Source organism: Heptranchias perlo, chromosome 12 (assembly GCF_035084215.1).
Source record: "Heptranchias perlo isolate sHepPer1 chromosome 12, sHepPer1.hap1, whole genome shotgun sequence".
In the NCBI taxonomy this organism is placed as follows: domain Eukaryota; kingdom Metazoa; phylum Chordata; class Chondrichthyes; order Hexanchiformes; family Hexanchidae; genus Heptranchias; species Heptranchias perlo.
In genome coordinates, this window is record NC_090336.1 from 52773689 (window position 1) to 53350404 (window position 576716).

Sequence of the window (576716 nt, forward strand, 5' to 3'; positions counted from 1 at the left end):
TTCTGCAAAGATAATGGCATTAAAACTGCATGGTTTGTTTCTCAGTGTTTTGTTTGCATTCTTTCCAGTTAAAGAAATGTAATCTTACTCTTACACAGTCAAATCTCATGATCACAAACTGGTAAGATATTTCTTACCAGGGCTTCATCTCATCAATGTTTCAGCTCCTCAACTGGCATCTTCCGATCAAACCGGGGAAAAGTGTTTAACAGCACGAGTCAACAATAAGAGAGTTTGTAATAATGAGGTTCTGCTCTGCATTTCACTTAAAAGGAACACTTAAAATAAATGTCCTCGGTAGGAGAGAGAAAGAAAATAAACTAAAATGCAGAAATTTCCATTTTTGTCATCCGTAGATTACACTTGAAAAAGACTGAATACACTGGGAGAAATTCTCTGTTCATTTACCTACTCTAATTTCAGACTTAGTAACAAATTCACTATCTTTCAGGCCAAGAAAATTGTTCTATTATTCTGTTTTTCTCACTCATTCTAAGCGTTGGAAACAAACTTTTCTTTTACAGTTATTTCTTAACAAAAAAAAGCCTTCGTTTATTTATTCCTTCACAAGCCTGGCTGCTCACTTCCATTGGGCCGTTGCCCACAGCCAGCTGATGTTATTATCCTTTTTTTATATACTGCACTTCGTGCCCTTGTGAACCTGTTAAAAAGTGCTGAAAGAAAGTTGAAAGTGCCATTGGTTCTGAAAATGCTGCTGACTATGAGGCAGAAAGGGGGAACTCCGGTTTATTCAGTGCTAAAGATAACACCATACAGAATGATAGACTCCTCAGAATTGTTTGTCCCCTTCAGCTATTGTTCTATTGCTGTGAATGAGCCTCTTAGCTGCACTTGAAGAGCTGTCACAGGTAAGCAACCAGTAGAGATAATTCCCACCCTATGCTTGATTGCCCCCTTATAGACACTCAGTCATGACTCTGAAAAGCAGCAGACACTCGTGAATAAACTCCTACTCGCTTCCATAAACTTTTTCTCCCACTGAATTTTCCGGGGATGTGAACAGCTCTCAGCCTGCCGAGAGGATGCTGTTGAATGCATCCCTGTTCTGAATCAAAGACGAACAACCCCACCCCTCCTTACAACACACAGACAAAACCAGGGCAAAAAAAAAGGCCCATCCTTAGATCAACGCACTTTCTTCAGCAGGTGAAGCGAATGCCCAGCTTCAGCAGTTTTTTGATCGTACCGTGAATCTTTTGGAAATGCGCTGTTTGTGCCAAGGCCGCCTCACTGCCCTCACTTCTTTCTTTCAGGTGAAAATAATGGGCTTTTAAGAATCGCAAAGATGGTATTGTGGAGTGTACAAAGGCCATACCCAAGCTATAAGGAATTTGAACCTTTTCGTGCTCTTTAGCCTTATTTACAAAGGGAATCAAATTATGAATCGGATCAGCATGATCCTAATTAATTAACTTCACTTCATTCGCCTCCTTGTTTACACAGGGCATGTATTTAAACTGACTTTTTTTCCCCTCAGTGGCTGACATATGGACAGTGCAACCCATGATTACATCATCCATGCATATGCATCATGATGCATCCCAGACGCAGCATTCAACAAAACATTCAAGAGGTACCAGTATTTAAGCCCCATTTAAACTTTCTGCTCCACGTAGGTTGCATTGGGTGACTCTTGTCTGGAACTGAGAGCGATCCCACCAGATGTTTTGTTGTAGCCGTCTCAATTCAGCTCTTCCGCTGTGGAGGTGTCAAATTTTACAGCCATAGCAAGTACTGAGGGTTAATTTCCAGCCGAAATCACCAGAGTCTGAGTTAACTGACAGCAAAAAAAGAGTCACATTTTTTGAAGCACAATATAACTCTTAGGTGATGAGGTGGGTGTTTTGACCAGATTTTCCGGCACCGGTGATTTTGGCAGCAATCACCGTAAGTTAGACCGTTGTAGCGCCCTGATCTTCCAGTGGCGAGTGAATACCAAAATGAATTTGACCGACCGTCTCTCCAGTTTACTTGGTGGTTCAGTATCTATACTTCCTGTTCAATTTCCCTGACAGTCTAGTGGCTATGGATTGGTAACGTTGGAGTCCCTTGGTTGTCTGCCTGAGCTGGTCAGTCCCGTGTGGTTGAAGAGACTATGGGCTGGATTCTTCTCTTTGTCGTGAGGTTCTGGCAGGGCAGCACTTCTGCCTGCCCCTCTGAATCTGTCCCAAACCCTGGTTCGGGGTCATTGGATATACATGGTGGGCTCCTAGTAGGAGGCTCACTGCCAAGAGAGAGAAACTTACCTTCCACGCTTGGGGGGCAGATTGGAGGGAGAGGAGGAATGCTACAAGGCCCTCTCCCTTCATTGGGGGACTTCAGGTTTGTTGCTACCACTTCCCGAGACTAAACGCCACCCTCCAATAGGAAGTGGCAATAACCTCGGGTGGATGTCAGGAAAATCCACTGAGTATCAAGGCCTCCCTCATCCTCTGCTGCCATTTGCATGTGCTGGGGCAGGGAAGGGGCAGCCAGGGGTTTTTCTAGTCGGGTCAGGGAGAGAGAAATCCAGGTCGGGACAATGCGGAAGTCATAGGCCTCACTGCCGGGTTTTGCTTCGTTCTCCACTGAAATCCCACCCCATTTTGGGCAGAATTCTGGAGGAGAACCCAGCCCTATGTGTCTGTGGTATTCAAGTTCCTGGTAGTCAAGTGGTTATGTTGTTCAGGTGTACAATTCCCTGCTCAATGAATGGATGATCTTTCTGAGCTGTTCAGTTCCCAAATGGCTCAGGTGGTTATCTGTCTGATGTGTCCAATTCCCTGGTGGTCGAGTGGGATTTATCCCTAAGTTGTACAACTCCCTGACGGTCAAGGAGGCTATTTCTCTGAGGCATTCAGTTGCTTGCTGGATGAAATGGCTATCTGACCAAGGGGACAGCTGTCAGAGAGAGACGACTTTCCTCGGATTAGCCTGAGCCTGGACTTAAATCCAGGTCCCCGAGGTGAAAGAATCATACACTCACACAATGTCCCAAACACTCCCCATCATCAGCATTTTGTTTCAATGGACTTCAGATTCAGATTTAGCTCGTCCAAATTTCTACATCCCAAACGATTTTACCCTTCTTTATATTTGTTACTCCAGTGCCAATTTACGTAGATATGCTGAAAAATAAAATTGAAACGGCAAAAACAAAATCCTACCTACAGATGAAATTTAGGGAGAATTTCAGATAGGTTTTATTGCTTTTGCGATTACTCTTATGATGGTAATATAAAATTGTGAAAACTTGTGCATTGATGTGCATTAGTTGCTAAGCTGTGGGCAGAATTTAAACAAGCAGTTTGTACATGTGGACAATGTAAGCACTGTCTGCATGCTTAAAGGAATCTTTAAGCCTCAACTTCCAGCCTTCGTGTGTTGCTCAGCATTATGAAAGATTGTTGATCTTACCTCCAGTGCATAATCACATCAATTTTACATAAGGCTTTTACCTGGAAGTCTCTGGTGGGGACAGTTTATTGAATCATCTGAGGTGCTGATCTTTTACAAGGAAACTTTTCTTTTGTTAAATGACTAAGATCAGATAATTTTCCTTATGTTGAGTATCCTTGAAGCTTTAAATTGGACACTCCACTTAATATTTTCTCTGCAGGGTACAAAGGCTAAGGATTGTCACAGAGGCCTAACTATGGTCTGATGGTAGTCCAGCTTGTTTTTGTTGCCTCACCAGTTTTCTCCCCTCCTCTCCTGAAAGATTTGGCTCCTTGCTGAGGTGTATCATTGTGAAATTTGATGAGGGAGTGCTGGAAGGCAATTCCACTGCAGGGAGCAACACAGCTGAGCTTGATCCTTTTCTCACCAACATCCACACATACAGCAAAGTTGCTGAATAACATTCAGGAGCAGGAACCTTGTGCCGATTCACATCTTTGACTCTGGGCACCGAGGCTAAATTATCGTTCCCCTGAAATCCCAACTGAAATCGGCCAGCTCAAGATAGGCTGGGGACGGAATCTAGGATGTTTCTGTGGCTGTTGGTGTGACACTTTGCATGTGTGGCACTTCAACAATGACAGGTGGGACACTTCGAGGCATGGACCCTGAAATTTCTGGGGCTGGAGAGGGCAGAAGGCCTCATTTCAGATTGGGGGAGTGGTGGTCAGAGATTTAGAGTGGAGCTCTTTTTCACAGAGGTTTTCAGAACATAAGAACATACGAACTAGGAGCAGAAGTAGGCCTTACGGCCCCTTGAGCCTGCTCCGCCATTCAATAAGATCATGGCTGATCTTTTACCTCAACTCCACTTTCCCACCCTATCCCCATATTCCTTGATTCCCTTAGTGTCCAAATATCCATCAATCTCAGTCTTGAATATACTCCATGACTGAGCATCCACGCCCTTTGGGGTAGAGAATTCCAAAGATTCACAACCCTCTGAGTGAAGAAATTTTTCCTCATCTTGGTCCTAAATGGTCAACCCCTTATCTTGAGACGATGACCTCTAGTTCCAGACTCTCCAGCCAAGGGAAACAGTCTGTCAGCATCTACCCTGTCAAGCCCTCTAAGAATTTTATACATTTCAATGAGATCATCTCTCATTCTTCTAAACTCCAGAGAATATAGGCTCATTCTATTCAATCTCTCCTTATAGGACAACCCCCTCTTGCATTGGCACAATGGGGAAAAAATCGGAAGAGGTGTAATACAGGTTGCCGATTTGCTATCACCCGTCTTTCGCCTTGTGATAAAAGTTAAAACTACCCCTAATGATTCAGCCATTGCACTGTTAAAGGAATGGAGAATGTGTGTACTAAGGGAGTCCAATCAGAAGGATGTTGATGAATGTAGAGTGGAATCATCAGCAAAAGAATAGATTTTTATGGGTGATAAATTGAAAATGAAGTTAATGGAGAAAGTCACAGAACCAGTTATCAAATATATCACAGACAGTGTGCTTTGAGAGGACATTCGCAAAGCATGAACATAGCTTTGGATGGATGATAATATGATATGACACCCATTTGTTTAGAAGCATATAGTGAGAGACCCTGTCAAAGACTTTGGAGATGTCCAAGGTAATAATAACAATAAATATTAGCATAATATACGTCAAAACTTCTCAAAGCACTTCTCACAGTGAAATAACAATTCAACAAAATTATTCAACAAAGTATTGAAGAGCAGCGTTCCAGAGTTGTGTGACACAGATAAAAAGATCACCAGTGGGTAACAATGCTGAAAACTGTAACAGTGATAATGGGTTAAACTAGAACTTTCAAATCCCTTGAATGAAATATTAAATCAGGGTCCCATCTGCCTGGTCCTGGCAGATGTTAAAGGTCACATGGAACAATTCAAAGAAGAGCAGGAAGTGCTTCCAGTTTTTTGGCCAACATTCATCCCTCAATATCACCCCAAAACAGATTGATTCATCATTAATCTCTTGCCTGTTTGAGGATGTTAATGGCACAGATGAATTGATGTATTTGCCTACTGTCATTGCACTTCCAGTAGTTACTCTCTGTATAAAAAATGCATTTTGTTGTGAAAGGTACATAAATGCAAGTATTGTCTATTAGTATAAGTCCCTGTCTCAGGATCATGTTGGAGCAGCAGACACAATTGATTTTTCATCTTTGTAAAACTACAATCAGATCTAAAATAATTCGATCACGCAGCTGCCATTTTTATTGTAAGCACTGCAGAAAATATCAATTAAATGAAGGTGTTTTTAAACATTATAGCAAGGCAAGTCTTAGATTGCAATGATCTTATATGGTTATATTGAATCTTCCGTTGAGGTTTGTTTTGGTACAGGGACAGAAAGTCCTCTATTCTGGCATGAAATACACATGAACATTTATTCTGAATAGATATGACAAATACAAGAATAAGTCAATTGTAGCAGTTTAATATCTTGCGTGGTACTGCTTATAATCTGAAATTTCGGGCTTTATCATGCTACAGTGCCCATTATTTTATTTACAATAATGATTCTGCTGATGATTTTTGTAACTTTCAAGAAATAGGTACCTTCCTACAAATGTACAGCACGCAGTTTAAAATAATTCCTCTCTGCTATTCCAGCTAAAACCAGTACAACACATGTGTTAGCTTTCAAGTCTTTGACTAAACTCTGAGAACTAGCTTTTTGAAGGTGTTTGTGCTAATCGACATCATTCCAAAATAGCATGACTCGTAAACATTAGTGACAGACTGTGTTTAATGAGGTAATGATTGAGTAGCTCATGCAGCTACATAGCATAAATAAAAAGGAACAAAAAGAACAGCTAAGCTAAACATTAGCCTTGCTTCACAAACTACACTTCTTGGTTTAATTGAATTTTCACAGATTGATCACTGTGAGCAAGTTTTCCCTCTGTGGTGAGAATGATTTCACTTCTCTGACAAGAAATTGGACACGTTCCTCGAACAAAAATCTATTGCATCCCAAATGATGATAAGAAAGATAGAAGTGTGCCCTGTATGCAACATTGCAAACAATGCGGAACTACGTAAAAAGGGAATGCCATGGTGCTAGGTGAAATGCAAAACTGGTCCTATTTGAAATCTGCAGACCAACTGAATTTGGTTAAGTTCAATCTAAACTTCAATAAACTTACAAATCTAACAGTCCTTATCTTATTTCCATCTATTTTTACAAATAAAGATGGGCTGTCCATGATCAGAAGCAGAAAATATCATGACAGTACAGTTATTACATTGATCTGTCCTGTTTGGATCTGACAGTGGACCTTCTTCACCACTTGATGCAGGCCCAGTTTAGCAGCTATGTCCTTTAGGACTAGTCCTGCTCAGTCAGTGGTGGTACTACCAAGTCACACTTAGTGATGAACACTGAACTCCCCCACTCAGCGTATATTTTGTGCCTTTGCTTCCATCAGCATTGTTTGACATGTTGCCAATTGAGAGGGGCAGTAGATGCACAACCAGCTGTATACCACTATTCCCCCACCTCTGCTCGGTTTATCTCACCTGTGTGACAGTACATACCCAGGGGTGGTGATAAAGGAGTCTGGGATGCTGGCTGATAATATAAATCTGTGTGTATGACTATATCAGACTGTTTATGGGACAGCTGATCCAATTTACCTCCCTAGCCTAAGTAGTACATCTACCACATTCATAGCTGAGATCAGCTAATGTGATACAGACTGGAAATGTAATGTGGGACTTTCTGGTCCACACAATTCAGCTACATTCTTGACTTTGACAATTGAATCTGACAGTTATTCTTATGGTTAGTCAATAATCTCAGATGAATATATGAATTAGGATATTATAACATAAGTCACTTACGGGGATAAGGCGGAGGAGTGGGACTAGATGGATTGCTCTTGCTCTTAAGCCGGTGCAGACTCGATGGGCTGAATGGCCTCCTTCAGTGCTGTAACCTTTCTATGATTCTCTATGATTCTCATTGTTTTGTAAAAGAATTTTTTGATGGCTTGTAAGTCAACAATTCCTGATAACAAGACTCAATAGTTTTGGTAAAAGAATGTCTGCTTTCAGTTTGGATTTTAATATTTTCTTAAATTATAATGTCAGGTTATTCAATAGGAATTTGATTAAGCTGTTTCTAGGTACACATATTCTTTAAGTAAACCAAACTGTGATTCAAATGATATTGATTTTTCCTCTAAGAAGATTATTAAATGATGAATTGATTACATCTTGCTCTTAACAGAACAGCTGTTTTGAAATTTTATCATGATATTATGCAAACCACAGACTGAAACAAAGCTACACATGGCTGTCAACTTTAAATGATTATTGAACAAGCAAAAGAAATAGGTTTGTTCCCATACATGGATGGATAGATATTGAAGGTTGTGCAACAAAGTTGAAATTGACTGTTCACAATTCTGAACACAAATTTGATGTTTCTATTGAAAATGAATAATACCTTTGATATGGATACAGCATAATACCATATCAGAGCTGAGTAACTAAGTCCATCGAGGACTCAAGACTTCACAAAAATAAATGTGCTTTCTACCATGTATACTTTTGTTTACAAAATGATATTTTGCAAAAATGCAGTGTTGATCAAGATGAAAAATTAGTGAGTGCAAGGAATCTGACTCGAACCTGCTGTTATTGAAATGTACACTTGATTCTTATTGGTGTTTTATTTGACTTCATTTGCCAAAATGGTGAGTGACAGTCACACCTCATTAACTTGATCAGTTTTGACAAATACTAAATTGTCAAAGTGACTTGGTTGCTGGATTAGGGAGTCACATCAGGTGCTATTTGATCCTCTTTAGCTGTGGCAGAAGCTGAATGTTACCAAGCTTTTGTGTAGCTGCTAAATAAAAAGGAAAATTTATTATCCCCAGATGGGATACCTATCGGTATTATGATTCACGGTGCCAAATATTACTTTTCATTCACTTAAAATCACTGTTACGAATGTTGGGAAGCATCATAAGCTGCACACTGCATTATGCCAGCAAATAATTCCAATTTTAATGTAAATTATTTCCTGAAAAGGGCCTATTGCTGAAAGGACAGAAGAGTCCAAGTGATGGACATTGTCTCAATGTTTAAATTAAATTTAAATAAAATCTGTAACTGAAGGAGGAATGGGGAAATAACTTATCGGTGCCTTCCATGGTCAGTTCTGATTAGCACAGCTAAAGGAAGAAAGACTTGTATTTATATAGCACCTTTCACAACCTCAGGACATCCCAAAGTGCTTCACATCCAATTAAGTACTTATGAAGTGTAGTCACTGTTGCAACGTAGGAAAAATAATGGAATTTAAACAACAGACTTCAAATACGGTCTATCTTATCTCTGTTCAGAATGTACAGCACTGAGAGCAAAAACTCAGCGTGGCTAAGGATGGGAAATACTCCATAACTTATTATTCTGCAACAGAAGTGACTGTAACATTTGTCCTATTAAAAGCTGCTGGTACACTGTATAGTTTTGATGTTAGAAGCTAGTGCCCGATTTTGCACTCTGCAAACCTTGTCATACAACGTCCAATTTGGCACACTTTGCACTATGGTATCAAAATCAGACACCATAGTGTCACGTTTCAGGATTTTTTGACCATTTCTCAACAGAAAAGGTTTCAGAAAAAACAGTTACTTTTAAATGTTGATAAAATGGCACTGAGACAAGAAGTGGTTAAAATGCTAATGAGTTAAGCTTTGAGGGTTGTTGCCCATAGACTGTAAATAATAAGCAATTTGTTAGGTTGTCTTGGCAATCACTGCATACGTCATACCCATTGTGTTGAGAAGACCCTGGTTCCTTCTGGATCTGAACAGACAGTGATTAAAAAAAAGAGAGAATTTAACCAGCAGGCTAAGAGAACAAACCAGTGACTAACTTGTATGGAGGGGATGAACCCTTTAAATAGCACTCATGCAGGGTCCTTGTTGGCTGTTAATGCCATGAGTAGATTCACCAAGTTTATCACATGGTGAGTCAGACCCTTGGGTGGACTAATCTCACAATTGGATCCTACAACCAGCGTAGGACCCTTATTTAAATATTATAATGAGCTTCCTTAATGTTTCAGCGTGCATCCTGGATGCCGACAGAGGAGCCCGATCTAAAATGGCAGGCGGTGCAGTTCTGGCATTATTTTGTATTGTTACTCAGAGACAAGTTGTACTGATTGACCAAATTAAATCTGAGTATAAATGTTGCTCTGCATATTCACTTGCTGTGTAATAAAGCAACTTAACAATTTGTATCTGGCATTGTTTCATCAAATGTTTTCCCAGTCCATTAATATCCAGTTCAGATCACAAGGTAATACTATGGTTACGCTTCTGGGCTGCACTATTGTTTAACGAGATATAGGGCAACACGGGCACATCCCTAAACATAAGATACTCAGCCCACTTATGGAAATGACTGGCACCACTGTGCCCAAGAGATTATCTAAGGCACGATCTTAAATTTGTAACGCAAGGATTATTGAAGTTTAAATCTGTTGCACATATTTGGACCCAACAAAGTTCTATTTGGTTTAAAGATTGTTTTTATTTAAGGAAAATCGGGAGAGGTGTATAACGGGCGGCCGATCCGATATTGTCTGTTTTACATTGTTGCTAAAAGTTGAAATTGAATTTTGAAGCCAATTAATTATACACTTATGCTATCCCGACACTTAGGAAAGCTAATTGCTAATCCCTTATACCTGTGAGACTGAGATCCTAATTGCTAACACCCCTTAGGCAAAGAGAGAAAAAGGCATACAGACACTATCATTCCTCATTCTAATTTGATCTCTCATAAAAAACGCAAGCAAGTTGAATTTTGAATCCAAGCAAAACCTCTCTGAGAAATAGATCGGAAAATAGGGTGGGAAGGACACAGCCTGGCCTCTCATTACCAATCCTTTGGGTAGCAAAGAGGAGTGGAGGGGATGGGTAGGGGATAAGATCAGTGACAGCAGAACAAGGAGGTGGGGAGGTGGGTAATTCAATGGGGAAGAATAGGGGATGGTAGGAAGGGAACAAGATAGTAGGGCAATGAAGGGGTGAGGGGCACGATGAGAGCAAGGGAATCACTGGCCCACTGTTCACGTGTGAACCTCAAAAGTGAATGTTAGTTGGTAATTTGATCATGCGGAATAACACAGTCGAGTTTAACCCTGTTCCCACCCACACGCATTTCCAACTAGTAGTCGCTGGACAACAATCAAGAGAGGAAATTCAGGTTTTCCCCTCTCTAGCTTAAGGACACTGAGGCCATTGGCTCAGATCAGCTAGTTCAGCACAGATCAGGGATCTTCTTGATGGTGTGATTCGGTATCATACCATACAGTGCATTCAGTGGGACATCAGGGGACCAAAAATATTTCATACTTATTTCTGATTTTAACTAAAACTGTTTGTTACTTATAATGTTTAAAAACCCTATGACTGTCCAACATCAAAAACAGACAGACTAATTCTTTCACTACTAAATGTCCTTTTATGCTTTTATGCATCTGGTTTGAATAGTGTAACATTTACAAAGATTGCAAGGTAGAACTGGATAATATAAAGGAATATACAATACTCATGCTGTGATTTACAATAAATCACAAAAATTAAGACCAGACTCAAGGATCAAAAATAATTGAATCAAAGGAACAAGCACTTCATAATACAAGTCAGATTCCAATAAACGGCCAAGACAATACATAAATAAATCATTTTGCCAAATCAATTTTTAAAATATTTTTCAAAACTTATGTCGCATAGAAGAAAGAAAGAAAGAACTTGCATTTTTATAGTGCCTTTCATGTACTGAGGATGTCCCAAAGTGCTTCACAGCCAATGTATTACTTTTTTGAAGTGCAGCCACTGTTGTTATGTAGACAAATTTAAGGAATCTTACAACACCAGGTTATAGTCCAACAGTTTTCTTTGAAAATTCAAATAAAACTGTTGGACTATAACCTGGTGTTGTAAGATTCCTTACATTTGTCCACCCCAGTCCATCACCGGCATCGCCACGTTATGTAGGCAAATATGGCAGCCAATTTGCATCCAGCAAGGTCCAACATACAAGAAATGACAAGGTAATCTGTTAGAAAATGAGAAAGGTACATTCTGCTGTAGTTTACCTGTAATGTCCACAAGCTGCAGCGTTCTTTGATACTCACTGGAGCTGTTTTGTATAATTTATGCTTTGACAGAGACCAGATAGACTTCAGACTTTGCCTCACAATGCATTTTTAAAATCTTTGAATGACACCATGTCTGAGGCCTAGCTGACTGTTAGCTGAGGGACTAAACTACATTTGATTGACACTATCTGTTACAGGCAATGAACTCCACTTGAACATCGTCTTTATGCTGCTGTGTAAAGTTGTTCAACTGTGACCCCTCCATCTGTTACAGCTAATCTGAAAGTCATTTTGGCCTGCTTCCTCATTCATCCTAAACCAAATGCACTCTCCATTAACACTTGTATGTAAAGATACCAGTCTGTCAACAATTTAAACCTTGCTGAAGGAAAATGAATAAAGCTGCTTGAGACAGCAACCCCAGTTTTAAAATAGTTCTCAACTTTTTTTGGACAAAATTCACAAACTTTATTTTTAAATTGGCTTTGTACAATCAAACACCAAGCCTCGTTTTACTCTGAGGTAAAAGTGTTATCACATTTCAAACAATGGATTTCAGTTCTAATTGCGTTGAAACAAAAGTCTTTTTCAATCTGGAAGTTTTCTATGGCAAAATGTTAAGCTATTTTACTTGGATCGTTAAACATAATCATAAACATCTTTCGTAAGATCTCCCTTATCACAAAAATGAGACATATTTATCTCTTTAGCAGTTTAAATAGAAAATACCGATTGCCTTATTTTTATCCAATATAGGGCTATGTCAAAGTGTCAAATACCATGAACAATGGTCATTTCTACCAATTAGTCTCATGTTCTTTGTTAATATAACGTGACAAAATGTCCTGGGATACTGGGGTAAATAAAGACCTTCCCTCTTCAATGTTTTGTCGGGATTTTCTTTCAGTATGTACTTCACTTACGAGAGATGGTGGCCAAACTTCTGCCATTTAAGTTATGAATTTAAATAACATTACAGTAGAACATGGCCACCAAGATGCCCTCATTTGTTCATCAGGTCTGTAATTTTCTCTTTTAAATTCATTAAAGCTGGAAGAAGCATATTCATAAAACAAAGTATTGTAATAATCTCAGAGAAGGGAATCAGATTGAAAGCCCTTTCGTTACATAGTTGAAGAACAACAACTGGAAAATGATATTTAATTATCTAAAAAGAAGCTGCATTCATTGAGAAAGGATTTAAAATTGGCATTTCACCCACTGTGCAGAATTAGAATGGATCTTTACTGTTTCAATTCCATAAGCAGCAAATCCCCTACAGTGCAGTGGGCTCTGTTTACAAAAAAAAGTATTTAAATCTCTTTGTCTTTACACAGCTCCATGCAGCTAAAACCTCATTCTAGCTGTAGGGATCATTGCTATGGTACACTCCGGGCCTGAGGTGGCCCCACACATTTGGTAATTTATCCCCATTCAGGAAGTTTTAATTATTCACTAGTTGGAAGATGTGTGCTGAAGTTTAAAGCACACTCGCTGTTGATAATTATATAAGAGTGGCACAGGAGGAAGATCTTAATAATTCATCACCAACTTCATGTCTATCGAATGAAATAAATGATTGATTCTCATTTCACATGAAGCATCCTCCATACAAGCAAAATCCATGCCACGATTGTTTAGAACAAAAGTTTATTCCTTTATCAATACCCACCTTTCTGTTCAGGACCAGAATTAATTAGAGTGGTCTGAGAAGTGGAATGTTACTTAGAAATGGGAGAGAAGGGGTCAATTTTAGGATGGCCGAGAGGGTGCGTTCGTGGCGGGGGGGGTTCCTAAAATTGGGGAATCCAGGAGCAGTTCCAGAGCCCGGCTCCAACCCGCCCACTTCCGGGTTCCCCACTGACGTGAATCGGTGCGCGCACAGCCCCCGCATGCGGGATGACAGTTTAGATAGTTAGGGACGTACTTGAGGTCGTTGACAGATCTCATTGGGAAGAGATTTATCAGGGATGTGATTTTGGACTCTCCTCAGCATGTTTCCCATGCTGTGAGAAACTCTCCCTGTTGTTGCAGACGTGTTTCAGTCAGCAGCCATTGGGAGATGCAAAGGATTCTTTGGCAGTTGGGGGTAAACCCTCATTCATTGCAGCAGGGCACTCTGTCACCTCAGACAAAGTTTTGCCTGCCACACTATTGTCTCCACACTCAAAATTATTACATCATACCCTCAACTCTGCTGTCCAAACACATTTACCTGCTTTGCGGACCCCCACACACTCATACAGTCAGGATGTGGGGGTGGTGGGGGGGGTTCCATAGCTGCATTCATCGTTCCATTGGAGGACAAGCAACATCAGAAGCCTCGCCAGGCACGGCGTCCACCTCCGCCACGTGGTGCTACACAACACAGTGCTGCGCAACAAGTAGTCGTGCAACTACACATGCACCCACTGTAGGGTGACCCAATGGGTGGCATCAAGGGTGTTCATGGAGAACCTCATGAAAGGGCATTATTGCACAAGACAGTCAAGAATGGCCAAGACGTGGCAGTAGTGGTGACAATATAATATGTAATGTGAGTTGATCAGAAATCAAATATAAGTAAAAACCATGACAAACCCTCAAACACCCTTGTGCATCCCCTCATGCTCACGAAACCTTTGCCTTACGCTTCCTACTACACATACGTGATGCATGCCCTGTGGCTTCAGCACAGGTAGTGGCAAGTTGAGTGACGCTGACCATGAAAGGGATGCATGAGAGGGTGAGTATGAGCAGAGCCATGAGGATTGGGTTGAGTGGTAGTGGTGGAATGAGTACAGGGGAGATGAGGAAGTGCAGGTAAGATGAGGATGAGGGTTCAGTGGGTGTGAGGAGTGATGTGATAGAGTAGTGTTGGCAGTGCAGAAGGAGATGTGGGGTGGGGGTGGTGATGTGGCAGACGGAGTGTAGGGGAATGAGTAAGAGTACTCACTTCGGCTGACCTGGTTAGGTCATTGCAGCACCTCCTGCACTGCATGCAGGTGGGTGATATGTTTGGTGGTGCAGGTGACCTCCTCTGCCACCTCGAGCCAGGCCTTCATGGTGGCAGAGGCAGGCCACTTGCTCCTGTCTGCCGGGTGGAAGATCTCCCTCCTCCTCATCCCATCCAGTAAGACCAGGAGTGAGGCATCATTAAACCTGGGAGCAGCCTTCCCTCTAGGCTGCTCCATGCTGTAATTTTTCCTATCTTCTGCAGCATCAGTCAGTGGAGGACTGCCCCTTTAAATAGGGCTCCTCCAGCTGACAGCCTACGATGCGGGTGCGCAGACCGCCCGCTGCGCAGCTTTCCAGCGCAAAACCCGGAAGCCAAGGTAAGTGGCTTCAATTTACTTATGATCACGTGCCAAACGCACCGATTTCACTGGCCGCGTTACCCATGTGCCCAGTCGACCCCCCGCCTCCCTCCTAATATCGGGCCCAATCATTCACATCAAACTAGCGGCTGCCAATGCTCATGTGAGAACTTGATGTAATCACTGAGCAGCTCCACTTTAGCATGAATCCACGGCACAAAACTAGTTCAGCTGTCACAAATCTGAGATCTTCAAGTTAAAATGTCTGCTTTGTGAAAATAATAACTGGTCAATCTTACATTTGATTTTCTATTTCTTACAACGCAAAGAAATCAATGCAATGTACTGAAACATCATATTCACTTAATGCTCAGCTGAACCAGTTCTCACACTATCTTACGTCCTTTCCGACTCTTGCAGTTCTGTTGATCACCCCAATCGGGATTTGGAAGGGGTCAATCATCAGCTATTGACACTTAGCCAAAAAAAGAAAAGAACTCATATAAAGAATGGATTATTATGGAGCATAAGCATATTAGGAATGTTCCATTAAAAAGAGATTAACAAAGGATGAATTAGAGCTTCAGATGCTTTTGTAAATAAATAATACAGTAAGTCATTCTACAATTAAGTGGGAGGGAGTTTATTCAATCAATGATTTTCTAAGTGGTTGCCCTAATATTGATAGGTTTCATATAAACCTACACTAAAAATGATGGGGGGGAATTTCGACATGGATCGTCCATTGTAACGTTGGTGGAAGAGATGTAGAAACCCCGGAAAAATGGCATAAACATTTCCGACGGATGAGTGGGAGAACCCCCATGGAAATTCACTCTCAATACTTTTCATCTCATCTTTGGAAACTGAGAGGTGCTACTAGAGTTTGCTGCCTACTCTTCAGTATTAGTGGTTTGGGATTGGAAGCTTTTGTTCAAGCAGTGAAGTAGTGTCTTAAACAATAACATTAATTTTGTGATGAGGCAACTTATGTTTATTTAGCATCTTAAGGCATGTAAAATATAATTAATTGCTTTGAAGCGCAGTGATTGTTGTTATGTAGGCAAATGCTGCTGGAAATTGCTCACATCAAGATCCCACACACAACAGTCTTAAGAGAAATGTTGGCCAGGACACACCACCCAATTTTTCTTCAAATAGTACCATGAGATCTTTAATATGCACTTGACCCAATAGGCAAGGCCTTAGTTTAACATCTTACTTGAAGGATAACTCCTCCAACAATACAACATTCCTCAGTACTAACTAAAGTGTCAGTGTAGGTTATGTGCTCCAGTCATGGAGTGGGATTTAAGCCCACAATTTTCTAACTCAGAGGTTAGAATGCCAGCAACTGAGCCAAGTTAACATTTAATATAAGCCTCAAGTCAGTAATGAATGACTTTTTGAGGCAATAGTGGTAGAGATTTGCTTATCTTAATTGATTTATTGGATTATGATTATAGCAGACTCAAACTGTAAACTGCCTCTTTTTTGTTACAATAGCATAATGAACTCTAATTGTGCAACTTGTCACATCCAACATGTAAGCAATAATCTTTGATGATGTTACAATACCAGTGTCACAGACTCTTCCTTGTGACTCCTCTTAAGGCTCCTTGTCCCAATCCCATGGCATGCAGATTTACAACTAAGCCTACAGATAAATAACCTGTTCCATGCCTTTGCTAATATTGCTCTGCAACTGACCAACAGGAAGCATAAGAGAATAGCCGAAAATGACTTCCTTACTTTTTCTCTTGGAGAGCACTTCACCTGGTACCTTTTCCTCATATTTCCTGGCCAAGATTAGAAATGCCATTTGGGAGACCATGGACATCCGATTGAATGTCATTGGACCGCCATCTGTTCCCAGGTACCATCTAAAATAGGAAATTTACTTTGTACCAAATCTAAAACTAATTTGTGTCTTAACTTTCCTTGTGGTACACAATATGACCTTAAATGGGTAAATGTGGGGACACCAAGTTTAAATAATTCTGGTTGTGTTGAATAATTTATAACTCATTAGGTTATTCATTATGAGGTCCTCTTCCCTTGTGGAAAAAGCTCACTATTCCACTGTTCCCCATTGTGCATCCTGTACATACTTTATGGTAATAAAGTCTTCCTGCCCAAGCTGTTAACAAAGCTCACATCTATGTGAATTACTAGCTGTATAAACAGCTTGGACAAAAAAGCATTTATTAGCATAAAAATAGTGCATTATTTTACATGCTACAAATCATACTTGCCATATCAATATGAAAGGTCATGCTACTGTAACCTCACATTATACTCTGATAATCAATGCCTTCTGAAACTGTACAACACTCTTCTTATGACTCCCTTAAACATAAAGTGAAGCAAGCAAAATGCTGTCTGCAGAACAGTGCTTATAACAGTTTAATATCTGCATAGTTCCCAAAGGAGTGTCCTGTCCTACCAAGGCATTTGCTTTCAAAAAGATAAAGGAACAAACTTTGCTTTTATTTCTTAATATGCCTTTAATATGTGTCCAATAAAGAATAACCAATTTTCTTTCAGCTGTGGTCATCTATGTTGCACAGTTAACATAAGAAATCTTCGTTAACAGATTGAGCTTAGAACGGGAAGAGAAAAGAAGGCAACCAGGGATTGATGGCAAGACATTAGGGATACGAACCTATGAGCAGTGCTGAATACTTAACATTTTACATATTCATAGATTTCCTACATTTGTACTATATTCTTCAAGCAAATCCTCGATTTAACAGCAACCTACTCATAAATCTGGCAGCTAATTGGTATCTTAGTGACACCAAATGTTGGAAAATTCAAATGTATACTTTAAGTTGCTCCTTTCTTCTTGTGTGACCTGCATTTTCAATGCTGCCATGAAGTGAACAGATAATAGGTACAGTATGGCTGAGATTTAATCCAAACCATTGCTGGAGAAGCCCATCAAGAACAAGGCATTTCAAAATTCATCTTACATTGAGATGAAAGTGTATTTTCAGCATTGCAAACCTGAGACAATATATATATTTTTTTTTAAAGGATCCAGGTCAGAGTTTGAATTTATTTGAATGTGGTATATTCATTCAAAATACTAATACTTGAAGTTTGACCATGAATGTATTTTATAATATTGCTCATAAACCATTTTGTCAGTACTGCTAAGAGGATGTATTTTGGGCTAATATTTTGGCACTTTAGTTGTTGTAATGTGGGTTCAGTGGGTGTGAGGAGTGATGTGATACAGTAGTGTTGTAATGTTATCCTTTAATAAAAAGCCGGCCCAGGCACAATGGGCCGAATGGCCTCCTTCTGTGCTGTAAGATTCTATCATAAAGCAGACATTACAGTTTAAGAAGCATTGTAAATAGTTGTGGCAAAAAACATTTATGAAAGTATCAACTTATGAGCATCAACCTCCAAATTGTTGAAGGAAAACTACTTTATTTTGAAATATAATTCCTGCATTTTTATAGTTGAATTCAAGATACCAATATATGAGTAATTGGGGTCTTTCACTCCAGAAAGATATTCTAATGACTTTTATTTCAAGTAGTTGTCAATTTTTTTTTTACTTTGCTTTCTTTTTACGTATTTAGGAAAATTAATTGGTGGAAAATGATCATTTTACATAAGCTTCCATTTTCAAACTGGTTACTCCAAAATATATAAAATGCACATCAATCTATTTGTCTTAATCTCTCCAATTAATATGCTCTGGATGTGGGTCAAGAGAGGTTTTTCTCCAAAATATCAATTTGCCAATGTTTGACATTACTCAACAGGTATATTGAAAACAAAGGTCTTTGCAACTAAATTGTAAACCTGTTTTAATGTGAAAATATAACAGACATTTGAGTGAGAGACTAGAGCTAGCTGGAACTGCATTTTGTTTTTACTGCTTACTGCACATTGTGAAATATGAGGGAAGTAAGAGAAAACTTCTGGTTCTTAATGGTGCCACTAGTAGAGTTCCAAACAAGTTAGAATTACTGTACTCAAACCATCTCAAAACCTAGCATTTCTGCAAATTTCTGTAAGTACATGGATGTCTGCTTTTATTTAGAGAGCAGCTTTTTGATGTCTAAATGTACCATTATTTTAGCACTTGTAAAAACTAGCACGCAGAAATGTAAAATCTTCTAATTATATGTGACTTCCTGTTAAAAAATAGTTAGGATATAGGCCAGTACTCCCAGAATAATACAGTGCTGCACTGTTATTACACTCATTTCTTCCCAAATACTTTCTTTCCATTGTTTGAACAGCAGTTGCTGACATCTCCAGCTCACTGAATAAAATAGAACCATCGGCTGATGAGGCAGCCTATAGTTCAAGATCCTCATTTCTCATCCTTAACCATTTGGTTGACTCTGAGGGTAGCTTGACACTAGTAAGGGGCAATTTTAACCTTACCCGCCTGGTGGGAAACTGACGCGATCAGATCGGCCGGCCATTTTACATTCCATCCGATTTTAAGTCAGTAGAAAGTGAAAACAGGTGGCGTGTAAAAAGAGCGGCCGACAGGATTGTGTCAGTTTCCCACCAGGCGGGTACAGTTAAAATTCCCCCCACATCTGCTCGCCTCGGTTAGCTGTCTGCAAACGGGATTCCTAATAGAAGAACAGCTTTTGATAAGCCAAGAAAAACAGCCCAAATTATTCCCTGACCCAAGAGAATGTTGGTATCAGCGACTGTGAAGATATTTCTGACGCTCCCAGTTTTTTCTTTCGTGATTGACCATGGAGTGCCAAGGGCAACAGTGATGCTAGAGAAATGAGTGATACAGAGATATCTGTGACACTGCCAGTTCCACCCTTGTGGCTAAAGATTGAAATAAAAGTGAGATTTTTAAAGTGAGACTCTCAGTCCTACTGTTTCAACACAAACATTCCAAAAACAATTGAAAGTTACGCAGAAAAAAATAGTAAAATTAATCATAATTGTGATTTTTATTTTAAAAAGAGCACGAGAACCTTGCTTTAAGAATCTCTCTGCAGAGAAGAGCAAAGTCATGTGGGAAAACTGGTCATCAAATTGAATGGGGGCGATGTGGGAGTAAACGTTCTGCGTGGAACTTTCTGTTCAGTGACATCATGGAGTTGCTGTTATTGACACCGTGGATAAGGGCAGAGAACTGTGGGCAGCAGGTCCAAATCATGATGCCACGGAAGAGAGAATGCTGCAGAAAATGTCTGCTCCAAGATTAAAGCATAAAACAGAGCGACTGTGAAAGAACGAATAGCACTATTAAGCGTTCAAGTTTCTCCCTTTATAACAGTTAGGATTACTTGGCAATTCAACAGAAAACACTTCTCATTTAAACAGCTTGATCAAATATCTTGGCGCCTTGTCCAGTTGGTCTCAAGGTAGCTGATTTACTCACTGCGTTGCCCAGGTCAACAAGTTAATCTTTCAAAAAAAACAGGTTGGGAATCATTAGCCTAAATAAGTTAATATAATGGGTAATAACATGTTTTGAAACAGTTCAACATCTACTAACTAGAAATGTATAAATTTCTTTACAATAAAATAACAGACAAGGCATGAACATTTGTTCTCCATGTGGAATACTGATGAATGTTAATCAATTGTCTTACAATAAGTACGAGAATTGCTGATTATTTTCACTATGCAGCAAAACTGCAATGTCTATCTTACAGTGCTGAGAAACCTTGATGTTATTATAACCTTTAATTTTTTATTTCAGACTAGTAGGTCTCCTGTAAGTTGGATGATATTCTGTCTTCATAGAATGTTACAGCACAACAGACCAGTCAGCACATGTTCTTTCTCTGAAAGAACTATCCACTTTGGGCCACTCCATACCCTTCTGAATTTTTCTTTTTAAAATATTTATCAATTTCCCTTTTAAAAGTTAATATAGATTCTGCCTCTACCACTGTTTCTGGTAGAACACCCCAGGTCCTAACAGCTCTCTCTATATAAAAATATTTCTCCTAACCTGCCCTTCATTCTTTTGATAATGATCTTAAATTTATGCCCTCTAGTTACCGACTCATCACCAAGTTCACTTGAACCGCATCTCCCAGCCTCACAACCTCTATCACCAAGAAGGACACAAGATGTAAGATCATGGGAAGACCAGCACCTCCAAGTCACACACCATCATGAACTGCATATATATCACTGTTCCTTCTTTGCTACTGGCTCTAAATCCTGGAATTCTCTACCTCACACCATTGTGAGAGCATCATCAGCACAAAGACTGCAGTAGTTCTTGGAGAAGGCCCAACATCACTTCTCAGGGCTTCTAGGAATGGTTAATAAATGTGGCTTTGCTAGACGGCTCCCACATCCCTAGAACAAATATAGAAAAAACACCAACCAGTGGAAATAGCTTTTATTGATTGATCCCTCATAAATTTGAACATCTCTATCATATCTCATCTTTATGTCCTTAGGTCTTATGAAAAGAGCCACAGTTTCTTTTACGTTTCCTCACAATTAAAACCTTTCAATCCTGGAATCTTCTTAGTAAACCAACTTCATACCCTTTCCATGACCTTGATAACCTTCCTAAAATGGAGCACCCAGAACCGGATATTCTAATTTCAATCTAAAAATAAAATGCATTATTCTGTTGCTAAGTTGGAGTCGGGTTTAAATGACCTGTCTCTTTAAAGTCACAAAGCCTAATTGCAATAGATTGAACATACCATGGGGAATTAGAGTTCAACTGCTTTTGCTGAGGGAAGTTTGCAATTGGAATGCGCTTATATATTTTCAGCTCCAGGTCAGATGTAACTAACGTCAGCTGGCTGCTTTCCTTTACTTTTATTTATACTTTTGACTCTTGGAAGTATGACATCTAAAGTGTGACAGATACTTATACTAGCAGATCTCCTGTGGCATTTCTCACAGTAAGTCAGAAGATGTATTGTTTTATATGGACATGAGAGTTAAACATTGTAATGCCCAATGTATTATTAGTCTGATTGTTGTTAAATATACACAGGCTCAGGTCAATCAGAGTTTTTTTGGTCAGGGCACTTCACAAATGGGAAAGATGAAGAACTTGCATTTATATAGCGCTGTTCATACCCTCAGGATATCCCAATTACTTTTTGAAGTGCAGTCACTGTTGTTATGTAAGCAAATGCACACACAGCAAGATCCCACAAATGGACTGAATGGCCAGATAACTTCTTTATGGTGGTGTTGGTTGAGGGAAGAACACTGGTCAGGCCACCAGGAGAACTCCCTGTTCCTTTTTCAAATAATGCCATGGGACCTGCTACATCAATCTGAGCAGGCAGATGTGGCCTCGGTTTAACTTCTCATCCAAAAGATGGCAGCACTCCCTCAGAACTACACGAAAATGTGAGTCTAGACTATATGCTTTACTCCTCTTATGGGGTTTGAACCCGTAATCAACTAACTCAGGGGTCAGAATGCTACCAACCGAAACAAGCTGCCACTGAGTCAGGTATTGGTAAGTTTCAGGTTGCAGGTTACAAGTGCCCAGCATTAACTGACTGTCTTTATTTCTCTTAACAGTGTTGTTTTTTAAAAGTGCGACACAAAAATGTAATTTGTCCATAGACATGTGCTTTATGTATCAGTGGATCTCCTGTGGCGTGAGCTCAAGATGATGGAGTGTTATGTTTGTAAGTGGATGTCTGGTAGTATTAGTGATAATAAGTGATAATAAGTGTTTGGGGGGAGGTTTGTAATGGTTTAGGATGGGAGTAGTTTAGGGAGATGGAGAAGTGAGTAGTTGTAGGAGGCTGGTGAGTGGCTTGGAGAGAGCAGTAAATAGTGAAAGGGGAGTGAGTAGTTGAAGGCAGCAGTGAGTACTGTTGATAGTCATTTTAGGTGAATCGGGAGAATGAGTATTCGTGGTGAATGACGTGGGATATAAAGATTTGGGTTGGTAGTTAGGGAAGGTGAGTAATTGGGGAGGGAGTAGCTAGTGTTCAGAGGAGGGTGTGTGTGTAGGTGATAATGAATAATTGAGGGGTTTGCTGCTGGGTACTGGGTGCCAATATACTTTTAATATGTTGCTGATAGATATAGATAAATTATATTGCTCGAATGAATTGTTTAGCTGAATTCTTCCTTAATCAAGCTTCTTTTCTACTTTTCAAAAAAAAATCTAATATTTACTGAGTAATTATAAAACCTTAATGGAAGGTTTGATGATTTTTCAGTTAATCCATGGAAACAACATTCTTGACAGTTTAATCTGACAACATGAAACTGCCTGTTTATCTTTTGGCCTCTAATAGTTCTGGACCCAAAATTGTAACAAAATCAATTTTCTCAAGTTTACTACATAAGTATCCTGAAATAAGGAGTATTTATGGTTTTGTGCATCAAATTCTACTTCACATGTACACACTCCAGAGACTTGAGCACATAATCTAGGCCGGCACTTCTGTGCAGTGCTGAGGGAATGCGACACTGTCATTCGGATGAGACGTTCAACTGAGGCTCCATCTGCCCTCTCAGGTGGACATGAAAGATCCCACGGCACTACTCAAAGAAGAGCAAGGGAGTCCTGGCCAACATTTGTGCCTCAACCAATATTCATTAAAAAACAGATGATAAGAACATATGAAATAGGAGAAGTAGTAGGCCATACGGCCCCTAGAGCCTGTTCCGCCATTCAATCAGATCATGGCTGATCTTCATCTCCACTTTCCTGCCCAATCCCCATATCCCCGGATTCCCCTAGAGTCCAAAAATCTATCTATCTCAGCCTTGAATATACTCAATGACTCAGCATCCACAGTCCTCTGGGGTAGAGAATTCCATAGATTCACAACCCTCTGAGTGAAGAAATTCCTCTTCAACTCTTAAATGACCGACCCCTTATCCTGCGACTATGCCCTCTAGTTCTTGACTCTCCAGCTAGGGGAAACAACCTCTCAGCATCTACCCTGTCAAGTCCCCTCAGAATGTTATATGTTTCAATGACCTCTAATTCTTCTAAATTCCAGAGTATAGGCCCATTCTACTCAATCTGGTCATTTATTTAATTGCTGCTTGTGGGAGCTTGCTGTGTGTAGATTGGCTGCCACATTTCCTACATTACCACAGTGACTACATTTCAAAGGTTTTGGCTTTAACGCACATGGCAACGTCCTGAGATCATGAAAGATGCTATATAAACGCAAGTCTTTCTTTTGATTTTTATATATATATATATATATGTATAATATAAAATGCATAGAGAATCTGCTTTTCAGATAATAAGCAAAGAAATGGTTACTTTGATAGCTGATAGGATCTTTCAGGAGAAGAACTGAGTAGATGCATGTCTGCTGAATCACATCACATTTGAATGCTGACAAAATCCCGTAAGATTAAGACGTTTTAGTTTTTAAAATAGCTAGTATTGGAGTGCACAGTGATACCCATCAGCATGCAAAGGCTGGAGGCTCCATACCAGCAGCAGCACAGTGTGAAACTTTTCTTACAGTGATGTCCCATACTTATTGTAAATTCCTACTGCTGATCAAAGACACGCTTACCAAATTGAATACACAATCTGTTGATCTGATATATATGTGTCATGTTATTTTATTCCAGCTCAGCTCTTTTTATGTGTGTGTATATGAGTTATAAAGTGCATCATACAAATGCAGACAGTTATGCTTCTGATAAATTGGTTCAAGAATGATGACAATTGTTTATATATAAAAGCACACCACTTCAGTCCATGTTTCAGAAAATGTCATGTGTCGTTGTTTCAAAATTGCTTATTTTCACAAACGCACGACAATTTCTCTTTTGAAAATAAGCAGAATTTGTTTTAGAAAGTTATAGAACCGTGGTCTTAAATCAATGAGACTCAACTCCCCATTTAACCCCTCAAGGGTTGGGGTTTGTCGTCTGCTTAACACATTTTTGTTAAACAACTCCCGTTCCCATTTGATCCTCGACATTTACAAAAGATTTGGTTTGGAACTATTTCCAACAGCACATTTGTAAACTGAAATAAGAAGTCTCCTTGTAACAAAATGTAGGTTAAGAATTCCACAGGTTAGTTAACAAGTATAAAGTGTATCCAACATCACCAGTCTTGAAGGAGTTAAGAAGATTCCAACCTGGCAACAGCTTGTTCAGAGTAAATCCTCTCATGGAAGGTTTTGTTGAACCGAATAAATTCAATTTTAAAATCCTTCCTTGATCTAAGCTTGCTTAAGTTCTCACTGAGGCCTAAGGACCCTTGGGTCAAGGTCAATAACAAAAGAAAAGAAAATCTGTCTCTTTCCCATATTTCTTTGCAGTGCACTAGAAACCTTTATATCATTATAAAAATCCATATTTTCTATGACCCTGCCAATGACTTTCTCGGTTAGTTCCTTCTTCACTCAGTACCTTTGAATTCCAAGTACTGAGGGAACCAAATTTCGCAAAGGTGATGTAATAATTTCGTCTGCAAAACTGCAGGGATAATAATGACTTAATACCAGTGCCATGTCAACTCACTACTGGGGTTGGAACTAGCTCTGTTTGACCACACTGAGTTCTTTGTAACAACCAGTTCTATGCATCCGTTGCCAATAACAGGCCTCACAACAACTGCAGATTCTAATTACTTATACATGACTTGCTAGAAGTCTATTATACGTGACATTAGGTCCATTTTGTGAGAGTTGCTGTTCAATGCATCCTATCTTAAGTTGTCTTTCATGACCGTGCTGTGCCCCCTCAAACAAATCAAGCACTTTCAGAGGGAGAAGGGGGGGAAAAATTGTCAATATGTAAATTGTCAATATGTACGTGGTGGACACAGTCTCGATTGTTACCTTTTAAAGAACTGTCACAAAGAAACAATCATCCGTGTTACAATGATGAAAATCCATTGGCAAACCCAAGAAATCACATTTTGGGGAGAATTCCAGAATAATTACACATATGCTTAGATCACAAGCATTCAATGAAGCTGACAATATTTTGAGGATTTAAGATGTTGGTGTTGTGCCTGTCTCCAAGAAACCAGGATAATTCGGACATTCAAATGCAAAACTGCACCATTTGGAGAGTGTAATGCAGTCTGTTCTGGTCAGTATTACAAATTCTGGAAAGGATTCCCTGGCCCAGACATTAGACACTTAATACCTAAATCTGTTTCCAAATGTAAAGCAGCAAACAAAAGCGTGCTGTATAGATGAAATGTGTCTCTACTGGTGTAAAAATAATTACAACAGATATGCCTGCCTCATAGAATTGATAAGCCTCTCTGCTGACTGCCGCACTCAACGCAAGTCATTAAAAACACGTATCAATTCCCTGCATGCTCTCCACATACAATCTAGCGAGCGTACTATAGAACTACAATTATGGGACATCTTTGAAGTAGGTGCATCTTGACCAATTTATTGCACATCAGAAGAACATTAAAGAAGCAGTTTCCCATTTGTTGGTGAATGTTGGGTGTATTAATTATCTCAAACCATTCAAGAACAAAATCGACACAACAGCCCCTTTGTCTATCTCAGTCTTCATATTTCATGTCTTTGCTGAACTCTCTTTAACTGCTAATATGGTTATTTTTGCCAGGACATCTAAAGCAAACCCTAATGCATTTTTTTTAAAAAGGAACTAAAATTAAAAACAGTAGGTTGTCTACACAAGATGGTATAAGGAAAACACAGAACATGAAAAAGCAATGCTCCTATCAGATTGTTAAAGCGAAAACACACCCAAAAAGAATTTGGAAGTGTTTAATTTTTTTCGGCTTTCATTCCTATTTTCTGTTGTGTACTTTATCTTTGCCTTGATGTGATTTATAAACTCACTGGCTCACTGGAATAATGAGGCCACTGTCATTTTGGTACAGTGCCTCTTGAGATTCATGGTGCCTGTCTGGTTACAACATTGCTGTTTATATGACTGTGAACCTTCCCGAGTTGGGAGGCTGAGAAAGAGAGACGAAAGACAACATTACTCCTCCAGAGTTCGTTACAGAGAAGGAAGCACAGCAAATTTACAAGTTTCATACAATTAAAAAATCATGCTTAAATTTGGTATGGTCTTGTTAAATTGAGGATAGGATGGACAAATTGAGCATAGAACTAAGAATTCAGTCCAGCTTATTTTTAATTTTGTAAGTGCACACATGAGCCTGGGAATTTAAATGATGATATCATACAAAGAGTTAACGCATTCAAACCAAATTCCTTTCTGCACTATTTTAACAGGGATGTTAACCCATTTAAAATAAACAGGCTAATTCCTCCATTGAAGCAGTGCAGAGAGGAATTAAATATGAGCATCTGTATGATAAAATCACTCATGCTAATTACCAGGCTATAGTCACATTTTAACCAGTATTATATTTAAATCCTACTTCTTTGTAAACTGTATTTAAACTTCCCTTTAACAGCATAATGTTACAAGCAACAACAACAACCTGTACTTATAAATTGCCTTTAACATAATAAAACAGCCCAAGGCACTTCACAGAAGCATTATCAAAGCAAAATTTGGCACCAAGACACATAAGGAGATATTAGGACAGGAGCTTGGTCAAAGGGGTAGCTTTTAAGGTGCGTCTTAAAGGAGGAGAGAGAGGTAGGGAGGTAGGAAGGTGGGGAGGTTTAGGGAGGGAATTCCTGAGCTTGGGGCCTATGCACCTGAAAGCACAGTCCCAATGGTGGAGCGATTTAAATCAGAGATGCGCAAGAGACCAGAATTGGAGGAGCACAGAGATCTCGGAAGCAACGTTCTAGGGCTGGAGGAGGTTACAGAGATTGGGAGGGGCGAGCCATGGAAGGATTTGAAAAAAAGGATGAGAATTTTAAAATCGAAGCAAAGTATTCTCTATATAGTTGAACCATCCAGACCAAGCACGCAATCAGATTTCTGATTTCTAACGAAATATGATTGAAATAACAATACAGCACAGGATCGACCTCAGTTGTGATATCCTCCACAGCTGAATACCCTGCTATCTAGATTAACCCATGAGGAATTGCCACTTGGACAAAGTACTGAAGGGCTGATACACCTGTGAAACTGTAACCCAGCAAGTGCATTCAGGAGAGGAAGGAACCAAACAGGGTGATAAACATTAAGTAAACAATACCCGGAACTGGAAAGGAAATATTTTCAAATTAACAATGCATCATCTTGGGATTTAGTAGGTCTTTCTTTTAATGCTCATCTGTTCAAAATTGATTTTAAAAACAATCTGAAAACCACATCCTGCACTGCACAGATGGCGAGTTTTATATTTGTACACAAAAAGTCAGCATAATACTTGATTCATTTGTTTTTCCATCAAATTTGAATTGTGTGATGCAGCAGCTTTTACTAAGTGTTACTTGAAGCTCCTATAGTCGGTTTGATTAGCACCAGAAATGAAGCACTATTCAAAATCCATAGAAGACAGTACACTGGTTTTCCAACCTGTATGTCCCAATTTAGACAGAGTTGTTCCATGCTGTGAATTACAGTGTCAAACAGATGCTTCTGATTGAAGGCATGCAAGCAAAGAAAAAGTGAAACTGGCACTAAGTAAAACAGTTATCCCCATAATGCCAATGCAAATTGCAATTTTATGTATTTAAAAGTGCAGCGTTTAAGACCATATTATATTGTTTGTTACACTAGGTTTCATGGATTAATCTAAACGTTGTGGACAATATATTGTGCTGGGTACTAAGCTTTTACAAAACTGCTATTGATAGCAGTGCTGAAGTTCACTCACAGTTTACTAAGTCTAATAGCTACTAAATAAAAAAGTTCGAACAGCAAATGGTCCTAAGTGTTGATGCTGGTTTCTTTAGTTGTAGGTCAAGAAATGGAAACATCACACATTAAAAGATAAAACCACTTATTAATTTTTTATAACAGAGAAGAGGGATAACATCAATTTGGATTTACCTTCCCAACTGTTTGTCACATTCGTTCTAATATCTATATATTTTTATAACGCATTATTATGTAAACTTCTGAAGGGTGAGTTCTACAGGGTGACAGTAAATTCCCTGCCTATTTTCCATGAAAGAGAAAGTCATTAGGCAAAAACATCAGTTTCACCTGAATTTCTCTCAGTGAAGCTCATCCACTATGTGTTAATCTGGGCAAAAAAAAAAGCTTCATGAAGAATCATGATGAAGAAAAGAAGACAAAGAAATGACCAACCACAAGATTTTTTATTCCAATCAACATAGAAATAAAAAGAAAAAAGATGCAAATTTTCAAAATCTGAAATAAAAACAGAAAGTGGAAATACACAAGAGAGTCCATCATCATCTGTAAAGAGAAAAGTCGGGTTAACATTTCAGGCATGAGACCATTCCTCAGAGGAGTGAAGCTGGTTACTGCAACAGCTGGTCTTACAATCAACAAGTACTCAGTTCCACTCTGCCCACCAGAACTTTCATTCAGACTCTAATTTTATACAATGCCGGGAAGCAAAGTGGAGCTGAATGCTTTCCAACTGCAAGACCAGCTGGAAACTTCCTTCCGTGTTATGTGAGCAGAGAAAGGCAAAACACTGGCACTTTAAAACAGACTGCTGATTAAAATTAAAGTGCCACTAAAGCAAGAGACTGATCCATATCAGCAAAAGTAGAGCATGGAGGGCAACTACTAATGGCATAATCTTTTATGAGTTCAAAACAGAATATGTGATTAATGTTACAGCTAAGAAATCATCTGGGACTGCAATATATTCTTCTATAAAGCTTCGTCACCCCTTGACCAAATCCAACATGTTGTGGATCAGCTACACAAATCCCTACGGAATGGGGCACTGAACTTTCCCAGTTTCCAAGCACGAAGCTCTTATCAAGCAGTATATTGAAAATTTAAAAGACTGAAATGCTGAGAGTATAATAATCATGACAGCTTATTCTCCAACTCACATTTCAGTTCATTAACCTTATACATGTTTTGTGCTTTCCAAAGGCAATTCATGATCGTTAATTTGACATTCCTAGTACTCTGATATGCAGACAGCAAGGTCCCACAAACAGCAAATGAGATAAATGACCAGAAAATCTGTTTTTGTTGGTGTTGATTGAGGGATGAATGTTGTTAAGGACACCAGGAGAACTTACCCCCAGTGTCTGCTTTTTGTCTCAGTCATCGCTACATCCATACAGCTACATTCCCTTTAATACAATGTTCATTAATTTTTGCCTCTCTCCATCCAGACCCTGTTTGAAGGGAGATGAAAGTGCTGGCCCTGCTCAACAATGCATCAGTTACCCATTTGATACATCTGTGAGCAGGAAATTGACTGATTCTGCAGAAAACCATCTTTTCTGTCATTATAGGCAAGCCAGAATTTCCACTTGCTCGGGGCCAGAATTGGCCCCGAGCAAGCCAGCATCTCACAACACCCTGCATTACCCTTCCCAACATTAGAAACCACCAGCGCAGCTAGACACACCTCACAGGAACAAATAGTGAGTTTGAGGAAGTAGACCTGGTGAGTCACAGCTAAGGACAAGCAAGTAAAGGATCAGGAACCTGGAGCCTAGATGGCTAATTGGATGCCATCAATGACTCACTGTAATTTATGAAATCCAGCATTGTGATGAAATTGGATAGTTGTGTTATGCACTTGTTGTTATTCAGTGGGAAGGAAGATGAAAGTGCTGCCCCTGCTCAACAATGCATCAGTTACCCACTTGATACATCTGTGGACAGGAAATTGACTGATTCTGCAAATACCTGTGCTAATGGAGAGGTACATAGGTGGAGTGCCACTGGCATTGTTGTCCCTATATGGAGGTTGGCTGCAAGCCTTCTTGCAGCAGATTGCACAGGCCTGCAACTGGCTCTCAGCTGAACCTGAGCCTACACAGTTCTCCTCTGTCATTATCGGGTCTCTGTGCCTGGACCTGTAGATATGTTGATGGCATAATGGGTAGGTCTGGATAGTCCAGCTCTGGTGTCATCTGATCTTCATCCTCTTGCATGGAATTCGGTGATAGGATTGAAAGCAATTTGCATATCTTCCAATGGAATGGCAGAAGAAATAGAAGTGTACCTTTAAGAATCCCTTAAACCTGTTTAGAGATTAGTGCTGTGTGTGGGAATGGGGTGGAAAAACAGGAAATTCATGGGCTGCCTCATTATGCTTGTATTTGAATACCATAGGGCTTATGTTAAAACTGTATACTACTGGAGTGAAGTTTTGTATGCCAGAAAATAATACATCCATCCTCTTCCTGTAGTGGGAAACATTCAATAAACAGTTAATTCCACTACTTCTGCTGAATTAACCATTGTTCCGTTCAATGTCTGTTTCTCAGCCAAGGAGATGAGGAGAAGTGGTCTGAGGAGGAACCATGGTCAAGATATAGAAAACAAGTGTGCAAGGTAGCAAGAAAGAATGACAGACTGGGATTTTTGTACCTAAAAAAAATCTGTATATGGTTCACGGCCTTGAGCTTAAGATTTATTGCTTTTTTTCCATTCTTGGGACATGGGTATTGTTGACAAGGCCGGCATTTATCACCCATCCCTAGTGCCTGAGAAGGTGGAGGTAGGCCTTCTTCTTGATACAACTGAGTGGTTTCCTAGGTTGCTTCAGAGAGCAGTTAAGAGTCAACCACATTGGTCTGGGACTGGCCTCACATATGGACCAGACCAGATAAGGATGGGAGGTTTCCTTCCATAAAGACAATTAGTGAACCAGTTGGGTTTTTAGGACAATCTGACAGGTTCATGGTCACTTTTACTGATACCAGCTTTTTATTTCAAGATTATTTTTTAACTGAATTTAAATTCTCAAACTGCCATGGTGAGATTTCAATTCATGTTCTCTGGATTACTCGTCCAGCAGCATAACCACTACACTACCGTACCCATGTGGTACTTAGCGAGCCTCATTACATGCAGCATTAAAAATTGAATATTTTCCATTTCAATGTTCATATACAGCATCAATAGCCAAGACCTTTGGAGCTATGAGGTTGTTATTAACAGGGTCTGCACAATTACTCTGCACATGCCTACTCACAAGAACGGTATCTGAATTCCTGTGATCCTGTCTGCTTGGATTGTCAATCTATAATGAATAAGGCATTTCTGTAATAAGTGAAGAGGAAAAATCATAGAAGTTAGAAGTTACAACATGGAAACAGGCCCTTCGGCCCAACATGTCCATGTCGCCCAGTTTATACCACTAAGCTAGTCCCAATTGCCTGCACTTGGCCCATATCCCTCGATACCCATCTTCCCCATGTAACTGTCCAAATGCTTTTTAAAAGACAAAATTGTACCCGCTTCTACTACTGCCTCTGGCAGCTCGTTCCAGACACTCACCACCCTTTGAGTGAAAAAATTGCCCCTCTGGATCCTTTTGTATCTCTCCCCTCTCACCTTAAATCTGTGCCCCCTCGTTATAGACTCCCCTACCTTTGGGAAAAGATTTTGACTATCGACCTTATCTATGCCCCTCATTATTTTATAGACTTCTATAAGATCACCCCTTAACCTCCTACTCTCCAGGGAATAAAGTCCCAGTCTGTCTAACCTCTCCCTGTAAGTCAAACCATCAAGTCCCGGTAGCATCCTAGTAAATCTTTTCTGCACTCTTTCTAGTTTAATAATATCCTTTCGATAATAGGGTGACCAGAACTGTACACAGTACTCCAAGTGTGGCCTCACCAATGCCCTGTACAACTTCAACAAGACATCCCAACTCCTGCATTCAATGTTCTGACCAATGAAACCAAGCATGCTGAATGCCTTCTTCACCACCCTATCCACCTGTGACTCCACTTTCAAGGAGCTATGAATCTGTACTCCTAGATCTCTTTGTTCTATAACTCTCCCCAACGCCCTACCATTAACGGAGTAGGTCCTGGCCCGATTCGATCTACCAAAATGCATCACCTCACATTTATCTAAATTAAACTCCATCTGCCATTCATCGGCCCACTGGCCCAATTTATCAAGATCCCGTTGCAATCCTAGATAACCTTCTTCACTGTCCACAATGCCACCAATCTTGGTGTCATCTGCAAACTTACTAACCATGCCTCCTAAATTCTCATCCAAATCATTAATATAAATAACAAATAACAGCGGACCCAGCACCGATCCCTGAGGCACACCGCTGGACACAGGCATCCAGTTTGAAAAACAACCCTCGACAACCACCCTCTGTCTTCTGTCGTCAAGCCAATTTTGTATCCAATTGGCTACCTCACCTTGGATCCCATGAGATTTAACCTTATGTAACAACCTACCATGCGGTACCTTGTCAAATGCTTTGCTGAAGTCCATGTAGACCACGTCTACTGCACAGCCCTCATCCATCTTCTTGGTTACCCCTTCAAAAAACTCAATCAAATTCGTGAGACATGATTTTCCTCTCACAAAACCATGCTGACTGTTCCTAATTAGTCCCTGCCTCTCCAAATGCCTGTAGATCCTGTCCCTCAGAATACCCTCTAACAACTTACCCACTACAGATGTCAGGCTCACTGGTCTGTAGTTCCCAGGCTTTTCCCTGCCGCCCTTCTTAAACAAAGGCACAACATTTGCTACCCTCCAATCTTCAGGCACCTCACCTGTAGCGGTGGATGATTCAAATATCTCTGCTAGGGGACCCGCAATTTCCTCCCTAACCTCCCATAACGTCCTGGGATACATTTCATCAGGTCCCGGAGATTTATCTACCTTGATGCGCGTTAAGACTTCCAGCACCTCCCTCTCTGTAATATGTACACTCCTCAAGACATCACTATTTATTTCCCCAAGTTCCCTAACATTCATGCCTTTCTCAACCGTAAATACCGATGTGAAATATTCATTCAGGATCTCACCCACAAGATGGTAGAATATATACATTTCATGGGCAAACATATGAAATACCATTTGCACTGCACTGGACTCAGAGCTGGTTCCAAATAAATTAAGTAGAGCTGTAATCTTATAGTACTTGTTATTATAATTTTAAACAAGGGGCTAACTTTAATCACTTATATTGTTGTTAAATAAAATGAGCACAATTGGATGTGGGATATTCACTATTTATCGGTGCATAACAATCAAAGCACATAATTAAATTATCCCTGTCTATATTGGCACTCAATGTCACTATGGAGGGAATGGGGCCAGGCAATTACACGTTCATGTTGCACTCCAAGCAACGCCAACATAACCTTTACATTTTTATGTCCCACACAGTCCTCAGAGCAAAAATGATGAAAATATGATTTCAAGATGACATGCTCTATGCCACCAGTCAGGTGAAAAATCAAGCAACAGAAAATGATGGGTTGACACCTAACAGGACAAAGTCTCAAATTGGGCTATTTCCAACACTTTCTTTTTCCTCAATTAGCACTGAGACTGTGAAGAGAGAATGGTTACTTTAATATCCCCCCACCCCCTTCCACAATTGTGGCGATTCTTTAACAAGCCCTAGGAAAAAATAAGGAAGCATGAAAGTGGAACCAAAATATGTTTAATTTTCATGAAGTGACACTAAATTTTCCTTTTTGCTTCAATAAAATTGAAAAATTGATGCTTTCTGCCATTAAGTATCAATGGCAAGAAACTTGACATCATCCAGGACAAAGCAGCCCGCTTGATTGGCACCCCATCCACCACCTTAAACATTCACTCCCTTCACCACCGACGCAACGTGGCTGCAGTGTGCACAATCAACAAGATGCACTGCAGCAACTCGCCAAGGCTTCTTCAACAGCACCTCCCAAACCCGCAACCTCTACCACCTTGAAGGACAAGGGCAGCAGGCGCATGGGAACAACACCACCTGCACGTTCCCCTCCAAGTCACAAACACCCTGACTTGGAAATATATCGCCGTTCCTTCATCGTCGCTGGGTCAAAATCCTGGAACTCCCTACCTGACAGCACTGTGGGAGAATCTTCACCACACGGACTGCAGCGGTTCAAGAAGGCGGCTCACCACCACCTTCTCAAGGGCAATTAGGGATGGGCAATAAATGCTGGCCTTGCCAGCAACGCCCACATCCCATGAATGAATAAAAAAATATTACTGTCATGCAGTGTGTGAAATTAATAGCCAAATGATTTTAGCCATATCCAAAATTTGAGTACACATTAGAAATATTTTTGCTATTCTGTGGGAAACAGCAATTTAGTGTTTACTAAACAACTTTCAAAAATGCACACAATTATCTCAATTGACAACTACAAAAAAATGTAATTCATAACCGGACATTGTAAATTAGAATTAAGATGCACAAAACCATAAAACAGCTTTTGTTATTGATCAAATTTGCATAATCAGCATAAATGATAACTTTCTGTTTTAATTGTTACAAAATAGAAGCATAATTATACATTGGCTCTTAATTCTTTCAGATGAAAAACTGTAAAATTCTTGAATTAGAGAATAAAGGTTATAATGAACAATTCCTATTCAAACTTTACTATCACACTTGCAGTTTCCAGTGCAACTAGTACTGTAAAACTCACCATTTTCGTGTGACCAATATGTTTCCCTTTTTTAACCAGAGGGCATTATTCATGAAACTTTCAGCCATGAAATTTCTCATTGTCAATGCTTAGATGTGGAAATGTCAAGCATTCATGAAAACTAAAGGCATGAAAAATTGATAAAATTACAGTCTGTTCATGGAGTAAAGAGGGGGAAACAAAACAAATTGGTTTTTAGTCTGCATCTGTAAGCATTCTGGTGGCAGTTTTCAACAGGTGAAATTCTTCACTGGAGGACTGTCAGATGAATAAAGCATGGTGACCCCAGAGAGAATTTCAATGAGAAGAGTTGAGGTTCCATTACCATTGTCTTTAGACAGCAGCTACATGTCGTAAAACGGTATTTATACGTGATGCTTTCAAATATTTGGTGGCACAGCTCGGTGACCTTTTTTTAACATGGATGGCATTTAAGTATTTTAAACACAGAATTTGTTTTCTGCTGAATATAAATCTCTCAGCTTTCAGGGCACAACTTTTCTCTTTTACATATCCCAGCACTTTAAATAATGTTGAAAGCAATTTAAGTTAAACCAGTTAATAGGAAACCAACTTTATCAAATCAAAAAAAAATTAGTAAATCTATTATCCAAGATTGAAGGAACTTGTGTTTCAGAATAAAAAGAATATTTGAAAAGTTACAAGGAGTTATATTCAAAAGGATGTACCATTTGAACAAGATACCCATGTCAGATTTGAGGCTTACAAAGTTGAAGCTCACTAGTTCTCTTGGTGAAATTTAAAAATCGTGGCCTTGGCATTAGATTGCAACCAAGGCATTAGGTCGTGACCAAATTGGGGCACATGCTGCATGCGCCTAATGAGGCCGGCAGCAGGACACGGCAATTTGGTCAACCGGCCTCATACAACCAGCAAGCTCTGAGCGCCAGTCACAACCCAAGGAGTAGCTCGCCAGTCCCGGGGGGGGACGACGACAGCAAGATCGACCAACAAGACCCTTAGGAGTGTCCGGGACGGGGGCAAGAGGTAGCTGGCAGCGGCCCGAGGTTATAACATGGAGCCAGGAGATTCAACCTTACCTATCCGGTGGCAGTCCTTTCAAAGGCCAAACGCCTGAAGAAACTGACCACAGCATGAATGGGGCATGCTGCGGTCATGCACAGTTGAATTTTGCAAAGAGGGTCCCGTAGAGGCATTATTCCCAAAACCACCCCCGCGTTTGAATATGCAAAGGGGCTAATGCCTGTTTCCGGCATGCACCCTAGATGCCTATGGAGGACCCTTTACCAATATGGTTGGCGGCGCACTTATGGAGCAGATTGAGCGCATGCACGCCGCCCGCCATATTGGACTCTTAGGCTCCCGTTTTACGCCTGTAGAACAGGCGCAGTGCGATCCAGTTTCTCGGCTGATATATCTTCACAAACACAAACAGACATAGACACAAACAAACACACAAACACACAATCACACACAGAGCGACACACACAAACACAGACAGACACAGACGGAAAATACTTTTCTGCCGTACCTCTGCATTTACTTTCTCATTTGGGGTTTTATAACAACTGAAACAGAAAACAAAATCCAACTTCTTGGCCTTTTTGACAGAAATCGCTGAAATCGGGCCACCTGATGGGCCCTCAGGGTTAATTAGAAAATCCCCATCAAGAGCTTGGAGGCCAATATCAGCTGTCAAAATCCCACGTTTCCCTCATTCACCTCTTTCAAGTGCAAAACAACCTGTGTCTGAAAATGTGCCAAAGAATAAAAGGGCACACCACCACTGTGGGCTTTTACTTGAGCCCATTCAGAGCTGTGGTATTATGAATACAGCAAAATCTCAAATGAAACTTTTAATCTGCACATTGCATTCAGCCCAAAGAAAAAAAGGCTTCCTTTTTACAATTTCCCCCACAAACCCTTTGTGTGGCTGTGGTCCTATAAAGCTCAGATTTTGCTGTGACCCAGCAAGGGTTTATTGCCACAGAAGGCCCCGCAACTAACTCTTTTGTCCTGAGGCACCTAAAAGCCCCCCAAGCCACAAGTAAGTTATGCAAATAGGATCTGAAAGCCAACTATCAAAATCGCCAACAGAATATTATAGCACTGAGTAAACTTTCCAAACCTTGCCCTAATCTGCTTAATTACTCCAGTAACAAGCAGCGCTACTTCCTTTGCCTCTAACTGCCAGGAGATAAATTCTCTTGGCTATTCAGAGCATTCTCTCTATTTAATTCTGCTGCAAACGCTGCTGCCTTGATCTTGAGTGAACCACTCACTAAGTGTCACGAGAAGGGACAGAAAGTGCACTTTTTAACTCAAATTCAGATTTCAACTAAAAATCTCCAAAGAGTACAGAAAAGCACCATTCTGGAAATAGCGCTTTTCGATGTTTTATGTGCCCTTTTGAGATTTTTCGATATAGTTTCTCTCTTTTTATCTGAATGAGGCATGATTTCATGACTGACTGAAAATGAAAAACACTTAAAAGATTGAGCTCTACCCCTTCAAGTGAGTATTTCTGTTATTTTCGCTCAGTGCAGTAACACCTACATTGTATGCAAGAAGACAGAGACCATTCAGTGCTTCGGAAAAGCCATTCATTGACAGACAGCTGGAGAGGCCAAGTGTTCAGCTCCCCCTTCACTCATGGATGGGTTTTGTGCAAAGCCATCCTTGGAGGCTTTCCCTCCGCAGATTCTGACAGAGAGAAAGTGTACCCACTGAATTCACTTGAAAAAAAAAACAAGCAGATATTTTATCTGGTCTACACTCCATTTTATTGCCATTTGAAACGGGGAGGAAGATGCCATTGGGCCCCTTGTTTAGAGTGAGACAACAGAGGGAGATGGACAAAGACAGTAGCCAATTGGTTTTACAGCCTTAATTTAGTATCAGTCCTGTCTAAGGGACTGGTGAATGAACTGCGCCATTCAAAGGAGATCTTTATAGAGTGGTCAGAGTTCAAAAGGTCTTGACTGAATGTTTGAGACCTTTCTGCCCCCGGACTTGACCAATTGAGAGCAGGAGCAAATGCCACAGAAGCAATGTGGCTGCTCCCTTCATGAAGTCTAAAAAGATGATCTGAAGCCTTTAACCCCATCTATCTTTTCTTACACGCTGTTATACCTACACCTTCCCCACTATTGTTCCCTTTATTTACCAGTGATTACTGTTCAGTAAATTATCTTAAGAGGTCCTTTTTGTAAGGGTTTTCTTGCTTTGTTATTATGAATTTTTGAATGAGTTAATTACTTTTCTTTTTACTCTAATGTAATTTCCCTTTAATTCTTCCACAAAAAAAAGACAATATCCATTGATTTCCTTTTTAATGGCCCAATATTTTGGACATGTGAAACAAATACGAATTAAACTCTAGACCAAGTTTAATTATAAATATTTTCAAACACTTGACTTCCTTTTTTCAGGCTATTAAGGGGTGGCTCTAGTTACTTTAATCTCATCTACAATGTGCACATAGTTAAGAATGTGCAACTGTAAATGCTTTTGACCCATCCTAGTTCTTAAAATGTATTTCCCATTTAAACACTTTTTTTAAAACTGTATTTTTTTAAAATCACCTTCTTCCAAAGAAGCCCATAAGTCAAAACATTGGAAAATGCTTTACTTTTTATATTGCTACTTGATGTGTCTTTTGAAATATAATGTGCCTGCACAGATAGTAGAACCTTTACTGGTTGAATGGTGGAATACTCACCCATTAGCACCTGCTGAAACTTGCCTTTGTCTTTGACTTGAGCATGATGTGAACTGTCTTTGTCCCCTGAGAATAATAGTGCTGAGTCCTCTCAGGAAACTGAGTGCCATCCACATTGAGCAATTGCAAGTGCTAATTGGTTAAAAGTCTTCCTAATTTACATTTTAATTTGCATTTTTCTGGTGATAAACCATGATAAGTTAAGTGCTGTTCAACTGAGATAAATACTAATCAGAGCTATTTTAGCCCATTTTATCCCCATGTGTACACCTGTATAATACAAATCAGAGACATGATGAAATACGGGAGAAAGCAGATTTTACAAATAATGACTTTCTTCTTGAGTTGACCCTGAACTGTGTGCAAATGGAAAATTACATTTCAGGAAACATTTCAATATAACATATCCTCATTTAAAAGGGAATTTGTCAAGTATCAATCGTGGTATGAACTAGATGAGGAGAAGGATAGTTTGGATCCGAAACAATTGGACACCAAAACAAGGAATAACACAGAATTACATAGACTGTACAGCACAGAAACAGGCCATTTGGCCCATCAGGTCTATGCCAGTGTTTATGCTCCACACGAGCCTCCTCCCACCCCTTTTCATCTAACCCTATCAGCATAACCTTCTATTCCTTTCTCCCTCATGTGTTTATCTAGCTTCCCCTTAAATGTATCTGTGCTATTCGCCTCAGCTATTTCTTGTGGTAGAGAGTTCCACATTCTAACCACACTCTGGCTATATCTATATACTCCTATAAGTACTAAAAGTTACACTTGCAAATGAACAAATTAGATATTTTCTACGACTATTAATTTGTTTTCTACTCTCATTTGAGGACAGAGGACCAAGTGGATAGCTCCTAAAATGAGCCAGCACATGTATAATGGGCTGAATGGATTCCTTCTGTCCTGTAAAATTCTATGGCTGGGAATTCCCTTGAAGCTGCTCCTGCTCTATCACCGTAGCTTCACCGTACTTCTGGCAAAGTTACGGCGGAGGAACGGAAATTCCAGGCCTGTGATTCTTTTTCATTGACTTAATATACCCGATAACTACATCGATAGAGTAAGAAGATTGCATCAGAAAGCTTCATATTTAGTTTAGAAACAGGCACATGCCATGTCTGGGGAAACAGTGTCACAACATTGCCCAGACAAAAAAAAAGTTTCCTCTGAAATTATAAAACTGCAGCATCCGATTGCCTTGATTTCAATTTCAAATGTACTTCAGTGAATCAAAATCAAACCATCAGTAATTTCTATCCACTGAAGTTAATTTGGATGATCCTGTAAATAAGAAAATGACTGTGACATTTCAAAAGCTTTGAAAGCAGAATGATCAAGATAAACTTTTGCAGAAAACCAACAAATGCTTAATATAGATTTGAATTTAAATTGACCGAAACATAAAGGGACTATGACAACGTTTTGTCACCATGATCTTAAAGTATCAAATGTGACTAACGAAGAATAACGTTATTGTGGAGATAAAACATAATGACCTATCCCACTTTCATTCTATACAAAAAAGATCAACTTTTGCCATGGTTTCAAACAGAGGCAGCTGGAACCCAACCTGACCAAAGCTTTTCCCACCTCATCAAGATATGAAGAGCACTGAACTCGATCAGAAAGTGGGATTAACTTTTGTGATTATTCCTAGACAAACAAAAAAAAAGAGAAAACCAAAGGGCACACACTGCTTTTCACACCCCCAAAAGTCAGCAGGCATCTTGGCCCATATAATACTTAATGTCAATCAGGCACATGCAGGAGAACCTCAAACTGCTGCTCCCTGATGTGGCTTCTGTGTATAAAACAGAGAAAAAAAAGATGAAAGAAGATTACTGGTTTGATCTCAAACCAAACATGTTAATAGTAACCCTTAGAATTCTGGATCTGGGCAGCTGTTTTGATCTTTGGTGATTTACACAAGTCAGTAAAACCATTTTATCAGGATTAGGGATGTAAATAACGTTTGAAGGATTCAAAATTGTACGGCCTGCACAATGGTTATGTACCAGTTGAACACATTCAGGCCACTGTTACTGTACGGTAGTGTATTGGTTATGTTACTGGAATAGTAATCCAGAGGTCTGGACTAATAGCACAGAGAACTTCACCGTGACAGTTTGAGAATTTGAATTCAGTTTTAAAAAAGCCTGGAAATAAAAAGCCAGTATCAGTAAAAATGACTATGATACTGCCGGATTGTCATAAAAACCCAACTGGTTCACTATTGAACGAAGGAAACCTGCCATCCTTACCCTATATGTGACATCAGTCCAACACCAACGTGGTTGACTCTTAACTGCCCTCTGAAGTGACCTAACAAGTCACTCAGTTGTATCAGGGCAACAAGGGATGGGCGATAAATGTTGGCCTTGCTCGCCCATATCCCGAGAATGAATTTTAAAAAATCGCTCTCCACTGATACCACCGGTAGAACACAAAATTTTCACTGGCATTCAGCACATTTAAGCAGCCCACGTGCATCAAGGGAATCAGATTCACTATACCATCCAGTTCGCATTAAGGAGGAGCCATGAAACTGTAACTTACTGTACCCCTTGTTGAATATGCTCAACTGCTTGAATTAAATACATTAGTTAAAGACATTCGTCATCTAATTACGTTTCTTGCTAAATAATACACAAATTTTGATTAAACCCAAGTCGAAAAATGTTTGTATTATAATTGAACGTGAAAAAAGATTAGAATAAATATGGGATTACACATAGGATCACGTCAAGGGGTTAATCAATGTCATTTCAACCTCTGGATCTTTCTTTGCCTTGCAACACACTCCAGACCATGGGGGTAATTTTAAGTCAATGGAGAGTGAAATTGTGGGTGGGGGGGAAGTATAAACCAGACAGACAGCCAATCTGATCCTGTTGGTTTCCTGCCAGGCAAGTTCGGTTAGAAATCCTCCCATGTGTTATTTTTAAAATGATACTAGTACACATCATTGCTCATTGGCTGAGGAGTGGAGGCCCAAGAGCTAGTGGTCAAATGGGTTCAAGGCAGGGTGAGGGGCAAGCCAGAGAGTGTGAGGCCTTGTCAATACCTGGCAGGAGGCTTGGGGAGCGAGTGGCAGGTTACAGTTGAGACTGTGGTGCTGGTGAGATAGTCATAAAGGTAGAGGGGGGAGGCAGGAAAAGAACCAACAGGTCAGCTGTCGGAGTAAATTTGCACTTCCGTGTTTCTGAGCTGGCCATGTACCATGAAGCAGATATCTGTAATGGCAGCGGTAAAAGAATTACTTTCCTCTTCTAACTGATTGGTCCATTGTGATAAACAGCCAATCAGAAAGGAGAGAGAATCTTTTCGTAGCCTTGAAAACCTACCTCTTTGACCAAGCTTTTAGTCACCTGTCCTAGCATCTCCTTATGTGGCTCGGTGTCAAATTTTATTTGATAACGCCACTGTGAGGAGCCTTTGGACGTTTTACTACGTTAAAGGTGCTATATAAATGCAAGTTGTTGTTGTAATATGTGAATGCTTGTTTGTCACAGTAGAAACACTGAACCAATCAAAAAGCTTCGATATGAGTTCATCATCAGACCAGTCAGACAGACATTAACAATGTTATTAAATAGATTTAGAAATGCAGTGAATTCTTACTACTTTTGGTTTACCATTTACCATTTTCATTTTTTGCCAAGTATCATGGTGGACAGTGAAAGATGCCTCTTGCGTACTACAGAACTGGACCAGAAGCGGTATTAGGCTTGATTTATATAGATTTACATAGAATGTACAGCACAGAAACAGGCCATTCGGCCCAACTAGTCCATGCCAGTCTTTGTCTTTATGCTCCACATGAGCCTTCTCCCACCCTTCTTCATCTCACCCTATCAGCATAACCTTCTATTCATTTCTCGCTCATGTGTTTATCCAGATTCCCCTTAAATGCATCGATGCTGATTGCCCCAACTACTCCTTGTGGTAGCAAGTTGCACATTACTGAGTGATAAACAGAGATAACAATCTCTACGTTGATTATTGGTATTAATATGACGACTGCATGATTTTGAAAAAAGTTAAATTGTGGGTTTTTTGCATGATCTTTGTCTTCCGAACACGAGAGGTTTGACCTATGACACTTTAAAGGAAGGCAGAAAAATGGCTGAAACTGGTGAGAATGAGATTGGTGTCAGATGGACAGTGGCTTTGGTGTGAATCTGTCCCACCACTATGAAATAGAAAAATCTGAAAGTGGTACAAAAGAAGTGGAACAAAATAAGGAAGAAGAAATCATTGAAAAGTAGGAACTAGAGCCAAATGCAAAGTAAAGGGCTGGTGAAGTGGAAAGCTGCAAATTGCAAACTGGTTTTGCCCTTTTCATATTTTGATTACTGAAAACTGCATTTACAAACTGAAATCCTATTCAAAATCCAGCACAGGCAGGCTGAGCAAAACATCCCTCAGGCAGCTTAATCAGTGACAAAAACTGGTTCCACATGAAATGGAAGAAACAAATGCTGTTTCATAATCATAGAATCACAGAATGGTACAGCACAGAAGGAGGCCATTCGGCCCATCGTGCCTGTGCCGGCTCTTTAAAAGAGCCATCCAATTAGTCCCATTCCCCTACCCTTTCCCCATAGCCCTGCAAATTTTTCCTTTTAAAGTATTTCTCCAATTTCCTTTTGAAAGTTACGACTGAATCTGCTTCCACCACCCTTTCAGGCAGAGCATTCCAGATCATTACAACTCACTGCGTAGAAGAATTTCTTCTCATCTCGCCTCTGGTTCTTTTGGCAATTAACTTAAATTTGTGCCCTCTGGTTACTGACCCTTCTGCCACTGGAAACAGTTTCTCCTTATGCACTCTATTAAAACCCTTTATGATTTTGAACACAAAATGGTTTAATTTAACCTAGCACTATATAAACAAGTTAAAATGGAGACTCACCAACTATTAGATTACATTGGGACAATTTTTGTTGCAGCATCTAACAGTATTTCTCACAATTTTTCACACACATAAAAATTAATAGATTTCTCAGCAACAGTGAGTGTGAAAAGCTGGTCAGAAGATTGCTTTTGTCCATTTTGAATCAAAGGCAATACACCCCCATGATGTTCCGATAAACTGCCCACAACATTCAAGGTCCAGTCAGTGGCATGAGCACTTGGAAAATTTTGCCTAAATAAAATACATTTTATATATGTACACTGGTTGATCACCTGTGAAATTGCTTACAAAGGTAAAAGTTAAAATGGTGTCTCTTCCAAAATTGTGCTTTCCTCTCTCTGTCTTTCGTGAAGCTTTGAAACTGTAAATTATTATGCTATTAACTATCACATATTAATAAATTATGCTGAAAATTAAGATAATTAGAAATTAAACTCTTCCCTAAAACTCAATAAATAATTCTTACTATATGTAACATGGATACTATCATTTTAATTCTACTAGGGAAAATATATTAACTAAATAACAAATGCAATTAGGTTAATAATATTAACCTCCCTCTTCCTCTTGCCCTATCACCTCCAACACCCATCTGCTTACATTCACCCCATCCTCTCTTCTCCTATCCCTCCTGCTAACCCCATCCCCTCACTCTCATCACCTCCCATCCTGACCCCTTCTCCTTCCACCACATGCTTACTAGCATTGGCTCCACTACCCTTCATATTACTCTCTTACCTCCTATATCAACCTCTCCCCATCACCTCTCTTGTCCTCACTCCTCCATCCCTTCACACCATCACCCACTTCTCATTTTTACATCCCCCTTATCCCTGCCTCTCTCAATCACCCACCTATCCTCTTCACCTTACCCAACTATCTTTTGTCTTCTCCCTCACTTGAACTATCCTATCCCTCATTCCATGATCTCCTCCCTTCATCAATCTGACCCCAAATCCAGTTTTCCTGCTCACTTGTAGAGCTATAAATAGACTATAGTATTAGTGCTATAGAAACTTGCCAGTTTCCCAGCCTACTGCTCAGAAACAGGCAAAGGAAAAGGACAGGACTCTCAGTGGGACAAGTGGCCTAGGGGCAGGTAAGGGAAAAGGACCACGGATGGTGACCTAGCAGCCCATGAGAGGGTGGCAGGCGAGCTTTACAAACAGACAGAATGGGCAGCCAGCTACCCGATGCCTAAGCAGGGCTGTGGAGAATAGGAAACTGGGTTGGTGAGGTGTCCGGGAGACTATAAGTCCGATGGTAGATCGGGAGGGCAGCCTGAAGGTTGGGCCAGGAGAGAGAGGCCTAAAGCTCATAGAGACAGCAGCAAGGTAAATATATTTTAAATTCAATTCAATTAAAACAAAACTTACCTGCCGGCATCAATAAGTTACATCAAATGAAACTTAAAATCTTACCTGAAGGTGCAGAGAAGCTAAAAGTAAATATCAAAATTTTATTTAAAACTCACCTTTAATGCAGCACCACCTGGTGTTGGGAGGATTGAAAGATAAGTAAAATGGTAACTATACATATGTTACAGTCTACACAAGATAAAATTAATATCTCAGTCTAACACCCAGGTGTGACAGATAGGTGTGACGGAAGAAATGTTACACAAAAATAATGATACAGGAAGTAAATTATGAAATGGACAGGAAATGCACATTCTACTTTGAATATCTTACAGGTACATGGAAAAATTTGAGGATGTCACACTTCTGGCATCACACCTCAAAGTGTTCAAAAGTTTATAAAAAAAAGAGAACGGTGATAACTTTATTCTGAAGCCACAAATTTATCGGCACTTCCCAATCTACAGACTTCCCCAGCTGGCAGCAACTAACCCTTTATCAACCTAGGAACGTCCTATTTACGCATGAGTCTTTGTGGTCTTAAAGAGACAGGCCTGATTAAGCTCAGCTGCACTTAAACAGTGGAATAATACTTTGTGCGTTGCATTGTATAATGTTCCTGCTGTTAGAATACATCATATCATCCAACTTACCATGAACAATGCCATCGGAGGTTCACTTGCAAAGAAATGTGTGAAAACAACAATGCATATCTGTGTGTGTTATTTCCCATTGATTATGGCATACATTTAACTCTTTAATGTCGATGTCGTGCATGTAATAAATGCAGTATCCAATTGTTCATGTGATCCTGCGACGGACAAAACCATCCTGCCACAGAGAGCAGCACAACAGATCAAGCTTAATCCTCCCTTCTTTTGTCCCTCCATTGGCAGCAGAGCCTTCAGCAACCTGGGTGTTATTCTCTGGAATCCCCCCTCTAAACGTTTCTGCTTCTCCAGCCCTTCCCTCTCCTCTTTTAAAAAACTTTTTCAAAACCCACCTCTTCAACCAAGTCTTTGATCACCTGTCCTATCTTCTCCCTCCCTGGCTCGGCATCAGTTTTCTTTTCGTGATGCGCCTTGGGATGTCCTTCATGTTAAAGGCACTATATAAATACAAGTTGTTGTTGTAATTTATTTTGTTATAATATATGATAAAAATAACAAATGTGGGAGAGTGATAACGATGAAAATCTCATCTCAAGGCTCAGGAGACAGTAAACCACATTACCGTCATTGTTGGGATTCATAATATCACGTGAACTCCTCAAAGAGATTATCTTCTTGTAATCAGTCGCAAAAATCTTTCTACTCTCCCTGTAAGTATAAATATCAAAGAGAAATTAGCATGTAATGAGTGATGTTTTCACTTGCAATGGAGTTTTATCTCTGTAGGATCCTACAGTTCCACATATTGTTGCGTAGAATGTTTTGGGGCAGGTCGTATTGCAGTGCTTACAATGCCAACTTGTGCCAAATGGTCACTGAAGAGCTTGCAGTGACAGAGTGCGTGCATACTAGTTCAACATAAACATTAATATGGCATCAGACATGCTCATCTGTAAACCAACATAGTGCAAAATAATCCACTTACAAACCCTTTTGTGTTAATAAAGTACTGTGGAAATCGGACATCTCAATGTGTGTGCTGCTTCTAGCGATCAAGGAGAGCAAGTGGAACAAAAAAAAAGTGCTTTGACTTAATGTTGCCAGATTGAATCGAATCAGTGTTATTTGAATGCACATTTTGATGGTGTTACTGTAATATAAATATAAGGCTGTGACTTTGCAGCAAACACAAGTCCGGCACTTTTTGGTTGATATTCTTAATCATAAAAAAGTCAAGTTGATTTCTGTTTTTATTTTAAATAATTAACTTTCTGAAATAATTAAGACGCTGTTCTTCAAAAAAAACTTTACAACAACTTGCAATTATATAGCCCCTTTATATAGCTCCTTTAACCACAGGAGCGTAATCAGATAAAAATTAACACTGAGCCAAAGCGGGAGACATCAGGACAGGTGACCAAAGGTTTGGTCAAAGAGGTTTTAAGCAGCGTCTTAAAGAAAGAGAGGTGGAGAGGTTTGGGGAAGGAATTCCACAGCTTAGGGCCTAGACAGCCGAAGGCATGGCCGCCAATGATGGGGCCAAGAAAGTCCGGGATACGCAAGAGGCAAGGAGGGATGCAGAAATCTCGGTGGGTCTGGAGGAGGTTACAGAGATAGGGAGGGAAGAGGCCATGGAGGGATTTGAACACGAGGATGAATTAATACATAATGGCAATCAAGCAAATATATTGTCTGGGGTGAGAAATGCAATCATAATGCTGTATGCACCTATGCATAAATGAGCTGATGTCACACGATAATGCATGGCTATCTTATTTGAATATTTATATGTTGCTCCCAGTGGTTGCTCATGATGCACTCGGAGACCACTGAGATCAGGGTAGGATTTCTGTGGGACAGAGGCAGCAGCAACACATCTTCAGCTTTTGATGCCAAAGTCCAGTAAATGGGGTAGGTAAGCCAGTAGAAGGTCAGGACCACCCAGGATTAAAATGCTCAAATTCCCCACAGCCCTCCCTTGCACTGCATGTTTGCAATAGGTGCTGATGGTTGATACACTTGTCAAGCACAAAATTTCTCAGGCAATTTCGCCCCCACGACCCTGGCACTCTCTTAATGTGAGATGAGCAATATGCTGGGTGTACTTGGGATGCAGGGTCTTAGTACCCCAGGTGCTACCTGCCTGCATTTGGCACCAGTAGGTCTCAGAGTCTCCACACCCGATAATATGGGGCTGTGGCACTCTATATGGCTTCGGGGTCACATTATTGGCCCTTGTATATAATGTTAATATTGCTACTAACGTAGAACTGGTTGAGTGTTGTGCCATATCTCAAGTTTTTATCTTTCTGACCAGACTGGTTGATATGATGTAATCCTTACAGTGAAATGTAAACAGTAAAATGGTCTGTAATTTTAACCTCTGATTTGCCATGTGCTTTTTTTTGTAGTAATTTTCAATTTGACACAATACCAGAACCCCACCCCCACCCCCGCTTCCTGCTTATTTTCTCCCCTTGTCCTTTTTATTGGCAGACACAATGAAAGATATGTTTGCAGTGCCAAAAGTTCACATGTCATGAAAGCACAGACTCCAGTGTTTGCCCTTTGACTAATTCATATTGACCTTCATACAAAATGTGAACAATCTGTCTAAAAAGAGTATTGCATCATGTGTTATCTATGAAAGAGCTGGTTTCTGTTGGTTTGGCATTAAGGATGGATCAAAGCTTTCCACTGACTACTTGCTTAGAGATTATTTTTGCATCTCTTTTCCAACAGCTGTCCTATTCAAGTTGATTTCCCCAAACAGCATTTGTCAATTCTTCCACTTTAGACCGATTTGGCTCCCTCAGTAGCCAGTTCCATTTGGACTCGGGTCATAAATCTTAAGCCCTGTTTGCATGGAGATTTTTTTGCTCTGGAACAAATCCAACACTAAAGGAAAAGGTTCCATATTAGCATGACCAATGTTTCCAAGCTTGGACTTCTCCACCTCTCCTGCTGGTGGTTTGATTCAGGAGTAAATCGAGAGTCAGCCCCACACAAACAGAGCCTAAAGAATCCCTGTAAGTTTTTAGCAATAGCATTCTGCTTCCTCTAGCAGGGCACAAACAGATCACTATTTCTATCTGCACGCAATGAACAATTGCACACTTGCTAGTGAATGTTCTATAGTCTATGACTATCCCAGGATTCATGTATACAATTCAGATTTGATTTGATTGAATGATTCGGATGAACTGAATTCACTGAATACCTGTTCACTGTCAAGTAACTGAATATAATTTGGATTTGATCTGAGGAAATAAACAAGATAGATTCGTGACTGATATTGTAGGGATATGCAACCTTGACCATCTTCAGTATGAACCACCCTAAACCCACTGACTTCAGAATTAAGCTCTGAAAATTAACCTCTATAAACATGAATAAATAAATATTGTCCAAATCTGTGTGCGCACCACAATTGTTTTAAAGGTTTAGTGTGGAATTGTATTACTGCCTGCCTTGCAATACAATATATGCGGCTGCTTTTGCTGCCAAGTTTACGCTACCTTCTCCCGATTACACTGGCTTCTCTTTGCTATTTATTGTGCTCTATAAAGTTTCCCCCAGAGAGCGAATAGCAAGGTGTCCAATGCAAAAGTGCAAAAGTTAAAATGAAAGATATTTGGAAACATTCAAAATAATATTTAGTGCCTGTCCTTTTTAAAAAAGATAGCTATGGTCAAATGGAAGCTGTTTTCTCTTCATTAAGTTTCGAAATGAAAGGCAGGAATTGCTCGTTTGCAGCAAGAAACAAATGCCTTTTGTTCAAAAATCAATTAGGGTAAAAAATTAACATGGTGTCTGGGGCAACAGGTTTAAAAAGGTATCAATATATAGTGTAACAGATGGAGTTAATTTCTCGTGATGATCTGTTACGAGGCCCAGTTTGAGGAAAGTATCAAAACGAAACCAACAATTTCAAGTCAGAATTTTAAAACTTTTGACATTGCGATTTCCTAATGGCTACAAATAAATTATTTGAGCTATAAAGGAAAGGACATTCTTCTAATCCTTTGGGGGTCTTCAGTCTTCTATTCACCTAGTCTCTTTTGTGTAGCAGAAGAATAGGACCTCTGTAAGAAATAAATCTTACACATGTACCATCAAAAACTATGCTTCCAGGAACCCACCGAGAGGTGCTGCCAGAATTGTGAATGCTGCCTTTGCTTTTAAACAGTTAATCCAGTTTGTATTCATGCAAGTTTTATTTTTGTGCAGAATTGTATGTTGCTGATCTTTTTGCTTTGAAAGATAACTTTACCTATAAATAAATTTGGACATTAGTTTTGACCTCTGCACAGTAGCTTAATGGGGTGGACGATTTTTAACTCCTGTCAAAATGAACATGAAGTCAGCGGAGTGACCATGCCACCCTTCTGAAGCCAGCGTTGGAAGTCCTAACGATTTTCAAAAAGAAAAGAAAGAACTTGCTTTTATATAGCACCTTATTAGATCTCAGGATGTTCAAAAGTGCTTTACAGCTAATGAAGTATTTTGAAGTGTACTCACTGTTGTAATGTAGAGAAGCGCAGCACCCAATTTGCACACAGCAAGATCCCACAAACACCAATGAGATAATGACCAGATAATCTGTTTTAATGATGTTGGTTGAGGAATAAATATTGGCCAGGACACCGGGGAGAACTCCTGTGCTCTTCTTCCAATTTTCAGGTTTGGGTCACATCAGCATAATTCAAGTGAGCTGCCAAGCACTCAATGAGCATTGGCAAGCAACTCACCACATCCCGGGGAGGGATCTGGTGGCTCCATGTGCAAGCCAAGCCATGGAGAGATTTAAAATCAACGATGAGAATTTTAAAATCGAGGCGTTGCCAGACTGGGAGCCAATGCAGCACAGGGGTGATGGGTGAATGGGACTTGGTGCAAGTTCCTTGTCATATCAGAAGGTTAAATGGGCCACATTATGTTAAAATTTATTCTAATGATAACATATCCTTTACTAAAGACAGTGATGGCCATTTAGTTAGAAGCTTGCTTTGGTGACTTTCTCAGAATATGACAAAAAATCATTAAGAAAGATTTGCATTAAGATTGCACTTTTCACAGCCTCAGGGTGTCCCAAAGCACTTTACAGTCAATGAAGTACTTTCTTGAAATGTAGTCACTGTTGTAATGCAGGAAACACGGCAGTCAAGTTGCACACAGCAAGGTCCCACAAACAGTAATGAGATAATGTCTGATTTAGTGATGTTGGTTGAGGAATAAATATTGGCCAGGACACCAGGGAGAACTCCCCCGCTTTTCTTCAAATAGTGTCATGGGATCTTTTATGTCCACCTGAGAAGACAGACAGAGCCTTGGTTTAATGTCTCATCCAAAAGATAACATCTCCGACAGTGCAGCACTCCCTCAGCACTGGAGTGTCAGCCTGGATCAAATGCTCAAGTCTCTGGAGTGGGAATTGAACCCACAACTTTCTGACTCAGAGATTGCTACCACTGAGCTATGGCTGACACTTAAGGAACTCACCACAGCAAAATGCTCAAGACAGTAGCTTATTTTCATCCTCTCAGTTTGAGAATTTTTTAACAGTATTATTTTACTGACAAATATACCTGCTGTTTATTGAGACAACCTTTGGAAACAAAACCAAAAACATAGGATGTGTTGTCAAATAGTGAAGGAGCCTGAAAAGAATGCTTACATCACAGAATCTTAGAAAGAGTGCCTACTATATGATTCAAAATATTGTAGGCTAATGTCAGTAATGATTAACTCTGAGGTCTTATAATTCTAAATATAATCTTCAGACTAACAGTAAATGAAACTGAAACAAATAAAGAGTAAATCAGACCATTGCCATGCAAATATAATACTATCCTCTTTCATCACGAGAACTGTTATATGAACAATAGAATCTTGTTTATTCAAAACTATTCTACAGCTGTTTCAGACTAGAACACATAAACTGTAAATTAACATGACCTATGTTCAGCATGCAAAAAATGCTCCATGCCAGATTAAATCACGCTGCATTGAAACTGGTTTGAATCAATCTGCTGTAAACAGTCTGTTTTGAATCTTCACTCAGCTGCCCCTCCCCCCACCCCACCCCGCACAAGCATGGAATGGTTTCAACTATCAGTTTATCACTGACAAATGAAATAATTTATGGTATAGACTGCCACCTTGCGCAGTGAATGTAGATGAGGTTGAAACATTCAAAAAATAAAAATTGGTAACAGGGTTAGGAGGCTGGTGCAAGAGCAGGAGAAAGATTTATGCTCTTTTTATACTTATGGAAACCACCATAAGTACGGTGCGTTACATAAAATTTAATTGTGCCATGTACCATCTGCATACCATGTTCACCTGCAAGTCAAGAGACAACAGATGAGAGGTCACCTTCCAACTTTGCACACCTGTTAGATATTTGGGCAAGTGCTGCACAAGATTTTGCAACCGCTTAACTTAATGGTCGGAAAATTAAGTGTTACATACCTGAATTTCCGATAAGAAGTGATAAAGTCCCCACTAAAAAGTCTGAAGGGGATTCTGGAACAAGAGCCTTTCTACCAGATAGCGGAGGAATGAAGAGAGGAATGGAGACAGGCCCTCACAAGCATCATTGCGGCAAAATGCACATTCATCTGATCATGCACTGACTATATTGCCTTCCACACAAATTCGACAAGTTTCACTTCTCTCCAGAGAATGACTGTTGTAGGGACTATGACCAGAGAGGATGCATTGTTGTACACATTCTATTTGTGTTTCCGCATTCCAGCTATTTTGAGCTGCATTCCTGGAACCAGGAACATAGGAAAATAGGAACAGGAGTAGGCCATTTAGCCCCTCGAGCTTGATCCACCATTTAATGAGATCATGGCTGATCTGTGACCTAACTCCACATACCTGCCTTAGCCCCATATCCCTTAATACCTTTGGTTAACAAAAATCTATCAATCTTAGGTTTAAAATTAACAATTGAGCTAGCATCAACTGCTGCTTGCGGAAGAGAGTTCCAAACTTCTACCACCCTTTGCCTGCAGAAGTGTTTCCTTACTTCACTCCTAAAAATCCTGGCTCTAATTTTTAGGCTATGTGCCCTAGTCCCAAACTCCCCAACCAGCGGAAATAGTTTCTCTCCATCTATCCGATCAGTTCCCCTTAACATCTTGAAAACTTCGATCAAATCACCCTTAATCTTCTAAATTCCAGGGAATGCAACACTAGTTTCCGTAATCTCTCCTCGTAATAACACTTGGAGTCCAAGTATCATTCTAGTAAATCTACATTGCACTCCCTCCAAGGCCAATATATCCTTCTTAAGGTGCGGTGCCCAGAACTGAACACAGTATTCCAGGTGTGGTCTAATCAGGATTTTGTATAGCAGTAGCATAACTTCTACCCCCTTGTATTCGAGTGCTCGAGATATAAAGGCCAGCATTCAATTAGCCTTTTTGATTATTTTAATGATATATGTACATGGATCCCTAAGTCTCTTTGGACCTCCACTGTTTCGAGCGTTTCACCATTTAGAAGGTACTCTGATACATCCTTTTAAGGTCCAAAGGGGATGACCTCACACTTGCTTATGTTGAAATCCATTTGCCAGAGTTTTGCCCATTCACTTAATCTATTAATATCTCTCTGTAATTTTATGCTTCCATCTACACTGTTTACAATGCTGCCTATATTTGTAAACAATTTTACAACACCAAGTTATAGTCCAGCAATTTTATTTTAAATTCACAAGCTTTCGGAGGCTACCTCCTTCCTCAGGTGAACGATGTGGAAATGAAGTCCTCGAAATGAAGTCGCATTTATAATTCACAGAACAATGCTTGGTGATAACAGACAGTTTTTTCAACTGCCCGTTGCCAAGGCAATCAGTGTGCAGACAGACAGGTGTTACCTGCCAGGTCTCAGAATATACAAATCACCAAAAAAAACAACAAACAAAAAAAAACAGAGATAGAGAGGTAGAAACATAGAAAAGACAGCAACTGACCCGTTATATTAAAAACAGATAACATTTGTTCGCTGGTGGGGTAACGTGTAGCGTGACATGAACCCAAGATCCCGGTTGAGGCCGTCCTCATGGGTGCGGAACTTGGCTATCAATTTCTGCTCTACGATTTTGCGTTGTCGTGTGTCTCGAAGGCCGCCTTGGAGTACGCTTACCCGAAGGAGAATGAGGCTCCGGGAATTCTACCACAAACCACAAAATTTCAGCAGCGAACCCAATGAGACAATCGACGATCCGGAACAGCAGACAGAGGGATCCGCGGTACAGCAACCGAAGAGGAAAGAGTCAAACTGGACTCCTCCAGAGGGTCACTGCCCTCAGCTGGACATGTATGCTCAAGCTGTCAGGAAATGCGTCAATGCCAGATTCATCAGCCGCACTCAGAAGACAGTCCAGAATGTCACCCGAGCACAACGCAACGCCATCAACGCTCTCAAGACCAACCGCAACATCGTCATCAAACCAGCGGACAAAGGAGGAGCCATAGTCATACAGAACAGAACGGACTATTGCAAAGAAGCATACCGACAACTGGACAACCAGGAACACTACAGACGGTTACCCGCAGACCCGACCAAAGAACACACCCACCAGCTCAACAAACTGATCAAGACCTTCGATCCAGACCTTCAAAGCATCCTACGCACTCTCATCCCACGTAATCCCCACGTGGGAGACTTCTACTGCCTCCCAAAGATACACAAAGCCAACACACCTGGACGTCCTATCGTATCAGGCAACGGAACCCTGTGTGAGAACCTCTCTGGATACATCGAGGGCATCCTGAAACCCATCGTACAGGGAACCCCCAGCTTCTGTCGCGACACTACAGACTTCCTACAAAAACTCAGTACCCACGGACCAGTTGAACCAGGAACACTTCTCACCACGATGGACGTCTCGGCACTCTACACCAGTATCCCCCACGATGACGGCATCGCTGCGACAGCATCAATACTCAACACCAACAACAGCCAATCTCCGGACGCCATCCTACAACTCATCCGCTTCATCCTGGATCACAATGTCTTCACCTTCGATAACCAGTTCTTTACCCAAACACACGGAACAGCCATGGGGACCAAATTCGCACCCCAATACGCCAACATTTTCATGCACAAGTTCGAGCAGGACTTCTTCACTGCACAAGACCTCCAACCAACACTATACACCAGATACATCGACGACATTTTCTTTCTATGGACCCAAGGCGAGGAATCACTGAAGAGACTACACGATAACATCAACAAGTTCCATCCCACCATCAAGCTCACCATGGACTACTCCTCAGAATCAGTTTCTTTCTTGGACACACGAATCTCCATCAAAGACGGGCACCTCAGCACCTCACTCTACCGCAAGCCCACGGACAACCTCACGATGCTCCACTTTTCCAGCTTCCACCCTAACCACGTCAAAGAGGCCATCCCCTATGGACAGGCCCTGCGAATACACAGGGTCTGCTCAGACGAGGAGGAACGCGATGGACACCTACAGACGCTGAAAGACGCCCTAGTAAGAACGGGATATGACGCTCGACTCATCGATCGACAGTTCCGACGGGCCACAGCAAAAAATCGCATAGACCTCCTCAGGAGACTAACACGGGACGCAACCAACAGAGTACCCTTTGTCGTCCAGTACTTCCCCGGAGCGGAGAAACTACGCCATGTTCTCCGCAGCCTTCAACATGTCATCAATGACGACGAACACCTCGCTATGGCCATCCCCACACCTCCACTACTCGCCTTTAAACAGCCACCCAACCTCAAACAGACCATCGTTCGCAGCAAATTACCCAGCTTTCAAGAGAACAGCGTCCACGACACCACACAACCCTGCCGCGGTAACCTCTGCAAGACATGCCAGATCATCGACACAGATACCACCATCACACGAGAGGACACCACCCACCAGGTGCATGGTTCATACTCCTGTGACTCGGCCAACGTTGTCTACCTCATACGTTGCAGGAAAGGATGCCCCGGAGCATGGTACATTGGCGAGACCATGCAGACACTGCGACAACGGATGAACGGACACCGCGCAACAATCGCCAAACAGGAGGGTTCCCTCCCAGTCGGGGAACACTTCAGCAGTCAAGGACATTCAGCCACCGACCTTCGGGTAAGCGTACTCCAAGGCGGCCTTCGAGACACACGACAACGCAAAATCGTAGAGCAGAAATTGATAGCCAAGTTCCGCACCCATGAGGACGGCCTCAACCGGGATCTTGGGTTCATGTCACGCTACACGTTACCCCACCAGCGAACAAATGTTATCTGTTTTTAATATAACGGGTCAGTTGCTGTCTTTTCTATGTTTCTACCTCTCTATCTCTGTTTTTTTTTGTTTGTTGTTTTTTTTGGTGATTTGTATATTCTGAGACCTGGCAGGTAACACCTGTCTGTCTGCACACTGATTGCCTTGGCAACGGGCAGTTGAAAAAACTGTCTGTTATCACCAAGCATTGTTCTGTGAATTATAAATGCGACTTCATTTCGAGGACTTCATTTCCACATCGTTCACCTGAGGAAGGAGGTAGCCTCCGAAAGCTTGTGAATTTAAAATAAAATTGCTGGACTATAACTTGGTGTTGTAAAATTGTTTACAATTGTCAACCCCAGTCCATCACCGGCATCTCCACATCATGCCTATATTTGTGTCATTGGCAAACTTGGATATGTGGCTCTCTATCCTGTCATCCAAGCCATTAATAAATACAGTAATAGTTCCCTGTGGGACACCACCAGTCACATCCTGCCAATTTGAGTACCTGCCCACTATCCCGACTCTCTGTCGCCTGCCACTCAGCCAATTTTCTAACCAGGTCAATAATTTGCCCTCAATTCCACGAGCTTCGACTTTAGCTCACAGTCTCTTATGAGGGACTTTATCGAATGCCTTCTGGAAATCCAAATAAACAACATCCATAGACATTAGTCAGAGTATGGTAGCATCGTGGTGAAATTACTAGACTAGTAATCCAGAGGCCTGGACGAATAATCGGGAGTCATGAGTTCAAATCCCGCCACAGCAGCTGGGGAATTTAAATTCAATTAATTAAATAAAAATCTGGAATTAAAAAATTGTATCAGTAATGATAGCCAGGAAGCTACCACATTGTCGTTAAAAAACCCATCTGGTTCACTAATGTCCTTTAGGGAAGGAAACCTGCATCCTTACCCAGTCTGGCCTATATGAGACTTCAAGCCCACAGCAACATGTTTGATTCTTAATCAGCCTCTGAAATGACCTAGCAAGGCACTCAGTTGTACAATCGTGCTACAAAAAGTCATAATAAGAATAAAACCGTCCAGACTACCCGACAACTGACCATTAGGCACCGGACACGTCAAAGGCAAACCAAGCCCAGTCGCCCCTGCAAAGTCCTCCTCACTAACATCTGGGGACTTGTGCCAAAATTGAGAGAGCTGTCCCACAGACTAGACAAGCAACAGCCTGACATAGCCATACTCACAGAATCATACCTTACAGCCAACGTCCCAGACTCTTCCATCACCATCCTTGGGCATGTCCTGTCCCACCGGCAGGACAGACCCACCAGAGGTGGCGGTACAGTGATATACAGTCAGGAGGGAGTGGCCCTGGGAGTCCTCAACATTGATTCTGGACCCCATGAAATCTCATGGCATCAGGTGAAGCATGGGCAAAGAAACCTCCTGCTGATTACCACCTACCGTCCTCCCTCAGCTGATGAATCAGTCTTCCTCCATATTGAGCACCACTTGAAGGAAGCACTGAGGGTAGCAAGGGCACAGAATGTACTCTGGGTGGGGGACTTTAATGTCCATCTCCAAGAGTAGCTTGGTAGCACCACTACTGACTGAGCTGGCCGAGTCCTGAAGGACATAGCTGCTAGACTGAGCATGCGGCAGGTGGTGAGCGAACCAACACGAGGGGAAAAACCTACTTGACCCCGTCTTCACCAATCTACCTGTTGCAGATGCATCAGTCCATGACAGTATTGGTAGGAGTGACCACCGCATAGTCCTCGTGGAGACAAAGTCTCGTCTTCACACTGAGAACACCATCCAATGTGTTGTGTGGCACTACCACCGTGCTAAATGGGATAAATTCAAAACAGATCTAGCAGCTCAAAACTGGGCATCCATGAGGCATTGTGGGCCATCAGCTGCAGCAGAATTGTATTCCAGCACAATCTGTAACCTCATGGCCCGGCATATTCCTCACTCTACCATTACCAACAAACGAGGGGATCAACCCTGGTTCAATGAGGAGTGTAGAAGAGCATGCCAGGAGCAGCACCAGGCGTGCCGAAAAATGAGATGCCAACCTGGTGAAGCTACAACACAGGACTACATGCATGCTAAACAGCGGAAGCAGCATGCTATAGACAGAGCTCAGTGATTCCACAACCAACGGATCAGATCAAAGCTCTGCAGGCCTGCCACATCCAGTCATGAATGATGGTGGACAATTAAACAACTAACAGGAGGAGGAGGAGGAGGAGGAGGCTCCATGAACATCCCCCATCCAGAGTCCAGCACGTGAGTGCAAAGGACAAGGCTGAAGCATTTGCAACCATCTTCAGCCAGAAGTGCCGAGTAGATGATTCATCTCGGCCTCCTCCTGATATCCCCACCATCACAGAAGCCAGTCTTCAGCCAATTCGATTCACTGCATCTGTTATCAAGAAACGGCTAAGTGCACTGGATACAACAAAGGCTATGAGCCCCAACAGCATCCCGGCTGCAGTGCTGAAGACTTGTGCTCCAGAACTAGCCGTGCCTCTAGCCAAGCTGTTCCAGTATAGTTACAATACTGGCATCTACCCGACAATGTGAAAAATTGCTCAGGTATGTCCTGTCCACAAAAAGCAGGACAAATCCAATCCGGCCAAATACCGCCCCAACAGTCTACTCTCAATCATCAGCAAAGTGATGGATGGTGTCGTCAACAGTGCTATCAAGCGGCACTTACTCACCAATAACCTGCTCACTGATGCTCAGTTTGGGTTCCGCCAGGACCACTTGACACCAGACCTCATTACAGCCTTGGTGCAAAATGGTCAAAAGAGCTGAATTCCAGAGGTGAGGTGAGAGTGACTGCCCTTGACATCAAGGCAGCATTTGGCCGAGTGTGGCTCCAAGGTGCCCTAGTAAAATTGAAGTCAATGGGAATCAGGGGGAAAACTCTCCAGTGGCTGGAGTCATACCTAGCACAAAGGAAGATGGTAGTGGTTGCTGGAGGCCAATCATCTCAGCCCCAGGACATTGCTGCAGGAGTTCCTCAGGGCAGTGTCCTAGGGCCAACCATCTTTAGCTGCTTCATCAGTGACCTTCCCTCCATCGTAATGGGGATGTTCGCTGATGATTGTACAGTGTTCAGTTCCATTCGCAACCCCTCAGATAATGAAGCAGTCTGTGCAGCAAGACCTGGACAACATCCAGGCTTGGGTTGCTAAGTGGCAAGTATCATTCGTGCCAGACAAGTGCCAGGCAATGACCATCTCCAACTAGAGAGAGTCTAACCACCTCCCCTTGACATTCAACAGCATTACCATCACCGAATCCCCCACCATCAACATCCTGGGGGTCACCATTGACCAGAAACTTAACTGGACCAGCCACATAAATACTGTGGCTACAAGAGCAGGTCAGAGGCTAGGTATTCTGTGGTGAGTCACTCACCTCCTGACTTCACAAAGCCTTTCCACCAACTACAAGGCACAAGTCGGGAGTGTGATGCAATACTCTCCACTTGCTTGGATGAGTGCAGCTCCAACAACTCTCAAGAAGCTCGACACCATCCAGGACATAGCAGCCCGCTTGATTGGCACCCCATCCATCACCCTAAACATTCACTCCTTTCACCACCGGCGCACCGTGGCTGCAGTGTGTACCATCTACAGGATGCACTGCAGCAACTCGCCAAGGCTTCTTCAACAGCACCTCCCAAACCCACGACCTCTACCACCTAGAAGGACAAGGGCAGCAGGCACATGGGAACAACACCACCTGCACATTTCCCTCCAAGTCACACACCATCCCGACTTGGAAATATATCACCGTTCCTTCATCGTCGCTGGGTCAAAATCCTGGAACTCCCTTCCTAACAGCACTGTGGGAGAACCTTCACCACACGGACAGCAGCGGTTCAAGAAGGCAGCTTATCACCATCTTCCCAAGAGCAATTAGGGATGGGCAATAAATGCTGGCCTTGCCAGCGATGCCCACATCCCATGAACTGATTTTTAAAAATTCCCCTCTCCACTACTTTAGTCACCTCTTCAAAAAATTCAATCAGGCTCATCAGGCATAACCTGCCCTTTACAAATCCATGCTGAGTCTCTCTGATCAGTTGAAAAATTTCAAAATGTTCAGTCACTCTCTCCTTACTTATAGACTCTAGTAATTTCCTGACAATAGATGTTAGGCTAACTGGTCTATAATTCCCTGCTTTTCCTCACTCACCTTTCTTAAATCGCAGCGTGACATGTGCAATTTTCCAATCTAAAGGAGTGGTTCCTGAATTGAAAGAACTTTGGAAGATTATCATTAGGGCATCTGCAATGTTCTCACCTACTTCCTTTAAAACCTTGGGATGGAAGCCATCTGGTCCAAGGGATTTGTCACTCTTTAGTGCCATTATTTTCTTCATTACTGTTAATTTGCTTACGTTAATTATGTTGAGTCCCTGTCCCTGATTCAAAATTAGTTTCCTTGGGGTGTCCAGCATGTTATGTTCTTCCTCTAATGTGAATACTGAAGCAAAGTAATTATTTAACATGTTCACCATTTCCTTATTTTCATTTACAATATCACCATTATCAGTTTTTAAGGGGCTCTTGACCACCTTCTTTTTCCTGACATAATTGTAAAAAATTTTTGTGTTGATTTTGATATCAACCTCAGGGAACAAGCCCTTAGCCTGCTGGGCATATCCAGTGGACAACAACCCTCCTCATCACTCCAACATGAAGGCTAGTATAACTCTCACTGTGGTGAAGTACAACTCTCGCAGTAACAACAAAAAACGTGAATAAAAACAACTTTAAGACATAGGCCAAATAAAATGGATGACATGCAGATTCTGCTTAGACTTGGAAAGTACCAGTCAGTCAGTCAGTCTAGGGCCTCTTCTTGGAAGTTTACCTAATGCAAGCTCCCCCTCCCCCCAAATACAGCCCCCACCGCTTACCGCTAGCATGTTCATGCAAACACGATTTGCCCACTTTTTGCGTTGGAGGGTTTATACTTCAATGTGTTTCATTTAAAGTCCATTAATCTCCCCCATCGCTGACTACATCTGAACTATCCTATACTAATGTGGTACATGGGAGGCACTGCTGGTGCTCAGTGCTATATAAATTTGACCTGCTCATACTTTACCCTGGTGCAATGTACACCATAGTTTGTCTAATGTTCTGTGCGATTCTTACACTAACGAGTCGTGGTATCATAGTATCATCGTAGGTACAGCATAGGAGGAGGCCATTCGGCCCATCGTGCCTGTGACAGCTCTTTGAAAGAGCTATCCAATTAGTCCCATTCCCCTGCTCTTTTCTCATAGCTCAAATTTTTTACCTTCAAGTGTTTATCTAATTCCCTTTTGAAAGTTACTACTAAATCTGCTTCCACCACGCTTTCACGCAGTCCACTCTGGATCATTACAACACGCTGCATAAAAAAATGTTTCCTCATGTCACCTCTGGCTCTTTTGCGTAAATCTTAAACTTTAAATCTGTGTCCTCTGATTACTGACCCTTCTGCCACTGGAAACAGTTTCTCCTTATTTACTCTATCAAAACCATTCATGATTTTGAACACCTCTATCAAATCTTCCCTTAACCTTCTCTGTTCTAAGGAGAACAACCCCAGCTTCTCCAGTCTATCCACATAACTGAAGTCCCTCATCCCTGGTATCACTCTAGTATACCTCTTCTGCACCCTCTCTAAGACCTTGACATCCTTCCTAAAGTCTGGTGCCCATAATTGAATACAATACTCCAACTGAGGCCTGACCAGCATTTTATAAAGGTTTAGCATAACTTCCTTGCTTTCATACTCTATGCCTCTATATATAAAGCCCAGGATCCCATATGCTTTTTTAACAGCCTTCTCAACTTATGCAGCCACCTTCAAAGATTTGTGTATGTGCAACCCCAGATCTCTCTGTTCCTGCACCCTCTTTAAAATTGTACCATTTAGTTTATATTGCCTCTCCTCATTCTTCCTACCAAAATGTATCATTTCACACTTCTCTGCATTAAATTTCATCTGCCATGTGTCTGCCCATTTCACCAGTCTGTCTGTGTCCTCCTGAAGTCTGTTACTATCCTCCACATTGTTTACTACATTTCTGAGTTTCATATCATCTGCAAACATTGAAATTATACCCTGTATACCCAAGTCCAGGTCATTAATATTTCTCAAAAAGAGCAGTGGTCCTAATACTGACCCCTGGGGAACATCCACTGTATACTTCCCTCCAGTCTGAAAAACAACCGTTCACCACTACTCTCTGCTTTCTGTCCCTTAGCCAATTTTGTATCCACGCTGCCAATATCCCTTTAATCCCAAGGGTTTAATTTTGCTAACAAGTCTATGGCGAAGAACCATAACCTCCTCAATTGAGCATCCATACTGATGCTGTCCGTAGAGATCAGTCAACTTAACCGAGAAGTAGAATCAGGAATTGCACCTTAACAAAGTGCAAAGCATTCGCAGTACACCTGCTTCTGCCCGAAATAGCTGGGGCACTTAACATGCTGTTAGCGGTGACTTTGTATTTGACAATAATGTTCGTGGCAAATGGTTTGCACCAGGTGCCCGATTTAACTGATCGCCCGATTTAAATGTGAGCATTTTAAGTGGTGGGAACTGTACTTACGGTTATCATCCAGAGGGGAGAAACAGGTCAATGCTAGAAGGGGAAACAAGTTAGCAACCTAAACAGTCCATCCTGCCCAAAATCCAGTAGAACTTTTAACCCAACCTCACAACACTGCCAATTTACATAGGCAGGACCTCTTTAGAACCCCAGGGACTATGACCAAATTATCATGAGCTCGTAAAAAGCACATTGCACCGAGTCAGCAATCCCAGTGGACTCTCTTAAAAATACTGTGTGATAAAACTGTTCAGTGACCTCACAATATATTTGTATGCTATTTTTGAATGAAAACAAAGGATGTAATGTTACAGCACTCACATCAGCCAGGTTATTCTGATCGTAGACAGTGGTGGTCCAGGTTGCTTCAAAACCTGAGATCACTGCACACACGCAGAAACATATACAGGTATAGTGCAGAAACACATGCACATTAGCACACTGAACTTTGAAGGGATACAGTCCATGTTAATGGGTTACATGTGCATGAAATCAACTTTTCAGTGTAAGTCAACTTGTATTGGACTCATGTCAATAATTAGGCAGAGCAGTTTCAATGTATGTCATGATGTGCATTGGTGTAGCAACATAAGACTGCTACGAACAAGAAAATCCATTCGGCCCAACCAGCCTGTCCCTTTTTCAGAGATCAATCCAACCTACCTACCTTCTCATCATGTCCCTTAATTCCTCCTTGTTCCAGAAATACAGCTGATTATCCCTTGAGCCCATTTATACTGTATGCCTCAATTACCTTGCCTGTTAATTTATTTCACATCCTTTGAGTAAAAAAACTTTCTCATCTCTCACTAAGAAAAACCCAATACTGTCAACTCCCTTGTATGTGGATTCAAAAATAATATCAATAAAACAAAACAGAAATAGTGGAGGACCTTGTCTGGTTTTCATTACCCAAGGTAAATGTATAAGGCAGACCAGTTGTAGTTGTTTGGTATCCAATCTAGTCCTAATTTTATGTGGAATGCCTTCATATAGCCAATAATTACTCTGCATGAACAAGCAATAGCTAAAACTAGCATTAGTTTTCATTTTAATCCAATAACTGAAATTGCTAAGGTGCCCAAATGGTTCAACAGAAGTTCAGACAGTTCAATACTGCCAGTGAGTGAGCACTGTCTGTGTCTTATCTGCTTTTGGTCACAAATTTTAAATCCACATTAAAGTAACAACCTCCTGTTGCCATGGCAGCACTGTGCATAGAAAAAATAAGCATTTACTATAAATGTAAATATATAAGGAACTTGACTATGCTGCATCAAAAACTTATTCAGGTGCATGTTTGTGTTATTTAAACACTCAAGAAACTTGACACCATCCAGGACAAAGCAGCCCGCTTGATGGGAACAACACCACCTGCACGTTCCCTTCCAAGTCACACACCATCCGGACTTGGAAATATATCGCCGCTCCTTCATCGTCGCTGGGTCAAAATCCTGGAACTCCCGACCTAAAAGCACTGTGGGAGAACCGTCACCACACGGACTGCAGCGGTTCAAGAAGGCGGCTCACCACCACCTTCTCAAGGGCAATTAGGGATGGGCAATAAATGCTGGCCTCGCCAGCGACAGCCACATCCCATGAATGAATTTTTAAAAATTTGCGGTATATTACTTCACAGTAAAAGTGAGCTCACCAGAGAAATGGATAGAATGATAATGAAGTTGTAGACTTACTCTCCTATCTACATAAAGTGAGCTTCATTTGCAATTGGGTGGGGGGCAAGGTCGGGGGGTGGTGGCATCTATCAAAAGGAGGTTAAGACTCTCCTGAGAGGAAGGGGGAAATCAGGGGTGGGGGGGGACGGAATCAGGGGTGTGGGGAAATCAGTGGGAGGAATCGGGGGGGAAATACTGGGGGGATATCGGGGGGAATCAGGAGGGAAATCAGGGAGTATATCGGGGGGGTCGGGGAGGAGATTGGAGGAGATTGGTGGGAAAATTGGGGGGAATCATGGGGGGTATAGGGGAGGGGAAGTCGAGGGGGATGGGGAAATTGTGGGGAGGGGAAATCAATCCATGGTGCACTAACACACTAGTGGGAATTACAGAGAAACATTAGCAGGGGCTTAGGAACAGTTTGACTGCTTATGCTCTCCTTCGGGCATTGTACATAGCTCAATGGGAATCTAAAAGGGCAGATAAACTAAGTAATTATGTTCAAGGGCACCTTCTAGCGGGTTGACCTGGCCAAACAATATACAAATGTTTACTATTTAAGCGGGCTCTTAAATACTTGCTGGTTACAAATCTGAAAATGGCTGGTCAAGTATACAGTAGCCTATTTTGCAATGCTACATTGGAGGTTTGGAAGAAGTGCAACAAAGGAGGGTCCCTACCAACCCTCAATCCATTCTACTTATCATGAGGTGGCAGACAGAGTCAATGCTATGGCCAAGAGCCAAAGGACGTGGGAACGGCTGAGGAAAAAGAGTGAACAGACTGGGGCTGTTTTCTCTCGAAAAGGGAAAACTGAGAGGTGACCTATTAGAGGTCTTTAAAATTATGAAGGGGTTAGATAGGGTGGACAAAGTGAAGATGTTTCCACTTGTGATGGAGTTCAAAACTACTGGCCATAAATATAAGATAGTCACTAATAAATCCAATAAGTAATTCAGAAGAAACTTTTTTTACTCAGAGAGTGGTTAGGAGGTGGAACTCGGTGCCACATGGAGTAGTTGAGGCAAATAGCACAGATGCATTTAAGGGGAATCTAGATACTCACATGAGGGATAAATGAATAGAAGGATCTGGTGGTAGGATGAGATGAAGTAAGGTGGGAGGAGGCTCATGTGAAGCGTAAACACCAGCATAGACCTATTGGGTTGAAGTGCCAGTTTCTGTGCTGTAAATTCTATATAATTCTACGAGAAAGGTTAAGAGCCTGAGGAAGTCTGCCAAATAAGGCTAGGCAGCATTTCTCTATACCACGTAGATGGGCAGCAATTGCTTGATCTATTAAATAACGCATTGGTGACCTACTTTGTGAAGCTATGTGCTTCAGATTGACTGAAGTTGCTCATGTCCCCTGTGGCAGCTTGGAATGAGCCTGAGGCATAAAATTCCAGAGCTGTAGTGACCTTAACTATCACTGTCAGCATCATCTCTGTGGTGGGAGTTGTCTGCAGGTCATCTTTGAACAGGTGTACCTATCTCCCTGGGAAGGCAGTTGTTCTCAGACATTTCAAGGTGGGTATGCCTGGAACTATAGACATGGTTGCATGGGTAAAGGTAGTCTGACTTTGGTGCAATCAAACCTGCCTCGCTTCGCTCTTTTCCTCTTATTTTTCCTCCTCGATATAACACAAAAAGAGAGGAATCCCAATCTCCAGAATTTTGATTGTAGCAATGACAAATCTTCGTGACAAAAATTTTAGGCAAAACAACCTCTATTAATAGACAAAGTGCCAAAAAGAAAAAGCACAGCACTGAACAAATCTGTTACAACCCAATGATAAAAGCCACTTTTATCTGCAGCCCACATAAGCAATAGCCCCTTTAAACAAAATGTGTCTGACCTTAATTGCCTGACCATCTGAGCACACAGTGAGAACATCGGAGAATGGGACCTACATTCATTTCAATGTGAATAAAAAGCAAAAGACTGCAGATGCTGGAAATCTGAAACAAAAACAGAAGATGCTGGAAGCACTCCGCTGGTCTGGCAGCATCTGTGGAGAGAACAAAGCAATTTAATGTTGTGGACAATTAAAGGCCGCGAACTTGTCAAAACTGGTCTGCACCCAAAGTTCTTCTGTTCCCTCCGCAGTGGCTGCCCAATCTGCTGAGTATTTCCAGCATTTTCTGTCTTAGTTTTTAATTTCAATGTGTTATGCATTGTTTCATCATATCGAAACAAAGCTCTTGTCCATTTTGGGTGAGGGCACCAGTAGGCCCAGCCTGCAAAGTCAGCCAGAAGATGACAATGACGCAGAGTGTAATGGGAGAAAAAAATGAAGAGGTAAAATAAAGAAAGACCTGCATTTATACAGCGCCTTTCATGATGTCAGGACATTCCCAAAGCACTTTACAGCCAATGAAGTACTTTTTTGAAGTGTAGTCACTGTTGCAATTTTGGAAACACGGCAGCCAATTTGGGCATAGCAAGATCCCACAAACAGCAATGAGATAATGACCAGATAATCTGTTTTTTAGTGATGTTGGATAAATATTGGCCAGGACACCAGGGAGAATTCCCCTGCATTACAAAAATTATACCTTTTTTTAAAAGGTGCTAAGTAATCCTTAGGGATTGAGGAACTCTGAGAAAATTCATTGCACCCTTTGTTTGTTGTTTGTGTGACTTTTCAACATTTTTGAGAACAAAATATTTTAATGCTGGATCTTTTCTTCACCCACTCCTCTCCCCTCCCCCAGTATTTTTCCAAAGTATGCTTTCACTTGTAAAGCTACTTAAACTTTGAAGCTGAGAAGTTTTTAAAATGCTGTAGTTGGAAAGTGATTAATCGAGAAGCTCTGTTGTGAGAGGACTATCAAACGGAGCCGAGTTTTTTCAGAGACAGCTCCAAGGCAATGTTTGATAAGAGACTCCTGCTGGGCAGCAACCCATAATAGTCATTTGACGAAATTGGAACTGACATAAATACTGGGCTCACTTTCAATTTGGTTACGCGGCTAAGTCACATCAATACCAGCCCAGCCAACAGACGTTGGCGTCCCTTATTCAAGGCTCCTACTAACAAGTGACAACTCCTCCCTTATAAACAAGTGCCCACGCTACCACCTCATACACCCACGCTCAGCCATCAACCTCGCTCAATGGGCTCTATTTGACAAGGTGCTTTGCCACTTTTTTCCCCTCTCAAATCTGCCCCAAACAAAGCAAAATATTGTGCTCGTGGGTCTAAATTGCGAAACGGCTTACCAAATACATCATTATGTTCCCTTAGAAACAGACAAGCGTTAGGGTTTAAAGGGCTATATTGATAGAAAACGGCTCAGCTTTTCTTTTTTTTGATCAGTTGAATGTTGTTGAGTTCTGTGTTTTTTTTTTGTGCCCCCTCATGCCATCAGCCAAACAAAGCTTCAGGTTAGCATATCCAAAGGTCAATGCCAGCCGAAGCCATAGTTTGTTATGAAACCAACCTCAACCTAAACGAATGCTGACAGCCACATAAGATTCCTTTCAGATATCACACCTCAGACCTTGGTTTCACCAGACGTATTTTTGAACTCTGTGGCATTTACAAAGCTCGGCTAAAACAATCTGCCAGGTGCAAGGGAAAGGCATTCGTAGACTTCAGCACACCACTGCAGTCATGACTGTTCACTCAGATCAAATGAGGGGAGATGAATATATGTTTGACTGCATTGTTTTGCACTAAGCCCTGTGACCAATCTTGAGCTAATTAAGAGAAAGATTATTTGTTCCTTAGTTCTGAATCATTTTGACCTTGCTCTCTTTGCAAACTGGCCGCTGTTGGTTGGTAATACAATCTGTACAGAATGTGGCAGTATTCCACACTGCAGAGTTAGGTAATCTGTGTTTTATATTCCTTTCATTTGAGCTATAGAGGTGCTAATTTTATTGATTGCATGAATATAAGTATTATGAAAAAAATTCTTTTTTTTTCAAAAAAAGGATTAACGACCCCATTTATTGGAGATTTTAATGGCCATTCTTCAAAATGGTGGCTAGGCACACTTTTCCTGTGGTCAATTGTGCAAAACTTGAATTCGATAGATGAAATTATATTTTTGAAAATGGCCAATCACATTGCAATTGTAATAATGTTCCTTTTACACTTCTCAAGAAGCTAAATTGTCACTGAACAGGCATTAATTAATAAAGTTCTTTAGAAATTCTGCCTTATAGTGTGCAAAACTTGCAATATGTTCCACAAAGATGTAGAACATGCCATTCGGCTCTGCTTGTAGCCTAAAAGAGATACTGCTCTTCAGGCAATAGGTTACACTCTACTTGTCAGTCATAGAGAACCAAACAGATCTAATGACACACACGTTACAATTGTTTCATCACTTCAAGTTTACAGTGATTTTATCAGGGTTTGAAACTTTAAGATTAATGTATATTTTATTTCTTTAGATTTTCCTCTTCTGATTTAAATGTTAACGGATAACTTAGTTCCTCAGAATGGGCCATCTCACACTGCTGGGGCTTTGTGCACCTTTGTATCAGGGAGGTGACTGAGAGGAACAGCTGCATCACACTCCCAATGGACAGAGCGCAGCAAGACGACAGAGCACGTGGCTTTGCCAGGGACCAAGATGCCATAGACTGCACACACATTGCGTTGCGTGCTCCCCATCACTAGCCTGGTATCTTGCTGAATAGAAAGGGATTCCACTCTCTGAATGTCCAGCTTGTCTGCGACCAGAGGCAGCACATCATACAGGCCTGTGCTCGGTTTCCTAGCAGCAGTCACTATTCATTCCTCTTGCGCAAGTCCTCTGTGCCAGCTTAACTCCAACCAGGCTGTCAGGTCACAAGCTGGCTACAGGGCAACAAGGGGTATCCCCTCCAGTCAAGACTCATGACTGCTGTCAGGAATCCGGGCACAGGCGCAGAGCTGGCCTACAACGAGATCCATGCCACCACCTGAAATATAATTGAGCAGACTGTTGGTGTACTCAGCAAAGCTTCAGCTGCCTGGACCGTTCAGGAGCAGCTCTGCAGTACAGCCCTGACCATGTTTCCAGATTTGTGGATGTGTGCTGCATGCTGCCTGACTTTGCAATACTGAGGGACCAGCTCTTAACATCATCTGGGCAGCAAGAAGTAGAGGAGGAGCAGGAGGAGGAGGAAGAGCAGAAGCTGCATTAACCACCAGTGCCCCGAGATGCCAGATCGCACAGACAGCATCCAAGAACACTACACCTGAACTATTCCTCCCATCCCCAATACACCAACAGTCCGCAATCTTTAACACCACTGTCCTTACTACCACCATTCGATTCTTCCTTCAGTCCAACCTTATGGGTTTTGCCCTCACTTGGCTACCAATATTAACACCAATGGCAAATCCAGAATATTTTTTTACTTCAACAACTCCATTCCATGTGTGTATAATAGTTTTTTATTCGTTCATTGGATGTGGGCGTCGCTGGCGAGGCCGGCATTTATTGCCCATCCCTAATTGCCCTTGAGAAGGTGGTGGTGAGCCGCCTTCTTGAACCGCTGCAGTCCGTGTGGTGAAGGTTCTCCCACAGTGCTGTTAGGAAGGGAGTTCCAGGATTTTGACCCAGCGACGATGAAGGAACGGCGATATATTTCCAAGTCGGGATGGTGTGTGACTTGGAGGGGAACGTGCAGGTGGTGTTGTTCCCATGTGCCTGCTGCTCTTGTCCTTCTAGCTGGTAGAGGTCGCGGGTTTGGGAGGTGCTGTCGAAGAAGCCTTGGCGAGTTGCTGCAGTGCATCCTGTGGATGGTACACACTGCAGCCACTGTGCGCCGGTGGTGAAGGGAGTGAATGTTTAAGGTGGTGGATGGGGTGCCAATCAAGCGGGCTGCTTTGTCCTGGATGGTGTCGAGCTTCTTGAGTGTTGTTGGAGCTGCACTCATCCAGGCAAGTGGAGAGTATTCCATCACACTCCTGACTTGTGCCTTATAGACGGTGGAAAGGCTTTGGGGAGTCAGGAGGTGAGTCACTTGCCACAGAATACCCAGCCTCTGACCTGCTCTTGTAGCCACAGTATTTATATGGCTGGTCCAGTTAAGTTTCTGGTCAATGGTGACCCCCAGGATGTTGATGGTGGGGGATTCGGCAATGGTAATGCCGTTGAATGTCAAGGGGAGATGGTTGGACTCTCTCTTGTTGGAGATGGTCATTGCCTGGCACTTGTCTGGCGTGAATGTTACTTGCCACTTACGAGCCCAAGCCTGAATGTTGTCCAGGTCTTACTGCATGCGGGCTCGGACTGCTTCATTATTTCAGCGAACATCCCCATTTCTGACCTTATGATGAAGCAGCTGAAGATGGTTGGGCCTAGGACACTGCCCTGAGGGACTCCTGCAGCAATGCCCTGGGGCTGTGATGATTGGCCTCCAACAACCACTGCCATCTTCCTTTGTGCCAGGTGTGGCTCCAGGCACTGGAGAGTTTTTCCCCCTGATTCCCATTGACTTCAATTTTACTAGGGAATAATTAAGAATCACCCTTGTGGAATCCCTTAGTGCCTGCCTCTGTGCTCATTTACCCATCCTCGTACTCCGACGAGATGTATCCCCAGTGGCTACAGTTTGTGAGGTGGAAGGCTGCTGATTTTCTATTGAGGATACTTCAGATGGCCGTGGTGGCTGACCTCATGCGGCTCTGGGCTTTGAGGGCTTGGCTGCAAACTGCAGCATCTCAGCATGAGTCGGGCAGTCTGGCCCTGCTGGCTGTGTGGCATGAACAAAGGCAGAGTGGATGGTGGGGGTGTAGGCATGCTGTCATCCTATAGAGACACCCTGGTACTGCGTCTCGTCACTCCTATGGCTCCAGACAAGAACAGAATGGAGGAGTGATGTGATGCTCTGGAAGTCCCTGTCAATGCTGGCCCCCAGTGCCAAGATGGCAGTCATCTGAGCTTCCATCGCAGCAGTGTGAGCTGCCACGGAAGCTGTCAGGAGGCTCCATCACAGTGGGTGCCACAGTCCTGTTCATGGAGCTGACCGCTCGCTCTATATTGGACAGAATGCACTGTGCAAAGCCCTGACACAGATGGAGCTGGACTTCTCCATGCTCTGAGCCATTGTGCACAAGCTCACTGGCAGACTGCTCAGTGCACCTAATATTTTCTGGTATATGCCCATCAGCCTTCTTCAGCAGAGTGGGCACTCAACGTCAGCATCTCAGTCCTCTGCAGCAGAGCTCGTATGTGATTTTTCCGTCTGGCGAGTTAGCACCTGTGGCATCCTATACCACTGCCATGGCTCGTGCACACTGTGCATGGTGATTCACCATATGAAGACCCCCTCCTGTAACCTATCCTCTAAAGCACACCGGGTACCAGTTTTTGAGCTGGTGCTTGCTACAGTCAGATAGAGTGATGCTGCATCTTCAGGAAGGCTGGCCTCCTCTTCCTGAAGTGGTACAGGGGCCTTGACATTTTCAGCACCTGAAGTGGAAGAGAGAGACAAGGGTTAGCTTTTAGCATGAAAGGAAAGCAGAGAGAGTCACTGTTGAAAGTAGCTGTAGTTTGCCATGCAGTGTGTAGAGTGAGATAGAAGAAGGGAAAAAGAGGATACGGCTTGAAGAAACCCTGCACGACATCTCCTCCAGCATTGCCACTCACGAAAGCCATGACTTTCCCCTACCTATGATGGCCAACTCATCTTCCTCCAGTGGGGAAAGGGTGTACAGGCAGGGTCGGCCTCCCCAGACACCACCTCTTACTTCATCTTGTGTGCAACCTTCTCCTGCAAGATAGAAGGAATGTGCTAGTTACAGCTTTGTGAGCTGTTCTCAGAATGTGCCTGTCATGGTAGAATAGTTCATATGTTGTATGCAAGATGTGAGGTGTGCGGAATTGAGGGTTGCAGTGGTGGTGAGAGTAGGAAGTGCAAAGTATGCATGTAGGAAGAGAAGCAGGTGGAGTGATTGGTATGGGAGGGGAGTGTTGTGAGCAGTGGGGTTGCAGGTAGTGAAGACATGAGGAGACAATAGTTAAGATGAGAGGTAAGATTCTTATCTTGGCAACTCTGGTGAGGTCATTGAACTTTTTCCGGCATTGCACCCATTTTCTGGGAGCTAAGCAGCTAGCTTTGACTTCCTCAGTGACCTCACCCCCCTAGCGGAGGAGATGTTGCCTGGAGGGTTTTCTGTCCCCGGTTGAAACAGGTTCTCCCTCCTCCTGTCCAATACCTGGACCAGGGCCTCCAGCAATCCAAAGTGAACGATTTTCACAGAGGAAGGGAAAATTGGGTTAAGTTCAAAATCTCACCAATAAATGATATTTAGATAATATAGATGATATTGAGCTTACCTGGATGAAGAAGAATTCTTTTACATTTAAAATATATCATACCATCACAAATCTTTGCCTTCACAGGAAATTCAGGTTGCTAATGGAAAATTGTTTTTATTTGCAATTAAAAATTACTCATCTTTTTGGCAGTTTTAACAAAACCTGAAACATTACTTCCTCTGTTTCTCTCTCCACATATGCTGCATGACCTGCTGAGTCTTTTCAGCATTTTTTGGTTTTGTTTATAATATTTCCAGCAGTTACAGTTTTTCTTCTTTTTTTGTTCACCTTTTCGCTGTTAATTTTTGAGCACAAAACCGACAAGAGCAGAAAATGGTTTTGAGGAGAGGAACAGAAATCAAACTACAACAACTTTCTACAAGCAACAGCTAAATGTTTAGGAAGTTAATTGAATCATAGAAGCATAGAATGATGCAGTACAGACGGAGGCCATTCGACCCATCGTGCCTGTGCCGGCTTTTTGAAAGAGCTATCCAATTAGTTCCATTCCCCTGCTCTTTCCCCATAGCCCTGCATATTTTTCCCTTTCAAGTATTTATCTAATTTCCTTTTGAAAATTATTATTGAATCTGCTTCCACCATCCTTTCAGGCAGTGCATTCCAGATCATAAAAACTCGCTGTGTAAAAAACCTTTTCCTCATGTCACCTCTAGTTCTTTTGCCGATTACTTTAAATCTGTGTCCTCTGGTTATGGACCCTCATGCCACTGGAAACATTTTCTCCTTATTTAACCTATCAAAACCGTTCATGATTTTGAACACCTCTATCAAATCTCCCCTTACATTCTCTGCTGTAAGGAAAACAACCCCAGTTTCTCTAGTCTCTCCACATATCTGAAGTCTCTCATCCCTGGTACCATTCTAGTAAATTTCCTCTGCTAAGGCCTTGACATCCTTCCTAAAGCGTAGTGCCCAGAATTGGTCACAATACTCCAGATGGGGCCTAACCAGTGTTTTATAAAGGTTTAGCATAACTTGTTATCAACTGGATAGCCCAGTGGTGAAGGATAGAATACTAGAGCCTGGTCTTCAGTTGCTTCCAAGCCTTTATTCACAGAGATCCACATTACCAGCCCCACACCTTAGATAAGCTCTCATATATATGGATACCAGTGAGTCCCTAATTGATATGCACCACCTGAATACAATTTAACACTAATTGATATAAATCATACAATTAACAGATTCCCTTCGCTCTCTTTAAATAAAAAAATAAACTTTATATATAATACAAACAAAAATTTCAAAAATCAAAAACTTTCATACTCTGTACAACTTATACTGTTCAAAAGATTACATTGTGAGGCAGCCCTTCTCCAAGACACCTAATAATTTCTTCGTACATGTATTACTTTTAGTAAAACAATCCGACAGTTGATGGCTTGAATCCACCCATTTAATTTTAGAGATTTCCTTTCTCTACAGTATTTGTTTCAAGCCAGCGAGGTCAATCTGTAATCTTTTCTCACTCACATTTTTCGTAGGGTGTACATTATCCCACAATGAACGATTGTCTATATAACATTCAATGGATATACTATCTTCAGTACTCCCATTGTACAGGATGTCACTCAAAATATTTGCCAAATAGAATCCCATATCCACTGTGTCGACAAGAGTCAGTGTTTCAGCAGCCCGAGTACTTCGAACAACCCTTTTTATTTTCTTAGCTTCCCAAGCTAAAGGACAACATTTCCCATTCTCACTCATAAGAAACACTATGAAACCAGCTGCACTAGAATACCCATCAGGAATTTTAGCAAGTGAAGCATCGCTAAAGATAACTAGCTTCATTTTCTTTGGGTCACCTAAGGATGGGATCTTAAGTATGCATTCATCAATATTTAATTTTCGTAATTGTTTTATTTGTCTTTAAAACATTCTCTACTATGGGGCTGTTTCATGGAGGTACTTAACTCGAACATATCAAAACTAGCATCTGGTCTAGTCTGAGTGCACAACCTGTTCAACTGACCAATCAAGCTTCATAATTGCTCTGTTTCTTCTTTAGATATAACATCACCTTTCCGTGATGACCTAATACGATTCACTGGGATTGGAGTAACACTCTCTAAATAGGACTGTTGATTTAAAGTTATTCCAGACCCATTCTGCTTAATATCTAAACTCATATATTTAAAAGCACCACAGGCCTGACTCCCAATTTTAAATTCTGTCTAATCTTATTAATGATTAATTTCTCAAATTACGCAGTACCACCCCATAAGAAATCATTCACATGCATCATGAAGATGCCTGAAGGTTTTCCATTATGGTACCAATAAAACATGGTGGGATCTGATTTTAGTTGAACACAACCTATTTTCAGCAATACAGATCTCACTGAAAAGTACCATACCCTGGAAGCGTCATTCAGGCCATAAACGCATTTGTTTAGTTTCCATCGTTTTCCTTCCACATCTGCTGCCTCTTTAGGTGGCTTCAGAAACACTTCTCTCTGAAAAGTATCGCCCTGCAGAAATGCAGCTTTTATGTCAATTGACCTACGATCCCATGAATATGTTGCCAAAAGAGCCAAAAAGATTTTTAAGATTACCTTTCCAGCAGTGGGAGAATCCACTCGAACATCTGTCTCACCCAGTTTCTCTTCAAAACCCCTAGCTACCAACCTCTTCTGAGCCTTCTGAGTGCCATCTGCAAGGACTTTTTCAGTGCAAACCCATTTATGCGACAAAGCTGGTTGACCCTTATCTGTTACCTCAGAATAAACTCCAAATTCTTTCCAACTATCTAACTCCTTTTGTTTTGCCTCTCTTACTCGTTTACCCTCAAGTTTATTGGCAACCACCAAAATTTCACGATCATGAGGATTTCTACTTCTAGTTCTTTTACATGACTGTTCTGTGGTCTTTGCTTCATTGCCTGACCGAGTCAAGCTACGTCTTCTACTTCCACTTCTATGCCTGTAGGGACTACTAATGTGAGATCTCACTCTTTCATCTCTAGTTCATGATCATTTTCATAGAAGAATCATAGAATTATAGAAAATTTATGGCACAGAAGGAATCCATTCAGCCCATCATGTCCGTGCCGGCTGAGAAATGAGCCACCCAGCCTAATCCCACTTTCCCGCATTTGGTCCGTAGCCCTGCAGGTCACGGCTCCTCAAGAGCACATCCAGGTATTTTTAAATGAGTTGAGGGTTTCTGCCTCTACCACCCTCTCAGGCAGTGAGTTCCAGACCCCCACCACCCACTGGGTGAAAAAAATTTTCCTCATTTCCACTCTAAACCTTCTACCAATCACTTTAAATCTATGCCCCCTGGTTATTGACCCCTCCTCTAAGGGAAATAGGGTCCTTCCTATCCACTCTATCTAGGCCCCTTATAATTTTGTGCACCTCAATCAAATCAGCCCTCAGCCTCCTCTGTTCCAAGGAAAACAACCCCATCCTATCCAATCTGTCATCATAGCTAAAATTCTCCAGTCCTGGCAATATCCTTGTAAATCTCCTCTGCACCCTCTCCAGTGCAATTACATCCTTTCTGTAATGTGGTGACCAGAACTGTGCGCAGTACTCAAGCTGTGGCCTAACTAGTGTTTTATACAGTTCCAGCATAACATCCCTGCTCTTATATTCTGTGCCTCGGCTAATAAAGGAAAACATTCCAAATGCCTTCTTAACCACCTTATCTACCTGTCCTGCTACCTTCAGGGATCTGTGGACATGCACTCCAAGGTCCCTCACTTCCTCTACACCTCTCAGTATCCTCACATTTATTGTGTATTCCCTTGCCTTGTTTGCTCTCCCCAAATGCATTACCTCACACTTCTCCGGATTGAACTCCATTTGCCACTTTTCTGACGTGAGATTCACTTCCGGACTCCCTGTCACTACTTGTACTCCGCGTTCATACTCTCCAATCTTTTACCCCATTCTGCCAGTCCATGGACCTTGCTGCATCATCCTGAACATTCAACTAATATTTAAACCTGCCAGTAGCTTTGCCTGCACATCCCAAAATTGTCACATTCCTCCAGTCATTAGCCCTTTCTGGAACATATGTCACCTGTGTACCCACTTTGGGTAATTGTTCTATGGATGTGATAGCTCTGTCATGTGTTTCTTGATCACTGACATTACCACTGTCCAGCCCTTGATCTACCTCAGTCTGTTCCTCAGGAACCTCTTGAAAAAAATCACTAACATCTGAGGCACAAGGTGCTTCTATCAACTGCTCAGAGTCTGAGATTTGACAATTAATTCCAATTAATCGTGAAGAATGAACCTTAATAGTTTGATTACCATGTTGGTCAATTACTGTCTTACCACCATGAGCTATTACTTTACTTGGGCCTTTCCATTCCCTGTGACCCTCTCTTTTATAGTATACCAAATCTCCTGAATTGAACTCTCAGATGGTCGAATATGATGCCTCGGTGCTCTACGAATTTTTTCTGATGCCTCAGCCTCAATAAAAGCCTGTCTCCCTGCATGCATAGTATTTAAATGCTCAGAAAAAACAGCGCTAATTGTAGTACCTTCTAGAGCAGGAGGATTATCACAAAGAACAGAAGGTAATTTGGGATTGCACCCATAGACTAGTTGGTAAGGACTATATCCTCCAACTATCTGAAGAGAATTCTTTGCATGAACTGCCCATTCTAGGGCAATTGACAACTTATACCCTGTTCGATCAGCCAAAATTTTATGCACCATGCTATCAATCACAGCATGATTCCTTTCACAAAGACCATTGCTAAAAGGGCTCTCAGCTGAAGTATTCATGATAATTATATTCATATTCTCACACATATCACTGAACTCCGCGTTAGCGAATTCACCTCCATTATCAGTCAAAAACTTTGCTGGTGTCCCAAGTCCAATCCTTATCCAGTTTTCCATAATTTTATCTAGAATAACCTTCTTCTCCTTACTATATATTAGTGTAGAAATACTAAATCTTGTGCCAGGTCAATAAAATGTAAGATGAAAACATTTCTGTCTTTGTCCCATACCTTTAGATCCATGGCAGCTACCTCGTTAAAGTTACATGCTAACGGAACACTTACAACAGGACATGGGGGTGTCTGCCTATACTTCTTACAGATTTCACAGTTCTCACTAATCTCTCCTATTAGCCTCGTATACTCATCAACTATATCTACATCTTTTATCAGGAGTTTTAAACGTTGACAAGTAGGGTGGGCAAATTGTCTTTAAGACAACCTAAGACAACTTTAAGACAATTTATTTTTTTTCTCTCTTATCCTTCTCGCCTGATGCCATTAATACTTGCCTAACACACTGATGCAAAACATCAGGTTTTATTAAGGGGATACAATAATGCCCTGGCTGGGTAAACTGCAAATCAACCGATTTCCCAAAAATGATTGTCTCATCGTGTTCAATATCAAGTTTCATTTTTGCCTTTTACATGGACGGTTTACCCAAAAGCATAGATATCTCACTAGAGATTACATCCATACTTATAAAATGGCTTACTCCAGCTACCTTACATGGAATTCCCATTCTTGAGTGACCTCAAGGCATTGTCATCTCCAAACCTAAAATACGTAGAACATTTATATTCCTTAACTTTACGTCGATCCTCATTATTCAGTGAATCAAGATGACATCTTAACCGATCTACCCTGCATTGAGTTGAAGCACATGCACTATCTAACACCACACAATTAATGGAATCCATGACTAATACACAGGATTAAAGCTCCTTGTGACCAGTACAATCTGTTCATATTCATCATTATCTTCATCCTCTTCATCTTTATCCTCTTCCTCAGAACTACTTTCTTCATGCGTCATTTCATAGACCCTACATCTTCACTCTGGGCAATTCACCTCATAGTGATACTTGTAGTCACATCTAAAGCATCTACTGATTTTTCCTTGGGCATTCCTGGGATTCATTTGCCTGTTACTACTGTCCCAATTTTGTCTTCTGTTGATATAACTGGATTTGCTGTACTTGCTTTCATCACTACTTTGGCTGCCTTTAATCCTTCTGTCATATCGACGCCTACATCTGGTCTCTTGAAAATTTTTAAACCTGGACTGGCGCCTGCGTTTAGTATCTGGAACATTTCGTAACCATTGAATCACAGCGTGTGTCACAGCAGAAGATCCTATTTGTTCCATGAAGGCTGAAGAGAATGACTGTTTCCCCAGGAATTTTTTTCAGGCAGCAGTTATTTGATCCAGCACAGTCTCCTTTTCCGAGAACGGGACGCCAGTTAGGACCCGTTGCCTGTCCATATGAAACACCTTAGCACAATCAAGTAATTTAAACACTAGTACCAATCCAGGGGTTCCCAATTGGAATTTTGTAAACCTTATGTACAATTTGTTAAAGTTCATGATATACTCTTCCATTGAATGACCATCCATTTTCTGAAATCTATCAAATGCTGACCAGGCCTCACAGGCACTTAACAGTTCATCTTTCTTGTAGGTTTGATCCAGAAATTCTAGTAGAAAGGTAAAACCTTCATCATTATCCAAAAGATCTGCATCCATCTCAGAAAATACCTTATTTCTGATTTTACTTCATTCAAGAAGCAACAGTGCCAAGACCATGCCTTGTTTTTTTTTTGGCAGAGTAATGACCTGTGTCCACATATCAATCTCATTCTTCCACTGGTCATACGGTTCAAACTCCGAGAACATCGGAGGGAAATCATACCTCGACGATTGAAACTTGCTTTTTACCATTTTCCACAAAAGCCACTTGGCTTTTAAGTTTTGTTTATTTTCCCTTCTTATGTCCAAAAAAAATCATAGTTTCCAACCTCCACCTTTAGGCAACCATCCTCTGCTAACATGTTCGAAATTGGATAGCCCAGTGGTGAAGGATAGAATACTAGAGCCTGGTCTTTAGTTGCTACCAAGCCTTTATTCACAGAGATCCACATTACCAGCCCCATAGCTTAGATAAGCTCTCATATAAATGGATACCAGAGAGTGCCCAATTGATATGCACCACCTGAATGCAATTTAACACTAATTAATATAAATCATACAATTAATGTAACTTTCTTGTTTTCGTACTCTCTGCCTCTATTTATAAAGCCAAGGATCCCCTATGTCTTTTTAACAGCCTTCTCAACTTGTCCTGTCATCTTCAAAGATTTGTGTACATACATCCCCTGGTCTCTCTGTTCCTGCACCCCCTTTAAAATTTGACCATTTTGTTTGGATTGCCTCTCCTCATTCCTCCTACCAAAATGAATCACTTCACACTTAATTAGACAACTCGCAAAAAAGGTACCCTCTTTGCCATTACAATGTGCAGATGGGAACTAAAGAAATATTTTACTCCTCAATAACTCAGTTCCCTTAAAATCAATGGAGGAAACCTATATATAAATGAATTGGTATGCCACCAAAGTCAATGGGGTAGATCTTGACTTTGTGCGATAGTGCAAAACGGGCTATATCGAATCAGCAGCTTGTTTTACACCTCTCCTGATTTTTATTTCCATTGAAAAATTGAAATGAAAATCAGGTTGATGTATAACGGGCGGCTGAAACGACATCGCCTGTTTTGCACTATCGCCCTAAATCAAAATGACCCCCTATAACCTTTGGGTGCAGTTATACCGCTTGTGTTGATTTGGTGCAAAGTGGCTGCTGCACTGCAGTGGTGCCAAAGTGGCCGGATAATTCTAGTGTCAGGTCGTGATCTGACACTGAAGTCACGCAGTACGAGAGCTGCTGCGGGAGGCTGTCTCACACAACCAGGATTTAACACTGCGTAGAGTATAACTCTAGTGCTCAGTGTGTCCCTTGTGTAATTTCTAAACTTAAGCCAATTCTTTTGTCATATTTTTAGCATGTGGACATTCCCAATGGCACTCTCAAATCGTTTTATCAGTTGGGAGCGGAAGTCTGGCATGCATATAGGTATGCAGGCTCAGAGCTCTGTGCTAGCCCTCAGAGCTCGGTTCGGAACCATCCAATATCGATCAGGTACTGCTCCCGTCAGATTGGTAGCCACAGTATAAATGCAACCTTACTGATCTATCTGTATAATAAAACTGATTGCATTATTTCAAGATTATAACCTGTACAATACCATATGATGAACTTTCTGCAGTTCGGTGATAACTGTTAGTCCTTCAGTGTTAAGATCCTATCATAATATAGCTGGAACAGTATTTCACATCTCAGCCAACAGCTGGACCAGAAAAGAATAAGATTACCCCCTTGAACTCCATGATATATATATATATATCATAGATAGAAAAAAAGATACATGGTTTAATTTAAAGCTGTATGATTCCTATACAGGTAAAACTGTAAGAAGCCTTGTAAATTGTGACGTTAGCTACCCCTCCTGACTGCTTTGCCATTACTCCCCGCAGCTCTCTACCTACCAGTAAGGACCTTATCGAGAAGAAAGCATTGCAAGTTCCTCTATTTGTAGTCTTCACATCTGCCAAGTTATCATGTTACACACTCTCTCCCTTGCTGTGCCATACTTACACACGTCACAAAACTAGACCACAATGAATGGCGCAGCCTTTTTAAATATTGCTGTTGCTCAGGTGACCAGTCCATCTATTTTAAATGCTATACTAAGTTAAAATGCCCATCCCTTTCTTGAATTACAAACTGACGTCCACCTTATTTTCTGCATGATAATTTACCAAAGGCATTTGGACTTTGGATCAGGATGTACGCCTTCAAGAGTCTCCTTTCAAGTGTTGCTTTCTAAATCCTAGCCCAGTAACAGCTGAGTCTTTCAGAGGACTAGTAATGCCCGAACTTACAACTGCAAGGACTTGCTATTAGACGCCAACACTCAAATATAAAGGGGGTGTTTAATAAACAAGAAGTCAGATATGTCGAAGGTAGACACCTTCCACAATCAATTATCTGTTCGGCATTGCATCCTGTGGAAATTTTAAATGCAGATGTCAGTAACAACATAAGCAATAAAGTTACATTAGAACTTTGGTTAAAATATATTCTTCACTTTTTTTCTTATTAAATGTTAAAGGTACATCACCATGTTTGATTCCTTGCAATTATTCGACTGTTATTTTTTCTCGTAAATGCTATTTCAATCGTGTATTTATTGAGAGTCTCAAAGAAACACTTTGAAACTGATGTTTGATTGATCTTTGAATGTACAAAATTGATTCTAAAAAACGAGTGGGGAAACGGCTACAGTTACTTTAGACAGGGTACTTTATTCAGGCTACTCTACATGAACAACTAATGGAAAATGCACGGCATATGATCATGATTGGATCTCAATCTAAACCAGCGATGTAGGTTTTAAAACGGGCCTTTGTACCGCAGTAACAGGTTTCTAAAACGTCCTCCTAACAAATTCAATAAAGGACATGACACGTTGGATTATCGCAGATAAACTTTACATTTTTCAAACAATCGATTTCAAATGAGCCCCTTTTTGTCGCGTCTTATTTGTGAGGAACCCGAAGCCCATCAGTGAAAGCACTCCTCGTGTTCTGCAGCCCCAGCACTCGGAGCTGAGAGTTTGGAGCAGTGTTTTTTTTAACTGGGAATCCCTGGGGAGGTTGACTGGGGGACTTGGTACTGGCGCAAACTTTGCACTTTCACTCTGCTCAGATCACTCCGGTTCCCTTGGTCGCGAAGGCTGTATTTTTAAATCGATGCTCGATGTTCCTTCTCGATTCAATTGGAAGGCTAATGTGCCGAATTTAGCGAATGGTTTAAATCATTAAAATAACTTTAAGGAAGCCTATCTGACCAATGCATTCATTGAATGGGAATATTGTGCCCCTGCGTGTCTTTCACGAGACTGCTGCTCCATTGCCTGCTACAAAAGAAAGACATGCGAACTAACAAGAAAGTTTGAAACCAGTGGAGTTTCTTGTTTGTAATACATTGCCAAAAGCTGTTTGTAGTTAAAGATTAATGTCAGGGTTGCACCTGAACCTAATATATATGCGGTTTTCACGATCTCAAAACAAACTAATATTGCATCTATGACGACTTTCTGATTTATTCAGTCAAACACCTCTACTTTTTGCACTTCAGAAATTAAATGTTAACAAAGTAGGTTTTTCCCTCGTGAAATCCATTCTTCTGTTCACGTAAATTACCTCTCAGCCTGATATTCATCATATCCCGATTTTTGCAGCATTTCTTAAATCAAATTTCAAAATGATTTATTGCACAATAGAATCAAATTAATCGAACAAAATATATCCGTTTATACATCTGTATTTGTGGGTCTTCCAACCAGTTACTCTAATCAAATTAATCATTAAAGTATTTGTAATTCAGATCGATATCTTACGACTGTGTGTATTTGGCATTTTAGCTACTATGATAAAGATGGCAAAATACTTAAATTCAAATAAAACAGATTCGATAAAGGCGCCAGATTATAATTATATATCCTCCAATTTTTCCTGGTCTTACTGCACTGCTAATCCTTGATCAAGGCTCCCTTGGTCTTCAATGTACGTTTGCAGCCGCCTTGGATTTAACACGCAGTCTCTCTCTCACTCCCTCCAAGTTACAGCTGGTCAGAGACATGAATTCTCAGTATAAAAAAAAGAGAAAAGACTCCCCATACCGTTACCGAGACAAAGGTGCCGCCTTTTCCTCGGGGAATTATGCAGCGTCCTTAACCAGAGTCCGTATTATTTTGTCCCAAAAGCAACATCCGTTTCTACTCAGAGAAATGAGCAAAATGGAAAATAAGTAAATATAATACACTAAACGCGGTGACTCGATATTTAAATAATTACCTCAAAACTACATAAGAATGAGATCTAATGCTTAGACATAGAAGTTCAAGAGTTCCTGCAAGCATTACGTGTAACGAAATCGCAAACTGTGAATAACGAAAGGTTTAAGATTTCGTTACATGTAGCGCACAGAGGAAATGCCCACCCCGCCCCTGTAAAAGCGACGAGGGGCTGTGAAGTTGGCACAGAAAATAAATGTGGTTTAATGAACAGGGTACAATTTAAATCAATGCAATTTTGTTGGTTCAAGCGGACAGTCCTGGCATGGAAATCATTACTGTGTTCACATCGATAAAGGGTTATTTAAATGCTTATTTTAGAAGTGAAATGGTCTTGGCTACAGTTGAAGTGATGGCAAAAAATAATCTTTATAAACTACCGAGGATGTTAACAGAAATTAGCTGGTGGTTAATTTGACATTCTTCCAGTTTCACCAACAAGTGTTACATTATTCTGTCTTTGATTTGTTCTGAGACGGTAAAGGCAGCCACTATGTAGAGTTGCTTTTGCGCCTGATATCTGACGCTTATCCTATGTTCCACACAGCACCTAACACTTTTGTTAATGTTCTGATTACAAATGTCTCTTTCTGATGTATGTACGCTCACCATCCAGCATGCGGTTCCTTTCACCATATTTTTTGCAGTCTTGTGGTGCGCCGCAGAAACACCTCCCCAAGTCACAGACTGTGAAACGGAGACTCAAATAGTTAGGAACAGGAGTAGGCCATTCAGCCCCTCGAGCCAGCTCCACCATTCAATTAGATCATGGCTGATTTGTATCTTAACTCAATTTACCCCCTTGGTTCAATATCCTTTAATACCCTTACCTAACAGAAATCTGTCCATTTTAGTGTGTTTTCCGAAAGTCTTCCTGGAGAATTGAGGTTGTTCAGTCGTTGGTATCTCCTTTGGTGAGTAATCTACGCTTCTGAGTTTAAAAAGGAGTTCCCGCCCAAGCAACAGAGATTTTAATGCACCTTAAAGGGTTGTGGAAGATATAAGACTCTTTAAATTCAAATGATCCCAGGTATCACTGTATAGAAACGCTTTACTTTCAGTTTTGTGTTTCACGTTGCTAATTGAAATGGTCTATTGAAGGATAGAGACAGATAAACATTCAACACAGCTATTAGTTAAGGTGAAAGTTATGTTGCAGCTCAAGAGAACACCAGTTTGACATCCTTTGGAGGTTCAAGACCCACTTCAGGGACTTGAGCACAAAATCAATGCTGACATTCCAGTACAGTACTGAGGGAGTGCTGCAGTGTTGGAGGTGTTGTCTTTAGGATAAGACGTTAATCAAGTGGACATAAAAGATGGGATGGCAAGAAGAGCAGGGGAGTTCTCCCGGGTGTCCTGGCCAATATTTATCCCTCAACCAACATCACTAAAACAAATTATCTGGTCATTATCTGGTTGCTGTTTGTGGGACCTCGCTGTGTGCAAATTAGCTGCTGTGTTTCCTACATTACAACTGTGGCTGCACTTCAAAAAAGTACTCCATTGGCTGTAAAACGCTTTGGGCCATCCTGAGGTCGTGAAAGGCGCTATATAAATACAAGTCTTCCTTTTTATAAATGCTTACCATGGCCAAATGATGTGTAAAGCATGTAGTACACACAAGAATTCAGTACTGCTAATCATTCACCTGGCCCGCTGAAGATGCAACTATTACATGTTGTCCTTTGCAACCATTACTTCTCAACATAAAAATGGACTTTTCTCAATATATTTCCATCAGGTACCGTTCACATGTCAAATAATTGGTAAGTAACATTTTTAAAAGTTCTCAATCACACGGCGACTAAACCAATGCAGCTATTTGTCATTGCCGTGGCCATCTATCAGACAGTTGTATTGTTGCAGATTACATTTTGTGACGCAGCATCGTACTTTGAGTTATATTAGGCTTGCGTCGCTATAAAATAGCGACAGCCTTGCAAAGATCTGAAATGTAAGTGCCCAGTAATAGAAATAAAGTGTTGGGAAAAAATTAAGTAATACTGTACTGTTGTTCAGTAACTTCTCTGCGACCAGGGCAGTGGCAGAAAGGTAGAGACGAGGACAGCTAATGGCCTTTACCTTCACAATGAAATGAAGAAAATACTAACTGTTGGACTCTCAGCTTTTATTCTTTTCCTCCGAAAATCCTTCTATTGTGTCAATCAAGCAGATGGTTTGCAGGAAATATGGCTTAGCCTCAGTGACCGAAACTAATTTTAACTAGCTTTCTATCCATCCACGTTTGTTTTCTGCTTACCAAATAGCGCAAAACAGCTGGCCGTGCGAATTAAACCCATTAAAAGCACATTTATAATAAATTATATTCGCAAGAATGTTGTCCTTTGGCACTGAAAGGCACGCACGGGGACGGCGCATTTGAATGAAAATGTGGGCAACACTACCTTCTTAACATAGCCTGAAAGTCTTAAAACATTTTACTAAATAGATTAACTTGACGATTGTTTGCTTCACATTTATCAGCTTCATTAAGTGAATGGGTGAACAAATATATTACACATGCATGAAAAGCTCTTTTGGCCGCACTTATTGTGCCCCAGCCTGACAGGTGGTTAACTGTTTTTGCGCAAAAAAAGGGGGGATCTTGACGAGAGCGCAGTGGATAGACGCCTGCGTAATTTGGCAAAGCACGAAGGTACCAAGTCACTGTAGCTTTTATTTTATATCCCCCATATCCCACCTCCGCTCACTGCATTAAATCGCCCTAGAATTTTCATATAATAGTCATATATAGATAATCTTCAATTTAAAAGAAACTTAAATGTGGCAATTCATTTAAGAATTCAATCTTCCATTTATGGTCAAGAGGAATGAAAATAATTGATTGACGCCTTCCAACAAGGACATGATTTTTTTTAAACTTGAAATTGTTTGAAAGTTCTTCGTTGCACAGATGAGATTATATAAAGGTGCACTCCTTCCGTGGGATGGGTTTATTTATTCTTGTAGGAGAGGCCACCTTGTGAACCTCTGAGAGTTTCCCTTTGTGCCATATCACTGGGAGACTTTGCCTCTGAGGTTACTCCAAGCTCTTGTTGCTGGTAGAACGGTCATCAGTCTCACAACTAAAGCACCATTCGCTGAACTAGTGAATTTGTTCTGCCGTTTCGAGAGCAAGTCAGCTTTGGAGCATGAGGGGTTTCTTAAAGTGCCTTCTTCAAGGCCATATGTAGGATGGTTGGCGTTTCCAGCTAGAATTGTCTAAAACTGAGTCATCCAACCACTAGTGAATGTATTTTGGTCTGATTTCAGTCATTTAGAATTATTGAAAGAGCGCAGAGTAGATAAGATTTAAGCGAACTTTTGAAAAGTATGGGTGCGTCTTCACTCAGGATCACAGATTATAAAATTACCTGTCCCACAGAAAGTCATGGAGAACGGTTTTATAACATCGTTTCCGGGTTCGTTGTTTCTTGCAGGGCCGTTTCATTTCATTTGCAACAACCGAAAAACACTTGTTTGACAACAAGCTGCAAAACAAACCCTATGAGGCCTTAAAATGGATTGCTTTATGATCTATCATTGAGTTTAACTGCAGTTAATCGCTTCAGGATTTTGAAAAAAAATTCCAAGTTTATCAAATACACTTTGACAAAAAAAATCTTTCTGGGAAAGAAAGTATTGAGCAGATTTCAAAACGCAAGCGCACGGAAGAAATTGAGGGCGCGGTGGGTGGGTCTGGTGCTTGTTTGGATACATTTTAGAGCATTGATCTCCAAGTCTGGTAAGTGTAAGTAAATGGAACGAGAAATGCAAATATCCAAGGACCCCTTCGCTGGGCACTATTTTGCAGTCAAGGAGAAAATCTGAAAACCATATCTGTGATTCTTTATGTATACATTCATCTGGAATAAATTTGGACCAAATCAAAATAGGAATAAATTCAACCCGTCTGCCCAATTAATGACATTTTATAGACACGGTGAAATTCTAGGTGACATTAGTTGAGGAATATTCTGATTTTATCGCTGCACGTTCACTGAGATCTGGTAACGCCAACCTTGTGTAGAAGTTTCTGCGGATAAAAGAGCGTTGTGAGAAGGGAACGCTCCCTCCTTGCTAAACTCAAGAGACTGCCAGTTCTAATATACTTTTCATCTTAGAGCTTGGTCACGGTTTGGTACAGAGGTGATTTATTATTAAATGATGATACTTATGTCCGTTTGGTGAATTATGCGTCTTTAAAAAACGTTTAGTGCGTGTGTAAATAGACGGTGCCAGTGTTACTGCCTCGACCATACGCCTGCCAGACAATTTCATGGGGATTAAATCCCTTGGACTGGATTTTTGCAGCACAAACTAAAGAAAGAAAACGTCCCTTCTGTAAACTCTTCTCTTTTTTAAAAAAAAAATCCTGTTCAGGCTTACAAAGAAACTGAGTGACTTTTAAAAAAATGGAGATAACTACCCTCAACATGAATGGCAGAAAGCACAAAAAGGACGAGCATAGGTCAAACAACATTAGTCACAGATCTTATCAGGGACCACGGACTTCTAAAGGCAACCTTCAAAAATCTGTCGAAAATAAATCTCTCAGTCAAATTTCATTGCTGCTTATGCTTTATTTTACTTTGAATGCTTGTTTGGTGCTCTTTTTTTTCCCCTAGTGGTTCAGAATTTTTTTTGAAAGTTGTGTCAAGAGTGTGGCACAGCCCTTACCGAAAGCAACGACATCCACGTGTGTCCCAGCATGGGTTTGACCCAACCTCCCAGTCAATGTCGTTATCCTGATTTAGTGCAAAGAAACTGCCAGCAGTTGTCCTATACACAGGCACAACTGCCCAATTTATAGGTATAATGCGGAATAAATCAACCCAACGGACCTAATAATTACTGGAAAACAAAATTATCAGGCAACTGCAACCAAAGCACTGATCTTAAGCGGTCATCCCATGTCATTCCTTTAAATGCATTTTAGACTATCAGTTGGACATTTAAATTTTTGTTTTCCTGCCTCGTACACAATTATATTGTACCATATGAAGGATTCTATATCTTTATATTTTCTCCTAGGACCTGAGTAATTGTTCTGCCCCGAGCCACCGTTGGCGTTTCAAGATATTCTGTTCAATTGGCATAAAATACAATTTTAGTGTGTTCCCAAAATGTATCAATCAAATCCTAGGAGTCTGTGAATTGTTTGCTTATCGAAGTATTTAGAATTAGGTCATCAGAATCTTATTTATGTATGCTCGCTCCATTTCTTTATTTTTTATCAGAACCTTCACAGAATTGGTGTGACTAATCCAAGTGTCAGTTGCATTACAAAAAGCTAACTTTTTTTATCATGCACACTTTAAAATAATTTTGGTGAGTTTAGAAAAAATGAAAGCTTCAAGAGTCAACTCTCGCTCTCTCACACACACAAATTTTATATATATATATATACCTAAATATAGGTATATATTTCCTACATTACAACAGTGACTACACTTCAAAAGCACATCATTGGCTCTAAAGCGTTTTGGGACGTCCTGAGGTCGTAAAAGGCACTATATCAAAACCAGGTCTTTCTTTTTGTATAACGTGTGTGTGTGCATTATAATTGTTTTTAGAACTCGATTGAAAAACTCGAAAGTAGATAGTGATTAGCGCCGTGGGTATGCGTTATTTTCTGACAGAAAGGTTTACTCAAATAATCAATTTAATGCTTGATATTTCGGTACTGCAGGTTGTACCTGGCAAGACTCATCTAATGACTCTCAGGAATTGGAGTGCTGCATCAGAAGTGTCCAAAACTGATCAAAATTACAGTACGTGCAGATTATGTTCAGTCAATAAAAGTCTTTAAGATTCATCAGAAACAAATTTCCTGAATCCATTTTGATACATGGCTGAGAGACGTCTATGTAGGATAGTTAACAATATGATGTTTCAAAACAGGGAATATGCTGCTTGTCCATCAACGTCTCACCATCCCATATTATTAACAACAGTGCCATTTAATTTTTTTCGTGAGACAGACCTAAATTTGTCCGTCACAATATATGTTGCAAATTAAGTACATATTTGTATTTTATATGAACAGAAACTTCACATTCAATTTCAAAAGGACTTAAAGTTAATTACCCCCCTTCGTTTTTGCATATCATTTCTCAGATTTTCTGATTACAGCACCTAAAATCTCAGTATTTTATTCAGAGCCAAACCGATGTGTTTCAGTGAAGCTTTTCCAAAATACATTTTGCACAATGTGACAATACAAACCTTAATGTCGAATTTGGTAAAACATCTAATCACGTATTCAATTGCGTACGATATCCAAATAAGGTGATTTTCGATCGTTAAGGTGGTGCCAGTCATCTTACCAAACGTGCTTTATAATTGGCTTTTATATTTCAAAATTAATTAATATCTCCTCTGAGTTCCATAGCTGAAGTTCAGTCGCATTTTTGGTGCCCCAATGGGCTTAAACCACGGACGCACTTTTGTCTGTGTGTTAAGGCAGTAACATGAGGATAATCTACAGCTGACGCAGAACATTGAGCAGCGAGAGAGAAAAAACGTATTTTCTACAGAAATAAAGCTGCTGAAAGTCGGCTAATACGATTTTTGAAGCATTGTGTTGAGTAAATAAAAAAACAGCTGATGGTGACAGTTAGTTGATGCCGTTGCCGCGGTTAATAGGATAATATGTCTGTTGCCCACTTTTCACCGCATATTACGAAAAGATTAGGGGACTTTTTTTTCTCCGGAATATAATATTCTACACATCTGTTATCGCGCTGAAGACCAATTTGATCGATTTTGGAATCGTGGATTATGGGGTTTTGTTCTCTGTTAGAAAGACTGCATGCCTTTTTAAAACGTATTAACTGTTTATTCAAATATATTTAAACATTTAGGACACATTAAGCATTGTTCCCCTCGACCATATGTTGTAAATTAGCACTTTTTAATAAAATGCTTTGTACCGAAAACCTTTGTATTGTACGGCAACTTTTTCGTACTAAGGTTTCAGCGTAACTGCTTGGATTGTTTTTTGAGGAGTGTGCTGACACTTTTGCACTGTATGATATCCAAACAACGAAAGAAGCTATAAAATCGTACCTTCTCCACGGTGTGTTAACATGATATGCTCCCCGAGTTCTGAGTTTTGCTCTTATGATAATCTGCATTATTTTTAATTAATTAACTAATTTATTTACTTGAATGGAGCACAACGCGACGAACAAAATACGTTTCAAACAAAAAACAAGATACGTTTCTCATCAGTTAAGCTTATTGGACCCTTTAAAGGTTAATCATACGAACTATATTTTATTATATTTTAGTTGGTAATATTTTTTCCTGAACATTGCATATATATAAACAATTTACTTCCATTACTTAAGGGCAATCTGCAGTTTAAACGTCTCACTCTGCCACCCCAAGATACCTTTCACAAGGAGATTATAGTGTAAGATATGAATATTTATTGACCAGTTTTGTAGGCGCAGCGGGGGTATCAAATAAATTTAGTGCTTTCTTTTCATAATTCCTTTCAAACGAGGAAAATGTCATTGGAAACTTGGAAAATTGTCTTTTAATTAGCCTGTGTGTATCGCACCCAAACAAAAACCCGCTCAAATCCTTCAGCAGTGTATTCAAAAGAGGCGGTCAGTATTCAGAATTAATGGCTACACCTTCTTTGTTAAAGCTCCATTGTGATTGCTTGCTTATGAAGTCTAATCCAATCATAAATTGCTCTAATGGACCAATCAGAGAGCCAGAAGCTCGAAGTAAAAGAAACTCATGTGGAGAACTTTGTTGAACTTCATTGTGAGACCTGTCACATCTGAAAAGACTTACCCAGGCTGTCCACTATAAAACACATCAGGCAGAAGGAGGCGATGGTAGAAAAGTGCTGGAGCTGCTAGTTGGATCTTACTGAAAGGAAAGGGGGGGGGAAAAAAAGCTCTTTGCTCTTTCCAACTGATTGGAACTTTCTCTCTCTCTCTCTCTCTCACTGCTGCAAAAATGATGTTCCCAAGTGTGATTGCTCCTTCAGCAATGTACCCAGGCCTCTTGCGGCCAACCCCAACTCTAACTTTGCCCCAGACTCTGCAGTCAGCTTTTTCCTCCCATGCAATGGGGGCCAGCTTCCTGGTGGAGGATCTGCTGAGGATCAGTCGGCCTACCAGCTACCTGCCCCGATCTGTGTCCGCCACACTGTCTCCATCAGCTTCCGGGTCCACTACCACCCCAAGCCCGGTGACAACAGAACAAGTCAGTACGACTAGCTCTGTCACGAGTGGAATATGCTCCCCTCACACATCCATTTCTACAAACAGCGATTCCAATTACCTAAAGTTTGGTGTTCACGCCATCCTCTCGTCAACCCCAAGAACCGGTGAGTGTCTTCTTCCTTAAGTACCAATTAGGAGAACAATGCGATCATATGCTAATATTATTTACGTATTGTAGATGAAGTTTTAACTCCTATCCTCCTGTTGTATTTTGTAAGGACAACTATCTCCTTTCTGTAACATCTAACACGGAATAAAAGTAGTTTCAAGTAAAACATTCACCACAAAAACTAGCCTCAATTAATTTATGCGTCTTATATCTGAAATCTTTGTTAATGTATATTCCTTGTTCAATCCGTGTCAGTATTTGGCATAATCATAACATTAAACACAGCTTATGTTTATCTAAATACGGCATATAGTTATCTAAATACGGTATAAAATTGTCTAAGCATATGGTTCCCTAAATACGATTATCGAAGTAAGATATATGATTATCTAAATACCGTATTAGGTTAAGTGCGGTATATGGTTATCTAAATACGGTATACGATTATCTAAGTACAGTATATGGTTATTTAAGTACGGTATATGGTTATCTAAAAACGGTATATGGTTATTTAAGTACGGTATATGGTTATTTAAGTACGGTATATGGTTATCTAAAAACGCTGAAGCTGTTTTCTAATTGTGCTTTATGTTAAATAGTTGTTTATCATTTCACATGGGCCAAGTGTATATTTTGGTCTCATTATGTAAACTGTATGTGGTAAAAATACACGTTGTCAGAATTTGAAATTCCATTCCTATTGCTATCTTGCAGAAACGTCCCATCCGTTGATTCATGGGCTTTCGCCGAAGGCCTTCTCCTTCCCTTACTTTGAAGGTTCTTTCCAGCCCTTTCTCCGCTCCTCGTACTTCCCAGGTAGGCTCCTGTGATTCCCTCCGCCGATGCCCGTGGTCCTCTTGTTTCACGCATATTTAATCAATATTTTGCAGCCCGTCCCGGGGGGTTAGAGTGTAGTTCAGAGGTTGTTAGAAGTACAACGGTTAGAAATCAGTCTCGGTTATTTGATGCCCTATTTAGCACAAGCAGTGACGGTTGACATTCTGCTCTGATTCCATGATCTACAAATTAGCAGGAATTGTCACGCACTAAGTTCGAGGCGGGTCCATTCTCAGAGGGACTGTTGGCTTCTCTTCACGGCTGCAGTTTTCCCACAGAGCGCTGCAGTTCACCACTGATTCCTAACAAAGCTTTGAGGACCGTGACCAATCGCTGCTTCATTTTGAGCAACCACACGCAGTCTTAGCACCGGTCCCCCCCACCCCGCCCCGCCTCCAGCCTGCGAAGAGTCTTTTTTTAACCAGTGCCTGATTATATGGCCGACGAAGGAATTAACAAGTTGCCAAAGATTCAGTTCACTGCCACACATAAGTACGGAGCCGGAAGACTCACAAAACAGTCATCCATTAGAATCTAAATGCAAACAGAGTGAACCAGTGCTTTCTATTGAACAGATTCATAGTCAGATTGGCAGAGTAACAGTAATAAAACTTTGCAGCAAAACTAAACATTCATGGGAGGATGAGACATGTTATATATATATAATCCATATACAATATATTATATATAATGTATGTATATAGTATATATCTCTCAGTTCGACAGTGATAGAATCAAATTCATGTTCCACGTGTTAGTTTTTCACCTGTTATAAGTAATGTTAAACTTTTCAACCGTTATTTTATGCATCCTGTACTCTAGTTTTAAACCACATACTTGTAGGATTTCTTGATCACACTTCTTATATCATCCATTCAATTGGAATTCCTAAAACAAATACCCACTTTTAAAAATCTAATGTAACCATTCTGTTTCTCATTGAACATCACCCTCCTCCCTTTTTTTAATCGATAAAGCATTTCGATTTCACTAGCCTGTGACCGTTTTCCACATTTAATTGACATGTCTTAAACAGCTTAACGTTATGAAACGAAGGTTCGTCCAAACTAGCGACAATTGGACTTTTGCTGCTTTTATTCACAAGCTGAATGTTTCAACAAAAAAACAACTTGGAGTGTTTGAGCTTTTTAAATAGCTTTTCATGTCCATTTAATGAAAATGTTTTGAGAGAAAAAAGCCTGCAGCAATCAGTATTCGCACAATGATCTTGGCATGCAGTTCTGTTAAGATTGTGAATGTGTAAATTTCTTTTGTTCCAATAATATATGGCTTTAGCGGCCTGTGCTCAGTCTTTTTCTGTTAGTTCATTACTACACAATTACCATTCACGCTTCATTAGAATTTCTGTCTGCTATTAGCACTTTCAGAAGGAGAAACTCTCCCTTTTTATCACACCAATACCATTTGCAAGCAGCGAAAGTGCTCATTACTAGTTCATCACCGATTCCTCACCGGTTTCACACAAAACGCGTGCCAGTAAATTTATTTCCCCTAACTTTTCCAGTACTGCATACAATTTAAGGGTCTAAGTTAGAGATAAGATGCAACATAAATCAATTTGGAATTATTTAAAGCATATTAACACGAATAAATTCGAAGTATAAATTATTCCACGGGGCGTTTATAATCAAGAAATACTTGTTTTAAGTGCATGATGCAAACTTTAAAACTATTTACACCTTGCCCTTGCGCCCAGCTTTTGAAGTGATCTAATGTGGTGATATCACGAAATATCCGAGATGTTTCTCCTACCTTTCTTGTTGAAGTTAAATAATCCCAATGTTTCTCCTCAGCCTCTTCCTCTGTGGTCCCCATACCTGGCACATTCTCTTGGCCACTGGCCGCTCGGGGGAAGCCAAGGAGAGGGATGCTCCGTCGAGCTGTTTTCTCAGACGTGCAGCGGAAAGCTTTGGAGAAGATGTTTCAGAAACAGAAATACATCAGCAAGCCAGATAGACGCAAACTGGCAGCCAAATTGGGACTGAAAGATTCGCAGGTAATTTACAATCCATGTTCTTTAATCAATAACATTATGCACCTTTCGCGTGAGTACCTAGACCGAAGAACCTGGCAGGTTGCTTTCTTCTCCTTCAGTCGTTTTTAAGGATAAGGAAGGCTATTGAAAGTGATTGTCTCAGAGATCCCTAAAATTAAAAAAGGGATGGAATCCTGCGGGGTGAAATGTTGACCTCCTAGCCGAGGTAAGGATCCTATCCTGTTAAACTGCCCTTGTCTGATCGGCTCACCGTTCCCGAAGTATCTTAACAAAAACTGTTCTTTTAACAGGTGAAGATCTGGTTTCAGAATAGAAGAATGAAATGGAGAAATTCGAAAGAAAGAGAACTCCTGTCAGCTGGCGGCTGCCGAGAGCAGACTTTACCCACAAAGTTAAACCCTCATCCTGATCTCAGCGACGTCGGGAAGAAGTCCCCCTGCAGACTACACTCAGGAGACGAGGAGGAGTCGGGATGCAGAGACAGTCCCAAATCTTCCATTTGTCAATCGCCAGAGTATAAGAGCATGGCTAGCATGGACACACACGTTCGCCTCATATCACACCAACACACCGACAAACACACGTACTTCTCCGCAGAGGAAGACGAGGAGGAAGAAATAACCGTTTCATAAACTTGTCTCCTCCAGATCATTTTGCGAATGGACATTGTTTATTGTTTGCAAAGTAGGAGGAAAGAAAATCGGAACTTTTATTTGCCTGAGATGCTGTCTTTGCACAGCTTCAGTAATCTGTACACAACTTTTGTACAAATTATGTGAGTTGTATGAATATTTTATACCAAGATTATTATGAATGACTATACGTATAGTTTGATTAGATTTTAATTAAAAGTTTGCAAACTGTTTAATGGCTTAACTTGAAAATGTAGAATTTGAGGTCATAACTTATAAAGAAATTTTTTATTTTGTATTCCGCAGTGTATAGTTGCATAATGTTTATATCATAAACGTTTTGTATAATACCAAATAAAAAGTAGACATTATGAGATGTGTTTAAAAAGACATAAGTTGTGTCTGTCAGAGATATTTTCACTTTATTGCTTAGGGGAAACTCATACCAAAGGCAACCAAAGGGAGTAACCAGGCAATAGAAAACCTCTCAACTTAACCCAGTTAGATACAGTGGCCAGTTCAGACACATTAACTTGTTCTGCGGTCTCAGGAAGATACAACTGATGCACGCTCTTGGGAGAAAGTTACCACTGTCGTTTTACTTTCAGGAACAGTATAAATTCAAATAACGTTATCAGTTTAGTTTAATAGAATTTGCAGTCATATGGCGCCCTATCATCGCTCCCAGAAACGTACCATAGAGCTTAACATACGATAAGTTGTACACCGGTTTTGTACAGGTAAGTTCAATTAGGATGGTAAGGTTGAATGTTTTCCTTGAAATGTTTTTCGTTTGCTAAGTCTATGACTGCAGTTATACTGTTACTACCAGTCTCACATATATCAGCGGAATGTGATCAGTTTGCAGGACCCTAATTATACCGCATTGGGTCCCAATCAAGTCCGCCACAAAGGAGATCTATGCACCAGTGGTTGGAAGCTTGATATTAAGTTTAGAAAGTATCCAATGAGTCCGCAGCAGTTCCAAACAATGGCACTTAATGCTGATTGGTGGGCTATCCCATCGGGTCCAATATATTCTCCACCGGTGCTCACGTTTCCTGATCTGAGTTGGATTGTTGCCAGAATAGGTAAACAGGCTGGAAGCATTACAGCTCCAATGTGTTCCTCCTGCATCATTGCAAGAGAAAGAGGACGGAGTGGAGCCAAAGGCTTTATCGAATAATAACGGCCAACTCCAACAATTATGTCCGAGACCACGTGTACAGGCCGAGGTGCAGCTTCCTGTCACTAACACAGCAGCTGTGGGAGCAAAGGCTGAGGTTGTTCAGTGGAGTTGGTCACTGACACATGACATCTCCTGAACAATGAAAGGCAGCAACAGCCTTTAGATAGCACCTGCCTCTTTGTAGCAGTCAAAGCAATTACCGTTCTCAATTTCGACGGCACTCGTAGCTTTCAGGTATGAACAGAAGACAACACAACATGAGCTGCTTCTCAGTCTACAGAGCTTTTAAACAGGCGACTGATATATTGGGCAAGACTGAACAACACATGAAATTTGGAATGCAGCATTACTTTCAATCCCAACAGTAGTAGAGTTGCATGTTCTGCTAAGGTTCAGATAATCATTGATTGTACCCATGTTGCACACTTGGGCATTGTACACAATGCCATGGTGCGCATAAATTAAAAGGGCTCTCACTTTAATGTGTACATGGCACGTGATCCTAATTTAGGATTATATATGTAAACGTAGTATCCATATTTCACACATCCTAACTCAATCCAACATTACTGAGCTCTTCCAAGGGGAGGGAATGGTTGACTGCTAGGAGATATAGGTTATACATCGCAACCATTGCTCATGATATCTCCGCAAGACTCCCACACAAGGCTGTAATATGGGACAATGAGACCCATTTCTCAATCGGCATACTGATTGAGTAGATCTTTGACATACTCAAGCCACACGTCAGGTGCCTGGACCTGGAGAGGAAATACATATACCCGCTGCCACTCATATCCTGCATTTGAAATGGTGTGAATGAATTGGTGTGCCCTATGAAATCACACGTATCGTCCCTGATTCACCCATGCAGATAAATCAGTAGCTGTCTAAGGAAAAGATGGCCAAACAGTGACGGTTTACTGCATGTTGCTCACCACTGCCATTAATAAAAGCATCTACATACTGATGGAAAATAGACACCTTGGCAACAGGAGAACAAGGAGGGGCAACATCTGACCCCCGAAGAAGAAAGGCCACTGGTTGCATGACAACAGTATCAGCAATTAAATGATTGCTTGATCCACCTCCTGCTCTCTCGACCCAATTCCCACTAAACTGCTGACGACCCAACGTCCCTTCCTGGCCCCCATGCTAGCTGATATTATAAACAGTTCCCTTTCAAATCTGCTGTCATCACCCCATCCTCAGGCGGGTCAAGCGTCCAATAAACTCAATTCTGCGGGCCTCCCTGGAAAGGAAGGTCCTCTCTTGGAATTATCGACCTTTGCTCCTACTTCTACCTCTTGTATCGTAAGCCAGGTTGGCCGAGAGGAAGCAAAATATTCCGTTTTATCAAATCGTATTGATAATGGACTGTCTACAGATTTCGTTGATTTATCTGCACGGGTGAATCAGGGACGATACGTGTGATTCATAGGGGACACCAATTCATTCACACCATTTCAAATGCAGGATATGACTGTCAGCGGGTATATGTATTTCCTCTCCATTTCCAAAGGGTCATCTGCCTTTATTGTAAGGAGTCTTACAACACCAGGTTATAGTCCAACAGCTTTATCTGACGAAGGAGGAAAGGAGATCACCTGACGAAGGAGGAAAGCTCCGAAAGCTTGTGATTTCAAATAAAGCTGTTGGACTATAACCTGGTGTTGTAAGACTCCTTACATTTGTCCACCCCAGTCCACCACCGGCATCTCCACATCATGCCTTTATTGGGCAGCCGGTGCTTTCCTTAATGCCATGAATTTACAATAGCGGTTAGATTGAGTTTTCCCCTTTTGTAGGATCCCCAGCCAATTTGTGCGATAATCTGAACTGTAAAATCATGCTTGCATCATGTTGCGATGGCAACGGGACATTTATGGGGTAATTCTGCAGTCCTGTGATCCCAGTAGGGACCTGCTTTCACATTGAGCATGGTTCTAATGTTGAAAGCAGTATGCCATAGACAGTCCACATTCCAAATTGACGCTTTGACTCTTCACTTCCATACTGTGTTAACTTACCTTTGTACGTTTGTGCAAGTTATTAAAGCTTTTCCTACTTCGTCTGTGGTTCAGGGGGTCTGGGACATCGCATATTCCTTGTTGGCAATATGGGAGCCTGAGCCTAATGGTGATAAGCTGAAATTGTTGCTCTCTTCTCCAAAACTCCATCTACAAGTTCAGAGAAAGATCTGTTCATGAATCAGTCTGTTCTTGCCTGCAGACAAGACACAGTAGCTTCAGAATCACACATGCGACTCTCTCTAGTTTAGCATTGCTTGATGTGACACACGCTGCTTAAGTGCCTACATTATGAAAGGTAAGTCAGGATTGGTTGGATAGATTTCCGGAGTTGACACTAACACCAAAGTAGTGAAAGATTATCCCCAGCAGAAAAACATATGGATTTTACATGGGAGAACATTAGCATGAAATTATTTTAAAAAAACAAAAGCAGAAAACATACCCATCAGCTTTTGATAATTAAACCATCAGAGGAGCCTGCCTTTAAGTTCTTAATATTAGTTCACTCTTAACTAACACGAAGTATTTCACTGACATCTGGGCAGATGTGAGAGGAACTCGGCACGTGCTTATGCGGAGCTCTGCTTTGCCAGAGCTCAGAACAATATGATTGGGACCACGTCACTCAGTGCTGTTCCTTACAGCGCTTTAAAAGCAGGGACTGGTGTCGGAGCAGTACCTGCAGCAAAAGAAAGAGTCTGATTAACAAGGTCCTTTAAAATAAAAATCAAATAGTCACAACAATTATGATTAACATTTGCAACTGCATTGCTCTGACCATTTTGATTCACTTTAAATTAATTTTGTTTGAACAGCAAGGTCTGAGAAGCTGTTGGTTTGAAAGGGTTACCGAGTCTGACAGCATGACAGACTTAAACAGCCAACATATTGAATGGTGAAGAATACCTGGGTTTATTGGTTGTGTCTCTACTATTGTTAATTTCACTCTCTCAATCAAACTCAGGAAATCCTTTAAAGGCAACATCCAGAGTCATGTGATCAGCATTCACCATTGAAACAAAAAAGTAGCAGCAAAGGATCAAAGTAAAATGAATTGATGTTAATCATTATTCCTTGCAACTATTTGATTTTTTTAAAAGTCCTGATTGTAAGACTCCATCTTTAAAGTTCTTTATCAAGTCTGAAAGAAGCTGTTATATACCAAAGACCAGAGAGACTTACACCATGAACCGCATCCAACTTTGGTGTACTTTGAGATTTTGTTGGAACATTTGAATCCTAAGAATGGATTGCATGTCACCGTATCGTTAAACTATAAAAGGTACCTCTGCTGAGGTAAAATGCACCCATGTAACCTTAAACACCATGAAAGATGCTGACAATTCACAGCTTTTGGCCCAACCAGACAATACATGATTCTTTCCATGAGTCTGGAAGAATATTTTGAGAGCCAGTTGAGCATTAAAATAATATTTAATACCTTTGTACATCAGGACAGGTCCATCATCCATTGGAGGAACATCAATGGACATTGTTTCTTTGAGAGCTCTCCTTCCTTCACACTGCAGTTTCCCCTATGCCTACCTTGATCAATGAATGGAGCAAAATTAATTAAAATAATTAGAAATAAAATACCAGGTATTCTGTAAAAAAAATCCTTGTGTGCAGATCATGTTAATGAAGAAACAATATTTTTTTCTAGTTTAAAAAATGAATCGGCAATATTCTTCAGCTGGTCATGGGGGGAAACTATTGGGTTCACTGTTAACTATACAGGAGGTATATTTTTAAAAATGGATTTTTGACCTGTTGAATTTTCAACTTGTATTTTGTGTTAGTTTAGAGCCTGAGACTTGGTCTAATACAGTGTACGTTCAGAACGCATTTCGAGGACAGGACAATCACATGGTGACACGTGATAGATTCCAGCCGCTGGTGTACACAATAAAAATGTCCTGTTATAGAAACACTTTTCAAATTAAAAAGACCAATTTATTCTTTTTCAACAATCTGCGCTGGTAGAAACTTGCCAGAATTGCACAGAAATTCACTTAGGCAATCACTGATCATTCTTTATACTAAGAGATTCTGAATAACCATCTATGTATGCTCTCTGAATTAATGGGGCAGTTCACATACATTTAATCATTTCTAAGCATAGTTCTCAAGTGACTCACTCCTATTTTTCTTTCTAATGATACTCCCAAGAGTAACTCGCATTCAATGATGTTCCCTATTATTTCCTCAGACTCCCACTCACTGCAGTAACTTCCTTATGTATGAACTACTCTTGAGTAGTTCCAATTACTCTGCCAATTAAATGCTAAACCATAGGCAGCTTTTGCTTTTGGCTAGTGGTCACTGGGATCTGGGTTTAGATTGCTTAAGCTCACAGTATCCAACAAAGAGGAAAAAAATTCATTCAATCAACCTGGGTTGGAATCGAACCCGGATCCCCAAAGTGGAAGGACAGTGTGCCAACACATTGCTTCGCTCAGTTCCACGAGGAAAAGATGGGACTTAAATTCATGGGTACCAGTTACCGTCTTCCACCAGCTTGTATTTCCTGATTTGTAGTTGCTGCAGCCATTGTTCCCGGAGTGTTGCAGTGAAACGAGGAGGATTCAACCGGTAGGTGGACTGAACACAAGATTTCTGATACCTTTCCCCCAGTCAACACTTGGAACTAACTTCAACGGTATCTTCCAGGAACGGCCAATAGACATTTTACAAGCCTACCGTCTTGTTAACGTTTGGCACCTATACATCAGATAATTTCAACATCCAATGGTGGTTATCTTCTATAATTTGAGTTACTTTCCTCTCTTGACGCTTAAGCTTCCCTGGAACCATCAAACTGGCAAGTCTGCAATGGCTGGCACCATTGCACTTTCAGTGCCATGTCTGACCCTGGGATCACCACTCCAGATTTGGGCTATTACAAACAGATGTGTCATAGTATTGGATACTAATTTTCACAAAAAGAATTGGCTCGGCACTCATTTTCTCTGCCTGCCTTAATCAGGTTGAGAAGGAGAATTCTGAGGGAGGTTTTACTGAAGCAAGCAGAATTTCCCCAATGCGCCTCCTCTTCAAGGTAATTCTAATTCCGTCTCATAGCTCCGGGACAATGCAAAGCAATTCATTCCCAGTGTACTCAGATTCATCTGGTGAATGTCAATAGAATATAGAATTAGGCAGAATGAAATACTTACTCAGAGTTGGTTTGCCTCTATAGATATGCCGGTGGCTTGTCTTCCCTAGTTCTAAAACCCATAACTTGCTGCTTGCCATTGCATTTCCATTTTAACTATGTAAACTGATGTGGCTAATGACATTATAAATGTAGACTTTGACCTTAGTCAAAGAAATCGAAAACTCCCATACATTAAACGAGAGGTCATCAAACTATAGCCCCGTGGACAAATATGAACCCTGACAATCTAGCCCAGGAAATTCAGTTCTATTTATTTATATTTCTTACTTGCCGGTTTGTGCTGTTTGAATTTCGGGAGCCTGAAGGTGTGGAATGGGCTGTCTTTAGCACTATGTCACATGGGTGGATACAGCCTAAATCGAAACATCGAGATCTGTTAGGTTGAAATATCTGAAAATTAAAGGGAACATTGATCTAAACTTTTTGTGGCACACAGGGTTTTTCATGGTGTGCACTTAAGCCTCCATGAAAACAAAGAACTTGGACAATCCTGCCTTAGTCGATACTTTTTAGGTAAAGGGTGATAAAATGTCTTGTATGCTACATTGCCCTCTAGTGGTTCGTTGAAAAACACAAACATAGCCTGGAAAAGAGGTCATTTAAATTTGGCTCGTGTGCTGTGTTGAGGTGCTTGTGGTACTGTAACACCTTTACTGTTCAGAATAAAAACAAATACAAGAGAAACATCATTGGTTACATTGGGCAACAAATAAAGTTCATACAAATTTACAGGCACTTTACAACTTACAGCGTACGTTATGCCCATCTTGTAGGATAGAAGATGTTTGCACTTTGAAAACTGTAGAGGACATTCTGGATGTAAAGGTTTTGTTGCAGGATATTACATCCTGTAACTGTACAGGATATTACATCCTGCAATTGTAGTGCCTTATTGTCACACCAGCTGAGATCAGCTAACTCATGATGACACATAGCCCTTAACTTGTTACGGGGGGGGTCATGTGTTATGATGAGTTGGTTGATCTCAGCTGGTGCAACACAAAGGCACCACAATCGCTCTGAGCTTCCTGGGTGACGGAAGATAAAATCAGCCAGGGTTCCAATACCTGCTGAATGTACACTTGTGTAGACATGGGGCAACGGCAGCATTGGGATGGACAATGATGCCCTCCCGTCTCCTGTGGTTGGTGGTTAGCTAGTATATGGTATATACTGGGGGAGGCGACAGTTCAAGCTTCTATTTTCATGCACCATAGAGCCTCAGAGTCATTTAAAGTGTAAATCAATGTTCCTATCAACCTGTATATATCACAAGTTGCCAATGCTAACATAATCTCATCTTCTGTGCCAGAAACAGCCCTTCCAAACTTCCAGATCACAAAATTCAAACAGGACAAATCAGCACACAAGAAATAAATACAAATTTGAGTAATTTGATTGGCTTACCTTCTCCATTTTCCTTTATATGGTGGCTGTTGCTGACTGCCCATTTTTGAATTTCATGATTGGTGGATTTCATTCCTGTTTGCTGGTTGTGTGTTCCCTCCCTGTTTATTCCTGATTTGTTCCTCTTTAATGAGTAAGAAATTTGAGCCAATCAGGTGCAAATGTGGTGCATACATTGTATATGAAGTGCGACAACTGATGAACAAAAGGTTCAATTTTCAATGGATGTGGCTGGAAGAGGAGGAGGAGGAGGAGCCAAGTATCCAGAGACCTGCAGCTGCAGGGAGAAGTGGCAAAAGGAACAAAGCTAACAGGAGGCCTTACCCCATTCGAGTGTACAGGCCAAGAACTTCATTCCTGCAGTTCAGTAAGGAGGCTCCACTTTACCAGGGAAGCCATCACAGAGCTGTGTCACCTGCTGCAGCACCAACTGTAGCCCAGCACCAGATCACGCTTGTTCTTGCCTGCAGCTCTAAAAAATAAACGTGGCCCTGAATTTTTATGCCCCGGGGTCATTTCAGGCTGCAGCAGGTGACATTAGCAACATTAGTCAATCTGCTGTGTTTGCCTGCATCAATCAGATGACGGATGCGCTGCTCGCCAGAACCAGCAACTTCATCTCCTTCCCTGTGCAGTCTATGAATTGGGAAGACAGGGCTTTGAGCTTTTGCATGATTTGCGGCCTTCACCCAGGTGCAGGGCATCATCGACTGCACACACATTGCCTTACATGGTCCAACACTAGACCCTGGAGTATACGTCAACATGAGGCGTTTCCACTCACTTAACATGCAGCTGGTGTACAATGTCATGCAGTGCATCATTGTGGCAGGTATCCTGTAGCTGTCATGATGCCTTCATCCTGTGCCAGCCTTGAATTCCCCCTCTCTTTCATCCAGACCATCGAGTTAAAGGCTGACTGTTTGGAGACAAGGGCTATCCCTGCAGACATGGCTCACCATGTCAGAAACCCACGGACAGGCACTGAGATGAGATACAATCAAAGCCATGCCTCCACCAGATCTCTAACAGAGCAAGCCATTGGCATCCTGAAGCAACGCTTCTGATGCTTGGATGGGTCTGGAGGCATCCTGCAAAACCACTCAGAGTCTCCAGGATCATCATCAGGTGCTGCATGCACTGCAACTTTGCCATGCAAAGGGGCCAACCCATCAAGCCAACTGCAGAGGAAGATGTGGAGACGGAGGAGCATAAAGAGCAGGAGGAAACAGAGGATGATGAAGAACAGCAAGGCCCACCTATCCTGCCCGCTGCAAGAGCTCCTCCACAGGTCACTGAGGAGCGCTTTGGCTAAATCGTCCCTATCCTCCTGCATCACAGTCCTTCTCAACATTAGTCCCATTCTTTAGGACTGAACTCAACCCAAACACCAGCATGGGTCTTTCTGTCAAATCATATTGACTGGTCAACAAATACTCAATCTAACTGGGCACATCAAGAATTCCATTAAAAAACTGTTATTAATAATGAACAGCAACACATCCAGAAACTAATAATCACCCTGATGCAAATCCCTGGTGCGTGGTTTTAGTGCCCTCCTACCTAACCTGTTCCTACGAGGTGCAACCCTGATGGCTTCAGCATGGGAGGTGGAAGGCTGCTGAGCCTCTGATGAGGGCACTTGAGATGGCTGTGGTTGGTGACCTTGAGAAGCTAGGATCCGAGAGCAGCATCTCAGCTACTGCCGGGCAGTCTGGCCCAGCTGGCTTTCTGGCATCAGGACGGGCATTGGTTGAGGAGGGGCTGGCAGGGAACCAGGTGCGCTCTCTCACATGATGCCACTGCCACTTGCACTAATCTGTGGGATAGCAGACCTCAGGAGAGCTGTGACGGCACATAAACTCTGGGGGATGCCTGTTGAAATGCTGGAGCCTAGAACCTGAAGATAGCAGTCTGAGCTTCCATCAAAGCTATCAGAGCTGTTACCACAAGTTCTGTTACTGGGGGCCCTGCTGTAGTGTTCATGGAGCAGACTACATGCTCCATGGTTGGTTGCATTGCCTTGATACAATGCGCAACGACCCCCACACAAGTGCGAAGTGGGCTCTTCCACACCGTCAGTGCGGAGGCCGCCTGGCAGGCAGTTTAATGCGCTGAGCAATTGCTGGTGCACACCTATCAGTCTCCTTTGAAGGGTTGTGCCCCCTATAGCAGAGCTAGGATGCCAGCTCGCCCTCCCCAGAGGTGTATCCTGTGCCACCCTTTCTCCTGTCGAGTGAATCACCCAGTACAGACCGCTGAAACTCACTGCTCAGTGTATGTGGGGTGCTGATTTCTGAGCTGGTGCCTACAAGCGTCAGAGTGAGTGATGGTGCTTCTTCAGGTGTCCATGCTCTCCATTTCCTCTGCCGCAGCTGGTCCCAGGACTTGTGTAGGACCTGGAAAGAGGGGAGATGGACATTTATGGCAATGCAAAGCAGCAGCAGATGTAAAGCAGCTCCATGGGCTACCAGATTGTTATTCAGAGTGTGTGAGCAAAGAGTTCAGTCACAAGTGAAAAGGAAACGTAATTATTCAAGCACCCTATGGGGACGCTTCCTCCGGCCTTGCCATCTGCCACACTTTGTCTTCTCTCTCTGCCATTACTTTGTTACATCAAGTCTACAACACATTCAGCCCAACAGGTCTATGTCGGCATTTTTGCTCCACAGGAGCCTTCTCACACCTAACTACATCTAACCCTATCAGTATACCCTTCTATTACTTTCTCCCTCATGTGCTTATCTAGCTTCCCCTTAAATGCATCAAAAAGAGGACGCAGATTAACATCGATAGCCGCCTCCTCCATTAGCATAAGGTTCTGCATCAATGGTGGTTCTCCTATGGTTCAGGAGATCTCCCTCCTGTTATGCACGAACTAGTTCTGCAAGAATAGTGGGAGCGTGTTACTGGACGAGAGAACAGAAGGTGGTGAAGAGGGCCCAGAAAATTGTGAGGGCAGAAGCAGGTGCAGTGTATGCAAGTGGAAGCAGAAAGAGGTACATTGACCTGCATTGCTGTGACTGGAGGATAGAGATGGGCAGCAGGGGTGGCAAAGCTTGCTAGTGTTGGGGCTACAGTAGAGCGATGCAGAGCTGTGCAGAGTGCAAGAAAGCTGTGAAGGGAGTCTTACCTTAGCAGCTCTGGTCAAGTCATCGAATTTCTTCCTACATTGTTGTCAGGTCCATGGTGTGAAACTGCAGGCCTTCTCATGCAAACTCTGCTCACTGTTGCCGAGCTAACTTGCCGGGCACTCTGTACCTGTCTGCGAGGAACAGTACCCTCCTTCCACCTGGTCACTTCCTCCACACCATTGTCTGAGAAATACCAGGCTCTGGCAGCAGACATTCCTTCTGCAGCAGCAGCTCTGGCATTCACCATTCAATAAAGGCATCTCTCCTTTAAGAGGTGCAGGCTGCCTTTAAATAACAGGAGCTCCACTGGATTCTCTGCCCAGCCCCCACAATGGGGGAGCTGCTAATTATAAGCACGAGTAACTCTGAAAGCTCATCTTTACTATGAAAATGAGGCAAGCACCTCAAAATGGCACGCACTTCTCACCTTCCGCTTCAGGCAGGCTTATCGGCCCGCCCAGTTGACACCCATTTTGGGCACCAGTTGAAAATCTACCCCAAAGTTTTTATATACCAGCAGATCTTACATAGCAATGCTCATGGAGTGTCGGAGGACTTGCCGTTTTATAACAATAGGGATCTTATCAACAAGTGTAATGGGAAAAGTGTGACTGGAAGTAAATGTTACACTTTCAGGAAGTGCACTTTATAAGCAAGAGTTCTAAGATTTAGAAAAGGGGTGTTATCAACTTAAGACAAAGTGCATATCTTAAAAAAAGATTCAAAAACACTCTCAATAAGAGCCACTATCTCATTGGATGTGCCAAGATATCTCATACTTATTTGTTGCTAGATGTGCTGCTGTTTTGTGATTGTAATGGTTAGGGTAGTGCAGTGGTTATGTTACTAGACCAGTAATTCCGAGAATGTGATCCCACCATGACAGTTTGAAAAATGTGGAAATAAAAAGCTGCTATCAGTAAGAAGTGACAATGAAGCTGTCAGATTGTTGTAAAAACCCATTTGATTCACTAATGTCCTATAGGGAAAAAAAACCTGCCGTCCTTACCTGGTCTGGACTATATGTGACTCCATTCTCACACCAACATGGTTGACTCTTAACTGCCCTCTGAAGTGACCTAGCAAGCCACTCAGTTGCATCACCACCTTCTCAGGGCAACAAGGGATGGGCAATTAATACTGGCCTAACCAGTGACACCCGCATCCCAAGAATGAATTAAAAAAGAGCATTCATGAAAAGTCTGAATAAGACCCGAGGGGCTGTTAGCGAGAGGGTGAAGTTAGCAAAGGCAGCATCGGCGTAAAGATGGGGTTCATCTTGAGCAGAGGCTCCTGTTGCCTCCAGCATCCTGCACCATATCTAGGAACAAGTGAGAAGTTGATCATGTAACTTAGTGCCAAAGTAACCAGTGAGTTATGATCAGATTCATAGTGGAAATAAAAAATTATGTCAGAAATCCATCCAGTATTTTGTACAGAATACTTACCAACGGTGTATTTACCAGGAAAAGAAATGGTAAATTGTTTGGCTATCATTGTTACGCTGTGAAGTTACTAATGTGGAAATATCTTTTTAGTTGTTGTTTCCGCATTATGAAGCTATTTTAGGTTACTTCACAAAATATCAAAATCATAGGTGAACTATAATGCCCAAAATCAAAGATCATAGCACTGAAGAAATTTATTTTCCTTTACACATCTATCATAATAAAAAAAAGATGGGACACAATATTCCATGCAATACCTGTTATGTAATTAGGTGGCGCTGTGATCAGGAAGTGAAATACTATATAAGAATTCAGGTAATGTTACATCCTGAAGGGCAATGGCTGATAATTATTCAACGATACCTGCAATTCTAAATCACGACCACTATATGACTCTGCAGTCATTTCTGTTATTCAGCCCAATTGTAAAAACATATCTGTCCATGCAATGTATATTTATACAAAACTCAAAAATTCTTATCATCTTCTTAACCCTGTGTCTGTCCCTCCCCAGAGAACTCAGTGGAATTTGGGCTTTGTTTGCTTGTACAGACGTAGCATTCGGACCTGACGAAAAGCCATCTTGTCTTTGGGACCTGTGCTTTGTAAATTCGAGGGCCGTATATAACCGGACTCCCAGGGCCTCTTGACCAAGGAACTCCCTCGCACCCTGACTTTTTCGTTAATATCGCCCTCTCCACCCCACTGAGGAAATTTTACACCGTCAGAGAAGGGGAGAGAAGAAAGCCTGGTTACCCCCACCCCACACTGTGTGTTGGCCAGCCCCCCAGCTTTACTACCCCATTCCATCCTCCCCTTCCTCCTCCCCAGCCAGCTTTTCACCCTCCTCCTCTTCCTCTCCCCACCCACTCCTGTATTTGATTATCCCTCTACCTTGTAATCCTGCTTGGCCTGAATATTCCACTTGGTGTTGACTTCCAGTGTGCAAAATCACAATGAGATTGACTAGTAAACTATTAAATTACAATTATTTTTAAGCTTAATTTTTAAAAAAATTGAAATTACTCTTTGGTACCAAGTGACAATTTGAAACAAAGAAGCCATTCTACTCTCTCTCCATTTTTATCCAATTCTCCATGAATTTACTGACATCTAGTGGATACAGACACTAATACAGCATTGTAATAGTCTGTATCTATCTGCAATAAAATTAGCAAAACATCATTAAATAGTTGAATCAGCTCAATTTTTTTGACATTTATACAAAATCTACACTAAGGAAAACTTGGTGTAGATTTCATAATTCACCTGCGACTTTGTAACTCGTGATTTATTTGCTTTTCGTCTACTTTTTGGTGAACACAGCCACCCGCTGACTGTCCCATATTTTACTCCCTAGTGTTACAAACACTATCTTATTATTTACTTTTTTGCCAAGATAAAAATAAAGGGCAGAGAGGAAAGTCCTCTTGAAGTTGTTCAGTATGTGAGCTTCATTTCTGAATCTCTCTCATTTTCCTGGGTTTAATTTCTTAACCTTTTATGTTTCATTGCATTTAATTGTTAGCCAAAGCATCACAATTGTACCAAAAAGTATTCCAAATGTATAAACATTTATAATAAAATGTACAATGCCTTGTTCCACCTTCACTTTACCAAATACCAAAGATTGGCAGAAAAAGATTAAAAGTAGCAGAAGGTTGAATAAATAAGCATTCATTTTATTGAATCAGGAATAATTTAAGACTGGTACAATAACTAGATTTATTCCTCAAATGAGACACGGTCTTGTACAGGCCATATTGAATCCAATGAGTGACCAGGACTTGATTCAAATGGGATGACACATCATACGGTACACAAAATACTCATTTCCTAGTGTTTTAAAAATGGCTAGAAAATTCATCAAAATGCATCACTGTAATCAATTATTTACAATTTATGTTACAATGAAAAAAATGTACATCATATTCATACACATTCAAAACAACTGCTCCACTTAAGTCACTAAATCCTACAAATAGTTTTCCATTTAACAACCATGTGAAAAATTATCACAAGTAACAAACATGGGTTTGGTACAATAATCATTACCATGATCAACATATCATCATTAAACAAATTTCCCAAAATTTACAGAAAACACCAGCTAGAAATCAAGCCAAAGCCATATACAAGTCTCTTTCAGCCTGTACAATTGTTGGCAGTTTTCAAAAAAAGACCCTTTTTTTGGCTTCCGTTAAGAATTAGCATGAACATTGCATAGCATCTTAAACTTAGAACACTGTTAAACAACCGGACACCATGATATGAGGGGAAGTAAAGAAAGACTTCTGGAAGCATTTTAAAAAAATATCACAAATTTAAAAAAAATACGCTCAGAAGCAATTTAATCGAGCCTGGCTCCCACTCCTTCACCCATTCTGAGCTGAGCCATATCCATCACAGTTTCAACGCAACAATGGAAAGATTGTGACCAGGGTACCATAACAACAGGATTATGGCAGCATAAACAAACCCATTGAGGGATAGTGAAACACATTGATCAGTCGAAGTGTAAAAACACCAGATTTTGTGTTAATACATCACATAAAAGTAGGGGACAACAGCACGGTACAACAAGCACTTCAATTAAAAAAATCTATTACTCAGTCACTGGATGATTTCAAAATTTATACATCATTAAATTTGTAGTGTCCATCAAGAATTTTTTTTTTGCAGCGATGGCATCATCTTCCATATGACAGATCCAACTTTACAGTTTAGTGTTTTGCCATAGGTGGATCTACTGTCAGATACAAACACTATAAGCTGCAGACTGATTATGAACCCAGAAATCATTGATTTTCCTCCTAGTTTGTCTTGCTTATAACAAATGACTCGCTTTTTGTTTGAAACAACACCGATAAAGAAAAATCGACTGTTTTAACGTCGTGAGATGAAATTCCAGCCCTGTTTTCAGAAACTCAAAAAACAATACAAAATAAATGGCGAGAAAAGCAACAGGAAAAATTAGTACAAAAAGAGAGAGTAAGGCATCATTTATTTCCAGCACCAGATGTTGTAAAAAGGCTTGCATGGATTTGGCTGAAGGATTGCGTTCTTCGCTGAGGTACAGCTCAATCCAGCTTTTCTTTCGTGTCTTGCAAAAAAAAAGTGCAATTCCAGTGGAGGTGTTATCAGTCCTGGTGAGGATACAAGCCTTAGTGACAATCAAGATGTGTGCGTGCGTTTTCAATAAGGAAAGTGAGAAGAGGAGAAAATGGGGACCGTCAACATTGAATTCTGGCTCACTGTATAAGGTCTCGGAAAGTATTGTCCATCCTTTTGACAGTTGGCTATTGGCCAATCGGTGAAGAAACCTGAACAATTTCTGCGTACCCAGCAGGTGAAATCGAGACCAAACTCTTGCGTTGGCTTGTTTTTGAACCCAGTCGGCCGCAAAAAAAAGCAATAGGGTGGGTATCGTAGCACCAAAACCACCTGCAGCTGAGGGGGTTCTTCCCCTCTTTCCCCCCTCCCCCCCCGCACCATCTCCATTATTGAAGGAGTTGGTTGGAATGTCCAGTGTCTGCTGACTGTTTGGTTGAGAGCAGCATAGGTTAAATCTTTCCAGGACAGTACATGGCACAATGACGTCAGTTCCATACCTTCGAAAATCAGGTTTTACTATTTTTGTATGCATTGTACAACATTTCTTCATTGGCTTGGCATAAATGCCAACAGCAATGAAATGAAGAAACAGTGCAGTTCTAGTTTATAAAACAAAAGAGGAGGGAAAAAAGCCCAAAATTTAGTCTCCCTTGGGTTACCTGCACCCACCAGGGTTTCAATATTTAAATTGAATTAAAGTGTCTTGTACTTGAAGCCCCATTTTTTTTTCAAACTGAAGCTTCTGTCCAACAAAGTAAGGAACAAAGTTATTGATGAGTTTTTTTTTTCTGGGTCAAGTATTTAAGTCCTCACCTTCAATGGAAGTGTTCAGAGAAATATTGGACAGAAGCGACAGATTCTTTTGGCAGAACACTTGATCAGAGAGTGGACTCTAGAGATGAATCGAGAATGTCATCATGATGGCTGTTGCTGTTCGAGTCACTGTCGTAACTATGGGGGCTTGAGTAATTTGCAGCTTCTTGTAGCCTCATTAACATATTCATCTGCAAAGGAAAAATAATTGAACAAGTTCAGAATGTTAAGTCCTGCTTAAAAACTCGAGCACACTCAGTTTATAAATGAAGGATTGTGGTATATATTAATGATTTGGACTTGAATGTAGGGGGCATGATTGGCAAATTTGCAGACGACACAAAAATTGGCCGTGTAGTTGATAGTGAAGAGGATAGCTGTAGACTCCAAGAAGGTATCAATGGGTTTGTGGAGCGGGCGGAAAAGTAGCAAATGGAGTTCAACCCAGAGAAGTGTGCCGTAATGCACTTAGGGAGGGCAAACAGTAAAAGGGAATACGCAGTAAACGGGAATATATTGAGAGGGGTGGAGGAAGTGAGAGACCTTGGAGTGCATGTACACAGGTCCCTGAAGGTGGCAGTACAGGTCGATAAGGTTGTGAAGAAGGCATATGGAATGCTCGCCGTTATTAGCCAAGGTATAGAATACAAAAGCAGGGATGTAATGATGGAACTGTATAAAATGCTGGTAAGGCCACAGCTGGAGTAATGTGCGCAGTTCTGGCCACCACATTACAGGAAGGACGTAATTGCTCTGGAGAGAGTGCAGAGAAGATTTACAAGAATGTTGCCAGGGCTTGAAAATTGCGGCTACGAGGAGAGATTGGATAGGCTGGGGTTGTTTTCCTTGGATCAGAGGAGGCTGAGGGGAGACTTGATTGAGGTGTACAAAATTATGAGGGGTCGTTTCCCCTAGCGGAGAGTTCAAGAACTAGAGGACATAGATTGAAGCTGATTGGCGGAAGGATGAGAGGCGACATGAGGAAAAACGTTTTTACCCAGAAGGTGGTGGGTGTATGGAATTCACTGCCCGAATTGGTGGTAGAGGCAGGACCCCCAACTCTTTTTTAAAAAAAGTACCTGGGCCTGCACCTAAAGTGCTGTAAGCTGCAGGGCTACGGACCAAGGTGCTGGAAGAAGGGATTAGAATGGGCACCTGGTTGTTCTTCGAGCCGGTGTGGACACGATGGGCCGAATGGCCCCCTTCTGTGCTGTATCGTTTCTATGGTTCTATGGTTCTAAATTGACAGGCTGGCTGCTGGGCGGGAAAACCAGCGGCAGGAGGCCGCAGCTGGGAAAACTTGGGGACGGTCCCCAGCAATTGCGATCATGGGGCAGGCTGCAAGTCGGGGATTGGGGGGGGAAGGGGCGGGGGTGAGGTCGCCGATCGGAACGGGCTAGAGAGAGGCCGCAATCGGCAGAAGAGAGGCCAAAGGCTTCCTTGAGGGGCCGGGGGCGGGGAGCACTCCTGCTCCTCCTGGCCCACAAGGAGTACTATAAAAAGCACTTACATTCTGGAGCCGGCAGCTCCCGCCTCCCTTTCTCTACCGGGTTTCCTGAGCCTTGGGAAACCCGAGTGGCAACTGTTAAACTTAAACCAGGTTCCCGATTACACTATGGGAGTCTGATTTAAATATGATAATTAAGCGTCCTGCCTCTCCAAGACAGGACACATGCCCACCTCGCTATCTGCCACCGTAAAAACGACAACGGGCGCGTACACGTTGGGTTGGGGATGTCGTCCGTGATTTTTTAGGGTTTAACCCCTGCCCCGACCTCCCCCAACCATCATGGGGGGGGGGGGGGGGTTAATGTCAAGCACAGTGTGTGCAAAACAGTCTAAAAAGAAAAAGCTATTAGTTTTCAAGCTATTCCCAGCTACAAGGTTCTTTTGTGCAGCACTCTATATCCTCATTTCACAGACAGTGCAGTGGAACCTTCTTGAGAGATGTCACTAGGTCTGTTATAGATCAGAAATGTCATTAAAAAAAAACAAGATAGCTGAAACATATCCATCCATATGAAGTCTAGCCTTTTAATGCAGTGCATTCCCTGGATGCAGAGAAGACTTTCAACTGGGTTTAATGGAAGTTCCTACTCCTTGTGTTCAGGTGAATGGCCTTTGGACATGATCAGATGATGGGTCAAAATCCTGCACCATCATCTCTCAACAAGAGGCTGCACCTGCCACACATTCCCCTTCCAATGAAGGACGGGGCAGAGTTGTCCCCATCTCTTCTCTTGTTTGAACAAACCCTCACATTCATAGGGTACAGGCTGGTGGTGTACAGTACAAAATATCACTCAAGCCCCGATTTTAACCCGGAGCAGTAACCGAGTGTGTGGGGGAGGGGAGGTGGTGTGAGTCGAACACCAAACCCCCTGACCCTCGACCCCGGGCAATTTTCCTGAAAACCGAGCAGGGTGTAAAAATGGGCTGCCGATTTACGATCGACCGCTTTGCGTTGCCATTGAAGTCAAATTCCACCCCCATTTGCTCTTTCCTACAGGATCACCTCTCCTTCGCCATCAGAGAGTCTGGAATGGACAGATTGCCACACCTCCACCTAATTCCTCACCTCTCCCGCTGACTGTGCACATCGGGGAATTGCAGATGCACTGCCCATGATTTCCCAATATGCAAGGCCGGTGGGTGAGGATCCCTGGAGGTGGCACAAACTCAATAAACCGACCCTTAATACTGAAGTGCAAAGGCAACCTTACTAAGTAATTGAAAAACACAAAGAATAAACTTTAATCGTGTATGGAAAAGCAAGAGGGTAAATGAATGGTGATGGCTAGAAACATGGAAAACTAAAGAACATTATAAATAGCAGCAAAGGGAAATGCAATGCTACCAACTGAGCCTCCAGTTACAAACCTCGGTGAAATAGTACCAATTGCCAGTGCAGAAGATATATGACTATAGGTGTTTTAAATAGGCATTTTATCTTTCCTTTACTGAATTAATATTTAAACTTTCCTTCAACATTGTTTACCAGAGGGGTAACACAATTTACAGTAGGAACAAATTATGTTCATGTTTTTTTTAATCCCCTTGAGGCATTGCTAAAGCATTGCTTCTCAATAAAATGGGGAGAAAATAAAACAGCCTCATTACCAAAGCACCCAGGATACAAATGAGTCTACTATTAGGATCCAGCAGGTTCAGAAGTTTGTTGCCATAGCTATTGGAGCTGAATTTTAGACTGTTTTCCAACTCACAAGGGGATCTCCCTCGGCGTCACTCTGTTGAGCCTGTTTGCTGGAACCGCCATCCCGTGTTAGTATAAAACCATCAAAACCGACATCTTCAGGTCTCAGCTGCAGCAGAGGGGGCCACTCATGTTGGTGCGGGGTAGCAACCCATGGATAGGTGTCCATCACCCACTTAGCTGGGTCCTCCCAGGGAGCTCTTCTTCCATACAACTACAGGACAAATAAGAATTGTTACATTTCAAGATAATCAGGGAAAAGAAGAAAAAGAATCCTTCAAAATGCATTTTAACTGACTACAGATCACTAACACTAAAACTATCCTTGGAATTAAAAATCCAACAACCTCGAGTAATTCTTAAAGTACAGGACAATAAATAAAATTAATTCACATTGAACATTTTGTCTGAACGGCATTAACTAGTCAGCAGGCAGAAAAAGTAAGCTGCAAATTCCTCTAATTCTGGCCTCTTGTGGCTGTGCCTGCAGCTGTCTCGGCCCTAAGCTCTAAAATTCCCTCCCTAACCCTCTCTGCCTCTCTCCCTCCTTAAAACCTACTTCTCACCTGTCCTAATATCTCCTTATGTGGCTCAGTGTCAATTTTTGTTTGAACACTCCTGGGATGTTTTACTACATTTAAGGCGCTATATAAATGCAAGTTGTTGATTTCCAGAGCATAATTTTGGAAGATCGCCAGCCTGGGAAGAATTAAAGGATTACACAGTAGTTACAACACAGAAACAGGCCATTCAGTCAAAACAGTCTCTGTGTTGGTGTTTGTCCTCCACGTGAGCAGTGGTCCTAATCTGATGGACCTGCTCCGTTTCCATATCCCTTTATCCCTCTTTCCTTCCACTACCTATCTTCTAATCCATTCTTAAATATTGACATGGTCTCCCTGCAAAATAGGGGGTGTTTCACTTTTTGGGTAACTTGGCTTGTTTTTTTTTGAATGAAAAGCTATTTTTCAGTCACAATGATAAAAATTCATTAGCAATGCGTGTGCAGGTCCACTTGGAATTCTGAGGGAAAATATTGAAGAGAATGCCCCCATGGCTTTTACTGACCTGCAGCCCTTCCCTGACCGCCTCCAGCAGATAAGGGATGATGGAGTAATTCCACAGGTCTGTGAACCAAACTCTTGAACCATCAACATCCATTGGACAGGACAGGAACAGTCGAGGACCTAAACAATTAGAAATTAAATTAAATGGCTGATTAGGATTTTCACTGATATATTTAACAAAATCCATTAATCTGTTTAAGAAAAATATGTAACGCCAACTTCTACTATGCCCCTTCTTCCTCACTGAAAACTAAATTGATACAAAAGTGAAGTCAACAGGAATAAAGGCTGATTTTTCTGGGCCCCCTCATTTTCTTATTCATTCTTGGGATGTGGGCGTTGTTGTGTTTATTATTGCTCCTCCCTAGTTGCCCTTGAGAAGGTGGTGGTGGACTTCTAATTCAACCTCTACAGTTCATGTGGTGAAGGTACTCCCACAGCACTCCCAACTGTTAGGCAGGGAGTCCCAGGATTTTGGACCAGCGACGATGAAGGAACAGCGATATATGTCTAAATTGGGATGGTGTGTGACTTGGAAGGGAACTTGGAGGTGGTGGTGTTCCCGTGCACCTGCTGCCCTTGTCCTTCTAGGTGATGGAGGTCATGGGTTTGGGGGGTGCTGCCGAAGGAGCCATGGCGACTTGCTGCAGTCCATCCTTTGGATAGTACGCACTGCAGCCACGGTTCTTCGGTGGTGGAGGGAGTAAGCTGGTGGATGGGGAGCCAATCAAGCAGATTGCTTTGTCCTAGATGGTGTCGTGCTTCTGTCGTGTTGTTGCTTCTCCCAAGTTTACTGCTCCTGTCGAGCTTTGCAATCGCCCACATTTCCTGTCAGTGCGGACTGCACGGTGTGCGGATATTACACAGTGTGCTGAGAGTTCGGTACATGTGGGAGTTAGGTGAAGTGGGGGAAGGAGGTGCTGCTTTGCCTTGCTTTTCTTGCAGAGCGGTAGTGGACCTGAGAGCGGTGAGCGGCGGGAGAGAGCGAGACCAGAGCGGAGATATAAACAGCGCGGAGAGAGTGAGACCAGAGCTTACTCTGAGAGCGAGACTCTGAGACCAGCGGCAGTTCGGGGTGACGTCACCAGTCAGAAAGTGACGCGGCACAGGGGAGGCAGCTGATTGGTGAGTAGGTTCAGGTGAGTATTTCTACCATTTTACTGTAAGTAAAGTAATAAGAAAGGGAAGATCTGCAGGTTTTATAGCAGATAGTGTTTTTTTTTTAGTGAACCTAGGTCCCTAGTATAGTTAACATTTTCTAATTTCAACGTAATTTAAAAGGGGTAACTCAGCTAAGGCAAGTCATGGCAGCAGACCTCGCACCCGTGATATGCTCCTCCTGCAAGATGTGGGAAGTCATGGACACTACCAGTGTCCCTGCCGACCATGTGTGCGGGAAGTGTGTCCACCTGCAGCTACTGACCGATCGTATCTCGGAGCTGGAGCTGCGGGTGGACTCACTGTGGAGCATCCGCGATGCAGAGAAACTCGTGGATAGCACGTTTAGCGAGTTGGTCACACCGCAGGTAAAGGGTATACAGGCAGGAAGTGAATGGGTGACCACCAGGAAGAGTAAGAGATGCAGGCAGGTAGTGCAGGGGTCCCCTGTGTCCATCCCCCTCTCAAACAGATATGCCACTTTGGATGCTGTTGGGGGGGATGACTTATCAGGGGAAGGCAGCAGCAGCCAACTTCCTGGCACCACGGGTAGCTCTGCTGCACAGGCTGGGAGGAAAAAGAGTGGCAGAGCTATAGTGATAGGGGACTCAATTGTAAGGGGAATAGACAGGCGTTTCTGCGGCCGCAACCGAGACTCCAGGATGGTGTGTTGCCTCCCTGGTGCAAGGATCAAGGATGTCTCGGAGCGGCTACAGAACATTTTGGAGGGGGAGGGCGAACAGCCAGCTGTCGTGGTGCACATAGGCACCAACGATATAGGTAAAAAAGGGGACGAGGTCCTAAAAGCAGAATATAGGGAGTTAGGAGGTAAATTAAAAAATAGGACCTCAAAGGTAGTAATCTCAGGATTGCTGCCAGTGCCACGTGCTAGTCAGAGTAGAAATAGGAGGATATTTCAAATGAATACGTGGCTAGAGGAATGGTGCAAGGGGGAGGGATTCAAATTCCTGGGACACTGGAAACGGTTCTGGGGGAGGTGGGACCAGTACAAACCGGACGGTCTGCACCTGGGCAGGGCCGGGACCGCTGTCCTAGGAGGAGTGTTTGCTAGTGCTGTTGGGGAGGGTTTAAACTAAAGTGGCAGGGGGTTGGGAACCTGAGCAGGGAGAGAGAGGAAAGCGTAACAGGAAGGGACAGAAGGTATGGAGTAATAGGTAAAGTGTTAAAAAAGGAAAAAGCAGGAACTAAGCGTCACAAAACAGATTTGAAAGTTCTTTATCTGAATGCACGTAGCATTCGTAATAAAATGGACGAGTTAACGGCACAAATAACTACGTATGGGTATGATCTTGTGGCCATTACAGAAACATGGCTGCAGGGTGACAACGACTGGGAATTAAATATGCCAGGGTATTTAACAATCAGGAAGGACAGGCAGGAAGGAAGGGGAGGTGGGGTGGCTATGTTAATAAAGGAAGGAATCACTGTAATACAGAGAAATGATATTGGGACAAAGCATCAAGATAATGAAACAGTTTGGGTGGAGATAAGGAATAATAAGGGAAAAAAAACATTAGTGGGCGTAGTATATAGGCCTCCTAATAGTTGCAACTCTGCTGGAAGAAGTATTAATCAGGAGATAGTCGGGGCATGTAATAAGGGAACAGCCATAATTATGGGGGATTTTAATTATCATATTAACTGGACAAATCAAATTGGGCAGAGCAGCCTTGAGGACGAGTTCATTGAGTGCATCAGGGATGGATTTCTTGAGCAGTATGTAACTGATCCTACAAGGGGGCAGGCAACCTTGGACCTGGTCCTGTGTAATGAGTCAGGATTAATTAATAATGTCCTAGTTAAGGATCCCCTTGGAACGAGCGACCACAACATGGTTGAATTCCATATCCAATTAGAGGGTGAGAAGGTTGATTCTCAAACAAGCGTACTGAGCTTGAATAAAGGAGACTATGATGGTATGAGAGCGGAATTGATTAAAGTGGACTGGGAAAATAGATTAAAGGGTAAGACGGTACATGAGCAGTGGTGTTCATTTAGGGAGTTATTTTACAACTTTCAAAATAAATATATTCCACTGAGGAAAAAAGGGTGTAAAAGAAATGACAGCCACCCGTGGCTAAGTAAAGAAATCAAGGATAGTATCCGACTAAAAACAAGGACATATAAGGTAGCCAAACTTAGTGGGAGGATAGAAGATTGGGAATTCTTCAAAAGACAGCAAAAAGTAACTAAAGGATTGATTAAGAAAGGGAAGTTAGATTATGAAAAGAAATTAGCAAAAAATATAAAAACAGATAGCAAGAGTTTCTATAGTTATATAAAAAGAAAAAGGGTGGCTAAGGCAAACATAGGTCCCTTAGAGGATGAGACCGGGAAATTAATGGTGGGAAACATGGAGATGGCAAAAATGCTGAACAAATATTTTGTTTCAGTCTTTACAGTAGAGGACACTAAGAATATCCCAACACTGGACAAACAGGGGACTCTCGGGGGGGAGGAGCTAAATACGATTAAAATCACTCAAGAGATGGTACTCAGTAAAATAATGGGACTCAAGGCGGATAAATCCCCTGGACCTGATGGCTTCCATCCTAGGGTCTTGAGGGAAGTGGCAGTAGGGATTGTGGATGCTTTGGTGATAGTTTTCCAAAATTCCCTGGACTCAGGAGAGGTCCCGGCAGATTGGAAAACTGCTAATGTAACACCGTTATTTAAAAAGGGTAGTAGGCAGAAGGCTGGAAATTATAGGCCAGTTAGCTTAACATCTGTGGTGGGTAAAATTTTGGAGTCTATTATTAAGGAGACAGTAACGGAACATTTAGATAAGCATAATTTAATAGGACAAAGTCAGCATGGCTTTATGAAGGGGAAGTCATGTCTGACAAATTTGCTTGAGTTCTTCGAGGATATAACGTATAGGGTGGATAAAGGGGAACCAGTGGACGTAGTGTATTTAGACTTCCAGAAGGCATTCGACAAGGTGCCACATAAAAGATTATTACTTAAGATAAAAAATCACGGGATTGGGGGTAATATTCTGGCATGGGTGGAGGATTGGTTATCAAACAGGAAGCAGAGAGTTGGGATAAATGGTTCATTTTCGGACTGGCAACCAGTAACCAGTGGTGTTCCACAGGGGTCGGTGCTGGGTCCCCAACTCTTTACAATCTATATTAACGATTTGGAGGAGGGGACCGAGTGCAACATATCAAAATTTGCAGATGATACAAAGATGGGAGGGAAAGTAGAGAGTGAGGAGGACATAAAAAACCTGCAAGGGGATATAGACAGGCTGGGTGAGTGGGCGGAGATTTGGCAGATGCAATATAATATTGGAAAATGTGAGGTTATGCACTTTGGCAGGAAAAATCAGAGAGCAAGTTATTTTCTTAATGGCGAGAGACTGGAAAGTACTGCAGTACAAAGGGATCTGGGGGTCCTAGTGCAAGAAAATCAAAAAGTTGGTATGCAGGTGCAGCAGGTGATCAAGAAAGCCAACGGAATGTTGGCTTTTATTGCTAGGGGGATAGAATATAAAAACAAGGAGGTATTGCTGCAGTTATATAAGGTATTGGTGAGACCGCACCTGGAATACTGCATACAGTTTTGGTCTCCATACTTAAGAAAAGACATACTTGCTCTCGAGGCAGTACAAAGAAGGTTCACTCGGTTAATCCCGGGGATGAGGGGGCGGACATATGAGGAGAGGTTGAGTAGATTGGGACTCTACTCATTGGAGTTCAGAAGAATGAGAGGCGATCTTATTGAAACATATAAGATTGTGAAGGGTCTTGATCGGGTGGATGCAGTAAGGATGTTCCCAAAGATGGGTGAAACTAGAACTAGGGGGCATAATCTTAGAATAAGGGGCTGCTCTTTCAAAACTGAGATGAGGAGAAACTTCTTCACTCAGAGGGTGGTAGGTCTGTGGAATTTGCTGCCCCAGGAAGCTGTGGAAGCTACATCATTAGATAAATTTAAAACAGAAATAGACAGTTTCCCAGAAGTAAAGGGAATTAGGGGTTATGGGGAGCGGGCAGGAAATTGGACATGAAGCTGAGTTCGGATCGGTCAATGCCCTGTGGGTGGCGGAGAGGGCCCAGGGGCTATGTGGCCGGGTCCTGCTCCGACTTCTTGTGTTCTTTAGATTTGTGGTTGGGATCAGATCAGCCACGATCTTATTGAATGGCGGAGCAGGCTCGAGGGGCCGATTGGCCTACTCCTGCTCCAATTTCTTATGTTCTTATGTTCTTAGGTGTAGCCCCAGTGCAGGTCCCCACACCTCCCCCTCTCCCCCACTCCCTCCCATCCCAACAGAGCCAAGAGTTGGTGGTAGGGCGTGGAAAATCAGGGACAGCTGCAGCCCTTTAAGACCTGAGTGATCAGGTACCTCTCAGTCCCGATGGAGATGGGCAGCCAGAAAGTCAGAAATCAAGGAGGGGCCTATCATCAGATCTCGGGCCTGCCCCGGGATGCCCCCACCCCCCCACGCCCCACTTAGTGGGGGTCTGGGGGTGGGCCACAGCATCAGCATCTTCTCGGTGGCTCTGCGCTTGGGCATCCAGGAAATGTAGAGGAAGGAAAAAGTGGCAGGCAGGCCCTCATCTGCCCCATTTGCATGGCTCCATCTGACCTGCACCGTCTGCAGTTGTAGGCCAGGTTTAACTCACCCCAGGAATCTTCGGGTAGTGTTAATGGGGTGAAGACCTGATGATCTGCATCTCTGCCCATTTTCCCTGGTCCTCTGCACTCAGGGTATTCAATTCATAGGTGCAAGAGTCAAGAAAATTGACCGTATATTGTTTTATTGTATTTATTCAACCTTGTCAAATACTGTCATCACCCTAAATAAGCTATAAATGTGACACAATTTTGAGATATAGAAGCTAATCGTCTCATTTAATAATTAGGATAAAATATAATGGGATGACTTGTACGTTTGTATTTGTGATTGTAAGTCAGTACTTTTGCATATAATCCATGTGCATGAGCACATTTCAAAGCCTAGTCCTATTCCTGGTAGAAGTCTGTTTTGATGCTCCAAGAACATATGAAGCATATATGGTTAATTAGTCATCATTTTAATAATAAATGACTACAATCAGTGTCATTCTCAGCAGCACATTCCCTGCAGCCATTTCAACATATTCTGTTTAATCATCCATCTGAAAACAAAACATGCCTATTACTCAATTACTCAAAACATGCCTATTACCTTTTGCATGTAATTCTGTCTCGAATTAGGTCTGATTAAGAGGGAACAATACGATAACTTAATTGAGGGGTTCAGATGATGTTATAAAGCATGACAAGGAAATTTGTATTGTTATTACACATCACTGGTACCCTAATTAAATGACAGCCTTTTATTTAGCCCTCACCATCGATTGCATTTTAAAGCACATATTATTGCCTCAATAAAATGAAAATGCTAATGATGTTTCAAAGCAGAGCTGAAATGACACTAGTCGAAGGTTGTGTGAGATTAGAACAGTACTGTCATTACTAGTCGCAAAAGGGTATTATTTTTTCGCTTGGGAAACAATCTCGTAGGTCTGTAAAGACTACCGCACACATTCCAATAAAACAAACCTAAGAACTAAGGTTCTTTAAACTACACACTGTCATGCAAGAAATACAACATTTATGTACTGGATTCCATTAATTGCTGAGATAGTGGAATTTATGCTTAAAAAAAACATATAGTTTTCTTGCCTTTAATATTAAAAGCATTTTTACATACCACCTGGTTTTAATTCGGAACCACAAAGTCCTTCAAATACACAATAAAATTATGATGCACCAAGAATGATTAAAAAAAAAGTAATTTTGCTAATTCTGTAATGGTGGTAATTACCAATGGTGACATCTGACGAGCTGTGCGCTTCCAGGAATCTGTTCAAGTGGTGCCAGACCTTGGGAATCCAGTCAATGATCTTGACCAGTTCAGTGTTTCTTGTTCTGGTGCTGATCTCGGTCTCTATCAGTTTCCGCCGCAGGTAGCGACCCAAGAAGCCCTTGACTGGCTCTGTATGGTTAGCACACAGGACCCATCTGTAACAGAGAAACAAAGTAAGTCTTCTAAAGTCCAACAGGTCGATTGTTCCCGGTGTGATTATTAAAATTAATTTGCCAGCTTTCAATTTGCACAGAGATTGGGATTAAATAGTCAATTCGACCCTTTAGTTGCAAATCCCTGACTATCTGATCTAAGTTTTACAGTAACAGCATACTGTACAAAAACTTACACAACCAGTGCTTTGTAACGTCGGTTAAGGGTACATCGATGACATTCATTGGGGACACGGCACAAGAACCACAAAGAAGCATGACGCACCAAACTCATTCTTTCTGCAGACACATGCAATCCACCCTCGAATTGAATCTACTCAACCTTCAAATCCTAAAGCAAAGCTCTGCACTCACTGGTTCTCAGAGGTAACCTAGAAAAATGCCAGAATATTGCTACATCTCAACTATAATTAAAAGGTCACCACACAGAATTGCCCATTTGATGCAGTGCACTGATTTATCAAAATCCAATGTCATGGATTGGTATCATGTGTTTTGTGCTCCCAAATCAGTCATGGAGTGGGTTCCAGTCTCTTGCTTTCAAGGGGAGAGGCACATTCTACGAAATTATGGAAAAACGGGTTGAGTCACTTCAGACTGCTGTTGCACACATCCCAGCAGAGGCATCGGTAGAAGCACAGGACCAGGTTTCGGACTTTTTTTTGCTTAGTTGAGAATGGGGTGTGTGTGTGTGTGTGTGTGTGTGTGTGTGTATACATTTATGCATGTGTGCAAAATAAAGTCACCAATGTTCCACTTCAAACTTATTATGTATCCAAGTCTGCATTCGCCAGATATCTAATGTAATGTGTATCGCTTAGAGTTTTTGTTCATTACACCCACTGTACATAAGAAGACAATGTGGCATCCTTATCCAAAACTAAATAAGTTCCAGTAAAGAGCAGGTCCATACAGTACCTGAAGTTATGATGAAGCTGGAGATTAGGAGTAGAAGACGTAGCCTGGTTCATTGTGCCAATAATATAAGGGCTGGAAAAAATTATTGAAATGTTAATAATTATATGGAGAATCATTTGAATTCATTTCAAAAAGTCTGGAATATGAAAAAAGGAGGTATCATTAAATGTGACCATGAAGTTGTTGGACTGTCATAAAAAAACTCAACTGGTTCACTAATGTTCTTTAGAGAAGGAAACTTGTCTCCCTTACCCAGTCTGGCCTATATATGACTTCAGTCACACACCAACTTGGTTGACTCTTAACTGCCTCTGAAGTGGCCTAGCAAGCCACTCCGTTGTCTCAAACCGCTGAAACCTTCACCATATGGACTGCAGCGATTCAAGAATAAGGCCCACCACCATGTTCTCAGGGTAACGAGGGATGGGCAATAAATGCAGCACCATGTTGCGAATGAGTTAAAAAAGAAACCAAGGCCCTGTCTGCATCTCAGGTGGGCGTAAAAGATCCAATGACATGATTTGAAGAGCAGTGGATCGCTTCTGGTGTCCTGGCTAACATTTATCTCTCAAGCAACATCACTAAAACAGATTAACGGATCATAGATCTATTGCTATTTGTGGGATCTTGTTGTGTGCAAATTAGCTGCTGCGTTTTCGACATAACAACAATGATTACATTTGAAAAGTACTTCACTGGCTGTGAAGCACTTTGGGATGTAGTGAAAGGTGCCTTATAAATCCAAGCTCTTGGGAGTACGAGAGCTCGAATGTTTTATCGTGCCTAGTCTGCTTAGAGCAGCAAATATTTAATCTTGTTTTGCTGACTTGAAACCCTCATTTCACTAGGTCAGCTCAATGCCAGCTGGGTAGTTGGAGATACTACATATTGATTTCATTATCTCTAGGATGGGGGAATGAAAATCAGCCAGTGGCTCCGCTCCTGATTTCTTTCCAGATAACCGCACTAGAATCTGTGCAGGCAAGGACAGGATCGGCTGAGAAACATTGCTGACGTTCACCGGCCAGAAATGCACATGAAGCACATAGGCAAAGTACTGGAGAGCTGCCAGCACTGGTGGAATTGTACCACAGTTTGAAATCACCACTCACGGCTGAAGGGGAGAAAATAGGGGTATGGAACATAGGATCAGGAGTAGGAGGAGCCCGCTCCGCCATTTGATAAGATCATGGCTGATCTGTGATCTAACTCCAAATACCTGCCTTTGGCCCATATCCCTTAATACCTTTGGTTGCCAAAAAGTAATCGATCTCAGATTTAAAATTAGCAATTGAGCTAGTATCAATTGCCCTTTGCGGAAGAAAGTTCCAAACTTCTACCACCCTTTGTGTGTAGAAGTGTTTTCTAATCTCGCTCCTGAAAGGTCTGGCTCTAATTTTTAGACTGTGCCCCCGACTCCTAGAATCCCCAACCAGCGGAAATAGTTTCTCTCTATCCACCCTATCCGTTCCCCTTAATATCTGATGAACTTCAATCAGATCACCCCTTAACCTTCTAAACTTTAGAGAATACAACCCCAATTTGTGTAATCTCTCCTCGTAACTTAACCCTTGAAATCCGGCTATCATTCTAGTAAACCTACGCTGCACTCCCTCCAAGGCCAATATGTCCTTCCGAAGGTGCGGTGCCCAGAAATGCTCACAGTACTCCAGGTATGGTCTAACCAGGGTTTTGTATCGCTGCAGCATAACATCTGCCTCCTTGTACTCTAGTCCTCCAGACAGAAAGGCCAACATTCCATTAGCGTTATTGATTATTTTCTGCACCTGTTCATGAAACTTCAATGATCGATGTACCTGAACCCCTAGGCCCCTTTGGACATCCACTGTTTTTAAACGTTTTACCCCTCAAATAATGAAGCAGTCCGAGCCCGCATGCAGCAAGACCTGGACAACATCCAGGCTTGGGCTGATAAATGGCAAGTAACATTCGCGCCAGACAAGTGCCAGGCAATGACCATCTCCAACAAGAGAGAGTCTAACCACCTCCCCATGACATTCAACGGCATTACCATCGCCGAATCCCCCACCATCAACATCCTGCGGGTCAACATTGACCAGAAATTTAACTGGACCAGCCATATAAATACTGTGGCAAAAAGAGCAGGTCAGAGGCTGGGTATTCTGTGGCGAGTGACTCACCTCCTGACTCCCCAAAGCCTTTCCACCATCTACAAGGCACAAGTCAGGTGTGTGATGGAATACTCTCCACTTGCCTGGACGAGTGCAGCTCCAACAACACTCAAGAAGCTCGACACCATCCAAGATAAAGCAACCCGCTTGATTGGCACTCCATCCACCACCCTAAACATTCACTTCCTTCACCACCGGCGCATCGTGGCTACAGCGTGTACCATTCACAGGATGCACTGCAGCAACTCGCCAAGGCTTCTTCGACAGCACCTCCCAAACCCGCGACCTCTACCACCTAGAAGGACAAGAGCAGCAGGCCCATGGGAACAACACCACCTGCACGTTCCCCTCCAAGTCACACACCATCCCGACTTGGAAATATATCGCCGTTCCTTCATCGTCGCTGGGTCAAAATCCCGGAACTCCCTTCCTAACAGCACTGTGGGAGAACCTTCACCACACGGACTGCAGCGGTTCAAGAAGGCGGCTCACCACCACCTTCTCGAGGGCAATTATGGATGGGCAATAAATGCCAGCCTCGCCAGCGATGCCCACATCCCATGAACAAATTTTTAAAAAATTTAGAAAGTACCCTGTTCTATCCTTTTTTGGTCCAAAGTGGATGACCTCACATTTGCCTACATTGAATTCCATTTGCCACAGTTTTGCACATTCACCTAATCTATCAATATCCCTTTTATAATTTTATGTTTTCATCTACACTGCTTACAATGCCACCAATCTTTGTGTCATCGGCAAACTTAGATATGAGACTTTCTATGCCTTCCTCTAAGTCGTTAATAAATATTGTGAATAATTGAGGCCCTAAGACAGATCCCTGCGGGACTCCACCAGTCACATCCTGCCAATGTGAGTACCTACCCATTATCCCTACTCTCTGTTGCCTTTCGCTCAGCCAACTTCCTAACTTAGTCCATACTTTTCCCTCGATTCCATGGGCTTTTATCTTAGCTAACAGTCTCTTATATGGGACTTTTTCAAATGCCTTCTGGAAGTCCATATAAATAACATCCATTGACAGTCCCCTGTCCACTACTTTAGTCACCTCTTCAAAAAAGTCAATCAGGTTTGTCAGGCACGACCTACTTTTCACAAATCCATGCTGGCTCTCTCTTATTAACTGGAAATTTTCGAGGTGTTCAGTCACCCTATCCTTAATTATGGACTCCAGCATTTTCCCCACAACAGATGTTGGGCTAACTGGTCTATAATTCCCTGATTTCCCTCTCTCTCCTTTCTTAAAATGGCACAGAGTTTTGAACATACGTGGATCAAGAAAAAAAAGACCATTACCATCTATGGTACTTGCAGTTCAAAAGGCCATTGAAGATCTCTCCAAGGGAGCCAACATGATGCAAATTGTCCAAGATGATCACATTAGGCATGTCCACTGCATTGGTCTCGCTGTTACACTGATCTGCAAGGTTTGAAAGGTACTGACGTAGCTCCTGAAAAACAAGAGTGGCTCATGTGTCAGTGTGCGCACTCAAACATCCACACGCTACACAATACAAATATCTAACTGATTATCAATACTTGCAATAGAAGACCGCAGTTTGGTTTTCCCTGTTATTTATACAACAATATCTCATTTATAAGGATATTACTTTCTTCAAAATGAACTGAGAAATCAGTAATTTCTTATGATTACATTGATGGATGATTGTCCACAAAAACTTTTGAAGTCAATCAAATAACCTGTCACCAATAGCTACAGATCTTGACTCCAGTACATGACAGTACATTATAGATATAGAAATATTGGTGTAAAAAATTACTGAACTAGTACAATATATATGAAGAGCTGAAACATGGCATCAAATGTGAAGAGGAGTTAAGGTTGGAGACTTTTACATTTTGTAACTTCATCACGGCTTTAAACGAGCAACATTGATTTATCGTCCTCACAATATGACCTGCATACCACTTTACCTGGCTTGTAAACAGAAATGTACAATGATCACATTGAGTGTTAAAAATATACACATTTTAAAATCTGTGAAATATTTGATAGGTTTATACATTCATAAAGATGGCTCAGCAGATAGATGGTCCATACAGACCAGAGTCACAGGGTTAATCCCTGCACTGCATTAAGTCAGCTGATCCCAACCCAGGAGGCTGGACAATGAGACAACCAGCCTCATTGTGCTGGGTTAGGGAAGGTGAAAAGTTGGCCATGGTTGCTGCTGCCCTTGTTTGCTATCCAATAACACTATGTGTGGACATTGGGTGAGGAAGGATCAAGATCAGGCTGGGCTACGATACTCCCTTCCGACATAGTTAGATGACCTGCCAACACGCACAGTCAGCGTTCACACTTGAATAAGGGCTGCTGGATGACTGGTGCCTGTGGAACCATAGCCCAGTTGATACCTTCAGGAGAACAAAAGGACAACAATTCACACTACAGTAGGTGCAGCACCTGCAGCAGCATGAGCGTTTCCGGTAAATACGGCAGCTCTGAAAATCAGCTTACATAAGAAGCTGCCCAGAGTTTCCACGAAACTATGTGATGCCGTTGAATTATGCCATTTAGGATGGGAGTTATACCATTCTGCTATTCATATTACAAAAAGGATATAGTAGCACTAGGGAATGTGCAATAAATATTTACAAGGATGATACCAGAACTGAGAGGTAAGAACTACCAGGAAAGACTGAACAGGCTGAGGCTCTTTTCTCTGGAAAAGAGAAGGCTGAGGACCTGAGAGGCCTTTAAAATTATGAAGGGGTTTGATAGAGTAGATGGAGAGAAGATGTGTCCACTTGTGGGGGAGTCCAAAACTGGGAGCCATGAATATAAAATAGTAACTAATAAATCCAATAGAGGAAAAACTTCTTTACCCGGAGAGTGGATAGAATGTGGAACTTGCTACTACATGGAGTGGTTGAGACGAATAGCATAGATGCCTTTAAGGGGAAGCTTGATAAATATGAGGGAGAAAGGAATAGAAGGATATGCAGATAGGCTTAGATGAAGTCGGGAAGGAGGAGGCTTGTGTGGAACATAAACACCGGCATAGGCCAGTTTCTGTGCTGTAAATTCTGTGTAATGCTTAAACACCTACTACATCAACCGTACCCTAAACAACATACAACTGGACAAATATTTGGCTTTCTCATTGTTTTCTCACCTTGGTGGATTTGTGATCCACATTAAAGGTAGCGATGAGCCCATCTGTCAGTTCTCTACCTTCCCTGAGCACCATATACTCAGCGAGCCGATTGGCCAGGTAGGTTTTCCCAGTACCACTTGGTCCTGACAGAATGATCCGACGGTGGTCCAACAGCAGGGAGACGTAACGCTGCAGCATTGGCTTTGGGATCAGTGTCTCAAACACGAGGGAATCCAAACTATGTTCTGACAAGCCTGAGCGACAAAGTGCAGAATCAAAAATGTTAAAAAAAGGATAGGACTGAAGCACATTTGCTTTTTCCCTAAAATCAGTGCTTTCTCGTACTGTAATGTTTTATATTTTAGCTACTCCCCTTTTCCACTTTTCTCCATTTTTCATTCTTTGAAGAACTACCCGAAGAAAATGTGACTTGCGCACCACCCTTACATTACTCACATTTTCAAGTCTTTTGGACTTGGACAGACCTAATCTGTTAAATACTTGAAACACAGCTGTCAAATTTTACACTTTTTCATATTATTTCTGGAAACTGGTAGAATTATAATAATTAAATAGAAAGCAACATTTAAAACTTGTTGAAACACCTCTGGACACATGTATGAAACAATGTTCTAAAGGTTATGGTTATCATACACTTGGATTGCACTTTGCACTGAGACAAACTGGATACATTGCAATTATTGTTTTTTCTTGAAATAAGAACATAAGAAATAGGAGCAGGAGTAGGCCAATCGGCCCCTCGAGCCTGCTCCGCCATTCAATAAGTTCATGGCTGATCTGGTCCTAACCTCAAATCTAAATTCATGTCCAATTTCCTGCCCGCTCCCCGTAACCCCTAATTCCCTTTACTTCTAGGAAACTGTCTATTTCTGTTTTAAATTTATTTAATGATGTAGCTTCCACAGCTTCCTGGGGCAGCAAATTCCACAGACCCACCACCCTCTGAGTGAAGAAGTTTCCCCTCATCTCAGTTTTGAAAGAGCAGCCCCTTATTCTAAGATTATGCCCCCTAGTTCTAGTTTCACCCATCCTTGGGAACATCCTCACCGCATCCACCCGATCAAGCCCCTTCACAATCTTATATGTTTCAATAAGATCGCCTCTCATTCTTCTGAACTCCAATGAGTAGAGTCCCAATCTACTCAACCTCTCCTCATATGTCCACCCCCTCATCCCCGGGATTAACCGAGTGAACCTTCTTTGTACTGCCTCGAGAGCAAGTATGTCTTTTCTTAAGTATGGAGACCAAAACTGTATGCAGTATTCCAGGTGCGGTCTCACCAATACCTTATATAACTGCAGCAATACCTCCCTGTTTTTATATTCTATTCCCCGAGCAATAAACGCCAACATTCCGTTGGCCTTCTTGATCACCTGCTGCACCTGCATACTAACTTTTTGATTTTCTTGCATGAGGACCCCCAGTTCCCTTTGTACTGCAGTACTTTCCAGTCTCTTGCCATCAAGATAATAACTTGCTCTCTGGTTTTTCCTGCCAAAGTGCATAACCTCACATTTTCCAATATTATATTGCATCTGCCAAATCTCCGCCCACTCACCCAGCCTGTCTATATCCCCTTGTAGGTTTTTTATGTCCTCCTCACTCTCTACTTTCCCTCCCATCTTTGTATCATCTGCAAACTTTGATATGTTACACTCGGTCCCCTCCTCCAAATCATTAATATAGATTGTAAAGAGTTGGGGACCCAGCACCGACCCCTGCGGTACACCACTGGCTACTGGTTGCCAGTCCAAGAATGAACCATTTATCCCAACTCTCTGCTTCCTGTTAAATAACCAATCCTCCACCCATGCCAGAATATTACCCCCAATCCAGTGATTCTTTATCTTGAGCAATAATCTTTTATGTGGCACCTTGTCGAATGCTTTCTGGAAGTCTAAATACACTACGTCCACTGGTTCCCCTTTATCCACCCTGTACGTTATGTCCTCAAAGAACTCAAGCAAATTTGTCAGACATGACTTCCCCTTCATAAAGCCATGCTGACTTTGTCCTATTAAATTATGTCCTCATTGTTCCTGATAATTGTGCTTGAACTCTGCTATTAAATAATAGCGCTGTTCTACTCTTTTGCAATGTTAGAATAGAGCATAACAATATCCTTGGCATCTATGTCCTACCCCACCCACCCCACCCCGCCCCTTTTCTCCCTCCCTCTCCTGACGACAGGGACCGACCCTGGTTCTATGGGTGCAGGCAACTCTTTGGTATTTTGTCCGTGAGCTAATCTTCACTTGTGAGCAGTAGCAGGTTCTCTGACCATGCGATCAGTTCAGAAGCAATTCCCAATCTCTCCTCAGCTGATGTACTTGTCCAGGCAATGCCCAGCGAAGATTACTGGACAGCATTTTTGCTGATACTGGCCCACTGAGCCTAAGTGTGGTGCTCCCACCACTATCATGTCTGAGAATCCTCAACTGAACACAGACCAGAAATCAAACTTGGGCCTTTCACGTCTGTACTGCTGAGTTCCACAACGTAGAGTGAATTTGCCCATCGTATCATTGGAGGATCTCCTAGCAGGGCACAGTGTGAAATATGCAGATACCAGCAAAGGAGAAGGATAAAAATCTTTTCAAAAAATACAAATTTGGAAATCAAGAGGGACAAAAGCAGCTGTGGGCTTTGTCCCTTCTCACTTACGATTGATTACAGACTCCCTCCACTGGTTGTGTTGGGCAGTAACATACTATTGTACGGAGTCTTACAACACCAGGTGAGAGTCCAACAGCTTTATTTGGAATCACAAGCTTTCGGAGCTTTCCTCCTTCGTCACTCACCTGATAACCTGGTGTTGTGAGACTCCTTACATTTGTCCACCCCAGTCCATCACTGGCATCTCCACATCATGGATACTATTATACAGCAGTTTTAATTCTTTTGATTGGTCAAACAATTGGTCTATGTGGCTAACCTAATAACTTTCCACCTGTTGCGTTAACAATCAAGCATTCAGTTTACACCAAATCTTAATGTAGATTCCACACCTTGAACTAAATTCAGTTGTCATGCCTAAACCCCAACTTGCACTAAATCCTCAAACATGGTTTGTTCTACTCTTTTAGCAATTCTTTCATAAAGCTCGACCTAAATTGATAACAATGTGAAGAAATATTAGTAGTGTTTCAAGTTACTGTGCAAAACTGGCATAAATTCAGGAAATTTGTGCGAGTTGCACTTTTGCAAGCGATATATGTCAATGAGCAGCTGAGGGTCTCGATGGTGGTTTTGTGGAATCAGTGTAAAAGGTCGATGAAATTCGGGCGCAGCTCAAAAACAGCATAAGTCACTTGTGCCCAAATTTCTTGATCTTTTATACCAAACTTTGTAATTGCGCCATGATTATGCAGTTGTCTTGGTGCAAGTTTTCTGGAAATTTCAAACCAATGTTTTCAGAATCTATCAAACTGAGGTGTGTAATGTAGTTGGAAATTCTAATTGCAATCTGCTGCATAATGGTGTGTTAATACCGAATACAATCAGCAGGGGGAGTCAGGAATCAACTGAGGGCAGCCTTGGGATGGCTCTCGAATTTTCTCTCCTTCCCTGTGCTTCTCTTTGTAGTGGCATAGTAGAAATCAGTGGTTTGTAGTCACAAAGCTATTCCTGTCCCTATCTTTGGAATTAGGCATTCTGCATTGGGTAAGTGCGAGCACAGTATAGTTGGAAACAAAAGTTCTGTGGGTTTTTATTCACTTCCACTTCTGGTTTCTAGAATTCCGCATTTAAAAATCAAGTAAAAAGCAGAAACCTCTAAAAGGGGAAACATTTTTTTTTGCGCTGTACAACATATAATGTTCATACCTTTCAGTGACATTGTGATTGTGTTGCTTTCTCCTACTAGATAGCCGCAGGGTAACAGTTCAGGTGTATCTAAGTTATTAGTGCGTCTGATATCTCCTATGCTGTAGCCCAGCACACTGTCTGAGTTTAGGCCCAACTGGCTCACCGGATCCACATGGATAATGTATTCCTGAGAAAGACAGCATAACTGGGTTAAACCAAAAGACCTTGCATCCTGAACTAGAACAGGAATGTCTCACACATACCAGGAAACTGGAATGTCATATTTGGTTACATTAGAATTGATAAAATATAAGATTTATGAAAAGGCAGGGAAAATTATTTATTTTGATAAATGTAACAAAAAGCCTTGTTCAATGATTTTAATTTTAAAGCGTGACCATACTTTTCAGATTGGTATCTTCCACAATACACTTTTGCCTCATCACAAGGTTTTAACAAAAAATATAAACTCATGTAGTTTCCTGTGCCACTCTCCTTCCGTTTGTTTTTATTAATAAGAATAGTAATGTCAGTGAACTAGTGTCATTTTAATTCATGATCTTTTCTAACAACTAGGGCTATCAAATAAAAAAAGTTTACATGTATGGACATCAATGAGGACGAGAGCAAACTGAGCTGTGATACCTCCCAAGGTCAAATAGCCTGCTGACATTCACTGAAGGGGTGCCGGAGGGCTACCAGTGCCTGTGGAACCACAGCCCAGCAAAAATCAGCAGCTTAAGGAGAGGAGGGAAGACAATTGAAGGAAAAAAAAGGGGACACCACAAACTGAACAGAAATTTCAAAGCACTATTATAATATGTACATGATATGAAGTTAACAGAATAAACGTATATTGACTTTTTCTGCAAATTAGATACTTACTGGCCCCAAACGGCTGCTCAATGTACTGCTTAATATCTATCCACAATGATAGATATCCAACATAAAAGAAACTTTCGAACACCAACCCCCCACCCCCATCCTCAACCCCCCGAATTAGTCACGACAGATTGTTAATCTTATGATCACTCGGGCCTTCCTTACCTTGAAAAGACGTCGCACAACACCATCCAAAACATCCCACTTTGTCTTACCACTGACGCTAATGCAGCCGACAATATACTGGCGGATCCTAGACTCCTGTGGTGAAGTAAGAAACAGATCAGTATTTGCTGGAGCAATGTACAATTAATCCAATTCTACGGTAGCAGTGGCTTTGAACTGATGAAACGTAAGTTGTGGATTTTAGCTTCAAAGTAAAGGATTTAACAGGCAGAGAAATCAGGGAAATCCTTTCTCAGTGGTGATTTTTTTTTCTGCTCATGGAGTTAAGAAATGGGTAAAAAAAATTAAACTTCATGGAATTCTATGTCAACATCAAATGCACCCTGATCAGTTAAGGATCGCAAGAACAGATGTGCAGTAAAGTTTTCTTTACCCTGTCCAACAATGTGCTGTAATCCCAATCCCAAAACAGCACTCGTTACTGCATCAGGGCAATGTTTCCAAATCCCACACCAACTATCCTGTAGCTTCACCAAGTAACATTGTGCCAATTGCAGGCAGTTCTGTGCTGAGGCCCAAATGCTCCAGGGATTCAGCTGACACCATCCAGGCTCACTGCACTCAGGTCACAAAAAGGCCAGCAGAAAAATAAGAGATTCACCTTCTCAGTCCGCTTAGACTCAAACCCAGGCCTGAGAAGTGAAAGGACAGTGCGCTCAAACACACTGCGCATCTAATCCTCCGAGATGCTCTTAAAATTTAAATACAAGTGTTAGTTTCCTGGTACATAAAGGTTTTCAATAAATGACACAAAATAGGAATTACACTGTTTTTATGTTTATTTAAAGGTTCTGAGAAAAACCTTAGTGAGAGTAATGATGGATTATCCAATCTGAATCTTTGTAATTTGGAATTGCACTATCCATGAGATTAATATTGCACAAGTGGGAAAACCAAAAATGACAAATTCACATGCTTGAAGTAACACATAACAATTGGCACTTGAAAAGAAAAGAAAGACTTGCATTTATATATTGCCTTTCATGACCTCAGGACATTCGAAAGCACTTTGCAGCCAATGATGGACTTTTGAAGTGTAGTCACTGTTGTAATGTAGGTACTGAGGCTCTGCAAGGAATTTCATGCCCTTAAAGTACTCAGATCTTGGTCATAATGGTCGTGGGTCTGGACTCCCAACCTAAAAGTCATAGGTTCAAATGCCACCAAATGTGAAATTGAATTCAATTAATCTGGTCATTTGTGGCCCAGACACCAGAAAAACAAATGACTCTTGGAAATTGCCATATTGTTATAAAAACCCAACCAGTTCACTGAAGTCTTTCAGGGAAGTGAACCTGCTATCCCTATCTAGCACGTGCCTCCAGTCCCACATTAAGTGGTTGATTTTAATGACCTCTCAATAGTCTGGCAAGTAACTCAATAGTTAAAAACAATTGTCATGAAGCACAATAATAAGCCCCATCATGACTCAAGAGCAACATCTTTCCCTTCTTGGCTTCTAACCTTATTTTGGAATCGGAGCATTTCCAAATAAAGTTGCTCACTGCTAACAAGCAGCATTACATCCCAACTGCATATTATCAGAAGTTTCAGCAATGGAACTGGCCACCTTCAACATACCTCCTTCCATCTCATCTCTTCTTGCAAGCGGACTACTATCTTCACATGCCTGCCTTCTTTGCGAGTCGAGCCGTCTGCATTGTCATCAAGTAGCATATCTGTTCAACAGTAACAACAATTAGAAAGGGAAACAATGAAACACAACAGTGAGCATGAATTCTCTGCTGGTTCAGTAAATGACTTCCCTTTCCTGATCTGAACTCAATACAAGTTGAACTATACTTACAGAATCAAAATATTTCACTGTTTAGCTATGTCAGTGTGGGTTAGAAGGTTCTGAGCTTCAGTGGTGTCTGCAGGAAGATTACCATGCTATGGTACTTAAGCACAGCAATGTATTTTAAAAGATGGGAAGTTGAATAGTACCACAACCAAATTTATAGTCTTTTTTTATTCGATCATGGGATATGGACATCGCTGGTGAGGCCAGCATTTATTGCCCATCCCTAATTGCCCTTGAGAAGGTGGTGGTGAGCCACCTTCTTGAACCGCTGCAGTCTGTCTGGTGAAGGTTCTCCCACAGTGCTGTTAGGAAGGGAGTTCCAGGATTTTGACCCAGCGACGATGAAGGAACGGCGATATGTTTCCAAGTCGGGATGGTGTGTGACTTGGAGGGGAACGTGCAGGTGGTGTTGTTCCCATGTGCCTGCTGCTCGTCCTTCTAGGTGGTAGAGGTCGCAGGTTTGGGAGGTGCTGTTGAAGAAGCCTTGGCGAGTTGCTGCAGTGCATCCTGTAGATGGTACACACTGCAGCCACGGTGCGCCGGTGGTGAAAGGAGTGAATGTTTAGGGTGGTGGATGGGGTGCCAATCAAGAGGGCTGCTTTGTCCTGGATGGTGTCGAGCTTCTTGAGTGTTGTTGGAGCTGCACTCATCCAGGCAAGTGGAGAGTATTCCATCACACTCCTGACTTGTGCCTTGTAGATGGTGGAAAGGCTTTGGGGAGTCAGGTGGTGAGTCACTCGCCGCAGAATACCCAGCCTCTGACCTGCTCATGTAGCCACGGTATTTATATGGCTGGTCCAGTTAAGTTTCTGGTCAATGGTAACCCCCAGGATGTTGATGGTGGGGGATTAGGCGATGTTAATGCCGTTGAATATTAATGGGAGGTGGTTAGACTCTCTCTTGTTGGAGATGGTCATTGCCTGGCACTTGTCTGGTGCGAATGTTACTTGCCACTTATGAGCCCAAGCCTGGATGTTGTCCAGGTCTTGCTGCATGCGGGCTCGGACTGCTTCATTATCTGAGGGGTTGCGAATGGAACTGAACACTGTGCAATCATCAGCAAACATCCCCATTTCTGACCTTATGATTGAGGAAAGGCCATTGATGAAGCGGCTGAAGAAGGTTGGGCCCAGGACACTGCCCTGAGGAACTCCTGCAGCAATGTCCTGGGGCTGAGATGATTGGCCTCCAACAACTTAGTCTTAGTCAGATGGTTTAATCTGAGACCTGCAATTTGTCCATCCTACGATATGCAATAGGCACTGTAGTCATCCATACTTTTAATGCAAATACAGCAAAAAGAATTTACTATTTCAGAGTTACTTACCAAGACTGGTGGACTCGGTCAGGTTAAGGCTGTGCTGGGAAAGGCCGAGTGACTGACGAGGGGACGAAGAGATGGAAAGCTGGGACTGGGCCCGACTGCAGGTCCCTTGGGTTTCAGACTTCAATCGGTCATTCTCAGCCTTCAGCTTTTCAATTTCAGTCTAGAAGAGAAAATAATTTAAAAATTAAAGCAAGCCAGATTATTTTTTTTAAAATTATGTAAAAGACCTTGTCCTAAACAAACTCTCTGATTTAGCACTTTAGTTGCTAGCAATGCACTCGAGAAGCATTTTACATGACGGCTTGTTTTAATACTTTTAACTTGTCTTAACTATTACCTGTGTGTTCAGGGTATGTAAAGATTACCGCTGGAAAATTGGGCTCTGATCAACACAGTAGCCCAAATCATCATTAGATTTAAACTTAGAAAAAAAACGATGCGTCAGGATTGCCATGTAATTCTAAATGTCGCACAGGAAGATCTGAAGTGATACCATGAAACAATGGTTCAGTGCACCAACGACTATCTCCCAAATGAATTCTATTGCCATAATAAAACCCGCATAATCATTTCAAAAGAAATCTGATTGATTTTGAGAATAGGAAGCCATGAACAAAGTAATATAGCAGTTAAGCTGTTGAAGTTTTTATATTATATACATATATATACTATACACATACACACACACATATAGGCAAATCTTGTAACTTTAAGAAACGAAGTGTGTGGAAACATTTAGCTATCGTTTAGCTTCATCTCATAAAGCATTCTGAAGTTGTGAGTATGATGGGGTAACACTTATGGATTTATAGACAACACCAGGAAATCCTTCCCTCTTCTCCATCCCCCTTATCCCCAGTCTTAGAAATTTTCTTATCATAAGTTTTTATATTGATACGGAAATGCCATTGCATTCTTGAACAAGGTCATTTCTTTATGATATAGTTATACAAGTAAATACTATTAAGCATGAACTGCTAACTTGGAAAGTACTGCTGGATGGGTTATGATTAACAGAACCCCTAAGTTTTCTTGTATTTACCACTTACCTTTAGGTTACCTTTTAGCAGATTAATCTACTTGACCAAGAGCAAATAGCTATTCCATCAATAATTTATCATGATTGAATCATGCTGAACAGTGTACCAATGAAAGCAAATCATTTAGAGAAAAAGTGACTTAAAATTACACCTAACTTCACAAACTACCAGTCAATGATTCTCTAGGTCAATCTTCAATGAGCTCAAAGTGAATTGGGGATGGGAAGCAATCTTGAGTCTAGTGCTATGGTATGTCACACTCTGTTTTAAATGTAAAGCTCACTCTAGCAATCACTGTTTGTTTGTTTGCTGGCTCATTTCAAACAATGGCAGCGCAGATATCTGGCAACAATGGATAGGAATGTTTTGCATTCCTCTGGTGACCGCTCTTGGCTGGAGAAGAAATCCCCAATATCTATTCCACTCCTCCAATCCCCCCACCACACAGCAGCTGCAGCAACATCCGGGTAAACACAGCCTCCACTGAATAATGGTCTTTCCAAATGTCCTCTGGCCAAACAATTTCACACATGTGGCTCTCAGATGACCTGCTTGTAATGAGGACATCTTTCCACTTGGGAACTAGTGCTTTGCATGAATAGGCAAGAAATGTTGGCTGAACTCCTACAAAATGTTGCTGTTGTCTCTCTGGAACAGCTTGAGGAATGCATCGCTAAAACAGATTGTGGATTCCACAGTAAGGGCATCTAGCTCCTCACTAACATTTGAGCTTTTTAAAAAAATGATCAGAATAGCAGCAGCATAATTGCAGATTGCAGCAAAGCAAGTGGGCCTAGTGGTTACCTCAGAGCTGTAATTTACACACTTCTTCTTGCTATTAATATTTCTTTTGAAAGACTGCACTTTCAAAAGCATTTCAGCAAAATCTCTAAATAGCAATTTTGACGTACTGTTTTCCTTTTTCTAATAACAGCACGTTTGCTAAAAATTCTAATTTATAGTGAAGAGATCCTTTACAGTCACCCCATTATCCAGGAGGAGAATCTAAATGTGATTCTTAGTCGAAATGGTTGCAAATGAGGAACTTAGGGTTAAAATTGTGAAGCTTCACTGAGTACTTTATTCAGTTCTGGTCACTGAGACACAAGAGAGACATTCAAGCCTGATCCATTGCAGTGGTAAGGGAGCACTGTCAGAGGTGCCGTCTTTTGGATGAGACGTGAAACAGAAACCTGGATTTTCGTCTCAGGTGGACGTAAAAGATCCCACGGCACTATTTCGAAGAAGAGCAGGGGAGTTCTCCCCGATGTCTTGGCCAAAACTGAGCCCTCAACCAACATCACCAAAACAGATTATCTGGTCATTATCACACTGCTGTTTGTGGAACCTTGCTGTGCACAAATTGGCTGCCTTGTTTTCTACATTACGACAGTGATTACACTTCAAAAAGTACTTCTTGGCTATAAAGCACTTTGGGACACCCTGAGGTTGTGAAAGGAGCAATGTAAATGCAAGTCTGTTTATAAGCCCTGGAACCTAGGAAAAGCAGACTGAGTTATGGGGAGAAATTGGAGAAAGTTGAGCTTTTCAGCCTTGAAAGGAGATAACTATGAGGCAATCTAACAGAGATATAGAAAATAGTGAACAGACAATAGACAGATCCAGGAAACTACTTCAAACTAAACCAGGACAAAAGGACACAGACTCAATCTGATGTCAAGAAGTTCTTCACATCAAAAGTGATCAATACATGGAGTGGATTCTTAGGTAGAGCAGCGGAGGCGAAAGCTTTGGAATCATTTAAGAAATATTTTGGTGCAGCGACAGGGGGATTGTGGGCCTTTCAGGATGAGCAATAATGGGTTGAGTGTTCCTCCTCACATGAATCTGCCTCGTGACAGCTTAGGGGGTAAATGCACTCTGTGCTGTAGTACTGAGCCCCACAGAACAGAAAGTTACATATTCAACAACAACAACAACTTGCATTTATATAGCACCTTTAATGTAGTAAAATGTCCCAAGGCGCTTCACAGGAGCGATTATCAAACAAAATTTGACACCGAATCACATAAGGAGATATTAGGACAGGTGACCAAAAGCTTGGAAGAGGTAGGTTTTAAGGAGCATCTTAAAGGAAGAGACAGAGGTAGAGAGGCGGAGAGATTTAGAAAGGGAATTCCAGAGCTTTGGGCCTAGGCAGCTGAAAACAAGGCTGCCAATGGTGGAGCAATTAAAATTGGGGATGCGCAAGAGGCAAGAATTGGAGGAGCGCAGAGATCTTGTAGGGCGAGAGGAGGTGACAGAGATATGGAGGGGCGAGGCCATGGAGGGATTTGAAAATAAGGATGAGAATTTTAAAATCGATCCGTTCCCGGACCAGGAGCCAAAGTAGGTCAGCGAGCTCAGGGGTGATGGGGACTTGGTGTGAGTTAGGATACGGAGGTGGAAGTAGGTGGACTTGGTAATGGAATGGATAGGGAGCCAAATAAACCTTTTTGGTGCACAGTTAGATTTCTGAGCAACAATAAGGGAGCTGCAATTGGGCTCAGTGCCCTTGGGCTAAAGAAGGATAAAGATGCCCTGGGGTCCTATTTTTGTTCAGTATCCTGTGAATCGTAGTGGAATGCAACATATGCATGCATCGGATGAGGACAGGATTGGGTTATGCTGTGATGCCTTCTGTGTCAAATAGCCTGCAAACAATTCCTGTCTCAGCTCACACATGAAGAATGGGCAAGATCCCGGAGGGCTGCTGGCCTGCATAGAACCATATATCATCAAGAGGCAGCATTGAGGAGAAAAAAAAGTTCATCCATAACCATCATTGCTGTAGGTGAATCCATGGACTTGCAATGCATAATTTTAAATAGTCTTATCTTGTGTATACAAGGATAGAACAACTTCCAATTGATGCATTTTACACCTGAACATAAAAATATTCACATTTTGATTTCCCTCAAAATGTTTGAATTAAAAGACAATTCTGGACTAAAAAGTCTCCATTAAAACACATCTTCTCCTGGACTCCAATGTATTCTTTTTAACCCTTAGCCAAGAGAACAAGGACCTGCAGGTATAGGCCCAATTAAGTCAATTTGGGGAACTCCTAGGAATCCCGGGGTGGCACTGTTGGGGGGTTGGAGAGCTGGCAAAACAGATCTCCACCTCTGGTTCCTCGTCGCTGGCCCTGGGGAACGGAGTGTTCCTCAGACACAATGAAGAGGAAAACCTACTGACAAAGAATGCATTGATTGGTTTTGTGTTTTGAACCATTACCAAACTGTAATGAGGAAAAAGCAAAAACTACATACTGTACTCTTTAAAACGTCCATCTTTTGTAGAGCTCAAGTAAATAAAGACACACTTGAAAAAAATATAACACCGCAGCAGAAGGCAAAGCCACCTCACCTGCATCCTGTTCATGGCCTCGCGCAGCTGGTCCAGTTGGTGAGCAGAGCTCAGCGCCTCAAGTCGAATATCTGTCAATTTCATCTCCTTCTCCCTCAATTCACTGCGCAGTTGCATAATGGTCTCAGCTTCACCATCAATGCATTCAGAGATGCTGCACAGGAGAGAAAAGGAAGGGAAGCAAAAGCCACAGAACAGGTATTAATTATTTCAGTCAGTTAGAATTCAAGACTGTGACCTACTCTAGGAAATCACAATTTGATTTTTTAGATTTGTTTGCAACCAATTATCATAATAGGGCAATGATTTTCCTAAATAAAATTGATAATTGGAAGCAATGAACCCATTGATTATTTTGTTGCGTTCTTTCAGACGTGGAGCAATGAAAAAAAATACTTTCAGGGCAAACTATAATCCTTCACTGAAGTATAGTAACAAATTAGATGTCCCAGCTTCCTACAGAAGAAAACCAATTTAGGCCTATCCTAAATGTGAAATCCAAAGTACACTAAAACCCATGAACAATCTTTAGGTGCTCTTTATGGGCACCTAAAAGAATCGAAGCTGAAGTATGCAGCCATTGCTTATCAGTGGAACTGGTGCTGATATTAGGGGGGTAATTTTACGAGTCTTTGCTTTAAGTGGGGAGCAAATTAACTGCCAGAAATTGTGGGCAGTGCCCGCCTAAATTTCTGATTGATGCTGTTGGCAGGTGAGGCTGCCCGCCAGGAGCACGGACTTATTAAGTAACGCCCTAGATGTCAGCAGACAAAGGTGATCTGTGCAGAGGGTTACAGTGTACTGCTATTGAGTCAATTATGTTCACCTTTGTACAGATGTCTCCTTTACATCTGTAACAGCTGTAATATATTTTTACATAACAAATATTAATAGAAGTTAGATTTGGTAACATAATAAACTACCTAAACTGCACATATATATCTGGAATTCTGGTAATATAACTGACTGATGAAAGCGGAAAATATTTTTGTTGTATTTTCAAATATTGGATTGGATTGTTACTCCAAATCTGCTGGAATTTTTTTTGTCCCAAATCAATAACTTTGAAAAAGAATGTGGATGCCTGGGCATTAAACATGATTAAAAGCTCCATGTTTGACAGTTGATTGTGGTTCCTCGACAGGGTGAACAGCCAATAATGTCCCGCATTTGAAACGTAACTTCAATATTAGTGATGGGATGTGAAGCTGCCCAACAAATTGACCAGGAAGCAGTGATCCATGAAATAAAGATGTGCAGTTACTGTGAGGGAGGAATCGAATCAAAGAGTGAAGAGTAACACAGACTGGAAGCTGTTTGATTTTTCTCTATGTTTTGTTCAATCTAACATCACGGATCAAGTGAAAGATTGTTAAGTGTCTATTTTCATTTCCACTCTTCAGTGACAATAGTAACAACACTCAGTTAAAGCCGCGACGCAAGAATATGCACCGAGTTAAAGTTTGATGGCAGCCAGTTCTGGTTCTTACTTTGCATTTCCAAAGGTAATGCTAACCCCTTAAGAGTCCTAACAATTCAACAGCTTTTGTTGGAAAAAAACATTAAAATAGAAAGATTTGCTTTGACCTGTTCTAAAATAAAAGTGCACTCCCCATTAACTGGTCAAGCAAAGTCGATCTGCAGTGCTGTTCACTGAACAGAATTTTTATTCAGTTTATAAATTTACAGTCATCAGCAACCATCCTATTGGCACATTAAAAAGCTTAGCAAGCTATCTAATATAAAAAGGTATTCATAAAGTCAGTATTATTTTAGTAAGTGGTGGAAAACTAATTTGCATCACAAATGCCACAGATGCTGCTTCCATAATTTGAGTCCCACCTAAGATGTGAAACCAGAATGAGCTAATAAGACATCAATCCTTAACCAGTGCCTTTATAACATTATGCAGTTTGAATATATCAAACAAGGCAGCGATTATCACATTTTACCATGACAACGCAGTGCTAGGCATATGACCACTCTCACACCTTCTGCATGCCCAGCTGGACGCTGCTTTCCTTTCTCTCATACACATGTTAGAAGAAAAAACACTGCACAAAATGGACATTTAGGAAAAAAAGACACATTTATAAAGCAATCAGAGTATGATCATTAAAAGCGCAGGCAGTTAAAAACCAGGAGTGGAACAGAATTTTCCCTCCATATTCGCAGTGACTGTGGAAAGGCCAAACTTTCCGCCTGCAACTCCTCGATGGCATAGCGCGGATCAGTACTTTGTTGTGGGGAATCAAGCCCACAAACCCACACCGTACCATTTAATGACACAGTACATCGAAAGACTAACAAGACTTTCCCAGCAAACCAGTAAACAATACTTAAGCTTAAGAAGCAATTGGAACGGTACCATAAATTCTTAGAGAATAAGGTGCTTTTATATTAAACTAGTAAATATTTAAGAGATTAAGGTGGATAACACCATGTTGCTTGCTTTGGCGCAGCACAATGTTTAAGCAGTGTAAACACCTATATCCAATTTCAAATATAACATTCAATAGTGAAAGGCACATTAAGTGGTTATAGTCAGGAGAAATGAACTGAGGTAAAATAAGGATCTTCGGTGCTGCTGAAATAGATTTTCTCCAGTTTCCATCCACCCAGAGCGAAAGGAGTTCATGTAACTTCTTATAAATGCTGCAGGATCTGCTGAGAGTCAAAGGATGTATTTTTTTCTTAAACGCTCTCTCCTTGGGCTCACCATCTCCCCCTCTGCTCAAGCTGTGTGTGTTTTGGACAATGGACTCCCAATGACTTGATCAGTGACACTCTGTGATCTAGTTGATTAGAGGTACAATGCTAACATGGTGAGGCAGGCAGGCAGAAGATTAAAAAAATTCAGGTACAACTTTTATACTGCTGCAACTTATACACCAGAGGGCCTCGCCTGCCAGCTACACATATTTAAAAAAAACGTGGGCACATTCTGTCCATTAGGAATGAACATAACTGACCTACGATTACCAAACATTACTTACACTGTGTTTACCTTGCAATAGTAAATAAAAGGTTTACGTACAGTGAGTTGGAGTGCGAAGTTCTCATCATTGGCGTGGAGGGAGTAGATCCATTGTGAGTGAGCTTGGGGGATGAAGGTAAGGATGAATCAGGGGTGTTCATTTCTTCAATGTCCGAATGAGATGAAGCAGATTTCGGAGACTTCTTTTTGCCAAAAGCTTGCTTGAAGGAACTTCTCAACTAAATAACACAAATAGTCACACAGGATGTAAAATGAATGTGGAGGGGAAAATACATATCTGTGTATACATTTAAATTAATCTCACACACTTCTAACATTATATTAAAATTCTTGAGCTAGTCATACTAGTAATGCCCCCAGTTCATTGAAATCAATGGGCAATAGCAAAGATAACACCTGCTTTCCTTACTTGCACCTGAGGTGGCGCTGCAGTCCCTCTCAGCCTGTTACAAGCACAGCTAAAAATTGTACCAGGGTAGAATTGATGCCAGTCTCCCGCCATAACTTCAACAGACCATCAGCGGAAATCCCAGAGAAATCGCGTCAACGGCCATTTTCTGGGGTTTCCACTGATTTCTTTCTGAAGTTATGGCGGGAGATCAGAGAACTCTGCGGAAATTATAGGCGACCATTTCCTCCGACTAACCACGAGCAAGGCCATGGGAGATTAACCAGTATATTAAAACCAGATTTAACATACGATATAAAAACTAACAATGTCTTTTAAAGTGATTGCCTTTAGTCTAACTGAATGTTAAATATTGCTCAAGACAGCAAATTTATAAAATAGAATATCACAAAAAGAATTTTCCTTTAGAAAGCACAGGTTCATCTTGTATTGTAATCTGCCACCTGGGAGAAAAAATTAAGTTTGAGCATTACATTGACTAGTTATACTTGAATATCTGCATTATTGAAGTAGACCACACTTCAACCTTGTTATCATAGAGTTATACAGCACGGATAGAGGCCCTTCGGCCCATCGTGTCCGCGCCTGTTGTCTCATTTAAAAATATTTTTCACTGACATAACTATCTTTTTTGGTAATCCTGATCAGAGCACAAGGCACAGTGCATTACAACATTTTTGCCAAAGCAACTGAAACAAATATCCACTTAAAGTTCCCATTGTATTAGACCCCATTTTATGAATTATGGGACAGCACATAATGAGGAGCACATTTTAAAAGAATCCAAAAAACAAGAATTGAGAACGGCAACATATAAATGAATGGCAACATCAATAATGCCTGCATTTGTGGATAATTCAGAGAAAATAGTGTATCAAATTATTCACAAATCTTATAAGCCAGAATTGATTTTAACATTATTTAGGATATCTACGGATGCATCAATAGTGCCACTGTCTACTCACCAGGAAGCCATAAGGCACATTTAGCAATGTAGACATGGATTCCTCCCACACCAGTTTATTTTCCTTTGCTCTTTGCCATATACTGGCAAATAGGTACTTGGAGCAAGCTCAACTGAGAGCATTCAGTTGAGCCTGGGATTCGTAAACTCCAGCTTTATAGTTGAGGGTCCAGTAAGTGTTGTTGTCGTTACCCAACCAATACGAGTTCAAAGAAAAAGAAAATTCTGACTTTTCTTCGTTTTTTGTTTAGGTGCTGAGATACGGCTACCCTTATTCAACAGCTGCAACAATTTGTCCGTTACTGACACTAGTCTGCTAGACCGCATGGGGCCAACTTTAAGTCAGTCCGCTGGGCGGTAATGGAGCTCTGAAAATCATGGTCCGTACTTTACTGCCTACTGCTGCTTTCCATGGGCAGCCCAGGGACCCACCTGTTTCAGGCAGGAGTGTTAGTCCAATATGCTAATTGGGGTCCTATGTACATCATGGAACCCCAATGGACTTTTAGGTACCACGCATGCTCCACCCACTGGTATCAGGCATTGGGCACCCTAACCAACAGTCCTTAACGGAAACGCTGCAGACTGCTCGGGACAAGGTAAGTTTAAACAAAAAATTCTTTGAGTTTTGTGGGACCAGAATGGTCTTCCTGGCCTCACAAAAATTTACCAACTAACCGTCCACCTGTCCACTGCCTCCCTCCGCCCCCCAGGATATCATTTCTGGTTTGGTCCCATGTCAGAGCGGCCCGAAATCCCTCCCGCCATCCCCCACCTGACTGGCGAGCTGTCTGCGAATGTGGGAACAGCGCTCACAACTTGCCGACCTAACATAAATAAGGCCCGGCCCCTCAAAATACCTCAGGCCTCACACCAATGACATCGGTGCAGGTGGCACAATTTGTGTCTCCTGCTGCCCCACTTGGGGTTAAAATCGATCCTCCATAAATCAGCGTGACACTGATTTTATTATCTTCATCAGAGGAATTAAAGTTTTGACAAAAAAGGTTATGATGCAGGACTAATTAAGACTATTAAGTGGATAAGATGTTAATACTTCAAAAATGATTTTTTAAAAAAGATTTTCATGCAATATAATATTTCTAATCGTACATAAAGTGATCAGACTACCCAGAATTTTTCCTATGCACCAACAAAAACCACTCTTAGCTTCATTCTCTTTCTCATCTCAATTTAATGTTACTTTGACTTTATGATATCAGACCACTGACTGTGAAACAACCACCAGACATACAATACCCCAGGCAGAAATTTATGGTCTCCCCTTCCACTCTTTAGTACTTCTGCACCAAGAGCACCCGTTCTGTCAATTTTGCTCTATTAGCATTCTCTAACAAGGGCAGCCTGGCTTCGCATTCCATCCTAATAAAAAAAACTTTTGCCCTCTATTTGGCAGCATAACACTACAATGCAGCTGAGATTAGAAATTTACCAGATGCCAAACTGTGTCCTATTAGTTTATGGCACCCTTGATTTAACATCTTTCAGGTATCAAGTGTGAAATACTCATGTTATAATTAAGACATGCCGCAGTAAATATTATTCCCACAGCAGCGTGGATGGGACAGAGCATCAGGCAAACTACAGATGGAAGTTTATAGGACCCTCTCTATTTAACTGTTTCCTGATTTGTGCGTGATAACAAGGGTATATTATGTACTGCTAGATTTAAGGTGATCTGCAAGTATAAGGTTATACTTACCTCATAAACCTGCCATGAAGTGTGCAAGCACAGGGAAAGAGAAGAGAAAACAACAAACTAATTTAATTTTAGAACAAAGTAAAAATGTATTTGATAAATAAATCCTACGTAATGCCAATGGTTAAGAGTGACTCTTTGTGATGAAGCAAACTAGACCAATAGAAGATCTGATTTCCACATTGTTGTGAAAATTTGAGATCTTCATTGGAATTTCTTTGTAGCAAAGTAGAAAGGGCAGCTCTAAACTCTAAATCAATTATAAAGAGAAGCAGAATGATTACGTGATTTGCTGTTTAAATTAGAATCTCAGACTGCATGCATAATTTCAATTAGTCAGAGCTACTCTGCCAAGAATATCAGAATGGTTCTGAAAATAAATACATCAAAATAACATTATTTTCAATTAAAATTTCAGTGGCATTTAGTATACTTATTAATGAAAGCATTAATGATCATTTGACAGACAGAATGGGTCTAAACTAAACAATGTGCAACAAGATGATGTTTGCTATCAGACAAAAAAAATACATCAAAGAATATCAAAACATTTGATTATTACTTGTAGCTAAACCTCTTCTGAACTATTGATGACCAAAAATGCTAATCTTCAATGAATATCGAAGTTTACAATTTCACATTGGCTAATTGAAAGTTCAGATACTACCTAAACAGCAAACGTAACTAACATACTTAGCCCTCAAGTCCTGACTGTGCACAAAGTATTACTCTCTGCAAGCATTTGAGCAAGATGTCTATATGCAAGTATAGATGAGCACTGCATCTAACACTTCCTTATTGTAGAGGTGGAATACACACATTATCTTGCTAAATATTTTTATATAAAAGCAACTCCAGTTCAATTTTTCAAAGTGGTCATTTGACAAGAATTCTGTGATAGATAGTTTCGTGTTTCAAGAATATGATGGACCTCAAATGCCACAGATCCTTGTAGGGGGTAGAAGTACAGAAGGGCGGGACTTCTGCCCACCGCTTTGCCAGGCCATTGACTCTGTCCCAAACTGTGTAGATAGTGTCATTTACATACTTGGGGTGAATGACCTGTAACTATAGAGGGACAACAGAGGAACCCCCCGCACCACAACATGGTGCTGTAAAATCAGAGCAGCAACGTATCACCCTGAGGGGGGGAGGGGCGGGAAGCCTGCGACCCTTGTAAGGCTGAAGATTACAGCGTCAAACTTTTTGTACAAATATGGGGATAATCTGCGGACAACTGCGCAGTAGTACCTGTTTGCTATTGAACAAAGCAGACATAAAACTGAGGTAACAGCTAAAATAACGGAATAAACCGTGGTGATGAGATACTGCAACTTAATTCACAAAGTTAAATGAGATAGATGCATCCTACGAGCCAATGGGGCATGTGGGGTACAATGAATTATTTTGTGGTAACCGATTTTCACCATATCTTGGGATAGTATTTGTATTCAATATAGGTTATCAGAGGTCCTCAGCAATATATCACCAAACATGCCCCAATTCTGGCAATTATCACACATATATAATTATTTTTAATTTAGTTTTCCCTTTTGCATTCTCCCTCTCACTAATCATGCCTGTATGCCTCTCTTTATCTATCCTAAGCTAAGGAAACAGGAAATCAGGAAACCTTATTGGCACCAACGTGTCAGAGAAAGGGTTAAACCTTTTTTCACCAAAGGTATGAGATTTCCACTTCGTGTCAATCCCTCTTGCAAGAACATCTGGATGAAAAATATAATCACCATTTTGTCAGAAACCAACACAATCTGAACTTCTAGCTGAACATCACAAATATTTAACAAATATAATAATCTTTGTTATATACTGTGCTCATGATGCCACAACACTGTATGTGGGAACAGAAAATACCCCTGATTTCCAAGCGTGGCCCAGAGCATATGTGAATTTGTACAAGTCACTGTGGACTAAATCTTGATTTAAAAACATACTCAAAAGATTAAATGCACATGTCAGCAAACCATAGATTTACCCAGTTTTTCTTCTTCTTTTTCTTGGAATCCACCTCTGCACTGCTGCCCACACTAGAATGGCTGGTGGCACTGTTAATACTGGATACACTGTCCGATGAATGCTGCCTACGGATCCTTAGATCTGCTGACTGAGATGTACCATTTCCTGGTGTGAAGGAATTGCAGTGATATCAGAACTAGCTCCATGTAATTTCTTTAGTGCATTTTAACACAATTTACACAACAATTGTACATCCTCATTTGATTGATATATTAGAATAAGCTAATCTAATAGATGCTTATAACAGGGTCATAACACAAATCAGTACCTTGCTCTATGTCAGCTACTATATTACTCATGAATCTTTGTACCCAAGTTCGAACTGTAAACTCTTTCATTGCCTTGCTATAGACCTATAAATGAATAGCTCATCCATCCAGAGTGCGCGCGTACAGTTACCTCTCCTTTCCCTACCCCCCCCCCCCCCACCCAAACCATAACATCCACTATCTCCCTGGGAGTGAGAAGAAAAAAGGAAGGCAAGTCGCTTTGCTAATGATTGATCAGATAGCTTGGCCCATAATGGGATAGACTTATCACTGAGGACTGGGATTTTTCCCCATTTGTCTCCAAACATGCCTATTAGCAAATACCCTAAAAGGAAAGGGTGAACCTGTCTAAAAGCAGCAGGAAGTTTACCAGTGGTCCACACTAATAAACTGTGCAATTTGAAGTGTTTAAAAGTGCACACACTTGGACGTTCCTAAGGATTAGCTCTTGCCAACCTGTGCTTGAGCTCTATGTACTTAAGTAGGTGGGGGTGTGTCCCTTCCTATAAGTGTGCACTCCATATCCAGTATAACTTAGCCCTCTGACACAATGGATCGATTTCACAGCTTTCCTTTGCACCTTTTTTAGGGCTTCAAAGGCCCCTTTGTTTCAGTGACCAAACTGGGCACAGTACTCAAGGTGTGTCTGACTGACCTCCTCTAACTTGTATTCTCTAATACCCCTAGATCTCTCTACCACCCCTAGATCTCTCTAACTTGAAGAGTCAATTACTTGTTTGTAACACACCAATACTATTTTTTTTAAAAAAGACTTTGTCTTTCCTTTTATAAAAAACCTAATTTCTGGGCTAAAAAGCCCAAGCCTCTCCAGCCTTTCCTCATAACTCAAACCTTTGACACTAGGGATCAGCCTCATGGCTCTTTGCTGCACTGTCTCTGTGCTTGAATGTCTTCCTTGTTTCTCAGCAACTAGAACTGGACACAGTACTCAAGGTGAGGTCTGACCAGAGCACTGGTCAGTATGATCACAACTTCCTCCGAATTATATTATACTGTTTTAGCTGCGTAGTTCAACAGTCTGTTGACATTGTGGATTGCTGCTCTGCATTGCTTGGACACATTAAGCGCTGAGTCTATTAAGATTCCTAAGATCTCGCTCAACTTCATCCATAGCTATTTGATACCAGGGATGAGAGATGGCAGTTATATGGAGAGACTAGAGAAAGTGGGATTGTTCTCCTTAGAGCAGAGGGGGTTAAGGGTAGATTTAATAAAGGTGTTCAAAATTATGAGGAGTTTTGATCAAATAAATAAGGAGGAACTGTTTCCACTGGCAGGTGGGTCAGTAACCAGAGGACACAGATTTAAGATATTGGCAAAAGAACCAGAGGGGAGATGAGGAGAATTTTTTTTAAGTAGCGAATTGTTATAATCTGGAATGCGCTGTCTGAAAGGGTGGTGGAAGCAGATTCAATCGTGACTTTCAAAAGGGAATTGAATATATATTTGAAAAGGAAAAATATGAGGGCTATGGGGAAAGAGCAAGGGGAGTGTGACGAACTGGATAGCTCTTTCAAAGAGCCGGCACAAGTATGTTGGGCCAAATGGCCTCCTTCTGTGTTGTACGATTCGATGATTTCATGATCATTCATGGAGAATGCATGTCACCCATGTTTCCTTCCTACATGCAGCACTTTACATGTGTCTGCATTAAATTTCATGTGCCATAGTTCAGCTTACTCACATATTTAAATCATTCTGTAATTTCGAGACTGTCTCCTTCAATTTCAGATCAGCCATGATCTCACTGAATGGCAGAACATGCTCGAAGGGTTAAATACCTACTCCTGTTCCTATGTTCCACTGCCCCTCACAGTTTGGTATTGTCTGCAAATTTAAACAATTTACACTGAGTTTCTGAACCCAAATCATTTGTGTAAATTAGAAATCAAGGGCCCAACATTGAGCCCTGGACCACCTCACCCAGATGCTTCCCTCCCCCCAATCCAACATAACTCCTCTAATCAGTGCCCAGTTTTCTACACTTGAGCCAATTTCTTTTCCATTCCCAAGTTTTACCCTGAATCCCCACAGCTTTTGAGCTAGTAGTCTTTTTGTGGAACTTTATCAAATGCCTTTTGGAAGTGTGTAGTGTTATAGGGTTTACCACAATTGAAAAAGATTGTCATTTCTTCAAAGGAAGCAAGGAGGCGGTTCAGGCAGTATCTTCCCCAAATAAAGTCACATTGACTACTATTTAATAGCTTGTTGTTGTACAGAAAATCACTATTTGGCATGGGATTACATGAAATACATATCAGTGTCTGTTTAGTCACCCTTTTGGAATATGAGCATCATATTCGCCTGTGTCTAAGCTACTAGTACCTCCCCTGTGTCCACTGACTCCCTCATAATGATTGCCAATGCCATACAAATCTTGCTGGTCCCTCTCAACAGTCTGGGATAAATACTATTTAGCACTGGGGATTTATTTGTTTTAACCCTTTCAGCCTGTCTAGGACCTCCATCTCATTTATATCGAAGTCCTAAATTTTGCTTACTTTTTAGGGGTGGGTGGGAGGCATATTGTTCATGGCCTCCCTAGTGAATACATTGAGGAAATAATCATTCAAAATGTTTATTATTTTGTGCTCATCCTCTGTTTCAAACCTGTTTGCAACTTTTAATGTTCTCACCTCTTTGACTGTCCACTTGCTATTGCAGTACTGAAAGAATTTTTTTTTAAACTAGTTTGTTTTCACTTTGCAGCTATGCTTTTTTCTAGTTCTCTCTTTGATCGATCTTTTGACTTGTTCCTGCATGATCCTATAATCGTCCCCGTGAACCTTTTCGCTTTTCCCTGCAAGGTTTATAGAGATCATTTTTCCTCTGCATTTCACATTTTGTTTGGTAATCTATTTAAGCTCACGCTTGTTTAGTCTGAGCTTACTGATTTTCAGTATGTATTCGCCCTGTACACCTGGCATTGCTCTTTTAGTGTTCTACACAGGCTGACTGCAGAGGGGCATCATGGTCAAATGTAATCCCGCCCTCAGTCATGATCCACATATGTACACTTCTAACAGGGGTCGCTGGGAAGCAGTCAAAAGCGGGAACCCTGGTTGATTTTTCCCTCCCTAGTCCAGGTACTGAGGCTAATTGTTGCATTTCTACCACTGTCCTGGCTGAGATCAGCTAACTACGCATAGAACCTGGAATTTACTTGGTCTATATGAAACAGCAACTCACTGAGCCAGAGGTGCTTCATTTGCTATAGGAATATCCTTTACAACTGGGCAGAGGCTTTTGAAGTCTCAATCAATAGTGTGGTGACTTCCTTTTATTTCAAAACAGTGCATAACTTAAAATTACCAATGAGCAATTATTTTCAGATGGTGCTGGCAGGTTATTTTTATCATCATCATCATCATCATGGACTTTGAACTTCTCTGATAACTCAGTGGGGAAATGCAGGCTGAGGAGAACCAGATTTGATCCCTGGTCTGTGTTGAGTTAGCAGATAACTGCAGGGCAATAATCGGAATGGCACAACTGATTTCCATGTCCCCAAGATGAGGAGGAAAGACCAGGCTTTTTTTTAAAATCAGTGACAGAAGTGTGTTACTTATCTTTTCACTTTAGTTATAATATTACTACCAAATTAACTGACAGGCAAATATAATAAAAGTCTAATACTACAAACATTACCTGGGTAAAACACATTAATTGCAATGATTTTCTGTTGTGCACAAATGAGAGATATAGGTTTTGTGCTAAGGCGTAATGGAGCTAAAGGTGGTCCAAGTGCATCTTTTACACTGATAAATTCTATCAGACAGGGCGTGTCTGATGAGCTGTGTGACTTTTCTTCTCCAAAAGATTTTTACAATCCTTATTTATCATAATTGTGCATTAACATATGGCTTCATCTGTTACCATTTATCCCATCGGTGAGAGTCATAGTGCGTAAATGTAACGGATGGAGGATGATCTCACAAATAACTATTCACGGAATATATAAACATTTCCACATACCAGGAAAATACTGATTTCCTACCTTTGCAGGAGAGCTCAGGTGTGTTGATGACTCCATTTATTGCTGCCTGGGCAGCAGCGTTCTGCTTCTTGAGTAGTTCAATGGTCTTTCTCAATTCATTAAGTTCAGAATCCTGAATATTACACAAACGCCAGATATTAAAATGTTCATTATAAATGAAAAAGCAACTGTATTTTGTTATTTTTTTGTTAGCCCTAATTAATTTACTACTAGCTTTTCTCAAAGTCAAGCTACTGCTTACTGTGGAAAATACATGCAAATGAATGGTGTTTTATGCCATAAACTGTATTACTCATGGGTAGTCTAGTTGGAAATGAACTTCTATTTCACCGCTGTATAATCAAAAGATATAGTGTGAACACTAAAGCACACATAACAGGGGGGACAGACAATAATCACCTTCTGTTCTGCAGTCATAGTTAAGCTCTGTAATCTTCCCGTCATGTTTGCCAGGCTTTGTTCAAAGGCTGCTACAAGGTGAGCCTGTGTGACAAAAGCACATAGGGATTCTGATAAAACTCATACAGGAAATTACGTCAAGAGATCAGTCATACTGATCGTTCTCCAATTCCAGCACACTGAGGTTGGTACTTGTAGTTACTTGGTACCTACTATATTTAAAAGAAATTCAGATATTTTATAACATCATCTTTTCAACCAGCAACCATCATTTTTGCTCAGTATGCTAAAAGTTACCTCCTCCTGCCCGGTAACTCTTTATATAATGAGTTGCAGATCTCAGCCATGTTGCAAGGCAGAGGCTTTGAGCAAAGAACAAAATCTAAGGACACCTCCTGGCAGCCAGCTGTGGAACATGACAGCACTAGACAGCAGGCCTTGGCCAGGGAATGAAGTATACTATGGATGTAGAAAACTCAGGCGTTAAAGGAAGGGTGGGGGCGGGTGGTAGGGTGAGGAGGGCAGGGAAACAAAATATTAAGATGTTACTTTTTTTTCCCAAACACTGCTGTTTGGTTTTACTTGTGGTTACTTTTGATGGTGTGTTTAGAATGAACACTGACAAGGAACATGAATGCTACACCGCTTTATACAACCATTGAATCTCTTGATCTCTGAACACTGTCAACATGCATCATTGTACGGTACTGAACAAACAGATCATAGATCTTACCGTTAAAATTAAGAGAATTCAAATGTCAGCTTTTGAGTTAAAACACATAAACGCTAGCCCATTTGTAGCATTCAAGGACTTAAAGGGCACAGACTTGGATATGGATACCCAGTTTCAAAGCACCTCTTGATATTCAGGATCTATTATCTTTGCCTAGATTAAGTTTTATTCTACTTTTGTGAACAACCTGATCAAATTACCCCCAAGTTATAGAACAGGAAAAAGAAAAGAGGGTGGGAAAACCAAGGGAGAGGTCCCAATGCAGTGCCAAAGGAACTGTAGCATAGACAATAATATGTCAAGAGGCAACGGTCCTAGGGTCATCTAACCCTACCCAAACTGAGAAGGCAGAACATGGAACCCAATTCACTGTTGCTGTAAATTAATTTAAGTCCATATAAATGGCTTAAATTGGGGGCGGACTGAGAAAAGAAGAGGACCATCATATTTCCCGAGTCAAAGGAATTTAGTCAATTAAAAATTTTAAGCACCACCTGTACAATTAGTCACAACAACTGTCAGGTTTCACTATTGTTTTGACATTTTTCCAGAGGAAGAATATGGAAAAAGTGCTACTTTTAATTCTGGGTTTTTAAAAGCAACGTGTATTCTCGCGCATTTGTTTTTTTTAAAATGGCACCCAGACAAACGGTGCTAAACAGAAATTGTTTCTCCCAGAGACTAAACAACTAACGATTCATTAACTTGTCTGGGCCATCAGAAAACAACTCTCACCTAATGTTGGAAAACATTTTGATATCTGTGTCTGTGAGGAGAAGGAAGAAGAGACCCCGGAAATGTAGTCTAGTTTTGGCAACAGAGAGGCCGTTTGAGCAGAAGACCCCAAAAGCGGCAGGATCAATAAGTCAAAATGCAGAGGAGTTAGTCTGTTTAAGTCAAATAAGGTGACCCACTGAAGGGGGTAGTATAGCCCCTTTATTATTTTTATGTTATTATGGGGAGATAGGTTGCATTGATTGAACTAAATAAATCTGATTATAACCGTTGTTTTATATTTTAACCTTACTGTGGAATAAATTATCTTAACGACTTGAACCAAGCTTCGCCTCATCCAGTGTTGAGTCGGTCCGCCTTTGGAGAAATTGAAGGAATACATGTGTAAAGGACGTGGATATCCGGTCACATGGGGGTTCCACTGTTATCCCTGAGGGCCCCGCCATTATATAAATAGATATAGGGCATTGTGAGTAAGTGCCCATAAAAGCAAGATGCTCTGAGTGGGAGTGGCTGACGTCACTGAACTTGGGAAAGTATCGACGGCAAACCCAAATTTGTAATAAATGCGTTTCACCACCAAGTATTAATTCCTCACACCCATCAGCTCTGTAATTACTGTTATGCTATTGGCGGATTTCAGTCAAGTTTTGCAGTTGGCTCCTGCTTAGACTGAAGCTTCCTGAAGCTACTCCCTCAAACTCCGTTCAGTCAGTCACAGGACAGGCATTAAAACTTTACATTGTTTCTTTATCGTCAGATGTTTCACAATAAAAATCATTTACAATAGTTGAGAATGGATTTTAAAATATTAGTGCTTCAAGTAATAAAAACAATCTAATATTTAATGTTACACCACTCTCTCCACATACACACAGAGGATAGCACAGTTTATTATTTATTTGTGCATCTGATTACATATCCTACCCAATAACTCAATTATATTCAATTTTGAAAGAGTTACTAGGGATACAGCTGCTTGTTGGAATGAGTAATATAAATCGAAAATTTGAGAAATATACAGAAAGTCTGTTCGTATCTGTAAAGAAAAAGACAGGATGAGATTTTCATTGTAGCTGCAAGTGCCAGTTTAGTTGAAATATTTAAGTAACGTTAATTATTCTGGTGCATTCACACTCCATCTATCATGTTCAAAGCAAATCACTCTCGAGTTAGCTTTGGGTTTGGAGGGCCAATTCATACTGGCACCTTCAAAGCCTGACCTGAGTTCAAAGTGATTTGTAAGCATTGTGGTGCTAAGAAGCCTGTGCGGTGATATCATGGCATAACAACGCATGCACGCAAAACAGTTTGGTTAATTTTTGAAGACACTAAAATATTTAACAACAATATCCCTAGGAAGAATAACTGACTGAAGAACGACTTTACATATTATTAACATTTTGTTCCTTCTTACAGTCTTTTTGTAAAATTTGCTCTTGGGATGTGTGGGCAACATTCCAAAATGCGAGACTGCCCATCTCTAGTTTTCTCTGAGGGCATTAAGAGTCAACCATGTAATGTTGGACTGAAGTCACATGAAGCCAATCAAGATAGGGGTGGCAGGTTCCCTTCCCCCTGAAGGGCACTGATGAATTAGTTGGGTTTTTACGACAATCTAGCAGTGTTCGTGATCATTTTTTCTGGTGCCAGCCCACAAATTACCAGAAAAAAATAACCATGAAAGCTGCTGGATAATCAGGTTTATTGAATTCAATTTCACAACTTGCAATTATGGGATTTGAACTCACAACTGCTGAGTTGCCAACGCAGTACGATAGCCACTCGGCTACTCTACCCTTTCTCTTTTGAGATCCAAACTGTGGAAGATCGTGTTTAAACTGTGGTATGAGATCTGCAGTTTGGGTCTAAAACCACAAGCTTTGGGGGGGAGGGGGGGGGGGGTGGGGGGGAGTGAGAGATGCAAAAGTCAGATCTAGAGATTGATTCAATCGCTAGATCTGACTCAAACTGAAATAGTTTACACAAAAGGTGGTGTGTGAATACACCCTTATACTCCAATGAAGAATTACAAGAGGTATTTTCCAAATAATCAGGATTTAATAAAATATTTTAAAAATTAAATGTTGCAATTTGTTCTTTTCATTGTTAGTGAGAAAATACTGTGACTATTCCATGGTAATATAATAATCTTAAACATTTAATCAAAACAATGTGTCATCAAATTAGTCAGAATTATACAGTACAGGGGGAGATCTTGAGACCTCCCACCCAGTGAAAACAGGGCAGTAGCACCCTGAAAACGGTGTGAAAGAAGTTACCGTCCCATTCCTTCTGTCACCATTTTCATTTTGCCAGGGTCCTCTGAATAGGTGACCTGGAACTGCCGGGCTGCCCTGATAATTTCCGGAGAGGAGCCCAAAGGTAAGTACACTTCTTTTAATTTTGTGGGGCCAGGAGGAGCACGAGTGCTCCTCTCCTGATATCAGAGCCTCCTGCCCACTCCCTACCTCACGGACCTACCTTCTTCTGGCCCAGAGACTGGCCGGGCTATTTGATATTGGGGTGGCCTTGAACTGCCGGGCTGTCCTGATAATGAGACCCAGCCCTCAAAATGGATGCAGCCAGCCAGCCAGCCGCCCGAGAAGTGGTGGTGGGGGGGGGGGGGGGGGGAGGGGGGCGGGGAGGGGAGGAGAAGAAGGGGGGGTGGAAATCTACCCTTCAATTTGCTTGTTCTCATTGTAATACTTTTATGTTAGTGGAAAATTTAATTTATATGTCTGCAGTGCTATTTCTAAGTGTTCATAGGAATGCCTTTGTCATTTTGAACATTTTCAATTAACCAGCAGCTTAACCAAAGTGGATGGAGTTGTACGGTTACCCACAATGAGTCATTCTGGGTGGTCTGACGCAAGCTGCACAAATTTGAGACATCCCTCATTTCAAACATGCAGGTCCATCTTTTCAAACAACTCTTTAGTGTGTGTCTCTTGCTGCAGATAACATGATAAATGATAACTGCATATAAATACCAGAGAAAGTATGAATTTTAGCTGTTGCAATTCCATTCCTATTTTACCTCTCCCCCATTCCTATTACTCCTTTCTGTGCACCATTCAGCTTTAGATAGGAAAATGGAGCAGTCTGAACCATGAAGCTCTGCACTGACTAGGGTTACAAGAGCTAAGCTTTGTTTAGGGGGAGGGAAGAAGTGATGGGGTCGGGGGGGAAGAGAGAAAGCAGGGAGGGAAGGAAGAAGGTAGAACCTAGTAAATAGTATCTATAGGGGGCAACCGAGTTCAAAAGTCAGTCCTGGCTCTGATTTGAACTCAGGCTTTCTGAATTGGGGGCCATTATCTCAATGTGAAGGCTGCTAGGCCATCAAACAATTAAAACAATTGGAATAAATAAGGGATCAATGGATTCTTTGTTCAATGTCAAATTGTTCAGAACTGCATTTAGCAAAGGTCCTCCTCTGGATAATCATGTAAATATTCACAAAGAGGAATCCCATTCATTTTAATTGGACCTATTCTTTTTACATTGTGGTAGTAAGTGGGGTGACAGAAACAAAGCATGAAAGTTTTGCATGGTATTGTCCACTTCAATGTTGTCATAAAGGGTTAATAGCCAGCTTAACTCACAGAAAACACACCCCACTTTTTTTGATCTAACAGTTGCAACAATTGTTGTTTTGTCTTAGCGAGGTATACGAGGGAGGGGCCAGGCCATTCAATTCAAATACAAACATCTTGTGGGATTGGTTGAATTATCTTCTATTTATGTTTAGCAGAGCTATTTTAATCTGCTTGATACTGACATTTGCTATAAAGTATTTCTCTGTTTGGCTGGTGGGAGATATGTCAGTGATCTATGTGCAAAATTCACAATTATGTCACAAATTGAGAGGGGAAAGCAAGAGTGATTTACAATCATCTAGCTCCCACAATGCATCCACTGCTTTGGAATCATTGCCATTATTAATTTTAACGCACTCATTTTCATTTTGTGTGGACCTTATTCAGTATTTGATCCATTCAATAGTAATTAGTGCAAACACCAGCTGTTTTCAACCATATTTCATGGATGTATAGATCTGTATTTTATGGATTTGTAATGCCACTGCACTGGAGAATTAACAATTGTGAATTTGACACTACAAATTCATCCAAAAATAATCTGCTTTGATTGCTGGGAAATGCTGTATTTTTCTATGCCATCATGTATCTTATCATCACTAGTTTATTTTTCAGACAGGTTGTGTACCCTTCTACTAACATGGTTGATTATTTGATTGAATGAATCCCCTAATATATATATATATATATATATATACACACACACACCAGGCCAGAGCTAGGTGAAGTTGGTTTAAACAAAATACAACTTTAGATTTGGAGCTTTGTTTTTCAAAGATGCAAATGTGAATTACATTTCTTATTGCAGAGCAAACATCTGGCTCCCACAATGCCAGATTTAAATGATTTTCATTCTTAAGCTGCCATTAATACCTGTTGCTGCACCTACAAGATATGGGTAGAAGGGGTGCCTACAGTAATGATAAATTATACTCATTCACATCAATTCGGATTTGGGAATTATTGTGGAATTCACCCTCGTTGGGTACAATAACTTTGTTTTTATTTCTGCTAATTTACATTGCTAAGATAATCCCCAGTGACTTCTGTTCCGTTTATTTTCAGTTCAGCTATTGCAAAGTGTGTTGAAGTGTTGATTTAATAATCTGATTATATTTCTAAAGACAAATTTTGATGCATGAACAATCCTGGTGGACCAGCGGGTCCAATGCACAGAGAAAATAGAACAAATGCTGCATAAAATTTTACAGGATTAGCAAGACTGCTGGGTATCAACAAAATCATCCTTGTATCTATCTAGATCAGGATCAAACCTTTCCCATCATTTATGGGCTGGCTATGTTGTTATTTCTGCAAACAGAGAGAAAAGTCTGAATATCAGCCCAACTATAAATACAGATATAGTTGAACTCCACAAAGAAAACACAAGGTTATCAGGCAATTAAAAGAAAAATAGTAAGTTAAAGCTCCCATTGACTTTTAATGGATGTAAGAATTGGTCTTGAGGTATGATGGACAAGATAGTTTCAATGCAAAATAATAACTGTGTTATCACCTATTACTTCAAGTGCTCTGTCTTTTGCAGAACAGGCTCGAGGGGCTGAATGGTCTACTCCTATTCATATGTGCCTTTGTTGATCCACTAACATTTGATCGTGCCACACACCAGGGCACTGTCACCACCAATATAAAGGCCACAATGCTTTATTCGCTCGCAACCAGCGAAGCATTTCAGCAAAAAATGCATTGCTGGTGCTTTCAAAATTATAAAGCAATATAACAAGAACATGATTATTAATGAGGGTTTCAATTTACTGTTTATCTTTATGCTTAATAATGCCTTTTCCATATAGTTCCATTAAGGAAGCTCTCCATGCTCGAAGAGCAGTTTTGTCAATAGGTGTGATTACAGGTTGAATTTTTTTCTTATTTAATTACAAACTATAATTGACTCTGTTCTGCTCCTTGGAGAGCAAGAATTTTGGGCAATGAAAAACCAAGGGAGAAAGGAAGAGACATAAAGACAAGAGAAATTGACAGAAAATTACAAAGTATTAAAGATTGAAAGAGATAGAAAGTTAGTAAGGTGGATAGAAATAGTGAGAGAAAACCATGGAACAACCAAAGAAAACTAATTAAATTAACAAAATAGAGTAAGTTGCCAGGAAAGCAACAGTAGTAGTTAGTCCCATAATACACTGGGGACTTGAGATTTGGACACTCCCACCCTAGAATTTGTAAGTGTGGAAAACCTTGAATACTTGTTCTGTACACCATGTTCATGAAATATTTACATAGCTGCCTCAACTTTGCATCCACCATAAAGCAACCATGAATGTGCAACTTCAAAAATAATAGTTAATAATAATAGTTTCATCTCAAAACATGACCTTAACCCCTTTCCAGGTAAAAAATCATAAGATACATGCAAAACGATTCAAGAGCTGCTTACTAAAGAAATGACAGAATGTCACTATCCTTGTAAACAGATAATTCAATGCCACTGGGCAAATCTCAAGCTGCAATCTTGCTGCATTCTTTTGTAATCAACTGACCATAAAAAAAATTCTACAAATGTGCAAAGGGCAGAAAAAAATGGCAATACTACTTTTGCCTCTGTGGTCTGTATGCTGCGGAAGAACAGTAGTCTTTTAAGGCACTGCAGGAAATATCTTGGAGGACTAATGAAGGCATTTTGGTTTCACAGAAGTTAACTTTGGTATCATTGTTATGTTAAAGAACCTTGTTGATTTCATTTTTATAACTCTATTCTCTAAAAGTACACATTAGAACATATATCCACCACAGCATAATCTGTGATGGATAAAAACATCATTTACCTTCAAAAAAATTATGCTACCTTTCTTACTAATGGGTTAATTTCAACACACTGAAATAAAGTGTTTCTATGCAGAATTAACCACCTAGTCATCTCTTTTGCATTATAATGAATCTTTTTCCACATACTTAGTGAGTTGGAATTTTCTCTTTCTCCGTGAAGCCATTTTTCCATGCAGCCGTTACGCACAAATACTTCACATCTGGATTAACGAACATTAAATTAATGCCCTTGCGTTAAAGACTCACCAACCAGTGAAAATAGTTTTCTTCTATTTCCCTAATCAAACCTTTCATAATAATGAACACCTCTATCAGCACCCCTCTTAACTTTCTCTGTTTGAATGAAAAGAGTGTTAATTTCTCTTGTCCCTGCTGATAACTAAAGCCTCCCAACCCGGGTATCATCATAGCTTCCTTATCCTTCTGAGTAGGAGACCCAAAACTGGAAATGGCCTACCAAGTTTGAGCGTGTATCATTAACATCTATGAAAGAAGGGTATGTGATTCCTTCTTTAAAAAAAGGAAATTATGGCCCATATTTACAGCACAGCATTTCTGATTGTCTCAACTCCAGATATTTCCTATCGTTCAGCCTCTCAGACCACTCTCGCTCCCTATTATTGGGATGCCTTTGCCTGCCAAATATCTAGGTTATTTGCAGCAAGTCCAGGAGTCAAACAGAGAACCCTCTTCTCTATACTTCAGCTTACTGGTTATATCACATACCCTTCATGGGATCATATTCAACTTTGGAAAGTAGTACAATAAACACTTCACTAGATCATGGCTTGGACTGTAAACTGCCTCACTGAACTGCAAATGAATAAATGAACAGTAGGAATGGTGCACTGTAGATTCACACTAATTACAGGTTTAACTATCCCTCTTAAAATAAAAAATAACAAAAGTTAAGTGAGATGCAGCACTATACTGCAAAGCGAACTGGAGTGGACACAGGGGGCTCGATTTTCAAACGGTGGTGGGGTGGTAGCGAGGGGAGCGGTGGTTACGGACGCATGGCAAACCCGGATAACAAAATCTTACCTTTCCCCACGTGATCGCGAGGTCATTGATGCTCATTAATCTTTTTTCCGAGTTTTGCGCCCGGCAGCCAGTCTGATTGACAGGTAGGCTGCCGACAGGAGCTGCAACGCCGAGGTGGGGGGTTGGGGAGAAAGAGAGAGAGACGTCATCTGGTGCTGGAACAGAGAGTGGGGGGGGAGGGCACAAAGATCGGAAGGGGGGACACAAAGATGGGGGGGGGGAAATCGGACATTGTCGGAGGTGGGGGGAGACATTGGAGAAGAGACATCGGAGAAGGGGGTTGCAGGTGAGATCATTTGAAAGGTAGGATTATTTATTTTTTTTAAACTTTGTGAAATGTTATTTTATTTAATTTATTTTGTTTATTTTTTACCTGATCCGGCCTTTCACCCATGGCAGCATGAATCGGAAGCCATGGGAAAGCCGCCCAGGTAAGTTGAAAATCGTTTTAACTACCTAATATGTAAGAAATAAAGTACCTTAAGTACCTCAATGAGGTACATTTGCTTCTTTAAGTATCGTCCCACTGGCTTTAATTGTCGGCGGGACTTCCAGATTCCAGAACCCTGCACACACACAGATGCGTCTGTGTGAGACGCAGAAGTCGGCGGGTTGGAGCCGGGTTCCTTACCCGTTCCGGATTTTACAGATTTCCACTGCCACACCTCCGCCTCCAATGCACCTGGAGTTTCATTTGAAAATCGAGCCCTGGGTCCCCGAGTATGAATCTTTACATATCTCTTTGGTCCATCTCTCTGATGACTTGAGACTGATTAATCAATTGGAACAAGATGGGGTAAGAAACAATGTTGACAGCTTGCTGAGTGATGGGAAACATAAGAACATAAGAAATAGGAGCAGCAGTAGGTCATACGGCCCCTCGAGCCTGCTCCAGCATTCAATAAGATCATAGCTGATCTTCCACCTCAACTCTACTTTCCCGCCCTATCCCCATATCTCTTGATTCCCTTAGTGTCCAAAAATCTACCAATCTCAGTTTTGAATATATTCAATGAATGAGCATCCACAGCCCTCTGGGGTAGAGAATTCCAAAGATTCATAATCATCTGAGTGAAGAAATTTTTCCTCATCTCAGTCCGAAATGGCTGACCCCTTATCCTGAGAATATGCCCCCTAGTTCTAGACTCTCCAGCCAGGGAAAACAGCCTCTCCGCATTTACCCTGTCAAGCCCAATTCAATGAGATCACCTCTCATTCTTCTAAATTCCAGAGAATACAGGCCCATTCTACTCAACCTCTCCTCATAGGAGAACCCTTTCATCCCAGGGTTATCTGAGTCTTAACCTATTCTCACCCAACGTCTCCACATCCATTTCCAGCAGGGGTCATTAGATAGTGATTAGGAATGAGAGCCGTGGTTGAATGTTGCCCCCTCCATCGCCCAGGGGATCTGAAGCCCCAAAATGTTGACTCGCATTTATACAGAACATTATCAGGTCTCTGACAAAAGTCCCAAAGCAGTTCATCTGCAATGAATTCCTTTGAAAGTGCAGTCACTGTTATTATATAGGCAAACTCAGCAGGTATTTTGTATACAGCAGGATATCACAAACAAGATAAATAATCTATTTTTGGCAGGTGTTTGGGAGAGGAATTCAGGGCATCAGGAGAACGCCCTGCTTTTCTTCAAACAGTGATAGTGGATCTTTAATGTCTACTCAGATAGGGCTTTGGTTTAACACCTCATCCAAAGGACTGCACCTCTGATGACACAATATTCCCATAGCATTGCTTAGGGGTGTGTAACTACCCCTCAATTCATGGAGTGGGGCTCGAACCCTCAGTCATGAGTACCACCAACTGAGTAAAGCTGTCACATTTTGTTCTCATTATATTCACAAGATAAATACAGGTGCAGAAAGCCATTCACCCCCATCTTAGTGCCTCCATCCAGAAAAATCCAACAATTCCCCCCACCACGGCATTCAATATTTTTCTTAACCAACTCCAAAGTTTTCACCTCCATCATTCTATATAGAAATCCATTCTGTTTATGATCTTCCTGATATCAATCTTAAGTTTTCCTTTTATTAGCTCTAACCTGTGCTGCCTTGTCCTACTGCTCAGTTGAAACCAGTTAACTTGGCACTGATTGGAAAGTGAACTTGGGACCTTCAGAGCTGTACGGTCTAACTTCAGCCATGTGTGTAGGCAAGGTACACAGCAGAGTCCAGACGATTCCCCACAAGGAGGAAATCATACAACAAGTGGTCATTTATAGACTACACTGCCAAAGCAGTGGGAGCCTGTTTGCTCTTGCGTTTTTACAACAATCTCAATGATATATCTCTATTCATGGCTTAATGGTGCTTCTAATATAATTTCACTTCTCCCCTACTAGCTTTTCCCTCCTGGAACCTAGCCCTCTGGCAGGCCATAACCTCATTCATACAAATCTCCTCCTTGAAACAAGTCCCACTGCTGTCGCTAAACTAATATCAACATTAGACCTCTATTAATCCATCCTTCTGTCAGTCTCTGCTGCAATATATTTTGGATATGTGGCACAAAATTTTATCCTCAACATTGTGCATTACATTTCAATGAAAAATCACATCCTCCACAAGTCAAATAAAAACATCTAAGCAGTGATTTATCACAAAATAAACCAAGTCACAAGAGACTCCTTGGAGTTATACAGGCTCTTAATGCAATTTCTTGTTCAGTCTGCAGTACGCCACTGCTCAAAAGAGTTGATCCTTTATCACAAGAACAATTCTGGTCATGTATTACCTAAATTCGATACTTTTCTTGCAGTTTTATTAATTTTTCCACTATTGCAATGGCCACTTAAGTAACTTTAGGCACTGTTACTACTTGAAATCTCTCAAAGATTATTCGAGAAAAGATTAGGGAACCTTCCAAACAGCAGAGCACAGTCAAATATGAAAAACAAACTCCTGATGACAAATATTCAAACAAGTTTGCACTGTTTTCTTTCAGCGAGTGAACAAAGGCCAGTTGTTTCACAAAAGGCCAATTTACATGGTCCCTTAACTCCTCCTGCAAGCATGCAATCTTCTTGTCCAAAACAAATAAGTAACATTTCATTTTGGAAAAAGTCCACAGACATTTATACTGTTAATGACAAATCAATTCATGTTAAATAAATAATCCCACCTCATTCATATTTGCAAATGGATATGGTGATGGATGCTCTTTGGAAAAGCTGGAATTTTCGTTGCATTGATCACAACAATGGTCACTGCTGCTCAGCTCTGACTGTCCATTCTTAGTGCCCTTCCTTTGCACAGAGGGGTAATGGTTGAGGCTAGGCCAGGGCAAGGTACTGGCTAGCTTGTTTGGAGAGCTTACAACAGACATTTGAGAGTGTAGAAGTGTCACAAGCTCTTTATTCTGTTGCTTCTTTAAAACACACATAAGCAGGCCCCCAAGCACAAAGTTCTGATTTGAACAGGCAGGGCCTGAGGCAGTGTCAGGCTCCTTCGGGCAGAACCCAGAGGATCAAATGTACATAAACAGCTTTCTACATGCGGGTGATAGGAAGCACTCTCCGGTCTCTCTGATGACATAAACAGATTCACAAATGCTGGCAAAGTAATAAATTAACCTAGGCAATTATACCACATCAATCACTATGCTGACAATTTAACATGAGAGTTTTAAGACGGTTTCCCAGTTAAACACGCAACCATAATGACCTTATTAACAAGTCACACTAAGAAGAAAAATAAAGTAAGCACTCGCACAAAACCATCTGACTGTTAAAGTTTACACAATAACACTGACATTTAAGAAGGGACGTGGTCTTACAGGGGACTACAAGAAATACAAGCGACGCCTTATATCCGCACGAGGTGGTTTATCCCTACACCATAAATGAACTAGTTCATCATTTTAAGCACAGTTGGTATGAAGCCAAACTAATCTGATTTCTTGTGCTCTCCGATTTTGTTTTTAGTAACTGAAAGTAAAACCTTATATTTGTCTTTTGAGAAAGAAAAATAGAAAGATAGTTTTGCAATGTAGGGGAACTATTAAATGAATGTCAGCAAGAAATGCACACGTGCAATTATGCTAGAAAAATTATGTTGAATCAATAAAACCTACATGAACGTAACCGCTCGCATATAGTAATATCTGGCTAAACGCCAAAATAGCCTCTTGTCCATTAGTCAAAACAATTTGAAAATTCTTTTAATCTTCTCCAGATTAGATGTGGTTTCCCAAATAGCGAGTAAAAAATAGTTTTGAGAATATTTTAAAACTTTTAATAGCAGAACAATGCCAATTAAATTGTAACATAATGCGAGATTTCGTTAATTGGTTGTTTTAAATGTGAAGCAACACGTTTGGCCTCATTTAGCACAAGCACAGGTGGCATCAGCCCATTCCCTAAGCTGAGGTGGAGAATGCCAATAGCAGCGCTCGGGAAGCCCAACACCTAATCCTGAAATACCGTGTTTGTACAGCTGTTATTCAGATACTTTACTAAATCATTCACAAATTACTCCTCTTCTTAACCTCTGACTGATGCAGTTGTCCTTTGACTTGCAAGAGTACAACAGTGACAAAAATTCCAGTTAAAATAGATTTAATAATACAAGCAGCCCACTTCTCAGTTGTCACTTTTTCTCACAATACAGTACATTATTTTGGGACAGTCAAGAAATTCAATTAACCTTGCTAACATCTCTTTCAAGAAGGCGAGATCAAATAAACGGGGTATTATGTGGGTTGCATTTTAATTCATTTGGAAAACTGCCTTCAAAAGCTTGCCATGCTTACTGCTGCTGCAATGTTGAATTGGAAATAAAATAACTGCCTTACTTTACTCATCCAGAACAGATAAGGTTTTTGGAGACCAGAAGCAACAACGTACTAGACTGTCAAAGCAATTTGCTGTACAGGTTCATAACATAAGACTTTGTTAATCAACAAGTCACGACTTGAGTATATTTATGGTTGACTGTCAAAAATCCAATTGGAAAATCCAAGGCATGGAAACATATCCGACTGAAATTAACAAGACACAACCTTTTTAAGAACAGGTTATCAACACATTGAGGAATTTATTAAACAACTATGGTCATTGAGTGATTAAAGAACAGACGACAGGCCAACAGGGCAGAAAGTGATCATCGATAAGCTGCAGATGAAAAGAAAAGTTGTTTCGAAATGAGAGCAGCTTGTTACGCTCTTTTCAGATATTAAACGCTAAAGAAATAAATTTAAAATACAAAATATAGGGATCCAAACAACTTATTAACTAAGAATTAGCCAAAATGCAAATGACACTAATTCAAACTTATCATTACATTTCATAATTGTTTTTCAAACTCGTGATTTAAAAAAAAACAAAAGCTACACTGGCAAAACAATTAAATAGAAGGGAAATGCTGTCGGTGCAATTTTTTTTAAGCATGTATCAAACATTTTACTCTGATTCAGACATTGATCTTCTAATGCTGCTTGTTGCTAAGTGAAAAGTACTTATCACCCATCTTGGTGTCTCCAGTAATCCCCAAATACAAGATATCAAACATACTGTACTTATCTGTCTTGCAAGCACTTTTCACCAGCATGCCAAATAGATCATTCTCTAAATGAACACAATGCCAACATGCCCCCAGGAAAGAAAACAACATTCAACAGTATCACTGGCTTGGAATTTAAGCCTTTTTGTATGAATAAGTATGCAATTCGCCACGTAAAATGACATCAGAAGAAGAAACACTGTTCAAGCAAAACAGTTTTTTATCCCTGCTTCAATTCTCCACTGATTTTCGGCCCTTTACTTTCTACTTTTGAAAATGGTGAGTCATATTGGGGCATGATTCCAAGGGTTACGCAGCCCTCCAGGGCTTTAGCCTAGTGCCCACATTTTCTGTTGGCCTGTATAGTGAACGTCAGCAATTATTTGACCATGGCAGCTATCATAACAGAGACCAATCCTGATCTCATCCAATAGCCACACAAAAGCAACATCAGCAAAGTTCACTACATAGTGACCAGCAGCCAAAACTTTAGTCATTTTCCTTTCTCCTCCTTCACCTTGGAAATCTGAAATTAATTGCGTCATCAGGGCCAATACTGACTAACTCAGTTATACCACTGGGCCTGAGGCTTTCCTGGTCTTTAAGGCTCAGTACCACAGAATATGCATTTATTCATCAGAGCAGAAAACAAATCCTTAATGTCCACCATGACTACAAACTAATAAGCTCATGCTCATTTCTGACCCTGAATTTGAATCATATATTACTGTGCTTGGTAACTCACCTGAAAAAAAAACAGTAACACAATTTTGATGTAGCATTCAGTGAGAAACAATTCATGTGGGCTAAAATTTACAATAATGGCCCAGAATACGTCAACGAATGGTGCCTGCTGTTACTTGCCCTTGCCTGTATAATTTCAATGATATTTTGCACTGTAAGTTGCCGGAAGTGCGAGATGGAAATGGCACGGCGCCCTCTACAGGGCATTCGGGATCTGAGTGAACAAGGCAAGGCAACTGCCTATCTCCTTAACCAATCAGATTGAAGGATTGTGAAATTCACAGCACAAGGAAGTGCAAATTGGAGTGGGTGAATTCAATGTCAAATCAGGTACAGAAAGAGAAATAAAGAGAGGGGAAGAAAGATTGGGTTAAGAGAGAAGGAAAAAAGATACAGAAAGAAAAAGTTTTTAAAAAAATGAATTTTACATTTTAAAAAAGTCTCCAACAACAATTAAAACCTGAAGGAATGAGATTCCACTCATTTAAAAGTTAATTTTCAGTGCCACAGAGGTTGACTGGCAGTAATTAACATTTATCACGTCGTACTTAGACTTGACTTAACTTTCTGAGGCGAGTTTCGTTTGTATCTACTGCGCAAATACTGGAACTTCACGCCGCTTAATGCTTTTCAGTGGTGATGCCGATTTCGCAAAGCTAATGGCGGAGCGATGCATCTCAGACAGCAACTTTTCGATTTCCGCATTTAATCGTGCATCTGCCCTCGCCTGAAGTTGCTGTAGCATTTGCGCATAAATAAGGACGAACGCTATTAGCCTCACTGTTATTTTGACAGTAAATTTAGGGCCAATGAATTCCTTTCCAATTCCCCAGGAAGAATAGTCTTAGAAATAAATTACATGGAAAGTGCTGAGCTAATTTACATCAAAACATTTACCTTAGCTGTCAAAAACTATATGATCCAATATAGATGATAAGTTTATTTGACTAATATAAGACACTTCAAAGCATGTGCAATCGTTTTATAATTGTTGTTATTTTTCTCCTTTCCTCTTATTTGGATTTTCTCAAACCACCTTCATCCATGATTTGATATTAGGCCTCTAAAAGTATTGGTCTAAAACTGGCCTCCGGGTATTGTAACAGTGTTGTTCAGGAGTGACGTTCCCTCTGACACCCCAGCTCTCTCATGGAAAGTGCCCGGGTTCCACTTGGTAGCTCTCAACAGCAATGAAATCAGGTGTTCATCCTTCCATTTTATGATAGAGCAAGCTGCAGCCCTACTTACTGTCCTTCTGGTTTAAATAGTAATCTTTCATTTTTATTTTTGGCTTTCTAGAAATTTATCCCAAATCTACCCTAAAGGCACAAACAGAAGGCTTCATTTCTCTACTTCTACAGTTCATTTGTCCTACAACGCAATCGGCATATAGCCAACTACATGTATCTGTCCCGCACCTGTCCATTAGCACAGAGCAGGATTTTACTACACTCCTCGTGCTTATAAAGAAAACATGCAGGGATCACAAGAGCAATAATAGCAAAGGACAAATTTTTAATCACTGAAAGCCCAACCAAAAATAAACTACCATTATAGGAGCACTTATGCCAAGAAAAATTGGAAGAGAATGAAACGATGCCTCCAGACAAGGTGCTGACAGGTAAGCATGCAAGGTCATTCACTTACTATTACTCATGCCAGCTGGTTTAGGCCGAACACAGAGAGATGCCTTGAAGGAATACTTCAAAGATTAAATCTGAACATACTCCCTTACATTCCCATTCAACAAATCAGATAAAGTATCGCCACCAATTTGAGGGTATAAGTGATAGATTTAGTACAATTTTAATGATAGAAAAAGTGATGCCGGTTATAAAATGACGACTACTAATTTTATCACAGGTCAGTTCAGCAACTTTGTAGTTCAACATGACTATCTCCCAGTTTCAGATCTGCTCAAGTTCACAGCGCTTTAATGCTGCAGCTCCACTGAGGTGAGTGTCACACAGGCTACTGTCCGAATTCCTGACGCAAGTGCATATTGCATTGTGTATATGGACTTTCAGAAGGCGTTTGATGAAGTGCCACATAATAGGCTTGTTAGCAAAATTGAAGCCCAAGGAATAAAATGTGCAGTGGCAGCATGGATACAAAATTGGCTAAGAGACAGGAAACAGAGAGTAGTGTTGAACCGTTGTTTTTCGGACCGGAGGAAGATATACAGTAGTGTTCCCTAGGGGTCGGTACCAGGACCACTGCTTTTCTCAATATATATTAATGACTTGGACTTGAGTGCACAGGGCACAATTTCAAAATTTGCAGATGACACAAAACTTGGAAGTGTAGTAAACAGTGAGGAGGATAGTAATAGACATCAAAAGGACATAGACAGGCTGGTGGCTTGGGCGGACACATGACAGATGAAATTTAACGCAGAGAAGTGTGAAGTGATACATTTTGGCGTGAAGAATGAGGAGAGGCAATATAAACTAAATGGTACAATTCTAAAGGGGGTGCAGGAACAGAGAGACCTGGGGGTATATGTGCACAAATCTTTGAAGGTCGCAGGGCAGGTTGAGAAAGTGGTTAAAAAAGCATACGGAATCCTGGGCTTTATAAATAGAGGCAGACAGTACAAAAACAAGGAAGTTATGTTGAACCTTTATAAAACACTGGTTCGGCCACAACTGGAGTATTGCGTCCAATTCTGGGAACCGCACTGTAGGAAGGATGTGAAGGCCTAAGAGAGGGTGCAGATAGGATTTACTAAATTGGCTCCAGGGCTGAGGGGCTTCAGTTATGTGGATAGGCTGGAGAAACTGGGGTTGTTCCCCTTAGAGCAGAGTAGGTTAAGAGGAGATTTGATAGAGGTGTTCAAATTCATGGAGGGCTTAGATGAAGTAAATAAAGAGAAACTGTTTCCATTGGCAGAAGGGTCGAGAACCAGAGAACACAGATTTAAGGTGATTGGCAAAAGAACCAAAGGCGACATGAGGAAATCCTTTTTTTACGCAGAGAGTAGTTATGATCTGGAATGCACTGCCTGAAAGGGTGGTGGAAGTAGATTCAATTGTTGCTTTCAAAAAAGAATTGGAAAAAATACTTGAAGGGAAAGAATTTGCAGGGTTACGGGGAAAGAGCGGTGGAATGGGACTAACTGATATGCTCTCACAAAGAGCCGGCATGGGCTCGATGGGCCGAATGGCCTCCTTCTGTGCTGTAATCATTCTATGATTTTATGTATTACCTTTAGTTCCTTCCTCTGTAGTTGGGGGACATGGAGTAGGAGGTTCAGGCCTACAGTGGGGGTTTGATGGCTTATGTCTGTCAGGTGCATTTGGGAGCTGGCATTTGAGCCAGCAAGTCAGCTAATAGACGAATTGTTACAGTACCAGGCGACGTTGACAGGCATAATGGAGGTGAGTGCTTTTAGAGTTAAGAACTGGGGCAGGTCGGTGGAAGGTGGCAGAACAAACAGCAGTCAAAGTTGGAGACTCCCTTATCTGCCAATTTAAATTACTTCCCAGATGGATCTGCATTGTGGCAGATCGTCAAGATTCCACTGCAATTGATTAATTCTGGAGGAAGAGTCTCGAAGATATGGCGACTATGGGAATTGGTGGGGGGTGGGGGCATGCAGAATTTTTGGTTTGTACCATATTATTTAGATCTTCTAAGATTTGCAAAATATGTCACATCAACACGCCTGTGTATGCTGATTGTGCGCAGGCACATAATAATACACGTAATGCCAATGAAGCATTCAAAAGAATAATTGTGCTGATGTACTCCTAATGTCCCATCTGTTCTCTTCACAGAACAAGAAAAGCTCTAGTAGTCAACTGGGCACACATGAAGAGCATCACCTGCCAACCACCATAGTGATGAAGAGGAAGCTCAGGATAAAGTATTAAGCACTGATAGGGTTTAATGAGGAATCAGTTGGTGCAAGGCAAAGGCCCAGCATGTCAGGTTCCCCTCCCAACTTGCACGGAGATGCAGGCCTTAATGAGCCAGCTTTCGAGTGGGCATGCACACACTTCATCAACTTTATTCTGTTTCTTTTGCCAAGTAAGCTGTACATCTGCCAGTTAAAGGGCGTACATACATAGAAATTACAACAAGGAAACAGATGTTCAGCTCAACCAGCCTGCGTTGGTGTTTATCTTCTACATGAGCAGTAATCCTAAACCCGCTCTGTTCCCACATACCTTCATTCCCCTTTCCTTCAACCACCAATCTAACTTATTATTAAATTTAAACATGGTCTCTGATTCAATCACTAACTTTTGTGGTGTATTCCACAGCCTCATGACCCTCCGTGTAAAAAAAAATCCCTGTCCTCTGTCTTAAACCTCTTACATTTAATCTTATATCGACGTTCCCTCATTCTAGACCCCTCAATCACGAGAAACAGTCTGTTTCTAACAAGTCGAATCTCTTCATAATTTTGAATACCCCAGCCAAATCACCCTTAATCTCCTCTGTTCTAACTAAAACAGCCCCAATTCTCCAAGTTTCAAATCTGTCATCTCCTCAAAGAATTTTATTCGGTTTGTCAAACACAATCTTAGTTTCTGAAATCTGCGTTGGCTACTTATAATTATTTTCTCTTCACTTAAATCCTCCTCTACTCCCTTTATTCCTTTTGCATGCTATCCACTTTGTTAAATTCTTTTTTATTGTATATTTATCTCATCTATTTAATCTTATCTACTTGCTCTTATCCATTGCTTTATTTTCCTTGCCCCTTTCCTTCCTATTTAAAATGACTCTTCCCTATTTATCGGTTTTCCCATTTCATTAACACCCTTCCTGTTACTTGTCTAGCTTTTATTTGCTAGATTTTGTATTAACACCATGCACAACTGGTGTAACATCTTTTCTGAACGTGGAAGTATGAGGAAATTTGACCCAAAATCCTGCAATGCACAGTCCTATTCATAAATTATGCCAAGCAAGGAGGGGCGTTACAAAGAGTGCACAGGTAGCAAGGAGAATATGAATAATAAACCACCAAATATGATTGGCAGTATCCCTCATTATTCAAACTCAACATTGTTATAAATTATAACCACAAACTCCATTCCAGGCTACAAAATTAATTTACAACATTTTAATCTAAGCCAGGAACTTATGATTGATAACATTTCTGGAGTTCTGCAAACATCCATCTACCAAATAATTCCCAACAGAGTAATTTCCAACCCTTGTAGCAAGTTAACAAACTTTATTACACAGTAGAATGTTGTATGTTTTATTCAAATTTTAATTTACTTCTTCTCCTAATTGCCTTGTCTATTAGAAGTACTTTACAAATGAAAAATCCAACAGACTGTCTAAAACCTGCTGGCAATTGTATGCCAAACACAATAAGGCCAAACCATCTGATCCAGGCATGATCGTAAAATTCAATTTTTTTTTGTTGACCAATACACCTCAAAGCAATCTTACAAAATTGATTTGATCCATTTTTAAAATCTTTGATATTTCATCTCAGTTTCTATGGTGGCAAATACTTGAATAATTTTAATTAAAAACAACTACATTTTTTTGGAAAACTGGAGACAGCCTTGTGTTATGAGTAAACTATACCAATGAAAACAGCAGAGCGCATGTTTGTAGATATACTTTGAAAAAGATATCAGCAGCGCCATGGCTTACTGTATTAATATTCTACTGTGTTATGCTGAGGTGTGTCAGGAACCAACAAGTGCATTGCCCTACATGTTCCACCACCTCCTGTTATTGAAATAATGATTCTATAGTATAGAATGAGATACTATAGGATACCCTCTCCTATAGTATCTCATTCTTTCCTAGGACTTCAGAATGATGGAACTTTTCACCTTCTTCAGTCTTTCCTTCTCCCAATAATCTACAGATTTCAAAAACCCCAAATTAGTGTCAGTTAATCGTTAGTTGGTGATTTATTTAGTCTTCTCAATTACTATTTTCAACCTTGTCAGTGTTCTGCATTATGGGCCTTGGCCCTTCGTCTTGTTACATCGATAAAATAAGCAAATTCCTGATTTATCGCTGCTATCAGTGGAGGACACAAAGCAGAGGCCATGTACATCCCTGTAAAGGAGGAAGGAAAAGCTAAGAGGTCAAGTCACCCTCAATAGGTCTCAGGAACTTCCTAGCAGCCAACCACTGAAACAGAGGTGGTAGTGCTGTATGTTAAAGTGTGGGGAGCACTAAAGAGGAGTTGAAAATATGATGATAATACTTTTTGTGAGAGAGAGAAATAGGATTCCTTCTTGCAACTTTGGATTGTATTTTCTGTAAAGTCTGTAAAATTGTTCATTTAAATGAATCTTATAATACATTTAACAGAGGAGGTTTCTGAAGAAAGTAAATTCACAGAACAGGCACACACTTATGTGAAGGAGGCAACTTCATTTTTCTCCTACTTTACAATGCATTATTAACAGAAGCATTTTCTGTGTGTTTTGTATCTTGTTCTTAGTGTATTCTGTAATATTTGGAATTGCGACCCAAGAATATCGAGAGAAATAATAGTTAGGTTAAAATGTTGTTCAACTAGTAAAGAGGGATTTTAAAAAGTCCACACAAATTAACAACGTCTATTAATAACAAAATCACCATAGTCATCTAAGCCAATACCATGAATATGAAAGAGTAACCAAACCTTGGAAGACAGAAGCTGACCAAGTTTGAAGTAGATATATTTGAAGTTATAGCTTTTCCTTTGCTGTATAATAGTGCAACAGTAAAAGCAAGTTTTCACAGTTACATAGCTGGACCAATTCCTCTGAGCAACTTAATGTAACTTTAATGATAGCTGCATTAAATCCCCAGACCCTTCCCCACTACCCCGCTCACTTACATTAGCAGTCAGCTGTGTTGTAAGTGCTGCCACTTTCTCCTGGGAAACATCAAGCTCTCGTCGAAGTTTTCGGATCTGCAAACCATAACGCCACAAAATTAAATGTCACAAACTGCGTTACAATGCTGCACTGAAAATTCAATATATTTGAAATAGATTTACACAGTACTTTTTTTCAGAATTTCCCTCACAGGATCCAAATGCGACACCTCAGAAAGAGGACATTTATCTCATTCAGTTAAATCCAGTGTCTTTCACCACATAGTGTAAAACCCATTCTTCTGCTTGCTCCACACGGCCTTTAATATTCCTCTTTTTCAAGCAACTATCGAATTCCCTTGTAAAACAACTTATGGACTCTGCTTCAACAAAGGCTTTTTAAGCAGAGAATTCCACATTCTAACTGTCCTTGTGTAAATAATTTTTTTTCCTAACCTCTCCCTAAATTCTTTTTGTAATTATCTTAAAATTGCACCCTCATGTTACTGTCTCATAACTCTTCATCATCTTGAAAATCCTCATCAAGTCAATCTTTAACCACCTAATGAAAAAGGCCCTAACTTCTTCAATATCTCCTCATGACTGTAATCCTCATCTCTGCTAACATTTTACAATGAACCTTCTTTATTACTTTTACACCCTCGCAACAATGGGTTGCCTAAAACTATATGATATTCCAACTATGTCCTGACTAGGTCTTGTGCAAGTTCAATATTACCTCCTTGCTTTTGTATCCATTGCCATTACATACAAGGCCAAGGATTTTGTTTGCTTTTTGTATGGCCGTATTTACTTACACTGCCACTTTCAAAGACCTACGTCTATGCACATCAAGGCCCCTCAGATCCATTTAAAACCCTACTGTTTGCGGTGTATTTCGTTTTGCTTCCCTTGCTTCCAAAACATATGACTTCACAATGTACACCACTGAAGTGCATTTGCCATCTTTCCAGCCTATCTATTTCCTCTTGAGGTCTTTGACAATCCTTGGCACAATTTGCTCCACACCCCCATCCTCCCCAAGTTTGGTGTCAACAACGAAGTTTGATCGTATTTCCTCAATTCCCGAATCCAGATCATTTATGTGTATAATAAATAATAGTTTCCCCAACTCAGAGCCCTTTGGAACACCACTCACCAATCCAAGAAATTTCCCTTTACCCCAAGTCCTTTACTATCTGCACTCCATTTCTCTATCCATGTGGCCACATGCCCTTAAATTCCATTTAGTGTCATCTTTGCCATAAGTCTCTTAAGTGGTACCACAGCAAATGTTTTTTTGAAAATCCATATAAACATCTGCTATATTCCTTTATCTCCTTTATTTTGTCGACGAATTCAATAAAAAAGCACAACCCGCCTTATGAAAATTGTGTGCATTGGTCCAGATTAACTCATGCTTCTCCAACTGCTTAGTAATTTCATTCAGTATTGTGGATTCTTAATAGTTTACCAACCATTTCAAATGTTTGAATCATATTAAAGTATGCTTACCTCTGACTGTGATTTTTCCTCAGGCTAAAACAAGAAAAAAAATAATGTTGCAATTTTAAAAGACCAGAAGGTATAAAAAGATTGCAAAGCAAAAATTAAGTGAAACATTATTACATGATACTTATATGATTTGATAGAGGTGTTTAAAATCATGAAGGGTCTCAACAGGATAGAGAGAAACTATTCCCATTGGCGGAAGGGTCAAGAACCAGAGGACATAGATTTCAGGTGATTGGCAAAAGAACCAAAGGTGACATGAGGAAAAACTTTTTTATACAGCGAGTGGTTAGGATCAGGAATGCACTGCCAGGGGGTGGTGGAGGCAGATTCAGTTGTGGCTTTCAAAAGGGAACTGGATAAATACTTGAAAAGAAAAAAATTGCCGGGCTACGGGGATAGGGCAGGGGAGTGGGGCTAGCTGGATTGCTCTTGCATAGAACTAGCATGGACTCGATGGGCCGAATGGCCTCCTTCTGTGCTGTAACCTTTCTATGACTCTAAGAAGGAAAAGTGACTTTGCTATCTGCATGGATTATTCATGAATGCATTGCTTTCATAATTTTGACTTAACGACCATATAGCTTCTCTAGGTTTTTTGCCCTTATGATTCATCTTCTAATGGTAGTGACTTATGCAGTGTCCCAGATACTGATAGCCCTTCAGTATCTCACCTAACTTGCCATTCCTCATGTACGAATTCTGAACAGTGAATGTTGATGGTTACTTAACCATGGAGAGATGCGTCAGAGTTGAGCCTATTTCTGTCCTCACTGCACACCCCAACACGTACTTTCCATTAGGAATCACCAGACAGTGATCAGCAGTAGGAATCATAGCCAATATTTCTCCTTCCTAGGACATGATGATCCAACCCTAACCTCAAGACATGTTTTTGCAAGATACTAAAAGGACAAAATCATCACTTGTACACGTTGGGGATGAATTTAGCAGCAAAGCTACAAGTTTCATTCTCTTTTGTATTGACTGCAGAAAATATAATGGTACACCAAAAGCATAATGCATCATTATCAATTTAAAAACAAAATCAGTGAGATTATGAGGCTTCAAAAATCTGCAATACTTGGTGAAACATTGATGACATCAATGTTTGTCCTTGTAAGTGATCACTTTAAAATGTCTCAACACAGTAAAATAGCATGCAATTTTCAAAAGGAACCCAGGAGACGGATAGTATATTCCCTCAAGCTCGGTTACTAGGAGTGCAGCAGGGCAGTTAAGTGTTCCTGATGAATGACAATAAGAAAAATGGCAAGAGTTGAAATGAATTACCACCTTTAGGCAATCAGTTCTCATGTCAGACCACTAAAACTAACCTTGCTCGGGTGTTCGGGTTCACTTGAAATGGCCAGCACTTTTTTGCATCCATGACTGCACTCTCTTAATCAAGGGGTTTGTCTCATTCCCCACAGCCGATACTACACTACAGCAACTTCATTTTTACTGAACTGCCACACACTCAGTCTGCTTCACAAGAATTAATGACAAAAAAAACTTGTTTACACCACTGCAGTTAATTTCGATTAGTTGGCTTTTTTGAATTGAAATTCAGCATTTAAAAACTGCAGATCAGCCTTACTCTAATGAGTGTGAAGCAAACAAACACTCCCTTGGTTGCTTAAAAGCATTCCAATTTAAATGGATTTGAATCAAGCTATTTCAGATGAGCTGATTTGAATGTGATGTTGCCTCCTGCTGAACCACATACTGAAGCATACGTTTCAACTCGTAATCTGACACATTACCAACGGGATGGTTGAAGGCACAGGTAATTATAAGGTGCGTGCAAATCAGGTATAATTTGCATACACGTCAACTGAACTGAATTTAAATCCTTTACAAGCAGGGAATTAAGCTCTCGCTGCTCAACGTGTAAGGTACAGACTGGACAAAAATTAAGTGCTATTTCCAAGTGCATGATGGTGTTTTCTGTGCAACAGCAGCACATTGTTTTAGAATTCATTTAAAATGCCGTTAATGTTCTACTAGCAGCCCTCCATGAACAAACAGAATATGTCAACAGAGATGAGGAGTTCCAGATGCTGTTTCATTTGTTGCAAAAAAAACTTACTTGGTCCCTTGAAGTGGAATAACTAATATCTATATTGACGGAGCTTATTTACGAACATATTTTGAAATTGCTTTTGTTCCTCATCGGTTTCATTAAATTCCCCCTTAATGGACTCCTCACAGCATTTACATATTCTCTTTCAAAATCCCACTGAAGTCACACTGCAAGATAAAAATAATAATTTTTTTTCTGAACCACCTCTGCATTTAAGGGGCTGAGGAAAATAAAAACAAAATAAGCAGGTTTCCAGAATCAAAAAAAAGGACGCGGAGTCAAAGGAGGAAATATTAAATATCAAATCGTTGAAGGTGGCAGGGCAGGTTGAGAAGGTGGTTAAAAAAGCATTCGGGATCCTGGGCTTTATAAATAGAGGCAGAGAGAGTATAAAAGCAAGGAAATCATGATGAACCTTTATAAAACACTGGTTTGGCCACAGCTGGAGTATTGTGTCCCATTCTGGGCACCGCACTTTAGGAAAGATGTGAAGGCCTTAAGAGAGGGTGCAGAAGAGATTTACTAGAATGATTCCAGGGATGAGGGATTTTAGTTACGTGGATAGACTGGAGAAGCTGGGGTTGTTCTCCTTGGAACAAAGAAGGTTGCGAGGAGATTTGATAGAGGTATTCAAAATCATGAAGGGTCGAGACAGAGTAGATAGAGAGAAACTGTTCCCATTGGTAGAAGGGTCAAGAACCAGAGGACAAAGATTTAAGGTGATTGGCAAAACAAAAAGGTGACATGAGGAAAAACTTTTTTACACAGCGAGTGGTTACGATCTGGAATGCACTGCCCGAGGGAGTGGTGGAGACAGATTCAATCATGGCCTTCAAAAGGGAGCTGGATAAATACTTGAAAGGAAAACATTTGCAGGGCTACGGTGATAGGGTGGGGGAATGGGACTAGCTGGATTGCTCTTGCATTGAACAGGCACGGACTCGATGGGCCGAATGGCCACCTTCCATGCTGTAACCTTTCTATGATTCTATTCTATGATTAGCAAGAGTAAGCAAAAGCTTGATCAAAGAGGTGGGTTTTAAGGAGGGTCTTAATAGAGGAGAGATAGATGGATGAACAGAAGTGTTTCGGGTGGGAATTCCAGAGTGTGATGCCTAGGGAGGAGATTTGCCACAATTACCTAGCAATGACCATATGGAACTGTCTGCGCAGGTTCTGGGGTCAGCAGAGATGCAGATGCAGAGCTATGCCAGCTGTGGGCAGTACTCTTGCAGCTAACATGCAGTACAGGGCTGGAACAGCCAGTGACCGCAATAGTCAGCTACAGCCTCCACTCTACCTTGACTGCTGCCGAGGCATGCTGCAGTGTGGACCAATTGTGATGGTGCCATGGAGTGGCACAAAGGGCCACCTTTCATCACCAGAAGCTCATGCAACAGAACCTTCACTTCAGCAACCTCAAACAGGGGTCAGGGTGTTGGGCTGCTTCATCACTTGCCTAAAGACCTGGAGTCATTGGTTTCCTTTCTTTTCATTTTTGCCCTTCACTCCGTTCAGTCAATGAGGTAAAATGAGATTGCTGGAAAGCTGCAAGAGTTTTTGTCTCCCTATTTTGCCATTCCTTTATGTTTCGATTGACATACAATTTTAAGAACATAAGAAATAGGAGCAGGAGTAGTCTATACGGCCCCTCGAGCCTGCTCCGCCATTCAATAAGATCAATTTTCCAGTCACATCACAAGGCTGCCTCCCCGCACCCATCCAAATCTGCACTGTGAATAATAATGCAAATGAGCTGACCCTGAAAAATTGAGTGCTCATAGCAGACTATAGGGGTAATTTTGGCTTTGTGTGATAGTGTAAAATGGGTGATAGCGGATCGACAGCCTGTTTTACATCTCTCCCACTTTTTATCTCCATTGAAGTCAATGAGGTTTACATCAGTTTTTAACCATTTCTAGCTGAATTGACTTACACCAGTACTTGAACATCAGCCCCCATTAGTGTTCCCTTCCTAGGTTGTTTATAGATACAGGTCTGTTTGAAATTGGCACTTCGGTGAAAAACCAGTACAATTTACAAGGCAGATGCCACTGTTACATCATATTAATTTTATAGTAACGCTGGCTACTAGTATACGAGCCCATTTTCTAAAGAGTGATATTCAGTGATGGTTATATTACTCCATCATGTTTACTAACCCCATCCCTACTTGCAAGCAAAGGTAACAGGCGAAACAGAAAGAACAAAGCACCTTACATGTCCTCAGGGCGTCCCTAAATGTCACAGCCAATTAAGCACTTCTGAAGGATACTCATTGTTGTGTAGCCATGATGTGGAGATGCCGGTGATGGACTGGGGTTGACAATTGTAAACAATTTTACAACACCAAGTTATAGTCCAACAATTTTATTTGAAATTCACAAGCTTTCGGAGGCTTCCTCCTTCCTCAGGTGAATGTTGTGGAAATGAAATCCTCGAACCCTTCGCATTTATAAATCACAGAACAATACCTGGTGATTACAGAGAGTCTTTCCAACTGCCCGTTGCCACGGCAATCACAGTGTGCAGACAGAGAGATGTTACCTAAAAGGCCACCGAATATACAAACCACCAAAAAAAGAGAGAGAGGCAGAAACATAGAAAAGACAGCAAATGACCCGTTATATTAAAAACAGATAACATTTGTTCGCTGGTGGGGTTACGTGTAGCGTGACATGAACCCAAGATCCCGGTTGAGGCCGTCCTCATGGGTGCGGAACTTGGCTATCAATTTCTGCTCGACGATTTTGCGTTGTCGTGTGTCTCGAAGGCCGCCTTGGAGTATGCTTACCCGAAGGTCGGTGGCAGAATGTCCTTGACTGCTGAAGTGTTCCCCGACTGGGAGGGAACCCTCCTGTCTGGCGATTGTTGCGCGGTGTCCGTTCATCCGTTGTCGCAGCGTCTGCATGGTCTCGCCAATGTACCATGCTCTGGGGCATCCTTTCCTGCAGCGTATGAGGTAGACAACGTTGGCCGAGTCACAGGAGTATGAACCATGCACCTGGTGGGTGGTGTCCTCTCGTGTGATGGTGGTATGTGTGTCGATGATCTGGCATGTCTTGCAGAGGTTACCGTGGCAGGGTTGTGTGGTGTCGTGGACGCTGTTCTCCTGAAAGCTGGGTAATTTGCTGCGAACGATGGTCTGTTGGAGGTTGGGTGGCTGTTTGAAGGCGAATAGTGGAGGTGTGGGGATGGCCATAGCGAGGTGTTCGTCGTCATCAACATGTCATCAATGACAATGAACACCTCGCTATGGCCATCCCCACACCTCCACTACTCGCCTTTAAACAGCCACACAACCTCAAACAGACCATCGTTCGCAGCAAATTACCCAGCTTTCAGGAGAACAGCGTCCACGACACCACACAACCCTGCCACGGCAACCTCTGCAAGACATGCCCGATCATCGACACAGATACCACCATCACATGAGAGGACACCACCCACCAGGTGCATGGTTCATACTCCTGTGACTCGGCCAACGTTGACTACCTCATACGTTGCAGGAAAGGATGCCCCAGAGCATGGTACATTGGGGAGACCATGCAGACACTGCGACAACGGATGAACGGACACCGCGCAACAATCGCCAGACAAGAGGGTTCCCTCCCAGTCGGGGAACACTTCAGCAGTCAAGGACATTCAGCCACCGATCTTCGGGTAAGCATACTCCAAGGCGGCCTTCGAGACACACGACAACGCAAAATCGTCAAGCAGAAATTGATAGCCAAGTTCCGCACCCATGAGGACGGCCTCAACCGGGATCTTGGGTTCATGTCACGCTACACGTAACCCCACCAGCGAACAAATGTTATCTGTTTTTAATATAACGGGTCATTTGCTGTCTTTTCTATGTTTCTGCCTCTCTCTTTTTTTTTGGTGGTTTGTATATTCGGTGGCCTTTTAGGTAACACCTCTCTGTCTGCACACTGTGATTGCCGTGGCAACAGGCAGTTGGAAAGACTCTCTGTAATCACCAGGTATTGTTCTGTGATTTATAAATGCGAAGGGTTCGAGGATTTCATTTCCACAACATTCACCTGAGGAAGGAGGAAGCCTCCGAAAGCTTGTGAATTTCAAATAAAATTGTTGGACTATAACTTGGTGTTGTAAAATTGTTTACGTTGTTGTGTAGGTAAAGGTGGCAGCCAATTTGTGCAAAGCAACGAGATAAATGCCCAGATAATCTGTTTTAGCAATGCTCGTTGAGGGATAAATGTTGGCTGGGACAGAGAGAACTCCCCCATTATTCTTTGCTTCGTGCCATGGGAAGAATCAACAAATCGAAAGTGACTGTGCTGAATTATTGACAGTAGTAAGGCTACAAGCTTTGACCCAGCAAAAGTCAACAACTTGTGGGTAAATCACAGCATTCCAGATGAAATAGTTTATTGATGATACAATATTGCTTGTTTGGCAGCGAATGTAATTAATTTCTACTCCCAAAAGGGGTGTGCCGCATTGGAATGAATGAAGGTTCTTTATGCCAATAGTACAGAAAATGAAGACAAACTGTGGTATAAATAACCAATATATCACTGTGCAAGCACACCAGGTAACTACACTGCCCACAATTGTAATTCTCCATTCAGATACCTACATGGATTACAAAACTTGCACACACCCTGGTCAATTTATTTACCTGTATTTCACCCAAAATACCTTCAAGCACTTGATAATAACAACACCTTTATTTCAAAAGGGAACAGCAACAGGTGTCATTTTCTGACAGGAACAATTTATCTGCTAGTTAATCGTTTTTCATCATGTTCATATTGGATCAGAAAATTAATTCATCTTTGTCCAACATTCTCCCCTTTCATAAACCTTGGGCCCGGTATATAAACGATGAACATTTTAAAACAAAACACATTTCAACTACAATTACTGTAATTAATGTTTTATAAATTTAATGTATTTTTACTTCATTCATTTATTGACTGAATCAATGCAAAATGCGAACACTACTTGATTTAAAAATAAATTAACTCCAACAGAAAAGCTCTTGTAAAAATAAATTGTGCAGTCAATCGTCCCATCAGTTCAGTAGGACAAATAATCAATTGGATCCTTCACAGTTTCTAAATGTTATCAACGTGAAGCTAGCTCTCTCTGATATTCATTTAATTACATTAAACCCATAGGAAGAAAAAACACCTGCACATGGATGAATACAGTCGCAGATTCTTCACCTTCCAACTGTGATACTAAAGACTCCAATTTCAGCATTATGCTCGATCAAAATCCGTACCATTACCTACCATCAGCTCCCTGGTTCTAAGAGCCCTGGTGAGTGTTAACGTTGTCATCATACTGGACCTGCTTGTTTAATCATTGTCACTGATGTGATAAGAACTGTTCAGGAGGACAAAACCGGAGTACACCACCCAAGCTATCACATTTCTGAACGCCTAAGCACCTTTGCATTGTTATTGGATGGAGGTAGTTTGTTCTGTGCAAGTCAAAACATTGACAACAGCTTGCACGCAACTAACAGGTAAAGTGACATCATGGGAGTGGCCACAAGATGTTATTGTTTGCATGCGCAAAGCAAAATTAAATGCTTCTAGAGTGAGATAATGATGCAATGACCTGATTTTCCAAAACAAAAATCTAAACTGTTTAAAAGTGATGATTCATTTGGTAGAAAAGTTAAATAATGTATGTTATTGCCAGTACCTAAAAGAACTGCCCCTTCTGTAGTGTGTGTGTCTGAAATTGTTACACATTAACACAGCTTAATGCATGGGAGTAACATACTGTATTGTACAGAATGTATTTATAAAGCTAAATCATTGCATATTACTAAAGAAATATGCCAATAAAAAAAGTAGCTTTCTGACATCACACTATGAAAACTGTAAGCAATTTAAAGTTCTCTGTAATAATAACTCAGTATGACTTTCTTTTTCTATCTGCCACCAGTATAATGGCAGGGTGTGTACAACGAAAACAGTTGGCCTGGCGGCAAAATAAAACTAGCTTTTAAACTGGAATTTCAGATTTGAAGCCATCATCATGAGGAGGAAAAGAAGAAAACATTAAAATATCATTCAAAAGTAAACGAAACAGAAACACTTTTGTATTTTGTAGTAAACCTCATTGTTTATATTCTGAACATGTAGGAGAAAAGAATCAAAACTTAAACTATTTAGATTGTAGGCACTTACTGTTGAATAAATGGAAGATGTGCTGGAGACCAGAGATAAAGATGACCCATGAACTGTACAAGATTTCAGGTTGCGACAGGATTAGCAGACCAAAAGAGAAGGAAAACAAAAACTATTAGTCAGGTCAGACAATGTGTGAAGAACAGTTCATTCTACCAACTCTTTGGTAAGTAACCAAAGTAATTGATAATGTATTCATCATTTTATTCAAGCCAATAGGCACATTTTTCTGAGGTCTCTTCAATCACAAATAAAGTCCAGTTTGTCAGAAACTTAATGCACAATAATGTTACTGGATTAAGAAAATGTTAGCTGCAAATTACTCTTGTGCTAGACACCAAAAAAAACAGTGCAATCTGGATGGGTGGGGGCAAAGTCAGGGCAGAGTCTGTTAAAGCTTAGACTCCGCTCCTTTTTACATCTGGCATAACCTTCGCTGGAAGTAGAGGCAGGCACTTCTTGCATTCGTCTCCTTTCATCCAAATGTCACAGAGAGTGGCAGGATGACATCAGCTGTCAGCATTTCTGCCAGTCCCACCTCCACTGATCCAATGCAATCCAACCCAATGTTCCTCCAATTCTGGCCTCTTGCGCATCCCCGATATTCATCGCTCCATCACTGGCGGCCATGTCTCCAGCCTTAAGCTCTGGAATTCCCTCCCTAAACCTCTCCGCATCACTCCCTCCTTCTCCTCCTTTATGTCGCTCCTTAAAACCCAACTCTTTGACTAAGCTTTTGGTCACTTGTCCTAATATCTCCATGTGGCTCGGTGTCAAATTTTTGTCTGAAAATGCTCCTGTGTAGCGCCTTGGGACGTTTTTACTATGTTGAAGGTGCTATACAAATGCATATTGTTGTTGTTGCAACGTCCGCCAGCAGGAGGGAAGCCAACACCTGATTCTTGCAGCAATGGTAGCTTGCCTTGAGTAGCTTGCTTATATAAAAAAAATTGAAGATCTTCAGCCAGCACAGCCATCGCACTTGAAGTGCTACAATGAAATCCCTCCCCTTCCCCGCTGAGGCAGGAGCCAAGTTTTGTTGAAATTTGCCTGCTGCCTGTCTGCTAATGCCCCTTACCCTCCCTTCTGATAAAATCCCTAAAAGTGGTAGATAAAACCATAGCGGTCACCAACTGAACTTCTGCAAGCTTCCCACCATATGTCCATACTTAGTGACACAACCCCTCGTCTTAACTTCTGAGATGAAAAAGTGCTTTAAGAAAAACAATATGCTTTGCTCAGATAGCTCAGTGAGTTTACCCAGAGAGTCGCTGAACCGTATGGACTTGTAATTGCCCGAGTTCACTTCCTGGTCTGTGCTGAGTTAGTTGATCTCAGCAGGGACACAACACTCAGCTTTAGTGCCTCTGGGGAAGCAGCAACCAGAGAGATTTCTCATCTTATACCCCAATTCATGGTTTACTTCAATTTTGATCTTTCCAAGTAAGGTGATTACATTTTAGAATGATTTTGTGCAAAGGGCAATAGCTGCTCTTCCAATGGTTTTCCAAAAGGAATAATTTCAGTTGTTCTGCCACTGTAACTGCACCAAATAAAATATGGAGCACTAAAATCTCTCAGCTTCCATGCTGTACGAAGCCCAGCACTTTTTTTAATCTGAAGTTCAATCATACAGACACTTAAGTTTGTTTTGATGCAGGCAATATATTATATAGGCCCACCACCACCTTCTCAGGGCAACTAGGAATGGGCGATTAATGCCAGCCTTGCCAACACTGTTCCTATCCCAAGAATGAATTTTTTTAAATAGTCAATGATTCGGGCAATACCATGTGATCATTCTTGCTGTACTGAGGGTGAAATTCTAATTTGTGCATTCACTCCTTGTTTGCTAATGCTTTCATTTTGCTTGTGTGGCTATAATATGCTGGTTCAAGAAAATTTAGTATACTTATGTGATTGATGATCAAAGTTAAATTACTTTGTTTTGATATTGGTAACATGAAGGTTTTGGTGGCAAATATAAATTTTATTATGTAGGTCTGTACTTGTCAAACAGAGCAGCTATCACTTGCAACTTGCTTAGTTAAAGATTACTGAATGCAAATCACCACTAACTTCACAGTTTTTGCACTGGAGATTTGTCTCAATTCAATTTCACCTCTTAACACGACAGGTTGCAATGTGATATAACTGATAACAAACTGGTTCTTTCTTGCTTTTGTTAACACTCTGTTATATTTATTGGCCTTAATTAATGATTTTCTCCAATTGGCATCAATTTACAATACCTTTATGACTCCATTTCTTCCAATATGCTCCAAATTTCAGATGCAATGTTGAGTGATAGGTGGGAAGACTCTAACTCAGTCCAAGAGAAAAACATGTTCTTTTTGACCATTAAAACAAATCTTTCGGCTTTGCATAAGATTCTGAAAAATCAGCACATATCCCAGTTAATGAAAACCAGGAATATATGGATGGCATTGAAAGGAGGCCTGGAGAACACATTCAGCAAGGAGCCCTGTGGTGGCAAACAAGAACTAAATTTGCATCAGTGACAAATCTATTGGGCGTTTGCTCAAGTGTCAGTTTGCTAGCAAAACCTCTGCACAGAGCAGTGCAAGAAAAAGGAAGACTAGTCAGTCCAAGACTTAACTGTGGTTAATGGCACTGTCAGCCCACATATTTTTAACACCAGCTGTGCTGGACAGGAAGGGAGCTTCTTTCTTAGAGAGATCCTTCAAGAAACTATTAAATAAATATAAAAAGAGTGGTTAGAATGTGGAACTTGCTACCACACGGAGTAGTTGAGGCGAATAGCATAGATGTATTTAAGGGGAATCTAGATAAGTACATGAGGGAGAAAGGAATAGAAGGGTATGCTGAAGTAGGATGGGAGGAGGCTCATGTGCAGCATAAACACCATTGGATCAGTTGTGCCGAATGGCCTGTTTCTGTGCTGTAAATTCTATGTAAGTATATATTGCTTCATAACTCAGAACATCAGACTGATCACAATTTTCATTAAATCTTCTTCAGTCAGGTAAATCTATGTTCTGCTGCGGCTTTTTTCTCTAGTAGAGGCAGAAGGCATGGCTGATGCACTAAATGAATACTTCGCATCTGTCTTCACTAGGGAAGAGGATGCTGCCATCGTAGCAGTAAAGGAGGGGGCATTTGGATAGTGGGCAATTTTACTTTCTTTAATGGATTAGTACATGAAAAGCTGCAGGGCTATAGGAAGAGTGCAGGGGAATGGGACTAACTGAATTACTCTTACAAAGTGCTGGCATGGGCTCGATGGTCCGAATGGCCCCCTTCTATGCTGTAACCATTCTATGATTCTATGAAGTAGGGAGGGAGGAGGCTCATGTGGCGCATAAACACCGGCATGGACCTGTTGGGCTGAGTGGCCTGTTTCTGTGCTGTACATTCTATGTAATTCTATGTAATACACAGTAGCCTAACTTGCCTGGCAAGGTATCAAATACTATTTTATATTTTAAACTGCATCTTTCCACATTTTGTTACTTCAAATAAACCCAATAATCCATCTCTGTAGCTTTTAATGTACTAATCCATTAAAGAAAGTATAACCTTCTTCTTCAATGCATGTGATAAATGCAATTCATGATATGTATTGCGCCTTCAGACAAGGAAGATCCCAGATTTGATTATTGGTCTGTGCTCAGATAGCCTATCTCAACTCGGAGGATAAAGATGGAGTTTGAAAAGATGGCAGGATTCCTATTCCTAATCTCTATCCAGTGACCCTATTGGAAGTGCAAGTATATGGATCTTGGGTGAGGACAGATCAGCTTGGCTGTGGAGCATCCCACTGGAAAATTGCCCAAAAAAACTCACTGTCCAGGATTAAGCATGAAATATGACCACTCAGGCAAGGTACCAGCGGACAGCTAGTCTATCCCTGCATGAATGATAACCAGCTTCAGGAGAGATGGAGCAAGGAGAAAACAAAGGGGTACAACATAAAACTAACCAGTGTCAATTTTGGTTCTGCACTAGATATTCTCTTGGATGCAGTGTCACCTGACATTCCTTTAAGTTGACTAGCATCCTCTAGATCAGGAGTTTGCCCATATTGCCCAAAATCCAGTCATACGATAATATGATCCAGGGGCCATAACAATGAAACCCCTTGTTGTGTTTACTGGATACTGCAATCATGCACACCCTCTCAGATACATTTCTCCTAAACATATTGATCACCACTCTAGGCCAGCCATAAACCAACATAAAAACATGAACAAAGAGAAAATAGTTGTCAGTGAATTTCAATCGATCAATTTCACACCACTCTTTGTAACATAGAAAATAACAAACCACTCAACTCTACCCGTAATAATGGGCTAAATTGACTTTACAGGCCAGCAAGTTCCTGAAACTAATCAGCCCTAACCTTAGGAAGAGAGTTCTTTTCCTCCGTGTCTGTTTCCAAACACCAATTTCTGCAAACTTTTCTTTTTTAGCTGGACAGGAAGCCAAAGATTTGATCTCTGACCCTTCCAACTGTATGCCAGGAATTAGCTAGATGAGCTATCAATCAAACTTGCTTGGCATGGGTCCCTTGGCAGATGCCTCCCACCCCCCTGGGCTCAAATGAATGAGGCCATTCCAACATTACCAATGTCAATGTCACTAGAATGAATTAACTTCCCCATTTGTCTCAAACCGATATACGTACTCGAGAAATACAATTCTGCCAGCCATTTCATCTAGCCCTGGCTACTGGGTGTTCCTGTGCTGTGTGGATTTATCCTCTTGTACGTTGAATTTAACTTAATAGCAACATTGCGATATAAATCAATTCAAAATTCCTCCTAAGCCAAATAGTCAGAAGTCTCGGAACATGACACCAGCACAGTTATAACACTTCTTGAACACTACGATGGAATCAGGTTCACATAACCTTACAGTATCAGTATCCAGAATTCTGGACCAATTTCGAACTAAATTAAAATCAATGATAAACAATGAAATTGCCACAGTCAGATATTGTAGAATGTCAGTACACTTAACGATGTTGGTCCAGTACTTGTAGACATTCTCACTGATATGAATGTGAGAAACAGTAATGTACAAACTGAAACATTTGCCTGCAGCAGAATTTCCAAATGCAACTGTGCAACAAACAACTCTTGGCATCTGCAGTGACACCACGTCAAATCTTGTCATCATGACTCTGGCGTCATATAATTTTTGTAGGTTCATTTCTACCAAATAAAATTTGGGTATTTATCAGCATCAGAAACATTTGTCAAAATTGAAATGCTATTTTGCAACAATTGGAAAAAAATTGTTACTTTAAAATTTTGATTTACTAGAAACATCAGCTGTCGAATTAAAAGGGGAAGAGAATTCAGAGACAATACTATATTTGCTGTTCTACTCATGCTTTTTCCAAAATAATTTATCATAGAATCATAGAAAGTTATGGCACAGAAGGAGGCCACTTGGTCCATCATGTCAGTGCCAGCCGAAAAAGAGCTTACTCCCACTTTCCAGCACTTGGCCCGTAGCCAAGTAGGTTATGACACTTCAAGTGCATGTTAAAGTACTTTTCAAATGAGTTGGGAGTTTCTGCCTCTACCATCCTTTCAGGCAGTGAGTTCCAGACCCCTACCAAACTCTGGGTGAAAAAAAATTCACCTCAACTCCCCTCTAATCCTACTAACTATTTTAAATCTATGCCCCCTGGTCACTGACCCCTCTGCTAAGGGAAATAAGTCCTCCCTATCCACTCTATCTAAGCCCCTCAATTTTATACACCTCAATGAAAACACCTCTCAGCCTCCTCTGTTCCAATGAAAACAACCCCAGCCTATCCAATCTTTCCTCATAGCTAAAATTCTCCAGTCCTGGCAACATCCTCGTAAATCTCCTCTGTACCCTCTCTAGTGCAATCACATCTTTCCTGTAATGTGGTGACCAGAACTGTACGCAGTATTCAAGCTGTGGCCTAACTAATGTTTTATACAGTTCTAGCATAACCTCCCTGCTCTTATATTCTATGCCTCGGCTAATAAAGGAAAGTATCCCGTATGCCTTTTTGACCACCTTATCTTCCTGTCCTGCTACTTCAGGGATCTGTGGACGTGCACTCCAAAGTCCCTCACTTCCTCTACACCTCTCAGTATCCTCCCATTTATTGTGTACTCACTTGCCTTGTTTGCCTCCCCAAATGCATTACCTCACACTTCTCTGGATTGAATTCCATTTGCCACTTTTCTGCCCACCTGACCAGTCCATTGATATCTTCCTGCAGTCTACAGCTTTCCTCTTCACTATCAACCATATGGACAATTTTTGTATCATCTGCAAACTTCTTAATCATGCCCCTTACATTTACATCTAAATCATTGATATATACCACCAAAAACAAGGGACCTAGGACTGAACCCTGTGGAACCCCACTGGAAACAGCCTTCCAGTCACAAAAACAGTCAGATATTGTAGAATGTCAGTACACTTAACGACGTGCACTGACATTCTACAATATCTGACTGTTTCCTGCCACTTAGCCAATTTTGGATCCAACATGCCACTTTTCCTTGGATCCCAAGGGCTTTTACTTTTCTGATCAGTCTGCCATATGGGACCTTGTCAAAAGCCCTGCTAAAATCCATGTACACTACATCAAACGCGCTACCCTCATCGACCCTCCTTGTTGCCTCCTCAAAAAATTCAATCAAGTTAGTCAGATATGACCTTCCCTAAACAAATCCATGCTGACTGTCCTCGATTAATCCGTGCTGTTCTAAATGACGATTTATACTGTCCCTCAGAATTGTTTCAAATAATTTTCCCATCACCAAGGTAAGGCTGACTGTAATTATTCGGTCTATCCTTTGCTCCCTTTTTAAACAACGGTACATTAGCAGTCCTCCAATCCTCATAATTGTCCATGTTACATACGACACAGATAATATAAAATAATAGCGACTCCAACATGGCAGCGGCTATTCATTTGGGACTACTGATGCCTTCTTTATTCAAAAAAAATGAATTTATAGAATCTTCTTAGAATGATACAGCACAGAAGGAGGCCATTCAGTCCATTGTGCCTGTGCTGGCTCTTTGGTCGAGTGATTCAATAGGTCCCACAAGTTTATGTTTTGGAGCGCTGACAATGAACAGCAAGCAATTAGGAAGGCAAATGGTATGTTAGCCTTTATTGCAAGGGGTTTGGGGTATAAGAGTAAGGAGATCTTGCTGCAGTTATATAGGGCTCTGGTGAGACCACACCTGGAGTACTGTGTACAGTTTTGGTCTCCTTGCCGAAGGAAGGATATACTTGCCTTAGAGGGGGTGCAATGAAGGTTCACTAGATTGATTCTGGGATGAGAGGGTTGTCCTATGAGGAGAGATTGAGTAGAATGGGCCTATATTCTCTGGAGTTTAGAAGAATGAGTGGTGAGCTCATTGAAACGTATAAAATTCTTAGAGGGCTTGACAGTGTAGATGCTGAAAGGTTGTTTCCCCTGGCTGGACAGTCTAGAACAAGGGGTCATAATCTCAAGATAAGGGGTCAGCCATTTAGGACTGAGATGAGGAAAAATTTCTTCACTCAGAGGGTTGTGAATCTTTCGAATTCTCTACCCCTGAGGGCTGTGGATGCTCAGTTGCTGAGTATATTCAAGACTGAGATCGATAGATTTTTAAACACCACGGGAATCAAGGGATATGGGAATAGGGCGGGAAAGTGGAGTTGAGGTAGAAGATCAGCCATGATCTTACTGAATGGGAGAGCAGACTCGAGGCCTTGTATGGCCTACTCTTGCTCCTATTTCTTATGTTCTCATGTTCTTAATCACAGTACAAAGAAAAAGGTGTTACTCACCTGTTCTTTGTGCAATGGTACCATACTAATAATCAGTGTCAGAAATGCAGTTACTGTATCATAATATTCAAAGAATTTGAATGGATACTAAATGAAAAGTATGCAACAAAGCATTATTTTTGGGAACTATGCATAAAGCCGATTGTTGGTCTCATGGAGATCTTTTTGTAATGTTTGTTCTTGTATTCCTTTATTTTCCTAACTATTGCCCACCTTTAGTATTTGTGGATGTTTATACATTTGAAATAATAAAGCTATACTGATTACTATTTTCTGATGTACTATTTACTATGAAATTATAAACCTATTTCAATAACTGAGATTAGGAACTTGTGGTGCGAGGTTATCAATGGGGTGATTTCATGTGCTTGAATCTTCCAGCATGGCATGTTGGAGCAGTCACACGGTTTTCGCAAACTTATAGCTCTGGAGAAGACATTTAACCTCCCCCCAACCCATCCCTCCCCACCACATGGTATTAAGATCTGTCATTTTTTGCAGGCCTAAATTTTTAGTATTTGTCACATTATAAATGTTGAAGTTGTACGATGTGCTTGTATGTCAGTATATGGCTGCTCTACTAAAATGTAAATACTTTCAACCACTAGACTTTCTGAAAAAGGCTTCAGGCTTTATCAGAATACTAATTATGTTTGTGAAATGGCAGGTCTCCTTAACGCTGAAAATCAATGTTCAAAATTAAGTCTATCCGACCAATTAGAAGAGCTTTTTTGCACACAATTTATTGTTGTAGATGCGAGATTACTTTATATTGATAACACTCCCCTAATGGCCTTTCATTAGATTAGGGTTTATCAATTACAGATTTCAAAAAAGCATGAAACAAAATTTGTATCTGTTCGATTAATCTTAAGCCCCTCCTCATAGCCAAAGTTTAGTAATACATGGAATGCAGTAGTTACTAACCTTCCTCAAATCCATCACGGAATGATCCAGAGCGACTCATTGTCCTGTGCTTCTCATCCAAAGACATGGAACTGTTCCGGAACCTGGAATCGCTGTACGGATCATATGATCCATCCTGATTGGACACGCTGTGACAACGGAGCATGCTGGGGTTTGAGAGGCTCATCTGGGCAGCAGTAGTTGGACTCGCTGTTGAAAAGAAAGTCTGTATGTGACATCCAGCAAAGCCAGAATGTAAGACTGTATTCCAACAAAACTTCATTCCCAGTGTAACAATGGATAGATGTCTCTGAATGTTAAATCTCTTCTCAAAAACTGGATTGCCAACTGAATTGCACAACTTTCCCCATTGGAGACACTCTTGTGTGTGCATACTGATGTGTAATAATTGATAATTTTAACACATAATATATCTAAGACTCGAAATAATGGGTTTTCCTTCTGCAGCATATTTCTCCCTCAATTTTTTAAAAATTCAATCATGGGGTGTGGGCATTGCTGGCAAGGCCAGCTTTATTGTCCATCCCTAAATGCCCTCGAGAAGGTGGTGGTGAGTCGCCTTCTTGAACCGCTGCAGTCTGTGTGGTGAAGGTACTCCCACCTAGCACAAAGGAAGATGGTAGTGGTTGTTGGAGGCCAATCATCTCAGCCCCAGGACATTGCTGCAGCAGTTCCTCAGGGCAGTGTCCTAGGCCCAACCATCTTCAGCTGCTTCATCAATGACCTTCCCTCCATCATAAGGTCAGAAATAGGGATGTTCACTGATGATTGCACATTGTTCAGCTCCATTCGCAACCCCTCAGATAACGAAGCAGTCCGAGCCTGCATGCAGCAAGAACTGGACAACATCTAGGCTTGGGCTCATAAGTGGCAAGTAAAATTCGCGCCAGACAAATGCCAGGCAATGACCATCTCCAACAAGAGAGAGAGTCTAACCACCTCCTATTGACATTCAACAGCATTACCATCACCGAATCCCCCACCATCAACATCCTGGGGGTCACCATTGACCAGAAACTTAACTGGACCAGCCATATAAATACTGTGGCTACAAGAGCAGGTCAGAGGCTGGGTATTCTGCGGTGAGTGACTCACCTCCTGACTCCCCAAAGCCTTTCCACCATCTACAGGGCACAAGTCAGGAGTGTGATGGAATACTCTCCACTTGCCTGGATGAGTGCAGCTCCAACAACACTCAAGGAGCTCGACACCATCCAGGACAAAGCAGCCCGCTTGATTGGCACCCCATCCACCACCCTAAATATTCACTCCCTTCACCACCGGCGCACTGTGGCTGCAGTGTGTACCATCCACAGGATGCACTGCAGCAACTCGCCAAGGCTTCTTCGACAGCACCTCCCAAACCCACAACCTCTACCACCTAGAAGGACAAGAGCAGCAGGTACATGGGAACAACACCACCTGCACGTTCCCTTCTAAGTCACACACCATCCCAACTTGGAAATATATCGCCGTTCCTTCATCGTCGCTGGGTCAAAATCCCGGAACTCCCTTCCTGACTGAGCACTGTGGGAGAACCTTCACCACACGAACTGCAGCGATTCAAGAAGGCGGCTCACCACCACCTTCTCAGGGGCAATTAGGGATGAGCATTAAATGCTGGCCTTGCCAGCGACGCCCACATCCCATGAATGAATAAAAAAAAACAGTGCTGTTAGGTAGGGAGTTCCAGGATTCCTTACTTCTGAATCCTCTTACGATTATGGGGTGACAAGGGTGAAAACAAATGATAGAATTCCACTGGTTTGTGTCTGGAATGCAAGAGGAAATATTGCAAAGGTAGATCCCTCTGCACAAAAATAATTTTACACTGAGGTCTAGAAACCTCTTGTTCCTTTCCATACTCAAGGTACCGGAGATCACCTGTTACCCTGTTGAACTGTTGCAAGTCAACTCCTTCAGGAGAGGTGGCTAAGGGAGAAGCTGCCAGAGAAGATTAGGGAGAACAATTCTTCTCATGTTGGTTCATTCTACTGTATGGAACTTTCCAGATGCTAATTTCTCGGCCATGTTGGTTATCAATAATTTAGCACTTCACAAATGTAGCTTTGGCAATATTTGGAGGTATGGCTTTACATCAAATCCAAATAGACAACAGGGTCATTGTATAAACGTAGCAAAAAACAGAGGATAATGATTAGATTAAAACCTCACCTAGTTGGGAAAAGTTAAACCTTGTTCCAGAGGGTGATGTGATGCTAGATCCTGGAGAAAATGGTGAATTGTTGATATTCTCCTGCAGTCCAACTGCAGAGTGTGAACGTAGCCACTCTTTAGTCTCATCGTTACTTCGCAGTTGAGATGAAGGAGTATACCTGTGGAAACATCAATCACTTACATAAGAATAGGCACTAGGACTAAGACATGACACCTCTATATTCCTGCGGGTTTCTTACTCAGTTCACATTATGAATAACAAACTAATATAACAAGTGGTGATTACAAGAGATACTGAGGACTGCTTTAGTATACGCAAATGTCATTAGATATTTCTGTGCAGCAAAGTTCATTGCAAATAACCTCCAGATTTGGTTCGCCCCCAAGATAAATTTGTTGCAGCCCGGTTCCATTATTTGTAAACTATGAGGGATAAAAGACTTAATCCTAATGGTCTGATCAGACTCTTGACGTCCCTGGTGGGTCCTTCATCATCCAGCTCTCTTTAATCACTTCTGCTTTAATACTTAACTTTGGATATACATCCAAACTTAACACAGCATGGTTCCCTAGCTAGAGATTGCTGCATCATCTTAGCTTTTTAGCCCCGAGTCTTATGGGATCAGAACATTGGCAGTTAGCTGAGCTGCTTCTGAATCGCCACTATCCTCAATGTGGTGTATTGTAATGAGTTCTCCAGCAACTTTTTGTGCAAATTTTCCACTGGAGGATTGGGGCGCACAATAGTCTAACTTATGGAGTTCGTGGCCAAATGCATTGTTCCAGAAAATTCCAACCCATTTTCTCTGTAGAAGATGTTTCAGTGGTAAGCACAGTGGTAACAATACAGTTTTGCTTAATTGATAGGATTTCTTTTCTAATTAAGCAGAGGTGGATACAAAGAGCAAGCAGGGCAGTGGGATTAGTTTTTCACTGCTCTAGCTAAGAGCTGGTACAGACACAATAGGCCAAATGGACCCCTTCTGTGTTGTGAACTGCTATAGTTAAAGCAGATCATCAAGATTAATCGTGCTGTTGTAAAGCACAAGCAAGAATATCAGAAATAACTCAAATCAATAAAAACAGAGCAGTTCAATCCACGATCATTGTGTGGAGAAACTGGTTCAATAATAAGTGTTGTGGTTGAATAATAAACAAAAGCTGCAATGAGCAATTTAATTGGTACATCTCTGGCCAACAAATTTATTTGACAGTTGTCCATAGATGTAGATTAAGAACTGACTTCCTTTCAACCATGAGTACTGAAAGACTTTTTTTCAGCTATCGTAGCACAAACTTCTTAAGTTCTTTACTATGTCAAAGAATACATGTCTGCACATTTCAAATACAGAATGTACAAGCGCAGATTCCGAGAAATACCAGAAATTCTTAGTTTTTAGGAGTAAATATTAAAAAGAAATCTGGATTGAGAGTTGGTGTACCAATGTGTTGGACCACAGAAAGGTAGGACATGAGGTGTGCATCCACAATTCCCCACACCAACAGTGCCAAGTCTTATTTTGGGATGTCAAGAGGAGTTACTGAGCAGAATCTAGGCTCTTCCACACCTCCAAGGAGTCAATTAGAGAGCAGGTTGGCTACCTCCTCTGTTAGCTGGGCGACAAGCATCAGAGAGAATATAAAGCAATAAAAATTAAATATGAACACATTCTATTTTTGCACTGAAAGGCTATAATTGTTCTAAGTAGTTTCCTCATTATCTAAACCCCCTGGTGGAAACATAAGAATTCTAAAAATACAAAGCTTAACTTCTAATGGATGGGTGGTGGGGGGGGGTGTGGGGGGGCGGTGTGGTGAAGAGAAGAAAGAAATAGCATGCATTACATTTCAAATGTAGATATTTCTGTCCAGTTCACCCTAACAAAGACAGTGGAGCTGCTAATATTACGCAGATCATATAAATTCTGGCCTCTTGCGCATCCCTGATTTTAATCGTTCCACCATTGGTGGCCGTGCCTTCGGCTTCCTCGGCCCTAAGCTCTGGAATTCCCCCTCTAAACCTCTCCGTCTCTCTCTCCTCCTTTAAGACACTTCTTAAAACCTACCTCTCTACTCGTCCTAATATCTCCTTACGTGACTCAGTGCCAAATTTTGTTTGATAGCACTCCTGCGATGCGCCTTGGGACATTTTATCACGTGTAAGGCGCTGTTTAAATGCAAGTTGTTGTAACAAATGATGAATTGCTAAGAACCATACAAAATAATAATCTAGTGTACACACAAATGTTCCAGATTTTGGTTCATGCAACATGCATCCCCAAATGAAAACGGTCACTAAAATTGATGCATCATGTTGTGGTCCAGTGTATCCCATGCATAACATATGCAATTTAACAACTTACAGTGCATTAAAATGGATGGATTTGTTGGACTGTATCCATTCATTTCAAGTGAGGGAGAGATTGTCTGCATGTTGTATGTCAAAGTTGTTAGATATGATACACAATACAGCTAACGTTGTGAAATGATTTGATTATTCTACAGTTCTTTTATAATAGCGTACATCTCCATGTAGAATACAGTTACTGTAAAATGCTGACAGAAAAATCATTTTGTGATATGTGGTCCTTTTAGATTGAAAAAAATGCTCCTTGTTATGTTCATTGCTGCATCCAGATGACACAGACTGTGATCACAAATAAAATATAAAATGGTGGAAACACAGTGGGTCAGTCAGCATCTAAAAGAGGGACAGGTTTACATTGCAGGCGGGACCTTTAATCAGATCACAGAGTTTTATTTCACATTCCTAGCATTCATAGTTTTTCTTTTTATCTGTGGAATATACAGCACATTTTTACATCAGCATGTCCACCCCACAGACTTGGTTTGTAAAAAAAGAGATAAAATTGCCCTTTAAAGCACAACAGCGTTACAGTTCTGCATTTAGACTCAAGCACAGGTCTGTATCGAAGAAAGGAACAATTTTAAAGATACTCTATTTTAAGCTATGAAAACAGTTTCCCCTGGCAGGAGGGTCGGTAACCAGATGACACAAATTTAAAATAATTGACAAAAAAAGCCAGGAGAAGCGGTGAGGAGATTTGTTTTTAATTCTGTGATTTGTTATGATCTGGAACACATTGCCTGAAAGGGTTGTGGAAGCAGATTCAAATAGTAACTCTCAAAAGGGAATTGGATTTTCACTTTAAAAAGGAAAAATTTGCAAGGCTATGGGGAAAGAGCAGGGGATTGGGACTAATTGGTACCTCTTTCAGAGAGCCAGCACAGGCACAATGGGCCAAATGGCTTCCTCCTGTGCGATATGATTCGATGATAAATGTATAAATAGATAACCATCGGAAAGCACCAATAAGCTCATTCCAGATGGAGGCATGATTTCTGCCTCATGTAACCGATATACAACAGTTTTGTTTTATTTCACCCATGTCATGTCCGATAATCGATAGTCAACTTTATCCTTCCACAGCGTTACACAGTCACTCATATACTAGAAACACTGCTGATTATTTAAATTCCATTAAACAATAGTTGTTGGGGCAGTGGGTAAATGACTGCATCGTGTGGCACAGAACCAAACAAAACAAGAAGCAGTCGGAAAACTACAATTGATTTTAGTGACCCTGGGTAGGAAGGGTGAAAAAGTCAGCCCACTGCTGCTGCCCATTACCCATCAACTCCCATGAGAATTGTATGCACATGGATCTTCAATGAAGGTCAAAATCACACATGGTCTCCAATGGATAAATCGCCCAAAACTCACTGTCCAGGATCAAAAGCAAAGAATAGGCACTTAGATTGGTACCACCCATGCACACATCTGACAGCAGGTAGCAACACCTTCAGGAAGGAATGAGTAAAAGCAAAATTTCTGCAGAGAAATTGCAGGGCAGAAAATATACTGGGACTTGCACTGCGGTTGTCCACACCAGACTGAGTTATGTACAGTACTTCAAGCTGAAATGCTCCCACTGCAGGCTCAGTTTAAAAGTATTCCTCGGTGGAGTCCTTTCAAACCCCTCAAAACACTGACATTTTGTCAGCTTAGTAGCATTATATAGATCAGGAGATTTGGATTTGAATCGTAGATTTGGCTGAATTATGTCTTCTGATTTCCCGCAGGTGGCTTAATACTGATTTTGATTCAGCACAGCGCCATATGGAGGCAAGAAGCCCCACTGACAGGAAGGGCAGGAAAAGTCTCTAGAGGCTCCACTTTGGTTTGATTTCAGCCCTAATTGGCTGGCAATAAAACGACATTGATGAAGACAATGGGCTGGATTTTGCTAGAGCAGGGCATCTCATGGCATGCCTGATTCGTTAAACTTTTTCCTGCACCCTTTAGCTCAAAAATGTTTTGCCCTGTAAGTTGCTGAAAGTGTGAGCGGACAACGGCACAGCAAGGGCAATGAGGCACCTGGGACCTTGGTGCACGGTGGGACCAACAGTGTATTACCTTAACCAATGAGTTTTAAAGAAGAAGAAATAAACAGAGGAAGGACTGAGAAGGAGGGTGAATTAGAGTGGGTGAATTCAATGTCAAATCAGGTACAGAAAGAGAAATGAAAGGAGGGAAAGAAAGATTGGATTAAAAGAGAGAAAAAAAAAGAGACAAAAGGAAAAGTAAGAAAAATATTTTTTACATTTAAAATTTGACATTTTAAAAAACTCCAACAACAATTCACTACCTGACGGAATGAGGCTCCACAGTTTAAATTGTTGATTTGCAGGCATTAACAATTATCATGTCGTTAAAAGGGTACTTACGATATTAATTACTAGACTTAACTTTCTGTGGTGAGTTTAATGGAGAATTAATGTGCAAATGCAGCAAATTCATGAAAATCACGGCGAGGTTAAGTGCGAGATGCTGTTTTCATGAAGCTAACGACGGAGCAGTGCAAATAGCCCAGCAACGTGTGGCGATTCACAATTCACAGGGTATCTCTTCCTCGCCACAAGTTGCTGGCCGATTTACACATTTATAACGGTATGCATGTTAAACTCGTCGTTACTTTGGCAGCAAATTCTGGGCCAATGAAGATGTTCACATTCAACCTTCCTTTTCCAGGCAATCAAGTGGGCAAACTGGAAGTTTACAAGGTTTCCTTTGCAAAATACTTTCACCACTTTAGGGTGTTCTTTGTGCCATACACTTGGTTCTTCCATGTAATGATGGTTCAGTCCAAAGTGCTCCTCAGTGCAAATACAATGATCCCTTAATTCTCTGTGAACCCAAAGCCAGAATTGTTGTTGCAAACAGTTTCACCCTTTGTCCTAACTGGACTGGAAGGAATTTTGGTAATTAAAAGTTATATGGGAGGAAAAACTATACACTCAAACATGCCTCAGACACGTGACCTACAGCTATCAGCCATGTTTGTAAAAGCATTCTGATTCATGTTCACAAAACAAACATTGAGCAAGATGCTGCAGCAGTTTAAAAAATATTCCAAAATCCAGACTGCATGATAGCACAAAAAAATAAAATGGTAAAATAAAGATATTGAGACCCTTGCACAAATGGAAATATGCCACCGACACCCACTGTCACATATACAAAGTGCGTAGTACCAGAGACACAAAAAGTAGTTATCTACGAGGGAAGTACCAATACCTGAATCCTTTCTTAGGCAAGGTATTCCTATCAAGCTGCGGATCACTGTAGGAAAGTGAGAAAAAAGCTAAGTACTAGTAGGAAATTAAGAGGTAGCAAGATTTTTTTTTAAAAGCGTGTAGAGGGCATACAAACTGTTGAATGTTAACATACACCGAACACTGATTTCCTCGGCAATAAGATTTGTTCTGTGATATGAGAAAACAAAATGGCAGTTTCTTAAATAAGTATCAGGATATGAGGTTAATGACCTCTTTTTTTTAAATGCCAAACTGCTACATAACTGGTAAATATGTAGTATACCAAACAGAAAGATCGTATTCTGAACTGGTCATTGGTCACAAATTAAAAATCCATAGCCTCAGAGGAATCATTACAGATTGCTTATTGAAAAAATATTTTCCTGAGATTTTTTTGGTTAGCAATGAAATGTATAAAATATTCTTCATGTTACTAACAATAAGTGTGAAGGACAAGTGTTCTATTCAATATCAGCAGGTTTGTTTGCTGTAACAAGTCACTGGATTTGTATTGTACATTTCACTCGTGTTGCTCTGCAGTGAACATTAATGCGTAGTGACGTGCCAGTAAAAATTTGAGCATCACTCACCATATATTTATAATCCAACTGACATTTTGATGGTAATAATTGAGATGCTGTTCAATATAAACTTCACTTAGGTCACCTCAATAATTAAGGGAACATTTTGAACATAATATTTGAAATGTATGGTTTCAATTCAGAAGTAACAAATATAGAAATATCACGATACGATGTTTTTTTAATGAGTGAAATCATCAGTTAGGGTTCACGGTTAGGCCTTGTCGGTTTCATTTTCCTTTTCAGTAGCTGTGCATTAAAATGTGATGATCTCTATTATGCTTCAGCTACTGCATACAGCTTTTTTTAAAAGCAATTGACGGAAGAGTTCTTGGGTCACAACAGCCATTAAAGACGCAATGATCAAACTCAGAACTTAAAGAGAACTCTGGCAACCAAAGGAATCCCATCCGATTGCATTGAGGAAACCGTGCTCTTAATTTTGAAGATCCACGTATCAGCATATTTTTCAGCAAAGTACAGAGTATAGATTTACCCACAACTCTAACATACTTTTATTGATTTTATGCCAGGATCATTTGGATCTTTAAATGCTTCAAGCGTAAAAGGTCAATTAACTTTAGGGTTACTCAAGTAAGCCACCATTAACTAAAACACCACAAACAAAAAACCCAAACCAGAAGAAAGCCATTTTCCAGCACCACACACAGTTTTAGAACTGGGCAACACATTAGCTTATGATGCAGATAAATGTTGGCATGCCATGGGAAAACAACCTACACAAGGGAATGCTGGTGTGATTGTATATTTAGATAATCCAGACATTATTTCAAAAAATGTTAAGTGCCAAGAATGCTGCTTCTCAGTCAATGTTCTGAGATTACATGTTTCATACAATCTACAGTGATAATGATGAGATGCTCCTTTTCTAATTAAATATGAAGATTTGACACAATCACATTGAACTAGTTATAGTTAAAGGTCATGCATGTTTATTAATGTTTTGCTACTTTTCTTCATGAATGTTCAAATTTCATTGTAATATAAGGCAGGGACACAAGATTGTCACTAAACAGTGCAATTGAAAGGGGTACCAGCACATTTGAAAAGTATTTATCAAACATTTTTGTGTTTCTCCAATAGCACAACAAAGCAGTGCCTGAAAAAATGCGTGACAATATAACCTCATTTGCACATTGGATAATTTAAATGAAAATAGCCTGCGGCTCTTCCAGTAAATCTTTCTTCTCAAAGGTAATGGACCTTTACTAAAAGATGGCTTCAGAGCTTTAAAAACAATGGAAAATAACATCCTTGTTAATAAGAAGGGTGGAGGAGAATCATTAATACAAAAAAAATGCAGGATTATAAGTTGTCGTTAGCTAAATACACTGCATGATTACCATTTTGCTTTGGAGCATTAGCCAACTACAGTGAATCAAGGATGGCAAATAGAACAGAACGTAGATATGTTTAGCATCACAGAGGTGTAAGGTGCAGGTTTGTGCCTACAATTCATGGTATGACCTCACCTTGGCCCTCAGGGTGAACGACGGATCAGACGTCAAGGGGGAGGGACAGGAGTTGGAAGTTGCTCTTGTACACTCCTTAGCAACCAATAATCAAGTATCAATAAGCATAGACCTGGAGCAGGTCCCCTGCCTGGAGTGCCCTATTTTGTCATGGGAATAACGTGTGACATGGGGTGGTATTGGGTTGGGGGGTGGGAGGGAGGAAGAGATGAGAGGAGCCAATTGGAAAAAAATGGTGCAGAGGATCTAAATAAAATTTTTAAAAATCAGCAGTTCCTTTGTCTTAAGAGCCCAGTTCAAAAATTCCAAACCTTTTCCCTCTATGTCCTGAACCTTTAGAATATACAAAGAACCTGAGCTTTAACTTGTTCACAAGATAACTCTAGATGCAAATATTAATGATAGCTTCGCCTGTATCGGTGTCTCACACATTTCCAGAAAGATTTGCATTTTTGCTGAGTTTTATTTTTAAAATAAAAGAGGTTATTTTGCCTGCGAAACAGAACATTTCATTGGCAATTAACACCATTAACTTTAGACATATGTATTTTCTCACTAGCATACCACTGTGTCATGATATTGACCAAAGCCTTGAATGCCACTGAACCATGTATCAAGGATCACCTGAGATTAACCTCATTATTATTAATGAGAAGCATTGTGTGGAACATGCCAATTTAATTTTATATTTAGATTTCTTTTAATAAAAATGTCCACTTTAAAAAGGGTCAGGGGGCAACTAATGTTTGGTGAGTATTTTAGGGCACAAAAGTGCAAACACAGGCACATTTGGTTGTTGGCAGCAATAATAATTCTTTTTAAATTTCAGTTCAAGGCTTGCAGAACATAATTCGATATATTTTTAAAACAAGAACAATTCGTTTTAGCACCATTCCAGCCCTTCCCCCACCCCTCCCATTTTCTCTACTCTCCTGAAAGCAGGGGCAAGTCTCCATGGGTTCAGTAGCTCTCGGATACTTACTTAAGTGGTCTGTCTTCATTATGAGCCCAATGAGTGTTGGCAGCCTGTTTGATTTTGTGGGTAGCTTCACAGTTGAACCCAATCCCGTTCTCACCTGATGTCAACTTTCCAGTAAGAATCATTGGATAATGATCAGAGCAGAAACTCTGGTTGATTTTGCCTTATCCCTAATCCAGGAGCACTGAAGCAAACAATGGCATCCCTAGTGCTGCCCTGCTTGGCAAATTCAGTGAAGATAGTAGCTGAACCTGGAACCTTCCTGATCTGTGTGGCTCAGCAACACGCCACAAAATATTTTTACCCTACTGAGCCATTAGGCAAGCTCTTGTACAATATTTTCAACGTATTCTACATTTAATGTAAATTTACTTAGAATATGTGCGGTACCATCAAATATTTCTTTGAGTTCGACTCAAAACTAAATTCACAATGATGGTTCTCACAGAAATGTTTCTGTGGACTTTTCACTTGACTATTGTGGAACTTAATCTTAATGTTTGTTTAAAAACTAACATAACATTTAGGGAACAGTATTGCCCAAACCAAACACAATGTATTACAGCAAACTATCAGCAGTAGGTTTTGAGATTTTAGCAGCTTAGCACAAAAGAGTATAATTTTGAAAAGTTATGTGCAAGTTTTCCCAAGGGTTAATTATACACCCAGATGATCCTTGAAGACAGGGTCTTCTTTGGCCTAATTAATTGTCTGATTCAGACTGAGCATTACCTGTCTTGTTTCCTTGGTAATGTATTTCTGTTGAATTTTGGACTAGCAGTAGGGGAAGAGAGAGGGCTTTGGGATGGAATCAAGCAGTACAAGGAAAAACAGAAGAAAAGGCAGATTAGCACTTAGGAAAGAAAGAAATGAGAAGAAACCGATGTTAGCAGGTTCAGAGAATAAATACATCTAAAATCGAACAGCAAAATTAGACATTTGGTTCATTTAAATTTACAACTTCAACACTACAATGCAGAACTAACAAAGCAACAGATCAGAAAAGTAAATCTGCAAACCAAATGAAAATTTATCAGAAGGTATATGCTTCGCACTTATTATGGGGAGAATATAGTAAAAATAGAAACAATTCAATGAAAGACGTTTGACTCATATAGATGTTGTTACGTGTAATGATCTTTCTGAACTATTCAAAGAATATCGGCACATATGTCGAGGCTGTGGCCTCTCAGCACCAGGGGGTGGGGGAAGGATATGTTGTGCCTGGCAGCTCTGGGGAGCTGGCCATCACTACAAGGAGGTAGTAGGAGCACCCGTGCCTGATAGCACTGGGGAGAAGATCTGTGGCCTGGCAGGATACAGAGAGCTGAAGTCTAGCATCATTCGGGGGCGGGGGGGGGGCGGAGGAGCTGGACCTGGCAGCAGTGGGGAGGTGACCAATGGACTGACACTACATGGACAGTGGGTGTCTGGCAGCACTTGGGGCCAGGGGTGTCGGCTGGGATCTCTATGGTCTGTCAGAACTCGTAGGGTGAGGAGGGGAGGAGCTAATGGCCTATGTTTCCTTTTCTTGCCTTCCCCCTCTGAAACGTTCTGGCTGAGCAGAAGTGCGACAGCCGCACAAACTCCTGACTTTACTTATTTACTGCAGCAGTGGAGAGTGATATTTTGACAAACAAAAAATGGCAACATCCCAACTGTCACAGGCTGCAAACTGAAGTGCAACATTCTCAGAACCTTGGAAATACTAGCAGGTAAGCTCAGTTAAACCCTGCAAGCACTGGGAGCCCAGTAGAAATCTAGACCCAGGCCCAGAGGAAGGGGCAGGCCCGTGCAAAGGTAAATTTTTAACAATGGGTTTTTTAAGATCAAATACGTCGGTTTATGATTTCTTTAAGAATTTGTATGATTATATTCAAAATTTAGATTTTACACATATATAGTCAATAGCTCAAAAAGCAACATGGCCACTGAAAGAAATTGGAGCAAAATTATTTAAGATATGATTTGTTGGTTTTGTGGTATTGCTGGTTTGTAGCTTTGGAAAAAAAGTCATTTAATTGATTAGTCTTGTGGGTACCCAACTGTGTGTTTTTATTAGTTTGAGTTTAGTCAATTGGATATTTAAGCTACTTAACATACCCAACTTAACAGATAGCACTCAATTGAGGGAATCATTTTTTGATCCATGGATGCTGCCCCATTTGAGGTGTGATATCTTTGAGCAATGTATCACCATGGATGTGCGCTCAATGCAAGACTTTTAATTATGTGGATTATGATAGTCTGTTGGTTGATTATACAGTAAAATTAAGGAATGATTTGTAATTTGTAATGAATACTTCAAAAGATGCAATAATCTCAGTCTGACTCTGGAACAGTTCACCTCGAAGTGTTGAGTATATTTAGAAACTGATTTGCACAAAATAATGGGGTGTAGATCAGTCTTGGGCGCTGGTGCAAATCGGGCAATAACAAATCGGCAGCCAGGTTTTGTGCTCCGTCTGATTTTTTTTTCCCCGAGACGAATTTATACCCCAATATCTCTTTCACTGGGCTAGCACCACTAACCGTTGGAGTATTTATGCTTCAGGCAAGTATTCATCAAGTTGTACCTGCCAAAGATAGAATTGATACGACCGCTTATTTTTAACTTTCAAAACTGATACTCAAGTGTTCAAATTTGGCCTCCTATTATGGCATCATCTAGGTCATGGCATACAAGTACCCCTGGGTGGCACAGTAGTAAGACACAACATTTCAGCCTGGGGATTAATTCACTGAGGAAAATATAGGCCCAGTTTGGATTCATTATTTTTCTCCTTTCACAGGTTTCCCATCTTCTGGCTATCTCATGTGCATCCAAGTCTATTTCCCACCCATTCCATTTGACTCCATCAAACAGTCCGACCACTTCTCACTTTCTCAGTGACAAGAGATTTTCATGGAACACTATTATGAGTCAGGGTTGTCACAGCCTCACTGTGTTCAAAAAACTATCACTAAAAGGCTGGGATAAACCCATCTCTCAATAATGTTACTGAGATGTTTTGTTCCACAAATGTGAGAACAAAAGCTGTAAAGTTTTACAGAGGAGAATGAAGTGGAAAAAAGACAACATAAGAGGCACATTGCATGGACAGGAGATGTAAACAAATGGCCTATCAGGCGAGCACATCAAGCACTCCATAGTCCTACAAACACCATATGGATTCCTGGACGGTCATGAATGTCAAGCCCTAATTAATAAGACCATTAAAATGAGACAGTTCGTAAAAATAGGGACATGCAAATCTATAAGATTTCAGTACACAATACACCAATATTCTTGGTTTCCTACCTCTCAGACATTGCTGTCTTAATGCTGTTAGTCCTCACAAAAGGAGTAAGAGAATCTTCTTTGGAGGCAGGGATCAAACCACTAGTTGAGTTGTGATGACTGAGACCGCCTCCACTACTGAGGGAGATGTCAATGGATTCACAGCTGGTGTGCAGACTGTTTACTGACTGATAACCTGGACCATCCTTACTTATGGTGGAGGAGCTGCTCAGACTGGCACCCCATGGCGCACCATTTGAAGTCGTGGAATGGACAGACGCTGGACTGGAGGCCAAGGGAGATTGTATCATATCTGTAGTCTTGTTATAGAGTGGACTGCTGCCTCCGCTGCCTAAACATGATGGAGGAGAATCCAGGCTGCTCTGCTGGCTCATAGTGGCATGGGGATTGGAAATCACTGTGGAATTCTTCATGTTTTCAGCTGTTGTGACAGGAGCTTGTTTAGCGCTTGGCTTGACACCGAACAGTCTGCTTAAAAAAGGCAAAAAGCTTGTAAGTGATATCTTAATTTCTATAACAATGTACTATTGTTTCTCTAGGGCAAACACCTGGAGGCACAAGGAGAAGGGAAAAAAAATCAGTTTACAGAACGGCACAGCTGAGATATGCCAATATAGAATTTGCCATTTTCCAAACCTGCCCTTTGAAAAAAGTATTTAATCATTTTAACAAAGACATGCTAGTTTTGCCTGATGTCTAGACAGAATATAATACCTAATCCTCACAATCCATTATTATTTTAAAGACGTGGTGATAGATGAACTGAAAGCCTTTTCATCGAGGTAATTTAACCTAGATAATGTTGAGGTACAAATGTTAAAGTAATCTACAAATGTAAAATGATTTTATCATTTAAATATTCAACTTGGCTTGATGCAAACATTATGATTTCTATGGAAATTCCATGTGAAATTTTGACTAAGGATTGCGGCATGGACACAGTAGCACTGCATTTGTTTTCAACTATAAGAAAGGCTGGCTATATATTTTATTAATAAAATTAATTAATCATTAAGTAAGGTCAGCTTTTAGCTTCTGGGCAAAAAATAAAAATAAAAACTTGCATTTATATAGCACCGTTCACGACCTCAGGACATCCCAAAGTGTTTTACAGCCAATGAAGTACTTTTAAAGTGTAGTCACTACTGTAGTGTAAAAAATGTGGCAGCCAATTTGCAAGCTCCCACAAATGGCAATGTGATAATGACCAGATAATCGTTTTTTTTAAATGTAATGGTTGGTTGTAGAAAGTTTGAGTAAATGTAGCATATACCCCTAATTAACTTCAGAAACAAATGTAATAGCTGTAATTTAGTGCATCTTCATGTTCTGGCTATTTCTTTTTAAGCAACAGGGCTTCTAATTTATTAACTCTAATTGTAATAACTAAGATACATTGCATTTTTAAGGGTCAATTACTGCATTATTTTTAAGTTTTCAACAGGTGTGGAACATATTTGTTTGGCAATGATTAGAGATTAAAGGCTGACATGAGTTAGGAAAAAAAAGTTAGAAACTTTTGGAAGAAGGAGGAATACACAGGCAAAAAAGGTCAGATTTCTAAAAAGGCGAAATGAGAAAAAACAAGAGAAAATAACTCAATTGGGGGAGACATGAATTCTGGGATGAAGCAAGCAAGTGTACGAAAAAAGAGAATGGAAAAAATGAACAAAAGAAGAAAGGTAACTGCCAAAGAGATAGAAAGATTGTTCACTGGAAGCAGATAGGACACAGAACAAGATGGGCAGATAGCTCAGAGAAATGCGTGTAGACTGACAGATAGTCAAAACACAAGATTTGAGTGGAACACAGAGACGACTGTAATGAATGCAAGAGCTGGACAAAACATCATCCAATGATTAATATCAATATTTAACAATTAAATACGTTTCTTGCATGCAAACGTGTCAGCTGTTAAATAGATGGTGACTCACAAATGTTTTACATTATTAAATGTGGGAGTATTGGAAACAGACCAGACATTAAAAGTCATTTTCACAATGATTATATTTAGGATCTTCTTTTCTTTCCAAATTATTTAAAATCAGATATCAAATTACCCCAAACTTACTAATAAATTTCACTGAAGTTTTCCATCGGGGTCCCTTTTAAAATTGCAAGTATTACGATTGACCAACGCCTGTTTGAGTGTTTTTGTATTGGGCATCATTGTTTAAACAGTGAATCGTGGGAGTTGAATTAGTTAACACCAGAGTTAATGCAGAATGTTTCAGATTTGCCTCCTTTAGTTAAGTTCTCTCATACCATTGGCTCAATAACTCCTCCAAAACTTACGATGATGCTCATTGTTCAAATAATACATGTTTTTAAATCTCTTTTTAAAGTGGTAGATTTTTTGACAGTCCTGATGGCAAGACTTATTTTCAGGTTTCACATTATGCTTCTGCTCATTAAAATATAGACTTCATTAATGCAGCAAAAATATCTTCATATCTTCAGGACATCACCAATGTCTTTCATAAATAAAGCATTTGAATTTATTAAAATTTATCAACAGGAACATCTTACCCATTTTCTGGATATCGTTACACTTGCAGTGAAAAGGAGGATTTATGCCTCCATAAGTTAAAGGGATGTTTTGTGATAGCCACTTGTCTGGGGAACAATTTGTGCAACAGCAGACACTATGGACTTGGTAAAATGTGAGCAAGACTGCAAAACTAAACAAGAAACTGATGTAGAAAACACTGTTCGGTGGTTTGCCAAAATTACTTTGTGGAAATGAATACCTCGTGGTTCCATTTATACTGTAGCACAGTTTCAGAAATAGAAGTTGAGAAAAACCATGGTGGCAGTGATGGAAAAACACTGCTACTTGCACTTATAACCACTGTAGCATCCCCACACACCAGCCAAATACAGGCACAATGAGGCATGTCCCTACCAGATGAATGCTGGAGCACCGCTTCCAGTGCCTTGATAGGTCAGGGGGCATCCAACAATATAATCCAGCCAAAGATTCCTGGATCATTGTGCTACATTCTCCATGATATGGCAATTGAAATAGGCATATACATGGATGCAGCTGCCACAAGAGACTAAGGAAGATCTGCTGGAGGAACCAAAGGAGCATGCAGTCCAAGTGACTTTGGCAACTGCAAGAGCTGTTTGGCACTTCTTATTTGAATGCACCTTTTCAAAGCCCCAAGAACTCTGACTATTTCCAGTCCTCTGTGATAAATATTCATCTTCAACTATTGCATGCCCACCCAACGTATCTGCCAGCCAGACAATACTTCTTCACTGTACATTCGTTTCCCCAGCCTCACAGATGAAACTCAGTGCAAATGTTACAAATAGTATGCCACCATCATTTATTACACAACACGTGTCTCTGAAACCAGTGCCTGCTACCACGGTGCTTCCACATCTGTGGGTGTCTATTGTGTCCTACCACCTTAAATTGGAGCTCCTGCTTCTCAGTGCAATCCCCATGGGAAGGTGGAGAGAATGTGAAAGAATGCATGGGAGGAGCTCATAACTGTAATAATTGGTACAGTGCATGGCCTTGTCAGCCTATTCACTATATTTCTGATCTCCCTTCATAACAAACTTCAAATTAGGAGCTGAAAATAGCCGTGAAAAACTTCAACATGCCGTTTGCTGCTGCGTGCTCATATTTTCCATACATTTTCCAATTTTTTTTTGAGCCATGGTTATAGAGGTCACGCATAACGTAATATTTGTTAAAACCATTTGAATGCTTACAGCACAGAAAAAGGGGACAAACTCATCCTATGGTATCCTTGTTAATTCGCTACAAACTCAACTGCATAGCCCAACATCTGTGCTAGAAAAAAAATTCACCAGGTCTTTTTTCCAAAATTTGAAAGAGTTTAAATTTGCAACATTTATACTTCAAATGGGAGCCGGACTACCTAAAGTTCTTATTTCCCAACAGCTACAAGTAAAGTATTAATCCAAGATTTTCCTCTCATCAATCAGTACTGCGCATTGACATTATTCATAGGCCCTCATGCCTATGTGCACAATAGGAATTTTGGCCAGATGTGCAACTCACGACTCCATCTGCAAATTTTGTACACGACTTGGCAGCAGCTTAGTTCTCTGAACAAAACAGATGGAGTCCCAGACAGGTAAGAGACAATCCTCCTAGTTTACAGATTGTATAAAGTAGAATTATGAATAAATTACTCACATCTTTGGATGGGAGCCAAGTCCAATGTGCACTGGGTCCCAATTTTTGTTAAATTTTAAATTTATGGTTGAATTACAGCTTACATTCTTAATTCAAAGTCATTTAAATCAAAATAATAAGATTTTTTAAGCAATAAATTCCTACTTTGCTGTTTTATTCAGATTGCTTAATTTAAATTAAGTGATTATTAGAAATGTTTTTAGTGCAAAACTCAACTTTGCATTATCAGGAGTGGAGTTTAAATGGAGCACCCTCTTCATTGGAATAAGTATTTAGGAACTATTTCTTCAGTTCTTTACAAAAACACAGCCCAATAACTTTAATTGAATTGAAATTCACATTTGTTTCACTTGCATATGATGGTGCCAAAGCATTGGTTTGTCAAATACCTTTCTATGAAGATAGTACCCCTTCAAGAAAAAAAACAATATCCTTTTAAAGATACCTAAATGCTAAACTTAGTTTTGAGTCCCTCAAGATTGAGCTGAATACATAAAATGCCCACCCTTTCCAAATAGCGAATCCTTCTCTGATGAAATCACGAACATGAGCTCAAAGAATGTTAACAATTTTGCTACAATTAGCTGGGGGGAAATTCCCTCCAGTTTTGTGCATTTGCAGTGTCAGTGGGTGTGGCACACCTTTGGGACAAACACTGACCACAGATTGCACTATACGCACACGGGCTAAATAAGAGGCAAAATCGCAGGTATACACCAGCAAGTAACATACACATTCAAGCACACTCTCACGGACAAACGGGAAATTTTGGCCTCTGAATCTGGCCTTTTATCTCTGCATAATTCCTACTTGGTTGGAGCTCTGAAACAAGTTCCCAACGTGAATGCACCAATGAATTGCTCAACAGGCGAATTAAAAGCTGACTATTAACATGCAACTACTGAAACAGAGTGCCACGAGCAAAAGTAAAAACATTTAGAGCTTATTGCTTACATTCACAACTTATAATAATAAAATATTACTCGCCTGCGCAAGGTGGGGGAAGCTATATCAGGATATTTGGATCCCTGCTGCCGAGTACTCTGGGAGCCGTTGGATCCAATCTGTGAAGGATTCGCTTTGACAGAACTGGATGAAGTCACGCTTTCTGTGTCAGACGATACTCCCTTCTCTTTATCAGTCTGGTTAGGTAATGTAGGCACTGTGTTGCCCGAGGCTACCTTGGATGGCTCCCTCAGTTTAGAAACGGGAAGACCTGCCGATTTACTGCTGATGTTGGAGTCTATGCTGCTAGTACTAGACCGATTCCCAGTCCCACGGCTGTTTGATTTACTGGGCCGAGGCAGGCTGCGGTACTGCAAGTTGGTGCGTGCACTTAGGGTAAGATAATTCTCCTCAGTGCTCTGAGAGCCATCAACACTGGCTTTCCTACCTGATGATCTACCTATAAGGCCTGATGACTTGGGGATTTTACCGAGAGTTGCAGACCCACTGGTGATAGTGGCACCACTTGCTGTAATCATAGTGATTCCTGCTGAAGACGCTCCATGTTTCTTAAATCCAAACGTGTTTGTTCCTCCCGTTGAGCGAGAAGCACTGGAAGGAGGTTTCTTCCCTTCGTCCCCACTGCTGCGGCCTGCATCTGAAGGAGATCGATGGACATTTGTAGATTTAGGAGACAGCCTGCCCTTTTCCGACACCTTAGCATCATCGGTTTTTGCTACAAAAAAGTATACATAAAACCTTAACACAACGGTACCAATGTCATATGGATTTAGTAAAAAATCGCATCCAGATAACTACGTTTTCTCGAAGTTCAACTTTTTAACATTATTGACATTTCCTTCAGTTTCATACATATTGAAGAACAAAAAAAAGCTTTTTGTGGTTCTGTTAGAGTTTACTGGATTTCTGCAAATATGTTCATTTTTCTTTTATAAAAAAGCTTCAAAATAAATGTATTAACAAGTTTGTCAATAAATTCACTAGTTTTGAATAGTGTCAGAGGACTGAGGTATGAAGAAAGGCCAGAGAACCTTTGCCTTCTTAGACTTGAAAGGAGGCAAAAGATAGGTGACGTTAAAGGGAGGTGAATGAACGATAACCTTACAGAGATATACGCCAATAGAGTATATGGATAAAGTAGATCCAGAAAATTACTTCAAACTAAACTGTAAGACACAGGTTGAAACCGTAATGAGGCAAATTTTGGACTGAAATCAGGAATTTCTTCTTGATGGAAAGAGTGGTCAACACAAACAATGAACTTCTGGATACAGCAGTGAAGGCAAAAACCCTGGAATTATTCAGAAAAAAAGTGGGTTTTTCTGGATTGATCAGCTAAGATGACCATCATTATCCCTCTTAATCTTGTGATCTTACGATGAGTGACGGTAAAAGCAAAAGTGACATTGGCCTGAATTTGCTGTCAAAATAATGGTGAGGCTAACGGTGCTCACCGTTATTTATGCGTAAATCGCACAGCAACTTCGGGTGAGGGTAGATGCGCAGTTAAACGTGAAAATCCAGAAATTGCCGTCCGAGATACGCCGCTCTGCCATTAGCTTTGCGAAAACTGCATCACACTGTCCAACTCACCATTCAAATACGTTGAACGGCGTGAAGTTCCTGTATTTGCACGGTAGATACAAACTAAACTCGCCATAGAAAGTTAGGGCTTGTCCATTTTAGACGAAGTACCCTTTTCAACTGCATGATAAGTGTTGATTAGTGCCAAACAACCTCTCTCAAACAACCTTTAATAAAAATTAACCATTGCAAGTGTGGAGTCTCATTCCTTCAGGTTTTAATTATTGTTGGAGATTATTTAAAAATTTAAATGATTTTTTCTAGACTTTATCTTTGTCTCTCTCTTAATCCAATCTTTCTTTCCCTCTCTTTATTTCTGTTTCTGTACCTGATTTGACATTGACTTCACTGTTCTAACTTTCACTCCTTGGTTAAGAATCATTTCACAATCCCTCAATCTGTTTGGTTAAGGAGATACACAGTTGCTTGCCCTGTTCACACAGATCCCAGATGCCCTGTAGAGGGCGCCGCACTGCTTCCATATCTCATTTCCAGCAACTTCCAGTGCATGATCTCATGGATATTAAATGAGCTAGGGCAAGTCTAACTAATGGCGGGCGCCGTTCATTGACCGGCTACAGCAAATTCTGGCCGGTTATCTGTGCCTAAGCTGTCAAACCGTTTGTGACAGGACTGAAAAATGTGCTCATTTTATTTCTTCACAGGCACCAGTGGGATTCCCACGGCAAGACTCAGCAGCAGGGGCTCCTGTTACATCTCAACCCAGTTGTAGAATGCTCTGGGGAAAGGGAGAGCTGGGCGCAATAATTAACAGGCAAGGGGACCAGGAACAGCATGCAAGTTCCTAGGTCTGAGAGATTCTCGGCACAGTCAGGAGGCACAAGTTGTGGGTACCATCAGGTTGAGTTTAGATCATCTTCGGACTTCCTGGCATGCCTTCCTTCAGTGGCATAGGCCGAGGCTATCTGTGAACTAATCCAGCTCTCCTCGCAAACAAACCGAGCACATGATTATAGCATAAGCTGCATGTATCCTGTTCCACACTGAGTCCCACTTGCCATTAACCTTATCCTCACTCACTCACATTAGCTCCCCATCCCCCAACACTTTAAATTTAAAACCCTTATCCTCATCTTGAAATCCCTTGATGGTCTCATCCCACCCTGTCTCCATAACCTACTCCAGCTTTTATCTATCCCCCCTTCCAGAATACACTGCTTCTCAGAGTCTGACCTCTTATGCATTCCCTATCCCTTCGCCTCACCAGACTGGGAGCTGCCTAATATATTTGCCTCTTCCATTAAGAAAAAAATGACCTTTGGAGCTCGTTCTTAGTAAAATCCAACTTTAGTAAAAGCCGCATACAATGCGAACAATGGGAGTAGGAGGAGGAAGAAAAAAAAGTTAAATATTTTAAAATTAAAACAATTAGAAATGAAGATCAGGTTAGGTTGTTGTTGTAGGTGGATTATATTAATTCCAAAAAAAGTAAAATCGATGTTAAGATGATTAAAATGACACCGAGAGGGTAAAGGAAAAAAGGCAAGTAGAATTGAAGTGAGAAATTCATATATTTGGAAGGAGCAACATTACATGATGGGGTGAGAACATGGAATAAGAAGTTTATTCTGAGAATTCAAGAAAATTGTGATATGTTATGGGCTAGATCTCCCATCTATCGAGTATGAAATGAGAGGAAAATCGAGCCTAGGTGTATGTAATGATTAATTAATGTATGTGTAATGAATCCAAGTTTGCTGACGACACAAAGCTAGATGGGAAAGTAAGCTGTGAGGAGGACACAAAGGGCCCGATATTAGGAGGGCGGCAGGTTCAGAGCGGGGATCGACTGGGCGCGTGGGTAACGTGCCCAGTGAAATCGGGGTGCTCCGCACGCAATCGCAGGCTAATTGCAGCCACTTACCTGTGCTTCCGGGTTTCGCGTTGGAAAGCTGCACAGCGGGCGGACTGTGCATGCGCAGCATAGTCTGTCAGCTGGAGGAGCCCTATTAAAAGGGGCAGTCCTCCACAGACTGATGCTGCAGGAAATAGGAAAAATTACAGCATGGAGCAGCCCAGGGGGAAGGCTGCTCCCAGGTTTAATGATGCCTCACTCCAGCTCTTATTGGATGGGGTGAGGAGGAGGGGGAGGACAGAGATCTTCCCCCTGGCGGGCAGGAGGAAGTGGCCTGCCTCTGCCACCACGAAGGCCTGGCTCGAGGTGGCAGAGGAGGTCACCTGCACCACCGGCATATCGCGCATCTGCATACAGTGCAGGAGATGCTTCAATGACCTAAATAGGTCAGCCGAAGTGAGTACACTTACTCATTCCCCTACACTCCATCTGCCACATCACCGCCCCCACCCCACATCTCCTTCTGCACTGCCAACACGACTCTATCACATCACTCCTCACACCCACTCAAAGCTCATCCTCATCTTACCTGCACTTACTCACCTCGCCAGTACTCATCCCACCACTACCACTCAACCCAATCCTCATACAATCTCATGGCTCTATCTCATACTCACCCTCTCGTGCATCTCTTTCACTGTCAGCCTCACTCAACCTGCCACGACCTGTGCTGCAGCCACAGGGCATGCATCACGTATGTGTAGTAGGAAGCGTAAGGCAAACATGACGTAAGCATGAAGGGGATGCACAAGGGTGTTTGAGGGTTTGTCATGGTTTTTACTTATATTTAATTTCTGATCAACTCACATGACATATTATATTGGCACCACTACTGCCATGTCTTTGCGAATCTAGTCTGGTTTGTGCAATAATGCCCTTTCCTGAGGATCACTATGAAGACCCACAACTGATGAACCCATTGTGTCACTGCAGAGTGGTGTAGGTGTATTTGCAGAGCTCTTTTGTGCAGACGACTGAGAGACGTCGGCGATGTCCCCGGTGGCACCCTGGAAGGATGCGGAGGAGAAGTTGTTGAGGGCAGTCGTAACTTTGACAGCGACAGGTACGAAAATGTTGCTCAGGCCAACCGGGAGCAGCTCGGCATGAAGGAGGCTGCAGATGTCCACGACTACATGTCGAGTGACTCTGAGCCTCCGTATGCACTGCTGCTCAGAGAGGTCCAGGAAGCTGAGCCTCGGTCTGTCGACCCTGTGGCGAGGGTAGTGCCTTCTGCGACGCATCTCTCTCTGTGGCTGCCCTCCCTCCTGCTGTGCAGGTGGATGTGTCACAGCACTGTGTTGTGGAGCTCCACGTGTCGGAGGTGGACGGCGTGGCCGGTGAGGCTGGTGATGCTGTTCGTCTTCCGAGGAGGTCATGATTGCAGCTACGGTGGCCCCCATCCAGAAGATGTACATTTGAGGGGGTCCGCAAGGTAGGTAAATGTGTCTGGACACCGGGGTAAGTGTGCAAGTTGGTGAATTTTATTGTTAGGAGGAGGGTGGTGGAGGCCAAACTTTGTCCCAAGTGACAGAGTGGCCTCCTGCAATGAGTGAGGGTCTCCCCCCACCACCTGTCAAATGGACCTTTGCAGCTGCCACAGGCTGATGGCTGCAACACGTCCATTTCAACTGGGAGAGTTTCCCCCAGTACGGGAAACAGTCCCAGTTGATCTGAAAATCCCACCCTTCCTAAAATATCAGATCAATCAGGTCTGTAAACGACCTGAAGTACCTGGTTAATTACATCAAATGGCACCCCGCCGGCTTTAATTGCCGGCAGGAATCCCACATGCAGTGTGTACCATCCACAGGATGCACTGCAGCAACTCGCCAAGCCCGCGACCTCTACCACCTAGAAGGACAAGACCAGCAGGCACATGGGAACAACACCATCTGCACGTTCCCCTCCAAGTCACACACCATCCCAACTTGGAAATATATCGCCGTTCCTTCATCGTCGCTGGGTCAAAATCCTGGAACTCCCTTCTTAACAGCACTGTGGGAGAACCGTCACCACACGGACTGCAGTGGTTCAAGAAGGCGGCTCACCACCACCTTCTCAAGGGCAATTAGGGATGGGCAATAAATGCCGGCCTTGCCAGCGACACCCACATCCCATGAACGAATTAAAAAAAATGCGGGGGCTGCGCACGCATGTTAGCACGTCACTGGGGAACCCGGAAGTGGGTGGGTTGGAGCCGGGCTCCAGACTCGCCCTGGGAATCCCTGATTTTCGCAGCCCCCTCTCCCCCCGCCACGAACGCATCCGCTCGGGGGTCCGAAAATCGAGCCCAAAGAGTCTGCAAAGGGATATAGACAGGTTAAGTGAGTGGGCAAAAAAGGTAGCAGATGGAGTATAATGTGGGGAAATGTGAGGTTATTCACTTTGGTAGGAAGAATAGAAAAACAGAATATTTTTTAAATGGTGAGAAACTATTCAATGTTGGTGTTCAGAGAGATCTGGTTGTCCTTGTACAAGAAACACGGAAAGTTAGCGTGCAGTTACAGCAAGCAGTTAGGAAAGCAAATGACATGTTGGCCTTTATTGCAAGGGGGTTGGAGTACAAGAGTAAGGAAGACTTACCATAATTGTACAGGGCTTTGGTGAGACCACACCTGGAGTACTATGAACAGTTTTGGTCTCCTTATCTAAGGAAGGATATACTTGCCTTAGAGGCAGCGTAACAAAGGTTCACTGGATGGATTCCTGGGATGAGGGGGTTGTCCCATGAGGAGAGATTGAGTAGAATGGGCCTATATTCTCTGGGGTTTATAAGAATGAGAGGTGATCTCATTGAAGCATATAAGATTCTGAGAGGGCCTGAGAGCATAGATGCTGAGAGGCTGTTTTCCCTGACTGGAGGGCGTAGAACCAGGGGCCATAGTCTCAGGATAAAGGGTCAGCCATTTCAGACTGTGATGAGGAAGAATTTCTTCATTCAGAGGGTTGTGAATCTTTGGAATTCTCTACCCCAGAGGGCTGTGGATGCTGAGTATATTCAAGGCTGAGATAGATAGATTTTTGGACTCTAGTGGAATCAAGGGATATGGGGATCGGGCGGGAAAGTGGAGCTGAGGTCGAAGATCAGCCATGATCTTATTGATGTGGAGATGCCGGTGATGGACTGGGGTGGACAAATGTAAAGGGTCTTACAACACCAGTTTATAGTCCAACAGCTTTATTTAAAATCACAAGCTTTCAGAGGCTTCCTCCTTCGTCAGGTGAGTGTGGGATTCCATAAAGGTACAGCATATATAGTCAGAGAACAATGCCTGGTGATTACAGATAATCTTTCCAACTGCCCGTTATCAAGGCAATCAAAGGAGTTGAATGTTTCTCTGTCTGAACACTATTCAACTCCTTTGATTGCCTTGATAATGGGCAGTTGGAAAGATTATCTGTAATCACCAGGCATTGTTCTCTGACTATATACGCTGTACCTTTATGGAATCCCACACTCACCTGACGAAGGAGGAAGCCTCCGAAAGCTTGTGATTTTAAACAAAGCTGTTGGACTATAACCTGGTGTTGTAAGACTCCTTACAATGATCTTATTGAATGGCGGAGCAGGCTTGAGGGGAGGTATGGCCTACTCCTGCTCCTATTCCTTCTGTTCTTATGTTCTTAATTCAATCTCAGCCATGCATTATCTTCCTAATTTTTGACATCTAATGAAATAATCACAATACAACTAGTTAATTTTGTGGAAAAAAAACTATTTTGCTACATTCATGCCTAGCATGAGTTTCGCAAATATTTTTTTCACTGCTGACATCATTTTCCAGTTGGGCAAAAATACCCGAGTACTGTACAGTACCGACTGGAACAGATGTTGACTGCAAAAGCAGCTGATTATTGTCCCACCGGATGACTTAGTTCATGGTCCAGAGAGTGTGGAAAAGCTGAGCGTTAAAACTCAGGTGTGTGGCCAGGGGCATACTAAGGTACTGACAGCGTTAAATAGATGTTTGCACACTTTATACGAGGATCCCTGGTCATGTGAAATATATTGTTTGCAGAAATTCAGACAAGAAAGGGAGCAATGTAAGCAACCTCATGTGAGACCTCATTGTTTCACTGATAATCCGCATCATCAAGAGGACTGGATCAAAAGCCTTAAGATTGGTTTGATATGAACTGAGCAAAGCTCCTTAAATCCTATATATTTCTGAAATAAGAAGATAATTCCCTAACCTTGGCTGAGTAATAAGGTGAAAACTTGATTCAGCTCCAAGTTTTTATTTTGCCTTTTGGAAAAACAGGTCTGAACTAAGAACAGATCAGATTGGATTGGATCCAGCCAGTTGAATCCGACCGTGTTCAGACAAGTTTGAACCTGTGGTTTGGTTCCATGAACTTATCAGCAATGAGATTCTGTAAGAGGTCAGCCATGGGGAAAAGGTTAAAGGTGAGAGGAGAGAAAGCAGTGACTGGAGCTCCGTGTCTGTAGCTTTTGCTCTACATTTACTCTACATTGGCACTAATCAAAGCATAAATCAAGAACAGAATATATCAGATCCATATTCAGAATTCTGCACAATTTTTACATCCTGCATATATTTTCTGTGTGAAATGTTCTCTAAGAAAATGATGGGATTTTGGGCACAATATCGAGTCTTTTCCCATATGGACAGCTCTTGTGTCCTCTTGGAGAGCAGTCTGAGCAATAAAGTAATAAATCATTGAAATGTATTTACGTTCTCCGTGGTGATGTATGTCTTGTATTTTTAAGTTCTACTGCCAGTATTTCCTCTATCCCGTGTCAGGTAGCACACCAAGGCATGGGAGTTAACTACGGAAAAACCTGAAATTGCCAATTGTTCCAAGATACAACTAGACTATTAATAAACCAGTCCCAAATCAGTGAAAGTCTGCTCCCAAAGTCAAACCCCTCTTCAGCTGAGATCTGAAACTTACTTTGACACCGCTTCACTTTCTTTGGGGTCTAATGGTTTTGTGATTGACAGCACAGATCACTAATACAAATTAACTCCAATTACTGCAGCAAATGGGCAGATGGTCATTGCAAAAATACTCTGTCAAACAGGAAATACAACTGGCTTATCTTCTCGTGAATGTAATTTAAGAAAAACACTCTACTAGACAATTTAACAGAATAATCAGCAGTATTCTCTTCTCTTCCCCATTCAGTCCCCTATAGATGAAATCTTGCTTTTGTACGTTTGCAACGAAATCACTGAGTATAGTCTTCTTGTCGAGGAAATGATTCAGGTTTTAGAACTTTTGAAAACTGAGCTAGGGAGGGACTCATTCGATATCAGCTTGGTGAGTCACTTCAAAAGGAGATGTAGACATAGCATTCTGAAATCCAACATCACATAACCAATGCTAATGGCAGTCTTTAAATGCCTCATGCACGTTGACATAAGAGGTCACTTTTAACATTTTTTGGAAAATCAGATGGTTACTTCTCCTTACCTGCTCCATGCGCTTTAAGTGTGTTTGCAGATGTTTTAGCCCTCGGTGTAGTGATGCCAACCTGTGCCGTCATCCCTCGACGCCAGGATCCTGTCTGGGAAATGACTGTGGTTTTCTTGTTTGAACTGCTTTTTTCTGACTCATCTGATACATCCGATGGGTTTCGCCTCCATTTAGAGCTAGAATCCATCTTTATTCCGCTGTCTGATCCACCGTCTGATCTTTTTACTTCTCCACCAGGCCAAGTGGAGTTTCTTTCTGAATGCTTCTCTGCATCTGTCTGAAGCTGGACAAGCAACAACCCATTACTTTCAAATAACATAAGTGCGGACCACAAGTGTGGACAATATAACCCATATGGATTTAAAACATTGGTGTTAACATCAGCTTCCTAACTCTATAAAGCCATTTAATTGCCTTCATCCTCTAGTTGTTTAAACACAATCAAAAGTGGTTCATAAATTTTCACCTGTGGAATAAACAGGATGTGGAACAAGGGAGCTGTGAAATACGTGGACAGTTTTTTTCTTTCATGAGGTAGAGCTTTCACTCCCTACTTTCACTCCCATACATGTATTGAAGCATGTCTATGCCATAGCTTCCCCTGCACAAACACGCTTTGTGAGAACATATAAAAAATCTACCACTTATCTAAAATACACAGACAAAGATTTCTTCCCTATGCAAGTTTAGTTTGGGTGCCTCAAGCACTGTAATTTTCACATAGAAACTCAATCTTCCACATCATTTAAACACTCCAAAATGTTGTTAATTAAAAGATTCTGGCACTATGGTGCCATCACAATTGATAATAGCTTAGACTGTCAAACTGCGCCATAAACCCTCCCACTGCAGTAACCACTGCTAATCACAGGAAAGTGTTAGCTTGCATCTTCAGTGTGCTGAATATATAGAAACTTCATCTGATACTACAATTTTTTGGTTTTTTTAATATAAATTCATAGCTTTGTGTCTCCCCGTTGTTTCACTTTATGACTCTAAAATATGAAGTAATACTGGACACAACTATACCAAGTTGTTTCACCTTCACTCCCAACACACCCTTATCATTCCTCCCTAAAAAGTAGCAACTACTGCTGAGGCACGCTCCGCTACCTTGTCCAAGCATCCACTCTCGATGTGCAAGCTTGCAGAGTGTCAGTGAGCTATTTGACCTTGAAGATCATCCCAGCAGAGCCCAAACTGCATTCACCCGGAAACTATATGTGACTGGATAGTGGTCATGTGCAGAATCCCTGGGCAATTGGTCCAGAAAGCTGAACCCCCAATGCCATCCCAGCTGGGCTTGGCTAACTTAGCCTTCCTCTATGTTTTAACGTCAAAGACTAACAACGGAAATTAAAGTTTACCCATTTTCATTAATGGTGTTAGCATTTCACTATAAAATTCTAATTGAGAACTGCAGCAAGTAACTCAAAAGAACATAGTTATGCCTATTATTTAGTGCAAACTGCAGCCTGAAGTATGTGTTGATACCTAAAGTATACATACAATGATGTGGAGATGCCGGTGATGGACTGGGGTGGACAAATGTACGGAGTCTTACAACACCAGGTTATAGTCCAACAGCTTTATTTGAAATCACAAGCTTTCGGAGCTTTCCTCCTTCATCAGGTGACGATGGTAGTCATGATGTGGAGATGCCGGTGATGGACTGGGGTTGACAATTGTAAACAATTTTACAACACCAAGTTATAGTCCAGCAATTTTATTTTAAATTCACAAGCTTTCGGAGGCTTCCTCCTTCGTCAGGTGAACGATGTGAAATGATTTTCACATCGTTCACCTGACGAAGGAGGAAGCCTCCGAAAGCTTGTGAATTTAAAATAAAATTGCTGGACTAAAACTTGGTGTTGTAAAATTGTTTACAATTCATCAGGTGAGGAGGAGCAAAGCTCCGAAAGCTTGTGATTTCAAATAAAGCTGTTGGACTATAACCTGGTGTTGTAAGACTCCTTACATTTATACTTACAATGCCTGTAGTTGCTACTTCACCATTTTTATCTTTGAAAACATTTATTACTTTCCTTTAAATAGGAAAGCTTTTCATTCTCAGAGTTCTTTAATACTGATGTAATTTGGATTACAAAACCTATATGTTTCTAAAATAAAAATGCTGGAAATACTCAGCAGGTCAGGCAGCATCAGACACAGAGTTAACATTTCAGATCGATGACCTTTCATCAGGACTGGAAGAAGTAAAGATTTAACAGTTTATAAAAGCAAGTACAGAGCCAGGGAAAGGGGAGGGGAAGAAAGAACAAAAGGGAATGTCTCTGATAGGGTGGAGGGCAGGAGTGATTAAATGACAAAAGGGATGATGGTGCAAGGCAAAGGGGGTGTTAATGGGATAAGTAAAGAAACAAAAGGCGGGTTTAGATCCCATTTTTTCGGACAGCAGATGCAGGTAATGGTTTTGCTGTTACCATTTAACACCATCTAGCTCCACTGGACCCATCTTTTGTTTCTACCAGCCTGTTGAGTATTTCTAGCATTTTCTGTTTTTATTTCAGATTTCCTGCAGTATTTTGCTCTTGCTATATTTTTCTAAAATGGTTTCTTCAGAGATTTTTTATCTTTGCTGTAAAAAAAAACTATTTTTTTCTGAATCTGTATACTGTGGCACATATCTTGTTTTGAAATAATTTAGCAGATTTAAATTGTATCAACGTTTTTTTTTACAGTCTACTGATTATTCAAAGTCGTTTTTTTGCACAAAAAGAATTAGACACAGAGAAAACGTTTCTGCTTGTAGGGGAATCCAAAACTAGGGGCCATGAATACAAGATAATCACTAATAAATTCAATAAGGAATTTAGGGGAAACTTCTTTATCCTGCCAGCGGCTTAACCCACTCACTTGTTCAGTACATGATGTGAAGCACTGTACCTACACTTTAACCAGTGTCCCAATCTCCCTGACCTGGCTCCAGTGGGATTGAGAGTGGTTAGAATGTGGCACTTACTACTGCGAATAACATAGATGCATTAAGGGGGAGCTAGATAAGTGCATTAGGGAGAGAGGAATAGAAGGTTTTGCTGATAGGGTGAGATGAAGTAGGGTGGAAGGAGGCTCGTGTGATACGTAAACACTGGCATAAACCAATTGGGCCGTGTGGCCTGTTTCTGTGCTGTAATTTCTATGTAATTCAATGTGATGCTATGTAAATTATCCAATAATGTGAAACAAGTAATGTCATTAACAGCAGAGTGAGAATTTCGTGCAAAAAAATAAATTTTCAGATAATTTTAATTAAATGACTGAATTGAGAGAAGTGGACTGTAATTGAGGGCAGGCTGATGAGCATTAAACAAGGTTTTAACTGATGGGGATACCACACATTGTCTAATTGAAGGGTAAGGAATAGTATATATTCTGTGTGGGATAGAAGTGCAAATAAACTATTTCAAAGAATAACACAGGAATTCTCTGAAAGTTTTCTTTAACAAATAATTTAAAAATACTTGTTCAGGCCATTATTAGACAGCAAGCAAAGTTGGGCTCCAAATTAAAGTTTCTATAGTTCAAAGCAATTATCAATTACGATGGATGTTTTCAATAATTTCAACATGACCAGCAACATGGGTGGTATTGTCACCTGCTTCCCATAGGCAAACATTAAATAAGATAAAACTGCCACATCATAATTATCCATTGTGTTAGAGTGCATGAGTAATGGAGACCTAGTATAATGACAGTCTACATGATCTCTGAAATGTAATACCAGTAAGAGCAAGTGTAATTAGCTATAAATACTTATTCCAATTGCTATGAGAACTCAAATGGATAGCATGTTAAAAGCCAAAAAGACTGAAGCTGACTTGTTTCCATAAACCAAGTTTCAAAGTACAATGACAATTTTATTCTGTTTTAGTTAAAAGAGCAGAGTTCATTTGTTACAAACTGGTTTCTAGTTGACCACATCAATGAATTCCTTCATACCTGTTCAGAGGAATGTTGTATAACTAATAATCCTTTCCGAAATTCCTATCTGCTAAACAAGTAGCTGCCATTCATAGCAAACATTTCTTCCCAAACACTGTTCATTACTTCACCTTATCCAGCTGTGTTTCCTTTAATAAAAGTATGTGTAAATGTGCACCTGATCTTCCAAGTGCAACATCCAAAACAAAACGTTGACATTACAGCTCCAGAGGGAAAAAAATTGTTTCAAGCCCAGGCTCCCTATGAGAATCCGATTTGTAGAATCCTACCCTATGCATAATTGCAACAAGAAAATATTGTAATGGTGATATTATGAAGTTATATAAGAACATACCTCTCAGGACTTGACTTGAATTTGCTTTTATACCTTAAAGGACAACTCCACAGTGTCCAGGTTTCAACACAGTATCGTCATGCAATATGTCCAATGAGCATGAACACAGTTGCGTTTTTATGTTGTCATATCAAATACATGCACATCAGGTTGAACTTCATGGAGCATGTCCATAATCAAACTGTAATTTGTATTCATCGAGTCTCTCCAATGTGAACTCCAATATATAAGCAGCAGAAATATGAACGTGAGTGAACTCCAGAGACAGTACAAGGCCAGATAGCAAGGAACAGGGTGCTAACAAGCCCATAAGCACCTGGTCATTTTGGAGAGTTCACTAGTTGAAACGTGACCACTCCGGGCTTCCGAGATGGCTCAGCTGGTAAAGACAATGCCCACGTGAAACTAATCCATTAAGAGCAGGACTGTAGGTAGATTCATGCGGAGTTAGCCGGGTAGCTGCAAAGGAAGGTAACAAGTGGCCACTGTGTTCCTTGCATAGGAAGAAAGTGGGATTGGTGCTAAGTTCCTGCTGGAAAATGCAGTGTGTGAACATCAGGTGAGAACAGGAATGGACCAGACTGCAATGCCTTTCTCCCACAGCTGAACAGCCCGAAGGCACACCCTCAGGGCTCAGACATGAAGACTGACCACTTGTACGAGGTCACAGAAAGTAGCCAGAGCCAATGGGACCATGCCTAAGCACACAAGGAGTAGAGGAAATTAGAAGTGAGGGTGGGAAGCAGGGGGGGAGGAGGGTGGATAACAAGCAATGGAATATTGTGACCAATTTGCACAGTTGTTACACATTGGATTTCAGTGCCCACAATCCAGAACTGTGCCAGCTCCAACCTGGTTGGACCAGAAGTGGATTTTGTAATTTGGGACAGTTATACTGTTCTCAATCTTTCCAGAATGAACTGTGTAATGACAAGATGACTTAATATTACTAGAATCAACAGTTTCATATGTTTCAGTCTTAGTCAATGACAAAGGAAACCAAACCGAACCCAAATCTGAAACTGTTCCAATCACAATGTGTAATGGCATTGTCACAGTGCATTTAAAGATATGACATGCCACAGTGAAAATAGTGGGCAACCCATGCAGTTCATTTGGGGGGTCATTTCTGCAGTTTCAACAGAACATGCAGACCAACAAACTGAACTCATCACTGTCTTTGCTTCAGAGGCGAATGAATGAATGTGCAAAAATGCTCAACACACAATTCTCAAGGTCATGGTCTCTTTCTTCACTCTGACCTCTGTGCCCCCACTAAACCCCAACCGAATGGATATTTTTTCTGAACCAGAATATCCCCCCACACCCAAAACACAGCTTGAGTCGACAGGTTCAAACGAAAAAAGACGACACTTTGGGGAGAAGTTTAGAGTTCGTTTAAAAGAGGATCCTATTTTATTTCAAATATCTCTTGCAAATTCTAACTTATGATGGTGAAATTACAATGCTAATTACCCCTCCAGTGTAGATCTAAGGGCAGTGAGGAAAGAAGTATTCTGTAAATTTGTAATCAATTTTGTTTGCACAAGATGTAAAGGATGCTTTGAGGGGACAAAGGACAATTCATGTATCCTTTCATTATAAGATGAAATAAAATGAGCACTTTGTAAAGAAAAATATTCATCTTTTGGGTTTACAGTATTCTTTTGTGGAAAATAAGGAGCAAGTACACTTTGTAGTCTTCTGGAAGGGACAGTGATGATTGACTGCCCTTTATAAGAATTGAGTGTATTTGGCAAAGGTACTGATGGAAAATCATGTGCCCTCGGTGGAAGTGCAACAGCACCAGGAATGGATGAGGGATGAGGTCACTCCTCTTGATTTAGATAGGACAAAGGCAGTTTGACAATGAGTGACAAATAGTGATACGTTTATTTATCTTTTTAGAGGTTTTGTGATGCTTTCTTGATCTAAGATGGTGTGGTATAAAAGTAAACACAGCAGAATTTTCCAAAGTATGCTTCAATTCAAGTACTATTCATTTGTGATAAAGGGAGCCTTACTCTTCATGAAATACTAAGAGATGTTGATCACCAGACTGAAATACATCTAATGGAATTTTCAATATTTATTTCCTTCCAATCTCATTAAATTCAGCTCAAATGGTCTCCATTAGTTGCTAATGTTTTCATAAAGACATCAAACAGCATTCCTTCATCATTCTATAATTCTATCAGGGGAAGAGCGGGGGAATGGGACTTACTGCATTGCTCTTATAAAGATCCGGCACGGGCTCAATGGGCCGAATGGCCTCCTTCTGTGCTATCACCATTCTGTGATCATTTTCACACTATTGCTCTCAGAAACCTGTTATACTCATTACAAGGGGAGCGCTGTGAATTAAATGGAGTATTTTTTGAAGGGGAATTGTAAAAATGTAGTATACAGAAACAAGTAACACCTCAAGGAAAGTTTCTATGGGTAGGTATGAAGTAAATAAGGTAACTCAGCTTTGCTGATACCATATGTATAAAATCACATTCAGCAATCATTTATTATTACAAAGGTGTGACTAACAAACGGCAGAGTACTTCCTTAAGATTATATGTCTCATCTTTTTATTACTTAGACTTCCATAAGATCTGTTCAAGAGGGACAAGAGTTTCCTGAGTTCTTGGCCAAGGAACAAAATATGATAAAGGGAGGACTTTTAAAATAATTGAAAGAAATATACTCTTCTCATTGTGTTTAAAATAATTCTTCAAAGAATAAATGAATGAACGTGTGACAAGCAAAAGGGGTCATTACTTGGACATCTGTGTCAGGAATTTGCACTTTGCTTTCACCGAGCAGTACCATGAAATCTACTGTTCACTTGTATGAATGCGAAAAGACACAAGCCCTGAAGTCTGTAGGGGTGGCATTACCATTTACTGGTCCACCATTCTTGAATGACAGTTTACCTGGTTATCGGGATTTTTGCGAGAGGTGGCTGGTGTGTTGGCATACGAGCTGATGGAAGAACTCGTGTTGATATCGTCGGTGCTGAGGTTGTCTATTGTGTCGCTAATCCCACTGCTGACAGAGCTGCTGTCATCCCAGCTGAAGAAAGAAAGAAACACACGCCATTTAGGACCACATGTTCTGTAACCAGTTTCAAAGAAATCAGGCATCTCTCAGCCATTGTCTTCAAACATCATTTTACAAGGAGCCTGGTTTCCACAGTGGGTGGCTCAGACGCGATGGGATGTGAACAAAGCTAAGAGCACACGAGGCTGTGCAGAGATCCTGCCAATTAGCTCCGTACCTCCTTTGCAAAAACTATTTATGCCGTCATTAAGTTTTGAAACACAAGTAAACCGTTTATGCAAAGTATTTCTCATGGTGTAACATATTTGTTGGTTTCTGAAGTCAATTTATTCCAAGGAAGGGGTCTAACCTATGTTAATGAACAGCAGAACACAGCTCTGTGCAACGTCTGCACATTCTGAATAATTACTTCAACTCCTGAGACTTAAAACAAGCAGCTCTCCAACGAGAATTGGGGCACCAGGCAGAATTTTGAGAAATCACTTGTACAGTTTATTTCAAGCTATTGATTGCTCAATGACGTGGGGCATTGGTACACTAATATGCAGTGCCATGGAGTGGTGAGATGTAGATTTGCTTCCTTGAGTCCTGCTGTCAACCATGCCACTGTGTGAAGATGAGCTCAAGTGACCAGTCACCACCAAGGATGGGGTGGGAGGAAATCAGAGAGACAGTCTCCGAAAAGGCCTCTCAGTCGATTGTTACAAGGCGACTATCTGTGTTGTGAATTATGCTTTTGAGATCTGAGAAAAAAAACATTTGGCTAAAACCATTTCTCTTATTAAGAAATGCATTTAATAATCTAAATGCCGTTGAAGATTCCTAAAGAAGTTGTTAACCACACGGCTTAAGCTGAACTCACACATCAGTTCCACTCACCCACTTCAATCCAAGGAAAATCCTGAATCTTTACTTGCAGTTACAGGTGTGAGACATTGGCACCAGTTAACTCAGGTGTTTCAATTACAGTGACAATCAGCTGAAGAATGTTATAGAAGTTCAACAAGCTTTTGTTAAGTTTCCAAAAGACAAAAAATAAATCAGAGCAATAGTGTTTTATATTGACATCTACTGCTTGCCTCTGGGCACATCTCCAGAGGCCGTGGTTTTTAAACAGGAAACCTTCAGTTACCACAGTCGGTATTAGCTGACTGACTTTTATGCCCAGTTTTGCACCTGCAACCAACGGGGTGAAATAAGGACCCAAGAGTTTCACAAAGTCACGTATCAGCAGAACAACTGGATACTAATGAGGGGATCCACCCACTTTTTAATAACTAAAAAGGTTGCTCCAAAAAGCTGTAATTTCAGACCACAATTAATATGAATGCCCACATTGGCTGTGCATTTTATTTTGGAATGACTGAGCAAAAATAATATTAAAATAATTGATCAAGTAGTCCATAGGCACTCCCCATATATAGATTTTTCACCTTTTGTCCTGCAGTCCACTTGAGGATCTTGCAAGTGTGGCTGTACATAGGATATATATTTTAAGTATAAAGGAAGAACCACAAATATGAACAACCTGTAGCTGAATTCATTGTTTGAATGATTTGAAAATTGTTTATATTCCAGTTTAAATGGGGCAAGGACTGTGCAAAATTCCACACATGTTCATCACCGATCAATGTTTGCAAAAAGTGAGACAAACAAACAAACAATAAGAAATAATCAACTGAATTGTACAAAGGATATACAATTTAAGATAAATGGACAAAGATAATTCGCAAAAGAACCGGAGAGGGGACAAAGAGAATTTGTTTTTACGCAACGAGTTGTTATGATCTGGAATGCACTCCCTGAAAGGGTGGTGGAAGCAGATTCAATGGTAACTTTCAAAGGGAATTGGATAAATACTTGAGAAGGAAATATTTGTAGGGCTATGGGGAAACAGCAGGGGAGTGGATCTAATTGGAGAGCTCTTTCAAAGAGCCGACACAGGCACAATGGGCTGAATGGCCTCCTTCTGTGCTGTATGATTCTATGTCCAGCAAGGTGACCTATAAAAAGCTATTAATTATTTAGTAAATTAACATTTCCCATTCTATTCCATTTGCACACAAAACCACTTATAAACTAGTGTTTCAATATCCATCTGAATCTTGATCTATTGTGGAAAGGGCTAGTTTTTCAGTGTCATCATGTCAAAGTATCATAGTAGGTACAGCACAGGAGGTGGCCATTCGGCCCATCTTGCCTGTGCTGGCTCTTTGTAAGAGAAATCCAGTTAGTCCCATTCCCCCACTCTTTCCCCATAGCCCTGTAATTTTTTTTCCCTTCAAGTATTTATCCAAATCAAATGACACAGTAATTTGAAAAGGTTCTAATTCCTCAGCTTTAAGAACAGCTTAATTTATTTAAGGGTCAGTTAACAGTTGTGTCTGCCAAAACCTTCCGCAGTAGCCGACTGCTGCAACCTGGGTGATGGTAATGTGTAGCTGCTGCAGATCCTCAATTTTTCTCTTCGCTAAGCCGACCTCAAAAATGAGCATTTAACATTGCACTTACAGCCCTGCCACCTGGGGCCACCTCATTGCTATAATACAGATTGGACCACACTAGTGGTGTCAGCCGTGGCTCAGTGGGTAGCACTCTCGCCTCCACAGAGTTGAGCACAACATCTAAGCTGACACTCCCAGTGCAGTACTGAGGGAGTGCTGCATTATTGGAGGTGCCGTTTTTCGGATGAGACGTTAAACCGAGGCCCCGTCTGCCCTCTCAGGTGGACGTGAAAGATCCCATGACACTATTGGAAGGAGAGCAGAGGAGTTCTCCTGCTGTCCTGGCCATTATTTATCCCTCAACCGTGAATTAAAACAGATTATCTGCTCATTATCTCATTACTGCTTGTAGGATCTGTCCGTGTTTCCCACATTATAAGAGTGACGACACTTCAAAAGTATTTAATTGGCTGTAAAGCACTTTGGGATGTCCTGAAAGGAAAGGTGCTTCTTTCTTTATAAATAGGACCACCCGAGTGCCTCTGGCAGCAGAGACCCTCGGCAGGCGGTATATTTTCCTCCTGCGTCTGCACATGTAAACAACTGCATCGAGGGGCACAAGTCACAATCTTTTCTGGCTGCAGGTGGGCTGAGCATTGGGTGTTTGCATTGTTGGCCAATTGGGTACGGTCATGGCCAGAAAATTAAAGTCAGGTCATAGAGTCATAGAGTCATAGAGTTATACAGCACGGATAGAGGCCCTTCGGCCCATCGTGTCCGCGCCGGCCATCAGCCCTGTCTACTCTAATCCCATATTCCAGCATTTGGTCCGTAGCCTTGTATGCTATGGCATTTCAAGTGCTCATCCAAATGCTTCTTGAATGTTGTGAGGGTTCCTGCCTCCACAACCCTTTCAGACAGTGAGTTCCAGACTCCAACCACCCTCTGGGTGAAAAAGTTCTTTCTCAAATCCCCTCTAAACCTCCCGCCTTTTACCTTGAATCTATGTCCCCTTGTTATAGAACCCTCAACGAAGGGAAAAAGCTCCTTAGTATCCATCCTATCTGTGCCCCTCATAATTTTGTATTATTGTGTCTTTTTGGGCTTTTTTCCATCTCTGTGCACTGTTCTCACCTGTTCATACTACCAGTCTCCATATAGCCCCATCATTGAGCAATTTGTAGGGGGTGGGGGTGCTGGTGGTGACAAGCCATAGGCCATTTGGATACACTACACCACTTGCAAACTGCGGAATTCAGACTCATGAGGAATCCCTAGAATTAAAAGGTACGCAGCAACAACTTGCATTTGTATAGCCCCATTACATAGTAAAATGTCCCAAGTTGCTTCACAGGAGCGCAAACAGACAAAAAAAATTGACTATCACCCAAAGAAGGAGATATCAGGACAGGAAGCTAAAAACTTGGTCAAAGAGGAAGGTTTTAAAGAACGTCTTAGAGGTGGAAAGAGAGGCGGAGAGGATTAGGGAGGGAATTCAAGAGCTTAGGGCCTAGACAGCTGAAGGCATGCCCGCCAATGGTGGGGCAAAGAAAGTCAGGGAGGCAAATGAGGCCAGAATTGGAGGGATGCAGAATTCTCTGGGGGTTGTAGGGTTGGAGGAGGTTACAGAGATAGGGAGAGGAGAGGCCACCAAGGAAGTGTTTCCAAGACATCGTCAGAGGTATTTTTACTGAAGTAAGGTGGACCTAACAGCATTTCATCTGATTGGATCCTGCAGTTCACAATGCCATTTTAACACAGGAGGGACTTTAGGAACTCACTTAATGGTTATCCTGATCAGTATTCAAATACAGGGAATGAACCGCAGGTTATTCACAATTAGGAGTGCAGCTCTCAAACATGTAAAAACACTTGTGAGGAACTGTGCTGTGAAATCTAAATGGGATGGATTCCAAAGCACTGAAAGCTGAAACAGAACCATTTCTACATAAATGCTGTGAGGAAACATCGGGCTTCATAAACTGAAATAAGAACAGAAAATGCTGGAAACACACAGCATCTGTGGAGAGAGAAACAAATTTAACGTTTCACGTCGATGACCTTTCATCAGAACTGGAAGATGTTAGAGGTGAATAGCTTTGAAGCAAGTGCAGAGCCAGGAGGAAAGTGGGGGGGGGGGCGTCAGGAAAAGAGCACTTCCACTCTGACCTCTCTGTCCTCAGCCTCTTACACTGATCCTATGAAGCTCAACGCAAGCTCGTAGAACAGCACCTCATCTTTCTAACAGCCTTCCGACCTCAACAGTGAGTTTAACAACTTTAGACCTTAACCACCGCCCATTTTCTCTCCGACAGCAGGTGCTGGTACTGGAGGATGGTTGCACGAGAGCCACTGGGAGTGGAGGAGGTGTGGGCAGGTACTTGGGATGGGAATCCCCTATTGGTACACAGCCGGCAGGGTGGTCCGCACCCCCAGGGTCTACCCGCCTTTCGTCCATTACATTCCTGAGCCACGGGAGCCTCCCCTTTGCCAGATTTTCCATTCATCCCTTCCCCTCTGCTATTTACACCTCCTCTGGACCCTTCTTTTGTTTCTATACTTGTCTCTTTATCACCTCACATTGTCATTTAATCACTCCTGCCCTCCACCCTGTCACAGACCTTTCCCTTTTGTTCTTTTCTTGCCTCTCGCTCTTTTCTCTGCCTCTGTACTTGCTTAAAGGCTGTCCATCCCCAACATCTCCCAGTTCTGATAAAAAGGGCATCGACCTGAAATGTTCACTCAAAGAAAAAAATAGGTTTCTCGCTCTGCTGCCTGGCCTGCTGAGTGTTTTCCAGCATTTCCTGTTTTTATTTCAGATTTCCAGCATCTGCACTATTTTGCTTTTGTTTAAAGCTTCATAAACATTTGTACACTAACTTACGGCATTGTGACGTGTCTAACTCAAGCCTGGCAGCACTAACTGAAGGCTCATCTTGCTCTGGTGTGATGAATTTATATATTTTTTTGAAACAAACATTTATTTAAAAGCCATGTGCTACCTACATAGGTCCGAATGGTTTACTCACAGTTGTGAAACAGCTTCAGAGTTTTTTTTCCCCTTTCTTTCAAGTTATACATCCAATGAATTACTCTGACATATTGGTTACACTATAGCAGAGAATAAATTCACTGCTAGGATGTTCTGATCACTGAACTAGCGATCAAGAACCATTCCTCAACATTAGCAATCTCATTCCCTAAAAATGAGAAGGCTGATGTAATGGAGTTACAATGCCTTTGAAATACTATCATGAGAAGCATACCACACTTCCTCTAAAGATTTTGTTTTTCTTTATTGCGTGATAAATTTGAAAGCAGAAACCCTTAAAAGGAGTAATATGTAAAGGAATTTTGGACTTCTAAAAATTAAGTACTTTTAACCCTGAACTCATGGATTTTTTTTAAAGAAAATAATCTGTTCACTTTTCTTAGAAGGTTAAGAGCAAAGGGAGGCACAATAGAGGTGGGGGAAAGGCAGTACTGATCTTGACCATCTGTGAGGAAAGCAATGAATGCAGTGTTAAAATTGTAAACAAAAGCTTTCTGCTTCTGCTAAATTATTCCCCATCATCGATGTGCCTGGCCTTCACTACTCAGCTGGTGGGCAGGTAGCCTACTCCCTGTGTCCCTGTAGCCAACTGCCAGGAGGTGCTAGGGGCTGTCCTGAGGTGACTTATTCTCCCTCTCCCTTGCAGGAAGATGTAGTAGCCTCCAGTTGGCATCTTCCCATTCATACAAGTTGGACTGGAAACCAAGCAGAGGTCATTGAACCTATATTCTTCATCTCTTACTCCATTATGTCGTCAGAAGACTTAAGGATTTTTGCACTTTCTTCTCCACGCTGCCCCCCCCAACCCACAAGGCAATGACTGATATTGGAGTACGGTTGTATCAGTTTCAATGGTCCTCCAGTACCTTGACCGTGTGACCATTTTACAAATGCGAGCCCAGTCAGGATCCCAGAAGGATATTCTATCTGGAGGAGCATTACAGCTAAGCCAGATTTCCTGCCCACTTAAATGCACTTTGCAGCAGAGGTCATTGGATAGTGATCAGGGGCAAGAATCCTGCTGATTTGCTCCCCCATTTACTAGCTCATGGGACACAGAAACAAATTGCAACCTCCCACCAGCTTTCCTGTCTGAGATTGCTTAACCTAACGAAGACTAGAGGATCGAATCAGAGACCTTCCAATCTACATTGCTGAGTATTAAACCATGTGGTCAATAATACTCAGTTATATTACTACAATAACAACACATTTGTGTAGCACCTTTAACGTTGTGAAAACATCCCAAGGCACTTCACAAGAGCGATTATCAAACAAAATTTGACACCGAGCCATGTAAGGAGATATTAGTGCAGATGATCAAAAGCTTGGTCAAAGAGGTAGGTTTTAAGGAGCGTCTTAAAGGAGGAGCGACGGAGAGGTTTAGGAAGGGGATTCCAGAGCTTAGGGCCTAGGCAGATGAGGGCACGACCGCCAATGGTGGAGCGATGAAAATCGAGGACTCGCAAGAGGCCAGAGTTGGAGGAATGCAGAGAACTAGGAGGGTTGTGGGGCTGGAGTAGGTAACATAGATAGGGAGAGGCGAGGCCATTGAGGGATTTGAAAACAAGGATGAGAATTTTAAAACCGAAGCGTTCCCAGACTGGGAGCCAATGTAGTTCGATGAGCACAGGGGTGTTGAGTAAATGGGATTTGATGTGAGTTAGGATAAGGGCAGCAGAGTTTTTGGATGAGCTCAAGCTTACGGAGGGTGCAAGGTGTGAGGCCAGCCAGTAGAGCATTGAAATAGTTGAGTCTAGAGGTAAAAAGGCATGGATAAGGGTTTCAGTTATGAGCATATGAGTTGAGGCTTTATTAAAATGTAACAGATATATAGATAATACTGTAATGGACATAAGTCACTCTTCTGAGGCAACCAGCATGGCGTGCCACAGTAGCCGGGTGGGGGGGGGGGCGAAGTGGTATTTGGTCTCTTGGATTTTCTCTTCTTTCTGCAGAGAAGTGTTTAGCATTTCCCTGCAATAAGCATGGCTGAAATGAACAAAGGGAATCTTTACGAGCAAAGTAAAGGTGTAGAAGTAGTTTAAAAACAAAGGGGTGCCTTGCAGTGACTAACTCCTAACAGATTTGCATACAAGTGGATTTGCCTGCAGTCATTATGATAGCACTCCAACTTTTTTGCAAAGTACTGAAAGGTTCAATATAACAGCAATCAGTGTCCGAACCATATCTCTGTGCACTAGAAATGCAAAGAATGGGAAGGATACTTATTGTTGGCACCTGAGCCACTTTATGGGGATTTCACGATCCTTTTTTTAAAAAGTGCTTCATGTAAAACTTAAAAGTGTACCTTCATGTGAGCATTTTAATAACACACACACACAGAGCCTGGAGCATTCTCATTTCCATTACAGGTGCTCACTTACCCAGCCCAACCCTGTCATTGTTTCTTTATTGTGGGAATTCAGTTCCTACTTGGCTACATGCAGATCCACAGTACTAGTGCTCGATTTCTACTGAATTTGCTTTTGTGCTTCTAAAGCCCCTCACATTTGTGTGTCTGAGGCCTTTTTGACAATGGGATCCTTAAAGCAAAATACAGCAGACAGAAAATGAGTACTGTGTTTTTAAACACAAAAATCAATACATTATGGTGGCTGTCTTTTCGAGAAATTTATAATTGAAACATCCCCTGCAAGGTTGTATAACATTACAGCAAGCAGAGATGAGCATGTTAAAACCTAACATTGCTTGCGAATGCATCTTGTATGTCTGAATCACATGTTGCTCCTTCACTGCTCAATTCATAAAAATAAATCTAATCACTGTAACAGTACAAAGTTTTACATCTTTTTCTATCATGATTTTTTTTCCCTTAGAAGAGTGAGGGGTGGCCATTTCATCAAGACAATGGACAAACTCATCCTAACCGCAGATAAAAAAAGGCAAAATGTACACCATCATTAGCTTGTACTATCAGGGAGAATTCACAATGACATGAATGGTAGTGGGGAGGGGGGAATGGGTGGTGGTCCATTACTTCGCATTCTAATTGAGACATCTGGAGGCATCATCAAAACATGCACCCAATCTTTCTCTCGTTTATTTTAAATTGAAGTTTTTTTTAAACCTAGAAAATGGGTTTACATTCATAATCTTCAGTGCCACAGGCATTGGGAAGGGGATATATATGCATTCAATCATTGGCGGTGTCGTGGCATCTGTGTCCATCCCCATTACTGTGGAATCATGTTTGCACCCATGTTTTCTGGAGGAGATGTCTCTACATTCCTGAATTGAGCTGGGAATCTCAAGAACCATCCAACATGAATCAGAGACCCCAAAAATGTCAATTTTATAAGGTTCCAGTCAAAACTCAGAAAATGCTGGTAAGAGTTTTACATCTCCTTGGTGGTCTGAACAAGAAACGGGTGCCCAAGAAAAAAATCAGCCTTTACAAGGCAGATTGCACCATTCCCGAGAAAGAAAGAACAAATGAACAAAATTACATTTACAATAGCACCCTGCACCTCCTCAGGAAGTCCCAAAGTACGTCACTTAAAATTCAGAGCAGTTTAGTGACACTTAGCAGAAATACCTTCAAATTACTTGAAAGTGACATTATTACAAAATCAAAAGTGGAATCTTCTGAAAAGTTGGCCTCAGTAAGAACAGAAACTAACTTGGCTCAGGAACCATTAAAATAACAAGGAATCGAAGGTGAAAATAAACGCAGGGAACAGTAGCACTGTTCCCAGGCATTATTGTATCAGCTACATTTTCTCACAGCTTGTCTCACTGAGTGTAACCTGAGCTCATATTAAACCCTCCGGACAAAAAGGGTATATGGATCATGCTGCAGCATAGCTGGCTCTGGCAACAGTATCTACAGCAATAAAACCTGCATCAGAAAACAGGACATCAGGCCATACCTGCTCATATTTCTGATGCCGCCATCCTGGGAGTCAGTCACACAAAGACTATTTATAACAAAACAAGGATTCCGACAATCCCCGTATTAACTAGAAGCTGCAATGTCTGGTAGAACTTGTTTCTGGCAAGAGTCAAAAGGCCAGCAAAGCTTGACATAAACTAATGGGATTTTCTTTGTCCCCCATGGAGGATCAGTATTGACCCTTTCTTCATTGTAGCACATTTTAGTTTACAAAGTAGATTTAGAATACAAAAACTAGGTCATGCTGAATTTGGTCGAGAAACATACATCAGATTTTAGGTTCTCTGGGCCAAACTCAGCGCAATCTGGTTTGGCATTTTGAACATATTTTGCTTCCAACTAGTGTAGTTTTCTCCTAACATTTAATTTGCGAGCACAGACAGGTTTGAAACCTTTAGCTCCTGCTGTTGTGGAAAGCACCCCAATTATAAACATTGCATATTTATACTGTCTTCAGTTCACTGCAGCTAAAAAATACCGTTTATGCTGCCTACAGGCTCTTGGCTGGTATCTGTTGCCTCTGGTGCACTGGTGACATCTTTACTTTGCTATAGCATTTATATAGTGACTTTCATGACCCTAGAATGTCCCAATAAATTATTTTTGAAGTGTGGTCACTGTTGTAATGTAGCAAGGTAGATGGAGTATAAGACAAACTATTTCTTTGACAATCCAGCACAAATCCTACCATTTTAACTTTTCTCTTTAGTTTCACTTTGCATTCAATAAATTTATGCATGTGGTAAATTCTCCACAGACTTTTTTTCTGTTTACTATTGTTTATTAAAAATGTTATTTATTAGTTTGATTAGATGTGTTGCCTGACCTGAAAGAATTCAGCTGTCTGCATGTTACACATGTTTAAAAAAATGGTAGAGAGCCCTACGGAATATTTAACGGTGTGTTTTTTTTAAGAAACAAAATTTTCAACAACCAGTACAGTCAGCCATTATTAATAGACCAAAATAATTTAAACTGATTGTCAAGATTTACCATCATCCAACAACTACTCTAATAAAACAAACTGACTGGGTCAGCAAAACTTGTTCCAGCAGCTAAGCCATTTATTAATGCTTTGAGGAGTTTTTAGTCACGACAGTGTAAAGCATAGTTAGCATTCCAATGGCAAAAGCCTTCTGTTAAATCATTACACAAAAAAAAGGCATGGCAGACAAGTACAATTCATTCATTGCTTATCTTACCGCAGTACACACAAGACTAAACAAACTCTGGTAAAAGTACTTAGGTGGTGAAAAAGTCAACAAAACTGTTTATACCTCGGACCTGCGACCCTTGGCCAGAGCATTTCTCCACTTCACTGCTCACCGGGCAGGTACAGAAAAGGTTACTGCTTTTAACTCTGCAAGTTGATAACTAGAACTGACGATTATCGTGCGCATTTTCAATGGATTTGCAGCTCTGTTGTTCCAGTGATGTTTCTTCAATAGCAGAAAGCAACACAGGGCAGATTACATGCGAGGACTTGAAGAGGAGCATTTTAAACTCCTCTGGGAAGAAATCTAAAACCCAAATTGAATCAATCTCTAAAGTACTAGAAAAGCAAGAGGTCACAGTATCTGCTTGCAGCAGGTCAGCTGCAAAAGATTTTGATGTAGTGGCAGTGAAGCACGTAGCTAACGCAAGCCAGGAGGTGGAAATATGCAAAGTGAGAGCTCAGCATGGGTGCACTGTGGCTGTGGGCGCCACTAGGAAGTGCTGACACGTTGAGTGAAGGATGGAGCTTTCTTTCTTCCTTTAGCCAGATCAATGACTCTCTCTCTCTACTGGTATCTCTCATGGTGACCAGTAGGGGGCTACATCGCTCCCTTTCAGGGTCACAGATAAAACAAATCAGAAGCAGGTTTGTCCTCAATCGAGCCCAAGTGTGACAGGATGGAAAACAAATTGTTATGGTGATGAAAAGTTACAAGCTAATCTTTTACAGGTGTATAATTAGTACAATAATTACTGGATTATGCAATCACAGCTGCAACTGAAAAAGCAGTATTTTAGTTTAAAAGACTACACGGTCCAACAATGGTACACATCTGGCTTGTATTGAACTTTCCAAACTTTGGCCTGTTCCGAATCTGCATTCAGGACGGGAAAGGATGCCAGTCTCCAGGATTTGCAAAGATGTTGCTCACCCAGTATCTGATATCAGCGGAACAACTCCTTACCTGAGAGAAGCAATCTGGGAGTTGCTGAAGATACCTTTCGCAACTGACAGAGCAGCTCCACACTGAACTTGTACAGATCCTTTTTTCTCATCAAGCTTTTAATGCACCAGAAGTACAATCAACAGCATGTGGAACAGATAGCAGGTGGGAGGATTTTCTATGTGGGCAACTGTGAGATACCTTGAGGCATGTGTCTGAATCAGTGCCAAAGCAGCACTGTTACACAAGGCAGGGTGTGGCACAGGCTCCTTGCTGCAAATTGGCATGGTGGAATCACCAAAGATGGGTTAGTTAAACAGAATATTGACATTTACTATTCAGGAAGGCATGCAGGATGCTATAGTATGCTTTTTGGAGACTGATGTTCATAAAGCTGACCGCTAAAACACCACCAACAGCAGGGAATATCCATCTTCAGGATGCTCAATTCACAAACCCAAGTTTTGAGCAGCTACTTATGTGCAAAGTCTGTCCTCTACTTCTACTTCGATGATGCTGCCGGTCTCAGCTCGGCAGTATAAATAGATTTAATTCAAAGCGTCATATTAAGGAATTGCTTTCACTGGAATGTAAATGGTGCATTCGACTGCAACACTACAGAACATTTTTAGATGTTCTCCAACAATAGGAACGACACAACAAACATTGCTTGGGTGACACAATAGGTACAAATTGAATTAGAAAAGGCTGCCAATTTCAACTGGGAGGTTTTAAAGCCCCAGGGTTTAAAACAGAAAGTGCTAACAATTCTACCCATTTTTGATCCAGTTACATAAACTCAGATTAACTCAATTAAGATTTCCTTAAACTCTGCTAAATTGCTACCTCCTTTTAAATGCCAGTCAACTATCATGACATACAATACACTTGAACAACAATAGGCCCCATATGTTGTAATAAAGATCGTGAGTTGCTTCATACACCACAAAGGTGGCGCACTTCCATGTCCTTCGAAAGCCAGCACAGAAAATGTTATTTACATTAAACTTCATTATTATGAAATAAAGGAAATACTTTGCACCTTACAAACTTCATGGTGCTAAATATTTATCACACAAATTGCATGAGATTGCAATCTTTTCTCAAAGAGCTCATCAGTGTTAATACAGCGGGGCACGATTGGGAATTTTGTTTTTGCGCAGTTCCCATGCTGCTTGACTGACAATATAACCCAAGCTTCACGTGGGCCAGTGTGTCTAATTTTCCATGCACCTCAGCATAAATTTAAGGCAATGCAGGTTCCACCTCAGACAGAACGAGAGAGAGGGCACAAGAGAAAGGCAGGGAAACAGGTACAGGCAAAAGGTGATGAGGAGAGGATGGGAAAGTGGAGAAGGGAAGAAAGGAGAGGGGGAAGAAGAGGAGAAGGAAAGATAAAGGAGAAGGGGAGGAAAAGGGAGAAGGGAAGGAAACGGGAGAAGGAGGAAAAGGGACAAGGGGAGGAAACGGGAGGAAGAGAAGAGATTGTTCAAATTGGTCACCAAGCAACAGTGAATCATCGAGCACTGGAAGTCGTGCAGAAAAGGGCCATAAGGCTGATCCAGAGTATCAAAGAATTTAGTTCTGCGGAAAGGTTAGAAAAATTTAGACTTTTCAGCTTTGAAGAGGCAAATGAGGCAAGACCTTATGGACTTCCATCGAGTCTGCAGCATAGAAACAGGCAATTCGGCCCAACTGGTCTATGCTGGTGTTTATGCTCCACACGAGTTCCTCCCACCCCTCCTCGTCTGAGCCTATCAGCATTTCCTTGTATTCCTTTCTTCCTCATGCTTACCAACAGCATAGTCTGTCCTTTACTGTTGTTAAGTGTTTGGTTCCCATTGTCTGACTGTATGGGAAGCTAGATAAGTACATCAAGTTACAGCACAAACAGGTCATTCAGCCTAAAAGGTCTATGCCAGTGCCCATGCTCCACATGAGCCTCCTCCCACCCCTCTTCATCGAACCCTATCAGCATACCCCGCCACTCCTTTCTCCTTCATGTGCTTATCTAGCTTCCCCTTAAATGCATCAATGCTGGTCGCCTCAACTAGTCCTTATGGTAACATGTTCCACATTCTAACCACTCTCTGGGTGCAGGGGTTTCTCCTGAATTCCCGATTGGATTTATGAGTGATCATCTTATATTTATGAGTTACCAGTGGAATTGGAAAGATTAACCCAGAGCACTATTTCAGGTTGAACTCTGCTTGTAGGTCAAAGGGACTTGGGTGTGAACCAATTAAAGGCAAGTTCAGGACTGGTGTCAGGATACACTCTTTTCATGCAGAGTGATTAATACTAGCCAGGGTAGTGGAGGCAAAAATCTATCAAATCAATGAAAAGGCAGTTAGATGCTATAGATTTGTATGGAAGGATGAGCGCCACAGAGGGACGAATCAGAATGCACTATTTTCATACAGTGTGATTAATACCAGGTAGGGTGCTAGAGGCAAAAATCTATGAAATCAATCAAAAGGCAGTTGGTGTTCTAAACTGGATAGCCCAGTGGTGAAGGATAGAATACTAGAGCCTGGTCTTCAGTTGCTTCCAAGCCTTTATTCACCGAGTTCCACATTGCACAGATAAGCTCTCTTATATATGGATACAACAAAGCACACACGGCCTGAACATAATTAACACTAATTGATATAAATCACATGGATACAATTGTACCATCCAACAGTTGGATGGTATAGAAACAGGCCATTCAGCCCAACTAGTCTAAGCCAGCGTTTATGCTCTACACGAGCCTCCAACCACCCCTTCTGTTGGACAAAGTATTAATCAAGAAATAATAGGAGCTTGAAACAAAGGTAATGGAATAATCATGGGGGGCTTTAATCTTTATATAGACTGGAAAAATCAAATTGGCAAACAACAACAACTTGCATTTATACAGCACCTTCAACCATAGTAAAACGTTCCAAGATGGTTCACAGGAGTGTTATCAAAAAAAATTTCACACCGAGTCACATAAGGAGGTATTACGACTGATGACCGAAAGCTTGGTCAAAGAGGTAGGTTTTCAGGAGCATCTTAAAGGAGGAGAGAGAGGCAGAGAGGTTTAGGGAGGGAATTCCAGAGTTTAGGGCCTAGGCAGCTGAAGGCAAGGCCACCAATAGTGGAGCGATTAAAATCGGGGATGCGCAAGAGGCAAGAATTGGAGGAGCGCAGAGATCTCGGAGGGTTGTAGAGCTGGAGGAGGTTACAGAAATAGGGAGGGGCGAGGCCATGGAGAGATTTGAAATCAAGGATGAGAATTTTAAAACCGAGGCGTTCCCGGATCAGGAGCCAACGTAGGTCAGCGAGCACAGGGGTGATGGGAGAACGGGATATGTGGTCGGAAGCTCATCTCAGGGTCAAATAGGACGCCATGGTTGCGAACGGTCTGGTTCAGCCTCAGACAGTGGCCAGGGAGAGGGATTGAGTTGGTGGCTACATAATGACTTCAGTTTTCCCAATATTTATTTGGAGGAAATTTTTGCTCATCCAGTACTGGATGTTGGACAAGCAATGTGACATATGAGAGTCAGTGGAGGGGTCGAGGGAAGTGGTTGTGAGGTAGAGCTGGGTGTCATCAGCGTACATGTGGAATCTGACATTGTGTTTTTGGATGATGTCGCCGAGAGGCAGCATGTAGATGAGAAATAGGAGGGGGTCAAGAATAGATCCTTGGGGGGCTCCAGAGGTAACGGTGCGGGAGAGGAAAGAGAAGCAATTGCAAGTGATTCGCTGACTACGACTGGATAGATAAGAATGGAGCCAGGCGAGCGCAGTCCCACCCAGCTGAACGACAGAGGAGAGACATTGGAGGAGGATGGTGTGGTCAACCGTGTCAAAGGCTGCAGGCAGGTCAGGAGGAGAGATAGCTTACCATCGACACAGTCACATCGGATGTTTGGAGGACGAGTTCATGGAATGCATGCAACAATTTCCTGGAACAATACGTTGTGAAGCAGGCTATTTTAGATCTTGTCTTGTATCAATGAGACAGGGTTAATTTGTAATCGCACAGTAAGGGAATATTTTTTGGAATTCTCTACCCCTGAGGGCTGTGGATGCTCAATCATTGAGTGTCTTCAAAACTGAGATCGATAGATTTTTGAACTCTAAGGGAATCAAGGGATATGGAGATCGGGTGGGAAAGTGGAGTTGAGGTTGAAGATCAGCCATGATCTTATTGAATAGCGGAGCAGGCTCGAGGGGCTGTATGGTCTACTCCTGCTCCTATTTCTTATGTTCATATAGAACCATAGAAAAGATACAGCACAGAAGGGGGCCATTCGGCCCATCGTGGCCGTGCCGGCTCAAAGAACAACCAGGTGCCCATTCTAATCCCACCTTCCAGCACCCGGTCCGTAGCCCTGCAGCTTGCAGCACTTTAGCTGCAGGTCCAGGTACTTTTTAAAAGAGTTGAGGGTCCCTGCCTCTACCACCAATTTGGGCAGCGAATTCCATACACCCACCACCCTCTGGGTAAAAAAGTTTTTCCTCATGTCCCCTCAATCCTTTCGTCAATCAGCTTAAATCTATGTCCTCTAGTTCTTGAACTCTCCCCTAGGGGAAACAAGTACTTCCTGTCTACTCTATCTGGGCCCCTCATAATTTTGTACACCTCAATCAAGTCTCCCCTCAGCCTCCTCTGCTCCAAGGAAAACAACCCCAGCCTATCCAATCTTTCCTCGTAGCTGCAATTTTCAAACCCTGGCAACATTCTTGTAAATCTTCTCTGCACTCTCTCCAGAGCAATTATGTCCTTCCTGTAATGTGGTGACCAGAACTGTGCACAATACTCCAGCGGTGGCCTTACCAGCATTTTATACAGTTCCAGCATTACATCCCTGCTTTTGTATTCTATACCTCGGCTAATAACAGCGAGCATTCCATGTGCCTTCTTCACAACCTTATCTAGCTGTACTGCCACCTTCAGGGACCTGTGCATATGCACTCCAAGGTCTCTCACTTCCTCTACCCCTCTCAATATATTCCCGTTTACTGCATATTCCCTTGTACTGTTTGCCCTCCCTAAGTGCGTGACCTCGCACTTCTCTGGGTTGAGCTCCATTTGCCACTTTTCCGCCCACTCCACCAACCCATTGATATCTTCTTGGAGTTTACAGCTATCCTCTTCACTATCAACTACACGGCCAATTTTTGTGTACATTCAAGTCCAAATCATTAATATATACCACAAACAGCAAGAGACCCAACACTCAGTCCTGTAGTGCACCACTGGAAACGGATTTCCATTCACAAAGACATCCATCGACTTTTACCCTTTGTTTCCTGTTACTGAGCCAATTTTGGATCCAATTCGCCTCATTTCCCTGTATCCCATGGGCTTTTACCTTTCTGACCAGTCTGCCATGTGGGACCTTGTCAAATGCCTTACTAAAATCCATGTAGACAACATCCACTGCACTACCCTCATCAATTCTCCTTGTCACTTCCTCAAAGAATTCAATCAGATTTGTAAGGCATGACCTTCCCTGATCAAATCCATGTTGACTATTCCTTTCCAAGTGACAGTTTATCCTATCTCTCAGTATTGATTCTAATATTTTGCCCACCACCGAGGTAAGACTGACCGGCCTCTTATCAGTATGGAAGCATGAGTTACATGGGATGAACAGCCTCCAATTAATGTTGATTTACAGATTTTATTTCCTTGATCAAAGGTGTTCTTACTGCAGCTATTATATTTTGAATTTGTATATTTACATTTGACAGTCTAATTTCATTACTAACTTGATGATAGAACACCATCCTGCATTTCTCATTGCATTTCCTGTCAGATGCCTGCTCCAGCAGAACATGTGAAGCCATCACAATATAAGTAAACTGAGTTACCAAAGTGAATGTGAAACCCCAGACTGCTTATCTGTACAGTTTTCTGGAACTCTGGGTGTTTTGCACATGGTGTGTTGGAGCATCACTGCCACAACGTTGGGTGCCAGCAATCATTGAAGGGTTGCTCACTGCCCATTGTGCACAGGCAATTTTCCAGCATAAGTGACAGGTACTGGTGAGTGGCCATTTTTTCCTAAACAAAGAACTCTTCCCCTTTACCGCCCCCCTGCCCCCCACCCCCCGCACTCTGTAAAAGGGCACTCTCCAGCTGCTGATGTGCTCAGGTGCTCCAGCTGCATCATTTATATCAAAGTCAGGGCCTAATGGGTCTAGTGCACAGCCTGTTCGCAGGCATCCAGCCTCCTCTGCATGACTCCTCAAGCATGCTGAGGGCCTCGAGCTTCTGCATCCGATAATAGTGCACTCTTCCCTTATCATGTTAAGTGCTGATAAAAGCCTTTGATATTTCCCGTTACGATGATGGTCAATCTTCTTTCACACTCTCTCTTAGCCTTCCTTAATCTGTTATTTTGCCCCCCCCCCCTCTATCCTTTGTATACTTCTATTATCAGTGATACCTGCCCATATTTATCACATGCCTCCTTTCTAAACCTCATTTTTGCTCTAACTTCTTTATTTATCCACCAAACCCCTCTACTCCAGAATGAATTTAATCTGTACCTTATCCATCTCATTTTGAAACACCTCCAACTGTTGGCCTGATATCTGATCTGCCATTTTTCAAATCAATCAATCTGGTCTAGGTCCCCCTTTCAACCCACTAAAATTTAGTTTCTATTCCAATTTCTCTATCCCTAATCCTAAATTCAAATCCTGGTCTGTACTGAATTTACTTATCTTAGGAATAGCAGTAGGGAAATTATAATTGGCCTCAGTGTTGCTTGTGTTCAAATCCCTCTCTGGCCTCTCCCCTCCCTATCTCTGTAAACTCCTCCAGTTTTACAACCCTCCAAGAACTCTGTTCCTCTTGTCCATCCACCCACCACCACCTTCCTTCACATCAACATTGATGTGGAGATGCCGGTGATGGATTGCGTGTAGCGTGACATGAACCCAAGATCCCGGTTGAGGCCGTCCTCATGGGTGCGGAACTTGGCTGTCGGTTTCTGCTCGACGATTTTGCGTTGTCGTGTGTCTCGAAGGCCGCCTTGGAGTGCGCTTACCCGAAGGTCGGTGGCTGAATGTCCTTGACTGCTGGGGTGTTCCCCGACTGGGAGGGAGCCCTCCTGTCTGGCGATTGTTGCGCGGTTTATAAATGCGAGAGGTTCGAGGATTTCTTGACATTTACCTGAGGAAGGAGGAAGCCTCCGAAAGCTTGTGAATTTTAAAATAAAATTGTTGGACTATAACTTGATGTTGTAAAATTGTTTACACATCAACATTGGCAGCCGTGCCTTCAGCTGTCTTGGCCCTAAGCTCTGGAATTCCCTCCCGAAACCTCACCGTCCCTCTCTCCTCCTTTCAAACCCTCCTTAAAACCTACCTCTTTGACCAAGCTACTTGTCCTAATGTCTCCTTTTTTGGCTCAGTGTCAATTTTTGTCTGATTACACTCCTGTGAAGCGCCTTGGAATGTTTTACTAAGTCAAAGGCTCTATATAAATTCAACTTGTTGTTGTTATTGACTAAAGAAGGAAAGGAAAAAAATCATTCGGTTCATACCCCTGATCACTATCCAGTGAACTCTGCCGCAAAGTGCTCTTGCGTGGACATTGGAGGGGAGGGGGGTGGGGGGGGGGGGGGGGGGGGAGAGGAGGGGGGAGGCAGGGAGGGAGTATCAGGCTCAGCTGTGGTTTTGCCACAACCCCATATGCAGGAATGACGGCCATTCGGACGAACAGGATCACAAATTAAGAATTACCATTTGGGCAAGTTACCAGAGGACTGTGGAGTCACTGCCATCAGGAATGGAAGATAATGGAAAGAATCAAAACTATTTGTTGTTTGATACATAATAAAAATAATCCCGATAGATCTGATGAAAGGTCTTCAACCTGAAAGGCATCAACCACTGATACTGCTGGACCTGCTGAGTATTTCGAGCATTTTCTGTTTTTATTTCAAATTTCCAGCATCTGCAGCATTTTACTTTCATATAAAAATCCTATTGCGTAGGCCGCCTAAAACAACCTTTGCTGCAAAATATACACCAGAGTTCAACTGCATTTGTCATGCTTACTTCCACGAAACATTTTGTCCTCCGAACAAAAAAACATTAACGTTTGCTCTTTTGTTGTGGGTAGAAGAGGAATTCTAAGATTTGAACGTTGGATCTTATTTTTGCTGCTAAAATACTGTAAAATGTTTAAAAACAATTTTGATTTGGTGTTTAGGTAAAGAACTTGGAAATTATCATGTGGTCTTTGATGAGTATTTTATCATGAGACACAGTAACTGGTTTCCATTTAAAAGTTTATAAATGAGTGGTAAGAATGTGGAACGCGCTAGCACAAGGAGTAGTTGAGGCGAATAGCATAAATGCATTTCAGGGGAAGCTAGATAAGCACATGAGGGAGAAAGGAATAGAAGGTTATACTGATAGGTTTGGATGAAGAGGAGTGGGAGCATAAACGCCAGCACAGACCAGTTGGGCCGAATGGCCTGTTTCTGTGCAGTGGACTCCATGTAACTCTATATAAATGAACTTTACAAGTGCAATTTTACATAAATGGCAGATTATGGATCATTTCATTCATCTTACTTATCTTTAAAATATTAATGGAAACCATTCAGCTTTTGTTTCTGAAAAATTCACGGTCAGTCCACTCTATATTGATTATTTGAGGAGATCAGGCTGCGCAGAATGTCATACAATACACCACGGTTGACTGATCTTTTGTCTTTGTAGGCCACACAGGGTCATGCCATGGAGCCTTGGGGGCCTTATATAAAACTTAAGTAAATATTCCCATTACTTTATATATAATACAAGCTGTGGATATGAATAGATCTTAATGTCCTGATTAGGATTTACATAGAAATATAAATACAGAAACAAGCTATTTGGCCCATCAGTCCATGTCAGTGTTTACCCCCCACACATGGAAATAGTCCTGTTCATGTTGACCCAAGTCCCCTTCGATCCCTTTCCCTTCATCCACTGAACACTGACATTGTTTTTACTTCACCCACCATCACTGGAAGTGAATTCCTGTCTGACAACTCTGTATAATGGTGTTTCTCCTGCCCTCTATTCTAAATCTCTTACATCTAATCTTGTGTCTGTGGAAAGAAACCAAACTATTTGCGTATGTAATAAAAACAATCCTATTGCATGAACTGGATTTATCCTCCAGTGAGGCAAGAGCACTAACAAAAGCCTGTTCCAAACATCCAGGCCCACAGAATTCAATCAGGACAAACCAGCAAATAAGAAATATAAGTCCAAATTGGCCTGAGTTGCCTGGGCTTTAAGGTCCTGACTGCCAACACTCAGGGGTTGCACGTGGCCCTAAGGCTGCAGGTTGGACACCATGTCTAGAATACCACTTAATTAACAGGGAAGAGACATGATGTCTAGAATACAACTTCACTGACAAGGAAAATGCACCATGGGGGTCATTTTAACCCCCAAAAATGGATGGGTTGGGGGCGGATGCGTAGTTAAAATAATAGATTTTTCGAGCACAACCGTAACCCAGCTTCAACGCACCCACTTCCAGGTTTGATGGAGGCGGACTTGGATGCGTGGTAATAGCCTACTCGACCCAGTTGGGACCTTAATTAGCTCAGGCGGGCGGGTAGTTATCACAGCAATTAACGTTCTTATAAGATGTTATGAGACGTTAATTAGGTCATTTTAAATTGAATTTTACTGACCTTTAAATTTAACGCCTCCAGCATGGGTTTCCCAGGGCTTGTGAATCACGCCAGTGAAAAGGTGAGAAGGGCCGCCTCATGCCTTTATTGCACTGCTTGTGGGCCAGGAGGTGTAACAGGAGTGTTTCCTCCAGGCCCAACAAGATTACCTGCCCCGATCGGAGCCCCCCACAAAGGCTGGGACCACCCTGATGTCCGACTTCTCAGCTCCCCAACGATTTCCGACCTCCCCATCCCCCACCCACGATCGCGCCCCCCCCCCCCATCCAAACCTCAAAGATCCTGATCGCTCTCCGATCCCCCCCATCCAACCCCAAATACCCTGATCTCTCCCTGGCCCCCCCACCCAACCCCGAACGATCTCGATCGGTCTCCAAACCCATCCAACCCCAAAGATCCCGATTGCTCCCCAACCCCCTTCCCCATCCAACCGTCAAAGATCCTGACCTCTCCCCGACCCCTCATCCAACCTCCAAAGATCCCAATCTCTCTCTATCCCCCCCCCAATCCAACCTCCAAAGATCCCAATCTCTCTCTATCCCCCCCATCCAACCCCCAAAGATCCCAAAGTCTCCCCGCTAGCCTGCCAATCAAGCTGGCTATCGGGCAGGCAACCATTTGAAAAATTTTAAAGCAGGTCCTACCGCTAAATTCAATGGGATCTGCGGCAAACCCTTACTTCCAGGTTTCTCATCCACAAAACCCCCTCACTCCTTTCTGACTCCAAGTTAAAATCCAGACCTATGTCTGGAATACAACTTCACTGACCATGAAAAAATGAAATGCAGAAAATCTACATTATTCTGATTAGTAGCTTTAATGTAACAGATAAACAAAATGCAAACACAAAAACTGCACCCTTTTTAGTCAGTAAAGTAAAGGGTGCTATTTGAAACTATTGTGATCACAGTTTAGAGATCGGCCCTTCGGATAAAAGAAAACCTGAAGACACTCAGAATGCTTACGGAAACGAAAATGACGCAGAGCATTAACGAAAGTATATTCATTTAAACAAATATTAAGGATTATAAAGATAAGGATTATCACATGTTGTTGGCTAATAAGAGGATTACTGTGTTTTTCCAACACAGAAGATCTATGCACAATTAATGGAAAAATAATACCACATTCCAAAATACTAGCTCATGGCCTGTAGTATGCAATTGCAGGAGGGGATTTTAAGGCAATAAAAATAACAAGCTCAAAGAAGATGGAATCGGATACTCACAAATACTGCTATTTTTCTCCAGTCTTTTGTTTTAATATCATTCAGATTTTACACAGTAACATTTTTACAGATGGTTTAATAGATATAATAGATAGTGTTATACCAATATCTCTATCGCAGGGTCTTAACACAAAAAGGAACCAGACGAATATCCAGTTTACAATAGACTCTGTACTTTTGTCATTTCACCCTCTTGCAAGTAAAACTGCTGTCAGTGCAGGTCATCAGCAAGGGGTTGAAAGCAACTGAACGCTTGCAAGCTGTTAAACTATCTCCTGGGGTGTGCTGTTTGAATTTATTGAATGATTATATATATTTTTTTTTTTAAATTAAAACTGTGCAAGTATCAGCATGGAACCTGCCTACTCATGTGCAGCTGCACCTGGCACCTACAACCTTTGGAGACATCAAATAGGTGTGTTTCCAAACAGTTGGCTATTTGAAATTTCATCAGTTGTGGCGGAGAATTGGAGCCGAATGATGTGTTCATTTGACTTCCATCTGCTGCTCTAAACAGGTTATTAATTACAATGTCAACTTTTTAATGAGCACTCTGGAGACATTGCCATCGACTCTCACTAGGATATCTGCCTTTCTTTCTAGTTATTACTCTTCCTCTCAAACAAGTTACTGTTCTCCCCAACTGCCCCCTCCCCCAGTATGTCACTAATATCGTGACGACATTTGGTCACAGGCACAATGAAACTAAAAACCTTTTATTTGGAAGCAGAGCCATTCGAAAATGTTATCAGTGCACGTTTGCATTATGGTGCATTCCTAATATGATCATGTTCAATTTGGCAGTGAAAACAGACAATATGCACATAAATTGCCAACAGCTGTGCGTCCCCTCCAACAGGATACTGTTTCTTCAAGGAAACATTCAAGGTGAACCTTAATGCAATAAAACCACAACAAAGGAGGCACTTTTGCAATGACTGCAACTGCCGTTTAGTGGAGATGTTGCCAACACTTGTATCTGACAGGTGCGTATCACAAGCTAATGATAATTAAGTATTCTATTGTACACATCCAGGAAAATTTGTATGAAGAAGTGATGATTCACAATAGGTGACATCAGACTTGAAAAGATTTATTGAATAGAACAAAGCGCAAAAGTAAATAAACTTACAAATAGCAATAATAGAAAGTTGAGTGTGATCTGCTGCAGTGAATCATTGTATGTGTAGTTCTATTTATTTAGGCAAGAACTTTCTTCCCTACACCCCTCCACTAAAGAAAATCGATTGCAAATATAATCACTGCTTTCTCCTGAGATTAATGGGATGTGAAGTCTCGGAATTTAGATTGTAGTGTCAGGTTAATAGCAAATAGTAAAAGTTAGTCGTGTCCTACAGCTACATCTTCTGTGGTCACGTTTAGAACTGTTATGAAAAAAACATACTGGATCAACAATATTGTAAGCCAATACAAATCATTTCATTTCATGTCTTCAGGGAAAGCTATTCTATTACACCAATAACTACCATAGCCAAAGAATCATCTTTGACAGTAGCCAGCAGCCTTTTTATTGAAGGAACAGGTTTACGCCAATTTACATTCTCTTTTCCCTGCGCTACTGCCTCACCTAGGATGGTGGGACAGTCTGGACAGCAAACTTTTCCATAGTCTTATAACAAGAAAAACTACCAAACATTTTTTTTGTTTTCTTTCTGGATGAGAATTAACTAAATCCACTCATTGAAGGTACCTTTTTAAAAATAAATTTTAAACAGAAGAACGAACTTGCCCAATTCACAACCTCAGGTCGTCCCAAAGCACTTTACAGCCAATGAAGTACTTTTGAAGTCTAGTCACTGTCGTAATGTAGGAAACACGGCAGCCAATTTGCATACAACAAGGTTCCACAAACAGCAATATGATAATGAACAGATAATCTGTTTTAGTGATGCTAAATGTTCGAGAATTCTATACAGTGTTTCGAAAAGCTTACACACAATGCGCATTGCACCATTATATAAAGCACAACAACATATTTCTGAACAAAGTACAGAATGTACATCGGTAGCTTTTAAATTTGTGATCGTTCCAACACTCGCTATTTCCAGTAAATTAAAAAGTAATTAGTTATTTACCACTGACAGCATCAATCAGAAAACTGACAAGACTGCATCTCCCTTTTCTCTGCCTGTGACAGGTTTTCCCTCCTCGAATTTAATCAGTGTGAGGCAATTAAATAATTCACTGAAACCTTGCACAATCACTTAGCCCATTATCTAATTTCTGCTGCTTCTTCTATAATCTTCACACATTTTGTCCAACCCCAGGGAATTCACTGAACATTAATACATGAACATGCATTTAAAGGGCCAGCGTCTTTTTGAAGAGATGCTCAACAAACCTGTTTTTGTTTCTCCTCTGATGCTCCTTGGGACATTTTCATTTTTACTACATTAAAGACACGATGTAAATACAAGTTGTCGTTGTCAAGGAAAATAAAGTTGTAATGGCATCATGCACAAATGCCACGAGAATCCGCTTCAATGAAACTTATATCATTGCGATGTGTTTTGTAAACAATTGAGAAAATTGCAATCCACTTTTTTTAATAAAACAAAGATGGTAATCCTTTAGATGCCTGATTTGCAGCCAAATCATTCAAGAATTTAGATTTTCCAACATCAAAACAGTTCTGTTCTCTGGCTGAACATTTCAGTTTACAGGGGAGTTTCTACACCAACTCCTTCTGCTTTCAAATAGGAGAAAAAAAGGACAAAACTGAAGAAAATGTTGTTTCAGGTAAGTAAAGGCTTGTATCGTAAGATACCTTGTCACACCTCTCAGAAACACTCTCAAACAGTGACTTATTGTGAACTGGAGTGACTGTTTTAATGTAGGGAAATATGACAGTGATTTTGCATGCAGCAAGGTAGTGAGATGAATAGCCAATTCATTTGTTTTGCTGGAATTGATTGAGGGAGAGACATTGGCCAGGATACCAGGAGAACTCCTTGCTCAAATAGTGCCATGGGGTTTTTACGGACTATCTGAACCGCCAGAATAAACAGATGGGGCATTGGTTTAAAGCCTTATCCAAAAGGACAGCACTTTTAACCACATTCTTACAATTATTTTCACAGACTGTGCACCTGTATAGGTCACACATCGTCACGAGTTTAATTTCAATGAAAAATAAAGGCTACATGTCCAAAAAGACTGTTGCTTATCTGCAGAAAATAGTGTTGGCAACTCATTCCACAAGGAAACATAAAGGCTGTGATCAACACAAAGATGGAGAAGACAGTAAAGGTGCCCTGTAGTTAGAGGCAGTGTGCTGGGCTACAGGCAGCATGTGGCTGAAGCCTAGCACCATGCAATGGGGGATCTGTTTTTGCATGTCCCGAGTTAGTTGCAGTGGATGGTGATGGGTTTGGTAAGTAAATGCTACAGATCTGAACTGTATACACCAGAATTCCAAGCCTGATCCTGGTCTGTGCTATTGTTTTAGGATCTACCGTTTTAATAGAGGGTTTTCACTTCTGCTATGTATGTTCGGGTAGTCCAATCTAAAATGGTCTTCAGCTCAAATAAACAAGAGAGACTGCGAAGCCAGGATTTACCAGCACGCTGGAGGTGTGAGATCATGACCATCAGGTGGAAGGACAAGGATTGGTAATCTCATACATGAAACTCACAACAAACACAAAGCAGTTAGTAGGCCTGGTCACTTATTGCAGGAGAGAAGACAGGCAACAATTGGGGGAAAATGTAGAGCTCTGTTATCCCAAGTTTAAAATTTAAAAAATCCACAAATAGCTCAGAAACTTGAAGCTGTCAAACAATTCCCTGCTGGAATCATCTATTCGAGAGTATGAGCTGGTGATCTAGTTAATGATTAGGAATCACTGATTATATTCAGCTATCAAGAAAGGTAAAAACGGATCTATCCCTCTCCTTATGTCCTCCCCAAAATGTTTCCCAAAGCCATTTTTATCACACATGCACACAGAGGCTATTTTTATATCAAAAGTCTGTTGAGTGTTAATACTTAAAAGGTTCAGAGTCCTGCCTTTAACTGGAGGTTACCCTTTGTGACAGTGCAAAATCCTAGCTGTAATAAGTCACTCAGTACTATCCAAACTAATTTAGGGATGTTTGTGAGGCATTGTAAGTTAAATATGCAAAAAAATCCTGCAGCACTATCTTTGCTCTTTGACTGATGTGGAGATGCCAGTGATGGACTGGGGTGGACAAATGTCAGGAATCTTACAACACCAGGTTATAGTCCAACAATTTTATTTTAAAATCACAAGCTTTCGGAGATTATCTCCTTCGTCAGGTGAGTGAGTGAGTTACTCTTTGACTGTAGCCATGTTATTCTTCAAGAAAACTGAATGGAAAAATGTTTTTAATACCAGTATAGGACTCATCCCTGGACTACAATTTGAAACCAAGCACACCTCGATAATTATGCAGACAATGTACATGACTTGAGGTCCTTAACACCATGCACTGTAGAGTGCAAGACATAAAGCTCACCCTTTGATTACCTATAAGCCACTTTCTGATCTCAGTGGGATTGTCATTGATGGCACTTAGTCGAAGTTCAACAAGGGAAAAAAAAAGTTCAACAAGGGGAAAAAAAATCCAAGCACAAGTCAAACCAAAGAAGTTTGGAGGTTTCCTCCTGTTTACCCCCCCCCCCACCCCTTCCACATGTCCACACCTCCCTTTCTTGTGATTGGACCTGGACTTCATCAAGGCCAGCAGACTAAAACAGAGTCAGGATTGGAAATAGCAGAGATACAAGTAAATAATATGGTCATTGGATCTGACCCCCAAAAGTTTGCTGACTTGGTGTTTTTACGTTCCCGGTGTAACAATCATCACTAAATTAACACTTAATGCACTCCTGGTAAGTTTATTCATCCAGTCACATCTCTTCTTCTCAGGTCTGATGTAAGGAATCTTACAACACCAGGTTATAGTCCAACAGTTTTAAAACTGTTGGACTATAACCTGGTGTTGTAAGATTCCTTACATTTGTCCACCCCAGTCCATTACCAGCATCTCCACATCATCTCAGGTCTGATGACAAGCTTACTCAACCATCGGTACCATTTCCTGATTGTAACGTTAGAGGTTTTTTCAGCTTGAGTTTAAAACCTATTGGCCCAGGGAGACTAGCAGTGTCCCTGAAAGTACAAGCAGTCTAAAAATATCTGGTCAGATTGTTGCCGCTTCAGCTATAACAGTTTATTATCTCTTCAGTCAGAGTGCTACAACTTGATGCCAACAGAAAACGGATTACTAAATTGATGAATACTCTATAAGCTACAAAAAAAGTTTACTTGCGCCTCAAAATCAGAGTTATAAAAAAGGTTAAAACCTACACAATGCTTTTAATTCCATCGCTATTACATTAAGCACTAAAGGTTTAAAAAAATAGAACACTTTTGATTAACAAATCCCGGACCGTTTTGATATGTAATCAAGCTATTGAATGAAAATATCTTCAGACCCTGTGTAGCATGCATAAAAAAATTTTTTTTATATGTAGAGAGCTGATATGAACTGGAACACACTGCCTAAAAGGCTGGTGGAAGCAGATTTAATACTAATTGAATAGTTCTTTCAAGGAGCAGGCACAGGAACGATGGGCCGAATGGCCTCCTTCAGTGCTGTAACATACGATGATACTATGGATGTTGTCAACTCAATCAATTTTGAAGTTTAAAATCTAACTAGATTAATGGTCAACTGAGGAATCTAACCACAAGAGATTACTATTACAGTTTGTATGAAAAGACAGGAGTGAATTATATCTTAACCAGCAATGACGACTACACATATGGCACTATAGTTCATTTGCAGGCTGTAACAAGAGCTTTTACTGACTAATATTGCTTGAACCCTGGTATAAAGTAGCACTGCAGAATTAATTTTCTACTCTGAGACACAAACAAACAGGTTCTTTTGGGAGCTGAATACACAGCTTCCCAGATTAACCATGGGAGAGTCCACAATTGTAATGTCCCTATGAAGTAAAAGGCCAAATGCCAGAATAATTTATGTATCCATCTGTTATTAATCAAACTGCCAGTACACCTTCGTTACACAGCTTATAGAGTAAAGGAAAACACTCAAGGTAATTTTTTTAAATTCAAATGATCAAGTTAACATATTTTAACACTGAAAAGTTTTGCTTCTAAATAAAAAAAACGTTGTTAGAAACAAAAAAAACAAAGAAAATGTTCCCTTACCTCCAGCTCACTTTTAGCAGGTGTGCAGTCTGATAGTTAGTACTCACCACACCAGGAGCAGGTTGGAGGATCTTTGTACCTTGGGTTTTGAGCATGCTCTTTCTGAGTTATTCTCCACAAGCAAACCTCATTGGCACCGTCATACCAGACCTTCTCCTCTGCTCATTCCCTGATTCTTAGTGAACGCCAAATGCAATGTCCCTGTGCTGTTCTGCTTCTAAGCCCTACCAGCCTCCATCCCTTCCAAAGTAATGTCAATGCTTGGCTAACGCAATGTAACCAGACTCCACCCACTGTCTTGTCATATTTATCAAAAAACTGTCATAAAGGGACCTTCTTCTTTCCTCTCACCAAAACATCTGGTCCAGTCTTCAGCTGTGGTTTAACACACACAACCTTGTGCTTTCGCCCCTTGGGAGCAGCCTAATATTACTGGACATCCAGTCCTATAGCTTCCCAGTTGAAAGGCTTACGTACTCATGCATAACATCCCATTAATTCAGTGCAGCTAGATCAGACAGCTTTGTTCAGAAAGGCTCCTTTCTGTTCATTTGTTTCAAGTGAGAAGCAATGCATAACCCTGCCCAGTGAGCAAGCCCTCGAGCACTGTACATAGCAAACAATGGCTAACAAAGCCACTCCTGCAGTCTGCTCCAGCCAGCAGCGGGAATCAGTTCCCAGGCACCATTCCACAATATCCATGAAGTAATACAAGTCAATCAGAAGTGCACGGTTCTTTACTTTGTTTGTCTACACGATTACAAAAACAACTGTGGAATTCCAAAATGTTATGAAATTGAAATGAGGATCATTAACCCAGTAAGTACTGGATTTCCTTCAGTTGAATTATACTTGAATCTTATTCAACACAAAAAGTTATTTTCCCCATTAAATGTCCGGAGATCAAAGTAATATTTGTACGAGGACTTCCATGTCATGGAAGTTGAAGGGAGTAATGCATTGGAATGATACTCTTGGACGAGTTCCACATCCATCGCGTCTACATTATAATAAAAGTTCCATTAATTGTAACTTTTAGCGAAAAAAAACCCTGAGCTCTTTGAGCGTGATTGTACAAAAAATAATCTTAGTTTTGATGGAATGATTCTCAGCATTCCATCGCTGACATGCGATTGAGCTTCAATGCTGAATGGGAAAGCAACTTTCCCATTATACAATCTCAGGGAGTTATATTATAGCATCATAGAATGGTTACGGCACAGAAGGAGGCCATTCAGCCCGTCGAGCCCGTGCCGGCTCTCTGCAAGAGCAATCCAGCGAGCCCCACTCCCCTGCCCTTTCCCCGTAGCCCTGCAAATTTTTTTACCTTTAAGTACTTATCCAATTCCCTTTTGAAAATCACAGCGGTGGTGCCAGAGGACTGGAGATTTGCAAATGTTACACCCTTGTTCAAAAAAGGGTGTAAAGATAAACCCAGCAACTACAGGCCAGCCAGTTTAACCTCGGTGGTGGGGGAAGCTTTTAGAAATGATCATCCGGGACAAAATTAACAGTCACTTGGACAAATGTGGATTGATTAAGGAAAGCCAGCATGGATTTGTTAAAGGCAAATCATGTTTAACTAACTTGATTGAGTTTTTTGATGAGGTAACAGAGAGGGTTGATGAGGGCAATGCAGTTGATGTGGTGCACATGGACTTCCAAAAGGCATTGCTCGCAGCAGTGTCCAAGAGATTAATCTTTAATTCCTGGAGTCTCCAGGATAATCCTGGAAGGTTGGCAACCTTAACTTCAGGTGAAGCAGGGTTAGAGGACAATAGATAACTGTAGTAGATATCTTTCAGTCACCGTTTTTCAAAGTCACACATTCTGTTATTTTAATATAATACTTTGATTTTGTATTGTTGTTTATAGTTAAATGGCAATTTTAGAAGCAGAGAAGTGGAGTAAGTTGGAGCAAAGGGGTTTCTCTGCAGTCGAGTCTGCATCTGGGAAACAAAAAACTGAGGTGTTACAGCAGCACGACTGGCAGGGGGGTGTAACTACAGTGTGATAGAAAGAACAAGAGTATTCTTTAAATGGTGGGAAGCTCGGAACTGTGGAGACGGAGCAGAGTGATTTATGGGTCCATGTACAGAAACCACTGAAAGCCAGTAGACAGGTACATACAATAATTAAGAAAGCTAATGGAATGTTAGCCTTTATCTCAAGGGGGCTGGAATATAAAGGGGTGGAAGTTGTGCTACAATTGTATAAAGCTCTGGTTAGACCGCACCTGGAGTACTGTGTTCAGTTCTGGACACCACACCTGTGGAAAGATATATTTGGCCTTGGAGTGGGTGCAGCGCAGATTCACCAGAATGATACCGGGGCTAAAAGGGTTAAATTACGAGGACAGGTTGCATAGTCTAGGCTTGTGTTCCCTTGAGTATAGAAGATTAAGGGATGATCTAATTGAGGTGTTTAAGATGATTAAAGCAGTTGATAGGGTGGATAGAGAGGAATTATTTCCTCTGGTGGGGGAGTCCAGAACAAAGGGGCATAATCTTAAAATTAGAGCTAGGCTGTTCAGGGGTGATGTCAGAAAGCACTTCTTCACACAAAAGGTAATGGAAATCTGGAACACTCCCGCTCAAAAAGCTGTTGAGGCTGGGGGTCAATTGAAAATCTCAATACTGACAGCGATATATTTTTATTAACGAAGGGTGTTAAAGGATATGGAACAAGGCGGGTAAATGGAGTTAAGATACAGATCAATCATGATCGAATTGAATGACAGAAGAGGCTCGAGCAGCCCACTCATTCCTTAGTGAAGTGGCCATTTGTGTGAGAGCCGAGGCAGCAAGTGTTGACAGGCTATTCAAATGTACAGATTATCTTGTCCTAGCCCAATCCTGTCCTCAAGGGCACACTTGTCAGCAGATGATTTACTCGCTAGCCCAGGGGCGCGAAGGCTAACTGTTGGACTTGAATGGCTGAGATGAGCTAACTCAATACAGACCTATGATCTTTTGATCTTTACAGCTTAGTACTATACTGGATGGTGGCCACTGGTGTAGTATTATTTGCCATTAGAAATTTAAAACTGAGACCCTGTCGCATTCGCATATTTCTCAGCTCCTCTCCCAGTTGGAGGGCTGGGTGGACTCTTGGCCGCAGCTTCAGTTGTGATCAGGTGACAGGAGGCGGGAATCGACTGCTCTGGGGAGCCACCTTGCTTCTACATGGCACTCCAACTGTTCTGGCTGAGAACTGACAAATCTTTCCAGGAAGCCCTCATATGAACTTAAAAATTAATTTCTCCACCCAACAATTGAATCACCATGCTGATTTCTTTTTTAATTTTAGAAATAGTAGTGACTCCCAATTGCTCACATTTCTTTCTGACATTGCACACTGTTTTTGTGTTTAAATCACTGACTGTTTTACCGGAGTGAGTATTGGCATCACGGTGTAACATCGCCCTTCTCCGCCCCTGCCTCAGCTCATCTGCTGCTGAAACCCTCATCCATGTCTTTGTTATCTCTGGACTCGACTATTCCAATGCTCTCCTGACTTGCCTCCCACCTCGCACCCCCCATAAACCTGAGCCCATCCAAAACTCTGCTGTCCGTATTCTAACTCGCACCATGTTCCATTCACCCATCACCGCTGTGCTCGCTGACCACATTGGCTCCCAGTCTGGCAACGCCTCGATTTTAAAATTCTGATCCTTGTTTTCAGATCCCTCCATGGCCTTGTCCCTCACCATCTCTGTAATCTCCTCCAGCCCTACAACCTCTGAGATCTCTGCGCTACTCTAATACTGGCCTTTTGCGCATATCCGATTTTCTTCGCTCCACCAATGGCGGCTGTGCCTTCAGCTGCCTAGGTCCTAAGCTCTGGAATTCCCTCCCTTATCCTCTCTGCCTCTCGACCTCTCTCTCCTCCTTTAAGACGTTCCTTAAAACCTAGCTCTTTGACCAAGCATTTGATCACCTGTCCTCATATCTCCTTATGTGGCTTATTGTCAAATTTGGTTTGGTAATCGTTCCTGTGAAGCACCTTGAGATGTTTTACGATGTCAAAGGCGCTATATAAATGCAAGTTGTTGTGTCAGCCAATGAACTGGAAGCGGGGTGGGACTTACAGCAAAGAGAGTCTACTTAAACAGATTCTCGACACACTACAGCAAACAGAACTCATGACCAAAACTACAGCAAAGTCTTACGATAAAAGCAGGATTATTTCTGCAGCAAAATGCAGTGAGTAAAGGATGGTTACATAACACACAGAGTAAAGCAGTAAGAAGAAAACCAGAAAAATAATCAAAATAAGTAGGGGGCTAAGGACCCAGACATGTGCATTTTGGCATTTCTCCCAAACGTTTTAGCGTAGAATTCAACATTTAGTTACATTTTTTCTCAATCAGCTACTCATTAATGACACAATTGTTGTCATCCTGATTGTGCAGCTATGATGAGTTTTTCTGAAATGGTCTTTGACCGGGCTATTCCCATATCTGTAACTATTAACATTTTTTCCTGACATTTACAAACGGGACTAGCCCAGTGCAGGCAGATTTGGGATATCCAGGCCATTTTTCAGAACCACTTTCTGTACTTTCAAAAATGTTCACTTTTAACAACTACATTTTGCACGATGTATTTTGTATTTTAAAATAAACAACAGTTTTAGTTCTCCTGCTAACAACTAATGAGATTTTTTTAAAAACTCAACAAATAGCCAGTAAATAAATGAAAATAGTAACAGTCATTAAATCAGCTTGCATATCTATCTTACTTGTGAAGTTCAACCAAGAACCAGCATGTTCAAATACAAAAAAGTTATTCATATGGAAGGCTCCTGTCGTTGGGTTAATAAGTGAGCTCAGCTGTGATTTTCCAATGTTTCCATTAGCCTGCCCCTCAACCATTAAATTAATTCTGTCTCACTCACACTGTAGAGATGCTGGAGGGTAACTGCAACTTGTAAGGTCTGAATATTATGCTAATAGAGTTAAATGTGTGAAAAAATACCACAGAATCTGGTGGCGATTAATGAATTCTGTCAGAAAAGCAGAATATGATAATCACAAACAACTCCTCAGGGGATCTTCTAAAGATAATTTACTGCAAAAGCTACTTTCTAAAGTCAACATACTGATTGTGTCCATTTATATCTGGAGACTACTTCAAATTGATCATCTGATTTCAAACAAATTCAACTCAATTCCTTGAAGAGAAATCTTTCGTCCAAAAAATGTTGTTAAGAATTTTAAAAGCCAAGTTTTCCCCTAAAGCAGTAAGCAACTTGGGTGGTGAAGTAGACCTGCATCTTCGAGCACTGACACTCAGTGTAACGTAGCAGGACAATTCTTGGTCCGATACCCATTAAACTGAGCTCCTGATCTAACTTGGACTGAGCAGAGATTGTTCCATGTCCCTGAAAATTGGAACGGAGAGTTGCACTTGGCAGCACCGAGTGACTCCTACTGCCAACTACAAGGAACAGCACTGAACCAGTTTCCCTGATGGCAGCAAAGGGTGTAAAGGCCCCGAGGGACCTTGAGAACCCGAGGATGAGGCACCAGCAAAAATTACCTGAAAGTGAAGTTCTGAATAAACTATAGTGTACAAATTCTGTCATGGTAACTCTGGTTTGAACACCACAGTGAAAAATACTGTGACAGTCTGGAAGGTAAGGATGAACCCAGGGACTTCTTCAATTTGAATCCTAACCGGATTGTCCATTTTGGAAAAGGAAAAAGAGAGAAGAGAAACTGCAAGTCTGCCTTCCAGAAGCACACCAATGGTCAAGACAGTCACAGAGCAGCACTGATGGTGAGTACAAATTGTAAGACTCCCTTGACTGAAGGAGGAAGTCCAATAACAGAAAGCTGTTGTGAAGGAGCTAAATGTTGGAATAAATGTATATTAAAATCAGTGATTAATATTTGTTCATATTATGTGCATCTTCAAACTGACTTCATTCACTTTTGAAAACATATTACCTAAATATTTGGATCTCTGTTCCCTTGAGTCATTACAGAATTTAGCTCAAATAAGAATGACTAATAAGCAACAAGGCTTCTCAGCTCACTCACCCCTGTTAATTTCTTCATTTCATAATTCAAAAATACTTTGTTATATGAAAAGGAAAAAATAAGCTGCAAACAAGAAACACGTCCTGCAATTTATTTTAATAGAAAGCAATCATTTTGTGAAGATGGTGCAGAAAGTTCAGACCAGTTCTGGCTGTACAATTTGTCCTGGCCCACAGCACAGAGCCTTGTGAAACTCGGGGCTGCAAAATCCTGTGCTGCAATACTCCACTGGTTTCCCTGTCCAACTTGGTCCTTATTTCTGCATCCCATTTCCAAATTAAGTCCGTTTTGAGTGGAAATTTATACAAACGGATTTCCCTAAAGCTTTTCTGCCCTACCACAAATGCTTACATCACTGAAACAAGTTTGGAGCTGTTGTTTGAAAGTTCAAGATGTCACCAGGGACATTACAGCACTTTGGAAGTGGTTTGAAGCAAATAGCAGAAGTTCCTCCGATGGTTCCATTTATAAAAGCAGTGCCGGGTGTGGTAACTGAACTATACAGATGGGGAAGGTCCCAGGTTCCCTCGCAGATCTGATGGATTAACTGATCTCACTCAGGGTGAGGTAAAGGGACGCTAAATGGTTTAGCTGTTCGGTGACCTTTGTTAGAAGCACAAATATGCACATGTCAAGCAAGAACAGGATCAGGCTCATGTGGTCAAACAGTATTTTCTGCCTCCAAGGCAGAAGGGATTAAAATAAAACTGAAATGTTTGTTTTTAAAAAATATACAATATACGATTTGTCACAGGAATTAGCACTGAAGTGATTTTCCCTCTGTTTAAAAGTGACATCATTTCAGCATGTATAAATATAAACATGATATCTACATAAACTCATCTAATTAACCAAAACCAGTTTAAAAACTCACCACTTTCGTTCCAGGTTTACTGAACAGCAGGTCCAAAGTACAACTATAAACCAGAAGACATATATGTATGTGGCAGTATAAAAGTTCCAGCGTGACAAATCCCTTTTTAATGTAATTTTTGAGCAGGTATGCATTTTATTCTGCTGGTGCTTTATTCTACAAGCCACCTCTCAGTGTGCTACAATATAATCAAGCAGCTTAAAATGCTCCTCAGGCCTCTACCGACAGCAAATTCTACCAGAATAGTTACAGACATCAGTGTTACCAGTAGGATCAATAATTCCATTTGGACAACAGTTTGGGTTCTGCATTTTTGTAACGGTGCATTCACATTACAACGGTAGCATCGATGCACTTCACACCAATGCTACAGCTATAGTGTAAATGCAACATAAATCCAGAGTAAGGACCCAATGTGGAAGAGGGGTCTTACCCCACTTTGACCTGGAGTCAGGTTGGGATTGTATTGATACGAGACACATTCAGAGTCAGTGCAAAACTGAAACTACTTTGTATTGATGCTAAATCTGCAGTGTAAATTCATCCTAAAATTCAGTTACTCCACACAAAAGGTCTAAAATATTACAAGCTGAGAAATATTTTTGAATGAATGGTGTTATTGTTTATGAAAAATCTGATGAGAATATAAGATGCATTTTCAAAGAAGACTGTAAGGGATGAATTGAAGAATCCATTCAAAATCTCTGATTATACGTGGTATTTTGAAAGACACTCCAATAGCAATGGTTCAATGTTAAGATCTGATGCACCCTTCTCCTGATGATAACTTTGTCCAGTGAGTAGCTGAGCCACAAAAAACAGATGGCCCCAGGTTCAGGTTTGTGCTGTAAGACCATAAGAGATAGGAGCAGGAGTAGGTCATTCGGCCCCTCGAGCCTGCTCCGCCATTTAATGAGAAAATGGCTGATCTGATTTTTACCTCAACTCCACTTTCCCACCTTTTCCCCATATCCTTTGACTCCCTTGTTGATCAAAAATTTGTCTAACTCAGCCTTGAATGCATTCAATGACTCAGCCTCCACAGCTTTTTGGGGTAAAGAATTCCAAAGATTCATGACCCTCTGGGAGAAGAAATTCCTCCTCATTTCCATCTTAAACAGGCGACCCCTTATTCTGAGACTATGCCCCCCAGTTTTAGATTCCCCCATGAGGGGTAACATCCTCTCAGCATCTACCCTATCGAGTCCCCTCAGAATCTTGTATGTTTCAATAAGATCGCCTCTCATTCTTCTAAACTCCAATGAGTATAGGCCGACCTGTTCAATCTTTCCTTATAAGACAACCCTTCCATACCCGGAATCAACCGAGTGAACCTTCTCTGAACTGCCTCCAATGCAAGTATGTCCTTCCTTAAATAAGGGCATCAGAACTGTATGCAGTACTCCAGGTGTGATCTCACCAGCACCCTGTACAGTTGTAGCATGACTTCCCTGCTTTTATGCTCCATCCCCCTAGAAATAAAGGCCAATATTCCGTTTGCCTTCCAGATTACCTGCTGCACCTGTATGTTGACTTTTTGTGTTTCATGTACGAGGACACCCAGATCCCTCTGTACCGCAGCATTTTGTAGTATTTCTCCATTCAAATAATATTTTGCTTTTTTATTTTTCCTCCCAAAGTGGATAACTTCACATTTTCCCACATTATATTCCACTTGCCAAATTTTTGCCCATTCGCTTAACCTGTCAATATCCCTTTGCAGACACTTTGTGTCTTCATCGCAACTTGCTTTTCCACCTATCTTTGTATCAGCAGCAAATTTGGCCACAAGACTCTCTGTTCCTTCATCCAAGTCATTAATATATATTGTAAATAGTTGAGGCCCCAGCACTGATCCCTGCGGCACCCCACGAGTTACAGATTGCCATTTTGAAAATGACCCTTTTATCCCGACTCTTTATTTTCTGTCAGTTAGCAAATCCTCTATCCATGCCAGTATATTACCCCCAACACCATGAGCTCTTATCTTATGTGGCACCTTATCGAATGCCTTTTGGAAATCCAAATATACTGCATCCATTGGTTTCCCTTTGTCCACCCTGCCCGTTACTTCCTCAAAGAACTCTCATAAATTTGAAAGACGCGATTTCCCCTTCATAAAACCATGTTGACTCTCCTTGATTGTATTATGAGTCTCCAAATGTCCTGCTACTACTTCCTTAATAATGGGTTCTAGCATTTTCCCAATGACAGATGTTAGGCCAACTGGTCTATCGTTACCTGCTTTCTGTACTCCCTTCTTGAATAGGGGTGTTACGTTTGTGGCTTTCCAATCCGCTGGGACCTTTCCAGAATCGAGTGAATTCTGGAAGATTACAACCAATGCATCCACTATCTCTGTAGCCACTTCCTTTAAGACCCTCGGATGCAAGCCATCAGGTCCAGGGGATTTGTCAGCCTTTAGACCCATTAGTTTACCTAGTACTTTTTCTCTCGTGATAGTGATTGTTTTTAGTTCCTCCCTCCCCTTTGCCCCTTGATTTTCTACTATTATTGGTATGTTATTAGTGTCTTCTGCTGCTGAGTTGAGATGTGTCAGGTCAGTAGTAGGGGTGTTATAACTGGCCTCAGTATCCCGGGCGAGAGAAGGGAAAATTGGTCAGTGCCTACATGATCACCAGGGAAGTGCATGTGTGTGGAGATTAGATGAGAACAAGATTGAAGACCCCTCTCCCCACACACATACACAACTGAAAGTTCTGCAGACACCATCAATTTTCACAGTTCAAGAACGGCTACTTGAATACGGTTACCGAGTGCAAGCTGTAAAGCCACCGCCCTGAGCTAATGTAAGCACGCTTGTTTTCGAGCTGAAGCCAGACACAGGAGACCCACGCATTAGCGGCCGCTGCTATGAGCGTGTAGCTTAGCACAATTTAAAAGCAGCTTAAGTTTATCCGAGACCAACACGTCTAATTCTCAGTGATATCCTTCAGAAATAATCTGTAGTTTATATTGGAACGATGGGATTAAGCAAGAACACGGTACATCAAAAACTAAATGAATAGTCATTTTCAAATACTGAGAAACTTTGTGTAAAGTTCCTCTTCAAAGATTCTATTTGAAGTTATTGCTTTTCACTCTGATCTTATTAATTTACAATTTGCATGGATTCTGGTTTCTTCATAATCCTTTCATTTCAAAATGTCAATGATGTCCTGAGCTATCTAAATGGCTAAACTTCACACCTAGATGAATTAATGACTATTTCAGTTTTGAAATATGTGCATTAATAAAACATTTGTTCAAACAAGTTTAATTGTAAAATTAAATTTCCTACACTGCTAGATCCAATGTTTTGTTCCAAAAACTTAAGAGCTTAGCCACGGATGAGTTTCAGGGTTTAAGTGTTCTTCCCACCCACTCCATTACTCTCCTGACTTTGGCTGGAGTCTTAATCCAGCACCTGCAGCACTTGATACTGCACACAAGAAGCCATTCTTCATATGTAAGCCAAAATGATAAGTGTTAGAAAGCTTTATGGCTATGAGAATCACAGTCAAGCCCAATCCTGCCTTCATCAGATGTACTCAAACATGCACTTACCAGCACAGGTTAAAAAAAAGTGATTAACAGTGGGAACCCTGGAAGATTTTCCCCTTCACCTAAAACATGAATGCTGAGGCCTGAGTTAAGATCAGCTAACTCAGCACAGTCTGGAGATCAAAGCTGGGATGGGACAGTTGCTCAATACAGTACATTCACCAACAATGCCTCAGGGGGATAGGTTCAAAAAAAAAAATTTTCATCTATTCCAGCCCTCAAACGATGAAACGTGATAGGATGATGGGAAGTCCCACAGTTCAACCCAGTCCTCTTCTTTCTGACATCCACCCGTGCACTTTTTAGTAGCAACAACAACTTGCATTTATATAGCGCTATTAACAAAGCAAAATGTCCCAAGGCACTTCACAGGAGCGATTATCAAACAAAATTCGACACCGAGCCACATAAGAAGATATTAGGACAGGTGACCAAAAGCTTGGTCAAAGTGGTAGGTTTTATGAAGCGTCATAAAGTGGGGAGAAAGAGGTAGAGAAGCGGAGAGGTGTAGGGAGGGAATTCCAAAGATTAGGGCCGAGGCAGCTGAAGGCACGGCTGCCAATGGTGGAGCGATTAAAATTGGGGATAAGCAAGAAGCAAGAATTGGAGGAGTGCAGAGATCTCAGAGGGTTGTAGGGCTGGAGGAGGTTACAGAGATAGGGAGGGGTGAGGCCATGGAGGGATTTGAAAATAAGGATGAGAATTTTAAAATCAGTCACTGGATTGCAATCAGTAGAGGGAACCTTGGCTGATCTCCCCCTCCCGAGTCAAGAGTATTGAGGAGAATTGTAGCTCCCCCATTGGCACACCGGCTGACATCAGTTAATTCAGGATATGGCTGGTCCAGTTGAGTTTCTGGTCAATGGTGACCCCCAGGATGTTGATGGTGGGGGTTTCAGTGATGGTAATGCCGTTGAATGTCAAGGGGAGGTGGTTAGACTCTCTCTTGTTGGAGATAGTCATTGCCTGGCACTTATCTGGCGCGAATGTTACTTGCCACTTATCAGTCCAAGCCTGGATGTTGTCCGGGTCTTGCTGCATGCGGGCACGGACTGCTTCATTATCTGAGGGGTTGCAAATGGAACTGAACACTGTGCAATCATCAGCGAACATCCCCATTTCTGACCTTATGATGGAGGGAAGGTCATTGATGAAGCAGCTGAAGATGGTTGGGCCTCGGACACTGCCCTGAGGAAATGCTGCAGCAATGTCCTGGGGCTGAGATGATTGGCCTCCAACAACCACTACCATCTTCCTTTGTGCTCGGTATGACTCCAGCCACTGGAGAGTTTTCCCCCTGATTATCATTGATTTCAATTTTACGAGGGCTCCTTGGTGCCACACTCGGTCAAATGCTGCCTTGATGCCAGGGGCAGTAACTCTCACCTCACCTCATGTTTGGACCAAGGCTGTAATGAGGTCTGGAGCCGAGTGGTCCTGGCGGAACCCAAACTGAGCATCGGTGAGCAGGTTATTGGTGAGTCAGTGCCGCTTGCAAGCACTGTCGACAACACCTTCCATCACTTTGCTGATGATTGAGAGTAGACTGATGGGGCGGTAATTGGCCGGATTGGATTTGTCCTGCTTTTTGTGGACAGGACATACCTGGGCAATTTTCCACATTGTCGGCTAGATGCCAGTGTTGTAGCTGTACTGGAACAGTTTGGCTAGAGGCGCGGCTAGTTCTGGAGCACAAGTCTTCAGCACTACAGCCGGGATGTTGTCGGGGCCCATAGCCTTTGCTGTATCCAGCCGTTTCTTGATATCACGTAGAGTGAATCGAGTTGGCTGAAGACTGGCTTCTGTGATGGTGGGGATATCGGGAGGAGGCCATGATGGATCATCCACTCGGCATTTCTGGCTGAAGATGGTTGCAAACGCTTCAGCCTTGTCTTTTGCACTCACGTGCTGGACTCCACCATCATTGAGGATGGGGATGTTTGCAGAGCCTCCTCCTCCCGTTAGTTGTTTAATTATCCACCACCATTCACGAATGGATGTGGCAGGACTGCAGAGCTTTGATCTGATCCGTTGGTCGTGGAATCGCTTAGCTCAGTCTATAGCATGTTGCTCCCACTGTTTAGCATGCATGTAGTCCTGAGTTGTAGCTTCATCAGGTTGGCATCTCATTTTTAGGTACGCCTGGTGCTGCTCCTGGCATGCTCTTCTACACTCCTCATTGAACCAGGGTTGATCCCCTGGCTTATTGGGAATGGTAGAGTGAGGAATATGCCGGGCCATGAGGTTACAGATTGTGCTGGAATACAATTCTGCTGCTGCTGATGGCCCACAGCGCCTCATGGATGCCCAGTTTTGAGCTGCTGGATCTGTTTTGAATCTATCCCATTTAGCACGGTGATAGTGCCACACAACACGTTGGATGGTGTCCTCAGTGCGAAGACGGGACTCCACGAGGACTGTCCGGTGGTCACTCCTGCCAATACTGACATGGACAGATGCATTTGTGACAGGTAGAATGGTGAGGACGAGGTCAAGTAAGTATTTCCCTCACCACCTGCCGCAGGCCCAGTCTAGCAGCTCGGTCAGTAGTGGTGCTACCGAGCCACTCTTGGTGATGGACATTGAAGTCCCCCACCCAGAGTACATTCTGTGCCCTTACTACCCTCAGTGCTTCCTCCAAGTGGTGTTCAACATGGAGGAGAACTGATTCATCAGCTGAGGGAGGGTGGTAGGGGGTCATCAGCAGGAGGTTTCCTTGCCCATGTTTGACCTGATGCCATGAGATTTCAAGGGGTCCGGAGTCAATGTTGAGAACTCCCAGGGCCACTCCCTTCTGACTGTATATCACTGTACTGCCACCTCTGGTCAGTCTGTCCTGCCGGTGGGACAGGACATACCCAGGCATAGTGATGGAAGAGTCTGGGACGTTGGCTGAAAGGTATGATTCTGTGAGTATGGCTATGTCAGGCTGTTGCTTGACTAGTCTGTGGGACAGTTCTCCCAATTTTGGCACAAGTCCCCAAATGTTAGTGAGGAGAACTTTGCAGGGTCGACTGGGCTTGGTTTGCCATGTCCGGTGCCTAGTGGTCTGATGCCGGGTGGTCTGTCCGGTTTTATTCTTATTATGATTTTTTTTAGCGAGATTGTACAACTGAGTGGCTTGCTAGGCCATTTCAGAGGGCAGTTAAGAATCAACCACATTGCTGTGGGTCTGGAGTCATATGTAGGCCAGACCGGGTAAGGACAGCAGGTTTCCTTCCCTGAAGGGCATTAGTGAACCAGATGGGCTCTTCCAACAATCTGGTAGTTTCACGACCACCATTACTGATACTAGTTTTTTTTAATTCCAGATTTTATTTAATTAATTGAATTTAAATTCCCCAGCTGCCGTGGCAGGATTTGAACTCATGACTCCGGATTATTAGTCCAGGCCTCTGGATTACTAGTCCAGTAACATAACCACTGTGGCTCCCATACCCCAGGACAGGCCCAAGAATGAAATCTGATCTGTGTGTCCTTTAATTACAGAACCATTGAAGAGGCTGCCAGTACTCACTGTCTCAGCTTATATCGGCCAAATGGGCATGGTACCACTGGGCCCCCAGCAACCCATATCCCAGCAGGAGTTTGTGTCTTTGGGGAGGAGGGGGGGGTGGCGGTGGCAGAAAAAGAAAATTGGAGGGATTTTTTTTCAAAAACAGGTGCTGCAGGGGATAAATATTTATTATTCACAATACTTACATGTATTTATCTTACACTTTAACATGAAGAACTGAGGATAACCAACATCACTAAAACAGATTGGGGCACAAATCGCTCCCAAAATAACGGAGAGCTCAGCAGTGCATTCCGTTGTTGGTGACGAATTGAAGGAGCAAGTTCCAGCGTTTGCACATGCGCAGTGAAATGCGAAAATCCGGAACTTGCTCCTACTGGTTTGCCGGCGGTAAGACAGCTTCGAATTAAAGGGCCATCGCACACTGTAATCAGAGAAATCATTGAAAAAGCGCCAACTTGCTTATCTGCCCAAATAATGACGACACCAAACAGGTACACTGAAAAATACCAGGTCTAAACTAAGTTTTAACAGCACTGTTCATCTTGATGATTGGTAAACAACTAAAAATTAACTTTTAAAAATGTGGAGTTTCATATTGCTCCTTATTCTAATAGTTTTTGGTCATAAAAAAAATTAAATTAAAAAATGTTTTTTAAACTTTTCCCTTCTGCCTCTATTTCTTTGGCTTTTTATTAAAAAAAAATTTTTAAATTTACAATGACATCCAGAATACTAACTTTAAATGAATGAAGTCTGCTTGCCTGCTTGAGCAATGCAGCCTGAATCTGTGGGCCTGACTACTCTTCCTGACAGATTTTGTGGGCGTGTCTTCTCCTCTCCAGCTTTTCCAGCCGCGGGACAACTCCCGCTGATCACAGGCTGGGTTGATAGTGCACATTTTTTTTTAAAGTTCAAATTCAAGCAATTCGACGCCACAGAGCCTGCATTAAGTAAATTTGTTTATTAAATTCGCAGGAGCAGTGGTTACCATTGCTTCGCCACTCCATGCGATTTCTGGCCCATTAGCTGGTCATTTATCTCATTGCTGTTTGTGGGACCTTGCTGCGCACAAATTGGCTGTCACATTTCCTGCATTACAACAGTGACTACATTTCAGAAGTACTTAACTGGCTGTGAAGCGCTTGGGCACATCCAGAGGTCTTAAAAGGCGCTATATAAATGCAAGTTTTTCTGTCTATAATGCGTAGTCCATTATTAGCTGAATACCTCAGTGTAAGGCTCTTTTCAACCTTGGTTGACATATTTCAAGGATAAAGCTTTAAACTTTCAACAGCCACTTTATTAGCTAAAACATACGCATTGCCTCATTGTGCTCTGATTAAGCCATATTAATTACTGAACAGAATTAAAATAACATTGCTCAACGTAATAAAATGGAACTGCAAAACATATCTTTTTGCCTATGAACAGCACAGAAAGGTTTAAGCTCAGTAGAGTAGTTTCAAATTCCTTTCAGTTGACCATCTGAACAGTTAATATCCTCAGGGAAAAAAAGACTACCTTCGAAGTGCAGCTTGGATGTTCCAGCAGAACAGCATTTGATTCCTCTTCAGAGAGTCACTGATACTGCAAACCATTTTTCCTTCAAGCATGCACTGCTTCAATCGCCATCACAGCAATAAACTTTGAACTGCAAGGAAGAGATTCCTTCTCCAAAAAACAAAAAGTAAATTTGAAATAACCCTCCCTCCCCTCTCGAGAACTGCAATTATAATACAGGATACATCTCCATTCAGTCCACAAGTCAGAAAAGGTATTCCAACAGTGATCCTGTGCTGCCTGTGTACAAGGTCATTTACACAGAAATCAAATTTGGATCTAGCGCAGAATCCTCCATCAGTATTTGGAGTCTCCATGTCTGTTTGTGGAGCCTTTGCCTTTATGGCCACCCGATTCTGTAAATGCCCCTCCCTATAAGCTTTAGCAGCATGTAATACCTCGATCTCGATGCCTCTGTTCACAATACTGAAATCATGTCTTTTTTTTTGAAAAGCCTATACCAATATATTTGTTTAAAACCAATATGGCATGAGTGGAGACCCGGTTTGGGTGGGTACTGTAACTGTGAAGAGGGAGGGCAGCACAGTGTTGGAGGCAGGTAGTCAGGCACTGGTCATAGATTTTTTTCTGCCACTGCAAATTCTGAAATGGGTCAGCACCTGTCAAATGTTCAGCTTTGCCCGTTGGTCTCTGCCTTCAGTACATGATCGACCGCCAACAATCTGCAGAACCGGCTTTGCACCGCCTGCTGAAATCTCACAGATGGATCACCCAGTGGTAAACTGAGCTCAGCACCATGGAGATGAAGTTGTGTCAAGGGTCCATGGAGGTAGGTTGATGCTTCAAGCTCCCCCCTTCTCCCTCCCAGCCCAATACACTGCTTTCTGTGCCAGCTGCAGCTAATGCAGAGGAACAAATCCCATTTGGTGAATGTTTTTTTTCCCCTGGTGCACACAAGATTGCAACTCCCCCCAGCAGGTTTATACCTACATTTTAGCACCTCATTTGAGATAACAGCAATGTGAATGCAACACAAAAACCCAGCTATCAGTTGGGTATTACGTAATTCAGAACAAATGAAACTCACCAAAAAGTTGAGTTTAATTTATTCCCAATGGACTAAATTCAAACTTTTCAGTTGCAAATTTGTATTTTTTTTTTGAGAGCTCAGCTTCTGTTTTTGACTGCAAAGAAAATGATGGATCCATTTAGTGACAGTTTGTCCTTTGTAAGTATTTGAAGCAACAGTTGAGCCTCATACACCTTGTTTACTTTGGCAGTGGAAAGCTAAAGGAGATCCAACATTTACCTGAATCAGTCTGACTTCCCGGGTAAAGGTGTTGAATATTAATGCGTTGTTGAAAGGATAAATGATGCTAATGGTTTTAAAAGTACTGACCGCACCATACAAAACTGGCAGTTGGTTGGGGGAGGGGGAAAAGTTGCAAACTCAGAAGGGTCCAGACTTGAATATAAGCCAAATATTGAAATTTCTATGGCACACGTTAAAAGGTCATTTCCCATGCTACAACATAGTTAGAGAAGTAAGCTGATGTGTGTCAGCTAGAAGCTCATAGACTTTAACCGTTTCAACGTTCCTGACTTTGAAAGATTTGTTTCCCCTCAAAAAGACGATGCTTTTAGATAAATGTTTTAATAAGAAAGTCGTGCTATGTACTATGTTGCAATGAAGGAAAGGAGACCTCAAGTAACTATAGTCCCTATGCCTTTCTGTCTGCATGTCCAAACAAAACTCTTGGTAAATTATATCCCTTGAAATTTACTTATAACTGTCTTTATATTGTTCTTTTGCCACTGGCTCTCAACCCTCAAGTCTCAGGATTAGCAGGCAGGAAGACTCATTTTTAAATTAGGTTTTCCCTGATATCATCTGTCTCTCTGACCCGAATAAATACACTGTTCCAGTGACAGCACATTCTTAGTAGTGGCATTGTGACCCAAACTCTGGATGTTTTGGCTATCGTGACATGACTCTTGGCTGACATCATCACACCAATGCATCGCGCATGCACATTAGCTAAAATGTCACGGCTGGTCTATGCATGTGTGACAGATCGCACACTTAGGTCACTTTGGGCAACATAGAAATGAACAGGAGTAGGCCATTCAGCCCCTTGAGTCTATTCCACCGTTCAATTCGATAACAGTTAATCTATACCTCAATTCCTTTGACCTGCCTTTGATCCACGTACAGGACAAAACCAATTGAAATTAATCCATCCGTTCACTGCATAATCGCAGCAAAGAACAAGCCACAGCAAATTAAAAAAAAGACAACTAGTGACAAGAGAAAGCTGCAGCAACAAACTTTTTTGCTTCAACAAAATCAGGAATTGTGCCCTGCTGTGCTATTCTGAATTTTTCACATTTCATTCTAGCAGTGCAGTCTCTTCTTTGAACACCAGACCTGTGCAGCTGTGAGCAACAACATCTCTTCCATGAACACCAAGCTTCCTACCTGTCTGCATCACCCAGGCCCACAGATGTATTACGCTGGACGTTCTCTCTCACAGCAGCCATTCCATCCGGCAAACGGTTAAGTCGACGAGTATAAAGTCCCAATCCACCATCCGTCAAGTATCTGGAACAGAAAAGAAATATGCTGTTTTCAGCTGTGATAAACTAACAGGTCAGTACAGCCAATTCAGTCCCCTGGAATAGGATCTTTGCCTGCTGGGAACATCGTTAATTGGCAAGACTCCACATTCCATTTATTTCAGTGCGATATGGGGCACATGTATTTGTGCATCTGGTATTGCTTTCATCTGAAATATTACTGTAACACTTCCAATGGAAATTTATGGGCTATGGTGTTTATAGGCGATGGTGTGCTGACATTATGACAATGTCACCAGCATACCACAGTTAATCAAGAGGTTACAAGGGACAAGAGCAAGATCTCAAATCTCAAGTGTTTAATTACATATCCTTTGCAGCTTTCAAAATGTATTAAATCTTCATTTCAATATGCTACTTGGAAACAAACTAAATAACACACTGGGAAGAGAAGCAAAGCAAAGAAAATCATTCTCCATACAGGTTATCATGACAATGTAGGTATCATTGACCCTGACACCGCCATTTCTTTATCTGTTATTAATTTCATCCACATTCCTTAATATACCATATTTGCTTTAGTATGATTGACGAATTTCTCAGTGCATCATTTCCCTTTCTCAGTATTGTCTCTCTCCCCCTGTTTCTCGCACCCAGTCTCTTTCCAATGTTCTTCTTTCAATTATCACAATTCATTCACTATCTCTGCTCCTTTTCTGGCTATTTCAGAAGTTTCTTCTGACGTCCTGCATCCTTCCTCCATAACCTCATTTGCCATCTCTCTGTTCTGTCCTTGTCTGTAATCTCACTCCATGCCTCTTAGCTTTAAAGGATTTCTCTAATTACAAACAATCTAGTCAACAACTCTTTATTGTATTTAGAAAATGTTATGGAGCAATAAACTGCAGGAACAGATGCCACCTTTACGAGCTCCTCCTCACAACTGGCGGACTAAACATGGAGTAAACCACAGAATGTACTCTCAGATCTTCAATCACTGGTAGTTTGCAACAAAACCAAAATCCTCCCAGATCCACTGGTACAACAGTGTAAATGGGTACAGGTATGAATAGCAATGGAACATAAATGGAGGGGTGCTAGTGCCACCTGCTCCCTGTGTATGGCATTTACACACCAAGAGATGTAAAACTAGTCTTTCCAGCGGCTCATCGAGTTTTCACTGCTGTTGGGTGTACAATAACGATGCGTCGGTAACTGGCAATGCGAGCACCCTAATAAGGCCAGTGAGCAGTTTGGTTTTCCTTAGGTGATGGAGATGGAGTGCCATATGTAAAATTAGTAGAAGAAACAGAAGCTGCTAAACTTAAAATTGGCATCGCAGGCAAGGCAAACGCTAAACTGATAAGATTTCTATAATTAAGACAAACCTGCAACCAAGAGACAAATGTTTCCAACAGCTAGTGAGAACGCAGAACGGGTTTCCTTATCTGAGACAGTCCAAATCAACTTGGGATTCTTGATCTCCCACATATGGGGCATGATTTTAACACTGAAAAATGGGTGGGTTGGGGGCAGGGGGGCATTAAAAAAAATTGCACCCATTGTAGACCTGCCCATTTCCGGTTTTCACCGGGGTTGGGGGGAGGGGGGACGATGGGCAGGCAACCAACCCACTCCCAGGAGGCGGGCTGGTGACTAAAACCTTTTAAGGTGGCTGCGGACCTCTATTTTTACAGATTTTACAATTTCAACCCCTGGGGGGTTGGAATTCCCGGGCCTTCTCTGTCACGCCACATGAGAGGGGGCAAGAAGGCCCGAAACTGCAGGTAAATACCTTCCTGGCACAGATTATGGGTCCGGAGGAGCAGGAGTACTTCCCCCAGACCCAACAAGCCTACCTGCAGTGACCCATAACACCCCCCCAACGATCGCGGATCCCCGCGATGACCCCCGAACCCCCACTCCCAACGATCGTGGACACCCGCGATGACCCCTGACCCCCCCCCACCCCCAACGATCGTGGACACCCGCGATGACCCCTGACCCCCCCACAAAGATCGCGGATCCCTGCGATGACCACTGTTCCCGACACCACCTCCTCCCCCGCACGGCGTGACTGATTGCCGATCCCTCTCCCCATGACTGACTCCCCACCCCCATCCCCATCGGTGCCCCCCTGCCCACCCACAACCTCCGTGCCTCCCCCACCCATCCCTGCAATCAATGACTTACCTGAAGACTTACCTTTCCACGTCCTCTCCTTGGCTGCTCTCCCATCCAAATGAGGCCAGCCTGTCAAAGAGGCCGGCCTGTCGGATGGCAAACCCGTACTTCTGGGTTTCCCGTCCGCAATTGACCCCTCCGCCCCCTTCCTGGCTCGGGGTCAAAATCATACCCATGCCGTTTTTGAGGTCAGCCAGGTCTCTAACATAAATGGAACCTACCACTATTCTTAACAGTTTCCAGACCAAACTTCTGACAAATTCACATGGATAAAAGCCCCGATTTTAACCACCACCTCACCACCAGCCCCCCACCCCCGACGAGAACAGGGCATGCGAGAGATTAAAATGCTTGCTGCAATCTGCTCACCAGATCCTCGCTGGCCACGCTCTGCACACCATTTTAACAGGTGCATTCTGACCAGCCAGCAAGACCCCAGCACCAGGCAGGCGAGGGCCTCATTGAAATTCAAAAATCCAATGACATCATTCAGACCCCAACTCTTGGCGGTTGCATTCACTGTCAGACTCGCCAGGAGCACCAGGCGCAACCAAGCATCAGGCCCAGATGAGGGCCGAACAGGTTTCCTTGTGGGCCAGGAGGAATGTTCCAACGGGCTCTACAAGGAAACCTAGGGCAACGGGCTTCCCTCCCTGACCGCCTACATCACCACGCCCCCCACCCCGACCAAAACCACTTATCTGACTGCCGGCGACTGTTCCCATGGGTCCCAGGCTACAGATCCCTACCACATTCGCCCGACTCCCATCCACTGGTCCGGCATCATTGACGCTGGGTTCAGGCGGGATTCAGGCCCGCATGCAGCAAGACCTGGCCAACATTCAGGCTTGGGCTGATAAGTGGCAAGTAACATTCGTGCCAGACAAGTGCCAGGCAATGACCATCTCCAACAAGAGAGAGTCTAACCACCTCCCCATGACATTCAACGGCATTACCATCGCCGAATCCCCCACCATCAACATCCTGGGGGTCACCAATGACCAGAAACTTAACTGGATCAGCCATATAAATACTGTGGCTATGAGAGCAGGTCAGAGGCTGGGTATTCTGCGGCGAGTGATTCACCTCCTGACTCCCCAAAGCCTTTCCACCATCTACAAGGCACAAGTCAGGAGTGTGATGGAATACTCTCCACTTGCCTGGATGAGTGCAGCTCCAACAACACTCAAGAAGCTCGACACCATCCAGGACAAAGCAGCCCGCTTGATTGGCACCCCATCCACCACCCCAAACATTCACTCCCTTCACCACCGGCGCACTGTGGCTGCAGTGTGTACCATCCACAGGATGCACTGCAGCAACTCGCCAAGGCTTCTTCGTCAGCACCTCCCAAACCCGCGACCTCTACCACCTAGAAGGACAAGGGCAGCAGGTACATGGGAACAACACCACCTGCACGTTCCCCTCCAAGTCACACACCATCCCGACTTGGAAATATATCGCTGTTCCTTCATCGTCGCTGGGTCAAAATCCTGGAACTCCCTTCCTAACAGCACTGTGGGAGAACCTTCACCACACGGACTGCAGCGGTTCAAGAAGGTGGCTCACCACCACCTTCTCAAGGGCAATTAGGGATGGGCAATAAATGCTGGCTTTGCCAGCGACGCCCACATCCCATGAACGAATAAAAAAAAAGTTGCCTGGAGTTAAGTGAGAAGAATCCTATCTCCCATTGATAGTTCCCATGACCCATTATGAGCAGGCTGATTAATCAATCATCAACAGTGCCCTGGAGTACTGTGGACCTGTCTGGCCCAGGTATCATCTGATGAAGTCTGCCACAGATGGTCAACTCAAATCGAACCTTCCTTCACCAGGCGTGTTCTCTTGGAACCAATTTGGCCTCAAAGAGACCTAATTTACCATCTTCCTTCTCTCCAGCAAGAGATAGTCATCCGCTGAGACCAGGTTTGTGCCCTTGCCTGACGACAACAGGAACCAGGTAATCTTCATGGCAAACAGCACCATTTACCCCAAAATGTGTGAGTGCAGTGCTACCATTCTCCTTGGACTAACCATGTACCCCATTCAACAGAGTTCCACTAGATGTTGATGCAGAGTTACAGCAGCAATTGCTCAGTTCCCTGCAACCCAGACACTGTTGGCACAGAACTCTGGATATATATGAACACAAGGTCTTATACCCAGCAGCCAGGAAATGCCTGCCAGCAGCTGACACATCAAGCCTCAGAGTTTCCTTAACAGACACATCATGCAAAATGTTTTTTTGAAAAACATTTGGTCTTCGCAATTCAAATGAGGTTACTAATGTAAAAAAATATATATTTTGCGTTAACATATTCTGAGGCTTTTCTCCAAAGCTTAGAGTTGTCGTTGATATTCCTCCCAGAGCTTTTACTCCGTCATGAAGGGAGTTTCCAAGTGCACACTGTGCCTGTAATTCCCAGGATGTGGCAGTCTGAGCATGTGCAATGCCGAGAATCTCCCAGCCTGCATCATTACGATTCAGTGCAACAACTCCAAGCTATAAAAGTAATTAGGACTTTGTTTTTCCAAATTAGTTCAAAACAAGCTGGAGGGTTAACTTTAAAACTTGTTTCAAGTTAAGATTTGACAGGAAAACTAGCTGGGGTTTTCTGCTCCAGTGGAATTCCACCTTAAACTTGGTGGGGGCGGGGGGGAGGCGATTTGCGCAACCTCATAGCTGTGCTCCTGACCCCAAGATCACATCAACTTCAATATATTCAATGGGCTCCTGGTGTGAGTCTCATCTGCATCTCTCTTCAGAGCAGCAACATTGAGCTGGCAAGGCCTTGAGCATCTCCCATAGTGTTGTGTGGCCAGCAGGGCACAGGGGCTGGCCAAAAAGAACATATTTCTTAAAATTTTAATTCAAAAATTCTGCCTTGGCCAATGGAATCAATAGATTGCACTAGCTGAGGTGGTCCTTTACATTTTAAATACTATTTCCATCTCCGTAGCAACCCTGGATCCAGAAAAGCATCAGCATTCCTCACATCCAACATTGCTAAGGGACAAATGATAAAAAAATCCGTCATATGACATATTCACACAGTTTGCATATGCTTGGAATACAACTGCCCATATTAGGGTGAATACTTCTGGGTGAAATTCGATGGATTTATCAGTGCAACTCAGCAGAAAATCCAGTTACTGTTTTCAAATGCTTATTTTTGATTTCAGAGAAAATAATTAGATCACCTGCCTTTTTTTTTGTACTTGTACCAAAAATTGAAAAATGACCACACAATTTACTTATGCACTATGGTATCTATTTATTTATCTCGCTGCAGAAGGCAAGGAAAATACCAAGCGTTTTCTGAGGAAACCAAAAGACATTTCGAACTCTTCCAAACTACTTTCCAAATTTTTTTTTTGCTGGAGATTTGTACCTCACCCACTTCCTCCCTTGCAACACCATAACATCTGATTCACCGTGAGCAACATCAAGGGAGATCGGTTAGTATGTAAGATATCTTGGATGTCCATCACACTCTAGATGTGAAACTAAATAGAGAAAGGCCTGCTGCTTCTTTTCAGACCTGGAATCGGACGTTTACTAGCACCTGCAATCTATAAACTTTCCTCACTAAACAGTAATTGACCTGCAGACGTATTTAGACATTTTTCACAGGGAGTACCTGAGTAGTGGCCTTCAAGAGGCAAGCGAGGTGAGCAACTAAAGGTCACAATTATGTTCCAGGTCCCAGACTTACCGCGAACAATGCCATGAGGGTTCAGCAGGCAGAGAATAAATACTCAGGATCATCTTTGGCAAATGGCAACCAAATACTATGCCAACACAGGCAGTTTGATTTTCACCATTCTTCTTGTTACCCAAGTTATAGGCCTAGGAATTTTTGGGCGCCAAATCGGTGCATCTAAAGACAGAGGCCCCAGGATTGCGGGAGATTGGTCCTCAGGCCTCATATAAGTAATCACAACGAGGTGCTCAGACAGCTCACTCGACTGGAGAACCTCAGGTAAGTGCCAAGGGGGCTGGAAGTGGGAGGGAAGGACAGCCAGAGGGAGGGGGCGATCGCAGCTGGCAGGAATGCCTGCACCACTCATCGCAGACCAATTTCTGTGAAGGGATTTGAAACAGGTGTTAGCCCCATCATTTACAACAGTGACTACACTTCAAATGTACTTCATTGGCTGTAAAACGCTTTGGGACACCTGGAGGCCATGAAAAGCGCTATATAAATATAAGTTCTTCCTTCTTTCTTTATGTAAAGGCCCTAGCAACAGTTTTAAGCGTCTGCCAGGGATGTCTAAAAAATGTCACAGCCCGATTTTGGATCGGACATTTTTAAGGCCTCCTTGGGGTGCAGGATGTTGGTCCCTGAAATTGAGATTTGTTGTGCCTGTTTTACGCATCGAGGCCCAATTTCTACCCCGTAATCTTTTGGCAGATTCTCTGTAGCATCATGCATCGCTGTAGAAATGTGTGGCACATTAAATAGAAGACATATCAATACTCTCGTCTATCGTATCTCTTGGTGTTTGGTAGGTGGAGACCAAATATGCAAATAGAGCAGCTTGCTCACACCTCATTATGTGGTCAAAACAAAGTCTGATAAGCTTGAAAACAATCTCATCGCATTCATCCATCATTCGTTATCAGTTCACTGGTCTCACTACTGACTTCTATTTTGTGAATTGCTGAAATCATTCATCATAAAGCAGATGTCGTAAACTGCCGGTTGCAGCAAAAGCAGCCAATTTTACTCTAGCAGCAGTGTTTAAGAAACAGAATGTTTACATTTTATGAGGGCAGAATAATAAAGTAAAACAAGGCCTCAATATTAGTTGGCCAATTCAAACTTCAACTACAAATATACATTTGAATACACAACATGGATCCAAGATTAGGAAGCCAAAGCTGAAGCCTCAGAGGAAGAGGGAGACTAAAAACCAACAGATATTCAGACATAACTCAAAAGTTGTGTATGTAGATTTGGCATTTGAAAGCTAAGGTGTTTCACACTGGAATCTGCCAATCCGTGGTAAATATACTGGATTCATTGAAATCTGCAGACATGGAACCCAAAAGTCCTCCACCTACCTTGTATGTATTTTCTGTCTTATATCTGTAATGATTAATTCTAATCAACTATAATATGAGAATTATTTTAGACCGTGTTTGCGCTGAAGCCTGGTTTCGTAAATCAAGTTCACTGTTCAAATGCAAATAGACTAGATTCAGTTGAACTACCCCTGTTGATGTTGGTGGGTAGTCTCACAGACCATCCCTTTTTAATACAAATGTATATTCTACATATAGACTTTAAAACACAAAGTGTATGCATGTACAGAAGTATTACATAGGGGAAAGTAGAGATTCGAGTTGCAAGTCAGGTTACCAATATATACTGGCTGGTATTTAAATGTGTCCTAGGCTGAGACCAACCAACAAGACGCATCTTGTTAACCTCAGTGTCTATTGAGAACTAAAGGGCTGCGTCTATAATGACTCAGGCTCAGTGGTAGCACTCTCACCTCTGAGTCACAAGGTTGTGGGTTCAAGGCCCAATCCAGAGATTTGAGCACAAAATCTAGGCTGACACTCCAGTGCAGTACTGGGGGAATGCTGTACTGTCAGAGGTGCCATCTTTCAGATGAGACGTTAAACCGAGGCCTCGTTTGCCCTCTAAGGTGGGGGTAAAAGATCCGATGGCACTATTCGAAGAAGAGCAGGGGAGTTCTCCCCTGTCCTGATCAATATTTATTTCTCAACCAACACCTAAAAAAACAGATCATGTGGTCATTACCACGTGGCTGGGTCCTTGCTGTGCGTAAATTGGCAGCTGCGTTTCTTACAACAGTACTTCATTGACTGTAAAGCACTTTGGGATGTCCTGGGGTCATGAAAGGCGCTATATAAATGCAAGTCTTTCATTCTTTCAGACTGTAAATGATCTGCCGAGTGTGAAACTGAGCCACACAGACCAAACTGCTATGAATCTGATGTCAGCCAGAATCAGGGTCAGCTGTTAACACCCCCATGATAAAATAGCCAGCCAATATTTAATGTCCAGGGTCAGAAATTAAGATGAAATACTTGCACTCTGGAGGGCTGTTCATGTGCGTAGAACTGCAATCCAGTATAAATCACCAATCTTCAGGACAGGAAGGGAGATAATTGGAGATGGGAAATAGAACAAGAGAGTTCGGAGTGGAAGACAAATTTGAACTTTTTGCTACTATAAAAGAGGAAATGCTTTATAGTACATTTATATACTACATATTAATTTATGCTCCTCCAATTCTGGCCTCTTGCGCATCTCTGATTTTCTACGCTCCACCATTGGCGGCCGTGCCTTCTGCTGGCTCGCCCTAAGCTCTGGAATTCCCTCCCTAAACCTCTTTACCCCTCTCTTCTCCTTTAAGACACGTCTCTTTGACCAAGCTCTTGGTCACCTGTCATCATATCGCCTTACGTGGCTCAGTGTCAAATTTTGTTTGATAACGCCTCTGAGAAGCACCTTGGGACGTTTTACTACGTTAAAGGTGCCATATAACTGCAAGTTGTTGTTATAGAAATGCTTTATGGTAGATTTTTAACTTTTTCATAGCTTTTCTCCTTTGCAGCTCTCCATAATTGCCTCCTGCCATCATTACACCTTCAGCTGGGAGGCTGGAAAGGTTTGGGTTATTAACACCTCTCTGCCCCATTAGTACTGCTCCAAAATATTCTAACATGATGTGTGCTTTTGTGGAGTACAAATTATCCTGTCAGGTTTCCCTTGCCTCCACACATAAGGCACTTTTGCATTATCAGGATGCAGCCAATGGTCAGCATGTAGTTCTCTCACCGTCACTAGCATTGCAAATATAAACAAACGAACTTCATTGTTCCACCAGCAACCAGAGACCAACTTTTTCATGGCTCAGCGAGTTGCCACCAAATTTACTGGCTGCAGTTTAGTGCATCTGATATCGTGATGTCAATGGCACTCATGATTTCAGTATTAATTTAATGGAAAGGTGCCCAATTAAAATGCTCCGATTAATGATATCTTTAAAGGTGTAGAAAATTGGATTGCCATATTCCCAATTGACATATTCCTACATTACAGCAGTAACTACACTTCAAAAGGTACTTCATTGGCTGTAAAGCATCTTGGGAAATCATGAGGTCATGAAAGACACGATATAAATGCAAGTTCTTTCTAGATGTCTTATGGGCTTACACAGAGGCATTGGGTTGAGACAAAGAAATGGAGGAAAGCAGCTTACAGAGTTTGGTAAAGCACCTCTCCCAAAACCAGAATTTTATTTACCATCTGGATAAAGAAAACCCTCAAGTGGGTTGTTGTACTTTCATAAAGGGTACCATTAGCAATGAGATTACTCAGGGAGCACAGAGACATGAAATATCAATCGAGACTACACTCTTACCTTGGCTGTAAGGTGCTTTGTGAAGTCCCTATATAAATATAAGTCTTTCTTTCCTTTCTTACCACGTGAACTACTAAGACGCTCCACTGTGCATTTCTTAGTTTACAGTATTGGCTGAAAACAAAGCAAAGATACCCAATACAGCGTTTTTGGGATAGAAACAGTGCAGTTCTCAAAGGGTTAAGCCTGGCAACAGTAATAGTGCATCATTTACGTAACTGTAAGAAGTGCCTTCACTAAAATGTCCCATCAGGATGTGAGCCTGCCCTGCAGCCATGATTCGGGTAGCAATAGTTGCACAAGCTTTACTTCAACGTTCAGCAGGGTTGCTTGGCGACAAGCTCACAGAATGCAAATTTGTATGAAGGGATACACTTCCAAATAGGTCCAATTATATTAAGCCTTTCTTTAAACTAACCTTAATTAACAGTGCTATTTATAAAACCAAGGGCAGCAATACCATAGCACAGTAATAATGCACATGTAAAAAAAACCAGCCAATTCAACTTTGCTTGAGTAGACCATGAACTAAGATTACTGCTTATTAAAACATTTTTTTTCATTCTCGAGTATAGAGTCTGGGCAGTCAAACACGCTTGCGGGCACATCTCTAGCAGCATATTTTGTTAGTTAAGGAATTCTTTTTCTTAAACTTCTGCATAGAAGATAGAACATTGCACAACTGTACCAATACCTTGCTGCACAATTCACCAAACGCAAGTCAAGTACAAACATGTACAAGCACGTTTACCCATCATGAAGATTATGTTCCAAGCCTGACTAAAAATTCTGAAAAACATAGCAGTCGCAAGCAATACCTTGAAATGTTGCAATCTCACCATACCCAGAACAATTAGGTTTGCCCCCAAAATCATCACATTAGAAAAAAATCATTTTTTCCCCTCTTCAAATGCCCTCCCATGCAACCTCCAAATCTTGATTGAATCATAGAATCATAGAAGTTTACAACATGGAAACAGGCCCTTCGGCCCAACATGTCCATGTCGCCCAGTTTATACCACTAAGCTAGTCCCAATTGGTTTTCATTATGTACCACACTGAACAATGTCAGTTTAAAAAGCTTTCCCAGTATCTTGGCTGGTAAACATACTGCCCAATGTGAAAGCCACGCAGACTGGAAAGGTCCTGAGTAAAATTGCTGGCATGTGCTGAGTTAATTGACTGGCCAGTGGTTTGAGTTCGACAATTGGCCTCAGAATCCTTGAGCGAGGGAAAGAAACAAAAAAGTGAGCCTGTGGCTCCAGCACCTGATGACTATTGTGTGACCTCTGTTGGAAAGCACCCACATAATTGGACATCAAGTGAGAACCAGGTCGAGTTCAACTGTGATGCCCTGCGTGATAGAATTGCGTGCTGACACGAGCTGTGTAGGTTCACAAGTGAGGAACGGCTACTTCAAAAGTGGGAGCTTGGCTCAGCACCGTTGTCCCTCAATTCAGAGGATTGTGGCTTTAAGCCCCACACCAGGACTTGAACGCATCATCTAGGCTGACACTTCAGTGCAGTACTGAGGGAGTGCTGCCTTTGCCAAAGCACCATCAGACCTGCTCTTGTGGAAAGTGCTCTGGTGGCACTATTCAAAAAAGAACAGGGGGTTAACCCTGATGTCCTGGCCAAAATTCCTCCCTCAACCACCGCTACCAAAAACAGATTAGTCAGTCATTCATCTCATTCCTATTTAAGGGATCTGGCTGTGTGCAAATCAGCTGCCACATTCATCTACAGAACTCCACTTTGAAAAGCACTGAAGCACTTGGGACTTCATAGGGATGTGAAAGGCACTATATAAACGCAAGTGCTTCCTTTCACTTGGGGGTCCGTGAAGCCACACCACGGTGTTAAGTCAATGCCTGAGGAGAAAATTTGGAATAAAACATCTTAAAAAAAAACATTTTTTAAAAAAAATCTCAAAGATTTGGCTAATTTACCAAACTCACAGTACTTAAAAACAGATGAGCAATAAATTACATGGACAACCATGTGGAAACATCGTAGCAAGATATTTTGAGAAGTACACCACAAGCCTAGAACCCACTAATAATACACAGAATAGAGAGATGCAAGGCTAGATTAAAATTTTGATATCATGACTTTTTTTTGTGGGAACATTGCCAATCGAAGTGCACAGTACAACACTGTACAAACTCGACTGCTCAATGCAATACTAACTGTATGCTGTTACAATCTGGAATACTTCACATGCATAGCTCCAAATCAGAACCATAAACGTTTACCATGACATACCTTGGGGAGTGAATTCATTCAAAGGATGCCCACAGCTCATCTACTTCCGACACAGAACTACAACAGTGAACCTCGACTTCAGCAATTTTTTGCTTCAGAAATAATCTGAATGAATCAAGTTCATTGGTGGAATCCACGCATTGCAGCAAACCAGCCTCTGTGATTGAAGGTTCCCCCCCCCCCCCACCTACCCCACCCCCCTATAATGTCACAATCCTGGGTTGTGAGCTGGCTTCACCGACTAGTTCATTTAGACAGACTAAAGTGCCTGAAGAACTGACTTCCCAGTGAGCCGAGAAGCAGGTTTCTATCTGTAGCCTCAAGCAGTGACAATCGACCTCAGGGAGGGGTGTAGAGCCCAGTCATCATTTTTTTTAGAACAGAAAGAACAAAGTTACCATTTAAATCGTCCAATTTTTTTCTTCCTTAATAGCAAGCGCATATATAGTCCAAACAAAATCCTGTGCATAGCGTGTGTGTGTGTGTGTGTGTGTGTGTGTGTGTGTATATATATGTATATATATATATATATATATATACACACATACATACATACATACATACATACATATATATATAAATATAGATAGATAGATATAAGCCTTTCTAACTTGACCTTTTCATGTTTCTAAAAAATTTCTCAAATAATTTCTAAACAAGATAAAATCAGCAGTTATAGTTTGACACCTCAAGATTACAGCCTAACTCCTCTATTAACCATATCGACCAAAAGACAAATCCTACACACTATTAGCATGCTCCATAACACTAAATCAGAACTAAACATTTAGAAAGGACTTCTCCAATTTTAAAACAAAAGAATTGCTTTTGCAAAAATAATTTTTTTTTAACGGTTGGTTTGAACCAAGAGTTGTGACTCATTTCAATATTACCTCAATGGCCGCTTGACACACTTGGTGAAAATAAAATAAGCAGAAGCAAGACTACAAACAGGCAATTGCTAAAGGCTCGAAATGGTTTTCACATCTAGCAGCTACAACAACAAATCGCTACCTAGAGCCTGCCTCAAGGCCTCTGCCCACTCATATAACTCAGCCAACCAATTTAAAAAACAAAAAGGCCCCTCAGGTGCTACCTCATCTCACCTTGCTTTGTGAGTGTTACCAATGCTTGTTTTGAAAATGCTTAATTTTAACACCCCTCCCCCAGCACCAACAATAAATCTATTCTGTTAAACATTTCACAAATGACCCCCCTGTGTAGTCAAGAATGTTATCAATCAAGTTATTAAACAGTGTTGGAGTAAAGAATGACCTTTTCGAAGTCATCAACAAGATCAATGTCTGCAGCATTTCTAAAGCCAAAAGCTGACATTCCGACTAGTGTTTTAATGGATACAGCAGTATTTCATGCCATTAAAATGTAATGGCATAATTGCCAGATGATCAGGTAGAAAAGTTTCTGATTAAACAGGCGAGAATAATGTGTGAACTGTTTTTCAACATTTGAGCACAAAGCTCAGGATTGAATGAGTGTATCTGTCTATTTCCCTTGGTAGCCCTTCCCTGTAACTGATCCCCTTTTCACTCTAATGAGGTCTGTTTTTCACATGCTGGCTGATACATAAAAGATCGCCACAGAGGGAGCCCATTAGTCTCACTACTGGTGTTCTGACGCAAACTGAGATAATGTTGTTTTAAGATCCAGGTTCGGTAAAGGAAACCCCATTTGCAAATTTCTCTGCTTTAAAAGAACACTGTTTATTTTCCACATTTATATACATGTTCAGGAAAATTAATTAAAATGTGTTTAAAATTAGAAAAGAACACCACTTCTTTTGAGTAGGAGCCTTGGCTGATTCCTCTCCCTTCCCTCCCCCACACTATTGTCTTAATAATTGTTGTGTTTACTATCTCAATGCATGCATTTCTTAATTTTACCTGATAGCTGCTTTCATTTAATTGTTAATTGCAATCGCTGGGTCAAAATCCTGGAACTCCCTACCTAACAGCGCTGTGGGAGAACCTTCACCACAAGGACTGCAGCGGTTCAAGAAGGCGGCTCACCACCACCTTCTCAAGGGCAATTAGGGATGGGCAATAAATGCTGGCCTTGCCAGCGATGCCCACATCCCATGAACGAATAAAAAAAAGTCATTTACAATAGCAAATGCTCTACTTGCACATAACATCAGCCACTGCACTTCAAAAATAACCCATTGTAGAATACACTTTGAGACATTTTGGCTTGAAAGGTAACAAATAAATGCAATTATTATTACATAGCTCCACCAATGATTCAGTTGCTAAAGGAAAATTGAGTCACGCACACCAAAGCTTCCAGATTCAATTTTCGATCTGTGCTGAATTAGCAGATTTTAATTGAGGTGGCAACAGACAGTTGGCTTCATTGCCCCTAGATTTGGGAGGGTTTTCTGGTCTTGACCATTATCCTGCTGAAAAGCAGCATATGTGGATATCAGGCGAGGATAGGATCATTTTCGGCTGCAATATCCCTTGATCAAATAGTCTACTGACACTACAGTAGACAACTTGCTTTTATAGGGCACCTTTAATGTGCTAAGGTGCTTTACAGAGAAACCGTGTGAGGAATGGAAGCTGAGCCATGAGAGAGAGCAAGGAGAGATTGGAGGCTGGGTCAAAAGTTAGGTTTTGAGTAGATTTTTAATCCAAGACTGAGCTGGAGGACTTTAGAGAGTACACCAGAGATTAGGGACAAGTGACTGAAAGCCCTACCACCAATGGTGGATGCAGGGAGGCAGGATGCACAGGAGGCCAAAATCAGAGGACAGAAGGATGTAGGACGGGTTCTAACACTAAGGAGGTTGCCACAAGTAAGCAGACAAGAGGCCATGAAGGAATTTGAAGATGAGGAGAAGGATTTTAAATTCACTGCTGGAGGATAGGGAGCCAGCGTACGTCATTAAGACAGAGGTGAAGGGCAAGTGGGACTTAGTGGTGGACAGGATATGACCAGCTGTGCTTTAGACAAGTTGGAGTTTATGGAGGGCGTGGATGATGAGGCTGGAGGTGACAAAAGCAAGGATAAAAGTTTCAGGGCAGAGGGCCTGAGGTAGGGGCAAAGGTGGGCAATGTTGCATATGCCAAAGTTAACAGTGATGGAGATAAGTGGGTTTTGAAGAGCAGTTCGAGGTTGAACAAACACGACAGGGGGGTTATGCACGGTTTTGCTCAGCCTGAGTGAATCAGGCAGGGTGATGGAATCAATGACAAGAGAGTGGATGGTAGGCATAAAAACAATTGCTTCAATCTTCCTGATGTTCAGCTAAAGAAAGTAATGACTGATCCAAGGCTTGATCTTGGACAGGCAGTGCGAGCACAGATGCGGTCAAGTGGTCAAGAGAAACGGTGGAGGGTTAGAGCTGGGTGTCGTCACCCGTCGTATGGAAACTGATCCCATGGCTGCAGATGATGTTGACAAAGGAACAGCATTTAAACAAGAGGAGGTAGCCAAAGATAGATCCTTGGGGACTCCAGAGGTGATGGAGGGGATGCTTTTACTGGAGATGCAATGGCTTTTTCCAGATGAGTAGAATGAGAAACACGCAAGGAAAGTTCCACTGTGCTGGGCAGAAGCTGTGGAGGACTGCATTGTCAATCATGTCAAATGCTGTGGAAAAGTCAAGGAGGATAAGGGATAATACACCATGGTTATAGTCGAAAACATTCATTTTCAAGGATCACACATGAACAATTGACCAATTGGGCTGGAGGGTTCCCACAGAATCGTACCCTAGCAAGGGTCAATAGCAAAGGAATCTCACGCTTGACAAATCTGATAGAGTTCTTTGAGAAGGTGACAGATATGGTGGGTAGGGAAATGCAGTGGATGTGGTGTACATGAACCTTCAGAAAGCCTTTGACAAGGCACCACACAAAGAGCCTATTCGAGAATGTTAAGGGGAATGGAGTTAGGGGGAGGAGAGCAAATTGGATTAAAAACTGGTTAGAAGGTAGGAAACAGAGAGTAGGAGTTATGGGCAGTTTCTTAGAGTGATTGAAAGTGGGTAGCTGTGTCCCACAGGGTTCTGTTCTGAGACTGCTTCTATTCACTGTGTGCATCAATGATTTGGATATATGGATAGGGGGAGTGGTTCCAAATGTGCAAATAATACTAAAATAGGAGACATAGTAATAATTCTGAGCACTTAAGGAAATTGCAAGGGGATATTGATAAAATGGTGGAATGGGCAAAAAAAGTGGCAAGATGGAATTTAATGTCAGTAAATGTGAGATGGTACATTTTGCTAATGAAAAACAAAATAATTATACTTTGAATGGAAGAACACTGGGTGATGTAGAAGGGTAAAGGGAATTTTGGAGTTCAGGTTCACAAAACATTAAAAGCTGCACCTCAAGTGGATAAAACGCCAATGGAATACTGGGTTTTATGACAAGTGGTATAGAATATAAAAGTTGAGATGCTATGGCGAATCTATGTAAAACCTTAGTCAGACCACAGTTGGAGTATTGTGTGCAGCTTCGTGCTCCACACTATCGGAAGGACGTTAAGGCACGATGCAGATTCTTCAGGATGTGGACTGGTTGAGCTGATTCCGTGTTGTAATTTCTATGTAATTCTATGTAGTCGTTCTCTTTCAAACTGATCCCCAAGTATAGTACCTTTGATCATCGCAGATGTCCAATTAAAGCGATTACTATTGTATCTACATCTATCCTGCTTCCTTTTAACAAGACAATTTATTGTCCAATTTGCAACTTCCTATTGAATCCCAAGAGCTTTCACTTTAGCCATAAGTCTCCTATGAAGGATATTCATTACCAAATCCCTTCAGAGATCTCAAATGTATAACATCGCCATCTTACCCTCATTGCTGAATCAATTACATCCCCAAAGAAATTCCAGCAAATTTTTCAGATGCAAACGGTCAAATTTTAAGTGGGTTTCTGTTTATTGCCTTTACGAACATACTCTGCAACAGCTTTCTTTATATTTCTTCATAAGTTCTTCATTAAGTGACTCCAATACCAGGATCCCCACCACTGATGACTCAATGGTTAAGTACATCACATGATGTGATATTGAGGCATACAGTCCAGGTAGGTCCTCGGTTCAATCCCACAGCTGTGCTGAATTAGTCAAATTCAGCCAGGGCAACAGTAGGGCAGTGTTAACTGACCTTATTATGTGGTAGGGAGGCTGAATATTGGCCAGAGTTCCTGCTTCTGTGATCACAATCCATTCATCCCTGCTGCGATTGTGTGCAACAGCCTATTAACATGGTCTAGGCTCACACAGAAGAATATCTACTTCAGCAAGTTACTCGACAATAACCAAATATCCCTGATCACAACAGTAAACTAAATTACAATTATCATGATGCTGGGTAAGGTCCATACAATCCAGCAATAAAAAAATCTCAATGCTGATCCATATGGACATATTGAATGCTTCTGAGGTGCATTGTGGCTCGTCTGGGCAGCAATGCCACCATCAAATTTATATTACAGCACAAGCTCTCAAACAATTTGATTATCAGGCTTTTTGGAGGAGCATTTTTAAATTTAAAAGAACTATTTGGGGGGTGAATGAACCCATCTAAACATTTTGCCCTCAAAATAGTGCAGTAAAGATATAGCACTGATGGCACAGATCGACTGAATCTACCCTGTGATTCACAGCTCCTAACTTGAAAGCACAGCACTGAAAAGAAGACCCAAATCTGACAAATTTATGTTCCCATGGCCTGAAAAGCCATGGAAACAACATTTTAGAGTAATAAAACTTGACTTTTATTGGACTCTTTCACCTTAAGTTTAAAAACTTTTGTGAGCTGCCTTACTTGTTGCCTTTACTGTTAATTAATTGACATTGAAGGTGAAATGAGGCACATGAACTATATAGAGCAATAAATTCACAGTAGTACACTATTATTGTATTCCATTGTTGGGTAATATTTAGCTTTTTAGTGAGTGATTATAGTCTTTTAAAAGAAAATTCTTCATTTTCAATTTTGGGGGGCAAGGGAAAGAAATGATGATGTGGAGAGACTAGTATCTGATTTCAGAGGCATGAAGATGAAATAAAGAGAATAAGAAAATGCAAAGACATGATTCAAAGTGGCACGGATGTCATGAATTTTCAGGAAAGGAAGGGGAATAAAATTTAATGGTCTCAGTTTGTAAACTAGAATGACTTTGCTAACCAGCCCTTTCATTAAAAGAATTGATGCTAACAGATTAGAAAAATGTCTGGCTGCACAGGTTGAAAGTTACCTTCTTACGACATTGTATCAAGAAATGGTATTTTACGGACAGCTCTCGCATAAGTTTCATCACATAATTGCTGAGTCACACGAGCATTATCATTGGAACGTTGCTATACATGATAAAAATTTCTGTTAACGTGTTTTAGGGTGAGGCAAATTTTCAATTCATTCTTGAGTTACATAGCCCAGTACAAATTTCACAGAGTTAGAACTTTTTGTGTTGCTAAAATTCTTGCACACAATCCAAGAGATAGTATGAAGGTGATGTCAACTGAAACATCACCAGCGCAACAGTACTTTGTATAAGCTACCAGAAGGTGGCATCCTACTCAACAGCAAACTTGACACCTGCTTCAAAACACGTAGAAGGAACGTGATTCATTCTCACATAAGTGCAATGCTCCTGTAAATTACTTCACATTCGAACACAAAACCATTGATCTTCCATTACCTGCAGGATTCATATACTTTACCTCGACTGTTCACATATTTTACTTGTCAGATAACAGAGAGCAAAATGAAGAAACAAAGAATTTCCATCTCAGTAGCATCTTATCATGGCCTCAAAAGATCCCAAAGTGACTCATAACCAATGAATTACTGTTGAAGTGCAGTCACATTATGTAGGCAAATGGGGCAGTGGAAATGCACAGAGCAAGGTCCTACAAACACTATAAATAACCAGTTAATCTGTCTTTATGGTGTAATGAGATGAATGATAAGTTAACCTGTGTTTGTGGTGTTGGTTGTGGGATGAATACTGGCCAGAGCACTAAAACTCTTCTTCAAATAGGGTCATGGAATCTTTTACATCTGCCTGAACCCCTGGAACATGCGCATTCTTTAACAACTCTTCTGGAAGAAGGCACCAAAAATGCAGCATTATCCCAGTATCTCACTTAAGTATCAGATGGATTGTTTGCTCAAGACCTGAAGTGAGACTTGAACCCATAGCCTTTTGACTCAAGAGTGTGTGCGAGCAACTGAACCAAACTGACACAGTTTTTTAAAGAACTGTTAATCTGAAGAAAACTATATGATAGAAATGGAGCAATGGAAGTGCAGGAAAGCTATCAAGGCAATACAGGAAACAATACAAGATCTACAGGAAAAGTCTGACCACGATCTTGGAACAATTAAGTTGTAAATATTATAATCCTGCTTCATTGAGTGTTTCCTGTATGTGCACAAACCAAAAAAAGTAAGTATTTAACACTTCTGCTCCCCGATGCTCTAGTGAGCAATGATGTGGAGATGCCGGTGATGGACTGGGGTTAACAATTGTAAACAATTTTACAACACCAAGTTATAGTCCAACGATTTTATTTTTAATCCCACAAGCTTTCGGGGGCTTTCCCCTTCCTCAGGCGGTGTGGAAGTGACAATTTCGAATCCTTCGCATTTTAAGATCACATAACAAAGCCTGGTGATTACTGCCCGTTGCCAAGGCAATCACAGTGAGCAGACAGAAAGGTGTCATCTAAAAGGCCACTGAATATACAACCCCCCAAAAAAAAAGAGAGAGAGACAGAACGAAGACAGTCAATGACCCGTTATATTAAAAACAGATAACATTTGTTCGCTGGTGGGGTTACGTGTAGTGTGACATGAACCCAAGATCCCGGTTGAGGCTGTCCTCATGGGTGCGGAACTTGGCTATTAATTTCTGCTCGACGATTTTGCGTTGTCGTGTGTCTCGAAGGCCGCCTTGGAGTATGTTTACCCGAAGGTCGGTGGCTGAATGTCCATGACTGCTGAAGTGTTCCCCGACAGGGAGAGAACCCTCCTGTTTGGCGATTGTTGCGCGGTGTCCGTTCATCCGTTGTCGCAGCGTCTGCATGGTCTCGCCAATGTACCATGCTCTGGGGCATCCTTTCCTGCAACGTATGAGGTAGACAACGTTGGCCGTGTCACAGGAGTATGAACCGTGCTCCTGGTGGGTGGTGTCCTCTCGTGTGATGGTGGTATCTGTGTCGATGATCTGGCATGTCTTGCAGAGGTTACCGTGGCAGGGTTGTGTGGTGTCGTGGACGCTGTTCTCCTGAAGGCTGGGTAATTTGCTGCGAACGATGGTTTGTTTGAGGTTGGGTGGCTGTTTAAAGGCGAGTAGTGGAGGTGTGGGGATGGCCATAGCGAGGTGTTCGTCATCATTGATGACATGTTGAAGGCTGCGGAGAACATGGCGTAGTTTCTCCGCTCCGGGGAAGTACTGGACGACGAAGGGTACTCTGTTGGTTGCGTCCCGTGTTAGTCTTCTGAGGAGGTCTACGCGATTTTTCGCTGTGGCCCGTCGGAACTGTCGATCGATGAGTCGAGCATCATATCCCGTTCTTACTAGGGCGTCTTTCAGCGTCTGTAGATGTCCATCGCGTTCCTCCTCGTCTGAGCAGACCCTGTGTACTCGCAGGGCCTGTCCATTGGGGATGGCCTCTTTGACGTGGTTAGGGTGGAAGCTGGAAAAGTGGAGCATTGTGAGATTGTCCGTGGGCTTGCGGTACCCTTCGTCGTCCAGTACTTCCCCGGAGCGGAGAAACTACGCCATGTTCTCCGCAGCCTTCAACATGTCATCAATGATGACGAACACCTCGCTATGGCCATCCCCACACCTCCACTACTCGCCTTTAAACAGCCACCCAACCTCAAACAAACCATCGTTCGCAGCAAATTACCCAGCCTTCAGGAGAACAGCGTCCACGACACCACACAACCCTGCCACGGTAACCTCTGCAAGACATGCCAGATCATCGACACAGATACCACCATCACACGAGAGGACACCACCCACCAGGTGCACGGTTCATACTCCTGTGACTCGGCCAACGTTGTCTACCTCATACGTTGCAGGAAAGGATGCCCCAGAGCATGGTACATTGGCGAGACCATGCAGACGCTGCGACAACGGATGAACGGACACCGCGCAACAATCGCCAAACAGGAGGGTTCTCTCCCTGTCGGGGAACACTTCAGCAGTCATGGACATTCAGCCACCGACCTTCGGGTAAACATACTCCAAGGCGGCCTTCGAGACACACGACAACGCAAAATCGTCGAGCAGAAATTAATAGCCAAGTTCCGCACCCATGAGGACGGCCTCAACCGGGATCTTGGGTTCATGTCACACTACACGTAACCCCACCAGCGAACAAATGTTATCTGTTTTTAATATAACGGGTCATTGACTGTCTTCGTTCTGTCTCTCTCTCTTTTTTTTGGGGGGGTTGTATATTCAGTGGCCTTTTGGATGACACCTTTCTGTCTGCTCACTGTGATTGCCTTGGCAACGGGCAGTAATCACCAGGCTTTGTTATGTGATCTTAAAATGCGAAGGATTCGAAATTGTCACTTCCACACCGCCTGAGGAAGGGGAAAGCCCCCGAAAGCTTGTGGGATTAAAAATAAAATCGTTGGACTATAACTTGGTGTTGTAAAATTGTTTACAATTAGTGAGCAATGGCATTGTCTTTTGTAACACTCAGCATGTCCTGAATCAGCAGATCTCAGCTGGGAGTGCAGTTAGGAGGATTATAACTGGCCACATTACCCTGCACTAGGGAGGGTAAAAATCAGTCAAGTTTCTCACTCCTGGTCGTTGTCCATTGACTCCTGTTGGAAAGTGTGCATGTGTGGGTGATGCATGAGGTTGGGATTGGGTTCAGTTACAATGCCTTCCACAACTGAATAGGCTGCCAAAATTTATTGCCTGGACTTGCATGTGAGAAAAGGGCTACTTTGGCAAGGCACCAAGGGGCTGTTGGCATTCGAGGAACCCGCACCCTAGGAACAGTCGATACTTTTAGGTGAGAAAGGAAGAAAACTAAGGGAGATAGTATTTGCTGTTTTCATTCTTTCTTGGCGTGCGTGACTGTATCTGGAAATGTACATTTTTAAAAACACCAGGTATGAGCTTTGGCCATTTACCTTGATTTTCCAATTAAAAGCTTACCCTTCAAATGATTTATTTGTACTTTTTAAAATGAAACACGAATACAAAGGGTGCTCAACAACAGTCGATTCCCATGGCCACATTAGGGTTGCCAACTCTGGTTGGACGTATTGCTGGAGGTTTCATCACATGACCTGCCTCAAACTGATGCCGCACAGTCAAACAGCCTTTTTCTCCCCCCCAGCTCCAATAGTTTTAAAACTAATGAATAAAAGTGTTCTAAGAAAATGAAAAAAAGAAACAATTTTTTTTATGCCCCTATTATTTTTCCCTACGCTGCTTAGGAGATTAATCTTTCATTCCAGAGACTCCAGGACAATCCTCAAGGGTTAGCAACCCTAATCCACATTCACATCAGTTTGAAAAGGCTGCCTGCAATTCTTTGCAAAGACATAATAAGCTATAGTTCAAGACATTGCCATATCTTTTAATGAAAGACCTATTTGTTTTTGGCAAACTATGATGAATACTTTAGAAGTTTATTCTTGGTCTGCAAATATTGTCTTCATTGCAGTAAAAGCTAATAGAAACACTGGACAATCTACTCATTGAATGAATGTTTTGGCATTTGCCTACACAACAACAGTAATTGCACTTTGAGGTGAACAATGTTATCAGGAATTTGGGTATGGAGGTCAGTGTACCTGATTAGTGACCCACATAATCTTCCATCCATTAAATCATGTTTACCTCAAAAGTAAGTTATTGTGTGAAGCATTTTGACATGTTTCAACATGAAGTGCTATAAAATGCAAGTATTATTTATTACAAATAACGTTCTATTTCAGATCTTTAAGTGAGAGCTAACGTCATTGTAAGTGTTGAAATAAGGCTGGATTTTGACCTTTCTTTAGGCACTTTTAGTTTAGAGCTTTAGTCCTGCAGAGTGGCACTCACAAACCCACAACCTCCACGTACTATTCTAAGATTCTTCCTCGTGCACCTTCGATAGGAGGACTGCAGTAGAACTAAACGCTCTTCCTATAGTCCAATTTAGATCTTACTCATGTGTTGTTGTTAAATAAAGGGGTGGATTCAGCACCCATGGAAAATGTTACCACTGAGCCCAATCCTATCTGACGGGGAGGGGGAGAGGATAGAGAGAGCGAGAAAGAGACAAAATTAGGAGTGACAACCCTGTGCAATTTTCCCCTCCTTAACCCCAGCGGTGAGACCACTTGTCCACTGCGCTGAGATCACCAGTCAGGAACCTTTCTGATGAAAGGCCATTGACCTAAAATGTTAACTCTGTTTCTCGCCCCACAGATATTGCCTGACCTGCAGTGTTTTCCAGCATTTTCTGTTTTTATTTCACCTTTCTGGTCTCTGTGGTTCAACTACTCGCTGGATAAATCACTGGGGAAGCCTTTATACCAACTTTTAGGTGGTCTGCATTTTCTTTATGTACCTAAATTAACATTACAACAAACGCTCTCCATTTTAATGCACTGTATTAAGGTTTCAAAATTTGCCCGTCAACCTTTGGTACATTTTCTCTTCCCTCGTTAACATTGCCATGATTATTCAATGACATTCCATTTCAATGTCATCTCTATTGCTGATCACACACAGGCCTGTTCTGTTGAAACCTGATATCAATTTCCATTGAAATGTAAATCATCATCCATATTTACATTTGAGTTGAAATTTGGTTCTCTGCAGCTGAAATGCACAGAGAAGCAGCAGAGCAAGAGCAAGGCTGGTGAGACACATCAAGACAAAAAGGAGTGAGTGGTGGTGGCTGATGGCAGACATGTACTGGGGCTCGGTCAGTGGAGCAATAGAAGATAAAGAATTAGAATTTGAGGACTGGTGGTGGTGGGGGGGGGGGGGGGGGGGGGGGGCGGGGAATGTCAGAACCCAGCAGTAAAATATCATTGGAATGGGGCAAACGTAAAGAAGTTGGGGTCTTTCAAATGTCAGAAGGTGGGGAGAGTGCAGGTCTAATGTGAAACCGAGATGGACCAAGAAGAAAGGCTAAGAGGCGACATGAGGAAACATTTTTTTACGCAGCGAGTTGTTATGATCTGGAATGCACTGCCTGAAAGGTTGGTAGAAGCAGATTCAATAGTAACTTTCAATGGGGAATTGGATAAATACTTGAAGGGAAAAAATTTACAGGGCTATGTGGAATATCAGTGTTGCGAAACCCATCGCTCTATTAAGTGTCAGCCTTGGCTCAGAGAAAGCTCTCTCTCCTCGAGTCAGAAGGTTGTGGGTTCAAGCCACATTCCAGAGACTTGAGCGCATATCCTAGACTAACACTTCAATGCAGTGCTGAGGGAGTGCTGTGCTGTCAGAGGTGCTGTCATTCTGCCCTCTCAGGTAGATGCAAAAGATCCCATGGTACTTTTCGAAGAAGAGGGAGGGAGTTCTCCTGGTGTCCTACCAATATTTATCCCTCAACCAACATCACACACAGATTATCTGGTCATTTATCTCATTGCTGTTTGTGGGTCCTTGCTGTGCACATATTGGCTGCCGTGTTTCCTTACATTACCACAGTGACTACACTTCAAAAGTACTTAATCAGCTGTAAGGCGCTTTGGGACTTCATGAGGTCATGAAAGGCACTATATAAATGCACGTTCTTCTCTTCCTTCCATTAATAAATTGGGTTTCTGCAACACATAGCAGAACTCAGCATGACTGGAACCCGACTGAAAATTAAAAAGGGCAGAGTAGTGTACAGAACGCACACTTACTGAACAGGAACAGTGGGAAATCGATAACATAAAACCACTCTCTGTCAAAAGACATCCTCATATTGCTGCTTCCCCTAACTGTCATCTTGCTCCTCAAACACATTAAAAGCGGTGTATGGTATGCAAAGTTTCCTATTAGGTCAATGACAAAGCTACATATTTGAAAATAAAACTGTTTCAGCTATTTTAGGTCTCCTCAGCAAAAACACATTTGTATGAGTAGTGTAACCAGGAGGGTTTCAGGTTCTACGTCAGGTAAGGACAGGATCAGGTTGTAATGGCCCTCATGGTTCAATAGCAGTATCTAATTTCAAACATGATGAATTGTCATACAAAAGAAGAATGTTTGACATACAGCGCGCTACAACAATAAAAGACATCAGGAATGACATAGCTTAGTGGAATAGGTAGAAGTGTGGGCAGATGTGAGTTAATGAAAGGGCCTCTTGGCAACATCATCCATAGACATGGGGTCAGGTTTGACATGTACATTGACAACACCCAATGTACCCCTCCATTGCCTGTCTTATCTGACTGCTTGTTCACCATCCAAGTACTGGATGAGACGCAATTTCCTCTAGTTAAATAACGGAAAGACTGAAGCCATCGCCTTCAGCCCCTGATACAAACTCTGTACCCTCGCCACCGATTCCACCTCCCTCGCCAGCCACTGTCTCAGGCTGAACCAGACTGTTCACAACCACGAATGTGATGTAAGGTGGAGAAGTATGAGGTAATATATTTTTGAAGGAAAAACAAGGAATGGGAGTACATACTCAATGTAAAGGCACTGAGCACTGTTGATGAACAAGACACCTCGGGGCTGAAAAACATAATTCCCTTAACTCCGAGGAAATTCACCCTCTATATGTTTAAATAGATTTGCAACTTGCATCACTCGGAACGTTTCCCCAAAGATTGCTTACTCCCCAGAAGAATCACACTGGAAGTTCTAGTTATCGATCATTTACTAGAATGGATTGTATACAACACTGAACATCAATACACAGAAGGCAAAGAATACATTTCTTGCCACCTTGTGGCAACGCCAGACTATTACATTAAGAAAGGTTGCAAGAAGCTCTCCAACTGAATCAGCAAATTTATCTAGTCAGTAGCTCTCTCATCCAGATCAGCAAGGCCCGAGTTAGATCCCAGTCAGTGCTGAGTTAGCTGATCCCAGTGGCGTTAGTGATACTAGTGTCTTCAGGTTAGGGAGTGAAAAACTGGCCAGTGCTGCTGTACCTAAACGCTATCCAGTGATTCCTGCTGTGCACGTGTGAACATCAGGCAAAGACAGGACTGAACTTGGTCTTGATGCCCCCACAGTCAAGCAGTCTGCCAATCCTGACTGCCAGGGCTTGCAAATGCATAAAGGCCATCTGGGCGAGGTCCCAGAGGCAACCAGTACCCGTGGAACCAAATGCCTCCAGGAGAGGAGACGGAATGTTAGGCAATAATCTCCTCACATTGACATGCAACAGAGATGAAAGGGCTACATTGAAAACACAACTTTAAACCTCCCAACTGCATTTTATTTATGCATCGCAGAGCAGAAATGACAATGTCTACGATTATCAATTGTTGCTAAATCCAAAGCCAAACAAGTGGGCAGGAACGGGGCTGGTATCATGGCTTGAGTTCTGACGTTGGCTTTGCTGACAATGAAAATACTTCTCTTTTTGCCAATTTTCATTCCTCAAAGAAGGCTTTGATTCCTGCTGTGACATGGTTCCATGGGTACTGGGCACCCTCTGATGCCTAACCAAAGTATTATTCATCAAATGTGAGCCTGGGCAACGAGTGCTGACAAGCTATTCGACTGTGGGAAACCCATGGCCACTCTCAATCCTATCTTCACTGGTACTCACACATTGGCACTTTCCAGCAGAGGTCAGCTAACTCTGCACAGCGTGGGAACTGAACCTGGCTACACTGGTTCTGCAATTTGAACCATCAAGGGGGAGCTGGATCATTAACATTCATTGAAATCTTAACAACAAATGTCTCCACAACAAAAGACACAAAAGTGAGTGGTTAAAAAAAAGGATTTCCAATTTTAAAAATGAAACTTTGACAATCGGTTTTCATTTTAAAAACATCCAGACACTAACCAAAAACCAAACTGTCCATTCAACAACCCAAGTCTTCTCCTTGCCCAGTACTGAACATGAGTCTCACTTTTTGCATCTCATTAGGAAATAGGATAAAAATATTAGAAAATATATTTTTTTAATCTCCTTACCCACTAGCAATATCATCAGTCCGTAGATTCTTGCCCAGGACATCCCCATCACTCATGTATCCAGCTACATCCATATTGATGCCCTCAAGATCCATGCCATCACCACTCTTATCAGGAATATCTGAGTGACATACATTACTGCTGCGTGATGCCAACTGCCTCCTGAGAGGCGTAGTATACATATAGCGGCCCGACTCGGGATGTATGTAACGGTTGGCATTGGCCCGTGGAGGGTATCCGTTCCCCATTGATGGGGCATCGCCAGCCTGGAGGCGAGGACTGGATTGGCCAAGTCGCCATGACAATGGGGTTTGCCTGCCTGTCATGCTGAGTATACTGCGGCCACTAATCTCCGTGGTAACACTGCCATCAAACGTTGTTTCCAGAGTGCTAAAAAGAAAAGAAAACTCTTTTAGGTGAGAGCAACAAAACTAGTCAAATAAAACTTAAGTGAAGCAAAATAAGCAATTGCCAAAATGGCACCAGATCATAGACTGGTGTTATTTACGTTCATTGCAAAGTGCAGGAGAGACGTGTAACACTAGGGGTCCAATTTCTGCTTTGCTAATATCATTTCACACAAAAGAACCTATGGACCAATGGTCAGTGCACTCAGTTTGACAAGTGGATTCTTCAAAACATTCACAGGAAAAAAAGAATCCAGCTTGATATTACAAAGAGCACAGCAAGGCAAATGTATAGACCAAGGAATGGCATTCAGCATGAAGCCAAGGTAGCAAGGCCGAAACTGCTGGAGTGTTCAGGCATTGCCAGAGGTCATATTCCCACAAGCCTGAAGGCAGCGATGTATTGAACTGGCCTAAAATCTAAAAATGATTTTTGGCTTAATCACCTGATCAACTTCAAAAGTGACCATACAAAAAAATAAAAATTAAATTAATGTCATTAAGAGAGAGGTATTCAAAGAATGGAATAAAAACTAGAAAATGCCAGAAACACTCAGCTGGTCAGGCAACATCTATGGAGAGACAGAGACAGAGTTAATGTTTCAGGTCGATGACCTTTCATCAGCTCAAATAATGGGATGCCTCCCTCAAAATAAATAATATGAAGTATTTGTTTTTTATCTGATCATTTTTGAAGTTGATGAGGTGGATAAAACAAAACTATTTCCTGTTATTTTTGCTGAACTCTTTTGGTCAGGCTGACAGACTTGGTTCAGTGATCATTCTGGACATGTTTGACAAATATTCAAACCCAATTCGTGTGCTGATTGACAACTCAATCATGTTCAGATTCTACATAGAAGAGTTATTGATATTAACCTGTGTGGTCAGAACTCCAGACAAGATATTTAAGCATCAGTTTGGCCCAGTGGTGGCACTCTTGCCTCAGAGTCGGAAGGTTGTGGGGTCAACTAATTTGGCAGGGGGAGGGGCACCAGGTCACAACAGCAGAGAGAGAGACAAGGTGCATAGAAAACTAGCAAAAAATAGTAGAGAAAGAGCAGGAATTAGATGGAGGAAAAAAGCCAAGCCAACTAGCATGGTGTTGGAATGCACGTGTGTTAATGCAAGTTGTGTTACAAATAAGGTTGACGAGCTACAGGCGCAAATTGCCAAATGGGGGTATGAAATAGTGGTTATAACGGAGACTTGGCTTAAACAAGGGCATGAATGGGAACTAAACATTCCTAGCTACAATATAATCAGGAGGGATAGAGAAAGAAGAAAGGCAGAAGGTGGGGGGGTGGGTGGCAGTATTGATCAAGAATAATATTACAGTTCTACAGAGGGACAATATACTAGAGGGTTCAAATACTGAAGCTATTTGTAAACAATTTTACAACACCAAGTTATAGTCCAGCAATTTTATTTTAAATTCACAAGCTTTCGGAGGCTACCTCCTTCGTCAGGTGAACGATGTGAGAGTTAACAGAAAAGGAACTGTGACATTGCTGGGTGTTTATTATGGACCCCCAAATAGTGAGAAGGAGGTGGAGGAGCAAATCTGTAGGCAACTTTAAGAGAAGTGTAAAAATAATAGACTAGTAATAGTAGGGGACTTCAGTTACCCTAATGTAAACTGGGGAGAAAAACAGAGTAAAGGGCAAGGAGGTTGAAGAATTCCTAAAATGTGTACAGCAGAGCTTTCTTCATCAGCATGTTTCTAGCCCAACGAGGAAGGAAGCAGTAGGAATGAAGTAGGGCAAGTGAAGTGTGTTTCAGTGGGAGAATATCTGGGTAATAGTGATCATAATATAATTAGGTTTAAAGTAGTTCTGGAAAGGGACAATGAAAAATCAACAGTGAAAATACCCAACTGGAAGAGAGCCAATTTCACTGATTTGGACAGGGATCTAGCACAGGTGGACTGGAAACAAAGATTGGCCAAGAAAACAGTAAAGGAGCAATGACAGGCCTTCAAGGCTGAGATAGTTCAGGTACAAACCAAGCATATTCCCATAAGGAGGAAAGGTGGGGCATCCAAAGCTCCTTGAATATCAAAGGAAATAGAGGTTAAAATAAAACAGAGAAAGGAGGTTAATGACAGGTCAGGTACAAAATACAGTCGAAAATCAAGCAGAATATAGAGAGTGCAGATGGAAATTGAAAAAGGATAGAAGAAGAGCAAAGGGAGAATATGAGAAAGGATTAGCGAGTAACATAAAATGGAACCCAAAAATCTTTTATAAACATAATAAAGGTAAAAGGATAGTTGTGGTGGGGCCAATTAGGGACAAAAAAGGAAATCTTCTTGTGGAGGCAGAGGGCATGACGAAGGTACTGAATCAGTACTTTGCATCTGTCTTCACAAAAGAAGAGGATAAAGTTTATGTCGCAGTGCAGTGGGGGGGAGGAGAGATATTGGATAGAATAAAAATAAATAGAAAGGAGGTGCTAATAGGTTACCATAAGAGATAGGAGCAGGAGTAGGCCATTCGGCCCTTCGAGCCTGCTCCGCCATTCAATGAGATCATGGCTGATCTGATTTTTACCTCAACTCCACTTTCCCGCCCTTTCCCCACTTGGTTGGCATTACTCAAAGTTAACAAGTCACCCGGTCCAGATGAGATGCATCCTAGGTTGCTAAGGGAAGCAAGGTTGGAGATAGCAGAAGCACTGACCACAATCTTTCAATCCTCCTTGGACCTGGGAGTGGCGCCAGAGGACTGGAGGATTGTAAATGTTACACCCCTGTTCAAAAAAGGGGAGAGGGATAAACCTGGTAACTGCAGACCATTCAGTCTAACATCAGTGGTGGGAAAACTACTAGAGACTACTACAAGGACAAAATTAATTCTCACTTGGTTAAGCATGGGTTAATAAGGGACAGCCAGCATGGATTTGTTAAAGGAAAATTGCGTCTGACTAACCGGATTGTGTTCTTTGAAGCAGTAACAGAGAGGGTTGATGAAGGTAGTGCAGTAGATGTTGTATATATGCACCTTCAAAAGGCATTTGATAAAGTACCACATAACAGATTTATCCGGAAAATAGAAGCACATGTATTAAAGGAACGGTGGTAACTTGGGTACATAATTGGCTAAGGGATAGGAGGCAGAGAGTAGTGGTGAATGGATGTTTATCTGACTGCAGAGATTTATGCAGTGGGGTCCCCCAGGGGTCAATATTAGGACCATTGCTTTCCTTGTTTGTATATATGAATGACCTGGACTTGGGTATAGGGAGTACAATTTTGAAGTTTGCAGAGGATACAAAACTTGGCAACGTAGTAAATAGTGAGCAGAATAGTAGCAGACTTTTCAGGAGGACATAGACAGACTGGTGAAATGGGCAGACACATGGCAGATGCAATTTAATGCGGGTGAGTGTGAAGTGATGCACTTTGGGAGGATCAACATGGAGAGGCAGTAAATGGTAGCATTTTAAGGGGGTTGCAAGAGAAGAGGGATCTGGGAGTGCACATTCACAAATCTTTGAAGGTGGCAGGGCATGTTGATAAGAAAGCGTATGGGATACTTGGCTTTGTAAATAGGGGCATTGGATACAAAAACAAGGAAGTCATGCTCAACCTTTACAAATCAATGGTTAGGCTTCAGCTGGAGTATTGTGTACAATTCTGGCCACCACACTTCAGGAAGGATGTCAAGGCCTTGGAAAGGGTACAGAGGAAGTTTACCAGGATGATACCAGGGATGATGGACTTCAGTTATGTGGAGAGATTGGAGAAGCTGGGATTGTTCTCCTTAAAGCAGAGAAGGTTAAGGGGAGACCTAATAGAGGTATTCAAAACTATGAGGGGTTTTGATAGAGCAAGTAGGGAAGAATTGTTTCCTCTGGCAAGTGGGCTGGTAACCAGAGGTCATAGATTTAAAATCATTCGCAAAAGAACTAGAGGGGAGATGAGGAGAAATTTTTTCACACAGTGGGTTGTTAAGATCTGGAACGCACTACCTGAAAGGGTGATGGAATTAGATTCCATAGGAACTTTCAAAAGACAATTGGACAGGTACTTGAAGAGGACTAATTTGCAGGGTTATGCGGAATAACTGGGGTGTGGGACTAAATTGGATAGCTCTTTCAAAGAGACAGCACAGGCACGACGGGCCGAATGACCTCCTTCTGTGCTGTAAGATGCTAAGCATCACACTAGGGATTTGTCTTTTGGATGAGATGTTGAATCAAGGGCCTGTCAGGCCGTAAAAATTCCATGGCACTATTCGAAGAAGAGCAGGGGAGTTCTCCTGGTGTCCTGGCCAATAACAATCCTTCAACCAACACCCCAAAACAGATGAACTGATCATTCTTCTCACTGCTGTCTGTGAGACCTTGTTATGTGCAAATTGGTTGCCACATTTGCCAATATAATAATGGTCACTACATTTGAAAGCAATCAATGTTTGTGAAGTGCTACGGGACATCCTGAGGACATGAAAGTTGCTATATTTTTCTACAGTATTTTATTCAGAACTGTAAATCTTATTTCATATTTTTTATGTAAACAGAACTACAAAGGAACAATTCTCAAATGCTGTCCTTTTTATTGCAATATCATCCAGATGTTATATTTTATACCCTCTCTGGTGTTTCACAGTGATTTAACAGCACATCCAAATTCGGTCCCAGGCTCATGCCCATGTTTTGCAGCATAATGACTAACTCATCCTGGTCACACCATCAGTGACTGGATACTTGGCATTTGCCCCAAAAGGGGGAAAGGGAAAAATCAAAGATCAAATCAATCCAGTGCGCTCCTGTCGCCCTTCACGGCTTTACACCAGGGGACATTGTCTCAGGATAAGGGGTCGGCCAGTTAGGATTGAGATGATGAGAAATTTCTTCACTCAGAGAGTTGTGAATCTTTGGAATTCTCTACCCCAGAGTGGACACTCAGTCGTTGAGTATATTCAAAATTGAGATCGATAGATTTATGGACTCGAAGATGATCAAGGGATATGGGGATAGGGCGGGAAAGTGGAGTTGAGGTCGAAGATCAGCCATGATCTTATCGAATGGCAGAGCAGGCTCAAGAGGCCGTATGGCCTACTCCTGCTCCTATTTATTATGTTCTTACGTTCTTATAAATGTTAATTCCTTCTTCTTGTTCCAGTTTATTTTAACTGTCTCTAATGTTGATTTAATCTCTTTCAAATTGCTATGATATTTATATGAAAAGATATAAATTGTTTTTCCCTTAAACAACTTGTACTTTTACTGGACATGGTTTCCTCCAGGTTACTTGAAATTTTCTGTAGGACAGTTGCTCCGTGTAAGCTCTAAAATTTTTCATGTTAGGCACTTACATTTTATTTAAAACCTGTATTAACAATTTAGCTTCGCTGTATGTTTAACCTCATGAGGCATCATTAGCATTTGCAGCCTTTAAATTATTTTCCTTACAAAACAGAAAAGTGCTGCTTTTGATCAGTACACTGTAACACTCCAACAAAGTAATGCTGATGTAATGAGATTCACAGTTGGAGTTTTGTACTCACTGTCTACTTTATTCTTTTGTTCAACACAATGGGAAGCCAAGAGAGTGCATATGACAAAGAAAACCATGCACTAAGATATTTCATACCTGTGTGTGATCTGTGTCCCTCGTAAACTGGACATGGTCTCCTCCAGGTTCTGACGAAGGTCAGCAATATTCTTGACAGTCCGTAATCTTCGAGTCTCTGGGTCCTCCCCTATAGATAGAAAGACATTTGAAATTTAGTGCTTCAGGACAGTCTCGGTCTATTGAAAATAAAAATTTCAAAAAACGTCTGTGAAATTTACATTGTGTTCCTTTATATTTTAATGTCATTAAGACTTCATCTTTGGTTGTGTCTCAAAGTATCACTCAATAACAAACTGAATTGTCAAAAAAACTAACCACACAATAGCATACATATAAATATCTAAAAATAGAATATTTTTCTACAGTATTTTATTCAGAACCGTAAAACTTATTTCAGATCTTTTTATGTAAACGCAGCTGCAAACTACGATTCTCAAATGCTGTCCGTTTTTATTGCAATATCGTCTAGATGTTATATTTTATACCCTCTCGAAGTTTCACAGTGATTTGACAGCTCATCCAGTTTCACTCCCAGGCTCATGCCCATAATTTGCAGCATTATGATTAACCCATCCTGGTCACCCCATCAGTAATTGGATACTAGGCATTTGCCCCAAAAGGGGGAAAAGAGATATATCAGAGATCAAATCACTCCGGTGCCCTCTAGCCCTTTATGACTTTATACTCCTATTTTACACCATCCACCAAGCTAAGAGGGAAGCCTCTACACACATTTCTATTGACGGGGAGTCAAAAATTATTTACATATTTATAATGACACTAGGCTCGGCCATTAGATATTGTCAGCACTGGTATTCTATTACTGGCAGCCTTGTGTGAAACTTCATTACAAAATGGACCTATACGGTCCAAAAGCAATTTTGTCTCCTTCTCCAGTTTTCTCCCCTCCTGATTCCAGTGACTCTTGCTGGGAAATGTTTCACAGGCACCAGCTGGCTATCTCATACTTCACCAGTGGCCATTCTCTGGATGGGAGCTAAGACATTGAGCACTGGCAGGCTGTTTGATCAGAGGATCGCCGACAAGCTCAATCCTGTTCCCACACACGCAATTTCCAGCTGGGATCACTGGGCAGCAATCAGAAGCAATAATCCCAGTTAAATTCCTCTCAACGACCCTTGCATGCTGAGACCAACTGCAGCATCCCTACTAACACCCTGTCTAAGATCAACTAACGCAGCACAGGATGGGATCTAAACCTGGCATCTCTTGTGCAGCTCAGTTACATACTGTTGAATTAACAAACGGAGTTACAAAAACAATTACCCAGTGATCACAACTGACAATAGTGTGGTGTTGTTAAATACTTATTTAAACAACTGCTGGTACTTTGGCTGAACTGATGAGCTGAAAAGTTTAACTTCATCAAAACATGGCTTCCAAAGTCACACTGTTTGGAGAGCAAAGGGAAAAGAATGAAAATGCAAAGAAACATGTACGTTACAGCTGAATACCCTTCTTGAACTCTCCTATTGGCCCACTGGTAAAATGCACTGCACTGAACAGGGCGGTTCCAGATTTAGCCTTTGGTCAATAATGAGTTAGCTGATCTCAATTAGGACCATAGTGGGGGAAATCCTGAACTTGAGAATAATGTAAAGTGTCACCTGAGGAAACCAAAATTATAATTATATTGGTGAGATTATACATACCCCCCAGTCTTTACTAGAAGGGTCTTAGCTATAAACATTACTCCTGTGATGTGTCTGCCTCCCACAGAGCCTGTTTAAATGAGGGTGAAGTGTGTATTATTTCAACAGATTTTTCCCCAATTTCTCTCTCCTTCTCTTCTCAAGGTCTCATGTTCTATTTGTGGTCTATGTTAAGGTAGCTGCTCTCAGTTGGAGGAGGTGTAAAATTAACCTGAACACCTGGGGTTAGGAATATGGTTCCACGGCGGTCAGCAGCCAAACATCTTACTAATATGTACATTCTTCAGGAGTGATCCTAGGTCGTGGGAATCAGCAGGCTATGCAACTATGATTCAACACTTCTCTTCGGATCCTGCGACCCTCCCTTTCACAACCGCCATCGCCCCTCTCCTCAAAAAACCCACCCTCGATCCCCTCTATCCTTACAAACCTACCTCATCTCCATTCTCCCTTCCCTCTCCGAAGTGCTTGAACTTTGAAAGTTGCCTTCCAAATCCATGCCCATCTTTCCCATAACTCCATGATTAAAGCACTCCAATAAGGTTTCCGGCCCTGCTACAGCACTGAAACGGCCCTAGTCAAAGTCACTTAATTGCGGTGCTACATGCTAAATAGTTTTGACTTCAAACATTTATTTGCATATTAAATGTTATAACTTCAGTTTTAATTTCCAGCATTATTATACTTACTGTTGAGATTCTGATAAACATCTAGCATAGTCAGCAAAGTCTGCTCATTGACACGAGCAATACCTTCCCACACACACGTGTGCTGAACATGCACTTGACACAACTCGTTGCTTCTACCTATGTGCATGCTCCTCTCTTGAGCAGTTTTGCTTAATCCTGATTTAGTCAATTGCTCCTGTGGTCTGTTTTTCAATCCACACATCATTGGAATCTTGCTCATTCGGGATCCAGGTTTGCACCGACCTAAATATCCACTTTCTGACCCAAGTGCCTTCCTCAAAATCTTGGAAGAGTTTAGCTTCATAGCAGTGGTCGGAGGCTTCACTTCATCTCCTCCTCTTGGTTTGTAATACAGCTTTGATTCTCTCACAGGACGGCTATAACTCCAAGAAAGCAGAGGGTTGCCGACTGAACTTTTTGGTCTTACTTCATAAAGCTCAGGGTTTTTAGACGTATAAAAGCGGTTTCTATCATTTGGTTGCTGCATTCTTGAACAATAATACAGGCCCTTTTCCCTTTTCTTAATTAATTGTCCTGGCTGAAGGTCGGTTATTGAAATTTGAGGTGCACGTTGCAATACTGTTAAATGCCAAGTAACACACATTTGGTTTGTCTTTACTCTCAGAAGAAGTTTCAGCATGCTATGAAACTAAACATCGCATTCCAGGTTACAAATGTACAAGTGCGACCTCTTTGCACAGTATCTGGTTCAAACTAAAGACGACAGCAACTTCTCAGCTGGGTCTGCAGACCTCGCTTCGAAGGGATTGGTTTCCCTTTCTCCAGGCTTCTTCAGTTCGTATCTAAAATGACTGATGGCAAAAAGATGCCTGTTGTGTGCTTGGATCAGGCACACAGAGAACAACGCCGGTCATTACGAAGGCCTGCTTTGAGTCCTCGTACCGCTTAATATTCATCTGGTGTTTCTCTTTTCCATACTTTTATTTGTCTTCCTCTAAAGACTGCCATGGCACAAACAGCTAGAAAGGGCACAATAAGAGCTAGCCAAACCTCAGACTACAAAACATCCATTCAGTACCTTTAATGCACTGAATCCTGCTCTATTGAAGAATCTATTGCCACAGCTTTTTTGTATCTTCCCCACTTCCTCCCCCTCCACACAAAAAAGAGAGAAACTGCAAATATTTTTTTTCTTGGTCAGAGAATGGATTCCTGTCATTAGGAACAATACAAAAATCAGTGGACAACCTTAGGTTTTCTCTCCATTTGCAATCAAACTGGATCTGGGAATTTGCGAAGTACTTTTTATGATCAACATTTTCTGAAAAATATTTTCCGGCTTCTGAAGGTTTTTAAAAAAATAAACTGTAAAATTGTCAAGAGTTAAAAATATAAAGTCAATGGCATGAATTAATTTAGGATGGAGTGGTCCCAAATTATAATCGGTGTTGCAGAGAGTAGATGCAAATGCTAACTTCACAACAATTTTCATTTGAATGAAGTAAGAGATGTCAGAGATAAAAATGAGACTTGGACAGCATTTCCAAAAAAGCACCATCGTTCGAAAAATGGTTTCGCACATTTCAAAACCTACTAAACAGTACTTTTACTTTTACATCCATTAAAAGTTTGACAGAAATGTTTTTTTTAAATTGAAGAGAACCAAAATAGTTTTAAAGGTGCTAGCATATATCCTGTGGCATTGCTCACAGTAATTCAGAGGTTATGCTGTTATAAAATGGGTGTGGGAATTGGGGAGGGGTGCAAGTGTGAACCCTTTCAATATAGTTAGGTTTGTCATTTTCCCTGTTAAAGTTACATCTAATAAAATCCAAGCTTTACATTGTTGTGATATTTTTAGCCAAAAAACATCCATTACCTAATAATGGTTTCAGCAGCTATTGGAGCCATCAAGTCAACTGTTATCACTGGACAGGGAACGAAGGGCTTACAAACAGGAGTCCCCAGCATTCTCTGTGAATTGACAGTCTTGCTATCAAAAAACAATGGTGTGTTATTGGAGCCTCCTCCAGCTCAAAGATGTGATGGTGTTCAATTGATGCAGGAGCCAAACTGAAGAGGAGGAGGGTTTCCCATTGAAACAGGACAAACAAAGGCATTAGCAGAAAACAAAGTCCAACTCAACAACTGAAGCTCTCGTCAAGTATTCATATTAAGCCCCCAGCTCTTGACACAGGATTAAGCCTCTGGCAGAAATGATCTTCCAGGAGTTCACTACTGTACAGGAAATTCCATGAGTAAGAGTACCATTTTATCCTGAATTAGGGAACCATCGAGGTTTAGAGCACAGAACGAGGCCATTCAGATCATCGTGTTTGTGCTGGGATTTTTCCAAGAGCAATCGAGAATTACTCCCACTACCCTGCTCTCTATCCACAGCCATGTAGCTTCCTCCATTTCAAATATTTATCTACCGATGAATGCAGGTCATTTATATGTACCAGGAGAAGAGGACATCAAGCTTAAACCCCCGTAATACCCAACACAATTATTTCTCTCACGTGGACCCACTCCTCTTACAACAGCGCTCTGTTTCCTTCCCTGACCCACGGATAAATAAACATCCATGATACGCATTGACCTTAATTTATAAAAGGAGTTTCTCATGCAAGTTGCTGAAAACCACTAAATTCCTCAATCCAGATAAACTTTACTACAGGGTACCTAGACAAGAAAGGAAATTTGTGGAACACTAATGGTCGTGTTGAGGGAATCAGTGAACACTTAGGAGGTTCCGAGTGACTGGAAAATGGCAAATGTAGTTACTATGTTCCAAGAAAGGTGACTTGGCAAGTACAGTCTTCTATTCTACTTCTGGTTCTTGATTTAATAAGTTTTCCAATTATTGAGGTTGGGTTAATGGGACTGTACTTGCCCTTCTTAAAATATGCCAAAATTGGTGCCTCCATCACTGCCTTGGCTGCAACCAATTAATTCAGCATACACCAGGGATCAAATGTAGACCGTTCCTGTTTGTGTATTGCAGTACCAGATCATTGAATGCCTTTGCATCTCCATTGAGCTGCCCATAGAGTCCTGTGGTATTTTCCCTTCAAGGATAAATAGATTCCTTGACAGTAAATAATAATTTCAACAATAGTTCATATTCATCATTGTAGTTAACAGCTTGACAAGAAAAAAACATATTCTTACATGAAAGATGAACACGTTTCTCTTGAATTTGTAGAGAAATTAAGCAAAAAAGCCAATTTTTATAGATACTTCAATGAAATTTCCCCACCTCCTAAAAATAGTCTCTACTTAAAACTATCATACAATCCAATATATCTGAGCTTCAGTTATAGAGGAAAAACACAGTAAAAAGCATCTATGTAAATTCCCCTACCCATATTCACGGCCACCTCACATGGCCTCTCTACTCCCATCGTGTCAATCATGGATAAGGCCATTTCTGATCACTTCCTTGTATCCCTCTCCACCAACATCCCCACTTCCTTCTGTGTCCACCCCTGGAAAAAACTCTCCTCTCCAAGTCACTTACAACTGCACTTTCAAATTCCCAACTATCCAGCCTTTGGCCTTCCATTCAGCTACCGACCTGCTCAATTACACCCTCACTTTCACTTTTGATGCCCTTGTCCCCATTAAAACCATTACGCTCTCTCACCCTGGTCGTTCCTCCTGGTATGGCCCTCATCTCTGCTCCCTTAAGTCCAAAGGATGCAGGCTTGAATGCTTCTGATGGACAACTGGTTTAGCCATTCATCACCAGATCTGGCTGGATCACATGAAGCACTATCGGGTCCTGCTCTCCTCTGTCAAAACTGCTCACTATCCCGGGATCATCCTGGAATGCAAAGATAACCCCAGACGTCTCTTCACTACGAACGGTCTTCTTAAACCCCTCTCCCCTGCCTCCTCCACCCTCACCTCCAACAACATGTGCAAGGAGCTCATGGACTTCTTTGTCACTAAGATTGAGACTATCTGTTCAGCTGCCTCTGCTGCTTCCGCCCCTTCCCCTAGCCCACCAAGCCAAACTTCCCCTAAGGTTCCACCCTGCCCTAGCCCTGAACTCGCATCTTTCTCTAGTTTCTGTCCTATCTCCCCTCATGCCCTCTCCGAACTCATCTTGACCATGAGACCCACCTCCTGCTCCCTCGTCCCGATTCCTATCAAACTGCTGACCACCCAACTTCCCTTCCTGGCCCCCACGTCAGCTGATATTGTTCACAGTTCTCTCTCCTCAGGTACTGCCCCCCTTCCCTTCACATCTGCCGTCATCACCCCCTACTCAAAAAACCCACCCTTGGCCCCTCTGTCCTTACAAACGACCGCCCCATCTCCAACCTCCCTTCCCTCTCCAAAGTCCTTGAACGTGCTGTCGCCTCCCAAATCAATGCCGATCTTTCCCGCAATTCTATGTTTGAATCTCCAATCAGGTTTCCGCCCCGCGCAGAACTGAAATGGGCCCTTATCAAAGTTACGAATGACATCCTGTGTGACTGTGACCGTGGTAAACTATCCCTCCTCATCCTTCTCGACCTGTCTGTAGCCTTTGACATGGTTGACCACACCATCCTCCTCCAACGCCTCTCCTCCGTCGTCCAGCTGGGTGGGTCTGCGCTCGCCTGGTTCCATTCTTATATATCCAGTCGTAGCCAGAGAATCACATACAATGGCTTCCCTACATGCTCCCGCAACTGGAGTCCCCCAAAAATCTACCCTTGGCCCCCTCCTATTTCTCATCTACGTGCTGCCATTCGGCGACATTATCCAAAAACACGTCAGATTCCATATGTATGCTGACGACACACAGCTCTCCCTCACCACCACATCCCTTGACCCCTCCACTGTCTCTCATTTGTCATACTGCCTGTCTGACATTCAATACTGGATGAGCATAAATTTTCTCCAACTAAATATTGGGAAGACCGAAGCCATTGTCTTTGGTCCCCGCTAAAAACTCCATTCCGGAGCCACCGACTCCACCCCTCTCCCTGGCCACTGTCTGAGGCTCAACCAGGCTGTTCGCAACCTTGACGTCCTATTTGACCCCGAGATGAGCTTCCAACCACATATCAGCTCCATCACCAAGATCACCTACTTCCACCCCCGTAACATCGCCAGTCTCCACCCCTTCCTCAGCTCATCTGCTGCTGGAACCCTCATCCATGCCTTTATTACCTCTAGGCTCAACTATTCCAATGCTCTCCGGGCTGGCCTCCCATCTTCCACCCTCCATAACTTGAGCTCATCTAAAACTCTGCTGCCTGTATCCGAACTTGCACCAAGTCCCGTTCACCCATCACCCCTGTGCTCACTGACTTACATTGGCCCCCGGTTCCGGAACGCCTCGATTTTAAAATTCTCGTCCGTTTTCAAATCCCTCCATGGCCTTGCCCCTCCCTACCTTTGTAACCTCCTCCAGCCCTACAAACCTCCGAGATCTCTGCGCTCCTCCAATTCTTGCATTTTGCGCATCCCCGATTTTAATCGCTTCACCATTGGCATAGACCCTCAGCTCTGGAATTCCCTCCCTAAACCTCTCTGCCACTTTACCTCCCTCTCCTCCTTTAAGATGCTCCCTAAAAATCTACCTCTTTGACCAAGCGTTTGGTCACCTGTCTGATTATCTCATGTTCCAGTACAGCTACAACACTGACATCTACCCAACAATGTGGAAAATTGCCCAGGTATGTCTCTCCACAAAAAGCAGGACAAATCCCATCCGGCCAATTACCGCCCCATCAGTCTACTCTCAATCATCAGCAAAGTGATCGAAGGTGTCATCGACAGTGCTATCAAGCGGCATTTACTCACCAATAACCTGCTCACCGATGCTCAGTTTGGGTTCCACCAGGACCACTCGGCTCCAGACCTCATTACAGCCTTGGTCCAAACATGGACAAAAGAGCTGAATTCCATAGGTGAGGTGAGAGTGACTGCCCTTGACATCAAGGCATCATTTGACTAAGGTGTGGCACCAAGGTGTCCATGTAAAACTGAAGTCAATGGGAATCAGTGGGAAACTCTTCAGTGGCTGGAGTCATATCTAGCACAAAGGAAGATGGTAGTGGTTGTTGGAGGCCAATCATCTCAGCCCCAGGACATTGCTGCGGGAGTTCCTCATGGCAGTGTCCTAGGCCCAACCATCTTCAGCTGCTCCACCAATGACCTTCCCTCCATCATAAGGTCAGAAATGGGGATGTTCGCTAATGATTGTACAGTGTTCAGTTCCATTTGCAACCCCTCAGATAATGAAGCGGTCCGTGCCTGCATGCAGCAAGACTTAGACAAATCCAGGCTTGGGCTGATAATTGGCAAGTAACATTCATGCCAGACAAGTGCCAGGAAATGACCATCTCCAACAACAGAGAATCTAACCACCTCCCCTTGACATTCAATGGCATTACAATCGCCGAATCCCCCACCATCAACATCCTGTGGGTCACCATTGACCAGAAACTTAACTGGATCAGCCACATAAATACCGTGGCTACAAGAGCAGGTCAGTGGCTGGGCATTCTACAGTGAGTGACTCACCTCCTGATTCCCCAAAGCCTTTCCACCATCTACAAGGCACAAGTCAGGAGTGTGATGGAATACTCTCCACTTGCCTGGATGAGTGCAGCTCCAACAACACTCAAGAAGCTCAACACCATCTAGGACAAAGCAGCCCGCTTGATTGGCACCCCATCCACCACCCTAAACATTCACTCCCTTCACCACCGGCACACCATGGCTGCAGTGCGTACCATCTACAGGATGCACTGCAGCAGCTCGCCAAGGCTTCTTCGACAGCACCTCCCAAACCCGCGACTGCTACCACCTAGAAGGATAAGGGCAGCAGGCACATGGGAACAACACCACCTGCATGTTCCCCTCCAAGTCACACACCATCCCGACTTGGAAATATATCGCCGTTCCTTCATCGTCGCTGGGTCAAAATCCTGGAACTCCCTTCCCAACAGCACTGTGGGAGAACCTTCACCACATGGACTGCAGTGGTTCAAGGCAGCAGCTCACCACCACCTTCTCAAGGGCAATTAGGGATGGGCAATAAATGCTGGCCTTGCCAGCGAAGCCCACACCACATGAACAAATAAAAAAAAATGTGTCTCATGTCAAATTTTGTTTGATAATGCTGCTGTGAAGCGCCTTGGGAAGTTTTACTATGTTAAAGGCGCTATGTGAATGCAAATTGTTATTGTTGCTGTTGTTGTTGTTATGCAGTCAGCAAGGATTTTAACCATGATGACTTTCAAAGAAATATTTTTACCAGCAGACATCACTGGATATATTCCCAAGGTGCCTCTGGACTTCCCTTTGGCTGCTATTCCTTAGTTTATTTGCCCTAATATTTTGCTGTTAACTTAGATTACAAATGCAGTGGCACTACTTTTAACAATTTACATTAAATTTTACGTCCAGAATCAATGAAATCTGTACTTTATATATATTTTTTAAAAAAGGAACAAAAGCCATCAGATTCACTTCAATTTTGCTAGGCCTGTTGTTTTGGCTTGGTTACACATTATGGAGTTGTAGCTGCATATTTTCTTTCACAGGTCTGCGTCTCACCATTAAGCCTGACCTTATTTCCAATGCGTCACCATGCACAGGGACAAACCAAATAGGCTCAATGTTATTTTTCTTAATCTTCCAGGCCCTTGGGAAGCATGGAGGAGAGGAGGATCATGCAGTGCTCCCTGAATCTTCTTAAAAAATGAATGAAACAGTTCCCCAGTGGCTCAGTAATCTTAAACAGCTAATCCATGCAGGCCAGGATAGCAGCAGGTTCCATCCCCAGTTGGTGCTGAGTTAGCTGACGTCCACTGGGGAGACAATTGGCCTCAACGTCCCTGAATTAGAGGCGGAGAAAATGGGAAAGAAAAAAAAATGGGCAGGTTTCTCACTGTTGCTATCTAGCAACTTCCAATAGAACTTGTGGACACAATCTCATTCAGCTGTGATGCCCCATGGTTAAATAACATGCCAGAACTCACTGTCATGGCTCAAATATGAAGAATGGGCACTTGAACAAGGTACTGGCGATCAACCAAAGTACATGGGACTGTAACCCAACAGAGTCAATGTCTTGTGGAGGGGGGGGGGGGTTAAAATTGACAAAAAAAATTGTAAAATAAAAGGTATTTTAAACAGATAAAATTTACAGCAGCTCTTCTTGAATAAAATGCTGTTTTGTTTAAAATCAATGCTGGCCAATAAAGTGCTTAAGCAAAAAGCATTGACAATGTCAGTAACCACAGAGGTTAATGCAAGCGCAATGGGAGAATGTGCAGCAAAATCACTGCTTCCTGTTACTGGCAAAGTTTTTTTAAATGTTTGTGGGGGACCCCCTGCAAATACTGACAATCCTGGGGAGCTCTTCAAATATTCATCTCCCAGGATCCCCCGTTCTAGCCTCCAAAAGGCAGTGTCAGCTGCCCAAACTAAAATAGTTTGATCAATGCAGTAAAGGTTTTAAAAAATGTTTTTAGTGCCCAGCAACAGAAGTAGCATAATGAGAAATATATACAGAAAAAAAATCTAGAATAAAAATTCTCAAGACATTGGGCTCACAATGTGAAGTGTGCCTGGTCCCAGACAGAGATACATCCTAGGATCTTGCCAACCTACAAGGATTCATGCACGCAGTTCAAAATTCATTGCCATTCAAAATCATTGATGGACATTCTGGGAGTGGGGCTGGGGGGGTAACCTTTCTAAATCACTTTTTCATCTTCTACTTAGGCAGTCACTGCACAAACTGCGAGTTACTGATAACAGTTAACCAAGCAGCAAAACTGTAAAATCTCTATGTATTAAGCATGCTGCATTTGTTAAGTTTCTTTTCATAAGGGTACAATTTGAAGTGTAACAGTCTTATCTTTATTTCTGCTATTTAGCATCAAAATTTCAAAGCTACATTAGACAACAGAAGATGCATGTTTGCACAATGCTGCAAAAATTGTAGGATTAAAATTGGAAGTTACCAAACTCCAGCCTTTATTCTTTTAACGTTACAGCCTTTTAATGTACGTAAAAGATAGTTTCACTCACCGGGCTGATCCTCTATGCACGTTTGTCCATTTTTGCTGCATAGAACAGTATCCATGTTCACTCCCCCTGTACCAGATTCAGTCATCACATTTCCTTCATTGTCTGTCTGTGACCTAAAAAAACAAGGCACCACAAATATAAACCTGCTTTAATGGAGTGAACAGCAGACCGACTGCATAATTCATCGGTCCCTTATGAAGTAATAGTACAGAAACAGAAAAATGCAGTGAACCATAGGTAAACCTGTTACTTGCATGCAAAATCAGTCACTGCAGTACAATTCAAATTTTTTTTTACCCCATGCATTGCAATAGAAATGAATTTAATGGTTTACCACCTTAAAATTTAAACCGTTAAAGTATTTTTTAAAAGACACCTACTAGAAAGGCTATTTGAATTTTGTTTATACAAGTTGATTATATTTCTATTCTGATTGTTTTTTCCCCTCGCCTTTCAGTCTTCTCTTTTATAACGACTTCATTTCACACCTTCTGTACAAGCAGGAAGGAAGGACATGTCCATTCTGAATGGACTCGATCACACCACCTCTTGCACCTTACCCATTATTCCCCAATGGTTTCTAGCCTGTTTTTTTTTCTCCCAGTATAGTCACTTTTCTGCCTTCACCAGAAAGGGAAAATAATGAGGTCAGAAGAACCAGCTGCACAGAGAACTGGGAGCTACTCCAAAGTAGTTCCTCGCTGCATGAGAACGGAGCTGCCCTGTTTGCACAGCAGTCTTGGCAAGGCAATTTGATAAGGAAGAGGGAGGGCCTCATTTAGGACATATATGCACATCACCGCACAAAGAGAGAGATTCCAGGCAGTACCGAGGTAAATCAATGGTTCTTTCTATATTTTGTTGAAAACGTTTGCACTTTATTCTGGGCAAAAGCAAACACTGAATTCTTGCTCCTGTGGTAAATTTTGGTTTCATTTTGTCCCCCACCCCCTCTCTTCTGAAGGTGTTGATTCATGATAGGGTACAGTTCCCTGTTGATGGCAGTCCTTCAGTACCCTTGCCAAAGAGGTCATACTTCAAGTGTGAGCCTAAACATGGAGTATCCACACAATTTGGGGGGACACCACAACGAGACCCAATCCTGTCATCATCAGATGTCCACACACGTGCACTATCCACCAGAGGACACTGGTGAGCAATCAGAAGTCTGGGTGATAGTATCCTTAAACTAAGAGGGAAACAAGAGGCCAACTGTGATTTTTAAAATTTGTTCATGGGATGTGGGCGTCGCTGGCGTGGCCAGCATTTATTGCCCATCCCTAATTGCCCTTGAGAAGGTGGTGGTGAGCCGCCTTCTTGAACCCCTGCAGTCGGTGTGGTGAAGGTTCTCCCACAGTGCTGTTAGGAAGGGAGTTCAAGGATTTTGACCCAGCGACGATGAAGGAACGGCAATATATTTCCAAGTCGGGATGGTGTGTGACTTGGAGGGGAACGTGCAGGTGGTGTTGTTCCATGTACCTGCTGCTCTTGTCCTTCTAGGTGGTAGAGGTCGCGGGTTTGGGGGGTGATGTTGAAGAAGCCTTGGCGAGTTGCTGCAGTGCATCCTGTGGATGGTACACACTGCAGCCACAGTGTGCCGGTGGTGAAGGGAGTGAATGTTTAGGGTGGTGGATGGGGTGCCAATCAAGCGGGCTGCTTTGTCCTGGATGGTGTCGAGCTTCTTGAGTGTTGTTGGAGCTGCACTCATCCAGGCAAGTGGAGAGTATTCCATCACACTCCTGACTTGTGCCTTGTTGATGGTGACAACCCAATTGTTTCTACAATTGAGTGCAGCTAACTCAAGACAGAAACCAGGGACTGAACCTCAAATCAGCTTCCCTGATGGTTCAGGCAGTTCATCCAAGCAGTAGATTGAGCCAGGCAGACAAGAAAAGTCCCCACTTCAATCCCGAGTTAGCTGGTCTGAACAGGGTGGATGGAAGTGTTACAATTGATCTCAGCAATTCTGGATTAGGGAGGGGTAAATCAGCCAAAATTTCACTTCCTCATCCTGCTGGAAGTTTGTATGTGTGAATGTCAGTTTAGGACAAGATAGGATTCATCTGTGATGTTCACTGCAGTTTAAATAACGTGCTGACACTGACCAGGCTGACATCTTACCAGCAAGGAAAGGTACTGGAGGGGGGGAATGGTATTGCAGCCCATCAAAGAGACAATACCTTGAGGAAGGGAGGGTTGGGGAGAAAACTGGAGGAAACAATTTTAATATGACAACCTAGGATCTTCTATTCAGTATGGCTAAGTATCACACCATATGGTGTACTTATTCATCAAGTCTTTGGCAAATGCTGGCGTTTCAGTGGTTCAGAAATATCTTTTGTCCTCCAACTGTGCACACAATAAATAATTCTCAGCTGGTAATATTCCAATATCACACATTAAACATACCTGTACATGAACGGAGCAACAGTGGCAGTGTTGGGGTGGTTGTATTGCTGCTGTGGGTGAGGTAGCTGTACACTGACTGTGTTACTTCCTGTAGTTTGGGTTGTGCTGACTGTAGTGGCAGCCTGAGTGTTGCTGCTGTTTGCAGGGGGTGTCCCTCCGGCCCCTTTTCCTTCAGAAGAGGCTAAACTACTGGAACTGGAATTCTTACTATCCAACTGGGATTTCTGCAGTGAGAGTCCAGCGCCCAGCTTTCCACTGCGGGGTCTCTCAGCTTCCTTTGCAGGAGCTTGGGCACTTGTAGTTTTCCCTGTAGAGGTTTTTAGCCCTGGTTTTGGTATACCACTTTGCTGAGGTGCAGGGGGATCTTTTTTGGCACCACTCGATTTCCCTCCTTTTGGGATAAAGCTTGTGATCTTGGAGGATTTTTTTGGCATATCAGAAGCAGCGACGTGTAGTTCCTCTTTCGGCTCCTTTTCCATTTCAATTTTTTCAGAGACAGAGACCCTTTTGGAGACCTCCTTCGTTTTGTCTTTCTCCTTTTCCTTCTGCTTCTCTTTTTCTTTTTCACTGCCTTTTGGTGAGCTTTTCTTATTGCTCAGCGCTCGACTGATGGTCCTTTGTGCGATGCCTTTTAGTGCAATTTTTGGGCTGTTCGAGGCAGGTGCGGCGCTATTAATACTTCTGGCTGAGGCATCCACTTCACCAAGGTCCGCACAGTTGGAAGCGGGCTCCAGTCTCTCACAGCTGCCATCGCGGGGCCCTGAGTTCTCCAGGCTGGCTCCACCAGCCTTGGAACCACCTTTACTGTTGAACAACTTTAATTTCTCCAGCATAGATTTCTGACCATTGGCATTGGACTTGGCAGTAGGTTCAACAGGAGGTTTGGGTGGTTCCTGTGTAGGCTGCTTCACGGATAACATGGAAGACGTGGCAGTGTGCTTGGCATTGAGGGATTTGCTGCGCCAGGGTTTGGCAGAGTTGGGCTGGGGAATGGCAGATGTGCTTCCACCAATGCTGCTTGTGCTACTGCTCGCTGAAGACTGTACATTCTCATTCATTCCTGGCTGTTGGGCTGCGTTGTCTGCTGGCTCTGGAACTAGAACACAATAATCATAAATGTAACAATCCACAAACTCTTCTGACCCTTCAGCTTCTTTCCATAAAAGGAAGGTTGTATTTTAAATACTTAGTCAGCGTTCTTTGTCAATGTTCTCTGTTCTGCATTTGTCTTGTCCTGGACCCTGCAGTCTTATATACTATTGACATTTAAAATAAATATGTCAGATTTAATGTATTTTTCCAAATGATGATAAGAGCCACAGACCCTTCATCTAAGGACACTTTTCAAAAATACAACCCTGTTTGGTCTTTAAAACATACAACAATTGCACAGCAGTGGGAGCTAACCGAATCTGTGAAGGTGAATGGAGCATTACAGGAAGGGTGTTTTTGAGTGCTTTATTCATAAGGGAGTCATAAAGAAAGTACAATATAATCAAATGTCATAGTGTAGCAGTGTATTGCAATAAGGATTTATGGGGTTACACTCACAAAGCTTTATGACGTGAAAAATTTTTCAGCATCCACAACCAGGCACATCATCAGCAACTCTTTTCTACTAATGTCCTGAAGATGTGATAAAGCACTATATAAATGCAAATACTTTTCTTTCTTAACATCTCAACAAGGAATGCAGCCGTACTGGTTCAGATAGTGCGCCCTTGAGCCATACAGGCCAGGAAGATCCCAGATTTGATCCCCGTTTTGTTCTCAGACAGCACCGGGCTATACAATTGGCTTGGACACCCCTCAGTTTGGGAGAGAAGAGAGCCAAGGTTCCCACCCTTGATCACCAGCAATCGACTAAAAGAATAGCCATTTGGGCAAGATACCCAAGGGGACCTGGCTTGTGCACAGCCGTACCAAAGCAGACATCAATCAGGACAGGAGAAAGGGAGAAAAAGTGAGAAAACTGGCAAAAAAAACCCCATCATATATACTCAAAGTTTGCACAAGTGCATCTTTATTTCTTTAAATAATCTCTTTACTCTGTGCCAGGAATTGGTGTGTGTGGGGTGGGGTGGGGGGGGGGGGGGAGGGGAGTAGCTACTTTTACACTATCTGTCGACATAAAAAAATAACCATGGATAGCCCATGTACTTTCCATTATTGAAAATTAGTTCTGCGGAATCCAACCTCCAATTTTCATTCCTTCTCTCCTCGGGTACGAATCCACAAGCACCCAGCACTTCTTCTCCACCTCATCTAAGTGAGCATTCTTCAAGTGCCTGCACAGATAGCAGCTGTTGATGGGCTGTTCAACCATGGGTGGGTTGCAGCTGAGCCTCACCTTGTGCCTATGTGATGCCCGGACATGCATTTTCCAATAGTGATTACTAGCTAGCAATTGGAACCAGGAACCCTGGCTGATTGTTTCCCATTCCTGAGCCAACGCACACAGAGGCAGACTGCAATGATCAAAGCTGCCCTGCCCGAGATTAGTTACTGAACTTTGGATATTTCCAGTCTCTATAACTCAGTACAACACTAAATGATGCATATTACCCGACGAGCCAGTTGGGGGGAAATCCAACATCCTTTCTGATACTAAGTATAATTCAGAGAGGTACTGCATTGGACAGCCTGCTGGCAAGATATTAAAACTTAATACGAAACCTACGAGGTCAAAAATAGCTTTCGTGGAGCAGTAAGTATAAAATGGGTTGAAAGAGAGAATAATACACCACGTTTTATGGCACGTTCACACATTTTTCTTTCTCTCTCTGGAATTAATTAACTTTAGTTTCAATCCCAAAGTAATAATGTTAAAATGACAGAAGTCTATCTTCGGAAAGCATTGTGACAAAATAATGATGCCACTACACCTGTGCTGCAAATCCCATTAATATATTAACTTGGTCTGGAATTCATCATATGTGCCCAGGTGAACAGGACACACCAGCATTTAAGAGGACATCATTCTGCTACTTGTTGTACAGCTACTTGTTCAGCCAAATAGCTGTACAACAGACCCCCATTTACGATTCCCCCATAAATGTTGATCTCCGCTGCTGCTGAAATGCAGAATACAGGCGATCACTAAAATAAATCCACTTTCTCCCTCCAAATGCAGACTCTGTGGCAGTGAAACAAGCCAGCTCTATAAAATGCATTTTTGCTGAGTTGCATTGTGCCATTACACTAAATATCTTTTTTTTAATATTGTGCAGCCATAAAGGTGTAATCTAGTTGCAATTATCTGAATTATATGCATTATAATATAAACTCCTATTGCCACACAATGTGCATTAATATAAACAGTTTACTTACCTGAAGAGTGTCATCTTTAATTTAATTTCCTTCTAAGAACCACTGGAAGTATGCACCAAATATAATGAGATCAATCTTTTTATGCAATTACATCAACACATAAATGCCTTACTGTGTTCTTTATGCAGCAGTATATGAATGTAAAATGCTGTTGCATGCAGTCAAAGTTGCACAGATTCCTTGCACATTGTTTCACAGTTTCAGGATGAAGTCTGACGGTTGGACTAACGGCTGTTGGAACAGCCTCATGAAATCAAAAAGAAACAGCAGCCCAGGACGTACGTTTCCAGCAATGCTTTGGGTTTGAAGTCAGCACTGTTAAACGCCTATTGGAAAGGTTTTGCTGCACTGCCAAGAATTTGCAAGGACATTTATTATAATTCTTGGTCGTTTGATCCAAGCCAGACTTCTCTGATGTTCCAACTCATACATCTTTCCCCCTCAACTGTGTGCATATAATTTACTGAACAACAATTACAGACTGGATACCAGCCCAAACTACATGCTTGTTTAATGACATCATTAGCTGATGGGGGGAAAACACTAAAGACAGAAGCAAGTTCTGCAAATGGTGTGTACGTAATACTTTACAGCAGTTATTGCCTGCTGGAGGAATTACACCAGTTATAATTGCAAGGAAAATATATTGCTGAGTAGAGACCAAAACATTATGCTGCCACAATCCCATAGGCATTATCTACTGAAGAAATTAGTGGTTAGAACTGCAACAGAAATGTAATATTAGACAGAAACCCAAACATTATGATGCAACGATCCAAAAGGCATTTTCTACTGAGGAAACTACAATAGTTATAGTTGGAATGATAATTTAATGCTCCATAGAAACCCGCACACTATATTCCGATGAACCACAAATATAGGTTTAAATATCAATGAGCTCAAAATACTTCAATTTTACATTTTGTTATCAGGCATTGTCCAGTCTCTGATTAAAATTGATGGCATAATTGTCTATCACTTAATTTGTGCATCTGTACATACAATTAACTGGAAAAAAATTAATGCAGGAGAAGGGACAGTTATTGGAAGTGGTTGATAGAAGGTTACATTGAGCTTTAATAAACTGATAATATCTGGTCAAATAACGTTTCGACTTAGTTAAAATATACAATGAAGTATGGCCCAGCAGAGTTTTGGATGAGCTCAAGAACATAATAACATAAGAAATAGGAGCAGGAGTAGGCCAAAAGGCCCCTCGAACCTGCTCCGCCATTCAATAAGATCACAGCTGATCTTCGACCTCAACTCCACTTTCCCGCCCAATCCCCATATCCCTTGATTCCTTGATTCCCTTAGTGTCCAAAAATCTATCAATCTCAGCCTTGGATATGCTCAACGACTGAGCATCCACAGCCAGAAGTGCCAAGTGGATGATCCATCTCAGCCTCCTCCCGACATCCCCACCATCACGGAAGCCAGTCTTCGGCCAATTCGATTCACTCCACGTGATATCAAGAAACGGCTGAGTGCACTGGATACAGCAAAGGCTATGGGCCCCGACAACATCCCAACTGTAGTGCTGAAGACTTGTGCTCCAGAACTAGCTGCGCCTCTAGCCAAGCTGTTTCAGTACAGCTACAACACTGGCATCTACCCGACAATGTGGAAAATTGCCCAGGTATGTCCTGTCCACAAAAAGGACAAATCCAATCCGGCCAATTACCGCCCCATCAGTCTACTCTCAATCATCAGCAAAGTGATGGAAGGTGTCGTCGACAGTGCTATCAAGCGGCACTTACTCACCAATGACCTGCTCACCGATGCTCAGTTTGGGTTCCGCCAGGACCACTCGGCTCCAGACCTCATTACAGCCTTGGTCCAAACATGGACAAAAGAGCTGAATTCCAGAGGTGAGGTGAGAGTGACTGCCCTTGACATCAAGGCAGCATTTGACCGAGTGTGGCACCAAGGAGCCCAAGTAAAATTGAAGTCAATGGGAATCAGGGGGAAAACTCTCCAGTGGCTGGAGTCATACCTAGCACAAAGGAAGATGGTAGTGGTTGTTGGAGGCCAATCATCTCAGCCCCAGGACATTGCTGCAGGAGATCCTCAGGGCAGTGTCCTAGGCCCAACCATCTTCAGTTGCTTCATCAATGACCTTCCCTCCATCATAAGGTCAGAAATGGGGATGTTCGCTGATGACTGCACAGTGTTCAGTTCCATTCGCAACCCCTCAAATAATGAAGCAGTCCGAGCCCGCATGCAGCAAGACCTGGACAACATCCAGGCTTGGGCTCATAAGTGGCAAGTAACATTCGCGCCAGATAAGTGCCAGGCAATGACCATCTCCAACAAGAGAGAGTCTAACCACCTCCCCTTGACATTCAACGGCATTACCATCGCCGAATCCCCCACCATCAACATCCTGGGGGTCACCATTGACCAGAAACTTAACTGGACCAGCCATATAAATACTGTGGCTACGAGAGCAGGTCAGAGGCTGGGTATTCTGTGGCGAGTGACTCACCTCCTGACTCCCCAAAGCCTTTCCACCATCTACAAGGCACAAGTCAGGAGTGTGATGGAATACTCTCCACTTGCCTGGATGAGTGCAGCTCCAACAACACTCAAGAAGCTCGACACCATCCAAGATAAAGCAGCCCGCTTGATTGGCACCCCATCCACCACCCTAAACATTCACTCCCTTCACCACCGGCGCACTGTGGCTGCAGTGTGCACCATCCACAGGATGCACTGCAGCAACTCGCCAAGGCTTCTTCGACAGCACCTCCCAAACCCGCGACCTCTACCACCTAGAAGGACAAGAGCAGCAGGCACATGGGAACACCACCACCTGCACGTTCCCCTCCAAGTCACACACCATCCCGACTTGGAAATATATCGCCATTCCTTCATTGTCGCTGGGTCAAAATCCTGGAACTCCCTTCCTAACAGCACTGTGGGAGAACCGTCACCACACAGACTGCAGCGGTTCAAGAAGGCGGCTCACCACCACCTCCTCGAGGGCAATTAGGGATGGGCAATAAATGCTGGCCTCGCCAGCGACGCCCACATCCCGTGAACGAATAAAAAAAAAGCCCGCTGGGGTCGAGAATTCCAAAGATTCACGACCCTCTGAGTGAAGAAATTCCTCCTCATCTGAGTACTAAATGGCTGACCCCTTATCCTAAGACTATGCCCCCTAGTTCTAGACTCTCCAGCCATGGTAAACAGCCTCGCAGCATCTACCCTGTCAAGCCCTCTCAGAATCTTATATGTTTCAATGAGATCACCTCTCATTCTTCTAAACTCCAGGGAATATGGGCCCATTCTACTCAATCTCTCCTCATAGGACAACGCTCTCATCCCAGGAATCAATCTAGTGAACCTTCATTGCACCGCCTCTGAGGTGAGGAGACCAAAATTGTACACAGTACTCCAGGCGTGGTCTCACCAAAGCTCTGTCCAACTGCAGCAAGGCTTGTACTCCAACCCCCTTGCAATAAAGGCCAACATACAATTTGCCTTCCTAATTGCTTGTACCTGCATGTTAACTTTCTGTGCTTCGTGTGCAAGGACACCAATATTTAATAGTTTCTCACCATTTAAAAAATATTCTGTTTTTCTATTCTTCCTACCAAAGTGAACAACCTCATATTTCCCCACATTATACTCCATCTGCCACCTTCTTGCCCACTCACTTAACCTGTCCATATCCCTTTGCAGACTCTGTGTCCTCCTCACAGCTTACTTTCCCACCTAGCTTTGTGTTGCCAGCAAACTTGGATACATTACATTTGGCCCCTTCATCTAAGTCATCAATATAGATTGTAAATAGCTGAGACCCAAGCACTGATCCTTGCAACACCCCACTAGTTACAGCCTGCCAACCTGAAAATGACCTGTTTCTTCCTATTCTTGTTTTCTGTCCGTTAACCAATCCTCTATCCATGCTAATATATTACCCCCAACCCAATGAGCCCTTATCTTGTGTGACAACCTTTTGTGTGGCACCTTATTCAACGCCTTTTGAAAATCCAAATATATACCACATCCACTGGTTCCCCTTTATCTACCCTGATAGTTACATCCTCAATAAACTCTAATAAATTTGTCAAACATGATTTCCCTTTCAAAAAACCATGTTGACTCTGCTTAATCATGTTATGATTTTCTAAGTGTCCCGTTACCACGTTCTTAATAATAGATTCCAGCATTTTCTCGACAACTGATGTCAGGCTCACTGGCCTGTCATCCCCCGTTTTCTCTCTCCCTCCTTTCTTGAACAGCGGTGTTAAATTTGCTACCTTCCAATCCACTCGGACCGTTCTAGAATCTAGGGAATTTTGAAAGATCACAACCAATGTATCTACTATTTTTGCAGCTATCTCTTTTCGAACCCTAGGATGCAGGCCATCAGGTCCAGGGGATTGGTCAGCTTTAGTTCCATTAATTTCTCGAGTACTTTTTCTTTATTAATATTAATTACTTTAAGTTCTTCACTCTCATTAGACTCTTGGTTCCCCATTATTTCTGCTATGTTTTTTGTGTCTTCTACTGTGAAGACAAATACAAAAATATTTGTTTAACGTCTCTGCCGTTTCCTTATTCCCCATTATAATTTCTCCTGTCTCTAAGGGATCCATGTTTACTTTCGCTACTCTCTTCTTTTTTACATACTTGTAGAAGCTCTTACAATTTGTTTTATATTTCTTACTCGTTTACTCTCATATTCTAATTTCTTCCTCTTTATCAATTTTTTGGTCATCCTTTGCTGATATCGAAAACTCTCCCAATCCTCAGGCTTACTACTCTTCTTGACAACATTATAAGCCTCTTCTTTTAATCTAATGCTATCCTTAACTTCTTTAGTTAGCCACGGATGGATCACTTTTCCCGTGGAGTTTTTATTTCTCAATGGAATGTATATTCATTGAGAATTATGAAATATTTCTTTAAATGTTCACCATTGCTTATCTACTGTCATATCTTTTAATCTAATTTCCCAATCACACTTAGCCAACTTGCCTTTCGTACTTATGCAATTGGCTTTGTTTAAGTTTAAGACTCTAGTTTTGGACTTGAGTCGGTCACTCTCAAACTCAATGTGAAATTCTATCATATCATGATCACTCTTCCCCAGAGAATCCCTTACTATGAGATTACTAATTAATCCTGTCTCATTACACAAGACCTAAAATAGCCAGTTCCCTGGTTGGTTCCATGACGTACTGTTCTAGAAAACTGTCTCGAGTGCATTCCATGAACTCGTCCTCCAAACTCAAGTTTACGGATGGTGGAAGATGGGAGAATGGTGAGGAAAGTATTGGAAGAGTCAATTCTGGGAGGTAACAAAAACAAGTAGGAGGTTTTTTTTAGAAACAGCAGATGTGCTCAAGTGGCTGAATGGCCTACTCCTGTTCCTACATTAGAAAGCTGGTAATCCTACCTCATTTACTTTACAGTGCTGGCACCGGAGCCAGGGCTGCAGTTCGTGCAATTAGTTAGTTGTAAATTAAAGGTTGCATCAATAGAAAACAGGATTCAAGTTGGGCCACAAGATTTAACTGCCACTGTCAGACCAGCCTGTGCAAACTTTATACAGAAATGCAGAATTTTTTAAAATCTTCCACAAGAAAGCCCAAAGCAATTTTGGAACAGAAAACAGACTTGTTGCACAGTTTCTTATTCATTGCAATGGTATTGTTGTGCACAATTCTGAATACTTGATACTACTTTAGCAACTGGGTTGTTTCTGGCCATGTGTCATTTTTAAAAATTATATAAACTTGAGAAAATTGCCAAGCTTTGGTTTGATGAACAAAGCAGAGTTTGTGCACAACTGCACGTTCTACTACAATGTCGAACTTCAAGGCAACTTGTTTCAATCACATAAAGAAGGCAGGTCAATTCATTTACTGTGTCGGGAGTGAAGTTTTTAATTTCAGTCAATGCAGTAATAAAGGACTGTTGGTCTGAACTGTTAATTCATCCAATATTTTATACACACAAAAAAAAAATGATCCTCTTTGAAGTGCATTTACAGAAGCCAAAATTACTTCTTCAATTGTTTTCATGTGCCATAAAATTTATCAATACACATCCAACTGACTTCAGTTATATTTTCCGCTTATATGGCCCACAATATATCAATGAAACATCTTTTTACAAGCTTCCCTGATATGTTGATGAGTCAATACACTACTTGGTGTGGCAAAGCATAAGACTGTAATGGTCCAAGGTTCAATCTCTGGTTTGTGTTGAGTCATTCAATCTTTGCCAGAATGACAGGAAGCTGCTACAATTGACCTTAGCCCTGGCATGAGGTAGTGGGGTGGGGGGGGGGGGTAAGGGATGGACAAATAAACAGCCAGTGTTCCCATTCCCCTCTGGTCCAGAGGCTTATACTGTAAGTGTGCCTGTGGATACAGGTGCAGAGCAGGCCCAGCCGCTGCTTGATGTGCTGGTTTCCACAATAAGAATGGGACAGGTATTCAAGGGTTGCCTGTGCCATGCAACTGGATCCCAACATGAGCTAGTAACTTCAGGAGTAGAATGGGAAAAAAACTATTAAAAAAAGGAACAGAATATCTTCGTTGTTTTTTTTCGAGTATTTAAGAAAAGCAGAATAGGGTGCATTTACATTACAATAGTCCGGTGGTCAGGAAGTACTAATGTTAGTTACAGTGTAAATCCAATGTCATAGCCTGACCTAATTCTACAGTAAAATGGAGGTCCTAACTTTAGATTTACATTCTAAAACTTTCGGGCTAATATGAAGCTGATAGTGTGACATTCTGCATCACTGCCAGTCTTGAGTTAATTACATGCAATTTAACCTGCAGTGATTATGTTATAGTTGTTTAATTCTTCAATCTGGTCATCATTACCCACCAAGTGCACGCAGCATTCAACAACAACAACTTGCATTTATACAGTGCCTTTAACGTAGTAAAAACTTCCCAAGGCGCATCACAGGAGCGTTATCAAACAAAATTCGACACCAAGCCACATAAGGCGATATTAGGACAGAAGAGGTAGATTTTAAGGAGCATCTTAAAGGAGGAGAGACAGGTGGAGAGGCGGAGAGGTTTAGGGAGGGAATTCCAGAGCTTAGGGTCTGGGCAACTGAAGGCACGTCCACCAACGGTGGAGCAATTAAAACTGGGGATAAGAGGCCAGAATTGGAGCAGCGTGGAGATCTCGGAGGGTTGTCGGGCTGGAGGACGTTACAGAGATAGGGAGGGCCGAGGCCACGGAGGGATTTGAAAACAAGGATGAGAATTTTAAAATCGAGGCATTGCTGGACCGGGAGCCAATGTAGGTCAGCAAGCACAGGGGTGATGGGAGAACGGGCAGCAGAGTTTTGGATGAGCTCAAGTTCATGGAGGGTGGAAGATAAGAGGCTGGCCAGGAGAGCATTGGAATAGTCGAACCTAGAGGTAACAAAGGCATGGATGAGAGATTCAGCAGCAGATAAGCTGAGGTGGTGATGGAGACGGGGCGATGTTACAGAGGTGGAAGTCGGTCTCTGAAGCCACTAATGCCTGTACATCGTAAAATGATGGAACACTTGCAGAAATGAAAATACTAAATTTCCATAGATGGGAACACTGGCTCTTGTAAGGTGCTCTCATCTCTGCGGGGAAATTCAGTCCTTAAACCCAGTTCAACTAATTTCAGTTGCTGTTGCCAAAAATATAACTGCTGAAGGTAATTTTCATGTGTTGCTTACACATGGAGCCAAAAAACCCTAAAAAACACAAATCACTTCAGGTTTACAGCATGGTAAAAACATCATGCACTTAAGGGGTTAAACAGCAAAGTCTGAAAGTCTTAAATCTTAACTCCCAAGTAACAAAGCAGTTAAGTCAATGGTTCATCCCCAAGGGTCAGAAGCAAATTAACTGTGGTAATCGGGATTGAGGAAACACAATTAACATTTTCACCTGAAACAATTGAAGTTCACTGAATCCTTCTTTTGCCCTTCACCCCAAAGGCTCAATAGGATGTGGCTTATTACCAAATGAAAGCTTCCCAGTTCCTTGTGGTGGCCTTCAGGGCAGTCAATTTCCCAAATTTTATCTACTACATCAAACTAGCAAATGCCACACAACAACTTTAAAAGAAAAACTACCATTTAAGTTACAAGGACATCTGGTGACCAATATAAACCTCCAAGCGAGCCCATAAACTTAGACCAATCAACATTCAAGGTATTCGATGAGCAAGCTCATAAATGGCTTTAGACTGAAGCCTCTATCTGGATTAACAAGACTGGCAACACTTTCAAAACAAAGATTGCTCTATAATAAATTTAGATAAACTATCTGCCTCTGAAAAGAGGGTACATGAAACAGAAGTTAATCTGTAAATTAATCATCGCTTCATCAGTCTCCAACAATCAGAGCTGTCTTAGCAAATTCCACACAGATACACAGTGGGTCTCAGGCATTGTGTTCTTTTAAATGAACTAGACAGTTACTGGTCTATCTCTATAGTAAAAGTATTCCAAATAGAGAATTCAAAACAAGAGAGTCTGAACAAAGAAATGGTCTTCATCAACAAAATTTGCTACCTTTGCACAACTAAAAACAACTGCTGCCTGTTACATGCAAGGAAACTAATACATAAGCAGCTTGTGCTGTACTAACCTTTCAAGAAGCTGAAATCTTTGATCTTGTTACTCAAGGGAAAAACACTGACATCATAAAAGAGAAGCAGATTGTACCGAATGGTCAAAGTGCAAGGTTTCAGTTGGAAATTTTACAGCTGCAGTTTCTTTCCCCTGTTCGGTCACTGGGCAACCCAAGTTGACTGAGACCTTCTTTCATTTCAAAACAATGAAAATTAAAGCTCTAATTCCCTTAAAGCTTCCAGTGTTTACTGGCTACTCCACCCTCTGAGTATGCTCACAGTTTGACTCATTGCTCCTGCAGAGAGCAAATCAATAGGTATGAGATGATCCAAAATTTGTAATGAAGGATGTATTGACTTCTCATAATTAATGGCAAAACAAAAATTGGTTGATTTTTATTTTACCTAAACAAGTGACACTAAAATCATTCTCTGCCCTGTTGACTGAACCTGAAGTTGCTTCATACTTCAAATAAAGTTTATACCCTAATTTTGTTAGACAATGTGGGACGTTATATAATCCAATAAATACAAAGGAAAATCCCAAAACAATCAATTTCAATTATATCAATTAGTGAGCAAGTTGAACAGTGAAAAATGAAGTTTCCTGTCGGTTTGAAAGAATACTCCATAATGAGGTCTAACAAAGCCCTTATCCTTAAGTATATTCATGGCAAAAAATACCCCCCATGCCATTTCAATGCTCCGCTAAGGCTCCCAGCACCCCTTCCCCCACTGCCCTTTGCTTTCAGTGAAGCAGTGAGGGGGTTGGTTAAAACTAAGGCCCTTGCACAGCAACAATTCATCTCAGCACCTGGACATTTGAACTGGCAAGATGTCAATGGGCGGAATTGTTCGATCAGCCATTGTGCGCAACTTTTTAAAAAAAAGATTTAAGGATTACTGCAGGAAGCAGAAGATGTCTGTCCTCGGTAGCTGTGTTATAAAGCATTGTAGGAAAACTAAACTGATGGTGTCTATTTAAATAGATGGAGCGCAGGGAATGCAATATGTAGATTGGAATACAGTGCTTCCATCGTCAGTAATAGTAATCCCAGGTAAGGAATTCCTGAAATTGCCCAATCAATGGCAATTCTAGTGCTCAGGAAGGAAGAAATTGCTGATCTTTTATCGTACCTTATCATGGCCTCAGGATTTTGCAGCCAATTATTTTCAAAGTACAGTCACTGTTGTTCTGTAAATAATCATGACAGCCAAAATCCCACAAACAGCAAATGAATGTTTTTGATGGTGCTGTTTGTGGGAAGAATGTTAGACATGATACCAAGAGAATTCACTGCTCTTTGAAATAATACCATTGGATCTTTTACATCCACCTGAACTGCCCTCAGTTTAACAATTTACATCAAGTTACATCGAGTCTACAGCACAGAAACAGGCCATTCGGCCCAACTGGTCTATGCCGACGTTTATGCTCCACATGAGCCTCCTCCCACCCCTCTTCATCTAACCCCATCAGCATACCCTTTTATACCTTTCTCTCTCATGTGCTTATCTAGTTTCCCCTTGAATGCATCTATGTTATTTGGCTCAACTACTCCTTGTGGTTGCACGTTCCACATTCTTACCACTCTTTGGGTGAAGAAGTTTCTCCTGAATTCCCTATTGGATTTACTAGTGACTATCTTATAGTTACGGCTGCTTTGGTTTTGGACTCCCTCACAGTGGAAACACTTTCTCTATGTCTACCCTCTCAAACCCCTTCATTATCTTAAAGACCTCGATCAGGCCATCCAAAAGACAACACCTACAACAGCACTCCCTGAGTACTCCACTGAAGTGACAGCCTAGATTATGTGCTCAATTCTGTCATGTGGCTTGAATGGAAGGAGGTGAGAGTGCGACCAACTGAGCCAAACTGGCACTTGGAGAATAAAAAGGGAACTTTAGCTGCAATGAAACAACTGCATGATGTTCAATTCGTCACGTAGTTCTCCCGGTCAGCCGAGACTTGGGCCTTTGTTATCCCATTGGTCAGGCCTGCACCTTTCTGCCTCTTCCATGCCTCTGGCCCAGTCCATTTCACTGACTCTTTCTGCTTCTGTCTTCCATGGCCACTTCAACAAAATGCTAAAGGGGTATCAACGCAAATGGAACTATACCAATGCATAGGTCACTGCCTTCAGAAGACGAGTGGAGAAAATTGGAAAAAAAATTATCGCGTACAACAAACTTAGTCATCTATCGCCAGATGTGGTGCAGTCACGTCAAGGTCTATCAAGCCTAACTCTCCTCTGCCAAAGCTACCCACTACTCTAGGATTATCTGGAGGGCAAAGATAACTTCAGGTTCCTTTCCTTGACCACATTGTATCTCCTTAAACCCCCCCTCCCCTGACTTTTAACAAAAAGTATGAGGAGTTCATGGATTTCAAGATAGAGAGCTTCTGTTCAGCTGCCTCCTCTCCATTTTTTTCATCCACCAAGCCAAACCTCCCCCTGTTCCCCTCCTGCCCCAAACCTGAACCCCTATCTCCCCCATGCCTTCTCTCCAAGATCATCTCATCCACAAAACCACCTCCTGCTACCTTTGATCTCATTCTCACGAATCTCCTGACTTGCCAACTTCCCTTCCTAGCCCCCACACTAGCTGGCATTGTAAATGATTTCCTCTCCTTGGACACTATCCCCCTCCCTTTCAAAACTGACAGCAACATCCTCTCCTCAAAAAAAACACCTTCAATCCCTTTGTCCTTGCTAACAACCACCCCATCTCCATTCCTACCACAGTCCATATGCCGCTGGAACTCTCATTCATGCCTTTGTTACTTCCAGACGTGATTACTCCAAAGCTGTCTTTGCCGGGGTCCCAACCTCCACCCTCTGAAAACACTAGCCCATCTAAAGCTCTGCTGATCATATCTTACCCTGCTTGCCCATCACCTGTCTTTGCTGACCCCAACAGCTCAAAATTTAAAATTCTCATTCTCATGTTTAAAGCCCTCTATGTCCTCTTTCCCTCGTCTTTATAACCTCAATCCTCTGGCACTATTCATAGAAGAGCAGTGAGGTTCTCCTGATGTCCTGGCCAACATTGCTCCCTCAACTAACCGCTCCAAAAGCAAATCAACTGGTCATTCATCTATTGCTGCTGGTGGGATCTTGTGCACAAAATGGCTATGGGATTGCTGCCACAATAGCAATCACTGTATTTCAAAAGTAATTTATTGTACGAGAAGCATTTCTGAGAGATGTGACAGGATGCAATATTAATACTAGCCTTTCTTTTTTCTTTCCACTTAGATACCAAGTTTCCTAATTATCTGATTAAATTGCAATGGGGAATGCTTAGGAACAGGAACTTGGTGGGCAGAGCGAATGAATCTGTGTGGGGCAGCCTTGGGCAAAATGGAGCATGGTAGTTTGGGAATTCAGCAGGAAGTAGGTACCAACAGAGAGTAAAGATCTAACTGGAAACAATTTAGAAGCAAAATTTGCAAGCTATTTAGACTAATTTTTCAAATTGGTTGTAAAGTCATCACCATTTTTGTTAGCTTCAAAGTCCTGATGAATAATGTTTAAAAAAAATTAGGCAACTGAAATGATCATTTATGCTTTGGTGGGTGGTTACAGCTGAAAACGTGTGGGGTTTGGGAAGCAGCGGAAAGATTAGTGCCTGTGGTTGGTTGCTCACCAGAATTACAAATGCATTGGAGAAATCAGTTCAAGCACAACAGTGCCACCAACCAAGCAGGCATTGTTCTTTAGATTTTTTGTGTGCTCGTATTACCATAAGAAACTAGGAAATTTTCCACAAATTTTCTCTCTGTCTAACCATGGGCCCCGATATGCTTCGAAGCCTGCTCTGGCTGTGGTAGCAGCAGGAAGCAAGGTATCAGGGGGAATAGGAATCAGTCTTGGCTCAGTGGTAGTGCAGTTGTCTCTGAGCCAGAGGGTTGTGGTTCAGGTCCCAATCCAGGACTTTAGCGCACAATCTTAGCTGACACTCCAGTGCAGCACTGAGGGAGTGCTGCACTGTCGGAGGTGCCGTCTTACAGATGAGGCATTAAGCCAAGGCCCCATCTGTCCTTTCAAGTAAACATAAATGATCCCATGGTACCATTTCGAAGAAGAGTGAGTTCTCCGCGGTGCCCTGGCCAATATTTAACTCTCAAACAACATCCAATCACATTGCTGCTTGCAGTGCACAAATTGACTGCCGCGTTTCCTACACTTCAAAGATATTTCATTAGGCTGGGAGCACTTTGGGAGCTGCTTTGGAGGAGGATGGTGTTGTCAGCCATGTCCAAAGCTGCAGAGAGGTCAAAGAAGATGAGGAGGGAGAGTGCACCATGGTCATAGTAACAGGTGATGTCATTTGTGACTTTGATTAGGTCCGTTTTAGTGCTGTGGCAGGGACGGAAACCTGATTACAGAGATTCAAACTCTGAGTTGTGAGAAAATGGCCACGGATTTGGGAGGCGACAACGTGTTCATGGACTTTGGAGAGGAAAGGGAGGTTGGAAATGGGACAGTAGCTTGCAAGGACAGAGAGGGTCGAGGGTGGATTTTTTGACGAGGTGGGTGATGACTGCACTTTTGTAAAGGAGTTGGGGGGGGGAAATAGTACCCGAAGAGAGGAAACAATTTACAATGTCCCTTTGGGCACTGCATTTAACCAGAGAAAAAGAAAGAAAAGACTTGCATTTATATAGCGCCTTTCACGATCTAACGATATCCCAAAGCGCTTTACAGCCAATGAAGTACTGCGTTACTGAGACAATGCCCCTTTTTAACAATTCACTGGAAAATTACAGGAGAGGAAGCCAAATTGACTTGGCTGCTGACATTTTCTCCATGTGGGAAGTTCTGGTACTCAGCACTCCTGACAACCCAGACAATAGCAGCAAACTATAACCTGAGGAATCATGTAGTAGCAAAGTGCAGTTTTACCATGCTGAGAATAACTGAATTTCTTGTTACTGTCAACAGGAAGTGATGGTCTAGGGAAGAGGCAGGAATTCAGGAGAAACATTAGTCATTTTCTTCAGGGTGAGCTGACTGTAAGTGACCTTGAAAAGAAAACTCTTTCTCAAGATATTTTGACTGTAACTGTGCTTTGTTATATAATAGTGTGTCGCTGTTTGAAGATGACTGGCCAAGTGCAAATGCGACATTACCACCTGGCATTGAGTTTTCTTTCCTTGATCAGTTTTCATAAAAACTGTAGCTATCAAAACTATTCAATTCCAAATGAGATGCAGTGATGCCCTGTACCAGAGAGTGATAAGATGCAGGTTCTCACCCACAATTCCACAACTCACTGAGTTTCACATTTCAGCTGGTGCTGTGAGGAGAGAGTGGTAATCAGAGGCCAGTTGCATCCCTGGAGACAAGAAACGCATAAATAAATCGGCAAATAAGCTTGTCGGGCCACTCTTTCGTACCTCTCAGTAGCTAATTATGAAACCAGCCTCGGCAATATCGAAGAGGTAGCCTGTCTGCTCTCTCAGTGCGGTGTTGCAGGGGACATTAAACAGTTGGACTATAACCTGGTGTTGTAAGATTCCTTACATTTGTCAACCCCAGTCCATCACCGGCATCTCCACATCATGACATTAAAGTAAACACATTTCTTAGAAAGGGGAGACATTTTTCTAAAATGTTATTCCAAGAACATTAGCGATTCTGCATTTCTAACAAGTCTATTTTTTAAAAAATGGTAGAACCTTTAATATTTGTTACTCATGTGTCCGTTTTGCTCAGTTCGTAGCATTCTTGTCTAAATCAGAAGGCTGTGGCTTAAGCTCCACTCAAAGACTTAAGCACATAACGTAGGAAAAATTGTACAGTTCCATGCAACACTGTCTTTTGGATAAGCCTTTAAACTCAGGCTGTCTGCCTAATCTGGTGAACATCAAAATAAAGAAAATCGCAAGGCTCTACTTGAGCAGTGAGTTCTTCTGGTGTCCTGGCTAACATTCCTTCCTCAAGCACCACAAAAAAAGGTCATTTATATCTCCCTGATATTTGTGGGATATTGCTGTGCAAAAATTGGCAGCCAGGTTTGCCAATGTAACAGTGCATGCACTAAAAAAAATAATTAATTGGATGTGAAATGCTTTGGAATGGCGTAAGGACACTATAAGATGCTTTATAAATGTCAAGTTTTTTCTTCTTTACTTGGCATTTTATGCAAATGAAACTGAGCGATAATATGATAAATGTAACTGAAACCAACTGCTCTTTGCTCTGTTTAGTGTTGGCCTTAATCTGTGTGCTAACTTAAGGTTAGTAGGATATCACAATCATACAAAGCACAATTGAGGTGGGAGTAAGTTAAAAGGTTGCATTTTAACTGATGGATTGAGATCAGATCATAAATCATGTGAAGTCAGACTCCTACAGCCTGTGATTTCATTCCAGCTATGTTACCTTACATATTATACTTGCATATCTGATTATAAAATCTCTCACTATTAACTTGCAGTATTATGTTCTGAATTAATAGCTTGAAAATAAACATTATGTTCGAGCCTGTGCACAGCAAATACTCTCTCCCCACCCCGGACATTTCCAATCACCTAAATATTCAATATGTTCAACAAGGATTCACAGCAGCTTTTAGCTACTTTGAGTGAAAAGGGTTAAGACACAACGAGATAACAAACTGTCATCACCAGGAATGTCATAAAAAGGACAGTTTTACAAAAATATGTGGGTAAAGGTTGACCTCGGGTTACAGGACTGGTAATTCGAGCTCCAATTGTATCTATTAGAACACTTTTACAAAAGGTCAGCAGTATTGCTGTTGCTAAATGCTGCAGAGAATACAGACACCTGAATACTTATTTTATGACTTGAAAGGTGCTTATGAGTTCCCCCAATGATGTAGTGGGGACTACGCGATGTAGTACAAAGCCACAGAGAAAAGAAAGACTTGTATTTATACAGTGCCTTTCACAACCTCAGGATGTCCCAAAGAGCTTTACAGCCAATTAAGTACTTTTGAGTATAGTCACTGTTGTAATGTAGGAAACACGGCAGCCAATTTGCACACAGCAAGGTCCCACAAACAGCAATGTGATAATGACCAGATAATCTGTTCTTAGGTGTTGGTTGAGGGATAAATATTGGCCAGGACACCAGGGAGAACTCCCCTGCTCTTCTTCCAAATAGTACCGTAGGATCTTTTACATCCACCTGAGAGAGCAGACAGGGCCTCGATTTAAAGTCTCATCCGAAAGACAGTGCATCTGACAGCGCACTGTCAGCACTCCCCCAGTACTGCACAGAAGTGCCGACACAAATGATGTGCTCAAGTCTCTGGAGTGGGACTTAAACCCATGACCTTCCGACTCAGAGGCAAGAGTGCAACCAATGAGCCAAGGCTGACAGCAGGTGCCAGCTCTGAACTAAATTAGCTGATCTTAACTGGAGCAGCAATGAGGGTCACATAATTAAACTCAATGCCCCTCGACTGGGAAGCATAGGGAAAAAAAAAATCAACCAGAAATCTTGTTCCTGATCACTATTGAGGAAATTCTGCTGGTAAGTGTGTCAGGCTCTTACATAACAAATGGCCACTTAGGCAAGATGCCATAATGTTGTTAATGCCCACGGAACTATACCTCAGCAAGCGGTAGTGTATTCAGGAAAGGAGGGAAGAAAATAGAAACAAGGCCGCCAAACACAATCACCAACTCCTTTGCTCATATCTCTTCATAAGGCATCTGTGATTCAGTACTTTGTGTTAAGAGCTGCCCCCTGCAGGTAATTTTCAGCAAGTGCATTTGTAAAGAACAATTGCAAAAAGCTTGAGAGCTGCCAAATACATTTTGTGCAATCAATGCAGTGTTGATTCTTGACTAGTCAATATTTACAATCTGTTCATTGATGCACAACAAGTTGCTTGTCCAAAGAAAGTCTTTCTATAATTCTATGATAAGTAAGCAATTCTAACAGTTGTTTTTATGTTGGGATACATAAAAGCCCTATAGCAACACCACATCCGATTGAAAATCAGAAGTAATAGTACCCGAGCATGAGCTAAGTAAAAGTCCCTCACTTAAACCCAGACAGTGAATCTCGGCAGGCTATTTGACTGTGGAAAATATCATGGACAATAAAGTCCTCACCCAATGTCTTCAAATGAATATTTTCCAGGAAGAATTACTGGATAGCATAAGGAAGGATAAATCTTTTCCCCCTTTTCAGCCTAAAAGCCCGAAACCAATTGCAGTCCTAAGATGTATTTATGTGCATAAAAAAACTTTAAAAACTTTGCTTTTACCCTTCATATCACCCGCAAGACTCCGTCTTTACCCTCATTATTTTTTTGGTTTCCTTTTCTTATTTAAAACAATTCTCCCAGTCCTTATTCTTGCCATTATTCTTTCCACTTACATAAGCATTATGCTGAATATTGGTCCTAACGACTCTCGTGGACCATGGTTGCGTTACCCCTGAAGTACCTTTTTGCCTTTCAGGCTAGTTGACTGTGCAGATATAACATCCGAGTCCATTCATAGGAACATAGCAACAGGAATAGACCATTCAGCCCCTTGAGCTTGTTCACACACATGCGCTATCCAGCAGGGGTGTCTAGATAGCAATTTAAAGCAAAATTGCCCGATTATTTTCTCTCCTTAGCATAAGAGCAATAAAGCTCAAGGTAGCACTCCCACTTCTGTCCTGGTTGAGACCAGCTGAGCAATCAAAACTGGAACCGTACTGGTCTGTGACTCAGTTACCACACTGGGGTGGGTACTTTTTACTACAGCCATCAAAACGCTTTGATAAGTAAACCACTTGTAATGTCCAGTATATAAACTGAACATTATATTTACTCAATGTTATCCATCATAGTTAGAACTCATTTGGGATGTTTAGGCCGATATCTTCTCAAAAGGTCTCTGAGAAGTGAGTGCTTAAGAGTGAAAATTCTAAGCATATATTAGGAAAGCAGCCGTAGCTATTGAACTGACACAGTGACAGAATTGTATTAAACAATGATGTTAAGCTCTGAATTTAACAACAAGGGCTCCTCCAATAGATCAGCAAGTTTATCCAACAAGTAGCTCAGCTGTACAGTACAGATCGGAATTGTGCTAAATGAGCTCATCTCAGCTGCGACAGCAGCAGGGGTATTGTTATCAGCACCAGTCCCCTTGTGAGAGAAAGAAAAAAAAATCAACCAGAGCTCTGGAAAGAACATGGGGCATTTAATCAGAGATCTCACAGGAGGCTTGTTACAAAAATGGAGATATATGGTACAAGAGAAAATGTAGCAGCATGGATAGAAAGTTGGTTAATGGGCAGAATAGAAAGGATTAGGGATAATGGGAGTTCCTTGGATTGTAGAAGGGTTGGAAATGGTGCACCTCAGGGGTCAACACTGGGTCCACTTTTGTTCTTGATACATATAAATGATTTGAACTCATGTAGGAAGCACAATATTCAAATTTGTGGATTAACAGAATGACTAAGGGGTGCAATTACGTACTTAAAAGTGCGAGCGCAGGTAGATGAAGCCGTAAAAACATCAATATTATGCCAGGTTCTATAAATAGGGACTAGAGTACAACAGTAAAAAGGTAATGAGAAATTTGTAGAAGACAATGGTTAGACAACAGTTAAAAGTACTGTGCACTCTTTTGCTCACCCCATTATAAAAAGGGCATTAAAGTCACAGAAAACATATTGGGTCCGATATTAGGAGGGAGGCGGGTTGGCAGCGGGGGGTCGACTGGGCATGTGGGTAACGTGCCCAGTGAAATCGGTGGGTTTGGCACACGATCGTAAGTAAATTGAAGGCACTTACCTTGGCTTCCGGATTTTGCGCTGGAAAGCTGCGCAGCGGGCGGACTGCGCACCCGCATCATAGGCTGTCAGCTGGAGGAGCCCTATTTAAAGGGGCAGTCCTCCACTGACTGATGCTGCAGAAAATAGGCAAAATTACAGCATGGAGCAGCCCAGGGGGAAGGCTGCTCCCAGGTTTAATGATGCCTCACTCCAGGCTCACCACCACCTTCTCAAGGGCAATTAGGGATGGGCAATAAATGCCGGCCTCGCCAGCGATGCCCACATCCCATGAACGAATAAAAAAAAAGGTCTTACTGGATGGGGTGAGGAGGAGGAGGAGGAGGAGGAGGAGGAGGAAAAGGAGGCGGCGGAGGAGGGAGATCTTCCACCCGGCGGACGGGCGGAAGCGGCCTGCCTCTGCCACCATGAAGGCCTGGCTCGAGGTGGCAGAGGGGGTCACCAGCACCACCAACATATCACGCACCTGCATACAGTGCAGGAGGCGCTTCAATGACCTAACCAGGTCAGCCGAAGTGAGTACACTTACTCATTCCCCTACACTCCGTCTGCCACATCACCGCCCCCACCCCACATCTCCTTCTGCACTGCCAACACTACTCTATCACATCACTCCTCACACCCTCTGAACCCTCATCCTCATCTTACCTGCACTTCCTCACCTCCCCAGTACTCATCCCACCACTACCACTCAACTCAATCCTCATACAATCTCATGGCTCTATCTCATACTCACCCTCTCATGCATCTCTTTCATGGTCAGCCTCACCCAACTTGCCACTACCTGTGCTGCAGCCACAGGGCATGCATCACATATATGTAGAAGGAAGCTTTAGCAAACATGGCATGAGCATGAAGGGGATGCACAAGGGTGTTTGAGGGTTTGTCATGGTTTTTACTTATTCTGATCAACTCACATTACATATTATATTGTCACCACTACTGCCACGTCTTGGCCATTCTTGACTGGCTTTTGCAATAAGGCCCTTTCATGAGGTTCTCCATGAACACCTTTGATGCCACCCATTGGGTCACCCTACAGTGGGTGTATGTGTAGTTGCACGACTACTTTGTGCAGGTGCCTGTGGTGCAGCACTGTGTTGTGTCGCTCCATGTGGCGGAGGTGGACGGCGTGCCTGGCGAGGCTGGTGATGTTGCTTGTCCTCCGATGGAGTGATGAATGCAGCTATGGAACCCCCCCCCCATCCTGACGGTGTGAGTGTGAGGGGGTCCGCAAAGTAGGTAAATGTGTTTGGACGGCAGAGTTTAGGGTATGATTTAATAATTTTGAGTGTGGAGACAACGGTGTGGCAGGCAAAACTTTGTCTGAGGTGACAGAGTGCCCTGCTGAAATGAACGAGGTATTCCCCCCAACTGTCAAGGAATCCTCTGCATCTCCCAGTGGCTGCTGACTGAAACACGTCTGCAACAACAGGAAGTGTTTCCCACAGCATGGGAAACATGCTGAGGAGAGTCCAAAATCACATCCCTGCTAAAATCTCTTCCCAATGAGGTCTGTCAAGGACCTCAAGTACCTCCCTAACTATCTAAACTGTCATCCCGCCGGCTTAAATTTCCATTGGAGTCCCGCATGCGGGGGCCGCGCGCCTACCGAACCCGGAAGTGGGCGGGTTGGAGCCGGGCTCCGGACCCGCTCCAGGATTCCCCAATTTTCAGAACCCCCCCCCCCCGCCACGAACGCACCCGCTCGGCCATCCTAAAATTGACCCCATGGTGTGTATAGTACCCAGAATGAGAAACTGTTGTTTTAAGGAGAGACTATTTTCACTGATGTGGAGATGCCGGTGATGGACTGGGGTGGACAAATGTAAGGAATCTTACAACACCAGGTGAAAGTCCAACAATTTTATTTTAAAATCACAAGCTTTCGGAGATTATCCCCTTCTTCACCTGACAAAGGGGATAATCTCCGAAAGCTTGTGATTTTAAAATAAAATTGTTGGACTATAACCTGGTGTTGTAAGATTCCTTATATTTTCACTGAAGCAGAGAAGGCCAAAAGAAGATATAATGGAAGTTTTTAAAATGATTATGGGTTTAATAGGATACATAGGGAATGATTATTTCCTCTGATTAGAGAGTCAGTGACAAGGAGTAATCAATTTAAAATAATCAATGAGAGAGGGGAGCGTTTAGGAGAAATTTCTTTACACAGAGAGTTGCTGGAGCATGGAATGCTTTGCCATAGAGAGCAGTTTAGACAGAGACCACTGCATCTTTTAAGGGAAGAGTAGGTAAGGATTTGAAGCAGAGGAAGATACGCAGCAATGGTGGAAAAGTAGAGCAATGGGATTAGTTTTGGAATGCCCAGCAAAGAGCCCAGAACAACACAATGAGCCAAATGTCATTCTTCCGTGCAGTAAACCTCTATCGTTTTATAGGAGGAAATTGGCATGGGAAACAGTCACATCAGGACATAAAAGAATACTCCACAACAAGCTAACTCATTTGAAAAAGATCAAGAGTCTTTAGTGTTCCTGTAAAAGAACTGGGTATGAAACAAATTAACTCTAATTGGTCTCTTCCCTCTGCTTCAGTTCAAAAGGAGTCAGTATTATGGGCAGGTCACTTGTGTACTTACCTATTTAATAGAAGTATTGCTTTCAAGATGAAAGCCAGAATATTGTAATTGTTTAAATATTTTATTAGTTAAGTTTTATTTTTTCTCGTCAGCACCAAATACTCCCAAGTAAAGTAAAACACAGTTAAACACAGAGTAAAGTTCCCTCTACTCTACCTCTCCTTCAAAAATACACCCCAGACTGCACTGGTGTGACCTTTTCCGTTAACCACACTCGCCATTTTATGGCCTTTGAAAAAAACTGTCAATTTAACACCAATCAATGTTAAAATTAGGGGCTGCTTTGTACTGTCAGCTAATTCTTCGAGCAACTGAGTTAAAACTACTTGTTTCACATAGGAAACTGGGCTGAGAGCATGAAACTCGTCTCACATAGGAAACTGGATTGAGACGACCCAAACTCATTTCACAAAGGACCCTCGCACCCAACAGTCAGAGGAAACTTTTATTTCATCAGTCTGGCTATTTGATACCCAAGTCCTCGTGGTGAAACGCAAGTGTGCCAGCTCACTAAATATTTTATTTGTTACTACTCATCACCTATTTAAATGCTCGAGGTACACAGCATGTCTATCCTGGGCGTGAAAGCCGACATTACTCTTACAGCAAGCCCGCTGACAGCCAATCAGTGCAGCAGATAACAGCATCAAGCTTGCAGCTGTTCAGCATGGATACAATCCCATCCATCAGCAGCTCTTTCTTTAACAGGCGCAAGAGCTGCTTAATTAAAAATCTCTACGCATGGCTGAATGGAAAAAAAATGTTTGGTGTTCCACTGTACTGTATTTTGCTTCCATAAGCATTTCTGTCCTCGAATACTGCTTCAACAGCTTGAGCTGCAATGTTGATGAAAACCATACAAAATCAGAATGGCTCGTGATGGTGCAAACAACATTCACTAAAAATTCTACTGATACCATTAAAAATTTTACTGTGGCTCCACAATAAGAGTAACATTAAACAGAAAGTTCATTCGGTACCAGGTAAGTTTTACTCCTTTGATTTTGAAATCAATTTAAAAGTATTTTACCTGTTAAGAGTTCAGACTAAAACTAACATTTTCTAACTACACATAATTTAAACATTATTGTAAGTAGTTGATTATAAATAAAATTCCTTTCCTCCTTTTGTATTTTATCACATTTTTAAGGTCGAGTTAAGGACACCAGTCTATTAATAGGAACTACATGAATGAGAAAGATAAAGTTTCTAAATTGAAATTTCATTATCAATATATGGCCATAAATCTTGATTACAGATTGGTCACCACTTAGATTTTAAACACATCTTTTTCAAATAAAAATATTTTACAGAAAAAATGAAGCAACAGAGTACACATTAAGTTTGAGCTGGGCAATATATAAAAATAAAGAGTGTCAGTTTTATAATGTATTTATCTTTATTAAAGGATTCTTCCCAGAAAACAACTTGCAATTACATGGCACCTTAAACCTAGTAAAATGTCCCAATGTGATTCACAGAGATGGGAAAAAAAATGAACGCCAAGCTGAAGGAGATATGAGAAGAGGCGACCATAAGCTTGGTGGAAGAGGTAGGTTTTATGGAAGGTCTTAAAGGAGAAGTGGGAGGTGAAGAGACGAGGGGTTTAATAAGGAAATTCCAAAGCATGGAGCCTAGGTGGCTGGTGGGGTGAAGGGGGGCCAGAGTCAAAGAAATGAGGGCTTATGGGACTGGAGGAGGGTACAGAGATCGGGAAGGGCAAAGCCATGAAGGAATTTAAACATGAGGATGAGCATTTTAACTTTGAGGTGTTGGGGACTGGGAGCCAATGCAGGTCAGTGAAGATGAGTGTGATGGTGAATGGGACTTGGTGCAGATTAGGGTAAGATACAGGCAGTCGAGTTTTGGATGAGCTGAAGTTTATATAAGGTGGAGGATGGGAGGCCGGCCAGGTGGGCATTGGAAGAGTCGGGTCTGAAAGGGACAAAGGCGTGAATGAGTGTAACAGCAGCAGGTGGGCTGAGACGGTGCGGAGGGAGGCAATGTTATGGAGGTGGAAGTGGGCAGTCTTTGCGACGGAAAGGATATGGAGTTGGAAGCTCAGCTCGAATAGTATGCTGAGGTTGCCAACAGCCTGGTTCAACCTGGGACAGTGGCCTCGGTCAGCGAGGACACTGGTGATGGGTGAACAGGACTTGGTGCAGGATAGCATAGAATAGAATAGAGACAGCAACATTGGTATCACCACATATGCAGCATCCTACCATCGTACTAAAACACTTTCATGATCAGCCATTGAGAAGTCCCCACCCCAGCCCTAAAGGGAATCAAATATTACATCATGAAAAAGAAAGTTACATCTATGTATTTTATCATCTTCCAGTTCTGATGATCTGAAATGTTAACTGTTTCTCTCTCCACAGATGCTGCCTGACCCGCTGAGTGTTTTCCAGCACTTTCTGTTTTATTTTAGATTTCCAGCGTCCACAGTAATTTGCTTCTGTTTCTGTGTGTTTTTTTATTGTTTCAAATGTTGAAACATAAACTGAAGTAAGTAACATAAGTTCATTTAAATCTGAATGCAAAGATAATTCCAGAAAATTACAGAACTGAAGGAAGAGTCCGTGAAGACGCTAAGAAATAAGACTCACTGCCTGAGAAGCACCAAATTTACATTGAGTGACCTTAAAGATCCCACTTTATCATATCTGTTTGACAGTTGGCTCACATACAACCTGGAGATGTTGAGAAATGCCACACTTTAATAGCAGCACTGAGGGAGTTACAGGCTGTTGGTTCTTGTCCATTACAGGCACATGCTGAATTACATGTCTACAGTATTTCATCTCTGTTTGAGATTCATTTACTGGATCATAAATACTGCAGACAAAAGTAAAACGGAATGCCATATGCAACTAATACCACAATAATTTATGAAACCTTCAGGAAATAATTTTTTTTTAAAGGAAGAACTTCTTTCATTTACTTTCAGCCCTGGTATCAGTTAGCTCCAACACACTTTACGCAATGATCATGTACCAAATAAGGGATCTTTCAAATACTGGAATATACATACATAAGAAAATAAGAGGCTATTAAGAAAGGCTCAAAAAATTGGGGCTTTTCTTGACTGGAACAGAGAAGATTAAGGGGTTCTAACTGAGGCTTTTAAAATTACGAAAGATTTTGAGATGGTAAATATCAACAAGTTGTTTCTACTGATTAGTGAATAGATAATGAGCAGTGCAGACTCAATTATCACTATAAGAACAAAGTCCTAAGTTAGAAGATTTTTTTCACACAGAGGGCTATTAGAACATGGAACGTTTACCACAAGTGGCTATTAGAAGTTTACAACATGGAAACAGGCCCTTCGGCCCAACATGTCCATGTCGCCCAGTTTATACCACTAAGCTAGTTCCAATTGCCTGCACTTGGCCCATTTTGAGGCAGAAGATTATAACATCAATTAAGAGAGAATTGGATCGGAATTTGAAAATGATTCATGTAAAAGGATATGAGGAAAGGGCAGGGCAATGGGATTAAAATAAATGAGTCCAGTCGCATAACTAGCATAGGCACAATATGCCAAATGGTGACCTTCTGTGCTATCATTTCTGCAAAGAAAAAATAGGGAAGAAACATCCACTATACACCGAAGAGCCAAAAAGAGCTCAAACACTCTCTCAGTTATTGTTATAAACCAGCGAGTTATGATCTGGAATGCACTGCCTGAAAGGTGGGGGGGCGGTGGAAGCGGATTCAATAGTAACTTTTAAAAGGGAAGTGGATATATAATTAAAAAAGAAAAATTTGCAGGGCTATGGGGAAAGAGCAGGGGAGTGGGACGAATTGGATAGCTCTTTCACAGATCCGGCACAGGCACGATGGGCCGGATGGCCTCCTTCTGTGCTGTATGAGTCTATGGCTCAGTTTGTAAGTGCACTGTGTGGTGTGCCACTGATTTATACATCAGATTTGATCCCTGATTGATCCCGATTTGGTTTGGATGGCATTGGAATGGTTACAATTCTTTCAAATTCCTGAATTAAGTTAAGGAAAAATTTGTTGAGGATTCCTCACCTCACCCCCCCCCACCCCGCCCCCCCACAATTTGCATATGTGTCCCTCGAGTGAAGACCAGGACCAACATGGTTGTGATGTCCACCACAGTCAAATAGCCAACACAACAACAACAACAACTTGCATTTATATAGCGCCTTTAATGTAGTAAAATGTCCCAAGGTGCTTCGCAGGATCATTACCAAAAAAATTTGACACCGAGCCACATAAGGACAGGTGACCACACGCTTGGCCAAAGAGGTAGGTTTTAAGAAGCTTCTTAAAGGAGAAGAAAGAGACAGAGAGGTGTAGAGGTTTAGGGAGGGAATTCTCGAGCTTCGAGCCTAGGCAGCTGAAGGCACAGCCGCCAATGCTGGAGCGATGAAAATTGGGGATGTACAAGAGGCAAGAATTGGAGAAGTGCAGAGATCTTGGAGGGTTGTATGGCTGGAGGAGGTTACAGACATAGGGAGAGGTGAGGCCACAGAGGGATTTGAAAATAAGGACGAGAATTTTAAAATCGAGGCGTTCCCAGATTGGGAGCACAGGGATGATGGGTGAACAGGACTTGGTGTGAGTTAGGATACGGGCAGCAGAGTTTTGGATGAGTTCAAGTTTATGAAGATGGGAGGCCGGCCAGAAGAGCATTGAAATAATCAAGTCCAGAAGTAACAAAGGCATGGATGAGGGTTTCAGCAGTAAATGAGCTGAGGCAGGGGCGGAGATGAGTGATGTTACGGAGGTGGTAGTAGGGAGTATTGGTGATGGAGCGGATATGTGGTCGGAAGCTCATCTCAGGGTCACATAGGATGCCAAGGTTGTGAGCGATCTAGTTCAGCCTCAGACAGTGGCCTGGGGAGCGATGGAGTCAGTGGCTAGGGAACAGAGTTTGTGGCGAGGACCAAAGACAATGGCTTCAGTCTTCCCAATATTTAGAGAATTTTTGCTCATCCAATACTGGATGTCAGACAAGCAGTGTAACACCCACTATTTGATTCTCTCGACCGAGGCCTATAATTCTCAGAATCATGCCTTTTCCAAAAACACTTAAATCACATTATCTATCCTCCAGTTCCCTGGACAATCTTCCCCAATGAACTTCATAATCTATCTGCCACTGCATCTACATGACTTTGGTCAACTAATGTACAGTTATTGTTGCCAGTTTCCTCAACATTTGTCACAGATATATATTTGCAACTTTAATTTCATTGCGAGTGCATACTGGGAGCAAAAGAGAAACACATGCAGATTCTTCCAACTTTACCTGTATTTCTATGTAACTCTTCAGCCTCCTCCCAAAAAACTGCGTACTCTACAGACACTAATAGGTGATTCATATATTTATTGTTAACTGAACCATAGTCAAGATTCAATTACAAAACCATTTTATATCTCAAAAGATCTTATGACCTTATATTTAGAAAGAAATCTTCATACAATTTTCCTTCTGGGTGAGGAAAGAGTCAAGTCAAAGGGACAAACAATTTATTTTAATAGAATAATGCTTTCTCCCCATATATCATGTTGCTTGGCTGCATATCATGTTGTATTTGGTGATCAGTCTGCACAAATCTTTCATTTCACAATGAACTATCATGTCATGTGTTGCCAGCAATATTAAGATTTGATGATGTGACAGTTTTCTCACGTTAAAACCAAAGATGATGGGCAAATATAGTGCTCATGCATCAGGAATAGCGCTGACTCTTGGGAATGCTTCATGTTCCAAGTATGAGAACACTTCAAACAGCTGTTCTGAGCATTTTTCTTCATCATTTCATTCAAACAGAAATTTAAAAATGCATTGAGAGTAATTCAGGGATGAAATTTACTCTACCTTATGACAGAACAAGCTCTTATTTTATCAGAATTAAAGCAATATATCAATAAAACTTTTTTTAAAAATTAATTTATTTTTGAAGCTATTTCCTTTTATATCCAGTGGTGTATTTGAAGTGTCATGCTTCAACGTAGATAGATAGATAGATTAAAACTGGCCATATGTAATTAAATTAATTTTTCACTCCATTTTAAAACTTTTACTGTTAAATCTTCTTACATTTTTGAAATTGTACTGCTAATTTATCTACATATAATAAAATACACAATGAAAAAACATTCCAAAAAGTGGTAAAATGGTAAAAGAAATTGAGGGAAAGAAATTTAAGGGGAAGCTAGATAAACACATGCAGGAGAAAGGAATAGAAGGAAATGCTGATTGGGTTAGATGAAGTAGGGTGGGAGGAAGCTCGTGTCGAGCATTAACATCGGTAAGGACCTATTGGGCCGAATATCCTGTTTCTGTGCTGCACATTCTATCTAATCCTATGTAAACCTCGGGGAGCCCTGGTGAAGGCTGGGAGTGGGAGGGGTGCATCTGGGGGTGGAGCAGAAATTCTGCCTGCCCACTGTCAGTGTCGCTAACCCTAGGAAATCCTGGGGTCAGGCTCCTTTAAATACGATTGCATGAGCACACGCACTGTTTCTGGGGGAACCAGGGCGAGAGGGGAGCCACTTTGCCCCAGCCTCAGCGACCCCATGGGGCTGAAGAACTACATTGAAAAAATTGTCAAAACCTCAGATGCAGTCATCTGCTGATCGAGGCAACCTAACTGATTGCATTCTGCACCTTGAAATTTCAAACCCCTTCCTCACAGCCCCAGCAATGCCGGGAATCAGGCACTCACAGACCACCCCTGGCGTCCAGCTTTGCTATGGCCATCAATGATGATAATATGTCCTTTTCACATATTTTCCTCCATTAAATGCCATTGAAGTATGTCTGCCCATTTGTGGGGAAAGAGCAGGGGAATGGGACTAACGAGATTGCTGTTACAAAGAGCCAGCATGGGCTCAATGGGCTGAATGGCCCCCTTCTGTGCTGAAACCATTCTCTGATTCTAACTCTCTGAATCTGCTGCAAGCACAGCTTCTACCTGAAAATCAACATCCAAAGCTGTAAATAAGTCCATTGGATTTTAGCCAGCTTCTCAGCCGTAACAGATTTCATGGTGTTGACAGCCAAAGTGGAGGGCGAGAGGAAGGGGAAAAAATAGTAAAACTCAGCAGTCCAATTAATAGATATACACCCAGAGTTTCCACTCGATTGCGCTGGTTTTTTCAGTGCAATCGAGCTGGATCAGCATAAAACATAGAGGAATTTCGATTTTTACACGCTGGGCGTAATTTACACCCAGCGTAATGAGAGTTTCCGCGATGTTTTGCACTGTTTAAAATAAAAATCGCACTGAAGCTGGCCCAGCTCACAAAACTGGTCACTACCCCACTGGAAACAACAAGAATGGTGAGTTTCCGATTGTGCCAGCCTGCGGTCGTTCGAGGAGGCTTTTAAAATTAAGCTAGCTCTCTTAGGCGCAAAGGCACTGGTAGGCAGGGTTTAAACGTTTTTAAATACTAAAAAATATTGAATTACTGAGAAACTGACTAGACTACAACCAATGAAAGCAGTAAATGCTTCAAGTCTAGTTTGTTTGAGTCACTTTCAGTGATTTTAAATTGAGATTACTCAGTGGCAGAGGACTGGGTACCTTTATTAAAAATGCTTATTTTTAGTGATAAACCCATTTTTAGTTGTATTAATAAAACTGCACCAGGTTACCACTCTTAAATACATGAACATTTTTTATTGAAAAAGAAATACGTAGACGATTACGCTCTGTTAAGCTGCCGAGTTGGGTTGATACGTGGCAGATTTTCCGTTTGTTGACTATGTTAATGCATTTTAGCAGAAACTCGGTGATTGTCGGCTTAATTTACGCTGGCGTAATTTTTGGGTGCAATTTGCGCCCAAATCAGAAACTCCAGACATAGTATTTGCTACATAAAAAAAATCAAGCTGTTTTTCCTTCACACACTACCCCCCTCTGCTGGCATGACTGAGATGGGAACCTCACCAGGTGAAGAATCATTGATATGAAGCAGCACTGCACAAATGTGTCACCCAAAGTCCAATGTGCTGCACCACCAAATAGTCTTTACCGCTGAGACTTATCAAAAAAATTAAGCCCCGACATTTAGAAGGATCTAAAAGGGTGTATAGCAATTCTATATTTTTCATTCCTTCCAAACAAAATGTTACGTCTTTACATATTCTATCCATACAATACAATTCATTTTTTTCTTTGCCTTTCTGGAGCCTTTGACTTCTTCTTAAGGTACACGCCCCAGGTACTGGGGATTCGTGGAGATCTTGCCAAAGTGTCCATTATTTATGCATGAACCTTAACATTGGGTTTTGGCAAGCTACTTGACAGCAGAGACATCACAGCCATACGCAGTGCTATCGTCATGCAAAGTTCCCCTATTTGCATTTCCATCAGGGGTCACTGGATAGTGGCCAGGAGGGAGGAAAATTGGCAAATATTTTCTTTTAAGAACATAAGAAGCAGGAGCAGGAGTAGGCCATATGGCCCCTTGAGCCTGCTCCGCCATTCAATAAGATCATGGCTGATCTTCAGCCTCAACTCCACTTTCCCGTCTGATCCCCATAGCCCTTGATTCCCCTAGAGTCCAAAAATCTATCTATCTCAGCCTTGAATATACTCAACAACTCAGCATCTACAGCCCGCTGGGGTGGAGAATTCCAAAGATTCACAACTCTCTGAGTGAAGAAATTCCTCCTCATCACAGTCTTAAATAGCCGACCCCTTATCCTGAGACTATGCCCCCTAGTTCTAGACTCTCCAGCCAGGGGAAACAACCTCGCAGCATCTACCCTGTCAAGCCCCCTCAGAATCTTGTACCTTTCAATGAGATCACCTCTCATCCTTCTAAACTCCAGAGAATATAGGCCCATTCTACTCAATCACTCCTCATAGGACAACCCTCTCATCCCAGGAATTAATCTAGTGAACCTTCACTGCAACACCTCTAAGGCAAGTATAACCTTCCTCAGATAAGGAGACCAAAACTGCACACAGTACTCCAGGTGAGGTCTCACCAAAGCCCTGTACAATTGTAGCAATTGTAAACAATTTTACAACACCAAGTTATAGTCCAGCAATTTTATTTGAAATTCACAAGCTTTCGGAGGCTTCCTCCTTCCTCAGGTGAATGTGGAAATGAAATCCTCGAACCCTTGTAGCAATTGTAGCAAGACTTCCTTACTCTTGTATTCCAACCCATTTGCAATAAAGGCCGACATGCTCTTTTGCCTTCCTAATTGCTGCATGTTAAACTTTTGTGTTTCTTGTACAAGGACACCCAAATCTCTCTGAACACCAGCATTTAATAGTTTCTCACCATTTAAAAAAAAAGCACAAAGATTTCCCAGGTTGCTGGATCCATGCCACATTCCGGAAGACTCCTGGGCAATCCAGGAGGATTAGCAACTCTCTTTCTAACCCAGGGTAGTGAAGTAGGTGGGATAAGACAAAAAGAGAGTACAAGAAAGTCTAAGTCTAAGGTTTGCATTGTATGTGTGTAAATGCACGAAGTGCAGTTAACAAGGTTGATGAGCTGCAGGCGCAAATAGCCTGTGGGAATACAATGTTGTGGCGATAACGGAGACCTGGCTCAAAAAAGGGCAGGATTGGGTACTAAATATTCCTGGATAAAAGGTGTTCAGGAAAGATAGGGAGGGAAAGAAAGGGTTGGCGGCAGTATTGATTAAGGAGAATATTGCAGTGCTGGAGAGAGAGATGTCCCGGGGGCGTCTAGGACAGAATCTATTTGGTTAGAGTAAAGAAACTATCGAGGTGCCATTACACTACTAGGTGTATTCCAAGAGGTATTCAAAATCGTGAAGAGTCTAGACAGAGTAAATAGAGAGAAACTGTTCCCATTGGCAGAAAGGTCAAGAACCAGAGGACATAGATTTAAGGTGATTGGCAAAAGAACCAAAGATGGCATGAGGAAAAACTTTTTTACACAGCGAGTGGTTAAGATCTGGAATGCACTGCCCGAGGGGGTGGTGGAGGCAGATTCAATCATGGCCTGCAAAAGGGAACTGGATAAGTACTTGAAACAAAAAAATGTGCAGGGCTACGGGGAAAGGGCGTGGGAGTGGGACTAGCTGGATTGCCCTTGCATAGAGCCGGTGCAGACTCGATGGACTTCCTTCCGTGCTGTAACCTTTCTATGATTTTATGAAGTCAATTGTAGTACCTGCACCAAAGGCCCAGCTGAAATCAGCTAACTCAGCGCAATCTGGGGATCATGCCTGGGACATTCCTTATACATTGGGAGCCTTTAATTGAATTTTTAGCTAAGCTTGAATTATGGATGGTTTCTCACTTTCTTTCTTTGCCTAATTTCTTTCTCCAGATCCATAGTTTATAGTTCCAAAGCTTAAAAGCCCCCTCCAAACATGATTTAAAAGAGAATTTAAACTTAAATTCACATAGAAACCTCCACATCCTCTGAATGTCCCAAAGCATTTCACAGCTAATGAATTGCTGTTGTTATGTAGGCAAGTAGAGATGAACAATAAATGCAAACATGCCAACATAGCCCACATCACGAGAACAAGTAAAAAAAAATGCACAGCCAATCTGCACACGGAAAGGTCCCACAAACAGCAAATGAGATAAACGACCAGTTAATCTGTGTTTGGTGGTGTTGGTTGAGGGATGTATAATCGGCCAGGACACCAGGAAGCTTCGCTGTTCTGCTTTGAATACCGCAATGGCATCTTTTACATCCGCCCGAGCAAGTATATTGGGTTTGATTTTCATTCATCCAAAAGACTGCACACCTCAGATTCAGAAGCACTCCCTCACTACTGCACTGAAGTGTCTGTCTAGATTATGCACACATGTCCTGGCATGGGGTTTGAACTGAAGCAAGACTGCTGCAAACAGAGCCAAAGTGACACCTAGAATGTAAAACAAACAAGTGATAACATCTGTACCTTTCTCATTGTTTGCTGCTGGGTTGTGACCAGATTTGGATTTATCAAAGTTGTTAAAACTCTGACTGCGCCTGTTGTTTGCACTGGTGGATACACGAGTCTTGGTCTCGCTGCCTGCAGCTGACACTCTCGTAGTGGGGGCTGGAAGCCTAAAGCCAAATAGGTAAAAAAATAGGAAATAACTATCCAAACTGAAAATCACTGGCACAGAACAATATCACAAGAAACAAGGTTGTTACAGACAAAAGGTCTGTACCAATCACACAGCAGGTTTTCTGTTTTTTAATTCAGACAAACTTCACAGCACTGACATATTACAATGCCAAGATTACAGGAGATTAAAATAAACCACAGGCTATTAAAGTAGCATTAGGCAATTAAAATAAAATGTTTGAGAAAACACACATGTAGTTAGTGAATGGAAATCTAGCTCTGAACACTTACACTGCTGGCAGATAAATTAGTAACTCAATTCGTAAATACATTAAATTATAACATGTGGAGGGAAATCTTGATCTATACACATTACCCTCTTTACATCAAAGAAAATGAAAGAAGCCCCTGCACCATGTCATTCAGGTTCCTCAGTGAACCGAGACGCAAGCGAATTGTAGTGTTCACTGGCCTGAATTTACATAATGTTAAGGATCACTCACTAACAGGTTAGCTTCATACTCTCATCGACTTTTCAAGCATCCTTGGCCAAATATGTTAAAGCAGCTGTTCTTCCATGTTCTTCAGCCTGCTCTCCATTTCCAATATATAAAAAATAAAATGGTTGAACCATGACCAGACTTGGTGCAAGCTTCAGGTTTCCAATTTAGAGCAAGCCGTTTGACCCCATGGTTCTGTTTAGTGAAAAGCTAAAGCTGACCAGAGTGATTTGGTATTGTTTATATTTGCTATTCTGCTGCATCAATGAGACCTTATAACATCCAACTAACCATTTTTGAAAAATGAGGCAAATATTAAAATGTTAAATCGTTTTTGCAATTTTATTGTACCAAGGGTTTGGAGAGTATTTTGGAGCAGTGTCTTACTGCTGACCAAAATTCTAGATGCAGGCTGTGTACTGAACAAACATCAAACCCAGCCAAGTCAAGTCAGCAATAAATATAGTTCTGGTCCCCATAGTGGACATACATTTTCATATTTTTTCAAGTCAACCAATTTCCTGGCTTCCCAATGGGTCAGCAAATTTATCAAATGCACAGATGATGTTTGAACATGAGCTAAGGACAGGATCAGGCTCAGCTGTGATGCTGCACAATCTGATAACCAGCTGACGCACACTGTTGGGGCTAATACATAAAGAAAGGTCACTGGGGTGAGGTACCAGAGGGTGACCAGCAGGGAATCAACCCGTTCAAGGCAGGGATGGGAAAATTGGTGGGAGGGAAGATTGGCAGTAGAAGTGATTGATACATCCCAGCGCACTCCAGTAAAAAGGGATGTAGCCTCTTTAAATGAAAAAAGTAGCACTGGACATCTGCTACTGCTAATAGGACTCAGTAAGCACTGCAGTTAAGATAAACTTGCTGCTTAGCAAGTTCGTAAAATGCCTAGCCATGCAGTTACAGTTACACAAGATGCCTCAAATGTTAAAAGCGATCAGTGGGCTAAAAACAAGCAACACCAGCTGACCTAGAGGTCTTTCTTTGAGTGGGCGCAATTCTTGTGCTTTTGCTTTGGGATGATAACCTGGATGACACACTGTATGACAGAGAAGAAGAAAGGAAAAAAATGATCATGAATTAAGGAAAGAGCACGAGAGTACAGCAACAGCAGAGGACATGCAACATGAAACTTAATAGCACTTTCATCACTCCAAAGTTCCAATTTCAACTAAGCTCTCCCCAAGACATCAGAAGTTGTGAGTGAAATTTTAACCGAGACGCAAACACTATCCAAATATTATGTACAATTCTCGGCACTGTACCACACAGGAGCCATTCTGGTCTTGGAGGAAGTACAAAGGGCAACTAAGTTGGTATCTGGGCCATGAAGAAAGACCAACAGTGATAAGGATGTTTATATTGGGGAAAAACAGGCAGCTTAGGGATGAACTTATTGAGGTATTCAAAGGAATAAATAATATTGACCATCATTCTGGAGTCAAGTTTAACACAAATTCTAAAACAAGGGGAAATGGATTCAAATTTAGATGAGAAAATGTAAATACACAGTGAGGCTGCAACTTCTTCATATAGCAGATGATAAACATGTGGAATAGTCTGCAAAGATAAGCAGTGGAAGTAAAGGATGTTATTAATTTGAACAGGACAATGGATAGATTTTTGGAAGATAAAGATATTGAAAGCTACCAGAGGTAAAGTAGGGTAAGAAGTCTGTTACCTATAGGGCCAGCACAATAGATGTATCCAAACCTATATAGTTCTATGTTCCTAAGACAATTGGAACATATAGGGAGAGGGGTTAGTTTAAGTATGGCTTGTGAAGCATCATGGATAACCATGGTCTCCTGGAACTAGCCTGAGAGCCTTAGAAAGTTGGGGGGAATTTCCCAGTGTTTTTCATGAAATTGGCAGCAATTTTTTGCCACCTCTAGGAGTATTACTAGCAGTAGTGGTGGGTGATACACAAGATTGCATCGTCTCGTAGATTAGGTGAGCAAGAATGGTGTTAATGGTATTTTTGCACCTTTGTTTTTGTATGTTTCGTGTTTTGTAATGCAGCATTATTTAAACAGATATATTACTGCTGAAATACATCACTCCATTGGAAAAGGGGAATCGGGCCAAGTGCAAATCGAACTGCTTTTCTTCACCAGTAACAAGTTCAACTGGCGGGTATCTGAATTAGCAACACAGTGAGGGGTGTCTAGTGTACAAATTGAATGGGACAGACAATACTGGATTTTTGGAGTTTAGATTTCAGCTGAATTATGATGCAATCCCGTCTCTGAAGCACAACATAGCTGTTGGATAACATTCATTCCTAAAAGTCAGCAACTCCTTTTAAGATATATTATCCTTATGGTAAAATAAGAACCACCATCATGCTGAGGAGATTTATACGGACAATATGGTTTGACTGTGCGTGGCAGCACTCATGCACAATGCCCCAGTGTGGATCGCTCCCCTACATCGAACAGGGACATGCCAACTAGAAAGCAGGGACCGACTCGCAGCTGGAAGGAAAATCGGAGAATGAAGTCACTTTTGAACCATTCTTGTACACTTCCTGGCAGATGGCATGGGGGGCAGGTCTGGTAGAAGACCTGGAACCAGTCATTTGGCTGCTCTCGAGACTATTGTCAACTGCATAAATCAAGTGTGAACTCAGCAAGGGAAGAAAGGAAATAATTTTAAAAACAGAGGGGAGACTTCCCCAGTGCCTTATCAAGAAAATGCACTACATGATTTAAATGCAGTTCAGTGTGATCCCTGTTTAATTGCTGGTTTCACCCTAAGCACCTCCGTCTAGAAAAGCAGGATAACCTGCATTAATGAAGTATACCATCCTACTTCCTCTCTCTTGCACAACACTACATGCTGTTTATTTCCAAACGCTGACATTGGGATAATATAATGCAGATGTTGTTAATCAACTGTGACCAACGAAATTGACAAAGTTCCAGAGTTTTCGTGCCTGAAAAGTTGTTCAGGTCCAACACTAACTCCTTATGCTCAATGTGCTCAATGAGTCATAAATTGCCGTTAGAAGGAGAAACAAAGTGTAGACAAAGGATTAAATTCATGAAGTAATATCTGGATCGAAATTTAACCCTAAAATTCAAATAAATTACTATAGCTATGGCATTTCACTTAAAGACAACAGTATTGAAAATGACTAACTTACCTCTAAACTAGTTCTACTTTCAGTTGTCAGTTTCTTTCCATTTAAGACAATCTCAGTTTAAAAAAATGCTACTGCATCATTTTAATAAGTTTCTAACATTAAAGGCAAAATAGTTACTCCAAATATATGTGCTTGGTTTTAATCTTAAACGTAGATTTTATATTTACACAAGAAGCTGATATCACATTGCATTTTTAAATATAGTATTTTGTTCTGAAATGCCTACATTCCAGGCCATTGCTTGGAATGCATTGTAGCTGTAACCAGCTCAGTAACACCTTCAAGATATACCCACTTTTTTTTTAAATTGAGATGTGGGTCACATTAGCAAGACAGTATTTATTGCCCATCTCTGATGGCTGTGAGGACATTAAAAGTCAACCACATATTGTGGGACTAGAGTCACATGTAAAGTTAGACAAGGGAGGGATGGCAGTTTCCATCCTTGAATGACATCAATGAGCCAGTTGGGTTTTACCAGATTTCCTGAATTACTGGGGTGGGAATGTGAGTTGTGAGGAGGATGCAAAGGGGATATAGACAGGCTAAGTGAATGGGCAAGAACATGGCAGATGGAATATAATATGGAAAAATGTGAAGTTATCCACTTTGATAGGAAAAACAGAAATGCAGAGTATTTTTTAAATGGTGAGAGATTGGGAAATGTTGATGTTCAAAGGGACCTGGGTGTCCTTGTACATGAGTCACTGAAATCTAACATGCAGGTACAGCAAGCAATTAGGAAGGCAAATGGTATGTTGGCCTTTTTCACAAGAGGATTTGAATACAGGAGTAAAGATGTCTTACTGCAATTATATAGGGCCTTGGTGAGACTGTACCTGGAGTATTGTGTACAGTTTTGGTCTCCTTACCTCAGAAAGGATATACTTGCCATTGGGGAGTGCAACAAAGGTTCACCAGACTGATACCTGGGGTGGTGGGATTGTCGTATGAGGAGAGATTGAGTAGACTAGGCCTGTATTCTCTAGAGTTTAGAAGAATGAGAGGCGATCTCATTGAGACGGACAAAATTCTTACAGGGCTCGACAGGGTTGATGCAGGGAGGATGTTTCCCCTAGCTGGGAAGTCTAGAACCAGGGGTCACAGTCTCAGAATAAGGGGTGGGCCATTTAGGACTGAGATGAGGAGAAATTTCTTCACTCAGGGGGTGGTAAATCTTTGGAATTCTCTAGTACTAGTGCAGTACCATAACCACGAGCTACTAAACTCACTATAAATCGGAAAGAGGACTCGGGACCATTTGTTTTCTCGACCTTCCTTAAATTCTTACTAAAAACACCTTTACCTATCGGGATATTTGTAAACAATTTTACAACACCAAGTTATAGTCCAGCAATTTTATTTTAAATTCACAAGCTTTCGGAGATTTCCTCCTTCCTCAGGCAAATGTTTGCCTGAGGAAGGAGGAAATCTCCGAAAGCTTGTGAATTTAAAATAAAATTGCTGGACTATAACTTGGTGTTGTAAAATTGTTTACAATTGTCAACCCCAGTCCATCACCGGCATCTCCATATCGGGATATTGTCACTGTCATGCCATTTTACTTTCAGTGCCTCATAATAGGGCAACAAACTATTGGCAGATTGTTTGCCCAATTCTTCACTTCACTTTCAAATTGGATAAAAATGGATATCACACTTACAAAACACAGGAACGAAGCTGGACTGAACACTCTTGTCAAGATCATGTCTTGGAAATTTCCCATGAGTGTTGCTTTTAATGGTAAAATTTGGCTTTCCAATTGTAAAGTGTGTCAGTTATCAACTTAAAATTCAAAGCAAACCTTGACTGCATTTCCAGTTGTGCTTTTTGCTGGCACTGTTGTTGCACTTGGTGGTAGGGTTGGGTGTAAGGTGTGGCCTGCACCTGTTGCTGAAGACCAACCTGGCACTGGTACTGAGGATGAGGATGATGCTGGGGCACCTGCTGCTGACATACAATTGAAGACTGATGATGCTGCTTTTGTGTCTGCTGTTGCTGCTGCTTGTATCGTGAAAGACTAAAGAAGAGACCCAAGATGGCCTTCAAATTTCCATTCCTGATTTCTGAAAGAGATAAGGCATTAAAAATTCACCACATTGTTACACAAAACATGGCCCTGTTTATTTGTTTTGGTAAAAAAAAAGCAAGTCACTAAATAGTTTTGGTACTCCACATAATGAATGGCATTTCTCTGTATTCACTGTACAGTACCCACAAATGTGTTCTAATGCTTCTGGGCCTATATTCTCAATGCAGTAACATCTTTTTTAAATCAATCATTTTTGTAAATCAAGCACTGACAACCAATGCTGTTATGTTCATTGTGAATTGAACAAAATAAATACGCTTGAATTCAGGATTTAATGAGTTAACTAAAACTTACAACAGCTTTATTATTATTGACGGAAAATGATTGATTTTCTTCTTCCCACCCCCCCCCCCACCCAACCTATCCGTTGTCCCCCTCTTTCCACCCCCCCCCCCACCATCTCCTGAAGGCTTTGGCTCCTTACTGGGATACGGTTCCATGAGCACTAGGTTGCCTCATGTACCTTACTCAAGTGGCCATTATGTACGAGTCAGCTTTGACAATGGGTGTTGATGGACTATTTTCATGGGGCATCACAGTTGAGTGCAATTTATTCTTCAAGCCGTGTCAATAAATGTGCATTGTTACCAGTGGTTGCTAGATAACAATTGGGAGCAAGAATCATTTCTAATTTTCCCTTCCTGACCCAGGGGCATTGAGACCTATTGTAGTGCCTATAAGACTGCCCCAGCTGAGACGAGGTAGCTCAGTATAACACTGAAAATCAGGTTGGGCTATGATACCTACATAGTGGAATAGCCTGTCAAGACTCATTGTCCAGACCCTCACATGAACACTTGAATGAGGTACCACAGTGTTGCTGGTAACCATGAACTGTACCCCAAAAAGAGATCAAGAGAGAAAAGGGACCATCGGAATAAAGTAATCAAAACTGCACAGTTCTGAATATTGGGTGACTGTGAGATTCAAATGTGCGACCTTTGTGCAGCAGGCAGTCTTACCACATAGTTTTGGGCTATAAAAGATCTATTTAGGAATAAGACAATTGTTTTTTTTTTATTCATACAGGTACACAAAGTAGACTGTAAACATTCATTTAAATTATGCAGTTTCCGCCCCACAAACTTTCTCTTTGGCCCTCCTCTCTTCGGCTACGTAAGAAAAGTCAGCATGAAAAAGGCCATTCAGCTCACCAAAGTTCATCTAGTAGCTTAACTCAAAGAATTCCACTTCTAGTTTATACTAATATTCTTGAAGAAGTCAAGGGAATTTGTCAGACCATCTCTTCCCCTTTGAAATTCATGTTGGCCGATCCTTAAGTTATTACGATACATATGCCCTCCAGTCTACCCCTTAGAAGAGTCATGGTTACGTTAAAGGCTTTTAATTGCCGTGGTCAAATTTGTGGCCCTTTTAAACATAGGTACTACATTTGTTTGTTTTCAATCCGATAAAATCTCACGCGTGCCCAAAGATTCCTTCAAAAGAATAACCAGTGCCCTGCAAATTTTCTCCATGAAGATTTATTAGTCTTAAGTACTTCAAATTATCAAGAACCCCTATCAAAATCCTATTGGATATTGGGTATACTATGAAAATGGTTATCAAGTTAGTGTTAATCACTTTGGTCAATATTTCAAAAAATATACATTTAATATTTTCACCAGTATCATTCACTTCAGTTTCAGTACCATGTTGATGATTAAAATTCCAACTTCTCTTTACTCTTTTACCAATATTGTTTGGCAAGGATGTTCTTTCTTTAGTATGTTTAACATCTTCAAATCTCAGGCTTTTTTTCTATTGCTAATATCTTCATTAATCCATTTCAGCAAGTTTCTATACTACTCGCATATCGAATTCCATTGATTCTACAGCACAGATACAGGCCATTTGGCCCGATTGGCCTATGCCGGCGTTTATGCTCCACACGAGCCTCCTCCCTTCCGATTATATCTAACCACATCACAATACCCTTCTATTCCTTTCTCACTCATGTGTTTATCTAGCTTCCCCTTAAATGCATCTATGTTATTTGCCTCAACTACTCCTTGTGGTAGCACGTTCCACATTCTTACCACTCTTTGGGTAAAGCAGTTTCTCCTGAATTCCCTATTGTATTTATTAGTGATTATCTCATATTTCTGACCGCTAGTTTTGAACTCCCCCACAAGTGGAAACAACTATTCTAAGTCTACCCTATCAAACCCTTTCATTATCTTAAAGGCCTCTACCAGATCACCCTCAGCCTTCTCTTTTCTTGAGAAAACAGCCCCAGCCTGTTCAGCCTTTCCTGATAAATATATCCTCTCAGTTCTGGTATCATCCTTGTGAATCTTTTTTGCACCCTCTCCATTGCCTCTATATCCTTTTTATAATATCGAGACCAGAACTGTGCACAGTATTCCCAAGAGTGGTCTAACCAATGTTCTATACAAGTTTAACATAAGTTCTCAGCTTTTCAATTCTATTCCTCGAGAAATGAACCCCAGTGCCTGGTTTGCCTTTTTTCTAGCCTTATTAACCTGCATTGCTATTTTTGGTGATTTGTATCAGTACTCGGAGATCTCTTTGCTCCTCTACCTAATTTAGACTCTTATTATCCAAGCAGTATGTGGCCTCCTTATTCTTCCTTCCAAAATGTATCACCTCAAACTTACAGTGCATAATTCCATCTCCTTTTTGCTTATAGTCTTTCTTGGGTTTTTGTCTCTCACTAATTCCCTCTACCAATTTTCATCTACTTCTCTCCTGAAAGCATTGACTCCTTCTTGGATTATGATTCTATGGGCACTAGTCTCCTCCAAAACCTTGCCCAAAGGGCCATTATTCATCTGTGCTCCTTGACAATGAATGTTGAAAGGTTATTTTCCATGGGAGAGTACATCAGAGTTGAGTCCAATATGGTAGTCACCAAACATGCATAAGCATATGTACACACACAATACACTTCCAATAGGTACTGTTGGATGGTGATCAGGAAATCCTGGTCAATTTCTCTCTCCCAAGGCTGCTGAGGCCAATTTTGCCTCCCCCTGTGTAACCCTGACCAAGATGAACTACCTAGGAACAGAGTAGGGTCCTCCTGATCTACTAACTGGATAAACTTTCTGAGACATCATGGGATCTGTACTTTCTTTCCTATTCCGATTTTAGTTTTCCTATTCAGTCATCTTCTCGGCTACATACTTAATTTACATTTATTTCTCTTGGATATGTATTTATGTTGTATATTTAACATCATAGTTTTAAATGTAATCTATTTTTTCCTCAATAGATATATATTAGCTCATCCCTTATTCTTTTGAAGTGTGCCTTTTAAAGTCATAGATACGCGTCTAGGTCCTGACGCTTTCTGGTGCTGACTGCCAATAATACCCAAGGCATCCACTTCTTCGATATTATGGATGCTATCCTGGTCAGGTCTGGATGCAAATTATCCCAGTGGGGTTGATAACACACTGGGTCAAAAATCAATCCTGTACCACCCTTTACTGACTCTGATTCTGTTGCTTCATCTTCATTATGGCATTGCCAGTTTACACTGGGTTAATTGAAGTCACCCTTAATCACATTATTATCTACACATGTCCTTCTTATCTCATCTTACAGCATGTTGTCACCATACTTATCTTAGCCTTTGGGTCTGCAGCAGACCCTTGTTAATCCTGTCCTCTGTCTGCTTGTTAATGCGAAGCAGAGCATTTAATCTTGCATCCTCTCTTTTAGTATCAGAACAGTTTCTTTAACCATTCTATCCTTCCTGAATACCCTATACCCTTGCATATTGAATTCACTTTCACCATCCATGTTTCTGCAATATCCACATTGTCATGATTTTCTGCTACTGCATTGACCACTGACTCAAATATCTTATTCTTAATGCTTCACGTATAGTCTAGCCTTATCTTTTCTTTGTTTAGGCATTGTGCATTTATTTACATTGCCTGGATTTACTTTGTTTTATGTTACCCTCCTCTTCATGACCACACCACATACTTTGTTTTATGTCGTACCTCCTTTCACCCCACCACATATGTCACAAGATAGGTTCCTCAGCCCATTTGTTTTTTATTTATTCTTGATTCCTGGTTGCCCTTGAGAAGATGGTGGTTGGCTACCTTCTTGAACAGTTGCAGTCCGTATGGAGAAGGAGCTCCCACAATGCTCTTTGGTAGGGAGCTGCAAGATTTCGACCCAGCAACAATGAAGGAACGGCGATATATGTCCAATGGTGCCCGAACTTGGAGGTGATAGTGTGCCCATGGGCCTGCTGTCCTTGTCCTTTTAGGTAGTAGAGGTGGGAGTCGAAGAAGCCTTGGTGAGTTACTGCAGTGCATCCTGTAGATAGTTCACACTGCAGCTATGGTGCACCGGTGGTGGATGAGCTGCTTTGTCCTGGATGGTGTTGAGCTTCTCGAGTGTTGTTATAGCCACACCATCCAGGCAAGTGGAGAGTATTCCAGCACACTCTTGACTTGTGCCTTGTAGGTGATGGAGAGCCTCTGGGAAGTCAGGAGGTGAGAAACTCACCGCAGAACCCCCAGCCTCTGATCTGCTCTAGTAGCCACAGCATTTATGTGGCTGGTCCAGTTCAGTTTCTGGTCAATGATGACCTCCAGGATGTTGATGGTAGGGGACTCGGGCGATGATAATGGCATTAAATGTCATGAGGACGTGGTTAGGCTCTCTTGTTGGAGATGGTCAATGCCTCGCACTTGAGTAGCACAAATGTTACTTGCCACTTAAAAAAGCAGGGCAAATCCAACCCGACCAATTACAGCAGCCTACTCTCAATCATCAGTGCATTTGATCTCATCCTTCTGGAAAACTAATCTTATTATTTTCTCACTACAGTTTTTAAATTCACGTTATAAACACTTTTTTTCAGGGCAGGGAGAAGGTAAAAGGGAAGAAACAGAATTTGAGCAGACAACATTCCAACCTGTGAATTTTCTGCCAATCTTCAACATTAGTCAATCAACCTTGAGCATCCATTAGTTAGCTCCAAAGGGCCATCTCTCTCCTTCAAGGCTCTTTTCCTCCTCTTTTAATTCTCTAGTTCAGAAATCTGTTAATTCTTCTAAAGTAGAAAATGGTAGGGACTAGGTAGCAACAGTTTTATTCTTTGCTTCCTATTTTGTAAATTAATTGAGCTACTCTTAGGTGGATTTTCCACCCAAAGGAAATCAGAGAAGCATGCATTAATTTTCCTAAAAATATCTTGAGGAAGCAGGAAATAAATCATGCTACAAAGATGCCTTAAATTGAGCATGACATTCACCTCAGTAACCTCCACATGACATTCACCTCAGTAACCTCCACGTGCCTCCAGAGTGTAGGTTCTCCGGCACTGTAAGTCTTCTTTAATTGTTTTGGAGATGGATTTAAAATCTCGTTGTAAAAAGCGTTGGTTGTTTATGATGCAGGAATTCCCAAACCCTGCTGTAGCAATTCAAGATGACGTGAAAACAAAACAAATTCTGATTGACATAATTTGAATTTGCTCAGAGTTTTCTGAACAAATACAACCTACCTTCATCGGAAGTCAAACACTGCATTCTTAGCTACCACCTAATTTTCTGCTGTAGATTTTCTTGTATTAACTGAGGCAGTCATGGTAATATTACAGTTGTTTTGACTTGCCGGGAATGAATTTTGACTGTAGTGTCAAGAATAGTTCCTTAAATTTTCTCTTTAATGGGCCATCTGAGATCTTATGAAACTCACTCATCAAGAATAATATTAATATCAAAAATTATAACTGAGACTGTTGGGAGTTCATTGTGCTAACTCTAGAGGTGCCAGACCAATAAGCAATATTTTGCTTAATAACCACAGTTAATTTGAAAATACATTATGTAGAGTTGTTTCTTACCTTCTGCAGAAAGACCCTGTATATTCACTCCTTTGGCAGCCAAGAAACTCAGACACACATCAATATTTTCAATCTATAGAAAGGCAAACACGAAGAAAAATATCAATTTAAATCCTGCTTTGCTGGGCAATAATAATAATGTTGAACTATGATTAAACAAAAGATAATTCCATATTGTTCAACTATATTAGCTACTCATAAGCTTCTCGTTCTTTAAATGTAGTTCATCCTCCACATACAAATGAACAAGCAATCATCTAAATATGGGAAAATTCAAAGGATATTGTTCACAAGCATTGTGATTTCCCCCATCCTGTACTCTTATCTAATTTCCTCCTCAATTCTTCAAATGAGATCACAGCAGAGACCAAGTTGATATAACATGGAGATACATGCACAAAAATGATAAACCCCAACCACTGCAGGTCAGAAAAACACAAACAAGAGAAAGAGAACTTTATGTGAAGCATGAACGAATGAGAAAAATTTAAGTTTACCTACAGTAAGTATGGCCTTCTTTATCCTTTAAACATAGCTATTCCACATACAACACTACAGAATCATATCAAAGTAATATCATAACAGAGGAGATCAATGCAATGATTTCCCTTTAATGTCAGTTTGAAGCATATAAAGTCTGAAGTCTGCTTCAATTTGATAGATGAAGGCACTAATGCTTAGCAAAAGCATGCAGGCTGCTTTATCTCACTGTATTGAACACACAAAGTCCCTTTAGATTGTGTAACAAGGTGATCACAGCTTGAATAGAATGATCCTTTAATTTGCCCGATGGTTCACAGACAGCTCAAGTGCAGCATCCAGAAATGTATCCTGCTGTATTTCACATTCTGTGACTTGTTGCTCGGTAATGAATTTCTCGGTTTTAGGACCAAGTAAGACTGGTGAATACCTCCGATTCTCTCAGTTACAACTCTACAAATATGAAGAAAATATTTCCTCTTTACAGGGAAGGAATGCAGAGCCATATAAAACTTTAACACCATAATTTCTTGAGGTAAATGAAACTCAAACAATTTTAGGCAAAGACTTAGATGTAATCTTAGGATCACCAAATCCAAGTGCCAAATGCAACAATGCACATTACCATGAAGTTCACTCAAACGGCATGCAATCAGAACAGAAAGTGACAGTTTTCATTTGGAAAACATGAGGTGACAAAAACCAAAGGTTTGAAAATGGGTCTAACCTTGTGAAGAACAAGGCTGAAATCCCACATGGAAGTTACAATGCAAATCTTTCAGGTGCCACTCACATACCTGAATACTAACCTATTTTGTCCTCCATCTGATCCTGCCTGTAAGGGAGCGTAATGAGTCAGTTAGGACTCAGCACCATCAGGATGCAGTGGTAAAGTAGCAAAGATTTATCCAAAGCCTTTGGAGGCTTCTGGGAACCTGCTGCAAGATCAATCTTGGATAACCCCATGTAAGAATATGGTTTAAAACAAGAAGATTCAAATATCCTGGCGCGCATAGCACCAAAACATTTTAGCAAGAGGGCGAATGTAAAGGGCGAGGGCGGAGTTCAGCATCTCTGTGAGAACAAAGACAGCTCACACAGCAGAACATCAGGGAGGCCATAGAAGAGATAACATTAACGTCAGAAGGCGGTCGACACCAAAGCAAGGTATGTGGTTGCTAAGAAACTGGCATTGGTGGGGCCATGCAAGGCCAAATAGGGCTCATAAGGCCATGCAGTCCTCAAAGGAACAGACAGCTTGTAAACAGAGATGAGAGTTGAGGTCATTAGCTACATTACGTAAAACAGCATATCTTGATTTGCTAATGTAGCGTCTGCACAGTGGGATGATTTATGACCAGGAGATAAGGACAGAGCTGCTTATGTGCAGAACACAACAGCCAAATAGTATAAAGATAGGGCATGCTCCCTCTCGAGGGGACAGTAGGAAGTCCACCGCCCCAGGCCGCTCTAGAGGTCAGATCTGATCAGAGTCCGCGAGCAAACCAGGTTGTATAAATTGCTTGTCATTTAATGTAATCTGAAGACAGTTGTAATACTGTTGTGAGTCAATCTATTAAAGCTTGTTGTTTAATAACCACTTGGGCCAGAATCAAGTGAAAGTTATTGTTGAAGGATTAACAACCATTTGTTGCGAGACAGTAACGGAAATATCCACTAACGCCCCAGCTGTCAAAGATCACGTGAGGGGTATCAAGATGGAAGGATGTAACCATGAAGTGTGTACTTTGTCACTGATCAGGGTGACCAGTGTGAAATTCTGCACATGTATGAAGTGTTAACAGCACAAAGGGGTACGAAGGTCTGGCAACACCAATGTTAAAAATAGAAGGGCTTGGATTGATATAGCATTTTTCACATCCTCAGGATATCCCACAACGCTTCCAGGCCAATTAATTATTTTTGAAGTGTAGTCACTCTTATTATGTAGACCTATGTGGCAGCCAAGTTATGTACAGCAAGGTCCCACAAAGAGCAACCGGATCTTTTTCATCTGTCTGAATAGATAGACAGGGCCTCAGTTTAATGTCTCATCCGAAAGACAACACTCCCTCAGTACCGCGCTGAAATGTCAACCTACATTGTGTGTTCAAGTCCTGGAATACAACGGGTCATTCTCTCTCTTTCTCTTCCTTTCGGATGTTTCTCTCTCTCTCTCTCTCTGTCTTTTGTTCTGGCCGTTTATATATTCGGTGGTCCTGTATGTAACATCTCTCTGTCTGAATACTTTGATTGCCTTGACAACGGGCAGGTATTTTTCTCTGACTATAAATGCGGTAACCTTCAAGGAATCCCACATTTCACCTGACGAAGGAGAAAGCCTCTGAAAGCTTGTGATTTTCAAATAAAACTGTTGGTCTATAACCTGGTGTTGTAAGATTCCTTACATTTGTCAACCCCAATCCATCACTGGCATCTCCACATCATATATACTGTATCACCATCATGATACCAGTCCAGCGAACCTGGTGCCAAAACAGGGTTAGCCATAAAGTTCAAACCTGCTGATGATTCTGGTGGTCCACACACTTTGGGTCCAGCTCCACTGTTGACTGTCACCCCAAATGATGAGGTGTGAAACCAAGACAAGATTAAAGACATTGTAGTGACTTTGCCTAAAGATGTCTGAGCCACAGATCCGTGCTGGCTCCAGCCGGGATTTCTCTCACTCCATGAAGATACTTAGATCCTACCAGCCTGTAGTCTTTAGAGGTTTAAGGGTCCTCATGCCCAGTTGAATGAGATTACTTTGTACTGCCAGTTTATTCCCTATCACTCTGGCACTGACGATGGAAAAATCCCACGACTATATGAAAATACAGTTCTTTTAAGGTCAACAGCTGCCAGCCAATCTCTTGGCTATACTGGAAGAATGTGTAATAATTCCTGAACTGTTGTGAAATTTTCCTTGTAGTTGGAATTTTCAATTTTCAATGTGGGAGAACCTTCACCACACGGACTGCAACGGTTCAAGAAGGCGGCTCACCATCACCTTCTCAAGGGCAATTAAGGATAGGCAATAAATGCCGGCCTCGCCAGCGACGCCCACATCCCATGAACGAATAATTTTTTAAAAATAGTCTTTGGTCCATCAGGAGTCAGAAACTCCTGTTACTAAAAGAAGCACCTTTGCCTCTAAATCCAAAATCTTTTTGATCGGCATGCCCTTACTATCCCATTGAAGTATATTCCCTGAATCAATGAAAGTTTACAATAACATGAAGGGAATAACCTTCCTTGATAGTATATTTTAGTCAGGTATCGATGTGAGGAGAACCCATTTGTCTTCAGTGTCCCCTAATGGCAAGCTCACCAGTCTTGGATGAGTCGCAATTTCCTCTAGATAAACAATGGGAAGAGTGAAACCATCGTCTTCAGGCTCAGCCACAAACTCCGTACCCTTGCCACTGATTCCAACCTCCTCCCCAGCCATTGACTCAGGTTGAAGCAGACTGTTTGCAATCTCGGTGTCCTATTCTTTAAGCAGAGAGACATTGGGCATGGACTGGTTTGCTACCAGTTGAACAATTGAGACAAAGATCATTGCATCTTTTGAAGGAAAGTGGATCAATATTTGAGGGAATGAACTATGCCTGGTTATGGGGAGAGAGCAGGGCAATCAGATTAGTTTGGATTACTCTCGCAAACATTTGGCACAGACATCATGGATTGAATGGCCTCCTTCTGTGCTGTAAATATTTTTAATAGGACACTGGATAGTAATCAGAACCAGGAACCCTGGCCAAATTTCTCCTTCCTAACCCAATTATAGTACATGTACAGCCACCCAAGGCTGCGTACAGCTAATTTAACCAATTAAGGGGATCGAACCTGGGACTTTCCTGGTGTGAATGGCTCAGCTACTCATTCAACAAACTTGCTAAGCTATGATGGCAGCACCTATTTTATACAGTCATCAAAAGAACAGTCAATAAAAGATTTAATTTACAATATAAACTCCCGACATTCCCAAAAGAATTTTATCACCGTGAGTCATTCTCTATAACAATGCAATACTGTTTGGTAAACAAAGCTGAACTATAAAATTATTTAAATCGTCACTAGGTGTGTTGGCGTTGTGCTGAAAGCTAATCATAGAAAATACACCGTGAAAATAATTTGACAAGGTCGGCAGTCATTAGCATATGGCAGACTTTTCTGGCAACCAATAGTTGAACAAACTGCGTGATGGTTCCTACTATAGCATTAGAATTGAAAAAAGTTCCATTAACAGTAACACTTAATGAATTTCACTGAACTGCCAATCGTCACCACAAATATACAACTCACTCTTGGATTTATAATATTTACTTGGAAACAATGGAAAATATATCTTCATTCTAACTCTCCCTTAAATCCAGCACTAATGAAAGATGGGATTGCCGACAAGTGCACTGTATATACAGACAGGATAGATGACACCATCGAAAAGACTGCTCAGAATGAACCAATACACACAGCAAAACCTTGTTTTATACGTGGTCTGACTTTCAGTTAGTAGTACAGTAATTTGTTGCAACGTACAAGAGTCGAGAAGACATTTCTTCCACTGAAATGCAAATAAACAAAACCCCCACGTGTGATAAAAATGTAATTCATGTTTCAATCCAATATGGCTGGAACTCCTAAACTAAAAGTTAAGTGGTACTGCAGTTCAAGACCTGCATTCTGGAGATGAACTGGTAAAGAAACTCACCTCCCCAGTAGCAAGTATCATACTGTTGAGACTCTGGCATCAGTGCAGCATAAATGTAAGCCTGATGCCAGCATTTCAGTCTGCCTTCAATTTGTGCACTTAAGTCTCCTGGCAACACAGGAGTGCCAGTGTGATGATGTAATGTCGCCACATGGCTCAGTCCTGTGTGCCTGGAATCTTTTGGTCCAAAGTCAACTGCAGAGTGATAAGGACAGCTCTGAAACCTTTATCTCAACAGTAACCAAAGTGAGCTGTATCAGACTATCCCTAGTCTTTGCAGAACAGTGTTTATTAGCTTACATCAACTTGTACTGCAAAACGTATTTAAAGCTTTGAGTAGAAAAATATTTTCCAAACAAAAACATTATTTTATAAAAATCACCGTAAAATACTATTTTCTACAAATTTCTTATAAATTCTCCCTCATAATATTCATAAGTGTGACTGACAGTAATTCTAATGATTTAGGAAATCAAGTATGGTTGCACATGCATTAATTAGTCGTATAATCCCAGAAAAAACAGGTGCATACAATCCTTATATTGCTACTGGAGTTTTCAGTGAGTTTAATACATTACACAGCATTTTTGTTTAATACTAGTGTCAGCCTTGGCTCAGTGGTAGCACTCTCACCTGTGAGTCAGAATGTTGTACGTTCAAGCCCCACTCCAGAGACTTGAGCACTCCAGAAACATGCCTGGTTATGGGGAGAGAGCAAGCCAACGGGATCAGTTTAGACTGCTCCAGCATAGAGCTGGCACAGACATCATGGGCTAAAAGGCCTCCTTCTGTGCTGGAAACATCTTTGGCTGTAATCCAGGTTATCACTTCATTGCAGTACTGAGGGAGTGCTGCACTGTCAGAGGTGCCGTCTTTCAGATGACGTTAAATCGAGATCCCATCTGCCCTTTCTGGTGAACATAACAGATCCCACAGCACGATTTCAAAGAAGAGCAGAGGAGTTCTCCTTATGTTCTGGCCAACATTTATCCCTCAAGCAACATCCCAAAAAAAAATTATGTGGTTATTTATTTCACTGCTGTTTGTGGGATCTTGCTGTGTGCAAACTGGCTGCCACAATTCCTTATAACATTGACTAAATTTCAAAGTACTTAATTGGCTGTAAAGTGTTTCGGGACATCCTAAGGCATGAAAGGCATAGCAAGTTCTTTCTATCTTTAATGCTTGGCACAACTGAAAAATGCTCTCAAACGGTCAGTATTCCCTAATGAAGCATTGATGCAGAAAGTTTTCAGTCATTCAGTAAGATTTCCAAATGTGGCAGGAAGAAAAGTACACACAGGTGTTCAAAAGTCATTTACATTTTGGATTTGTACTTTGTTTAAAAAAAACTAAAAGTAGCCCTTCACACAGCGATTACAGCTGGAGTCAGGTTTACTATCTCAGCTGTTTTTTGATGTATCTACCAACAAAGCAAACTGGAGAAGCTCTGCTGCTCTGTTTTCTAAAGCTACCCTACATCCCAAGTGACAATTAAGTGTTTCTGGACACATAGAGTGAAGATGAGAGAATAAGTTTGTTTCCTACCATGTCTGGTTTTGAAACAAACCAAGACTTTGATGACACCTAGTCTGTTATCAAGTTTACTGAATGTAGGTAATGTATCTCATCTTCCAGTCCAGGCTCTGTTTTGGAGGATGTTAATCTTTGAACACGTAACCCACGGGTAAAAGAAAACACACTATAAAATAAGAAAACAGCCAGAACTCTTAAATGATCACTCAACAGAACTTTTAATGTGAAAGCATGAAAAAAAAGTTTCAGAATTAAAATCTAAATGGAACATTGGACAGCAATTTTTACTTAACGGCTGACATTTTTTGTAAACTAAACGTTAACATAAAACTTAACCTTTCTCTCTTCCCCCTCACCCATTTTTTTGAAGTTACTTTTATCCCCTGCAACATCCCATTGCCCAGGCAAAAGCTTAGGCAGCAAGCTGTTCAGAGCTGAACAAAATTGCTACAGGCCAATTCTCCTGCTTTCTAGAAATAATTTTTCCCGCACACCCAGCCATAATCAGGAACTCATTAAGTGTGGAATCGCATAAATGAGTCAATCCTACTGCTCCAGTACACCAATTTGCTGTGCTCTTAACCACCATTCAAAACAAAGACTATTAATACCGGTCTAGAAAATCCCACACATTTTCTAACATAAAAGTTACTTTTAAGTTTAGATTGTGTCAGGTCTACCTTGGTAGATCAAATCCCGTCCATATGAATTTCCGCAAAAATTAGGAGGTGGCACCATGGGTGCTGTCATCAATCAGTGAGAGACATACGAGCCCTTAATAAACAAATTGTTCAAACTTGAACTGGTTGACGGGACTTAGTCATGTAACTGTGACTAGCTACTCTTTACTCTTCTATAAATAGCATTCTATTTGTGCAATTCAAATTCAAGCAGGATCACAGAATGTCAGGCAAACTGTTGTACAAACAACTTATCCACTAAATCAGTTTCCACCAAAACACTCTTTCAGCAGCAACTGATAATACAGATTTCCATAATTCTTCTGGCTGAAACATATTTTTTTCTGATTTCTGAAGGCTTGTAAAACTATTAACATTAATCCCAAGAGATCCCTTTAGATACTTTTCCTACACCATATGTCAAAAATGTCACAGCACTTGAAAATGTGCTCATTATAGCACTCTGAGGAAACTTTTTAAAAGACTGTATCCTCTGTAAGTAACTCGGAATTCAAAGCTATGGAGTTGAGAGAACAAGGGATCATATAAACCATGATATTCGTAAAAAGAAAAAAAGACTTGCATTTATATAGCACTGCTTTCACAGACCTCAGGATGTCCCAAAGCGCTTTACAGCCAACAAAATACTTTTGAAGTGTAGTCACTGTTGTAATGTAGGAAACGTGGCTGCCAATTTGCACACAGCAAGGTCCCACAAACAGCAATTAGATAATAGCCAGGTAACTCCCCTGCTCTTTTTCGAAATAGTGTGGTGGAATCTGTTATGTCCATCTGAGAGGGCAGAAAGGGCATCGCTTTAACATCTTATCCAAAAGATGGCACCTCTGACAGTGCAGTGCTCCCTCAGTACTGCACTGGAGTGTCAGCCTGGATTTTGTGCTCAAGTCTCTGGAGCAGGACTTAAACACACAACCTTTTGACTCTGAGGCAAGAGTGCGACCCGCTGAGCCACAGCTGACACCATAGATACAGCTAGTCATTTTCATCGAAGACATGGGTCCTCAGGTAGCCGAAAGCCACTGAGGCACTGTTAATGCGGTGCTGAATCTCCTCATCAATGTTCACATTCTTTGATTGATCGCTACCAAGGAATGCAAAGTAGTCTACATTCTCTAAAATTGTTCCACTGATCATCGAATCATAGAATCATAGAAAATAGGAGCAAGAAAAGGCCATTCGGCCCTGCTCCACCATTCAAAATGATCATCATGGCTGATCGTCTAACTCAGTACCCTGTTCCCGCTTTTTCCCCATATCCCTTGATCCCTTTAGCATTAAGAAATATATCCATCTCCTTCTTGAATACATCTAATGACTTGGCCTCCACTGCCTTCTGTGGTAAAGAATTCCACAAGTTCACCACCCTCTGAGTGAAGAAATTTCTCCTCATCTCTGTTCTAAATGGCATACCCCGTATCCTGAGACTGTGACCCCTGGTTCTGGACTCCCCAGCCATCGGGAACATCCTCCCTGCATCTAGTCTGTCTAGTCCTGTTAGAATTTTATATATTTTGATGAGATCACCTCTCGTTCTTCTAAACTCTAGTGAATATTGGCCCAGTCGACCAAATCTCTCCTCATATGTCAGTCCTGTCATCCCAGGAATCAGTCTGGTAAACATTCGTTGCACTCCCTCCATGGCAAGGACATCCTTCCTCAGATAAGGAGACCAAAACTGCACACAATACTCCAGATGTGGTCTCACCAAGGCCCTGTACAACTGCAGTAAGACATCCCTGCTCCTGTACTCAAATCCTCTTGCAATGAAGGCCAACATACCATTTGCCTTCCTAACTGCTTGCTGCACCTGAATGCTCGCTTTCAGCAACTGGTGTATAAGGACACCCAGGTCTCGTTGCACCTCCCCCTTTCCCAATCTATCACCATTCAGATAATAATGTCGAACTGTTTTTACAACCAAAGTGGATAACCTCACATTTATCCACGTTATACTGCATCTACCATGTTCTTGCCCACTCACCCAACTTGTCTGAATCACATTGGAGCCTCTTTGCATTCTCCTCACAGCTCACATTCCACCCCGTCTGCAAACTTGGAAATGTTACATCTAGTTCCCTCATCCAAATCATTGATATACATTGTGAATAGCTGGGGCCCAAGCACTGATCCCTGTGGTACCCCACTAGTCACTGCCTGCCACCCGGAAAAAGACCCGTTTATTCCTACTCTCGGTTTCCTGTCTGTCAACCAGTTCTCAATCCATGCCATATTTCTCTCAATCCCATGTGCTTTAATTTTGCACACTAACTTCTTGTGTGGGACCTTATCAAAAGCCTTCTGAAAATCCAAGTACACCACATCCACTGGTTCTCCCCTATCTATTCTACTCGTTACATCCTCAAAAAACTCCAGTAGATTTGTTAAGCATGATTTCCCTTTCATAAACCCATGCTGACTTTGTCCAATCCCGTTAATGCCCTCCAAGTGTTCTGTTATCACATCCTTTTATAATAGACTCTAGCATTTTCCCCACTACTGATGATAGGATTACTGGTCTGTAATTCCATGTTTTTTCTCTCCCTCCTTTTTTAAATGGTGGGGTTACATTTGGCACCCTCCAATCTGTAGGAACTGTTCCAGAGTCTTTAGAATTTTGGAAGATGGTCACCAATGCATCCACTATTTCCAGGGCCACTTCCTTTAGTACTCTGGGATGTAGATTATCAGGCCCTGGGGATTTGTCAGCCTTTAGCCCCATTAATTTCCCTAGCACTATTGTTTTACTCATACTGGTTTCCTTCAGTTCCTCCCTCTCACTAGACCCTTGGTTCCCTAACATTTCCAGGAGGTTATTTGTGTCCTCCTTTGTGAAGACAGAACCAAAGTATGTGTTTAATTGTTCTGCCATTTCTTTGTTCCCCATTATAATTTCCCCCATTTCTGACTGTAAGAGACCTACATTTGTCTTCACGAATCTTTTTCTCTTGAGATATTAAATTGATGGTTATTGATGGGGGAGAAGAAAGAGTAGCAGATGCAGGTTGAAAAAGCACTTCAGTTTTGGAAACATTGATAGAGAGTCTGAACAGATTGCAGGCTTCAAAAAAATCAGTCTAGGATCATGCGAAGATCACTGGCAGAGTGAGCCACAATTGTACAGAAAACAAAAAACAACCATACTACTCAAAAGTTGTCATAAGAACATAGTGATTCTATGATTCTATGACATAAGGAGGTAGGAATGAAAATGGTCATGCAGCCTAACCAATTCATCCTGCTTTATTTACATTTTCACAAATCACAAAGATCCCTTTCATGTATCTCACATGTTAGAATCAAACATTCCCTGATAAAAGAAGAATCTGACGACTACAATAAACTCCAATGCATCCCCAACCACTGTACCGGTTTGCTTTGGAACATTACTAAAATCCTCTATAGCCATAACTATGGTTCATTTTTTAAGTCAACTATATTGCAAATCTTGCTGTTTTAATTCATGAAAGAACCTAGATTGCTTCTTTAATCCTTTACAAACGTATCGGGGTAATCTCTCGTAATTTCTTCCAATTGCTTCTTCGATTTTCATTCTCAGTTTGTCTTCTCACCTCCTCACCATTGGATTGCCTCTCCAACTTAGCACATTTTTCAATTTTCCATTTGCGCAAGTTGTTTGAAACAATGTTGTTAGTCCTTCATGCTTACTCTGCCCCCTTACTTAATCATTTGAGTTTTGATTAGTTTTCTTCGATCTCCTCCTCATATCTTCTCAATCCAATCATTGGTACATTGGTATAGTTCTGCAGGCCGTGACCCTAGACAGTGAGTGTTGGCAGGCTATTTTACCCTGGACAGCATACAGTCAAACTTGATCTTGCGGCACAGGAGGACATTACGCAGTAGAGATGCCCAATTGGCTCTTTGATGCCCTTTTGTGTTTAATTTGCACGACACTAATTGCTAATTGTAATATTTTCAGAATATAGTGTTAAATATAAACAGCCTCTTTTGAAACAGACTACGTATCATGCAAGTCATCATGGTATTTTTAAACTTTGTCCGTCTCTGGCTACAATTTCATTAACATTTCCATTGTGTCAAAGTGCTTTCTAATGCGTTTCCTCAAATAGCAGGCAATAGTCACATATTGTAATTAAAACAGAAACATTTACTGAACAAATGCTTGCTGAAACAGTGTTGTGAATAACAGTGATTAGTCAAACGCACAGAGACTGTAGTCTGCACCCAGGAAGGATGTGTCAGTCGCACAGTACATGTGGAAAATTAGAGTGCTCCACTAATATTTGATAGCAATTAGGTAAATGTTCACCAGCTGCACATTCAACAGCTGTTAACAAGAACATTATAGAAAGCAAAAACTTCAAAGTTGATTGTTTTATGTCAAGAAATTCAACATGCCCATGGGAGATTTTATAGTTTCTGGTTGAAGTATATATTAAGGGATCCAGGAGAAAGAGAAGAGAAACACACTTTCTCCACAATGAAGTATTGTTAATCCAAGACACTATAAAGTTCTTTTCCAGATTACTAAGCTTCGCTGTTCAAGTAAGCAAAACTCCAGGTATTAAATTTCACAAAATATAATTATAGACAGTTATTCAAAAATAAAATATCCTTAATTGCCACCCACGTTGAACTCAACCAAGCCAATGGTATTTGTGCTTTAAAAGGCAGTGATTCTAAAATGTTTAATGTACTGTACTTTTAGTAAACTAAGCTGGCATTGAACAATTAAACGTGGGTGGTACAAGCATGTCGATGCATGAATGTGGTACATTACAGACTGCTCGGAAATGAGTCCTGCACCTCAATTCTCCACGTAATGAGGTCAATGGTTTTGCCGGAGTGAAGAAACAATCAAGTGTCGGGTCGACCTGAATCTTCTTTGGGTACCTAAATAACGTCAGCCCAACAGCTAGTGGCATTTACGAGGCTTGGGATTACAGAGCCTACTCACAACAACTTGCATTTATATAACACCTTTAACATAGCAAAACGTCCCAAGGCGCTTCAAAGGAGCGTTATCAAACAAAATTTGTCATTGAGCCACATAAGGAGATATTAGGACAGGTGAAAGAGGTAGGTTTTAAACAGCGTCTTAAAGGAGGGGAGAGAGAGAGAGAGAAAGAGAGAGAGAGAGAAAGATTAGGAGAGGTTCAGGGAGGGAATTCCAGAGCTTACGGCCTTGGCAGCTGAAGGCATGACCACCAATGGTGGAGCGATGAGAATCGGGTATGTGCAAGACGCCAGAATCGGAGGAGCGCAGAGATCTCGGAGGGTTGTGAGGAAACTGAAAAGAGCCAGAATAACTTCAAAAGCACAGAGAGATAGACTGAAAGTGGAAGAATAATAAAATAAATCAGAGGATAAGTAACTCTGGAATGTGTTTTCTAGCTGTCTTTTTAGAAATGATTCCACTCCAATTGTTTCTCCCTTCTACAACTAACTCATCATTGTACTTCTTCAGACCAATTCCATCTCACTCCGCAAGGGTCCCAGTCTCGGCTTGCTCCTTCCGCTGTCACCACAGATTGGCCTGCTCCCACTGTCCGGTATCCAACAGATCTCCTTCTCAATCAAGAGCCCACTTTCTTCTTAACCCACAGTTCCCCCACCCACCCCTGTGTAAACCTGAAAAGGAGGAAGAGAAGGTGAACAAGAAAAATAGAGACAACAAATGAAAAAAAGAAACAACGAATGAAGAAAGGAAATAAAAATAACAAACCAGGTGAAAGCAAACTAGATAAGATGAACTGGAAAAGGGGAGAGGGAATGAAAAGGTGAGAGATGGGCAACTAATAGAAAAGTGAAAGAACAAACTGGAAAAAGAGAGCAAACCAGAAAAGGAACAAGGCAGAGAGAGAAAGAGAGAGAGAGGGGGAAAGAGAAAACACAAACCATAAAAACAAAGAGAGTGCAAAAAAGTGATCTCATTGAAACATATAAAATTATGAGGGGGCTTGACAGGGTAGATGCTGAGAGGCTGTTTCCCATGGCTGAAGAGTCTAGAATTAGGGATTATAGTCGCAGGATAAGGGGTCGGCCATTTAAGACTGAGATGAGGAGGAATTTCTTCACTCAGAATCTTTGGAATTCCCTATCCCAGAGGGCTGTAGATGCTGATTCATTGAATATATTCAAGGCTGAGATAGATAGATTTTTGGACTCTAAGGGAATCAAGGGATATGGGGATCGGGCAAGAAAGTGGAGTTGAAGTCGAAGATCAGCCACGATCCTTATGGAATGGCGGAGCAGGCTCGAGGGGCTGTATGGCCTACTCGTTCTCCTATTTCTTATGTTCTTATGGTAAGTTGGGACACATATCTCAGCAACATGAAAAGGAAAAGGTGAGGCATTTCCTCTAAGGAAGAAAGGCAAATCGGATTTAAAAACACCCTGGACCACTTTCCGAGATGTCCCAGCAAGCTACTTCACGGTGGCATATGGAGTCGGATGAGAATAGGTCATCCATCCACATTCTCAGTCAAAGTTGGTACATAGTCTGTGATTAGAAAGAAAAATAGAGGGAATCTTGCTTTAACAAAAAGAGCTGACTGGAGACTTGTCATCAACTTGCAAGGCAAATATTTTGCACTTCATGAACAATGCGGCGTGCCTAGACTTACAAAAAGCATTCAACAAAGTTTGGCATGACAGGCTACTGTGGGGATTCAGGGTGAATCTTGGAAATGGCAAAGAAATTGTCAGAAGGGTAGAAAACAGCAGCAACTTGTCAGATGAGTTGTTTCGGGTTAGGGAGTAAGTGCTGACTGAGGTGCCCCAGGGATCAGTATTGGGACTGTTACTGTTTCTAATTTACATCAATGACTTTGATTGCACATCTCAATGCAAACTAGTCAGATTTGCAAATGATATCAATCTAGGAGGGGCAATTAATTCTGAGAGGCAGCTCAGGAAATACTAAACATGTTGGACCAAATATGCAAATAGATAGAACAACAGCAAATAAAATTTAATACAGATAAGTGTGAACTATTCATTATAAGAAATCTTGCTGAAACAGCTAAGGACACATTTACAGTATGGTGTCTAGTTCCGGTCATCAGGACATAAAGGAGGCAGATCGAAGAACAGTCGAAAGAATGAACCCTTATATCAGAGATCTGAGTTATGAGGATCGGCTAGAAAAACTTAGATTTCTCATCCTTGACACTAAGGGGTGATCTTATAGTAGTATGCAAGATAGTAAATGGCATGAAAAAAGTCCAAACTAAATCAAAATCAAACTAAACTGCAAGTGTAAGATAAACAGGCACAGGTTTAAACTAAAAAAAAAGGCTAATTTAAGTCTTGCATCAGGAATTTCTTTTTCATACAGAATGGTCGATACATGAACTGGACTTCCAGATAGAGCAGTGGAGATGAAAACCCTTGAATCGTTTTAGAAAATAAATCAGATGGGGAGTGTAAGGTAGTTGTGGATGGATGAACTAAGTGAGTCCAAATGGCCTTCTTCATCTGTATTTATCTTGTGATCTTGTGACGAGACAGGGCAACATTATATTTTGCATTTTAACTACTGACCTCTGATCTTCAGGGAAGGAATTGTTTCATAAAATTGTGCATAATTTTATTACAAATGTATTAAAATTTGCTTGAAAACGGGTGGAAGAATGATAAACAGCTTAAATTTTTTTGTTACTCTTAGCTTTGTGCGGCCACGCATTGCTTTGCTAAATCTAACAAATGGCGTGCGATACATTCGATATAATCCAGGTTCTTCCGTCTTGGTAATTGTTAGTTCTGTAATTTCTCCAGTTTCCACAAGGCCAATACAAACTCATTTTCTTTGTCAACTACAGGCACCTGCCACAGCAACTTCCCCCTTTTTATACTCTCAGCATTTTTCATTGACCCTAAGGGAGCAATTAAGCACAATTTACCATAATCTAATGGAGAACCATTTTGTTTTGGCAAAATGCATATTGCTAATGATCTCCATACATTTAGAAGTACTCTTGGTTTCAAGTAACAACATCGAGTTCTTCTAAACTTCTAATGACTAATTTATAAGGCAGGCAGAAGCTAAATGTTAATAAACCAGGAACTCTACAAAATGTGAATTAGATTTAATTACACCTGTTATCCTGAATAATGATTACATTTTAGTTATTCACTCTTAATAAACATATATATTGTCAGAAAACAAACAATTTCCTATATAATACAGTTTTCTAACAGAGAGAATAAGTTGATTACAAACACAATCCTCAAACACCTCTCCTTCATCATTCAACAGCTATTTATGATCTAAGGATGCCCTTGTAATTTGGCCTCAAATAAGATTGCCATCTGATTAATTTCTCTACACTAATGTTCAATGTACTGCTTCAGGACTGGAATTGTGTCCCAATGGAATTTCCCCTTAAGTGGATATTCAACAGGAGATAGGATTTGTGGAACATATATAGTTCATAAAATCAGTTATAAAGTTAATCACAAAGTAGTAAGACTGCTCAGCTTGTTACATGATGCTGTATACCTTTAGGTCTTTGTCACAAACAACATTAATAAATTTCATTGCTATCTCAATTAGAAAACTACTTAAGCAAACAGCGAACAGTAATTCAGGATTCAGGTGGCACTTATAAACTGCTCAAGATTTGCTCTTGTGATTTAAGACATCATTGAATTTGGGACTTGCAACTAACTCATACATATTTAATTGCATAAAGTAATCACCAGAGATTCAGGTTCATACAGGAACCTAAAATTTGAATTCACCAGCCATCATACCAGACTCCCCAGACCATTAAAGAATACAAAGACATCCTCCCACTGAGACGGTTAATGTTTAGGATGGGCTGCTCAGGGAGTCGATTGAGGCTGCCGACATCAGTAATATTAAGAGGAAGTTGTGGAGTCGTTTGGCAAGAAAATCAATTGAAGGATGTGGGTAGCAAATTGTATTTTGTTTTTGAACCCTGGGGCTGGCTAGATGGACAAAAGTGGTCTTTTCCAGTCCTTTGTTCATTCCACCACGAGAAAATAGGTATATATACTCACCCCTACGCTAACAGGTGTTTGAAGAGGAACCCCTTCCAAGATTGATTCTCCCAGCAATAACAAGGAAGAAGGTACCCAGTACCCTGCAGCAGCTCACCATTACTTATGTGTGGTCCTCAACAATGAATGTCAGTAGGAGATCATTGGCGGATGGCGGCTGAGACTGATCTTGTCCTCTTCCAAAATACTGATGTGCTCTTACATTAGGAGTCATTCAAATAACGATTAGGAGCGGGAACCTTGGCTAAATATCCCATAAAAAATAAATAAAACATCTAAATAATCCACGGGTGCCAATTGTAGCATCCCCACCACTGCCTGGTTGAGATCAGACAGTGCAGAAACAGACTGGGGAACAAACCGGTCCATTCTTGATATATGTGAAGCACTTTAGGACATCCTTAGCATGTACTGTATAAATGTAAGTTCTTTCCTTCTTCCTTATATGACTCAGCTACTCAGTCAATAAACTTGCCTAATCACATGGGTGCAATTAAGAGCACTACTCCCCGAGTTTTGGCACAATGTTTGATCAGGGAATGTCACAGCCAAGTTTGATTCTGTCCTCACCTGGTGTCCAAACGTGCATTTTCCTGTTCAAGTCTGCACCCTCACTATAGTTAGTATCAGGAAACACAGTGTGCACCAGTGATCAAACCTGGCTCACCACCACGTTGGAAAGTATACTTAATTACTGAGCCCTTGTAGGCACTCCAAGAAATAGTTTGTTGATTAAACAGTGACCAGCTGTGAATCAATAGCACTAAGAGCGGAAGCAGTACGCCTTGATAACGAGGGGCCCTGACCAATTTCACCTCCTAACTGCGCCAAATAATTAGGCAAGTTTATTGAGTGAGAAGTGGAGTCACATAAGGAAGTAAGAAAGAACTATATAGTAGCTCTTCATCCTTTTCGACCTGTCTGCAGCCTTTGACATGGCTGACCACACCATCCTCCTCCAACGCCTCTCCTCCGTGTCCAGCTGGGTGGGACTATCCTGGCTTGGTTCCATTCCTACCTGTCCAGTCCTAGCCAGAAAATCTCTGCAATGGTTTCACTTCCCGCTCCGTTACCTCTGGAGTCCCCCAAGGATCTATTCTTGGCCCTCTCATATTTCTCATCTAAAAGCTGCCCCTCGGCGACATCAACCAAAAACACATCAGGTTCCACACGTACGCTGACGACACCCAGCTCTACCTCACCACCACCTCTCTCGGTCCCTCCACTGCCTCTCATTTGTCACACTGCTTGTCCGACATCCAGTACTGGACGAGCAGAAATTTCCTCCAATTAAATATTGGGAAGAACAAAGCCATTGTCTTTGGTCCCCGCCACAAACTTCGTTCCCAAGCCACCGACTCCGCCCCTCTCCCTGGCCACTGTCTGAGGCTGAACCAAACTGTTCACAACCTCGGCATCCTATTTGACCCTGAGCTGAGCTTCCAACCCCATATCCTCTCCATCATCCAGCTCTGTAACATTGAATGTCTCTGACCCTGCATCAGTTCATTTGCTGCTGAATCCCTCATCCATGCCTTTGTTACTTCTAGACTCGACTATTCCAATGCTCTCCTTGCCGGCCTCCCACCTTGCACCTGCACTGAGCTCATCCAAAACTCTGCCGCTCATATCCTAACGTGCACCAAGTCCTGTTCTCCCATCACCCCTGTGCTCGCTGACCTACATTGACTCTTGGTCCAGGAACACCTCGATTTTAAAATTCTCGTCTTTGTTTTCAAATCCCTCCCTATCTCTGCAACCTCCTCCAACCCTGCAACCCTCCAAGGTCTCTGTGCTCCTCCAATTCTTGCCTCTTGTGCATCCCTGATTTTAATCACTCCACCATTGGCAGTCGTGCCTTCAGCTGCCTCGGCCCTAAGCTCTGGAATTCCCTCCCTGACCCGCTCTACCTCTCTCTCCTCTTTTAAGACACTCCTTAAAACCTACCTCCTGTCCTAACATGTAGTTTGTTGTCAAATTTTGTTTGATAACTGCTTCTGTGAAGCACCTTGGGATGTTTTACTACGTTAAAGGTGCTATATCAATGCAAGTTTCTGCTGCTGTTGTTGGTACTAAATTTGACCTCAGTGACTGGGAAGGGGGTAGAAAATTTGCCAGAATTCTTACTTCAGTCCAGTATTGCCTATTCAAAACGATGTATTTGTGGATATTAGGCAATTATAGGATCAAGCTCTGCTGTGAGGCCCCTCATAGTTGCCCATCAGTACTTGCTATCTGGGCTCATGCAGGAAGAATGGCCTCTTGAACCAGGTAAAGGGGTAGGAGGAGCTGCCAGCACTCATGTTACCATAACCCAGTATATCACTGGCTTTGTTTTTTCAGTGATTGCCCAGCCCCACTCTGCCTCCAATCTCCTTAGGGCAAGTAGCAACAGCAGTTAAGAACTGACCTGCTCTCAACAGCTATATTACTTTTGTGCTGGGCACATGGAGGCATGCGAGATTGGATTAATGGTGATGTTCCCTCCCTTAATGAGGAATTTCTGGCCTCTGTTGAATAGCAGATCAGGAATTTAACAGTGTTGCAAGCTTATTCCTCACTTCCTCATAGCAACGCAAACTGGAACAAACTTCAAGATGCTGTGCCACCATGCTCATTTATACATTTTGCCATCTATCCCGATATGAAGCTGTACCAGTCATTTTTTTTAAGAGTGGCTTCAGATAACATGCTTCGCTCTTCACACTTTGTTATTCTTTGAATTAGCCCATCAATCATCTGCAACACCATCTTCAAAATCCAGCGACAGCACAAATTTTAACTTGCTTTTACATTTTTGTTTTGTGAGTTTGCTATTTTAAAGATAGTTTATTTTTCAATTAGGGAATAGCTTCAAGATTCCAAAGCTATTTTTGTTTTCAGCCGTCGAGTATCACAATGTAAACAATCAACATTGAAAAATAGATCATTCCAAAAAATGGTTGCAGAATCAATGAAAAAAACCATACAATTGTGTACATTAACACAATAAAGGGAATGCTCACGAATGAAAATTTTACAGGAGATGCTACCTTTCTTGCTTTAAAAATAACCCGAGGCTTAACGTGTTATTCTGTGCTAAACACAACCCACACTATAATCTAGACAAGCAGCATACTAAATGGTTTTATTTGGATTGATGTGTTCAAGTACCTGAACTATCCAATTCTGAAATACAGGGTAATTTCAAAACCGACTCTCGTCAAATAGTTCTGAAAATAAACCCTTCCATTTTCTAAAACACTGTGCAATGTTTGAAATGCAAGAGGAAAAAAATAGGATACTTACCATCTGAGATCGATTCTTCGGACAGCCATTGATGTCCTCAATCTTTTCATTTGCTGAAATATCAAGAAAACAGCATGCTTAACTATTATGGCATATTGAGTACAGACAGCTTGGTCTTCCAACTATAGATAGTGCTAAGGAATGGCTTGTTGAAAGCTGTTGGTAATGGATCAAATCGTTAACAAGCAACCTTACCAAAGCAAACAAACACTCCTCAGGAGTATGCACAATTTTCTGCTGGCGAGTGCCCACCCACCCCACAGCAGCTGAGGAGCAAGGTCATCCTCTAAAAGCAGACAACTGTACAGACAGCCTTCCTTAACCCCTTCCACGCTCGTTTCCCTCTCCTTCTTTCCATTAACTGTCTACACACACCAGTCCCATCAGGGGTGGGTCAAGCACGCCATACTATCATGGGCAGGATAAGATTTCATGACCACTCCAGAAAAAGCAGCAGAGAGGCTGGGATAACACAGATGGAAACCACATGAAGCCTCTACGGCAAGTGCAATTAGCTACTGGAGTTAAAACGCTTTGCTTACCTCTTGCCTCTTAATTGATTTTTCCTATCTTCACCTGCTGCCAATTGTTCAAGCGTTACAAAGACGATTATGACTGACATTTCTTTTCCCTCCATACTAACGCTCGTCCATGTTTGACAAGGCAGTCTCGCTGTTAGTACACACAACTGCATCTAATCTAAAGGCTTGGTTTCCAAGGTCGCGAAATCTTTCCCGTTTATATTGTGGAGCCAATTCCAATCTATGAGCGGTAATGCAAAGACAATGATGCATGTGCAGGCTGCAACAGCGACTAAACCTCAAAAGCACTCATGGGTTTATGAAGCTTTTTGAGACGTCCTGAGGTGGTGAAAAGCGGTATATAAATGCAAGTCTTTCTTTCTCTGAGACATGTTGCGGCTCATAAGGGAAACTATATAAATGCAAGTTGTTGTTGAGGTTAGTTCTTGGCAGTTGCCATTTCTCTGACTGCAGGTGAACGACCTACTCAATCCATTCTTAAGGGCCACTTCTGCAGTTTTCGTGTTAATGTCCTTCCCCAATCAGTGGGGAAGGTCTGAGACCAGAATGTCAAATTTGTAATCATTTAAGCAGCTGTGCCTGCAACAACAATGACAACAACTTGCATTTATATAGCACCTTCAATGTAGTAAAATGTCCCTAGGCGCTTCACAGGAGCGTTATCGAACAAAATTTGACACCAAGCCACATAAAGCGAAGGAGGAGAGAGAGGTAGAGATGCGGAGAGGTTTAGGGAGGGAATTCCGGAGCTTGAGGACGAGGCAGCTGAAGGCACAGCCGCCAGTGGTGGAGCGATGAAAATCGGGGATGCGCAAGAGGCCAGAATTGAAGGAGCGCAGAGATCTCGGAGGGTTGTACCTCTCTCTCCTCCTTTAAGACGCTCCTTAAAACCTACCTCTTCAACCAAGCTTTTGGTCACCTGTCCTAATATCGCTTTATGGCTTGGTGTCAAATTTTGTTCGATAACGCTCCTGTGAAGCGCCTAGGGACATTTTACTACATTGAAGGTGCTATATAAATGCAAGTTGTTGTCATTGTTGTTGCAGGCACAGCTGCTTAAATGATTACAAATTTGACATTCTGGTCTCAGACCTTCCCCACTGATTGGGGAAGGACATTAACACGAAAACTGCAAAAGTGGCTCTTAAGAATGGATTGAGTAGGTCGCTCACCTGCAGTCAGAGAAATGGCAACTGCCAAGAACTAACCTCAACAACAACTTGCATTTATATAGTTTCCCTTATGAGCCGCAACATGTCTCAGAGAAAGAAAGACTTGCATTTATATACCGCTTTTCACCACCTCAGGACGTCTCAAAAAGCTTCATAAACCCATGAGTGCTTTTGAGGTGTAGTCGCTGTTGGTAAATGTAGGCAAACACACAGCCAGTTTGTGCACAGCAAGGTCCCACAAACAGCAGTGAGATAAGCGATGAGATAATCTGCTTTTTTCTGGTGGTGTTGGTTGAGGGATAAATGTTGACTGGGACAGCTCCCCAGCTCCCCTTCAAAAAGTACTATGGAATTTTTTTACATCCACCTCAGAGAGCAGACGGGGCCTCGGTTTAACATCTCATCCAAAAGAAGGCATGTCTGACAGTGCAGCACTCCTTCACTATGGCATTGAAGTGTTAGCCTAGATAATGTGCTCAAATCTCTGGAGTGGGCCTTGAACTCATGACCTCCTGACTCAGAGGCGAGAGTGCTGCCACTGAGCCAAGGCTGATAGCATAAAGAGGAATGGGTTACAATGGACACCAAGCATGGAGAGTTTACGTTGAGGAACTGAAGCCTCAATTGACAAGGAGCATTTTGAGGAGAATGTTGAAAGCAGGGAGGATGGGGGCAAGGCGGAGAGAATTGGGTTGGGAGTTCCAGAGGGACGAAGAATTGTCTATTAAGGAGCAGCTGCTGCTGATGGAACAGAGCGAGCAAGGCTTGAGGAGAAGTCTGGTATTAGAGCAGGGTGTGAGCAGGCATTTACGGCAAGAGATTACTAAGATTTGGTGGGGTAAGGTTGTGGAGGAGTTTGAAGAACAGGACAAGAATTTTAAAATGTATGCTCTGGGGAACAGGGAGACAGTAGGACTTAAAGAGGACAGGTTAAATGAGAATGGAAGGATGTAGGCTGCAGTGTTTTAGATGAGTTGAAGTTTACAGGGGGAGGTTGCTGTTGGAGCAGTCAGCTTGAAGGATGATGAAGGGATCAAGCCCTGAGGCAACAAAGGTATGAGTTTCAGCAGCAGAAGGGGAGAGACAAGGGCGGAGGTGAGCAATGTGGTTAGAGAACAGTTCTGCACTTCCTGACACAGCTCAAGATGGCATCCAGTGAGGTTGATGGGACTCGACACCAGAGGCTTAGAGATGTAGATGAGGGCTCAAGAGGATGACCGTAGTGTTGCCAACATTCAGTTAGAACAGGCATTTATGTTTCTGAGACCAGAAATGTGTTCCACGAGACAGATGGAAAAACCACTGCTTGAGGCAGCACTCCATGTCACACAAAAAGTGCAACTGTTTTTCATGCTCATTGTTTTCTTAAGATATAACAATATATTGGGAATGTTGACAATTTACTCCATGCTGCAGGGTTTTTATAAGCTACAATCAAATAGCATCAGTCATGGTGAGTCGTCGGATACTCTATTTTATAATGACAGGAGCATTATACCTTTCAACACATGCATTGCCATGGACAAAAATAAATCTCTTTTCCTGTCTCTACTTCTTTCCCATTCTCTAATTCTCTTTTCGTTAATCTCTCTGCTTTTGCCGTTGGCCCTCTTTCCCTCTCTTTGTATGGCTGTCGCAAAATTCTCATTGTGGCGCTTATCAATCTGTCTGGCCCTTCTTCTCATCACTTCTATCTCACTCTCCCTGTGAGAGTCCCTCCTCCCCCCTGTATGTCTCCAATGTCTCAGAGGCTCTCACGTTACCTTACTGATGCACTGAATATCTTGACTTTATAAGGCCACGGTAAGCAGGAAGATGGAGGCAACACACACAAGAGTTGGAGATGGGACTAGGGAAAGGCTATCAGAGAATTTCTGCACCATGGGTGGTTGAGAGAGAAATTGAGATTCAGGCCAGGAGGGAATAGTTGGGGGCAGGGGAGTGGAGGGAGGAAGTACGGGGTTATCGTTAGAGAGGTGTGGAAGTGGGCAGAAGGTGCTATGGCCTGGGAGGAAATTATGGAAGGGCTGTACCTGAAAATAGTCATAGAGAGTGAGGTGTGTAACCTCTGGGGCCTGTTAAATTTGGTCAATTATAATCAGAGGCCTGGGAGACTTTGGGGTGGGATGGCCATTGGCAAAACTCGTAGTGAGGAGGAGGAAGGACCAGTTGTGGGAGCACTGCATGGGGACAGGGAGTTTTATGTCAGGAGGATTGGAGGGGTGGGGTGGGGAGAGGCAACTGCATCATGGGAATGTTTGGAGACTGGGAGATTAAAGGAGATTAGGATCTGGGATCAAGGTGGGGAAGCTACTAGGGCCTATGAGTAGACAGGGAGGGGGTTGAAAACTATGGGGAAGGGGGCTGGGAGTATGGAAAATTGAGTGATGGGAGCACTTGGGGCTTGAAAATGAAAGGAGTAAGAAGCGCTGGGATGTGGAAGTCCGAGGATAAATATTATGTCAGAGGATTGAGATGTTGGAGCACTGGGGGGCGGGGGGGGAGGAATCAGAGAGTACTGAGACAGGTGGGTACTGGAAACATTGACGTGATTGAGGAGTACGGAGTGGGGGAAGATGGAGGCTAGAAGCAATGCGGTGGGAGCAAAGTGTTGGGAGGTGCTGGGGCATGGGGCTCGAAGTAGTTAAGGACACAGCTCCTGAGTACAGACCCATGTCCAGGCACGGACAAAGCAGAGCACAAGTACCAGCCAGGAGCACAATAAAGTTATTGCACCGGAGTGCAGTGAGATCAGTGGTGAGAATTGTTGTAGAAAAGGCACAGCTGAAGAGCTTGTGAAGATGTTTTCAGAGAGGAGCAATGAAAGCATTGCTCATGACTCACTGTCACGTGTATGACACTGTCACTGTCTCAATAATTCAACAGTCCTCAAAAGTCTGTGGACCGAGCTCCACCAAAAGACATTCAGCCTTTCCCAGCCCTCTAGCTAAGGATATTGGTCCTGGTAAGTCTGGATAAAAGTCTCTCCCTTCCTTTATTGTCTTTTTCTTCTCTTCCTTCACTTTTGTCTCTCGTATCTCTTCTCATCCTGTGCCACTGACTTCTCTTTTTCATTTTACACTTTCTTGTCCTACTTATTTTTTCTTTCTCTTCTAATTCTCACTTTTTACACTCTCCTTCACTTCCTGCTTTCAATCATCTTTTACTTTTTATTCTTTACGTCTTGGTGGGTGTGGAAGTACTCCTTTGGATAGCCAGGATGCAACGTTGCAGGTCAGGAAACAGACAGATGAGCAGGTGGGATGAGCAGGCAGGCAAACAAGCAGTTTAGGTAGTATCTGGGGGCAAGAGTATACTTTACCTCATTTAGATTACTGTATCCCCAGCATTCATCCTTCCTCACCAGATTATGCTGCAGCATGGGTCCATGGGCTTCACCAGTAGCCCTCCAGTACCTCACGCAAGTGGTTACCCTTCATGTGGCTTTAAGTGTATGATGGAAGGCTAATTAACTTGTGTTTTTATTCATTCTCGGAATGTGGGCAATGCTGGCAAGGCCGGCATTTATTGCCCATCCCTATTTGCCCTTGAGAAGGTGGGGGTGAACTGCCTTCTTGAACCACTGCGGTCCATGTGGTGAAGATGCTCCCACAATGCTAGGCAGGGAGTTTCCAGGATTTTGACCCTGCTGAACTGTCAAGCATGATTCTGTCAATGGTCAACAGCAAATCTTGTGGAGTTTGCTATATAGTATCACTAGCTGAATTTTTTTTTCAGGTCCCTTATGCAAGGTCTCTTTGGTCAATTGTAGCATCCTGATTGCCTCCCTGGTTGACATCAGCCAATGACATCGACTGGGAATCAAACTTGGGACCTTGGTGGTCTATACTGCTCAATCACACAACATGCAGTGCATTTACCTACAAGCTGTAAGTTTTCAGACAGTGGACCACACACCTTAAGGAGTCTGCAAGGTTAGGCCAGGAAGGCCCTCTGGTCATTATGTTCATATCAGTCTGTCATCAAATACGTGAATCTTCCTGTATTTGTTGATTTACTAGCACATATTTTTCAGTTTTTGTACAGTATTTTCTGCAATGAAAGAGTTGTTTTCCTTCGGGTAGCTGATACCGTCTTTCTGAAGTTAGGACATTGGGCTCTGGGAATATGCCAATATTTGCAAGTGGTCCCTGGGATTGCGTTGATATTTGATGGGAGTGTCCACATAATAACATTTGAAAACCACTGCACAAAACTATTAGGGAAGTTAAATAAATACATTTTTAAAATAGGTTTGCATGAGTTATACATTACACCCCTGTACAGCAACCAGCATATACTTACTTTGATCAAAATATTTGCCAGGTATTATAATCCTCTGGGTAAATGTGCAAAACCTGAACATCAAAACTAATGTCTGTTACAATTTATGACATTCGACTGTTAACTTCCAGATGTAAATCATTTAACAATTGAAGTCTGGTGTCACCCTAGGCTTGGAACGGCAGCATCAAAGCAACCAGTCAACAAAGTCATTACCTTTTCCATAACAACGGGATTGTGTTTCACACCAATGGGATAAAAGGCTCCACGTACCTACGACCTGAATGATCTCAGCCAGGAGTACACCATCCGTCACGTCCTGCTGTAGGTCTCTGATGAGCCGCTTGTGGCCAGACTTTGCCAGGTAATGATTGGCCCAGTCGGTGTAAATCTGTTTAACAAAATGAGATTCAACACTTCACTCCATCAATCAAAACCCACATCAAGTAATTCAATATTTTGTGTACTTTCAATATTTAAGCAAGTAATTAAGCATTATACAAGTAATGAATAGCATTCAATTGAAAGCTTGAATCCCAAGTGTATTTTTTGTTGTCTGAGTCTGAAATGCACTCACTTGCTATCTATTTAAATTCAGATCACTATGCTGCATGATCATCGAGTCCTGCACTGCGACTACATACAGAATTCTGAAAACAGTGCTTAAAGATAACCAAAGGAATCCTTTAAAGTGTGATGGCCAGGTGAGACAGGAAAACAGCTTATTGATACAACTTTAAAATAAGGGCAGAGTTTGGACAATACACAGTTTCTTGACCTCAACTTGAACTCCACTAGAATAAAATTACACTCATTTGCAAATGTAAGTCACTCTGGCATTTATAGTAGATTCCAGGAAGACTTTTTGAGGTACCATTGGAGCCATTATTTATTCTGTGTATATCTTTATAATATATAGCACACATTCACTGTAACAGGCACACTTACTCCCTGTCGCACTTGGTTAATAATACCCATATTGTTATCATCTGCCTCAATGAGAGCAATGCTATGGAAGATCTGCTTCCATAATATACATAAGGCATGCACACACACACGCACTCTCTCTTGCTAATCTGCCCACTACTTACGTGCAAGAATTTTCCATTTACACGTAATGTATTCCTCCCAACAATGACTTTTTAAGCTTACAGTAATGAGCTTTCTCTGTATTCAAGAACATTTGATTTTTTTGGCATCATTAATATTTTGCACATTACAATAAGGCACATGCATTCAAACAATCTGGAAATATTCCAGGATTGTCATTTGTGCAATATTGGCTCAGAGAATTTAATTACAAACGAGAAGTTCCATTTTTTTTATTGTGTACAACTTTTCTATCATTAGAGAAGCTTTTTCACATTGTGTTAAATTACAGACATTAAAGTCAGATGCTGATTCTTGATGGGGTATAGTTCAACATGTGCCAGCAGACATTGTGTTTGTTGCCCAACTTGATATGAGTAGTAAGCTGATCGGCTTCTCCACCATGGAAGGCATCACAGCTCAATATCGCCCTTTCCCACTTCCTACCAGTGGTCTTTGGACAGAAATCAGGAGCAGGCTGAGTGGTTTCCCTTCCTTCACACCGGGATCATGGAGGCCATATTGTGGTCGCCCTACAGCTGCCTGGACTGAAATCATCCAACTCAGCCCAGAACAGAAATTGAACCTTGGGCCTTGCTGGTCTGTACAGCTGAGTACAACACCAGGGGGTGCATTCACCCACTGGGCCACCAGGGAAGCAGTTACACTTCATAGAATCCTATAGCACAGAATGTGGCCATTCAGCCCATCGTGCCTGTGCCGGCTCTTTAAGAGCTACCCAATTAGTCTCACTCTCCTGCTCATAAGAACATAAGAACATAAGAAATAGGAGCAGGAGTAGGCCAATCGGCCCCTCGTGCCTGCTCCGCCATTCAATAAGATCATGGCTGATCTGATCCTAACCTCAAATCTAAATTCATGTCCAATTTCCTGCCCGCTCCCCGTAACCCCTAATTCCCTTTACTTCTAGGAAATTGTCTATTTCTGTTTTAAATTTATTTGATGATGTAGCTTCCACAGCTTCCTGGGGCAGCAAATTCCACAGACCTACTACCCTCTGAGTGAAGAAGTTTCTCCTCATCTCAGTTTTGAAAGAGCAGCCCCTTATTCTAAGATTATGCCCCCTAGTTCTAGTTTCACCCATCCTTGGGAACATCCTTACCGCATCCACCCGATCAAGCCCCTTCACAATCTTATATGTTTCAATAAGATCGCCTCTCATTCTTCTGAACTCCAATGAGTAGAGTCCCAATCTACTCAACCTCTCCTCATATGTCCGCCCCCTCATCCCCGGGATTAACCGAGTGAACCTTCTTTGTACTGCCTCGAGAGCAAGTATGTCTTTTCTTAAGTATGGACACCAAAACTGTATGCAGTATTCCAGGTGCGGTCTCACCAATACCTTATATAACTGCAGCAATACCTCCCTGTTTTTATATTCTATCCCCCTAGCAATAAAAGCCAACATTCCGTTGGCCTTCTTGATCACCTGCTGCACCTGCATACTAACTTTTTGATTTTCTTGCACTAGGACCCCCAGATCCCTTTGTACTGCAGTACTTTCCAGTTTCTCGCCATTAAGATAATAACTTGCTCTCTGATTTTTCCTGCCAAAGTGCATAACCTCACATTTTCCAATATTGTATTGCATCTGCCAAATCTCCGCCCACTCACCCAGCCTGTCTATATCCCCCTGCAGGTTTTTTATGTCCTCCTCACTCTCCACTTTCCCTCCCATCTTTGTATCATCTGCAAACGTAACACTCGGTCCCCTCCTCCAAATCGTCAATATAGATTGTAAAGAGTTGGGGACCCAGCACCGACCCCTGCGGAACACCACTGGCTACTGGTTGCCAGTCCAAGAATGAACCAATTATCCCAACTCTCTGTTTCCTGTTAGATAACCAATCCTCCACCCATGCCAGAACATTACCCCCAATCCAGCTCCTTCCCCATAGCCTGAAAAATTGTTCCTTTTCAAGTATATGTCCAATTCCCTTTTGAAAGATACTACTGAATCGGCTTCCACCACCCTTTCAGGCAGTGAATTCCAGATCATAACAACTCCCTGCGTAAAAAAATGTCACCTCATCTCCCCCCTGGTTCTTTTGCCAATTATCTTAAATCTATGTCCTCTGGTTACCGACCCTCCTGCCAGTGGAAACAGTTTCTCCTTATTTACTCTATCAAAGCACTTCATAATTTTAAACACCTCTATTCAATCTCCCCTTAACCTTCTCTGCTCTAGCTCGTAGCTGAAGTCCCTCATCCCTGGTATCATCCTAGTAAATCTCCTCTAAAGTAATTTATCGCCTTACATTTATTTAGGAACCCATTCATTTCACAGAGGTCCCCTGCTTATGGACAACTGAAGTGCCTCCAGCAGTACTGTTATTTGTAGTAGTCTTTCAGAGTTCTTAACATTCTCAGTCTTTTGCTTCAAAATCTAATTGTACACTGTTGCAAGCCATTGGACCTGATCTTGTCGGACCAAGGCATCTCGCGGCACACGCCATTAGTTAGACTTTATTCTGCACCCTTCAGCTTGAAAATTGTTTGCATCATAACTTGCTGGAGGCGCAAGCAGATAGCGGCATGGCGAGGGCAATGGGGCATCTGGGAGCAACTGTATATCTCCTTAATCAATAAGATTTAAGAATTGAGAAAGTAACAGAGGAACGACGGAGAAGGAGGATGAATTGAGAGTCAAATCAGATACAGAAAGAGAAATAAAGTGAAGGGAAGAAAGGTTGCATTAAGATGAGGGAAATAAAGAGACAGAAAGGAAAAGAAAGAAAAAAATGTGAACATTTTAAATTTGACATTTTTAAAATCTCTAACAACAACTGACTACATGCAGTAATGAGATTGAACAGTTTAAATTGTTCCCATTCTGGGCCAGAGAGGATGATTGGCATTGCATTAAAAATTATCACATCGTTAAAAAGATGCTTACGCTCTGAATTACCAGACTTAACTTTCTGTCGTGCGTTTAATGGGCAATTAACGTGCAAATCCAGCAAGTTCTTAAAAATAACGGGGAGGTTAAGGGCGAGTTGCCGTTTGTGTGATGCAAAACAGCGGAGCGGCGTAAATCGACCAGCAAATTCTGGAGATTCGCAACTCATGGCGTATCTCCTAATCCCCTGAACTTGTTGGCCCATTTGCACATTAATAACGGCATGTGTCTTCAACACACTGTTATTTTCCCAGCAAGATGTAGTCCAACGTTTCAGCACGTGCAATGGTGGATCTATCCTTGCATTCCTTCAAAGTACCAATAACTGAGAAAGTTATATTTTTATTCCAATTTCTCAACAAACTGGCAGTCATTTCATAATATTTCCTCCAAAATTGCTCTTCTGGTCCAATAGTCTGAAATATATTTAACATGTAGAAATAAACAGAAAACTTATAAATCTTCTGAGTGAACTGAGAATAAATTTATTGAGTACAGTTAACTATTTTTGAGTTCATTTAAGTCAGTAGAAAATTGATATTGAAGCCAACCTTGTAAAACGAACAAAAAAAAGTGGCCGACATTTGACAGTAAGCTACATTTGACTTTAACTCAGCCATTTACTTGTGTCTTTAATTTTTCTTTTCAAAAGCAATTCTGGGTTCCCCAATGGCTTAGTGGACCATACAGACTGGGAAGGGTCCCGGCTTCGATTCCAGGTCCAGGCTGAGTTAGCTGTCAGCCGTGGGATTGCCAATTGATTTTTTTTTTGCTGTGGGCTTGACAGCTAAAGCCAGGGTTCCCATTTTAATTCTCTCCAGTAACCTGTGCTGGAAGGTGCACACATGTGGGCATTGGGTGAGAGGACTGGGTTTCGCTGTGATGGACCGTGCTGTCAAATAACTTGCTGACACTCCCAGGCTGGGGTCACATGTGAAAAATGACCACTTAAAGAAATAAGACTTGCATTTTTACAGCACCTTACACAACCTTAGGGCATCCCTAAAACACTTTATAGCTAATGGAGTATTTTTTGAAGTGTAGCCACTGTTGTAATGTAGGAAACGTGGCAGCCAATTTGCGCACAGCAAGCTCCCACCAACAGCAGTGTGATATTTACCAGATAATCTGTCTTAATGATGTTGGTTGAGGGATAAATATTGGCCAGGACACCAAAGAGAACTCCCCTGCTTTTCTTCGAAATAGTGCCATGGGATCTTGTACGTCCGCCTAAGAGGACAGGCGGGGCCTCAATTTATTATCTCAACCGACTGACGACACCTCTGACAGTGCAGTATTCCCTCAGTACTGCTTTGGAGTGTCAGCCTAGATTTTGTACTCAAGTATCTTGAGTGGGACTTCAACCCACAACTTTCTAACTCAGAGGCGAGAGTGCAACCACTGAGCCACAGCTAACAGAGTATTGTTACCTGCATCCATGGATATGTTCCCAGCATGAATCCCCAACTTCAGGATGGAGAACACTGGAGAGGGTATTAAAAAGACTTCTGTCCTTGAAATAAATTATTTAAAAGAAAAATTCTGAAACAAAATGTATAAGGGCATGAGAAAAAAAAATCCAAAGCCACCTTGCTTCTCAGGAGTGTGCCAGCTTGGCCCAATGGTAGCACACTTGCCTGAGTCACTAAACCGCTCTGCCTCTTCATCTCCCTCTCCTCCTTTAAGATCCTTCTTAAAACCGACCTCTTCAACCAAGATTTTAGTCACCCCTCCTAATATCCCCTTTTTTGGCTTGGAGATGATTTTTGCCTGAATAGACTTCTGTGAAGCGCCTTAGGATGTTTTTTCTAAATTATAGGCACTAAATAAATGCACAGTGTCATTGTTACTGTTGTTGAGTCAAAAAGTTGTGGATCAAGCCCCATTTCAGGATTGGAGCAGAAATCTAGGCTGACATTCCACCGCATTATTGCAGGACTGTTGCACTATCAGAGGTGCTGCCTTTTGGATGAGAAGTTAAAACTGAGGCCCTGTCCGTTCTGGTATTTTAGGTGGATGTAAAAGAACTCACGGCACTATTCAAAGAGGGGGACAGAATTATTCCGCTGTCCTGACCAGTACTCCTCCCTGAACCAACACCAGAAAATAAACAGTCTAACAGGTCATTCATCTCATTTGTTGTTTGCGAGATCTTGCTGTGTGCAAATTGGTTACCGCGTGTGCTTACCTAAACAATAGTGAATACACTTCAAAAGTAATTCATTGGATGCAAAGTGCTTTGGGACATAGTGAGATATACGATTCTATATATAAATAAAAGTTCAGTTGCTGACCAAAGACAACAGACATATCATCTGTTGGTCTCTACAATCTGCATGTGCCACTTCTGCTTATTCAAAGTACAAAAATATAGGAAACATTTTGGGACATAACAGGCAAAGAGATTACAAATGACTGACATATCACTATAGCAACAAATGTAAATTAAGCCTACCCTACTTAAAAGGATCAAATGCCTAGCCTGCGAATTATCTTTGAAACATTTGCTACCATTTGTTCAAATGTAAATAATGATTTTTTTTTTGGTTTTAAAGAAATGAATTGTCTGGCTGAGGCAGGTTCAAATTCGAAATTGTGAAATAATTCACCTCTGGATCAGTCAAAGAAAGGGAAAGCTAATTTCTTCTCGTAAATTTACTGAAATAATTAGCCAACTCGTGGCCTTCAGGAGAAGACAGATAAATAGGAGAGAATTCTGGCCAGGTTCTCAGTGTTTCACCTGCAGGCACCGATCACACCGCACTGTAGGATTCCAGACCAGCAAAAGGGAGGTCAAAAACTACTTACCAGTTCTAACAGATCAATGTGAAATTAAGTGGCAGGCCCTGTTTCTGGAAATATGCTTTCAGCCCCTCATTCGAACTTCAATATAAATCAACTCGTTGCGTGGCAAAGCGGACAAGATGTACTCTGCTGAGACTCTGAAACAATCTGTTGCATCCTCTGTATCATAACTTGCTCCCGAACAAAGCACTTTCATTTACAATTACTGTGCTGGCATTACTCACTCTGGCCAAGCGATACCACAAATCTCATATTACAAAGGCCAGTCTATTCCACTATCCACAATAAAATATGCAAGCATGGGCTGTAGAATTCGAGTGTTTCTCAAAAACAAAACCGATGCTTCTTCTAATTTTACACTTAGCTTTTGTTCCATTAAAGGTTAACCTTTTACATCTAAATAATCCACTGATTCCCAACCAGACACGAAAACAATTAAATATAAAGAATGTCTCTGTAAGAGCTGCAGGCACAAGGCTGTTCATTCTGTGTTTAATTTGCTGCATTGAGAGAGTGATAGTAATAACTGAATGGTTAAAAATCGATTCTAAATGTATCCACACCTGACATCCAGCATAGAGAAAGCCATTTTTATTGTGCATTAAACTTGCTCTCTAACAGTGTCACTGGAAGTCATAAGAAAATGCATGACATCAAGATGCAGCTTAGTCTGCAAAAGAAGATATTTTATATTGTTCTTAATTTTCCCAAATTGAAAAAACAAGGAAAGCCCAGGTCATATCTGAGCATTATAGTGAAGCGATATTAATGGCATTTCCCCTTATTGACTATGAATGGGTGTAATTTTAGCCACTTCTCCTTCATTTTCTTACACTTCAAAAAAAAACTATTGCTTGCAGTAAAAACAAACTAAAACAGAATCAATGCTAAACTTTCAAAATCTTTAAGGAGTACCAGGATCTCCTCCCTCTGTCCAAACACTTCCTGAAGTGTCAGAGTTAGTTAGTTCCAGTGCTGGCAGTGGAACAAGAGAGGCCAGCAATCCTATACTCGCTCACTGCTGGCTTCATCCACCATCTGCTGAAAATCTTACTTCCATTCCCAAACAAACAAAAATACTGCTGCCGAGGTCAGGTCTGGTATGAACAGGTGGACATCTTCTTCCTCCACTCTTAATAGCTTTCCAATTGAATGCACCAAAGACCAGTTTAATGTACACACCTGTGCCAAGCCCAAATGAAAATTTATTGTACAAACTTTAATGCAACTATTAGCTCCGTAAGATTAAGAGCTTTTTGCGAACTGCTTACATGCTGTACATTCCTTCACTATTTTCAGTTCCACTTCTTGAAGATTTACAATCTATAAAAAAAATCAAACTGCTTATTTTAATCTCCTACCATTTATAATCTTCACCAGAATAGATGCTCTTGCTCCAAATTGGAACCCCAAGGTCTTCATTTACTGCCATTTAATATTGTTATGCTCAAATGGCACTGCTGCAGACATAGCGAGTCTGCAGTGTAACCCATGATTTATAAAGGCACGAGAGTATGCGGCCAAATATAGCTCAGGCCATGCTTTCCACACAGCCGAGGAACTCTCCATCTGAACACTGTTTTACTCTTCCAAATTATAACCCACAGTACAAACAAACCCCACACCAAGATAGCCTTTCAGCTAATCACCAGATGCACCTCGTATGATCTAAGCCCCTTCTCTTTAGCCAAACTGCGCAGCAGACAGAACAAATGGCCTTAATTTTGCCCAGCTTTACTGCAAAGACCATATCTAAAATTTACAGCCCAGCTGTAGCTTAACATGTAAAGTAGATTCTTGGAAGCTTTAAAAACAAGTCAGTTTTTCCAAACGCCAATTTAAACTCATCAAAGTGAAGAATATGTGTACCGTTAGTCTTTGGAAGTAAAGACTCAGACCAAATCGCACTATAAGAGCACAAGTAGAGGCTTGGAACAACTTAATAGTGCACTTCCTACTGCATTACAGAATGATGTCCCTGTTCTTTATTCCTATCAGCTATACAACTATACATACACATAAAACTACAGCCATTAGGCTTAAGTAATCAGCACTAGGTTTCCAGCAACTCAAGAAAGGCCACAAAGATGTCAGTTATTTTCCGGACAGATTATATATCGGCTACAAAATTCAAATGTTAACATTTGATTGAAATTACTTCATTTAGTTTTCTGTACTGCAGTAAATAAGCTGTTGTAAAAATTAAACTGTTATAGATTTAAGTGACAGAAAATGGTACCTGAACCTGTATGATAAAATGTTGAATTTATCAAAGGATTATCATTAATCACATACTTTGGGCTTAATCCTGCAAAGCCAGAATCCAGAAGACGGAAATGATTAAAACAACTCTACTCAGTGCAACCAGAAGTATTAATCTTCTGTCAAAATAACATTTTACAATTGAAAACAGTGATTAAAACTGAACAAGATTATGACATATAATTTAGTAACTGTGTAATCCCACAATTTGTACTTAAAAGTTTCAGAAGTGCTTATTCAAATAAGCACCGCCAAATAACTTGCATTTAAGTAACACCTTTAATGTAGAAAAAATGCCCCACAGCATTTCACAGAAGCGCAAGATAAATATGAACGGCGAGGGAACGAACGGAGGAAAGGGAGATGTGGAGGTGAAGTTGCTTCAGGAGGGAATTTCAGAGCTTAGGACCTGGATAGCTGAAGGCACGGCCACCATTGGTGGGGCGAAGGGAGGGAGGCTGCACAAACCGCCAGAGTCAGAGGAATCAAGCAGCCATTTTTCATGCAGGACCTGGATAACAACTCTTGCATTACAACAGTGACTACACGTCAAAAAGTACTTAATTGGCCGTAAAGCGCTTTGGGATGTCCTGAGGCCATGAAAGACGCTATATAAGTGCAATAAAAACAGAAAGTGCTGGAAAAGCTCAGCAAGTGAGGCAGCATCTGTGGAGAAAGAAACAGAGTTAACGTTTCAAGTCGAAGACCTTTCATCAGAACTGGAAGATGTTCTGGAAGATGCTGATGCCATTTACAGCTGCTACTGATCAATCTTTTGTTTCTTAACCTGTCCCATTACCACCTTCCTTGCCTTGCACCATCATCCCTTTTGTCATTTAATCACTCGTGCCCTCCATCCCATCAGAGACCTTCTCTTTTGTTCTTTCCTCCCCACCCCTCTCTCCCCCACCCCCCTCCCCCGGTTCTGTCCTTGCTCAAAAACCATATGCTTTTCTGGCATCCATTTGTGCACGTGTCTAGCAGTGGGCACTGGATATCAGCACCACCAGAACTTTTTTTGTCTGCTTCCTGATCTGGGGATGCTGAGGCCAATTGTAGGACAGAGATTGGCTAACACCATAGACAAGGCACCTTTCTGATGCATGTAATAATTTAAGAGAGTGAGGAGAGAGATTAGGAGAAATTTCTCCTCACCGAGGGTTATTGGAACACGGAAAGCTTTGCCACAGGGAACTGTTGAGGTAGAAAGGATTGCATTTTTTAAGGGAAAGAACAGAGGAAAATAAAGGGTTATGGAGAGAGGAACGGGCAATGGCATTAGTTTGGATTGCTTTAGCAAAGAACCAGCACAGACATGATCGGCTAAATGGCTTACTTCTGTGCTGTAAAATTCGACAGCTCAGTGGTACACAGTATAGTAATGTATCCAATAAGCTATGGGGGGGGGGGAGGAGTCTATGTTTTATATTAACTTCATATAAATGCAATATATGTTAGCAACAGAGAAAACGTTTGTTCCAATTTCACTCCTTCAACAATCATTTTATTGCTCCAAATTATAAACTTGATGAAGTATCTCACACACTTTACCAGAAGCCATTTGGATCACTTTTCCAACAAGTCATTGATACAACCTAGTGGACTTCAGCCTTGCATAGAATTACATAGAATTTGCAGCACAGAAACAGGCCATTCGACCCAACTGGTCTGTGCCGGTTTTTAATGCTCCACACGAGCCTCCTCCCTCCCTACTTCATCTAACCCTATCAGGATATCCTTCTATTCCTTTCTCCCTCATGTACTTATCCAGCTTCCCCTGGAAATGCATCAAACCTCAGGCTTGATGTTACTCATGAAAAGCCCCAAGCAACATGCAAGAGAAGTGACTGTGTAGTAATTTTAAAAACATAAAAAGATTCATTATGTCGTCGAACAACTCATATCTTTGAACAACTGTGTCCCGAATGAACATGTTACGACAATAAGGTTGGAGCAAGTAAAACCTCAAACAGCCAGTCTGCTCTTTATGACAGAGCTTTCTTCAAGCATAATGCATAAAGTCAGCAGGTAGCGCTTGTTATTATGTAGAGTGTTCACGACTGAACGCCTGTGCTGGGAGTCGCAAAACTCGAGCAGCATACTTGAAATAACTGCATATTAACACTGCAGCACATACTGTGCACTCCTTGTTCCCATATTGTGGCATAACATGCGAGGACGCGAGTTCTTGAGTGCAATGCAGACTTCTGCCCTCATTTCATACAAGATGCAATTTATTCCTTTAACCCGAATGCACAATCCCGCTCAAATATAAACCAATTCTAAACTTTTGGAATTCCTTTCAGTTCTATTTTGAGTCAGGCACATGTGGGTGATGAGCAAAGAAACAGTCAGGAATTTTGGGTGCAGGAGTAGCAGCTCAATAAAACCCCCAGCACAAAAAGTCACAGCAGGAATGTGAATGTCGCCATTCCAGAACTCAGAAATGGAATTTCAAATTCAAATTAGACTGGGAATCAGACTCTCCCAAAACAACTGTTTTATTCAATTACACTATGTATGTAACGAACGACCACATGCTGTCATTTTACTTGCACTAGCATGGTGACTTTAAATAACTACATAACTCCTGTATGATTGCTCTATTGTCTGCACAGGTGAGTCTCCCAAGAGGTGCTATAGTATAGGCGAAATTTCGATGGAACACACGAATCAGATCAGAGTCAATTGACATGGCTATCAGCCAATGAGTTGGAGGCAGAGCAGGACTTATGGCAGGACTCACAGAAAACAGTATGTTTTACAGCAAACAAAGTCTATTTACTCAGTGTAAAGAGTCTACTTAAACAGCGCACTACAGCAAACAGTCTACAGAGTCTATTTAAAAATAGTCTCTACGCACTATCACAAACAGAATTCATGATCGAAACCACAGCAATGTCTCCCAATAAAAGCACGGTGATTTCTCCAACAAAATGCAGTGAGTGAAGGATAGTTACATAATACAAATTGATTACTTCTCCAGCAAAATGCAGTGAGTGGAGGATAGTTACATACAAATTAAGTGTGTAAAATCAATTACAGCCATTTATAGCAGTGCGGTCTCCAGGCATGATTGATGGGGGAATTACCCAATCATCTCCGTTCTGGCCAGGAACAGTGGTATCACTATACGCAGCACCTATAGAATAGGTTCACTTTAAGGATACACAGGCTTTGTCCTTTTGATCTGCAATAACATTACAAACTAAGGAACCTGCAGCCAGTTACATTCAAAAAGGCACACATGAATTAACAGAATTTGCAGAACCCAGTCTAAGTTCTATTACTGGAAATCCATGAGCACTCTGATGTCCAGAGGCTCTCACAGCATGACAGGAGGCAGATATTCATTTCCAATTCCTCCCACACTGAGTTTCTGATCTTAACTGAGCCACTCAAGGTTATTTATTTTTTTTATTCGTTCACGGGATGTGGGCGTCGTTGGCGAGGCCAGCATTTATTGCCCATCCCTAATTGCCCTCGAGAAGGTGGTGGTGAGCCGTCTTCTTGAACCACTGCAGTCCGTGTGGTGACGGTTCTCCCACAGTGCTGTTAGGAAGGGAGTTCCAGGATTTTGACCCAGCGACAATGAAGGAACGGCGATATATTTCCAAGTCGGGATGGTGTGTGACTTGGAGGGGAACGTGCAGGTGGTGTTGTTCCCATGCGCCTGCTGCTCTTGTCCTTCTAGGTGGTAGAGGTCGCGGGTTTGGGAGGTGCTGTCGAAGAAGCCTTGGCGAGTTGCTGCAGTGCATCCTGTGGATGGTGCACACTGCAGCCACAGTGCGCCGGTGGTGAAGGGAGTGAATGTTTAGGGTGGTGGATGGGGTGCCAATCAAGCGGGCTGCTTTATCTTGGATGGTGTCGAGCTTCTTGAGTGTTGTTGGAGCTGCACTCATCCAGGCAAGTGGAGAGTATTCCATCACACTCCTGACTTGTGCCTTGTAGATGGTGGAAAGGCTTTGGGGAGTCAGGAGGTGAGTCACTCGCCGCAGAATATCCAGCCTCTGACCTGCTCTCGTAGCCACAGTATTTATATGGCTGGTCCAATTAAGTTTCTGGTCAATGGTGACCCCCAGGATGTTGATGGTGGGGGATTTGGCGATGGTAATGCCGTTGAATGTCAAGGGGAGGTGGTTAGACTCTCTCTTGTTGGAGATGGTCATTGCCTGGCACTTATCTGGCGCGAATGTTACTTGCCACTTATGAGCCCAAGCCTGGATGTTGTCCAGGTCTTGCTGCATGCAGGCTCGGACTGCTTCATTATCTGAGGGGTTGCGAATGGAACTGAACACTGTGCAGTCATCAGCGAACATCCCCATTTCTGACCTTATGATGGAGGGAAGGTCATTGATGAAGCAGCTGAAGATGGTTGGGCCGAGGACACTGCCCTGAGGAACTCCTGCAGCAATGCCCTGAGGCTGAGATGATTGGCCTCCAACAACCACTACCATCTTCCTTTGTGCTAGGTATGACTCCAGCCACTGGAGAGTTTTCCCCCTGATTCCCATTGACTTCAATTTTACTAGGGCTCCTTGGTGCCACACTCGGTCAAATGCTGCCTTGATGTCAAGGGCAGTCACTCTCACCTCACCTCTGGAATTCAGCTCTTTTGTCCATGTTTGGACCAAGGCTGTAATGAGGTCTGGAGCCGAGTGGTCCTGGCGGAACCCAAACTGAGCATCGGTGAGCAGGTCATTGGTGAGTAAGTGCCGCTTGATAGCACTGTCGACGACACCTTCCATCACTTTGCTGATGATTGAGAGTAGACTGATGGGGCGGTGTCCTGGGCCCAACCATCTTCAGCTGCTTCATCAATGACCTTCCCTCCATCATAAGGTCAGAAACGGGGATGTTCGCTGATGACTGCACAGTGTTCAGTTCCATTCGCAACCCCTCAGATAATGAAGCAGTCCGAGCCTGCATGCAGCAAGACCTGGACAACATCCAGGCTTGGGCTCATAAGTGGCAAGTAACATTCGCGCCAGATAAGTGCCAGGCAATGACCATCTCCAACAAGAGAGAGTCTAACCACCTCCCCATGACATTCAACGGCATTACCATCGCCAAATCCCCCACCATCAACATCCTGGGGGTCACCATTGACCAGAAACTTAACTGGACCAGCCATATAAATACTGTGGCTACGAGAGCAGGTCAGAGGCTGGGTATTCTGCGGCGAGTGACTCACCTCCTGACTCCCCAAAGCCTTTCCACCATCTACAAGGCACAAGTCAGGAGTGTGATGGAATACTCTCCACTTGCCTGGATGAGTGCAGCTCCAACAACACTCAAGAAGCTCGACACCATCCAAGATAAAGCAGCCCGCTTGATTGGCACCCCATCCACCACCCTAAACATTCACTCCCTTCACCACCGGCGCACTGTGGCTGCAGTGTGCACCATCCACAGGATGCACTGCAGCAACTCGCCAAGGCTTCTTCGACAGCACCTCCCAAACCCGCAACCTCTACCACCTAGAAGGACAAGGGCAGCAGGCGCATGGGAACAACACCACCTGCACGTTCCCCTCCAAGTCACACACCATCCCGACTTGGAAATATATCGCCGTTCCTTCATTGTCGCTGGGTCAAAATCCTGGAACTCCCTTCCTAACAGCACTGTGGGAGAACCGTCACCACACGGACTGCAGCGGTTCAAGAAGGCGGCTCACCACCACCTTCTCGAGGGCAATTAGGGATGGGCAATAAATGCCGGCCTTGCCAGCGACGCCCACATCCCGTGAACGAATAAAAAAAAATTTTTAAAAATTGTCCGGATTGGATTTGTCCTGCTTTTTGTGGACAGGACATACCTGGGCAATTTTCCACATTGTCGGGTAGATGCCAGTGTTGTAGCTGTACTGGAACAGCTTGGCTAGAGGCGCAGCTAGTTCTGGAGCACAAGTCTTCAGCACTACAGCTGGGATGTTGTCGGGGCCCATAGCCTTTGCTGTATCCAGTGCACTCAGCCGTTTCTTGATATCACGTGGAGTGAATCGAATTGGCCGAAGACTGGCTTCCATGATGGTGGGGATATCGGGAGGAGGCTGAGATGGATCATCCACTCAGCACTTCTGGCTGAAGATGGTTTTTCCACATGTCCTCAAGAACATCATTGGCAGATCACCTGTGTACACTTTCAGATGGAGAATGGTGGACAAAACAGAAAAGAAGGAAACTCCATTTACACAGTTAATGAAATGCTTGTTTCTCCATATTCGTTTGAACATAATGCAAATCACTTTACATTTTAAAAAGGACCAAAAACCAGATGTATTTTACACTGGATCTTGAAGTGATTTGCTCATATTTCATGTAATATTTTACACTGAAAATGAGCATTAAACTCAGATAAGTATGATATGCTAATACTTTTAAAGACAGGAAACAATTATGTGAAAATTAATGACAATTTTGAAAAGCTATAAAAATTAAATGATGCAGTGTCATATTTACACGTTGTGCTGTATTCATTTTCAATTTGTTATTTTTGGTACAATGGAAGGCAAGATTTTCAGAATGAAATGTTAATCCAGATAGAGAACGAGTATTTCTTGCTTGGCTGTGAAGTTGTGTATTGTTAAGAAAAAATTGCCAAATTCACATTGGGCCGGAATTTGCTTTCAAAATAACGGTGAGCCTAACAGCGCTCACCATTATTAGAGGCGAAATCGAAGAGCAAGTTCCGGCGACCACACATGCTCAGTCAAATGAGGAAATACAGAACTTGCTCTTCCTGGTTCACCGGCGATATGACAGCTTCACTTTGAAGGGGCATCGCTGGCTGCAATCGTCCGTGCCCGCATGCAGCAAGACCTGGACAACATCCAGGCTTGGGCTGATAAATGGCAAGTAACATTCGCACCAGACAAGTGCCAGGCAATGATCATCTCCAACAAGAGAGAGTCTAACCACCTCCCCTTGACATTCAACAGCATTACCATCGCCGAATCCCCCACCATCAACATCCTGGGGGCCACCATTGATCAGAAACTTAATTGGACCAGCCACATAAATACTGTGGCTATAAGAGCAGGTTAGAGGCTGGGTATTCTGCGGCAAGTCACTCACCTGCTAACTCCCCAAAGTCTTTCCATCTACAAGGCACAAGTAAGGAGTGTGATGGAATACCCTCCACTTGCCTGGATGAATGCAGCTCCAACAACACTCAAAAAGCTCGACACCATTCAGGACAAGGCTGCAGTGTGTACCATCTACAGGATGCACTGCAGCAACTCGCCAAGGCTTCTTTGACAGCACCTCCCAAACCCGCGACCTCTACCACCTAGAAGGACAAGGGCAGCAGGCACATGGGAACACCACCACCTGCACGTTCCCCTCCAAGTCACACACCATCCCGACTTGGAAATATATCGCCGTTCCTTCATCGTCGCTGGGTCAAAATCCTGGAACTCCCTACCTAACAGCACTGTGTGAGAACCTTCACCACACGGACTGCAGCAGTTCAAGAAGGCGGCTCACCACCACCTTCTCGAGGGCAATTAGCGATGGGCAATAAATGCTGGCCTTGCCAGTGACGCCCACATCCCATGAACGAATAAAGAAAACAATAGAAACAATGGACCAGCGCCAATTTGCTCTCCTGCCCAGCTAGAAACAAACTAATATCGCCACAAAACTGGTATGCTCTGTTTTTTTTAAGTCTAAACTAAGTTTTAACCACGTGGTAATTTTTAATGGCGTCCAAGCAACCTCTCTGGCACTAAAAATTAACTTTTAAAAATGTGGAGTCTCATTACTCCTGCTTTTAATAGTTTTTGGATAAATTTAAAAATGTGAAGTTTTTTTTAAACCTTTTCCTTCAGTCTCTTTTATCTCATCCTCTCTTTATTTCACTTTCTCTATGTCATTTTATAATCCCTTATCGGGCGCAGCCGGATTTTCAGTCTGCGCTGTTTGTCGATGAACTGCACTTCCTGGTTCTCATAGCGTGGCTTGCTTCAAGCTGATTGGTTGAGGGGCCTTAGAGATCCTTTCACCACTCACACAGCCCAGGAAAGAACGCTGATGTTATTTGAACTCCAAGTTCACGCAAGTTGCCGCCAAAAAGAACGCGGTGACTCAGTGGGTGGATTTAAATCCAATGAGCGGCAAGCACTGCTGGCTCGCCACTCGGAGCAATTTACGGGCCATTAACTTGGAAGGCCCATTTACTTACTGACAATTGTCTCAGATGCACTTCAGATTCATCCCAATAGGTCATTGAGTTTATCCAGTGAGAAGCTGAGCCTCACAGACCAGCAGCATTCCACACTCGATCTCTGGCCTGATCAGTATTGGGGGAAGCTACAAGTACAATTGGGTTAGAGTGGAGAAAATATGACAAGATTCCTACTTCTGACTGCTAGCCAGGTACCCCCTGCCAGAAGCACATGTACATGGACACTGGGTAAGGACGGTACCAGGCTAGGCTGCAACACGTCCCCACATGGAGAAAGAGGCTGTCGGCAATCACTGTCGAGGCTCATGCATGAAATGTCACTTGGAGTATGTACAGGCAGTCAATATTTCGAATCCAGTGCTCGCTTGTCTGCATTTGCTGGTACAAATCAGCATGGATTCAAGCTCCCATGCTTCCCCAAAGTGTCCACCATCCCCAAGCTCTTCTGGGCTTGCCACACCAGGCTGCACAATTCTGCTGTTGCCATTTACAGCTCCTCTAGATCCATCTTTTGTCTCTTTACTACCCCCCTTTTGCCTTGCACCATCATCCCTTTTGTCATTTCGTGAGACCTGCCCTCAACCCTATCGCAGACCTTTCCTTCTGTTCTTCCCTCCTCCCCCCGCAACACCCCACCCCCCCTCCCCGGCTCTGCACTTGCTTATAAACTATTAAAACTCTAACGTCTTCCCGTTCTGACGAAAGGTCATCGACCTGAAATGATAACTCTGTTTCTCTCTCCACAGATGTTGCCTGACCCGCTGAGTATTTTCCAGCATTTTCTGTTTTTATTTCAGATTTTCAGCTTCACAGTATTTTGCTTTTGCATAGCTTCTTCACTTTCAGTATAGATTACTGATTAGAAGGTGGAGAGGGAGAGCCGCTTATAGCTGTGGTTTCACTGCCTACATTCCTGCCACTTGCTGGGTACCCCATCCCACAGGCCTGAAATCTCCCCATCCCTTCAGGATGGGAGGAACACCAATGGCCCAGGCCCAGCCTTGCACCTTGAATGCTCTAAAAACTTCCACCTTATCCCTGATCCTTCGTATCAAACTTCCTGAGAGTCACAGCGGAAATACCCACTGTGCAACAAGCAAAGCAAATTAATAAAAATGATAATTCCTTCCTGATTAATATTAATTGCATCGTGACTAAAATTAATAATTCTCTGCAGAGTGATAAAAACAATGATTAATTGTAATAATAGAAGTTACTATTTGTTGTATGATTAAAATCAATTGTTGAATGGAATGGGATTAAAAACATTTATTTAGATACCTCCGAAGAGCTTCTGACCCGGTCAAAGCTCAGCAGAGTTCCCCACAGCGGCTCTCTGTACACGAATAACCGGTAAACTATCCAACCAAGTGTGGAAGCACAACTGCAGCAAGGTTGAGCTATGGTGGCTCTTGAGATGACCTTGGACGATAAGGTTAAACCCTTGCCAATTTCAACTTGCTCATTTCTCCCATCAGAAATTTCTAAATCAGTACTTCCATTGCAAAAGACACTTTTCTGTCCTGAATACCTTTCCCTGCTCTACAAATGATGAAATGTTGCAGCTTAAAACATGACGAGACAGTGTCCCTCTGCAATTTCAGTGCCACAGCGTATTTTCAGCACATCCACCTCGACTTGGGGTTGTTGTTGAACATCAGGTTTTTTTTTGTTTGAAGTTCTTGATCATCTATAGTTAGTTTCCCAGGTTGATTCCTGTGCAGCTGGTAGTGTGCACGGAACATCACGGCAGCAACTGGAAAGTTGGTGAGGAAAATTTTGAGAAAAGGAAAAAAACGCTTTTCTCTGCATTATTTTCGCAGTTGATGCTCCAGGTGCTTTCACTTGGAATTTGTCCAAATTCAAAAACACTTCTTTTTGTTTCAGAATCAGGGTTCAAATGTAAAAATGAAGTGCTTTGTTTGCTCTGAATCGTTTTGCATTTTGTGGCGAGTTACTGTCACTTCAATTTTATCATTTCCCCATCAATTTTCCATCCTCCGCTCCTGAAGGTAATAACGGAGATATAGTGCCGAGGAGGCTGCCAGCCCTGCGGTTTAATACCGCAGGTGGTTGTTCTTCATGGCTAAACTAAATGAGTGAATGCCAGTGGGTGACTCAATCGTGGATGGCATTACAACTGCACATCATCCTGATCTCAATCAACATCCATAGGTACACTTTCTCATGATGTGGAGATGCCGGTGATGGACTGGGGTGGACAAATGTAAGGAGTCGTACAACACCAGGTTATAGTCCAACAGCTTTATTTGAAATCACAAGCTTTCGGAGCTTTGCTGCTTCGTCAGGTGAGTGAAGGGTTCCATTTGGAACCCTTCACTCACCTGACGAAGGAGCAAAGCTCCGAAAGCTTGTGATTTCAAATAAGCTGTTGGACTATAACCTGGTGTTGTACGACTCCTTACATTACATTTTCTCAGCAGGGGACATTTATTTTGTTTGCATGGTCCCATTGTAGATTTTCTCCATAAAATACACGGTAGTGAATAAACATGCAAACTTTCTGCTCCCAGATAGCTCAATGATTAAAAATGCGCCATCAACTTTGGTTCTGAGCCCCAGTTCAGGTTAGGTCCACTGATCTCAGTCAGGTCGGAGGTTATGGGCATGAGAATTGGTCTCAGTGATCCAGAGTTTGGAAGAGAGGGAAAAAAAGCAAAACTAACCAAGTTTCCCAATCCTCAAAACAATAACACTGAACCCTGCTGGAAAGTACACATTTAATGTCAGGTAAAAGAAAGAAAAATGTGCATTTAAATAGCACCTTTCACTACCTCAGGAAGTCCCAAAGGGCTTTACAGCCAATGAAGTACTTCTGAAGTGTAGTCACTGTCGACTGCGTTGGGTTTGACTGTGATGCCCTCCATTGGTCAGAGAGCCTGCCTACACCCACTCCCAGTTTCTCGTGAATAAAAGGGGCAAAGGATAGCAGAATATGTCAGCACTTTCAGTAGAGGTGGAGAGGAGGGCGATAAAGAAAATGAGGACAAGAGCATTTGCTCTCTATAAAATTTTGAAAACCATGTTGAAACATTCTTGCAATTATTCAGGTGGTCTGCACATGAGGAGTTGACTGCATCACAGCTGACAGTTATTTCGGATATCTAATATTTTGCAGGACGGCACTTGGTTTTGCCAGGTTACACAGTAGTGCTGCTTTTAATTTCAACCATGAAATCAACAGCGCCCTGTGCCAAAAAATTAAACTTCAAAGTTTTGCCTCCAACCCATATGCCCTGTTTCTACTTAGAACCGGTCGGATGAGAAGTATAACACTGGGAGCTGCAGCAATGCCTGAACAACAGGGGATTTTGGTTTTATATATACACTGCCCTACATAATAACAAAAATTAAGCGTTGCCATCTGTATTTCTTTTCTGGCCATGAGGAAAATATCACATTTTCCACAAACTTTCACCTCTATAATGCACCTCTCCTGAATTTTCAGAATATTATTACACAGTTCTTTTCAAGTTTGGCACGAGTATCTGAGCTGGTGGTGTGAATCAGCATTTCGTTATACTGTTGGCAAACCATTCTCAAAGCAAGGGAAGGCACATGTACTTCGATTCACGTGCGAAGCTCTAATTGGCACCCAAATGCTTGTGAAATCTTAATGTTACAATGCAAATGATTGCCCTGTGGGTTCTTTGCTGACATTTAAAAATGTGAGGGTCAGTCTTGTAACTTGTTAAATTTTAAAACTGCGGATACTTCCTTCGCAGCTATGCTGCAGCCAGCGTGAAGTGAAAGCAAATGCCAACTGTCTCTTGGAGGTGGCATCTCCCAATCGGAGGCCACTTTGGCTTCATTTCCACTGTACATTTCATGCCACCTGAAGCCAAAAGCACCAAATGAAAACCAATGAGTAAATCTGACCCATGAAAGTTCATATTGTCCTCAAGACAACAGTCTTAACCAATACGTGTAAAAATAACATTCCCTGCGCCCTTTTCAGTGGGTCAACTTGATATGGTCAATGCTGAGCGCCAATTTTCTTCTCCCTCAGTAGTAAAGTCTCTGTTGTTCTCCTTGCTAATTGGCTGTTCTCTATTTTGGTTCTTCATCCCAAATTCAATTCTGTCTCTTATCACATCGCAGTGAAAAATTCTCCAAGATCCAGCATCATGCCATTCTTACTATTGATGTGGAAATGCCGGTGATGGACTGGGGTGGACAAATGTAAGGAATCTTACAACACCAGGTTATAGTCCAACAGTTTTATTTGAAAATCACAAGCTTTCGGAGATTATCTCCTTCGTCAGGTGAGTGAGTGAATGAGAGGTTCTCAAATTGCATATCTTATATTAGGCTGGGACACCATCACACCAATCAAAGGTGTCGTTGGTGTTCAGACAGGTTAGCCACGGAAAACAGTAGGTCCCAGTATACTGAATACACAATGGGTCAAATTACACAGACAGAAAGAGACCCGAAAGGCAAAGGGAGAGAGAGAGAGAGAGAGAATGTCCAGTTGTATTAAAAACAGATAACTTTTTTTTCCTGCTGGTGGGGTTACGTGTAGCGTGACATGAACCCAAGATCCCGGTTGAGGCAGTCCTCATGGGTGCGGAACTTGGCTATCAATTTCTGCTCGACGATTTTGCGTTGTCGTATGTCTCGAAGGCCGCCTTGGAGAATGCTTACCCGAAGATCGGTGGCTGAATGTCCTTGACTGCTAAAGTGTTTCCCGACTGGGAGGGAACCCTCCTGTTTGGCGATTGTTGCGCGGTGTCCGTTCATCCGTTGTCGCAGCGTCTGCATGGTCTCGCCAATGTACCATGCTCCGGGGCATCCTTTCCTGCAACGTATGAGGTAGACAACGTTGGCCAAGTCACAGGAGTATGAACCACGTACCTGGTGGGTGGTGTCCTCTCGTGTGATGGTGGTATCTATGTCGATGATCTGGCATGTCTTGCAGAGGTTCCCGTGGCAGGGTTGTGTGGTGTCGTGGAAGCTGTTCTCCTGAAAGCTGGGTAATTTGCTGCGAACGATGGTCTGTTTGAGGTTGGGTGGCTGTTTGAAGGCGAATAGTGGAGGCATGGGGATGGCCTTAGCGAGGTGTTCGTCGTCATCGATGACATGTTGAAGGCTGTGGAGAACATGGCGTAGTTTCTCCGCTCTGGGGAAGTACTGGACGACGAAGGGTACTCTGCTGGTTGCGTCCCGTGTTTGTCTTCTGAGGAGGTCTATGCGATTCTTCGCTGTGGCCCGTCGGAACTGTCGATCGACAAGTCGAGCGTCACATCCCGTTCTTACGAGGGCGTCTTTCAGCGTCTGTAGGTGTCCATCGCGTTCCTCCTCGTCTGAGCAGATTCTGTGTATTCGCAGGGCCTGTCCATAGGGGATGGCCTCTTTGACGTGGTTAGGGTGGAAGCTGGAAAAGTGGAGCATCGTGTGGTTGTCCGTGGGCTTGCGGTAGAGTGAGGTGCTGAGGTGCCCGTCTTTGATGGAGATTTGTGTGTCCACGAAAGAAACCGATTCTGAGGAGTAGTCCATGGTGAGTTTAATGGTGGGATGGAACTTGTTGATGTTATCGTGTAGTCTCGTCAGTGATTCTTCGCCGTGGGTCCATAGGAAGAAAATGTCGTCGATGTATCTGGTGTATAGCGTTGGTTGGAGGTCCTGTGCAGTGAAGAAGTCCTGCTCGAACTTGTGCATGAAAATGTTGGCGTACTGGGGTGCGAATTTGGTCCCCATGGCTGTTCCGTGTGTTTGGGCACTATTGGCACTCCATTATCTAACCCTAAAAATAAAATAGCAGAAACATACCCATCTTATTTTCCAATTATTCTCACTCCCATGACATAGCCTGATGCACCCTTGACAACAGCCTTTAGTCGCATATGCTCTCTGCCACTAACGGACATCATCGGACCTATCCCACATCCCTCTGCTCCATGAACTGGTCCACTGGAGGTCTCATCCTGAAAAATACATGCACATGCTCAGCAGACCAAAACCACACACTCGCAGGTGACGCACATAAAGCTTTCTGAAAAAAATGTTAATGTTCAGTCAAAATAATCTGAGGCAGTAAGATATCACACCAGGTTTGTGGTGGAGGAATCTCAGAATAGTACTCTGCCACTGGTCTTCCCCTTCAAAGAGCCACCTCACATGAAGCTCCTGCCTGTCTCACTCTCCCTTTTGTCCCCAGCTCTCTGTGCAGATTTCATAACCCTAACCAGTTGCGCCATTGCTGCCACTGAGCTGAAATCCCAGGTCTGAAAACTTATCAGCTCACATCTCCCCCCGATAGACTGTCTTAACTATCCTGAATTGAGCAGAGAACAACTCAGTCTCAGCATGAGTGATCAGAAAATTCCTGAAAAATCTTTAGGGAATATGAATTTATATCGTATTAAGAACGTATGAAACAGATTATCTCATTGCTATTTGTGGGGTTTGGCTGTGTGCAAATAGTCTGCTGCATTTCCCGACATTATATCAGTAACAAAGTACTTTATTGACTATGAAGTGCTTTGGGGCATCCTGAGGTCGTGAAAAGCACTATATAAATGCAAGGGTTTTTTTTAGGTGTCTTGTCAAATTCTGCTGGCAAAACAAAGTATCTTCAATGTTAAGTTTTGTTTAATTATGCTACCTCTATATTTGCTTTCTGTACTAATGTTATCAGGGACTGGAATATCTTTTCGCAATGAGTATTTATCTACATTGTATAATATTGTTATATTAGTGATAAACAAGTTTTTTTGCGATGGTGGCACAGTAGGTGAAGGCACCGTGCAACGCCAAAGGGACCAGAAAGTCCAAGGTTCCATTCCAAGTATGTGCTGGGTTAATTAATCTCATCTGCAGCCTCAGAAGCTGGGCGTCAGCATCCACGAGCAAGGGAGGAGAAACAAAATCCTCACCGTTTCCTGCTCCCGATGGCTATCCAGTGGCCCCCTGCTAGAAAGTGCACGTGTGGTTGTCGAGTAAGGACAGGACTAGGTTGGGACATCCTGCTGACACACATTGTGCAGCCACACTGATGAAGACCGACTGCTCGAGTGAGGTATCGAAGGTCGGCCGGCACCCGTGGAAACAAGTAGCACAACAGGCGGTGCCTTCAGGAGAGGAGTAGAGAAATAATAATTTTATACCAATTGTACAGAGGGAGAGAAATGATTTGACTGAAAACCAAAAGAAAATAAGCAAACTGGAAACCAAGAATTACACAGCACAGAAACAGGCCATTCGGCCCAACAGGTCTATGCCGGTGTTTATGCTCCACACGAGCTTCCTCCCACCTTACTTCATCTAACCCTATCAGCACATCTTTCTATTCCTTTCTCCCTCTTGTGCTTATCTAGTTTCCCCTTAAATGCAGCTATGAAAAGTGAAAAGAAATTCTGGGTTGAAAAATCTGATTTGCCTTGTTGAACAATTTTCAGTAAAAAAGATTTCAAATCTTTCACCAGCACTTTTGCACCAAATCCACACACACACCACACACACTCTCTGATGGGGTAAAGTTTCAAATATGAAAATATTTGAATTTCCTCATTCTCCCAATGAAGATTATAACCATCCAGCTGTTCCATAGTTTTGATTTTTGTTGTTGCTACATCCACTTACAAACAGGCAACATAATTATATTTCAAATCAAATGAGTAAATTATATTGCAGAAAAAACTGAAAGTAAAGTAAATGCAGCTAGAGGGCAGTCAACCACAGAATTGCTGGGTTTTAGCCCTCAACTAACTGTGACATTTCTCTTCGGGTTATTACCATTGCTATGTGAAGATTTAGCCATAAGATGTGGTTACAAGTAATTACTTAAACTTTCCGCAATGTTTCACACATCAGAGTCAGACCACTTCAAAGCTTATTTGTCAGAAATCTTCCGATAAAAATCACTGAAAACCATAGATTGAATTCTTGGGCAAAATGCGCAATAGAGCTATCCTATCTAAAGCAGGTTCGGAGATGTCTCAGTGAACCTTCAATAACAGTGGCTGACTTTATGTTAGTGAAAGCTTCGTCTGTCTGTTCTACAATTCAAATATTCTAGGGATTGCCCGTGGTGCCGCTCAAAGTAAGTCAGAGGATACGTTGTTTTTTTTAAGGACAGGAACATGTACAATGTATTTATTCTGCTGCCAAATTGCAACTTGGTCTCTCCATTTAAGGTTACAAGGCATAACTACTGTGCCTCTGGAGGTCAATGGTAGCCCTTAGCAGATCCTCAACTCAGTTAGAGGTAACAGACAGGTGTGTGGCAGCTTGGGGGGTGGGTGGTGGGGGGAGGGCGGAGAGTGTCTGTGTCATTAAGCACCGAGGTCTTGGAGCAGTGCGTTGCACCGGAAGTGGGGCGTCTTGCGATCTGGGACCACTGAGGGGAGATTCACAGAGTTTGAGAGAACTGGGAATAGGAATTGGAGTCTGCGAGCTACTGGGTGTGTGGGAGCATTTTGAAGGGAGCAGGGAAAAAAAGAGGCAAACTTGGTCCAGGAGAAAGTTATAGTTGGAAATATGTTTCGTCCTCAAAACCGACTTTTGGCGCAGCGCAGACCTCAAAAGCTGAGGAAATATTAAAAATAAAGTACTAGAAAAATTAATGGGAGTAAAAGCCTGGACCTGATGGCTTACATCCTAGGGTTCTAAAAGAGGTGGCTGCAGAGATAGTGGATGCATTGGTTTTGATCTTCCAAAATTCTAGAATTCTGGAACGGTCCCAATGGACTGAAAGGTAGAAAATGTAACCCCGCCATTCAAGAAAGGAGGGAGAGAGAAAACAGGGAACTACAGGCCAGTTAGCCTGTGATCAGTAATCGGGAAAATGCTAGAATCTATTATTAAGGATGTTGTAATGAGGCACTTAGAAAATCATAATATGATTAGGCAAGTCAACATGGTTTTATGAAAGGGAAATCGTGTTTGACAAATCTTCTGGAGTTTTTTGAGGATGTAACTAGCAGAGTAGATAAAGGGGAACCAACGGATGTAGTATATTTGGGTTTTCAAAAGGCATTCGAAAAGGTGCCACACAAAAGGTTGTTACACAAGATAAGGGCTCATGCGGTTGGGGGTAATGTATTAGCATGGATTAAGGATTTGTTAACAGACAGAAAAAAAGAGAATAGGAATAAATGGGTCATTTTCAGGTTGGCAGGCTGTGATTCGTGGGGTGCCGCAAGGATCAGTGCTGGGGCCTCAGCTGTTTACAATATATATTGATGACTTAGATGAAGGGACCGAGTGTAATGTATCCCAGTTTGCTGATGATACAAAGCTAGATGGGAAAGTAAGCTCTGAGGAAGACACAAAGGGATATTGACAGGTTAAGTGAGTGGGCAAGAAGGTTGCAGATGGAGTATAATGTGGGGAAATATGAGGTTATTCACTTTGGAAGCATGAATAGAAATCAGAATATTTTTTAAATGGTGAGAAACTATTAAATGTTGGTGTTAAGAGGGATTTGGGTGTCCTGGTACATGAAACACAGAAAGTTAACATGCAGGTACAGCAGGCAATTAGGAAGTCAAATGGTATGTTGGCCTTTATTGCAAGGGGATTGGAGTATAAAAGTAAGGAAATCTTGCTGCAATTCTACAGGGCTTTGGTGAAACCAAACGTGGAGTACTGTGCACAGTTTTGATCTCCTTACCTAAGGAAGGATATACTTAGAGGGGGTGCATCAAAGATTCACTGGATTGATTCCTGTGATGAGAGGGTTGTCCTAGCAACATTGAGTAGAATGGGCTTATACTCTCTAGAGTTCAGAAAAACTGGAGAGTCTAGAACTAGGGGGCATCGTCTCAAGATAAGGGGTCGGCCATTTAGGACTGAGATGAGGAGAAATTTCTTAACTCAGACGGTTGCGAATTTTTGAAATTCTCTACCCCACAGGGCTGTGGATGCTCAGTCATTAAGTAGATTCAAGACCGAGATCGATCGACTTTTGGACTCTCAGGGAATCCAGGAATATGGGGATCAGGCTGGAAAGTGGAGTTGAGGTCAAAAATCAGCCATGATTTTATTAAATGGCAGAGCAGGCTCGAGGGGCCATATGGCCTACTCCTGCTCCTATTTCTTATGTTCTTATGCTGTTAAAGATCAGAATGGGTCTGAGCATGTCCGGACAGGAGCAGGGTTCAGATGTATCATGAATAAATGCTCACCATCAGCATTTAATGCTGACTGTCAGCATTTTGAGGGCTTGGTTCCTGTGCAAATGGAAGCGATACCACGGCTACATTCTGGAGATGGGAATTTTTGGGGGGACAGGAATTCCTGCTTTCACTTTTTCATGGCCACAATTACTTCCATTGGCAACAACATCCAGGTAAGAGTGGCACTGATAGGACAGGAATGTGGGGAAATGAAGACAGTGAAGGAAGAAGAGTCACAGCTGTAACTGAAATAGAGTTGAGGGAGGAATAGTACATTAATTGAGGGAAGGGGGAGCGTGGGGTGGCAAAGAGAGTGCCAAGTTGGACAGAGGTGAAAGTTGAAGACAGTGTACCCATAAGAACCGACACAGATCAGGGAGTAAAAGGTGCCAGTTTTAAGCAGGACGTCAGACAAGAAGAAAAGTGCCAGCTTGAAGTGAAATGTGAAAAGAAGAATACCGTTTGAACTGTGTTGAATTAAGAGGGGAGAGTAGACTGTCAGCTTCAACGGGGGCAGGAGAAGAATTGATGGGGGAGGAGAGGAGTGCCAGGTTGATTTGGTGCAGTCAGTGGCCGGTGGTGGGGTGGGGGGGGAGGTCGAGGGGAGAATGAGAAGAGTGTCAATATGAATTGGGAGAGTTGAAGAAGGGGACAGAATGTCTCTGTGAAAAGTGGGGAGTTAGATGGGTACCATGCCTCTGTAAACTGAGTCTGGAGGGGGCAGAATGCTTCTGTGAACTGGAGGCGGGGATGGATGTGGGAGAGTGACTTCGGGGAAGTGATGATCTGGTTGTTCTTTTGAAAATCCAAATATCGCTTTATTTTTCCTTCTTTTAACATTAAAAATCTATCAATTGTACATTATAAAAATGCTCAAATTTAATTGGAAGGTTTAATTTCTAACCATAAAATTTCAAAATTTTCCAGGCAAGCATGTCCCCACACTTCCCCAGAAATGCATCACCAATTTTGTGTCTTCATGTTCAGATTGTCCCCTTCACACTTTCATGTCCTTTGTTTTTCTCCCCCCTCCCTCCAAAACCAGTGAAGAGATGTTAGGTATATCTACAGCTTAAGTAACAAAACCTATGTAACTACTCATTTTGTATATCATCAGCTTATACCTAGGGCTGTTTGGGGGGGTGGGGGGGGGGAGAAGGTGGGTGCTGTGTCAGCTCTTTTATATTCTCCTGGTTGGTTATCAAAGATTGGCTGATTTATTGGAAGTTTAACTACTTGCTTTTCTCACATTCGATTGGTATGGTACCTACCTGTTTCATTGTGAATTGTCGCTGTTTTTTCTGAATACAGAATTTGAAATTCGGTGCAAGTGTGACATGGACTTTTCAGATTACAGTTGTGATGGTTGAGGTGTTACTGAGGACGTGTGACATCTTAAGCATGGTGGAGAAGAAGCTCACGTAGATGTGAGGTTTATTTTCTATTTCAAATTTTATGCAGCAGAAATCCATGAGCCCTTGCTAAGGCTCCCTTCCATTAGGTGCCTCAAACACCAGCAGGCCCTGGAAACGAGTCATCTTCACTGCTGATCAGAGGATAATGTACACAGAGAGGTCAACTGCAGAATCATGAGAGAAGTAAACATTAAAAATGCCTACATGTGTGAGGGGAATGGAGGAATAATATAAATCATCCAGCAAGAAATCAATCTGTTCCAAAAATAAGACGACTGGAAGAAATGCTCATGAGCAACTGGAATTTATGTAGTTATAGGTTTTCGCTCAAGTATCAGGATTATTTGGAGATATATGGACATACTGGTATTGTGGGAGATGTTTCAGGATATCGGTGGCATTACAACAATGGGTAAAGGAAGATGGAAATAAAAATGAGCAGTCTGACTGAAAATGGAAAACAATCTTTGAAGGAAAGAGCAAAATATGTTTTCAGTAAAGTAGTTTGAAAAATGGGCATTATGTCATCTTATTTGCTGACTCCATGATTATAATGGAACAGGTCTAGAAGACTATATGGGTATTTCATAAATGTGGAAGGTTAGGGAGGTGAATGGCATAAATTTTCCATTCACTGCTGCTGAAATGTTGGTCCCGTTCTACTTTTGTTGGCTTTCTAAAAAGAACATTTTGAAAGCATCATAAAAAGTACATGATTGGTACCATCGTCTGGATCAATTGACCATCCCTGTGGGATTTCTTATTTTGATATACTTTGTGAGGTTATCTTGCACTTAAAGACACTGAAAATAAGTGTGCGAGAAACAATATTAAGTGCAGCACCACCATTAGCAAGACAGTGTAATTACAAGTTTACATATTAATTACATCAATTAGTCTTGATTCTAAATGTGAATTCTGGTCTCTTGCACATCTCTGATTTTCATCGCTCCACCATTGGTGGCCATGCCTTCATCTGCCTCGGCCCTAAATTCTGGAATTTCCTCCCTAAACCTCTCCGCCTCTTTCCCCTCCTTTAAGACGCTCCTTAAAACCTACATCTTTGACCAAGCTTTGGGTCACCCGTCCCAATACCTCCTTATGTGGCTCGGTGTCAAATTTTGTTTGATCAGTTTTGTTTGTTCAAGCTTCTTTGAAACACCTTGGACATTTTACTGCTTTAAAGGCGCTATATAAATGCAAGTTGTCATTGTTGTTACAATGGAAATATAAAAATAAGGACAAAGTAGACGATTTTAAAATGAGGACTTATGTCCGTGCACCCTGGTGATATTATCTCCCACCTTCTAACCCCAGATCATCCAAAGACTACACTTGACCTCCCATTTACAACACTACAGGTGACTGACTGTAAAAAAAAAAAATTTAAATTCAGTTACCCCATCCAGCATGCACTGTCAAACAGTGCGCATTTTGGGGAGATAGGAAGTGAGGAGGAAAACCTACAGCAGAGGAAAAAATAACAAAAATTTGTGGGAAGAAGAGAGAGAAAATACATTTTTGTCCCCAATTAGAATTACGAACACACCAGATTTTCAGATTGCTTCCTGCCTGACTGATTTCACAGCCACAATCCTGAATTTATTTAAACGTTTGTTAATTCTCACTTTGCAACTGAGCAGCTGTTCAAAGATGTTTTATGTGAAAATTAAACAGGCAAAAGGAAAGGTTTTTTTTTGCAGTAGCATTGCTTGAAGGCTCCAAATAAGCAAAGGCTGGTGGCAGAGGGCACAAACTGAGGCTCCAAGCAAAGGATTAGTGCCAATTACTATTACTCCAGTTACTGCTAACCAGATAAGACATCTGTTCTGCATAACCAAACAAAGAAATTGTAATTAGGTTACATTCAAATGCTTTTGATATCTGTTTGGCCTGGCTTTACAATCTGCAGAGAAAAATTGCTTATTAGTCCATGGACCCATGTGGGATGTAGTTATTTTCTAATCATACAATTCATTTGGGATCGTTTTGACACAAAAGTCTTATTGGGCTTATGTCAATCTTCATTGAGTTAACCTTTTTAGAATGGCAAGAGACAGCTGGCATAGGGACTACTTTCCTCATGTTTTTTGTACTTGCATACATATATGCATGCACATGCAAAACATTACCATATTTATACACAGCGGAGAGAAAGATAACAAACATTGACACAATGCCATTTTATTGCCCAGTGTATCTGGTGCTACACGTTTATCATTGTAATTGGGGCAGTAGGGAAGGGGATATTAATAAAAAGCAAAAAGGAAAAATGACTGCAATAATTCTCACTGCAGTCAATACCATGGAAGGGTAATAGAGTTTCTGGAGAAGGCTGCATCAGGAACAAAGCCATCCTGAAAGTCCTAATGAGGCAACAAAAGCCATTTAATGAAAAACGTGTGCAACCACACACGAACTAGAGTTCGGCAACGTACAGCAATTAGTCAATCACGTCGGATATCAGTGGCATGCTGATGACATCAATGATGCACCTCAATCAGCCAGCTGCTTCATTAACAAGCTCTACACTGACGTCAGTCATGCCATTGAGGGAATTTAGGTTATTTGGCACATGCTGAAAGACTGGAATTACTCCTCAACTCTTTGACTATTCTTGGCAACTGTGTCCCTATTACGTATTTAACCTTGCATTTATAAGCAGTGTGTGCATTAATTATTTATTGTCTCATATCATTGGTAACCGCAACAACTTGAATTTATACAGCACCTTTAATACGGAAACACATCCCAAGGCACTTTACAAAGGCATAATCTGACAAAAATGGATGCGGAGACAAAGGAGATATTAGGAGGGGTGACCAAAAGGTTGGTCAAAGAGGTGGGCTTTAAGAAGAGCCGTAAAGGAGGAGAGGAAGGATGAGAGGATGTTGGAAAGACGGAGGAGTTTAAGGAGGGAATTCCAGAGCGGGGCCTAGACAGTTGAAGGCTCAGCTGCCAATGGTGGAGTGAAGACCAAGATATAAATTTAAAAAAACACTGACAACTGATGTCAGGCTGCCATCTTGATCACTTCAGAATGCAATGGGAAGATATGGCAGATACATGGCCTGCATCAAACGTGTGATCTGTCAATCTTGATAAGTTAGCCCTTTCTCCTTTAACCCTACAGAAACATCTCTGGTACTCGTCAAAACTCTGCACCTTGACCCATCCCTTCTTTTCAGCTGATTTGTGACTCCTGCAGAGGAAAACAAATATCCAGAGAAAGTTTGTAGAAATAGGGAAAATAAAACAATGTAAATTATTAGAGGTCACCTACATGTGTTGTGTAGATACCATGGGAAAATAAACACCATTTTATGCATCAGTTTTCACTGAATTGCACCAATGGAGAGGAGAGTGCAGATCAGCTCAACAATGCAGTTCCAACACTAATAATGCCTGTTTCAAGCTACCAAGTTAGGGCTCTGTATGTGTGTAAATGAAGGTGTGGAAGAGAGCAAACGAAAAAAGAGAAAAGCTTTGTGATTTGTGCAATTGCAGAATGCTTCCCTATCCCTGCCTAGGCTAGCACTGTAAGTAAAGTCAAAATCCCAACGGAACATGGAATTAGAGACAAACAACCAAAGAAAAACACATTTCCTCCAAAGTTCAGTCAAATAGCCCTGCCTGTTGTCTAGTCGTGATATGTACAAGTAACCAGTATTTTTTTAATTTGACTATTATTTCATTGGCATAGTATCCTGATTAGTTCTAATGGAACTTAATTGTTTTCTAAAAAAAATTAAGGTAGTGCAAAATCAATATATTGTAAAAAGTAACAAAACAGGATCTTTTAACGATATGCCTGTTCTCCTGGAACTGAACTAAATCTGAAGCATTTTAAAAATAATCCATAAAAAAGAACAGCATGTTGTTGTTTATTGAGCATATTCAGAGACGTATCTGGCCGAACAGTGTAAATCTGCGGGTGCTATCACAGTGGACATCAGCTAATTATCCTATTCCAGCTTCCCACATTTTCAACATGAAGTCTCAGCAGGGATTTCTTGTGTTATGATGATGTCAGCTGTAACAAGACCAAGCAGTGCTGTGGGTGATTGGGCAATCATATATCTTGGTAACCGCCCCCTTTGAGCAGGGATTTAATGTACAAACATTTCATATTTATTAGCTCCTGCATATTCTCAAACAATTAACTGAACAATTACCAACAAAATCCTTATTCTTTTGAAACAGGTTAATAACGGCACAATTTCATCACTAATATGGAGCTGCAGTAAATCAGTTTTTCAGAATCAGTATTAGTTTATCAAGGTTAGAGAGAGCCCCACTGTACATTCAGCATTTGGTGAGCTCTTATCCTTAACTGTTGAAACACAATACAACAGTTTTTAATATTATTTTCTCTTTATAAATGCAATCTGGTAACTCTAACCTTCCTACAATAAATCTCTCACAATATACACATACATACACACTACTACAGTTCTGGTCAATTAATATCCTTGCTTTATTCTGACAACCGTTTCTGAAATGAAACCAAATGAACTTTCCCAATTGAAAAAAAAGGTTACCGACACAAAGCACTTTCTCTCAGTCTTCGAGCTCGCAGGACCATTTTAGAACTTCAAACACATTTTTGTCTTGCTCCGCATCGCTTTCTACGTTATCTCTGTTTCAAATGCAGAAGCCAAATTATGTACCAGTTTCATGGTGACATTATTCTGCTCCCAACGCCACAGCATCACGGACATCGTCTGTCCACCGCAGAACACCTGCTAGCACGCTAGATCCCAGCGACCGGTAGAAACTGCCATTAAAAATCCAAAGTCACCCCAAATCACAGGCATTATTCAAACACGCAAGACCGTGCTTCCCTTAGTTCATGCTGTTCCAGACAGAGGATCATTTTCTAATGGGGATTTTGCTGGATGTGCTGTGCTAAGACGCAAGGCACAGGCTTCTTGTCTGTCAATCCAAACAACTTCCAGAGGAGCAATGTAAAGGCAGTTGGCTGTGGAAGGGCTTCAGGAGGGAAGCCAGGACAAGGAACTTTCCCCTCCCCCAGTAACCACAAAGCCTTTCGAGATTGGATGTCCCCAGTTCATTGGGGCTGTCTGTTCCCTTCACAGGATCTGGCTTTCCAACAGATCAAGGAAACTCCCTCTCGGTTTCAATTACTGTAGCACAGGACTCCGTTCAAACAGTACATGTTGAACAATGGAGAAAGAGTTATGAGATTATCTTCAAGTCAAAAATGAATTAACTATTTAAAAAGGGAACAAAGCCAATTGCTTTCCCTCGAGAATACAAGAATCTTGGTTCTGCTGTCCAAAATTAAGAAAGCACGAAAATAATCAGGCAGTCCTCTGCTTTATTTCTCACATGCAAGACCTCAATGCAAGCAGGCACCCTGCCGACAAGCCGACATGCAACGATTGGATTCAGTGTTCAAAAAAAAGGTCAGAGCCTCTTGAAGATCTTGAGAGAGAGAGGGAGAGAAAGAGGGAGAGAGAGAGAGAGAGGGAGAGAGAGAACTGATCGATGAGTCCCTGGGGTTACAGGGAGAAACATCAGTTTTGTGACAAGTCTAAAAAATGAATGAGTACAAGTCCTATGGAGAGAACTGTATGTAACTCCGCATAGCAGGCAAAAAAAAAAAATTTCAATCTAGTCGTTTAAGGGCATTGTAAGGTCTGCACCGATGGTCATTCCCTTTCGTATACAGTGACGGCTATGCTCTCTGTCCTTTATATACTGAAGGACCCATGGTAGCACTACATAAATGACAACAACATTTTCATTAAGAAAAAATGCTGCACAGTTTAAAAAAAAGCTAACTGACGATAAGGATCTAACTGTTGCAATGCATGTGTCATAATTACTCATATTGTTTGTGAATACCATTCAAGTTATTCACTTATTCTGTCTGTCTGATAAACAGGGCACATGTACAGTCAGAGCTGCAGTGCCCTCATGGGATAGCATTCCTCTGCCACCAGTGGTCAGATGACAGAGCAAAAAGTGCAAAGAAAATGTCAGGAAACAGATGGTTGAATTGTATGAATGAATCTGAGCTTCACAGTCATTGTTATCACAAAGGCCATTATCAGCAAACGAGGAGGATGTCCGTTCAGTAAGAATCCATTGTTTTAATGGGAACACAGCCGGCCATGTACAGCGTGAGTGCAGCTATTTTTTTCACTGGGCCCATAAAATACAAGTGGGATATGGTTTTAAGGATAAATAATAATAAAAAAGCAAAACAGATTTTCAGTTATGCAGTGCAAAACAAGTTTTTTATGCTGCTGTTCCATGTTTTATGTCATGACTGAAACCATGAAGTACAAGAAAAGACCATTTAGTCCATGGTCAGTTCTCCCATTTTGTCTGTGTAACTAAAAAATGTATTTTCAATGTACAGTATTATAGTAAAAAATGTATTTTCAATGTACAGTATTATAGTAAAAAATGTATTTTCAATGTACAGTTTTATAGTAAAAAATGTATTTTAAATGTACAGTATTATAGTAAAAAATGTATTTTCAATGTACAGTATTATAGTAAAAAATGTATTTTCAATGTACAGTATTATAGTAAAAAATGTATTTTCAATGTACAGTATTATAGTGCTGCATATTGTATTTATTGGTGGTCTTTGCTTGACACCAATCCCTGCACAGTTATACTGCTGACTCTGTACCATTCTCTCGTCATGGAAAGCAAAGTTCTGTTCATGTATTTTCATACCAAATCAATGTAAAATCTGCAGTATCACTGGCCCATGTGAACAAAAAGTTATACAATAAAAGTGCTTGGGGGAGGGGTAGCCAATATTCAGAATTGTCACAACTACTTAGCTGCATAATTAAAAGTTATATTGGACACCCCCAATCATTTAGTGAGTTTAGCGAGTGTCAGCCATATAGACCAGCAAAGTCTCAGGTTTGAAGTGTGCTGATGCATAAGTAAGGGTGCTACAGTTAGCCTCAGTGCCCCTGGGTTCAGGAGGGAAATATCTGGTAGGATTCCTACTCCTGATTACTATTCAGCAAGCCTTGCGTGTGGATGTCAGATAAGGACAGGATTGGACTCAGCTGTAATACCCCCTGCAGTCAAATAGACTGTCAGTGCTCATCATCAAGGCTCACAGATAAATAAAGGACTCTCAGGCAAGGGACCAATGGGTGATAGCACTCATAGGACCATACCCCAACAAGACCGGAACAATTTCAGGAGAGGAGGGTTGGAAAATTGGTGAGCAAAAATTAAAAGTACTAAAACCTCAGAGGATACTGCAGTCCAGCAGAACACTTGCTGATAGTATGAGGTTTTGTAAATTACTCTGCAATTGGAATGTACTGGAAATTTCTTATAATAGTACTTTTTTTATATGTGAAAATGATTTAATTTCTTTCCACATGTTGTGCTTGCAACTGTCTACACAAGCAAGTATGCAGGAAAACTTGAAACAAAAAAAAACCAAGGTATATACAGAGGAAAACGGAAATGCAGAAAAAGTCTGATCGTGATACAGCAGCACTGCCACTGTGAACTAGATGGACACTGGAAGACTTAAATTCAGAATCTCATAATACTTAAATGCAGATAGGAAGCATTATTTTATTCAATGATGTTAAGATAGGAAATAGGCTGCAAGTGAGATTTACAAAATACTCGAAGAGCAGCACTTCATAATTTAGAATTAACACAGGAAAAGTCATCATATTTGTAAACCCAAGTAATGCAGCTTCAGTCAACATTGTAAACCATTCATCTATATGAAGGTGAATAATTGTCCAATTACCCTAATAAACAGAAGTATTTGAAATGGATGTGCTTTTTGTTTTAAAACCCATGGCTATAATTTGGTTGATAAAAGCATAATGAATCTGTAGACCCCAAAAGGCCACGATTGTGCCCATGTTCAGTGGCAGCCCGCTAGAACGGCCACAAACCGGGGGGTGGGGGCGCGGGAGGCGGGACCCAGATGATGTGAGCTTGTGGGGACGGAGCCTCCACCTGCCTCTCGACAGAGGGGTAAGGGACTCCGCAAGTCAGGAGTTCTGCTCCTCGGACCTCAGTCAGAGCCTGGATCCCTGAAATATGAGGGTCCAGAAAATCTTTTTTTGGGGGGGGGGAGGGAGAGGAGCAGAAATAAGGGAATAAGGAGTTTAAAATGGGCCGGGAATGAAGAGTTTAAAATGGGCCCATTTTTAAGAGGCGGCAAGTTACTTAATTCTTTAGATAATGAAGTCCTTTCTTCTATCAGCAATTTGTCTTTGCTGAAAAACGCACACTACAAGTCTCACTTTCCCAATAGTTAAAGAGCTGAGCCATACCAACTAGGACAGGTTTTATCCCTCATCTGTCTCACTTTAACTAATTTCAGCCAAAGAAGTGGTAAAAGTGCAACATTTGGCCTGTGCACTTTGGGATTAGGAAAGGGAGAGAGGCGGAAAAAAGAAATCAATCAGCTACGGTCTCCATTCCCAAATGATATCCAGTGACTCCTGCTGGAAGTACGGTGTGTGGTCTTTCGGTGAAAGCACAATCGAACTCTCAGAATGTTCCCCATATCAAATACTCACAGCCTTGCCTTACAAATGAAGATTGGGCACTTGGGTGAGGCTGCAGAGAGAGCCCAGCATCTGTGGAATCTTACTCCAACAAACAGTTAATGCCTGCAGGAGGGAGAAAAAAATCTTCCTTCACAGATGCACAGTTACTACAGTGAAAGTGCAACGGGATCACAAAACTGGTGTCAACCAGCTGTCTGAGATTCATCTTGATCAACTGCAGGATAGCACCCGAGGAACAGAAACATTCATGCATGCATTCAATCTATGAAGATGAAGGGCTTGCAAGCTGTGTGATTGGCAATGCTGATTTCTTTAATACTCATCTTTACTTTTATCCTCAACACAATACAGTTCAAACTTCTCCAACTTGCTGCAGCTGTCAAGCATTTCCTTGTCAAAATCAAAATGCATATAACAACAGCTTGCATTTAAATAGTGCCTTTAACGTAGTAAAACGCCTCAAGGCGCTTCACAGGAGCGATTATCAAACAAAATTTGACACAGAACCACGTAAGGAGATATTAGGACAGGTGACCAAAAGCTTGGTCAAAGAGGTAGGTTTTAAGGAGAGTCTTAAAGGAGGAGAGAGAGAGGTAGAGAGGTTTTGGGGGGGAATTCCAGAGCTCAGGGCCTAGGCAGCTGAAGGCACGACCGCCAATGGTGGAGCGATTAAAATTGGGGATTCACAAGAGGCCAGAATTGGAGGAATTGTATGGAATTACATGCAAACTCATTCAACCAAACACATTAGTACAGTTTTCCAGAGAGAGAAAATGACATTCAATACATATTTGTGGAATATAACTTTTGCCCCATAGAAGTAAAGGTCGGACAACTTGTCATTCATGAGTTGTGAAGGTCTTGAGACTTCCAAATCTGTTTCATAAACTCCCACGTGAGACAGAGAGAGAGAGAGAGACAGGCAGACAGACCAGCAGACAGACTTTTTAAATAAGTTTAAGGTACATGGAAGTTAGCAAGGTAGCCTGAAAACTGGCTTAGAAGTGGGAAGCAGAGGATAGTGTAATGAAAAGAAGGTTTTGCAGGGATCTTTTCTGGGTCCCTTGATCTTTACTACTTTTTATAAATATCTTGGAGAGCATCTATTGCAATACTATAACTTTTGTTGATGATATCAAGGTATGTGGCAAGGTGACAAATATAAATGCCAATCAAAGTAGACAATTTGGGCAGATAGGCTAAGGAATGGCAGACGGATTTCAATGAAGTTAAATATAAGATCCTGCTACTGGAATAGTAAACAGCACAGGTGTGCAGGATGATGGGGTGTTCTTTAGCTCAGGTGGATAAGAAAAAAAAATCAGGTGTCCCTTCCCACTCAGCCACTCCAGTGATACCAGTGTCAGGCAGCATCCCTTTTGGACATGGGCCGTAATTTCAGAACAACGGTCAACAAAATCTGCATGCCCAGCCTGATTTGCCACGGCCAGAGTTTCACTCAAACAGGTCTGAAGTCATACTCCCTATATTACAACACCAAGTTATAGTCCAACGATTTTATTTTTAATCCCACAAGCTTTCGGGGGCTTTCCCCTTCCTCAGGCGGTGTGGAACAAGGGGAAAGCCCCCGAAAGCTTGTGGGATTAAAAATAAAATCGTTGGACTATAACTTGGTGTTGTGAAATTGTTTACAATTGATACTCCCTATACTATTTCCTATGGAGCTGCTTCTGAATGCATGACACTCCCTTTCAGAGCAACGTAGCAGGAAGGTGGACCTCATTCAATGCTGGTAAGAAAAATAAAATTTTGTTTTTAAAAAAAGTGTTAATCAAACTTCTTGTCGGGCTAATATTTTCTTCTATAAAAAGCAGGAAACACTTTAAATAAAAAGTAACCCCTCTCGACTTTCATTCCTCATAAAATATAGGTCACAATGTAATCGAATAAATTCTATTCAGACATTTTCACTGGTGCAATCTAAATTTAGCCATACTGCTTTCTGGATCTTTCAAGTGCAATTCCTCGGAACAGCGTACAGTTAGCTAAATTTTGAATATCTTGGGTGGAACTCCTGTAAACATGAGCCGTTGTGTAGTGGTGATGGGGGAACTCCTCCTTGTACTTACTTAAAATCGGTTAGACTTTGTGGCCTTAAGGAGTCACACACCAACACATTAGCAGAAGGATAGCTACTACATTATGTTTTACGTGGTATAATGGGCCGGAAATTGCTCCGAGCGGCACTTGCCGCTCCATAGATTTATACTCACCCACAAACTTCCCGCAGTCTTTACTGCGGGAACGTCCTCTAATGGGAACCTGAAAACAGTCCAGCGTTAACTCCCGCCAACGAGAGGAAACCTCTCTCCCCTCGACCAATCAGATTGCAGCATTGCTGACAAGCCGAGAGGAGTCAAAACCAGGAAGTGAAAGCTACAACCGTATAATCACTGTAAAAACAGTTAGAGACAGTGGAATAAAGAGAAGGTAAGAAATATTGAATTAAAAGACAGAGACAAAAGAAGCAGGAAGAAAAAGGAAAAAAAATAAAAATTTTAAATTTTTTTTTCAACGTCCAACTATTAAAATCGCAATGAGTGAGACTCCACATTTTTAAAAATGTAATTTTCAGCGCCGGAGAGGTTGTTTGGCAGTCATTCAGAATTACCATGCTGTTTAAACCTGATATAACTCAGCGTACCTGTTTTGTGGTGAGATTAGTTAGTTTCCAGCTGAGCAGGACAGCAAGTTGATGCTGGTCCATTGATTCCGTTGATTGCAGTCGGCAATATCCCTGGAACCAGGAAGAGCAAGTTCAGGATTCCCGCGTTTGACAGCGCATGTGCGGCCGCCAGAACTTGCTCTTCGATTTCACCACTAATAACAGTGAGCATTGGTAGGCTCACCGTTGTTTTTAAAGCAATTTCCGGCCCTTATGATGAGCAACACCATGGTGATGGGGGTGGGGGGGGGATTGCAGATTTTGTAATTTGAGCTGTTATACAATGATGCACATCACATCAGCTCCTAAACTAACTCAAACCAAGCGCTTTATTATTAAAAAATATCTAATGAAGCATGTATTCATGGGCAACTACAGGTATTTGATCAGATCACAAATGGTTGCATGGAGGCTTATAACAAGATACCCTTAAAAATTATATATATTATCTTTATAATTAATTCAAGGACAGTACTTCAGAATTTATCTGGGCACCAGCATTAACACTGCATACAAATATCGGTGTGCATTAACCACTCATTAAAAAAGATCTTCATGTGGCATTTGGATAATCAAAGGTATAAAAGCTGCCAGTACACACTCATCTTTGGAGGATTCACAAGAACAAGTAGCGATTTAACACAAGGTTATTTGGTTTAGCCAGAAACTGAGACTGGCAATTTGACAACTGGCCACAGTATTTAGTAACACTAATAAACCGTAAAAGAAATTGTGACTATTGAACTGTGCTTTAGAGGATAAAGAGAGAGAATTACAGCTGAGCTGAATTAATCAGCCAAGCACAAACATCCTTCTTCGTTGTTACTGTCCTGTTTAGTCTAGTTCACTACATCTTATAAATACAATAGGAAACCGCAAATCCAGACACCACCTATCACAACAACTGTCCAAACCTTGTCTGACGGTACTATTTAATGACGGGCATGGATTGTTCATCCAAACTGAGGGTTTAACTGAGTAAAAATCTTGCCTCCCATACAATCAGGAGTGGAGGCTTCTTACCGACCTGAATCTTGGAGTTTTGGGAAGGGACAACTGATCAAAAAATATCCTAGGTGTTTTAAGACTGATTGAAAAATCATATCATTGCACAAATTACACTCCCATAATCATTTTTGTGCTTTTTAAAAACAAAACTTTGAAGACTTCAGAACTGTTAATGGACCTCCCGTGGCATTGCTCACAGCGGGTCAGAAGATACACAATTTTATAACAGTTGGACTGATCGTGGATGCGCAATCAGTTGGAGGCTGAACACTGGAAAATAGAAATACTCTGGTTTGCGAGTGGTGGAACGAACAAGGCTTCAGTGTATCTGGTCGAGCTCAATCCACACCTTTTTTCTGAAGATGATTCTTTTATCACATTATATTTAGTCTTTCGTTGTAAAAGATTACAAATTTAAATACCTAATGATTAATATTTATATGATGAAAAGAATGCAACTACAAGATTTTAGCGTTAGGACTCGGCACTTTGTAAATATTACAACATGCTTGTTAAAATTAGATATCAAAACTATCCTGTTCCAATTAAGATTTACAAGAATCCAGCTCATTATTTGATGCAAGTGATCTAAATGAAAGCTGAATAATGGGAAACATCAAATGCAATTTACTGTCTTTATAAATGACTCTGTCCAGGTTTTAAAAAAATGACCTGGAACCAAAGGATTCATACATGGTTACAAGCACTAGAAAGCTCTTAAAAGGACACAATTCTCAAAAAATAACATATTATTAGCAAAAGTTTATGTTTGACTTTTAAAAATGAACTTCCAATACTTCAATAATTGGCACTGCAAGACCCAAGCAACTACCAATATACAATTACAATTATAAAGAGTTGGGCCCATGAGGTGACATGTTGAAGGAGAAGCAAAGAATTTCATGGATACTTTTATTCCAAAACATTCTTCCATCCTGACTGACATCAGCTAACTCAGCACAAACCAGGACTTAAATTTTAACCTGCTCGTCTGTATAGCACAGTTCCACACTGTCATTTACAACTGAGGCATCTGGAGAGTTCAGCAATGTACTTTCAAAAGAGATGGTTCAATTTGGCTCGAGTATCTGGGGAAATAAAGCTATCATCTGAACAGAAATTTTACACGCAGTGTCAGCCAAGATACATTGCTACTATTGTGTGTGACTCATGAAACATTAGAACAGCTTACTTGACTACTGATAGTAACTCAAATAAACTACAAGTACTCAGTCAGGATCTCATCTTCCTTGATGTAGAGACAGTTTCAAATTTTATGTTTCTTTGTTCCACTGCAGTCATATCAGGCGGTTGATCCAAGTTTAAAGCGTTCAGGTTATTCTATTTGAAATGCAAAGCCATTAATAGTAAAAACAGAGCCTTTCATTCCCAGTGGGTCAATAAACTTTAGCTGCCAAAGCAGGAAAGCCAGGATCATAACCCTCAAGTAAGCTGGGGCAATCTTCATACATTGATTCTGAGCAATGGATGTGAAGGACATGAGACTCAAATGCTATTTATTAACGGTTGAAAAATTCTTAGTGCCCGTCATCCAAAACCAAAATGCAGTAAAGACATAAGAATATTAGTACAACAAATCTGGGTGAAAGGCTATGTCATATCTTCATGCCACATTCATTTTTTTGAGAACTTTTTAAATGAGGAAACAGAAGAACAGAACTCAGTTTATATAGTCATGGGCAAGACGCAGGTCATGGTTTTCTGCTTCTAAACTGGTCAGCCCAAGATTTTCCAACCATTCACATCAATGTGTGAAAAATTGCAGGAAGCGGAAAACACTGACCACAGACTTCAACACACATCAATAGATTATTATATGTGCTATCTGATTCTTTAATCCACTGGCTTCATTTGGAAGGTTCTCCAATTCAGTTATATTGAACATTACTGTGTGGAGAATTTCATGACAGAGAAACAGTTTAGAGTGCAGTTGAACATTTATCCTGGCAGCATTTATGTCAGGTAGAACTTCTGAATTTGCCTCAATTCTATTCCTCCCTTCCTCTCAAACCTTCTGCGTCCCTCAGCAAAAAAAATTCTAAAAGCAGCTGCCTTAAAGTCAGAATGTCCAGGAACTATCAACTAAAAAACATGGGACTAGGATGAGAACAAACTCATCAGGATAAAAGCAGCATAGTCAAGTTCAATTGAAAGCACTGTACGCTACACATGGAACTAAAGTTGTGGCCTTTATTATATTATGGTACTTGGTTCATGACCACACTTAACAATTGGTTTGACATTTTAAGACTGTTAACAGGGATCATTTTTAGAAAATAAAAACATACCAGAATGAGCTAAACATCACACCCACAATTTTACTATCTGGAGGTAGCATTTTACTGAAACAAATTTAAGTTTGCACACTCCTGCTATCCTAAGTAACTCTATACATTGGAAAAGAACTCCAACAGGCTGCTATTGATGAAACACATTTAATGGTAAATTAACAAAATGGTTCAATGGTTTCTTTGAAAATAGATGTTTTAAGAGCCTTGGGATGACCTCCTGGTTATTGAGTGGAACAACCCATGAAAATGTTCCAACTGTAAGGTGGTTGAGGAGGAACAAGCTACTGTCTGCATAAATAATCTCACCTGTATCCGATAGATACGAGGTTGTGAAAGGCGCTATTTAAATGCAAGTCTTTCTTTCTTCTCTCTGAACAGAAGCCAAGATTCTTAGATGAAACCTATTTACTTTTTACCCCTTACTTGAATGTTAAAGATCATAGTAAATATTTTTGTAGAGATTTAAGTTTTACCCCCTGTAAAAAAAAAAGTTTTTTTTAGTTGTAATAATATCAAATGCTTTTATTATAATGAGAATCCGAAGTAAAGGGTCAAGACTAATAGTGCAGGACTGTACAAAAGTTCAAAAGAATAAAAGAGAAGAGGTAAATTGGAAATTAGTGATTAGGTGACACCAATCCTGGGAGTTAGGAATTCTAATTTCCTAACCAAAACATTTTTAATTCTGTTATATTCCTGATGAGTGCTCACAATATCCAGTCCGCTAACAGTACAATGGCTCAAATGTGGCATCTTGAATGGGGCAATGAAAATTTGTATAATTAAGTTCTTCAAAGGCACAGTTCCTTCACATCTCACACAAATCTAAACAACAGCTATCACCTCTTACCTTTGATGATTCCATCTTTCATCTGTCAACATTCTTGGCCTCACTATTTCCTCTGACCTCAAGTGGAACTCCCACAACTTCTGCTCTCCTATACCAAGAAGCCTGGTTTCTGCTTTAATGTCAAACAATTTTTTTGCCCCTCAGTAACTCAGAACTGTCTACAAAATCTAAGACTTGACTGCTGCTCGCATTTCTGGGAAAGCTCTTCCAGCATCTCTTTCACACTCCAAGAAATGAAACAAGAAAATGCTGGTCATCCAATTGCCAATCCCTCTCTCACTGTCTGCTTTCAATCACTCTCTCTCGCAACTACGATGTCACTGGTCCTCTGAATTTTCTTATTACTTCAAAACTCCAAATATGCCATCCTATAAGCTCTTCCCCTCCCTACGTCAATACTGTGCTAAAATTAAGACTCACTGCATAGTCTTCAACTCTAACTCATTTTTCTCAGAACCTCAAAACTTGTGGATCTCCTTACCCGCCTCAGTCTTCATTTCTTCCTAAAATCTTCAGGCTTTTAAAACCCAGGATTGGTGTCACCTAATCACTAATTTCCAATTTACCTCTTCTCTTTTATTCTTTTGAACTTTTGTACAGTCCTGCACTATTAGTCTTGGCCCTTTACTTCGGATTCTCATTATAATAAAAGCATTTGATATTATTTCATACAACTAAAAAAAAAACTTTTTTTTCAGGGGGTAAAATCTCTACAAAAACATTGACTGTGATCTTTAACAGGCAAGTAAGGGGTAAAAAACAAATAGGTTTCATCTAAGAACCTTGGCTACTGTTAAAAGAGCGAAGAAAGAAAGACTTGCATTTATATAGCGCCTTTCACAACCTCGAGATGTCCCAAAGAGCTTTACAACCAATTAAGTACTTTAGAAGTGTAGTCACTGTTGTAATGTAGGAACCACGGTAGCAAATTTGCACACAGCAAGGTCCCATAAACAGCAATGAGATAATGACCAGATAATTTGTTTTAGGTCATGGTTCAGGGATAAATATTTGCCAGAACACCAGGAGAACTCCCTAGTTCTTCTTTAAATGGTGCCGTGTGGTCTTTTACATCCAGCTGAAAGGACAAATAGGGCCTCGGTTTAATGTCTCATCCGAAAGGCAGTGCCTCTGACAGTGTAGCACTTCCTCAGTTACTGCACTGAAGTGCCAGCCTAGATTATGTGCTCAAGTCTCTGGAGTGGTGCGAAAACCCACAACCTTCTGACTCAGAGGCAAGGCCTCAAAATGGGGCCAGTAACCTTATGGCCCCGTTAACACCAGTGATGCAGCCGGCTCTATTTTGAAAGGGGCCGACTGCCAGGTGCCCAAAGCGCTTTCCTGTTTCAGGCGAGAGAGCCCTTTTAATATAGAAACTGGGGTCTTGTGACATAAGTAGGGCCCCGACTGGCATTTTTAGTCAGAAGTAGTCGGAACCCGCGCCGTGCAAGCTCCAATCGGTTCCACGGGCGATGGAACTGAAGAGGCCCATCAAAGGTAATTGTCAAATGATTTTTGTGGACTCCTGGGCCCCACAGAAAAATTTGAGTCACTGCTGCCCCACTGAAGACGAATTGAAGATTGGCCCTCTGCAACGCCAGCAGCCGCACTCAGCTAAGTAGCTAAAGGGGACTGGGAAGGGGGGGGGCGCGATCGAGTCGGGAAGGGGGGGTGACCAGGTCCGGAGGGTAGTTGTGGCCGGGGGGAGGGGTGGGGGTGACGATAGCGGTGGTCAAGACAGGTGGGTGGTGGGCAGAGGCTGGAATTGGTCAGGGAGTGCAGAGGCTGGGATTTTGGTGGGGGGGGGTGGGGTGGAGGGGGAAGTGCCTGGATGCCGATTTTTTTTTGCCTACACCAATATGGCAGACAGTGCACTTCCGGCTTGTAATGAGTGTGTGCTCCTTGCCCGTTGGAATGGACGCTTAAGAGGCTGTTTAGCTGCCAAAAAACGGGTGCTGCGTGATTGAATTTCTCGACAGTCATCTCTACAAAAAAAATCTGAATTGAATCCGTGCAGGGCAGCATTCATTTCTTGTTGGATATGACCTGAGGCTGAAATATTTGAACAGCACAACCATAAAGACACAGCTATATTCACAATCTAAAAATAGTACAAAATAACCTGCCCTGAACGTCAGGACAAAACCAGATGCTATTCTGCAATTTATTTACCTTTATTTTATGTGCTAGGTCAAATTCAATCTAAATTGCAATTTTAATTTAGGTTTATATAAAATCTGTTTTATATATAAATATGTATTTTAATAAAGGCAAGAGTGTGGACTGCTCATGAATATGCCACTCAAATCAAAGTCAAGCATATTGGCTTCAGCACCAGAAACAACATATGGTCTGCAGGTTTCAGGCAAAGAGGCATGAATCCTTCGGGGTAGGAAAGTTTTAATTCAGCATATAAGACAGAGGCTATCGATCACAAGTGTGCAAGAATATTGGGAATGGACCTGCTTAAAACAATCAATTCACTTAAACAGATATGCAGAGGAGCCAACATACAACTAGCTGTTCTGAAGTCTCAGCCATTTCTCCTTTCAGAAAGAATTATACAGCCCCCTTTCCCCTTAAAAATAACTTGCTTCTTCCCTCTCCTCTCCTGGCTCATGCTGAGGATAGTTTACCTCTGGTAACTTGACCAAATAGCCAATCTTCGTGCTTTAGCCCAGGAAGAACATCTCAACAGTCTGTTTGACTGTGGAAGACATCACAATTGAGCCCAACAGCTTATATTTAAGTTAATACAATTAAGTTCTTACCACTCACACCCTTCAACAGGGGTCACTCAATAGCAAAAAGGAGCACGATTCCTGGCTCCTACCACTGCCTCAAGTATAATCAGCTAATTCATCACAGATCAGTGATCAAACCTCGGCCTTCCTGATCGATGTGACTCAGTTTCAATTTCTTAAAAATTATTTTTTTATATAAAGTTTGGATCCCCTCCAATTCATTTTTAAATCACTTGATACTGTTGGGATATTAAGGCACAATGGGCGAGAAATTCAGCTCGCACCGGAAGGAGATGGTGTGCAACACACTCCCAATGACATCGGTGAGAGGCCTGAGCCAAATTTAGCATCGGGCCTCGTTTGACTGAAATGGGCAAGTTGCGGGCGCCTGATTGTTGTGGCCTGACAAATTCTGCCCAGCTCCAACACCTAGCTGGCCCGCTTGGGGATGGGGAGGGGAGCCTGGGGCCTGCAGTGTTTTTTGTGGAGCCACTCTTGTTGCTCCTGGCTCCACAGAAATTCAACTTTTAAAAAAAAATGTTGTGGCCATTTCTTGGGTGGCTTTCGGTGGCCCCTTTAACCGTCCCTAGTTAGGCTGTTCAAGACCTGGTAGGGCTAGGCGGAACTTAGACAGGGTGAGCTCCGCCCATTTGTATCTGAATTTTGCATTGGGGTCCCACAACTGGCGTGAGCACCCAATGCCTGTTTCACATTTGGACACCGAAAAGGCGCCTGCTATCAATATTGTGACCGATATACTTGGAAGGCAGATCAGGCATGGGAGGTCGCCACCCAGAATTTGCAGGCCCAGCCACCATTTTATTCCCAAAAAACAGGTGACGGTAAGTTGATTTTCTCCCTCAATATTTTAAACAAATTTTTGATGCTTTTCTTAGTTCTCCATTTGGACAGTCAGCATGGGCTCACTCTCTTAATGGAAACATGGGAACAGTTACTTGATTATTATTAGTCAGTCCGGAAATTTCCTGTATCGCACATGTTTCCCTTGTTTTCAAAGAGAAAACACGAACAGGTGTTTTGAGCAATTGGTCCAATCATTTGTGTTTATGAAGTAGTAGTCAAGTTGTTTGCAAAGCTCTGCAACTATTCTCAGTCGATAGTTTTGGTAGATCATTGAAAATTAAACATTGCTCGTGACAAATCTATACGATAAATTTATTTTAAAATTTCTTCCACATCACTTTTTCTAAAACTTGGTCATTTCCTTCTTTTAGATCACCCGATCTGATTACTTGAAAGAGAAGAGAAAATGCTCGCGTTACATCGCAGGTCTTTCAAATTACTGTAAAGAGAAAAGACATCAGCAGTTCTGACTAGGGGTTCCACCAGAGACATTAACCCGTCTTTTCCCTTTACAGATATTAATGGAACTACTGCGTGTTCAGAGCATTCTCAGTTTGTTTTTTAGATTCCCAACATTTGCAGTTTTCTTGCGTTTATATCTATAATGACTGCCTGACTGAGACAACTCTGCTCTTGAACAAACCAGCCAGCACTGCACAAGAGCGACTTTGAATAAATACCGTGCACTTTCTCCTTTCGGGGAATTGTCCAGCCCCCTGATTGATAGCTTTCCTGATGCCCCAGCTGAGAATACACTGGCAAAACCCCCAACTTCTGCTAATCCACCTGTGATTGTGTGGTCCACAGTAGCTCGTTTTGTGATGTGCCAGTTAGCTTAGTTGGCGAAACATGGTGCTAATAACATTATGGTTTGTTCCCTGCATGGGCCGTTAATTTGGCCCAACTGGCATCATTGTGGTTCTGTTACTGAACTAGTGATCCAGAGGCTTGAACGCAAGTTCAAATCATACACACAAATGTATTGTGTTACCTTCTCTTCTCATTAGGTCAATTTTGGGTCATATGTTCACAAGTTACAATACAAACCAATAAAACCCACACGCTTTACACTCATGTTTGTATCATTGTATTTTTGTGTCAGGCAAAAATTAAGTTTCCAATACAAGGTCAATATTCTAATCTAATTAAAGGGAAAATAAATCATGTGTTGTCTAAAAAAACTTGGCTGTTATTTCAAATAAAGTTTCTGCTCACCAAGGTAAACATTCAGAAAAAAGGGCAAATAGATCACATTTTCCAGATATTACATTTTTTAAAACGTTGAAAATCATAGCCAGGATAATTCAATTCTAACCAAGTCTTCCTGGCAGCTGGCCTTAGTGAATCTGCAATTTTATCCTGGGCTGTGTGCGACCCGTGAGAGCTGGCGGTACAAGTTGCCCACTAAACCAGATATGTATAAGCAGCTAATGTTCACTTGGTATTTACATCAGCACAAGCATCAAGCTGGTCTGTGAAAAGAATGGTATTTAAAAATTATATGGATACATTTATGCGACATAAAAGTTCTTCTCAATGTGAAAACATTATTCAAATCTGCAATATACCCATGCAAGGATTGCTCTCCTGTGTCAAATCCTGTGGAGTGCTGTCAAGAGTTTAAATTATTTCAGTTGAATTTATTACCCATGGCACCAGATGGCGCTAGTTATCTGAACCAATTCACCAGCATTCTATTTCCAACACCACATATTTACCATGTACCATTTAAGAAAATGTGTTTGTCCCAAGGGAAAATTCAATCTGCTCTTTGTCCTCACCTCATCAACCAGCAGTATTGACCTGGATCTCCCCTAATGGCATAACTAAGATCAGGACCTAACGTGGGAATTATGAGGACAAACCTGCATTCTGACAGTTCACTGGAGTTCCAATGTGACGTTTCACTGCATTGCTTACAACTGAACATGTCAATTAATATTAATCAGTGCATTATCTACTATGATATTGTAACAATACTGTTCACCCTATTATGTCCTTTGGATTGTGTACTAAGGAAGAGCAACATTGCTATTAATCACAGAAACATGTATTTTCCACCAAAAGATGCATTGGACTCTGCCTCGACCAATTCCTGTGGTGAAGCAGTCTATGCTTGTTCTTAGAATGTGGACAACGCTGGAAAAGTATTGCCCATCCCTCGCGCCCCGAAGAGCGTTAAGAGTCAACCACAGTGTGGGACTGGAGTCACATGTCGGCCAGATCAGGCAGAAGTGGCAGTCCCTTTCTGAAGGGATTTCTGTAACAATCTGGCAGCTTTCATGGTAATTTTCTATTATCCCACAAATTAACAGACTTACTGAATTTAATTTCACAACCTACCATGGTGGGATTTGAACTCATGGCTACGAGGCTACTGTAGCCTAACATCCTTCCTCACTCTGTTAATGACAGTTTGAAATTGATAACTCCTCATTACTGACTCCCAAACCTGAGAAAATCGACTTTCTCTATTCACCCATTTGTTAATGAAAAATCATAATGCAAATACATAAAAGTAAATCTAGCCCTGGTGACTCAGTGTGGTATGAACACGTTATTTAAGACGAGTGCATACACTTAACAGGACATTTAAAATGTATTACAAAATAAACATTTGCAGAATTCACAATTGCATTGCATTTTGCTTTTATCTTTGGAAATTTATGTAAACATAGATTTGGATGAAGGGGCAGAGGGAATGGTGTCCATATTTGCAGATAATGCTAGAATAGGAGGCACAGTAAATAAATAATTCTGAGGAGCAAAGGAAGTTATGATGGTGGAATGGGCAAAAAAATGGCAGTTGGAATTCAATGTCAGTAAATGTGAGGTGGTACATGTTAGTTTTAAAAAAATAAATTAAACTTTAATTGGGGGAAAGTTGGGTGATGTGGGAGAGCAGAGGGACTTGGCGGGGGTTCAGCATCAGAAGACATTAAAAGCAGCAGCTCAAGTGAATAAGGCAATAAAAAAGACAAGAGAATACCAGGTTTTATGGCAAACGGTATAGAATATAAAAGTCGAGGTGTAATGGTAAAATCTATATAACACCACAGTTGGAGTACTCTGTGCAGTTTTAGGCTCATAATCATAGGAACACAGCAACATAGGAACATGAGTAGGCCATTCAGCCCCTCGTGCCTGCTCCGCCATTTGATAAGATCATGGCTGATCTGTGATCTAACTCCATATACCTGCCCTTGGCCCATATCCCTCAATACCTTTGATTGCCAAAAAGCTATCTATCTCAGATTTAAATTTAGCAATTGAGCTAGTATCAATTGTCGTTTGCGGAAGAGAGTTCCAAACTTCCACCACCCTTTGCGTGTAGAAATGTTTTCTAATCTCACTCCTGAAAGGTCTGGCTCTAATTTTTAGACTGTGCCCCCGACTCCTAGAATCCCCAACCAATGGAAATAGTTTCTCTCTATCCACTCTATCCGTTCCCCTTAATATCTTATAAACTTCGATCAGATCACCCCATAACCTTCGAAACTCCAGAGAATACAACCCCAATTTGTGTAATCTCTCCTTGTAACTTAACCCTTGAAGTCCGGGTATCATTCCAGTAAACCTACGCTGCACTCCCTCCAAGGCCAATATGTCCTTCCGAAGGTGCGGTGCCCAGAACTGCTCACAGTACTCCAGGTGTGGTCTAACCAGGGTTTTGCATAGCTGCAGCATAACTTCTGCCCCCTTGTACTTTAGTCCTCTGGATATAAAGGCCAGCATTCCATTAGCCTTATTGATTATTTTCTGCACCTGTTCATGACACTTCAATGATTTATGTACCTGAACCCCTAAGTCCCTTTGGACATCCATTGTTTTTAACATTTTACCATTTAGAAAGTACCCTGTTCTATCCTTTTTTGATCCAAAGTGGATGACCTCACATTTGCCTACATTGAATTCCATTTGCCACAGTTTTGCCCATTCACCTAATCTATCAATATCCCTTTGTAATTTTATGTTTTCATCTACACTGCTTAAAATGCCACCAATCTTTGTGTCATCGGCAAACTTAGATATGAGACTTTCTATGCCTTCATCTAAGTCGTTAATAAATATTGTGAATAATTGAGGCCCCAAGGCAGATCCCTGCGGGACTCCACTAGTCACATCCTGCCAATGTGAGTACCTTCCCATTATCCCTACTCTCTGTCGCCTTTCGCTCAGCCAACTTCCTAACCAAGTCCGTACTTTTCCCTCAATTCCATGGGCTTCTATCTTAGCTAACAGTCTCTTATGTGGGACCTTATCAAATGCCTTCTGGAAGTCTATATAAATAACATCCATTGACATTCCCCTGTCCACTACTTTAGTCACCTCTTCAAAAAATTCAATCAGGTTTGTCAGGCACGACTGACCTTTCACAAATCCATGCTGGCTCTCTCTGATTAACTGAAAATTCTCGAGGTGTTCAGTCACCCTATCCTTAATTATAGACTCCAGCATTTTCCCCACATCAGATGTTAGGCTAACTGGTCTATAAATTCCCCGGTTTCCCTCTCTCTCCTTTCTTAAAAAGCAGAGTGACATGTGCAATTTTCCAATCTAGAGGGACAGTTCCTGAATCCAGAGGACTTTGAAAGATTATAGTTAGGGCATCTGCAATGTGCTCACCTACTTCCTTTAAAACCCTGGGATGGAAACCATCTGGTCCTGGGGATCTGTCACTTTTTAGTGCTATTATTTTCTTCATTACTGTTGCTTTACTTATGTTAATTTTATCGAGTCCCTGTCCCCGATTCAATATTAGTTTTCTTGGGATTTCCGGCATGCTATCCTCTTTTTCTACTGTAAATACTGACGCAAAGTAATCGTTGAACATGTCCGCCATTTCCTCATTGTCAACGACAATATCCCCACTTTCAGTTTTTAAGGGGCCAACACTGCTCCTGACCACCCTCTTTTTCCTAATATAGCTATAAAAGTTCTTCGTATTGGTTTTGATATCCCTTGCAAGTTTCTTTTCATACTCTCTTTTTGTAGCTCTTACGATCTGTTTTGTGACCCTTTGTTGATCTTTGTATCTTTCCCATTCGCCAGGATCTGTGCCATTTTTTGCCTTTTTGTATGCCCTTTCCTTATGTCTTATACTGTCCGTTACCTCTTCAGTTGTCCATGGCTGTTTTTTTTGGCAAGTAGAGTTCTTGCCCCTCAGGGGTATAAACTGATTCTGTATCACGTTAAATGTTTCTTTAAACATTTCCCACTGATCATCAGTCGTTTTACCCATTAACAGATTTGCCCAGTTTACTGTGGACAGGCTCTGTCTCATCCCATTGAAGTCGGCCTTGCCCAAGTCTAGAATCTTCGCAGCTGATTCACTTTTTTCCCTTTCAAAAACTACATTGAACTCGATCATGTTATGATCGCTATTGGATAGATATTCACGTACAGTTAAGCCATCAACTAAATCTGGTTCATTAATCATTACTAAATCTAGTATGGCTTGCCTCCTTGTTGCCTCTAGGACATACTGCTGTAGAAAACTATCCCGGACACACTCAAGAAATTCACTGCCTTTCTGACAGTTGCTCGTCTGCTTTTCCCAATCTATGTGAAGGTTTAAGTCCCCCAATAAGACCACTATGCCTTTCTTACACGCTTGTCTAATCTCTGCATTTATACAATCTAGCACTTCAGAGCTGCTGCCAAGGGTCCTATACACAACTCCCACTATAGTCTTAGATCCTTTCCTATTTCTCAATTCAACCCATAAGGTCTCTGTTGGCTGCTTACCTCTCGTTATATCCTCCTTTATCATTGAAGTGATTTCATCTCTAATCATTAAGGCTACTCCTCCCCCTCTTCCATTTTCCCTATCTCTCCTGTAGACCTTATAACCCGGTATATTCAGTTCTCAATCCTGACCATCCTGCAGCCATGTCTCAGTAATAGCTATCATGTCATACCCTCCAATTTGAATTTGAACCTGTAGTTCATTTAATTTATTCCTTATACTCCGTGCATTTGTATATGGAACTCTTCGTTGGGCCACACACCCTAGCCTGACCTTCAGCTTTGATGCTGGGTTAATCGCCTTACGCCTTCTAGTTTTCACTTTATCTGTGTCTAAAGTACACTTTCTTTCTGCTGCTCTATGCTTTTCCCTTTCACTTGTTCTTGAACAACTGTTTGTACTATTTGTATTGTAAATTTCCCCTGGGTCTTCCCCTCTCTTGCTGCTCTCAACTTTACTCCCTTCTGTCTCCCCGCTCAGGTTCCCATCCCCCTGCCACTCTAGTTTAAACCTTCCCCAACAGCACTAGCAAACACCCCCGCGAGGACATTGGTCCCAGTCCTGCTCGAATGTAACCCGTCTCGCTTGGACAGGTCCCACCTTCCCCAGAACCGGTCCCAATGTCCCAGGAATCTAAATCCCTCCCTCCTACACCATCCCTGCAGCCACACATTCATCCGGTCTATTCTCCTGTTCCTATACTCACTAGCACGTGGCACTGGTAGTAATCCTGAGATCACTACCTTTGAAGTCCTGCTTTTTAATTTATCTCCTAACTCCTTAAATTCACCTTGCAGGAACACATCCCTTTTTTTTTAAACCTATGTCGTTGGTACCAATATGGACCACGACTACTGGCTGTTCACCCTCCCCCTCCAGAATGTCCTGCAGCCGCTCCGCAACATCCTTGACCCTAGCACCAGGGAGGCAACATACCATCCTGAAGTCACGTTTGCGGCCACAGAAACGCCTATCTGTTCCCCTTACAATTGAATCCCCTATCACTATAGCCCTGCCACTCTTCTTCCTCCCCTCCTGTGCAGCAGAGCCACCCGTGGTGCCACAAACTTGGCTCTTGCTGCTTTCCCCTGATAAGCCATCTCCCCCAACAGTATCCAAAGCGGTATATCTGTTTGAGATACAGCACAGAAGGAGGCCATTCAGCCCATCGTGTCTGTACGGGCTCTTTGAAAGAGCTATCCAATTAGCCCCACACCCCTGCTCTTTTCCCATAGCCCTGCAATTTTTTCACCTTCAAGTATATGTCCAATTCCCTTTTGAAAGTTGCGACTGAATCTGCTCCCATCACCCTTTCAGGAAGTGCATTCCAGATCATAACAACTCACTATGCAAAAAAGTTTCTTCTCATTTCATCCTTGATTCTTTTGCCAATTCCCTTAAATCTGTGTCCTCTGGTTACTAACCCTTCTGCCACTGAAAACAATTCTCCTTATCTACTCTATCAAAACCCTTCATGATTTTGAACACAACTATTAAATCTTCCCTCTGCTCTAAGGAGAACAATCCCAGCTTCTCTAGTCTCTCCACATGACAGAAGTCCCTCATCCCTGGTACCATTCTAGTAAATCTATTGTATTCTAACAATAGAAACAAAATTGGAGACCACGGGCCCAATATTAGGACGGAGGCGGGTTGTCAGCGGGGGGGGGGGGGGGGGGGGTCGACTGGGCGCGTGGGTAACCCGCCCAGTAAAATCAGTGGGTTCCCCATGCGATCGTGAGTAAATTGAAGCCACTTACCTTGGCTTCCGGGTTTCGCGCTGGAAAGCTGCGCAGCGGGCGGACTGTGCATGCACAGCATAGGCTGTCAGCTGGAGGAGCCCTATTTAAAGGGGCAGTCCTCCACTGACTGATACTGCAGAAAGGAGCCAAGATTACAGCACGGAGCAGCCCAGGGGGAAGGCTGCTCCCAGGTTTAATGATGCCTCACTCCAGGTTCTACTGGATGGGGTGAGGAGGAGGAGGAGGAGGAGGAGGACAGAGATCTTCCCCCCGGGAGGAAGTGGCCTACCTCTCCACAACGAAGGCCTGGCTCAAGGTGGCAGAGGAGGTCACCAGCACCACCAACATATCGCGCACCTGCATACAGTGCAGGAGGCGTTTCAATGACCTCAGTAGGTCAGCCGAAGTGAGTACACTTACTCATTCCCCTACACTCCATCTGCCACATCACCGCCCCCACCCCACATCTCCTTCTGCACTGCCAGCACTACCCTATCACATCACTCCTCACACCCACTCAAAGCTCAGCCTCATCTTACCTGCACTTACTCACCTCGCCAGTACTCATCCCACCACTACCACTCAACCCAATCCTCATACAATCTCATAGCTCTATCTCATACTCACCCTCTCATGCATCTCTTTCACGGTCAGCCTCACCCAACTTGCCACTACCTGTGCTACAGCCACAGGGCATGCATCACATATGTGCAGTAGGAAGCGTAAGGCAAACGTGTCGTGAGCATGAAGGGGATGCACAAAGGTGTTTGAAGATTTGTCATAGTTTTTACTTATATTTGATTTCTGATCAACTCACATTACATATTACATTGTCACCACTACTGCCACGTCTTGGCCATTCTTGACTGGCTTGTGCAATAATGCCCTTTCATGAGGTTCTCCATGAACACCTTTGATGCCACCCATTGGGTCACCCGACAGAGGGTGCATGTGTAGTTGCACGACTACTTTGTGCAGGTGCCTGTGGTGCAGCACTGTGTTGTGTAGCTCCATGTGGCGGAGATGGATGGCATGCCTGGCGAGGCTGGTGATGTTGCTCGTCCCCCGATGGATTGATGAATGCAGGAATGGACCCCCCCCCCACCCCCATCCTGACGTGTGAGTGTGAGGGGGTCCACAAAGTAGGTAAATGTGTTTGGACGGCAGAGTTTAGGGTATGATTTAATAATTTGGAGTGTGGAGACAACGGTGTGGCAGGCAAAACTTTGTCTGAGGTGACAAAGTGCCTTGCTGAAATGAATGAGGGTTTAACCCCGCACCTGTTAAATGGACCTTTGGAGCTGCCACTGGCTGCTGGCTGCAACATGTCTGTTTAAACAGGGAGTGTTTCCCCCAGCATGGGAAACACGCTCTGGGTAGTCCAAAATCATAATCCTCCTAAAATCTCCAACTAATGAGGTCTGTAAACGACCTCAAGTACCCAGATAATGATCTTAAGTGGGATCCCGCCGGCTTTGATTGCCGGTGGGAGTCCCGCATGCGGGGGCTGCACGCGCACTGATTCGCATCATTGGGGAACCCGGAAGTAGGCGGGTTGGAGCCGGGCTCCAGACCTGCTCCGGGAATCCCCAATTTTAGGAGCCCCCCACCACGAATGCACCTGCTCGGCCATCCGAAAATTGACCCCCATGGTTCAGCAATATTCCTAAAGGCAGAAACATGTGAAGTTGAGAGTAAAGAAAATCCTTAAAATAAAAACAGATATTACTGTAAATACAGAGCAGGTCAAATATGCTAAATGTTAGCATGTAATTGACTGGTGACCATCACCTGTTACTGACCTCTCCTCTTTTTGGCAGTCCAATAAAGGGACCTGCCCGCCTTCTTTTTCCAGTTCGGATGAAAGGCTGAAGGCAAGAACGATAATTTGTCTCTTTCCAAATGCCTTTTATTTTCAACACTTTATTTTTAAACTCAACATTTTCTGTTCCTTTCAATTTACTGGACCTCAGTGTAGCTGAAATAATGACCTTCATCTCTTTCCAACATGTTTGCACGCAGTCCGGCTCCTACTCCTGGAATCTGCTGAACTGACGATAACCCTACTCAATATTGGTTCAATACTTCAGTACAACTTTCTTTTACCAACTCATTTGGTGCAATAACTGAATTTTTTTTTAAATCACGAAACACAAACCCCTTCCCCTCTTCCTTGGAGATATAAATTATGTTAAAATATCAGAAGAACATGAAGCCGGAAGGGAAGACATTCAAATGGCATTTTTATCTCTGCTACACAGAGGATTAGTTGATATTCGGGTGGGCTTCTCACCCAGGGCTATTTTTGATATCCTGTACAACAGACAAATAAAAAAAAAATTGAAAATCACTTCTGTTTCCGCTAATCATCAAGGACAGTGGATCATGTTAGAACGCAGTATTCTGAGGAAGAATTACTCTATTCTACTCGTTAGACTTCTTACAGGCTATAAAACTTAACTCAAAATAAAACGAGAATCAGTTCAGCAAAAAAAAATCTAAATGGCATGCACTGTTTTAAGAAACAAATTTAACAGAGCTTGACCACGACTACTTCACAAGCCAACTGTTTGACCGATGACCCAGTGCATGACATTATAAGCATTCCCTGATATTATGCACTGATAAACAGAAATTTTGATTTTGGAATAAGCCCTACTTAATCGCAGAATATTTTCTCTATCTTTAAGTACGTGCAGTAGAGTAACACACACTGGGTTGCAACAATAAGCAACCCAGTGGTTGCAACAATAAGTGTTATGCAAATTTACAACTACAGGTCACTCCAGTTGCCTTGGGAAACAAAAGCAGCTTTACAGGTTTCACATCTCTTCTTTCTTAGCTTTTTACCCACTTCAGCTAGGACATAAAACTGGGCAGAAATGCAGACTGGCCCACAGCATTTAGGGCAATTTTACCCCCAGGGAGTTTTTCCTCAAGCAGGCAATGCGTGAGATGGGCTCGTGAATCTCGGTTGATGGTCAGAAAATCCAATGATTAGACTGAGCAATGACTCCTCACACATATGGCTGGCAAACTGTGCCAACACTCCAAGCCACAGAGATTTAGGTGGAACGAGAATGTCCCGTCACCGCACCAACAAGTCACATATTTGCAAATGCAAAGTTGTATCGCAGAAAAAATATTGGCCACAACGTATTCAGACCGAGTCTATTAACCTCTGGCTGTTATCATATGTTGTTATAGTCTGTTTACATGTCAGTAGAAAAATAAACAACTTAAGGACATGAAAGTAATGGAAGTAAATGTTCGAAAGCGAGCAATGAAAATTCACTGCCAAAAGACTTGAAAAATATCTGTACAAATAGAGGAACAACAAGGAGAAATCGTGTTTATGAGAAGGAATGTTATTTTTTTTGCCTTTTTGCACACAAAAAGGAATATGTGTCCACTGACCTCCCCCCACAAGGAGGGTAGCTTTGTACAGAATTAAATTTTGAATTATAGTTGGACACACTATTCATGAAACAAACACAACAGTGGACAGTCCAATGGAGCTGCAACACACTGCTTCAGAATGGTAGGACACAGCTCTGTGTCCATGATTCCCCACACTGTGAGCGAACAATCTCAGCTGCAGTATTATGGATAAGAACAAGGCATTCCCCTGCAGGGAGAGAGGAGTATACAAAGGGCAAGTTACCCCACGATCAGTCATACAGCATCTTGGCCACAAAATTGATTGCCTTCAAAACCAAAACAGCTTTTATATATAAAAAAACCTTTCTTGGTCAACTAATTAATTGATTGATTTCGGTGTTTTGTGGAGGTAATAAATAAAAATGGCATTCCTCACTTAGATAGCTCAATGCAATGTGGCACTGAGCAATACAGACCATAAAGGTCCCAGGCTGCAATGAGTGTGACAATTAACCTTGGCATGCCCGAGCTACTGGGGCAGGCAGGGATGGGAGGTTAATCTACCAGGGTCGCTGCTCTTCACCCATGGCCTAGTCATTCTCAGCTGTTGCATCAGCAGCAGTTACTGGCCTGAGGCTCGTTGCTTCCCCAAACGCAGCAAAGGAAGATAATTCGACATCCCCTACTGGGTAGTTATAGAGCAGAGGCAACAGTGGTCAGAAGCACGTTATTTGCCCGTCTCTGAACTGGTAACTTGATGCAACAAACTGCTGTAGGTTCAGTAAAATATATGTGGAGGCGGGGGGGGGGAAATTATGAAAATTTTAGCATCTCATATTGTAATGTTGATCCATGGTCTGTCAACAATTCCCACCCCCAAAATAAATTAAATCCCCAGCTACCAACATTAGCTCTGAATGTCAGAATGATCAACAGCTTGGCACAGTGAGGGAAAGCATTGTGACAACTCTAGGCAAAAATGCTGCAGCAACACAATTGCTGGTTATATCCCACAGCTGTTAATTGTAGCATCTGCAGTCACTAAGTTGCATGGAAAAATTTCTAACAAGAATAGGATTTTTTTTTGAAAGACTGGTTGATCTCCCCTGGTGTTACACAAGGTACGTTAGAGAATGTGGTATTCATGTCGCTGTGCCCTTCTCTATCTCTTCTCTCCACCATTGGAGGCCGTGCCTTCAGCTGCCTAGGCCCTAAGCTCTGGAATTCCTTCCCTCAACCCCTCCACCTCTCTACCTCTCTCTCCTCCATTGAGACGCTCCTTAAAACCTACCTCTTTGACCAAGCTTTTGGTCACCTGTCCTAATATCTCATGTAGCTCGGTGTCAAATTTTGTTTGATAATCGCTCCTGTGAAGCGCCTTGGGACATTTTACTACATTAAAGGCGCTATATAAATGCAAGTTGTTGTTGATTTGCTTCAGTCTCTATCTTTTTCTGATCGATGGCTTTTCTCTCCCCAACTCTTTTTGCATTTCTGCTTCTCTTTCTTTTTCCATTTTGGGTGCGAGATGATGTGGTGTAGCGGAGACAGGAGCCACCAATGTTTGCAGGTTGCATTTGAGATGAGGCATATGGCTCTCAGCTCCGTTCCTAACCCCAACTCCCGTGCTCCCATACCCCTCCACTGTCCCACTAGCCCAATCCCTTCCTGCCCGTCAATACCCCGCCTCCTCTTTCAAACTACCATTGTATTTTTCCCTGCCCTTCATTCTGCTCTCCTCATCCTCAGCTGTCGAACCACTCCACCCCTGCCATTCAGTGGGAGAGAGACCAAGAGCCTCCTCACCTCAATCTGTATTCCTTCACTCCTCCTCACACCTACTCTCCTTCCCTTTCTATTCCCTGAAAGAGGCTTTGTTTGTTTTCAAAATTCAACCTATTTGTTTTATTTTTACAAAAAAGAAAAAGAAATACAGTTTGTCCATCTCTCTGGGAAAAAGTATCAAGGCCAAGCCCAGGGTTTTGGAAGAGCCTGAAACTTTCAAGCAAAAACTTTAATGAAGGCAATGAAGTTCAGAGAAGACAATTAAATGGATAAATTTAATCACATTATTAGGAAATAACTATTTTTAATTTTGTTTAAACCCTACCTCTTCACCTTCCCGTTCCTCTGCCTATCATCCCTGCACTCCCATCACTACCCCCTACCATTTATCCTTTCAAAGCCCTGTATCCTCCCATTACTCCGTGCTCTCAGTCACTGACCTCATCCCTGACCCTCCATCCATTCCCACCACTCCCATTCATTCTTCAAACAGTTTCAATCTGTTTATCTCCCCTCTTCCCTCTCATATCTTCTCCCTCAAAGAGGCTTTGTTTTGTTTCAAAATTCAACTTGTTTTTTTTTAAATTGGGAAAGACAAGGTTACTCTTTGTTTCTTGCAATCTTTCCCTGTTCCCATAGGCACAAGCAATTAAAATCACTGCCTCATATGTATAAGCAATAATTAGCAATTACCTTTTCTAACTGAACAAAACCCAGCTGAAATAATTTGTTAGCTTCAAAATTCAACTTTCTTTTAAAAATGAAACTGTTCACATAAAGACTCCTTTCTCTCCCCTTGCTCCCAGTCTCTCTCTCTCTCCCCACCCCCCCCCAGATCTTAACATACTTATAACATTTTATGGAACCCAAAACAGAAGTTACAACAGGTATGCAATCAGAACAGTTCTTTTTTTCTGTCTCACAGAGTTTCTTTGTTAAAAAAAAATAACGTTTATCTCAATAAAGTTTTTGAAATTTGTCCTCTTGTTTTGAAAATTATTTGAAGGAAAGCTACTGAAGACAAAACACTGGAAGATAAAGGAAAGTATTTAATGTGTACAGCTGACTGAATGGTAATTGGTAACATCCTGGGAAATTAGGTACACTACACGTGCTCAGGCTTCACAATCCAAATTCAGTTCACAGAGTAACACTTCTGAGCAAAAATATCAAGTCGAATCCCAGGCTTTTGTGAGAGGCCGAGGACCTGAAGTAAAAATTCTCATGATGGTATTAAAAGACACAAAAGACAATTTATAGAGTCATAGAAACTTACAGCACAGAAGGAGGCCATTCGGCCCATCATGCTTGTGCCAGCTCTTTGAAAGAGATGTCCAATTCGTCCCGCTCCCCTGCTCTTTCCCCATAGCCCTCCAAATTTTTCCTTTTCAAGTATATATCTAATTCCACTTTGAATGTTACTATTGAATCTGCTTCCTCCACTTTTTCAGGTAGTGCATTCCAGATAATAACAACACACAGCGTAAAAAAAATGTCCCCTCGTCTCCCCCCAGCTCTTTTGCCAATTACTTTAAATCTGTGTCTTCTGGTTATCGACCCTCCTGCTCCATCAAAACCCTTCACAATTCAATGGATAAATTTATTAATTTTATATTGTGAAATATGTAATGTTTTCATTTTTTTTAGAATGTGTTTAAACCCTTAATTCAGACATTAGAAATTCAGTCAGTGAGAAAAATGACAGGTGAAAACATTATCATGAAGCATTTTGAGTGATTTGTGGGAACCCTGTGGCCAGATTGTTCATTCACTGCCCACAATTCTGTGCTAGCACAGCTGTAGCATGGTACTGCATTGTATCCAGGTGCAGTTCAAAAGTTTCATCTCATCAAATTTCAGCAGTAGTAAGTGTACATTCCAAAGTAACTTCTCAGGGACATGAATGAGAAGTCGACATGCATGTTAGTGCTCCAACATATGGCACCACTGAGTGATATGTGGGGTGTGGCTGAACACCTGATGTCACAGATCCAGCTCAGTCATATAAGGAAAGCACTCGGCCTCACTGGGATATCAGGAAAAGTCAGAGGCCACCTCAATCTGGGCTTCTGTCATGCACCTTGGTCTCATTCAGAAGCTGTTTTTTTTAAAATGGCATATCTGGTGAGCTGCTGTTTGTCCTTATATTTTTGTAATATTTATCAATGTTCCTCATAAGCATGCTTGGCTCCTTCCGTTTCTCATCTTCATTAATGACTTGCAAGATGTCATCAGAAGTAGTGCTGTTCCATTTGCTGGGAACACCATTCTCTACAGAGTGCTTACTCTCTATCTACGAGATAAGCACTGACTGATCCACCGCACACACAGATGGACAGACTTGGATACTGGCAAGCGAATCTTCATCATAGAGAAGAACAAGGCAATAACCTCGTCATGAATGGCTGACTGTGATATTCTCCACTTGGCTCTATTTCAGTGAGAAGTATTCATTTTCTTGGCATGGCAATCACATTTAAAATTTGCTGGAACAAATGAGTGGGGCAAATAGCTGGAGAAACTAATAGAACAGCTCAAGAAAGCTTGAGCCCATTTGTCAACTTCACGGTTTTCAAAGCCTGTTCTTGTTGGTGATGTACTATTTTACGCAAGACTCAGCACTTCTTGACTCAGTGCAGTCCGAAGGCGTAGAAGTCCAATGAACGGGATATGGATGATCTATTCCATTACAAAGTACACCCTCCACAATATCAGTAAAATGTGGCAGGATTCTTGGTGCTCCACATTTTGGAGCAATGTGTTCATCATGCTCACCCCACAGGAACAGAAAAACAGATGTACTTGGATTTTAACAACCTATTTATCAATCCAAAAAGCCTGCACTGAATATCACAGGAAAATGATTGAAACATTACTTCTCCTGCCCATGGAACTCTCTCCCAGACAACATTGTGACCTGGATATTAGAGAGGTAAGGGGGAACCTAAAAGAGGATGGACAACAATTCTTTTAAAAGAGGGGAGAGGAGGCATAATACATTGCAGACAGCAACAATCAACACCCAGGTTATCAGAACAAACTGTGTCAATTTTGTACTGTTAAAAAATAAGGAGAATTCACTGTGAAACGTACAGTTATGTATTGATATATTGTAGTTTTTATGAAATTACATCCTCAAAAGACTAATCCGTTTCAGATACAACAGTAACAATAATTTTGATTCTGACAATGGTCATCTTTTTACAGACTAAACGATGAGCATATTTTGTGAGTTCTATTCTGGGTCAATATCCATAAAATGAATAGAATCTTGATTTATTTATTTTCAAGACAGTCTTTGTAATCTCTTATACCAGTGGTGCTCTTAAATTATGGTTCTTCATTAAAAAAAAATGCACAGAAGCCACCATATAACACATAAAGAAGAAAATCACTTGTAAAAATGTAGTCTTTTAGGAACCTTCAGCATCAGCTAAAACTCGGAACCACGAGAATTCAGTGTGAAGGTTTGTTTGAAGTAGAAATATGACAAATAAATAATTCTGAATATTTTCACATCCTGATACACCACTGTGTCTTTAGTAAGTTTGTCCTGCCGCTGCTTTAAGAGCTCCAGGGAGCTACTTGCTCAGGTGACTGCTGACAGCCTATGAAGTGCAGGCACGATCAGGCTATTCTCTGCAGCAGCGTCTGAAATCTAATGCACAGTCATCAATTGTATCGCAGTCCCCTCTGCATTAAACATTATAGAATCCCACCTTCAAAACTTCAGTAGGATTTTAAGAGGGGAAAAGTTATGAAATAAAATTGAAGCTCTTGAAGTTTTGTGGTTCCATTTCAATCTGTTATGAAACATTACACATACTTAGACAATACATTAAAATTTAAATAAATTCACAGTAAGGCTATATTAAAAATCTACTATGGTATGCAATTACACATCCCACCGGTGAGCCACTGGAGTTAGGATTGCTTTGTTTTAAACTTAGAAAATGCACTGCATAGAGTGGCAGACTGTTGCTCCATTATCCTGTGCATGGATTGGCCTGACAGGGATTGCTATCCAAGATTCTACATGCGGTGATTTAAATGTTTTTTCACCTTTAAAATGTTCAACATTATAAACGTAGAGTGAAATAAAGCAATAGACTATTCCAAGATTTTATTACCTGTTCAAAATTGAAAAGGGTTAAATTGTCATCTCTGGTTAGTGAATCATTCTCCCTTTCTTCATTATCTTTCCTCCCACCCTCTTTTTTTTGTTGAAAAACCATTCGTCTTAAGGTAGATTTTAATCAAGTTTTCATTTTTTGGCTGAAGTACAGGCTCCAAGAAGCATCCATCACTTTGTCTAACACAACATGGAAAATGCCATCCCTCTAACGACTTCACCCAACACGTCAGCCAAGGAAAATGATTTGTTAGTATTATAGCTGCTTCGTATGACAGGGATTAAAAAGGAGGATGGCCTCACTGCAACAATAAGTACATGCTGTCCTTGTCCAGCTAGATTCTAATACTGGTATATCATCTAGCAATTCTAATTCAATCTCTCGCAATTCCAATCATCTAACAACCTCCTGTAAGATATAATTACATTGTCAAGTCCTAAAAGGCTTTCAGTGCTAAATTTTTATGCAGAAATAAATTTGATATTACAGGTAGGTAGATGTAATTGTGTATTCTCCAAGTGGCATAAATTTCACCTTGAATAAATGACAAATCATAAAGCTTGCTGGTTTAAAAAAACACTGCATTTTAATGCTCAGGGATTTACTAAACATTACATCATACAGATTTGATGGGCTTTAAGCTGCTTACTACAGAACTTCAAGTAGGCACAACACATGAAAGTTGCACTGTGCACTTTAATACCACTAAAATATCGTGGATCAGGCAAACCAAAACGCAGATTATAATTTTTCTGAGTGAGTAAGGGGATATTACTCTCCCCACTGCCAATGCTTTCTCCTTCAGGTAGACAATCTTTCCCAAGTAATTCCCCATCAGAATAGCAATTCACAACATCTCTCGCTTGTAATAGTAAGACACCTTACGGCACAATTATCCCACCAGATTTCCAGACATTTACCTTGCCATCTCACCCCACCCCTACCACCAAAATCAAAAGCTCTGCCCAGTTAAGTGCAACACCTGAGAGTTCAAAAAAAATCTAAATTAGATTTAATCTCTACTTTAGAGTGAAAAATAGACTTGCAAATATGGTGTCTTTCATATCCTCAGGACTTCCCAAAGCAATTTTTTTTTAAAGTGCTATGTAATCTTTTACATACACCTGAACACACCCCTGGGCCTCAGTTTAACATCTCATCCAACAATACAGCACTCCTTCACTACTGCACTGAAGTGTCAGCAACAACTTGCATTTATTTTCCACCTTTAACGTAGGAAAACGTTCCAAGTCGCTTCACAGGAGTGGAATCAAACAAAAATGGACACCAAGCCAAAGAAGGAGCTATCAGGAGAGGTGACTAAAAGCTTAGTCAAAGAGGTGGGTTTTAAGGAGGGCCTTAAAGGGAGAGAGATAGTGGCAGAGAATTTTAGGGAGGGAATTCCAAGACTTAGGGCCTAGACTGCTCTGGCACGGCCCCCAAAGGTAGGGTGAAAGGAGTGAGGTATGAGTAACTGGAGGAACACAGGGTTCTCGGAGGGTTGTAGGGCTGGAGGAGATTACAGAGATAAGGAGGGGCGAGGCCATACAGGGATTTAAACATGACCGAGGATGAGAATTTTAGAACACGCAGAACAGATTTACACCACATTTTCTGTTGCTTACTCATCTGCACTCACTGGATCAGACCTGGGGTAACAATGAAAAATACAAAAAGTGCCAGCGATATACAATGTAGGGCATTGGAGTTAGACATTTTGGGATTTTGCTCATTATCTATTAAGGACAGGGGAAAAACAATCTTTTGAAGATTAAATGGGTAAAGTTTGTGAGAGACTGGAATTGCAGATAGTTTGTGGAAGGAATGAGCTTGATGAACTGAACTGCCTTTTCTCTAGGGGAAGGGGAAATTGAAGAAGCAAAGAGGGAAATTGAAGAGGGAAAGAGGGGTGGGAGAGGTAAGAAGGGAGAGGAGGAAAGGGTGGAGAAAAGGAGTGGAGGGAACAGGGGAGAGCTGGGAAGAGAAAATGATGGGGAGAGAAAGAAGAGGGGAGAGGAGAAGAAGGAGGGGAGATGGAGAGGAGAAAAGAGAAGCGGGAAGAGAGGGGAAAAGAGGAGGGAAAATATCTCAGGGGCAGTTGGAAAGTGTCAGTTAACCATAAAACATTCAGTTATATAACATTCCCTCGGCCCCACGCTAGTTGACCTGTCACATAATGTTACTTCACAGCACCATTTACAGAATGTAATGACCCACTCAACAATTTTAATATCTAACAGATACTTCTATGTGGGCGTTCCTGCTCACATCCTCCGAACACGAAAATTTGGTTGCCGGGGTAACTGGAACTCTAAATATGTGCTGAAGCACACATGTGAACTGTAGCGCTCCCACTGCATCTTACGAACAGTCAGGTTGAGGTCAGGCTACAGCATAACGAGGGTCTTCTCACTGCACATCTGACAGCTGACAGACACTTTCTGTCAAGTGCTCATCTCAAATTGGAAACTGCAGAATAACAGCAACCTAAATCATTAATAAGCTACTGAATGCCCATTGGAACAGTATGATATGCTTTAATAGGTGGAAGTCAGAGGAAGTGCTGGGATTCATACTTTTTTTATTCAGTTGACTAGAATTTGAGGTCAAGGGAGAATTAAGTTTAGGTGCAAGTTAAAGTAACATTAGAAAGTATAACCTGTGTTTGTTTGCTGCATTGAGTAATTACACCAAGATGTTCCTTTAGAGATCATCTGTTTTTAAACAGATGGTATTTAAGACAGGGCTATGGATGACAACCACAACCCACAAATGCCTGATCATGTAAATTAAGTGATCCCAGCTCCAAAAAAAAATCCATTTATTCTTCAACCATTCAATTCAAACATTGAAAAGTGAACATTTTACAAGGTTTTTAAAATAGAAATTATACCAATAAATTTCAAATGTTTGTCTCCCAAATAATTATTATATTGGAAATAAAGTTTACACACATTTTGTTCTTCATTTTGGTGGGGGCACCTCAGATCTAGGTTCTTTGGTGCTACATAGGAGCTCTACACTTATGTTTGACAAATAAAAATAATTTAGCGCAAAAAAGAGAAAGCCTGAGATGCTTTCATATTCCTTTGTTAATGTGCACACCTGGCATGCAGGCCAAAACCAAACTGGGTCACAATCCCTAACCATCCAGTATTTTAACTGATTGAGGATTCCCATCTTTCTCCCAGTTTTTGCAAGCATCTTAGCCATTTTTTTTGTTTCCAGAGATTGCAGCCAGAAAGTAAATGGCCCCAAACAATGTGTTTGTGGTCTTTGAGTAAATCATGTAACAAGTTCAGCAGCTGAGGAGAGATGGCACAAGAAGTTAGCTTCTCAATGAGGCCAATACCATAAACTATTGAAAGTTCGAGTAATGCAAAAGGTCGTTGCTGTAACGCTATGTTGGAGAGCCACTCCATTTCAGGATCATGAGATTGAGGGCATTATACATCAACCAATTTGTTCTAAAAATAAATGATGATAACTTTTCATTGACAAGAAAGTTCTGGTGAAAAAAATACATTTTTCCCACCGTGATACCTCACAGTTGTTATTTGTGAGTTTTTCATTTGGTCAGATCACGGGCAGTCAAAGTACACTCAGGTATTGTAGTTCCACAAGAGTAAGATAAAAATTACAACTCTCCTGATGCATTTGATCTCTCTCACACATAGAATTTGTCAACAGGAGCTGGAACTCCTCAGTACCTTGGGTCGAGGTGAAATTTTCAAGCTCGGAGACTGAAGGAGAACTCAAGTCCTAGGCACTGGAGGATTGGTTAGGCAAGGCCATTTCAAACATTAAATGACTCATTTTATGGGTACATTGAATTCTCCTCTTCTCCCCCTCTCCCCAAGAATTGGTTTTTAAAATATTTTGTTTTAAATGTTAATTTTAGCAATTTATATGGACCCAAGTTACCTGAAGAAAAACGGCGACTTAAGTAAGACTGTTTAAGCTATTTGATTAGTTTATTTCGTAGTTGCACCAGCCAGTTTTACATTACTAGGTTTGAAGAAAATTATTGGGTGGTTTTGCACAAGATCTTTAATCCTAATTGGCAGCGGTCACCGCCTATGCCCTTGACGTAGTTGCAGCACCTGTCTGTGTTCCTTCAGTGTGCCCTACTTCACCTGGAACACTGCCTCACCCCAGATCCACAACACACCCAAGATACTTACCAAAGTCTCCCAAACCACAAACTGTTCCGAGTTCTTCGGACCTCACATCCACAAAAGTGATAGTATACCCTCCTCAGATTCATCCAGACCGTTTACGCCCAAATTGTAGCCTGCCCCTGTGGTAAATGCTGCTAAGCCACAGAACCCCCAGTTCTTCAAGGCCCTCTTCCCCACCCTTTGCTCTTCAATAGGCTTACACCTGAAGTTTCCGACCATGCAGCAGCGAACAATGTAACTTAACCTTAAACCCTATCTCTGCTGTGAGCAGAAGTGCTTTAGGCTACTTTAGTGCTTTAAAATGAATAATCTTTTAATATTTTTTAAGCACTTAAGTAATTTAAAGCGGTTTTGCTCTGAGCGGCTTTTAGTAGTGCAGGGGAGTGTGAGGATTACATTTCATTTGCCTGTATACAGTCAGATAGCTGAGGAAACAACATGGCGACTTAACACATTTCGTGGTAGTTACTGGTCACTTATTGGTAACTTTGAAAAATATGTTAACAGTTTGGTTGGTTTTGTGTGGGTTGTGGTTGATGATTACAGCATTCCATTCCTGTCTTTGTTTGTTGATGGATAAGTTAACCATGCTGATTTGCTCAAATATAGATAGGCAAGAAAATCTAACAGTCATTTGAGGCAATCAGGTATTGGTCACACCTCGTAATCTTTGCCTTGGTGTCTGTTTCTCCTCATGAAGCACCTTGGAGTGTTTTTCTACATTAAACACACAATATAAATTCAAGTTGTTGTTGTGTGATGGGTACTTCACATGCATGATATTTTTCAAATGTAACACTTTAAAGTGTGACATATATTTTCCCTTACACTATGGTTGCATATTAAGCTTGAGGCACAATTGCATAGATGCATAAATAGACAGTCTGGGTTAAATTTGCGAGACCTAAAACCACAGAACCCACGCCTTTTGGAAACTCACGGCTGTGCTGCCTACAATTCTCGAGCCACTGAAATAAAAGCTTCACACACACACCCCTAAACCTACCTTGATGAAGCTTCGAGGGGTGAAGATGGGGCCGCCAATTTTAGGGAGCACATGTACTCTAATAGAATACAAGGAACAAACGTCATGCCCACATAAACCCGAACTTCTTGAAGGAACTGCATTTGCACATTACTCTGGAAAACGTGAATGATTTAGTCAGTGACTCTAATCAGAATCACTGACAGTCAATCGGAGAGGATTGTTGAAGTTTATGGTAAAATACGCCAACAGCACATTCGAGTTTTAATTGGCAATCCCATAACAATGAAAAGGATTCAGTTGAAGAGACTTCTGTGGCCATCTATCTAATCCAAGTTAAACAGAAAGCTAGATTCAGCAGTGCCCCAACAAACAGAAAGCTTTTGGTTTTTGTGCATTATGATGCAGACCACATTCATTATTGCAGGGAGACTCTCAACGCCGCTCTCCATACTGTCAGCAACAAGGGCAACCTTGGACCAGCTACAAATAGCAAGCACCAACATACTGTCTGCCCCAAATCCAGCTCTTCACCACAGCAAAATAAATCAATACATTTTTCAGTGTTTTAGGTATAAAGGAATTATTTTTCCTTTTTTAAAAAATGGATAAAGCCAATAGATAAATCTATTCACTCAAATATTTCTGGAGTTACTTACAGTCATGGATACCTTCTTAGCTTGAAAAAAAATTCACAGGAGACCAGTCTGTTGTAACATTTCTGGAATGTCACCATTATTTTTGGTAAATTCGTTTCTTCCCATTAGAATCATAGAATCATAGAATCATAGAAGTTACAACATGGAAACAGGCCCTTCGGCCCAACATGTCCATGTCGCCCAGTTTATACCACTAAGCTAGTCCCAATTGCCTGCACTTGGCCCATATCCCTCGATACCCATCTTCCCCATGTAACTGTCCAAATGCTTTTTAAAAGACAAAATTGTACCCGCCTCTACTACTGCCTCTGGCAGCTCGTTCCAGACACTCACCACCCTTTGAGTGAAAAAATTGCCCCTCTGGATCCTTTTGTATCTCTCCCCTCTCACCTTAAATCTGTGCCCCCTCGTTATAGACTCCCCTACCTTTGGGAAAAGATTTTGACTATCGACCTTATCTATGCCCCTCATTATTTTATAGACTTCTATAAGATCACCCCTTAACCTCCTACTCTCCAGGGAATAAAGTTCCAGTCTGTCTAACCTCTCCCTGTAAGTCAAACCATCAAGTCCCGGTAGCATCCTAGTAAATCTTTTCTGCACTCTTTCTAGTTTAATAATATCCTTTAGAATTTAAAGAAATGTTTGCAATCTTCAAATGTTTTAAATAATGATTCTTACAATTTCAGCTTGTAATGAAAAAAAATTCTGACATATCTGATCATACTGGCCTACCTTTGTCTTCTTACACTCTTTCACAATCCTCATCTCAGTTAGCGATACCCCCTCATTTAGTCTGATGAAAATTTTTAACTGAATTCGTAAGTGCAGATAATTTATGTACAGTCTGTTAATTCAAATTATCTGATGATTCAATTCTTTTAGCAGTAAATTCCCACATTGCTGTGTGTGTTCTGTGGCTTAATTAAAATTATTGGATAATTCCAATTTTTTTGGTACAAAAGAATTTGGCTCTGTCGACCACCACTGATCACATTATTCCACTCTGAAAATTTTCTTTTTACCCTAACCCTTTGCTTTCTAGTTTCTATCTCTCTCCATCCATACTCATTCATTCCATATGTCATTATTTTTACCTCGAGGTCTCTTGTGTAATACCTTATCAAATGCTTTTTGAAAAACCATAAAACCACATCAGCTGCATTTCCTTTATCTAGCCTCTCTGGTTTTTTTTCAAACAATGCTCAGTTTGGGTTCTGCCAGGACCACTCGGCTCCAGGCCTCATTACAGCCTTGGTCCAAACATGGACAAAAGAGCTGAATTCCAGAGGTGAGGTGAGAGTGACTGCCCTTGACATCAAGGCAGCATTTGACTGAGTGTGGCACCAAGGAGCCCGAGTAAAATTGAAGTCAATGGGAATCTGGGGGAAAACTCTCCAGTGGCTGGAGTCATACCGAGCACAAAGGAAGATGGTAATGGTTGTTGTAGGCCAATCATCTCAGCCCCAGGACATTGCTGCAGGAGTTCCTCAGGGCAATGTCCTAGGCCCAACCATCTTCAGCTGCTTCATCAATGACCTTCCCTCCATCATAAGGTCAGAAATGGGAACGTTCGCTGATGATTGTACAGTGTTCAGTTCCATTCGCAACCCCTCCAGTAATGAAGCATTCCAAGCCCGCATGCAGCAAGACCTGGACAACATCCAGGCTTGGGCTCATAAGTGGCAAGTAACATTCGCGCCAGACAAGTGCCAGGCAATGACCATCTCCAACAACAGAGAGTTTAACCACCTCCCCTTGACATTCAACGGCATTACCATCGTCGAATCCCCCACCATCAACATCCTGGGGGTCATCATTGACCAGAAACTTAACTGGACCAGCCATATAAATACTGTGGCTACAAGAGCAGGTCAGAGGCTGGGTATTCTGCAGCGAGTGACTCACCTCCTGACTCCCCAAAGCCTTTCCACCATCTACAAGGCACAAGTCAGGAGTGTGATGGAATACTCTCCACTTGCCTGGATGAGTGCAGCTCCAACAACACTCAAGAAGCTCGACACCATCCAGGACAAAGCAGCCCGCTTGACTGGCACCCCATCCACCACCCTAAACATTCACTCCCTTCACCACCGGCGCACAGTGGCTGCAGTGTGTACCATCCACAGGATACACTGCAGCAACTCGCCAAGGCTTCTTCGACAGCACCTCCCAAACCCGCGACCTCTACCACCTAGAAGGACAAAAGCAGCAGGTACATGGGAACAACACCACCTGCACATTCCCCTCCAAGTCACACATCATCCCGACTTGGAAATATATCGCCGTTCCTTCATCGTCGCTGGGTCAAAATCCTGGAACTCCCTTCCTAACAGCACTGTGGGAGAACCTTCACCACACGGACTGCAGCGGTTCAAGGCGGCAGCTCACCACCACATTCTCAAGGGCAATTAGGGATGGGCAATAAATGCTGGCCTCGCCAGCGACGCTCACATCCCATGAACGAATAAAAAAAAAGAAAAAAAAAATTCTATAAAGTTGGTCAACCATGATGTGCCTTTAAAAAATCCATGCTGGACAGCTCTAATTAACTCATTTCTCCAAACGCAAAGTAATTTCATCCTATATTATAGACTCTCGTACTTTACCAGTAAGTGAAGACTAAGTGCCCTATAATTTCCTGGGTTATCCCCATCTCATTTCCTGACAAGATGAATCATATTTGCCACCCACTTGTCCTCTGGCACTATTTTCCTTTTCATGGAATGTTGGAAAATTATAGTCACAGCTGCTATTACTTCTTCCCTTGATTCCCTCTGATCACATTGATTTGTTAACCTTGAATTTGTCTAATTTCTTTAGTACCATCTCTCTTTGAATAATAGCCTCAATTAACTGTTGTGCACTGACCTTTCATAGTTCTACAATTGCAATCTGTAAAAAGTGAGACAAATTACTCATTTAGTATCTCTGCCATTCCTTTATGCTCCACAACAAGCATGCCGCCTGTATCTCTTAGTGGCCTCCAACTTTGACTATCCTCTTGCAATTAATGTGCCTACAGAAAACCTTTTTATTGTCCTTTATGCTTTTTTATTGCTAATTTTCTCTAATATTCTTTTAGACTTCCTAATCACTTTTTCTGTAGCTTTCCTAAAATAATTATACTGACATTTTTTTTATTATCTACCCTGTAAGCACTGTGTGATTATTAAAAATGTTCAAATTTGATCTAATCTTCCGATTTATCCATGGAACCCTAGCCTTCAATATACTCTACTTTTTTCACCGTAGTCGAATACACATTGTTTCTTCTTACAGCAAGAGATTAAGAACATAAGAAATAGGAGCAGGAATAGGCCATCCAGCCCCTCGAGCCTGCTCCATCATTCAACAAGATCATGGCTGATCTTGTACCTCAACACCATTTTCCTGCACTATCCCCATATCCTTTGATGCCTTTAATATCTAGAAATCTATCAATCTCTGTTTTGAATGTTCTCAATGACTGAGCCTCCACAGCCCTCTGGGGTAGAGAATTCCAAAGATTTACCACCCTCTGAGTAAAGAAATTTCTCTGCATCTCAGTCCTAAATGACCTACCCCTTATTCTGAGACTGTGATCCCCGGTTCTAGACTCCCCAGCCGGGGGAAACATCCTCCCTGCATCTACCCTGTCGAGCCCTGTAAGAATTTTGTATGTTTCAATGAGATCACCTCTCATTCTTCTAAACTCTAGAGAATACAGGCCTGTTCTACTCAATCTCTCCTCATACAACAATCTCGCCATCCCAGATTGATCGACTCTCAACGAGGTGTCAATATTTAGGCTGCGGGATCATGCCTACATTTGGTGAGATTTCAGTCTTGTTTGCATCTTTTGAGTGATTCTGGTAAGTACAGTTGGCCATTGCCTGGGGAAGGGAATGAAGAGAGAATCAACAGTAAGTCACCTTAGGCAATTTTCATACATCTTGATGGCCTGGATCAAAAGAGAAAATAAATTCTGCTCTCCACAATTGCACAATGAGGGAGAACATACGGAAAGCAGAAAAAAAATATCAAGGACAATAAAATAATTGAATTACAGATGGCAAAGCACATAGAAGATGCCAATACATGATGCTGCAAAGTGGCACAATGTAGGTTCACAACTAAACTTTTCCTCACAAGAGGGCTCCAGCTCAAAACTGGGATCCATTGGCCCCTGGTGGAAAATGCATATATACTCGATTTTTTTTATATTCACAAGTTGCTCATGTTTTTCATTACACCAGGATGGGTAGCAAACAGAAGCCAGAATGTTGCCATGAGAGAGAGGGAGGAGAGCAGGGAGGGGGAGGTGGGGGGGGGAATAAAAAAGAGCAGTCATCACGGTGAACATATACTCAATTGTGCCACAAGCAGAGGCCAAGTGCAGGTTGCCCTGAGCAACATAATGGTGCACAGTAACGACAGGAAGCAAATAAAATAAGATTTGTTAAAAATAGAAAAGAAAATTCTCTGATGAATAAAATGAATGACTATTCTTACTTTACAGAACAGCATGACTCATACTTAAAAGTCAGAAGACTGGAATGTTTAATGAAGAAGGATACAAATTGAACATTGGCACTGGTGTCAAACTTATTCAATCCTCAGTAATTGAAGTTCAGTCGTTGGGAGCACAAATGGCAAGTTATATTTTTGAAAAATATGGTAAGTCCACAGAAAACAGAAATCAATTCATTTTTAGAGCTAAAAGGCTTTCTTTTCATAGAAAAAGTACATATTGCTCCCAAAGTCAATTTACTTGAAGTCTTTAGTATGCAGCAGGTGTGTGCTCCAAAATTGCTAAGGCACATTTATCAATATATTGTACAAGTGAATAATGACCTAGTACCCTTTGGATTGATGGTATCAGGTTATATGCAAACTAAAAGCAGAATTCTTCAAATTATTCAACTGCTTCTCTTGGTACAACATATGGAGATTTCACAATTGAAGTTTTACTGAGCTGTAACACTCAAACAAAACGGGAGCTGAACTAAAATGTACCAGGAACACGAAAACAAATTCATCCATTGAATCACGTGTGCTGTAATTTCAGCACAAGGTGCAACTGAGCACCGAGTCACATTTTAAAGCAACCAAAGACGTTTGCAGCACAGAAGGCCATCTTGTCCATACTCATCTGTGCTGGCTCTGCAAGAGAGCAATCTAAAACGAATGCAACTTTCCTGATCTCTCTCCATTTTCCTGTATCATCTTCTACATCAAATATTTATCTATTCTTCTCTTATAAGGTGTAACACCCTCTGCATCAACCAATCCCATTGGCAAATCATTCCATGTTCAAATGATTCTCTGTGTTAAGAAATTTCTTCCAACCTCTCTTCTAACTCTCAATGACCATTCAAATTGATGACCCCTTGCCTCTGACTCTCCAACCAGAGGAAACATTCTTTCCCTATTGACCCTATTCATCATTTTAGAAACTTCTATTAAATTTATTCTTGGCCTTCTCTGCTCCAATGGCAATCGTCCCAGTATCTCAAGTCTCCCCTCATAAGTACAGTTTCCAATCCCTCATAACATCCTGATGACTTTAAGCTGCATGCTTTGTATGGATTTAATGTCCATTCTGTAAGGGTGCAACCTGATTGAAAGTGACTAACTTGATTGAATTTTTTTGAGGCGGTAACAAGGAGGGTCGGTGAGGGTAGTGCTTTTTTTTGTCATCTACATGGATTTTAGCAAAGCTTTTGACAGGATTCCAAATGACAGGCTGGTCAAAAAAGTAAAAGCCCATGGGATCCAAAGGAAAGTGGCAAATTGGATCCAAAATTCTCTCAGTGCAGGAAGCAAAGGGTAATGGTCAACAGGTATTTTTGTGACTGGAAGGCTGTTTTCAGTGAGGTTTTGCAGGGCTCAGTACTAGGTCCCTTGCTTTTTGTGGTATATACTAATGATTTAGACTTAAATGTAGGGGGCAGGATTAAGAAGTTTGCAGATGATACAAAAATTGGCCATGTGGTTGATAGTGAAGAGGAAAGCTGTCGACTGCAGGAACATATCAATGGACTGGTCAGGTGGGCAGAAAATTGGTAAATGGAAATCTAGAGAAGTGTGAGGTAATGCATTTGGGGAGATCAAACAAGGCACGGGAATACACAATAAATAGGAGGATACTGAGAGTGGTAAAGGAAGAGAGGGACCTTGGAGTGCACGGCCACAGATCCCTGAAGGTAGCAGGACGGGTAGATAAGATGGTTAAGGTATACGGTATACTTTCCTTTATTAGCTGGATATAAGAGCGAGAAGGTTATGCTGGAACTGTTAGGCCACAGCTTGAGTACTGCGTACAGTTCTGGTCACCACATTACAGGAAAGATGTGATTGCGCTAGAGAGGGTGCAGAGAAGATTTACGAGGATGTTGCCAGGACTGGAGAATTTTAGTTATGAGGAAAGATTGGATCGGCTGGGGTTGTTTTCTTTGGAACAGAGGAGGCTGAGGTGTATAAAAGTATGAGGGTCCTCGATAGAGTGGACAGGAGGGTCCTAGATAGAGTGGACAGGAGGGACCTATTTCCCTTAGCAGAGAGGTCAATAACCAGGGGCATAGATTTAAAGTAACTGGTAGAAGGATTAGATAGAAGCTGAGGAAAAAAATTTTCACCCTCTGGGGGTCTGGAACTCACTGCCTGAAAGGGTGGTAGAGGCAGAAACCGTCATCATTTTAAAAAGTACTTAGATATGCACTTGAAGTGCTATAACCTACAAGGCTACGGACCAAGTGGTGGAAGGTAGGATTAGGCTGTATTTTGACCGCATGGGCACGACGGGCCGAATGGCCTCCTTCTGTGCCGTAAATTTTCTATGTTTCCAACTAAAATTGCACATAGTACTCTAACTGTGAAGAACAATTGCCTTGTACAATTTTATCAAGCCCTCTTGACTCTTGCAATCTATGTCCAAAATGCTATTGGCCTTTTAAAAAAAAAATAGCTTCAATTTCCTGCGTTAGTACTTTCAGGGAATTATGAATTTGATCTCCTAGGTCTTCTTGTTCATCTTATTCCCTTCAGCATATTTCCACTGATTGCATATTCCTATTATTGCTTCTCTTCTCAAGGTTTGTTACCTCACATTTTGCCACTTGAAATTACACCTACGAGCTGTCTGTGTATTTCGTTAACCTATAACCTCCGCACCGCCAGGCAAACCTCACTATTTTTGTGTTATTAGCAGATTTCAATAATGTGCTCCCTGTGTCAAAATCATTTCTATAGGACTTTTCATGTTTGTTCCATTCTATCATAACACACAGCATGCTAATTCAAAAAAATAATTCTGAAAAATATTTGAGTAAAAATACATTTTACCCATCTCACATTTGCAGCTGTGCAAACAAAGGTAGATTTTACTGAAATCGCCTGCTACATATTTGCTGAAAATACAACTTAAAAATAATGCTGATATTTTAAACCTTTGACATTTGATTTGGATTTCAGAGGATTGATTAAATAACTGCGCAGTAGTAATGTACATTAGGCTGTACAAGTTGCATTATTGTTCTCATCAGAAATCTCCTGATGGCTCAGTGGCAGAATGCACCATGTGATGTGGCATTCAGCCGTAAAGATCACAAAGTTTCCAGGTTCAATCTCTGATTTATGACAAGTTAGCTAATTTTAGCTCGAGCAGTGGTGGGGAATGCAGATTAGACTCAGTGCCTTGGATTGGCGAGGAAGGTGTTGGGAGGTTGGAGTGAAGGAATCAGCCAGGGCTTCAGCTCACAATTGATATCCATTGGTCCCTGGTGTAAAATGCATACTTGGACAATTTTTTTTATATATAGACAACAGTAAGGGAGACCATGTAAAGGTGCTGTGATCAGTTCAGACTGCAAAAGGACTGGTCAGTACCCATAGATTTAGGTCACAAACGACAGGGCATTCTTATTTTCCAACCAAATGCACAGTTAACATTGCATGACCCTATAATTTAGCACACAAGCAATTCAACACTTAGCAAAAATTATGAATATGCTGCAAAACATCTTGAACAGTTTAGTGTCAGGGAGAAATAGTGGTTTTAAAAATGCTTCTTTTATTACACCAGTTACATTCAATTCTCTTGCTCAGGCTTGATGTACAGCAGTGTCAGAACTGTCCAATAGCAAAGTTAGGTTTTTCTCTTGTGCTTTTGATCCTCCCATGATATGCAGCCATCCCCAAACTCAAGAGGACAGACAAGTAGACTCAGCAATAATCTTCCAGTTGGCATGTGGGAACAGTTAAGTTCACTAACTTTTGGACCTCACCTCTGTTCACTACTCTCACCTAAGGCCTGGAACTCTCAATGTGTGGAGTCAATGCCTCTTCCTTAGACATCTTCTCTATGAAGATGGTCAATGAAGACCATCTTCTTTACCAGAAGGGATCAAAATATAGGGGGAAAAAGTTGAGTCTGTTGCATATTGTATGTATTTATATAACTCAAAAGTACTTTGTGCTTCCAATGAGCTATTAGGGAACTTCCTTTCAAACTTGTAGATTCATAATAACAAAACTATTGCCAAGAAACAATTCTTGACATCGAAGTGTTTATTTTGTTACTGAGATTACATTGATGCAATCTCCCACAGCAGTACAAAAGGTAGGATCATAATTGGTAGAGTTTGATGCAGCTTTCTATGCAAGCTCACTCTTCAAACCGACAATAAACGCAGAAATGTGTTTTATGCCCAACATGCATTACCCCTCACTCTCCAATATTTATTACCAAGTCCCACTAAAAGGACAGATTAAGTTCTAAACTTTATGTTTCTAAATGCAGAAACAGACTCTGCATTGCACACACTAGGGACCAGTAGCAAGGCAAAATTAACTACTCATGTTATACCCTACAGTGCTGGCTAGTTATAAGGTTAGCGTCCCTCATTAATTTATTTTTCATATACTGTTGTTGCCACTTCTACCCTATGTGTTTAAACATCAAGAACGATTTAAGAGCTGACAACATTAATGCTTTGCACTGCACATTAATCAACAATGGCAGAATCAACAATCCTCTGAATATAGTGGGAGCAACAGGTATCCAAGTAAATAAAGATTGTAGCAAAGTAACAGTTTTAATGATGTTTTATTATAAACTGGACCATACCAAGATAACAGTATCTTATACCATTAACTGCTAACAATTTGAAGTTTCAAAACTGTATGGTCGACCAGCTTCAGTAACATAAGGACCAAAGGAACAAGCTTTTTCTGTCTCGCATCTGAATAGAATTGCTGGAAGCTCAGACAAGTAACACACGCACCGTGTAGCACTGTAGCTATACACATTACATAAACTGCCCACATACACAGGATGGCAACTTGCCTAAACCACCTTGTAACTAGTACGGTGGCAGTTTGTGCAGCCAAAACTGTACAATGTGAAGAAGCCATGCAGCAAACAGAAGGGTGGTTATTACAGTTGGATATCTGTAACAGAACAGCAAGTTTACATCGAAATTACAACACATGAACAGGCCATTCGGCCCAAACAGTCCATGTTGGTGTTTATCCTCCCATGTGCCCGTTCGATTCCCATATCGCTTTGTTCCCCTTTCCTTTAACCACCTATCTAACCTATTCGTAAATGTTGACATGGTCTCTGCTTCTATCGCTAACTCGACTAGTGCATTCCATAACCTCACAACCAACTGTTTAAAATGTTTTTGCTGCTCTCTGTCCTAAATCGCTTATAATTAATCTTGTATCTATATTGCCTTATTTTAAACCCCTCAACTACTGGAAACAGACTCATTTCTATATACTCTGCCCCATCACTTTATAATTTTGAACACCTTTATCAAATCACCCTTTAATCTCCTCTGCTCTAATGAAAATAGCCCCAGTTTTTCATGTCTTTCTTCATGTTTTGCATTTCCTCGTATATACACCCAACATTCCATGAGCTTTTTCAGGGTCTTGTCCACTTGAGGTGTTGATTTTAATGTCTTGTGAACCTGAACCCCCAAATCCTTCTACTTTGAACTGAAAACCATCCCAATTCAGGAATCTAGCAATGTCACATTTCATTTTCTAATCGACCATCCCCGGGCTGTCGTGAACTCCAATAGCCATCTTCCTTTCAGACTCCCCTTCAGCCTCAACTTGATTTCCTTAGCCACAATTTGATGTCCCCGACTGGCCAGTTTGCCACAGCAAAATCTTTGATGCTTCTCTGTCCAAATATACACAGCTGTAAATTATAATTCTGAAGTACAATTTGGACTGCATATCTTAAGAAACACACTCTCGCTACCATAAATAATGACAATTCAGGAGTTCAGAGCTTCACTCATTACAGGAATATACACAAATGCAAAACACTCATCTTCTTTAATTTGTAATACAATATTTTATGGGTTAAAAGACATAAAAAATTGATTTTTCTTTTCATATCGTGTAACATTCTCCCAGTTATATTTGCCCAAAATAGGTAATGCTGCAATACAGCAAATGGAAGGTTGCAGCAATCTCAGCCATTAGCTGGATACTATTCCGAGTACCAAATGAAACATTACCTAATTTAGCTTCCTTTCAAAGGCTGCAGAAGGCTACACGAAACTGCAGAACAAATCTGCCAAGGCCTTCATTTTAGTTTATACAATTTCAGGAGATGTATTGTATTAACTAAGCCAAAATCAAGTCACACAATTGCTACTTAACCCTTACAATTTCAGTAATGTTCATAGACTGCAACTTGGTCTCATTTATTTTCATTAAGCTGCCTATAATTATTTTTTTTAATTTTAAAATTCATTTGATGAAAATTCTGTTTTGAGAGAATGCAGGGTTAAAACTAAAGCATTTATAAACAGTCACTTGGATTGGGCAGTAATAGTACACTGGTAACAAGCAATTAAGTTCAGCTCGCCTGTGAAGAAGATTCTAGCACTATCTTTACACTAATAACAATGCCAATATTAGCCACAGGCACAACTTCCTTCAGATTCTGGCACCAGCCCAACAATCTACCCTACATACTGTAGCTCGATATGTCACACTGACCAGCAGCCACAGTAGGATGAGCCGTTGATATTGAACTACAGGGCACCTGGCCAAATCCAACCGACGTGCTGTCACTTCACATCTCTAACCACTTGTTTTTCTTCGTTAAACAAGGAGTGACAATATTAAGATCCTACTGATTGATACCCAACGCTATATTATTTTTTAAAATGCCACAAAATGCAGTCCTCTAAATCAAAAGGTGTCAACTGAAAATTATAATTTTTCTGACCTGAGTATCAAAGCCATTTTCTGCGGTGGCGATTTTTCCTTGCAGTACCCACTCCCCTTCGTCGTCAAGCCCATGCGAAGATTTGAGAGGAATCTGGCTTGAATACGTTGGTTTTGTCACCTCCACCTTGCCTCCAAGCTTCAGGTAACAAGGCTGCTGTAAAGCCCTTGCCTTGACATTTGGGATAGGAGTGGCACTATGAACGGGCTTAGGTAGTCCCGACTTCATTTTCGAGGCCACTAGAATTGCTGGCATTTTCTGTTCCCCTTCTTGACACGTCTTCTTCTAACTCAGTCAGAAACAGCAGCAGCAGCAGCTCCAGGAGAAAAGCTACGTGCTTTGAAATCTGTTCTTCTATAGCAGTCCGCACAGCCAGATTAGGAAGCTCGTGCAGTTTAAGTGATGAACAATCAAAGCTGAAAGCTTTTCCCACTGTCCTGTCAAACAGGAATACTTTTTTTAAAATGTTATTTTTCCCCTATTAGTCAGCCAGCTTCATTCTTCCCTTTCTCAGCACATGACTGTGTTTTAGCAGCTGGTTGCACAGAATGACTGAACGTTGTAATTTTCCACAAACAGTCCTTCCGCAGAAAAGCACAGCTCAAGAGATCTGTGGATTTTTTGTTCACTGTCCCGTCATTCCACCCTCAAAATCAAGGCAGTCCTACGGAAAAATAACATCCTGCTTTCTGTGATCCTTCGTCACATGCATGTATAAAGTACAGTGTGTGTGTGTGTGTGTGTGTGTGTGTGTAGAATTTCCAGTTCAAAACGTCTAGCCTCCTCAGTGCCTTAGTCCAGATGCAGATGCACAGCTTAATATGTTAATGCCCAATGCCCTTGGAACGGTGCCTTGGGGGGAGAGGGGAGAAGAGAATCTCCTCAGCCTGACCAGCACTAGCCACAGTCGCAAAACAGAAAGAACGCAGAAGAGCAAACTGTCCATTCAGTCTACCGAGTCAGAAGATGATGCAGCTTCCTGGCCATAAGTATACCTATATTTTTTTTTTCAAATGAAAAAAAACTTCATGTACGTGGTTCACCTTGAAGAAGGAAAGGCAGTCCGTTGTGCAGCAAGCAGTGCTGCTACTGCTAGATTCCTGCACACGGATTTAAAAAATAACAAGAATAAAACAGGTCGGGATAGCTCATCGATTTATATTAGCACATTCTCGTGACTATGCAGAAGAAAAAGCAGTTGAGATCAGAAGGCGGCATAGGGTCTGACAGTGGTACAGTGCAAGCATCTGATTGGCCCAGTTCTCTCAAATCAGGAATAAAAAAAATCACTGCAAAGAGGGAGTGGCCAAATATACAGAGAACTGGCTACACATGCCATTATTTTACTGTAGCACAAAGGCCATTTGTAGCTTCAGTGCACCGCAAGAGAAAAAAATAATGAATAGCCACTAATATTCAACTATGCCTGAGTCAGTAAGTCTATAAAGGGAGGATTAAAGAGATAGGCAACAGCTCCTCCACGGTAAAACGGGAATAGAAAATGCCTGTAGATTCAAACCAGTCAGTTCTGTAACTCCTGCTCTGGTTAACTACAGTTCAGAGTCATACCTCGAAATAGTTGAACAACCGTTCTGCTCTACTGTACAGTTTCGATCAGAAATTATTTTAAAAGTGTCCAGGTTAGTGTGACATCAGTGTCATACAAGCTGTAACCTTTTGTAAGCTGAATGAAAATGTGACATACAAAATTAGATGCAGCTTTCAGTGCGCTCAAACCAGATACGCATTTAGAACTGGATCTGCAAGTTATTTTTAAGCTGGGTAGAGTAATAATCGACAAATATAGCGTTGCACTTGTTTTTAACCATGGCATTTGGCATTTCAACCCTTATTATATAAATAAACTGTTGAACTAGTACAGTACTTCAACAGTTTATTACAGCACTATCACTACAAAACCAACTCGAAATAACATCTTATTCTTGTTCACAGTGCTCAAGCCTTGTGCCTTAAATTACAAAATGCATCAGATTGGTGCTTTTGAAATTGTTGAATCACATCAGGTAATTTGAACTGCTCTTGTTATATTTTCAGCATATATACCTGCACATGTTTTACTAACATGTTTTGAAGTGTTTGTAAGACACAATAGTACTTTTCTTTTTTTCCAAAAATATTGGTTTATATCATATTTATACCAATGAACTGGGACGTAATTTATGGGGACATTCCTTTATAAGGGAGATGTGCGCAAGCACTGATTGATTTCCAATATATTTTAATCAGGACTAATGGGTTTTGGTCGATTGGAACCATGTGCCAAATAGAATGAGGTCAGTATCATTAAGAATCTCAATTTGAATGACATTTTTAACTCTTTTCTATAAACCTCACAAATCCAGGATTTGGTTTCACTAATCTAAGTTGGCAGCTATTTATGTTTTGGTCTCCTTACCTAAGGAAGGATATACAGGACATTGCTGCAGGAGTTCCTCAGGGCAGTGTCCTAGGCCCAACCATCTTCAGCTGCTTCATCAATAACCTTCCCTCCATCATAAGGTCAGAAATGGGGATGTTCGCTGATGATTACACAGTGTTCAGTTCCATTCGCAACCCCTCAGATAATGAAGCAGTCCATGCCCGCATGCAGCAAGACCTGGACAACATCCAGGCTTGGGCTCATAAGTGGCAAGTAACATTGTGCCAGACAAGTGCCAGGCAATGACTATCTTGAACAACAGAGAGTCTAACCACTTCCCCTTGACATTCAACGGCATTACCATCGTCGAATCCCCCACCATCAACATCCTGGGGGTCACCATTGACCAGAAACTTAACTGGACCAGCCATATAAATACTGTGGCTACAAGAGCAGGTCAGAGGCTGGGTATTCTGTGGTGAGTGACTCACCTCCTGGCTCCCCAAAGCCTTTCCACCATCTACAAGGCACAAGTCAGGAATGTGATGGAATACTCTCCACTTGCCTGGATGAGTGCAGCTCCAACAACACTCAAGAAGCTCGACACCATCCAGGACAAAGCAGCCCACTTGAACGGCACCCCATCCACCACCCTAAACATTCACTCCCTTCACCACCGGCGCACTGTAGCTGCAGCGTGTACCATCCACAGGATGCACTGCAGCAACTCGCCAAGACTTCTTCGACAGCACCTCCCAAACCTGCTACCTCTACCACCTAGAAGGACAAGAGCAGCAGGCACGTGGGAACAATACCACCTGCATGTTCCCCTCCAAGTCACACACCATCCTGACTTGGAAATATATCACAGTTCCTTCATCGTCGCTGGGTCAAAATCCTGGAACTCCCTTCCTAACAGCACTGTGGGAGAACCTTCACCACACGGACTACAGCGGTTCAAGAAGGCAGCTCTCCACCACCTTCTCAAGAGCAATTAGGGATGGGCAATAAATGCCAGCCTCGCCAGCGATGCCCACACCCCATGAACGAATAAAAAAAAAACTTGTCTTAGAGGCAATGCAAGGAAGGTTCACTAGATTAATTCCTGGGATTGGAGGGTTGTCCTTTGAGGAAAGATCGAGTAGAATTGGCCTGCACTCTCGAGTTTAGAAGAATGAGAGGTGATCTCATTGAAACATATAAGATTCTGAGAGGGCTTGACAGGGTAGATGCTGAGAGTTTAGAACTAGGGGCATAGTCTCAGGAAATGGGGTCGGCCATTTAAGATTGAGATGAGGAGGAATTTCTTCACTGAGGGTTGTGAATCTTTGGAATTCTCTACTCCAAAGGGCTGTGGATGCTCAGTCGTTGAGTATATTCAAGACTGAGATCAATAGATTTTTGGAATCTAAGGGAATCAAGGGTTATGGGGATCAGGCGGGAAAGTGCAGTTGAGGTCGAAGATCGGCCATGATAATATTGAATGGCGGAGCAGGCTCGAGAAGCTGTATGGCCTACTCCTGCTCCTATTTCTTATGTTCTTTTGTAATACTCTGGTTCCTTCTTGTAACATATGTGATTCCTGCTTTCTACTCATCTTCCATCCTGATTTTACAATTCCCAGCTTTCCTAAAGAGAAACATAATTTTTTTTGGTTCATATATCTTCCCCAACTTTAATCTTGCTTACCGAGGTGAAAAACTGCCCTCCACTGCTCCATTAATTTTGACTCTTATGATATCAAGTTCTATCCCTGCCAGATCCTTCAGATCCTCTGCTCTCTGAACTTCAACAAGACCTCTGGTCCTATCACTGTCCCTTCCATCATCCACACAATGCATACCTCTGGCTGAACAGTAGAATACTGTGCCATATTTGGGGCGTTTCTTCTAACAATTATGGACAGGATGCAACAAAAGAATCATCTAACAAGTGATCCAGTCTCCAACCTCTTTCCTTCAATCATGACTTTCATTTTATTAACACTACTGTTTCATTTTTCCTAAAAAATTTCCTCTCTTGTTCGTTTTAAGTTGAAAATATACATCCAACATGCTGTTCCTTCTCACTACATCCTCACTGAAGATTAAATCAAGACTGATCAAACCCTCTCCTATTCTAACTCATTCTTTCCCAGTGCCTCAAAACTTTGAACCACTTATACTTTTCCCCCCAATAATTTTTTTGAAGCCCATGCTTGGAATCACCTAACCCCACTCACCCATCACCTTCCACCCTCCCCTCACACTGACCTAGAGTGACTTCTTGCCCCAACACTTCAAACTTAAAATCTTCATTGAAAATCTCTTCATAGCCTAGCCCCACTCTATCTCAGCAATCTACACCAGCCCTACATTCTATAGTGAACACTATGCTCCTCAGCCTCTGCCTTTCCGTACATCAGGGAGCCTCCCAACCTTTAAAAATCTTCTCAAAACCCATCTCTTGAACCAAGCTTTCAATCTGCCTTCCTAATCTCTCCCTTCCTGGCTCAGCGCTCATTTCTTCACTTCACTTTTGTGAAGAGCCTTGCAACATTTCTTTATGTTAAAGCAAGTAGTTGTTGCAATCACTATTTCTTGATTCATCTAGTCTCTTATTTTCAGTTTTGCTGTTGCCCCTTCAACTTGGTTGCTCAATTTTTAAAAAAAATCAAAGCAGGAACTCGGATTGATTTTTCCCCTCTCTATCCCAGGAGCGGTGAAGCCAATTGTAGTGCCCCAAATGCTACCCCCACCTGTGGTCAGACAACTCACACGAGACCAGGAATCGAGCCTGACATTTTTTGGGCCGTATAGATTAAGTGGTACACCAGGTGCTTCCTTTAGGTCGTGTCAGCTTGGTCCAGTTGGTAAATCTGCTGCCTCTCAGTCAGAAGATTGTGGGTTCAACCATCTGTTTGGACTTGAGCAGATAAACTAGGCTGAGAAGTGAGGGAGTGCTGCATTGTCAGAGCTAATGGCTTTTGCATGAGACTTTAAACCTCAGCCATGTCAAATTATTTAAGTGGAAAGTCCCACAGCACAATTTGAAGAAGAGCAGAGAGCTCTCCCAGTATCCTGGCCAACATCTCTCCCTCAACCAACATCGATTATCTGGTTACTCAACCATTTGCTCTTTGTGGAACCTTGCTGTGTATAAATTAGCTCCTGTGATTGCCTTTTTAACAACAGTTACAACCAATGGATTACTTTTGAAGTAAAGTATTATATAAATGCAAGTTTCACAGGAACAAAGGACTGTCCAGGACCAGAAAAGAACATCTCAGTCTAAATGGCCAGCCAGAGTTCAACAACAGAATACACAGTTAACTACCTATACCCCACAATTGATTTTCTCTCCAAATGGTTTGTCCATCTCTCTATGAAAATTACTGATGTTGTCAGCTGTGACTGCCTCCCCGGACAGTTCATTCCAAACATTCGCCACCTTCTGTGTGACAAAAATAGTTATATCTGATCTGTCCTTTCACTTTCCCTCTTCTGAGCTTCATTCCCACACTTCCTCGTGTCGTTCCCGAGGCCAATAGAAACAGTTTCTCAGTGTTCAACTTGTTGGTACTCTTTCAGGATCTTGAAAAGCTCAAGAAGATCTCTTCTCGGTCTTCCCTTTTCTAATGTAAGGATCAGTCTTCTCTTTCTTTAGGTTACTGGGGGAGCAGTCTTGTTGTTAGGACAGTTGCACTCCTCTGACCACTATCTTCATAAGCAACTGCTCACAGATTTTTGCTGGCTGGTGGGCAAGATTGCACATCTCGTAAGTGAGACAGGAATCCAGATTTGGGTGACACAATGACAACGTGCATTTATATAGCGCCTTTAACGTTTTAAGATGTCCCAAGGGGCTTCACAGGAGCGATTATCAAACAAAATTTGACACCATGCCAGGTAGAGAGATATTAGGTCAGGAGACCAAAAAGCTTAGTCAAAGAGGTAAGTTTTAAGGAACGTCTTAAAGGAGGGGAGCGAGATAGAGAGGCGAAGAGGTTTAGGGAGGCAATTCCAGAGTTTAGGGCCTAGGCAGCTGAAGGCACGGCCGCTAATGTGGAGCGATTACAATTGGGGATGCACATGAGGCAAGAATTAGAGGAGCGCAGAGATCTTGAAGGGTTGTAGGGCTGGAGGAGGTTACAGAGATAGGGAGGGACGAGGCCATTGAGAGATTTGAGAACAAGGATGAGAATCTTAAAATCAGGGCATTGCTGGACCGGGAGCCAATGTAGGTCAGCAAGCACAGGGGTGATGGGTGAATGGGACTTGGTGAGAGTTCGGAAACGAGCAGAGTTTTGGATGAGCACAAGTTAACGTAAGGTGCAAGGTGGGAGGCCGGCCAGTACAGCATTGAATAGTTGAGTCCGGAGGTCTGGTCTCAAAGGCATGGATCAGTGTTTCAGCAGCAGATGAGTGGAGGCAAGGGCAGAGATGGGCAATGTTACAGTGATAAAGAGTTAAATAGATGGGACACAGATTCCTTATCCCATCGAGGAATAGCTTCAAGTCTGTATCCAAATCTCTTTTTGAAAGAGCCAATGAGTAAATGTGCAGTCTATGTACTGCAGCTTTTCTGTTCCTGTGGCAAAAGCAGCATAGTTTTTTTTCCTCTAGTCACATTTTGTTGCACAAAGAAGCCTAAACTCTCAAGATTTAAATAAGAGAACCACAAAAGAAACCAACTGCTTCACCCACCAATCTTTGGATTAATTGTGCCAAAAGCATAATTAGCATTCTATCTGGTTTTGCACTGCCATTCAGGGACATATACAGAGACTCATGAGCACAGAAGTCAATTATTATTTTTATTTTAGTTAACAGTATTTAAGTGCACTGGAAACAGCATAAATAAATATCCTGTATTGAAAACAGTGGCATTGTTAAAATTCTCAGGCTACTGTAAATTAGGACGTGCCCACCAGTCAGACAGTATATTACTTTGTAATGTACCATTGGCCTCCACTCTGAAGTTAATAGAGCAGGTGTAATTCTGTAGCTTGACTCCAAAAGTTGCAGGCAAGACAAAAATAAATGCCATTGTGGAAAGTACACTGGAAGGACAAAGTGTCAGTGTAGAAATGAGCCAGCGGGGAGCTGCCAGACACAATCTTCTGCCTTTAGATCAGTAGATGGCTAATGTGCATTGCTTCCTTCCAAGTAAAATACTGCTTACAAATCCACATATATCACTAAGTACAATAAATACTGTGAATTTACAGGCCAGCTGTAGTAACAGTAAATGGCACTGCAGATAGCCCCAAACTAACAGCAGTTACAACATTCATAGGATTATCATTTATTCAACGTGACACGGAAAGATGATTGCGATTGCAAAAGTGCATCAAGAATGTTATACTGCACCTGCAGACCGGCTTCTGTGTGCACTGCACAATTAGCTCATTTTTCTCATGTATTCAGCCTTCAGTTTACTCTCTTCCTCTTATTTTAGCAAGTTGTTCTCTGTAGTACCCTCAGGATGGTGTGTGAAGAAACTGATAAAATGTATATGAGACTATGATGGCGCTTTGTTATGTCTCCTAAAAAGATACTGATACACAGTTATTTGAAGCAGAGTGCATTGCGTCATGCTTATTGTTACTGAACTATACTTTTCACTCGACGACACAGTTATAGCTGGAACGACAAATGAATAACAAGAACATTTGAGTCTCCCTATATGGGCTGTGAGTGGCTTTAATATATATACCTTACAACCCCTGCAGTTACTAACACGTAACAGTTTCTATCAGTGCCAGAGATGAGTTATTTTCAAAGCACTATACATTTGTTCATCAGTGCGAAGCAAAGTTAGCACTGATTAAACATTCCAACATTAATTTAAATGAATTTCCAAATAGCTTTCTGGTGCTTGTCATCATTGAGGATAGTTCAGTGAACAAAATTTAATGGAGTACTTCCTGTTCAATACACAAATGTTAAAAATCTCCCCCTCAAATATAACTCTTGTAGAAAATAGCACCATCAAGGTTGGGGAATGCACATTATCTTCAGACTTCTTTGCACAACTATGTCGCTTTGACCTGGTATTGCACCACAAAATCAGTAGAATTCCATTGATGATGTCTCCTGTTCCTTGTTAATATGAACCCTTGTCCCTCTACAGTATTATGCCATAGAATTGTTAAATAGCCCATAATAGAGAAGGGCTTTGAACGGTATTCAACTTTATTAGATACAAGAAAGAATGAACTTGCATTTACAGTGTCATATCGCATCTCTCAAAAATCACAAAGCACTTCATATACAATTAAATGCTTTTTGAAATGTTATGTAGCTGATGCAGCAAGCAATTTAAGCTCATTACGTTCCACAAAAAGCAATGAGATGAATGATCACAACCAATTTTTGGTGATATTTGGTTTAGAAAAGAATATTGGCCAAGACATCAGGGGCTCGAATTTAGCAGGCCTGCGGGTTCCCAGCGGGTGGTCCTCCGGGAGCGTCGAAAACGCGGACGGCGAAATTAGTGGGTTGCCCACGCGATCGTAGCAGGCAACCCACTAATAGGAATCAATTACCTGATCCTCCGGGGTCCACGGCACTGGCCTGCGCGTCAGTCGGGCTGCGCATGCGCAGTACGATCTGTCAGCTGGAGGCTCTCTAGTTAAAGGGGCAGTCCTCCACTGACAGATGCTGCAACCAATGGGACAAATTGCAGCATGGAGCAGCCCAGGGGGAAGGCTGCTCCCAGTTTAATGATGCCTCACCCCAGGTATCATCAGATGGGGTGAGGAGGAGGGGGAGGACACAGATCTTCCCCCCGGCGGGCGGGAGGAAGCGGCCTGCCTCTGCCACCAAGAAGGCCTGGCTCGAGGTGGCAGAGGGGGTCACCTGCGCCACCAACATATGGCCCACCTGCATACAGTGCAGGAGGCGCTGCAATGACCGCAGTAGGTCCGCCACAGTGAGAACACGAAGTCTTTCCCCTACACTCCATCTGCCACAACACTGCCCCCACCCCACATCTCCTTCGGCACCGCCAACACTATTCTGTCACCCTTCATACCCACTCACACCCCATCCTCATCTTACCTCCACCTACTCACCTCGCCAGTACTCATCCTGCCACTAACACGCAACCCAATCCTCATACAATCTCATGGCTCCATCCCATACTCACCCTCTCGTGCATCTCCCTCACGGTCAGCCTCACTCAACCTGCCACCACCTGTGCTGCAGCCACAGGGCATGCATCACATATGTGCAGTAGGCAGCGTAAGGCAAACGTCTCGTCAGCATGAAGGGGGTGCACAAGGGTGTCTGAGGGTTTGTCATGGGTGTTACCCATATTGAATTTCAGAGCAACAAACAGCACACATTATATTGACACCACCACTGCCATGTCTCCGCGAATCCTGTCTGTTGTGTCCAATAATGCCCGCTCCTGGGTATCACTATGAGGACCCACCACTGATGCCACCCATCGTGTTACTGCAGAGTAGGTGCAGGTGTATTTGCAGGGCTCGTCCGCGCAGACGACTGAGAGACATCGGCGGTGTAGCCGGCTGCACCCTGGAAGGATGCGGAGGAGAAGGTGTGGTGGGCAGTGGTGACTTTGCCAGCGACAGGTAAGCAGTTGGTGCTGGGGCCAGCCAGGAGCAGCTCGGCATGAAAGAGGCTGCAGATCTCCACGACTACATGTCGAGCGAATCTGCGCCTCCCTGTGCACTGCTGCTCGGAGAGGTCCGGGGAGCTGCGCCTCGGTCTGTGGACCCTGTGGCGAGGGTAGTGCCCTCTGCGATGCGTCTCTCTCTGCGGTAGCCCTCCCTCCTGCTGTGCAGGTGGGCGTGCAACAACACCGTGTTGGGGGGCTCCACGTCTCTGAGGCGGACGGCGTGGACTGCGAGGCTGCTGGTGCTGGTCATGCTCTTTGTCCTCCGAGGGTGTCCACACACCACCCAACTGGCAGGTGTTGGTCTGAGGGGTTGTGCAGGGTAGGTGTGTGGTTCCTCGGACTGGGGCTGCGGTTTCGTGTCGGTCTGTCCTCTGGCTTGGCGGGGGTTGGTGGAGGGCAGGGGTTGCCCTATGTGACGCGGTGGCCTCCTGCGTGGGTGAGGGCTGTCCCCCGTGGAGCGCACCCTGGCACCTGCCACAGGCTGCTGGCTGCAACACGCCTGGTTGGAGGGAGACTGTTTCCCCCAGTGTGGGAAACTCACTGCCTTGAACCTAAAATCCCACACTTCCTCTTTTGACAGCTGCTTCAGCTCATTAACTGACCACAACGAGCAAGGTAAGTACTCTCAAGTGGAACCCCGCTGGCTTAAATTGCCTGCGGGATTCCCACCAGCGGGGCTTGCGCGCGCAGCCCCGCACGTCAGCGCGGTACCCGGAAGTGGCCGGGATTTCGTCGCGATCCGGTCACGTGACCGGAGATCGGGATTTTCGGGGCCCCCCCGCTGGGAACCCGCCGGAAACACGCTCCTAAAATCGAGCCCCAGAACTCCCTGCTCTTTTTTGAACAGTGCCATTGGATCTTCAACATCCACCTGAACTGCCATAACAGGCAGATGGTTCAACCTCTCACCTGAAGGATGCAATGCAACACTCCCTAATGCTGCACTGGAGTGCGGCTTAAATTTTGTGCCCAATCCTGGTGTGGGATTTGAAACTACAACCTGCTGGCTCAAATGCAACAGTGCTAATGACTGAGCCAAGATGACATAAATGTAAATGATAAGTCATGATTTTTAAACAAAACAAAAATCAAGTTCCTGAAGGGTTGTCACTCAACAGTAGTGGTGGACCACAGTTATTGTGAAAGTTTGAGTCTAATCCTCCAGTTGCCTCCTCAATACCTGCTTTTGGGGGCAATTCAAGGAACATATTTCTACAGTAAAACAAATACCCTCTTCTCTTATGGAGCACTTGGAGTCAGGAGACAAGTAACAGAATGGATAGCAAGCTGGCTACAAAACAGAAAACAGAGAGTAGGGATTAAAGGTAGTTACTCAGACTGGCAAAAGGTGGGAAGTGGTGTTCCACAAGGATCGGTGCTGGGATCACTGTTGTTCTCCATTTACAGCAACGATTTGGACTCGGGAATCGGAAGTACAACTTCAAAATTTAAGGACGACACCAAATTGGGGGGGTATCGTTCACACAGAGGAGAACTGCGACAAAATACAGGAAGACATTAATAAAACTGCAGAATGGGCATGTAATTAGCAAATGAATTTCAATATAGATAAGTTTATTACCATATTGAGGTATTACATTTTGGTAAGAAGAATAAGGAGACCACATACTGCTTAGATAATAAGAGTCTAAATGGGGTAGAGGAGCAGAGGGATCTGGGGGTACAGATACACAAATCACTAAAAGTAGTGAGGTAGGTTAATGAGGCTATAAAAAAGCAAACCAAGCACTGGGGTTCTTCTTTTAGAGGGACAGAATTGAAAAGCAGAGAAGTTATGTTAAACTTCTAAAGAACCTTGGTTAGACCACACTTGGAGTACTGTGAACAGTTCTGGTCTCCATGTTATATTAAAAGATGAAAAGAATTCAGTGAAAGAATTAAGTAAAGAAATACTTGCATTTGCAAGACACCTGAGTATACAGTCAAGATATTCAAAGTTCTTTACACAACAAATTACTTTTTGGAGTTTAGTGACTGTGACATAATAGAAAAGAATCAATGTGTGGCAAAGATTCATAAATTTTTACAAAAGAAAACAGCATGATACAGTGCAAACATCCTAAAATCTAAACTCATTGAGTGTAGCTGAATTAACAACAGCAATTGTTAAACTGTATGAAGCTCTCCTGGCCGGCTTGCCACCTTGCACCCTCCATAAACTTGATCTCATCCAAAACTCTGTTGCCCATATCCTAACTCGCACCAAGTCCCGTTCACCGACCTACATTGGCTCCTCGATTTTAAAATTCTCGTCATTGTTTTCAAATCCCTCCATGACCTCACCTCTCCCTATCTCTGTAACCTCCGCCAGTCTTACAACCCGCCGAGACCTTTGCACTCCTCGAATTCTGGCCTCTTGCGCATCCCCGATTTTAATCGCTCCACCATTGACAGCCGTGCCTTCAGCAGCCTCGGCACCTAAGCTCTAGAATTCCCTCCCTAAACCTCTATGCCTCTCTCTCCTCCTTTAAGACACTCCTTAAAACCTCTTTGACCGTCACCTGTCCTGATAGTCCCTATGTGGCTTGGTGTCAAATTTTGTTTATTAACACTCCTGTGAAGCGCCTTGGGACATTTTGCTGCATTAAAGGCACCATATAAATACGTGTTGTTGTTGTTGTTGTTGTTGAAGTATAAGTGCAAAGAGCATCTCAACCTGATGAGAAGGAAATGAGGAGACGGGATGTCTTAACATCTTCAGACTTTAAGAACAGGGGAGAGACCAACGAGCATATTTTACTCAGATCGTTAACGCGAATGAATAAAATGTTGGTGCAAGTATAAACTGGGATACGGTTTTGTACCTACTTTTTCATTCTCCTTAGTAACCCGGAGGAAACCTATCCACTGGGAAAGTGAAATAGTTCAAGGGAGCAAGTTAATCTTCAGCTATGAAAGAAATATTTTGGAAGCCACAGTTCTTCTAATTTTAGAACATTAATCTAAATGGAACAAAATAAATGAGAGTCTGTATCAATTTGGGAAAGGTAAGTCATGCCTGACAAAAAAGCTCATTTCTTTGAGAATGCTGCATCAACTGTGAACAAAGGAAATGTAGTCGAAATTGTAAGCTTAGATTTGCAAAAGAGATTTGATAAGATCACACAATGGAAAGTTGGCAAGAACTGGAGGCTACTAAATTAAGGATGATGCAAAAAAAGTGTTTAGATACTGTTATAAACAGATATTCCTATTTCAGCTGAGCGCCCTGGTATTGAATCCTTTACTATTCTGTCCAAATTTTTCATCCTCTTGAAAGACAGTCACTTATAGTGGAGCGTAGTTCTATTCTTCATGCTTGAGAGGAGATAAAGAACCAGGCATGATGCTGCATTCACCCATCATACTGCAGATTCACGCTTCCATCTGAGTCCACTGGATCACAGTTGGGAGCCAAAGTTTTTGTTTTACTTTGTGGCAACCTGCACTGGTGCCCTATCTCCAGGGTATTTCTTCCGAGTCATAGACCGAGTACTTACGTCAGTGCTTCATCACAGGTTTATCAGAGAATCGACTAACCCTGGAGTGGAGATTGGAAGCATCAACCACACAGATACGGTATTAAATGCTGACCTGGGAAATTCTATCAGGTCAAGGTGCCTTGGTCCTCCTATCATACAAATAGACCAGACCAGGTGGTTTCCCAAGTTTGCAGTCGTGGAATCTCTGCATTTTGGGTGTCATTTTAGCAATACACAAGAGTGACCCATACCAGTATTACTCGAGCTAAGCTTCTAAATCGAAGCTTCTATGGGAAAATGCATACAAATTGGATATATATGAGGTGTTCTATACTTTTCTGTCAGTCAGATTGATTTGAACAATGTGATAAGAAACAAGTACTCCCACAGATTGCCAACTGGTCTTTATACTAAGCTTCTGTGTTGGCCTTATTCACTCTGCCACTTTACTGTAGAATGCTGCAAAGGAACTCTGTCTCGAAAAAAAAATCCATGACTGAACATGAAAACATTATAATGTGCAGAGTGAATCCAAGTATTCACAGCTACAAGCTACATTTCGAACAGGTCCATTCACAGTATAATGAAACCTAATTTTATTTCAAGCTGTAATGTTGAAAGACAACAGGCTGCAATTTAGAATGAGCAAAATCAAATCTGCGTGCTGAGCAATGTTCTGAACAGGCTGTAGTGTGCATAGGTAATTAATGACAAAGCACCATTTAGGTATACTTCTATTCTGTTTAAAAATGAATGATTGTCCCACAAGCTGATAGAAACCTTGAATTACTCACTTAATTCATTAAAAATGTCAGTAATGAACAATTAATTGTCAATGACAGCTTAGTCAAACACAATATTCTCTCACTACACTAAAGTTACATAAATCTTAAAACACAATGTTCCTTACTCCTTGATTTGACAAACATTGGGACTGATGTCACAAGACCGACAATCGCTATGATAAATAGCACTCATTTTATGAATAAACTCAAAAGTTGCTGCTGACATCTGGCGTAAATGTTGTTTCTCTTAAGCTTTTGCCCGCTGCTGTTCAGCTCCTCTCCACAGTGACATAGCTGATGAGAGCCCGATAAGTAATCTCATGTCGAACCTCAATTACAGACACACAGGCATGGATGAGGGCTTCAATAGCAGAAACGCTGAGATAGAGGCAGAGGTGGGCAATGTTAAAGAGATGGAACTAAGTGGTCTTTATGATGGATAGGATCTGGCGTCGGAAGCTCAGCTCAGGGTCAAATAGGACGCCAAAGTTGTGAACAGTCTAAACAAGTTGTGACACAGTGGCAAGGCTAGAGTTTGTGGCAGGGGGTTGAAGCCGATAGTTTCGGTCTCACCGATGTTTAGTTGGAGGAAATTGTGGCTCATCCAAGGCTAAATGTTGGACAATCAGTCCGACAACATAGAGGCAGTGAAGAGGTTGAGAGAGGTAATGGCGAGGTCGAGCTGGGTATCACCGGTGAACAAGTGGATGCTGACCCCATGTCACCAAGGTGTAACGTGTAGATAAGGAAGAGGCGGGGGTCAAGGATATTTCCTGGCAGGATTCCAGAGTGAACAGTGCAAAGGCAGGAAGAGAAACCATTGTTGGAGATGCTCAAGCTACAACCGGATGGGTAATAGTGGAACGAAGGACGGTGTTGCTGACTGGACAGTGGAGAGAAGTCCAGGAGGATTAGAAGGGATAAGTCACACAGGATGCCATTTGTGACTTTAATTAGGGCCATTTCTGTGTTGTGGCAGGTGCAGACCTGACTGGAGAGATTCAAATAGGGAGTTGCAGGGAAGATGGGCATGGACTTGGGAGGAAGTAACACGTCTGAGAACTTTGGAGAAGATAAGGAGATTGGAGATGGGGAGGGCACCACTTGCAGCTTGCACTGGGCGGGGGGGTTCGGGCAGAAAGAGAAGTTGGGTGGTCAACAGTTTAGTGGGAATGGGATCAAGCAAGCAGGAGGTTGGTTTCATGGATGCGATGAGTTCAGAGAAAGTACATGGGGAGATGGGAGAGGAATTAGAGGGAGAGAGACAGGTTCAGGGGTAAAGAGGGGGAAACATGAGGGGAGGTTTAGGTGCTAGAGAAGGGGAAGGGAGGAAGCAGCAGAGGCAGCTGAATGATTGATCTCAATCTTAGTGGCAGGGTCCATGAGCTCCTCACACTTCTTGTTGGTGAGAGTGGAAGAGGGGAGAGGAGTTTAAGGAGGTGGTTTGTAGTGGAGAAAAGATAGATAAACAAAGTTATCTTTGTACTCCAGGATGTGAAGATGGAGGCCATATCAGGGGGAACAACTAGGATGGGAGAGAGTAAAGGTTTTGCTGGGGACAAGGGCATCCAAGGTGGAGGTGAGGGAGTAGTTGAGGAAAATAGCTGCAAACATATCGTGATGAAGAGGGTCGAAGGTTAGGCAGTTGAGAGTTTTAAAGTACAGTTGTAAATGACTTGGGAGAAGAGTCTTTTCAAGGACGGATGCAGAGGGAAGTGGGTTGGAAGGCAGTATGGAGAAGTAGGTGGTGAGGGATACAAGTTGTTGGAGGTGGCCTTATCAGTGATCAAGACCACTTGAGATGACATGGTCAATGGGGTGGCTATGATTATGGGTAGGAGAGTTTATATGGATGGAAAGGTTTGGGGAGGAGAGGAGGGCATTGAATTCAGAGAGGAGAGGGCAAGGAGAACTCAGATGGATGAGGAGTCACTCAGTGCAGAGGATGAAAGAGGAAAGGAGGGAGGATATCTCCGGGAGAAACTCAGGGTGGGGCTTGGGTGCAGACAGTCGTCAAGGAGCATTGTAAAGTAGAGGCAAGAGGGATGAAACAAGGTGAGCTGCCTAAAGGAGGAGAATATACCAGAGGGACAGAGACAAAGATGTGACTCGGGTGATAAAGGCCACACCAACACCATAGCAATTTGGACAGGCTAAGTAATAGAAAGTATAGCCAGGTGGGGAGGCTTCAGTAAGGGGAAAGGTGTCGCCATCTGTTAGTCAAGTGTCAGTCAAAGCCAGGACATCAATCTACAATAAGGTTGTGAATAGCAAGGGCCTTACTTTTTCTTGAACAGGCATTATGGAGGGAAATGGAGTGAGGCATGGTGATTGCTGATCTGCTATCTGGGACCAAGGGGGTAGTTGTGGGTAGAGTGAGCGGGACGGAAGGAGGTTAGCTCCCTGCAGGCACGCTAGGTGGGAAGGTCGATAACAGAGTAGGATGAGGCAGTCGGAGTTTCTGCTCGTAAGGAGGCAGTGATGGGTGCCTTTTGGACAATGCCAAGAGAGGCACAAAGGATAGCTATGAGCTGATTCAAGGGGGTTCAGGCCTGTGACTGCGGCAGGAGAGTAGGAAGGCAGAGAAGCAGTGATGGGTTGGGTGAAGCGTTACAGGGAGCGAAGTACTCGAGAGGGGAGAAGTGAAAGCTGGCATGTCTGGGTGACAGGAAGGGGAGCAGATTGGGAGCAAATAGCCCCTGAGGGGCAAGATCAAAAATGCAGAGATAGACATAATGGGCTCGGGTTGTAGCAGGATACTGAAGGAGGGCGAGAGCATGTCACAGTCAACAATTAGATTCCACAAACCTGTACTTTCAAGATGTGGTCACTGGTATGATCAGGAGCAAGAACACTAACTGATGCTCTTCTCCTTAACCTTGGGGCACTGAGCCCAATTGAAGCACTCCTACTAATTCAGCACAGCCCAGATGTCATTCCATGAATCCTTCCTGTGCTCTGTGGATGAGCTGTTCACTGGATCGACCTGCCATTGGGGGAGTCTCAGCTTTTAATGTCTTGTGCATGTGCATGTATAAAATTTTTTGTTCGTATAATAATATCAAAACACATTCTTACTTACTCATTATGAAGTACAGCCATGTTAATGACAAGTGAGCAGCAATCTACTTTTATTCACTCAAATATTCCTTGCAGGAAAAAGATAATTCAATTATTTTTATTAACAATCTCATAAATGAGTGTATTTCATCATTAAAGTCAGAACACATCTTATGATTAATTGAGGCTGTAAATAGTTTTATAATGGATAAACATATGGTTGAAACAGGATGCACACATATAAAAGTGAAAGTGAAATTAATACAATTACAGTTACTTAAAATATATCTTGCAGAGAGAAAGCCAGCAAGCCATTTCATCTATCATCACCAGGATTGTATTAACTGCATTTTCAAGTTATTTAAATCAAGTTTCTTAATCACATTCATGCATTCCAAGAGACACTTGCTCATATTTTGGGAGGGGTGAATCATTTTGTACCTATTTCCCACCTATTGAGTTCCCAATATAATTTATGATTCCTTAGCCAAAAGGCCGAGCCCCTAATATACTCCAGGACTATTGTCCATGACACTCTGTAACTAACCTCTCGTTGAGGAAGTGAGGTCCAATGTGTGTGCAATATTTTTTCTGATTCAGGAGCTCTCTCCTCATTGCATCCCCAAATCAGCTAAGCTCAAGAGAATTGCTGGTATAAGCCCACATCCAATGATTCCACAGTATTGGGCTGGCCAACTTGTATGCATATAGTAGACTAATAACAATATGGACATGACCAAGCTCCTTAATACAAAAAAAAATCACTGCCATTTAATTAGAATGTCTTCGCCACAGAGCAACAAAGATTTTCGAAATCTCAATTCCTCATAGATTTATCGTCGGTGCAGGTAACCCTTGGAAAGAACCCACAACCAACAACTCTGTGGCACACTGAGCCACTTCATTGCAATAAAATCCAAGTATTTTGAAAGCTCCACCCTTTTAATACAAGGTTGCAAGCAATTTTATAATACATTCCAAATCGGGACACGAATTTAAGTTTCTGGTCACGACACTGGAGGTTTTATCCTGCCATGTGAATCACAATTATCTGCAGTTCCATATCTAAAACCATGAAATGTAATACATACCAGTCGATCCCCATTGGCTTTGCACACAGGTAGTCAAGACCTCGTGTGGTCTTCGGATGAGACAAAATAAATGGGAGGATACTGGGAAGTGTGGAGGAACAGAGGGACCTCGGAGTGCATGTCCACAGATCCCTGAAGGTAGCAGGACAGGAAGAAAAGGTGGTTAAGAAGGCATACGGGATACTCTCCTTTATTAGCCGAGGCACAGAATATAAGAACAGGGAGGTTATATTAGAACTGTATAAAACATTAGTTAGGCCACAGCTGGAGGACGGTTCTGGTCACAACATTACAAGAAAGATGTGATTTCACTAGAGAGGGTACAGAGGAGATTTACGAGGACGTCGCCAGGACTGGAGAATTTTAGCTATGAGGAAAGATTGGAGCTGTGGTTGTTTTCTTTGGAACAGAGGAGGCCGAGAGGTGATTTAATTGAGGTGTATAAAATTATGAGGGGCCTAGATAGAGTAGACAGGAAGGACTGATTTCCCTTAGCAGAGAGGTCAATAACCAAGGGGCATAGATTAAAAGTAATTGGGTTGACAGACTAGAGGGGAGTTGAGGAGAAATTTTTTCACCCAGAGGGTAGATGGGGTCTGGAACTCACTGCCTGAAAGGGTGGTAGAGGCAGAAACCCTCATCGCATTTAAGAAGTACTTGGAAATGCACTTGAAGTGCCGTGACCTACAAGGCTACGGACCAAGAGCTGGAAAGTGGGATTAGGCTGGTTAGCTCTTTTTCGGCCGGCACAGAGATGATGGGCCGAATGGCCTCCTTCTGTGCAGTAAATTTCTATGGTTCTATGATTCTATGATGAAGCAATGTTCGAGGGTGGGGGATGAAAAGCATTCATTCTGCCCTTACATTGAATGAAATATTTTGATTTGATATTATTTATTGTTAAATAGAAGAACTGATGGCAATTTGGGGAAGTAGACCCGATTGAAGCACAATGGTTTCTCTGTCGGACATGCTGAGGGACTGGGAGATGCACAACTGAGGTGCTATGGCACCGTCATTGGTGGGAGGGTGTAATTACAGCATGACAAGCTTACATAGGGAGATTCCATTATAAATGTCGGCATAGGAAAGTATACTGGAAAAGTTGACGGGAAGTGCATGCAGATTTATGATTTTTAATATACTGTAGATAGATATAGAGGATAGAAACAAAACTAAGATTCTTATTTAGTAACTGATACAGACTCCTTTTGGGATCCCTCAGTCATTAACAAAACCTGAATTCAGTTAACGCTGTATTTACTTGTCATACACTGAGGAAACGTCAGAAAATAAGTCGATAAGTCGGACTAAACTTTCCGTTGTGCACATGGGAAATTCCTTTTCTATTTCCATCAAGTTTTCTCTCTCTTCTTAAAAGCATTGATTCCTGAGATATCATGCGTGCTCCAGCACCTCACCCAGGTTTCTGCATGTGAGAGCCAAGACAGAGTCAGCAAGCTATTTGACCTTATGGCCTTCGGGCCAAACCCCATCTTGCCCTTATCTGATGTCCATGCACATGATTTTGCAACAATAACAATCATATTTATTTCCCTATGCAAGTGGCACAAACAGGATTCCATTTAGTTTACTAAATAAATTTTTGCAATTTTGCATTTCATCAAGGCAGCATTTGACCGAGTGTGGCACCAAGGAGCCCTAGTAAAATTGAAGTCAATGGGAATCAGGGGGAAAACTCTTCAGTGGCTCGAGTCATACCTAGCACAAAGGAAGATGGTAATGGTTGTTGGAGGCCAATCATCTCAGCTCCAGTACATTGCTGCAGGAGTTCCTCAGGGCAGTGTCCTAGGCCCAACCATCATCAGCTGCTTCATCAATGACCTTCCCTCCATCATAAGGTCAGAAAGGGGGATGTTCGCTGATGGTTGCACAGTGTTCAGTTCCATTCGCAATCTCTCAGATAATAAAGCAGTCCGTGCCCGCATGCAGCAAGACCTGGACAACATCCAGGCTTGGGCTCATAAGTGGCAAGTAACATTCGCGCCAGATAAGTGCCAGGCAATGACCATCTCCAACAAGAGAGAGTCTAACCACCTCCCCTTGACATTCAACGGCATTACCATCGTCGAATCCCCCACCATCAACATCCTGGGGGTCACCATTGACCAGAAACTTAACTGGACCAGCCACATAAATACTGTGGCTACAAGAGCAGGTCAGAGACTGGGTATTCTGCGGTGAGTGAGTCACCTCCTGACTCCCCAAAGCCTTTCCACCATCTACAAGGCACAAGTCAGGAGTGCGATGGAATACTCTCCACTTGCCTGGATGAGTGCAGTTCCAACAACACTCAAAAAGCTCGACACCATCCAGGACAAAGCAGCCCGCTTGATTGGCTCCCCATCCACCACCCTAAACATTCACTCCCTTCACCACCGGCGCACCGTGGCTGCCGTGTGTACCATTCACTGGATGCATTGCAGCAACTCGCCAAGGCTTCTTCGACAGCACTTCCCAAATCCGCGACCTCTACCACCTAGAAGGACCAGGACAGCAGGCACATGGGAATAACACCACCTGCACGTTCCCCTCCATGTCACACACCATCCCAACTTGGAAATATATCGCCGTTCCTTCATCGTCGCTGGGTCAAAATCCTGGAACTCCCTTCCTAATAGCACTGTGGGAGAACCTTCACCACACGGACTGCAGCGGTTCAAGGCGGCAGCTCACCACCACCTTCTCAAGAGCAATTCGGGTTGGGCAATAAATGCTGGCCTTGCCAGCGACGTCCACATCCCATGAACAAATAAAAAAAAATAGTGGTATCAGGACAATGTCAACAGCAAATGCTATATGGTTCAAATTGTGAGCAACTTGAAAAAAAATACTGCAAGTAAAATAAATTGTACAGCATCTTCCCATTTTGTCTCTTTTTTGGTTCATTTTGAAAATAGAAGCACGGAAAACGTTGGCAGCCCTAAAGTTACAATTTGCCCTAATAGGAAAAAAGACATTCTGACGCAGAATTCATAAAGGATACATTGGAGAACAGCTACAAAGGTATTTCTATCCATTCTGCATTCTGAAGCCCAAGTCTCCTGCAGATTGATAAACCAGGATTGACAAGTCACCCCCAATTCCATCCCAAGTCAACCACAGGCGCTTTCAAAAACAATTTAGTTTAATCCATCCCACTTTTCATCCCAAACCGCTTCACCTTCATTTCCGCAATCATTCTGAAGTATTCATTCAAGAAACTGAAAGATATCACCACTGGAATCTAGGCCCTACAGGTTACACTGCAGGGGAAGACTGAAAAAGCAAATGGCCATGACTGGCAACTCAATCCAACATGCTGAGATACCATTAAAACAATACTGACATCTGCTGTGTGAGTAGTATTGGCAAACCTCTGAAGTGTAGATGCCTGCTGGTTTTAACCATCAGTTATCTATAAAGACCTTCAAACAGGGCTTTAAGGTTGCAACTAAACTTCTTTTGTAAAGATGTCAATCACATTCAACATCAAGCTTGGATTTTGGAGCACACAAAAGAACAGAAGTTGCCAACTCCCAAAAGAGACATGAAAAAATAATAAAAATCTGATTTGAAACTATTTTGTGGTCACTGAACTCACAATTATCTATCTTGTTTAAAAATCAAAGCTTTCGTGATAACATTTCAAATTGGACCTATATACATATGCAGTGAGGTTTAGTGGTTTACCACACAATTAGCAGTGATGTTTGGCCAGGTAGGTCATAAGCCCAAAGAGTGACCAAGTTATTAATACCAAGGACTGTATGTTTCTCAATGGTTCCATGGCTTATGTGGAAGCCGTGAAGTTCTGCAAAGCCAGGGACTCGTTAGCAATGTCTCTTAAAATTGAAGTACGACTCTATAAAATGAATTTATGTATTTCATAGAATTTCAAGACTTCATAAACTTTATACAACCCAAGCAGACTGTTAAAAAGGTACAACGCGAGTACACTTCATTTTTCAATAAACAACCAAGCTCCATCATTTATCTTATTTAAAGTATATAATACCACACCTGTCCATGAATTTGCTAGTTTTCAAATGAAATACAAGAAAATAAATAATTTCTTGGGAAGGTAGCTGCTACACACATCTGCTGACTGTAACTAAGTTAGCAGTATGGCCATGGAGTGTTAAAGTCTCTTTGGGAGCAAGGACTGCTGTGTGCATCCTGCAGTGACACAAATAAGCTAAATAATAGAAGACTAAGAAGCTGACAGACAGAGTGAAAGGAACAGAAGAGGTACAAAAAATAGATACAAGAACATTTGCAGGAATACAGCGAGAAATGGGAATCTGATACAGTAATATAAGTGCTCTTTCCCTTCCTATGCTTCAGTACTGAGAAACCAGCAAAGGGTTTGATCATTGCACTTGGTAAAGGGTGAGCTTAGTAAACTAATACATTCAACCACAAAAAAAACAACAGAATAAGGGATTTCCGTCCAGCCTAAACTAATGGGGTGTTGCTGTTGGAGTCCAACATCAAATCAGTGTGGGCAATTGCAACCAATTCCTAGTGGATGCGGGCCCATGGCTCAAAAATTCTCCTAATTCAGTACTTAATAGCCCTAAATTGGCAATTTCAATCAGAGAAGCCTCAAGGACGGCCGGAGTGGGAAATGAAAAATGTCAAATGGACCATCTTAAGTTGGGTTTGACACTTTGTTGGAGCAGAGTACAGCAAACTTGCCTGTATCTAATCTACATTATACCTGGCCTGGGAATGCTTGATGCTAGCATTGGGTGTTGAAAATAAGAAACTATTCCATTTTCCATGCCTCACCTTGAGTTGTGCTAAACTTTACCCTCCAAAAAAACACAAATAAACCATCAATTTCAGGTTGCGATGTAACCTGGATCACCTTTTAAAAGAAAATAGCTACATTTTACCAATAATGGATGACATGTTAATACAGCGTTAAAAAAAAACTGTTTCTAGAACATGCATTTCATCTGCACCACACTTTTGTACTTATTCTGTCAACCATTAAGTGACTAATGTCTTAATCAAAAGAGGTTGCTTATTTATATTTATCACTTCAAATGAAAAATAATAACTGAAGAATTACTATAATCAACATAATCGAATCTTTTGTTGTGGACAATTCATTAATCTGAGTGTATCCTTTGAAATGTACCACAGGGAGTGAGTTTCTTTATTAACTACGTTTTAGAAATATACTATTTCCAGTATTCATCGAATGTGCTCAACAGATTTGTTTTCCTTTAAGCTCTTGTCAGCCAACATCTGCTTATATGTCTCATCTCCTAATTTACTATACCACAATACCAGCAAGATAGGGATTTCTGGGCTAATGGTTAATTTTACTGTAATCCTAATTTTAGTTGCTTCTATCCATTTATTTATTTCCCCCTTCGTGATACACTTTGCTGCCTTACAACAGGACGTCAAACTTATTTCCATTCAGTATACAGTGCCCTCAATATTTATTATTTACTAAACCATTCATCTTAGCTGACCCAAAAGATGCATGAATAATCTTCTTACATGTCTGCCTATGATCTAAATGCACTCGGCTCTGTTGGCCAGGTTTAGTCCATTCTTGGCTGAGCTGCTGGACAGAGTATCTCAGCAGGAGTGAGATAAAGGAAAACTGAACATAGTCTGCCATGTCCAAATTGCATCTCCTGCTGACTGAACACACATCAAACTCATAGTGGTTGTGGAAGGGGCTAGTCCTTCTTGTTAAAGGAGCTCATTCAAGAACCATAGACGCTAGCATCACAAAACATGACCATTCATTCCTGCAGTGCTCTTTGCTGGAGCAGTCTAAATGCCTTGCTGACTCCTCATCACCGTGAAAATGAGTGCATCATTGGAGGAACATAAGAAATAGGAACGGGAGTAAGCCATTCAATCAGATCATGGCTGATCTTCAACCTCAACTCCGTTTTCCTGCCCAATCCCAATATCTCTTGATTCCCTTAGAGTCCAAAAGTCTATCTATCTCAGCTTTGAATATATTAAATGACTCAGCATCCACAGCCCACTGGGGTAGAGAAGTCCAAAGATTCACAACCCTCTGAGTGAAGAAATTCCTCCTCACCTCAGTCTTAAATGGCTGACCCCCTTATCCTGCGACTATGCCCCCTAGTTCTAGACTCTCTAGCCAGGGGAAACAATCTCTCTGCATCTATCCTGTCAAGCCCCTTCATAATCTTATATGTTTCAATGAGATCACCTCTCATTCTTCTAAACTTCAGAGAGTATACTCAACCTCTCTTCATAAGACAACCCTCTCATCCCAGGAATTAATCTAGTGAACCTTCGTTGCACCGCCTCCAAGGCAAGTATATCCTTCCTCACATAAGGAGACCAAAACTCTACGCAGTACTCCTGGTGAGGTCTCACTAAAGTCCTGTCGAACTGTAGTAAGACTTCCTTACTCTTGTACTCCAACCCCCTTGTAATAAAGGCCAACATGCCATTTGCTTTCCTAACTGCCTGCTGTACCTGCATACTAACTTTTTGTGTTCCTTGTATGTGGACACCCAAGTTTCTCTGAACTGAATGAAGAAAATGAAAAAGATTTTGGTGCAATTATTGTCTGCATGGTGAACGTAGGCAGTGAATGTGGTCTGCTGTGACATAAGCATTCAATGCTGTGGTGCACCTCAAAAGAGGATTTGATTTTTAAGTCAAAATAAATTATTTCAACATTGTATAGGTCATTATTGGTGAAGCCACATTTAAAAACAGAGTGCAATTTTGGGCAGCCTATCTTCAAAAGGACACCAATTTATGGGACAGATTCAGAGGAGTGAAAATGTTGAGAGCTGGGTTGATTGGACTGTGAGCACAAACTAGAGGAAACAAGCAGAAAACCAATAACTCAAGCGAGAGAAGAGAGTGCAAGACATTCCTCCTCCCCTCCCCCCCCCCACCCTGCCCACTAATAACATGTAGGACACACTCTCAGGAAATACAACTCCTTTTAAAGATAGCTGGCTAAGTATCTGATCCGAAGATCATAAGAGTAAGCATGGGCAAAGATGATCGTAGGTAGGGTATTGATGCTACTACATTCCCAAGCTAATAGGAATAATCCTATCATGCAAAGTTACCATCTAAGGTAAATAGTTTAAGTTGCAAGGTTCCATCATCCACCACCATGGCTCCTCATTTAGAAAAGAACAAATGTAAAAAAGAAAAGTATGCATAGAAAATATACCCCACACAGAAGCAAATCCAGTGGATAAGCCAATATTTGACAGATATTCTGGAGTTTAGGTCAATTACAAAAGAAAAATCAGGAAAAGTTATTTGGAACATTTTCGCAGGAGTGCATGATGCTACAAATTGCATAGGGTCGGTGAGAGGAGTAGGTTTGATGCACCAAATGACCTTTTCTTGATCCATGCTTTCTCAGGTTCTAAAATCGAGATTTGCTTCAAAATGCACCACAGCTAAAAAGAATTAGTTATTATAGAAGGAAAGAAAAAACATTGCATTTATGTGGCAACTTTCACAATCTCAGGACATCCTAAGTTGCTTCATCGCCAATTAAGTGTTTTTGAAGTGTTGGAAATGCGATAGCCAATTTGCGCACAGCAAGGTCCCACAAACAGCAATGAAATAATGATTGATAATCAGTTTTAGTGATGCTGGTTGAGGGATAAATATTGGCCAGGACACCGGGGAAAACTCTCCAACTGTTCTTCTAATAGTGCTGTGGGATCTTTTACATCCATCCGAGACGGGGCCTCGGTTCAATGTCTCATCTGAAAAACAGCACCTCCGACAGTGCAGCACTCCCTTGGTACTCCACTGTAGTGTCAGCCTTGATTATGTGCTCAAATCTCAAGTGGGCCATGAACTCAAAACCTTCTGACTCAGAGACAAGAGTGCTCCCACTGAGCCAAGGCTGACATGATGTCTGTACTTGTTTCAAGGTACCAATATTTTCTGTGTCTATTTTACTTTTACATTTGTATTCTTCAAAATAAGGACCCGCAATGCTGTTTCAGATTTAGTACAATGAACACTTAACACTTTTGATCTGGTAGAGCACAGGTTAGAATTTAGCTAGAACTTTTCTAACACTGACTATAAATATTCTATGACCTAAATGCTGTCCCTCTTAATGTACCAATTTAATATGTTCATTTTTACTTCTTACACCAATCACCAATTAGTAAAAGTGGTACAAAATAATGAGATTAGGAAGTGTGGAGGAAGAAAGGGATGTGTGTGTGTCCAGGTACACGAATCACTAAAAATTAGTGCCCAGTTACAAAAAGTAATTAAAAAGGCTAATGAAATGTTGGTCTTGACCTCAAGGGGACTGGAATACAAAGAGGAGGAATTTATGCTTCAGTTGTCGAGTTTTGGTCAGACCCCATCAGGAGTACTGCGTTCAGTTTTGGGCACCGAACCTCAGGAAGGATACATTGACCTTGATAGGATGCAGCGGAGGTTCACCAGACTGATACCAGGGCTTAAAGGGTTAAATTATGAGGTCAGGTTGCAAAAACTTGGCTTGTATTCCCCTGCGTTTAGAAGGTTGAGGGGTGAACTAATTGAGGTGTTTAAAATGATATCTGGATTCGAAAGGGTAGCTACAGGTAAACTATTTTCTCTGGACGGGGGAACAATCTTAAAATTAGAGCTGGGCCATTCAGGAGTGAAATCAAGAAGAATTTTTTCACACAAAGGGTAGTGGAAATCTGGAATTCTCTGCCCCAAAAGGCTGTAGATGCTGGGTCAATTGTAGTTTTCAAGACTGAGATCAACAGATTTTTATTCGGTAAGATTATCAAGGGGGATAGATCAAAGGGAGGTGAATGGAGTTGAGGTACAGATCAGCCACGGAACAGGCTGGAGGAGCTGAACACCGTACTCCTGTTCCTATCCTCCTATGAGGAACCGTGAGCTTAGTTCTGGTTTCCTCTTGGATTTGGGTTGAGGCCAGCTGACCTTACGTCATTTAGCACACAGCCCACTCTCAGCCGCACGACCCTGAGAAGGTTCCTGGGGGAGTGAAGGTACCTCGTGAGAAAATCGGAGGACAAGTGGTTACAGAATAATGTGTAGCCATGGGCAGATGAGGCATGAGAACATGTTGTTTGCCTGCTTATCTCCCTGGCTGCAAGATCTTATATAGTATAGCCTGTGGAGAATGGAGTGAAAATAGAATGATTTGACACACTCAAAACAATTACAAAAGCAGTGGAGTCAGCTGAATTCCTGTCAGTATGTAGTCACTTTCTAGACAGAAATGTACACATGCAGCAAAACTGTCTTCCTTGTCTGGGAGATTAGATGAGATATATGCACACACTCGAGGTTAGAGAGAACCTTTCCAGATAACAGAAAAATTACACCAACTAACCTTAAATGTACATTGACAATTAGATAGGAGAGCTAAGAATCTATCAATATGTCAAAAGGAAGCATTAAAGAAAACAGTAGTAAGTGATAATAATGCTGTTCACCAACTGCATCTGATGGCTAATCAACCGGAAGTTTGAGTGAGTATTTAGCAATGGAAGAATTAACAAGTGTGCGGGCCTCAATTTTCCATTCATTAAAATGAATGGATCGAAAATCATGGGCAGTGCCTTTGCGATTTCCTGACGTGCTCTCTGTAAATGTCACTCCACCCTGGGAACACTGGATCAGATTCCAGCTATAGGATTCCTGTATGAAATGATTTGGGACAGTCTTAATCCGGTCCCCAGTCAGATTAGAACCATCCGCAAATTTGCAATAATTTCTCAGTCTCACATAAAAGCCACAAGGATGAGAGAGGTGGGAAGTAGGAAAATTCACACTGGTGCAGCTCGGAATGCGCTCCCAAGATTGGGATGAGACACAATCTTGTGGCAGAAAAAAAGAGCTTTACTTTGCTACTGGCATTGCAAGCCCCAACCTGGGAGCACTTACCTTTAGGTGCCAACATTATTGCATTCCTCAGCACTAATACCATTCATCTTAATGAACATAAATTCAAAAAATATAAAATTTCATAAAAATTGCTGAGGAAGTAATTTAGTCGTTCTTTTGAAATCATCGGTAAAATATTTTTCACGCTAGAGGAACAACAACCAGGGAAATCTGCTGCCAAGTAACATTTTACTTCAGTACAAAATTACCAAACATTTTAAAATAGGGGATTGCAGCATATTTTTATCGTAGTTTGATATGGCTGAAATCTTTCCTCCATCTGTGGGGTAAGTGGGGCTGTAAAAAAACTGGCGCCTTCTGCTGCTTATCGTGATGTTGAAGAGATTCATTAAAGGCCACCAACCGAAGAATTTCTCGACTTACGTTCACACAAATCACCAGTTACTCTGTGGGCCATGTTTTTTTGTGAAATTGTAGATCCAGATTGTAGGAAATACACTGCTTGTCCACTCTCTACCAGGTGTTTTGTGTATTCTCTTCCAATGTCCGATTTATCATTTACTATAGGCCGAGAGATGGCTGAAAATGCTTCGGCATTAAATAGGATAACCCCTCAACAGCTGGAATTCAAAATCAGCAGCAACTGCCTAGAAATATAAGTGTTCATTCTCCAGATCAAACTGCCAACTTCCAGATTACTGCCTAATGTACAGTATTGAACCTTCTACACTGCAAAAGAAATGGGGAAAAATCTAAATTAGCAGAAGATGAACGGATTCCAACAGAAAAGATCATGTTATCGTCAGGTGTATGTAGTGTGCTGCTCCGAAAACTGGACTGCACGATTGAAGCTTTGACACTTTTGAAAATAGCTCCAAAGAAAGAAAATGTAGAAAGAAAGCATAAAAAGGAATGAATTTGCTTTTAAATTAACGCATTTATATAGCACCCTTCACGTCATCAGGATGATCACCAAGTGCTTCACAGCCAATTAATTACTTTTACATTGTTATCTTGTAGGCAAATTCAGCAGCCAATTTGCACACAACAGTGAGATAAATGACCAATTACTCTTGTTTTTTGGCCGTGTTCATTGAAGGATGAACGTTGACCAGCACATTGGGAAAACTCCCCGCTCTTCAACAAAGTGCCATGGGATCTTTTACATCCAACTGAACAGGCAGACGGAGCATTTGAAAGACCGCATCTTTATCAATGCAGCACTCTCTCAGTATAGCACTGAAGTGTCATCCTAGATCTGTGTGCTCAAGTCCTGGAGCGGGACTTGAACTCACGACTTTCTGACTAGAGTGGAAGAATGTTATCACTGAGTCAAGCTAATAACGATACATGGGTGGTACCTCATGAATTGGATAATGTGATTTCGATATTCACAGCACATTCTTTTGAAATATGCATTTTGACAGTGTACAAGTATCATTGACGTCTTTCCTGACCTGAATGAACAATAGGTGAATGGAATACAGCACACAAACTAGAAATAGTGCTGAACCGCAAAATAAATGTTTTCTTCAATCAGATTTATTCCAAGGCAACTGAAAGTAGGTCTATGCATTTAAATGTTTCCATTTTTAAACTTTGTACCAATGTTGCTATGGTACATATTAGAGGTATCATGAAACCCATGGAGAAGACGACCCTGACAGAACAAAGCAACCTCACTGTTCCTGGGCAGCACACATCAATCCTTCCTCCTGACTGCCTCAAGCCAGGAGCTCTTGTCTCTTCAATGCCAAATAAATACAACACGTTAACACTCCTTGTTATTAATGGTTCAGGGAACTAGCTTTCAATTTATGACATATATGTAGTACTCCCAGAAGTGAAAATTTTATTCTGCTTCTTTTAGTTTTCATCAGTGTATTGTCTGAGACTTATGTGCATAAACTGAGATTTGTACAAACCACAAGACAGTTCTTTAGAGGATTACAAAGGGGTGGAATTTATGCCATCGATGTATAAAGCTCTGGTTAGACCACATCTAGAGTACTGCATTCAGTTCTGGACACCGCACCTCAGGAAGGATATATTGGCCTTGGAGAGGGGAATTCACCAGAATGATACAGAGGCAAAACAGGGTTAAATTAGGTCAGGTTGCATAGACTAGGCTTGTATTCCCTGGAGTACAGAAGATTAAGAGGTGGTCTAATTGAGGTGTTTAAGATGAATAAAGGATTTGATAGGGTTGATAAAGAGAAACTATTTCCTCTGGTAGGGGAATCCAGAACAAGGGGACACAATCTTAAAATTAGAGCCAAGCCGTTCAGGGTTATGTCAGGAAGCACTTCTTCACAAAAAGGGCTGTGGAAATCTGAAACTCTCCCTCAAAAAGCTGTTGAAGCTAGGTCAGGCGAATATTTCGAAAAATGAAATTGCTAAGGTTTTTGTTCGGTAAGAGTATTAAGGGATATGGAACCAAGATAGGTAAATGGAGTTGAGACACAGATCAGCCATGATCGAATTGAATGGCGGGACAGGCTCAAGGGGCTGAATGGCCTACTCCTGTTCCTAGTGTGCGTACTGAGAAATCGAGTGATGACAACAGAGTGGTTCTAAGCTAGTTGGATTCTGCAGAATTTATAAACGTTTTTGAACTTTCATCAAAACCACTTTTAATTGTATATAAAAAGTACTGCTGTATTCTACTCATGCCAAGTCAGTTTCTATTTTCATTTGATGATCTGAAAAAAAATTGTGTTTAGCACTGCAGAGGTTCGATGTCTAGTGACCGATTTCTTTACTGCAAGATATGGTGGAACTCCTGATTCTGGTCAATAATGCTGAGGAATGCAGTACTGTTCTGTGAAAACTGCCAGGGAGTTAAGGCCATGCGCCAAGCTGTTCATTAAAAAAAGGCAATTCATGCCTGATCTGGTGCTGGGTGGCAGTCTGATGTCTACACTGAAACAGAAGACATATAGAGCGCTTAGGCTGCAGGGATAATGACATTGTTTGGCCCTGCAGTCTATTATTGCAAGAGTACGGGCCATATTTTAAAAGGAGAAAATATTTTTTAAATGCCGTTCTCCTACACAATCAAAAAAGTTAGGTGCTGAAAACAGGTGCAGGGACCAGCTCAAAGCTTGCACTGGTATACAGAATCACCTGATTTCATTTTACACGGTAGAGTTCATTTGATTCTTCAAGAAAAATAACTCGACATTTGATCTTATCATTTAGTGGTTCAAGACAATTGGATTTTGATTAATTAAAATCACCGGACAGCGTACAAATTCTAGGGTCTTGGCCAGGACCCAGATTATTTTTTCAGCACCGCTTATTACCATTATCACATCTTTGCTACATAATGAGATCAGAAAGATAAGTACAGACGAGGGCAGCCAATCAGCCCACCTGGCTCCACCTTACACAGAAAGCTCATCCTCACAAAGAAATCTCCTGTCACAGCAACTTTGTACAGCTTGGAAGTGATAGGCTTCATCCAATGGCTAATATTCACTTTTAATACTTTCCTTGAACACAGAAAGGAATAGTTTATAATATTAATTGTAATTTGGGAAAACTGATAAAGTAGTTCCAAACAGTGTACACATATTGGTCAGACAGTTCAGCACTGCAGCAGTGTCAAAACCAACAACCATCATTCTCGAGATTTCCTCATTGTACAGAGCCAATCTGTATTTCTCTACCGCGCATAGTGTAGAAAGAAAATGCATTTTCTTCAATACCATTTCCAAGCCATCAGTGAGTGAATAAATATATAACTTCACCACAGTAGATATGGTGTCAGCCACTGTATATAGTGAACATAAACTGGCCCAAAACACTATGGGCACAATTTTATATTCACTTATTTATTTATCCATCAATTTTCTCTCCTCCTGAAAGGAGGTGACAATGTGGGATGCATGAATGCTGGCAGCTCTCCAGAACCTCACCCAATCCAGCTTTAATGTGTGAGCCTAGACAGTAAGTACGATCAGGCTATTTGAACATGAGAGACATCACAAGCGGAACCTCATCCTGTCCTCACCCAACATCCACATTCATGCGCTTTCCAATAGGGGTCAATGGATAGAAACTAAGGATACTAATGTTTTTTTCCTCCTCGCTAACTAGGGGACATTGAACCCAAGAGTAAGGCCCTCACTTCTGCCCCAACTGAGATCAATTAATTCAACACAGATCAAGAATCATATCTGGAACTTTCCTGTCTCTATGACGTGCTATTTATACTCACCAATATCAACTTTTTTTGTGGGAATCCTTATTTTGCTATGTTATATAAACTTGCACTGTGATATAAATATGCCAAGTCCAGTATAATTTCATAGCTAACACTTTGCTATACCATTTTCATTATTATCATGCAGAGCAACAGATGGGAACTGCACAGATTTTTTTTAATTCGTTCATGGGATGTGGGCATCGCTGGCGAGGCCAGCATTTATTGCCCATCAGAAGGTGGTGGTGAGCTGCTTTCTTTAACCGCTGCAGTCCGCGTGGTGAAGGTTCTCCCGCAGTGCTGTTAGGAAGGGAGTTCCAGGATTTCGACCCAGCGACGATGAAGGAACGGCGATATATTTCCAAGTCCGGATGATGTGTGACTTGGAGGGAAACGTGCAGGTGGTGATGTTCCCATGTGCCTGCTGCCCTTGTCCTTCTATGATGTGGAGATGCCAGTGATGGACTGGGGTGGACAAATGTACGGAGTCTTACAACACCAGGTTATAGTCCAACAGCTTTATTTGAAATCACAAGCTTTCGGAGCTTTGCTCCTTCGTCAGGTGAGTGAAGGGTTCCATAAAGGCACCATATATATAGTCAGAGAACAATGCCTGGTGATTACAGATAATCTTTCCAACTGCCCGTTATCACACCTCGGCATAGAGATAATCACAGCAATCAAAGGAGTGCTGGGAAGATTGGGTTTGTTTTCCTTGGAGCAGAGGAGGCTGAGGGGGGACATGATTGAGGTGTACAAAATTATGAGGGGCACAGATAGGATGGATACTAAGGAGCTTTTTCCCTTCGTTGAGGGTTCTATAACAAGGGGACATAGATTCAAGGTAAAAGGCGGGAGGTTTAGAGGGGATTTGAGAAAGAACTTTTTCACCCAGAGGGTGGTTGGAGTCTGGAACTCACTGCCTGAAAGGGTTGTGGAGGCAGGAACCCTCACAACATTCAAGAAGCATTTGGATGAGCACTTGAAATGCCATAGCATACAAGGCTACGGACCAAATGCTGGAATATGGGATTAGAGTAGACAGGGCTGATGGCCGGCGCGGACACGATGGGCCGAAGGGCCTCTATCCGTGCTCTATGACTCTATGAGTGGATGGTGTTCAGACAGTTTAGTCAGGGACACATTACATCCAAGAATACTGAATAAACAAGGGGTCAGATAACAAAGACAGAGAGAGAGAGAGAGAGGGACCCGAAAGGCAGAGAGAGAGAATGACCCGTTGTATTAAAAACAGATAACTTTTTTTCACTGGTGGGGTTACATGTAGCGTGACATGAACCCAAGATCCCGGTTGAGGCCGTCCTCATGGATGCGGAACTTGGCTATCAATTTCTGCTCGACGATTTTGCGTTGTCGTGTGTCTCGAAGGTCGCCTTGGAGAACGCTTACCCGAAGATCGGAGGCTGAATGTCCTTGACTGCTGAAGTGTTCCCTGACAGGGAGGGAACCTCCTGTCTGGCGATTGTTGTACAGTGTCTGTTCATCCATTGTCGCAGTGTCTGCATGGTCTCGCCGATGTACCATGCTCCGGGGCATCCTTTCCTGCAACGTATGAGGTAGACAACATTGGCCGAGTCACAGGAGTATGAACCATGTACCTGGTGGGTGGTGTCCTCTCGTGTGATGGTGGTATCTGTGTCGATGATCTGGCATGTCTTGCAGAGGTTGCCGTGGCAGGGTTGTGTGGTGTCGTGGACATTGTTCTCCTGAAAGCTGGGTAATTTGCTGCGAACGATGGTCCGTTTGAGGTTAGGTGGCTGTTTGAAGGCGAGTATTGGAGGCGTGGGGATGGCCTTAGCGAGGTGTTCGTTGTCATTCATGACATGTTGAAGGCTGCGAAGAACATGGCGAAGAACATTCAGCCTCCGATCTTCAGGTAAGCGTTCTCCAAGGCGGCCTTCGAGACACACGACAACGCAAAATCGTCGAGCAGAAATTGATAGCCAAGTTCCGCACCCATGAGGACGGCCTCAACCGGGATCTTGGGTTCATGTCACGCTACATGTAGCCCCACCAGCGAAAAAAAGTTATCTGTTTTTAATACAACTGGTCATTCTCTCTCTCTCTGCCTTTCGGGTCCCTCTCTCTCTCTCTCTGTCTTTGTTATCTGACCCCTTGTGTACTCAGTATTCTTGGATGTAATGTGTCCCTGACTAACCTGTCTGAACACCATCCGCTCCTTTGATTGCTGTGATTATCTCTATGCCGAGATGTGATAACGGGTAGTTGGAAAGATTATCTGTAATCACCAGGCATTGTTCTCTGACTATATATGCTGTGCCTTTATGGAACCCTTCACTCACCTGACGAAGGAGCAAAGCTCTGAAAGCTTGTGCTTTCAAATAAAGCTGTTGGACTATAACCTGGTGTTGTACGACTCCGTACACTTGTCCTTCTAGGTGGTTGAGGTCGCAGGTTTTGGAGGTGCTGCCAAAGAAGCCTTGGCGAGTTGCTGCAATGCATCCTGTGAATGGTACACACTGCAGCCACTGTGCGCCGGTGGTGAAGGGAGTGAATGAATTAGGAGCGGATATTCTCTTTCCTTGCCCAGACCTTCATTTTTTTTAAAAATTGAAACAAACAATGGTTTGAATTTTAAATTTGCCCAAATGTCTAATTGGAAGAGAATCACATTCAATCCAAATTTTTACATTAAATTATTAAAACATAGCACACAATCAAAAACACGGACCTACATAACATTTGGTTTAAAGGGGCACAAGTGGCACCAATATACAGTTCCAGAGATTGCTGAGATGCATGTTTGATACACTCCACTGAATTCCTTATCTCGCCACATCACACAGGGAGCTGCCAAACAAAGGCAAAAATGTTTCCCTGCAGGAAGGAGGGAAAATTGGAAGGAGTGTTCCACTCAGCTGCTCTCATGCCACCTGATAGCTGATGGAGAGTTGGAATGGTGGTGATCAGCATTCAGAACATTCACCTGTGTGAAGGTAGCCTGCAAGGGATGAAATTGGGAGGAAAAATAGAAAGAGGACATGTGCCCTTATAAAAGGCAACACACATCACCAAAACAAATGTGATTCTTCACAGTGTCATCTTTGTGTATCTAAACATATCTAAGAATATTTTCACACTTCATAAAATGCATTTATTCCACATTACTTGGTGCAAACTCAAATTAAATTTGCCCTTCCCACTCATTTTCAACACAGGTTTTACCCACTATACTTTTCCTATTAACAACTTTGTTGTCAAGCGTATTCAAATTTTCAACAGATACAATCAATTATGTATCATTCAACACAAATCCAATAGCCAAGAATGTTAACATACCTGCACAAGGTCAAGAATGGCTAACTGCTAGGTTTATGGAATAGAAGTTTTTAATGTTAATGAAATGACTAAATATCCAGACACATGAAGTTATCACAAAAAAGGTATGACTTTCTAGTTTAATATTTGTTCAGCATCTCGCACAGTCTAGTCAAGTAAAATAGCTTTTTATCTGTATTGAAAACAATAACAGCATTGGATGCCTGCCTACTACATTAAATCCTAAAAACAAATAGATTGTTATTATCCTGCAGTTTGGTGTAATCAATGATTTGATTCAAGCATAGGCCAGCCTGTGCCAGCTGAGTCACATTCAAAGGAGCACCTCTAGTCTGAAAAGCCCAGTCCTTCCCTTTCTAGTAAATACATCATCCCCATCAGAACACATGCATTAAACTAATGAAGCTACCGTGCATTCAGGAGAAAGCTGACTTTACTTGTCTCTTGCCGCAGCTCTCTGGGCACTGGGAGGTCTTTGATTGTGGATCATTGACAGTCACACCACGTTCCGGTAAAGATCCACTAAATCCTCCACAGTAGCACGGCTGCAGCACATTCAGAAATATGGAACCTGTCTTGTTCCATTCAAAATACTATTAGTAGAACCCCCCTCTTAGACACTTTTCTTGCATGCCCAATGCAAAACTACCGTGATAATTTCACGTAGCAAAACAATCATGGCTTAAAATGGCAAAATCAGATATCCAAAGGGCACATGTATATTTTGTTTACTGAACAGAAGAAATTTTAGCAAACATGTACAGCATAATAAATCAGAGAATACTTGAAATACAACTCCTAATTCTTTAGAACAGAAAAATAGACCAGTGAAAAACATAAGTAAAATGTCAATGAAGCAAGGAGAGAAAACAAAAATAACCGTGGTAGGACATGAGTTAATTCATTAGCAACGTCCAACATGTTGAGTTCCTGACCTCAAGAAAGCGATGGCGAAAAGGTCACTCAATCCCATAAGAACATAAGAAATAGGAGCAGGCCATATGGCCCCTCGAGCCTGCTCCACCATTCAAGATCAAGGCTGATCTTCAACCTCAACTTCACTTTCCCGCCCGATCCCCATATCCCTTGATTCCCCAAGAGTCCAAAATCTATCGATCTCAGCCTTGAATATATTCAATGACTCAGCATCCACAGCCCTCTGGGGGAGCGAATTCCAAAGGTTCACAACTCTGAGTGAAGAAATTCCTCCTCATCTCAGTCCTAAATGGCCGACCCCTTATCCTGGACTATGCCCCCTTGTTCTAGACTCTCCAACCAGATGAAACAATCTCTCGGCATCCACCCTGTCAAGCCCCCTCAGAACCTTTTCTGTTATTTCAATAAGATCACCTCTCATTCTTCTAAACTCCAGAGAGTACAGGCCCATTCTACTCAATCTCTCCTCATAGGATAAACCCTCTCATCCCAAGAATCAATCAAATGAACCTTCACTGCACCGCCTCCAAGGCAAGTATATCCTTACTTTGGTAAGGAGACCAAAACTGTAGACTCTCCCGCTCTATCGCGCCTCCCAGTAGCTTGTTTGAGAGAGACGTTAATGCAAGGGCCGTGTGCACGATATTGTACGTGGCACAGAAGGGCAATTATACAAAGGAAAAGGAGCAAAAATATAAAAGGGAAGTTTTATATCCAAAAAGAAATCAAAATGATAGGGTGGTTTATATTTTTCTTCCCTTCCTTTCCTCCCGCACCACAGTAATGGCTGCCAGTGGGGTAGGGAGGTGGCTGGTTACAAGCTCCTGCCATTTTGCATCTTTAAGGAGATACTGTGCTGTACCAGAAAAAAAAGCGCCAGCGGAGGTTTGAGGGTGATCATGATGTCTCTCCCCCAAGGTCAGGTATCCTGTCAATACTCATCGTCTAAAATCACACCTTGAAGCAGGTCCATTTGTTCAAGAAAATGAAGGCTTGGTGACATCTGTGTGTAATAGAATCATAGAACCACAGAAGTAGGCCATTCCGCCCTTCGAGCCCGTGCCGGCTTTGTAAGAGGAATCCAGTTAGTCCCATTCCCCTGCTCTTTCCCCGTAGTCCTGCAATTTTTTTCCCTTCAAGTATTTATCCAATTTCTTTTTGAAAGCCACGATTGAATCTACTTCCACCAAACTTTCAGGCACCGCATTCCAGATCATAACTACTTGCTGCGTGATAAAGTTTCTCCTCATGTCACCTTTGGTTCACCATACCCGAGCATAGTTCAGCCCTTTGGCAGAGGAGGGGAGAAAAAAAAGATACAAATTGGGGGAAAATTAAGTTAAGAGCTCTTCAATGGCTCAGTTGATAAATATAACCTGTAAGGCATACAAATCAGAAAGTTTTGTATCTCTCGATCTGTGCTGAGTTAGTTCGCTGATGTCAGTCAGGGTAGCTTTAGGCATGCTACTATTGGCCTCAATGACCATAGAATCATAGAAGTTTACAACATGGAAACAGGACCTTCGGCCCAACATGTCCATATCGCCCAGTTTATACCACTAAGCTAGTCCCAATTGCCTGCACTTGGCCCATATCCCTCTATACCCATCTTACCCATGTAACTGTCCAAATGATTTTTAAAAGACAAAATTGTACCCGCCTCTACTACTGCCTCTGGCAGCTCGTTCCAGACACTCACCACCCTTTGAGTGAAAAAATTGCCCCTCTGGACCCTTTTGTATCTCTCCCCTCTCACCTTAAATCTATGTCCCCTCGTTATAGACTCCCCTACCTTTGGGAAAAGATTTTGACTACCTACCTTATCTATGCCCCTCATTATTTTATAGACTTCTATAAGATCACCCCTTAACCTCCTACTCTCCAGGGAAAAAAGTCTCAGTCTATCCAACCTCTCCCTATAAGTCAAACCATCAAGTCCCGGTAGCATCCTAGTAAATCTTTTCTGCACTCTTCCTAGTTTAATAATATCCTTTCGATAATAGGGTGACCAGAACTGTACACAGTATTCCAAGTGTGGCCTTACTAATGTCTTGTACAACTTCAACAAGACATCCCAACTCCTGTATTCAATGTTCTGACCAATGAAACCAAGCATGCTGAATGCCTTCTTCACCACCCTATCCACCTGTGACTCCACTTTCAAGGAGCTATGAACCTGTACTCCTAGATCTCTTTGTTCTATAACTCTCCCCGACGCCCTACCATTAACGGAGTAGGTCCCGGTCCGATTCGATCTACCAAAATGCATCACCTCACATTTATCTAAATTAAACTCCATCTGCCATTCATCGGCCCACTGGCCCAATTTATCAAGATCCCGTTGCAATCCTAGATAACCTTCTTCACTGTCCACAATGGCACCAATCTTGGTGTCATCTGCAAACTTACTAACCATGCCTCCGAAATTCTCATCAAAATCATTAATATAAATAACAAATAACAGCGGACCCAGCACCGATCCCTGAGGCACACCGCTGGTCACAGGCCTCCAGTCTGAAAAACAACCCTCCACAACCACCCTCTGTCTTCTGTCGTCAAGCCAATTTTGTATCCAATTGGCTACCTCACCTTGGATCCCGTGAGATTTAACCTTATGTAACAACCTACCATGCGGTACCTTGTCAAAGGCTTTGCTGAAGTCCATGTAGACCACGTCTACTGCACAGCCCTCATCTATCTTCTTGGTTACCCCTTCAAAAAACTCAATCAAATTCGTGAGACATGATTTTCCTCTCACAAAACCATGCTGACTGTTCCTAATCAGTCCCTGCCTCTCCAAATGCCTGTAGATCCTGTCTCTCAGAATACCCTCTAACAACTTACCCACTACAGATGTCTGTAGTTCCCAGGCTTTTCCCTGCCGCCCTTCTTAAACAAAGGCACAACATTTGCTACCCTCCAATCTTCAGGCACCTCACCTGTAGCTGTCGATGATTCAAATATCTCTGCTAGGGGACCCGCAATTTCCTCCCTAACCTCCCATAACGTCCTGGGATACATTTCATCAGGTCCCGGAGATTTATCTACCTTGATGCGCGTTAAGACTTCCAGCACCTCCCTCTCTGTAATATGTACACTCCTCAAGACATCACTATTTATTTCCCTAAGTTCCCTAACATCCATGCCTTTCTCAACCGTAAATGCCGAAGTGAAATATTCATTCAGGATCTCACCCATCTCTTATGGTTCCGCACATAGATGACCTTGTTGATCCTTAACAGGCCCTACTCTCTCCCTAGTTACCCTTTTGCCCTTTATGTATTTGTAGAAGCTCTTTGGATTCACCTTTGCCTTATCTGCCAAAGCAATCTCATGTCCCCTTTTTGCCCTCCTGATTTCTCTCTTAACTCTACTCCGGCAATCTCTATACTCTTCAAGGGATCCACTTGATCCCAGCTGTCTATGCATGTCATACCATGGGATAGAGAGGAGAAGAAGCCAAGTAGTGTTCACACTCTTAATCTCTATTTAGTAGCTACTGCTGAAAAGTGCGCACATGGAGATGTTAGGTGAATGCAGGATTGAGTTTGGCTGCAATGCATCCTCCCACAGTCAAACAGCCGACAAGTTCCATTTGTCGATGTTCACACAAGATAAATGGTTACTTGGGCAAAGTACTGGAAGATGGCCAGCACCTGTGGAACCTTACCTCGTCACAAGACAGCACTTACAAGAGACAAGGGTGGAAAATTGGAGAGGGTTATAGATAGAGAAAATATTTGGTTCCAGCTCCTGCTCCTCCATCCCTGAACTGCATCTACACAGTGGTGAAAAGGGAGAAAGCCCCTTTATTTTGCAAACATTGCATTTGAGTACAGATGTACTGTGGAGCTGAAAATATATTGGTGATTGCACAGACCTGCATCAGCAACGACACAGTCAGGGATACACTTTTTAATCACCTCGGGTTTAATTTTGTCTCTACAGGTGCTCAGTGAGTTTTCAAGCCAAATACAAATTGGTGACGACTTTGCCGAAGGCCTCCATTCTGTCCGCAAGCCCAACCCCAAGCTACCTGTGGCTTGCCACTTGAACTCTGACCTCTCGGTCAATGGCCTCAAACACAGTTCCACCAACATTCAACTCAAGCTTCAATGACAAACTGTCCTTTTTGGCATACTGCAATTCTCTGGCCTGAACATCGACTTCAGTAAATTTAGACTTTAGTGATATCCTTATTTTCAAACATGTTTTAATTCCACACCGGACTTAAACCTTTCTTTCTCGTTTCCCGCTCCCCTTTTTCTGAACGTAATTACTAGATTAGTCATCCCCTTATTTATCAGTTTCAAAGAAGGGTCTTCAGCCAAACCGCTAATTTGCCCGTTTCTCTCCACAGATGCTAACCGACCTGCTGTGTGTTTCCAGCATTTTCTGTTTTTGTTTCAGATCCCTGCATTTCTGAGAACGTCCTGTGATTTTTCAGGTTTGTTTCTGCAGGTTCCGGATGGTTTTTCAGCTATGTTTCTGCGGTTTGTGGGTTTTCAGTTATATTTTTGCCGTGAAGGAGGGAAATGGTGGCTTGAACAAATCACAAAATTTACCACACTAACAAGTTGGTGTTCAAGTACAGACACAATGGCGCAAAGCATTAATAATCTCAACTATGTTCACTTTGAAGGCCTCACTTGCTGAGCTTTTCCAGTTTTCTGTTTTTATTTCAGATTTCCAGCATCTGCAGTATTTTGTTTTTTACCTCATAGTAAATGTGCATGAACAAAATAGGATATAAAATAAACCCAATCTCCTTCTCCTCCAAATTACCACTTCTTGCAGAGCCTGGTTTAGGTGCAAAAAGACAGATTACAAAATAAGTAAGAAATTCTATTCAAACTTTAATGAGTTACAAGGCTGGTGCTCAGATAATTTTCCGTTTGTTCCACCCATGGTCATGTAGATATGCAACAAACCTGCTCACGAAGCAGATATCCAGTATTACATCATTGCAAGGACAAAGAAAAAAAATATCCTCATCATGTTTAACGAAAGAAAGAACATCCGTAACAAACTCTATCTTTAATAAATGCTTCTTAACATTTGGCATTAGCCAACGGTTGCAGACATGTTAACTGCTGCTGCTGTGACCTCGGGTGCATTAAACACTAGGCTCATTCACAGCGTCCGACGACTGCACAATGCTGTGTAGGCCTACAACAGAAGTTGTCACTGTGGCATTTCAGAGCAAGATAAAATGGGATATATTCCAATCTGCCAGTCTGTGTTAATGAACCCAATTTGAAAAGATTCTTTGAGCTCCTTCACACCATTGAGAGGCCATATTGGTACTGTAGGAAGAAAAAAGATGAGCTTTTATTCAGATCACGCCTTATTGTGTCCTGAGGATATCCCAAGGCGCTTCACTACCAATTGTTTTGAAGTGCAGTCACTGTTGTTATGGAGGCTAACACCCAGCCAATTTTGTATTCGAAACACGCTGCTCAAACAGCCTAAAGCATTTAGAGTGAGAAAAGTACGGCAAGGATCATTACTTTAGCAATTCCAAATTCAATAACTTTCAATGCTCTCTGAAAATTGACTAAGTGTCAGCATTTTGTATTGTGCCATAATTTAAAAGGGCATTAAAATTAGAACATCAAATCTGATCATTATGCCTTCAAAGTCTCAGCAGTAATACAACGAAGTTTAATCACACCAACGCAGAATAAATGAAAATCAACTGATCCAAAGACTGATTTGAAAATGACACTATTGCAAAAAATAGTTTCCTTGCAGAGTTTTCTTTGTTATCATAGAAAGAAACAATGAAAGGATTTTATTTATGAGGCATAGGCATTATGGTTGGATAAGGGTGTGTTTGCACTTCAATTGTAGTGTTGATGTATTCTGATTTTGTTTCGCATCAATGCTGCAGTCATAGTTTAAAGGCAGCCTGAATCCAGTATCAGACTCAATCTAACAATGGTACGAAGCCAAGTTAGACTCCCTCGATGAGGGAGCCTCATTCCACTTTGGAGTCAGTTGAAATGGAGTGAAATTTAAAAGCACACTACCATGCTGCAAAGAAATAAGTAATTTATGGATTGCCAACACTATTCCTTTCAATTTACCACTCAAAATAATGAGCAATAATCATATTGTCCTTCAACGACATTTCTGGCAACTATGTGCGGCTTTATGGTCGGATCAGAAGCCATCTGAAGTATTGCTCTTAAATTAATTTGCAAGAGAACAAAGATTTAAGCAAATTCATGCTGAATCATCCCCCTGAACCTATGCCCATGGATACCCGGCTGACTACCCAGGGGCAAGGAACTCCGACCATTTGCAAACTCACACAGGTCTCGTTCCTGCCAGCAAAATGATGCATCTCGCTGGTTGTGGTGCGATCCAACTTCCAGCTACAACAACCAGTTAGTCTAAGCATGTGCTGGACATTTGCCAGTGCAAGCAAGTAATATACAGAGTATGCAAAGAGCTGGAGAAACAGCAAGAGATATGGGGCCTCTTCCTGCCAGCCAACCCCTAACCCCCACAACCAGAAACAGTCTCACAATGCATTGCACTGACAAGGATCTGTTGCTGCTATATCTTATGGCTGCGTATAGTGAAACCACAAGTCCTGGCCAGGATGGAAATGATGGGGGAATTCCCCCGTCAATCACTGCTTTAAGTGACTGAGATTGATATTAAACACATAATTTGTATTATGTAACTATCTTCCACTCATTGCATTTCGCTGGAGAAATAACCCTGCTTTTATTGAGCGACTCTGCTTTTTAAAAAAAAATTCATTCATGGGATGTGGGCATCGCTGGCAAGGCCAACATTTATTACCCATCCCTAATTGCCCTTGAGATTGTGGTGGTGAGCCACCTTCTTGAACCACTGCAGTCCTTGTGGTGAAGGTTCTCCCACAGTGCTGTTAGGTAGGGAGTTCTAGGATTTTGTCCCAGTGACAATGAAGGAACAGCAATATATTTCCAAGTCAGGATGCTATCGAGCTTCTTGAGTGTTGTTGGTGTTGCACTCATCCAGGCAAGTGGAGAGTATTCCATCACACTCCTGACTTGTGTCTTGTAGATGGTGGAAAGGCTTTGGGGAGTCAAGAGGTGAGTCACTCGCCGCAGAATACCCAGCCTCTGACCTTCCTGTTGTAGCCACAGTATTTATGTGTCTGGTCCAGTTTAGTTTCTGATCAATAGTAACCCCCAGGATGTTGATGGTGGGGGATTCGGCGATGGTAATGCCGTTGAATGTCAAGGGGTGGTGGTTAGACTCTCTCTTGTTGGAGATGGTCATTGCCTGGCACCAGTCTGGCGCGAATGTTACTTGGCACTTATCAGCCCAAGCCTGGATGTTGCATGCAGGCATGGACTGCTTCATTATCTGAGGGGATGCGAATGGAACTGAACATTGTGCAATCATCAGCGAACATCCCCATTTCTGACCTTTGTAGTTTCGGTTGAGAGTTCTGTTTGCTGTCGTTCGTAGAGACTCTGCGAAGTAAACAGGCTTTGCTGTAGTGTGCTGTTTAAATAGACTCTGCTTGCTGTTGGCTGAGTAAATAGACTTTGTTTGCTGTAAAATAGACCGTTTGCTGTAAGTCCCGCCCCACCTCCAAATCATTGGCTGGCTGACACAGTCGTGTCAATATTCTCTTCAATAACTTATTGCAGTAGCTCATCCTCTTTTCCACAATCCCTCAGTATCCCCTGAATAGGATGACCCCAGCTCTCTCTCTGAGCACCCGTCACACATAGCTGCATAATTGTATCCGACCCTCACTGCATCTCCCTGAGAGTATTGTGAAATGGCTACCAAAACATATTCTGCATGAAACCATATCCTCAAGAGCATGTAAACTTTTTGCATAAAAGAAAATTACAAAACAAAGTGATTAAACAAATTGCATTGTTTGGAAAAGTTAACAATTTAAATGTAAAATTGCACCACTTCATATGATAGAAAATTAACATTTGTAAGAAACAAAGACTTTCAAAATGGGAAAACAACATTTCAAATTTTACTTGTGAAAACGGCTGTCAATTTATTTTCATTAATCTGTAGAAACAGACATTCCTACATTACAACAGTGATTACACTTCAAAAGTGCTTCATTGGTTTTGAATGCTTTGGGATGTCCTGAGCTCGTGAATGGCGCAATGTAAATCTAGTTTCTTTCTTTCTATAATAGCTAATTCTTTTTAGCTGTGGTGCATTTTGAAGCAAATCTGGATTTTAGAATCTAAGAACGCCAAGATCAAGGAAAGGTCATTTGGTGCATCAAAACTATTCCTTTCACAGATCCTATGAAATTTGCTGCATCATGGACAATGTAATACTTTATAATATTACGTAATACTATGAAATGGACTCGTGAGAAAAAGTTCCAAAAACACCTCTACTGATTTTCTTATGCTCTTTCTAGTAATTAACTCAGTCACCTAGATAAGAAAGCAAGGAAATAAGTCAACCACCCGGGAGGGGATCTTGGAAAAAAGTGAGCTCTTCTGGTAGATTTTGGCAGTCCAGAGCACAGCTACAAGTATAACTAGGAATGTGTTCCCTCCCATCGACTGAAGTATAAAGTACTCCACATAGCAAGAAAGAACAGACAATGAAAGTACTCCATTAATGGTGTTGAAACAGCTAAAGATAAAGTTGAAGAAGATCTGGGGGTTTTATAGACTGGATGCTCAATATGTCCAATTACTGCAGAGCAGCAAATAAAGGAAATAGACAGCTTAAAGAGATAACTAAAACAGTAGTGTACAAACTCTACCTATGTAGGGAAGGATCGTTAATGTTTGTTTTTAGTCAGTTTAATAATCCATGTTCTTTGCTTGTTTTTCAGATTCTATTTTTTAAGTGTCAAAAATCAGGAGAAAATCAGTGGGTGAAAAAATTAGACCCTCATAAATCTGAGTAAATTGAAATAAAATCAGTAAAGATCAGTTTTGATTCAGATCACTATAAGTCAAGAAAAAAAACACAGGACAAAAAAGGGTACAGTTTAATTCAATGACAACCCAGAATTATTGACCCAAGTCCAGTAGCGGCACAAGCAAATCCACCTGCCAAGCAGACACCATCACCACCACAAGGACCAAGTTTAAGGTAAATAACAGTTCCGAAGAGGTAGGGCAATGGGCTCACGAGAGGGAAAAGATCTTCAATTCCAAAATGTTTTTAAAACTTTAAGCCCAGCACAACTCTGAGCAAGAAATGAAGGTCTTTACAGGCAACAATTGTTTTAATTTTTCTACATTTTTAATCCACATTAATCAATAATGGTGGGTAGAGAAACCAGAAACAGCATGAAAAACCCAGAAAAGTGCAAGCACAAGGTTGAAGGAAATGAGTTATCCTTAATTAAGGAGAAATACCCCAACTCAGCCGGAAATATTGCACCTATTTGAAGCAGCGCGACCAATGGTATTGTGAGCACACAAATTAAATAATCCTAGATGTAATCCTGGCTTCGATCAAAGCACATGAAAAAAATGGAGGTTGGACTTCACATTTGTTCAATAAATATTATTGGTGAAGAACTTTTTATTTTGCTGTTGCTTTTTCTTTTATTCCACATTGGAGGCCAACTTTATTTCACTGGTGAACTTACCTCAAGTCTTCAAGAATTCTCCCGACTCCCCTGAAAGGCACTGAAAAATTGATCCAAAGCTGCAGGTGCATTGCAGTCGTCACCATCACAAACCATGCGTGATGTTCCTACTATCCATGTCACACGTCATCTCGGGGCTCGATTTTCAGCTTAAAATCAGGAAGAATTTGAAGACTTTAATTCCAAAAATTGGGAGAACACCATTTTTTACTGATCCAGCAACCCAAATGTAAAATTTAGGAAACTGGTATTCGTCAGTTTTAATGATCTCTAGGTGTACTCTGGTCAGATCACACTTTCAGTGCTGTGCCCAGTTGCAGTCACAGAGACCCAAGGGAACCATTCAAAAGCCATGGAGGAGTTTTGAGAAGAGCCATGAAACTGCTCCCGATCGGAGGACTGAGCTATCAGGAAAAGTTGGGAGAAACTTCATTTTTGCCACCTTGAATGGAAGTGGCCTCTCAGAAATTTACAAGATAATAAACAGTATAGTAAAGTTAAGTCAGGAACACTACTTCAAACTAAAATATGACACTAGGAAAAAAGGGCATAAGTTCAAACTAATGAATAACAAACTTAGGACTTATGTCAGGAAGTTCTTCACACAAACAGCAATCAACACATGGAAATGACTTCTGGATATTGGAGTGGAAGCGAAAATGATTTAAGAAGCAGTTGGATGAACTAAGATGTGTTGAAATAGCCTTTCTCAACTGTATCGACCTTGTGATCTTATCAAATCAATTTCTTTCTTTCTGATACAGGTACTACAGAAATATATATAAATGTTGACAGATTTGATAATCCAATGCTATAAAAAGCATATTGTTTGGCAGGAAGATGTTAATGAACAAAGAAGTTATAGGATTTTGGCAGCAAGATGGGATACTGCATGTGAAATTTAGGACTCCATTATCCTGCTTTACTGGTTTGAGAAGATTAGCTGTGGCGTGTGAAGGTCAGCCAGCGAGACATGCGTTACGCTGCTGCTGCTGTGAATGACATCCTCCCTGTCAAAGCAGAGAACTGGATATTGACATAAATGTGCAGAATTTAACTCCTACAGCGGCCATTTGTGAACGTGAGAAAGGAGCAGGTGGCTAACGTATGTTTATTCGTGAGATTTAAAGGACTCGGTAGGAAAGTGCCAGTAAATCCACCCGAGCATTGTTTTTAAACGCAGCTTCATGCTTCATTGATGATCTGCTCCACAAGTGGTGGGACAACACCTTGCAGAGGAGTCTCATTGGATTTAATGTATTCCGCAGTTAGATTGGCCAGAGCACAGCATAGAGCTATACTGCCACTTTTGCGCTGATATGCACGCGAAGCCAAAAGCATTAATGCAGCTTTAGTGTCTTTCTGGCATCAATTGTTTTAAGTGATTTAAGACCTGGGTTCTTGATGTATTCAGAGCAGAATCATTGCTTTGGTAACCTGCTGCTGTATTCCTACGTCTCTTGTACTCAAGGAAAACTCGTGTGTACCTGGTCCATGTGATAAAAACTGAGTAAAGTCTATCGCTGCCATTACAAGCTTAAGATTTTGCCTTCTACGTTCTCTCAGGTGCAGCAGTGCTAGTCACTCCCATAAGCGTCCTGAGCAGCTTCCATTTGGAGGTATGCCACTCGGCACAATATTTAACTACAGCATGGAGTATCCCAGACACCCATCAATAGTACCTCTTCTGATCTGAACCAACCATATGCTTCTTTCACACATGCCCCCATGTGCCTCTCCAAACTTTTCAAAGGCAGATCGAGCAAACAATTGGCAAGACGAGGCCAAATATGAATTGTTAACCTGTGTCATTTCACAGCGATCAAACATACCAAATAAGAGTTATAATCTGACTCACTTAATTCAAACTTCGTAGCAGCAGACATAACTCCTGTTCCCTTGACCCTATTCCCACTAAAATGCTGACCACCATCCTCCCTTCCTGGCCCCCACAAGAGCTGAAAATAGTTCCCTCTTCTCAGGTATTGTCCCCCTCTCTTTCAAAACCACCATCATTCCAGTCCTCAAAAAACCTACCATCGACCCATCTGTCCTTGAAAACAATTACTCAATCTCCAAGCTCCCTTTCCATTCCAGACTCATTGAATGTGTTATTGCCTCTGAAGTACGTGCCCGTCTTTCCTGTGACTCCCTGGACATCATTTTAGCACCCACCATCAGGTGCGTTCCTGGCGGGCGGGCTCCGAGAATCGGAGAATCCTGGAGCGGGTCGGGAAGCCAGCTCCAACCCGCCCACTTCTGGGTTCCCCACTGACGCGCCGGCGTGCACGCGCAGCCCCTGCTGGTGGGAATCCCGCAGGCAATTAAAGCCAGCGGGATGCCACTTGAAGGTATTTATTTTGCTTGTTCAGGTCATTAACTGACCTGATTAAGGGATTATGTGAGGAGGGGTGGGATTTTATAGCAAACTGGGACTGTTTCCCACGCTGGGGGAAACACTCCCAGTTCAAATGCACGTGTTTCAGCCATCAGCCTGTGGCAGCTGCAAAGGTCCATTTGACAGGTGGGGTGGAGACCCTCACTCATTGCAGGAGACCACTCTGTCACTTGGGACAAAGTTTGGCCTCCACCACCCTCCTCCTTACAAGAAAAGTCACCAACTTGCACACTTACCCCGCGGTCCAGAGACATGTACCTACCTTGCGGACCCCCTCAGATGTACATCTTCCGGATGGGGGCCGCCGTAGCTGCAGTCATGACCTCCTCGGAGGGCGAACAGCATCACCAGCCTCGCCATCCACGCCATCCACCTCTGACACATGGAGCTCCACAACACAGTGCTGTGACACATCCACCTGTACAGCAGGAGGGAGGGCTACCGCAGAAAGAGATGCGTCGCAGAGGGCACTACCCTCGCCACAGGGTCCACAGACCGAGGCTCAGCTTCCTGGACCTCTCTGAGCAGCAGTGCACACGGAGGCTCAGAGTCACTCGACATGTAGTCGTGGACATCTGCAGCCTCCTTCATGCCAAGCTGCTCCTGGCTGGCCCGAGCACCATCTTCTTACCTGTCGCTGTCAAAGTCACCACTGCCCTCAACAACTTCTCCTCCGCATCCTTCCAGGGTGCCACCGAGGACATCGCCGACGTCTCTCAGCCGTCTGCACAATAGAGCCCTGCAAATACACCTACACCCACTCTGCAGTGACATAATGGGTGGCATCAGTTGTGGGTCTTCATTGTGATCCTCAGGAAAGGGCATTATTGCACAAACCAGACAAGATTTGCCAAGACATGGCAGTAGTGGTGCCAATACAATATGTAATGTGAGTTCGTCAGAAATTAAATATAAGTAACAACCATGACAAACCCTCAAACACCCTTGTGCATCCCCTTCATGCTCACGACACGTTTGCCTTATGTTGCCTATTGCACATATGTGATGCATGCCCTGTGGCTGCAGCACAGGTAGTGGCAGGTTGAGTGAGGCTGACTGTGAAAGAGATGCACGAGAGGGTGCGTATGAGATAGAGCCATGAGTTTGTATGAGGATTGGGTTGAGTGGTAGTGGCGGGATGAGTACTGGCGAGGTGAGTAAGTGCAGGTAAGATGAGGATGAGGTTTGAGTGGGTATGAGGGGTGATGTGACAGAGTAGTGTTGGCAGTGCAGAAGGAGGTGTGGGGTGGGGGCGGTGATGTGGCAGATGGAGTGTAGGGGAAAGAGTAAGTGTACTCACTTTGGCTGACCTACTGAGGTCATTGGAGCACCTCCTGCATTGTATGCAGGTGGGCGATATGTTGGTGGTGCAGGTGACCTCCTCTGCCACCTCGAGCCAGGCCTTCCTGGTGGCAGAGGCAGGCCGCTTCCTTCTGCCCGCCGGGAGGAAGATCTCTGTCCTCCCCCTCCTCCTCACCCCATCCAATGATACCTGGAGTGAGGCATCATTAAACTGGGAGCAGCCTTCCCCCTGGGCTGCTCCATGCTGTAATTTTTTCTATTTGTTGCAGCATCTGTCAGTGGAGGACTGCCACTTTAAATAGAGCTCCTCCAGCTGACAGATCGTACTGCGCATGCGCAGCCCGCCCGACGCGCAGGTCAGCAGTGGGGAACCCGGAAGACAAGGTAAATGGATCCAATTGGGCTGCGATCGCGCGGGTGGCTGATAGCCCCCCCGCCACGAACCCGCAGCCCTGCTAACATAAAGCCCCCTGTTTGAATCTTTCCGATTGGGTTTCTGCCCTTTGCTGCAGCGTTGAAACAGGACTAACCAGAGTCAAAGATGACATCCTCTGTGACTGTGTAAGTGGTGCATTTTCCCTTCGCGTCCTCTCTGTAGCCTTTGACATGGTCGACCACACCATCCTCCTTTAACGCCTCTCTTCCAATCTCCAGCTCAGTGGGATTGCCCGCCTTTGGTTCCACTCTTACCTTTCTCGTTGTCGCCAGTCCAGTCAAAACTCTGCTGCTCCAATCCCATCCTGTACCAATTCACACTCACCCATCGCCTCTGTCCTCACTGGCCGACATTGTCTCCCAGTCCCCCAACCTTCAAATTTAAAATGCGTATCTTCATATTTACATCCCTTCACAGCCTCCCCCTCTATTTCTCTGCCAGCTTTACAACTGTGTTCCCCCCACCCCTGCCAAAATAAACTCTCTGTTCCTCTGACTCTGGTCACTTGTGCACCTCCCCCTCTCTCTCTCCCCCCCCCTCCCCTCCCCCCCCCAATACTGGCAGCTGTCTCTTCAGCCATCTAGGCCCCATGCTCTGAAGTTCCCTCCCTAACCCCTCGGCCTCTCCACTTCCTTCTCCTCCTATAAGACTCCGCTTAAAACCCACTCTTTGACCAAGCTTTTGGTCACCCCTCATAAGATCTCCTCCTTTGGCTTGGCATCCATTTTTTAATTACATCTCAGTGAAGCACCTTGGAACTTATTACATTAAAGGCACTGTACAGATGCTAGTTCTAATAATTAAAACAATGAACATGCTCTCTGTGACTGGATATAGAGGCACTGGAGAAGGTGCAAAAAAGGTTTACAAGTATGATACCAGAACTGAGAGTTTATAACGATCAGGAAAGACTGAACAGTCTGGGGCTCCTTTCTCTAGAAAATAGAAGACTGAGGGGTGACCTAATAGATGTCTTTAAAATTATAAAGGGTTTGATAGGGTAGGCGTAGAGAAGATGTGGGGGAGTCCGAAGCTCGGGGTCATCAACATAAGATAGTCACTAATAAATCCAATAAGGAATTCAGGAGAAACTTCTTTACCCAGAGAGTAATTAGAATGTGGAACTTGCTACCACACAGAGTAGTTGAGGTGAATAGCAGAGATGCATTTACGGTCAAAAAATCCTTAATTGTGACACCTACATATGAATGTGAAGGCTATGGCAAAAACAAATAATAGCTATAGACAATACAAAAACAATGGATTATCTGGTAAGAAATGAACAGGAAATTACTCAAGAATTATTCCTTCAACCAATATAAATAAATGCATGATGTTGTTGGAGTCATGCCTTGCAGCAAACATAAATCCATTGTTCACTTTTTTTGGAATTATAGCTGGAATTTGGTGGAAAACAAACTAGGCCTTAGAAAACAGATAAGATCAGCTTCCATTTGGATTTATCTCTGGCATGTTTATTTATAATGGCCTGATGGTATTGTGAATCATTTAGCTTTGCAAATCGCTCACACCACTGATGCACGCAAGTGGTAACTGCATACCCAACAACTGCATCCCGAGAAGAGGGGAAGATTCTGGAGAGGGGAGAAGCTGTGCTTCGGAAAATGTCTCATACTTACAACAACATTGGCCAAAGATTATGATGTGGGGTGGTGGAATGAATGAATAAATAACATAGGCTAATGTATCACACCAGAACATACAAGTACAATTTACCTCTGATCTTTGATGAATGCCCTTATCTGCCCACGGTTCAAGACGTAAAGAATAATAATATTTTTTTTTATTTACACAATTATTGTTCAGTCTAATGATTCTGTTTTCTTGCAATGGAAAAAGGGTGTGGAATAATCCATTTATTCCATGTAAAGCCTAATGTACTTCAAAAATACATTATCCCACAATCTGTTACGAGGCCTTCATTGTATTGAACCTTGAAGGCAAACCATTATACAATGACTAACTTTTAATTATTAGACTTGAATGTGCATTCAACCAAAGTACAGTCTGTCATGCTTGAAAACTGCTGGATGAATAAGGAAAAGTTAGCAGAATTTAAGTGTTTCAGAACATTAAAACAATTTTAGTCTCTTCCTAATAATTCAAGTTGTTTTTGCACTAAAAAAATTGAATTTTCCATATTTTGAATTAAGCAACACGAAGAACATAACAAAGTGGGAATTTTGTGCCAAAAATATTGAATTACCAGATTTTAATTAAGAGTACACTATTATACATACACATCATTTTGTTATTTTTCTAGATTATAAAGTGCAGATAGTAAATTTTGTTATCAAGAATATATTAATAATTGAAATGTTTGCATTATTCTAGTTAAGTAGAGAAATACCCGAAGATGACATCTTGTGGAAAATAGAACCACGCTCAGTCAGATCTTAATCACTTCCGAATACATTTCAATAAAAGATAATCATGAATGGATACAAATTTAAAATAACCAATTACAAGTCTATAAAATACAGCTTTTTTCCTCTTGTTACTACTCAGGAGCATTAAATCCTTACAATTTTCTCTGAAGGTTATGGGCATTTCATATCAGACACAGAATTCACCCATTTCCTAATGCATTTGTTTCATTTCAAGACAGCTGTAGTAATTGTGCCCAAAAGCAGGAAAGACTCAGTGACCTGAAGTGGCCAAGATTTGACAATGCCCTACATACAGCAAAATAATTGTTGGGGAACTACTGCACGCAACATATTGTCTATTAAATGGTTCTGGAGGTGATACATTTTTAGTTTACTTCAGATTAATAAAGTTTATGTGCAACAGCTCCTGTTGATCTACTTAGTGCAACACTTAAAATGGAGACTGGTGCAATACTCGGCTCCTTAACCGATGTTATTGAAGTAAAAGAAAATGCTTCGGGCCAGTAAAGCTAGCATTTCTGGTATCCAAGACAGTCAGATCACATAAAATTGATGCACATCTTCCATAACCAAACCTAGGCCTCAGTAAATGCATCCAAGTTGCACTGTGCCTGTCCTTATTTTTGGTGACAGGTCAATTTTTCCTTTATCTTCAAGAGGTCATGTGCTGATTGTATTTACACATTCATGGAAGAAAGTTACCCAACCTGTAACCTCCAATATGCTATTCATGCTTCCAAAAATAAACAAACCATATCTGTGTTTCACCCTGACAGTGTTCGTGTGCATAGTCATATCATCTAATGCTGGCAGAAACTATGTACAATAAAATGAAGGAAGTGCCATGTTCTGGACTCTTCATTTCCCACACATGCACTCCAGTAACCCAAGGCATTACTATATCTGCCATTTCCAACTGTAAACTGCAGCCCTACACTGTTATAATGCAATGCAATGAATAGCATTGCAGCACAAGACAGGGACCAAAACAGATTTATTGCAATTTCATTATGAAGATCAGAATATTGAAATCTACATATCATTGCACAGCAAATGAGTTGGATAAATAACATCCCCTTTTCACTGTCCCACATAGATCAGAAGAATAAAAATTAAACATTCCCCTATTTACCCTTCTGACTTACTCCAGACATAAAAATTCTGAAAATCATTAAAGAGGAGGTTACAGTTCTCTTGTGTTTGAGATAACATTGTGCAGATATGTTACTTGATAAACATAATTACTATCCAGCATTATAATTAAAGAAAAAGATGGTCCCTTTGTCTCTGACATAACCATAGCAACCTCCATTAAAATCTGTCTTCTATATGCTGCCAAAAAGACCATTATGGGTGGTGGAAAACAACGAATTTGGTTAGCTTAAAATAATCATTTTTGTTATTTTCTTGTTTATTGAAGGAGGGGAAATGCGGAGAAATCTTGCTTACCATAGATTTGGGGAGCGGGTTAACAAAAGCAGTGGTACAACAGAAAAAGGGTTTTTCCATTAGCAAACAAACTGCCAACCAAAGAGGATAGGGTATTAAAGTAACAGGATGTAATGACAGAAAATGCTTATGTATCTAATATAGATATAAATAAAACTGTTCCTATTTAATTACAGTTAATCAATATTTGCAGTCTTTTCCACATACAATATCATGTATTGACTAATATAAAAGGAAATGGCCAAGTACACTGAGCTTCTTATAGGCTATGCAATTAACAGATCTATGGCCTTACTTGAAGTGCGCAATCCACTTATAAGTAGGCCCAATATAGCTGCATGCTATAAACAAATTCCAGCATAAGACAGATATTGAAATACATTTTTTGACTGGTTTGGCTATGTTATATATTAACTTGCATACATAATTTCATGTACAGTACTCATTATGAATACTAAAAATAAATGGAAGTTAGGATATGTTAAAAACTTAAATATACTGTAAATGGATTTTGCATTTATTGGATGCACACAGAAGGTTTCACTGTAGGCTTTAGATATATTCAGTCATGTCTATTGAACCTATTTCTCTTCACCAAATTTCAATATATTTCTACTGGAAATAAGAACCGAAAAGGGATAGGACGCGATCCAATGTTTTTTAAGTAATGAAGGGAAATCAGTAGGTGGATGCAAGAGAGTATTACAGTATAGGGAGAGGAAACGGTAAGCCAAGGTGTAACTAAAAGGAGCTACTTCATAAATGGTACTAAATTTGCAGAAAATACAGCCACCATTAGTAGTAAATGCTGACACAGTTGAAGCATTCAAGAAAGAAGTGGACAGATTACTGATTGAACAGGAAGAGAAGGGTGGTGCCAAGGCAAGCGGCCAAAATCATCTGGCTGCATCACAAACACAGACCCAAAGAATGGAACTAACTTATTTCACTGATCACCAATTTGTATTAAATAATGTAGCACAGATTTTCAACAATCTCAATGGGTAAATTTATAAAAGCTAAGTTTGAACAATGAGGGTTAAGCTGTTTCATGCTGTATGTGGACATGCTATTTGCAGTCTCAAGTCACACCCCTTGAATCCAGTGCACTGCACAGCAAATGCAAATAAATACAAATGATAACGCTGGTGTTGTAACTGGCCTAGTTGGAACTAGATGCAATAAAATGTGCAAATGCCTACGTACAAGCATGCAGCAGCTGCACAGTGGTTTCAACCATCATTGTGCTGAAAAGCTTCAGCTACTCCTATAATAAAGCTACACAAAGACCAGCATTTTAAAAAAGAAAAAAAAAAAATCAACATAGCAGTTTAAATCCACTGTCTGGAGTTAATTTTGTTGAAACATAAATATAGTTTGTGTCAGTGAAAGGGTTTATATGCTTTCCCCTCCGAATGCACAGAGACATTATGTGATGAGTAAATCCAATTCTACAAATATAAAAAGTCAAAGGGAGCTTTTAAACTATTAACTTCACATATGAAAGAAATGAGGAAAAACCCCTGTCCATTAAGTGACTCATTGAGGTTAATGGTCCGATAAAATGAAGTGTGCACACCATACTGCATTAGCGGATTCTAAAAAAGTGCACCAGTACCTCTGAGACTATATCCTGGAGAATTTCCAAAGTTTCTTCAAGGCTTTAGTCACTCTCAGGAGGGCTTTTACTATAATGTTTTCTGTATTTATATGCTTTTAAATGGACATTGTTCAAACCACACATCAATTACCTACAGTGCAGTACCCATTCACAAAACTTCTGCTGAAGTCGTGTTGAAAATTCCACAGTATTCGACTGTTAACTCAACAGAAAATCAGGAAAGAGACCCAGTAAAGTCACTGGCAGTAATGATGGACCAAACGCAACTTCTTAAAAATATTTTAATACAGTTTGTTTCCTTATTCAAAATGTGTTCCAAGGAATTTCATACACAGCATCAAAATACATTCCCAATACATCAATCTAACATCATCATTTTATCAGGTTATTTCTGTTAAAAAGATGATGTTAGATTGATGTATACATGACCGGGAGCTTATTCCTCCCAGTCATGTATCTCTGTCCAAAAGCACAAATCTGTTGTGGCTTTTTTCTGCAGGGTGAAGAGGAACATAAATAATTACCACATTTCACAGTGGAACCGTGTTGTTTTAAGGAGCATTAAAAATTAATGCTAACCTTACAGTTTATTACAAAACAGCACTCTTATTTTAAAAAGTCAGGACGATAGTTACCCCAGGACACTATCATTCACCCCTCACCCACCACCCCTCACCCCGCCACCCACGCCAGAAACTTCTGACAGAGCAGAGCAGGTAAGGGACTAGGACAGGACTCGTGCCTGCTGTCTTGGTCATTGGACATTTTTCACTCATGGTGAGTGTCTGGAACGAGCTGCCAGAGGCAGTAGTACAGGCGGGTACAATTTTGTCTTTTAAAAAGCATTTGGACAGTTACATGGGTAAGATGGGTATAGAGGGATATGGGCCAAGTGCAGGCAATTGGGACCAGCTTAGTGGTATAAACTGGGCGACATGGACATGTTGGGCTGAAGGGCCTGTTTCCATGTTGTAAACTTCTATGATTCTATGACATATGTGTGGCCCAGGGACACAAACAAGGGAAAAATACCAACTTACAATTGTTAAATCAAGTTTGACAGCTTTATTACTTGCACAATTTTCCTTGTGTGTGCCCCATCATTTATTGGTCAATAACCAAGCCATAAAGAGTAAGTGTAAATAAAAATGATGCATCATGCAGGAAAAACCTGATCTTAACAAAAGAAGCATTATTCAAAAAGGATTGCTTCATCAACTTGTTTCATAAGCCCGGGTTTTTTTTTGAAATGGGAGTGCTGTTTTGCAATTATTGTTGCAAATTATCTATTCAGTTCATACATCATTTTGTTTGAGAAATTGCTCTTCAATTTTTTTTGTAAAATTTCAAAAGTCAATTCTACAGTAGACTTAAAGAGCCATTTCTCTAAATTAAACTTCAGTGACAACTGTTTGCTTTAAAATAATCTTTGTTGAATAATAAACGACTAACCCTGTTCACAGATGTGGCAGAAATAATAAATATTGAGATAAGTCACACATTTACAAAATCCAGTTTTCATACTTCACACATTCCTTTAAATTGGCATTAACAAGGCACAGAAAGAGTGATATACATTTTCTTTCCACAAGTGATTAATACAAATTCAACAATAATTATTTACAAAAAAGCCCCACAGAAACTAAACTCCCTAAATAAAGCCCATTCATTATATGTTGTATTGTACTTGTATCACACTGCACTTTTCCACAGATTTTCAAAATCAATTGTTTATTCATGTAACCTACTTAGAACAGAATACAAGTATCATTTCCAACAATTTTTTTTAAATTGTGAATTTTGTGCACATCAAAAAAAGTGAGGGATGGTCGTGCTGAGGAAAGCAACATGTTGTTTCAAGCACTAATTGTCAGGAAAGGTTCACAGGTCAGATTTCACCTGGTGAGCTCCTCCACTCTCCTTCCAACAATGCACCAAATACAGTTTTACAAGAGTAGTCGCTAAGGCCAGCGAGGTGATATTCTTCCAATTTGCATATCAGTCATTCTGCGGTCTTTATGAATGGAACTACCAATTTAGTTCCAAATTCAGAGGATGTTTTCTGCTGTGGGCCCGAGGCACTGAGTTGAGATACCAAACTTGTTTTTCAAAGGAGGCCAGCAATCGATCAGCCGAAGCTGAATTTAAACTCAAGTCTTGGGAAGTGAAATGTCAGTGTCAAACCCGCTGCACCACCCAGTCTCAACATTTAGAACTGTTTATATGTACACCTCTTTACCTGGATGGAATTAGTGATAGTGTGTTGTATTTATCAAATTTAAGAGATAGATCAAACAAAAGCAAAACTGTACAATACTTTTATGCTCCATGTTTTCCAGTAACTTACCACTCAACAATAAGATGATTTATTGGAATAAATCGCTCATGGAATGAGCAAGCACTAACTGCATCTCTAATGCTCCCCTCATGTAAAATACAGGTTTACCAACTTGAACCAGGAATACCACTTCCATAAGAACATAAGAAATTGGAGCAGGAGTCGGGCCCTCGAGCCTGCTCCGCCATTCAATAAGATCATGACTGATCTACGATCTCAACTCCACTTTCCCGCCCTATCCCCATATCCCTTGATTCCCCCAAAGTCCAAAAATATATCTATCTATCTCAGCCTTGAATATACTCAACGACTCAGCATCCACAGCCCTCTGGGGTAGAGAATTCCAAAGATTCACAACCCTCTGAGTGAAGAAATTCCTCATCTCAGTCTTCAATGGCCGGCCCCATATCCTGCAAATATACCCCCTAGTTCTAAACTCTCCAGCCAGGGAAAACATCCTCTCAGCATCTACCATGTCAAGCCCCCTCAGAATCTTACATGTTTCAATGAGATCACCTCTCATTCTTCTAAACTCCAGAGTGTATAGGCCCATTCTACTCAATCTCTCCTCATTAGGACAACCTCTCATCCCAGGAATCAATCTCGTGAACCCTCGGTGCACCACCTCTAAGGCAAGTATATCCTTCCTTAGATATAGATTGTAAATAGCTGAGGTCCAAGCACCAATCCTGGCGGCACCCCACTAGTTACAGCCAGCCAACCTGAAAATAACCCGTTTATCCCTACTCTCTGTTATCTGTCAGTTAGCCAATCCTCAATCCATGCTAATATATTATCCCCAACCCTGTATCTTGCATAACAATCTTTTATGGTGGCACCTTATCGAATGCCTTTTGAAAATCCAAATATACTACCTGCACTGGTTCCCCTTTATCTACCCTGCTAGTTACATTTTTTTTTTCGTTCATGGGACGTGGGCGTCACTAGCAAGGCCAGCATTTATTGCCCATCCCAAACTGCCCTTGAGAAGGTGGTGGTGAGCCGCCTTCTTGAACCGTGTGGTGAAGGTTCTCCCACAGTGCTGTTAGGAAGGGAGTTCCAGGATTTTGACCCACCGACGATCCCCATCCTCAAAAAACTCTAATAGATTCGTCAAACACGATTTCCCTTTCATAAAACCACGTTGACTCTGCCTAACCATATTATGATTTTCTAAGTGCCCTGTTACCACTTCCTTAATAGTGGATTCCACCATTTTCCTGACAACTGATGTCAGGCTAACTGGCCTGTAGTTCCCTGTTTTCTCTCTCCCTCCTTTCTTGAATAGCGGTGTTATATTTGCTACCTTCCAATCCGCTGGGACCGTTCTAGAATCTAGGGAATTTTGGAAGATCACAACCAATGCATCCACTATCTCTGCAGCCACCTCTTTTAGAACCCTGGGACGAAGGCCATCCAGGGGATTTTAATCGGCTTTTAGTCCCATTCGTTTCTCTAGTACTTTTTCTCCACTGATATTAATTACTTTAAGTTCCTCACTCTCATTCGTCCCTTGGTTCCCCACTATTTCTGGTAAGCTTTTTGTGTTTTCTACTGTGAAGACAGGTGCAAAATATTTGTTTAACGTCTCTGCTATTTCCTTATTCCCCATTATAATTTCTCCTGTCTCAGCCTCTAAGGGACCAATGTTTACTTTTGCTACTCTCTTCCTTTTTACATACTTGTAGAAGCTCTTACAATCCGTTTTTATATTTCTTGCTAGTTTAATTTCATATTCCATTTTCTCCTTTATCAATTTTTCGGTCATTCTTTGCTAGCTTCTAAAACTCTCACAATCCTCAGGCTTACTACTCTTGGCAACATTATAGGGCTCTCTTAATCTAATACTATCCTTAACTTCTTTAGTTAGCCACAGATGAATCACTTTTCCCGTGGATCCTTCACATTCACGACAGTACTGAACACCGTGTCGCTGGTCCGACACACCGCTAGTTATATGGAAGCGAAGGCTCTTGTAATTCACCATCAAAAATAATCTTTTAACACTGCAGGTCACATGCCATAAAATGGATATTCCTTTAGGTTATACATTACTTGGCATCGTGAAATGTGGCACCACAGCATGAAGAAAAATAACAAACATGCAAGGCATGATTTTATTCTTGGAACAATAAATCTCTCTACTTTTTAAGTGTAAAAGCAAATATGCCATGGACAATGTGCATGCAAGAGAGAGAGAATATAAGCAATAATAAAATGAGCAAGTGCGCATAAGATGGAGCTTTTCCACATTTAGTGCAATACCATGTGCTCCATTTCATTAGACCAACAGAAGCTAAACTCAGCCCCACCAAGTCAAAAGCCGTTACAAGAATAGCCAAGAATAATATTAAGAACTCTCATCCCCTGAAAGGAAATCTGTTCTTCTGCTCATATTACTGGAACACCTTTATAGATGGTGTTGGTGAACTTCGTGTCACTGAGTCGCCAAAATAAGTCAGGATTGGACAGGTTTTAAATACCTCCCAGTGAAATGCTGTAACAGAGACCTTGAGAAGCAAAGCTAAAAATCTAATTTTGTGTTTGTTTATACCATTAAAGTGCTGACGCATTCCAGCACTCCTTATTTAAGGACACATATATGCGGAGAAGAGGTAATGAATACCATCAAATGTTCAACTCAAGGTTGTCAACCATGGCTCAGTGGTCGCGCTCTTGCCTCCGAGTCAGAAGGTTGTGGACTCAAGTCCCACTCCAGAGACTTAAGCACACAATCTAAGCTGAGGTGCTGTCTTTTGGATGAGACTCCATCTGCCCTCTCAGGTGGATGTAAAATCTATGGCTCTGTTTAAAGAGGAGCAAGGGAGCTCTCCAGGTATATCAGCCAACATCAAACACCACCATCTAATAGAAACCGGTTATCTGGTCACTTACCTCATTATGGGGCCTTGCTGTGCGCAAACTGATTGCTCCATTTCCCTACATTACAACAGTGACCTCATTTCAAAAGTATTTCATTGGCAGCGAAGCACTTTGGGACATTGTGAAAGGAGATATACAAACATGTGTTTTTTTGTTAACTCTTGTTCTGCTGACACAATTCATGTTTGCTCAATCTACTAACAGGTTATGTGATCAAGTCACATGTTTCATATTTGTTATGCAATGCATCTCTGTCAAATATATCCAATTAATTAGATTCTAAATTGTCTTCCCTATTCAAAATTTTCCCTTTATAATTTCCTTCATGGCCTCCCCACACCTCACTTCTCGTCCTACATCCCAGACTATCTCCCCCCCATTTCCGCTTCACCATTGGCCATTAGCCACCTCCGCCTTACACTGTGGGGTTTCTCAAACCCCTTCAGCTTGCTGCTCCTCTCTGTCCACCTTTAGAAGCTCCTTCACAGTCTATCCTTTCAACCTTGCTTTTGGTCATCTCCCCTCTCTTGTGTAGCTCCGAAAAACACTTCCATGACATAATAAAAGCTATAACCTGGTGTTGTAAGACTCCTTACATTTGTCCACCCCAGTCCATCACCGGCATCTCCACATCATGCAAATTTAATGTCACAGATCATGTGAAGAAAATCATTTTTAAATAGTACTTCAGGGAATCACAGCAAGTATCACAGTAAGTGTAGTATATATCCACTGAACAGCCTTTCAGTCAATGTTACAAGTATAATTATGCAAACATTATGCATTATTATTTTCAATCATCATTCCAATCTAGAGTTGTGATAACTTAGCATTTTAATATGATAATTAAGATAGCTACATTTGATTAATCAGTAGCAAGTAAAAGAGGATGTTGTTGACCATTCATCTTGACATTTTGCCTCATCCATTACCAGATCTGGCTGGACAACATCTAGTACAATTGGGCCTTGGTCTGTCTGCCAAAACCACGAACAATTCCAGAATCACCTGCGAATGCAAAGATATCCCTTGGCTTCTTTTCTTCACTACAAACCATCTCATTGAACCCCACTCCCCTTCTCCTCTGCCCTCACCTCCCAACAAGTACAAGGAGCTCATGGACTTCTCTGTCACCAAGATTAAGACCTTCTGTTCAGCTGCCTTTGCCACATTTGCCTTTCCACTGCCTCACCAAGTCGAACTTACCCCAAGGGTCTAAGCCCTGAACCCGTGTCTTTCCCTAGCTTCTCTCCAACCCCCCCTCATATTCTCTCTAAGCTCATCTTGTCCACGACACCCATCACCTGCTCTCTTGTTTCCATCCAACTAAACTGTTGGAAACCCAACGTCTCTTCCTGGCTCCCCTGCTAACTAACATTGCAAATGATTTCTGCTCCACTTTTTTATAATGCCTGCTTTTCAGAACTACCATCTCCAGAGACTCAAAAAACCCATCCTAGACCCCTCTGTCCTTGCAAACTACTACCCCATCTCCAACCTCCCTTCCCTCTCCAAAGTTCGTGAATGCATGGTCGCCTCCCAAATCCGTGCCCATTTTTCCCGCAACTCCATGTTTGAATCTCTCCAATCAGGTTTCTGCCCCTGCCACACCCCTGTGCTCGCGGACCTACATTGGCTCCCGGTCCCTCAATGCTTTAAATTTAAAATGATCATCCTTGTGTTCATATCCCTTCATGGCCTCGCCCTTCCCTTTCTCTGTAACCTCCTCCAGCCCCACAACCCTCAGAGGACTTTGCGTTCCTCCAATTCTGATCTCTTGTGCATCCCCCATTCCCTTTGCCTCATCAATGGGTGGTATTGTTTCAGCCGTCTAGGCCCTAATCTCAAGAATTTCCTCCCTAAACCTCACCACCCCTCTCTCCTCCTTTAAAACCCTACTTAACACCTTCCTCTTTGACGAAGCTTTTAGTCACCATTCCTAATATCATCTTCTTCGGCTCGGTATCAATTTTCTGTCCGATTACACTTCTGTGAAACACCTAGGGATCTTTCTCAAAGTGAAAGGCGCTATATAAATGCAAGTAATTGCTGTTATTTTAAGTTCTTTCTTGTACCAGCATAAAAGTTTTACAACCATTTTTATTCAAGCTTCTTCAAACACGTTAAATGTACCAGCTTGTGATAACATGCATGACTAAATCAATTATTGTTTGATAGTCTCTGCTGATCTGCAATGCTTCACATGATGCCTTAGGCCTCAATACTCTTGGGTCAGATACAGTGCAGTGATTGATTTATGGGGTGTTAGTAAATTGTTAGATAGCTACCCAACCGGTAGTTGAACTATAATACCAGATTCATTCCACAAACAAGGAAGGCTCAGCCATCATTGCTTGTAAGTTCTTATCAGGCATATAAAGTATTACACGTTCCTTAATAAAACAAACATGTTAAAGCCGACAAGTACTTGCTACAGCAGCATGAACATTTTCAGCTGATAAGGAAAAGGTGCACATGAATCATATTTTGATATTATATCAAGCTACACCACCCCAAAGTGCCTCATTAGCCAAAGAGATCAACCATGGTTTCTTCCCAGACTGCTTACAAGGCATGTGGGATTCATAAAAATATTGTGCATCAATTGCAGAACTCATTTGCAGTCAAGGGAATAGTAAACCTGGTAAAAGAGCCAAGAAAAGTTCCCCACGATGACACCGTGGCTCTATCCAGGAGAGTAACTGAGCTGTGCAGACCAGCAAGGTCCCAGGTTCGATTCCTAGTTAGTGCTTATTTAGCTGATCTCAGCTAGGGTGAAAACAGGGAAGCTGCAGTTGATGCTAGCACATCTGGGTTAGGGTGGGGAAAATTGGGCATGGTTCCTGCTCCTGATCCTTATGGAGTGATATCTGCTGGAAGTACAGGTGAAAGTCAGGAGATGGCAGGATTGGGTTTGGCTGTGATACCCACTAAAGTTGAATGACCTCCAAACACTCACTGCAAAGTTCATCCATGAATAAGGTCCACTACGGTAAGGTACCAGAGAGTAACTGGTGCTTTTGAAACTGTACTCCAAGAAGGAGTCAATACATTAAGGAAGGCAATGGAGGAGAGGGGAGAAAATTGGCAATAGAAGAACTTAAAAAAAAAAATGGGTGGCACTGAATATGATGAGCTATTTGAGTCTCGAGAGGAGCCTTTATTAAATTATACCTCCAGATGAAATTACTCTTTTAGATTATTCAAGGGCTAAGAGAAATGTCAGGAATTAATTAAGGAACTTTAATTTATTAAAAATTTCAGTTAGTATAGTACCCATCTATTTCACGTCACTGTTCCACAGAATATTTCCATTAAAAAGTAGCTGACTTTTCAGCAAAGAGCATTTAATTCAGACAGGTATATCAAATTCATCTGATAACTAGGAGTCAGTGCACACTATTAAAGATCAAAAAGAATATGGTTTTCTTGAGGGGCTATTTGAGTATTTGAATCTGCAATCACTTCTCATGAAATTATTTGATCCTTTTTAAAGAATATTTTGCTATATATAATTTGCATATAATATGCAATTATAAATCTTAATTTATCCCCCCCTTGGTCAGATAATGATGCAGAGTGTGAAAGGCATTTCAGGGGAAAAAGGGAAAAATCGGAATCGTATGAGGTGCAAAGAAGAGTTTGGTGATATTGCAACATTAATCATTACCTAAATGCAAAATTTTTATTTTATTCAGAGGTGCAATCCTGATTATTTTTTGAAGATAAGGGCTTATACTTTGTTTACTTCATTCTATCAATACTTATCCTAATGTTCTTATTATACCTACATCAGTCAAATGACACGTTATTAAGTAAATTCCTAACAAATTGTTCATGGCAAACATCATAGGGTGGATTTTCCTGGGGAGTAGTAACACCAGGGCAAGACAAGTCAAATGCACTTCACCTATAACTAAATGATAGCACTCAAATGTTCTCTTCCCATTTGACTGGAGTGAGCTCTGTGGTGATTCAAACTGTACCTTCTGAGTGAGTGCTGCCTGCTGACACATGGGAAATTTGAGGATGGTGTCAGTCCTTGAAGGTCTGTTCTGACGTTGCTTGCTTGAGGGCATTGTTGGCAATTTGGAGGAGTTTTTTTTGGATGTCTTGTGGTAATTGTTTTTTTTTTGACTGTGCCAGCTAAATTATATTACCTGATGCTAAGAACGACCACCAGACCAGACTCCTCCAACTGGGGCCCCACCCTTCTAAACGAGAGCAAGGAGTTGCTTCTGTGAGAGGTTGAGAGGAGGGGGGGGGGGGGGGGTGGAAGTCTTATATTCATCATTCGAAAGGAAAATAAATAAAACGCAGGTCCACAAGGCTTGTTAGGAGGTAGCCATCAACGCAGCAACAACCATACAAAGGGCATGGCTTCACTATAGGAGTGGATCTCTGATATGATATATCTGATGACACTATGCAGAGTGAAACTTTGGTTGTCATTTGAAGCAAGCACCCTCATAGACACAGGAATTTTATTTTGAAAGCCTCCATGATCATAAACCTCCTACCCCTTAACAAGTTTTACTGAGAGAAGCTTGCAGTCATGCCATAGAATGTCAACAACTCATCAGTCATACCACCAGGCAGCACTAACAGAATAATAAGTCTGATCACTTACCTTTCTCCCCTCACATGTCCGAGGTTAGTACTGAAGAGTGTTTGCCCCAAGTGTATGACTCTAAAGCCCTTAATGTTGTGATTGCAGTGGAAGGAAGCCCACAACTGAAGGCAGTAGCCTGCCACTCGTGGCGGCCCCTCCACAATTCAAGAAGTTTCATTCTTTGAACACAGGGCCATAAACATCCAGAGCCAAGACCTGGAGGAGGAAGCTGGGGATGGTGAGGCAGGAGGAGTACTCCCCTGGCTGGAATCCTAATCCCTACAGTGAGTAAGTAACTACACCTCAAAAGTACTTTGTTAGCTGTGAAGCGCTTTGGGATGTCATGAGGTTGTGAAAGGCGCTATATAAATGCAAGCTCTTTCTTTCTTTCCAATCCAGCACACATGTGCATGCACAGAAGTTTCTCTCCCAACACACTCTCAAAAAATTAAGATCACGTAGGATAAACAAGTTAGTAGACCCCCTTGTGCAATTTAGAAACTAGGTTTGGCACCATACTGGATTTAATCTCAGTGTGCTAGCAAATGAAAGTAGCGAGGGGTTCCCTCCTTCAGGGAGGCTCACTCTGTTTTGCTCTGGTCAAGTCAGGCTCTAGATTTACACCACCAAGTTTAGCATCAACAGCACTTCCCAAACCCACGACCTCTACCACCTAGAAGGACAAGGGCAGCAGGCACATGGGAACAACACCACCTGCACATTCCCCTCCAAGTCACATACCATCCCGACTTGGAAATATATTGCCGTTCCTTCATCATCACTGGGTCAAAATCCTGGAACTCCCTACCTAACAGCACTGTGAGAGAACCTTCACCACATGGACTGTAGCTGTTCAAGAAGGCGGCTCACCACCACCTTCTCAAGGGCAATTAGGGATGGGCAATAAATGCTGGCCTCGCCAGCTACGCCCACATCCCATGAACGAATAAAAAAAAATCGGGGAGCAATCAATCAGATATTGCCCCAAACAGCACTAAGTACAACTTAATGACTGATACTCACATTTGCCAAGACTACTTCTTAATTGCCTAAACTGCATTGGAAAACCCTGTTGTCTCTTTCAGAACACGAAATAGTGAAACAAATATGGAGCTTTGGAAAGCAACATTTCTTGATAATTGTGAAACATACCATAATTAAAGCAACTTGATTTAATTTCTTATTGTTGGGGGAAAGTTTCCATTTCACAGCAGAATGAGTAGAAGTGGTTCCTTTCACAGCTTGCTTATAGATAAATTGAAACAGCTCATTTAAATTCCATAACCAAAAAAAAACTGATTAAGTTCATAATTAGAAATAATCAGACGGATCAGCATTAGTGGATTACTGCACAGAGTTCTGCAACCGAGCGCAGATCAGGAGTTCAGACTAAGATCCTTCTAGGATCTGTGCTAAAATGCAAAACATTGCACAGTGTAGAAATATTTTATATACTACTGAGCTCAAAAAAAAACATATTCTACTTAAAAATGAATGGTTGTTTTATCTGTAAGGTGAAGGGGAGGGGGATGCTGCAGAATCTTACTAATGCTCATTACAGACTTCATGCAGTAAATTTTAACGTCCGCACAGGAAACCTGGAATTATGGGTTTTCCAGACATCCTTCTGATTTTGACCGAAGGATGTGCTTCAATTTTTTTTTCAATAGGTTTCCCGCCCAACAGCCAGCCAGATTGACGGGCTGGCTGTCAGTCGTTCAGGAGCGCAGCCAGGGAACAGATTCCAGCAGGTAAGTCTTAGATCGGGGTGGGGGAGGCATAGAGTGGTCGGTGATCAGGGGGAGTCAGTTGTCTGAAGGGGGGGTGTTGGACAAGGGGGTCGGTGGTCATGGGGGTCAGCGATCTGTTGGGGGGAGGTGTCGGAAAGCGTGGGGGGGATGGGTCGGAAATCGTGGGGGGGTGGGGTCGGAAATCGTGGGGGGGTGGGGTCGGAAATCGTGGGGGGGTGGGGTCGGAAATCGTGGGGCAGTGGGGTCGGAAATCGTGGGGCAGTGGGGTCGGAAATCGTGGGGGATGGGGGGTCGGTCGGAAATTGGGGTGGGTGGGGTCGGTCAGAAATTGTGGGGGGGTCGGCTGGAAATCATGGGGGGGGGGGGGGCGGTCGGAAATCGTGGAGTGGGGGTCGGAAATCGTTGGGGGGGGGGTCGGAAATCATGGTGGGGGGGAGTCGGAAATCATGGGGGGGGGGGGTCGGAAATCATGGTGGGGGGGGGGAAGTCGGAAATCATGGGGGGGGGGGTCGAAGATTGTAGGTGGGGGGCTGGGGTGCGGTTGGTCGCATGTGTCGGATCACAGCAGGTAAACTTGTTGGGCCTGGAGGAAACAGTCCTGCTCCTCCTGGCCCACAAGCAGTGCAATAAAGGCATTTACCTGTTGATCCGGGCCTTCTTGCCTCCTCTCACATGATGTGAAGCAGAAGACCCTGGAATGCGGGCCCCAGGAGTTAAAAATAAAAATGCAATGAAAGTGGAGGCCCGCAGCCTCCTTAAAAGCTTTCACTGACCGACCCACCTCCTGAGAGTTGGTTTGTTGCCTACCCTTCGATCCGATTCCGTTCAAACCAGAAGTGGGTGGGTTAGAGGTGAGTTGGGGTCGGGTTTTACATTTTTTTTTCCAATTTTTACCTTTCCATCCATCCCAACCCACCCGTTCTTGGGGTTAAAATTTATCTCCATATGTGGGCTCATATTGAGGGTCTCAAGGAAGAAGCGTCTATTTTCCTGCTATCTCATTCTCCCATTGATGGTCAGCAGGACTGCATGCAGAGAAGCTTTCTAACAGAATTCACTGCCATGCTCCTTTCCGGTAATGTGGATTTGTTTTTGAGCATTTAGCTGCCCACCAAGATCAGTACCCTGCATCCGTTATTTTAAGTCAGTCAGGGTGATAAGACAGCCAATATTTCCAAAAATCCTGCAAATTAAACTCCTGAGTCGCTCAGATACTCTTCATCCTGGCTAGTTTACCCTTCTCCAGATAATCCCAGTCGAGGCAAGCAAACCCATCCCCAGAGGGAGCCTGGTTGATTGAGCATATAAATGTCAAACTGCTACTTCTGATTAAAGGCTGAAGATTAGAAGGTTTTACAAGTGCAGACCCAGACCATGGAATTACATTGAAATTATGATATGGCATCCTTCACACAAGCAGTAGTTCGAATCCTTTGTTGCCATATCCCTTCATCCCCCTTTCCTTCAATCACCTATCTCACCTATTCTTAAAGGTTGACATGGTTACCAACTCTGGTATTGCATTCCACAGCTTCTCATCCCTCTGATCTCTGCTCTAAATCTCTTGCATCTAATCTTATAACTAAGTCCTGAAGAACATTTGCACCACAAATCTCTTGCTATGTTGCAAAAACCAAATTGGAGGGAAGTTCCTAAAAACTTCACTAGGTATAAAAAAAAAGTGGAGGGATATGACTTTCAGCTGCCGACCCAACTCTCCAAGCTCATGGCCAACAAGACTAACTTTGAACCTTATAAAACTTTCAACCTAATCCTGAATGCAAATAATTTCCGATATTAAATCGAATTTTTGAAACAAACCCATTTGCCCAAAACAAAACAACTTTAATTTAAGTATTGTGCAAAATAAAGAGCACAGTGCAATTTATCTCAACATTAAATTTGAATTATATGGCTTAAAAAGCATTTATCAAATCAAAGCTTTAATGAATTTTGGATCAACATCACCAGAAATAATGGTGCATCATTAACATGTAGTATTCAATAAAACGGCACAAAATATGGAAAAAAGGTTAAAACTTATTCTTGTATGCATTTTTCTTTGTTCTTGAGATTTAGATAACATTGACATTTATTACCCATTCCTAGTTCCCCCAAGAGCATTAATAGTTAACTATATCGTGTGGGGACAGGAGTCACATGTAGACCAGATCGGAGAGAGGTTACATTAATGAACCAGATGGATTTTTACAACAATCTTGCAGCTTTCATCGTCATTCTTTCTTGTGCCAGCACACAAAAGACCAGATTTAATGAATTCAATGTCACAAATTGCCATGGTGCGATTCGAACTTACGACCTCTGGGTTGCTAGTCCAGTACCATAATCAATAGGCTACTGTACCCTGGTAAACTGAAACTTGAGGAACCATTTCCAATTTTTTTCTAAAACTTTAATGCAATATACAAATTACCATATGAATGCCTCCAGTTGTAGAACTCGCCAGTGCCCAAGTATGATCCATATTAAGAAAGATCCAGTTAATTCCAAATCAGTTCAAAAGTAAAATCTGATCATAAACCAATTTTACTCAACTTCAGAACTCTGTGGATGGAATGCAAATTTATTTTAGACCATACCAACCAACTGCCTCAACTATTTGCATCAGCATTTTGCATGTATAAATTAATAACTCTAAAAAACTGATAAAGAATCCTATAGGCTTATTGTATAATATTCATTCACAACAAACATATCTTCAGTGACCCATGTTTGAAATTCAGATAAGATTCTCACATTCTAAAATTATCCAACCAGTGATCCCCATCTTCCCTACTATGTAAGGTTGTTAACATTTAAATAAACTGTGAAGTGGTAAGCTGAAGAGATCTATAGCACACAGGAGAGTCGAGAAGAAGACATTACAAACAATGAGGCAAACAATGTTACGAAAAATGTATTATAAATCACATTTTATGGTTTGAAATCAAATCTACAATTCAGGTAAGCTACAAATCCAGCTCTGTCTCTGATGTATTTTCCTGCTGAACTCATGATCTGTCAACCAATACAAGATCTGCTTTGTGGCTGTCTGAGGCACAACTGTAAAGTCTAGGCCATTTAGCTTTGTGTATAAAGGAAAAGATTAGAATGCAAGTGCAACACACAGTTAGGTTCTATTAGCTCCCCATTCCCCCTTCACAAACCAACCTTTCACTTCCAAGTGCTTGGAGAAAAATGTCATTTTGAGTTTTACCAAGTACAAGTGACATGGAAGGAGCCAAACACTTTTGTAATCTGTTGTCAAGCGCCACATTCTAACGATATCCGAGAGTGTCTAATGTGATGAAAGAAAATTGTATTCAAGGATTCTTGAAGGAATAAGACCGAAAAGAAACACTTTTTTTTTTACTGATTTGAATTTAACCAGAGGGTGTTTGACAGCACTGAAAAAATACACAGAATAATGTTGAAGAGAAAGGATACTATTACATGCAGTTACTGTATGAGGTTTACATGTATTCTTGGGCTGATCTGATACTCATCATCTTATGTCTACCATTTGTACGATTTCACCATATCAGACCAAGAAATCTAGATGACACATAGAGTATCAAATTTAAACAGAAAGACAGTCATAGTTTGACTACAATTTTGGTATGAAACATTCAGAGTTTCCACATGATGAATTTCCTTTATCTAAAGTACCATCAAGTGGACGCAGTGAAAACGAGGGGTAGGGGCAAGAAAGTCTGATCCACAAGCGGTATCAGTGGAGGGCTGGGAGCATTTTTATCACTGGTATGTCCAGCCTTGAAGTCAGGGATTTTTTAAGATGTGGAGTAAAGAAAGCATAAATATTAAAAAGAAGTTTTCAAAACGTCACTGTCCTCTGGTAGTGGGTTAGCATTGATGCTTGTTTACAAAGTCAATTCAAGATTTCACCTCAAAACACTTGTCTAAACCGAAGAAGTGGGGCAACAACTGAGGGCAAGGATTAGGTCGCCTTGGTACTTCAGCCTGAAGGGTTCGGTAAACATTTCAAAAGGGAGTTCTGAAAGAATAATGTTCCGGATTAAAGTTTCTCATTGGGGAAGATATCTGTACATGGTACGGATCATTGGGCACAAAAACATACTTAATCAACAAAGGAATTGTGCTAAGCTAAGAGGTTCCCATGGACTATTTTTACGGAAATCTGGAATTAACTGATCGCATTCTTCAATGACCCCAAGCTGATAGCATTAGGACTTTCCTCAGCCTGTAAACCTGCAAATAAGTATGATGGCTGATTTCTCCAGTGCACCAGTCATTGACACTTAACTAAACAGAATTGATATGACATTTCTGGGATATACAGAAGTGAATATTACAATGTGGTAAGACAGGTACTTATCTGCGATTTTCCAAACCCCCAAGATTCTGACCTCAGGCTGTCTGGGAATGTGTCAAACAGAAACAACTTGCCTTTCTTATAGAAGGAACAGAAAAGCTCAGGCAAGCCAATCTACCCAATTCATGTATGCTCTAGCAATCAATTAAAAAAAGAGTGGCACTGGTAGAAACATGGGCACTGGTGAGATCCAGAACCCCTTGTCATGGAAATGGTGCGCTGTGCAATGGAAAATTCAAGGAGCTATGATGAAATATGTTTGGTAGGGGGTCGAGAAAATAAATATTTTAAGGCCTTTATTTTGACAGTTGCCACTTTGCAGTACAGCGCTCCTCTAAATTCTGGTGGGGAAGGACAGGTGACAGATCTTCTGCTCAACATTCCTACCTCCAGGGGGTGTGTTTGGGGGAGTTTCCAGGCTACCCTGGAAAATTCCACCCATTTCACCTTTATAAAGGCTTCAGGGGAACTGACAGCAGCCTTGAGTCTAGGCGAGGGCTTTAGGGAAGTGCCAAATTAGAGAAAGGCAAATTGATCTCAGAGGGGATTGATTATCTTCCCAAAGAGACCTGTTTGCTCAATTGGGATCAAGAAAAATGTTGGGCATGGCGCTGCTCTATCATTCCAGTGATTCGAGGTGGGTGTTGCTCTTGCAGGTTTAATGCGAGTGACACGGCCAGGGAAATGATCCCATCCCCACAATTTGGGGCGGCGGCAGCGGGGGGGGGGGGGGGGCGGGGGTGGTGGGGTATGTGTTTACGGGTGACGGCATACAGAGGTTCCTTGTGCCGGTAGAGATGGACCCCACGAATTTCAGGACCAGTGTTTTCCTGGTTTAAACTTGCAGGTGGGTTCCACTCCAAATTCCTGGCCCCCAAAGTGGATATCTTCTTTCCCCAGGAATTTTAGGGTCACTATGATTTTTTGAGATATCAAGATAGCACAGAAAATGTACTTTATTAACTGGTTGTCATTTTCAAATTATAAATAAATTTATACTAAAATTATCAGGTAACAGTAAGGAACACAAAGTATAACACCAGTATATTGCACTATGAATTATGAATACTCTGTCAAAATATCTACTCTTCATTTGTAAATCTCCCCGGTATAAATTATTCATCTTTCAATTGTTAGATTGTTACAACTGCGAGGGGTCGACCATTTTATACATTAGGATCTTGGAGATATTTTATATGATTAGGCAATTTATAAATATGGGAATCATCCACAATTAATATATTCAAAGCTTAAACTATTTGGGAAGCATGTTCCAAAATATAATGTAAAATCTTTTTCTGTACTAGAAACTGCTCACAATAGGATATAATTAAGTTAATGAACAACAACTGTAAATGAGTTTCATTACTTCACTTTACCTATGATAGGGCAGATTTTCAAGTCTAGGGCTAATATAACTGACTGCTTGGGGCAATGTTTTAATGTACATTTGTTCATTAAGTAAGCACAATCTGATGAAAAACAGCAATGTATTTTGAGCCAATTCTTTCAAGAATGGATTCAGGGTGATAAATCATTCCACTGTTCTCACTTGCAAGCAAGAAAAACAGGTTTATAAACATTTACGTGATACTGCTGAACACTGATGTCTTCAAATCTTCTGGAAATTATGTTAAACTGTCAAGCATTAGGTTGATAACTGTGTTGCGCATTGAGACGCCATTGCTATGGAAACAGTTGGGCTGTTTCACAGATTACACTGTTCTAAATAGACAAGACACAGCATCTTTAAGCGTCAATCATTCATGCATCACATCATGAACTTTGCTGTTCAGGCCAATGTGGAAAGGGTGACACTAAATGTGTGTGTTGTTTACAGTTAATCTTTGATATTTATGGTGCAACTTCTCATTCTACATCATTTACTGCACATAAAATTAAAGGTGAAAATGTGCAACTCCCAATGAAAATGACGAATTGAGAAAAACAAGGCAGTATTACATTTTCTATTTTGCTAAAACACAGTCTTGTAAAGCAGTCAGAATTCAAATTTTACTTCCTAATCCAAGATTTCCACCAACAATGCTCCAAAGCTCACACTTTTTAATAAAATCAGACAGCTAAAATCAAGAGATTCACGCTGGGCAATAATTGGTATCATTATTTATTCAAGTGCTCTATTTTAAGAAGACTTCCAAGGAGACAAAAATCAGGAATGAAATGCCAGCAGATTCCCAACACTGCCCTGTAGATTTAAGTTGCAATTATTCTTCTCAACCCTTAAAGACCTAGCCAAAGCATATGCAGTACTAACCATACAGATCGGTTTACTTTGGTAGTAGAAGTGTAAAGGGAGCTACCAATACTTATAAATTGTGGTGACTGGTGCAGTATCCATGGAGAATTCTGCCATATCCATAAAAATCTGCAGTTTAGAATTATCTTCCTGCTACCATTTTTCAGTCGGGGGAGGAGGGGTTAAACACCATCGTAAGATTAAAGTAGGATTTAAATGGTTCAGGGAAAATATCACTATTACGTGATACGACGAGAGTTTTGTAAAGAAATTATATGCAGTTTCATGCTGAGAAATGAACTGTAACTGTCCATAATCATTTTACTTAAGACTCTTAAGACTTTCAAGAAGAGACTCTCAACCCCCTGCCTGAGTTTGATTTACATCCATACAGACAGAACTTCTACAACCAAGATATATTCAGTGGAATCTGTCAGCATAATCTGTCTAATGATGAAACATGATTAAGTCGCTACTTTGAATTTTGATCTGTGGCTTTCTAACAGTCCCAGCTGTTGTTGCTAAACCATCCACAGCCAATCTAGAGTATTATCGCCCTGCAAAAGTGTCCTGAAAGACACCTCCTCATGTTCAAGCACATTGAGGCTGCTATAAGATCAGCTAAAGTATGGAGAAACTTCTGAAAACTGCAAAGAGAAAGTTCAAAGAGCAGCAGATCTCGCTCCAAGCACAGGCACGATGGGCCGAATGGCCTCCGTCTGTCCTTTATCATTCCATGATTCTATGAAGTGCCGTGCACATTTTCCCTGGGCAACTCCGTTCCTAGAGTTTTTGACGCCAGCTGTCCCAGAAACTCAGTCCATTTTATAAATCTCTAATACTTAGGATTGATCCCTTTATCATTAACATGGTTTGATTTTTATCTACTTATGGAAATAATCTGCTGAGTTGGCAATCAGGACCTATTGCCCCCACTTCCCCCAACCCTTCCGCAGAATAAAAACACATTCAAGTTAGCAGGTCCAAGCACACGTCTGTTGCATTTCAAAACCGATCTCTGAGGCTCAGAGCATGCCTCTGCATTGATTTGATGTCAGCCATTCATTTATTACCATTAAGCCACTGTATATTTGATAATATTTCCAATTTTATCTCACTGCAAGCTAATTGAACAGCTCTTATTTACTGGCAACTCAAGCTACCATTGGAATGATGACATAGAGCAGGCAATCAAAATGAAGTGATAAACTTGAATCTAATCTTTAAATGAAAGATAAATGTAATACATTTAAATTCTTTAAAGAAGGGAAACTCAGGAGACTATATATTCTGATGATATGAGATGCAACTAACAATTTTTGACAGCACTGTTGCCGTTTTTAAATGAGATCCACTTAATTGACAAAACAAAGCCCCATTTGGGTTTGAAACCTTTGTAATGAATGTGGTGCCATAAAAAAAGCTGCAGCATAACTAGTAACATCATGTTATAGCACATGAAAGTGTATACCTTCAAATGTGATGGTTTAAAATTTTTGTCTGTTTCCATGACCCCATGGTGCATATACACCAATCCAGAAAACTAATAAAAAGCTGACTGACAGCATCCCAAAAGGTGACAAAAGCTGTAGTAAAACAGCCCTGGGTAAATGCCTTACATCACGTGAAGGCAAGGGGTTGCACTTAAAAGTACAGTGGGACATGGGCAGGTCAAAACTTAAGCAGTAGGCATGTGACCACTTGTATTGCAGTGGAAAAATCGTTAAGTGCATAAAAGCACAGTTTGCAGCAATGGTGAATATAGAAATGACTGAAGGAGAATGAGTGCTGAAGGGGTGAGGTTTATTTTCTAGGGAATCTGGGGTATGCTGCCCTCCCCCACGAGAAGATTTTAATTTTTGACATGTTATTTTGCGCATTTTCCAGCATTTTGGAGCCTGCTATAATTTTACCTTTCAAACCAAACTTAGGGCCCGATATTAGGAGGGAGGCGGGTTGGCAGCGAGGGATCGACTGGGCGCGTGGGTACTTTCGCGTGCTTCCGGGTTTCCCATTCCAGACCTGCGCACTGCACACCCGCATCACAGGCTTTCAGCAGGAGGAGCCCTATTTAAAGGGGCAGTCCTCCAATGCTCCTCCTGCAGCAAAGAACCATTTTGGGAGCATGGACCCGGCCAGATGCAAGACTGCTCCAAGGCTCTCTGACTCCTCACACCAGGTGCTGCTCGATGGGGTGAGGAGGAGGAGGGAAATTTTTTTCCCATCTGATGGGAGGAGGTGGCCTCCCTCTGCCACCAAGAAGGCCTGGCTCGAGATGGCAGAGGAGGTCACCAGCAGCAGCGTGTGCCGAACCTGGGTCCAGTGCAGGAAGTGCTTTAATGACCTAACCAGGTCAGCCAAAGTGAGTATACTTACGCATTCTCCCACACTCCGTCTTCTACATCATCTCCACCACCATACAACTCCTTCTGCACTGCCACCACAATGCTCTCGCATCACTCCTCACATCCACTCAACCATCATCCTCACCTTGCCTGCACTTACTCACCGCCCCAGTTCCCGTTCGAACACTACCACGCAACCCAATCCTCATACAATCTCATGGTTATGTCTCACACGCACCCTCCCATGCATCTCCCTCATGCTCACCCCCACCCACACCAATGCATGCAGCGGGTCACCATGCAACCATTACTCAATCATGCCTCTGTGTTTTGCCTTGATAGGAGAAGAGATGCCAGAAGGTCCAGGAAAGGAATGATGGCGAAAGGGGACACGGAAGTGGGGACGCCACTCAAAGCACTCCCACGTCTCACCCATTGCCCCCCTCTCAACCAGTACCCGCAATGCTGCCCCCTCTCCAGGTGGCCGAGTCTGGCCCTGCACAGGGGCAAGTGGAGCAGTCTTTGGAGGGGCCCTCATGGTCACCGAAACCCAGAGGGCGTCCGCGTAAAGCATCTCATCGGTCAGAGCATGAACAAGAGCAACCTGCCACTACCTCTGCTGAAGCCACAGGGGTAGCACCACGTAGGGGTTCCCGTAAACGTAAGGCAGAGGTTTTGTGAGCACAAAGGGGATGCACATGGGTGTAAGATAAAATGTCATGTTTTTGATTTACTTTTGTTTGTTTTGCAAAGCACATTAAAATTTGTTATCACCACTCCTGCCAGGTCTTTGCAAATCTAGTTTGGTTTGTGCAATAATTCCCTTTCCTGAAGATCACCGTGAAGACCCACACTTGATGCCACCCATTGTGTCACTGCAGAGTGGGTGTAGGTGTATTTGCAGGGCTCTTTTGTGCAGACGATTGAGAGACGTCGGCGATGTCCCCGGTGGCACCCTGGAAGGATCCGGAGGAGAAGTTGTTGAGGGCAGTGGTGACTTTGAAAGCGACAGGTAAAAAGATGGTGCTCAGGCCAGCCGGGAGCAGCTCGGCATCAAGGAGGCTGCAGATGTCCACGACTACATGTCGAGTGACTCTGAGCCTCGGTGTGCACTGCTCCTCAGAGAGGTCCAGGAAGCTGAGCCTCAGTCTGTGGACCCTGTGGCGAGGGCAGTGCCCTCTGCGACGCATCTCTCTCTGCGGTTGCCCTCCCTCCTGCTGTGTACGTGGATGTGTCACAGCACTGTGTTGTGGAGCTCCACATGTCAGAGGTGGACGGCGTGGCCGGCGAGGCTGGTGATGCTGTTCGTCCTCCGAGGAGGTCATGACTGCAGCTATGGCGGCCCCCATCCAGAAGATGTACGTTTGAGGGGGTTCGCAAGGTAGGTAAATGTGTCTGGACACCGGGGTTGAGGTTGCAAGTTTGTGAATTTTCTTGTTAGGGGAGGGTGGTGGAGGCCAAACTTTGTCCAAAGTGACAGAGTGGCCTCCTGCAATGAGTGAGGGTCTCTCCCCCGCCCCCCCCCCCTGCCAACCTGTCAAATGGACCTTTGCAGCTGCCACAGGCTGGTGGCTGCAACACGTCCATTTCAACTGGGAGTGTTTCCCCCAGTACGGGAAACGCGCTCAGTTTGGATGAAAATCCCATCCCTCCTAAAATATCCTCCCAATCAGGTCTGCTCATGACCTGAAGTATCAAAATAATTGGTTTAATTGGGATCCCGCCGGCTTTAATTGCCGGTGGCAGTCCCGCATGCGGGGGCTGCGCGCGCATCTAAGCGCGTCATTGGGGAACCCGGAAAGTGGGCGGGTTGGAGCCGGGCTCTGGACCCACCCCGGGACTCCCGAATTTTCGGAGCCCCCCCCCCCCCCCCCCCAACGAACGCACCCGCTCGGCCATCCTAAAATCGAGCCCTTAGTTTCTCCTGGAAAGGTTAGACATAAGTATGAAAATAAAAGTAGTTGTATGGACTTCAAATGAAATTTACAGGTCAAGTTATAATAAAAGGGTTAACACCCTCCCATTAAAGCAACAGATCGAGGAAATTCAAGCAAATACATTCAACAATCGTCTGCGATCAGCAACAGAAAATTTCTAGCTCATGTTGCTCTTTTGAAACCATCAAAAAGATTGAGTTATTTTTTCTACTTAGTGAAGTACTTACTAAAATACCCGATATCTACTGCAAAGTAAAAATGTTTAGAGAATTATGAGCAAATGAAAGCCTATGTGAAGGAAGGCCAACTCACACATTGCCATATCAGCTGGCACATCAAATTAAATGCAGCATTTTTCTCCACTACGTACTGGAGTTTCTCTGTCCCCAGCACTATCATGTAGAATACTGATGTGGAAAATCTGTTATTTGACCAATATCCATGCTTTATGTTTCCCATCTTTTCTTTTTTTTCTGCAAGTTATCTCCAGCATCCATATTATATTCACTGATTTTAGAGAGGGGTAGAGGGAGAAAAAAAAAGTCCACCTACGGACATCTTCACAGGTTTTGTCGGTGGCTGTCCATCGTTGACCACCCAGAATGCTGCAAGTCAGCGATCCATGGCAGTTTCCTTCACTTTCCCAGATTATCCAGTTCAGATAGCTCATCAACTTTTGTATGTTTTAGACTTCAAGAAAATATTCAATTTATTCAAAGCAAACTTTCTCATGTACAGCAGATGTAATCAGTGATGGGATCGTCGGTGAGAGAAACAACAAGCCAACCTGGACTTGACAAAATGCATTACTCCCAGATGGAAAAATAAGGAAATACCCCAGTCTGAAATAAATCATCTTCACTGGCAAAATGATTTAACATTTTCATGCTAATAAAGGTATACAGTATGGTAAAATATAGGTTACTGCTTTTCCTCTTTCAATAAAGAATGAAAGAAAGACCTGCATTTATATCGCACATTTCATGACCTCAGGTCATTCCAAATCGTTTTACAGCCAATTAAGTAATTTTTGAAGTGTATTCACTGTTACAATCTAGGAAACGTGGCAGCCAATCTGCTCACAAAGTCCCACAAACAGCAATGTGATAATGGCCAGAAAATCTGTTTTAGTGGTGTTAGCTGAAGGATAAATATTGGCCAGGACACCAGGGATAACTCCCCTGCTCTTCTTCGAGATAGTGCCATCAGATCTTTTCCATCCACCTTGGTTTAACATCTCATCCGAAAGATGGCATCTCTGCCAGTGCAATGCTCCCTCAGTACTGCACTGAGGTGTCAGACTAGATTATGTGCTGAAGTCGACAGTATTCGACAGTTCAACAGTCGAATGCATAGTCAAATTATTAAATTAATTTGGTTATACAGAGAAGTGCTTCAATTTTCTGAATACAATTGAGACCAAACTCTCCTATAGCAATTTTTAACCTGTTTACTGCTGCATTGGGGTTACCTTGTCCCAGTAAGATGCCAGTACTTTGCAAGCTATTACACCCATTTCTTATTTCCTTACAGAATGGGCTAGAGAAAGCCTACCGTAGACCACAGAAGGTGGTGGTGAGAGGAAGGAGTGGAAAGAGAATGTATGAGCATAAAACACCATTCACAGCACTTAAATCTATATCCCTGCTAAATGAAACAATTTGCTTCCAATTATATTGAATAGTAAAACTGAAAAATGGGCATTTCTAAATTTATTCTCATAATGAACTGAGACAAATTGCAATAAGGCTATGTTTTGTTTTGGTACTGGAATTGCTTTGAAAGGTTATGCAGAGGTATGTTTTACACTTGTTGCATTTCACTGGAAACTTCAACAGGAATTTTTAGCAAACCAGGTTTTTACATTTTTAAATGAAAAACTTATCAAGATTAAGAACTGTTTTCCATGATAGATTTTTGTATAGATTTCTGGTCGTTTGCACAGAGCCAGATTTTAGAAGTCAATGTTTTATCGCTACTATCATAAGTGTTGTGCTCTTCATCCTTTAATGGTTAAGGAATAATTCTCATTTAATTTTCTATGTATGGTTAAGTATCTCAAGCATTTCAATAGAGATGGAAAAAGCGTGCAAATCCCAGACCTATTACTCTGCCAGGAGTCTCTTTAGACAAGCCAGTCAGCCAGAAGTATGCTGATTGTTTGCCAGAGCCATATTGGGTGGTTGAAGTTAAATAAACAACAAAGGATTTTGAAAATCAGATTCAAAAGACATACACATTTAAGCAAACAATCTCAATTCCCTCCACATTTGTAACTTTTTGTTTTACCTGATTACATCTTTAGGTCCCCTCACTTGCAAATACTATTTCATAACCGATAGGTCAAGGAGGTAACGCCATTTTCCAGATCTTTGCCAACATGCTCTTGAATCAGCTGCTAGGAATTGTGAGAACAGCAGTTGCCCACCCATCTCCCTTCCTTCCTTAGAATATCCCACCTCTGCTCAGCATCCTTCCAGGTGGCTAGGCTGAGATGAAGACCTCACCATTATGGGAATGTGTAGGGAAAGCATTTTTCTCGTACTCCATGGTATACAGTTTTCAAGTGCTGCTTAACAAGCTCTCTAATGCTGCCTTCGGACTTTGCTCGACGCTACGATCAATGGTATCAACCAACTACAAACAGAAATGAATTTAATAATCCATTTATATTCACAATTTGCCACCCATCGGTATCTTTAAAGCCAGTAACAAACTACAAAGGTAAACAAAGCAGTGATCCTATTAACCACCAAAATGAGGTTCTGACCCATGCCTCTGATAGTGGTGTAAATGCCCAGTGGCTTGCTGAAGTCAGAGCTGGCAAAAAGAAAACAGCCACTATGAGCTGAGCAGCTTTAATGCTCCTACTCATTCCCTTTGAGGCCAAGAAAGTGGTTTTACTGGCCTTTACAGACTTTTCACAGCTGTTAGTAAAGAAAGCCACACCAATTTAATAGGGTGGGTTCGACAGCACAGGGACTGAGAGCCAAGACTGGAGAACTGCTTCAAGGTGGTTGTACTGACAATGCTCGACATTAAACATTTAGTTTCCTGCAATGTCTGTTCAACTCATGACATCATTTAATGGACTAGTTCAAAAAGAATAACAATTTAACCAACAAAATTTAAGATGTAAACGAAGGGCACAACTTTAAGCATTGAGTTTTAATAAGGGACCAATTATCTGTCAATACCGAGGTTAGGTGAGGTGTTTACTTGAAAAAAAAACGTACCTACCTGTTTATAGTAATTCTTCTACCCTAAGAAGTATACATCAACATACTTCGAGTGCTAAAAGTTTTAAGAAATACAAATTCCAACTAAAAGTGGGGAAACAAAACATTGACCCTTCCTGATGGCTTATTAGATGTGAATTCATATTACGAAATTAATTTTTCTCAATCTAAATTTAACCTTGATAAATCCAAGCTGTATCCTATTATACCACATATTAGAAAAAAGATACATCTATTCATTTTCTTAGTTTGTGTTTTAAAAAATTATTATAAACAATATGGCATCAAGCAAATGGAGGCATGCTTTTTCCACCTGGAACCTGGGTTAAAATTGTCTTGACCACACTCATTCTAGTTTCCCTTGTTGTATCGCATAGAACTGGCCTCAGAGCCTATTAAATCAAAAGAAAATGAAGCCATTAATGGGATGGTGCTTTAGAATGCCATGGTGGAGCTCCAATGTACAATGGACAGCCAATTTCCCAGGGCAATGGTGTGGTGCCTCCAAGCAACCAATTTGCAGAGTAGTATGGGCCTGTGAAAAGCATGCTTTCCCAACTTCTCAGAGCAGTGTGTGCCACGGGGAGAGCTCGAGAAGGGCAATCTGGAGTTAATTAAACACACCCTTTAAAAAGAAAAATGATAAAGATTTGATGTGTGGTACTAAATCCATAATTTTCGAATTACGTTTCTTCATGTGCTATTTTTACATCCCGAAACTGTGTTAAAAAGTTAAACATTCTGAGCATCATAATAAACCTAAATATATAAAGGGATCTATTCAATGTAAAAGACTTAAAAGCTATGATGATTAGTTAAAATAGGAAGCAGATGATAAAGTAAACATGACTAATATAGTATATGATTCGCACCCCCCCACCCCCCCCGCCCAAGCTTTCCTCCAAAAATAAATGTTGTACACCATTTACGTAGCTTAAGGTTACAATCTGAGATGTATTGTGAGCTTGGTTCATAGCAGAAGCAGTTCATTTTGTGGTATACATCAATGATTTAGATTTAAATGTAGGGGGCACGATTAAGAAGTTTGCAGACGATATAAAAATTGGCCGTGTGGTTGATAGTGAGGAGCAAAGCTGTAGACTGCAGGAAGATGTCAATGCACTGGTCAGGTGGGCAGAAAAGTGGCAAATGGAATTCAATCCAGAGAAGTGTGAGGTAATGCATTTGGAGAGGGCAAACAAGGCAAGTGAATACACAATAAATGGGAGGATACTGAGAGGTGTAGAGGAACAAATGGACGTTGGCGTGCATGTCCACAGATCCCTGAAGGTAACAGGACAGGTAGATAAGGTGGTTAAGGCGGCATACTGGATACTTTCCTTTATTAGCCAAGGTATAGACTATAAAAGCAGGGAGGTTATGCTCGAACTGTATAAAACATTAGTTAGGCCACAGCTAGAGTACTGCGTACAGTTCTGGTCACCACATTACAGGAAAGATGCGATTGCACCAGAGAGGATACAGAGAAGATTTACGAGGATGTTGCCAGGACTGGAGAATTATAGCAATGAGGAAAGATTGGATAGGCTAGGGTTGTTTTCTTTGAAACAGAGGAGGCTGAGGGGAGATTAATTGAGGTGAATAAAATTATGAGGGGCTTAGATCGAGTGGATCGAAAGAACCTATTTCCCTTAGCAGAGAGGTCAATAACCAGGGGACATAGATTTAAAGTAATTGGTAGAAGGATTAGAGGGGAGCTGAGGGGAATTTTTTATCACCCAGAGGGTGTTGGGATCTGGAACTCACTGTCTGAAAGGGCGGTAGAAGCAGAAACCCTCATTGCATTTAAGAAGTACTTGGAAATGCACTTGCAGTGCCGTAACCTACAAGGCTACGGACCAAGAGCTGGAAAGTTGAGTTAGGCTGGATAGCTCTTTTTTGGCCGGCACGGACACGATGGGCTGAATGGCTTCCTTCTGTGCCGTAAATTTCTATGATTCAACAGTAACTGCAGGCTCAGACCATGAGTCGGCCTCTCAGCCAAGCGACCATGGACACAAAGGATGTGATATTGTTAAAGAGCATGTTTATTCCACTAAACGAGGGTTGAATGCATAAGTCAGAAATGACCTTTTCACTCTTGATTTAAAGGAAGTGTCATTTGTGAGTGGAATGAAAATGGCATTCAATGTCATCTGCAGTGTCCTTGATTTATAGAACCTGTCTGTACAACTACTGTGTGGCTACAGCCAAAATTGAAAAAAATAAATTTACATGCTATTTTTGTTCCAGCACATTGTCAATTTTTTTTGGCACAACATTGAGTATGTAGTACCAACTCAAACAGCTTCAGGGTAAGTGAACATTCTAATGTTTGTGCCATTAATTGCTGTTTGGGCAAAGAAGATGCAATGATGTATAATCTCCATTTCCTTAGTGTTTTTGTGGATCACTGTCTAACTTCTATACTGTTGAAACTTCACAATACTAAGGGGTTGAGAGGGCACGGGTGTTACCAGAACTACAAGACTGAGGGTTTTCAAGACAAGGGCAACTAGCGGTGATCAAATGCTGCATAAGAACATGATGGTTCCCGAACTCCTACAACATTGTGTAAGGAAGGATAATCATGGGCAACTAAATGGGTGGTACAGCGGATTAGGCACTGGCCTTTCACCTCGTAACCCGAGTTCCAACCTAGCCTAGATTGAGGAGATGAAAGTCTCCACTGTCTGCTGGCTACCAACGGTCCTATATGAAATGAGTTTAGGCAATCTCAATCCAATTCGTAGTAGACATTAATTGGTAATCTCAGCTCGAAAGGCCACAGGGGACAGTATGGAAAGAAATCCAGATGCTCTATTGAAGTTGGGGCAAAGTAAAGGGTGCTTCACTCTGCTTCTGGCTCTGATATACATCAGGAAGTGCTTGATGCTGACACTCAGTGCCTGAAATGGGAAGAGTTCCATTGCAGCACAATCATCCCTTACCTTGATTGGAACATTATCTTTTAAATTAAATAATAAAGTGGATAATATCTCATAGGAAGAAGTTAGATACAGATTGTGAACTTTTATTTGATCTACCAATTTATGGAGGGGCTGGGAGAGGGCTGCAGGAAACTCAAAGAATATTTCCTGATGATGTTTAATGGTTTGTCTAGAGTTTGAAACTGAGCATTGTCGCTGGAAGGAATAGGTTTAATGTGCCTAATTGCCTTTTCGTGTTCGAAGTTTCTTTATCTTCTTTCAAGACATCTGATAAGAGCAAGCAAACAGATGTAAAGTATTTCTGCTTGTGTTGCTGCCTTACACAAGTGGGACAAATTATGTGAGACAGGTACCATGTTATTCTCTTCCAAAGACATGGTATAAAACATAACTATCATCTGCAAGAGTGGTGAAACAAGTGGAGAAATTGCGAACTCAGGATCTTTAGTTACAAGTAAATTTAAAGGTCGCTAAGTATAACAGATGATAATGAGAAATTCTGACATAACCTAATCCCTGAAAACATATACTGTAATTCATGTCAAAATCATTTTTTTAACCTGTATTGGAAGTATGTTGAAGAGGCTGGATTTTCATTTTGATAATTTTAGACTCAAAAATATGAGTGGTGCAAGTGTTAGGGTATATAATAGATTTTCACTTTTCAGCTCCAGTATCAGTTTTAAGCGTTCACAGGGCAGATAAAATTCACTCTATTCTATTAAGGCCTTAACTCGAACTCCAGACGAGTAATTTCCTTCCATTTCACACAGCAGATAGTGAATTTCTTGAGTGTGTTCAGGACAGCTTTCTGCAAGAATATGTCCTCGAACCAACAAGGGGGCAGGCCATATTAGATTTAATAATGAGTAATGAGCCAGATTTTGTTAACAGCCTAACAGTGTGTGAACATTTATCCAATAGCGATCATAATATGATCGAGTGCAACGTTGTGTTTGAAAGGGAGAAACCCTTATCAGCTACGAAGATTCTAAATTTAGGTAAGGCCGACTTCAACGGAATGAGACTGAGACTTTCCGCAGTAAACTGGACAAATCTATTAATGGGTAAAACAACACAGATCAGTGGGAGAGGTTCAAAAAAGAACTTAACGTGATGCAGAATCAGTTTATACCCCAAAGGGGCAAGAGCTCTACTTGCCAAAAAAAACAGCCATGGACAACAAAAGGGGTAAGGGACAACATAAAACTAAAACAAAAAGCATACAAAAATGCAAACAGCACAGATCCTGGCGACAGGGAGAGATACAAAGAACAGCAAAAGAAGACGAAACAAATAGTAAAAGCTACAAAAAGGGAGTATAAAAAGAAACTTGCAAGGAATATCAAAATCAACACAAAATTTTTTTACAATTATATTAGGAAAAAGAGGGTGGTTAAGAGCAATGTGGGCCTCTTAAAAATTGATAATGGTGATACTGTACATGAAAATAAGGAAATGGCGGACATGTTAAACAATTACTTTGCTTCAGTATTTACAATAGAGGAAGAACATAGCATGCTGGACACCCCAAGGAAACTAATTTTGAATCATGGACAGAGACTCACCATAATTAACATAAGCAAATTAACAGTAATAAAGAAAATAATGGCACTGAAGAGTGACAAATCCCTAGGACGAGATGTTTCCATCCTAGCGTTTTAAAGGAAATAGGTGAAAACATTATAGATGCCCTAACTACAATCTTCCAAAGTTCTTTCAATTCAGGAACCGCTCCTTTAGATTGGAAAATTGCACGTCACTCCACTATTTAAGAAAATTGAGAGAGGGAAATCAGGGAATTATAGACCAGTTAGCCTAACATCTGTTGTCAGGAAATTACTAGAGTCTAATAATTAAGGAGAGAGTGAATGAACACCTTGAAAATTTTCAGCTGATTAGAGAGAGCCAGCATGGATATGTTAAGGGTAGGTCATGCCTGATGAACCTGACTACATTTTTTGAACATGTGACTAAAGAAGTGGACAGGGGAATGTCTATGGATGTTGTTTATATGGACTTCCAGAAGACATTCGATAAAGTCCCTCATAAGAAACTGTTAGCTAAAGTTGAAGCTCATGGAATTGAGTGCAAATTATTGACCTGGTTAGGAAATTGGCTGAGTGGCAGGAGACAGAGAGTAGGGATAATGGGCAAGTACTCAAATTGGCAGGATGTGACTAGTGGTGTCCCGCAAGGATCTGTGTTGGGGCTTCAATTATTCACTGTATTCATTAACGACTTAGATGACCAGAGAGTCACATAGCCAAGTTTGCCAATGACAGATAGCCAAAGATAGGCAGCATTGTAAACAGTGTAGATGGAAGCATAACATTACAGAGCGATATTAATAGATTAAGTGAATGGGCAAAACTGTGGCAAATGGATTTCAATGTCGGCAAGTCTGAGGTCATCCACTTTGGGCCTAAAAAGGATAGATCAGAGTACTTTCTAAATGGTGAAAAGCTCAAAACAGTGGAGGTCCAAAGAAGCTTAGGGGTTCATGTACAAAGATCATAAAAATATCATGGACAGGTACAGAAAATAATCAAAAAGGCTAATGGAATGCTGGCCCTTATATCTAGAGGACTGGAATACAAGGGGATAAAAGTTATGCTTCAGCTATACAAAGCCCTGGTTAGACCACACCTGGAGTACCGTGTTCAGTTCTGGGCACTGCACCTTAGGAAGGATATATTGGCCTTGGGAGTGCAGCGTAGATTTACTAGAATGATACCTGGACTCCAAGGGTTAAATTACGTGGCGAGATTATACAAACTAGGGATGTATTCCTGGAATTTAGAAGATTCAGGGGTGATTTGATCGAAGTTTTCAAGATATTAAGGGGAACTGATAGGGTAGATAGAGAGAAACTATTTCCGCTGGTTGGGGAGTCTAGGACTGGGGGACATAGCCTAAAAATTAAAGCCAGGACTTTCAGGAGTGAAGTTAGGAAACACTTCTACATGCAAAGGGTGGTAGAAGTTTGGAACTCTCTTCCACAAATGGCAGTTGATGCTAGCTCAATTGTTAATTTTAAATCTGAGATTGATAGATTTTTGTTAACCAAAGGTATTAAGGGATATGGGGCTAAGGCGGGTATATGGAGTTAGGTCACAGATCAGCCATGATCTCATTGAATGGCAGAACAGGCTCGAGGGGCTAAATGGCCTACTCCTGTTCCTATCTTCCCAGCTATTCCCATGGTGTCTCTCAGCGAAACGAACAATTATGTGCCCACTTGTGCCGAATTATGGGCTATGCTCACTTGAAACTGGTTCAAGATTGCTTAAAATTCATTTCCCATGGGGCCTTTACAGAGTGAAGACTAAGTCTAAGCTCGATTAAAACAATCAGATACTGAGGAGGAGGAAGGAAGAATGGGCTAGCCCATCACACCACATGGTCCTCCTACTGAAAAAGGATTTCTTTGACTAGAATATAAAACATTTATAAAATGCAACTACTTTTTATGTCCTTTTAACAGAATGCAACTAAAGAGAAAAAAAGTACTTTTTTTCTGAAAACCTTTAGAGTTGGATCGTCAAAAGCAGGGATATAAGTACCCAACTTTCTCCTCGCTGGTCTGTTGCTTTCCACAGCTGAATCAGGTTTATCAGTTCTTAACAGGATTGATATATGGGACACAGACAGAAATGCTATTTTCTATTGCAGAGACAGAACCCAAGTTGCCACACAGATATTTTTCTATATTATTGTAGCTAAACACATGCCCAATATCTGTTCCAATACTCAATCTGCTTTTAGTTCCTTACATGTCTCACAATTTAATTCAAACTAACAACACAATTAAATGTCTGACGGTATGGTGTTGATTTAAAAGGTCAGTGTTAGACATTGGACGTACTGTACATAGAGGCACATTCAAAAAATGATAAGTGATTCATTTTCTATAAATGTCAATATCAATATTTGTTAAATGTCAGAGAGGATATGTCATTATATTTTATGTGCCTGTTAAGCAATTTCTGACCAGTGACTAACCAAGAGCTGGGGAGAAAAATGGATGTCTGACAGTCTAAGGAAACTATTTATGGCCAACAAATACCCAAATTAATCTTTGAAGTTACGTTGAAACAGCAATAAGTAAAGTCAGTATCCAAGAAATGTGCATTAAATTAAATAAAGTAGTGAAAACTAAAAAAGGACTTAATATCAAGAAATATTTTAATATTAATTCCAAGAAAAAATTATAATGCCCACATTTTCTACCTTTAATTGTAGTTGATGATTTTACAAGCACTGCTGTTTATCACAGCTGTATTATGCTGATTAAAGCATCTTACGTTGCCTCAGTGAGAGTGGAGTATGGTTTCCCTGGTGCTGCCCAAACTGCCTTTATTCATGTATGAGCCAGACTACGTTTTTGGCTGTAGGATTTAATCAAAGATCATAAAGATGTTAATCTATTCTACTGCAATGAAGTCAACCCTGTTTTGCATTTGTCACTTGCGTCAGTTTAGCAGCCGTCTTCCAATTTACTGACCGCACACAATGGATTTCCAGTAGACTGTCAGCAGTGGAACAAATAGAGATTTCTCAAACTGTTTTAACAATTTTCCCACAAATTATATTTAAATTATACTTCAAATTGAAAGTGCGTATCCCCGTCGTAATGAGGCCTTTAAATAAAGGAGCACCTATTTCAGTCAAAAGGCACCTATTTATACTATGATTATGCATAATAGCTCTTTTAAATGAATTGTTGTTTGAAACCCCCTGTCAAATCTGCCAATTATCAGTGCAGGACATGTTCACTTATTGCATTTTAAAGTAATAATTACTTCTGAGTGTGTCTCAAGTATAATTACACAATTTCATTTTTACGATTATAGAACATGTTTAAATGCATTTAAGAAGCAAATATGGTTTTGATTTTTATGTAACAAGACAGTGGCACTCATCCCTGGAGAACGTGGAACAGTTATTCACTGTGGCTACATCACTTTGTTTTGAAGATATAGAATTTGACCGATTTTCCCACATTTGAGTAGGTACAATTTCATTCCCTCCACCCACAAAATGCAGTGAATGAAATTTAATTGGAAAAACTCTAATGTTGAAACAGAAAGTTTTGATTTAACATAATACATCTTTCAAACTTTTTTGTATTTAAGTGTGATTTTTGGAATGCTCAATCTCAAGTCCATCTGTTTAAAATATATACACAAAAAAACACACTCGAACAGGAACTTCCAGGATATGCATCTGTCCACAATACATGCTACAAGCCATGAGAGAGACATCAGCAGTTAATTTTCTGTTCAGAAAACCATAAGGGTTTTTGGAAACAGATTTACTTATTGTTTTGTCACTATTTTCATTTGATCAGTAAACATTTGAAACAACCCAGTGTTTCTGTTCAGTAGTAAATACATTGTTATTAATGCTGCAGCAGTATGAACAGGGCATAAGATAAGGAAGGCTATCATATCCCTCGTCAATTAATTACTCTGTGGCATTTTACACCATAACAGGACCAACAATAGCACAAAGATGATATGGATGCATATTTTTAAAAATCTTAAATGATTTAGTGAAGACTAAAAACAACCTAGCTACAAAATTATAATATTAATTTTAAGGGTTTATTTTTCCTCTACAGTTCAGAGGTCATGGAATCAGATAAATTAAACTGAATTATGAAACAAACGTTTGGAACCTGGAGCTCAAAATCATATATCATGGCACACAATCAAGAGCAGAGAAGCCAAATAGAAGTATATGGCACCTCCATTAAATTTAGATGAGAAGAACTCACAAGGGAAGGCAGATAGTTCAGTGAGTAAATGCACTGCTTGGTGCACTGGCGAACCATCAGACTACAAATGTCCTCGGTTGTTTCCCTAGCTTATGCTGAGTTAGCATCTCATTTGAGGCAGTGATAAAAGCACTATAATTGGCTACAGTTGCGCACTCCTGATCACCATCATGCTGGAAGTACATGTGCATGATCATTGGGTGACGACAGGATTGGGCTTGGCTACAATGGCCATTCACCACAAGCTCTCAACCCTGTCCCCCCACCAAGGTAAAAGACCCTCCAACACAACAATAACTTGTATTTATATTGCACTTTTAACATCCCAAAGCACTTCACAAAAGGTGCAAGGAAGAAAAGGCGTTGAGCCAAAGAAGGAAATATGAGGAGGGGTGACCAAAGCTATTCCAAAGAGATGGGTTTTAAGAGGGGTTCTCAAAGGAGGAGAGAGAGGGAATTCCAGGGCACGGGGTCTAGGCAGCCAACAGTGATAGAGTGGAGGTGAGATGCACAAGAGACCAGATCAGAGCAATGGAAAATTTGGTGGGACTATAGTATTGGAGGAAGTTACAGAGATAAGGAGGGGAGAGGCAATTTAAACACGAGAATGAGAATTTTAGATTTGAGACATTGGGCGACTGAGATGACAGGTAAGTCTGTGAGGAGGGGGATGATGGATGGTGCACTTAGGTGTGGGATAGGATATGGACAGCAGAGTTTTGGATGAGCTGAAGTTTAAAGAGGGTGTAGGGTGGGACTCAATGGCTAAACTGATAGATGAAGAACAGCCACTTAAACAAAGCACTGGAGGAATGCCGTCGCTTGTGGAGCAGTACTCCAACAACAACGTGCGCGTGATAGCGCCTTTAATCGAAGAAATGTCCCAAGGTGCTTCACAAGTAGGTGAAGGAATGAGGAGATTTTTAACATGACAGCCAATTCTGCACTGCAAGCTCCCAGAAAGAGCAAGTGCCCAGTTCGTGCTGTTAGTTGAGGGAGGAATGTTGACTATAATACTGGGAGAGCTTGAGTTTACAGACACTAAAATTATTACAGATTAATGCTAAAAACTTAATGATGATCCAGAGGACCATGTGGAAACTTTCTGAAGTTAAGTCTGCACTGGTTGCAGTTGCAATTGCAATACACTTGGTGCAAAGTCCAATTGGTATGAAATAACTTCCTCACAAATGGTCATGCTTCCAAAGCCAAAACATGCTGTACATTTTGCTATGCTGTGAAGGAAAAGTGCTTCTTAATGATGCAAAATGTACACTGTACCTACCCAATAGCTCTCAACATATTATATTTTAAACAGCTACTTGGACTCTCCCTCAACCAAGAAGCTTGATGATTTCTTATGATTTGGTCAGCTTCCCAGAATGTGTCGGAATAGATTCCCCCAAAGGCTAAATCTATGGATTTCTACAGAAAAGAGAAGCATTGGAGACTCCAACTTAGATGTAACAACAGATAACATAATGGAAGAAGCAAAACCTAGCAAGCATAATGTTGTTAACAGAAGATCGCATTCTGAGGAAAGGGATGTGTGTTTCGACTTTTTTTTAAATGAAGGCATATTGTATTCTGCTGTACGCTGCAGAGCTCTCATTTCTTGACTATACCAATCATTTGGAAGAGTCCAACGATCCAACATTACATCTTTCTTTGCTTAAACAGACTTGTCTAAATACATACAAGAATAAAGGATGAAGAGCAAAGAAAAACAAAAAAAAAATGACCTGTTCAAGAATTCAATTCATAAATTCATTCTTACAGCAGGGTTTTAGTTGATCGTAACAGGATGTAAAGCTGACACACTAAGTGGCATTTGCATATCAATCTTTTCAAGAGTCTACAGCGTTGACCAGTATACAGACATTTCTGAAGTGTACTGTATCTGTGCAACTCTGCATCAAAAAGACATGAAGATTCTCTGTGCTCCACTTGCGCCCAAGTTTAAAAACTAAAGGACCTTAGGCCCAGAGCTCCAGATTAGCACAAGCTCCTCCCAATCACACAGTTATACAAACATACACAACCAAGCTGGAACATTATATTTACAAGAACACTTCAAACAGTTACAATATTTGGACAATGGCAAGCAAGTAAAACTCCGTCACTTTTGTTTACATTCCTTAAACGACAGCTACTTCCATTTAGCAGTCCAAAAAAATCAACGTTTAACTACCATATTTGTACAGTTAAATTCTGAAACAGGGTATCTCCTTTGCCAATGAGATTGAAGGATTAAGAAATAAACAGGGGAAGGAGGGTGAATTAGAGTGGGTGAATTCAAAGTCAAATCAAGTACAGAAAGAGAAATAAAGAGAGGGAAAGAAAGATTGTTTGAAGAGAGAGAAAAAAAAGAGACAGATAGGAAAAGTAAGAAAACAAAATGCAAAAATTTTTAAGTTGACATTTTTAAAATCGCCAACAATTCTCAACCTGAAGGAATGAGATGCCATACTTAAAACTGTTCACTTTCTGGGCAAGGGAGGTTGATTGGCAGTCATCAAAAATTGTCACATTGTTAAAAAGGTATTTAAGATATTAAACACTCGACTTAACTTTCTGTGGGGAGTTTCACGGACAATTAATGTGCAAATGCAGCAAATTCATGAAATTCATGGGGAGGTTAAGTGCAAGATGCTGTTTTCGCAAAGCTGACGGTAGAGCGGCGAAAATCGGCCAGCAACTTGTTGCGATTCGCAATTCACGGGGTATCTCTTCCTCGCCACAAGTTGCTGGCCGATATACACATTTGTAATGGTATGCATCGTTCAGACGCTGTTATTTTTACAACAAATTCTGGCCCATTGAAATAAAAGTCAAATGTTCATAAAAACACTGGAAAACCTAGACTTCTCTTTTCATTATCAACTTTTCTGTGTATAATCATCTGATTTCTGATGACCAATTTGGCTTCACCAGTTATTTATCCTTTTCCTTGAGCCAAGGTTTTAAAAATGATGGATAAAGTGACGATGGAAAAAATTGCATCAGATCATTTATATTTTGCACAGGTCACCAAACGATCATTATAGCTGAATGATAGCCAAATCTGAAGTTGGCAATTCCGCAATGTCCTGTCAGGCAGCTTGTCAAACCAAAAGCAGGCACTTTGAGAAGGTCACTCCTCAGATGCTTAAATTGCTAGTGAACAGCACTGAACAGCTGAGTAGCACAGAAAGCAATCACTCCTGCTAAATTTGAAGTTAGCTTTTATGGCCTTTATGTCCCATAGCCACGGAGAAGATTACAAGTAAGGTTCGTAATTTCTCCATTTATACTTACCATTAAGTAAGTGTAAATGGAGAATTAAATGCAACGTTCCTTAGTTCCCGCTCCCACCCCCACTCCTCCCCCCGCAACAGTAGCAGGAGTTTAACCAGCTGGTCGGAAAGCTTTCAAAACCCTGATACTTAAAATAACTTCTCTTCCCCTGTAGTACACCATTGTAGAACATTAGTAGAAGAGTACTCAACAGCAATTTAGAAGAACTGAGTAGCAGTCTGCTGAAAGTCCCAGCCTCTGGTTTGACAGCTGTCTGCAGATCATCTTAAGATTATTACCTCCTCTCCCAGAATTGGCAGCTTCAAAATTGAATTGCAACACAAAGCGATCAGTACAACCAATGGGAAAAGTACAAGTTTAATAAAAATAGAGAGTGGCCAGGGAGGAGAATGGAACGGAGTTTGTGGCGGGGGCTAAAGACATTAATTGGAGGAAATTCCGGCTCATCCAGGACTGGATGTCGGACAAGCAGTGTGACAAATGAGAGACAGTGGAGGAGTCAAGAGAGGTGATGGTGAGGTCGAGCTGGGTGTCGTCAGCATACATGTGGAACCTGTCGTTGTGTTTACGGATTATGTTGCCGAGGGGCAGCATGTAAATAAGAAATAGGAGTGAGCCAAGGATACATCCTTGGGAGGCTCCATAGGTTACTGTGTGGGAAGAAAAGCCATTGCAGAAGATTCTATGGCTACGACTGGATAGTAAAAGTGGAATCAGACAAGGGCAGTCCCACTCAGCTGGACAGCGGAGGAGAGGCGTTGGAGGAGGATGGTGTGGTCAATTGTGTCAGAGGCTGCAGAGGGATAGTGCACCACGGTCACAGTCACATAGGATATCATTTATGTCTTTGATTTGGGCCGTTTTGATGCTGCAGCAGGGACAGAAACCTGTTTGGAGAGGTTCAAACATGGAGTTGGGAAAAATGGGCACGGATTTGGGAGGTGACATGCTCAAGGACTTGAGAGCAAAGGGAGATTGGAGATGGGGCAGTAGATTGAAAGGACAGAGGGGTCAAGTGTAGATAGAAATTAAATAAATGCCCTTAGCTTCAATCATTGTAATGGGGGAATTTGAATAGAAATGTTGAAGCAATCTATTCCTGGCTGTCCCAGGAAGGGAGTTTGGCCCAAAAGCTACCTAGTATGGCAATAATGCTCAATTAAAAGCTAGAGAGCACCCTAGATATGATGATAATAGGCCCACCAATCTTTTTGAGTTACATATTTCTGACTGTACTGTCATACCATGTCAGAAATGATTGACAGAGGTTTGGGGAGGGAGCAGGGCAATCATAATATGGATGATTCCATGTCACACCATAACTCTTAGGTTAATAAAGTACAACTTTCAGCATACAAGTGCACGTGGAAAAAGGATTGCTTTTTTTTCTCATCTCCAATTTATCATAAAATTAATTTCTGGCATGTGTAATATTCCGTGAGCTGAGATGGCACTAATTTGACAATAAGTTCACTTCCTGACTTAGCAAACAGCTCCTGGTTCTCTCTAATATCTGCCAAGATCAACCTCAGCCTGTCGGCAAGGCTAAAAATAATCATTTAGCGCAGAATAAACTTTGTCTCCTCCACACAGGAGAAGCAAGCACATACTCAAAGTACCTTAATTCCAAAAACCTGAAACACTACTCTGTGGAATAAGTCTGTGAGGCCAGACGGTTTTCAGAAACCAAGCAATCCCTCACATTGGAAAGTCACACAGGAAGTACGAACGTACAAAAAGGACAAGAGGGAAAAGACCAACTGGTCCATCTGGCCTGCCTCACACTCATGGGGCTCGAATTTAGCAGGCCTGCGGGTTCCCAGCGGGTGGTCCTCCGGGAGCGTCGAAAACGCGAACGGCGAAATTAGTGGGTTGCCCACGCGATCGCGGGATAATTGGACCCATTAAGCCCTGCTTCCGGGTTCTGCGCTCCCCAGCTGCGTGCCGGCCGGCTGCGCATGCGCAGTACCGTCGACGCGATGTAGGAGCTCCAGTTAAAGGGGCAGTCTCCCAAAGCCCCTCCTGCTGCAAGCAAGAGGTCTGAGAGAATGGCTCAACAAAGGGGAAAGGCTGCGCCCCGTTTTTCAGATCTGGCACTGCAGCTGATGCTGGAGGGCGTGAGGAGGAGGAGGGAAACACTCTTCCCAGAAGATGGGCGCAAGTTCCCTGCCGCCGCAACCAGGAAGGCATGGGCAGAGGTGGCGGCGGAGGTGAGCAGCAGGGGCAACACCCCAAGGACTTGGGAGCAGTGCCGCAAGCGCTTCAATGACCTGACTAGGTCTGGCAAGGTGAGTACACCAACGCACCCTCCCACATCCCGTCCCCACCATCACGCCAAGCAGATCACAACCCCCTCCTGCACAGCCACCACTGCGCTCCATCAGCAATCCTCACAGCCACTCATTCACCATCCTCGCCGTGCACGCAAGTACCCACCGTCCCTGACCCCACCCGAACACTACCACACACCCCAATCCCCATGCAATGGGATGGCCACGTGGCCCACGCTTCCCCCCATCCGTTCCGCGCCACGCTCAACCCAACCACACCGATGCTCGATGCGTCTCACGATGCAAGACGCACCCACTCACACATCTGTGTTTTGCCTTCACAGGAGAAGAGAAGCAAGAACAATAGGGAAAGGGCACGCGCCGGAGGTGGGCCGCCGCAAGTGGTGGAGCTGACCGACGCAGAGGTGGAGGCGCTCGACCTCGCCCGCACGCGACATTGCCTGTCGGTGGCCGATGGCGAGTGTGTCGCTGCCGAAACGGCCGGTAAGGGAAAGCTGACACTCAACACCCATGATCGCGAGTTACCGTCTCATCACCTGCCATCAGGCGCACTGTCAAGTTGGTCCACATGCCTCAAAGTGCCCTCTGTTCTCTTGCAGGTCCGTCTTTGGGTCAAGCGAGCGTGGAGGGCGATTCCTCAGAGGACATGGCGGTCTCTGAGGGTGCATCGTCACATCAGAGCCAACCATCCACCAGCGCAGAGACACGCACCTCGGTGGGTCCCCCTCGCCAACTAGTTGGGGTAGCACTTGGTGAGTCACTGCGCACGAGTGAGCATGAGCAGACCCTGGTGGCAGTGGCAGCCGCGGAGGGTCCGCGACGGAGGGAGCACTCATCTCCAGGCTCTGCTCAGCCGGACCCAGATGCTGAACCCAGGGGGCCACCAGTGAAAAGGAGAGTCGTCGAGGACCACCAGCTAATTGCTGAGGTACTGGCAGAGGTGCCGCGCGCATTGTCCACAATAGCGCAGGCGATGGAGGAGTCCACCTCCTGCATGTGGGCATTGGTGGCGCAGGCACAGGAGGGTACCGGCGACACAGTGTCGCGGGTAGGTGCGGGACTGTCTGCGGTGGAGGACAGGCTGGCCTCCCTCGAGCGTCACGCACAGCTCCACTTCGAGTCCTTGCAGGCCCTGACAACGTCTGTACGGATTCAGGGTGAGCAACATTCCGACGCCACCAACAGGCTGAGGGATACACTAGGGGTGGCCTTGCAAGGCCTCACACATGCCATGCAAACTGCCGTCCAGCAGGGTGGAAGGGGTGATGTGGGCCGAGGCCAAGAGAGGGATGATGGTGACCGGGGACATGGAAGCGGGGACGCCTCTCAAGGCGTCCCCACGTCCCACCCGTCGCCCACCTCTCAACCAGTACCCGCAATGGTGCCTCCTCTCCAGGTGGCCGAGTCTGCCCCTGCCCCGGTGCAGGAGGAGCAGTCTGTGGAGGTGCTCTCACGGGCACCGAAACCCAGGGGCCGTCCGCCAAAAGCATCTACCCGGTCAAGGCAAGAAGACGAGCAACCTGCTGGAGCCACAGGGGTAGCACCACGTAGGGGTTCCCGGAGAAGAATTGCAGAGGCCTTATAATCACAAAGGGAATACACCAGGGTGTTTATTATTTTGTACTTTGTTTCTTAACTAATGTCACATTCCAGATATTAAATAGTCTCTTCTCACCACTCCTGCCACCTCTCGTCCATTCTTCCGCGGCTTGTGCAATAGTTGCGTTCCGTGGAGGCCATCATGACGGCGAACACCTGCTGCCACCCATTGGGCACACTGCTGTGGGTGCAGGATTACTGGCAGCACTCTTCAGTGGAGGGGGCTGGTATGGCCGCTCGCATGTGCAGGTGAGGAGATGCGAGTGCCTCGCAGTGTCTGACTCTAGGAGAACCGTTGACGTATGAGTGCGTCCCTGGCCCGGCGACCATCCCGGTGAGTCGCGGCTCGGCGCATGGGTCGTCCAACATCCTCTGGCGCGTCCTCCTCCTCCGCCTCCTCCTCCTCCGCCTCCTCCTCCTCCTCGCCCTCGCCTTCCTCAATGTGGGTGGCGGGTGTGGATGGGGCCTCCTCCAGCGGCACCCCTCTCTGTTGGGCCATGTTGTGCAGGGCACAGCAGACAACTATG

At 41.8% G+C, this 576716-nt stretch overlaps 2 protein-coding genes and 1 long non-coding RNA gene across 7 annotated transcripts; 2 read left to right on the forward strand and 1 right to left on the reverse strand.

Annotated features, from left to right (window-relative positions):
- Positions 1–91447: 91447 nt before the first annotated feature.
- LOC137327736 (homeobox protein DBX1-B-like) lies at positions 91448–95311 on the forward strand. The gene is made up of 4 exons (XM_067993542.1): positions 91448–91820; positions 92540–92641; positions 94477–94679; positions 94970–95311. The coding sequence occupies exons 1-4, from the start codon at positions 91448–91450 to the stop codon at positions 95309–95311; spliced, it is 1020 nt and encodes a 339-aa protein (XP_067849643.1).
- Positions 95312–109361: 14050 nt separating this feature from the next.
- Positions 109362–478843, reverse strand: nav2a (neuron navigator 2a). Of its 4 annotated transcripts, XM_067994109.1 has the most exons (37): positions 478566–478843; positions 397152–397269; positions 390881–390933; positions 371150–371222; positions 365023–365284; positions 361041–361109; positions 359397–359545; positions 324188–325283; positions 321779–321891; positions 310426–310534; positions 304420–304809; positions 277341–277463; positions 230495–230633; positions 223271–223556; positions 214393–215086; positions 209226–209693; positions 197250–197410; positions 195075–195263; positions 186323–186375; positions 178067–178090; positions 176573–176647; positions 154583–154666; positions 154184–154295; positions 149856–150001; positions 144806–144984; positions 141769–141922; positions 137360–137519; positions 135810–135907; positions 134208–134303; positions 133179–133347; positions 129350–129585; positions 127506–127660; positions 124039–124110; positions 122906–123102; positions 115910–116028; positions 114852–115055; positions 109362–111818 (listed from the first exon to the last, which is right to left on the reverse strand). In XM_067994109.1, the coding sequence occupies exons 1-37, from the start codon at positions 478818–478820 to the stop codon at positions 111693–111695; spliced, it is 7206 nt and encodes a 2401-aa protein (XP_067850210.1). In that variant the 5' UTR covers positions 478821–478843; the 3' UTR covers positions 109362–111692. The 4 variants fall into 4 exon arrangements, with proteins under 4 accessions (XP_067850210.1, XP_067850208.1, XP_067850207.1 ...); XM_067994107.1 differs by lacking the exons at positions 361041–361109; positions 365023–365284; positions 371150–371222; ... (1 more) ...; positions 397152–397269; positions 478566–478843 and adding an exon at positions 143721–143822 and having other exon boundaries at positions 359397–359487; XM_067994106.1 differs by lacking the exons at positions 361041–361109; positions 365023–365284; positions 371150–371222; ... (1 more) ...; positions 397152–397269; positions 478566–478843 and adding an exon at positions 143721–143822 and having other exon boundaries at positions 214393–215008; positions 359397–359462.
- On the forward strand, positions 261383–277506 carry LOC137328032 (uncharacterized). Of its 2 annotated transcripts, XR_010964599.1 has the most exons (4): positions 261383–261458; positions 265040–265119; positions 275562–275690; positions 277261–277506. It is a non-coding gene; the product is annotated as an uncharacterized lncRNA (long non-coding RNA). The 2 variants fall into 2 exon arrangements; XR_010964598.1 differs by lacking the exon at positions 261383–261458 and having other exon boundaries at positions 264954–265119.
- Positions 478844–576716: the final 97873 nt, after the last annotated feature.

Bases quoted from the DNA above. Each gene is read 5' to 3' on its own strand.
- LOC137327736 (XM_067993542.1), top strand. From the start codon at position 91,448: ATGATGTTCCCAAGTGTGATTGCTCCTTCAGCAATGTACCCAGGCCTC. The intron at 92,642-94,476 runs GTAGGCTCCTGT...GTTTCTCCTCAG, and splicing joins CCGCTCCTCGTACTTCCCAG to CCTCTTCCTCTGTGGTCCCC. The intron at 94,680-94,969 runs GTAATTTACAAT...TTCTTTTAACAG, and splicing joins TGGGACTGAAAGATTCGCAG to GTGAAGATCTGGTTTCAGAA.
- nav2a (XM_067994109.1), bottom strand. From the start codon at position 478,820: ATGCCAGCAATTCTAGTGGCCTCGAAAATGAAGTCGGGACTACCTAAG. The intron at 124,111-127,505 runs GTAATGGTCTTT...AATTTTTTCCAG, and splicing joins AACTGCAAGTACCATAGATG to CCCTTATATTATTGGCACAA. The intron at 115,056-115,909 runs GTCAGTAAAAGC...TTTGTCCTGTAG, and splicing joins CGGTCAGGGAAGGGCTGCAG to TTGTATGGAAGAAGAGCTCC.